A 576,716-nucleotide genomic window follows, 5' to 3' on the forward strand; every position below is an offset into this window, starting at 1 on the left:
AGAGTAATAGGAGGCAGATTTCAGACTACCTAACAGATCAAAACGAAAATTTCTGTTCCGACACTGACAATGTTCAGTGCTTATGGAAAAAGTTCAAGGCAATCGTAAAATGTGTTTTAGACGGGTACGTGCCGAGTAAAACTGTGAGGGACGGGAAAAACCCACCGTTGTTCAACAACAAAGTTAGGAAACTACTGCGAAAGCAAAGAGAGCTTCACTGCAAATTTAAACGCAGCCATAACCTCTCAGACAAACAGAAGCTAAACGATGTCAAGTTAGCGTAAGGAGGGCTATGCGTGAAGCGTTCAGTGAATTCGACAGTAAAATTCTATGTACCGACTTGACAAAAAATCCTAGGAAGTTCTGGTCTTATGTTACACCAGTAAGTGGATCGAAACAGCATATCCAGACACACTGGGATGATAATGGCATTGAAACAGAGGATGACACGCGTAAATCTGAAATACGAAACACCTTTTTCCAAAGCTGTTTCACAGAGGATGACCGCACCGCAGTTCCTTCTCTAAATCCTCGCACGAACGAAAAAATGGCCGACATCGAAATAAGTGTCCAAGGAATAGAAAAGCAACTGAAATCACTCAACAGAGGAAAGTCCACTGGACCTGACCGGATACCAGTTCAATTCTACACAGAGTACGCGAAAGAACTTGCCTCCCTTCTAACAGCTGTGTACCGCAAGTCTCTAGAGGAACAGAAGGTTCCAAATGATTGGAAAAGAGCACAGGTAGTTACAGTTTTCAAGAAGGGTCGTCGATCAGATGCGCAAAACTATAGGCCTGTATCTCTGACATCGATCTGTTGTAGAACTGTAGAACATGTTTTTTGCTCGCGTATCATGTCATTTCTGGAAACCCAGAATCTACTCTGTAGGAATTAACATGGATTCCAGAAACAGCGATCGTATGAGACCCAACTCGCTTTATTTGTTCATGAAACCCAGAAAATATCAGATACAGGCTCCCAGGTAGATGCTATTTTCCTAGACTTCCGGAAGGCGTTCGATACAGTTCCGTACTGTCGCCTGATAAACAAAGTAAGAGCCTACGGAATATCAGACCAGCTGTGTGGTTAGATTGAAGAGTTTTTAGCAAACAGAACACAGCATGTTGTTATCAATGGAGAGACGTCTACAGACGTTAAAGAAACCTCTGGCGTGCCACAGGGGAGTGTTATGGGACCATTGCTTTTCACAATATATATAAATGACCTAGTAGACAGTGTCGGAAGTTCCATGCGGCTTTTCGCGGATGATGCTGTAGTATACAGAGAAGTTGCAGCATTAGAAAATTGCAGCGAAATGCAGGAAGATCTGCAGCGGATAGGCACTTGGTGCAGGGAGTGGCAACTGACCCTTAACATAGACAAATGTAATGTGTTGCGAATACATAGAAAGAAGGATCCTTTATTGTATGATTACATGATAGCAGAACAAACACTGGTAGCAGTTACTTCTGTAAAATATCTAGGAGTATGCGTGCAGAACGATTTGAAGTGGAATGATCATATAAAATTAATTGTTGGTAAGGCGGGTACCAGGTTGAGATTCATTGGGAGAGTCCTTAGAAAATGTAGTCCATCAACAAAGGAGGTGGCTTACAAAACACTCGTCCGACCTATACTTGAGTATTGCTCATCAGTGTGGGATCCGTACCAGGTCGGGTTGTCAGAGGAGATAGAGAAGATCCAAAGAAGAGCGGCGCGTTTCGTCACAGGGTTATTTGGTAAGCGTGATAGCGTTACGGAGATGTTTAGCAAACTCACGTGGCGGACTCTGCAAGAGAGGCGCTCTGCATCGCGGTGTAGCTTGCTGTTCAGGTTTCGAGAGGGTGCGTTTCTGGATGAGGTATCGAATATATTGCTTCCCCCTACTTATACTCCCGAGGAGATCACGAATGTAAAAGTAGAGAGATTCGAGCGCGCACGGAGGCTTTCCGGCAGTCGTTCTTCCCGCGAACCTTACGCGACTGGAACAGGAATGGGAGGCAATGACAGCGGCACGTTAAGTGCCCTCCCCCACACACTGTTGGGTGGCTTGCGGAGTATAAATATAGATGTAGATGTAGAGCTTTTAGCAGCAGGGAATACATGCTCTTCCACAACGAACGTTGGCGTACGACCATTGAACATGATGGAGACTACGAAGAAAAGTAGGACATGGACAGGACATTATGATATGTATTGTCACCAAATTCTGACTCTCAACAACAAATATGATCTGAGAAAAAACGGTGTGGTATGTGGGGCATTACTTATTGAACGACCCTCATATACATACGGACCAGTACGGCTGTTAAATTTATAAACATGTCTCTTATTTTGCTCTACATAACAATGTAATCAAAGCCGGTCAAAATCGAAATGTATCCCATATCCCTTGTGTAGGTTTACTAGTGAGTAGTGTGGCTCGCGGTCGCGGACTGGGAGGCGCGGTCCTCCTCGTGCCTCGGCGGCTCAGCGGCTCAGCCACGAAGCCGATCGACCCCGACCTGACCCTGCGGCCGGCGCCCGGCTCGCCAGGGGGCGCCCCCGACGCGCCTCGGCGCGCAGTCGAGCGGCAGGACGCGGCGCGACGTGTTTACACCCGCGGCGGGCGGACGCGTCACTTCACATCGGCCACTCAGCTCCGCTCAAGAGACGAACCGCAGCGGTCCGCCGAAAGTTCAGCGATAGCGGCCCGTAAACTACCCGAGACGACGAAATACACTACAAAATGGCTTTAGGATTGGCTGCTACGAAGAAAGTAGTGAGGTGAGCCTAGCGCGGAAAGCACGGTACGAATTCCGCCGATCCCACGCGTCCTGTAGCCGCATCAATTACCTGTGGTTCCCAAACCGTCAATCCTACCGCTACAACACCGGCTGTATGCACTGTACACTGGCTCAGGCAGCTTCCAGTCCTATCAAATTCTTCATCGTGCCCAGTGATATTTTTTTTTTTTTTGTTTCTTATGGTTCCAATGGGCTAATATTTTTTAGGCAGTGAAATATCTGATGCACTTCTGCAAATGTTATGAATGGAAACGTCTCACGTTGTTCGCTTCGTCCACGGATAGGCGTACGAGTCAATCGACAGGAAAGATTTGTATGTTACGTGTCTATTTCGAGACGAAAGAAAAGAGACAGAAAGAGAAAAAAAGAAACGGAAATCCGTGTACATCTCTTAACAAGGAGATCAGAAGAACTGCTCTGGCCGGCCGTTGTGACCGAGCGGTTCAAGGCGCTTCAGTCTGGAACCACGCTGCTGCAACGGTCACAGATTCGAATCCTGCCTCGGGCATGGATGTGTGTGCTGTCCTTAGGTTAGTTAGGTTTAAGTAGTTCCAAGTCTAGGGGACTGATGACTTCAGATGTTAAGTCCCATAGTGCTCAGAGCAAGTTGAACCATTTGAACCGCTAAGACTTCATAAACTCCAACACAGTTGTCTCTGGACCAGGAGAATTACATAAATTCATCCTATTCCATCATCGCTGAAAATATTTACATCATCACATATACACCTTGAATACCTCTTTTAAGAGTGAATAAACAAGCACTCACAACTCCCAAACGCAAATTATATTTACAGTAATCTCAAAGAATAGAATTTTAAAGTAAGACATGGCATTAGACTACACAAGAACAATTATATCGACAATGTGCTTGGCTAGCTGGTGTGGCCGAGCGGTTCTAGGCGCTTCAGTCTGGAACCGCGCGACCGCTACGGTCGCAGGTTCGAATCCTGCCTCGGGCATGGATGTGTGTGATGTCCTTAGGTTAGTTAGGTTTAAGTAGTTCTAAGTTCTAGGGGACTGATGACCTCAGATGTTAAGTCCCATGGTGCTCAGAGCCATTTGAACCAATTGACAATTGCTTTATGTTCAGCATCATCGAGTTATTCAACAACGCTTTAGTAAGAGCGCCTACTGTGTAACGAATGCAACTCAACTTAACAAACCAAAAAAACTAGAGGCAAACCGAGTAACTATAAAAACGAGCCACTCAGATCCTAGCAGCAGACTGCTGTTGCCGATGCCGTGACATACTCCACGTGCAAAATCCTCTCGCTGTACTAAACCGACATACAAGTTTCTCAGTACAGCCACGATTCGGTAGAAAGTGGAACAGGTGACGTAGAGTACACTGAGGTGACAAAAATTATAGGATAGCGATATCCGCATATACAGATGGCGATAGCATCGCATACATGACGTATAAATGGGCAATGCATTGGTATAGCTGCCATTTGTCCTCAGGTGATTCTTGTGAAAAGGTGAACTAACAGAACTTGAATCCGAAATGTTGGTTGCAGCTAGACGCACGGGGCATCCCATTTCGCAAATAGTTAGGGAATTCAATATTCCGAGATAAACAGTGTATACATTGGTATAGCTGCCATTTGTCCTCAGGTGATTCTTGTGAAAAGGTGAATTAACAGAACTTGAATCCGAAATGTTGGTTGCAGCTAGACGCACGGGGCATCCCATTTCGCAAATAGTTAGGGAATTCAATATTCCGAGATAAACAGTGTATACATTGGTATAGCTGCCATTTGTCCTCAGGTGATTCTTGTGAAAAGGTGAACTAACAGAACTTGAATCCGAAATGTTGGTTGCAGCTAGACGCACGGGGCATCCCATTTCGCAAATAGTTAGGGAATTCAATATTCCGAGATAAACAGTGTATACATTGGTATAGCTGCCATTTGTCCTCAGGTGATTCTTGTGAAAAGGTGAACTAACAGAACTTGAATCCGAAATGTTGGTTGCAGCTAGACGCACGGGGCATCCCATTTCGCAAATAGTTAGGGAATTCAATATTCCGAGATAAACAGCGTCAAGAGTGTGCCGAGAATACCAAATTTCAGGCTTTATCGCTCACCACAGACACAACGGAGGGGCCGACGGTCTTCACTTGACGACCGAGAGCAGCGGAGACTGCTTGTTAGTGTTGACAGACAAGCAACACTGCGTGAAATAACCCTAGAAACCAATGTCGGTCATTCGACGACCGTATCCGTTAGGCCAGCGCGCCGAAATTTGGCGTTAATGGGCTGTGACAGCTAAGAACCGACGCGGGTGCCTTTGCTAACTGCAGGACATAGAATGCAGCGCCTCTGCTGGGCTCGTGACCACATCGGTTAGTTCCGCAGCCTGGTCAGATGAATCTCGATTTCAGTTGCTAAGATCTAGGGTTCGAGTGTGGTGCAGATCCCACAGAGACATGGACCCAAGTTGTCAACAAGTGCCGGCCGGAGTGGCCGAGCGGTTCTAGGCGCTACAGTCTGGAACCGTGCGACCGCTACGGTCGCAGGTTCGAATCCTGCCTCAGGCATGGATGTGTGTGATGTCCTTAGGTTAGTTAGGTTTAAGTAGTTCTAAGTTCTAGGGGACTGATGACCTCAGCAGTTAAGTCCCATAGTTCTCAGAGCCATTTGAACCTTTTTTTTTTTTCAACAACGTAGTGTGTGAGCTGATGGGGGCCCCATGATGGTGTGGGCAGTGTGTACATGGGATAGAATGGGTCCTCTGAACCAAATGAACCGATCATTGACTGGAAATGGTTGTGCTCGGATACATGGAAACCATTTGCAGCCATACATGGATTTCATGTTCCGGAACAACGATGGAATTTTTATGGATGACTATGCGCCAGGTCACCAGGTCAAAATTTTTCGTGGTTGGTATGAAGAACGAGCGAATGTTTGGCCATCCAGATCGCCCGACATGAATCCTATTGAACACTTACGGTACATAATGGAGAGGCGAGTTCGTGCACAAAATCCTGCACCGGCAACACTCTCGCAATTATGGACGGCTATAGAGACAGCACGGCTCAGTATTTCTGCATCTTACCTCCAAAGACTTGTTGTTGAGTCCATGCTACATCTAGTCGCTGCACTACGTCGGGCAAAAGAACGTCTGTCACGATATTAGGAGGTATCCCACGACCTTTGTCACCTCAGTGTGTGACTGGTCATGCCTTCCCATTCGAGACTGCGCTAGTTAGCCTTTCGTGGATTATCTTAAAGAGCTGACACGTATCATTTCGTCCTACCTGTTTTCTATGAATCTGTCGTAGATGTTGTTTCTTGAAGTAGTTGGTGTAGCGCATAGTATTCTTTAGAGGATGCAAGCAGGCTATCTGTGATTGTAAGTGGACATGCAGATACTTATACAGGGTGTTACAAAAAGGTTCGGCCAAACTTCCAGGAAACATTCCTCACACACAAAGAAAGAAAATATGTTATGTGGACATGTGTACGGAAACGCTTACTTTCCATGTTAGAGATCATTTTATTACTTCTCTTGAAATCACATTGATCATGGAATAGCGGTGGTCTAGCGGTTCTGGCGCTGCAGTCCGGAACCGCGGGACTGCTACGGTCGCAGGTTCGAATCCTGCCTCGGGCATGGGTGTGTGTGTGCTGTCCTTAGGTTAGTTAGGTTTAAGTAGTTCTAAGTTCTAGGGGACTTATGACCCAAGCTGTTGAGTCCCATAGTGCTCAGAGCCATTTTTTTGATCATGGAATGGAAACACACAGCAACAGAACGTACCAGCGTGACTTCAAACACTTTGTTACCGGAAATGTTCCAAATGTCCTCCGTTAGCGAGGATACATGCATCCACCCTCAGTCGCATGGAATCCCTGATGCGCTGATGCAGCCCTGGAGAATGGCGTATTGAATCACAGCCGTCCACAATACGAGCACGAAGAGTCTCTACATTTGGTACCGGGGTTGCGCAGACAAGAGCTTTCAAATGCCCCCATAAATGAAAGTCAAGAGGGTTGAGGTCAGGAGAGCGTGGAGGCCATGGAATTGGTCCGCCTCTACTAATCCATCGGTCACCGAATCTGTTGTTGAGAAGCGTACGAACACTTGGACTGAAATGTGCAGGAGCTCCATCGTGCATCAACCACATGTTGTGTCGGACTTGTAAAGGCACATCTTCTAGCAGCACAGGTAGAGTATCCCGTATGAAATCGTGATAACGTGCTCCATTGATCGTAGGTGGAAGAACATGGGGCCCAATCAAGACATCACCAACAATGCCTGCCCAAACGTTCACAGAAAATCTGTGTTAATGACGTGATTGCACAACTGTGTGCGGATTCTCGTCAGCCCACACATGTTGATTGTGAAAATTTACAATTTGATCACGTTGGAATGAAGCCTCATCCGTAAAGAGAACATTTGCACTGAAATGAGGATTGACACATTGTTGGATGAACCATTCGCAGAAGTGTACCCGTGGAGGCCAATCAGCTGCTGATAGTGCCTGCACAAGCTGTACATGGTACGGAAACAACTGATTTTCCCGTAGCACTCTCCATACAGTGACGTGGTCAGCGTTACCTTGTACAGCAGCAACTTCCCTGACGCTGACATTAGGGTTATCGTCAACTGCACGAAGAATTTCCACGGCCATTGCAAGTGTCCTCGTCGTTCTAGGTCTTCCCCAGTCGCGAGTCATAGGCTGGAATGTTCCATGCTCTCTAAGACGCCGCTCAATTGCTTCGAACGTCTTCCTGTCGGGACACCTTCGTTCTGGAAATCTGTCTCGATACAAACGTACCGCGCCACGGCTATTGCCCCGTGCTAATCCATACATCAAATGGGCATCTGCCAACTCTGCATTTGTAAACATTGCACTAACTGCAAAATCACGTTCGTGATGAACACTAACCTGTTGATGCTACGTACTGATGTGCTTGATGCTAGTACTGTAGAGCAATGAGTCGCATGTTAACACAAGCACCGAAGTCAACATTACCTTCCTTCAATTGGGCCAACTGGCGGTGAATCGAGGAAGTGCAGTACATACTGACGAAACTAAAATGAGCTCTAACATGGAAATTAAGCGTTTCCGGACACATGTCCACATAACATCTTTTCTTTATTTGTGTGTGAGGAATGTTTCCTGAAAGTTTGGCCGTACCTGTTTGTAACACCCTATATACCTGAAACAAGTCCTGGGATGGCATTACGATGCGTTTATTAGCAAACATCGTAAAACAGTAACAATTTCGAGAGCATGGTAAGATCAACTGTCAGAGAATAATAGGCTCCTAATAAACTGTATCGCCGACTGGCGAGATTAGCACGAGGACGAAATCTGTTGCTTACATAGAAATACTCTTTGTACATCTTCGGTAATTTAACATTATTCATTTGTATACTGAATTAGCTTGTTTACCGCATAGAGATATTATGGTATTAAAGCTCTGATGACACATAGGCTTCTTCTAGCGTCTGCTGGGTTAAAGGTGGACTTTAGTAGTTAATATTTAATAAAGAAAACACTTCTGGTTTCACTACCCAATGACTGGCAGACAAGATACGCTCTCAGACCTCACGTACTTCTTCTAATTCCAATAATTCGCTACTTCGCCATATGATCCAATCGTCACCACTACGGTCATGTGAACCAATTTCCTACTTGCCGCCATCATATTCTGCAGTGCTGCATAAGGCAGTGTATTACTCATACTATCTGTCGAGTTCTAGTAAAATTTAGAAAATAAAATACTTTCCCAAACAGGAGCGGCCACACACGTACCAGCCATCAGTTCCACACGGCCAACCAGATTCAGCTACGTCTACTGGCATCATCAACTAGCTTCTAGTCTACGAGCCACTGCCGTATTTGATAGACCTGGGACCCGATCCAGTGTCACCAAAGGAGGACCTCTTCCATGGTGTACTCAACTGGCCACTGGACGTCTCCAAGCGGTCCTGGCCTCGACTCCAGGGTGCCAATACGCTTGACTGATTACCTGTAGCGGCGGGCCGTTCAGTGTAAGCCGCCACCTTCCGAACACTCTGATAACCGTATGCTATGCTGAGGTAGTAACTGCTGCCTGGGAGACTACACAAGACAACGAGCCCTCGTCACCAACACTCGCATCAGCTTTCTGCAAAATAAACATGTGACTATAACGGCACTGATCTAATCTTGATTAAGACATCATTTTGATGTAGCTGTTGCGGTTTTCATCACTTGAAATGTATCGTCACAGTTGCAGTTGTCCCTCATACCAAGTGATTTGTAGAATAAATAATGTACCTGCTAATTGAACTCATCTGATTCCACTGCCGCCGTGGTGCTGCTACCACGCAAACATTGCACGTGCCATCTGGGACAGAAACGACCATCCTGACAGTTAATGGTGTCGGTGCCCTCGATACCATTAATTGTTATTATTATTATGATTATTATTAGTATTTACTTGCATGGCTGGATGAACAGACATTAGTGGCGATTGACAGCCGTCCGAAATCAATTTGAAATAAATTCAGTGAATGTGAATATCTTGATATTTGTTGTGTTAGGCATAGATGTACTACCTCTGAAAATGGAGGCGTGAACGTATAGCCGAAGTAGTTAAGTCGACTGCTCGTGATAAGCGGGAAATCCGGGTTCTAGTACCAGTCTGTTACAAAGTTTCATGTGTCACAAATAGGTAATACATCTATACCTAACACAGCTCATGCCAAGATATCCGCATACGCGAATTTATTCCTAATTTATTATTATTACGAGAGGCATTCAATAAGTAATGAAAGATATTTTTTCTGAACCTAAGTTGGTTTTACTCGGGATTCCAATACACCATATTTCTCCTCACGCTTTTGGCTACAAAACCCTATTTTTCAACTGCTCTCCGTTCAGTATGACGACCTCATACCACCTTACTGGGAGAGCCCGTACAGCCGCATGGTACCACTCTTCTGGTCGACGTCGGAGCCAACGTCTTGCTGCATCAATAAGCTGCCTTTCAACCATGTACTGCTTGCGTCATTGGACCAAAGAGATAAGTCCGAAGGCGCGTAGGTGGCGAGGAACCCAGCGGCACACATCTTTAAGTGCCCCAACTGGCGGAGAATGGTCAGTACTGCCAACAGGGACGTCCAGTTGTGGAGCAAAGTGTTTAATTGTGACCTATCGATCTCCTCAAGTGAGAGTGTCCACACGTTCCAACATTTTAGGAGTCACAGCTGTGTGCGGCTGGTCGGCATGCGGAAGAATGGACAGGTTTGCACGATCTAATTGCTGTGATACAGACGCCTCGCCCAAAGACTCACCAAACCTTTCTTCGCTACCAGGTCTCCGCAGACATTCTCCAAGCGCCTATGAATATCTGCGATGCTCTGATTTTCCGCTAAAAAGAATCAATGACAGCTCTCTACTTGTAACGCATCTCAGTTACAGACGCCATTTTGAAGGGTACGTATAGCGCCGCCACCTATCAGAATTTCATGAAACTTTAGGGGGTGAAGCGGGAATATTCCACGATATCCTACAACAAATACCGCAAGATCCAACGGAGAGCAGCGCGCTTCGTTGCAGGAACATTTAGTAATCGCGAAAGCGTTACGGATATGATAGATAAACTCCAGTGGAAGACTCTGCAAGAGAGACGCTCGGTAGCTCGGTACGGGCTTTTTTTGAAGTTTCGAGAACATACCTTCACCAAGGAGTCAAACAGTATATTGCTCCCTCCTACGTATATCTCGCGAAGAGACCACGAGGATAAAATCAGAGAGACTGGAGCCCACACAGAGGCATACCGACAATCTTCCTTTCCACGAACAATACGAGACTGGAATAGAAGGGCGAACAGGTAGAGGTAATCAAGGTACCCTCCGCCACGCACCGGCGGGTGGCTTGCGGAATATGGATGTGAATGTAGATTTTTCAGTTGAAACTGGCCGAGAAAAAAATGTGTTCCATTACTTATTGAACGCCCCTTTTATTATTATACAAAGTGCTTATAGCAGTAAACACAGCAAATGAGTTCACTGCACTGGATTTCGTATTTTGTCGCTAGACGGACACTACCTAAGCGTCTAGGACTGCGTGATGTATCAATGGATAATTCACACAGTCCCAGTAACGGGGAACTTTCTATTTGGCAAATAGATATTTTATCAGTTATAATAATAATAATGATAATAATAATAATGGTGTTCCAACTTCATACATAACTAATGGTTGCGGCTGAACGTTGCGTTGGCGTCGACGAGACAAGGCTGGGACAGGAAACAGAAGACTACATCCACTTTGAAGGAACTTGCTGATCTTGGCTTCGTGTTTTTTACAGATACAGCGGACACCCAAGTCAGTACAGCTTGAGGGCGGCTCGAGCTACGCCCATCTCGAATATGACTTCTGCAGCTCCTTGATGGCTTTCGAGTGATTTCGTAGTCAATTATCCTGTGTTGTAACAGACCTGTTTTAATGTAGATGCGTGTGTTAGGCCATCTGGAGTTTTATTATTCGGTCTCGGAAATCTATACCCACTTCGATTTTCGTGAAGATATCCATAGCTTACTAGAATTTAGTTTCTCTCTTGATATCTCCGTACTTCGTCGAGGGTTTTGTGGAAGCGTCTTTCATTTTGGTGGTTACTTCAGTTTTCGTAAAGGCTGACTGTCCAGCTATTTATTTCCTTAATTCTGTTTGAGTCGTAATATACTCTACGCAATTGTGGCATATCGAGAGGTTGTAACAATGGAAAATTGTACTGAAATGCAGGGGGATCTGCAGAGAATTGACGCATGGTGCAGGGAATGGCAATTGAATCTCAATGTAGACAAGTGTAACGTGCTGCGAATACATAGAAAGAAAGATCCCTTATCATTTAGCTACAATATAGCAGGTCAGCAACTGGAAGCAGTTAATTTCATAAATTATCTGGGAGTAGGCATTAGGAGTGATTTAAAATGGAATGATCATATAAAGTTGATCGTCGGTAAAGCAGATGCCAGACTGAGATTCATTGAAAGAATCCTAAGGAAATGCAATCCAAAAACAAAGGAAGTAGGTTACAGTACGCTTGTTCGCCCACTGCTTGAATACTGCTCAGCAGTGTGGGATCCTTACCAGATAGGGTTGATAGAAGAGATAGAGAAGATCCAACGGAGAGCAGCGCGCTTCGTTAAAGGATCATTTAGCAATCGCGAAAGCGTTACGGAGATGATAGATAAACTCCAGTGGAAGACTCTGCAGGAGAGACGCTCAGTAGCTCGGTACGGGCATTTGTTGAAGTTTCGAGAACATACCTTCACCGAGGAGTCAAGCAGTATATTTCTCACTCCTACGTATATCTTGCGAAGAGACCACGAGGATAAAATCAGAGAGATTAGAGTCCACACAGAGGCATACCGACAATCCTTCTTTCCACGAACAATACGAGACTGGAATAGAAGGGCGAACAGGTAGAGGTAATCAAGGTACCCTCCGCCACACACCGTCCGGTGGCTTGCGGAGTATGGACGTAGATGTAGATGTAGATTTCACAGTAAGAGGAAGTTACCATCAACAACTAAATTTGTTGTTATCCCTTTACAATTGGCTCTCTTTCTCAGTGGCCTTTGGTTGAGTTTCCGTTAACTCTAGTCGTGTGACACACACGATTTTTCAAAGACGCTCTTAGACACCAACGAAGAAAGCGTGTAGCGTTGTACTGTTCTGATCTCTTAGTTTATTTTACATTTTACATTTGGCTCCTCAATGGGTTTTGTTGAGTTCCGATTAACTTCAGTCGCTTGACACATATAATTTTTCAACGGAACAATTGATAACGGTGAAAGTGAGTGACGACGCAGTTTCTAATCTCTTACTGAGTTAACGGGCTCAGTGTTAATATAGTGGATTCGCTTTTTGCAGAACGGTGTTCCAAACTTCGTCCAGCGACCCACATTTAGGTTTTCCGTGGCGTCTCTAAATTGCTTAAGGCTAACACTAAGATGGTTTCTTTGAAAAGGATGCATCCGATGTCCTGCCATGTTCTTCCCTGTTCCGAACCTATCGGCGACGGGAGGTTAAATCCTAATCTTTCTTCATTTTTTTTCTGATCCCACAATAATCGGAATGAAATACTAGTTACTGCATGCTGGATATCGGGCCTGTCAGGGTGTTAGTGTACAGGTTTCACTAATTTGTTGTTGTTGTTGTCGTTATGATCTTCATTCCGAAGACTAGCTAGATGTAGCTCTCCACGCTATTCTATCCTGTACAAGCCTCTTCATCTCTAAATAACTACTGTAACCTACACCCACTTGAACTTGATATTGTGGTCGTCTCTTAGTCTTCCCCTTCTTTCCCTCCCCCCCCCCTCCCACCCGTCTCGTGCACGTGCGCACACACACACACACACACACACACACACAGTGTAAGTAGGCTGTTTATGTTTTCTTATTGGCAACGTTACGTAGCGCTCTGTATGAAAATCACTGGCTGTGCTGTGTGCAGTCTGTGGCTAGTTTGCATTGTTGTCTGCCATTGTAGTGTTGGGCAGCTGGATGTGAACAGCGCGTAACGCTGCGCAGTTGGAGGTGAGCCGCCAGCAGTGGTGGATGTGGGGAGAGAGATGGCGGAGTTTTGAAATTTGTAATACTGGATATTATGAACTACTATGTATATTATGATTTTTCAACACTATTAAGGTAAATACATTGTTTGTTCTCTATCAAAATCTTTCATTTGCTAACTATGCCTATCAGTAGTTAGTGCCTTCCGTAGTTTGAATCTTTTATTTAGCTGGCAGTAGTGGCGCTCGCTGTATTGCAGTAGTTCGAGTAACCAAGATTTTTGTGAGGTAAGCGATTTGTGAAACGCATAGGTTAATGTTAGTCAGGGCCATTCTTTTGTAGGGATTTCTGAAAGTCAGATAGCGTTGCGCTAAAAATATTGTGTGTCAGTTTAAGCACAGTCTTATACATAATTGTTCTAAGGGGACGTTTCAACAGGTGTGCGCGCTCAGACGCACAAACACTTTCCTCTACTACCAAACTGTCTCAGGATGTGTCCTACCAACTGTTCCCTTCTTTTGGTCAAGTTATGCCATAAATTTCTTTTATATGGAATTTTATTCAGTAGTTCCTCATTAGTTACGACCTCTACCCATCTAATCTTCAGCATATGCTTCTGTAGCACTATAGCATAAAAGTTTTATTCTCTTTTTGTCTGAACGCCTTATAGTTTACATTTCACACATTTCCCTCCTGTAGGAGCCTACATTCCGGGCAAATGACTTCAGAAAAGACATTCTATCCCGTTAACTGAATCTTCCATCGCTTCTTTGTAGAACAGCACTACAGTATACTGTAGAACAAAAGCAAGCTAGCGCTTTCCATTTATTACATTCAATCACATTTATATTCGATGTCAACAAGTCTTCCTTCTTCAGAAACACTTCGTTATCACTTCTAGTCTACATTTCATACCCTCTCCACTTGTGCGATCATCACTTATTTTACTGCACAAATAAGAAATCCACTATTTTTGTGCCTCATTTCCTATTTCGATTCCCTCAGCGTTGCCTGATTTAATTCGACTGCATTCCATTACCATTGTTTTTTCTGTTCTTGACGATTTTCTTATATCCTCCTTTCAAGACGCTGTCCATTCCGTTCAATTATTCTTCCATGTACCTTGTTGTCTCTGAAATAACTACAATATCATCGGCAGACCTCAAAGTTCTTATTTCTTTCTGCGATGATGAAAATTACAAACAATTAATTGAGTAAAAATGTTAATGAACATCTTTTGACTAGATATGGAAACAAAAATATATCATGACATCCGAACTTTGACCTTCAACACTGCAAGTTATTATGCTAACCATTGCGCTAAAGTACGACGCCAACTGTCGCTCTTAAATTTTTGACTGTGTCACCCAGTCGTAATGACGAATTGCAGCCGTCAAAAATTCGTTTTTACGTATTGTGGCGCGAAACTCATCTAAAGGAAACCAGTTTTGTGATTATGATAACCGCACATGTGACGCTGAATCGCATTTTGTGAGAGAGTACCCAGTAGTGTTTAGTTACTGCTGTGTGTAAAACGTGTGTATCTCGTTTGCTTCGTTATGTGTGTGTGTGTGTGTGTGCGCGCGCGGCTAGGGTGCTGCAATCATAGATTGTGCGGCTGGTCCCGGTGGAGGTTCGAGTCTTTCCTCGGGCATGGGTATGTGTGTTTGTCCTTAGGATAATTTAGGTTAAGTAGTGTGTAAGCTTCGGGACTAATGACTTTAGCAGTTAAGTTCCATAAGATTTCACACATATTTGAACATTTTTTTGAACTGTTGTGGCAGTTTGACAACGGCGAATTGTTCGGGCGTGACGTTCAGCGCGCCGACTGGAGGAAACCAACTCCAACGCGTGATGTGGCAACTATCAAGTAATTTCAATCAGGCTATACTTTCTTAGTTACAGTTTAATCTGTCGAGTGAAATACAGTAGCAATAAATACTACAGGCACTCGTTTACGCTTCTACGAATGGACGCTCGGTGCTAGCGAGTGTTCTCCGAAGCAGAGTGGTTTGGAACAGCCGATCCGCAGCCCCTGCGCTCCAGCGCGGTGGCAGGTGGCGCGGCCGGCAGGCAGGGTGTGTGCGCGCAGGCGCCGTGGCGCCGACGCCGACGCCCGCTCGGCCAGTAGCGATGTGATACGCAGACAGGCAGCCCACCACGTCGACTGCAGAGGACGCCCTCCGGAGCAGGTGAGCGCGCGGCCGCCGCCGCCGCCGCCGCCGCTGGCGGCCGGCGCGATGCGTTGCGGGCTGCATACTTGGTGGGGGGCGAGCCAGCATTTCGCGTCGTCTCCTACGTTTGCTCGTTATTATCCTATATACGGCAAGCTTCCGCTTGTCCGAGCGAATGCGGACCCGAGACTGCACAGATAGCCGGAAAACTCGGATAATTCGAAACATACATGTTTTTAACGGAAACTGCTATGTTTTGTGTTTACAAAACAAGTTGTATTTCGCACTCAAAAACCCACTGCATTACTTACTCGCAACTTGCCGGAAAATATTTTTCGTAAGACGTAACACCGCTTACATTTCGCGAACGGTTCAAGATAACTACTCGAGGTTTTCGGTAAATTATAAAAATTAAAGGGATACATAATTTTATTGCATGCTCAATCCTCTTACCGAGATTTTGAAGCAAGTATTTTTTAATGGAACGATACCAAACTTATTAACGGCATTCGAAAGCTCTTGAAAAGATGAATGTAGTGATATAACGCTAGTTAAAGTTGGCGTTGAAAATTACTCAAGAATATCCCTGAAATGTGCCAAAGTTCGAATCTGGAATACCCTAGTCGACTGTTGTGATGGAAACACAGCCAACAGGGGCTCCCATTGTCTTTGTTTCAAATCTTTCGACTGTTCCCTTGATTTCACAAACGCTCTTCACTACAACAAACATATCAGAAATAGCCTTCCAAACGCCTCCTGATATATAAGAAGTTAGTACATATTTCTACTTACAAAAATATTGGCTACATCCGTAATTATGTCGTTTGAAGAAGGTCCAAACAATTATCTTTAATATTAGTGCGCCTATCTGCTTGCCTCAGAAACAAACATTGATGCCCCATTTGGTGGTACTTCCACGGCAACAGCCGATTACCGCACCTTTGCCTTTAGTTTTGGCATATTTCACGGGTTCCCATTTGCGGAGTGTTTCAAAGCCCTCATTAACAAACATTATGACATTGTAATCTTTTTTTGGTGTCTAAAAGTTCTATCGTTGCATTAAAAAAAATACTTCTGTCAATATTTAGACTGAAACAAGAGGTAAGAATATCAAACGTACAACAAAACTGCGCGCTCTCTTTTTAATACAACTATTTAATGAAAATCTCATTCCGATATTTTGCACCGTTCACGAAAAAAAGCAGTGAAAGAGGGTTTTACGTCATTCAGCCTGTGTGCGGGTGGCGGCTAGCGTACCTATTACAACTGAAACGCTCCCCTCTAAAGTGTCATTTTCTTTTTGCTGAAAGCTGATAGCAGGAGCAGAACTTTGTATTTTTTTTTTGTATGAAAAAACTCGCATTTTCCGCGTCGTAGTGAAACGTAACGTCTTTTTCAAATTCGGTGTTACGTAACCATTGCCGCCCACCTATTTACAGTCAATGAATATCCGCCCAACCGAAAATTAAAGCTATTCGAGCACACTTCGTGACTAATTATTAAATACACAGCTTGCAGTTCTCAGTCAGTTCAGAGATTCATTATATTCTCAGTGACAAAACTATACTTCTTCTTTGTCTCTGTCTATGTGTGAGTTTATGTGTGTGTTTGTATGTGTGTGTGTGTGTGTGTGTGTGTGTGTGGTTTTTCTCTAGAAGTGTTTCCACCCGATAATTGCTTGCCTGTATATGTATGTGGCATTATGAGAGATTTACCCAAAGAAATGTTTCATTAGGTGATGCCCCGTAAGAAGCGAATGGTTACATGTACGGTCTGATCCGATTCGATTGTTATAGACATGTAGCGACAGGCAATCACGAGACTGCCTTTCATAACTGAGTATTCACCAAGGAGACAGCTCAATTCTCAATCTACCGAAACCCTCTTGTACCGTACAGGTAGTACAATATACAACTTTCGGAATCAATACGTTGTCAGGCAACGAACGTTCAAAAAGTAAGCACACGTCCTTATACTTGTATAAGTAGTATTTCAATCAGAAACATACAAGACCATTTTTAAAATAAGATATATTGCTCAGAATTTACATATAATCTGTTACTGCTGGTTACTATATTCTTACAAAAGTAATTAAGTTGCTAACGAAGTGCTATATTCTGAAATATTTTTGATTACTGTCACACTTGTACAATAAACGTGTCGTCGACATACAGCAGTTTCTGATTGCAGTTAAATGAACAGTGTGATATTATTCCTTTATTTAAGTAAATCACTACTTACCCATAACAGAAGGAACCGTTAAGCACTCCCTAGCGTGCTGAATGGAGACTCTCACAAAAGATGTAATGTGAAGCAAAATTCAAATCTTTTAAATTAAAAGTACAAAAATATCTCATTCATCGACGATTAAAATTTGTTAGCAGACATGCTTCAGCTGTTTTCTTCAAAGAGAGATACAAGTTTGTTGTTTTATTAAAAATCTTGTTTTATTTGCACCTAAATCCTTAGCATTTGAGTGATGTAGTCATTAGCAACACGCATTTTATCAGTGACGGAGATACACTACTTGCATAGGAATCTTCAGTCAAGTAAAATTATGTTTTTCAGGATACCCATTATGGATGACGAACTGCAACTGTGAGTTCTATTGGCGATTTATTTGTGCATAAATATGCAACCAGTCGCTCTTTTTCATTTTTGATGTGATGTACTTTCGAAGCAGTGCAGACCATCATCAGACGGAGGTGTTACAGGAACATCACATCATGGACCCAGTCTGGTGGGACATTGTGGGGACGATACTGGCGAAAATGACGTATATTCAGTTACGAAACGGAAAGATTGTTATGTTTTGGGTACTTAGAATGCACTGCATCATGATATCCATAGAAAATCCGTTCCATAATTTGTATTTCAGGTAATACATATAAATATACATGTATTACCTGGGAAACGGATTCCCTATGGATAACTCGATCCAGTTCACTGTAAGTACCCAAAAAGTAACAACCTCTCCGTTTCATAAACGTTTTGTTATCGATAAGTAAACTGCCGTCATTTTCGTCAGCACCATGACGACAGAGTATAGCTACACTTGGTGTACGATATGTTCCTGTGACACTTTCATCTCATGATGAGACTACACTGGTTCGAAACCTACCCAGATTTAAAGGATAACTTTTTCGAAACCCTATAATTGTCTACGATTCTGAAGCATAAGTTTGAAATTTGGCTCAAAGATGCCTACCACAATTCACTGTAATGGTGCAAGAGCGTGGCGCCCTGCGTTGTCAACCTCGGGCTCGACGACGCTTCAAATGGCAAGGTCTAGACCCATGCAAAACAAATACCAGAGCTCAGGAGTTCATGTGACGTATAAACTGAGTTAATAAGGTCACACTGGCATCACATTTCACCACAGTTATGGTCAATTACACCGTGTGACACCCCCTCCTACCACTTTTTACCCCTTCTTTTGACGCCTCCACGATGGGAGTCAGAACCGCGACTTCCAGCGTTGAAATCACTCAGCTTTCTCACGGGTGGCCGAAGAAAGCATTTCAGACACACCACCACTCAGTATCGAAACGAAAAAGCCTCAAGATGTGGCATAAATAGCCTCAATGGAACCACACCTTTCCTTGTGACGTTGATTCCCACACATTACGTATTCGAAAACGACAGTTTACAGAGCGATGTGCGATGGGAAGACGTTGTTGACTATCTACTGGGTGATTCAACACATCTCTATGGACGTCATGGGGCTGCAACCCGATTGAAGTTGCTCTCCCTCCTTGGGAGAGCAGTATGACTGCAATTATTGCTCTGGTGTACAGGGTGGAACCACTACAGAACATTCAAAACCAGTCGAGCAAATTTGGAATTGATCTGAAGCAGCAAAGGGTCCTTATGATTTTTCAGTGTTTCTCTTTATTGCCCTCCCATGACGTGATCATGGAGAGGTGTGTCATTGACACATGTGTAAATAAAATTGCAAAGCGTCTCCCTGAGAACCCTCAGTTTGGCAAAATCTTCGATGGCACCCATCCAAATTTATTGAATATTTTCAGAATATGCCTTTGCAGAGAAAACCTGCGAAATATTGCTATACGCTTGCAGGCAGACCACTGGCGTCAGAGGTGTGTCATGTGGTTGCCTACCAGCAGGTGACTCGGGCTACTTTGCAAGTTTTGTCTATAAAGGAACATTTTTAAAATTCTCAATAAATGTGCGTGGATGCTGCCTAGAATGTTACAGAACTGGGGTTTCTTAGTGCGACCCTTTTCCATTTTATTCATAAATGTGTCAGTTTTGCACCGCTCTGTGATCACGTCACAGGGGGGCATGAAAGAGATACACTGAGAAAGCCTGAGGACCCTCTGTTGCTTCAGTTCACGTTCAAATTTAGTCGAAGGATTTTGAACGGTTCCTAGTGGTTCCACACCACACACCAGAGCAAAAAGTGCCGTTGCAGTGCACTCCAAATGGTTGATATCACGTCCAATGGAACTGCTAGCCTGTGGTGTCTGGCGCATGGGTCGAACCGACCAGAAGGTGTTAACAGTGCCAAATTTTGTCAAAATCGCCTTTCTGTTGCTCACTGCACTGCAAGCTGTCGTTCTCGACGACAGAATGTGTGGGAATCAACGTCCCAAGGAAAAAAGTGGTTTCATTGACTTCTTTATGACACCCCCTTCTTAGTTTCGATTATGAGCAGCGGTATGTCTGAAATGTTTTCCTCTGTAACCCATAGGAAAACCACGTGACTTCAACACTGGGCGTCGCATTCTGATCTTCATCGCAGAGGCGTCAAAAGAATGCGTGAAAAGTGAAAAGACTGACTATGACTACCTCCCTATCGTTTGACACGCCCACAGTGGCATTGGGCAGAATTGTGGTGAAATTTGATGTCAATGTGACATCACTAAACCAGATTACACGTCACAAGAACTTCTGAGCTCTGCTTTTTTTCTCTTTGTGTTGACACCATGCTGTTTGATGCGTCATCAAGACCGATATTGACGGGTCACTATTTTTCCACATTGCAGAGGAAGGTCGTAAGCACCGTTGAGACAAATTTCACACTGCGTCCAAAAGTCTCGAAAAGTTCTTGTCTGGTTTACTTCCTACTTTTACACGATGCTCTAATAAAAATTCGGATGGACAAAGGCTATATATTTTTCCAACATATATATAAATAAGATACAGGAAGAAACGTTGTTAGCAAAAATCTCGAAAAGTTCTTGACCGATTTACTCCCAATTTTTACACGACGTTCTAATAAATATAGAGTGGCAATAGTCTATATATTTTTCGAATGTATATATATATATATATATATATATATATATATATATATATATATATATATATATATATATATATAAAGCGTAAACGTCGGTAACAAAAATATCGAATAGTTCTGACTTCAATAAACATTCGGATGGCCATGGACAATATTTTTTTAAACATCAATGCCCAGATTACTTGCTAAAACCGACTGCCAGAAATAAAATGCTGTGTTGTTCCGTGCTGTGAAAATGTGTGGTTCCGATTTCTTCCTCGCAGTCGGTTATAGCTACACTAGCATTGCATTTTCACTATTAGATAAATTGTTTTCCAGTGTATATTATTTTCTTAATACATAATTTTAAACAAATGTTGTACACATAAGAAAGTGCTGTTTTTTCCCTTCCTCGCAATCTGTTTTAACAGAAGTGAGAAAGGCTTATTTATGATTTACCGACTTATGATTACAATACTGCAGCGGAATCTGAATCCTCCGAAACTTTGTAATCCTACCTATTCGCAGATAAAAACTATGCGGAATGCTCTCATTGAAGGTATCATACTCGCAGATGCAGCAGCTAGAGAGATCTCTCTCATACCCTCTTCTATACCAACGATACCAACCATATTACCCATTCATGTTAAGTGGCTTCATTTCCCGATCAAGGTTTCATTGCCAGTAAAAATAAACAAAGTTCCCCGCCAGAGAGAGGTGTAATGAGGAGAAGATGAGATTGACAGGGTTTGGGGGAGGGGTGGAGAAGGTGTACATACCAGGGTGGAAGGGGGGGATGCAGAGAGACAGGGTGGACGACATGACTGACAGGGAGGGGCGGAAGCAGAGAGAGAAGGACAATGCTACGGGCAGGAGGAGATTAAGACGTATATCCAGTTACTATACATATTGAGCAATTGCAAAGCACTACCAGGTTCGCCAGTTGCTAATAAAGTAAGCAAATAACTCGGTAAGTATAAAAAGCAAGGTCGTAATAAAACAACAATACCAAATTGATTAAGAAAAAGTTATTATGAACACTGTGGTTGTTGAATACAAATTCGTGGAACAATCGAATTGACGTTCTGAAAATCATCGCCAATTACGTCAAGTACCTCAGTGTGGTGTAAAAGCATTAGTATGGTGCACAATTTGTCCAACAAAAATTGATGGTAGTGTGAGGATAAACGGTTCATCGGAAATGATCATCATCGCTCCCATTTGTGTGCTGTTGGTGCTGCATTCTGCAGGAATACAAGGTCGGTTGACAACCGCCAAGAAAAACAAAATGATTGGGGGAATCTCTCAGACCGCCCTATATCTCTCATCGACAATCGTACCTCAAGATTCGTTGGCTAAACGGACCAGGTTCAAATGGTTCTGAGCACTATGGGACTCAACTTCTGAGGTCATTAGTCCCCTAGAACTTAGAACTAGTTAAACCTAACTAACCTAAGGACATCACAAACATTCATGCCCGAGGCAGGATTCGAACCTGCGACCGTAGCGGTCTTGCGGTTCCAGACTGCAGCGCCTTTAACCGCACGGCCACTGCGGCCGGCTAAACGGACCAGAATCACCTGTGTGTTGTACGGCATTTCGCAATCACCCCATCACACACAACTCGTAAAACAATGCGTATGACAGAAGTACATGGGACAGCAAGTTTTTTAACCTGTTCTGTGGCGAGAACGCTATACCTTTGAAATAAGGGGTATGTAAATGGTGAGACGTACAACAGCATGAATTGTCAAATGCCACATACACGTCATGCTAGATCACGGTTGTGTTCAGTGAAAATACATTGTTGCGAAGTACGTTATACGTCGCCCACACCTGAAAATGATATCACTGATGTTACAAATGTGCTTCTCATGTCAATAACATTACAACCCCTGCCCACAACATTGCTAAATGGATATAGAGTACTCTATCATATGTATTTGCCCACACACAGTGAATCTTTTGAGCACTGTGATACGCTGAACTGATATGCGATTTCAAAATAAAGATCCTACCGTGTACTCTGTTACAAATCGCATAAAAGTTTATAGCCCCTCAAAAAGTTAAGTGGCCGTAATGTCATCGAAAGTTCCCCAAATGTTTATTGTTGGACTTCGATTTGATGAATTGAATGTTACACTGCATTTTACTGCTTGGGGATAAAGCTGTATAAAGATCATAAAAAACAACTGATATCTCCGATTATATCAGTAATATACTTCCATATTCTTTAAATACACTGAAGAAATATTACAAAGCGACATTAAACTGTACGATTACGTGAGGAAAGTAATACGGAACGTGCATGAAATATAGAGTAATAGAATAAATCATGAGAAAGTCAAGTGCATCCATTACGGAAATGTCTTCCTAGGTCGACCTATTCTAGAATGTTGCTCTATGTATAGTAGATAGTCAATCTGACCATAGCCCGCTAGCATACTAGTTGACTATGGTCTAACGAATGGAGGTAGCTATTCGAGAATGACCTCCGCAGCAATTCAACGTCAACAACCAAACATCTCAAATACAGAACAGAGAAATAACATCAGACCTGTCAGGCTGCCTAAGGAAACGTACAGATAGGCATCTGTCGCTAAATCCATATGCGAGTGTTATTGTGCGAATAATATTTGCAGCGTAAAATAGTTTGCGGAGTGTATGTGTAAATATGATTTAAGTTTAGCGGCGTGGAATACGAACGTGCTAAACCAAAGCAGCTGATGTTAACAGCGGTCCTAGGACGACGTAGGCACAATAGTCTCTGCTAAACATTATGGTGGTCATTGGCGTGATTGCGTACTGATCCATATCGGGGCAATAAACAGCCCCCTGTACCTCCAGTAAGTGATGTCTTTATAATATAATTTGTTTTAGAGTCATTAGAACTAAGAACCACCAACCCAACCTCAGGAAGATGTCATGATGGAGCATTACACTTGACACACTTTTTGAGAAAGAAACGACACTCTGTCTACAGACAGGAATGCTTGACATATCACACACTTGTTTTTATTTTAGACACAGTCACAACCGTTTTCTACCATATATTGACCGTTTCAGATTCTACGAAAACAAAAGAAGAAAAAGTCTACATTAGAATCTTAATATCAGTAATTTTCTTTTAGTCAGTTCTACTTGTAAGTACATAAAGAAAAATCAAAACACATACGATTCACGCCTATACGCCATAGTCGTTATCTGGCGAATAAATCCGTCGCGACTTGCGCTGTCATACTAAGCCTAAGAACAAAATGGTGGAATTTTATAAGCATTATCAAATGGTACCTCCCTTTCCATACTCTTTGCACCAGACGTGCCCGTTCGCTATGCGACAAAGCAGAACCTGATTATACAAAGAGGCATAAAACATTTACACGGAAACAGATTTGAAAAACTCATTAGCTTTCATTCTACTAGCCTAGCTTTTGTGCCTCATATTTAAATAATTTACTATGTTTATTTGCTGCAAGTGTGAACAATTAAATGTTCGTTGCGTATCAGTGAAGAGCGCAAGTGATACAAGTAATAAAACGATATGTAAAAATTGCTTCATTTTTAATAAAAGGGAAGTAGGAATGACAGACTTTTTGACAATACATGAAATCCCCCGACAGAATTTCGGAGGTTGTTCTGGGATATTTTCATTATGCTACAAGGGACTGGTAGTCTCCAGCGGCTCATTATACAGTATTTTCATTTCGTTTGATTCTTTACCTCCATTTATATTTGTAACTGTACTGAACTTAAAATTTCTACGCAACAGTGCAAAAGTCGACAGTAGGCGCTGTGTGTCTTGCTTGGAAACAAACCTGTTCGTTCTATTTGCTCGCGGTATATGCTGTTGACGACAATAATGCCCGTTTTATTCTACACCCTCAGACTTACATTCAGTACCTCTCGACGCTGTCTAGGATTTCTTTTTCCAGCAGCGTTTGTTGTACGTTAACAGTGATTCACAGTTTTGTGGATAGGCTTATTAATGTAGTGGTGGCCGAATGCACCTCATGTACAGGTTCACTAAATGCAACGTAAGAGCTTCGGAACAACGCTATGATGAGCTTGTTCCTACAGCGACAGCAACAACACCACAGTGATAAAAGCGTACCGTACGTGTTTTATCTGAGGATTGTTGGTTTAGTCAGTATTTTGTGTTTTAGTGATCGCACGTTATAGCTTTCTCACTGTTGCGAAACTATTTTCAGAAAAACAAAGGTAACTTGGGTAACTAACTGAATAACTGATAATTACAATATTACACTACTGGCCATTAAAACTGCTACACCACGACGATGACGTGCTACAGACGCGACATTTAACCGACAGCAAGAAAATGCTGTGATATGCAAATGATTAGCTCTTCAGAACATTCACACAAGGTTGGCGCCGGTGGCGACACCTACAGCGTGCTGACATGAGGACAGTATCCAACCGATTTCTCATACACAAACAGCAGTTGACCGGCGTTGCCTGGTGAAACGTTGTTGCGATGCCTCGTGTAAGGAGGAGAAATGTGCACCATCACGTTTCCGACTTTAATAAAGGTCGGATTGTAGCCTATCACGATTGCGGTTCATCGTATCGCGATATTGCTGCTCGCATTGGTCGCGATCCAATTACTGTTAGCAGAATATGGAATCGGTGGGTTCAGGAGGTTAATACGGAATGCCGTACTGGATCACAACGGCCTCGTGTCACTAGCAGTCGAGATGACAGGCATCTTATCCGCATGGCTGTAACGGATCGTGCAACCACGTCTCGATCCCTGCGTCAACAGATGGGGACGTTTGCAAGACAACAACCATTTGCACGAACAGTTCGACGATGTTTGCAGCAGCATGCACTATCAGCTCGGAGACTATGGCTGCGGTTATCCTTGACACTGCATCACACACAGGAGCGCCTGCGATGGTGTACTCAACGACAAACCGGGGTGCACGAATGGCAAAACGTAATTTTTTCGGATGAATCCAGGTTCTGTTTACAGCATCATGATGGTCGCATCCGTGTTTGGCGACATCGCGGTGAACGCACATTGGAAGCGTGTATTCCCCATCACCATACTGGTGTATCACCCGGCGTGATGGTATGGGATGCCATTGGTTACACGTCTCGGTCACCTCTTGTTCGCATTGACGGCACTTTGAACTGTGGACGTTACATCTCAGATGTGTTACGACCCGTGGCTCTACCCTTCAACCTATCCCTGCGAAACCCTACATTTCAGCAGGATAATGCACGACCGCATGTTGCAGGTCCTGTACGTGCGTTTCTGGATACAGAAAATGTTCGACTGCTGCCCTGGCCAGCACATTCTCCAGGTCTCTCACCAATTGAAAACGTCTGGTCAATGGTGGCCGAGCAACTGGCTCGTCACAATACGCCAGTCACTACTCTTGATGAACTGTGGTATCGTGTTGAAGCTGCATGGGCAGCTGTACCTGTACACACCATCCAAGCTCTGTAGCTCTTTTTGACTCAATGCCCAGGCGTATCAATGCCGTTATTACTGCCAGAGGTGGTTGTTCTGGGTACTGATTTCTCAGGATCTATGCACCCAAATTGTGTGAAAATGTAATCACATGTCAGTTCTAGTATAATATATTTGTCCAATGAATACCCGTTTATCATCTGCATTTCTTCTCGGTGTAGCAATTTTAATGGCCAGTAGTGTACTTTGCAACGAGTCGCCGGAGATCACAGGTAACTTACAACAAAAAGAAAATATCTTTGAACAGAACATTCCCGAACATTCTCCAAAATTTCATGGGTGTATTTTGATTTCTTCCTGCATATTATCCACGACTGGCCGCTTTTCCACATCAGGTTGGGAGGTATTTGCATCAATGGTCCGGGCCACGTCGTCTGTTCTGAGCATATGACCAATTAGCTTAATATATCCCTACCTGACAACTGCAAGTGAAGAGACCTCAGTCTTCGGGTTGGGTGTGCGCAAGGGGGAGGGGAAAGGAGGGGGCGGGCGAGTGAATTCCTTATCTACCTTCACTGTAGAATCTGGCGGAAGAAGTTTTTATTAGTTGCGGGATTCTCATACACCATGGATTACCATCAATTCTCTTGGATAAAGTTAGTTCTTTCTGTCAGCTTGTGAAGAAGCAGTACCCCCTCAAATATTAACCTAACTAGAAATGACGGTGTTCATCTAATAACTTCGAGGAGCAGTCACTGGAAACTGAGAGAAAAAAACGAATATTTGTTTCTGCTACGTATATGATAAGTTATTTTTGTGGAGGCATGGTAGAGAGGAAGAAGAACATTTTCATAAGCATCTTAACTGAATTATTCCGAAGATTCAGTTTACCATGGAGCAGGAGGCAGGCAGAAAAATAAATTTTCTTGAAGTGCTAGTTTTCAAGAAAGAAGATGGTAGATTTGGTGACACAGGTTGCCGAAAACCCGCGAGCACAGACCATTACCTACACCGGATTCGAACCACCACCCACAACAGCGAAGCATCGTAAAAAGATTGGTGGATACAGTGAGGAACATTTGAGAAATCGAGATTCTTGACGGTGAATTGAAACATCTCACCAATTCATTGCTCGAGACTGGTTATTCGTCCCCTGAGGTAAAAAGAGCGCCAAGACCGGCAAGCAAAAATCATAGCATTGCACAATCGCCTGTGGAAGTCTTTCTGCCTTCAGTTAAGGACCGCATAAGAAAAATCTAGACAAAGCGGAACATCCTGGTAATCTATAAACCCGTCCAGAAGATACAGAATTCTCTAAAATTGGCAAAGTATGCTGGCAAACCGCTGAAAAAGGCAGGAATTCATAGAATTCCGTGTAGTTGTAGGGAGGTGTACTAGAACAGCACAACGCAAACTGTGGAAGGTGAGAGGCTGACAGATCAGATGTTGCGGAATGTGCTTTGCTGCCAGGAGACCACCATATTAATTTTGATAGGATTCAAATGCTGGCAGCCACATGCGGATATCATGAAAGGCTATACAGAGAGGCCATACACATTATAAAACACCACAGGAATTTCAGTAGGAAGGAGGAGGGAGTGAAACTAAATAAGATTTACAACCCAGTGCTGACCAAGGTGTGTACGATTCTTCCACATGGGGTGGTAGCAACAATAATGGCATTTATTGGCCAAGATTTCCCTTTCGGTGTTCGGCCGCCGTATTGGACGTCTTTTTAGTTGACGCCACTTCGGCGACTTGCGTGTCAATGATGATGAAGGGCACACAACACCCACCCCCCTGCAGGGAATCGAGCCCGGGCCCCCTTGCGTGGCAGGCGGTAACGCTACAGCTGCGTTATAGAGGCGGACATAGCAACAGTGGACGACGGCAACCGACAACGACCATTTGCGCTGAGCATTTAAAGCATGTGACGTCACTCCACTGCGCGGAACCTCGCGAAATAGAAATTTTTGCTGCTTTCAGTAGCGAGCCCGGATGTGAATCGGACCCTCAAAGAAGCCACGATCCCCCTATAAATGTCCCCCGCAGATGTGGAAGAATCGTAGGGTTCTAATGTGAAGTCCATCCTACCACGACATAGCAGTCCGGAACATTCTGTTAATAGTGACCTGTAATAACAGTGGAGGGGTGCCTGATACGTATCACCTAATGTCTCGCACACTTAAGTTTGGAAGTAACAAAACCAAGAATTTTCCTGTGTTAACTGAACATAACGCCCACACACGGAAGCAAGGCTCAGAAAACTGTAACATTCAGGGTATTCACACATCTACCAAAATAAAAAATTTCCCCTCCTACCAAAGTACTTCACTAAACATGGTGGCTATTCGTGGTTGGTTGCTGTGTGCTAACGTACTGGCGGAAATTGTACAACGCACCTATTTGCTCAGCATACGACGATAATTAATACGAAAATTTGCACGAAAATTAATACGAAAATATGCACGAGCGAATAAAAGCAAATGAAAAATGAAGACTAAATAATTTTAGTGATACTGATGAAATAGCAGCTATACGCGTTTGTTTCCGCGGCCGTTGTCACTGTCAACTCTGAAGGAGGCAATATTTGCAACAGTAACTGAAACGTCGGAGAGTTTTAAATATTGACTATGCCGCCCGTATCCAGAAGAATTTTATTGAGAATAATAGCAATTATTTGAAATATGAGGGCAGTGTCGCAAATTAAAGGGTTTGTAACATCATAACGTCTATAATAAAAAGTGGTTTAATGAAAAAAAACAAATTTTAATTATAATTCTGAAAGTTACTGAAGACTGCTTATCAAAGTGATATTTCCAGTTACACGAAAATCCGTGACAGTGTGAAACTAACATGGCCTTTACAAAAATTTTTTGCAACATTATTTATAATAATAGTCCGCGAGAGTTCAGCTTTTTACCATTTTTCAAAGTCAGTTTCCACTTAGCTGCTGCTGTCATCGAGTCGTCGACATCTGCGTTGTATGTCCATAATTCTTGAGCGAGCAATCCAGTAATGATCGTCGTCTTGCTGACCCTCTTGATCGTAGCCGCCCGTGGTGGATGAAACAGGAAAGCGCCGTATTTGTAGAATCCTCTCAGTTTATATATCTACATGCAGTAACGTAGGTAAGACACACTTATTCAATTAACACGTGGCTTATCCGGGAGTCGTCATATTCGTTAGCCTTTTATTTTCCGTTCGTTCGGGGAACATTTCACAGTATCAGTTTACGAGGGGGAAATTCACTACTGAGCTTCCAATTTAATATGACAGTCCGCGGTCTGCACTAGCCAAGTGGTACCCAAACTTTCTTAGGTCATTACCCCTGAATGCAATCAGACACTAGCTAGGACCCTCGTCCTTCCCCCATATTATCACCAACTTTAGCACATAACTAAACTGTAGAGTGGAAAACTTTCCTTGGAACTATTTTATTTTTAAAATGATGAAAAATGAATGATATTTAGTTTGCTTGCGTGTGTGTGTGTGTGTGTGTGTGTGTGTGTGTGTGTGTGTGTTGCAATGAATGACGAAGAAATTCGTGGTGCATCGCAAGTGCTACCCACAACTTCTTCTCAGAAAAGAAATCTAACTGTCCACAGTAAGTGTACGCACTTGTTACAAAACACGCTTCCCATGCATTACTCCTCGCCACTGCGTCACTTGCTTGACCTGCACACAGCAACCCCATTTAAAACCAAACAAGTTCAGATGTGTCCATTGTACTCACTGTTCGTAAATCACTTCATTGCTGTACTCCTTACTTCTGAACTGCCAGAAACTAGACGACTTCAGGCTGTTAATGCTTTGTGTCTAACCACGGTAATAATAATAATAATAATAATAATACGAGGGTGGTTTGAAAAGTACTCGGAACGGAATAGAAAAAAGTATTTACATCACTGAAACTTTTTTTTTATTTTTCAATGCAGTCTCCTTGTAGATCAATGCATTTGGTCCAACGATGTTCCAGTGCCAGGATCCCATCGCGAAAATGAGTTTCCTCCAGGCCTGCAAAATAGTTGTCAACACCGGCTATCAATTCTTCGTTTGAAGTGATTCTTCGTCCATCAAGAAAAATTTCCAGTTTTGGGAAGAGACGGAAGTCTGACGGAGCCATATCAGGTGAATAAGGCGGGTGTGGCAACAATTCATATCTTAGATCGAGTAATTTTGCCATGGCGACGGCACATGTGAGCGGGCGCGCATTGTCTTGATGGAAGATGACTTTCTTCCTTGCTAAACCTGGTCTTTTATCGCGAATCCTCTGTTGCAATTTGTCCAGGAAGTTAGCATAGTATTCTCCAGTAATTGTTCGCCCAGTTTGGACATAATCTACAAACAGAATCCCCTTCGCATCCCAGAACACTGATGCCATGACCTTTCCCGCCGAAGGAATTGTCTTTGTCGGCCGCGGTGGTCTAGCGGTTCTAGGGGCTCAGTCCGGAACCGCGGGACTGCTACGGTCGCAGGTTCGAATCCTGCCTCGGGCATGGATGTTTGTGATGTTCTTATGTTAGTTAGGTTTAAGTAGTTCTAAGTTCTAGGGGACTGATGACCACAGATGTTAAGTCCCATAGTGCTCAGAGCCATTTGAGCCAATTGTCTTTGCTTTCTTTGGTGGCGGAGAATCAGCATGTTTCCACTGCTTTGCCTGTTGTTTTATCTCTGAAGTACAGTAGTGCACCCAAGTTTCATCTGTAGTCACAATCCCGAGCAAAAATCTTGTTCGTTTCTCCTAAAACAGACCAAACATTGTCCCGATATGTCCATTCTCATGCATAATTGATCCAGTGGAGTCGCGGCACCTATCTTGCAGATAATTTTTTCATTTCTAATTATTCAGTTAAAACTTGATATACCCTTTCAGATGACATCTGGCAAGCGTGAGCAACTTCACCCACTTTCAATCGGCGATCATCCATGACCATTTTGTGCTCTTTTGCAATGATTTCTGGAGTGGTGACACGTCTTGGCACACCACTGCCCGGATCATCATCTAAGCTCTCCCAACCAAATTTAAATTAATTTGTCCACTTGGCAACAGTTGAATATAAAGGAGCAGAGTGCCCCAGTGTATTCTGGAAATCGGCATGAATGTCCTTTGCTTCCAAAGTACTTAATCACTGCTCGAATCTTGATTTCTTTCCGTTTTCGCAAATCACTACGCGGGAACAACAACAGAGCACGTCACAGCCACAGCTCTCTTCCAAGAGCAGTGACGTGGCACGTGTTTACAGGCAACAGTCCAGGGAATATCACGTGAACAACTCGTTGCGCTAGTGCTGACGTCTCGTGGTGATTCCGAGAACTTTTCAAACCACCCTCGTAATAAAACTGTGTACAGCACTATAGTAGCCGTTATGTAGTTACTGCTGTCGGTGCTGTCAATTAATTTATTTATCTTCTTCGAAGCGAGTAATGAAGCAATTTCTGGACTGCTGTAGGCAATCTATACAACTTCTATTTACGATGTCCCATTTTTGCCTTCAGTGATGCACGCCACAAAGCACAGCATACGTGTGTAGGGCGGACTATGTGAGGAACCTGTAGCCTCCATTGCATTAATGCTACTCATTGAGAAAAAGTAATTATTGATAACTTATATAATCAATATTAGAGTCTTACAAAATAGGGATAATAGTAATGATATTTTGAAAATAATTTAGTTTCATTACAGAAACGGAATAGAATCGTTTGGTTTTTACCCAGCAGAAAATTTCATTTTAACCTTCAGGGGGTAATTACTCACAGGATGGGAACCACTGCACTAGACAGTCCGCGCTACCTACAATCGAAACCGTACACGTACAACCTACACTCCGTTCGGCGATCTGTATATCATATGTTTAACATTATGTGTAGAGCAGAAGTTCATTATCCATGGTACACACCTATATCACAAAGCACATCATCTATCAAACAGTTACTTAACATCAGCCAATGACACAGTACACGACTTACACGCCACGACAATCACTTTTTTTTTTTTTTTTTTGCTTCAGACTCTTTGTTGGTGTATTTATCTGTCGACCCCTCGATATGTTTCTACAGCTCTAAATATTTCGCTTAACATGGCACTTTCAAATATTCCTAGTACATCGATTTACAGTTTAATAAAAAGCCACAGCTTCACATTATTAGGTTCATGGAAAATAAATTGATAACTAGTAAACGTGCAGACACACATCATCAGGATAAATGAAGAGAGCAGTTCCATCAATAGAAGCTCCATGATGTAAACAGAAACAACGATGCACAAAGAAATGTGGTTACAAAACTCATCCTAAAATAAATATTTCAATGTGCCAAGCGAACAAAGCGTAAACCAAGGAAAAATAAAGCACAACGTAAAGGGAAAGAAAGAATCTACATCACACTGTAACGTTATCTTCAAAACCTATAACATTTAGTTGTTTCGGCATGACACGGCTCGAAATTGACCAACTCATTTGTATTAAAAAATGACAATTTTAGATTTTTGCCCCTCCCCCACCATCAGACGATTTTCTTCACATTTCCACGGTCGTAGGCAGTGTGTATTAAAAAGTACATCGTTCCTGCTTCCTTTTTATTGAAAACAAAACGCTTACGCATTTGTAGTTATTTCTTTTACGACTGGCGCTTTTCACTGATGTGCTATGAATGACTAATTTTCAGAACTTAGTTGTAGCAGTAAATAAATGTAATAAGTTATTTGAAATCATTTTTAAAAAATCAGATAAAAGTGCTAGCCCAACGGAACAGAATCCACTAGATGTATGACGACAACGAGTGTCGAAAATTATGAGGTATAGGTATGAATTTCAGACGTTTACATTATTACTTTTTGCTCTTTATAGGTAGGGCTGAGAACATATTTTACAGATTTAATGTACACCCTGACTTCTTTTCCTACTGTAGAACCTGAGGATGGTCAATGTATAGCTGAATTGATTATTACTGTTATCGCACACGATATTGTGTCTAAAACAAAAATAAGTGTATGCCTTACACGTGTCAGACTGGCAACAGCAAATTTATTGTCCGCGTGAGTTATGGGCTACAACAAGCGACGATAGCACGAGGACAGCTCCCTCGGCCACGGTCCAATGTTTCCCTGATGTCTCCGGGGAATTTCTGCCCCTCGATCAACTCTGTCAGCAACTCTGTCTCTCGCCCTCAGAGACATTTCCCAATTTTTCACACAGCACACTGGCCACCGCATTTCCAGGCTTCCTGTTGTTTCTGCAGATTGACTACGCTACATGCGCTTTCCGACTTTGGCAATATCGCCCTCTCTACATCGTTAACAGATGGAGATCTGAAATTTATGAGGTCTTATTGTCAATTTATAGTTCTTGACTTATTCGTGTATCGGATGTTTGAGCGTGTATTGGCAATAAGCTGATTGTCATCTAACAATTCACACTTCGTAAATGGATGTGACCAGCTAGCCTAAGGTTAGTGTATATCTCTTGTGCTGCCGGTATAAGTTAATACTAATTTGCAACGTTTTCTTATTTTCAATTCTCTAAATTTGTTAACACATTCCTTTGTAACAACTAAATTATTCTCTGTTAACTTTATCTTACTTCTAGGTTCTTTTTACGCTGATTCGTATCGTAAATTGTTCTTGAGTAACTTCTGATAGTTCTCAGAAAATTTGGTTCTTAACTTGTTTTGCCTGAAGTTATTTTCGTCTCCACCAAACAAACTGACCATCAGCTACTGTTACCTGAAATTTTTGTCAGTGGTTTGTGCTATTTCCTAATCAACTGATTCTGTACCTTGATATATATTAAAATGTAGCTTTTCGTTATCTGGAATAAATGAAGGATATTAATTATCCCGAAATCATGCTAAAGACAGTGTTTTTGGTGTGGACGAGTTGTTTGCTGCGAAAATCTATTACAGTAAATCTCAAGTTAACATTGCTTTCATACATTTTTCAAGTAGTGAAGAGCGCTTTTCTTGTAGTATTGAGGCAATTTCTGCGTAAAGTAAAATATGTAAAACACTGTCTTTTGATTATATATAAACCTCTACATTTACTAGTACGTAGATACATAGTTTACAAGTAATAGTGATACCAGAGACTTACGTTGTTCTCCATTATTTATTAAAATTTTATCAATTCTTGGTTTATGTGCGCTTCCTGTAATACTAGATTCTCTGTTTAGGTTTTTTGTGGCTTTTATTTTGAGTATTTTCCAATTACTGTCTGATTCACCAGAGGAATTAACGTCAGACCTCCACGAACCAAATACTTAGCATAATCATACATTTCGCTCGTATCGAAGGAAGTAATGGAGCTCAGTCACAATGATATCTTGATACTGACGATAGCTTATTTTCAGAATGTACAACATACGACATTTTTTATAAGCACTACAGTTTAAGTTTCAATAAACAAAATGTACAGCTACACCAACACATCTTTGGTGACATTTCATGTTCTCTGTAAACAGAGTGTTATCTCCAGATGGCTTTCCTCGAAAGTGATTCTCCACTTGCTCCGAAGCTGAGGTTTGTAATAGCGTTCATACGTATCCTTAAAGCTTCTTTTAAATATTAAGTAGTAGTCTGTCAATCTTACTTACTGATATTAGTTGTAATTCCACTACTACATTGGCTAAAAAGATACGATCACTGGGCAGACATCACATCTGCTGTTAAAATCTGCTGTTAAAATCACATCTGCTGTTAAAATCGGTTCTACTGCAATGTCCGTATGCTTCATAACGAAATTCTGTTAGTGGCTCTGTCTTGGTGAAAGAGGAATGAACGTATGTATGCTGGAATGCAACTTCTTTACAAACAGTTCAGATTTTCTGGTATAATTAACGAAAGATATGTGTAAATTACCAAATCGATGGCGTAATTTATCGTCGGCGACAGTATTTGATGCCAGACGAATGTAAACCTTCCACCTAAAAACATCAGCTTGAACTGACTACTTTCTTTACGTTGAAGATATTAACGTAATTTAGAAGTTTATTACTTAACTCGCACATTTGGGATAAATTGTTTATGGGTAAATTAACGATTTTGTAGAATATCTCTACTATTGTTAACAGTAAATATTGTTTGCCTTATACTGATGTTGACACGCTGGGCCAATATAGTCCTTCCCAAACAAAACTGCTCTTAGCTTTTCAAATCGTGAATTTTGCTTAGTTGATCTTAAAGTATACAAAACTTAGTGAGGTGACATTTGTCTGTTGGATCGCAGTGTCATTATTTCCCCCCTACCTATCCGCAGACACTTCGCCTCCCAGCCCCCTTACCACTCCCTACCTAGCCTCTTACCACCACCGCAGAATTACAGACTTGACGAGGGAAGTGATGGTGGAGTCATCACTATGAAGTCTGGTTGCTACCAAAGATATTCATAAATTGGTACTGTGGCGGGGATCTTCTGTTCTCATGAACAATATGGGGCAATTATGACGTCGAAAAACGTATGAAATACGTCGAAAAACATATGAAATCGCGTGGGGATCAATGAATACAAACACTCGATGACATCGAATGGAATGATTTATGTGATTTTTCGTAAAACTAGGGTTCCAGTTAGTGGAAAGATGCTGGAAAAACGTGATGGGCACCGGACAGTTTTTCGGATCAGAATACATCGACTGTAGTGAAGTATTAAAACTGAGGGCTTGTCGTGGCCAGGGAAGACATATTATTTTACTCTCTTACTCAACCAACTGAAATGGAGCCGTGTGATTCGTATAGTTGTATTTTTTGAAGACGGGTCCCATGTTGGAGCAGTACCGGTGAATGCACAATAGCCGAGAAAATTCTGGTCGTGCGTATGACCACAAAGCGCGTCGCAGATTTCGATCCAGCCACTCGTTGACCAGTTTGGTGTGGTAATAAAAGATAGTTAAAGAAAAGCTAGAGTATTAAATTTCGCTTTAAAAAAGTAATTCGCGCAGGAGGATATTATTGACGTTCCACCGTTTGACAGTCGCACAGACTCCCATGTGGAGGACGTAGGAAGAGCGATACCTGGCGTTGGAAGGCAACTGTTAGAGTTAAAAACAAATAACTCGGCAAGTCCGGATGGAATCTCATTTCAGTTTTACAGCGAGAACTCTCCAGCGTTAGCCCCTTACTAAACTTGGATCTTTGGTTAATCTTTCGGCCAGTGCAAGGTCCCAACGATTGGAAAAAAGCGGAGGTGACTCCTGTATACAAGGACAGAAGAGCGGTCCCGTAAAATTACAAACCAGTATCAAAATGGGAGATGAGATACTGGTGCAAGGAAAGCTGTGATTACGGGTTGTGACTGGTGCTCAGGAAGCTCATTTAGTAGAGCATTTACCCGCGGAAGGGGAAGGACCCGAGTTCGAATCCTGGTTTCGCTCATAGTTTTAATCTGCGAGGAAGTTTCAATATCTTTAAAATTGAATTTTTGTATGTCGATCCTTGGTATTCGAGGTCTGAAGGACTTCAGCCGTTGATATTTGATAGTTGGAGAGACCTCGTCGTTGTTACAGGTAGTCTGCGAAAACCAGTTATTAGATGTTGGCCATCGTGTATATGGATGGTGTTAACCGCCTCAGCGTCAGATAATGCCTTAAGATGGTGTAGTGAAGCACCGAAACTGGTAGCCATATAATACGAGGGTTGGAACTTTAATAGTGGCAACTATTTATTTAAAGCTCGTACAAAATAGATACGTGGTTCAAAATTTTACTGACCTTCAAAGTAATCACCAACATTGTGTATAACCCGTTGCTAGCGACGTGGAAGTCGTAGGATACTCTTAGCAGTGCCGGTTATGTTGACAGTTCGAGCGGCGCGGTCTATTGCCCGACGAATTTGTAGCACTTCTGAAGCGAATGCCGTGAAATGTTCCCTTCAGTTTAGAAATCGAGTTGAACTTACGAGGGCTTAAGTCAGGGAAGTGCAGTAGGTGGTATAGCACTTAGCAACCCCATCAGTCAAACACATCAGTAACAGCTTGCACTGTACGTGCTTGAGCATTGTCTTGCAAAATGATGGTCAGGTCTGCAGAAAATGTCATCACTTCTGTCTCTATGCTGTTCATTTTTGGAACACAACCTACGACCAGCTTAGAGACAGAAGTGATCACACTTTCTGCAGGACCTGACCATCATTTTGCAGGACAATGGTCAAGCACGTACAGTGCAAGCGCTTACTGATTTCTTTGACTGATGGGGCTGCTAAGTGTTATACCACCAACTGCACTCCCTGACTTAAGCCCTCGTGAGTTCAACTCGATTTCTAAACTGAAGGGAACATTTCACGGCATTCGCTTCAGAAGTTCTACAAATTCATCGGGCAATAGACCGCGCCGCTCGAACTGTCAACACAACTGCCACTGCTAAGAGTATCCTACAACTTCCACATCGCTGGCAACGAGTTATACACAATGCTGGTAACTACTTTGAAGGTCAGTAAAACTTTGAATTAACTATTTATTTTGTACGAGCTGTAAATAAAAAGTTGCCACTATCACAGTTCCGACTGTAGTTGTTCAATTTTATTACATGTTTAACATCGGTTTGCTGCAGAAATTTTGTGCATAATCTAAGTTCGAATACAAAACAGTTTCTTGATATTGAAAAGCTGTCCACAAAGAAGCACAGATTTAGAAAGCATCCTTCGTGCGGAACTCGGCTTGCCCTGTTCTCATACAATGTGCTGCGATCCTTGGATGAAGGGCAACATGCAGATCCCATATTCATACTTTTCAGAAAGCAGTTGGGGAAGTGCCACACAGCAACCTATTAACGATGGTCCGAGCATACGGAATATGTTTCCAAGTATGTGAGTGGCTCAAAGATTTGTTAAGTAATAGAACGCGAAGTACGATTCCTGGACGGCTAGGATTAGTTACAGAGAAGGGTGTCATCGGCAGTGCCGCACGGAATTAAGATAGGATCGGTTTTGTTCTCTATATACGTAAACGATCTGACCCATTGCGTGAACAGCAGTCTGCGACTGTTTGATGACGACGCTTTAATGTGTGGGAAAGTGTCGCCGTTGTGCAACTGTAAGGGGCTACGGGATGACTTAGATAAAATTTCTGTTTGATGTGATGAGCGAACAGCTTGCTCAAAATTCAGAAAAATATAAATTAACGAAGATGAGTAGGAAAAGCAAACCCGTAATTTTCGAATACAGCATTAGTAGTATGCTGCTTGACACAGTCATCGATTAAATATGTAGGCGTAACGTTGCAAAGCGATATGAAAAATGGAACGAGCACGTAAGGCTGGTGGTAGGGAAGGCGATCAGTACATTGCGGTTTACTGGAAGGATTTCAGCAAAATGCGATTCATATGTAAAAGAGACCCCTTGTAGAACGGTAGTGTGGTCCACTCTTGGGTACTGAATCAATTCAGATACGTGCTGCTAGATTTGTTACTGGCAAGTTCCATGAACACGCGATTATTATGGGAATGCTTCGTGAACTCAAATGGAAATCCGCGAGGGAAAGGCGACCTACTTTTCGCGAAACGCTACTGGGAAAAATTAGAGGAGCAGGATTTGAGGCTGCCTGCAAAATTGTTCTACTGCCGCCAAGTACATTACGCGTATGTATCGCGAAGACAAGATTAGGATTTGTAAAGAGGAATACAGACAGGAATCTTCCGCCATGCACCGTATGGTGTCTTGCGGAATATGTATGAAGATGCAGATGTGGGGTGACGGAATTTAAAACGGTCCCAAATCACTCTTCTTTACTTCGACAGATTCCGATCACCGCTACTGTTCGATTAAGACTGTGTTATGAAAAGCTGAAGGGAAAGTTATTCGTTTAAGTGTTTTATAATGATTTCTAAAGCGTCTTGCAAGCGAGTATGCAGCTGATGCCTTCCACCCATCTTGACGATTAGCTTGTAATATTAGAAGGTGACTTACTGAACGTAACAGATCAAGATTCTGTAACGGAACGTTCACCAAAACACCTCCTAAAATGTTGTGATTAAAGCGCCACTCACATGTCAATTTAATCCAACTACTCAGCAGACTGTTTCTATCATAACTAATATGTCTATGGTTCAAATGGCTCTGAGCACTATGGGACTTAACTACTGTGGTCATCAGTCCCCTAGAACTTAGAACTACTTAAACCTAACTAACCTAAGGACATCACACACATCCATGCCCGAGGCAGGATTCGAACCTGCGACCGTAGCAGTCCCGCGGTTCCGGACTGAGCGCCTTAACCGCGAGACCACCGCGGCCGGCTAACTAATATGTCTCTGATATAATCTGGTAGACAGCGTCTATATCTAAGAACGACTGATTGAGATCGCAGATACGGAATACAAGCACACTTCAATCAAATGCTAAAGAAATACATACGAGTAAGACACATTCACAGATAAAATATACATAAATATTATTTAGCGAGTGCTGCTATAACAATAAATAACTCGAGTTACTGTTTCCTAATGAAGGTGGATATGTGGGCAGCCAGTGCACAACTTTGTTATACGAAAAATTCTTTCACCAAGCTAGCAAGTTTGACGCATATTTGCTTATTACTACTAGCAACTTGGATCTGTTAGCATTCAGAACGTCCTTGTGGGAAACTTTAATTATTAAGCAGTGCAATCAATGAACAAGTACATGATACTTGACTGGAATAAAATTAATGTCAACACTAAAGAATGAGTGATGACCTGGCTTGAAATGAAGCAGCTGTAAGCAGTTTCGGCTTCACGTCGTTATTAACTGATTATAAATGCCTCTATTGCTTCACGAGCACCAGGTTTAATTGTTCCGGCGTAACGAAAATGACGGCACGAAAGAGCAGATACCATCTTCATATATATAAGGCTCACCGGCTATTTGACCATCTTATTCTGTGCAGATGCACAAACAGTGCCCGAACTCTTACGGGAATCGGCAAAAAGCCGCGAGTAATGAGCGTAACGGGCAGGAGTACTATGAATATAGTGTGGGACAATAAGTTGGGAACGTGGGTCTGACGGGAGGCGTGCCAGAGATAAATCCCTACAGTCGCACTATCCTATGTGTCCTCGGTGGCTCAGATGGCTATAGCGTCTGCCATGTATGCAGGAGATCCCGGGTTCGAGACCCAGTCGGGGCACACATTTTCGACTGCCCCGTTGACGTATATCAATCTCTGTATGCAGCTGAGCGTAGTGATTTCATTGAAATGACGACACGAAGATGAAGAACGCAATAGAAGAGAAGGCTGTGAGGCGACGTCACCCAATAGTGCGTTGACTAGGACCGCACCACGATAGGAGTCGCCTCTACAAGAAGAGAATATAAGCGCCGCCCATGCCAACTTCGGCCGGCCAGTAGAAGACGGACACTAATAGACTCACACTATAAGAGCTTTTACACGTGATCGCTATACATTTCTTGCATGGACATTCTATATAGAGTAAGGTATTGATTATTTGCATGCCGCCAATAGCTCGCGACACGACATTGTAAACCAAACCTAAGTATTGTCACTCTACTTTATTGTAATAAAAATCATTAATGTGATTTGCTTCAATTGTTGTATAGCTACCCGAGAAAGCAGCATTCTTTCGGCACCCTACAAGCGACTAGTGGATAGGATCCCACATTATTAACATGAGTCCACGGCGTCAGTATATCAAAATCGTTCAATCTTTATCCCCAGCGTCTTCAAAACATCTTTACTTGAACTATGGCTTTGGAATTTCCACTAATTAACAAAGTAATAGGAGACTAGTGTTCTCAGCATAAACCATTGACACACTTTGTTATGAGGCAAGTACGTACATCTCTGGCACTCGAAATAGCCTTTTACAACGTAGAATATAGTTTTAATTTGTGGCGTTACTGGAGGAGAACTGTCGGAAGGTAAATTGATAACTGACTCGAATGTACGTAACGCACGTCAATAATATTAGTGGATGGGAGTTCGTATTGACATTCCGCAGCTATGAAATGTCAGTTGACAGTCGACAGTGTGATTGCAGAGATGTGGACGACGTAGCTTCCTACCTGGGACATTTGCTGTAGAATCTCCGGTACCGACGTTCTTTTGTCTCATTGACAGATGATCTGTCAAAATACACAATAATAAACATCTCCTGTTTCTGTAAACGGAATGGTTCAAAATGGCTCTGAGCACTATGCGACTTAACTTCTGAGGTCATCAGTCGCCTAGAACTTAGAACTACTTAAACCTAACTAACCTAAGGACATCACACACATCCACTCCCGAGGCAGGATTCGAACCTGCGACCGCAGCGGTCGGTCGGCTCCAGACTGTAGCGCCCAGAACCGCACGGCCACTCCGGCCGGCGTAAACGGAATGGGACAGGATTATTAGGGTTAATTTAATACTGAGAGTATCAATTTTCAAAACCGACAGAGGACGGCTGATCGAATATCAATCCTGATGTGCAGTCCTCCTGTTTATTTGCACATCACCAAAATTAAATTGTTCAGAAGCATAGTCCTTGCATAAATTTCGATACAGTCTTGAGCATACCCGAGCACACAATATACAGTTTATTGACACTCGTACAATACGTTTACATGCGTCATATTTTCCCGAAGACAAAGACCGAATTTCGGAAACCGTTTTTTTGCTGCCGTGTTTACATGTTAAGGCCTGTAGTGGATTTGTTAGCCCAGCCAAATATGGCGTCTGGAATCCAGCTGTTCTAGTCTCTGATTCAGTCGGAACAATCGCTATTTCTCATCAATTAAATATTAAAAGTAGACACCTTCACGCTCAGTGTAATATTTCTGTATCTGCTTCACAATGCATCGGCACAATCGCTATTTCTCGTCAATTAAATATTAAAAGTAGATACCTTCACGCTTAGTGTAATATTTCTCTTTCTCCTTTACAATGCAAAAAGTCACTGCGTCTATATTAGCCGAAACTTTTTAAAACAAGTCTAACCTGAAGCCCCAAGCACGTTTCAAAAGCTGTTGTGCGTTTACTTGGTAGGGAAAATCGATTGTGGAAGTGGAAAACTGGCAGCAAGAAGCGGATTTCCAGAATCGATTTTGGAGTGTTTACATGACCAACCAAAAGCAGTACTGGGAAATCGGTTTACGAAATCCGGTTTTGGCAGCCGCTTGTAAACGGAATGATAGTTGCCACTCCACATCGCTGACCATCGCTCCTCACCTGGTTTTTCGTAACACTATTCACAGCTATTAATATTCCTAACGATCTGAAACTTCTAAAATTACAACGAAGTAAGATACTTAGATCCGCGCGGGATTAGCCGAGCGGTATGAGGCGCTGCAGTCATGGACTGTGCGGCTGATCTCGGCGGAGGTTCGCGTCCTCCCTCGGGTATGAGTGTGTGTGTTTGTCCTTAGGATAATTCAGGTTAAGTAGTGTGCAAGCTCAGGGACTGATGACCTTAGCAGTTAAGTCCCATACGATTTCACATACATTTGAACATTTTTTTGACATACCTATATTGTAATAACATTACCTAATAAATAACTTTATTGATTTTACTTTATGCATTATATTGCATCTGTACACACAAAGTCGTTATAATCCAAGATACGCAACGTTAAAAAATACATCACACTTTTTACTATCTTACAGAACTGTAAACGATTAGTAGTAGTAGATGTACTATACAATAATAGATGTCAAATAAGCTCGTTAAAAAGTGAAACGTGGACCAATGGCTAACCAAAAAAAATAACTTAAAGCATTTGATATTTGTTGTTCTTGAAGAATGTTAAAAAAATCAGGTGAACATACGAGGTGAGGAAAATAAAACTGGCCCCGAAAATATGTTATGCACCTTAAGATAAGCAACCCAAATCACAGCTGGTGTGGATGATGTAGATTGGATATTAAGATCTATGAAAAAAATTATCACGAGATAGGAAAAGATGGAGGTCAGCATAAAACAAGTCGAAAGACCCTTAAAAAAATGTTGTTTTTTCTGATGGCAGTGTGTGGCACCTAGGATAAACGACTTTCCTCCTGACAGCCAGCAGAACAACAACACGAGCAGCAGGGGTTGTTTGTGCGCCGGTAGTGTGGTGTGGGGTGGGTCCCGGCGGGCCGGTGGCCCAGTTTGTTTTGCAGCAGCTGGCGCCGACCCCAGCCGCCCCCAGCATAAGCATAACAACGGGCTCCGCCTTCCCGCCTCTTCCGGGTTCTCTGCCCTGCCGTCGCTGCGCATGCGTCCGCTCGCCTGAACGCCGACGAGCCAGCGAGTTTATACGCCGACTCCCACAACATCGCTGGCGTATCTCTAGGGGAGACCGGGTCTCGTTTGCTCATGGGGCTCGTTTACGCAGAGCAGTCCTCTCGGGAACCATTCCTGCTAGAGAGCTACCGACAGTGGAACACTAGTACTGCCATCTACTGAGGACTTAACAAACTTCACGGCGTCAGCTGAGTGAACGTCTCAGTTTCAGCGTACAAACAACCATCAGCTGTATACGTTAACGGCGACAAAGAAAATTTGTGCCGGACCGGGATTCGAACTCTGGTTTCTCGCTTTATGCGAGCGGCCGCCTTAATCACTTTCGCTATCCGAGCACAACTCCATATGTCGTCGTTCCTGAGTAACAAACTGTACTCGTACACACATTACGTAATTCCTGTACTACATGCATGTTCAAAGGAACATTGTCTAGTTCTACGTAACAATACAGGCTGCTATACAGGGTGGTCCATTGATCGTGACCGGGCCAAATATCTCACGAAATAAGCGTCAAACGAAAAAACTCCGAAGAACGAAACTTTTCTAGCTTGAAGGGGAAAACCAGATGGCGCTATGTTTGGCCCGCTAGAAGGAGGTGCCATAGGTCAAACGGATATCAACTGCGTTTTTTAAAATAGAAACCCCCAAATTTGATTACATATTCGTGTAGTACATATACAAATATGAATGTTTTAGTTGGACCACATTTTTCGCTTTGTGATAGATGGCGCTGTAATAGTCACGGACATATGTATCACAATTTTAGACGAGCAGTTGGTAACAGGTAGACTTTTTAAATTAAAATACAGAACGTAGGTACGTTTGAACATATTTCGGTTGTTCCAATGTGATACATGTACCTTTGTGAACTTAACATTTCTGAGAACGCATGCTGCTACAGCGTGATTACTTGTAAATACCACATTAATGCAATAAATGCTCAAAATGATGCCCGTCAACCTCAATGCATTTGGTATACGTGTAACGACATTCCTGTCAACAGCGAGTAGTTCGCCTTCCGTAATTTTCGCACATACATTGACAATACGTTGACGCATGTTGTCAGGCGTTGTAGGTGGATCACGATATCAAATATCCTTCAACTTTCCCCACAGAAAGAAATCCGTGGACGTCAGATCCGGTGAACGTGCGGGACATGGTATGGTGCTTCGACGACCAATCCACCTGTCATGAAATACGCTATTCAATACCGCTTCAACCGCACTCGAGTTACGTGCCGGACATCCATCATGTTGGAAGTACGTCGCCATTCTGTCATGCAGTGAAACATCTTGTAGTAACATCGGTAGAACATTACGTAGGAAATCACCATACATTGCACCATTTAGATTGCCATCGATAAAATGGGGGCCAATTATCATTCCTCCCATAATGTCGCACCATACATTAACCCGCCAAGGTCGCTGATGTTCCCCTTGTCGCAGCCATCGTCGATTTTCCGTTACCCAATAGTGCATATTATGCCGGTTTACGTTACCGCTGTTGGTGAATGACGCTTCGTCGCTAAATAGAACGAGTGCAAAGAATCTGTCATCGTCCCGTAATTTCTCTTGTGCCCAGTGGCAGAACCGTACGCGACGTTAGAAGTCGTCGCCATGCAATTCCTGGTGCATAGAAATATGGTAAGGGTGCAATCGATATTGATGTAGCATTCTCAACACCGACATTTTTGAGATTCCCGATTCTCGCGCAATATGTCTGCTACTGATGTGCGGATTAGCCGCGACAGCAGCTTAAACACCTACTTGGGCATCATCATCTGTTGCAGGTCGTGGCTGACGTTTCACATGTGGCTGAACACTTCCTGTTTCCTTAAATAACGTAACTATCCGGCGAACGGTCCGGACACTTGCATGATGTCGTCCAGGATACCGAGCAACATACACAGCACACGCCCGTTGGGCATTTTGATCACAATAGCCATACATCAACACGATATCGACCGTTTCCGCAATTGGTAAAAGGTCCATTTTAACAGGGGTAATGTATCACTAAGCAAATATCGTCCGCACTGACGTAATGTTACGTGATACCAGGTACTTATACGTCTGTGACTATTACAGCGCCATATATCACAAAGCGAAAAAAGTGGTCCAACTAAAACATTCATATTTCTTTACGTACTACAGGAATATGTAATAAAAAATGGGGGTTCGTATTTAAAAAAAACGCAGTTGTTATCCGTTTGACCTATGTCAGCGCCATCTAGCGGGCCAACCATACCGTTATCTGGTTTCCCCCTTCAAGCTAGACGAGTTTCGTTCTTTGTAGTTCTTTCGTTTGATGCTTATTTCGTGAAATATTTGTACCGGTCATTATCAATGGACCACCGTGTATAGCATTTATCAGCAGATACCAGGCAGCGACTTTCAGTCAAAATGCCCTCCCTTTACGGGACTTACAAAATGTGTGTACGAGTACAGGTTGTTACGCAGGAACGAAGACGAACGAAAGTTTGAATCTAGTGAGTCGTGTACGGATAGCCAAAGCGGTTAAGGCGACCGCTCGCGTAAAGCGGGAAATCCGGCTTCGAGTTCCGATCCGGCACAAATTTTTACTGTCGTCCCTCCCTTATACAGCTGATGATTGTTCGTATTCGCAACTGCGAATACAATTCATGTATTTCATAATGGCTATAGTCGCCGCAGTTCCTGCTCTTTCGAACGTGCATGCATGTTCGACGGATCATGACATCGTTCTTCTTCTACACAGGCACTGCAATATCGCAAACATATTTGTGTTTTTGTGAAAACTGAGTGAATATCGTTACTCAAATATCGATGCTCTCGGGAGAATACTTTTTATAACTGAGAAGAGCTAAATATATGTTCGTTTACAGGAGATTATTCTGCTTTACAAGGTACATTTGCATAATCTGAAAGTTGTAGATTCGAAACTAATTCAAAACACTGCAATGGGGGGCGTTTACACAGTTCTATTGGCGCACGTCTACGCGTTATTTTGCACTGTCATTCTGACTGATATGCCAGTCAACTTTAAGACAATAGCAGATGGAAACGCAATGTAGAAAACTGAAGACACAGGAGAGTAAAAGGCAGAACTTGCAAAAAGAGCTATTTGAACCCAACGAATCTCAAGTAGAAAAAAAAATTCTATGAGAGCAAGGACTGCTGACGGGGAGAAATTGCTAAAAGCAAGAACAAAGAAAAATGTTAGTAGGCATGCTTCTGGTATCAATAATGTTCTGCCAAAAGGCAATATTTCACACGGTACTCTCCATGCTCTCCTGTCTTTTACCATCCTTAGTAATGGTTCACACACAGAAGGCCACTGTAGCCGTACCCAATACGTTGGTATCATTAGTAATAGTTTTCTTGACTATATGAGGCGGTAATATACCCAGAAAACTTTCACGTCACTTTATTTATCATTTGGCTTTGGAGAAAGGTTGACTTGAATTTATTACGCAAATGTGAAATAGAGCAAGTGTTGAGTTATCTACGCCACATATATTCTGCAATCGAGCCATAATCTCGAGCGTTGTTAATGTGGAAGAGGGTATTGATCGAGAATGCTTGCTGAACGTAATTTCTCAACAGTTTCTGAAGAAGAATTCTCCTACATACTGCGCAGTTTGAATATGACTCGTGTTTTCTTCTGCGATACCATCATAGTCACCGAACGGCGAATCCATGAGTCGAAGCCTACGAACATGAACTCGAAAGGTGCCATGTCTCTCTCTCTCTCTCTCTCTCTCTTATATCCCTCTCTCTCCCTTTCTTATATCCTTCTCTCTCTCTCTCTCTCTCTCTCTCTCTCTCTCTCCGCCAATGAGTACGTTCACACACCGCTTCTCGAACCGTGATCAACGACCGCATTTTTATCGTCGAGGAACTGAGCTTTTGGTAGAGTGCTCAGCCCGCTGTTTGCAGAGACTTAGTGACTATATTGAAAAATAGTGTATTGTATCTCTGTCACTTTGAACTGCATTTCAATATTCAATAAAAGTTTTTTGGGGTGCCATAATGTGCAATTTCCGTTTTGAAGCATCCTCGTAAAAGCGAAGCGAAAGCTCTACAGAAGTATGGCAGTGCATGAGAGCCACATAAAGCTGAGAGTATTACCTAATCCTATTTCTTTTGTGTCAGCTCTGATTATCCACTTGATGAATCGTCATTTTATTCTTGCTTGTCGCTGTCAGTTAAGACTGATCTCACATCCAAACTACGTCTTCTGACGTTCATCTACTGCGTACGCTTCATTCCAGACAGGATCGTTTTAGAATGCAATTTCATTAAAGGTCTAATGTCTCTGCTTACTAAATAGCTCAAAGCAAATGCCTGGACGGTTTCTTTGGAAAGGACACAGCTGATTTCCTTCTGCCATTCGAGCGCGTAGGGAATAGGAAGAATTGTTGAAAACACAGGGAGCCACACTGATACCCCACAGTTCCGAGGTATATGAAAATACGCTGGAGAACAGGAAACTAACAAGAGTCGAGATCTAATTGTGAGACAAATAGCAGACTTCAGACCTGGGAGGTCGACCGTTGTCCTCATATTTTCAATGCCGCAGCTCCAGGAAAACTATTATGAATTAGGAAACTAACAAGAGTCGAGATCTAATTGTGAGACAAATAGCAGACTTCAGACCTGGGAGGTCGACCGTTGTCCTCATATTTTCAATGCCGCAGCTCCAGGAAAACTATTATGAATTCGGGGAAGATGTTTTGATAGCCTTTCTCTACATAGTAAAGAAATTCGATAGCATCTGTACAAGAAAGTTCTGGGAAGCACTACAAGAGACGGGAGTGGGGAAAGAGACAACAAGCAGAGAGGAGGAGATGTTCTGTGGAAGCCTGTGTTGTATGATAGTGGGAAATGAAAGGACGGATTGGTTCCAGCCAGCAAGTGGAGTGAAACAGGGCTGTTAATTGTCACCCCACCAATTCATTGTGGTCTTCGATGAGATAATGACTATGGCGGCAGAAAAAGCTGGGGAAGGCAAGATGAAAGCAATGGTGTTCACGGATGAATTGATGATCTAGAGAATCAAGGAAGAGGCGATTCAGGAACAGCTGGAAATATAGACAGCTGGAAAGATAGACCAACTAGCGGAATAAGGAATGGGGGGGGGGGGGGGTGAACAATTGACGAAAGTGGAAAGTGTCAAGTACTTAGGAAATCTGATAGAGAAACTTCGAAGTAATGAGAAAGAGATCAGTGACAGTGGCAGATAGGCAGAAGCATTCCTGCTAAGTGTTAGGAACCTGGTTTGGAACAAAGACGTTCCACAAAGAAAAAAGAACAAAGTAGTAATATCATGTCAGTTAGACCTGTGCATCTGAAACTCAGGCAATAAAGAAAAGATATGATCAGATTACAGGCATACGAAATGATGTTCTTCAGAAGCAGGATAGGAGCAAGAAGGAGAGATAGGATGAGGAAGGAAAGGGTGAGGGACATAGTGAAGTAGGATCAATGTAGAGCAACTGATAAAATTTTCTCGGGCTTCTAGCAGCGTCCAAGGTTTAAAATCCACAACTTTCGGCCGAGTTCTCCGTAGCCATTGTCAAGTGGTGACTGTCGAATGGTTGCTGCTGCCGTCCTTATATAGCCGCGCTGTCTTCAGTGACGTCACTGGTGCTCGCTCCAGTGCCAAATATGGTAATGTTTTCATTGCGCGCTTGCCGCGCCCTCTTCAACTTTCTGACCGTCGAGTTCCAAGCTGCTCTTAGCTGCAGGCCGCCGTCTTTATTGTGGGTGTTGTCAGAAATTTTTAACTCGATCGCTTCGTTTATAATACTATCCCAAAAACTACTAGTCAGCGTAGTAACAGATATCTCTGTAAATGCAATAAGGCGTCCGTTTTCTAAAGCGCCGCTGATTTCTCAGGGTACCGTTAAAAAGAATTGGGTACAATGGTCGAGGGAGTTAAAAATAATGGGGTACAATGGTCGAGCGAGTTAAAAAGAACTGGGTACAATGGTTGAGGGAGTTAAAAATAATGGGGTACAATGGTCGATGGAGTTAAAATGAATTGGATACAATGGTCGAGCAGCTCCTCATAAGCAACACACTTGGGCAGTCAATGTTAACTGTTGCTTGAGGTGGGGTAAAGAGCGACGCCATTGGAAAGTAATGGACTGGAAATGAGTGATTTGGATTGATGAATCACACTATATTCTGTGGCAATCCGATGGAACGGTTTGGCATTGGCGAATGCCTGGAAAATGTTACCTGTCATCATTGTGTGGTGCCAACAATGATTTACAGAGGAGGTGGTGTTACAAATTGGGAGTGTCTTCCGTGGTTCGGGTGCGATCATTGTATTGCACTTAAGAAAACGCGGAAGGATATGAACACAAAATGGTTCAAATGGCTCTGAGCACTATGGGACTTAACATCTGAGGTCATCAGTCCCCTAGAACTTAGAACTACTTAAACCTAACTAACCTAAGGACATCACACACATCCATGCCCTAGGCAGGATTCGAACCTGCGACTGTAGCGGTCACGCGGTTCCAAACTAAAGCGGCTAGAGCCGCGCGGCCACACCGGCCGGCGATATGAACACAATTTTAACACTGTATGCTGCATACAGTAGAGGAACAGTTCGAAGACGATAACTGTTTGTACTAGCATGACAATGCACCCTTTCATAAACCAGCGTCTGCGAGGCAGCAGTTTACGGGCAGTAACACTCCTGAAATGGACTGGCCTGCCCAGATTCCTGGCCTGAACCCAAAGAAACGCCTATAGGATGATAATTTCAAACTTGTCTGACAGCAGCAACCATAAATAAACTTTCAATAAGTGATGTATACAGCCAAACGGTTGCATAAAGTTTATTGTAATAAACCTTGACCAGTGTTAAATACCGCTAAGTATATCTTCTTCAGAGGGAATAAAGTCACATAACTTAGATTACGTTAAAATTATAAGCATACATCATGAGCTAAGACGCTCAAGTCAAACAGCAGAAATTATGGATAAAGTCCTCCATGAAAAACAGTAAAAATTATTACAGCTTGTTATAAGAGCACCCAGTGACCGAGTTCAGTCTTCCTTCTGGAGAAGATACCCTTAGTGGTATTGAAACCGAGTTAGAACTTTGACGTCTTTTCAGACTCCAGCGTCCAACGTAACCACCTCTGGTTTCGGCTCTTGAAGAAGAATGGGCCACCGTTCCTCCACAGACACTTGAAAAACTCACTGAAATTGTCCCCAGCAGAGCTGAAGCCGTCATAAAGGAAAAGGGCAGACGCACCCCATGTTAATGTCCACTAATAGGTGTTCGGACGTTTTTGGTCAGATATTGTATGTTCCAGCGGATAAAACGGATCAGCATATTTAATGATAGATACTAAGTGTGTGTGTGTAAGCCAAATTCGTGTGCGGCCAGGAGAGACAACTGGGAACTCCAGAGCTTTTCATGTGAATTTCCGGTTTCGCCACACAGTGATCTTCCCAGGCACCCTTGTGCTACCACATTACCACATTTCACACAACATGAAAACCAGCTGTGACAGCGCAGAGGAACTAGAATTTCAGACTCCGAGGCTACGTGCAAAAGCGCTCTTTTAAAACTGTTTCCATGAACAATTCTGTCATGTGTCATGAACATGTCTCTTCTCCTCTCATACGAAATTTCATTTTCGAGCTTACGAGACAGCGCCGCTGTTGGAATATTCCAAGCTTTTGACAGTTTATTAACACGTCAGAATATATGAATAAACAACTTACATAGAATGAAGACATTAGTGGCATGTGGCATTCATTTCTAGTGACAGGATCATACACTGTATCATCTCCTGTGTTAACCGACAGTTTATTTTGCAGCAATATGTATTCGTCTTATTCGTAATTTCAATCACCCTCAGTGCACTGAACTGCCACGTAACATAATTCCACCTAACAAGACTATTTCTACAGCTTTAGCTGCGACTGTGTGTTTACGGAATAGTAGGACGAACACGTGACTAAGATATATAACGATATTATGAGAAGGAAAGTTGCTACTCACCAAATAGCGGAGATGCTGAGTCGCCGATAGGCACAACAAAAGGACTCTCACAATTACAGCTTTCGGGCGGTACAGCTTTCGTGAACAATAGACACACGTACACACACGCGCCACACTCACCCAAACGCAACTCACACACACGACTGCAGTCACAGGCAACCGAAACCACAGTTGCCTGAGACTACGGTCGTTAGCGAGTGTGTATGTGTGTCTATTGTTGACGAAAGCCGTAGTGGCCGAAAGCTGTAATTGTGAGAGTCCTTTTGTTGTGCCTAGGCTTCCACAGCCAGTCTCATTTTGATGAAAATCATTTTGGGTATAGGGCTGCTTCATAATGAAGAACTAAAATTACTTTGTATCGGTCGTCTTTACAGTGGTCCTATTCAGGGCGACTAATTGTTGGGTTTTGGTGTGAAGAGTACAGGAGTAATCGCTCTGAAGAGAACCGCTGCAAAGATGGTCGAAACGTCGACATTTTAGTTATTTTAGTGTTTCCTAACGACGCGGCCTAATATGCAGAACGATTTTATTGAAACACATGATTAAATCTGTAGATGACTTTGGTGTATACATGGTGTGCAACTTAGTATACAGGTCTGCCATCTCTGACAGACACAATGGCTCTAGCTCTATGGGACGAAGAGTCAAATAAAACACTAACATACTGATTGAATGATACAAAAAAATACGTTAATGAAAATCAGATTTCGAATCGGAGACCTAATTGCATCGGTATATCAGCGTCTTTAAAATTGCTCTTGACATCACTATAAATCTGAAAGAAAGAATTACGACAAGTTATTGGATAAACGTTAACGCATTTAGCTGTAAACTGGACGTAAATACAATGAAACGCCAAAACAAAATGGTACAGGCATGCGTCTTCGAATACACAGACATGTAAACAGGCAGAATACGGCGCTGCGGTTGGCAACACCTATATAACATAAGTGTCTGGCGCAGTTGTTAGATTGGTCACTGCTGCTACAATGGCAGGTCATCAAGATTTAAATGAGTTGGAACGTGGTGTTATAGTCGGCGCACGAGCGGTGGGACACAGCATCTCCGAGGTAGCGATGAAGTGGGGATTTTCCCGTACGACCGTTTCACGTGTGCAACGTGGATATCAGTAATCAGATAAAACATCAAACCTCCAACATCGCTGCGGCTGGAAAAAGATCCTGCAAGAACGGGACCACCTTCGACTGAAGAGAATCATTCAACGTGACAGAAGCGCAACCCTTCCCCAAATTGCTGCAGATTTCAGTGCTGGGCCATCAACAAGTGTCACCGTGCAAACCATTCAACAAAACATCATATCGATATGGACTTTAGAAGCAGAAGGCCCACTCATGTAGCATTGATGACTGCGTGATATCTCTACTTGGTCCGTCAACACCGACGCTGGACTGCTGATGACTGGAAACATGTTGCCAGGTCGGACGAATCTCGTTTCAAATTGTATCGAGCTGATGGACGTGTACCGCTATGGAGACAATCTCATGAATGCGTGGATCCTGCATGTCAGCAGGGGACTGTTCACGCTAGTGGAAACTATGTAATGGTGTGAGACGTGTGCAGTTGGAGTGATATGGGAACCTGATATGTCTGATACCACTGTGACAGTTGACACGTACGTAAGCATCATGTCTGATGACCTGCATCCATCCATGTCCATTGTGCATTCCGAAGGACTCGGGCAATTCCAGCAGGACAATGCGAACCCAATATGTCCAGAATTGCTACAGACTGGCTCTGGGAACACTCTTCTGAGTTTCAACACATCCGTTGGCCACCAAACTCCTGAGACATGAACATTATTGAGTATATCTGGGATGTCTTGCAACGTGCTGTTCAGAAGAGTCCTGCAGGATTCATGGCGTCAATTCCCTCCAGCGCTACTTCAGACATTATTCTAATCCATGTCACGTCCTGCTGCGGTACTTGTACTCGCTCGGGGGGATACTAGTCTTACCGTTCCTATTAGTGTCATATTGCGAACGCGATTAAGGAATGAACGGCAAAAGCTACTTTTTCAGGTGATTGTGTAACTCAGGAATACTATACTAGGTGCTAAAATAATATATCTTCCTTTTCTTGGTCTTTCAAACCAAACCGCGTGTGAACTAACAAGGAGAGCTTCTGTTAAGTTTGGAAGGTAGGAGACGAGGTACTGGCAGAAGTAAAGCGGTGAGTACCGGGCGTGAGTCGTGCTTCGGTAGCTCAGTTGGTAGAGCACTTGCCCGCGAAAGGCAAAGGTCCCGAGTTCGACTCTCGGTCGGGCACACAGTTTTAATCTGCCAGGAAGTTTCATATCAGCGCACACTCCGCTGCAGAGTGAAAATCTCATTCTGGAAACATCCCCCAGGCTGTGGCTAAGCCATGTCTCCGCAATATCCTTTCTTTCAGGAGTGCTAGTTCTGCAAGATTCGCAGGAGAGCTTCTGTTAAGTTTGGAAGGTAGGAGACGAGGTACTGGCAGAAGTAAAGCGGTGAGTACCGGGCGTGAGTCGTGCTTCGGTAGCTCAGTTGGTAGAGCACTTGCCCGCGAAAGGCAAAGGTCCCGAGTTCGACTCTCGGTCGGGCACACAGTTTTAATCTGCCAGGAAGTTTCAAGTAAGTTCATATTTGTTTGTCTCCAATATTTCTGTGTAAGCAAAAACACGTTCAGATATAGAGCTCCAAAATTCTTTTTTCCATAAAAAAAAATACAGGAGTTACTTTTCAGAGTTGCCTGTATCAATATTAAAGGGACAAAAGATTTAATTCTGTTGCAGTAACGTTGCAGTTGTTTTTGCTAATTCTGAATTACTGAAAAGTGTAGCGAAAAGCTTCCCTCACGTTTAAATGTGTTCTTTCGAAATAGCCAATGTCAGCAATAGAATTATTTTTTTCTCGACGTTTCAATAGGCTGCGAAAGTGAATTAAAGTTTCTCTTTCAAAATCTGCAACAAAACTGACAGTTTGTTTTCGAGTGAAATAACTGCTCATAACATTGAAAAAAAAACTGTTTCCTTTCCCCACTAGTTTACGATTAAGCTGACGTAGATTAGGCATAAAGTCTACCCTGAAATAAAATAATTAGATCCAGGGATCGTTCATTACTTCTCAGTAATGAATCCCTTCTCGGCGATAAATGATATATAAGATAGCGGAATGTTACAGAACTCTTACTCTTGACAGCCAACGTATCTTGTTATGCAGCGGAAAATCTGCGTACTCGCTCTCCATTCCAACTAAAAATTCTTCGTATTGGCGATGATCAAGGGTTTTTAACCGCATGTGATGTTTCGTGGAAGAGCCACACTCAAGGGGCCGAAGAGCCGCATGTGGTTCGCGTACCGCGGTTTCTCGACCACTGGCCTAGAGGTGTAGGTGTAGGTTTTGCAGATACTACTGCAGTATAGATAACTGCCTCGTCTACTAAAATATGAGATTATTACGTACAATGCATGATAAAAAATGTGTAGCACACAGAAAGAGAGGAGGAAACGAAATGAAACGTCCTGCCATGAAAGTGTACGTATCAGTATGACGTTGCACCCCGTCTTTCTGCGAAGCACGCACTGATTCGACTGGGCGAGGTGTCACAAAACCATAGTATCCTCTCCTGAGATAAGCTGGCCCACAGTTTGTAATTGGTCCTTGATATCCTGGATACTGCAAGTGGAGCGGAGTTGATGTCCCAGCTGGTCCCAAACGTATTGCATTGGGGACAAATCTTTGGAGCTTGATGGCCGCGAAAGTACTCCAACACGGCGCAGACAGTCCATAGAGACACGTACCATGTGTGGGAGAGCATTGTCTTGCTTAAGATGACACCACGTCACTGTTCCATGACAGTTAACACATTGGGACGCCGTACCCGTTATGCCGTCAGCGTTCCCTCAATCACTACCAGTCGTGACCTGAACTCATACTCGATGGCTCCCCACACCACGACGGTACGAGTAACACCACTGTGGCACTCTAAAACACTGGAAGTATAGGACCTCTCCCCAGATCGTCATCATATTTGCCGACGATGGTCATGCAGGATAGCGCAGGACCTCATTTCAACACTGAGCACATTGCGACGCCATTCGTCAACATTCCATGCTTCCTAGTTACGTCACTCCTCCAAACGGAGCCGGTTGTCTTGTGGGGTCAACGGCAGCCTATCCATGGGACGGTAATTGTCTAGACCGGCTCTGCTAGTCTGCGATCAGTGATGCGGGATGACACAGAATATTGCAGCCAGTCCATCACTTCTTCACTTATGACAGGCACATATGTGAACAGTTTACAGTAAACTTGGTGCACAATACCACTACTCTCCCTTGCGGTGCTAGGAAGTAGTTGACCAGAACTTTAACGAGTGTGGGATGTCAAATGAAACACATTTAGCCGTCTAGTTTCCAAACTTATTTTATTTGGCCACTAGTTTCGGCGATTTACAACGCCGTCTTCAGGCCTCCACCCGACTTGAAGGAAGATTCCACCTAGGTTCTGGTCGAGACGGGAGCCAGCAGTACTTCTATTAATAGATTTCTGCTTGCTATAGCTGATGATGATGATGATGATGTTTGGTTTGTGGGGCGCTCAACTGCGTGGTTATCAGCGCCCGTACAATTATCCAATCTTTGCTCAGTCCAATTTCGCCACTTTCCTGGATGATGATGAAATGATGAGGACAACACAAACACCCAGTCATCTCGAGGCAGGTGAAAATCCCTGACCCCGCCGGGAATCGAACCCGGGACCCCGTGCTCGGGAAGCGAGAACGCTACTGCGAGACCACGAGCGGCGGACGCTTGCTATAGCGATCACTTCAACCATCATCTGCCGACCATCTGCAGATGGTGTAGTAAATCGCCGAAAATGGTAGCCGAATAAAATAAGTTTGGAAACCAGCCTGCTGAAAGGTGTTCTATTTGACATCCATTATCGAACAACCGAGTCCCGCAACTATCTCTGAGAAGATGGACACACAGAGACTTGACGGGTACGCTTCCCCTACTGTTCCCACGCAGCCCAGCACCAGGCCACTGGCACATCAACTGGAACAGTTTATGGCAACCGTTCCCAAATGCAGCCATTCAAGTTTTCATTCGGATTTCGTGTTTTTGCGACGTGAACATTTTTTTAAAGGAGTTTAGAATCTGGAAGATCTCTGTATACTGGCTTTAGTTCAACCATAACAATTTATGGCAGGGGATGTGCGTGTGTATGTTTCTGTTCATTTGTTTCTTGCACCAGGAAGTGTTTCCTTTTGGGTAGTGGCCATGGTGTGCTCGCTCATCAGTGTATATTCCGTGAAACAGAGTTGGTCAAATTACTTTTCTGATTTCACTGACGTTTTCGCTGTTTCTCCTAACCTCTAGACCATAATACTTTGTGAGGTATTGGGTAGGTCTGCTTTGTCCACCAATTGCTTTGCTATCAGAGTGGTTTTTTCGTGTCACGTCCTTGCAGAGTTTCCTGAGCCTTGCCCTCACGCTCTTCTGCACATGTCCGATACATTCACTTTTTAAATTTCAGTTTCACCATATAGTTTGGCAGCCACAACACTATTGAAGTCTTTAGAGTCACCATCTCCAAGATAGTGAGTGTATCGCACACTACGTCTAACAGCTGACCTACTACAAATAGAGACGACCCCCTTGCCGTCCATACCACCACGGAAACCTTCAAAGTTATTATCGAATTTGTGTTCATTTATCTTATTAGCACAACCTTTTCTGTGTTTTGTCAAACATTCATAGTCCAGCACCTTGCCTGTATCAACAGAGGCAACTGTGACAACTCCATTCAGCGATGTATGGCCTGTCTTTTGCCAGGAATTGTCGAAGCAGCAGTAGCATCAATACATTGACAATACTTTGAGCTACAGTTTCGTTTGCTGCTCTCTGCATCGATGCTACACTGACTTGTGTTAGGCTTTTATGCAATCGTTTGTAATACTTCTCAAATTTGACATGTGGCAGTGGGAGATCCATCATAACACAGAATGCCTGGGTCTCTTTTCTTCTCTTCACAATGCAACCTCACGGAACAAGCAAAGTGAATATTCACTGTATTTTGTGCATGTTACAGGCGATGCCACTGTACATTTCGTTACTTTACACACTACACTGCACTACAATTTTGCTCTTAATTATGTCCTCATGTAAGCGATTTTTCACTCTTACAATATTTACATTTAGCACCAGGCAAAAGCAATTCTAAAAGCTTGCACTAACTAATTAAAACGTAATCGTTATGTTCACTATTTACAACACCAACATCTTGTTCATTTTCGGTACGTTGTTTCAACTTGCACTGTCTGTGGAAGTTTTATGCCGAACCTCATTTCGCTACGGCGTAACATTTTCTTCATTTTTTTACGACTTCCAACAACACACGAACGTTGATTAACTTAAAGTACGACCTTAAATAAAATTCTTAGTCTTTGGCATTTTACAATGTAAAGTGACTGAAATACGCAGTCACAACAAGTTTGCAACGCAAATGCACGCGAGCAATTTAAGTAATCTCAAGTAATCTACTCGTATCGACAGAAAGACCGACTGCAATAAAGACCTGCTCACAGTACAGTTGATTTATTCTTCAATGAGATGGGACAAACGTGTGGCTATTGAAACAGCGGCTCCAGAATTAAATAACGAGACATTGTAGGCAAGGTCTTGCGTTTGGCAGTAGTCTGTCATCTAGACTTTCAAGCGCCGCACTTGCTTTAGAAAGGTATTGAAAGACGATAATTACAAGGTACTATCCATAAAGCATATTTTTTAGTATGAAAGAATCACAGGATTTTGTTAAATAAAAACCTTTCCATTTTTAGCCCTCATGACATCCAGGTCCCCTTATCATTCTACATCTACTCTACATCTACATCCATACTCCGCAAGCCACCTGACGGTGTGTGGCGGAGGGTACCTTGAGTACCTCTATCGGTTCTCCCTTCTATTCCAGTCTCGTATTGCTCGTGGAAGGAAAGATTGTCGGTATGCCTCTATGTGGGCTCTAATTTATCTGATTTTATCCTCATGGTCTCTTCGCGAGATATACGTAGGACGGATCAACGTACTGCTTGACTCCTCGGTGAAGGTATGTTCTCGAAACTTCAACAAAAGCCCGTACCGAGCTACTGAGCGTCTCTCTTGCAGTGCCTTCCACTGGAGTTTATCTATCATCTCCGAAACGCTTTCTCGATTACTAAATGATCCTGTAACGAAGCGCGCTGCTCTCCTTTGGATCTTCTCTATCTCTTCTATCAACCCTATCTGGTACGGATCCCACACCGGTGAGCAGTATTCAAGCAGTGGGCGAACAAGTGTACTGTAACCTACTTCCTTTGTTTTCGGATTGCATTTCCTTAGGATTCTTCCAATGAATCTCAGTCTGGCACGTGCATTACCGACGATTAATTTTATATGGTCATTCCATTTTAAATCACTCCTAATGCCTACTCACAGGTAATTTATGGAATCAACTGCTTCCAGTTGCTGACCTGCTATATTGTAGCTAAATGATAAAGGATCGTTCTTTCTATGTATTCGCCGCACATTACACTTGTCTTCATAGAGATTCAATTGCCATTCCCTGCACCATGCGTCAATTCGTTGCAGATCCTCCTACATTTCAGTCCAATTATCCATTGTTACAACCTCTCGATATACTACAGCATCATCCGCAAAAAGCCTTAGTGAACTTCCGAATTGTGAATAGCAAAAGTCCTACGAGACTCCCCAGCGGCACACCTGAAATCACTGTTACTTCGGAAGACTTATCTCCATTGAGAATGACATGCTGCGTTCTGTTATCTAGGAACTCTTCAACCCAATCACACAATTGGTCTGATAGTCCATATTCTCTTACTCTGTTCGACGTCCCTTCTTGAAAACGGGGATAACCTGTGCCCTTTTCCAATCTTCGGAACGCTACGCTCTTCTAGAGAGCTACGGTACACCGCTGCAAGAAGGGGGGCAAGTTCCTTCGCGTACTCTGTGAAAAATCGATCTGGTATCCCATCAGGTCCAGCGGCCTTTCCTCTTTTGAGCGATTTTAATTGTTTTTCTATCCCTCTGTCATCTCTTTCGATATCTACCATTCTGTCATCTGTGTGACAATCTAGAGAAGGAATTACAGTGCAGTCTTCCTCTGTGAAACAGCTTTGGAAAAAGACATTTAGTATTTCGGCCTTTAGTCTGTCATCTTTCTGTTTCAGTACCATTTTGGTCACAGAGTGTCTGGACATTTTGCATACTTGCCGGTGGTCTGTGCATGTACGAAGTTATACTGACATCTGACCGTGCCTTCTGCGTGCGTCACTTGTTTTGCCAGCCAGTGTATATTGTAAGTAACCAACAGCCTCGTACACGGGGGTGCAGCAACCAGTGCCGATTACGGGCCTTCACAGAGGCAATTGGCTGATTAGCTGGAAATGCAGGCCGCCGGATAACGGAGCGGCGAGGTGCGCTCCGCAAGGCAAAACAGGTTCCCGGAGCGACTAATCCGGCGCTCGACGCGCGGGACGGCGCCGGTCCGAGCGCCCCGCTGTGTGCACAGTGATAAACGAGTCCACTCCCGCATCGACCCGGCGCCGCCCATTTCCGGGCTTAAAACGTATTACACACACTCCCGGCACTCCGCTGGCAGATCGGTAGGCGGGCGCGTATGCCACTCGCAGCGAAATTGGTCCACGGCTGGGCAATGGGGGAGGAAGTGGGGGGGGGGGGGGGGGGCAGCGACTCCGAGCCCTGCTGCGCCTTTCACCCTTATTTCGGACGTTTAATATAGCTTCAATATCGACATGTGATGAACTCCAACTTGTGACGCATTTAGTAATGGACAAAGTTAATATGCAGAGATCGATACCATATTCGTTTGGTCATATTTGATACATTTTCAGAATTGTTGTTCGCGATACATGTTTACTGATGAATTAAGCAAATGATATGAACGTATACAGAAAGAATATTAGTTCAGTTCGTCAGTAATTAATGTATTCGTGTCAGTGACTTGGTTGTAGGCCCGCCGGAGTGGCCGTGCGGTTCTAGGCGCTGCAGTCTGGAGCCGAGCGACCGCTACGGTCGCAGGTTCGAATCCTGCCTCGGGCATGGATGTGTGTGATGTCCTTAGGTTAGTTAGGTTTAATTAGTTCTAAGTTCTAGGCGACTGATGACCTCAGAAGTTAAGTCGCATAGTGCTCAGAGCCACTTGGTTGTATACAGTGAAGAGCCAAAGAAATTGGTACATCTGCATAACATCGTGTAGAACGCCCGCGAGCACGCAGAAGTGCCGCAGCACGACGTGGCATGGACTCGACTAATGTCTGAAGTAGTGCTGGAGGGAACTACACCATGAAGCCTGCAGGGCTGTCCATAAATCCGTAAGAGTACGAGGGGTGGAGATCTCTTCTGAACAGCACGTTGCAAGGCATCCCAGATATGCCCAATAATGTTCATATCTGGGGAGTGTGGTGGCCAGCGGAAGTGTTTAAACCCAGAAGAGCGATCCTGGAGCCACTCTGTAGCAATTCTGGGTGTGTGGGGTGTCACATTGTCCCGCTGGGCTTGGTTCAAATGGCTCTGAGCACTATGCGACTTAACTTCTGAGGTCATCAGTCGCCTAGAACTTAGAACTAATTAAACCTAACTAACCTAAGGACATCACATACATCCATGCCCGAGGTAGGATTCGAACCTGCAACCGTAGCGGTCGCTCGGTTCCAGACTGTAGCGCCTAAAACCGCACGGCCACTCCGGCCGGCTGTCCCGCTGGAATTGCCCATGTCCGTCGGAATGCACAATGGATATGAATGGATGCAGATGATCAGACAGGTTTCTTACGTGCGTGTCACCCGTCATAGTGGTGTTTAGACGTGTCAGGGGTCCCGTATCACTCCAACTGCACACGCCCCACCCCATTACAGAGCCTCCATCAGCCTGAAAAGTCCCCTGCTGACATGCAGGGTCCATGGACTCATGAGGTTGCCTCCACACCCACATACGTCGATAAAACTTGAAACGAGACTCGCCCGACCAGGCAACATGTTTCCAGTCACCAACAGTCGCATGATGCTGTCGACGGGCCCAGGCGATTACCTGCCATTGTAGAAGCAGTAATCGATCTAACAACTGGGCCAGGCATTTGTTGCCTTATAAAGGCGTTGCCGACCGCATCGCCGTATTCTGCCTCCTTACATATCTCTGTATTGGAATACGCATCCCTATACCAATTTCTTCGGTGTTTCAGTGTAATCCATACATACTATAAAAAAGTATGAGTGCGCGGTGGGTCTGTTACACATCTCCTCGTAAACCACTGGACTCATTTTAATCAAGCTTGTTGCACATATCTGTACTGTCAGGCAACAATCGCTGTGGGAGTAAAAAATGGTCCAGACAGTATCCGCGTATGCCGCTTAAATCACCTACAAAAATAGATCAAGGTACAACACACCGTTCAGGAGATACGACGTTAGAAATACTGAGATGCGTCAAAAACTGCAGTTTCATGCGTGACGCCCACATTTATTACTCCTATGCTACTAATTCTATTCACAACATATTCCTCTGACAGTACCCATATATGCCGCTGAATGTTCCTATACAAATATATCCTTGTACGACTCATAGTTCAGGAGATACGCTGTCATGAACACTGAGATGCGTGAAAAATGCAGCATCGTGCTTGAAGTTCTAATAAGTTTATTCTTTACTGCTAAGACACTCCTACAGTCGAGTTAACTTTAAGGAAATCCCTGATACCTGGCGGCGCTTTTGACAGCTTTCGACTGAGAAACGCAAACGTTGTAGGCGAAAACAATAACCATCTGTAGAGCTACGAAGAGACGTTGCCATAGAAACGTTTACAAAATCGCGTCGTAGACACGTGAAGCAGCTGTGCCCAGTGGACAAAAACTATCCGGGATCTCTTTACGACTGTTTCATAATTCCAGAGGCGTTTTCATGAATACACGGAAATGATTTTTTTTTTCATTTTGTCAAGAAGTTTAAATTTTTTGTTTTCTTTTCTAGTAGAAAATTGGCAAAATGAATTCCCGGGTGTGTAAACCAGTAATTAATATTTCTCAACCATAGTTCGTCATTCTATTATTTCAGTTGGAATAAGTAAGCAGCAACAGGAAGATATAGTTCATAATTGTATAAATTAGTATTAGTTTTCTTTTATAATTACTAATAAATGCAGAATGACCGCTTGTATAGCTGCGCATTAGCACACCGCTGCCGGGATCTGAGGAGGCGCACAGGCAACGAATCGAATCCGCCAGATTAACGACGAGGACCAGCGTGCTGCCCAGTCTGGATGTGGTTTTTAGGCGGTTTCCCGCACCCGACTAGGTGAATACTGGGCAGAAATCGACGTCCCACATCAGTTAGGTTATTAGTCAGATTATTAGAGAAGGAGTACAAGCTCGGACTGTAAAAGGCCGGGAAAGGAAATCGTCCGCGCGCTTCTTACAGGAACCATCCCGCCATTTGCCTGGATCGATGAGGATGCAAATCAGGGTTGCTTTAAATACACGGGCCTTAATAACGGCCTTGATACGCCTGGGCATTGAGTCAAGCAGAGATTGGATGGCGTGTACAGGTACAGCTGCCCATGTAGCTTCAACACGATACCACAGTTCATCAAGAGTAGTGACTGGCATATTGTGACGAGCCAGTTGCTCGGCCACCATTGACCAAACATTTTCAGTTGGTGAGAGATCTCGAGAATGTGCTAGCCAGGGCAGCAGTCGAACATTTTCTGTATCCAGAAAGGTCCGTACAGGGCCTGCAACATGTGGTCGTGGATTATCCTGCTGAAATGTAGGGTAGAACCACGGGTCGTAACACATCTGAAATGTAACGTCCACTGTTCAAAGTGCCGTCAATGCGAACAAGAGGTGACCGAGACGTGTAACCAATGGCACCCCATACCATCACGTTGGGTGATAACGCCAGTATGGCGATGACGAATACACGCTTCCAATGTGCATTCACCGCGATGTCGCCAAACACGGATGCAACCATCAAGATGCTGTAAACAGATCCTGGATCCAGAATGAGAATTTCCACGCTGCAGCGGAGTGTGCGCTGATATGAAACTTCCTGGCAGATTAAAACGGTGTGCCGGACCGAGACTCGAACTCGGGACCTTTGCCTTTCGCGGGCAAGTGTTTTACCAACTAAGCTACCCAAGCACGACTCACATCCTGTCCTCACAGCTTTACTTCTGCCAGTACCTCGACTCCTACCTTCCAAACTTTACAGAACCTCTTCTGCGAACCTTGCAGAACTACCACTCCTGAAAGAAAGGATATTCCGGAGACATGGCTTAGCCACACGCATTATTTCCTTGAGATTTTTAAAAAAATTTGACTATATTGCAGAGAACTATCTCATTGCTTTCGTCGTATATAAAGTAGGACAACTGCGAGTAGAGCTCGCGGTGTGATGGTTCTGTATAAACTTGATTATCTATATAGATAGTTCATCTACAAGTTTTGATGAGTTTGTGAGCATCAAAACATGTGACATACATGGCTGTATCTTTATACTGCATTGATTCAGAAGCCTACCTTTTTTTTTACACCGCCAAGATATCGTAGACCTTACTATTTAACATATGTTTCACCTTGATACCTCTACTCGTTCTTGAGAAAAAGGGGTATTAAAAAACGGAAAGTTGGACGGATAACCAATGTCAAAAAAATAATTTTTATGTGATATAATTACAAATAAACTATTACCGGACTTTTCCTTCATTTGTACCGTGAAATTTGCTTCCTGCCAAATTTCATGATACTAGATTATCGGGAAGTATCATACTGTACAGGTTTTGATGGGTGAGTTCGCGAGTATCAAAATATGTGATTTAAATGACCGTATCTCTTCACTGAATTGACTTAGAAGCTTATATAGTTAACATCGCCTAGAAACCGTAGACCTTACTATTTGAGATAAATTTCAACTTTATTCCTCCATCAGTCCCTGAGAAAAAGGGGTATTAACAGACGGACCCTGCAAGAGCTCCGCTCCACCGACGGAGCTACGGGACCCTAAAAACATATTAAACATAAGAAGGAGACATATGCATTATGAAATATAGGCTAAAACATACTCGTACACTGAAAAGCCAATCAAACTGGTAAACCTTCCTAATATCTTGTAGCGCCCCCACGAGCACGCAGAAGTGCCGCAACAGGACGTGCCATGGACTCGACTAATGTCTGAAGTAGTGCTGGAGGGAATCGACACCATGGATCCTGCAGGGCTGTCCATAAATCCGTGAGAGTATGAGGGGCTAGAAATCTCTTCTCAATAGCACGTTGCAAGGCAGTGCTCAATAATGTTCATGTCTGCAGAGTTTGATGGCCAGCGGATGTGTTGAAACTCAGAAGAGTGTACCTGCGCCAATCTGTACCAATTCTAGACGTGTGGGGTGTCGCATTGTCCTGTTGGAACTGCCCAAGTCCGCCTGAATGCACAATGGACATGAATGGATGCAGGTGATCAGACAGGATGCTTACGTACGTGTCACCTGTCAGAGTCGTATCTAGACGTATCAGGGGCCCCATATCACTCCAACTGCACACGCCCCACACCATTATAGAGCCTCCACCAGCTTGAACAGTTCCCTGCTGACATGTAGGATCCATAGATTCACGGGGTTGCTTCTGTACCCGTACACGTCCATCCGATCGATACAATTTGATACGAGACTCGTCCGACCACGCAACATGTTTCCAGCCATCAACAGTACAATATCAGTGTTGACGGGCCCAAGCGAGGCGTAAAGCTTTGCATCGTGCAGTCACCAAGACTACACGTATGGCCCTTCGGCTCCGAAAAACCATATCTATGATGTTCCGTTAAATGGTTCGCACGCCGACACTTTCTGACGGCCCAGCATTGAAATCTGCAGGAATTTGAGTAAGGGTTGCAATTCTGTCAAGTTGAACAATTATCTTCAGTCGTCGTCGGTCCCATTCTTGCAGGATCTTTTTCCGGCCGCAGCAGTGTCGGAGATTTTATGTTTTACCGGATTCCTGATATTCACGGTACATTCGTGATATGGTCGTATGGGAAAATCCCCTCTTCATCGCTACCTCGGAGATGATGTGTCCCATCGCTTGTGCGCCCACTATAACACCACGTTCAAATTCACTTAAGTCCTGATAACCTGCCACTGTAGCAGCAGTAACCGCTCTGACAACTGCGCCAGACACTTGTCCTATATAGGCGTTGCCGACCGCAACGCCGTATTCTGCCTGTTTACATATATGTCTGCATTTGAATACGCATGCCCGTACCAGTTTCTTTGGTGCTTCAGTGTAAAATTTTACAGATAACAGTCTTATTTATATTGTCGGGAATCCTCATTCGTTTAAAACATGACAGATAAATTTAGTCTCAAAGAATTACTTTCCATATTTCAGTTTCATTATTCTGCCAAACCGCTGTAAAATATAATTATACAAAGTTGAATGAAATCTGTAGTGTAAGACACATTTCTCGGTTGCATCAATGTAGGGGAATGACAAAGAAAGTAATTCTCGATAATATACGCTCACCATAAAAATGCTACTGTCGCAAAACGACATTCATCTCCATTAACCAACAACGATAAAAATCCGAAGCAACCGTTTTCGTAAATTACTGACGTCGTTCCCATATTCATCAAAAACCGTTGAAACATTTAATAACGGCTTTCGGTGGCGGTGGTTAAACTGTAATAGCAGGCTGACAAACACGGACAGATAATTATACAAAGATAATTATACAAAATTAAAGTACAGAAATCGCAATTTGGTTACATGGCGATTACCGTTCTTTAATGCCCGATCAAACGGATGTAGATGTTTGCTCAAAGTTGCAAACATAGCTTTCAATCAGGACCACATAAAAGCGGTTCAATATATATTATCATTAAAGATTTACTCCATAATAAAAGCACACATAGTAATTAGATAAAGTAGTACTCGCTCCTGGTACAATGATAAGCGAGAAATAGGGCGAATAAAGACATTATATTGATGACATTACCTACTCAACGTTATTTCGTGATAGCAATGCATTCTACATTTGTTAATGATCTATTATTATCCTTGTGCGGTGTGGTACTTCTTGTCTAGAGCCATCTCTCTTTACAATCTGCAAAAATAACGAAATACATTTGAAATTCTTTGTAATTTTCTGCGTGTCATACTCATTTAATGTGTTCTTCAAATCGTGAAACATCTATGAAACTGTAGACTCTCGGCGTAATGCTAGTTTCATTTGTAATTATCTATCTTAAGTCGCCACACACGTATGCTCATTGCAGGAAGCTGCTACTTTATGGTGCCGGTAAATAGTGCTGCTGGCCATACGATACTCGTAGTCGAATGGGTCCGAGATTCTCGATACGTTTTCAAACACTGCTCGCAAATCATGTGACAATTGTCTCCAAGCGGCGTGAGAATATTAATGGTACATCTAAACAACGAACTAGCCACAACAATAAGCTATCAATTCGTTTAAACTTTGACAATATCGTTGAACACAGAAGGAGCTAGATTTAAATCCCGACACAGACGTATACAGTACAAATTCCATTTGTATTTGAACAAACCTGTAGTGAGACATTTCGGACGGTACTGAAGCGGATATGGTTATCTATCGTGATTTTTAAGTACAGCTAATAGAAAAAAAATATTGACCTACAAAAAGTATTACTTGACTCTGAACAAAGAATGAGTTTATAGAGTCATCTCCTGTCCAGAGTCACGTAATATTTTTTGTAGGTCAACTTGTTATTTGCGGATTAGAGAATACTGCGATTTGCCAAGTGAGTGGCAAATGAACATTTAGATCTCTGATCATATTTATATTACTAAACGGTAAACTTGGTTCATGGTTCGTGGTGCACATTGCCAGTTGGAGGTTGTCTACCTAGCCACTTCCATATGTAACAAACATTTGGTTTTCAGTATTTCATGTAGTTACTGACCGAATAGAAACTTTTAAAATGCTGTCACAATTTGCACATAAGAGCTATAACCTTGTGTTAGGGTTTAATACATTAAACATGTACCACAGTTGAGGGCGTCATAAGCAAAGTGATATAAGTGACATTTTTTTAAGAAAATGAGATAAGTGCACATATATGTTCTAGAATATTAAGTCTGTTGTGGGAAAAAGTAATATACGTGATGCTCCACTCAGAGCTGCAATCTGACGTCCAAATACATTTACTACTTGGGCTTTGAGGTTTTGGCTCCAAGGAAAAGTAATACAAGTGCATTGTTTACGTTCGTTGTGTTGCTCCTTGTTCCTGCTCGTGCATTTATTTGCCATAATGAACCAAGGTGAGTTATTGTTGATTTAATTATACGAAGTTAGTGTCTTACAGAGTGAACTTATTTGGTAAATAGATTGTGAATATGTAAGAAAATCGGTACAATGACGCAAGTTTGTTTTGTGTGGTAATGGTTGAGGTTATGATTCGATTTTGGACAATGTCTCGTGATGTAGTGTGTACATCTGCGTATCCAGTGCAAGAAACACGTACTTCTTTTAAAATACTGTGCTGTTATACGGAAAAAGCGTGCTTTTCCTAGGAAGTAGTGATAGTTGTGTCAGCTTGTAGTTAGGTAGTAGGTAGGTGGTTAGTGTTTAACGTCCCATCGACAACGAGGTCATTAGAGACGGAGCGCAAGCTCGGGTTAGGGAAGGATCGGGAGGGAAATCGGGAGGGAAATCGGCCGTGCCCTTTCAAAGGAACCATCCCGGCATTTGCCTGAAACGATTTAGGGAAATCACGGAAAACCTAAATCAGGATGGTTGGAGACGGGATTGAACCGTCGTCCTCCCGAATGCGAGTCCAGTGTGCTAACCACTGCGCAACCTCGCTCGGTGTCATCTTGTGATGTACGCTAAATTGTCATATTACATGAGTTATTGTGTAATTAAATACCAGATGAAAATAATGCAATGGTGTTCATTTTATTGTAGATAAGTCTAGTTCCGATTCTTCGCATGTATCTGCTGATGATAGCGACCTGACGCCATCGGATTGTGATCGTAGTGATAGTGATGATGAATCACTAATAAAATCAGCATCATTTCAATCTTCAGATATTGTGCACTCTAAAAGTATGATAAAAGGAGAAACATTTATCGCTTAATACAGTTTTGGTGTTCATGCAGTAAAACTACCACATTTGGCATGATGTTTTAATTTGTTACCTATTTACTATTGATCCTACTCCCAACCAGTTTTGCAGACAGGATTCACATACAATGATCAGTCAGAACTTTATGACCATCTACCTAATAGCCTAATCTACTACCTTTGGCATGACTAACAGTGGCGACGTGTCATGGCATGGAATAAATGAGGCGTCGATAGGTTGCTGGAGGCATTTGACACCACATCTGCACATACCAGTCACCCAGTTCCCGTAAATTCTTAGGAGGGGGTGATGAGCTCTGATGTCAGGGTCAGTCGCTTTCCAGATTTGTTTGATTGAGTTCAGATCTCACGAGATGGAGGGCCAGCACATCAACTGGAACTCACTAATGTGTTCCTCGAACCACTCTATCACACTTCTGGTTTTGTGACATGGTGTTAATCTTATTGAAAAATGACACTGCCGTCGGGAAATATCATCGTCATGAAGTGTGTAACCTCCCCCTCACTTATCGACCTTAATGACAGTGGCAAATTAAACCGAGTGTACCTAATGGAAATTTGAGAAAAGCAATCGTCACCGAAGTTAATTTGTCGGTAAAGAGGGAGGAAGGGTTATATCTAAATGAAAGGCAAAATGCTAATGAAATTGGTGGAAATTAATTTTGAAAAAGGGTAAAGTTAATAAAGAAAGTAAATGTGCGGTCGTTACGTTAACAATTAACTGGCGTTAATTAGATATTTGAGATTTGGGGAAAATTACGGTCGCCAATCCTATGGACAACTACTATAATAACTGAAAAAGAAAGGTTACTGCCCATATAATTAGCACTAAAAGTGTGGCAACTGAAGGTTGACACGTGTTGTGTGAAAACTGAATGTTTGTCAGAAGTAATAAATTTCGCTACACTCTGACTTAATTTAGCAAAAGAATTAATAAAACCGGAAAATTGAAAGTTAATTTGGTGACTGAAATTAATAGTGAATTTTGTTTCTGAAGCACTACGAAATTAAATAAAATAAGGTTAGTCTTGGGCTACCTCATCAATCATCTCAAAAGCAACTTGAATCTACGCAATTTTGAACTAAGGGATTTAACTTTGAACTTGAATTAAATGATTCTGATCAATTAACAATAGTGAAATTTAGTACATACCAAGCTGAGGTGCAGTCACAGGTAAGCTAAAATATGGTAACAAAACTCGCACTCTTAATTTGTGTTGTGTAATCTAAATATAATTCTGTTTGGTTATGGTAGCCAGCTATGAATACTTTAAATGAACTTTGAAATTAAAGCACTGAAATGGAATGATATTACTTTAACGCTGGCGTTTGAATTTCAACGACACTCGGGTTCATTCCAGAAAAGGAAGGGACCCTGCTTGGTAATGCAAACTGGGACAATGAGCAACAAAGGTTGAAGCTAAGTTGCTGTATTTTTGTGATGTAAATGGAACAGTTTGAAAAGCTGAGGTCTGCCATACAGTTCTAAAACTTTACGTGCTTTCAGTCTTCCTTGTTGGTTGATTGAAGGTTTGAAGTCGGCGATCGAGGAGGTGGCGACAATCACTTATTGTAGGCCGTCGCTGTTGCAGGAGCCGGATGTTGGCGCGCCTTCTTCTCGACACGGCCACCAGGCGAAACGGGCTCGTGGTGTGCGTCAGCTAATGCTTCCCGTCTGCGACACTATGTCAGAAACTATCATAGCAAGTCGAGCGCAATTACATGCTGCCAAACCCCGAAAGCGCGGCAACTCGCGGGAGCGTCACACAACACACCTGTTCCACCGCCCTACTCCAGCCAGACTCTGCTCTGCCCGCGCTCCACGCGGCAGAGTTAACACTACCAAAGATCCTAAACACTCCACACGACCTATCGATGTAATCGTTCGATAGCATTGTTTTCCCTAGGTCACACCCATCGAAAAAATACAAATAATATTTACAAAACAAACCAATTATACATCGACATAAATGCATATATATATATATATATATATATATATATATATATATATATATATATATATATATATATACAAATTGTAAAACAATTACAATATACAAAGACACCGAAATGTCATATCTTCAGGTAACAAAATAAGGAAAAAATTTATAGTACAATGGATGGAAATAGGTGGATATGCGTGTCTGGCGTAGCAAGTGGTGTACGTGGTCTGCAACCAGCATACGATGCTCCTTGGCCATCGTGGTGCCTTGCACAAGCTCCACTGGACCACTGGATGCTCACGTATATGTTCCTCAGAGCACAATGGAGTCGCCACCAGCTTGTCAAGGAGCTGTTCCCCTGAAAAAAGCTGGATCCATGCTCTCCCATCAGCATGATGAAGCAGTTATCTAGATTCATCATGCAACACTCTGCCCTGCACCGTGGTCCAGAGCTAGTGGCCATATGCACATTTCAGTCGCAGTTGCCGATGTCGTGTTTTGAACACTGACACATGCATGGGTCGCCGGCCGTGGTGGCCGGGCGGTTCTAGGCGCTACAGTCTGGAACCGCGTGACCGCTACGGTCGCAGGTTCAAATTCTGCATCGGGCATGGATGTATGTGCTGTCCTTAGGTTAGTTAGGTTTAAGTAGTTCTAAGTTCTAGGGGACTGATGACCACAGAAGTTAAGTCCCATAGTGCTCAGAGCCATTTGAACCATGCATGGGTCGCTGGCTGTGGAGGCCAATTGTTAGGAGTGTTCGGTGCACTGTGTGTTCACACACACCTGCGCCCTGTTCAGCATTAAAGCCTAATGTTAGTATCGCCACAGATTACCCCGTGTCCTGTTTTCCCAGTCTGCCCAGCCCACGACGTCCGACATCTGTAATGCTAGGTGGCCACCCAACCCTACGACGTCTGGACGTGGTTTTTCGTTGGTTAGGCCACGTGTTGAAGACATTTACTACAGCACTTCTCGAAGACCTGACAAATTGTGCAGTTTCCGAAATCTCCTGCTGAGCCTCCGGGCCATCACAATCTGCCCTCGTTGAAACTGAGATAGCTCGCGAGCCTTCCCCATACTACACATGGACATAATGCTAACTGATACTACGTGCACTGTGCGTGTGTCTGACTGGCAGTCATTCATCGCTAGGCGACGGTGCTACCGCCTGGATGGGTTTATATTGACAGTAGCTCAGCAAAACTAAGAAAATGCTTCAGACAAAATGTATGTAGATTTTTCTCTATAATCGTAATATGCAATAAAAGACGAGGGTTCCCCTTGAAGATTTCGAAGTTGCTCCCGGCGACCCACACACTAGTGGGGTGGTGCGTGGAGTGTGGTATCGTTGGATGTCCGCCTCCGAGACTAACAAATTGCAATTATAGCTTTCTTGATTCTATACGTAGTTTTCTAGCTGTTTCAATGTCTTCGGTTAAAATGAACACCTGTATGTCGGCGGACGTCCATAGTTAAGCAGTAAAATCTTCCCGGTCAGTCAGTGGTCGTCCCTAGCCAAATGATATATTTCTTCACTCATAGATAGATAGATAGTGTAAAACATTACTATATGCAGTAGGGACTGGCTCTGTCATTCTGTCGGGTGCCTTCATCCTTCATCTCTGTGTTGAACTTTTCATCTCTGTCTATGACATGCAGATTTCCCAACAATGTGTTTCTCTGAAGCGCCAGAGAAACAGTTACAGGCATGCATATTCAAATTATGTAAACAGGCAGAATAAGGCGCTGCGGTTGGCAACGCCTATGTAAGACAACAAGTGTCTGGCACAGTTGTTAGACCGGTTACTGCTCCTGCAATGGCAGGTTAACAAGGTGTGAGTGAGTTTGAACGTGGTACTATGGTAGGCACATGAGCGATGGGACACAGCATCTCCGAGTCAGCGATGAAGTGGAGATTTTCCCGTACGACTATTTCCCGAGTGTACCATGAATTTCAGGAATCCGGCAAAACATCAGATCTCCGACATCGCTGCGGCCAGAAAAAGATCCTGCAAGAACATGACAAACGACGACTGAGGAGAATCGTTCAGCGTGACGGAAGTGCAACCCATCTGCAAATTGGTGCAGATTTCAATGCTGGACTGTCAACAAGTGTCAGCGTGCGAACCATTCACCGAAACATCGTCGATGTGGGCTTTGAGAGCCGAAGGCCTAGTCGTGTACCTCGTGTACCCTTGATGAGTGCACGACACAAAGCTTTACGCCTCGCCTTGGCCCGTCAACACCGACATTGGAATGTTGGTGACTGGAAACATGTTGCCTGATCGGTCGAGTTTCATTTTAAATTGTATCGAGGAGATAAACATGTACGACTACGGAGACAACCACACGAATCCATGGACCCTGCATGACAGCATGGGGCTGTTCAAGCTGGTGGAATCACTCTAATGGTGTGGGGCATATGCAGTTGCAGTGATGTGGGACCACTGATACGTCTAGATACGACTCCGGTGGTTAACACGTACATAAGCGTCCTGTCTGGTCACCTACATCCATTCACGCCCATTGTGCATTCCGGCTGACTTGGGCAGTTCCAACAGGATAATGCGACACCCTATACGTCCAGAATTGCTACAGAACGGCTCCAGGTACACTATTCTGAGTTTAAACACATCCGCTGGCCACCAAACTCCGCATTGAGCATATCTGGGATGCCTTGCAACATGCTGTTCAGAAGAGATCTCCAGCCCCTCGTACTCTCACGGATTTATGGACAGAACTGCAGGATGCATGAAGTCATTTCCCTCCAGCACTACTTCAGACATTAGTCGAGTCCATGGCACGTCGTGTTGCGGCACTTCTGCGAGCTCCCGGGGGCCCTACATGACATTAGGCAGGTGTACCAGTTTCTTTGGCTCTTTAGTGTGGTATACTCTTTTTAGTACGTATACAGTTTTATCCTGTACCTCTCCTTGAAGTATGGAAGATTTACATCCAGAAACGATCTGTGGTGTCTTTTTCAAAGGTTCCATCGCAGCATTTGCCTTGCTTAGTTCAAGGAAACTACAGAAAACTTAAGTCTGTATGGTTGAAAGCGGATTTAAACTTCGCTCCTCGACATTTGTATCAACATTTACAAATACATCGATCCTCAGTAATCCACTGTGAAATAAATGACCACATATTAGCGTTTCTTCCTGTTCTACACGGATACGGAGCGTGTGAAAAAAGGTTTCCTTATATGCCCCTGCCTGCCTTGTAACTAGTCTTTTGTCTTGGCGGTACCTGTGGAAGCGATACATAGTGGGCTGAAGTATATTCCTACATCACTCATTTAGGTCTATTTCTTGAAACTTGGCAAATAGGCTTTCACGTAATAGTGGACTACCATCCTCAAGCACCTACAAGCTCAAGTTTTTCAGCATCTCCACGATACTTTCCAATGCGTCCAACAAACCTGTGGCCTATTAAGCTGCCATTCTTTCTGTACATGCAATATCCCCTGTTAGTCCTATTTGTTTGAATTCCACACACTTGATCAATAAAGTAGGATTGGCCGCACGAATGTACTGTAAGAAACTTCCTTTGCAGATTGATTGCATTTTCCCAGCGTCACACCAATGAACCGGAGGCTGTCACCTGTTTTACACATAACTGAACGAACGTGAAACCAGTCAGAAGTCTCATATTGTAATACGATATTTCATAACTGAAGTCATTTCATTGTGTTGAAGTCCGCAGCTCGTGGTCGTGCGGTAGCGTTCTCGCTTCCCACGCCTGGGTTCCCGGGTTCGATTCCCGGCGGGGTCAGGGATTTTCTTTGCCTCGTGATGACTGGGTGTTGTGTGCTGTCCTTAGGTTAGTTAGGTTTAAGTAGTTCTAAGTTTTAAGGGACTGATGACCATAGACGTTATGTCCCATAGTGCTCAGAGTCATTTGAACCATTGTGTTGCACACCAGTTAAACGAACATACTTGGCTTTATTTCACACCTTTGGGGATCCTATCCGTGGAAATCACAGAAAACGACTAACGCAAGAGAAGAAATGCCGTAATGATCCAACACTAAAATTAAATGCAAACTTTTTAGCGCTCATCGTGAGATGCACACAACAGCAGGAATCGGTAGGAGAACGCTATTGGCCTATGTGTTTGAGGGGCTTACTGTTTGTAGTTGCCGTGCAATACTCACTGTGCTGGCACCGCATTATTTACTTGGTGTGTACTTTTTCCACTTTTAATTATGAGTGCCGGGTTTACGTGGGGGGGGGGGATCGGAGGGGGCGGGGGGTGGAGCTGGAAAAACACTCGTAAAGGAAACCCTGCAGAAGAAGTGGAGAGGGGTCCCACAGGAAACTAGGTCATACATCCCATTATGGCGCTGGTTCAATAACGAACGAGACTATCAGAGGTCCTGCTGTTTCCCGCGATCGTAAAAGAAACTTTGCTAGTTGTTAAACAGCGCAGTAGATTTTTTTGTCTGCCTTCCGAGAAATTGCGTCGTATTTTACGATCTGTATCTGCTCACATACATTTCCTAGGTACATCACAAAGGCTAGGTTTATTGTTGCTGTACAGGCATAGTCATTACCATTCCATAGTGATCATCACTGCAGTGCCTGCTTGTGCCGCAGTTCTGGATACATTTGAGGTACTACTGTGTGAATAATTATAGTTACCAGTGGAAATGATAGTAGTAACAGCAGACATTCAGACATAAGCCTTATTCAATATCACGAGAAAGAGAAGGGCTAATGACAGAGATGTATACAATGAGAGTGATAGTAGACTTAAAGGAAGAGAAAGCCTACTGTGATATTGCTGCACATCTTCAAAAAACTACCGAAACACCCTCTTCTCGAGGACTCTGTAGACGTGAGCGAGAGGTGGTGAGTGGGACGGGAAGCTTTCGAGAAGATGACTGTGTTAGTTAGAAAGTATTTTGCTTTGCTGAGAAGAAATAATTTTGATCTGCTGTTCAGATGGAAGTGTTAGAGTTGAAGATAAAGTTAGTACATATTGCTGAAGGTGCAAATAGCCTGTAGAGTGTAGCAGGCACACAAACGGATGCACAGAAATGCATTCCTGTGTGGTTCACTAGTGCGAAACTAAGTTAGACGTCTCATTGAGCGCCATTTAACTTCTTTAACTCCTGAATTAATATAAACTAACACTTTTGTAGCAACTTACTTGTTAGTATATATATTTCTTCAACACGCCTTCAAAACTACGTGACACTCATTTTTCCGAGAGTGCGTTGCATGAATAGAACTGGTGACAGCTTGTTTGAGCACTTGTGAAGTCCATGACTGTCCTTTTCATGCTGCACAACGTTCTTTAACATCTTTCCATCTCAAGTATTTTTCGGATACCATATGCAGCTATTCCTCACACATTGGCCTTTAACATCTCTACCTCGTGAATTAATATAAATGAACATTTATTCAGCAACTTATGTGCTAGTATGCACAGGCTGGGCCAAAAGTCACGATGAAGTTACAAGTGTGAATGACTTTTTTATTTTATCATTAATTTCCACTGATATTTCACATAATTAAAAGACCAAAGACGGCCACTCTCCCGTCCTTCCTCTGCCAGAATCTGAAATAACTGAAAGGAGAACAGAACAAATAAAAAAGTTGTTCACAGTCAAAACCCCTTCGTGACTTTTAGCCCACCCTATACATCGTGACTGACTTCTTCAACAACCCTTCAAACATTCATTATGAGCAGTCACACTAGTGCACATAGCTTACCTTCCACGAGATACGCACACCACCAAGAGACAGGCAGGGCTATTTGTGTAAATTTCCTGCTTGTGCTGCATACACCGAGTAATACTGCTGACGGTAGCGAAGGCATGGAAGCTCTCCATTCTGTTCGCGGATGAATATGTGACGAGGATACATAAACGAGTCTGTTATTTTCGTTTAAATTTCAAACCTCACTGAGCTATCGTTTCTACATAAAACTGCGATTTTGATATATTTCAGCGATTGTCCCAGTCACTGACTATTTTGACAACTTATGGAAAACTTTGGTTTGTTCATACTACGCAGACTTTCAATTCCGAGATTTATATCTTCGGTGGTATTGGTTTTATGGGCCAGGGTCTGAAGTGCCGAACGTTTCTTCTCCCACTGTGGGAGACATCCTCAGAAACTATCAAGATGTAGTCTATTTTCAATAGAAAACTTATTTAGCATGCCGAAACCGCTGAACTACTGTTAGGCAAACACCCAACGGTCGAGTTGTGACGTCTTCCAATCGCTGCCTAAGATCGCTGAGTAGCACCGATGTGTGCTGTGGAGTTTGTTCAGCGGAAGATGTTGACGCTCTTTGCTTTATTCAGCACTAGGACCACACTTGTCTAGCTTCAGTCCTCATTTTCTGTTAAAGTTGTTCTTCATTTTCGTTGGAATTGTTCCTAGGACAGTAATAACTGGGCCTTGACAAAACTTTAGTGTTGGAGAATGGAATTCGGACGAGGGCGCTAACGGTGGTGCGAGTCCCCGAATTTAGTCAGCGGTCGGATGACATCACAACACCATCATTGCGCGGTATCAATAAACAGTTCCATAGTTTCAGCTTGCTAAACTGTTTTACATTTGAAGTTTAACTGATCACGTCTTTGTAGTCTCTGATGATCTCTCCCGTTGTTGGATATGAAACGCTAGGCACAGAAACGTGCCACAGACCACCGCTTAATACCCATACTTTTACATCTACATCCACCTAGATACTCCGCCAGCCACTATATGGTGCGTGACGGAGAGTATCCTGTGTCACTACTAATCATTTCCTTTCCTGTTCCACTCGCAAATAGAGCGAGGGAAAAACGACTCTTTATGTGCCTCCCTACGAGCCCAAATTTCTCGTCTCTTATCTTCGTTGCCCTTATCCGCAATGTATGTTGGGGGCAGTAAATTCGTTTGGCAGTCAGCTTCAAATGTCGGTTCAATAGTGTCTCTCGAAAAGAATGTAGCCTTCCGTCCAGGTGTTCGCATTTGAGTTCCCGAAGCATCTCCGTAACACTTACGTGTTGTTCGAACCTACCGGCGACAAATTTAGCAGCCTGCCTCTGAACTGCTTCGATGTCTTCCTACAATCCGACCTGATACGTATCCGAAATACTCGAGCAGTGCTCAAGAATGCTCGCGCCAGCGTCCTATATGCGTCTCCTTTCCAGGTGAACCACTCTTCCCTAAAATTCTCCCAATAAACCGAAGTCGACCATTTGCCTTCCCTCCCACCGCCCTCACATGTCCGTTTAATTTCAGCTCGCCTTGCAAAGTTTCGCCCAAATATTTAAATGACTTCCCTGTGTCAAGCAGGACACTAGTAATACTTTGTCCGAACATTACACGTTTGTTCTTCCTACTAATCCGCACTAACTTACATTTTTCTACACTTAGAAGTAGCTGCTGTTCATCACATCGACCGGAAATTTTGTATAAGTTGTCTTGTATCTTCCTGCAGTCACTCAACTTCGACACCTCACCGTACACTACGGCATCATCATCGAACAACTCCAGATTGCTGACCACCCTGTCCGCCAAATCATTTATGTATATAGAGAGCAACAACGGTCCTGCCTCACTTCCCTGGGACACTCCTCACCATACCCTTGTCTCTGATGAACACCTGCCATCGAGGACAACATACCGGGTTCTACTATTTACATAGCCTACGAGCCACTTACATATCTGCGAATTATTCCATAAGCTCGTACCTTCGTTAATAGCCAATAATGGGTCACCGTGACAAATGCTTTCCGGAACTCTAGAAATATGTACTCTGCCAGTTGCCCTTCATCCGTTATTCACAGTATATCATGTGAGAAAAGGGCAAGCTGAGTTTCGCAACAGTGATGCTTTCTAAAACCGTGCTGATTCGTGAACATTAGCTTTCCAGTCTTAAGAAAGTATTGCGTTCGAACTGAGAATACGTTCAAGGATTCTGCAGCTAACCGAAGCTAGGGCTATTGGTCTGTAATTTTTGCGGGTCCTTTCTTCTACCCTTCTTATGTACTGGAGTCAAATGCGCCTTTTTCCAGCCACTTTGGACTCTGTGTTGGGCGAGAGATGCACAATAAATGCACCAATATTACAAAGAATATATCCGCCCCCTCGGTAGCCGAGTGGTCAGCGCGACAGAATGTCTATCCTAAGGGCCCGGTTTCGGTTCCCGGCTGGGTCGGAGATTTTCTCCGCTCAGGGACTGGGTTTTGTGTTGTCCTAATCATCATCATTTCATCCTCATCGGCGGGCAAGTCGCCGAAGTGGCGTCAAATCGAAAGACTTGCACCCGGTGAACGGCCTACCAGACGGGATGCCATGGTCACACGACATTTACATTTGTTTATTTACAAAGAATATGACTAGGGTTTGTATTAGGAATAGATTACTCTATTAATTTGATATACAGGGGTCTCACCTACCTCCACCACCTCACCTCAAATAACTCTGGAACAACAATAGATATTCAGAAACGGTTTTGACCAGCATGAACGTACGGCAGGGGTTCAGGAAACCAACTACTATGCGAAATTTTAAAACGTAAACAAATGCTATTTTAAACACAAACTTGTGTATTTTTAAATAGACACCCCGTATTATTTCGTAGGCAATCAATAGCATGAAAAATCACAAAAATAATGGCGTTGGTTGCATCATAATACGTCAATTACATCCCGACAAATTGCGAAGCGAAGTTGACGCTTGAAATAAATGAAGCGCTCGTCCTGAGACTCAAGCGTGAACCTCACACTGCCGGTAATCGTGACGTGATTGACATACTGCGTCAGTGGAGTGTTAATGTATGGTGTGGTATGTATGACAACACATCATTGGTCCATATTTCATTGATGGCACTACTAAAGGGGGATAGTTTAGCCCCTTCTTGAGCTGTACTGGTCCACCTCTTATAACGTGTCAAATAATGCGGTATCAGAATGATGGATGCCCTGCGCATAATCTTTATTTGTTGTGAAATGACAACTAGAGGTACAATTAGTGATAACACACTTGGTTTCAGGTTTCTAAACCTCATATGTTCTGAAATATGTGGCTTGTAAAGGACAGCAACGGCGTCACAGTTTCCCACATAAGGCATCGCATGTAGTACTTTGCTCAGAGCAGGGGTTGTCTGCACTGACGCCTGTATCCTGCCGTAAACATACTAGTATCACCACAGCACGCTCTACCTTCAGTGTACAAGTGTCTCCTAATCTGGTCTGCTGAACTGCTCTCATACTGTAACGTAATTCACGTACGTTGCCACATTAAGACCTGTTTTCTTTTGGCTTGTTACATTTCCCGTCATCTAGTCGATATACCGGCCTTCAGTAATGAAGAAAAACTAGATATTATTTTAATATATGGCTAATGTCACAGAAATGCAACCGCATCTGTGACACTGTATGCTGAACGCTACCCAAATCGGCGATGTCCGTCACGTCGAACCATTGGCAACATCTGCAAGACGCTCACGGAAACGGGAAACTGTGCTCCCACAAAACGTCGAAGTACAACGCCAGCTACTGGCAATGGAAACAAAAATTGCTGTTCTGGGTGCTGTAGCGCACAACCCTCAAGTGGGTGTACGAGAAATTGCACGAGGTGTAGGAATAAGCCACAGAAGCGTGTGCAGAATCTTGCATCGGTATCGGTTTCATCCATTCCATGTCTCACTGCACTAAGAACTGTACGGGAATGACTTTGAATCCAACATTGAATTCTGTCGTTTTGCACTTCAGCAGTTGCAAGGTAATCCAGTATTCCTAAGCTATACGTTGTTTACGGACGAAGCTTCATTTACAAATAAAAATGGTTAAAATGGCTCTGAGCACTATGGGACTTAACATCTGAGGTCATCAGTCCCCTAAAACTTAGAACTACTTGAACCTAACTAACCTAAGGACATCACACACATCCATTCCCGAGGCAGGATTCGAACCTGCGACCATAGTGGACGCACGGTTCCAGACTGAAGCGCCTAGAACCGCTCGGCCACTCCGGCCGGCGCTTCATTTACAAATCACGGTAATGTGAACATGCGGAACATGCACTACTGGTCCGTGTAAAATCTCCACTGGATTCGCCAAGTTGCTCATCAGCGAGAGTGGAGTGTCTATGTTTGGTGTGGTATCATTGCTAACTGTATTGTAGGTACCTATTTTTACAGTGGAACATTGAATGGACTGCGATATGCATCATTTCTTAAACACACAAGCGCTCCTCATGGAGGATCTAGGATTGGAAACTCGTCCATCAATGTGATTCCAACATGATGGATGTGCCGCACACAATGCAAAAGTTGCCAGAGACGTTCTAGATGCGACATTTCCAAATAGGTTGATTGGGTGTGGGTGTACTGTGCCAGCACCGTCCCCCGACTTGACGCCATTATACTTCTTTCTATGGGGCGCAGTGAGGGACAGAGTGTATCAAGAACGCCTAACGACGTTAGAAGATATGCAACAGTATTACTGCGGCTTGTGCGGCAGTATCCGCAGAAACTCTAATATCTGTGCAACACTCTCTCGTTACCCATCTGAAAACGTGTATCGAGGCAAACGGGGGGCACTTCGAACAAATGTTGACGGCACACAGTTTCATTGGTCAAGATGTGGGTGTATTTTCTATGCTGGATGTAATGCACGACCATACAGTTTCTGTGGGCGACAGAGCACTGGTACATGTGTTTAGCAAAGTGAATTAAAGTGTGTTACCTCTAATTGTAGCTCTAGTTGTCATTTCGCTCGAATAGACATACATTTACAATTGGAAAAACGTAACTTTGCGTTGGACGTGTCACTTGTTTATTTTTGTGGATTGTGCTTACCTTCCCATTGTGTGAGCCCCTGACAAAGGCAGAGTGAGGCGCACGCTTGAATCTCAGGACGTGTGCTAGCTGTGCGCTTCATTTATTTAAAGCATCAAATTTGCTTCGCAATTTCTCGGGATGTAATTGACGTATTGTGATGCAACCAACGCTATTATTTTGGTGATTTTTTATGCTATTGATTGCCTACAAAATAACACGGGGTGTCTACTTAAAAATACACAAGTTTTTGTTGAAAATAACATTTGTTTAAGTTTTAAAATTTCGCACAGTATTTGGTTTCTAAGCCCCTGCCGTATGTTCATGCTGATGAAAACCGTTTTGGAATATCTGCTGTTGTTCCAGAGATATCTGAGGTGGTAGTGTTATATATTATTGGAACACGTGAGGCAATACTGACCTTACGACTTATCTTAGAGGAAAGGTTAAGCAAGGGCAAACCTACGTTTCTGGGATTTGTAGACTTGGAGAAGGCTTTTGACAATGTTTACTGGAAGACTCTCTTCCAAATTCTAAAGGTGGCAGGGGTAAGATACAGGGAGCGAAAGGCTATTTACAATTTGTACAGAAACCATATGGCAGTTATAAGAGTCGAGGGGCGTGAACGGGAAGCAGTGGTTGGGAAAGGAGTGAGACAGGGTTGTAGCCTCTCCCCGATGTTATTCAATCTGTATATTGAGCAAGCAGTAAATGAAACAAAAGAAAAATTCGGAGTAGGAATTAAAATTCATGGAGAAGAAATAAAAACTTTGAGGTTCGCCGATGACATTGTAATTCTGTCAGAGACAGCAAAGGACTTGGAAGAGCAGTTGAACGGAATGGATAGTGTCTTGAAAGGAGGATATAACATGAACATCAACAAAAGCAAAACGAGGATAATGGAATGTAGTCGAATTAAGTAGGGTGATGCTGAGGGAATTAGATTAGAAAATGAGACACTTAAAGTAGTGAAGGAGTTTTGCTATTTGGGGAGCAAAATAACTGATCATGGTCGAAGTAGAGAAGTATAAAGTGTAGACTGGCAATGGCAAGGAAAGCATTTCTGAAGAAGAGAAACTTGTTTACATAGAGTATAGATTTAAGTGTCAAGAAGTCGTTGCTGAAAGTATTTGTATGGAGTGTAGCCTTGTATGGGAGTGAAATATGGACGATAAATAGTGTGGACAAGAAGAGAATAGAAGATTTCAAAAATGGTTCAAATAGCTCTGAGCACTATGGGACCTAACATCTGAGGTCATCAGTCCCCGATAACTAAGAACTACTTAAACCTAACTAACCTAAGGACATCACACACATCCATGCCCGAGGCAGGATTCGAACCTGCGACCGTAGCGGTTGCACAGTCCCAGACTGAAACGCCTAGAACTGCTCGGCCACCGCGGCCGGCGTACAAGCTTTCCAAATGTGGTGCTACAGAAGAATGCCGAAGATTAGATGGGTAGATCACATAACTAATGAGGAGGTATTGAATAGAATTGGGGAGAAGAGGAGTTTGTGGCACAGCTTGACAAGAAGAAGGGACCGGTAGGTAGGACATGTTCTGAAGCATCAAGGGATCACAAGTTTAGCTTTGAAGGGCAGCGTAGAGGGTAAAAATCGTAGAGGGAGACCAAGAGATGAATACACTAAGTAGATTCAGAAGGATCTAGGTTGCAGTAAGTACTGGGAGATGAAGAAGCTGGCACAGGATAGGGTAGCATGGAGAGCTGCATCAAACCTGTCTCAGAACTAAAGACCACAAAAACAACTATATATATATATAACTTTCTGAACAGGAAACGTATATATATATATATATATGTTGTTGTTGTTGTTGTCTTCAGTCCTGAGACTGGTTTGATGCAGCTCTCCATGCTACTCTATCCTGTGCAAGCTTCTTCATCTCCCAGTACCTACTGCAACCTACATCCTTCTGAATCTGCTTAGTGTATTCATCTCTTGGTCTCCCCCTACGATTTTTACCCTCCACGCTGCCTTCCAATACTAAATTGGTGATCCCTTGATGCCTCAGAACATGTCCTACCAACCGATCCCTTCTTCTGGTCAAGTTGTGCCACAAACTTCTCTTCTTCCCAATCCTATTCAATACTTCCTCATTAGTTATGTGATCTACCCATCTGATCTTCAGCATTCTTCTGTAGCACCACATTTCAAAAGCTTCTATTCTCTTCTTGTCCAAACTATTTACCGTCCATGTTTCACTTCCATACATGGCTACACTCCATACAAATACTTTGAGAAATGACTTCCTGACACTTAAATCTATACTCGATGTTAACAAATTTCTCTTCTTCAGAAACGCTTTCCTTGCCATTGCCAGTCTACATTTTATATCCTCTCTACTTCGACCATCATCAGTTATTTTGCTCCCCAAATAGCAAAACTCCTTTACTATTTTAAGTGTCTCATTTCCTAATCTAATACCCTCAGCATCACCCGACTTAATTCGACTACATTCCATTATCCTCGTTTTGCTTTTGTTGATGTTCATCTTATATCCTCCCTTCAAGACACCATCCATTCGGTTCAACTGCTCTTCCAAGTCCTTTGCTGTCTCTGACAGAATTACAATGTCATCGGCGAACCTCAAAGTTTTTATTTCTTCTCCATGGATTTTAATACCTACTCCAAATTGTTCTTTTGTTTCCTTTACTGCTTGCTCAATATACAGATTGAATAACATCGGGGAGAGGCTACAACCCTGTCTCACTCCCTTCCCAACCACTGCTTCCCTCTCATGCCCCACGACTCTTATAACTGCCATCTGGTTTCTGTACAAATTGTAAATAGCCTTTCGCTCCCTGTATCTTACCCCTGCCACCTTTAGAATTTGAAAGAGAGTATTCCAGTCAACATTGTCAAAAGCTTTCTCTAAGTCTACAAATGCTAGAAACGTAGGTTTGCCTTTCCTTAATCTTTCTTCTAAGATAAGTCGTAAGGTCAGTATTGCCTCACGTGTTCCAGTATTTCTACGGAATCCAAACTGATCTTCCCCGAGGTCGGCTTCTACTAGTTTTTCCATTCGTCTGTAAAGAATTCGTGTTAGTACCTTGCAGCTGTGGCTTATTAAAGTGATGGTTCGGTAATCTTCACATCTGTCAACACCTGCTTTCTTTGGGATTGGAATGATTATATTCTTCTTGAAGTCTGAGGGTATTTCGCCTGTTTCATACATCTTGCTCACCAGATGGTAGAGTTTCGTCAGGACTGGCTCTCCCAAAGCCGTCAGTAGTTCTACTGGAATGTTGTCTACTCCGGGGGCCTTGTTTCGACTCAGGTCTTTCAGTGCTCTGTCAAACTCTTCACGCAGTATCGTATCTCCCATTTCATCTTCATCTACATCCTCTTCCATTTCCATAATATTGTCCTCAAGTACATCGCCCTTGTATAGACCCTCTATATACTCCTTCCACCTTTCTGCTTTCCCTTCTTTGCTTAGAACTGGGTTTCCATCTGAGCTCTTGATGTTCATACAAGTGGATCTCCAAAGGTCTCTTTAATTTTCCTGTAGGCAGTATCTACCTTACCCCTAGTGAGATAAGCCTCTACATCCTTACATTTGTCCTCTAGCCATCCCTGCTTAGCCATTCTGCACTTCCTGTCAATCTCATTTTTTAGGCGTTTGTATTCCTTTTTGCCTGCTTCATTTACTGCATTTTTATATTTTCTCCTTTCATCAATTAAATTCAATATTTCTTCTGTTACCCAAGGATTTCTACTAGCCCTCGTCTTTTTACCTACTTGATCCTCTGCTGCCTTCACTACTTCATCCCTCAAAGCTACCCATTCTTCTTCTACTGTATTTCTTTCCCCCTTTCCTGTCAATTGTTCCCTTATGCTCTCCGTGAAACTCTGTACAACCTCTGGTTCTTTCAGTTTATCCAGGTCCCATCTCCTTAAATTCCCACCTTTTTGCAGTTTCTTCAGTTTTAATCTACAGGTCATAACCAATAGATTGTGGTCAGAGTCCACATCTGCCCCTGGAAATGTCTTACAATTTAAAACCTGGTTCCTAAATCTCTGTCTTACCATTATATAATCTATCTGATACCTTTTAGTATCTCCAGGGTTCTTCCATGTATACAACCTTCTATCATGATTCTTCAACCAAGTGTTAGCTATGATTAAGTTGTGCTCTGTGCAAAATTCTACCTGGCGGCTTCCTCTTCCATTTCTTAGCCCCAATCCATATTCACCTACTACGTTTCCTTCTCTCCCTTTTCCTACACTCGAATTCCAGTCACCCATGACTATTAAATTTTCGTCTCCCTTCACTATCTGAACAATTTCTTTTATTTCATCATACATTTCTTCAATTTCTTCGTCATCTGCAGAGCTAGTTGGCATATAAACTTGTACTACTGTAGTAGATGTGGGCTTCGTATGTATCTTGGCCACAATAATGCGTTCACTATGCTGTTTGTAGTAGCTTACCTGCATTCCTATTTTCCTATTCATTATTAAACCTACTCCTGCATTACCCCTATTTGACTTTGTGTTTATAACCCTGTAGTCACCTGACCAGAAGTCTTGTTCCTCCTGCCACCGAACTTCACTAATTCCCACTATATCTAACTTTAACCTATCCATTTCCCTTTTTAAATTTTCTAACCTACCTGCCCGATTAAGGGATCTGACATTCCACGCTCCGATCCGTAGAACGCCAGTTTTCTTTCTCCTGATAACGACATCCTCTTGAGTAGTCCCCGCCCGGAGATCCGAATGGGGGACTATTTTACCTCCGGAATATTTTACCCAAGAAGACGCCATCATCATTTAATCATACAGTAAAGCTGCATGCCCTCGGGAAAAATTACGGCCGTAGTTCCCTTGCTTTCAGCCGTTCGCAGTACCAGCACAGCAAGGCCGTTTTGGTTATTGTTACAAGGCCAGATCAGTCAATCATCCAGACTGTTGCCCCTGCAACTACTGAAAAGGCTGCTGCCCCTCTTCAGGAACCACACGTTTGTCTGGCCTCTCAGCAGATACCCCTCCATTGTGGTTGTACCTACGGTACGGCTATCTGTATCGCTGAGGCACGCAAGCCTCCCCACCAACGGCAAGGTCCATGGTTCATGGGGGATATATATATATATATATATATATATATACGTTTCCTGTTCTGAAAGTAATTAATTCTTCCGTATTGTATTACAGTCATAGCACGGACACTGCAGACAGCGGCTGCCTACACCTAAAATAAAAAGCGAAAACGACCCTGGTTGAGTCCTGTGAGGCAGTTCTAACATGAAGATCAATACGTTCGAAGCTATGCGGGCCACCTATATACGTCAACCAACCTCTTCATTGAGTTTATGCACTTGTACCAGCCTGAAGCTTATAATTCTGGCATTCGCTTTAGACCGTCATAGTGTCCTAACGGCGTACTTTACGATTTGACGTACCCCTCAATAACTTGGACGAAATACGGCTTCAGAGCGTCCGTAGCAGATACCATCTTTCATGTCTGAACCGTTGTCGTGAGGCAATTCGTCTGAAATATACATGGTGGCAGAAACTGCAGCTCGTGTTAAGTTTAAAAACTTCCGAGTGTTACGTTGGACTGGTCTGATATTTAACTTTAAATGAAACAACAAGTTTACTTTTACGAGTCACTGTTTATTTATTCCCATGAAGCGTTTCAAAGGTTTAAACTTCCATCATCAGGTGGATTTACATTTGTTAGTATGACATTTGTGTTTGTGTTGTGTTACGATTTTTTGGAGGAATTTGTGGCACTGTCTAAATGTTCGCATTTAAAGTGATATTTAACTGCTTATTTTTTTCTCAACGAAACTTAAATTATTATAATTTTATCTTGGAATTATAATTTCTCAATAATATTACCAAAAGTTTCCGCTTTCGTTGTTGTTAGGGGCTCTTGATTCCTATTCTGCACGAAAGCTACCGGACGTCCATGGAAATAAATTAAATATTTCACCTCCTGCCTCGTTGTCGTCGCTTTCTTGCTGGTCGGAAACATCCGGTCATTCTCTGCTCTATGCTCGTGATAAAACTTTAGGGCTACAGAGTTTTATTTACTTCATGATTCGTCGTATTTGTAATTAGTAAGTTAAATTTTTATACAACCACCTAGTTTATATAAACAACGATTAAATCTTAAAGAGCAATAATGTATCATCTAGCGTAGAGCACAAAGATAGGTCTGTCTATCACAACAACCACTATCTCAGACGGCACCGTAGTCTTGGCACTGTAGACTTATGCAGTACGTTGTTCTGAAGCCAGAGTGGGCGGGTCCTGCCACCATCTTAAATAGCCCAAAACATGCTAGTCTAGTGTTTACGAATGTTTGTCGTTCATTATTTATGTTGTTTGCAAGCAACAGCACTTTTAAATATTAAAATTTCAGTACCTACATGAATTACATAGTGTCAGAAAGGCAATGTCGAACATTGTTCTGTTCTTGAATGCATGTTTGCTCTAATAATAGGATACATTTAGCTTCGTTACTGTGACTTTTTTTGTTGTCATTTCGAATAACCAAGAAGAGAAGGTTGTGATGCGAAAATGATGCTTTCGTAATCCACGTAATTCCATTTTTACTGTATTTGTATCGATAACAAATAAAGCTGGAACTCCGAAACCAATGCTTGTTTGCTTACACGTACTCTTTCTTGTTCGTTACAGTTTCATTTTTCAGCTGATAGGCACAAAATTTTTAATGTCCACGCTTGCAAAAACGTATCTACGAGTTCTTTGTTAGCCCATAAACGTGCGCAATGAGGAAAGAAGCAAGTCATGCTATCGTATCTATGCATGTCAACAAAGTGAACTATTATTGAAACGTCATTTTTTATGAAACAACTACGTATTCACACAATCAGATGCTATTTGGGATACGACCACAAAAGTCGATAGTTATTCCCAATGATCAAAACTAGGCGTGGTCACGTCAGAGTGACGTCACGGGAAAGCATCACTGCGGCGAACCATGGAAGTATAAATGCGGTGAATCTAACGTTTATGGGCTACATAAGATGACGGACGTCGTCTTCAAGTTTATGACGTAATGACAACTCCCTTCTTTTCTTACATCCATGCGATATAGTCTGTAACAACGTTAATTCGTTTAAAATTAAAGCCAAGCAAGATATCATTCCAAAATATTGATATTGCTGCTGAAGACTGTTCCATATGTCTTCGCTTTGTTGTATTTGCATAACGGAAGAGATTCGCCGCCTGAGGACGCTGCTGCTTTCCACGCAGTGCACCACATAAGAAAGTGTCCGTCATATGTCTGCTAAGCTTTGTTCAAACCACCAGCGTCCAACAGGAATTCAATCGATTTAGCGTATTATTGATATGGACTGCAAATTGACAGGCGGCAAGAGTGAGATGGAGGTGTGGAAAGGATCGTGACAATAAAAGCATGACTCCTTTTACTGAAACTCGAATGCAGCGATTCTATAAGTCCTACACCGAACGGCGTAACAAAATTCGGTTCGTGCCTCGCAAGCTGCGGGAGGAATTTGCCGGCACCGCCTTTTAAAGCTTTCGGCCATAATGTCACATATCGCTGACGGATAAGTGAGCTCCCACAAAACTTCAATAAACATTGAATTCATTCATGGCGAACTTTGTGCTGAAAAATGCTCTTCTTTATAGGACAGTTTATAAATCACATAGTACAGTAATGGAGAAGTGCTACGCGAAAATTATGTTACTAATATTCTTTTTGTAAAACTTGATATTAGTCAACAAAGGAGCCAACACCACTGTCAGTACGAAACATTTTCATTCAACAGTTTTTGACGTTCGTATAATAACTGATGACTTGTTCGGTAGTCAATACCATTTTCACGTCTATGGGGAATTTAATGCTATAGTAATGGTCTCGAATTCATAAATAAGCATGCAAGGATTATTATTTTGATGGTCAATACTATTTTATGAAGAGTGGTTTTATGCAGTTCATAGCAGCATTAAAAATGCTATGTTTATGGTAGTGAATCTTACTAACTGATGATTGTACCAAACCGCTTCCTTAAATTCTAGAATATTTGTAAATACATTTTAATAAATACTGAGTATATAATGAACTTAACTAAACTTCTTTGACAATTGACACAGCCAGTGAGTATTTAAAGACGTAAGCTGAATGACTCCACAACAGCTTTATAACTTATCAATTCTTTTAAATTAATTGAAACTAATACAAAGCTTATGCGTGAAAACATCACTCAGTTACTCCCACAGGTAATGACTGATGCTGATATCTTACAAATTTTTTTCAAAAATTAGAATCATGTGTGACTAACTTCAGCTTGCAGACCCCATTAATATTGAAGTACAGGAAAATTATCTATTACAAACGTTAAATTAGATTTTAATCTAGCAATACAGTAATTTAAAGCAAGACTAAAGCATTTTAGAATTTATATGCTTAGCGATGAAATTTGAAATACCGTTTAATTTTTTTTAAATCTCCTCAGAAATATTTGCAAAAGGCTCTTTACTCTGCAATCAGCGAATGGTAGAGAATCACATAAATAGGATTAAGTTTATGTTTGCTCGACAAACCGCAATGTGTGCGCAGTACGCTATCACTCAACAGCTGCCGCACGAGGAACATGTGAACAGCAAGCGAGTAGACGCGGATCGATCATCGAGGCTGCGGCGTGTGCGTTTTACGATCCCTCGAACAAAATACAGGCCACCGCAGTGATCTGACCACAAACAGACGAGCGAAACAAAGCCAATGCACACTAATCAAATGTCAATCAATAGCAAACCAGTTCTGATAAATTTCGTGCTTCTCTCATTTCGATGGTATGCTTCCCAACATTTATGCTAAGAGTAATCAGTGCGAATGAAATGTGATTCCTCTAAACTTTAGATTATGATTGGATTGATTAGTACAGCCGTAAACAACGCAGTCTGACATTTTTGACGAAACAACTACGTCTCCACATAATCCAAGGACCCAATACGGTCGATACTGGGCACGGCCACGTCTAAGAGACGTCACAGGGAATTATCAACGTGGTGAACCACGGAGGTATGAATGCGGTGAACCTAATGTTTTGGGCTAGTTAAGATGGCGGACATCGGATTCAAGTTTGCGACATAATGACAACTCCCCTTTTTTTTTTTTTTTTACCGCCATGTGAACGTCGCCCGTGACCATAACATCTCTGAGTTAAGACATAGAGTAGAAATATTTCCGCACGGAGCATTACGTTTTTTGCATCTTGTTCACATTAAACTGGGACTGTGACCTGATCTGGGAATAACGCTGCTTCTTTATGCATTCTGCTGAGTTCGAAACTTTAATATTACTCGTAACTGCTCCAGCTGTACCATTTGTTTATTCGTAATAATGGTGAATTACTATTATTTGAACATGTGGAATGAACAGCATATATTTTGAATTCACGCACGCAGTATGTTTGTGTTGGTCGTATCAGTAATTTGATGTATTCTACTATTTTGGTTGCATTTTGAGTATATGCTTTAAATCATTTATTGTACCAATGCAGAGTATGTAGGATTGTCTTTCTCTACCTGCAGCAGTTATTTCTAATGGTGAATTCCGTCTTGCTGTTCACACATGGAATGGGCTGTTGAAGTCCACTATTTGAAAAACATCAGTTTCTTTTGTGGGTGCCGAACACCCAGTGAGAAAAACCATTGTGTTTAATTCTAAAGCAAAAACTTTCTGCAATGTTTACGTTTGTCTCAAAGGATGTTTGCACAATAGAAATGAAAAACTGTGCTTGCCTGTGTGTATTCAGCAACAAATCTTTATGTTACAGGAAGTTGCAAGGAAATAAGAAATTAAATATGTGCTGACAGTAGTGTGAAATGAATATTTGTGAAATAAAATGAAAGCTGCAAAATATGAAACAGTGTGTTGAGTAAAACTTCAGCACGTATCTTAAATACGTTTTCCGTAGGAATCTGGCAAAGAACACCTGAATTGTTTATTTTCATTACAACGTTAACATCCTCAGACGTAGGCTGTAGATTTCACTTTGCAAATACGCCAATAAGAAATCAACAGATTGAAAATGAATAAAATAATGGGAAACAGAAATGAGACAAACATAACAAGGTCAACACGCATACAGTGTAATTATTTTGCTCCAAATTCTGCTGCTTTAGTGGATTTTAGCTTCAGCATAAAATATCAGTACGTAAGATGCCATGTATTTTCTTTATGTAGGTGATAGTGCCCACTTTCCATAATGCTGTTACGTTGGGCTATGCCAAGTAGCCGAACATCCAGAGGACACAGTTCTTTCCACGTAAACAAAGCCCACATCATTACGGAGCTTTGTGACAAAGTAGGGAAAAAGTAATTAACAATCAGGTGGTATAATCGCTAATTTGGTACAAATTCGATGTTTTTTGGGGCTCTTTCAAAGACACTGACAAGTCGTTTGGCAATATCCACCACAGAACATTCTACTAGAAAGGACGCAGAAACAGTATAAAAGTGATGTGTAAAACATAAAAACGGCGGTGGCTGTCCCAGAAACCAAAGAAGATACATTTGAACTGTAACATTTGTCGCAAAGAAAATCGAAATGCAACTTCATTTTTCTCTTCAAAGATAATAACCCAGTTTGTTCCATGACTCAAATTGTAAGGTGGCTATAATTTCCCAACTTACAAGCACCCATCCATATACTTTGCCGTGATCTACAAACACAATTAGGTATCATTTGATAGGTTGTACATCGATATATGAATACATAAAGGAGACTGACATTGTCAAGTACGCCTTGTAAATAGTTGTTAACGCTTATCGCATGAAAGGTGACAGAGTGTCTTCATTATCAGAACGGCGTAATGAATGATTGTCTATAATAGTAGAGGTTGGAACGCCGGTGGAGATGAAACGGCAGGCAGAACTCAAGCCCTGGATTGAATGCCCAGACAGGTGTGTTGGTCGTTCTTAAACGCAGGAATTAGTTAGACGGACGTCGTGACAACTGAGCGTGAAGACACAATACAGGGGCGACCGGCCGCTATTATAGTAGGGCCCATCTTGGAAAACCCAAACCTTTACGAGTGCGACGTTACCTAACAGATTTTCAACTGAATAGTTGCTCTCTAACCAGCGTTCCATTCTGGCAAACCAATCTCGACTTAACCTGGTGTTGCTCATATAGCTCGAATAACTCGCCTTCACACTCTTCACGTTATATGATGTCTACGAACGTATACAGCAAATCCACACCACGATCGAAGAGTGTCTGTACGTACTAGCTGTGTACTGACATTCAGACTCTATACTCTGACAACAGGCATGGGACACCTCGTCATTTCGTATGGGACATCCTTTAGCTCGGCGTGGTGCAGCAACTCGACGTGGATGGACTCAACAAGTCGTTGGAGTTCCCCTGCAGAAGCATTTAGCCATATTCCCTCTAAATCCGTCCATAATTGCGAAAGTGTTGCCGGTGCAGGATTTTGTGCACCAACCGACCTCCCGATTACGTCCCGTAAATGTTCCACAGGATCCATGTCGAGCAGTCTGGGTCGTCAAACCATTCGCTCGAGTTGTCCAGAATGTTCTTAAAACCAATCATGAACAATTCTGACCCACTGACATGGCGCACTGTCATCCATAAAAATTCCGTGATTTTTTGGGGACATGAATCCCATAAATGGCTGCAAATGGGCTCCAAGTAGCCGAACATCCAGAGGACACAGTTCTTTCCACGTAAACAAAGCCCACACCATTACGGAGCCACCATCAGCTTGCACAGTGCTTTGTTGGCAACTTGGGTTCATAGCTGCGCCACACTAGTACCCTACCATCAGCTCTTACCAAATGAAATCGGTACTCATCTGACCAGGCCACGGTTTTCTTCGTCTAGGGTCTAACCAATATGGTCATGAGCCCAGGAGAGGCGCTGCAGGCGATGCCATATTTTTAGGAAAAGCGGTCGTGTCCGTCGTCTGCTGAAATAGCCCAATACTGACCCTACGGCTTATCTTAGAAAATAGATTACAGAAAGGCAAACCTACGTTTCTAGCATTTGTAGACTTAGAGAAAGCTTTTAACAATGTTGACTGGAATACTCTTTATCAAATTCTGAAACTGGCAGGGGTAAAATACAGGGAGCGAAAGACTGTTTACAAATTGTACAGAAACTAGATGGCAGTTATCAGAGTCCAGGAGCATGTAAGGGAAGCAGTGGTTGGGAAGGGAGTGAGACAAGGTTGTAGCCTATCCCCGATTTTATTCAATCTGTATATTGAGCAAGCAGTAAAGGAAACAAAAGAAAAATTCGGAGTTGGAATTAAAATCCATGGAGAAGAAATAAAAACTTTGAGGTTCGCCGATGACATTGAAATTGTCAGAGACAGCAAAGGACTTGGAAGAGCTGTTGAACAGAATGGACAGTGTCTTGAAAGGAAGATATAAGATGAACATCAACAAAAGCAAAACGAGGATAATGGAATGTAGTCGAATTAAGTCGGGTGATGCTGAGGGAATTAGATTAGGAAATGAGACACTTAAATAGTAAAGGAGTTTTGCTAATTGAGGAGCAAAATAACTGATGATGGTCGAAGTAGAGAAGATATAAAATGTAGACTGGCAATGGCAAGGAAAGCGTTTCTGAAGAAGAGAACTTTTTTAACATCGAGTATATCGTCAGGAAGTCGTCTCTGAAAGTATTTGTATGGAGTGTAGCCATGTATGAAAGTGAAACGTGGACGATAAACAGTTTAGACAAGAAGAGAATAGAACCTTTCTAAATGTGGTGCTACAGAAGAATGCTGAAGATTAGATGGGTAGATCACATAACAAATGAGGAGGTGGGATGAGAAGTTCCGCCTTATGCAATACACCTTAGGTGTATTGCATAAGGCGGAACTTCTCATCCCATTTTCTTAGCAAGCACGGAGACAACAAGAAGAACTGCACCACAAGATGATTAAATGAGGAGGTATTGAATAGAATTGGAGTGAAGAGAAATTTGTGGCACAACTTGACTAGAAGAAGGGATCGGTTGGTAGGGCATGTTCTGAGGCATCAAGGGATCACCAATTTAGTATTGGAGGGCAGCGTGGAGGGTAAAAATCGTAGAGGGAGACCAAGAGATGAATACACTAAACAGATTCATAAGGATGTAGGTTGCAGTAGGTACTCGGAGATGAAGAAGCTTGCACAGAATAGAGTAGCATGGAGAGCTGCATCAAACCAGTCTCTGTACTGAAGATCACAACAACAACAACAACAACGCCATCTGTCGCCACATTGTCCTAACGGATACGTTCGTCGTACGCCCCACACTGATTTCTGCAGTTATTTCACGCACTGTAGCTTGTATATTAGCACTGACAACTCTACACGAACCCCACTGCTCTCTGTCTCGAAGTGTATTGTCCGTCGTGAGAGGTAATGCCTGACATTTGGTATTCTCGACATACGCTTGACACTGTGGATCTCGGAATTTTGAATTCCCTAATGATTTCTGAAATGGGAAGTCCTATGCATCTAGCTCCAACTACTATTCCGCGTTCAAAGTCTGCTAATTCCCGTCGTGTGACCATGATCATGTCGGAAATCTTTTCGCACGGATCACCAGCTCTACCAATGCGCTGCCCTTTTATACCTCCTGTACGTATATATGTGCATATCGCTGCCTATGACTTTTATCGCCTAAGCTTACGGACAAACCTACACCATCGTGAGGTCATATGACCAGGGTAGTAATAGTGTTGACAACAGAATATTTGTTCTGCGCACTGAATGGTTATTCCACAGATATTTTTATTCTATGAGTCAAGAATAGACTTTTATAGCAAACGCTGCTTCACATCAGGGGGACAGCGAATCCGTAATGTCGCACGTATTGAAATTTACTCTGCCGGCAGCGCTGCCTGAGCTGCGACTAAAGCTACAGCCAACCCTTTACGTCTCGACTGTTTGCCGCTGAATCTGTGCCGTGCCTTCCGCGGCGCTCATAAAGAGGGATTTATGCCTTTGCAGTGAGCCCCAGACGTCGGCCTAAATTCAAAGCAGCCGAAGTCTGTGTCTGCGACGAAGCGTCCACCGGCGGCGATCATAGCCGTCGCCTTAAAGGGCACGCAGTGATGCTCACTTGTCCTGCCCGGCGCTCGTCTGCCTGTTTACGACCTATTAAAACGTCGTGTTATGAGTCCGCTACGACATTAACGACCAGCCACTGCCACACGAATTACCAATGTGATCTTCTCCGTAGTGGTAACTTAAGGCTCCCTATAATACTAGACCCCGTTTGGTGTTTTGCCGTTTACGTGCCATTTGGCGCACCCACCTCGGTAGCGGATATCGTTATTGGTGGCGATCGACGTAAAGTTACGCCCTTCGAAGCGCAGTGATCGTTGAAATTTTCAGAACTGGAATTCTGCTGGAAATTGAAGGATAGGTTTTAGCGAACCCTAGTCACTGGTTTGATGTTCCGGCTAATGTGTCAAACGTCTCCACAGCGTATAATGAAATAAAGGCATAAGATACCCTTAATAGTAACCAATACGCGGTATGCTTACATTCAACTCCCCCCTCGCCCCCTCCCTCCGACCCAGTGCTGTTCAAGAAGATGGTTTTAAACTGTCTCTTCACTCATCCAATCTATGTTTACAATGACAGAAATGGAATGTGTTATGCCATGAACACAATGACTGGACGCTATTTAACTAATACCACAGTATTCCCATGCCTGCGGGATATGATGATCAAAATTTCGTTCTTATGTGAGCTTATTCCCAGTACAGAAAAAACAAACCATTCCTTCTGATCAATAACGGGGCGCTCGCATGATATCTTGTAATGACACAATTAGGTAAAGACAGCAACATTCCTTTAAATACACTCACTTTTAGGGCATGAAGACACAGCATAAATTTTATTCGAATGTTCGTAAATTTCAGCTCATGGCAGAGTTCGAGATGTATGAAAGTAGGGGCCATTTTGTGACTTGAACAAAACGCCATCTGTCAGGAGTGGAAGGAATTATTTGCTCGAATGTTGTCATTTTCCTGTATGGATAAATTTTATTATTTTCCTGATTAATTTTTTCAAAGTCTTAGTAATGTAGAAACCATCAATATGTAGTGAAAGGTAGTACTACTCGGCAGCGCATAAATCATAACCAACGACGGAACTTCTGTCTACTGTACTTCTATTTTCAATCGACAACAATCACAAAAACATTTAAAACAACAAATTCACTCCGATAACGCAAATGAAACGTGACGTCACCGCTTGCAGAATGTGCATTTAGACTGTCTGAATACTACCTGTGATAATTTATCAGCAGCAATGTTTAAAGGGAATTTATGAAAAGGACGGGAAGAAGTTCATAGACAGACCAGTTAAAAAATTTTACACTTTCTAATATGTGTTCCAACAACGCTTTGAATCCTGTTATCCCATGGAACGCATCAAGGTAAATCTAAGCGGAAACAGAGTGCAAGGACAGAAAACACCTGGTGTTAAAATAGTCAATTAGAAAGAGAGTGCTCCTTCTACAACGGTATTGTAATATCTTCCGGTAAGTTTTAGGAAAACAGGTTCATTATTGTTATACGTGTTCTATGATGAAAACAGCAGACCCTATCATTTCTTTATAGGTACTTGCTGCATATACGACAGTCGAAGAACCTGTAAATGATTTTGAAAGTCGCTGGTTTTGTAAAGAGCGCGACATATACGAACTACGAAGAACTTGTAAAGGGTAAATGAATATGGAACGAAAATCGCTGTGAATTTCAGGCAAAGAATTTTCAGCGTATTTTACGTCTAAGTGAAGCGACAAGAGAGAACATATAAATTTAATGAAATTTTCTATCTAGTTTTATCCCACTCCGCCACAATCCATAAATATCAGTGAAAATTAAAACCCGCATCAGCTCCGCAATACCTGCGGGTGTTTTTATTTACTTCCATAGAAAAAAGAAAAGCTAATTCGGGCCGTTTAAGAGGATCAGCACTGTATTTTATTCTACTCTTTCCGCTCCTCAGAGACCCAATAGAATTTATGCTTAGCGAGAACTTAGTCCGTAAATTCTGCGCGTCGCTTTCCACAGTATTAAGCACAAAGAGAAAATAAATAAGAATAAAACTTATTCCATTTAACTTTTTCGGCTCCATTTTTCACTGGATGATCTGTGTAAACTGCAGCGTGTGGGGCGGAAGCACAAAAAACAGTTCTTGTCCTGTCTGCCTTCGAATTCACTTGCACTCTACTCTGTTAAGAACAAAGTAAGGGTTTAACTGAAACGAAATAAAAGCTGTATCAGTCTGTTCTTTTGTTCGTATCTTTGTTATTAAAAGATTACGTAACTAATTGGCGGAACAGACAGAACATCTGCACTAGTCCTCAACGCTCGTTGAATGCTTGATATTGTGTATTGCACTTGATACATGAAAATAGTACTTTCACTTCTTCTTCTTCATTATGGAAATCATTATGGATTTTCAGTCCTTTCCGAATCAGATGGATTAGAAATTTACCATTATTTAATCAAATTTGCATAATCGTCGTTAAGAATTTTATTACTATGGGTAAACCTTAGGAAGTACGCTATGGTCTGATGGTAGATGATATTAAGGCAGCCATTGCATGACGTTTGGTGAAACTTATTTCCGCTTTCACTCGCTTTTCGCTTTAGTATTTATTAACCTGAATATTTTACCTGAATCTAATAAGTTTCCTGCATAGGCTGTTTTTCATTTCCATTTTATTTTCATTTTGTGTACTACAACGTTTCGGCTATGTAGTCATTCACAAGTAATTACATACATACAAGAAAAAAACATACTTTGTACTACATAGTAGTACAAAGTATAAAAAATAACTATTGGTTATATTCACCAGAATAAAAACAGGCTAAAAACAGATCCGAAAGAGCATTTACAGCGTTTAACTACAGATGTTTTGGATTACAGTAATATTATTTCGTGGGTAGTCGTTGGTTGCGATGATATACAATAAAGTAAATTAAAAATACCTTGTAAGTACAGGTGAATGGTAACTTCGTAGCAGCTGAAACCGTCATGTAACAAGGATTTTGCCACATTACTGGCCTTGAGAGCTGTACGAATGTCACTCGGTTCAGTACAAAAGGTACCGAAAAAAATAAGTGAATAGGACCAATTTTTAACGTCAGAATTAATTTTCTTCTGTCCTAATGATTCTAGAGCCGTGGAACGAAATACTCAATCTGGATCTTGAATCAGTGATGCTAATGAGCACTTGAACTATCCTACTGTATTATTATTTTTATCGGTAATCCTATTGGTCCGAATGTTGGGGTGGAAAGAGTTAGCTCATGTTTTTAGCCGTCTGAACCCAGCAAACCGCCTTGGGACGTATACGATCCCCTAAAGTTAAAATAGAAAAGAATAATGGATATCAGAAAGAAAGAGTATATCTACAATTTAGAACTAACAAACTTTAATTATCCATTAGCACACAGCCACGCCGTTTACTAGTGTCTGGGAGCACTGAACTGTGCGCAGCTACGCCTCGTGGTAAACAAGTCAAAAATAAACCCATGTGGACAGATACGCTCTATATGTGGTCTATGTTATCTAACGTAAGATATTAACATGAATGTTATGCAGGCAAGGAAACAAGGATTTTTTTCTCACTTTGTTCTGTGTACAGGGATAGAAACATAAGCTGTTCCAGTAATACCATTTTTGTAACAGCTGTTGTACGTAGTATGCCACAGTATAATGAAATAACATAATGTACACATTCCCAGTTTGCTTCTTACACGCACACAGCTACAAGAAACATTAAGATAAAATGATAAACAACATAACTACACGTGACACTATTTTCGTTACACTTTAGTCTGACATCGTATCTGACATAAATACAGGTCCAGTCCGAGTTCATCCTCCCGCACACTTCTTAAACACAGTAGTCAAGAGAGAACTTCTCGATACAAGTGTCAAAACTATGAAAACAGTAATGCTAATATAGAATATTATAAAACATAAAGATGAGGACTTATGCCGTAAACCAGTTGGAGTATTTTTTCTATATTCTGTTTACAAGGATTGTAGATGATACTATCGAAATGTAAGCTGTTCCAATAACACCATTTGTGACAAATTTTATACATAGTTTACAGTAACAAAGTGATGTAAGATAATGCAAAGATTCCCATCTTCCTTCTTAAACACAGGCGCATTACGAACATTAAGATAACATGATAAACAATATAAAAACATGTGAAATTATTTTGACACTATCTTGGTAGGATTTTTGTTTGACGTGGTATGTAGGCGAAGTCGAGGTTCATGTTACAGCACACTTCTTTAACACATCACATTACACACGACCGTATATTGTTTTCAAATCTGAACCACCAACGTCGATGCTGCAGACAGCTGTCTACTACGAAAGATAAACATTTTACAAACGTGGTTGACATCTGTTGCTCATTCGAGATACTTACCTTCTAAAATAGCAATTTTCGACCATTGGTTCTTTATCTCAAAATACTCAGCTAAACCAAAACGTTTTCTATCATTTTCATCCTCAGGTCTTTTGGCTATTCTGCTTAAGAGCACGTTTGTGGAAAAAGAAAAAGAAACGATTGATTTTATCCACGGAGTCTCATCAATCGTGTATACCTAAAAGAAAAATCTCATCTGAAAAGTAGCCGTGAATATTCACGGCGGTAAACTTCTCCAACTATAAGTTAATCTCGTAGTTCCTGAAATATCTCTTTGTGCTCTTTATCTCCGGTACTTTGGGCGGTTCGGAACAAAGGAAGTGTTTTCGGAAAAAAAGACTTACAATGACGTTCAAAGTTGTGCGCTTTCGGGAATGTTATTGCAAGGATGCTGTCTCGTGCGAGTAGCCATTTCCGGTAAAAGCCCTATTGTTGTTATTAGAAATTTTATATATACTCACGGCGAGATTGCGTACATACTGTATGCCTGAAACAGTAGCATTATCGAAAGAAAAGTTTAATATTCCCCTACGACACACTGTCTGCAACAGAGTAAAGTTTCGCTATAAATGCCCTCGGTTTAAACCAATCAAAAAATGAATGGTAACAAAAGCACCAACATTTTAACTCGATGTTTCCTTCTTCCGCGTCCACAAGATATATTCTGACTGTTATGAAAAGCCCACTACATACCGTGATACACAAACACAACGAGGCATTGTAGGAGGAAATTCAACATTCATTTAAGGGAGAATGAAGGATACAGTTTGTATGGAATATAACCATGTATGGAAGTGAAACATGAACGATAAATAGTTTAGACAAGAAGAAGCTTTCGAAATGTGGTGCTACAGAAAAATACTGAAGATTATATGGGTAGATCACGTAACTAATGAGGAGGTACTGCATAGAATTGGGGAGAAGAGAAATTTGTGGCACAACTTGACTAGAAGAAGGAATCGGTTGGTAGGACACGTTCTGAGGCATCAAGGAGTCACGAAATTAGTACTGGAGGGCAGCGTGCAGGGTAAAAATCGAAGAGGCAGACCAAGACAAGAATACACTAAACAGATTCAGAAGGATGTAGGTTGCAGTAGGTACTTGGAGATGAAGAAGCTTGCACAGGATAGAGTAGCATGGAGCGCTGCATCAAACCAATCCCTGGACTGAAGACGACAACAACAACGAAGGATACATGAGATGTTAATTGTGTCCCTTATTATCAATACAGTGTTACGCTGTTTTATGGTATTGCCTCCCATGATGCCATTACCTGACTACAAACAATCTTAGTTTCTATTCATGTCCTGACCTATTGCGAATAGCCGGCCACGTACGTAAATCTTTCCGTAATCAGCGAGAGAAGTATTTTACTTTAACGCCTTTCACTGATATTCGAAAGTAACGATTTGCCTGAATAACACAGGGTGACTCCCCGTGTGGTTCCTCCTTAAAGTAAGCGACAATTTTCTTGACTAATCTTTACTAGACTGTTATTGTCCTACAGCTCAGATCCTACTAAATCTCGTTACTGACAGTACGTTAAGTTTCAGGCTTCCTCCGTTCCTTAGGTAGCCACTGTCTTTTCCCTGTTACCTTACGCAAAAATATACGTTAGGCGATATGTTCACCATGGTCCTGACTGTCTAGAAAAACATTGCCATTCAGAAAACGTACAATGTTTCATCATCAATCGCAAATTCCTTTAGAACAGTTTTATTAGCCATCGTTGGCTTTTTCAGTTTGTTCATTTCTTCATTTGTTTACGGTTTAACTGAACGTCGGAAACGAGGCTATGAGAGACGAAGTAGTGCACTGAGGAAAAGTTTTTCACCTCCCACAATGATACATTCTCTCCGTGACGCAGTAGACACTGGACTATGCCTCCTGGCATATATGCTCCAACAACAGTGTCTTTCAACCGCAATTGTTGATTAGATTGGAGCAGTAATCTTTTAGTTTCCTACTTATAACTTTGATCTGAGTATCTCACTGAAAAATGTATCGTTTTTTGTGTAAGTAGAGTGTATTTATTCGTCTGGAAAGCCACCACAGCGTCTGTGAATTCAAACCATGCACAGTAAAGCATGGCATAGATGTCAACAGACGCCACCTCAGAATACATCATTCGACCACATCTACATGTATATCCACGCCATTACTCTGCTATTCACAATGAAGTGCCGGGCAGAGGGTTCAATGAACCACCTTCGTGCTGTCTCTCTACCAAAAATGGTTCCAATGGCTCTGAGCACTATGGGACTTAACATCATCAGTCCCCTAGAACGTAGAACTACTTAAACCTAACTAACCTAAGAACATTACACACATCCATGCCCGAGGCAGGATCCGAACCTGCGACCGTAGCGGTCCCACTGTTCCAGACTGAAGCGCCTAGAACCGTTCGGCCAAACAAGCCGGCTGTCTCTCTACCGTTCCACTACCAAACGGCGCGCGGGAAAAACGAGCACTTAAATTTTTCTGTGCGAGGCGTGATTTCTCTTATTTTATCGTAATGATCTTTTCTCCCACTGTAGGTGCGAGCCAACAGAATTTTTTCGCAATTGGAGGAGAAAACTGGTGATCGAAATTTCGTGAGACGATCCCGTCGCCACGAAAAACGTATTTGTTTTCATGATTGCCACTCCACGTATTATGTCTGTGACACTATCCCCACTATTTCGCGATAACACAAAACCAGCTGCCTTTCTTTGTACTTTTTCGATGTCATCCGTCAGTCACAACTGATGCGGATCCCACACCGCACAGCAATACTCCAGGATAGGGCAGACAAGTGTGGTGTAAGCAGACCTGTTGCACCTTCTAAGTGTTCTGCCAGTGAACTGCAGTCTTTGGTTTTCTCTACCCACAACATTATCTATCTGATTGTTCCAGTTTAGGTTATTTGTAATTGTAATCCCTAAGCGGATTTCTTTTAGTGTCCATGTGAACAACTTCACACTTTTCTTTATTCAGGATCAAATGCCACTTTTCGTATCATACAGATATCTTACCTAAATCATTTTGCAATTCGTTTTGGTCATCTGATGACAAGGCGGCAAATGACAGCATCATCTGAAAACACTCTACACTACTGGCCATTAAAACTGCTGCACCAAGAAGAAATGCAAATGACAAACGGGTATTCATTGGACAAATATATTATACTAGAACTGACATGTGATTACATTTTCACGCAATTTGGGTGCACAGATCCGGAGAAATTAGTACCCAGAACAACCAACTCTGTCCGTAATAACGACCTTGATACGCCTGGGCATTGAGTCAAACAAAGCTTGGATGGCGTGTACAGGTTCAGCTGCCCATGCAGCTTACACACGATACCACAGTTCATCAAGAGTAGTGACCGGCGTATTGTGACGAGCCAGTTGCAAGGCCACCATTGACCAGACGTTTTCAAGTGGTGAGAGATCTGGAGAATGTGCTGGCCAGGGCAGAAGTCTAACATGTTCTGTATTCAGAAAGGCTCGTACAGGACCTGCAATTATCCTACTGAAATGTAGGGTTTCGCAGGGATCGAATGAAGGGTAGAGCCACGGGTCGTAACACATCTGAAATGTAACGTCCACTGTTCAAAGTGCAGTCAATGCGAACAAGAGGTGACCGAGACGTGTAACCAATGGCACCCCATACCATCACGCCAGGTGATACGCCAGTATGGCGATGACGAATACACGCTTCCAATGTGCGTTCGCTGCGATGTCGCCAAACACGAATGCGACCATCATCGACATCTACATCTACATCTACATCTACATCCATACTCCGCAAGCCACCTGACGGTGTGTGGCGGAGGGTACCTTGAGTACCTCTATCGGTTCTCCCTTCTATTCCAGTCTCGTATTGTTCGTGGAAAGAAGGATTGTCGGTATGCCTCTGTGTGGGCTCTAATCTCTCTGATTTTATCCTCATGGTCTCTTCGCGAGATGTACGTAGGAGGGAGCAATATACTGCTTGACTCTTCGGTGAAGGTATGTTCTCGAAACTTTGACAAAAGCCCGTACCGAGCTACTGAGCGTCTCTCCTGCAGAGTCTTCCACTGGAGTTTATCTATCATCTCCGTAACGCTTTCGCGATTACTAAATGATCCTGTAACGAAGCGCGCTGCTCTCCGTTGGATCTTCTCTATATCTTCTATCAACCCTATCTGGTACGGATCCCACACTACTGAGCAGTATTCAAGCAGTGGACGAACAAGCGTGCTGTAACCTACTTCCTTTGTTTTCAGATTGCATTTCCTTAGGATTCTTCCAATGAATCTCAGTCTGGCATCTGCTTTACCGACGATCAACATTATATGATCATTCCATTTTAAATCACTCCTAATGCGTACTTCCAGATAATTTATGGTATTAACTGCTTCCAGTTGCTGACCTGCTATTTTGTAGCTAAATGATAAAGGATCTATCTTTCTGTGTATTCGCAGCACATTACACTTGTCTACATTGAGATTCAATTGCCATTCCCTGCACCATGCGTCAATTCGCTGCAGATCCTCCTGCATTTCAGTACAATTTTCCATTGTTACAACCTCTCGATACACCACAGCATCATCTGCAAAAAGCCTCAGTGAACTTCCGATGTCATCCACCAGGTCATTTATGTATATTGTGAATAGCAACGGTCCTATGACACTCCCCTGCGGCACACCTGAAATCACTCATACTTCGGAGGACTTCTCTCCATTGAGAATGACATGCTGCGTCCTGTTATCTAGGAACTCCTCAATCCAATCACACAATTGGTCTGATAGTCCATATGCTCTTACTTTGTTCATTAAACGACTGTGGGGAACTGTATCGAACGCCTTGCGGAAGTCAAGAAACACGGCATCTACCTGTGAAGCCGTGTCCATGGCCCTATGAGTCTCGTGGACGAATAGCGCGAGCTGGGTTTCACATGACCGTCTTTTTCGAAACCCATGCTGATTCCTACAGAGTAGATTTCTAGTCTCCAGAAAAGTCATTATACTTGAACACAATACGTGTTCCAAAATTCTACAACTGATCGACGTTAGAGATATAGGTCTATAGTTCTGCACATCTGTTCGACGTCCCTTCTTGGAAACGGGGATGACCTGTGCCCTTTTCCAATCCTTTGGAACGCTACGCTCTTCTAGAGACCTACGGTACACCGCTGCAAGAAGGGGGGCAAGTTCCTTCGCTCACTCTGTGTAAAATTGAACTGGTATCCCATCAGGTCCGGCGGCCTTTCCTCTTTTGAGCGATTTTAATTGTTTCTCTATCCCTCTGTCGTCTATTTCGATATCTACCATTTTGTCATCTGTGCGACAATCTAGAGAAGGAATTACAGTGCAATCTTCCTCTGTGAAACAACTTTGAAAAAAGACATTTAGTATTTCGGCCTTTAGTCTGTCATCCTCTGTTTCAGTACCATTTTGGTCACAGAGTGTCTGGACATTTTGTTTTGATCCACCTACCGCTTTGACATAAGACCAAAATTTCCAAGTCAGTACATAGAACTTTACTTTCGAATTCATTGAACGCCTCTCGCATAGCCCTCCTCACACTACATTTCGCTTCGCGTAATTTTTGTTTGTCTGCAAGGCTTTGGCTATGTTTATGTTTGCTGTGAAGTTCCCTTTGCTTCCGCAGCAGTTTTCTAACTCGGTTGTTGTACCACGGTGGCTCTTTTCCATCTCTTACGATCTTGCTTGGCACATACTCATCTAATGCATTATGTACGACGGTTTTGAACTTTGTCCACTGATCCTCAACACTATCTGTACTTGAGACAAAACTTTTGTGTTGAGCCAACAGGTCCTCTGAAATCTGCTTTTTATCACTTTTTCTAAACAGAAAAATCTTCCTACCCTTTTTAATATTCCTATTTACGGCTGAAATCATCGATGCCGTAACCGCTTTATGATCGCTGATTCCCTGTTCTGCGTTAACTTTTTCAAATAGTTCGGGTCTGTTTGTCACCAGAAGGTCTAATATGTTATCGCCACGAGTCGGTTCAATGTTTAACTGCTCAAGGTAGTTTTCAGATAAAGCACTTTAAAAAATTTCACTGGATTCTTTGTCCCTGCCACCCGTTATGAACGTCTGAGTCTCCCAGTCTATATCCGGCAAATTAAAATCTCCACCCAGAAGTATAACATGATGGGGAAATCTACTCGAAATATTTTCCAAATTATCCTTCAGGTGCTCAGCCACAACAGCTGCTGAGCCAGGGGGCCTATAGAGACATCCAATTACCATGTCTGAGCCTGCTTTAACCGTGACCTTCACCCAAATCATTTCACATTTCGGATCTCCGTCAATTTCCTTCGATACTGTTGCATTTCTTATCGCTATAAACACGCCTCCCCCTTCACTGTCCAGCCTGTCTCTGCGGTATACATTCCAATCTGAGTTTAGGATTTCATTACTGTTTACGTCTGGTTTCAGCCAACTTTCTGTCCCTAGTACTATATGGGCGTTGTGACCGTTTATTAATGAGAGCAGTTCTGGGACCTTTCTGTAGACGCTCCTGCAGTTTACTATTAGCACATTAATACTGTTATTCCCTGTTGCATTTTGCTTACTCATACCTTGCCGCGTCTCAGGAGGCGTCTTGTCGGACCTAGGGAGGGGATTCTCTAACCTAAAAAACCCCCATGTGCACTCCACACGTACTCCGCTACCCTTGTAGCCGCTTCCGGCGTGTAGCGCACGCCTGACCTATTCAGGGGGACCCTACATTTCTCCACCCGATAGCGGAGGTCGAGAAATTTGCACCCCAGATCTCCGCAGAATCGACTGAGCCTCTGGTTTAAGCCTTCCACTCGGCTCCAAACCAGAGGACCGCGATCGGTTCTGGGAACGATACTACAAATAGTTAGCTCTGATTTCACCCCGCGAGCGAGGCTTTCCGCCTTCACCAATTCCGCCAACCGCCTGTACGAACTGAGGATGACCTCTGAACCCAGACGGCAGGAGTCATTGGTGCCGACATGAGCAACAATTTGCAGTCGGGTGCGCCCAGTGCTCTCTATCGCCGCCGGTAGGGCCTCCTCCACATCTCGGATGAGACCCCCCGGCAAGCAGACAGAGTGAACACTGGCCTTCTTCCCCGACCTTCCAGCTATTTCCCTAAGGGGCTCCATCACCCGCCTAACGTTGGAGCTCCCAATAACTAATAAACCCCTCCCCCCGTGTGCCTGCTCGGACCTTGCTGAAGGAGCAGCCACATGTCCACTCACAGGCAGAGCGAGCGATGCCACACGGCCAGCCTCCACATTGACCCTCCGCCTAGTGCGCCGCGAACGCCGCTGAACCCGCCACTACCCTTGGGGAGAGGGTGGCCCAACCGCGCCCAGCACCCGCGAAGATGTCTCGACAGCAGGGACAGTGGGTGAAGCATGTAACACCTGGGGTGTACCATGCGACGCACCAGACTCCCCACTGCCGCTACACTCCGAGGCAGCAGCCTGAAGACGGCTGACCGTGGCCATCAACACGCTCAGCTGTTCGCGAACAGTGGCCAGCTCCTCCTGCGTCCGTACACAGCAGTCACACATCCTATCCATCCTAAGGAATCAATTTACTGAAGAGAGTTAATCAACCTTTAACTAGACTGCTAATTCACTAAAAGCGGCTGTTTATTCACCGAACTGTGATTGCTAGCCACTTCTTGTAGAAAAAAATGAAAATAGCACTACCTGTCTCTGGACTGTATTGAAAACAAACACTAGCACTACTGGCACTATGGTTGACTAAAGGGACTCTCTCTGACTGTATTCAAAACAAATACGAAATCTATGGAACTATTAATAGCACTCGACAATTAAAGCTTCCTAAAAGCAAAAACACACGGAAGAAGAAGTGACAAGTAAGAAAAATACAGTTAATACTTAAATTATGGTAGCTCGCTGCACAGCAGACGTGAAGCAGACGGCAATTACGACGTCACTGATGCTGTAAACAGAACCTGGATTCAACCGAAAAAATTACGTTTTGCCATTCGTACACCCAGGTTCGTCGTTGAGTACACCATCGCAGGCGCTCCTGTTTGTGATGCAGCGTCAAGGGTAACCGCAGCCGTGGTCTCCGAGCTGATAGTCCATGCTGCTGCAAACTTCGTCGAACTGTTCGTGCAGATGGTTGTTGTCTTGCAGACGTCCCCATCTGTTAACTCAAGAATCGAGACATGGCTGCCCGATCCGTTACAGCCATGCGGATAAGATGCCTGTCATCTCAACTGCTAGTGATATGAGGCCGTTGGGATCCAGAACGGCGTTCCGTATTATCCTCCTAAACCTACCGATTCCATATTCTGCTAACAGTCATTCGATCTCGACCAACGCGAGCAGCAATATCGCGATACGATAAACCGTGTAATGTTGTTGCTTTCATTTGTTCTGAAAGTGGTGCTGATGTTGAAGACCATAAAAGTGGGTTAAAAGCTGTGAGCTGTCTGGGGAAGTTAACCTTGCACTACTGAGCAATATATATATAAGAATTTAAATAAAAAGAAATAAATCAGTTTATATTTGGAAATTTATTTCAACATTGATCATTGAAATTTCAGCATATTACACTTGAGTCATAACTAAGCTGGTGCCTTATTTAGGACTGTGAAAATGTGAGTTTGTAATATTACGGAACACATCAAATATGGAGCCAAGATTGGAAGACTGCATACAACACTGCATTCATAAAATAACACACGAATAACGTTGAAACATATGCAAGATGAAATTAACCACAACCAACAGATTCAATTTTCACTCAAAGAAGCGTTCGTAGCGCAATCGTGTCCGTCATGTAATTACCACACACTGGTATACTAAATTCATACTAACTCTCTGTGAAATCTTCCCGAAAAGAATAGCTGAGGGCTACTTTGATGATTACACCACATGCTTCACGTGGTCAACTTGGTTTACACAAAGAGTGTTACTCCACAATAATTTTGATAATTAAAATAAAATAGATCGAAAAGCAATTTACAAAAGAAAAACCTCAAACTGGTTACTATCGTCTTACTATTAACTTGATGGGTCAAACAATTGTATAAGCACGTGGTACTGGTCTCACAAAGGACACCCCACATTGGTTGAACATAAAGAAAAGTTGCTATATTGAAAAATATTGTCAAGACGAGACGTTATAATCTCACGCACATTCGCATTTAAGATTGATGATCTTAGTTACAGTTACTGATCAACACGTGGTTCCACTTTACTCACAAAGTAGTGACAAAGTAACTACTGGAAGATATTCTGAACTTCACACTCGAAATACACTGCGTTGCAATTTAAGATAACATTAGATATTTTAGATCCAAACCTGAAATAAATGTGATTAAATTTTCAGTTAGGCTGAACTTAAGAAATCCATTGTCCTACTGACTTAGCAGACACGTGCTTAGCCGGAGATCTTACCACTTCAGACGCTCGCCGCAGACAGACTGACCTGGGCTCCTAACGAGCGTGCTTCACAAATACAAACGGAAGTGACCAGAGAGGCAGCTCCCTATACCAACATGACAAGGGACGGACAGGACCATACTAAGAATAGAAACCTCTTTGCTTCTAGAAAGTGTAGCTACCTGTTCCGACGTTGGTCCTACTGTTCTCTAGCAGACAGGCTTGCCTGCTACCATCAAGCATGCAACTAGAAATACATTTGCTCATTCATCCTCTCACACAGAAGGGAAGGGGGATGACAGTATCTTATCATATACAGTATATAAAAGAAAGCGGATGTAGGTTCCGTATGAGACTGTGTGACATGAATTACATATAAACTGTGTTTTAATGTGTAGTAGTGTGACAGATCGTTCTTGTTTATGTGTAAAAGTAACATGTTCCACTGCTCAGTCTCCTCCAAGATAGTTAGAAACACCACAGTAAATTTAGAAGAGGAATTTATGCCGTAAATGACAACAGATTTAAGAAATTAACATGAAAGGAATCCAACAGAGACCTTTCAACCGCAATTGCGATAGGCTACAATCCCGACCTTTATCAATGTCGGATACGTGATGGTACGCATTTCTCCTCCTTACACGAGGCATCACAACAACGTTTCACCAGGCAACGCCGGTTAACTGCTGTTTGTGTATGAGAAATCGGTTAGAAACTTCCCTCATGTCAGAACGCTGTAAGTGTCGCCACCGGCGCCAACCTTGTATGAACGCTCTGAAAAGCTAATCATTTGCATATCACAGCATCTTCTTCCTGTCGGTTAAATTTCACGTCTGTAGCACGTCATCTTCGTGGTGTAGCAATTTTAATGGCCAGTAGTGTATTTTAAGACGTTGATGTATTCCGAACTACCACTTATTCCTTTGGCCGTTGTAGATTCTTCGTGGCCAGTAGTGTAAGTGGGCAACTCAGATTGTCTCCTATGTCGTTAATATAGATCAAGAACAATAACGGGCCTATAACACTTCCCTGGGAAACGCCGTATATTACTTCTGTTTTACCCAATGACTTTCTATTACTGCGAACTGTGGACTTTCTGAGAGAAAATCAAGAATCCAGTCGCACAACTGAGGCGATGTTCCATAGACATGCAGTTTGGTTAGAAGACGCTTGTGAGGAACGGTGTCGAAAGCCTTCTGGAAATCTAAAAATATGGAATCAATCTGACGTCCCCTGTCGATAGCACTCATTACTTCATGAGTGCTAGTTGTGTTTCACAAGAACGATATTTTCTGAATCCGTGCGCACCATGTGTCCGCAAATCGTTTTCTTCTAGGTAATTCGTAATGTTCCAAATCCTACTGCAAATCCAAGTTAGCGATACGGGCCTGTAATTCGACGGATTACTCCTACTTTCCTTTTTGGGTATTTGTGTGACTTGAGCAATTTTCCAGTCTTTAGGTACGGATCTTTCTATAAGCGAGCAGTTGTTCATAATTACTAAATATGGAACTATTGTATCAGCATACTCTGAAAGGAACCTGACCGGTATACAATCATGACCGGAGGCCTTGCATTTATTAAGTGAAAAAAATGGCTCTGAGCACTAAGGGACTTAACATCTGAGGGCATCAGTCTCCTATAACTTAGAACTACTTAAACCTAACTAACCTAAGGACATCACACACATCCATGTCCGAGGCAGGATTCGAACCTGCGACCGTTATTAAGTGATTTAAGCTGCTTTGCTACACCAAGGATATCTGCTTCTATGTTTCTCATCTTGGTAGTTGTTCTTGATTGTAAATCAGGAATATTTACTTCGTCTTCTTTGATGAAGGAGTTTCGAAAAACCGTGTTTGATAACTCTGCTTTAGTGGCACTGTCATCTGTAGTGACTTCACCGTTGTTATCGCGCAGTGAAGGTATTGATTGCGTCTTGCCACTGGTGTGCTTTATGTTTGACAAGAATCTCTTTGGGTTTTCTGCCAGATTTCGAGACAGAGTTTCGTTGTGGAAACTATTGAAAGCATCTCGCATTGAAGTACGCGCTATATTTCGAACTTCTGCAAAACTTTACCAATCTTGGGGATTTTGCGTTCTTTTAAATTTGGCATGCTTTTTTTGTTGCTTCTGCAACAGCGATCTGACCCGTTTTGTGTACCATGGGGGATCAGTACCATCACTTATTTATTTATGTGGTATAATCTCTCAATTGCGTTCGATACTATCCTTTTAAATCATTCCACATCTTTGCTACGCTTACATGATCAGATCGGAAGGAATGGAGACTTTCTCTTAAAAAGTCGTTACGAGCAGTTTTATAAGCTTTTTTAAATAGATGTACTTGGCGTTTCTTTTTGATGGTTGTAAGTGATATGGCATTCAGCGTAGCAGCAACTGCCTTGTGGTCGCTAATCCCTGTATCCGTCATGATACTCCCTATTTGTCCACAATGGTTGGTAAGACTGAAAACGAACGGTGACTGGACTTCAAACAGTCGACTTTGTGAACACCAATTCCGAGGTTGTGCGATGACGACCGTGCCACGCGTACCTGTGGATGGGATTTTATCACGTGTCTGTCGAAAACGTGATAAATTTGTAACAGTTGCAGAGGTTACGAAGCGCGGTTGCCCATCACAGCAAGGGAAAACGGTGTTTGAGTAACTTGGCGACATTTCTCTGAACTCTGGCCTCTCTCAGTTAGACGTAAATACCAAATCAACACTGTCTCTATTTACACAAGCGATACACGAAATCACACTAGACTCTGCTCAAAAATTTTGATACGTGGGTGCAATTTCTCCTCCCTTTTCCTGGTCTTTATCCAGTATCTTCGTGGGGTCTGCACGTTATTCTGGATTTGGTAATGATAGAGGTAGTCAGTAGCCGGATGTCTTTCTTGTAGGTTCCCTTTTTCTTTAGGTGGTGCCCACAAATTTTTATTTCTATGAAATGTCATATCGACACCAAAAGCTGCTATGTGAATTACTTTATTTGCTATTATGATAAGTCACACTGAGCCAGAAGATTACCTTATGTGATTGAAACACTGCAACCGAAGTGCAGAACTACCACCTTTGGATGTCGCCAAAACGTTCAGTACGTAACTTTTATACCTCACTCATTCAGTGTAACTTTCCAGCTTTGGAAATAGTTGCTAGTGTAACTTTCCAAATTGTATTAATCTTTTCTTAAGATCTATTCCAGTGAAACTTAGTGTAACTTTTATGCTTTAACTCTTTAACCTGTGTGACTGGCTAAATGTAACAGTTTGCTCATTAGTAGCGGCAAGTAACCATTAATTGTACTGCATGTGAAGCTTTTACGTTTAAAGTATCTACGTGCATAATTTTGTACCACATGAACAATGCGCATCTGATCTATTACATGTGACCACTATGTTGCTGTAAAAACGTAGTACATTATCTCAGTATTTGAATCTTCAATGCAAAACACTTACACAACCACTAAACTAAAAAATATCATTATGTATATAAAACTAGCTACTGTTTCACTGGATGTAATCTGAATAGACAATCAATGTTCCCTACTACGTGCACAAAACAATGTTTAATCCTGATCCTAATAAGCCTTTTGGCTTGACTTCCTCACAACGGATAATCAGGCAGCTGCAATGCAATAGTATTTCTTAGGAATACGCTGAAAGAAACCACGCAGCTTTTGCCTTTACTTAAATACAATTTGCAGAGTGCAATGTAAGTGTGCCAAGTGCCAGCAGATCGCAAGTTAATTATCGGATTTCGCGAGCTGCAGTGTGAGGCCGAATTGCTGTGTTTTTAAACTTTTAAGTGACAAATGGAATGAAGAGGCTTAATAACGGATAATTTACAAACTATTTTTCTTTAGCTGTATATTAACTGGCCAAATTAGAAAAGTGTGAACGACACCGCATCAGTGATCATTGTAACTGTAATGTGAATACGTAGCACAAAGTTCTCAAAATTAATTCGTTAGACAAAACTTCTTACAGTCATGAAATTAACTCTTTTGCCAGAACTTAAGACAGTTTTGAAAGGAAAATGTCGAAAGAGTGATGAGTTTCTTCCGTGAGTTCATACAATTTCTGGGTATTTGAAACAACAGTATCGTAACAGTCAAGAGTTCAAGTTACGAAATGTATAAACCAAAACGGAAAATGTTCCCTAAAGGCGACATCCCACCTTCTGCGATACTAGCGCACGTACATGCGTAGCCGGATTTTACCTTCTTTAATCTATTCCAAGTTACAGCATTAGCATTTCGAAATCTGGCCTCCACGCCTCCTCACAACCACTTCAGCCAACGTGGAATGTCTACTTGAAAGCAATGTAAACTTTGGAATCCAGAGGATCACTTTTATACATGTACTGAAGAAAATTGTTTACTGTGGCAAACATCACAAACAAAACTGACACTTCTCACAGTGTTAAATCCTCTAAAACCAGCAAAACTTTTGGTTAAAACCTAGAACAAATTCAGCTATATACATCTACAATATATGGTGCATATCACTGATTACTCATATATAGTATGATAGTTGCGTATTTCAAAAATGGCTCTGAGCACTATGGGACTCAACTGCTGTGGTCATAAGTCCCCTAGAACTTAGAACTACTTAAACCTAACTAACCTAAGGACTTCACACACATCCATGCCCGAGGCAGGATTCCAACCTGCGACCGTAGCGGTCGTGCGGTTCCAGACTGTAGCGCCTTTAACCGCTCGGCCACTCCGGCCGGCAGTTGCGTATTTCTATGAATATCTATCCTCAAGTAAAATGTATATCTTATATATTCTCGTAGAGTTTTCTATTAACAGTAATTCCAATGCAGTAAATCCGTATGCATTTTTCTGTATTTATTAATAAGTGTCTCAGTTTAGCGCAATTACATTTTCGTCGAGTATCAATTCTATTTCAAACGCATCTTTTCTCGCATTATAAGCTAAGTATCAATTCTATTTCAAATGCATCTTTTCTCGCATTATAAGCTAAGTTCGTGTTAAAACTTCATCCAAAATTGAAAGGACTAAAATATTGCACTTCGCGACAATTCAATGTAAACAGTGTACGTTCAGCTATAATTAACAAATTTCTCGTACAGATGTGTTCAACTCTTAAGAGGCATTTTCTTTGAATTATAATTCTAGAAAAATTAAACTACGATTATTCAGAGCTGTCCAATGAGAAGCATATCCTTTGGATAAGTCAGCTTTGTTATCCGTTTGACTTCATCTAAATTCAGTCACAGTAAATGTGATCTTCTATCGATTTCATCGTGTCTAACTTTACTTAATTAAAACATTTTAAGACGCTCCATTGTTAAGTACTGAAATTTTAAATACTGGTCATAAAGTGCAGAGGTGAAGCAGCTACAAGCCACCTCTACGGTCGCATTACGACGAAGTTTTGCAGCCTGTGCAGTTTGTATAACCGGCGCTATGATTTACTGCTCGTTATGTTATATTCCCGCCACGCGTTATCGCGTCTTTAGCAGGAGATTCCTTATCTCTACAAGTCCGGACTCGCAATCGCGCCAACGTGTACGAGAAGGTGTTGATATCTTTCTGCTGGGTACACAAGGATAAAAAGGAAGAATAAACGTTCAGCGTCTTTGTAGCCTAAATGAAAAGTGAAATGAGGAGCTCCAGCCCAAGCAAGAAATCTATGTGTGTTCTGATCAACAACGGCGCATTTCGGAAGAAAATGAAGTCGCGCGGTGCGAGTCAGCTACGTCGAAAAATTAAAACGTAGCTGAAAAAGGAACGATATATCAATACTGGAGGATTTCATTTTAGTATTACAGTATGAATTTGTTGCTATTCATATAGTAATTAAGGTCTTCAGCACTGCAAAGTAATTTTTGTACTTTACATAAACCTATTTATTGCCTGCGAAGTACAAGACACATGAAATTGTGTGAATGATAACATCGAAATATCCCTGTATTCTAAATTCAAATAAGATACAAAATAAAGGAATATTTTATTTCAGCCAGTGACAGCCATTGCGGCAGGATGGTATCATTCAGGAAATATTTGGTGGCTCTGGACCCTATTGCATCCAAAATAGCCGATTATCAGAAATTATTGTCTGGAAAGGTACATAAAAAGTCTTCAAACTACTCTCATTATAATGTAGGCTATTTGGAGATATTTTGTATAACTAACTGAAAAGGATCCGCTTCTCTCGATCCTTTTCTTCCATTTGGCTTCTGAATTGGAAAGAAGTGCAATCAATAACGTCATTTGTATAGCATCTAATCCGTTCAAAGTATATTCTTACAAACTACATTTGGTGTTTCCTTTGTGGTATAGCACCTATACAGGCTATATATAGTGGTCCGTCCGGGTAACATGAAGCTTTTAACTTCATTCTGAAACAATGGGATGTTTTCCATTGCGGTTTATAGATCGTTATATTCGACACTAATCATACCTGAAATTGGAGACTGTTGCAGTTGGAGGGTAAGTCATATAGCTGAAGCTAGTGGATCATGGTATGAATACTAACTTGTCTTTTTCTTTTCTGATTACTATTTCCGCCTCTACGATGTTATTCAGAAGCTTGTTGCGAGGACATATCGGGAACATTGTGCGAATTTAGGAATTCTGCTGGGATGTTTACGCTTTCGTCTCGGTTCATTGTTGTACCAATGGAGTTAATTATTTTTTCTTCCCCTAGTATCATATTCGGTATTTGCTGAGCTTTTTGTTGTTAATTTGTTCGCTCACACAATCATTCTTTGCTATGTTATTTCTCTCTATAAGCGAATAAACTTTTTTTGGTGAATTATTCCTTCGTATTTATTACTTTGTATAATTCATCGGGTTAAGGCAATTTTGCCGGAGTGTGGACCAATGCGATACGAGCCGTTTAGAAAACATTCATTAACATTTGAGAATATTTGTAAAAGTTCTAGAACATTACAGGGCGACCTGGAATGTTTTCCCCTGAAAATTACATTGACGCAAAAGAGACAAAATGCCCCAGTGACCATTTTCGCTGTCCGGGCGGCTAGTCGTTTATTTCGATTCTGTTGGAGAAGTGTGATGTCTTCTTGTGTCGGTGTTACACAGTGAGGTTTTTTTTTGTCATTTTCTTGGTTGGAAGAAAGAGATCACTGTTCGATTCGCCGCTCTGAACACTCTTCAATGTTGTTACACTAGTTTCTATTGTAAATTACATAGTCGATTCGTCTAATTCGCTGTTAACTTAAGTAAGTATACTGAGTACGACATTAATTCAGGTTAGAATGCAGCGTACTTAATGCACAAAGAGAAGCTATGCTAAATTTTAAAAAAATTGGAAAATCATTGTTCACAACCGACTTCAAAATACCCATATATCTCATTCGTTATACTTTTAATTTCCTGCGGAATAGCTGCATATGGCCATATCTGTCACTGAACATCTGTTTTATAATTATTATTATCATTATTATTATTTCATTACAGTAGGCCATGGTGGGCAACTACGATTGGAGAGGCACAACAGATGAATTTTTGCCTTTATTGGAATTTGTCTATCATCATACGGCCGTCCATCACATCTAATAGTTATTATTATTCTTAATGATCATTCTGCTATTCTTTTCAGTAACTGCTGTTCACAAAAAAACGAAGATAGCAAGAAATCATTCAAACAGGACACAACCAAAAAACGACGAATAAAGTAACTGTATGGTCAATAAAAAGTCATATAGTTACCACAGAAAAAATCTACACTTAGTACCTCCAGATGGGCAGATGGCACACAGTTAAGTGGCTGAACTTCACATTTAATACAACTCCAATATTTCGGGTTGACAACAACTAGGCTACCATCGCTGTTCGAAGGACAACCTCTGTCTCAGACGCTACTCGAATATATATTTTTGTTGTGTTCCGTATCTGGTTCACAAAAATATAGACAGTCCACGTCTCCTTCGTTGTATAAAACGAGTATTGAGGATTCCTCAGTAGGATTCGTAAACCAAAATTGGCAATTAAAATTGCAACAAAATTAAAGTGGCGTACAACAAACGTCAAACTGACATGAAGCGCACTACTAACACGGATATGCAAATCACCAGCAGTTCCGAGCAGTGACGTCATCTCTTTTCCGCTTTCCGCGTACTAGTACGAGGGAAGATTACGCAGCGAGTTTCCTTTCTAGAAATGGCATCTGAATGGTTTTTATTTGTGAGAAGATAATTTTATTCGTTGTGTGAAATAAAAACTGCATGCCGCCTTCATGGTGTACAACTTTAACTGCCAGCTTCGTAACACCGCTCTGAACCATCAAGTTCATTATATTGTATTGTATTGGATGGAACTGGGGACTTAGAAACGACGGAGAGGCTTCGTCCCTGCCGTAGCCCTCAGTGGTTCACAACCTCACAACAGGCTACAGCAGTCCACTCACCCCACAGCTACCCCACGCCGGACCCAGAGTTATTGTGCGGTTCGGCCCCCGGTGGAAAAAATGGCTCTGAGCACTATGCGACTTAACTGCTGAGGTCATCAGTCGCCTAGAACTTAGAACTAATTAAACCTAACTAACCTAAGGAAATCACACACATCCATGCCCGAGGCAGGATTCGAACCTGCGACCGTAGCGGTCACGCGGTTCCAAACTGAAGCGCTAGAACCGCAAGGCCACACCGGCCGGCCCCCCGGTGGACCCCCCAGGGAACGTCTCACACCAGATGAGTGTAACCCCAATGTTTGCGTGGTAGAGTAACTATGGTGGGGCCGTACGTGGAGATAGTGTTTGCGCAACAATCACCGACATAGCGTAACTGAGGCGGAATAAGGGAAACCAGCCCGCATTCGCCGAGGCAGATGGAAAACCGCCTCAAAATCATCCAGACACTGGTCGGCACACCACACTCTTAAGACCATCAAGTTCATACTATTCCTTGATCAATAATAAGTTTCTTATATTTCACGTCTGTGGTCACAAACTTGCAGGTCCACGTACTACCGGTTTCGGTCAGCAATGACATCTTCAGATCTGTCTTATAAAACGTGTCCTAATATGCTGGATCGTTGACGATATATTTGAATAAAATGTATATGTCGAATTTGAAGCCCGTGTGTAACTTCTGGCTCGTAATAGACCTCGGAGCCTCAACTAATTACATTGTTGTACCTGGAACACATTTGTCGCTCCTGGAAATGGCCGATTTCTCCACCCGTAACGAGTGCTGTCTTCTTTCCTCTTTGCTCGCACACTTCTGCTTTTCCTTCGTTCTTTGGCAACTGCACCGCTGATACGTCTCGAGGAACTCTTGTCATTCGTGGAGTGCCCAACTGTTGCAGTCCTTTAGCGTAGCGCTCTGTCAGCTCGCCTTCCCACAGTTCTCTCGTTACCTATCTCCCCTCTGTCTACTGTTTACTTTGGCGTTCTCCTTTGAACGCGGGTCGCTATTGTGACCGTACGCCAGCACTGCGATAACGCTGGTTTGTGTCCTGGGAGCAGGTGCTTCCGAACGGCAGTTTCACCCAGAGAGAAAGACCTCGATCTGTTACTACAACTCTCGCATCTCCAGCGTGTTGTCTGGGCGACCAGGCACATACACACAAGAGGTTCGAATCCGCTGGATTGACGTGTACAGAGATGAGGTAGAGGGCATTTTTAGCACTGGCTCCCGATGAACATCGCACGTTTGTTATGGTGGCCACAAGGCCTATTTTACTTTTGTTACTGCCCCGTGATTAATATGCATTATTACGTTATAAAATGCTGCAGAATCAGTATATCACAAACACTAATCAGAATGATAATTAAATCAAGACCCTAAGCTGTCGACAGGCGTTGATATACATCAACGGGGACACTTGAAAATGTGTGCCCCGACCGGGACTCGAACCCGGGATCTCCTTCTTACATAGAAGACGCTCTATCCATCTGAGCCACCGATGGCACAAAGGATAGTGCGACTGCAGAGATTTACCCCTTGCACGCTCGCCGTGAGACCCACATTCCCAACTTAATGTCCACACACTACATTCGTAGTGCCCCTGCCCATTACACTCATTACTCGCGTCAGACAATCTTACCGAGTCCCGTAAGAGTTCGGGCAATGTGTGTGCATCCAGCATGGAAGAAGAACGTCAATGGCCGGTTACCTTTAACTATATGAAGATGGTATCTGTCCTTTGCGACATGTCCGAAAGAACAGATAACATGTTCATATAACACTGAACTGTGTCAGCTTCCCATCCAGCCATCCAGATTTACGTATTTCCGTGATTTTGCTAAATCAGTTCGGCCGAATGATGGAATCGTCAGAAATCTGCAAGGTCCTGACGCATATTTAAAGGTTTTTAATGTATATGACTGTTTCCAGTGATCGTTCATCAGTCGTGTCACCTAACAGTAACGCGTATTTCCTCCAAATTACGCGCAATTAGAAATGTGGTACTGTTCAGTCTACGTATCGAAGCACTTACAGAAACAGAAGAAAGGTTCAAGAGCAGGATTAAAACTCAGGGTCAAAGAACATCAAGGAGAAAATTCGCTGATGACATTGCAGTTCCCGGTGAAAGTGAAGGAGAATTACCCGTTTAATTTAATGAACAGTCTAATGAGTACAGAATATGGATTGAGAGCAATCAGAAGAAAGAGGAGAGTAATGTGGAGTAACAGAAATGGGATTAGCAATAAACTCAACATCAGAACCGGGGACCACGAAGTAGAGGGAGTTACGGAATTCATCGAAGAGGATATAAAAAGCAGACTAGCACGTGCTAGTATCAAACATCGGCCTTAATCTGAGGAAGAAATTTCTGAGAATGTACATTTAGAACACAGCATTGCATGATAGTGAACCGTGGACTGTGGGAATGCCGGAAAAGACGGAATCGAAGAATTGTGACGCGGTGCTATAGAAGTTCGCTCACTAGTTTCTAACGGCTTGAAGGGGCAACTAAAATTGAATTTCAGTGTTTCATATAATTATTGAACTGAGTTTAAAAATTTTAAATGCTGTCGTAATCTACTCATTAAGAGGTATAACCTAATGTTAAAGGTTTAACACCGTAGGGCAAGTATTACAGTTATGCACTGTGTTTATTTCTTGAGACAGCGTAAGTCACGGCGCGCGAAAGAAATGACTACGTACATTCATCCTGCATTTGACAATGAAAGCACTCAGCGATTCCCGACAAACTTTATACATAATTACATAATTTCAAACTACCTCTTGCTGAACCCCCCTTCCCCCCCCCCCCCCCCGCACGGCCCCTTTTACCCCCCCCCCTCCCCACACACACACACACACACACACACACAAAATGGTGAAAAGCAAAAAATTTATCGATTATTACGTTTTCACTGTTCGTGCCGTAAAACTTAAGGATTAGGCATGATGTTTCAATTTATTACTTCTCTACTACTAACCCTATGCGCAACACATTTTGTAGAAGTATCCAGACATACCACTAAAAGACTGTGCAAAATTTCATCATTGTGCGACACATAGTTCAGGAAATACGAAGTTATAAACAATGAAACATGTAAAGCTCTTCCGTTTCTTAAGACGGAGAGCCAGTTCTCCGTACTACCCTTGTCCAGTATCTGAAGATGTTTTATACTTGGGAGTTCGAATCTTTAAATAGTGGGGGTGGGGGTGATTACTGGTCTGCACTCAAGAACAACCGTTGGCTCCAAATACAAGACGCTTCCTGTTCGCCGATGACCTATACCCTGCTGCACAGAGCAACAGCTTTCCTGGTAACTACTCTCAGAATTCTACCAGGATACTACAATCATGATTGACCAGGCCCTTCTAAGAAACAATTCTGTACATTCCAATAGGAAAAAGGGTAGCTCATCGTGAGCTATACATTGTTAGGTCAGGAACCTGATTATAGCATCGTCACGCTGCAAAATACCTGTGAGTAACGCTTGACAGATTTCTTACATTCAAAAGCCATTGTAAGAACACCAGAATGGAAATCTCCACATGAAACAGTTAGATCCGTAAGCTAGCAAAGTCAAAACTGGACTCACACCCCCAACAATCCGTGCATCTACGATGGCACTATGTGTCTCTCTTCCACGGAATACACCTTCCCAATTTGGTACAAATAGTCGTATACCAGACAAATGTACACAGGGCTCTGTAGACATTTTGGCCGATTACAGATTGCCTCGCACCTGTCCAGCAGACGAGCTGCAATAGCGCCACTGTCAGTACGCAGAAAACCAGTTGATCATTAGGAGAGGTGTAAATCGTAACAGAACTCATCTTTGCAGATGGACCGTAGCAACCGAGTAGCTATCCTCTGGACAGAATGAAAGTTCCAAACTGAATTAACATCCAGAACGATAAAAGTCACGAAAAGTATGAAGGAGTGGAGGTTCATCGTTGATAAGACAGACTATAACTGTGCATAAGAGAAAACCACAAGCCACATTCATCATTGCCTTCTGTGCCCAACATCATGCGTGGAAGATGCCATCGCGAGTGCCTTGGAAGGTGGGAAGTTCTCGGTACATGTGTAATGAAGATACTGTTATTTTTCCAGTCCAATTATTCTATTTCCTGGTGTGGTTTTCAGTCTGTGTATTTGTATGTTTCTCACTCGAGAACAATTGATTTCATCCCACCGAGGATTGAAATACATGTTAAAAAGGTAAGTCTCACTGTTCGTTCCTAAGCATAATCCTATTGGAGGCGTCCATTTCTTTCCGCGATCTTTGAACTGACTTACCCAGCTAGTTGTGCGTAGACCTACAGTTTAATGTGAACCACGACGCAACTTGTAATTTTTCTACGTTGTCAAATCACAGCCAGTCGTCAACGACACGCTAAGTGACAATAAAATCCGAGTACTGATCTCCAGACCTTTCGAATCGTTGTCTAACACGCACGAAGCCATCGATCTACACAAAATGAATTCTCGAACGTATATTGACGTATAAAGATCAGTAAACAGCCCTCTGCTTCCTTTCGAATAAATATTCAAATGTTCAAAATATGCAAATGTGTGTGAATTGCTAAGGGATCAGACTGCTGAGGTCAACGGTCCCTAGACTTACACACTACTTAAACTAACTTAAAGTAACTTATGCTAAGAACAACACACACACCCATGCCCGAGGGAGCACTCGAACCTCCGGCGGGAGGGAATAAATACTCATGACATGTAATGGACACATGTTCTACAAATGTCTCAGCCTTGAATTGAAATTCTTCCCTTGAAGGAAGTCATTTTCATGTTTAGATCGTTCTTTCAAAAATGGCTCTGAGCACTATGGGATTTAACATCTGAGGTCATCAATCCCCTAGAACTTAGAACTACTTAAACCTAACTAACCTAAGGACATCACACACATCCATGCCCGAGGCAGGATTCGAACCTGCGACCGTAGCAGTCGCGCGGTTCCGGACTGTAGCGCCTAGAACCGCTCGGCGACCGTGGCCGGCGATCGTTCTTTCACTTTCAAACTCAGTTAGCTAATTTCACATGCTTGTGCTACATCAGATCAGCAATCCTTATGCTTACAGCATGTCATGTATAGCTGGTACGGTGCCAAAACTCGCATAACAATTCCACTTTTACCATATTTATACTGACTGCATATATGTAATTGTTGTGGTCGCATCAATAACCGGTGTGCGACATTCATGTTAGGGGCGCCATCATACGTTGCTTTCTCAAAATATGCTATAAGCATAACAATTTTTATTGTAAAGTAGTATGAAATCTTTTCGGTTTATCAGCTGCGCAGTGGTGTCGTATTATCGCAAAGTTACGAGTTTCCTACTCATCTTCGCCTACACAAGGACAAGACTCGGCTGATAACACAAGAGGATTTCATTAATGAAACAAAGCGTTTCACTGAAAGTGAAAGAACAGTCTAAGCAAGCAAACGTAAGAACGTTACACCTGCTGCGTGCCGTACATGAACAAAGCTGTTAAAATTAGTGCCTATTGACGATCGTGTACGTTCACTTGTTTATACATATTAACAGCCGCTCTCATTTGGTGAATGATTCACGGAAGCTCGTATGAGAACTCATTGTAACCTCATAAAATACACATTACGTGGCAGTAATTTGATTGTATTGTGTTATATTTTAAATATTGACTTGATCCTTCGTTACTAATGTGCGGTGTCAGTTTTCGTAATAGTAATTAATACCTTCACGGTGCTGCAGATTATATGTTCAGCACTGTGATGAACATAAACAAAACGTTTCCACTGTCAGTCATTACTGGAAGTGTGTTACTCAAATATTCGGCCACGAGGTACTACAGTCACCCAGCTCATGAGCTATCGTAAAACTAAATACCAGCTTTTCTTTTGTAATGCATCGCCATTTTCCAGAATCTTCGCCACGATTTAATGTTGTCAAGTTTTGTAGAAGAGTGTTTGGTCTACTAGAAAACTCATATTCACGAAGTACGCGACCCTATGTCAATATCTCGACAAATGCAGGGAATGAAGTAGCAAGCACTTCACCTTCTGATCTCTGCAGGACGTGCTCTCTTCATGTTTTTACATTTTACAGTGCCAGAATGTGTTGTCAGATATCCTTTCTCACTTTTTTTTGTTATGCATCTTCAGATTAAAAATGTTGACATCACATTTGTAAGTCACGGTGGCCCTTCTTATGTTGACAAATTTATCGCGCAACGTAATACAGCAGAATGTTAATAAACTGGGTATATTTGTCTCCACTAAATCCCTTTCCTTTTCTCGTGAAGCGAAAGATGTCAAGATTTGAGCGTGCCTAGTTTGACCTTTGATATGTACGTCTCACAGCCAAATATAAACGCTCGTTCTCTGAAGTGACGATGGAGAGCGACGCGACGGATGCTTTCAGAAACTCTGCCCGTCGTGTGGCAGCCTGCAGCGATGTATTTCGGTGGCTTTCACGCAATGCGGCACCTGCAGCTTTGTGCAAACATTGTGACGGTTCGCCTTATCTTTCCCCGCCATCGCGGTTCCGAGAATACGTTATACGCTTGCCCCGACAAATCGCGCTCGTGCAAAAGGAACCACTGATGCAAGGGTCACAACATTTTGAAGAGGTAACGACTCCGCCATTCCTTGAAAACCGCTTTTGACGTCGGGACCTAACGACCGCAGAGGCTCGTAAAGCAAACGAGGCATTTCATAAGAAACGTCGAGCATAACGCTGCTGTTGAAGCAGGCAGCAGTGACGTGCGGATTCATGCCTGCGTCGAACGAGTTGCCTTTGCAGAAAGCATGACGACAGACAGTGATAATTAGTCATTCCGATCATTCAGAATCATCATTCATTTATTAAACAGCTATCCTGCTGCTTCGCTGGCGCTTGCATCGTAATTAGAACAAAAAATAATTTCACAAACAAAATAAATGTATTAAAAGAACAACTTTCTTATGCAATTCTGACAAAGACGATTCGTCGTGGTGATTGTTAAATAAACTTTCTTTGATTTAGTTCACAAACTACAACATCTTCTATAGATTTCACCCAAATTAAGGTCATAACGGCATGATCTTTTCCGAGTGTACGTCTGAACAAAATGTAATTTAAATCAGGGTTTTTTGTTAGTCTTGCGTTTTGAGTTCTTGTGGTGATATTTCCACAGAAATCTTTATCTCCAAACACATATTTCTTTCTTTCTAAATGATAAATCAAATACCAAATCACAGATTTAGTGTTAAAAATGTCTTAATACAACGAAATATTTTCAGAAATAATTTTATCCCCCATTTGACACCCTTAGAGGTACAAGTTCCAAAAATATTGAAAACTTTTTTTTTATTTCTAACCTAGAAGCCAAATACAAAATTTCATAGATTTAGATTTAAAGATGCTATCGTAATGAAATATTTTCATAGAACTATTCATTCCTTATACCACCCCTATACCTTATACCAACACCTATTTTTTCGTTATTAACCGAGTAACCAAACACAAATTTCCATGGCTTTACCTTCAAAAATGATTTTAAAATGAAATATTTCCACATAAACCTTCTGCTCTATTTCATCCCCTTAGGGGTTTATTTCCCAAGAACACCGAAACAAACATTTTTTGTTTAGTTCCAACCAAGAGATCAAAGACCACTTTTCACAGATGTAGCTTTAAAAATGTTATACTAATTCTTTAATAATGATTTATTAAGAAAAACCTTCACCCACTATTTCATCCCTGGGGGTTGAATTTCCAAAATTACTGAAACATGTATTTTTCTTATTTCTGACTGAGAAAACAAATCCTGATTTTCGTAGTTCTAAAACTTCAAAATTGCCTTAATAACGGTATATTTCCAAAAAACTTTTCATTCCCTATTTCGCCCCCCATGGGGTGGACTTTCAAAACTCCTTTCTTAAACTATGCCTGCAGCATAAGATCAATACTCTCTCCAAATTTCAAGTTTCTCTCCTTATCGTTTTGGGGTAGACAGTGATGAATCAGTGTCAGTCCGGACATTTCCTTTTATATACAGAGATTTAACTTATACAGGGTGATTATATGAATGCGTAGTGTCTGTCCTTTCGGACATGTCCGAAAGAACAGACGCCACACATTCATATAATTGAGTCGCGTAGATGGGCTATGGATCCACCTACACAGTGCGCTTGCATAAGTACGACCTACCTCTTACGGGAGTCTCAGAGTAGCGAACATGAAGGAAATGGACAACTGCGGACAGATGGCGCTCGTTGCGAATGTGGGTCGGCCGTGAGGCATGCCGAGGTATTCCGCTCGATTGCGTAACGCTGTGTCCCGGATGGCTCAGTGGTTAACGCATCCGCCTAGTAAGCAGGATATCCCGGGTTCGAATCCTGGTCCGCCGGCCAGGGTGGCCGAGCGGTTCTAGGGGCTACAGTCTGGAACCGCGCGACCGCTACCTTCGCAAGTTCGAATCCTACCTCGGGCATGGGTGTGTGTATTGTCCGTAGGTTAGTTAGTTTTAAGTAGTTCTAAGTACTAGGGGGCTGATGACCTCAAAAGTGAAGTCCCATACAGCTCAGAGCCATTTGAACCATTTTTTTAATCCTGGTCCAGTACACATTTTCACTCGTAGCCGCTGATTCCGCACAGTGTCCCGATGCACCTGCTATCAGTAATCCCTTCCATTCCCTTCCCTTTCCTTTCTCCCGTTCTCCACCTTCAATTTACACGTAATATAAATGGGGAGTCACTTAAGACGTAACACCCCTTTTATTTCGTGAACGGTCACACATATCGAAACGCGGTTTTCGGCAGATGTTAGAGCGTCGAGGGTTGCGTATGTTTTTGTTTTGGTTAATGTTTTCAGCGCTGATATTAACTGAGATAATTAAGTAAGTACTTTTTAAAAATAGAATCGTATACCTTTTTAACCGTTTTCAGTAGCTCTTGAGAAGGCAATTACAGTGATACGTAGTTTGTCAATGTTGACGTTGAACATGTCATAAGAAATTCGAGCAATATCCTAGAATGTGAAAGCACGGTGGCCGGAAACGGCCTCTGCGGTGCAGATACTGCCAAGCAGGCGTCGCTGACCTGGCTGTGTGTAGTTATATACTGTAAGGTAGGCCTGCGCTACGAGAATAAAGCTTTATTTCCCCTTGAACCAACTTACGACCTAGATGGAGGTTCACCTACGAATGTTGTATATGAAAATACGAAGCAAGCTAGGATCTAACATATCAGAAAGGGCTTAGAAAAATTATTTCACCTTTCTGTATCCACCCACATTTACGTAAGCTGAAGCAGAGAAATCAACTGTTCTACTTCAAAAATAAAGAGATCTTATACGCTGCTAAAACCAACTAAGGTATTACATATGTAAATATTAGAAGAAATATTTGACCTATCTTTTCTTGTGCGCTGATTAGATGTTAAATACATGCTGTCGGACAACTGTCTCTACTACACTGTTCTAAATTATATCATATGGAATATATTGGTTGTACTAAACATGTTATTAAAAGTACTTTGGTGATCACCTGTACACCGCAAAATAAATATTCTTTTTAAGGAAACGTCGTTTCACGCTGAACGTAAGTGCGAAACGTCAGTGTTACCAGCTACGTGCAATACACGCTGTCCACTTATTTGACATTACAATGCAATTTCGTACACACGTAGAGGAAATAAACGGTTTACTAACAATGATTTGGTAACCACCCAAATCACATTACATAAATTTTGTCTTCCAAAATATTAACGTTATCCTTTATTAGATCATGTGTCCAAACTGTTGACCATGGCCTGAAAGGAACATTTGCAATCGTCGTTCGATAGAACGATGAACAGATGTAATTACAGTGGACTGGTGATTCGACGCAGATATCGTATGGCGTAGTTGGGACTTCGTGATAGACTGCATCTTTGAGTGCTGACTGAGCAATTCGCGGCTGCTCACATCGAACAACTATTGTTGTAGGAGGATTAAGTTGTAGCCAAGTTGGAGAATGTTCATGAAACAGTTTTTAATAATCCTCACACCCAAAGATATTTGTCGTTTTCAATCCTGTTGGCGATATATAAATTAAAATGTGTCCATCATAAACTGCACCCTTGTTTAATGGAAAATTGGAAATTTGTGTTAATGTCTTATGGGATCAAACTGCTGAGGTAATCGGTCCCTAAGCTTACGCACTACTTAATCTAACATAAACTAACTTACGCTAAGGACAACACACACACCGATGCCCAAAGGAGGATTCGAACCTCCGACGGTGCTTCGTTAATGTTCTGTTAGTTTTAATGTAAGTCGTTTCGTTTTGTATATTTAATCTAGTCTCACAGTATTAGCGTTTTATAATCGAGTTAAGATCATTAGTATCCCACTTGCATTTATTATTTATAGCGTGGCACTGAACATAAAATCAAGAACTTTTTCCACTGCTTCAAATATAATTTTAGTTTCTAGGAGGTATTCTCTCCACGTTTCTGTCGACAGCTGGAGGACAAGTACATTATTTATACACCTATGGTTATACCTCTTGTGTTCATATCAGAGATCTTAAACCTTTAACCTCGTAGAAAAGTATCTTCGCTTCTTCATAGCGTGTGTTTCTATTTTCTCCGGAATCTTGTACGTAATTCTCACCGGCTCTTCCACCTGTGCTTTATTCTTGTGAATTCTTCCCGTTACGGTAAGCGAGAGGATCAAGCAACAGGTCCGCAACAGATCTCCTGTTGAGCCTCCAGAAAATGGGGTGTCGTGGCCGCATGGGACAACTTGTCGCGGCAGCTTCCCGTACAGCTCTTCCCTAGAGCCGGAATTCATTCTCTGCTACTCTGCAGCGTAAGCTTCTGAGCTCTTCTTCCAGGTGTTGGTCGCGTTCACTCCATTGAGAATTGCTTATTTCCCTTGTAAGTGGCTGTATACACTATACATACAGAAGTGTTCAGCTATTCTGTCATTTGACGGTAGACGCACGTTTGATTCTACTGAAGTAGTGTTGTACGGTGTGGAATACTTAATAGATATGACTGACAGAGAATATCTAAAAAGTTCGTAAACGGGCAGCTCGTGTTGTACATCGCTAAATAGTCGCTGGTTGACCAGTCTGGAGTGGCAGTGGAACACAGCAAAAGTAAAGCCGCTGTTTTAAATTTCACATTCAAGAAATCGATCACGCAGGAGGGTCGTACCAAAATACCGTCGTTCGACCATCGCACAAACTCCCGTAGGAGAACGTAGTAATAGGCATCGCTCACAGACAGAAACGACTGAAAGAATTGAAATCAAATAAGTCATCACGTCCTGATTCAATCCCAGATCGGTTTTCCAAACAGTACTCTACAGAACTGGCTTCTTACTTAGCTTGCATTTATCGCGAATCTTTCGCTCAGCGCAACGTCCCAACCAACTGAAAAAATTGCAGGTGAGTCCTGTATGTAAGAAGGGTAAAAGAACGGAACAGCAAAATCACAGACTAATATCTTTAACACTGATTTGCTGCAGAATCCTTGAACATATTCTCAGTTCGAATATGTACATCTGTATCTACAACATACTCCGCAAGCCACCTAATGGTGTGGGACAGAGGGTACTTTCGGTACCACTATCACAGACCAATATCTTTAACACTGATTTGCTGCAGAATCCTTGAACATATTCTCAGTTCGAATATGTACATCTGTATCTACAACATACTCCGCAAGCCACCTAATGGTGTGGGACAGAGGGTACTTTCGGTACCCCTATCTGATCCCTCCAACCCTGTTCCATTCGCGAATAGTGCTTGAGAAGAATGATTATCGACGAGCCTTTGTATTGGCTCTAATTTCTCGAATTTTCTCCTCGTGGTCAATACGCGAGATGTATGTGGGGGGAAGTAATATGTTGTCTGACTCCTCCTGAAAAGTGCTGTCCCGAAATTTCGAAAGTCAATCTCTCCGTGATGCACAACGCCTCTCTTCTAACGTCCGCCAGTGGAGTTTGTTTCGCATTTCCGTAACGCTCTCTCGCCAGCTAAACGATCCCGTGACGAAACGCGCCGCTCTTCGGTGTATCTTCTCTATCTCCTCTATCAGTCCTGGGTGATAGGGATCCCAGAAAGATGAACAATACTCAAGAATGGGGAGAACAAGCGCCTTATAAGCCACTTCCTTCGTGGATGAGTTACATTTCCTTAAGATTCTTCCTATGAATTTGAGTCTCATATCTTCCTTTCCCACTGCCTCTTACGTGGTCATTTCACTTAAGACCGCTCTGGATAGTCACGTCTAGATATTTTGCTGCACACAATTGCAATCTCTGGCGTAATGAATGTCGTACACGCCGCAGTACATCTGGTGTAATGTCGCCGCAGGCTGCCACAATACGTTGTTTCATATCCTCTGGGGTTGTAGGCACATCACGGTACACACGGTACATGATGACCACCACATTGAACATCTATTGGCCTGACATGTCGGGACACACTCTATTCCACTCCGTAATTGAAAACGGAAACCACGTGTGTACGTGTACCTCACGCCTCATGGTAATGTACATGTGCGCCAGTGAAAAAGACCAATAAAAAGGTGTTAGCATGTAGACGTAATGTGCTGTTCCAGTCTCTTCTGTACCTAAGGTCCATCACCGTTCCCTTTGAATCCCTACGTAATTCGGTGCTCTCCGATACACACGATCGAACAGCGGAGGAGTGGTACTCAACCGTCAACTTTAGGTTACAACATCTCCGGATGTAATTAACATTTTACAATGCAACAAACGGCACTGATTACGTATTTGTGTGTATGTTCAGATGTGCTAACAAAACTAAGGGGGTTCCATTTAAAAAAACGTAGGTTTGTGTTAAAACCATACTTCTGTGCATTTTTGTATGGTTTGTATTAAACAATTACACTAGCCCCTCTCCTCACCCTCGGTCTGTGGAATCGGTTCGTCAGTATTTGATGTGGTTTACGAAATATATCCAGCGGTAACGTTAGGTGACTCACCCTGTATATAAATGATCTAGTAGATAGTATCGGAAGTTCCATGCGGCTTTTTACGGATGATGCTGTAGTATAGAGAGAAGTTGCAGCATTAGAAAATTGCAGCGAAATGCAGGAAGATCTGCAGCGGATAGACACTTGCTGCAGGGAGTGGCAACTGACCCTTAACATAGACATAAGTAATGTATTGCGAATACATAGAAAGAAAGATCCTTTATTGTATGATTGTTTGATAGCAGAACAGACACTGGTAGCAGTTACTTCTGTAAAATATCTGGGAGTATGCGTACAGAACGATTTGAAGTGGAATGATCATATAAAATTAATTGTTGGTAAGGCAGGTGCCAGGTTGAGATTCGTTGGGAGAGTCCTTAGAAAATGTAGTCCATCAACAAAGGAGGTGGCTTACAAAACACTCGTTCGACCTATACTTGAGTATTGCTCATCAGTGTGGGATCCGTACCAGGTCGGGTTGACGGAGGAGATAGAGAAGATCCAAAGAAGAGCGGCGCGTTTCGTCACAGGGTTATTTGGTAAGCGTGATAGCGTTACGGAGATGTTTAGCAAACTCAAGTGGCGGACTCTGCAAGAGAGGCGCTCTGCATCGCGGATTAGCTTGCTGTCCAGGTTTCGAGAGGGGTGCGTTTCTGGATGAGGTGACGAATATATTGCTTCCCCCTAGTTATACCTCCCGAGGAGATCACGAATGTAAAATTAGAGAAGTTCGAGCGCGCACGGAGTCTTTCCGGCAGTCGTTCTTCCCGCGAATCATACGCGACTGCAACAGGAAAGGGAGGTAATGACAGTGGCACGTAAAGTGCCCTCCACCACACACCGTTAGGTGGCTTGCGGAGTATAAATGTAGATGTAGGAGTCGCGCTAACCGTGGAAAGGCACCCTACACCGCGCGGCTACCCCGCGCGGCGAGATTGGAGCGGTTTGGGCTTTTACGGAGGCATATAGTCAGTCGTTTTTACCTCGCTCTGTTTGCGAGTGGAATAGGAAAGGAAATGACTAAAACAGTAGTAGTATAGGATGCCCTCCGACCCGCGCACTATGCAGTGGCTTCTAAAGTATGCACATAGACGTAGATAATATGCGAGTTGGGGTGGCAATCGCGAACAGAAAGGCATTTTCCCTGGCGGTGAGATCTTTTCACTACATTTCAATCACTATATCTCTCTTCCAAATGCAAAAATATTTTGTTAACGCTCGTCTGCATAGGGAGAATGATTATTGTGATAAAATGAGAGAAATCAGAGTTGGCATGGAAACATTTAAGTGTTCCTGTTTCCCGCGAGCTATCGACAGTGGAACGATTGAGAGACAGTCGGAAGGTGATTCGATGAACACTCTGCCAAGCAATTAAGAGTAACATGTGGAGCAATCATGTAAATGGAGATACTCTCGGTTCATAGTATGAAGGCTTTTACGACCGGATGATATATCTTCTGGTATACCTTCCGGGATGTAAGGTCGTGGTCCATGAAACTCTTCAGCTCCTAACGTTTCGTCCAGAGCTGCGCTGGACATCTTCAGAGGGGTGTTTCTCCTCCGGTGAGTCTTGCCGACTCAACCTTACATCCCGGAAGGTTTACCAGAAGATATACTCTCGGTTCGTTTCGTTAAGAGTTCTCTTATAAACGATATGGTACTTTTGCATATCGAAAGACAGAGCAGTTTTTCGGAAGCTGGGGTGATCATTAGTTCTATTCCCTCGCCCCTCCCCCCTCCCCTCCACCGTCTGTATCTCCTTCACTATACCCGTCAACTTCTTCCTTCCTCCATCCAAAAACTTTTAAGAGAGTATCTTTAGCGTAGATAATTCCTCATCTTGGCTTCAAAACATCTTCAGCTCGAGACAGGCACTTTCTTTAGATGTGAAATCGACAAAATAGCGCAGTGCATCCAGAAGGATTTTAATGAAAAATAACCGAGTGTTGAGAAAGAGCCAAAGAATCAATTTCTGGATACTATGCACCTAAAAGAAAGATACTTTTCATACATGCTTGACATTGTGGAGCTAAGAGACGATCTAGATTAATGCAGAAACAGCCATCATCCTTCTTGTATTGCCTCCATTGTGATGACCTGTTTCAGCAAACTACGTTGCCATCATTACGTCTTTTGCGCTACATTTCACTGAATCTTGACCCAACACATCTTATATCGTAGCATATCACAGAATGATATTACATGAACACGAGAACAACAATATATCAGCAAATAAAGTATAAAATAACTATTACATAAACAACGTAGTACACATTACATTGATTATACAAGCTCATGTTTGTACATTAGCAGAATAGTTATTTTATGCTTGACTTTCTGGTATTGTTGCTTTTATGTTCATGAAATATCGTTCTGTGATATGATACGACATAAGACGTATTGGGCCAAGATTCAGTGAAATGTAGTGCAGAAGATCTGAAGATGGAAACGTAGTTTTCTGAAACCTGTCGTCACAATAGAGTCCGTGCAAGAGCGATCTTGGCTGTCTGAAGATGTGCTTCTGTTTCTGCAAAGATACTTTTATCTCAGAAGACCGTTCCATATTTTTGGGTCAACAAAACGGAAGCCTGCCGGTGATGATCCGATTTACTCCAGTTGAACGGAGCTCTGGGTTTGTAAGAGTCTTAAGAGGGACAGGGAGCTACTCCGACGTAAAGCCTTTGGACGTCTCTGGAAATCTCGTAGTGCTCTTGAACCGCGTAAAGTGTAGATGTGTTGCGAAGTATGGAATCCACTTCTCATAAACCTCATCCCGATTTTCGTGGTAATAACACCTTTCACAAGATATTATGGCGTTTTTCTTCCACTCGCAGAGCTATAAGCTAGTAAACGCTTTGACTCACATTTTCGAAGCTTCTTTTCAGTATTTGGACGTAGAAGTAACGAAAAAGGTGTGCCAGATGAAAAGGGATGTAAAATATCAAAGAGTGGCGGCTGTTCACAGATGCTCGAAACTTAGTGCGAGCCTCAGTGTGAGGTGCTTTTATTAGTTAGTGTTAATCTTGCGCACACTCTAATTCGGGAGGATTTTCTGAAAGGACGGGTCGTCCTATATGTTTCCAAACTAATGAAAATACCCTGACTTTTCATTTATTACATTAATGTGTTATTATAAGGAAACTGAAAATGTTTGCCTGTGCTCTAATGAAAATTCAAATGTTTGGTAGAATGAAACTGGTATCTGCAACCAGTGGCTCTAAGACTTGCCTGTGTTGCGTAATTTAGTAAAAAATGGCTCTGAGCACTATGGGACTTAACATCAGTGGTCATCAGTCCCCTAGAACTTAGAACTACTTAAACCTAACTAACCCAAGGACATCACACACATCCATGCCCGAGGCAGGATTCGAACCTGCGACCGTAGCGGTCACGCGGTTCCAGACTGAAGCGCCTTTAACCGCACGGCCACACCGTAATTTAGTAAGTCGGGATGTAGTGGCGGCGTTTTCTTCGAGGGTAGCTGGTACGAATCCAGTTTGATGGAAAGCACCTTTATAATGCCGTTTATCTACCAACGAAGGTTATCTTATGGAGCAATCATTTTGATTTGTTTTTCTCTTAAGTTCACTCAATTGTTCCAAGTGCAACAGCGAACGAGTAACGATGGATTCGTTTCCCTAACTTGTTCAAGCGAATTATTGCTTTGTTCCGATGACAATAATGTCTCTCCGCTGACGTCAGCTTCCCGAACTTTGGAGCCGCTAGTTCTCATTCAAGTATCTTTTAAAAGCCCTCACTACACTGAGAGTACTCGATTCCAGTTCTCCCACCAGGACAAAATACGTGAATGTATCCGTGTACTCAACAAAACTCATAAACTGCAGTTCACTAGTTTTTCAGCGCTTCGCAGGTGTTATTGTAAAAACAACAGCTGCATCATTCCATCTTAAATATAAGTATATTGGATGATCAACTTCGACATAGGTTCGAGTGACACAAATTACACGAAAGTGATCTCTGTGTATTACGGTATTTTATGTAGTATCCACTTTTCTGTAATCATCTGGTGTTCGAGAAGCAAGTTCCTTCAGTGCTGTTACTAAATAGCGTTACAAATGCTAATACAAACTTACATAACTTTTAAACACTGTACTCAGGCTGTTCCATAAAAACAGGGGAGAACTGTCAGATATCAGTAACGTCCTGCTACGATATTTCGGCGCAGAGTCTTCTGGCCATCTTCAGGTGAGTACCACTGTAGTAGTACTGGCGAGTACGCCTTTTTTTCTTTATTGTGATTTTACACCTTACACAGAAGGTGGGCTGGCAGCGGCAACATTACGCCGCTCTTCAGCCACAGGCAGTACAAAGAGAAACAATGAAGACACAGTAACATAACATAACGGTGGACAAAAAAACAGTAGACACAGTAATTAAAAAACACGAAGCCGTTCACACACATAGAAAAACAAACAACTGTCAGCACTGTACATGAACACTGATGATTGAGACGACACACGTGAACGAAGGAGCGTGGGCGGCGAAAAACACTGAAGCACAAAAACGACGGCACACACAAAAAACCGATGGCGATGATCGGCGCGGGCGAGTTCACGCAGAGCTCTGCTGTTTAAAGCCATACTGAGGTGACATTGCGCATGCTTTGCTCAGCGTGCGCGTTCATAACAACTTCGTGCGCTGCGCCTCGCGCCCTCCACGATATCAGGTCGATTTTCATCTTATGCAAATAACTACGTCGACTACGAAGTTTCTCTGTAACAGGATTCCAAGCAGAGTTCAGCTGATAACCGCTATCTCGATTGATGAGAGTCTCGTTGTCAGACAATCTTATTTCCACAGATTCATTGATAATCGAGCTCCAAAAGTTTGATGTACGGGCCAAAATTTTTGTGTCGTTGTAATTCGTGGAATGGTCTGTGGAAATACAATGTTCGGCGATTGCGGACTTGGTGGGTTGGAGAAGGCGAGTATGCCGTTGGTGTCCCACAATGCGTTCCTGCACAGTTCGTGTTGTTTGTCCCATATATGATTTGCCGCATTCACACGGAATTTTGTAAACATCTGATTTACGCAGGCCCAGGTCGTCTTTAACGGATCCCACCAGTGATGAAATTTTAGAAGGAGGGCGAAAGATGACTCTCACTTGATACTTTCTCAATATTCTGCCTATCTGTGAAGAAATATTCCCGATAAATAGTAGATAAGCAGTCGACCTGAAGGCCTCTTCCTCTTCCTTGTTCCGTCGTTTGTAGGTCTGCATCACTCTGTTCATTTCCCTAGTTGTAAAGCCATTCTTCAGGAATACTTTTTGCAGGTGTTCCAGTTCCGATTGAAGACTGTCGGCGTCAGAGATGGTACGGGCACGGCGGATCAAGGTTTTGAGAACGACCATTGTTTGTGCTGGATGGTGGCAACTACTGGCTTGTAGATACAGGTCTGTATGAGTGGGCTTTCTGTACACCGAGTGACCAAGTGTGCCATCACTCTTCCGTCGCACCAAGACGCCTAAATATGGCAGACAACCGTCTTTCTCTATCTCCATAGTGAACTTTATGTTTTCATGTATGGAGTTTATGTGACGTAAAAATTCTTGGAGACGGTCCAGACCATGAGGCCACACTATAAAAGTATCGTCAACGTATCGCCAAAATACTGTCGGTTTAAAAGTGGCAGAGTCGAGTGCTCTCTTCTCAAAATCTTCCATAAAAAGATTGGCCACCAGGGGAGACAAAGGACTCCCCATGGCGACACCGTCAGATTGTTTGTAAAATTCTTTGTTATGAACGCGCACGCTGAGCAGCGCAGGCGCAGTGTCACCTCAGTATGGCTTTAAACAGCAGAGCTCAGCGAGTACTCGCCAGTACTACTACAGTGGTGCTCACCTGAAGGTGGACAGAAGACTCTGCGCCGAAATATCGTGGCAGGAAGTTACTGATATCCGGCAGTTCTCCCGTGTTTTTATGGAACAATCAGTACCCCGGGAAAGTTTTAAACATCACACTGTACTTAGGCTGTTTCCCGACTTTTAATCACACCGAGACGAAGAAAAAAGGATAATATTTCTCAGGAGAAGACACATATTATCGATCAAATGCAAATCCTCGTGAAACTGAATATGAGAATCAACGCCCTAAGAAGTTTTCCTTCGTGCAATAAATCATTAGTTATATAACAACTAGCAGCAGAAGCGTTTGCTCGCAACAATGCGGAATTTTGTAAGGTTGACATGCTCATTTTCGTTGCGCGAATTTATAATCTATACTGTAGAGGTTGAACGCTAAAACTGACTGTATTAAAATACCTTCGGAAATGGAAATACGCGCTTGTGAACATTTTCCAGTTTCTTCTGTTGTGTTTCTAATACTGTCTGAGATTGCGCAAAATGAATGTTCCATCCTTCTTGCGTTCATGAAGCCGCAGATACGGTTCCCCTTGTGGCATCTCGTCTCAAACGGCGCTAGGCTAGATCTATTACTGAACGGTGGGGGGCGTGTTCCCCAAAAGACCCCGATGGTCTTTCTCATCGCGAGGTCTTCGACATAAACAGATCGATTCTGGAAACAAAGTTAATGCGGTTGAAATTTATTGATGTTCGGAGTACACCAGTAGCTTTTACGGTACATCAAAGTTCCAATTACTACTCTTTTGGGTAAATCAGTGGTACATCAATTGGGCTATCCGAAATTGCCTCAGTGTAACTCATGTAATTATTGTTCGTGTGCTAGATGCCTTCAGAAACATAAAACACATGCACAAAAGCTTAGGAGCTTCCTGAAATAAGAATACAGTTTTCTAGCTCGTCTCTGCTATGGAAAAATATGACTTAATTAGCTGTCGAATTTCGACCTCTAATTTATCTGTATTGGACATCGCTATTTTTGTTATATTTCGGCATCAACGTAATACCACTTCTAAGAGTAAATTTGAAAAAGCTTCTTAAAAGAGAAAAATTTCCCTTACGCATATTACTGCTTCACAGTTACGTATATGGTTGCTTGCTAATTATAGGCGAAAGGTCGTTATTGCAGTTTTCTGTAATTCATGCAGTTGCCTTCGTTCCAAACATTGCACTACAAGTATTGTGTGGATGACTTTATTAGAATTCATTATAAATAACAAAAAAAATGGTTCAAATGGCTCTGAGCACTATGGGACTTAACATCTATGGTCATCAGTCCCCTAGAACTTAGAACTACTTAAACCTAACTAACCTAAGGACAGCACACAACACCCAGTCATCACGAGGCAGAGAAAATCCCTGACCCCGCCGGGAATCGAACCCGGGAAACCAGGCGTGGGAAGCGAGAACGCTACCGCACGACCACGAGCTGCGGACTATAAATAACATTTTTGCTCTGTATTATAAGAAACTATAAGGTTCGCATCATGTTAGCGAGTAGTTTACAGCGCACTGGAAAATACTCGTGTTGATGATCACCCAACTTTACACACAGTTCGAAAACTATCTATAGTAAAAACAGTTCGACGTTTAATCACTGAAGACGGTGATCATGTAAACAACACCAACAGAAAAGGACCATAATTAAATGTTTGTTATCCAGAAAACACAGACTTTCGAAAGGTAAAGGAAATTGCCTCCTGTTGTTGAAAACTTGTCCCCTGATAATTTTTAAGAAAATCTTATATGCAATTAAGGCAGCATAATTAAGAAGAAAACAGATTTGCAATTATATATTAGCATAAATAAGAAGAAAACAGATTTGCAGTTATAGATGAGTAACAGTGTTTAATGTTAATGTTAACCTTCAGAAAAATGTAAATGTCAGTTTATATAAAGCACTCCCTAACAGTTCCTAGTTGCATAACAGGCCATTCCGCTAAAAGAAAGTAACAAGACTTCATGTATAAAGTTACGTCGTGAAGTTTGCCTGATCCCGTCAAATGATGAGTCTCCAACGATTCGTTATCAGTGCGATTTTAATCGTAATATACCATTAATTGTTATTGTTGTACACAGAGAGCTCTACATCGCGCTTAATATGGTTGTTGCTTTACACTCGCAGTGCATTCATGTAGAGAATGTATACCCAGTCATGTGAAGTTTTCCTTCTTTCTTAAATTATTACATGGCAATGCTGGAATAGTATTTCATCAGCTCCGTGACAGATCCTTTCACACTGCTTTCAACTGTCATAAATCTCACCTCTAATGACATTCATGTTGGCACCATGTAAAACTCCGAGGGGAAAAACAGTGAGGGAAGTATTAGTACAGAGCCAATTTAGTTCGTAATGGATAAATTCATTATAAATGTTTTCGTTTATACAATAGCTGAGGAATAAGGAATATCGTGTTCACATTGTTAAATAATTATTTTGCATATTGTGGTGCGGCGGTCTTGTTCGGCCTCGTACTGCGTCCTTACCCTGAGACACGTTTCATCAAAATTCATCAGTTCAGTGGTAACTGATGGGCTGTTGGGTCGTCTTCAGTACTGAATCTATTTGGACCTATACACGTCTGTATTCGTTCGTGTGTCTGATCAAAGCATTTTTGCATTCGCTTGTCAGAATGTTAGAGACTGCTTCGTATTTACCACCCGCCCCAGTTTAAGATCGAAAAACAATTGTGCACGACATGACACACAGTTCACAGTAAATTTGAGTTACCATGCCACTTTCTATAGAGTTGTTTATTACTCATTACTATGAATATAAATGCGAGCCGGTCTAGGATCTATTGCATTTCATTAACATGAACGAGCATGCCTGACAAGAACTGTATAGCTGTCTAGTAGTAGCAGGTTGTAGCTTCGTAAAAGGCTTTGTATTACCAAAAACATTTAGATTTACGTAAAACGTTATTTTGAAAGTCCTTATCCAGCAGCGTTCTGACTCCTTCGCGTTTCCCTTTGATTTAAAAGTAATGTATAATGTTTCGATCCAAAGGCATATTTTTTATTATCTGCAATGCCGGTTACTGTTGAGCTGTGACAGAATTTTGTATGTTGCGATAGACGTCTGAAGTGCAGCATTTGTTTCTATGGGTTTCCTTGCCTGTGCAGCTTTAGCAATGCGAGCGTATCACAACAGATAATTTCAAGCACCGCTTGCTCCTTAGAATTCCCTGCCGCGTTTCGACGATATTTTGCTCCATATGGAATTCCTTTGCTTCCCAGAATTAAAAGGTGCTTTGTCCACGACGTATCGATCACATTGATATTGTTAAATTTTATTGCACATCCCCCACTGCTTCTGCAAAGTCAGTGTCTGAAGTTGCGTGACGCTTCTTCCGTTTATATGCTCTGTATTTCAGAGGGTGGTAGTGTATACTAATTTGCATAAAACATTCCATATAATTAGGGCACAATTTTTATTTGTTACAGAGATAGAGCTGGTTACAAAGATAAGTTTTAATTTCACGTGTTGGTGCTCCAGATCCCATCGGTATATTTATCGATTGCAATTTTTGTTTTGAAGTGCAAGTTAGGAAGTTGTGCTCAGGTTATATAACCGAATTTCTGAATTGCAGTTGAGACTTTGATTTGTTGGTCAATTACACTGTACCGTTTAAACATGCTGCCTTATTTGCGAATGTTGAGTCTGCCATGTGGCACTGGTGCACGAATTTCGTAATGAAACGCTGCCGCTGCAAGTACAGAATATGATAGACGATTTCCTAACCGCAGAGTACCAGATTCAGGACTGTTCATTCAGGTCCGCACTAAACTGCATGAGACTGGTGCAGTGCCTAGCAGTCATATTTCATCTGGACGTCCAAATGATCAGTGTTGATGAAGTGGAAGACATTCAGTTGGTAGACTGTGTAAGGCAATGGTTCTCAACCTGTCTTAGACCAGTACCCCTGAGTCCAATCAGACATTAGCTAGTGCAACCCCTCCCCACCCCCCGGCCGACTGTTTCCCCCCCCTTTCCCCCTCCTTATCACTTACTTCAGCACCTAACTAAACTGTAGACTGAAAGATTTTTCTTGTAACATTTGTATTTTTAAAATGATGAAAGATAAATGATAGTGTGTGTGTGTGTGTGTGTGTGTGTGTGTGTGTGTGTGTATGAATGACAAAGGAATTCGTAGTGTATTGCAAATGCTATCCACAACTTCTTCACATATAAGAGAATTAACTATCCACAACGAGGGTAGACACTTGTAACAAGACATTCTTCCCCAGCATTACTCCTCTCCATTGCGACACTTGCTTCACCTGCACGCTGCAACCCCATTTAAAGTCAACCAGATTAAAATGTGTGCACTATAATTACTGTTCGTAAATCACCTGATTGCTGCACTCCTTACTTCCGAACTGGCATGAATTGGAAGACTTCAGGCTGTTAATTCTGTGCGTCTGATCACAACCACTAATAGCAATAGTAATAATAATAATAATAACAATAATACTGTGTGCAGCACTGTAGTAGCCCTTATGTTAGTAACTGCTGTGTCATGCTGTCTGTTGATTTATTAATCTGTCTCGAAGCGAGAAAGCAATTTTTGGACTACTGTAGGTAATATTTACGACTTGGGGAAGACATTTCGTTGAGGTATTTAGCATTCGCAACGTATATGTCTCAGTTTTATCATGAGTAATGTACGGACTAAGCACAAGATGGGTGTAGTGGATGGGCTATGTGAGGAACCTGTAACTTCCACCTTATTAATGCTACTTACTGAGAGAAAGTAATTATTGATGACTCATATAATCGACATTAGATCTTACAGAATTGTGATTATAGTAATGAACTTTTGAAAATAATTTACTTTCGTGACTGAAACAAAATCGAATTGTTTAATTTTTACTCCGCAGAAAATTTCAACTTGCCCCTCAGGGGGTAATTACCACCGGGCTGGGAACCACTGGTGTAAGGTTCCTAGCTTACTTTTGGTACTCAAGGAAAGTGATGTAAGCTGTATTTTCATTCAGTGTGTCATAGTTCATGTTTGTGTACTGGATGTTTTTCGAACAGAAGTTTTAGATAGTCGATATGATACACCAAAGAAGTTCTGAGTTCAAGAAATGTGACTTTTGGTTGCTAGTAGCACTGTCGTTGCTGTAGCATTCTAAGGGAAGCTGTAGTCCGATCAATATAACTTGATTGTTGACGTCTGTCACTTGCAGCTACAGTGTTGCCGCGTGGCTACCATCTACCGCTCGATTATAGGCTACACACAAAAACACAGCGAGTCACTTCACAAATGCTATTAACTTCTTTCGCGGAGCAATGCTGAAAGCAGCCGCCGCGAGGTACGACGAAAATGCGAGATGCTGTGTCGGCAGCTGCTTTTGAGGATACAGAGTGCTTTTCCGGCTCAATATTATGTAAATATCAACACCTATTTCTTTCAGGCATTGTTTATAATGTATATGTTTTACAGATTTTTCGTTGATATCAGGTAATGCAGTAAACTTTCTAAACACATTAGAAGTATGTTGAATATTTTTGAACCTGCTTGGCGTTATTAAAAAAATTACGAAGAAATTGATGCGATTTTTTTCCAAAATGCTTTCTCAAATTGAGGTATCATTTAATCCAATGTTATACATTTGAAGGAGACCAAATTTTTACCAGAAATGCATGGCATGATGGCTGAGGTACTAGATCTATTAAATTCCACTTATGTATACTACGAGGATAAAAAAATATCACATCTTACATTTTAATTTTTATAAATTTTTCCTAATAAAAATGTTATTTTTTCTATAATTTAGCTGATTCTGCAATAAAGCTTAGGTCTACTACATAGGTATGGACTATTGCGAGTTGCAGAAAAAAAAGAGAGCCGTGATTTATAAACTTGTGGAAATATTTGTACCTGAATTCTGAAAAATACATCTTGTGGGAAATTGCGAATGAAGATATGTGTCAAATTAAACTCCTCAGAACATTCCTGAAGCAGTCTTCATCCTGCGGAATTTTTTCATCTTCAAGCTTCCTCTTGGCATTCCTTTTAGCACGTCTTGCTGCTTTGATAATTTGAAAAGCGAATCTTTCATCTTCATACACCCGTTGCTTATCACACGCAAGCAATTGATCTTCCATATTAGAACCACATATTACGCCTACATTTCTCAGGACTTCCAACCTTCCTATCACTCCATCATTGAAACATATCACTGCATTTAGTATGCCAACTTTTAATGTATTTAGTCCTACAAAAACATTCTAGGGCAGTCTTTCACATATGTAATGGCTGAAACTTTCATTTGTATTCTAAGTGCCCCCATGAAGACATTTACTAAGCAAAACAGAGTCACTCAGGTCTCTAGAAATTGGTTTTATTTCATTCATAACAGAAAGTTCACAGTTCTTGTCGAAATAATACTGGTTTCTGTAACGGAAATAAAGGGGGCGTGGCGGCGTACATGACTTTAACTTTAAAATTTGGTATATATAGGTTATTTTTCATTTGAAACCCTATAATGTATATATCAATGTAATCAGGAAAGACTATATAATTTAATAAAGTCATAAAAAGTACCTTGTATCCTTAAGTGACTGAACTGCAGCGTACGACGTGTTCTGTAGCCCCAAATTTTAATTCATGTCGTAACCTAACCACAGCCCCGAGATGTGCAGTGCATCCGAGAAAACGGCGGTGCAAAATCTGTGGCAGGACTAAAATCACGGTCGCTTTGTTCACTGAGGTTAAAGCCAACCTCTACGAACAAACTCAGAACAAAAAAATTTCATTTTCAGCGCGAAGAAGCAAAAAGTAATTTCTCTCTATCTTTGGTTATCTGAAACTATCCTCACGCTGGTTAGTGAATTGCCGTGTTAGCAGCCGATGAGCAGTCCTGCTCGACACTTGATTGCAAATTATAGGCGGCATAGGCAGATTCCTAGTGAAAAAAGAACGAAAGGAAGAAAAACAAAAGCAAATAAAAAAGTCAATTCGGTGATGAAAACTATGAGAAATAAAAAACTGCATTTCAGACAATTGAAAAAATAATAGACTCCTCTGATTAGATTTAAAAATAAAAAAAATTCAATGCAGTCGACGAGATTCGAACCTAGGATTATCACTGCTTTACGGCCTTCTATTTACGACTCTGGTGACCCAATCCCAACGATGAATTGGGCCTTCAAAAATTCGGCTTCACGCTATGTCGTGCGAAGCTTATCTAATGTAACCCAATCTCTGCGATTGTAATAACTGTCGATGTGATACCGAATCGCGTCTTTTGCGAAAGGATCCAGCGATGTTTGCATGGTGCTGTGTATAAAACGTGTGTATTTCGTTAGTATCTTCGTGTGTGTGTGTGTGTGTGTGTGTGTGTGTGTGTGTGTGTGTGTGTGTGGTTATCGTCTGTGTTGAAATATCAAATAAAAGGTGTACAGCTAGGATTCGAGATCTAAACTCATCAAGATAAAGCCGAACAAGGAACTGAAAGTGACCTGGGCAATTGTTGTAGTAGTATGCCAACGGCGTACGCTTTGAGCGTAAAGTTGAGAGCTCTGATTGGATGAAAGCAGCTCCAACGCTTAAAATGACAACGATCAAGTAATCTTAATCGTACTTTTTTATAGTGAGCGAGTAGGGTGATGGTCATGCTACTGAGCGGTCTGGAAATAGTTCGCAGAGCGCAGAGATAAAGATACAGAGAATGCTGAATTTTAAAATGCAATTTCCAGGTACTGCTGTTTCAGAACTGCTTGCTTGCACGTAATTTACGATGTGTCTGGAAAACAGGAAATTTTAGTGGAATTTTTCTTTATCGATTTGAGTTAGTTTCATTGCTCAGAGGTGGATAAGTAAAGTTATAAGTTCGCGTGACTTCCACTTGAGAAATTGTATATTTATCAATCATTTACCATTCGACAATTAATTTCATGGCAGAGTCATGTTTTTGTAAAGATGATTGTTGTAGTCAGAGAATAAGTCTAAATTGGGCCACAATCTCCTCGCCAAAGTTCATTTTCTGGTTACTTATGTCCCAGCATTGCACTCTGCAGAACAAAGTGGCTGAAATCAGCGCTTAATCTGCTTAGAATATTCACACGTCCTTACGTTGCACTTCGCAAGGTTTTCTTTCTTATTTAGATGGTTTGCTGCAGCGCTGTACTCAGGTAAGCCACGAAAATTAGTTAGAGCCAGTTTAACATCACAGTCACAATATAATAAGATCATTCACAGCTCGGATATGCTTTTCAAAATTATTATCAGGTCCAGATTAGGTAAAGTGTATTAAGATGTCACTTTTAGGTTTTCTGATTATTTTGGAAAAGGTCTGTTCAACAATAGTATTACAATTTCACATAATTTTGGCGACTCATTTAATCAGATAGCGTTTCCGTAATTACACCACTAACGTTGTACAGGAAGACAACAAGGATACACGAAGTTTAAGGTACGGAACCAGTCCAGGTTTTGATCAAAACATTCAAGTAAACATTTTTATTCAGAAAAGGTTACAAACTAGCACATTAATAAGCACGTATTTGTCTAAAATACAAAAATATGGCGGACATAACATACGCACGGCATCTTTGGAATTTCGTCTATGGCTAACTGAGAATGATTCAGTATTCTATTAATACTGTTCACAGATGCTATTTTCATTCTACGTCTACTTCTACATAGATACTCCGCAAGCCATCGCATGGTGTGTGGCGGTGGGTACCCTGTACCATTAACAGTCTTTTCCTTTCCTGTTCCATTCGCAAACAGAGCGAGGGAAAACGACTGTCTATATCCCTCCGTGTGAGGACTAAATTTTCGTATCATATCTTCGTGCTCCTAAAGTGCAGTGTATGTTGGCGATAGTTAAATCATTCGGCAGTCAGCTCTAAACTTCCTCCATAGCGTTCTTCGAAAAGAACGTCGACTTCCCTCCAGGGATTTCCGTTTCTGTTCCCAAAGCATTTCCATAACACTAAGGTGTAGTTAGAAACTACCAGTAACAAATCTGGCAGCCCACCTCTGAATTGCTTCGATGTCTTCTTTCAATCTGACCTGGTACGGATCCCAAACTTTGCTCGAGGAATATCCAACTATAGGTTGTACCAGCTAGCCTTATGTGGCCTCCTTTAAAGATGAACCACACTTTCCTAAAATTCTTCCAATAAACCGAAGTCGACCATTCGCCTTCCCTACCACAGTCCTCACACCCTTGTTCCATTTCATATCGCTTTGAAACGTTACGCCCAGATATTTAAACGACGTGATTGTGTCGAGCAGTAAACTACTAATGCTCTATCTGCAAATTACGGGTTTGTTATTTTATGAATTCTTCTCGGGTTATCAGCTCAGTGGTGGTGTCGTCTTGTCGCAATGTTTCAATGAGTTTCGTACCTATCATCTTCTGGCGAAGTGTCGGGATGCTTTGTTTGTTCTTTGTACTCATCCGCATTAACTTACATTTTCCCATATTTAGAGGTAGCTACCGTTCATCACACCAACTAAAAATTTTGTCTAAGTCAAGTCCTACAGTCACTTGACTTTGACACCTTACCGTACACCACGATATCAGCAAACAACGTTCGTAACGGTACCTGTAACACTTTTAACTCACATCGGCGATCCGACGAAAACCCACAAGCCTTTGTGAACACACGTTTTCAAAGAACGCTCCTCTGTAAATGTGTGTTGTGATGTGGTACGATAGACAATCAGCGGCTATGTTCTTGCAACATGAAGAGATCCCCACACATTCTAGTCATCAGGTGACACATGACCTAAACATAACATTCCCCTGCAGAAATGATCACATCTCTTGGTTACCAAGATCTCCAGACCTTAGATTTTTGCTATGGGGATTGTTTAAGCACGAAGTCTATAAAGAAAAAGTAAAAACAAGGGACGAAATTACTTTTCATATCATCAGTAGTGCTACCCTCATAAAAGGAATGGCCTCAGAAGAGTTACACGTCCTATTGTTAAGAGAATTCGAAAGAGCATTGAAGTCAGAAGTGGAATTTGTGAAAATCAACTTCCAATTTCAATCATTTGCCTTTGCTTGATTCGTTCTGTAAGCAGCTGTTTGGGTAATATCCTAACAGCAGTATCTTGGTAAATAATAAAAATTAGACACGTGTTATACAGAATGTTTTATTCGAATTAGTCTGTACTACCATCTTTTAAAAAATTGCAGTACGTCCTGTAATTAATAAAATCTAGACACATGCTATATGGCTTTTTTTATTCGAATTAGTCTACCACCTTTTAGAATATTTACAGTTCGTCCTGAAACACCTTGTGTCACCTGGGCAGAATCGATTTCATCTACAGCATATCAATTCACTGTTTTTCTAAATAACTATTTTCTGCTAATAATGTGTTTGTGATACGACGAATCCGTATCAACGTACTGCCTCACTAATGGCAGATACTACTTCGAAATTTTGAAAATGGAGCAGATTTAACAGTGCCTGGACCCATTTCCACTACAGATTTTAATTTAGCTTCGATAATTAACTTCTTGCGGGCATCTCACTCCATCCAACAATATCAATGCCTTAAAACGCGGAACAGGTGTTCTGCCGAACGGTTGCGCAGCTCTTGCGACACCAACGGACGCAGCGCCGCTCTTGCTTCAGCAACGAGATTTTAATTACTTTTCCTATAGAGCCCTCTGTACTGAAACACTGAGGATATGGCTTTTATTAGCTTGGGTTGTTGAACGAAATACTGGTAGACGCCTGCAGCGCCACTGACTTTTTGTGTACTGTCCCTCTTTCAGAGTTACTCAGCAGGGAAATTGGAAGTCCTTCAACTGGAAACGCTATTTTTCTACGGCGCTTTAGTCTGGTCGCCGTAGATTAGCAGTGGCAGTTCGTAATACAGGGTTAATCCAGTCCTCCTCGGATATGCCTGTGTGCCCAGGAAGCCTTTGTGAACTGCATTGCTTGTCGTAATCCCAGCGCGGTTCGCTAAAGGAGAGAGGGAAAATTAACTTTACCTCCGTAAGCATGCGGATCTTTCTTATTTCGTTCGGATGGTGCTTTAAAAGAAATACATCTACTTGACGACAGCAAATTTGTTTAACGATCTATGTCGAGTACTGCTTTTCCAACTCGATGATTTCAAGCAGAATGTTCACTTTTCTCGGACAATTGAGATATAAGTTACCTCAGCACCTCCATAACAAAGTCATAAACACTGCTTTGATTACAACCCTAAAAGTATGCCTCTGAATCGATCTGTTCCCTCCGTATGACATCAATAATCCAAATGAAACTGATGCTGCTCAATAACACATCTCAAGAGAATCTTCACCTATGAATACGCTGTACATACCTGGAATCTAATCTTCAGATGGTTTCACGCAAACGATTGGTGGAATGTGTCACTGTAACAACAGTGGCAAGGATGTACGACAGGCGCGTAGCAATTACATAAGGAAAAAGTTTCTACCAAAACAGTTACACAATACTGACAGCAGTACGAAAAAATATTAAGAGATAACGTATAAGACATTCACATTGCGACAAAAATCTACAGAGGATCGACAGCTTGTGCAGGGATTGGCAGTTTGTTGTTCTGCATATAAAAAATGCAACGTATTACACATAAATAACCAGGAAGTCAAGGATTTTACAAAATTGCAGAAAAGTTACTGGAATCAGCTGCATTCATCAAATATCCGTCAGTACGCTTAGGAGCTATTTAAAATAGAACGACATAGCAAAACCAATTGGAGGGAAGGCAGATGTCATGCTGAGTTTCAATGAAAGAATCCTACGGAAATGGAGCCTACGTACGATATAGGTGGCTTACAAAACCTTCATATACTATAATATCACGCGTCAGTCTGGAACCCGTACCACACAGGATTGATAGTCGAAAAGAGAAGATCCAAAAGTAACCGGACGTCTATAAATGGACGTTGAAATGCGGTGTGTCCACCGTTCGCCCTTACGATGATTTGAACTCTGCTGCAACACTTTCCTTGAGGTGTACGAATATCTGCGGGAGATGGCAGCGCATTATTCCTCAAGAACCGAAACCAAAGATAGTAGTCATGTTGGATGCTGCTGTTGTAAGTAGGCTGTTTAGGTTTTTATGTTGGTAACGCCAAGTAGCGCTCTGTATGAAAATCACTGACTGTGCTGTGTGCAGTCTGTGGCTGGTTGGACTCACTGTTGGAGTATTCGCTTGTGTAGTGTTAGGCAGTTGGATGTGAACAGCACGCAGTGTTGTGCAGTTGGAGGTGAGCCGCCGGCAGTGGTGGATTTGGTGAGAGAGATGCCAGAGTTTTGAGAGATTGCTATAGGCGGACGTTTTGGACGTGTGTCCGCTAGAAAAAGGAAATTTGTTAAGATGGTTGATAGATATATGATGACTTTTGAACATTATTAAGCTAAATAAATTGTTTGTTCTCTATCAAAATCTTTCATTTGCTAACTATGCCTATCAGTAGTTAGTGCCACAGTAGTTAGAATCTTTTATTTAGCTGGCAGTATTGGCGCTCGCTGTATTGCAGCAGTTCGAGTAACGAAGATTTTTGTGACGTAAGTGATTCATGAAAGGTATAGGTTATTGTTAGTCAGGGCCATTCTTTTGTAGAGATTATTGAAAGTCAGATTGCGTTGCGCTAAAAACATTGTGTGTCACTTTAGTGAATGTTTGAGTACGTTCAGTTTTGCTCAGCTGTTTGCCCCCCTGCGGTTTCGGGGGTAAGAATAGGCCCGCGGTATTCCTGCCTGTCCTAAGAGGCGACTAAAAGGAGTCTCAACTGTTTCGGCCTTTAATGTGATGGTCCCCTAAGGGGTTTGACCACTACCTTTCTAAATTTTCCGTTAGTGCGCACCATTTGTGGAAGGACGCCTTACGTGATGCATTCTATATCCATCTTGCCCTAAGATCTGGCATATGCGTTATTGTCATGGAGTTGGACTTACACTGAGCTTCCAGTTACATCAGCTGCAGTGTGTTCCGGGCAGCATACATTCCCTCCATTGTGCACTTCCATCTTTGCTCCCTATATACATGGATATTTGACACCCGACAACCAGCATGGTAACCAGTCCCTTGTGGTGGGGTCGTCATGTACCCTCTTAGTGATAGCCCTCTGACTACACAGGGATCGCACTGCTGATGCCTGAGCTGCTACCTCCCCACGTATGCCAAGGAGAAGATGCCTATCCCCCTGGGGCATCAGGACTCCTGGCAAAGGCCATCCTGCCAGGTGGTCTTTGCTGTGGCCGGGTAGTGCCCATGGGGAGAGCCCCTGGTCAGAGTGGGTGGCATCAGGGCGGATGACCCGCAATGAAGTGTGGTACATCATCTCTCGCTGGTGGGCCTCCAACAGCAGGTTCTAAGCGATCGAGGTCTAACCTCAACGGGAAGAAATATGATCCGAGATCATTTCCCTCCCTGGCCACTCCATGGGAGGAACGTATGGCTAAAGAAGGCAGTGGAGATTATTCACCCTGGTACCTCGTCTGTACACGTGTTGATGGTGACTCATTTATGTTGACTAAGCCCCAGTATTTTGTGGAGCATTTAGAGGACAAGTTCGGGGAGGTGGAGGGCTTGTCCAAAATGCGCTCTGGTTCAGTTCTCATCAAAACAGCATCCTCTGCCCAGTCACGGAGGTTGCTCGCTTTTGACAAGTTGGGGGATGTTTCAGTTCGCATCATGCCTCATAAGAGTCTAAACATGGTCCAGGGTATTATCTTCCCCAGAGATCTTCTTCTGCAGTCCGACGATGAACTTCGCACCAACCTAGACTGACCAGGTGTTCACTTCGTCCGGCGCGACCATCAGGGTCCGAGGGATAACCAGGTAGCCACCGGTGCCTTCATCTTGGCCTTCGAGGGTGATGTCTTACCCGAAAAGGTTAAGGTGATGGTTTACCATTGTGATGTGAAGCGATATATCCCTCCACCGATGCGATGTTTCAAATGTTTCCTGTTACTGGGCGACTTCAACGCCCATAACCCTCTGTGTGGTGGGTCAGTGGCAACAGGTCAAGGCGCCACCATAGAGAATGTATTGGCACAGCTCGACCTCTCCCTTTTAAACGATGGTGCCTTCAGACATTTCAGTGTGGCACATGGCATGTACTCTGCCGTCGACCTTTCGATCTGCAGCGCTAGCCTCTTACCGTATGTTCAATGGAGTGTGCATGACGACCTGTGTGGTAGTGATCACTTTCCGATCTTTCTGTCACTGCCACATCGTCCGTCTTCTGGGCCGCCTTGCAGGTGGGCTATGAATAAGGCTGACTGGCACTTGTTCTCCTTCACTGCTGCTCTTGAACCTGTCTCTCCTGAAGCCATTGATGCGGTAGTTCACTCAGTCACCACCGCCATCGTTACTGCCGCAGAATCTGCCATTCCCCGTTCTTCTGGGTCCCCTCGGCGGAGGACTGTGCCTTGGTGGTCGCCCGAGATCGCTGAGGCGATTTAAGATCGCCAGCGGGCGCTCCAGCATCACAAGCGACATCCTACCATAGAACACCTCATTGCCTTCAAACGGCTGCGTGCGCGGGCCCGCCGCCTTATCCGCCAACGCAAGCAGGAGTGCTGGGAACTTTGTTTCCACCATTGGCCTCCATGTCGCTCCATCGCAGGTCTGGGCCAAGATTCGATGCCTCTACGGCTATCAGACCCCTCTCAGCGTCACTGCGCTCTCACTGAATGGAGCAGTTTGCCAACCACTTGGCAGAGCATTTTGCTCTCAGTTCCGCAGCTGTGAATTACCCACTGGCCTTCCGCTCCATTAAAGAGCGGATGGAACATCGGAGCCTTTCATTTTGCACCCACCATCCTGAATCCTACAATGTTCCATTCAGTGAGTGGGAATTTCACAGTGCCCTAGCCGCTTGACCTGATACCGTTCCTGGGCCAGATAGCATCCACTGTCAGATGCTGAAACATCTTTCAGTGGACTGCCAGCAACGCCTCCTCGACCTTTACAACAGTCTCTGGGTCGATGGTGAGTTTCCGTCGCAATGGCGGGAATGCATTGTCATCCCCGTTTTGAAACCTGGCAAGAACCCTTTGGAGGTGGTCAGCTACCGCCCCATTAGCCTCACCAACGTTCTTTGCAAGTTGCTCGAACAGATGGTGAGCCGGCGATTGAGTTGGGTACTCGAGTCTCGGGGCCTCCTGGCTCCGTCTCAGGGTGGGTTCCGTATAGGCCGCTCTGCCGCCGACAATCTGGTTAGCCTGGAGTCCGCCATCCGTACGGCCTTTGCCCGCCGTCAGTACCTCATCGCTGTCTTTTTTGACATGCGGAAGGCGTACGATACGACGTGGCGCCATCACATCCTGTCTACACTTCATGATTGGGGTCTCTGGGGTGTGCTGCCGATTTTCATACGCAATTTTCTGTCGCATCGTACCTTCCGCGTGCAAGTCGCGTCCTCTAATAGTTCCTCCCGAGTTCAGGAGAACAGGGTACCACAGGGGTCTGTTTTAAGTGTCTGCCTGTTTTTAATTGCAATTAACGGGCTCGCTGCGGCGGTGGGAACGTCTGTCACAGCATCCTTGTATGCTGACGACTTCTGCCTCTACTACGGCTTCGTTGGCATTGCAGCTGCTGAACGTCAGCTGCAGGGCACTATCCGCAAGGCACAGTCTTGGGCTGTAGCGCATGGCTTCCAGTTTTCGGCTGCCAAGACCTGCGTTATGCATTTCTACTGGCGACGAACAGTTCACCCTGAGCAGTAGCTTTATCTTGCCAGCAAACATCGCTTTTTGGGTGTGGTTTTTGATGCCCGGTTGGCTCCTACATATTCGGCAGCTTAAGCAGATGTGTTGGCGGCATCTTAATGTTCTGCGATGCTTGAGCCACACCAGCTGGGGTGCCAACCGCTCTACCCTCTTACGGCTCTACCAGGCGTTAATCCAGTCCTGTCTGGATTATGGGAGCCTGGCTTATGGTTCAGCATCCCCTTCTGCGTTGCAGGTGCCGGACCCAATGCTTTACAGCGGGATCCGACTTGCCACTGGTGCTTTCCGGACCAGCCCTGTGGACAGCAAACTTGTGGAGGCAGGTGTCCCTCCACTGCAGTTACGGCGCCAACGTTTACTGGCCGCTTATGCTACGCATGTTTGTAGCTTGCCTGGGCATCCCAATTATCGTCTTCTGTTCCCGCTGTTGGTCGTCCGTCTCCCAGATCGTTGGCCCCGGTTGGGTTGTACGATTGCGGTCCGCGTCAGAGAGCTCCTCTCTGGGCTTGGGGTTTTCCCTCATCTGACTCCTTTCTGGGCCCCTCTGCGTACAGCCCTATGGTGTGTGCCCCGCCCTTGCCTTCGGCTCGAATTGGCACAGGGCCCGAAGGACTCAGTCCCTACGGAGGCCTTCCGCCGCCGCTTTTATTCCATCCTAGCCACGTATCAGGGCTCTGGCGTTGTTTACACTGACAGTTTGATGGTTGCTGGTCGTGTTGGTTATGCTCTAACGCTAGGGGACCACTACGAACAATGTTCCTTGCCAGCTGGCTTCAGCATTTTCACTGCTGAGCTGGTCGCCATCTTTCATACTCTAGAGTATATCCACTCCTGCTCAGGTGAGTCCTTCATTATCTGTAGCGATTCCCTGAGCGGTTTACGAGCTCTCGACCAGTGTTTCTCTGGTTCTCATCTGGTGATTGCTCTCCAGGAGTCCCTGCATACTCTTGCCCGTTGCGGCCGCTCTGTGGTCTTTGTGTGGACCCCCTTCCATGTTGGGATACCCGGCAATGAAAATGTTGACCGCCTGGCGAAAGAGGCCACCAGTAAACTATCTCTGGACGTTGGCCTCCTGGAGACTTATTTGCGAGCCTTCTTACACCACAAATTTTTTGCGCCATGGGACACTGATTGGCGCAAACTGACCGCACCCAATAAACTCCATGCTATCAAGGAGACGACGACTGTGTGGCGGTCATCCATGCGAGCCAATCGCTGAGACTCACTTGTCCTTTGTCGGCTCCGCATTGGCCACTCCCGGCTGAAGCACAGTTATTTACTGCGTCGGGAGGACACTCCTCTATGTCACTGCGGGGCGGCTTTGACAGTGGCCCACATTTTGTTGGCCTGCCCCCTTTTAGCTGTGGCCAGGCAGACATTTGCGCTGCCTGATACGCTCCCTGCCCTTCTAACTGAAGACACTGCCATGGCAGGCTTAGTTTTGCGTTTTATTCGGGCAGGGGGTTTTTATCATTTAATCTGAGTGTTTGTTAAGTTCTTTTGTGTTGATTCTGGCCTTTGGCCTACGGTTTTAGATTGAGTTTTTAATATGTTTCTCGGTGGTTGGCTTTTCCTTGTTTTTTCCTCTATGGTCGGCCAACCATTGTCACACTCTGTGTGATTTTAATTTGTTTTGTCTGATCTCTGTCTGAGTCTCTCTTGTCCTGTGTTGTCTGCCGTCTTTTCTGTTGTTCGTTTTTTATTCTCTGTGGGTGATTTTAGTTTTTTGGAAAAAGGGACCGATGACCGTCACAGTCTGGTCCCTTTAACACCTACAAACCAACCAACCAATCAGCTGTTTGAAAATCAAATAACATAGAAGTTTATGAGCACAGTCATTCATAATTTTTCTAAGGGGACGTTATACTGTCTGGAGCGAAGTCGCCTTCCTGACGTATTCCAAAGACGTACAGTTGGATCCAGGCCAGGAATCTGGGCAGGCCAGTCCATTTCGACAACGTTATTGTCCACAAACTATTGCCTCGCAGATGCTAATTTATGACAAGCTGCAATGCCAAACTGGTACAAACCATCATCATATCCTAACCGTTCTTCTACTGTACACTGTATACAGTTCTGTAAAGTGTGTTCATATCCTTCCGAATTCGCCATTGTCTTAAGTGCAGTAGAGTAACCACACCGTAAACACGAAAAACACTCCCATGCCGTAACACGAACTCCTGTGCACTTCACTGTTGCCACTACACATGATGACCGGTGACTTTCTCAAGGCATTCGCCAAACCTGGCCCTTCTCTCTGACTGACACGTGATATAGCGTGTCTCCTCACTCCAGAACACTCGTTTCCAGTCATCTGCGAACCAATGGCGTCGCTCTTTACACCTCTTCAGGTGTTGCTTAACACTGACTACAGGAAAAGTGTGGCTCATGAGGAGCTACTGGACCGTTTTACCCCCACTCTTATGCACAGTCACTGAGCTAGATAGACTGCTGTTAGAACTTCGGAACTCAGGAGTGGTTTCTTCAGTTGATTTCATGTGATTCTTTGCAACTATCCTCCGCAATGGTCGACGGCCCTGTCCATCAGTACGTGAGGCTTGCTTGGTCTTCGTTACTCCTTCGCGTTTCGACTTCCCAATCGCATCACCAACAGCCGATTTGGGCAGCTTTAGAAGGCTTGAAATCTCCCTAATGGACTTGTAATTTAAGTGACATCCAATGACTGGTCCGTGTTCGAAGCCATTGACCACTTCTGACCGACTCGTTCTGCTATTTCTGTTTCTCTAATCACAACACAATACAACACCGATAGGTTAGTCTCTCGTGACGTATCGTGGTCAATACTGCTTTACGTAGGGCTGTCCATACACTTTTAATCAGGTAGAGTATCATCGCGTTTGGCCGGCCGGAGTGGCCAAGCGGTTCTAGGCGCTAGAGTTTGGAACCGCGCGACCGCTACGGTAGCAGGTCGCAGGTTCCAATCCTGCCTCGGACATGGATGTGTGTGGTGTCCTTAGGTTCGTTAGGTTTAAGTAGTTCTAAGTTCTAGGGGAGTGATGACCTGAGAAGTTAAGTCCCATAGTGCTCACAGCCATTTGAACCATCATCGCGTTTCGCCACAGATTTATTTAGTAAGCACGAGTCACGGAAATTGTCATGAAACTGCAGTGATGGACGCTACGACAGATGTGTGTGCATCACGGTGTAGTTTATTATTAATAAGAGGGTGAGTCAATTATTATCCGCAATTTAGTTAGATTTTTGTTTATTTTGGTAGTACAGCTTTGTTTATTTGTTGTTATACCTTTGCAATTTTCAAGCTGCTAGGTTAGTTTCGTTATCGCTGCCGTGCTGTTAATCATGGCTGCTCCGCTGTCTACTTGCACCAAAGAAGAGCAGCGTTCAGTGATCCGTTTTCTGTGGTCGGAAGGCGTATAAGGGGCCGAAATTCATTGAAGACTTTCGGTGCAGTACGGGAATAGTGTTTTGCCTCAGAGGAGTGTCTACGAATGGATTGAAAAATCCCGAAATGGTCGCACAAGTGTTACACGCGATGAAGGAGCCGGACGACCGTTTACCGCCACAAATTAAGAAACCATTTAGCGTTCAGGTGAAATGATTCTCTTAGACAGACGATTAACTATTGACGAAGTGGCACATCGTCTGCAAATTAGTAACGGTTCTGCCTACGAAATCATCCACAACAGACTTGGGTTTCATAAAGTTTGTGCAAGATTGGTCCCAAAACATGTCACACAGTTGCATAAACAAACGCGCTTGGACATCTGCAAAACACATTTGGATCGCTATGGTAAGGAAGGGAAACAACTTCTTAGACAGGATCAGTAATGGTGACGAAACATGGATACATCATTATGAGCCGGAGAGTAAACGGCAGAGTATGGAATGGAAACATCCAAATTCACCGTGCAAGAAAAAGTTCAAGACCCAACCGTTCGCAGGAAAACTGATGTTTACGGTTTTTTGCGACACACAAGGTCCAGTACTGGAACATTATGGGGAAATAGGCACAACAATAAACAGTGTACGTAACAGTGAGATGCTTACTGACAGGCTAAAGCCTGCAATTCGAAGCAAACGCCGAGGATTGCTGTCAAATGGTGTTGTGTTGTTGCACGATAATGCCCCTCCGCATACTGCTGCCCACGCTGCTGAAACGTTCCAGAAACTTACATTTGAAGTACTGACTCATCCTCCATATAGTCCCGATCTTTCCCCTTCTAACTATCACTTGTTTGGTCCACTCAAACAGGCATAAAGGGATCGTCGATTTGCCTCGGACGAAGCAGTGAAAGAAGCGATGGATTCCTGGCTCGCAGCTCAACCGAGGGCCTTCTTTTATGAGGGCATCAGGAAGCTTGCACAACAATGGACCAAGTGCATTGAAACTCAAAGAGACTATGTCGGAAAATGATGTTCTTGTAAGTTTCCTATTTGATTACAATAAAATATTATAACTACTTTGCGGATAATAATTGACTTACCCTCGTATTTCGAGAGCGCACATTTCTAATAGAGTCAACCAGTAATCTCTTTCTTTCTACTTACGTCTCGAAAATACATCACGAAGGTAAGACTACAGAGATACGAAATCACACAGAGGGCTACAAACGATTATTCTACGTGCGCGCCATTCGCGACTGGGACAGCAGTTTGGAGGGGGAGTGACAGAGGTACGCAAAATATCCTCTACCATACAGCATAACGTACATTGCGGAGCATAGGCGTTGAACAGATCCAGCCCTACAGTTTTCCGCGGAGGTTTACCTCCGTCTATTTCCTGTCTCATTGGTGATTACAGAGGAGGGAAAATGATTTTCGAATCTCTCTTAAACTTTCTTTCCTTACCATTAAGATACATAAGCTAAATATATACTCCAGCATTATAGCCGTTTTATACTCTGTTCCAAACATTGGTTCGCAAAAGTTACGCACCAGTTTTTAGCCAGAAATTTTTAACTAATAACCTACTCGCATTACAGTCACAGTTGCGATATAATACCGTTGTTCATCTTTTTTGTCATTAGGGTCAATCTTCTGATCTTTTTAGTTTGGTTGCAGTTAAATAGTACGTTATTGTTGAGACAGCCATATATTGCGAATGAAGTGGACGTGCTACACGAAAACCAAACTGAAGATGTCCGTAAGGTCTAAACCAGTAAACTATTGTACTACATCGAAACCGTGAATGTAATAAAAGATGTTATCAATTTCCAAAGTCTGCTGCATCTCTAGAATGTCATCATGTTTGCTCTTACAAAGCTCCTGACCTTTGTCTTTCGTCCTACGGGTCATACATTTAACTGTGGCCAGAGTACGTACATGTAAAGACGGTCTCGGTAATGAAATGTTTATTTGCGTTTCACTGTTAGAAGACATTTAAAATTATGCCGCTCTAAAATGCAGTACAGTGAGTTGCGTATTGAGATGGAATGCTCATCTTCAGACGAGTATACATACAGAATCTATACAAAAAGAACAAGTTACTTTGTAAGTTAAAATAATTACGAGAATATAGTGTGTGGAACAGTTGGGGGGGGGGGGGGTTAGTGATGAAGGAGTGTCCTAAAATCAAAATCCATTACTTTTAGCTGATACTGTCGCTTTGGTAATGCAGAGCTCATATTGCTGAGTGTCAGTATTTGTAATTTAACCACAACACCGTCTAAGAAGGGCATAAAAACGTATTTTTCTTTGCACCCGTTACTGTATGGATCTTGTTCTACAGCCCTGGTAAAACCTCCTCGCTGCCACTCCTCCAGCATGCCTCCGAATGTCTTCAATCTCTACCCATATACGACTATGGTGCGGGCCCCTAACTGTCTAGTACTCGTCAAAAAAAGATCATGCTGGAGTAATGACTGGACTGTTTCGAAAGCTGCTCCTTGGCATTATATAAATTTTTTGAGTGAAATATATCGCTCGAAGTGTGAAATTTAAGGCTGCAGACATCTTGTCTTGGCCACACGTGTTACCAATTAATCGTCGAGCACTCATATTTTAGATCTTGGGGTGGCCTACATCGGCCGGAACCGTGCATAGGAACAAAAATATGAAATTTAGATTGTGCTTGTACTCTGTCCGTAGTAACTAAGTATGCTTACATACACATTTCATACAGATGAAGTACCTGTAGACCTTGTCGTTTCAGACCAGCCAGCTTGTCAAGGGATGCGGAATGAAATAAGACGAGAAAGTTTCGTTAGAATGATTGTCTAGCTCCAACAGTAAGTCTGCCTTAAGATTCCTTCTCTTTTTGAAAAAAAAAAGTATTTTTTTTACCTATAAGCTGAGTTTGAATCTGCGCTGGCTGTCAACAAGGCTACCGGTCGATCAACGGACGGTGATCAGCGTACGGAAAAGCTGCAAATGCGGTGCGCATCAATAAATGTGACAAGTAGCGAGTGAATGCCGAGCATCTCTTACGCTCGGCTGGGCAGCTGGAATGAAGGGTGCACATCGTTTCTGCCCCATCGAGTTCATCCGCCTCTCGATTCTCGGCTCTCTGCTCCCCGAACTGTTTTCGCATATCTGCGCGAGGAGTGGTGGCATGGACAGTAATCATCTTTTTTTCGTCTACCGGTCGTGCAAACAGCGAGGAGAACCGATCCGACGAACCACTGCCCGGGTTTGTTGATGAATTACGTTCTCTTGACAACACAAACATTCTCCATAGAGAAAATGTTGCCAGCGGGAGTTTTTTTGAGTGGAGCTCTCGTTTCGATAGCGAGATACTGCAGACCCTGTTCAGCCTAGACTGCAGAGAAGTAACCGACTTCGGGATTCGTATCTTGCGTGAGAAACTTATATTTCTATAGGAATTTATATTACTAAACCGCTACTCCGGAAGCCAACACCGGTTGCAGGTTGCCTATCCCTTGCCTTCCGGAGGAAAAATATATTTGATTTTCAATATTTCGCGTAATTATTGAACGAATTACAAAATTTTAACTGCTGTCATAAACTACTCATTAAGAGTATACGACGGAAGATAGGAAAGTGACGACAATATTTTATTATCAAAAAGTTTAATAGGCAACAAAAAAAATAACGAACAAACTTACATCTTTCACCTACTTTTCTACATAGTCACCAACATTCTCAACACATTTTGTAACGTCCCCTTAGAAAAATTATGAATGACTGTGCTGGTAAATTTCTACGTTATTTGATACAAAGACAGATGAGTAAAACTGAACGTACTCAGACAGTTCTCTCTTTATTTATTCTGATCATCACTAAAACTGACACACAATATTTTTTAGCGCAACGCAGTCTGGCTTTCAATAATCCCTACAAAAGAATGGCCCTAACAGTAACCTATACCTTTCATGAATCACTTACCTCACAAAAATCTTTGTTACTCGAACTACTGCAATACAGCGAGCGAGCGCCATTACTGCGAGCTACATAAGAGATTCTAACTACTGAAGGCACTAACTACTAAAGGGCATAGTTAGCAAATGAAAGACTTTGATAGAGAACAAACAATGTGTTTACCTTAATAGTGTTCAAAAGTGATATATCAATTCATGACATCCATCTTTACAAATTTCCTTTTTCTGGCGGACACACGTCCAGATCGTCCGCTTATAGGAACCTCTCCAAACTCTGGCATATCTCTCTCCACGTCCACCACTGCTGGCGGCTCACCTCCAACTGCCCAGCGCTACGTGCTGTTCACATCCAACTGCCCAACACCACACAAGCGAATATTCCAACAATGAGTCCAACCAGCCACAGACTGCACACAGCACAGTCAGTGATTTTCATACAGAGCGCTGCGTGGCGTTACGAACATACAACCTAAACGGCCTACTTACAATTTCTCCAATCGTGGTACCAGTTTCAATATGCCTGTTCGTAGAAGACCGTTTGCTTGAAGCACAGCCATCTTCGGACTGCTGATTTCACTTCCGCATCTTTCGCAAAGCGTTGGCCGGCCAGGAATTTTTTCGTGGGTCCAAACAGATGAAAGTCCGACAATACAAGGCTCGGACTGTATGGTGGATGTTGGAGTACCTCCCATCCAGGTATGGCTATTTTCTCACGAACAATAGCAGCAGCATGGGGTCGAGCATTCTCATGAGGAAGCCGGACACACTCAGCATTAATATTGTGGCGTTTGTCACGAAGGGCACGACACAACTTAACCAGAGTTTTAATGTGGGGCGCAGCATTCACAGTGGTCACATGTTCAGCTAAGACCACTGATAACACAACATGTAGGGGCATAACTTGGACGCTGCACGTATGCGCATACCAACCCATAGGCGACAGCACGTCTTAACTCATACATTATAGTGTCATCAATGCATTACAAATTATCATGCCTTGTGTTTGTTGCTCGTTTCTGTTGGTATTGTTATTAAAACAGCACTGACGACTTTTCCTATTTTTTTATACAAACGCAATAGTTCAAGGCAACGAAAATTTTACAAATAAAAATAACTTATTTAAAAAAAGTTGATTTTAAATTAAAAGACTTGGCGCTACTTCTACGGACTGAAGACCGCAACAACATTAACAACAGTTTATAGTACCCTTTACAGCAGTGATAGTATTTTTCTTTTTACATCTATATATGGCACCCTACCGTGATATCTACTACAAATTTCGTTTTGTACATTGAAAAAGCAAAGTTTTGGGTGTACACTCTTCTGAATTTCGATTGTTTACCATCATCCATACTTTACCAAACAACTTTATGGTTAAAAATTTTAGATAACTGAAATTCATTCTTCACCTGATTGGGCATGTTGTACCTTTAGATGCACAGAATCTGTGAATCTTTCTCGGGTTTGTGCAAAAGGCTGATACTGTTACCTTTTCTGACTAACAGTTCTTACGAGATGATCACGTTGCACTGTCGACTAGTAACTCTTAAGACGTCCTTGCGTTACACTGTTTGTCAAATTCTCTCCAATAATTTTGCCACAGAAACTGCTTTTCGTTCTAAAAGCAAATAATGTAAATAACTGAATTACAGACCACTGATGATGCTTTACTTCAATAAAGCGAAATGTGTCTGGTGAAAAAAGCCACGCATTTTTATAGTTGGAGCGACAGAACAAAAATACCCTCAAGAATTACAAAGCAACTACGAACACTATGGTCACATAAATGAAGAAGATATTAATTCTCTTTACATTTTTGAAGACATAGTTTCTCCAAATGATATCTCGATTTCATATCAGTAGGAAGATCAGAGTTTGACTTCCCGTGATGAGATATTTCAATCTAAGTCAATTCGTAATTTCAGACGTTTACAGGAAAATTCACTCATTGCTTCTATTTCTCTACGAAGAATTACGTGGCTTGCAGCATAATAATAACCCGCCAATCGTCAAGGGTAATATTTTCACGTTTCTTCGATTGTGTGCTCCTGATTTCTTCGATTGAATTGTTGGTGAATACGAGAGCTCTATTGAAAGTACTAGAAATCTTTGCTGATCATAAGAAATTTAGATTTTACGTATTTTGCGTTTTAATCTTACTTCTAAATATTTTTGTAGATTGTATAGCTGTTTTCTTTTGTCTTTTTGAAGTATCAGACGTCACCAAATATATTCATAACAGTGAACAATCCCTTTACACCTGGCTGCCATTTCCCTTATAAGAGGATATTATGCCACTCATGAATCCTAACGACCGTTTAAATCTGAAGCGTTAAACTGAATGAGAATATTATTAGGCGCTGCTATAGCGTTTAATGATACACATACCATTTTACAGCTTGTTTTCAGAATTTCTGTCATATTGCTCATCCTTTACTGCTATAGAGAGGGTAGTTAATCGATTGTTTCATGTTTTGTTGCAGTAATAGACAGATGGTAATTTCTTAGCGAAAATCCTAATTTTTTGTTCGTGATAAAATTTTAACTCTTACAGTGCTATAGGGGTTAAATGTTTACAATTTTGTAATATGGGACTGAAATTGAAAATAGTGCAGAAAATACTGGGAATTTTTCCACTGACGCATCGGTAATACTCGAGATACAAATCACACTGGAAGCTTGTATGACTCCTGAAAATATCGATAGTACATCATAGTTTTGAACTATGATTGACGAAAATGTTTATTCAAACGTTTCCAGCATTCATATAGAAACTCTTGTAGTCATTCTTGTCTTGCTGCTCGACTTTGCAGTGCAAATACACAAATCAGACAAACATCTGGATTTCAAACAACGTAGTACCCCAGCGGGTTATGCCAATGAACTGAAATCAAAGATCTGTCAGATTCAAGAGCATCACGACTAAGATCAAGAAGCCAGAATTCGAAACAATTTGTGAGCAATTACAGATTGGTTTCATAAATTTAAATGTAACAGTGATCAGTATTTCTCCAGATGGCTAAACAAATAAACTAAACTGTAATGTGAACTGAAAACTGCAAGTAATAAAAAGTAACGTCAGTTTAAAAAAACAGTGTTTTAGGTTTGATTGCAAAATTATTCCAAAAACAATGCAGATCAGCACAATAGAGGTATAATGTGCTACAGCGTAACCGAAAGGCAGGATATTGGCTTTTATTACCCTGTTCCGTGCAGGATAATTCAACTGACGAAGTCTATGCAGGGATGCAATCACGATATCGCGTTAGCGAAGTTTCGGATCTCGATAAACACTTTATAAACAACTTAGTTACTAGCTTCGAGAACAGAGTTACGCGGATAATAGGCCCAATAACAAAGCTTCTTGTTTTAGACTGATTAGTATTCTCTGTAAGTCCTTTCAATTTCCCATGCTACTCTTATGAGAGGATTTATTCACAGTCGGAGCAGCTTTTTTCTTCATCCGATTATCACCAGTAGTACAATTCCCTCTGTTAGTCGCACTACTTTCTCATTTCTTTGTGAAAGATGTTTTTCGTTACTGCTATGTTGTATATGTGTGTACGTGGTGAATGAACGTTATCTGTGTGAGGCACTCTGCTGCATGTCGAGTAACTCAGCATATTAATTCGTGAAGACACACACAGATTCTTACATACGGACTAACCTCACATATTTTGACTGTGATACAGTTTCCCCATCTCTAAATTTAAAAATTTAAATAAGTTTCAAACATCCCTCCTCCTCCTCCTCCTCCTCCTCCTCCTCCTCCTCCTCCTCCCCCTCCCTGCCACAACTCTATATGAAAGATACACTCACATCTACTAGGTGTAAATACACTCTAGGGAAAAAAACTATGCACCAAGAAAGAATCCAAATGAGTCGTAAGTCGGTAGATGCGATGTTCATTTACAAACAAATGATTACAGTTAAAAAATTATGCTTTATTCAAGAGAAAGAGCTTCACAAACTGGGCAAGTCAACAACACGTTATCGTCTAAATATCGAGCTGGTGAGGGGGCCCTGCTCATGATGTTTCAAACGTTCTCATTTGGGGAGGGACCTGGCGACCTTCCTGACCAAATAGGGTTTAGCAAGCATGAAGACAAGCAGTAGAAACTCTCGTCGTATGGAGACATTCATTAAGTTGCTGAAATGTAAGCCTAGGTTGTGAATAAATAGTTGCCAACTATTTAAGTTCCAAACCTCGTAATATTCGCGAATGGAACAGTGGTACCGAAAGTACCCTCTGCCACACACCATTAGGTTGCTTTCAGAGTATGATGTAGATGTAGATGAATAGAGAAAAAAACACGGTAACCTTATTGTGCGAAAAAAGAAAGGTGGGTCCCAGATTTACTGCAGTACATGTTAAGCAAGTCATAGACTTCACATTTTGTGTCAGATACAACGTGTGGCACAGTGAGAACCTTCAAAGGTGAGGGTTCTGTTCCCTGTTGGTAATGAAATATTTTCAGTTTCTTCTTACCTTTACTTCTGGCAATGACTTGTTAATCTAAAGAATTAGAAGTTGCACCGCATTTAGGAGTTAACATTAAAGAGAAGATCTCTATACAATTGGTTAGGAGAAATCACTTCAAACGTCGAAGGAAGGCAAAGGCATGTTACCCCCTATGAGAACATTCCCAGTAAACCACTGTGGTTTTCACACCAGCTTTCGGGTTTTCAGAGATTTCGCAGGTTTTCGCACTTGTAAATACCTCCACTGGAAGGGGTGGGGGGGCGAAGGTTGGAGGAGGGAGTGCGCTCTTTGGTCTCACTCCAAGCTCTCTGGGATTTCTTCAGGTAACTTACAGGAATGTTACATACACTGTAAACACAAAGCCCTCCACACAACCAAAGACGAACAACGTCAGAATTTATCGATAGTGAATATTAATAACCAACGGGTGAGGTTGGTACAAAAAAACCTCTATTTTAATAGCTGGTTTTACTTATAAGACGGTTTATTTGTTACTGTTAATTAATCAAAAGGTCAATAAATATACGTCGATAACTGTCGTATCACTTTGGCTAGACAAAATGCAGTTTCAGTTCGTAATCCTCTGACCAAACGGAATCGTTTTATAAACATCACAGTGACATTGTTTGATTTTTATTTTGGTATTTTGCTAGTGATTTTTGCTTTTGTATGTTTTCAGCCCTTGGATCATCATTTCAATCCGTTAATAAAATTAAACCGTGTGCCTAATGGTTCGTGACCTGTCTGTAATCATCTAGCACACAAAATTGAGGATAAAATGATGACAAGAATGTTCTGTAATAAAAGACGATGTCCATTTACTTAATTCATTATATATTCCTAACATTGCCAGAATGGGGGAGACCTGTAGAATAATGAAGTCCGGAAAAACCCTGCAAACAGCAACATCACTATAAAGCATTAATTCAGATGAGCGGTTTCGGTAAGACTTTGTTACCATCTTCGAATCTGCAAGGACAGAACCAAACTGACGAAGTAATAATTTTCCAAAAGATGTAACGAAAACCAGTTGGCAGATCCACACAGAGATAAAAGTTACATACCTTCAACTTTACAATTCATACAATCTGCCATCTGAGCTTTGTATTGTGTCGTACATTTATGATAATGATACGCTACCAAGCGAAATATTCTGTCTTCTAGTCTGGTCATCACTTTGGCTTATTTGTGCAGTAGCTGAAAATGTGAACATCATTACTTGATGTACCCTCATAACGATATACACTCCTGGAAATTGAAATAAGAACACCGTGAATTCATTGTCCCAGGAAGGGGAAACCTTATTGACACATTCCTGGGGTCAGATACATCACATGATCACACTGACAGAACCACAGGCACATAGACACAGGCAACAGAGCATGCACAATGTCGGCACTAGTACAGTGTATATCCACCTTTCGCAGCAATGCAGGCTGCTATTCTCCCATGGAGACGATCGTAGAGATGCTGGATGTAGTCCTGTGGAACGGCTTGCCATGCCATTTCCACCTGGCGCCTCAGTTGGACCAGCGTTCGTGCTGGACGTGCAGACCGCGTGAGACGACGCTTCATCCAGTCCCAAACATGCTCAATGGGGGACAGATCCGGAGATCTTGCTGGCCAGGGTAGTTGACTTACACCTTCTAGAGCACGTTGGGTGGCACGGGATACATGCGGACGTGCATTGTCCTGTTGGAACAGCAAGTTCCCTTGCCGGTCTAGGAATGGTAGAACGATGGGTTCGATGACGATTTGGATGTACCGTGCACTATTCAGTGTCCCCTCGACGATCACCAGTGGTGTACGGCCAGTGTAGGAGATCGCTCCCCACACCATGATGCCGGGTGTTGGCCCTGTGCGCCTCGGTCGTATGCAGTCCTGATTGTGGCGCTCACCTGCACGGCGCCAAACACGCATACGACCATCATTGGCACCAAGGCAGAAGCGACTCTCATCGCTGAAGACGACAGGTCTCCATTCGTCCCTCCATTCACGCCTGTCGCGACACCACTGGAGGCGGGCTGCACGATGTTGGAGCGTGAGCGGAAGATGGCCTAACGGTGTGCGGGACCGTAGCCCAGCTTCATGGAGACGGTTGCGAACGGTCCTCGCCGATACCCCAGGAGCAACAGTGTCCCTAATTTGCTGGGAAGTGGCGGTGCGGTCCCCTACGGCACTGCGTAGGATCCTACGGTCTTGGCGTGCATCCGTGCGTCGCTGTGGTCCGGTCCCAGGTCGACGGGCACGTGCACCTTCCGCCGACGACTGGCGACAACATCGATGTACTGTGGAGACCTCACGCCCCACGTGTTGAGCAATTCGGCGGTACGTCCACCCGGCCTCCCGCATGCCCACTATACGCCCTCGCTCAAAGTCCGTCAACTGCACATACGGTTCACGTCCACGCTGTCGCGGCATGCTACCAGTGTTAAAGACTGCGATGGAGCTCCGTATGCCACGGCAAACTGGCTGACACTGACGGCGGCGGTGCACAAATGCTGCGCAGCTAGCGCCATTCGACGGCCAACACCGCGGTTCCTGGTGTGTCCGCTGTGCCGTGCGTGTGATCATTGCTTGTACAGCCCTCTCGCAGTGTCCGGAGCAAGTATGGTGGGTCTGACACACCGGTGTCAATGTGTTCTTTTTTCCATTTCCAGGAGTGTATAAAGGGTGTACCTCGTGTTAAGTTATCAGGCTATTGCAGCGAAGTACTAATCACATGTATGCGTTCTAGGCTTTTGTTCTAAGCGATAGTCATTACTACTGTATTCGAAAATAAATGAACTTCAACGATAACATTTCACTTTCAGGTCAAACGTTGATAATTGATACCTACACTGCCAGGAAAAAAAATTAGTACCCCTTTTAGAGGTTTCCAGATCATTCAAGAATTGTTAGTGCAACAGAGCATTTGGAGTACATGATATGATAACATTAACTGATCAGTAGCACAATCGGTTCTGAGGCACGAGGTATGGACCCATGCTGAAACACCCATATTAAGGGTGTAGCGTCCAAAGGCAGCAATATAGACGCTGACTCTGACATCCAGTCGATCGTACAGATGGCGAATACTGTCCTGGCATACGTTATTCCACGCCTGTTCGACCTGTTCACGTAGTTCTGTAAGTGTTGGTTGACGTGTCGCATGAGTCACTTCTCGTCCCATAACATCCCACACGTGCTCGATTGGAGACACGTCCGGAGATCATATCTTCCAGGGTTCAAAATGGCTCTGAGCACTATGGGGCTTAACATCTGTGGTCATCAGTCCCCTAGAACTTAGAACTACTTAAACTTAACTAACCTAAAGACATCACACACACCCATGCCCGAGGCAGGATTCGAACCTGCGACCGTAGCGGTCACGTGGTTCCAGACTGAAGCCCCTAGAACCGCACGGCTACACCGGCCGGCATATCTTCCAGGGAAATTGGTGCACATCTTGCAGAGCACGTTGAGGTTCACGGACAGTGCATGGGCGATCTTTATGCTGTTGGAACAACACATCACACTCCTGTTGCAAGAACGAGGAAAAAAAAAAAACAGATCTAACAACATTCTGCTCGTGCGAGAGCTGGTTAGCGTCCCTTCCAGAATCACTAACGGTGAACGAGAGTTGTAAACATAAGGTCTACGTCGTACGCGCAAACGACCATCACTTGTTGCATGCGGCCAAAATCTGCTTTCTTCGCTGAAGACCACGGGGCGCCATTTCATCTCCAAGTGATCCTCTGACAGCACCAGAGCTCCAGTCGAGCCGTGCACTTCGATGAAGTGACGTGAGTGAAACATGGGCTGGAGGTGAGGGTGTCTGTAGTCTCAGTCCTAATAACCGAATCGCAACAGTCCATGTCGACACGTCTGGGCTCACGAGCCCTCTTATCTGTTCTGTGGTATCTGTACTATCTGACTATCTGCCACTGCTGCCTTTACAATATGACGATCCTGGCGGGCTGTGTTGCCTAGACGTCAAGAACCTCGTCTATGGATGTGAGAACTTTCAGGTGACCCCTGAGACAAGCGTCGTTGCGTAACTGACGCAGCCCTTCCGACTTGTGATGATGATGATGTTTGGTTTGTGGGGCGCTCAACTGCGTGGTTATCAACGCCCGTACAAGTACCCAATCTTTGCTCAGTCCAATTTCGCCACTTTCCTGGATGATGATGAAATGATGAGGACAACACAAACACCCAGTCATCTCGAGGCAGGTGAAAATCCCTGACCCCGCCCGGAATCGAACCCGGGACCCCGTGCTCGGGAAGCGAGAACGCTACCGCGAGACCACGAGCGGCGGACCATTCCGACTTGTGAGGAAATTCTCCGCCAGGACCATCCCGCCACTCGAAAGGCCACTATTTGACCCCTTTCAAACTCGCTCAGTTGGCTATAGGAAGCACGAATGCGTCTCCGTGACATGGTTGCCTGCTTGCTTCGCACGTTCGCACCACATTGAGATTTCTGGCTGTGAAAGTTCCCCATTAAAGGATAGACACAGATTTTGCTCTGATAGCTAGGTCACTACGCTGTTGGTCGACGATGCAGAAACCGTTATTAGTGCATCTACTATCCTCCTGGTGGTACATGGCGTCATCGGATCAAAATAGACGTCCTCTTTCCAGGCGTACTTATTTTTCTCCGGCAGTTATTAGAAACTGGAGAATGGAGAAGACGCCATAACGCTGAATTAGAAGAGCTGTACAAGGAGCCTAACATCTTGGGAGTGATGAGAAGCAACAGACTGCAATGGGCTGGACATGTTGTTAGAATGGAGGCAACAAGATGGTCCAAAATCACAATGGACTGGATCCCGTCAGACAGCAGACCAGTGGGAAGACCTAGAAAGAGGTGGATCGATGGAGTGAGAGAAGACCTGTTGCAGCTGGGAGTCACGGAAAACTGGAGACAGATAGCAGAAGACAGAGACGGATGGAGAGCTCTAACTGTGGTGGCGCGCGGTCCTCTGGGCCTGATCGCGTGAAGAAGAAGTTATTAGAAACTGCTCTTTTTTTAATTTGGTTCAAAAATGGCTCTGAACACTATGGGACTTAACATTTGAGGTCATCAGTCCCCTAGAACTTAGAACTACTTAAACCTAACTAACCTAAGGACATCACACACATCCATGCCCGAGGCAGGATTCGAACCTGCGGCCGTAGTGGTCGCGCGGTTCCAGACTGAAGAGCCTAGAACCGCTCGGCCACTTCGGTCGGCCCCTGTTTGACTCTAGTTAAGTGTAATCACTGGGTATAAAAATGAATTAGTGGTAGACAAAACTAATGTACGAGACTACCGTAAAATTGGTAAGGAAGTTGTCATATTTTTCGCTGTTAATGGGCATTATGAGTGTAAACTAAGGCGTTCGACATTACAGTGACAGACCGCATTTATAATCCATTGAACAAGCAAACAGTTAACCACCATCTGCGAATAACTCTAGGGAATGTTGATCGATAACATCGAAAACCACCGATATCACGTAAAGTAACAGTTACTATCATTTTAGGGCCTCATCCAGTTCGTGCCTTGAAAATTACAGAGGTTTATATGTGAAAATATCGCACTTCTGATGAATCTATCCAGCCGCATTCTCGCGTGTTATTAGAGCATACAACATGGTGAGAGAAGCATAATTTCTTGGGCAATACGTTGAACATTATAGTCTGCATTATTAAAAAGATACGAAGTCCTAATCAAAAAGGCTAGGAAGTTCTCATTATTACGTATGCAACTGATATGATCACAAACATTTTTTAAGCCACGAGTCTTTAAAACTAAGAAATATTATTACTTTGTTCCAAAGTCTGCATTGTAATACCATCGCCACTTCTATTTGAGTCTGCTTCCGAACAATCCAATTGTAAATTTACGATGATAGGTTCTTTATCAAGTTTTTTTATGCATCTTTCAGCATGCCGCACAGACTGTGCCCACGCTACAGGCGGAATGTTGTCTTTTGCCTTACGCACAAGCGATTTAGTGTATGTTATCTAGAATGTGTTCTCCCACATAGCCTTAACCCTTTGAACAAATTAATTCCATGGGGCTACACTGACACATGGTTCAACGCAAAACTGTGTGACCCCATTCACGTGCAAGGAAGTCAAGTTTTTACGTCCTGGCAAGGGACTCGTATAAATTAACGACCTGCAGGAGATCGGCACGAGTCTGGATTGTATTGTGCTTAATGTTTTTATTTTTAATCCGGGGAAAAATATCCGCTCTTCTGGTGTTTGCACTTGGTGTTTTCTCTGTAACAGTTGAATTATAACTGGCAATGACCGACTTCGAAGCAAGGTATGACAGGAATTGTGAATCACGTCACAAAACTGGCAGCGTTCATTTCCGAATGGTAGTCACTGCTTCTTTTCTTACACGTAAATACAAGTTTATGCTCAGAAACAAAACCAGAAGAGTCAGCATACAGAATAACTGGTTCAAATGGCTCTGAGCACTATGGGACTTAACTGTTGCGGTCATCAGTCCCCTAGAACTTAGAACTACTTAAACCTAACTAACCTAAGGACATCACACACATCCATGCCCGAGGCAGGATTCGAACCTGCGACCGTAGCGGTCGCGCGGTTCCAGACTGTAGCGCCTAGAACCGCTCGGCCACTCCGGCCGGCCACAGAATAATTATCCGAGAACCTATTCCTATGCGTACTTTAAAACCGCCAGTACCATCACTCATTTTCCAGCAGATCTTCCTGGAATGAGTCTGACTGACCCATGTTTCATCAAGGTAATGCGCTGTTGAACTACCTCCTTCTCTTGAATCGTGAATCTTTATATGGGATACAGTACGTGCTGCAACTATGCCACTTCTTTGAACTAAAAACTCTCTTCTTAATATATCTGGAACCAACGTCTTAAAATTCTTTACATTTTCGAAGCGCTTGCCATTGAAGCCTGCATAACTGTAACTCGTTTTTGTGATGTCGGGCATTCATGATTCATGTGGAACACTTTAAAACATCGGTGTTATAACTATACATTTATGCTACAGGTTCCTTGCGATTTCTATGCTTTCCAGGCGACACGAAACCAACTTTTTCTACAGTTCCTACAGCTCTGACACTTTCGTTTACACCACATGGTTCTGCAGTCGGTTCTTATCTTTTCATATGTCAACAGAGGGAGACCTGCTTTCAAATTCACGTTTTTTAAAGCAAATAATCCCTCTTGCCTGCTAGTGAAGCACTTCACATTTATTGTCGCCACCTAGCTTTTTTTTTTAATCGCACTTACACATTTACAGACACACATTCACAGCTATACTGCTGCAAGGAAAAAAAAGAAAATTAAAAAAGTTGACAGCTGAATGAATAATTCGATTGTCGCGAAGTACGGCAACAGTGGAACATGTACTCGTAGGAGTGAGATTCTCGCTCTCTAGCTGCAACTCTCTGCTGGCCGCTCGGAAAGAGAATGAATATTATTGGCTGCCAGTGGCTAATGGAGGGGGATGCGCAGAACGGTTGAAAATTGAGCCGCCTTCTTACATGACGTGAACTTTCGTACCTAAGTTAACAAATTTTTTACACCAAGGCGCGGGGCGCCGTAATGTGCAGGGCACGTAGCATTTTCTAAATGTTGCTACGTGGCTAATCGGGAACTGAACCTTGCTGTCAGTTCTGAGCGAAAGGCGGAGCCACGCAGCAGGGTGAGGGGGGGGGGGGGGGGGTGCGAATCCACCAGCTGCCGCTGTAGTGAGGAACCGCTTCAAAGCTCTGGCTGGGGTGATGGTGGTGGTGTTGGTGGCGGTAGCAGCGGGGGGCTTTGCCGATAGCACATACAGACCGGTCGATGGTGCACCAGTCCGTTTCGCCCCATTCTGCGTTCGCCAGACAGACAGACGGCTGCGATCAGCGCAGCAGACTACCTACCGGTCGTCTGCCACAGACGTGATACAACACTGACGCTCTCCCAAATGACGCCTAAAATTATTTGCGGTAGCTGAATTTTAGCTACTGTATCCTTCAGTTATCACGACCGTCCAGTATTAAAAGTTACAAACAAACAATTATCAGCGAAAGGACAGCGACCTCTTTTAACCCTTTAGAGTCCCAACAATACGAAAAAAATATTATAAAATTTTCACGCAGTTAAACGGTATTGTCAACGTAAGGAATCAGTACAACAATAAATTGTCAAAAAGTAAACAACAGATTGCTTTGTGAAGGTGGTTTTGCTTTGGAACCACTCAAACATGCAGTTATCAATCTTCCATCAGATTGTGTGGGAACAAGCTCAAAAAAGCTTCCATGAGAAGTTCACAGTTTACATCAACATTTAGTCCGACCTCTTCCGAGAAGTTATGCACAGTTGCTAATTTTGATAGGTGTCATGTATAATTTTGGTATCTGAATAGATTGTGAGCGAGCAGCGATGTTGTAAAGCTGTATCGCAGAAGTTAGGTTATTATCTTTGGTGTGCGCGAAGCGCAGTGGCATGTAGGGAATCTTTTATTTACGTGAAGAGAAATTGTACGGCAAATTTTTTTGAAGAGACAAAAAATGTTCAAATGTGTGTGAAATCTTATGGGACTTAACTGCTAAGGTCATCAGTCCCTAAGCTTACACACTACTTAACCTAAAACACACACACCCATGCCCGAGGGAGGACTCGAACCTCCGCCGGGATCAGCCGCGCAGTCCATGACTGCAGCGCCTTTGACCGCTCGGATAATCCCGCGCGGCTTTTGAAGTCACTCTTATTATTGCAGCGCCATTTTTCACTTACCTTTCTCTTACAATTTTCAATTGGTCATGGTTTGTTTCAAAAGTAGAAAAGTAACCAAGTGTGTTCCGAAAATATTTCGACTTGCAACTAACTCGAGGGTGTCTGTGTAGATATAGTAATTTGCAGCTTTAGCATAGCGGCGCGCATGGCGGAGCAGTACTGCAACGCGTCATCCAGATTTGCGAAGAATAGAGGTAAGGACTAAAGACTTTGATTTTTTTAAATTTAATCAGGGTCAACTTATGTCTTTCAGAGACAGATTTTTCTGTGTTGTGTATTAGTTTGAGTTCTGGGATCTGTAATTAGCTTTGCAAAACTGATCACAGGTAAAGTTCTTACTCAACGTGGGCAAAACGAGGCGTAACAAACCTGCACAGACACGCTTAGTAACTAGAGAAATTGTCACAGTCCGCTGCTAACCAGCCATCAGCCGTATTGCAAACACGAATGGAATGCGATCCATCGCTTTGCCAGCGATTTCCATGCTACCAGCGATTAGCCACCGATCGCTGCGATGTGCTCACTCACGTGCGATCTGCGAAGAGGTCGCTGCGATCCGTCGTAAGCGATCCCTGCAGTCGGTCGCTCTCCTCGACCACGCTACACACGAGGTATTTGTCAAGCAATTGCAACTAGTATTATGAACGCTCCAGTCTCGAAATGTTGTGCTATGGGAAATGAACTGCCATGTTCAGCATGACTGACATTTGATCCCCTCATCCCCATGAATTCCTGCGAAAAATAAATTAAATTAAAATAACAAAACGGGAATTGTAAATTATTAAACTTGTTTTGACACGCTTTTCTTGAGAACTCTGTTATTTTGCAGACTATATTACATTTTTCAATTACGCCAAGGGGATTGTGTACATCTTTCCAATGTTCTAACACAACTCGCTTTTCATTTATTACTCTTATAGTTTAACTGCAAATACTTGCGCAATGTGTTTTGCAAACTCGAAGTGTTTATAGATATGTGGTCAATAGCAGTACTGCTGATTACAAAAACTTGTGTTATGAATTGTATGAGGGAGGTTTATATCATATGAAATGGCAAGAGATTTGAATATAGCTCTACAATATGTTTCCCCTGAGCATTTAAATTTCTATGTCCATCTATTATTGCGGTAGGACATTCTGTATGGAAGCTAGAAACTTTAATAACGTATGTACTGGGAATAATTTTATAAATAACTCAAAATCATCAGAGTGCACAGTGTATCGTGACTATTATCACGAACTTTCCATCAATTCTACTGCTACATCACATGCTTCAAAATGCTAGTCACTTCAAAATCGAAGGGTTTTGTTTTGTATTACTTCTAAATGGCAGCTGTGGCCTCGAGCTTCTAAGAGTGGCTCGTGTTCCCTGAATATCTAGAAATTCTGACATAAATATCCTTACTCAGCATGGATAAAGCGAAACGAAACGTAACTACGCAACCACGCTAAATAACTGTAGCGATGGAAAAAAATCACAACACCAAAAGACAGTTAATGTAGAATAATGAAATTTCGGGAATACATTTGTGTAGGAAACATATTTAAGTGATTAACGTTGCAAGTTCACAGGTTAATGTAAGCGTAAGATAGGCCATCGCAAATGTAAAATCCTGGTGCATTAACAACCGGTTTAACCGCCAGAATGTTGAATACAAGCATGCAAACGTGCTTGCATTGTGTTGTACAGGTGCCAGATGTAAGTTTGTTGGATGGAGTTCCAAGCCTTCTGCACTTGGTCGGTCAATACAGGTATGGTTAATGCAGGCTGTGGATGAGACTGGAGTTGTCGTTCGATAATGTCCCATATGTGCGCGACTGGAGACAGATCTGGTGACCGAGCAGGTCAAGGCGACACGTCCACAGTCTGTAGAGCACGTTGACTTACAACAGCGGCATGTGGTCGAGCGTTATCCTGTTGGAAAATATCCCCTTGAATGCTGTTCATGAATGGCAGCACAACAAGTTGGATCAGAGCGACGTACAGATTTGCAGTCAGGAGGCGTGAAATAACCACGAGCGTGCTTCCGCTGTCATACGAAATCGCACTCCAGACGATAACTCCAGGTGTAGGCCCAGTGTGTCTAGCACCCACAGAGGTTGGTTGCAGGCCCTCAACTGGCCCCTTTCTGACCACCACACGGCCATCACTGGCACCGAGGCAGAACCAGCTTTCATCACAAAATAAAACAGACCTCTCACTTGACGCAGGTGAAGTAGCAAATGGCGGTGGTTTGCGATAAGTGGAATGCACGCTACAGGGCGTCTGGCTCGGAGCTGTTTTGGAAGTAACCGATTTGTAACCGCTCGTCGTGTCACTGTGGTGTCAACTCTACGTCTACTTCTACATTTATACTCCGCAAGCCACCCAACGGTGTGTGGCGGAGGGCACTTTACGTGCCACTGTCATTACCTCCATTTTCTGTTCAACTCAAATTGGTGCTGCAGGTACCGTACGATGTGCCAAAGCCATACGCCGAAGACGATGGTCTTCCCTCTCTACACTGCCAGGTGAAGGCCGGAACGCGGTCTTCTTGCTACCCTACATCCCCGTGACCACCGCTGCGAGCACTCATGTACAATGCCTACATTCCTACTAAGCAGTTCTGCAGTATACAGAAGAAACATCCAGCTTCTCGTAGCCCTATTACACGGCATCGTTCAAACTCAGTGAGGTGTTGATAATGGCGTCTTCGTCGCCTTAAAGGCATTCTTGACTAATATCAATTCACTACATGCAATCCGTAACGCAACTAACACTCACGACCGCTACAGAGTGTACTTAAAGCAAGCTTTATTCGCATCCTCATAGCGGCGATACTAGCACCACTCTTATGCAACTGATGCAAAATTTAAATAGTTATCTTTCAGATGTATAAACACGCCTACCAACTTTCGTTTATGACGCACAACTATTTCTTGGCGTTGCGATTTTTATTGGTCAATGTGTAAACATGAGTCGCAGCCAGGCGGCCATATTACCACACATCGCATGCGATTCATCAGTTTTCCAGAGATTTCCATGCGATCAGCGATTTGCCCACACACATGCAATCTACGATGTCGCTCGCCTGTGCGACCCGTAATCCTAGAACACTTAAGGTGGGGGGGGGGGGGGGGGGGGTAATATTACATTGGTACTAAACACCGTACAGTTTACTACTCCATATTTTATTCTAAGGAAGTCATAATTTATAAGTTATGCATTAGTTCATTACCATTATGAGATCTACATATACATCTACATGGTTATTCTGCAATTCACACTTAAGTGCCTGGCAGAGGGTTCATCGAACCATTTTCATACTACTTCTCTACCATTCCACTCTCGAATGGCGCGTGGGAAAAAGGAACACCTAATTGTTTCCGTTCGAGCTCTGATTTCTCTTATTTTATTATGATCATTTCTCCCTACGTAGGTGAGTGTCAACAAAATATTTTCGCATTCGGAAAAGAAAGTTGGTGACTGAAATTTCGTAAATAGATCTCGCCGCAAAGAAATTGCGAGTTGATATTTGTAATTATAGACTCTCTGGCAATGTTGATTATCCATGATTTGATCTGTTGTGTATTCCATGATGTACGTTCCTTTGTGTGAGATAAATCACTGTTGTACTGGAATCACGATGTTGTCTGTCCGTAACATTCTGGTGCCGAAACTTGGTCGCAATTACGATGTCATGCGTGACTTCAACAGTTAACGGCTTACTTTACGCTGCAGGAAACAAGAGACGACGTCTGACCACATCACGAGATAAGTCCATTTCAACGTAATACGATCGCTTGAATTGCTTGTTTCAGAAGAACATTTGCGGCATGATTCAGGAACTTTGCTTTGTATTGCAAATGTGAAGCTTTCACTTCGGGCAGCTAATGTTGTAGCAAAAGTTTCTTTCATATTACGTCTGTGCATACGTTCTTAGTCATACGTCTAAGCTATCCGGCCGCTTGACCGAGCGGTTCTAGGCGCTTCAGTCCGGAACCGCGCAACTGCTACGGTCGCAGGTTCGAATCCTGCCTCGGGCATGGATGTGTGTGATGTCCTTAGGTTAGTTAGGTTTAAGTAGTTCTAAGTTCTAGGGGACTGATGACCTAATATGTTAAGTTCCATAGTTCTCAGAGCCATTTGAACCGTCTAAGCTATTCATAAATGCACTCGTAAACAATTTTGAAATAGCTGTCTTTAGTAAGCCAGTTCCGGACGAATTGCAAAAATAGCCAGGGAACTTCAAAAGAAAGCGAGTTAGGAAGAAGAGTAATGCTACGAGGTTTTGTCCAGCTGTTGACAGACTAACTACAGGAATCCCGTCTGACGATTTTGAACGCTACAGGGAACGTCTTCACGAAAAATTAAGTACATGATATCCTATTTTATACTCTATTGCAGTCATAAATTTTACGAGAGTTTAGTTATCTAGTGATAAGAACGGGGAGTCGGAACAATATTTGCTATCGATTCTGTAGTGGGAAAGAGTTGGCGCTGTTTGTTTTGTTTAGCGCTAAGTCTTTCTTCTTTTCTGTTCCAATTGTTTTTAGTTTTGAATTTCTATGGCCTCTCTGCACATTCTAGCGTAGTAATCAGGCGCAGTTCGTAATTAAAGGTTCTGAGGCGGAGCCGCCCCAAAATATATGTTGAAATAAATTTCTAAGTAAAATATTACGGAATATAAATTATCATAACGCATTTGGCGTATTTCCCACGCGAATTTAAATAACGCCGTTCAAAGTTTACGGGGCTATTGATATGTAATGTCAAGCGATGTTTTTTGAACAGCTGGTAGCTTGTCTTAAGGTTTCGCCTTGAAATGTCATTTAACTCGAGTAGCAGATGTTTTGGTGCGTGTCTTCCTTGGAGTACAGCTCTTATTGGCGTCCCGAAGGCTCTGGTGTTATAGCCTAACGGTGTCCTACCAATTTGCACACAATTTTCAAGTATCACTACTTACATCATAAGGGAACGAACAAGAGTTACTGAAACTTCGCTATCGAATCCCTTTCCCCTTATATCTCTATTATGCTTTGATATGTCTTTAATCGACGTTTAGTATAATTGTTCTGATAGAGTTTTAGACAGTTTTTATGATTGGCTATTCTATCCACCGTTCGAATAAGCTTGCAAATATCTCGCCAGAGTGCAGTGGAGTAGGGTAACGTAAGTATCACCACCTAGCGAGAGTCTAATGAAGGATTGGAGGAAAAAGCGCGCGAAATTATCCTGTGCGCGAAATGTGTCTCGTTCTGTTTTAGTTTCCTTGGATGTAGAATGCGGGTAACGTGCGTTATTAGCAAATTTATTTTTGCGAGTTTATTATGCATTTGTTTAGTCAGCTTTACTTTCTTGTGAATAATGGCAGCATACCATGAGTTCAAACACAACACACTATGAAGTCAGTGAGAAATTTATCAGGCAGAGTTTTGAAACATGCAGTTAGGACGAAAGTGAAGGAACTTAGTGCTCCCATATCTGACGTAAACATGAGGCAAGAACAAAAAGAGTGAAAATCCAGGCAAGGGTTTTTTTAAAAAAAAAAAAAAATTCTTTATTATCAAAATCATTATAATTATACAAGTTTAACCCACTACCTTAATGCATTAGTGGGTCCTAATAGTGATACATTTTTATTACATTTTGCAGCTTAGTGTACTTAATAGTGGGTGAGCTACAGTTAACAGGCAAGGGTTTACATGAAATTTAACAGCTGAGTTGTTGTGTGCACTACATCACTTAAAATACATATTTTTGTAAATGCGGCGTGTAAATTACCATGGCGGTTGTAAGTTTTTCTCATGTCAGCCAATCGCAGCACAGGATCCGTGACTTCATGAATATATCACTGTTTCGTCACGTGAACTCAAACGCCGCGGTTTGAGCGCACAAAACATTGAACATGTGAAGTTTATAAATGAAAAGACCGTGAACACCAACATGCAGCGAAGCTAATATACACCACATCAAATATCTCTCCAAGATACGTCTTGTAGTACGATCTGTTGTGGTAAACTGTCGGCAAATGTGACATTGGTGTACAAGCTACCTATGGATTTTATCTTGGAGTTAATTTTTGATGTTATTTAGTAGCTTATTATGTAAACGTCTGGGCAGAAGGTGATATTGTCCTCCTCCCACTTGAAACCTTATTTGTGGTGACAGACTAATCTGAACGTAGTCTGAGGTCTAGATTAGTTCCGATTAACAAATGTCGTAGCTTTTCCTACTATGGAAGCCACGAGCCGCGCCTGTTAGTAATTATTAGATCTTCCTAAAACCGCAGTACCAGAGAAACGAATTTGCTGGTTTTCCAGCCCTACTGTATGATCTGCTACTGCTGATTAATCCGACTTGCGCAGGCGACAATTGGTCAATTGGTCTTATGTTCCCCATGGCGGGTTTTAGTGGTTCTTTTTGTAGTACCCATGTACAATTGCTCGCAAGTGCAGCATAAAAACCGTTACTGGATCCCTAAATTTAGCGTCTGACTACAATAAAAGTGTTCCATCTGTACGAGCGATACTAACAAAACAGTTGAACACAACACGCTAATCGGCGGAATAAATACTGGTAGCTCGGCGCACGATTAAAAACTGCCGACTGAGCAAAATTATTTGGAAATAAATCAAATACACTCTCCTGTCACTCCATTTCGTAAAGTAAACTATTTTTCACTACCTTAATAACATAATGCATCCTCCCAATAGTATTAGAGGCTCTGCGCCTCGCAATATTAAGCTTTTGTAACAGCTTTTAAAAACATGAATAATAACTGCAACACCCCGGCCTGACGCAGTTCTATAAACGCGTTAATCCAGAAATAATACAACGCGATGTCTGACTACTTTACAGTGAACTCTTAATTGCTTCAAATTAAAAAAAATCGGTAGATGCATTATATAGTGCATCTCCTCCGCCACATTAGTTTCCCGGAAACTTAATTCCCCGGATCGCGATGCAGTTTGCCACTTCGAATGTTCTTTAAAGTACGCATTCAACTGATTTTCATAACATTATTAACAAAATGTACTTTCCCCACTTGTCGAAAGTTTCCCGCCGTTTATCTGCTTTTATGAATATTAATTTAATACTTTAGTGGGGGGGAGGGAGAATTATTAAACTGTATGTAACTAGACCGTTACATGCATGATTTGACGTCGTACCAGGTAAAACGAAACACACAAATGCAGAATGAAGTTTAGAACACTGCACTTTTAACCCATGAAATTATTGGCATTTAAATGCCAGGCATACTCAAATTGAACGAATTTCAGTTTGTACAGAACATTTAGGACATATAACGTGTTAAAGAAGATAAAAATAGAGATTATTACAGTAGTACAATGATGGTAATGAGATGGGGAGCTATTAATATCAATGGGGGCTACTCTGGGAAGAAGGTAGAGCTGGCAGAGGCTGCAAGTAAGATGGGGCTGGACGTTTTAGCTGTTAGTGACATTCGGGTAAGGGGTGAGAAAGAAGAGGAAGTGGGAGAATACAAGGTCTACCTGTCAGGAGTCAAAGCAGGAATAGCACAATGGGGTGTAGGGCTTTACATCAGGAAAGAAATGGAACCCAGCGTAGTTGCAATAAGGTATGTAAACGAACGACTGATGTGGATAGATTTGACAGTGTCTAGCAAGAAAATTAGGATTGTGTCAGTATATTCGCATTGTGAAGGGACAGATCAAGATAAGATGGATAGTTTTTATGAGGCACTCAGTGATGTAGTTGTTAGAGTAAAGGACAAGGACAGTGTTCTGCTCATGGGTGATTTTAACGCCAGGATTGGAAATCGAACAGAAGGGTATGAAAAGGTTATGGGTAAATTTGGAGAGGATATGGAGGCCAACAGGAACGGGAAACAACTCTTGGATTTCTGTGCCAGTATGGGCTTAGTAATAACAAACTCCTTTTTTAAACATAAGAACATTCACCGGTATACTTGGGAGGGCAGGGGAACCAAATCTGTCATTGACTATATAATAACAGATCAGGAATTCAGGAAGTCTGTGAGGGACACACGTGTATTCAGGGGATTCTTTGATGACACTGATCATTATTTAATCTGCAATGAAATTGGGATTGTGAGGCCGAAAGTGCAGGAGGTCCGGTCCATATGTAGGAGGATAAGAGTGGAGAAACTTCAGGATAAGGAAATCAGGCACAAGTACATAACAGCGATCTCAGAAAGGTACCAGTTAGTTGAATGTAGTCAATTACAGTCATTGGAAAAGGAATGGACAAGGTACAGGGACACAGTACTACAAGTGGCTAAAGAATGTCTTGGAACAGTAGTGTGTAAAAGTAGGATGAAGCAAACAGCTTGGTGGAATGATACAGTCAAGGCAGCCTGTAAAAGGAAAAAGAAGGCGTATCAAAAATGGCTACATACCAGAACTCAGGTAGACAGAGAAAGTTATGTTGGAGAAAGAAACAATGCCAAACAGATAATTGCAGCATCGAAGAAGAACTCGTGGGAAGACTTTGGAAACAGGTTGGAGACTATGGGTCAAGCTGCTGGAAAACCATTCTGGAGTGTAATTAGCAGTCTTCGAAAGGGAGGTAAGAAGGAAATGACAAGTATTTTGGACAGGTCAGGAAAACTGCTGGTGAATCCTGTGGATGCCTTGGGCAGATGGAGGGAATATTTTGAAGAGTTGCTCAATGTAGGTGAAAATGCGATCAGTAATGTTTCAGATTTCGAGGTAGAATGGGATAGGAATGATGATGGAAATAGGATCACATTTGAGGAAGTGGAAAATATGGTCAATAGATTGCAGTGCAATAAAGCGGCTGGGGTGGATGAAATTAAGTCGGAACTCATCAAATACAGTGGAATGTCCGGTCTTAAATGGCTACACAGGATAATTGAAATGGCCTGGGAGTCGGGACAGGTTCCATCAGACTGGACAAAAGCAGTAATCACACCTATCTTTAAACATGGAAAGAGAAAAGATTGTAACAACTACAGAGGTATCTCTTTAATCAGCGTTGTGGGTAAAAGTTTCGCAGGTATTGTTGAAAGGAAAGTGCGAGTATTAGTTGAGGACCAATTGGATGAAAATCAGTGTGGGTTTAGGCCTCTTAGATGTTGTCAGGACCAGATCTTTAGCTTACGGCAAATAATGGAGAAGTGTTATGAGTGGAACAGGGAATTGTATCTATGCTTTATAGATCTAGAAAAGGCATATGACCGGGTTCCTAGGAGGAAGTTATTGTCTGTTCTACAAGATTATGGAATAGGAGGCAAACTTTTGTAAGCAATTAAAGGTCTTTATTTGGATAGTCAGACAGCAGTTAGAGTTGACGGTAAATTGAGTTCATGGTTCAGAGTAGTTTCAGGGGTAAGACAAGGCTGCAACCTGTCTCCACTGTTGTTCATATTATTTATGGATCATATGTTGAAAACAATAGACTGGCTGGGTGAGGTTAAGATATGTGAACACAAAATAAGCAGTCTTGCATATGCGGATGACTTAGTTGTGATGGCAGATTCGATTGAAAGTTTGCAAAGTAATATTTCAGAGCTAGATCAGAAATGTAAGGACTATGGTATGAAGATTAGCATCTACAAAACGAAAGTAATGTCAGTGGGAAAGAAATATAAACGGATTGAGTGCCAAATAGGAGGAACAAAGTTAGAACAGGTGGACGGTTTCAAGCACTTAGGATGCATATTCTCACAGGATGGCAACATAGTGAAAGAACTGGAAGCGAGGTGTAGCAAAGCTAATGCAGTGAGCGCTCAGCTACGATCTACTCTCTTCTGCAAGAAGGAAGTCAGTACCAAGACTAAGTTATCTGTGCACCGTTCAATCTTTCGACCAATTTTGTTGTATGGGAGCGAAAGCTGGGTGGATTCAGGTTACCTTATCAACAAGGTTGAGGTTACGGGTATGAAAGTAGCTAGGATGATTGCAGGTACTAGTAGATGGGAACAATGGCAGGAGGGTGTCCACAATGAGGAAATCAAAGAAAAACTGGGAATGAACTCTATAGATGTAGCAGTCAGGGCGAACAGGCTTAGATGGTGGGGTCATGTTACACGCATGGGAGAAGCAAGGTTACCCAAGAGACTCATGGATTCAGCAGTAGAGGGTAGGAGGAGTCGGGGCAGACCGAGGAGAAGGTACCTGGATTCGGTTAAGAATGATTTTGAAGTAATAGGTTTAACATCAGAAGAGGCACCAATGTTAGCACTGAATAGGGGATCATGGAGGAACTGTATAAGGGGCCGTGCGGTTCTAGGCGCTACAGTCTGGAGCCGAGCGACCGCTACGGTCGCAGGTTCGAATCCTGCCTCGGGCATGGATGTGTGTGATGTCCTTAGGTTAGTTAGGTTCAAGTATTTCTAAGTTCTAGGGGACTGATGACCTCAGAAGTTAAGTCGCATAGTGCTCAGAGCCATTTGAACCATTTGAGTCATAGCACATAAGGTAAACAGAAAACAAAACCTGTTGTCCAGTTGGCTCCATTTTTTCCAATCGCTCAACTATAGTTCTGCAGCCCAGGTCGGAAGATTATCTTCTGTATTTAGCTTTTGTGTTAACTGATCATTAGTCAAATCAGTTAGCGCAGCCACTTCTTCAGACTATCAGAAACCATCACGTACACGCTCTTCTTTATTCACAATCATATCCATTCTGTCCACGAACACTTAGCTCTCGTCCGTACACTTGGTACAATATTTTAAAATTAGTTAATTTGCGACGGGATCCACAACAAATCTTCTGAATGACGATAATCTGATGTACTGGCTGGCTGGTGTTAATAAAATATTTTGCCACCTTACTGGACTTTAAATTAACAACATGACACAAAGTATTGCGTCAATCGCTGTAACTTAACATATCATGAGTACGTACAGGGGCTTAGAGGGCTACTGTAAGTACTGCGACACATCGCTGCCAGCTGGGCAGAGACAAACTTCAGCGGCACGGTACGAATATAACCTGTACAAGACACTAAAATGAGTACGGTGCAACTAGCGTTCGTCTAAAATGAACCGATTGAATATGGCATCTTCTGTAGGTTTTTGACAAATTAGCTCCAAACTGTTTATTTCTTTTTGATTGCATAAGTTCACGACAGGCTTCTTTTGGAATATGTTCCATTATCAAATACTCCTGTTGGTTTATTATTTTATTCATAGCTGTTGTTTTGCAGCAACTGCAGTATATGTTTCAAAATAAAATCCAATCTCAGTTGCATAGATAATTTTTATTTCTCTTTACGTTTTCGACAAATTAATATGTCATATTCAGAAGGCTACAAAATTAGACATATTAGAAATCTTTCCCGCTTGGCTACACATTTGTGTAAAGTATAACAAACGTATCACAGAAACTTACCTAGTAATGGTTTAGCAGATGCCAGTATCTTGTTCACAAAATCATAATCTCGTGATATGTCCAAAAATGTGTATTAGTGTGTGGTTATTATAAACACAAATTGACACACTGATAATTTGCAGTAAATAAATCACATTTATGTACATACCAAGCCCGGATATCAGCAAGGAACGCATAAACATGCATACTGACCACTAGACGTCGCGAGAGATGGACCCGCTAGTGTAAAAGGAAGCATGGAGCATTGTGTCGTCAGTCGTCCCTCCTCTGCCTTTTCCCATTCCCTCTCGCATCTGCCCTGCCCCTCTCCCACCCCCCTTATGAGTCCTCTCCCTCCTTTGGTCCCCCCCCCCTTCGGTTTTTTCCTCTCCTCCCTCCTTGTTTTCCTCCTTGTCCAAGTCCCCCTCCCCCCCCCCCATCCGCCCTTGGCTAGGGAGTGTCATCCTTGTGCCGACATTTTTGTGCAGTGTTTTACAGCGAGTGTTTTACAGTGAGTGTTCTGTGATGTGTGTCTTTTGGGAAGTGTTGCGAACGGCCATCATACTGTCGCTGGGTGCGATTTTTTATCTATTGCAAACAGAAACCAGAATGTCGCCAGGTTTTTTTAACTGTGTGTCTACTATATTACTTGTCTGATTCCTGTGTATTTTATTAACATTGCCAACCCCTTTGCTTTATGTTTTAAATTTCCACAATTTTCCGCCGTTTTACAATTAGTCACCGTTTTATCGCCCTGTTTTTCTTGTTTCTTTTCTTCTTCCTTTTTTGAAAAGTCTGTAGGCTGTAGAGCAGCGTACTAAGCTGCTGCCAGCCCGTCCCCTTCGGGGGGAATTGAAATTCAATAAACGAAAAAAAAACGGTTTTCGTCTTCCGGAAGTTGTGAACGTAGCAGGTGATGACGGACGTGGACTATTACTGGAAGTTACCCCATCCCTTTTAAAGACGGCCAAGTCAAAGTTAGTTTGGTGCTACGACTGTGAAGCGGAAACGCATAGGAGCAAGTGTAACTAAATCAAAACCAGGCGTATCTCATGTACTGAGGGACGGCGATCGTAAACATCGCATGAAGTCAGGGGAAAGAATCACTTGCGAGTTCCAAACTGCTATCAGCAATCCTGGTAGCATAATGACTGTGTTGCTAGCATAATGACTGTGCGTAGGCAGTTAAATAGAATGGGGTACAACAGTCGAGCAACTTTTCGTAAGCCTCACATTTCCGTAGTTCATGCTAACAAGGGAAACTCCCCATTGTAGCCCCCTCGGATTTAGTGGTAAGATGGCCCAGTGGATAGCCTGTCAGAAACTGAACACAGATCAAGCATGAAAACAGGAAGAAGGTGTGCTGAATAGAGAAAAAAAAGGCAAAATAGAAACAGTGGACGGTTTAAGTGTAACTAGTGTAACATTCAGCGGAGGAGAAGGGGCACGCGTCGTAGGCAAGTGGTCACGGTGTTGGACTGCAAAGCAGAAGAACCCTGTTCAAAACTCCGTCGTACCCTTTTTTTTCACAAAATTATGAACTGTCTGTGCAGTCATTGCAGTGTTCTCTTTCTGAACTCTTGGCAATTGTCAATACGTTGGTTATAGAACATGAGTCATGTGGTAAGAGTACGTTCCTGTCGCAAGTAAATGTAATGAATAGTGAGAGCAGGCGAGGTACCACGTAGACATCTCACAGAAATGAAAACAACAAATAAACGGGTGTGAACTATGTTATAAAAAAGGACTAATTGAAACTTCCAAAACGTAACGCAACTTCAAAAACGTTAAAAACGTATGTTTTGATAATGAACAGGGAAAACCGTGTGATCGTGAAACTGTTGCGTTCATTTGTTGCAGCTTATGTCACAGGCTATTATGTTTTCATCATTTCTTTGGGAGTGATCACATTCATATTCATACGAACACCTAAATCGAGTAAGGAGGTATACATCACTCACTCACCAAGTTAAGTGAGAGTGAGAGATTCCTATCATATGACACACGTACTGTCACTAATACCGTGTATGACATGCCAGACGTGTTCTCCGGTGGAGAATTCGGTTGATTCTGTTGCCTTGTCATCAAACGTTTGTGTTCCCACCCGAAAGCTACTTCCAATCGGCTGCTAAGAGAGTAGTTGCAGAAACAACTCTCATTACAGGTTCCTTCCGTACACCTCGTGGTTGCAAACCTACGGTACACCACGACACCCACATAAATTTGAATACAACGAACAGACTCGTCAATGACTAGACAGGCAGTTCATAGTTTCGTGAGAAAAAAAAATGGCACGAGGGAGCTTGGAATAAGGCTCGGCCGCTTTGCAGTCCAACACCGTGAACAGTTAACCACGATGCCGTGACTTTTCGACTTCTCTCGCTGTTGCGCTTCTTAAGCTTGGACCGCTCACTGTTTCTAATTTGTTTTTTCGTTTTTTCACAGTTCGGTACACCTACTTCCTACTTTCGTGCTTGATTTGATGGTCTGTCCGCTGGGCCCTCTTACCACTAAATTTGATGGCGCAGCTATAAGGAATTTCTCCTGTAAGCAAAGTTCGATGTGATGTAAAGAGCAAAACAGCTGAATATTAGACGATTGGAAACGAGTACAATGGAGTGATGAATCACGCTATATACTGTAGCAATCCGATGGGTTTGGATTTGCATGCATGAAAAACATTACCTGCCATCATGTGTGGCGCCAATAGTGAAGTAAGGAGGTGGTGGTATTACGGTATGGAGGTGTTTCTCGTGGTTAGAATGTGGTCGACATATTGCGCTGGAGGAAACGCTAAGTGCGGAAGGGTGTGAACACACTTTACAGCAGTATGTGCTGCGTACAGTGGAGGAATACTTAAGAGATGGTGGCTGTTTGTATCAGTAGGACAACTGCCCTGCCATAAAGCTTGACCGGTGAGGCAATTATATGAGGACAGTTACATTCCTGACATGGGTTCAACTGCCCAGAATCCCGACCTGAACACAGTGAAACTGCTGTTCCTGACGAAAATACAGTCGTCAGTACAACAGTGGGTTCTTTACTTGCTGCGAGAGGAACGTGTATAAATTAGAACATGTAAAGTATTAGTTCACATTATTACAAGACAGATATGAAGATTTACTTAATTTTTATTAATAGTTTCCACAGGAATGTTCTGATTATTTACAGCTGTCCCTGAATATTGAAGTAACACTGGACACTGATAATTTAGAACACTCTTCACTTCAAATACGTAGACATAATGTTACAGGTAAAGTTTAGCATTAGACATGAAATACGCTGGCGCCCTACCTAAGGCAATGCTGTGGTCTAAATCGTTGAACACAAACTGAACGTGGCTGTTGTTCTGCTTGGCTGTATATCGGCGTCCGTGCAGTGGCTCCTCACAGTCGCCGTTGCGGAATGCAACGAGACACCGTCAACTTCTACACTATCGATTCGAGGTTCCGACTTCGGCTACGGCAACAGGATCTTTGAACGATACCACTGTAAGACATTTAGAATGAGTTACAAGTTTGAGCTCGCTCCTCACCCTAGAATCATGTTTGTGACCACCTTCTCTGGTTTCCGCTCTTGAGGAAGAATTGGCTGCCTTTCTTCCACAGATAGTCAACACTTTATTTAAAGTATCCACACCACCGTTCAGGTCATCAAAAAGGCGAAGGGTGGACTCATCGCATTTTCGGATGCACCTCAGAAATTACTTTATGCGATTTAGGAGGTCCAAATGATTCTCACACTAAATATGAATGGATGGAATGGAGATAAAAGTTTGACCTCGGTCCGGATCACGGCATCACGTTTATGACCACCTTTTCTGGTTTCAGTTCTCGGGGAAGAATGGGCTGGGATTCCTGCACAGATATTCAGACACATTATTGAAAGTATCCACATCAGAGTTAAGTTCGTCAGAAAGACGATGAGTGGACACATCTCATTTTCCGATGCACCCCAGGATATACTTTATGCCATTTAGGAAGTCTAACTGGTTCTTACACTAAATAAGGGTGGATGGACTGGCGTTACAAGTCTAGCATCGCTCCAGGCCACACAATCATGTTTATGACCACCTTCTCTGGTTTCGGTCTTGGAGAAGGATGGGATGCGATTCCTGCACAGACACATCAGAGTTCAGTTCGTCAAAAAGGCAAAGGGTGGACACATCTCATTTTCGATGCACCCCGGGATTTACTTTATGCGTATCCACACCAGAGTAAAGGTCATCAAAGAGGCGAAGGGCGGACAAATCTCATTTTCCGATGCACCCCGGGATATACTTCATGTGATTTAGGAAGTCCAAGTGATTCTCACACTAAATATGGATGGATGGAACCGAGATACAAGTTTGACCTCGCTCCAGACCATAGCTTCATGTTTATGACCACCTTTTCTGGTTTCGGTTCATGGGGAAAAATGGGCTGCCATTCCTGCACAGACATACAGACAGATTATTGAAAGTATCTACACCTGAGTTCAGGTCGTCAAAATGGTGAAAGTTGGACACATCTCCTCATACGATGCAACTCAGACATTCAGACAAATTATTCAAAGTAGGCACATCAGAGTTCAGTTCGTCAAAAAGACGAAGGGTGGACAAATCTAGTTCTCTGATGCACCCTGGCATATATATTTTTTGCCATTTAGGAAGTCCAAATGATTCTCACAATAAATATGGATGGATGGTATGGAGAACCAAGTTTGACCTCACTACAGACCACAGAACCATGTTTGTGACCACGTTTTCTTGTTTCCATTCTTGGGGGAAAATGGGCTGCCATTATTGTACACTCATTCACACACATTATTGAATGTTTCCACACCAGAGTTGCAGATATTCAGAAACGCGAAGGGTGGACACATCACATTTTCCGATGTACTTCGGAAATTACTTTATTGAATTTTAGAAGTCCAAATGATTCTCACACTAAATATGGAAGGATGGACTGGAGTTACAAGTTTGACCTCACTCCAGACCACAGAATCATGTTCCTGACCAACTTCACTGGTTTCTTCTCTTGGGGAATAATGGGCAGACATTCCTGCACAGACATTCAGACACATTATTGAAAGTATACTCACCAGAGTTGAGGTCGTCAAAAAGGCGAAGCGTGGACACATCTCATTTTCCGATTCTTCCCGGGATTTACTCTATGCGATTTAGGAATTCCAAATGATTCTTATACTAACTACGGATGGGTGGACTGGAGTTACAAGTTTGACGTCGTTCCAAACCACCCAATCATATTCCTGATCACCTTCTCTGGTCTCCGCTCTTGGGGAATAATGGGCTGCCATTCCTGTACAGACATTCAGACACATTATTGAAAGTAGCCACATCAGAGTTCAGATCGTTAAAAAGACGAAGGGTGGACACATCTAATTTTCCGATGCACTCTCGGATATACTTTTTGCCATTTAGGAACTCCAAATGATTGTTGCACTAAAAATGGATGGATGGACTGGAGTTACAAGTTTGACCTCGCTACCGACCACAGAATCATGTTTGTGACCACGTTTTCTGGTTTCCATTCTTGGGGAAAAATGGGCAGCCATTCCTGAACAGTGATTCACACACGTTATTGAAAGTTGCACACCAGAGTTGCAGATGTTCAAAAAGGCGAAGGGTGGACACATCACATTTTCCGATGCACTTCGGAGATTACTTTATGGAATTTTGGAATTCCAAATGATTCTCACACTAAATATGGATGGATGGAATGAAGATACTGGTTTGACCTCGTTCCAGACCACAGAATCATGTTCATGACAACCTTCTGAGGTCTCCGCTCTTGGGGAAGATTGGGCTGCCATTCCTGCACAGACATTCATACACATTATTGAAAGTAGCCACATCAGAGTTCAGATCGTTAAAAAGACGAAGGGTGGACAAATCTAGTTCTCTGATGCACCCTGGGATATACTTTTTGCCATTTAGGAGGTCCAAATGATTGTTACGCTGAAAATGGATGGATGGACTGGAGTTACAAGTTTGACCTTGCTTCCGACCACAGAATGATGTTTGTGACCACGTTTTCTGGTTTCCATTCTTGGGGAAAAATGGGCTGCCATTCCTGCACATTCATTCGCATACATTATTGAATGTTTCATACCAGAGTTGCAGATGTTCAAAAAGGCGAAGGGTGGACACGTCACATTTTCCGATATATTTCGGAAATTACTTTATGGAATTTCGGAAGTCCAAATGATTCTTACACTACATGTGGATGAATAGACTGGAGTTACAAATTTCTCCTCGCTCAGAACCACAGAAACCTGTGTGTGACCACCTTCCCTGGTTGCCAATCTTGAGGAAAAATGGGCTGCCATTCCTGCACAGTCATTCACACACATTATTGAAAGCTTCCATACCAGAGTTTTAGATCGTCAAAATGGCTAATGGTGGACACATCACATTTTCCGATGCACTTCGGAAATTACTTGATGCAATTTTGAAAGTCCAAATGATTCTCTCAATAAATATGGATGGATGGAATGGAGAACAAAGTTTGACCTCTCTCCAGACCACCCCATCATGTTTATGACCACCTATTCTGGTTTCGGCTCATGGGGAAATATGGGCTCCCATTCGAGCAAAGACATTCAGACACATTATTGAAAGTACCCACTTCAGAGTTCAGTTCGTCACAAAGACGAAGGGTGGACACATCTAATTTTCCGATACACCCTGGGATATACTTTTTGCCATTTAGGAGGTCCAAATGATTGTTACACTAAATATGGATGGTTGGAATGGAGATACAGGTTTGACCTCGCTCCAGACCACAGCATCATGATTAAGACCACCTTTTCTAGTTTTGGTTCATGGGGAAGGATGGGCTGCCATTCCTTCACAGACAATCAGACACATTATTGAAGGTATCCACACCAGTGTTCATGTCGTCAAAAAGGCAAAGAGTCGACACATTTCACTTTCCAATGGATCTCTTGATTTAGGAGGTCCAAATGAGTCTCACACGAAATATGGATGAATGAACTGGAATTACAAGTTTGACCTCGCTCCAGCGCTCTAAATCCTGTGTATGATCACCTTCGCTGGTTTCCATTCTTGCGGAAAAATGGGCTGCCACTCCTGCACAGTCATTCACACACATTATTGAAAGATTCCACACCAGAGTTGAAGCTCGTCAAAAAGGCGAAGGGTAGACACATCAAATTTTCCGATGCACTTCGGAAATTACTTAATGCAATTTTGGAAGTCTATATGACTCACACTCTAAATATAATTGGATGGAATGGAGACACAAGTTTGACCTCGCTCCAGACCATAGCATCATGTTTAAGACCATCTATTGTGGTTTCGATATATGGGGAAGAATGGGCTGCCATTCATGCACAGACATTCAGACAGATTATTGAAAGTATCTACACCTGAGTTCAGGTCGTCAAAATGGTGAAAGCTGGACACATCTCACGATGCAACTCAGACATTCAGACAAATTATTCAAAGTAGCCATATCAGAGTTAATTTCGTCAAAAAGGCAAAGGGTGGACACATCACATTTTCCGATGCACTTCGGAAATTACTTTATTGAATTTTGGAAGTCCAAATGATTCTCACACTAAATATGGATGGATGGACTGGAGTCACAAGTTTGACCTCGCTCCAGATAAGAGAAACATGTTCCTGACCACCTTCTCTGTTTTTGGCTGTTGGGGCATAATTGGCTGACGATCCTGCACACACATTCAGACACATTATTGAAAGTATACACACCGGAGTTCAGGTCGTCAAAAAGGCGAATGGTGGATATATCTCATTTTCGATGCACCCCAGGATTTACTTTATGCGATTTAGGAATTCCATATGATTCTTATACTAACTATGGATGGGTGGACTGGAATCATGTTTATGACGACCTTCTTTGTTTTCAGCTCTCCGGGAAGAATGAGCTGCCATTCCTGCACAGGCATTCAGACACATTATTGAAGGTACCCACAGCAGAGTTCAGTTCGTCAAAAAGACGAAGGGTGGACAAATCTAGTTCTCTGATGCACCCTGGCATATATATTTTTTGCCATTTAGGAAGTCCAAATGATTCTCACAATAAATATGGATGAATGGTATGGAGAACCAAGTTTGACCTCGCTCCAGACCACACCATCATGTTTATAACCACCTAGTCTGGTTTCGGTTCATGGGGAAATATGGGCTGCCATTGCTGCATAGACATTCAGTCAGATTATTGAAAGTATCTACACCAAAGTTCAGGCCGTCAAAAAGTTGAAAGGTGGACACATCTAATCTTACGATAGACCTCAGGATTCACTATATGCGATTTAGGAAGTCCAAATGATACGTAGACTAAGTATGGATGGGTGGACTGGAGTTACAGGTTTGACCTCGCTTCAGACCAAAGAATCATGTTAACGACTACATTCTCTGGTCTCCTTTCTTGGGGAAGAATGGGCTGCCATTCCTGCATGGACATTCAGACACGTTACTGAAAGTAGCCTCTTCAGAGTTCACTTCGTCAGAAAGACGAAGGGTGGACACATCTAATTTTCCGATGTACCTGGGATATACTTTTTGCCATTTAGGAACTCCAAATGATTGTTGCACTAAAAATGGATGGATGGACTGGAGTTACAAGTTTGATCTCACTACAGACAACAGAATCATGTTTGTGACCACGTTTTCTTGTTTCCATTCTTGGGGAAATATGGGCAGCCATTCCTGAACAGTCATTCACACTCATTATTGAAAGTTTCCACACCAGAGTTGCAGATAATCAATAAGGCGTAGGGTGGACACGTCACATTTTCCGATGCACTTCGGAAATTACTTTATGGAAATTTGGAAGTCAAAATGATTCTCACACAAAATATGGATGGATGGAATAGAGATACAGGTTTGACCTCGCTACAGACCACAGAATCATGTTAGTGACCACATTTTCTGGTTTCCATTCTTGGGGAAAAATGGGCTGCCATCCCATCACAGTCATTCACACACATTATTGAAAGTTTCCACACCAGAGTTGCAGATAATCAAAAAGGCGAAGGGTCGACACATCACATTTTCCAGTGCTCTTCGGAAATTAAGTTATTGAATTTTCGAAGTCCAAATGATTCTCACACTAAATATGGATGGATGGACTCGAGTTTCAGGTTTGACCTCGTTCCAGACCACAGAATCATGTTCATGACTACCGTCTCTGGTCTCCGCTCTTGGGGAAGATTGGGCTGCCACTCCTGCACAGACAGTCATACTCATTATTGAAAGTAGCCACATCAGAGTTCAGATCGTCAAAAGACGAAGGGTGTACAAATCTAGTTCTCTGATGCACCCTGGGATATACTTTTTACCGTTATGGAAGTCCAAATGATTCTTACAATAAATATGGATGGATGGACTGAAGTTACAAGTTTGACCTCGCTCCAGACTACAGAATCCTGTGTATGACCACATTTGCTGGTTTCCATTCTAAGGGAAAAATAGACTGCCATTGCTGCACAGACATTCACACACATTATTGAAAGTTTCCACAACAGAGTTGCTGGGCGTCAAAAAGGCTAATGGTGGACACATCAGATTTTCTGATGCACTTCGGAAATTACTTTATGCAATTTTGAAAGTCCAAATGATTCTCTCAATAAATATGGATGGATGGAATGGAGAACCAAGTTTGACCTCGCTTCAAACCACACTATCATGTTTATGACCACCTATTCTGTTTTCGGTTCATGGGGAATTATGGGCTCCCATTCCTGCTGTGACATTCAGTCAGATTATTGGATGTATCTACACCACAGTTCAGGTCGTCAAGAAGGCGAAACGTTGACACATATAATCATACGATACACCTCAGGATTTACTATATGCGATTTAGGACGTCCAAATGATTCTTAGACTAAGTATGGATGGGTGGACTGGAGTTACAAGCTTGATGTCGTTCCAAACCACACAGTCATGTCTATGACCAACTTCTCTGGTCTCCGCTCTTGTGGAATAATGGGTTGCCATTGCTGCACAGACATTCAGACACATTATTGAAAGTAGCCACTTCAGAGTTCACTTCGTTAGAAGTACGAAGGGTGGACACGTCTAATTTTCCGATGCACTCTGGGATATAGTTTTTGCCATTTAGGAAGTCCAAACGATTGTTACACTAAAAATCGATGTATGGACTGGAGTTACAAGTTTGACCTCGCTACCGACCTCAGAATCATGCTTGTGACCACGTTTTCTGGTTTCCAATCTTGGGGAAAAATGGCCTGCCATTCCTGCACAGGCATTCACACACATTATTGAAAGTTTCACAGCAGAGTTGAAGCTCGTAAAAAAGGCGAAGGGTAGACACATCAAATTTTCCGATGCACTTCGGAAATTACTTTATTCAATTTTGGAAGTCCATATGACTCACACTAAATATGGTTGGATGGAATGGAGCTACAAGTTTTACCTCGCTCTGGACCATAGCATCATGTTTAAGACCACATTTGTGGTTTCGGTTCATGGGGAAGAATGGGCTGCCATTCCTGCACAGTCATTCAGACAGATTATTGAATGTATCTACACCAGAAAGTTCAGGTCGTCAAAAAGGTGAAAGGTGGACACACAAATCTCATTTTCCGATGCACCCCAGGATTTACTTCATATGATTTAGGAAGTCCAAATGATTCTCACACTAAATATGGATTAATGGACTCGAGATACAAGTTTGACCTCGCTCAAGACCACAGCTTCTTGTTTATGACCACCTTTTCTGGTTTCGGTTCATGGGGAAAAATGGGCTGCCATTCCTGCACAGACATTCAGACAGATTATTGAAAGTATCTACACCTGCGTTTAGGTCGTCAAAATGGTAAAAGTTGGACACATCTCATCTTACGATGCACCTGAGCCATTCCGACAAATTATTGAAAGTAACCACAAAAGTAACCACATCAGAGTTCAGTTCGTCAAAAATGCAAAGGGTGGACATATCTCATTTTCCGATGCACCTCGTGACTTACTTGGTGCGATGTAGGAAGTCCAAATGATTCTTATACTACATGTGGATGAATGGACTGGACTTACAAATTTGTCCTCGCTCCAGACCACAGAAACCTGTGTGTGACCACCTTCGCTGGTTGTCATTCTTGAGGAAAAATGGGCTGCCATTCCTGCACATTCACTCACACACATTACTGAAAGCTTCCACACCAGAGTTGCAGATCGTCAAAAAGGCGAAGGGTGGACACATCACATTTTCCGATGCACTTCGGAAATTACTTTATTGAATTTTGGAAGTCCAAATGATTCTCACTCTAAATATGGATGGATGGATTGGAGTTACAAGTCGGTCCTCGCTCCAGACCACAGAGTCCCGATCCAGACCAACTTCTCTGGTTTCTTCTCTTGGGGAGTAATGGGCTGACATTCCTGCACAAATATTCAGACACATTATTGAAAGTATACGCATCAGAGTTCAGGTCGTCAAAAAGGCGAATGGTGGACACATCTAATTTTCGATGAACCCAGGATTTACTTTATGCGATTTAGGAATTCCAAATGATTCTTATCCTAACTATGGATGGATGGAATCGAGTTTCAAGTTTGACCTCGTTCCAGACCACAGAATCATGTTCATGACTACCTTCCGTGGCCTCCGCTCTTGGGGAAGATTGGGCTGCCATTCTTGCACATACATTCATACAGATTATTGAAAGTAGCCACATCAGAGTTCAGATCGTCAAAAAGACGAAGGGTGGACAAATCTAGTTCTCTGATGCACCCTGGGATATACTTTTTACCGTTATGGAAGTCCAAATGATTCTTACAATAAATATGGATGGATGGACTGAAGTTACAATTTTGACCTCGCTCCAGACTACAGAATCCTGTGTATGACCACCTTTGCTGGTTTCCATTCTAAGGGAAAAATAGACTGCCATTGCTGCACAGACATTCACACACATTATTGAAAGTTTCCACAACAGAGTTGCTGGTCGTCAAAAAGGCTAATGGTGGACACATCAGATTTTCTGATGCACTTCGGAAATTACTTTATGCAATTTTGAAAGTCCAAATGATTCTCACTCTAAATATGGATGGATGGATTGGAGTTACAAGTCGGACCTCGCTCCAGACCACAGAGTCCTGATCCAGACCAACTTCTCTGGTTTCTTCTCTTGGGGAGTAATGGGCTGACATTCCTGCACAGATATTCAGACACATTATTGAAAGTATACGCATCAGAGTTCAGGTCGTCAAAAAGGCGAATGGTGGACACATCTAATTTTCGATGAACCCAGGATTTACTTTATGCGATTTAGGAATTCCAAATGATTCTTATCCTAACTATGGATGGATGGAATCGAGTTTCAAGTTTGACCTCGTTCCAGACCACAGAATCATGTTCATGACTACCTTCCGTGGCCTCCGCTCTTGGGGAAGATTGGGCTGCCATTCTTGCACATACATTCATACAGATTATTGAAAGTAGCCACATCAGAGTTCAGATCGTCAAAAAGACGAAGGGTGGACAAATCTAGTTCTCTGATGCACCCTGGGATATACTTTTTACCGTTATGGAAGTCCAAATGATTCTTACAATAAATATGGATGGATGGACTGAAGTTACAATTTTGACCTCGCTCCAGACTACAGGATCCTGTGTATGACCACCTTTGCTGGTTTCCATTCTAAGGGAAAAATAGACTGCCATTGCTGCACAGACATTCACACACATTATTGAAAGTTTCCACAACAGAGTTGCTGGGCGTCAAAAAGGCTAATGGTGGACACATCAGATTTTCTGATGCACTTCGGAAATTACTTTATGCAATTTTGAAAGTCCAAATGATTCTCTCAATAAATATGGATGGATGGAATGGAGAACCAAGTTTGACCTCGCTTCAAACCACACCATCATGTTTATGACCACCTATTCTGTTTTCGGTTCATGGGGAATTATGGGCTCCCATTCCTGCTGTGACATTCAGTCAGATTATTGGATGTATCTACACCACAGTTCAGGTCGTCAAGAAGGCGAAAAGTGGACACATATAATCTTACGATACACCTCAGGATTTACTATATGCGATTTAGGACGTCCAAATGATTCTTAGACTAAGTATGGATGGGTGGACTGGAGTTACAAGCTTGATGTCGTTCCAAACCACACAGTCATGTCTATGACCAACTTCTCTGGTCTCCGCTCTTGTGGAATAATGGGTTGCCATTGCTGCACAGACATTCAGACACATTATTGAAAGTAGCCACTTCAGAGTTCACTTCGTTAGAAGTACGAAGGGTGGACACGTCTAATTTTCCGATGCACTCTGGGATATAGTTTTTGCCATTTAGGAAGTCCAAACGATTGTTACACTAAAAATCGATGTATGGACTGGAGTTACAAGTTTGACCTCGCTACCGACCTCAGAATCATGTTTGTGACCACGTTTTCTGGTTTCCAATCTTGGGGAAAAATGGGCTGCCATTCCTGCACAGGCATTCACACACATTATTGAAAGTTTCACAGCAGAGTTGAAGCTCGTAAAAAAGGCGAAGGGTAGACACATCAAATTTTCCGATGCACTTCGGAAATTACTTTATTCAATTTTGGAAGTCCATATGACTCACACTAAATATGGTTGGATGGAATGGAGCTACAAGTTTTACCTCGCTCTGGACCATAGCATCATGTTTAAGACCACATTTGTGGTTTCGGTTCATGGGGAAGAATGGGCTGCCATTCCTGCACAGTCATTCAGACAGATTATTGAATGTATCTACACCAGAAAGTTCAGGTCGTCAAAAAGGTGAAAGGTGGACACACAAATCTCATTTTCCGATGCACCCCAGGATTTACTTCATATGATTTAGGAAGTCCAAATGATTCTCACACTAAATATGGATTAATGGACTCGAGATACAAGTTTGACCTCGCTCAAGACCACAGCTTCTTGTTTATGACCACCTTTTCTGGTTTCGGTTCATGGGGAAAAATGGGCTGCCATTCCTGCACAGACATTCAGACAGATTATTGAAAGTATCTACACCTGCGTTTAGGTCGTCAAAATGGTAAAAGTTGGACACATCTCATCTTACGATGCACCTGAGCCATTCCGACAAATTATTGAAAGTAACCACAAAAGTAACCACATCAGAGTTCAGTTCGTCAAAAATGCAAAGGGTGGACATATCTCATTTTCCGATGCACCTCGTGACTTACTTGGTGCGATGTAGGAAGTCCAAATGATTCTTATACTACATGTGGATGAATGGACTGGACTTACAAATTTGTCCTCGCTCCAGACCACAGAAACCTGTGTGTGACCACCTTCGCTGGTTGTCATTCTTGAGGAAAAATGGGCTGCCATTCCTGCACATTCACTCACACACATTACTGAAAGCTTCCACACCAGAGCTGCAGATCGTCAAAAAGGCGAAGGGTGGACACATCACATTTTCCGATGCACTTCGGAAATTACTTTATTGAATTTTGGAAGTCCAAATGATTCTCACTCTAAATGTGGATGGATGGATTGGAGTTACAAGTCGGACCTCGCTCCAGACCACAGAGTCCTGATCCAGACCAACTTCTCTGGTTTCTTCTCTTGGGGAGTAATGGGCTGACATTCCTGCACAGATATTCAGACACATTATTGAAAGTATACGCACCAGAGTTCAGGTAGTCAAAAAGGCGAATGGTGGACACATCTACTTTTCGATGAACCCAGGATTTACTTTATGCGATTTAGGAATTCCAAATGATTCTTATCCTAACTATGGATGGATGGAATCGAGTTTCAAGTTTGACCTCGTTCCAGACCACAGAATCATGTTCATGACTACCTTCCGTGGCCTCCGCTCTTGGGGAAGATTGGGCTGCCATTCTTGCACATACATTCATACAGATTATTGAAAGTAGCCACATCAGAGTTCAGATCGTCAAAAAGACGAAGGGTGGACAAATCTAGTTCTCTGATGCACCCTGGGATATACTTTTTACCGTTATGGAAGTCCAAATGATTCTTACAATAAATATGGATGGATGGGCTGAAGTTACAATTTTGACCTCGCTCCAGACTACAGAATCCTGTGTATGACCACCTTTGCTGGTTTCCATTCTAAGGGAAAAATAGACTGCCATTGCTGCACAGACATTCACACACATTATTGAAAGTTTCGACAACAGAGTTGCTGGTCGTCAAAAAGGCTAATGGTGGACACATCAGATTTTCTGATGCACTTCGGAAATTACTTTATGCAATTTTGAAAGTCCAAATGATTCTCTCAATAAATATGGATGGATGGAATGGAGAACCAAGTTTGACCTCGCTTCAAACCACACCATCATGTTTATGACCACCTATTCTGTTTTCGGTTCATGGGGAATTATGGGCTCCCATTCCTGCTGTGACATTCAGTCAGATTATTGGATGTATCTACACCACAGTTCAGGTCGTCAAGAAGGCGAAAAGTGGACACATATAATCTTACGATACACCTCAGGATTTACTATATGCGATTTAAGACGTCCAAATCATTCTTAGACTAAGTATGGATGGGTGGACTGGAGTTACAAGGTTGATGTCGTTCCAAACCACACAGTTATGTCTATGACCAACTTCTCTGGTCTCCGCTCTTGTGGAATAATGGGTTGCCATTGCTGCACAGACATTCAGACACATTATTGAAAGTAGCCACTTCAGAGTTCACTTCGTTAGAAGTACGAAGGGTGGACACGTCTAATTTTCCGATGCACTCTGGGATATAGTTTTTGCCATTTAGGAAGTCCAAACGATTGTTACACTAAAAATCGATGTATGGACTGGAGTTACAAGTTTGACCTCGCTACCGACCTCAGAATCATGTTTGTGACCACGTTTTCTGGTTTCCAATCTTGGGGAAAAATGGGCTGCCATTCCTGCACAGGCATTCACACACATTATTGGAAGTTTCACACCAGAGTTGAAGCTCGAAAAAAGGTGAAGGGTGGACACATCACATTGTCCAATGCACTTTGGAGATTACTTTATGGAATTTTGGAAGTCCAAATGATTCTCATACTAAATATGGATGAATGGACTGTAGTAACAAGTTTCACCCGCGCCAGACCACTGAATCCTGTGTATGACCACCTTCGCTGGTTTCCATTCTTGGGGAAAAATGGGCTGCCATCACTGCACAGTCATTCACACATATTATTGAAAGCTTCCACACCAGAGTTGAAGCTCGTAAAAAAGGCAAAGGGTAGACACATCAAATTTTCCGATGCACTTCGGAAATTACTTTATTCAATTTTGGAAGTCCATATGACTCACACTAAATATGGTTGGATGGAATGGAGCTACAAGTTTTACCTCGCTCTGGACCATAGCATCATGTTTAAGACCACATTTGTGGTTTCGGTTCATGGGGAAGAATGGGCTGCCATTCCTGCACAGACATTCAGACAGATTATTGAATGTATCTACACCAGAAAGTTCAGGTCGTCAAAAAGGTGAAAGGTGGACACACAAATCTCATTTTCCGATGCACCCCAGGATTTACTTCATATGATTTAGGAAGTCCAAATGATTCTCACACTAAATATGGATTAATGGACTCGAGATACAAGTTTGACCTCGCTCAAGACCACAGCTTCTTGTTTATGACCACCTTTTCTGGTTTCGGTTCATGGGGAAAAATGGGCTGCTATTCCTGCACAGACATTCAGACAGATTATTGAAAGTATCTACACCTGAGTTTAGGTCGTCAAATGGTAAAAGTTGGACACATCTCATCTTACGATGCACCTGAGCCATTCCGACAAATTATTGAAAGTAACCACCAAAGTAACCACATCAGAGTTCAGTTCGTCAAAAATGCAAAGAGTGGACATATCTCATTTTCCGATGCACCTCGTGACTTACTTGGTGCGATGTAGGAAGTCCAAATGATTCTTATACTACATGTGGATGAATGGACTGGACTTACAAATTTGTCCTCGCTCCAGACCACAGAAACCTGTGTGTGACCACCTTCGCTGGTTGTCATTCTTGAGGAAAAATGGGCTGCCATTCCTGCACATTCACTCACACACATTACTGAAAGCTTCCACACCAGAGTTGCAGATCGTCAAAAAGGCGAAAGGTGGACACATCACATTTTCCGATGCACTTCGGAAATTACTTTATTGAATTTTGGAAGTCCAAATGATTCTCACTCTAAATATGGATGGATGGATTGGAGTTACAAGTCGGACCTCGCTGCAGACCACAGAGTCCTGATCCAGACCAACTTCTCTGGTTTCTTCTCTTGGGGAGTAATGGGCTGACATTCCTGCACAGATATTCAGACACGTTATTGAAAGTATACGCACCAGAGTTCAGGTCGTCAAAAAGGCGAATGGTGGACACATCTAATTTTCGATGAACCCAGGATTTACTTTATGCGATTTAGGAATTCCAAATGATTCTTATCCTAACTATGGATGGATGGAATCGAGTTTCAAGTTTGACCTCGTTCCAGACCACAGAATCATGTTCATGACTACCTACCCTGGCCTCCGCTTTTGGGGAAGATTGGGCTGCCATTCTTTCACATACATTCATACAGATTATTGAAAGTAGCCACATCAGAGTTCAGATCGTCAAAAAGACGAAGGGTGGACAAATCTAGTTCTCTGATGCACCCTGGGATATACTTTTTACCGTTATGGAAGTCCAAATGATTCTTACAATAAATATGGATGGATGGACTGAAGTTACAAGTTTGACCTCGCTCCAGACTACAGAATCCTGTGTATGACCACCTTTGCTGGTTTCCATTCTAAGGAAAAAATAGACTGCCATTGCTGCACAGACATTCACACACATTATTGAAAGTTTCCACAACAGAGTTGCTGGTCGTCAAAAAGGCTAATGGTGGACACATCAGATTTTCTGATGCACTTCGGAAATTACTTTATGCAATTTTGAAAGTCCAAATGATTCTCTCAATAAATATGGATGGATGGAATGGAGAACCAAGTTTGACCTCGCTTCAAACCACACCATCATGTTTATGACCACCTATTCTGTTTTCGGTTCATGGGGAATTATGGGCTCCCATTCCTGCTGTGACATTCAGTCAGATTATTGGATGTATCTACACCACAGTTCAGGTCGTCAAGAAGGCGAAAAGTGGACACATATAATCATACGATACACTTCAGGATTTACTATATGCGATTTAGGAAGTCCAAATGATTCTTAGACTAAGTATGGATGGGTGGACTGGAGTTACAAGGTTGATGTCGTTCCAAACCACACAGTTATGTCTATGACCAACTTCTCTGGTCTCCGCTCTTGTGGAATAATGGGTTGCCATTGCTGCACAGACATTCAGACACATTATTGAAAGTAGCCACTTCAGAGTTCACTTCGTTAGAAGTACGAAGGGTGGACACGTCTAATTTTCCGATGCACTCTGGGATATAGTTTTTGCCATTTAGGAAGTCCAAACGATTGTTACACTAAAAATCGATGTATGGACTGGAGTTACAAGTTTGACTTCGCTACCGACCTCAGAATCATGTTTGTGACCACGTTTTCTGGTTTCCAATCTTGGGGAAAAATGGGCTGCCATTCCTGCACAGGCATTCACACACATTATTGAAAGTTTCACACCAGAGTTGAAGCTCGAAAAAAGGTGAAGGGTGGACACATCACATTGTCCAATGCACTTTGGAGATTACTTTATGGAATTTTGGAAGTCCAAATGATTCTCATACTAAATATGGATGAATGGACTGTAGTAACAAGTTTCACCCGCGCCAGACCACTGAATCCTGTGTATGACCACCTTCGCTGGTTTCCATTCTTGGGGAAAAATGGGCTGCCATCACTGCACAGTCATTCACACATATTATTGAAAGCTTCCACACCGGAGTTGAAGCTCGTAAAAAAGGCGAAGGGTAGACACATCAAATTTTCCGATGCACTTCGGAAATTACTTTATTCAATTTTGGAAGTCCATATGACTCACACTAAATATGGTTGGATGGAATGGAGCTACAAGTTTTACCTCGCTCTGGACCATAGCATCATGTTTAAGACCACATTTGTGGTTTCGGTTCATGGGGAAGAATGGGCTGCCATTCCTGCACTGACATTCAGACAGATTATTGAATGTATCTACACCAGAAAGTTCAGGTCGTCAAAAAGGTGAAAGGTGGACACACAAATCTCATTTTCCGATGCACCCCAGGATTTACTTCATATGATTTAGGAAGTCCAAATGATTCTCACACTAAATATGGATTAATGGACTCGAGATACAAGTTTGACCTCGCTCAAGACCACAGCTTCTTGTTTATGACCACCTTTTCTGGTTTCGGTTCATGGGGAAAAATGGGCTGCCATTCCTGCACAGACATTCAGACAGATTATTGAAAGTATCTACACCTGAGTTTAGGTCGTCAAAATGGTAAAAGTTGGACACATCTCATCTTACGATGCACCTGAGCCATGCCGACAAATTATTGAAAGTAACCACAAAAGTAACCACATCAGAGTTCAGTTCGTCAAAAATGCAAAGGGTGGACATATCTCATTTTCCGATGCACCTCGTGACTTACTTGGTGCGATGTAGGAAGTCCAAATGATTCTTATACTACATGTGGATGAATGGACTGGACTTACAAATTTGTCCTCGCTCCAGACCACAGAAACCTGTGTGTGACCACCTTCGCTGGTTGTCATTCTTGAGGAAAAATGGGCTGCCATTCCTGCACATTCACTCACACACATTACTGAAAGCTTCCACACCAGAGTTGCAGATCGTCAAAAAGGCGAAAGGTGGACACATCACATTTTCCGATGCACTTCGGAAATTACTTTATTGAATTTTGGAAGTCCAAATGATTCTCACTCTAAATATGGATGGATGGATTGGAGTTACAAGTCGGACCTCGCTGCAGACCACAGAGTCCTGATCCAGACCAACTTCTCTGGTTTCTTCTCTTGGGGAGTAATGGGCTGACATTCCTGCACAGATATTCAGACACATTGTTGAAAGTATACGCACCAGAGTTCAGGTCGTCAAAAAGGCGAATGGTGGACACATCTAATTTTCGATGAACCCAGGATTTACTTTATGCGATTTAGGAATTCCAAATGATTCTTATCCTAACTATGGATGGAAGGAATCGAGTTTCAAGTTTGACCTCGTTCCAGACCACAGAATCATGTTCATGACTACCTTCCGTGGCCTCCGCTCTTGGGGAAGATTGGGCTGCCATTCTTGCACATACATTCATACAGATTATTGAAAGTAGCCACATCAGAGTTCAGATCGTCAAAAAGACGAAGGGTGGACAAATCTAGTTCTCTGATGCACCCTGGGATATACTTTTTACCGTTATGGAAGTCCAAATGATTCTTACAATAAATATGGATGGATGGGCTGAAGTTACAATTTTGACCTCGCTCCAGACTACAGAATCCTGTGTATGACCACCTTTGCTGGTTTCCATTCTAAGGGAAAAATAGACTGCCATTGCTGCACAGACATTCACACACATTATTGAAAGTTTCCACAACAGAGTTGCTGGTCGTCAAAAAGGCTAATGGTGGACACATCAGATTTTCTGATGCACTTCGGAAATTACTTTATGCAATTTTGAAAGTCCAAATGATTCTCTCAATAAATATGGATGGATGGAATGGAGAACCAAGTTTGACCTCGCTTCAAACCACACCATCATGTTTATGACCACCTATTCTGTTTTCGGTTCATGGGGAATTATGGGCTCCCATTCCTGCTGTGACATTCAGTCAGATTATTGGATGTATCTACACCACAGTTCAGGTCGTCAAGAAGGCGAAAAGTGGACACATATAATCTTACGATACACCTCAGGATTTACTATATGCGATTTAGGACGTCCAAATGATTCTTAGACTAAGAATGGATGGGTGGACTGGAGTTACAAGGTTGATGTCGTTCCAAACCACACAGTTATGTCTATGACCAACTTCTCTGGTCTCCGCTCTTGTGGAATAATGGGTTGCCATTGCTGCACAGACATTCAGACACATTATTGAAAGTAGCCACTTCAGAGTTCACTTCGTTAGAAGTACGAAGGGTGGACACGTCTAATTTTCCGATGCACTCTGGGATATAGTTTTTGCCATTTAGGAAGTCCAAACGATTGTTACACTAAAAATCGATGTATGGACTGGAGTTACAAGTTTGACCTCGCTACCGACCTCAGAATCATGTTTGTGACCACGTTTTCTGGTTTCCAATCTTGGGGAAAAATAGGCTGCCATTCCTGCACAGGCATTAACACACATTATTGAAAGTTTCACACCAGAGTTGAAGCTCGAAAAAAGGTGAAGGGTGGACACATCACATTGTCCAATGCACTTTGGAGATTACTTTATGGAATTTTGGAAGTCCAAATGATCTCATACTAAATATGGATGAATGGACTGTAGTAACAAGTTTCACCCGCGCCAGACCACTGAATCCTGTGTATGACCACCTTCGCTGGTTTCCATTCTTGGGGAAAAATGGGCTGCCATCACTGCACAGTCATTCACACATATTATTGAAAGCTTCCACACCAGAGTTGAAGCTCGTAAAAAAGGCGAAGGGTAGACACATCAAATTTTCCGATGCACTTCGGAAATTACTTTATTCAATTTTGGAAGTCCATATGACTCACACTAAATATGGTTGGATGGAATGGAGCTACAAGTTTTACCTCGCTCTGGACCATAGCATCATGTTTAAGACCACATTTGTGGTTTCGGTTCATGGGGAAGAATGGGCTGCCATTCCTGCACAGACATTCAGACAGATTATTGAATGTATCTACACCAGAAAGTTCAGGTCGTCAAAAAGGTGAAAGGTGGACACACAAATCTCATTTTCCGATGCACCCCAGGATTTACTTCATATGATTTAGGAAGTCCAAATGATTCTCACACTAAATATGGATTAATGGACTCGAGATACAAGTTTGACCTCGCTCAAGACCACAGCTTCTTGTTTATGACCACCTTTTCTGGTTTCGGTTCATGGGGAAAAATGGGCTGCCATTCCTGCACAGACATTCAGACAGATTATTGAAAGTATCTACACCTGAGTTTAGGTCGTCAAATAGTAAAAGTTGGACACATCTCATCTTACGATGCACCTGAGCCATTCCGACAAATTATTGAAAGTAACCACAAAAGTAACCACATCAGAGTTCAGTTCGTCAAAAATGCAAAGGGTGGACATATCTCATTTTCCGATGCACCTCGTGACTTACTTGGTGCGATGTAGGAAGTCCAAATGATTCTTATACTACATGTGGATGAATGGACTGGACTTACAAATTTGTCCTCGCTCCAGACCACAGAAACCTGTGTGTGACCACCTTCGCTGGTTGTCATTCTTGAGGAAAAATGGGCTGCCATTCCTGCACATTCACTCACACACATTACTGAAAGCTTCCACACCAGAGTTGCAGATCGTCAAAAAGGCGAAGGGTGGACACATCACATTTTCCGATGCACTTCGGAAATTACTTTATTGAATTTTGGAAGTCCAAATGATTCTCACTCTAAATATGGATGGATGGATTGGAGTTACAAGTCGGACCTCGCTCCAGACCACAGAGTCCTGATCCAGACCAACTTCTCTGGTTTCTTCTCTTGGGGAGTAATGGGCTGACATTCCTGCACAGATATTCAGACACATTATTGAAAGTATACGCACCAGAGTTCAGGTCGTCAAAAAGGCGAATGATGGACACATCTAATTTTCGATGAACCCAGGATTTACTTTATGCGATTTAGGAATTCCAAATGATTCTTATCCTAACTATGGATGGAAGGAATCGAGTTTCAAGTTTGACCTCGTTCCAGACCACAGAATCATGTTCATGACTACCTTCCCTGGCCTCCGCTCTTGGGGAAGATTCGGCTGCCATTTTTGCACAGACATTCATACAGATTATTGAAAGTAGCCACATCAGAGTTCAGATCGTCAAAAAGATGAAGTGTGGACAAATCTAGTTCTCTGATGCACCCTGGGTTATACTTTTTGCCGTTTAGGAGGTCCAAATGATAGTTACACTGAAAATTGATGGATGAACTGGAGTTACAAGTTTGACCTCGCTTCCGACAACAGAATCATGTTTGTGACCATGTTTCCTGGTTTCCATTCTTGGGGAAAAATAGACTGCCATTGCTGCACATTCATTCACACACATTATTGAATGTATCATGCCAGAGTTGCAGATGTTCAAAAAGGCGGAGGGTGGACACGACACATTTTCCGATCCACTTCGGAAATTACTTCATGGAATTTCGGAAGTCCAAATGATTCTTACACTACATGTGGATGAATAGACTGAAGTTACAAATTTGTCCTCGCTCCAGACCACAGAAACCTGTGTGTGACCACCTTCGCTGGTTTGCCATTCTTGAGGGAAAATGGGCTGCCATTCCTGCACAGTCGTTCACACACATTATTGAAAGCTTCCACACCAGAGTTGCAGTTCGTCAAAAAGGCGAATGGTGGACACATCACATTTTCCGATGCACTTTGGAAATTACTTTATTGAATTTTAGGAGTCCAAATGATTCTCACACTAAATATGGATGGATGGACTGGAGTTACAACTCGGACCTCGCTCCAGACCACAGACTCCTGATCCTGACCAACTTCTCTGGTTTCTTCTCTTGGGGGATAATGGGCTGACGTTCCTGCACAGAAATTCAGACACATTATTGAAAGTATACGCACAGAGTTCAGGTCGTCAAAAAGGCGAATGGTGGACAAATCTAGTTCTCTGATGCACCGTGGGATATACTTTTTGCAATTTGGGAAGTCCAAATGATTCTTACACTAAATATGGATGGTTGGACTGGAGTTAAGAGTTTGACCTCGCTCCAGAGTACAGGATCCTGTGTATCACCACCTATGCTGGTTTCCATTCTTGGGGAAAAATAGGCTACCATTGCTGCACAGTCATTCACACACATTATTGAAGGTTTCCACAACAGGGTTGCTGTTTGTCAAAAAGGCTAATGGTGGACACATCCGATTTTCCGATGCACTTCGGAAATTACTTTATGCAATTTTGGAAGTCCAAATGATTCTCTCAATAAATATGGAAGGATGGAATGGAGAACCAAGTTTGACCTCGCTCCAGACCACCCCATCATGTTTATGACCACCTATTCTGGTTTCGGCTCATGGGGAAATATAGGATTCCATTCCAGCACAGACATTCAGACACATTATTGAAAGTAGCCTCATCAGAGTTCAGTTCGTCACAAAGTCGAAGGGTGGACACATCTAATTTTCCGATGCACCCTGGGATATACTTTTTGCCATTTAGGAGGTCCAAATGATTGTTACACTAAATATGGATGGTTGGAATGGAGATACAGGTTTGACCTCGCTCCAGACCACAGCATCATGATTGAGACCATCTTTTCTAGTTTTGGTTCATGGGGAAGGATGGGCTGCCATTCCTTCACAGACAATCAGACACATTATTGAAGGTATCCACACCAGTATTCAGGTCGTCAAAAAGGCAAAGGGTCGACACATCTCACTTTCCAATGGACCTCTTGATTTAGGAAGTCCAAATGCGTCTCACACGAAATATGGATGAATGAACTGGAATTACAAGTTTGACCTCGCTCCAGACCACTGAATCCTGTGTATGACCACCTTCGCTGGTTTCCATTCTCGGGGAAAAATGGGCTGCCACTCCTGCACAGTCATTCACACACGTTATTGAAAGCTTCCACAACAGAGTTGAAGCTCGTCAAAAAGGCGAAGGGTAGACACATCACATTTTCCGTTGCACTTCGGAAATTACTTAATGCAATTTTGGAAGCCCATATGACTCTCACTCTAAATATAATTGGATGGAATGGAGATACAGGTTTGACCTCGCTCCAGACCATAGCATCAAGTTTAGGACCATCTATTGTGGTTTCGATGTATGGGGAAGAATGGGCTGCCATTCATGCACAGACATTCAGACAGATTATTGAAAGTATCTACACCAGAGAGTTCAGGTCGTTAAAAAGGTGAAAGGTGGACACATCTCATCTTACTATGCATCTCAGGATTTAGTTTTTGCGATTTAGGAAGTCCAAATGATTCTTACACTACATGTGGATGAATGGAGTGGACTTACACATATGTCCTCGCTCCAGACCACAGAAACCTGTGTGTGACCATCTTCGCTGGTTGCCAATCTTGACGAAAAATGGGCTGCCATTCCTGCACAGTCATTCACACACATTATTGAAAGCTTCCACACCAGAGTTGCAGATCGTCAAAAAGGCGAAGGGTGGACACATCTCATTTCCGATGCACCTCGTGATTTACTTGGTGCACTTAGGAAATTACTTTATTCAATTTTGGAAGTCCATATGACTCACACTAAATATGGTTGGATGGAATGGAGCTACAAGTTTTACCTCGCTCTGGACCATAGCATCATGTTTAAGACCACATTTGTGGTTTCATTTCATGGGGAAGAATGGGCTGCCATTCCTGCACAGACATTCAGACAGATTATTGAATGTATCTACACCAGAAAGTTCAGGTCGTCAAAAAGGTGAAAGGTGGACACACAAATCTCATTTTCCGATGCACCCCAGGATTTACTTCATATGATTTAGGAAGTCCAAATGATTCTCACACTAAATATGGATTAATGGACTCGAGATACAAGTTTGACCTCGCTCAAGACCACAGCTTCTTGTTTATGACCACCTTTTCTGGTTTCGGTTCATGGGGAAAAATGGGCTGCCATTCCTGCACAGACATTCAGACAGATTATTGAAAGTATCTACACCTGAGTTTAGGTCGTCAAATGGTAAAAGTTGGACACATCTCATCTTACGATGCACCTGAGCCATTCCGACAAATTTTTGAAAGTAACCACAAAAGTAACCACATCAGAGTTCAGTTCGTCAAAAATGCAAAGGGTGGACATATCTCATTTTCCGATGCACCTCGTGACTTACTTGGTGCGATGTAGGAAGTCCAAATGATTCTTATACTACATGTGGATGAATGGACTGGACTTACAAATTTGTCCTCGCTCCAGACCACAGAAACCTGTGTGTGACCACCTTCGCTGGTTGTCATTCTTGAGGAAAAATGGGCTGCCATTCCTGCACATTCACTCACACACATTACTGAAAGCTTCCACACCAGAGTTGCAGATCGTCAAAAAGGCGAAAGGTGGACACATCACATTTTCCGATGCACTTCGGAAATTACTTTATTGAATTTTGGAAGTCCAAATGATTCTCACTCTAAATATGGATGGATGGATTGGAGTTACAAGTCGGACCTCGCTGCAGACCACAGAGTCCTGATCCAGACCAACTTCTCTGGTTTCTTCTCTTGGGGAGTAATGGGCTGACATTCCTGCACAGATATTCAGACACGTTATTGAAAGTATACGCACCAGAGTTCAGGTCGTCAAAAAGGCGAATGGTGGACACATCTAATTTTCGATGAACCCAGGATTTACTTTATGCGATTTAGGAATTCCAAATGATTCTTATCCTAACTATGGATGGATGGAATCGAGTTTCAAGTTTGACCTCGTTCCAGACCACAGAATCATGTTCATGACTACCTACCCTGGCCTCCGCTTTTGGGGAAGATTGGGCTGCCATTCTTGCACATACATTCATACAGATTATTGAAAGTAGCCACATCAGAGTTCAGATCGTCAAAAAGACGAAGGGTGGACAAATCTAGTTCTCTGATGCACCCTGGGATATACTTTTTACCGTTATGGAAGTCCAAATGATTCTTACAATAAATATGGATGGATGGACTGAAGTTACAAGTTTGACCTCGCTCCAGACTACAGAATCCTGTGTATGACCACCTTTGCTGGTTTCCATTCTAAGGGAAAAATAGACTGCCATTGCTGCACAGACATTCACACACATTATTGAAAGTTTCCACAACAGAGTTGCTGGTCGTCAAAAAGGCTAATGGTGGACACATCAGATTTTCTGATGCACTTCGGAAATTACTTTATGCAATTTTGAAAGTCCAAATGATTCTCTCAATAAATATGGATGGATGGAATGGAGAACCAAGTTTGACCTCGCTTCAAACCACACCATCATGTTTATGACCACCTATTCTGTTTTCGGTTCATGGGGAATTATGGGCTCCCATTCCTGCTGTGACATTCAGTCAGATTATTGGATGTATCTACACCACAGTTCAGGTCGTCAAGAAGGCGAAAAGTGGACACATATAATCATACGATACACCTCAGGATTTACTATATGCGATTTAGGAAGTCCAAATGATTCTTAGACTAAGTATGGATGGGTGGACTGGAGTTACAAGGTTGATGTCGTTCCAAACCACACAGTTATGTCTATGACCAACTTCTCTGGTCTCCGCTCTTGTGGAATAATGGGTTGCCATTGCTGCACAGACATTCAGACACATTATTGAAAGTAGCCACTTCAGAGTTCACTTCGTTAGAAGTACGAAGGGTGGACACGTCTAATTTTCCGATGCACTCTGGGATATAGTTTTTGCCATTTAGGAAGTCCAAACGATTGTTACACTAAAAATCGATGTATGGACTGGAGTTACAAGTTTGACTTCGCTACCGACCTCAGAATCATGTTTGTGACCACGTTTTCTGGTTTCCAATCTTGGGGAAAAATGGGCTGCCATTCCTGCACAGGCATTCACACACATTATTGAAAGTTTCACACCAGAGTTGAAGCTCGAAAAAAGGTGAAGGGTGGACACATCACATTGTCCAATGCACTTTGGAGATTACTTTATGGAATTTTGGAAGTCCAAATGATTCTCATACTAAATATGGATGAATGGACTGTAGTAACAAGTTTCACCCGCGCCAGACCACTGAATCCTGTGTATGACCACCTTCGCTGGTTTCCATTCTTGGGGAAAAATGGGCTGCCATCACTGCACAGTCATTCACACATATTATTGAAAGCTTCCACACCAGAGTTGAAGCTCGTAAAAAAGGCGAAGGGTAGACACATCAATTTTCCGATGCACTTCGGAAATTACTTTATTCAATTTTGGAAGTCCATATGACTCACACTAAATATGGTTGGATGGAATGGAGCTACAAGTTTTACCTCGCTCTGGACCATAGCATCATGTTTAAGACCACATTTGTGGTTTCGGTTCATGGGGAAGAATGGGCTGCCATTCCTGCACAGACATTCAGACAGATTATTGAATGTATCTACACCAGAAAGTTCAGGTCGTCAAAAAGGTGAAAGGTGGACACACAAATCTCATTTTCCGATGCACCCCAGGATTTACTTCATATGATTTAGGAAGTCCAAATGATTCTCACACTAAATATGGATTAATGGATTCGAGATACAAGTTTGACCTCGCTCAAGACCACAGCTTCTTGTTTATGACCACCTTTTCTGGTTTCGGTTCATGGGGAAAAATGGGCTGCCATTCCTGCACAGACATTCAGACAGATTATTGAAAGTATCTACACCTTAGTTTAGGTCGTCAAATGGTAAAAGTTGGACACATCTCATCTTACGATGCACCTGAGCCATTCCGACAAATTATTGAAAGTAACCACAAAAGTAACCACATCAGAGTTCAGTTCGTCAAAAATGCAAAGGGTGGACATATCTCATTTTCCGATGCACCTCGTGACTTACTTGGTGCGATGTAGGAAGTCCAAATGATTCTTATACTACATGTGGATGAATGGACTGGACTTACAAATTTGTCCTCGCTCCAGACCACAGAAACCTGTGTGTGACCACCTTCGCTGGTTGTCATTCTTGAGGAAAAATGGGCTGCCATTCCTGCACATTCACTCACACACATTACTGAAAGCTTCCACACCAGAGTTGCAGATCGTCAAAAAGGCGAAAGGTGGACACATCACATTTTCCGATGCACTTCGGAAATTACTTTATTGAATTTTGGAAGTCCAAATGATTCTCACTCTAAATATGGATGGATGGATTGGAGTTACAAGTCGGACCTCGCTCCAGACCACAGAGTCCTGATCCAGACCAACTTCTCTGGTTTCTTCTCTTGGGGAGTAATGGGCTGACATTCCTGCACAGATATTCAGACACGTTATTGAAAGTATACGCACCAGAGTTCAGGTCGTCAAAAAGGCGAATGGTGGACACATCTAATTTTCGATGAACCCAGGATTTACTTTATGCGATTTAGGAATTCCAAATGATTCTTATCCTAACTATGGATGGATGGAATCGAGTTTCAAGTTTGACCTCGTTCCAGACCACAGAATCATGTTCATGACTACCTACCCTGGCCTCCGCTTTTGGGGAAGATTGGGCTGCCATTCTTGCACATACATTCATACAGATTATTGAAAGTAGCCACATCAGAGTTCAGATCGTCAAAAAGACGAAGGGTGGACAAATCTAGTTCTCTGATGCACCCTGGGATATACTTTTTACCGTTATGGAAGTCCAAATGATTCTTACAATAAATATGGATGGATGGACTGAAGTTACAAGTTTGACCTCGCTCCAGACTACAGAATCCTGTGTATGACCACCTTTGCTGGTTTCCATTCTAAGGGAAAAATAGACTGCCATTGCTGCACAGACATTCACACACATTATTGAAAGTTTCCACAACAGAGTTGCTGGTCGTCAAAAAGGCTAATGGTGGACACATCAGATTTTCTGATGCACTTCGGAAATTACTTTATGCAATTTTGAAAGTCCAAATGATTCTCTCAATAAATATGGATGGATGGAATGGAGAACCAAGTTTGACCTCGCTTCAAACCACACCATCATGTTTATGACCACCTATTCTGTTTTCGGTTCATGGGGAATTATGGGCTCCCATTCCTGCTGTGACATTCAGTCAGATTATTGGATGTATCTACACCACAGTTCAGGTCGTCAAGAAGGCGAAAAGTGGACACATATAATCTTACGATACACCTCAGGATTTACTATATGCGATTTAGGACGTCCAAATGATTCTTAGACTAAGAATGGATGGGTGGACTGGAGTTACAAGGTTGATGTCGTTCCAAACCACACAGTTATGTCTATGACCAACTTCTCTGGTCTCCGCTCTTGTGGAATAATGGGTTGCCATTGCTGCACAGACATTCAGACACATTATTGAAAGTAGCCACTTCAGAGTTCACTTCGTTAGAAGTACGAAGGGTGGACACGTCTAATTTTCCGATGCACTCTGGGATATAGTTTTTGCCATTTAGGAAGTCCAAACGATTGTTACACTAAAAATCGATGTATGGACTGGAGTTACAAGTTTGACTTCGCTACCGACCTCAGAATCATGTTTGTGACCACGTTTTCTGGTTTCCAATCTTGGGGAAAAATGGGCTGCCATTCCTGCACAGGCATTCACACACATTATTGAAAGTTTCACACCAGAGTTGAAGCTCGAAAAAAGGTGAAGGGTGGACACATCACATTGTCCAATGCACTTTGGAGATTACTTTATGGAATTTTGGAAGTCCAAATGATTCTCATACTAAATATGGATGAATGGACTGTAGTAACAAGTTTCACCCGCGCCAGACCACTGAATCCTGTGTATGACCACCTTCGCTGGTTTCCATTCTTGGGGAAAAATGGGCTGCCATCACTGCACAGTCATTCACACATATTATTGAAAGCTTCCACACCAGAGTTGAAGCTCGTAAAAAAGGCGAAGGGTAGACACATCAAATTTTCCGATGCACTTCGGAAATTACTTTATTCAATTTTGGAAGTCCATATGACTCACACTAAATATGGTTGGATGGAATGGAGCTACAAGTTTTACCTCGCTCTGGACCATAGCATCATGTTTAAGACCACATTTGTGGTTTTGGTTCATGGGGAAGAATGGGCTGCCATTCCTGCACAGACATTCAGACAGATTATTGAATGTATCTACACCAGAAAGTTCAGGTCGTCAAAAAGGTGAAAGGTGGACACACAAATCTCATTTTCCGATGCACCCCAGGATTTACTTCATATGATTTAGGAAGTCCAAATGATTCTCACACTAAATATGGATTAATGGATTCGAGATACAAGTTTGACCTCGCTCAAGACCACAGCTTCTTGTTTATGACCACCTTTTCTGGTTTCGGTTCATGGGGAAAAATGGGCTGCCATTCCTGCACAGACATTCAGACAGATTATTGAAAGTATCTACACCTGAGTTTAGGTCGTCAAATGGTAAAAGTTGGACACATCTCATCTTACGATGCACCTGAGCCATTCCGACAAATTATTGAAAGTAACCACAAAAGTAACCACATCAGAGTTCAGTTCGTCAAAAATGCAAAGGGTGGACATATCTCATTTTCCGATGCACCTCGTGACTTACTTGGTGCGATGTAGGAAGTCCAAATGATTCTTATACTACATGTGGATGAATGGACTGGACTTACAAATTTGTCCTCGCTCCAGACCACAGAAACCTGTGTGTGACCACCTTCGCTGGTTGTCATTCTTGAGGAAAAATGGGCTGCCATTCCTGCACATTCACTCACACACATTACTGAAAGCTTCCACACCAGAGTTGCAGATCGTCAAAAAGGCGAAAGGTGGACACATCACATTTTCCGATGCACTTCGGAAATTACTTTATTGAATTTTGGAAGTCCAAATGATTCTCACTCTAAATATGGATGGATGGATTGGAGTTACAAGTCGGACCTCGCTCCAGACCACAGAGTCCTGATCCAGACCAACTTCTCTGGTTTCTTCTCTTGGGGAGTAATGGGCTGACATTCCTGCACAGATATTCAGACACGTTATTGAAAGTATACGCACCAGAGTTCAGATCGTCAAAAAGGCGAATGGTGGACACATCTAATTTTCGATGAACCCAGGATTTACTTTATGCGATTTAGGAATTCCAAATGATTCTTATCCTAACTATGGATGGATGGAATCGAGTTTCAAGTTTGACCTCGTTCCAGACCACAGAATCATGTTCATGACTACCTACCCTGGCCTCCGCTTTTGGGGAAGATTGGGCTGCCATTCTTGCACATACATTCATACAGATTATTGAAAGTAGCCACATCAGAGTTCAGATCGTCAAAAAGACGAAGGGTGGACAAATCTAGTTCTCTGATGCACCCTGGGATATACTTTTTACCGTTATGGAAGTCCAAATGATTCTTACAATAAATATGGATGGATGGACTGAAGTTACAAGTTTGACCTCGCTCCAGACTACAGAATCCTGTGTATGACCACCTTTGCTGGTTTCCATTCTAAGGGAAAAATAGACTGCCATTGCTGCACAGACATTCACACACATTATTGAAAGTTTCCACAACAGAGTTGCTGGTCGTCAAAAAGGCTAATGGTGGACACATCAGATTTTCTGATGCACTTCGGAAATTACTTTATGCAATTTTGAAAGTCCAAATGATTCTCTCAATAAATATGGATGGATGGAATGGAGAACCAAGTTTGACCTCGCTTCAAACCACACCATCATGTTTATGACCACCTATTCTGTTTTCGGTTCATGGGGAATTATGGGCTCCCATTCCTGCTGTGACATTCAGTCAGATTATTGGATGTATCTACACCACAGTTCAGGTCGTCAAGAAGGCGAAAAGTGGACACATATAATCATACGATACACCTCAGGATTTACTATATGCGATTTAGGAAGTCCAAATGATTCTTAGACTAAGTATGGATGGGTGGACTGGAGTTACAAGGTTGATGTCGTTCCAAACCACACAGTTATGTCTATGACCAACTTCTCTGGTCTCCGCTCTTGTGGAATAATGGGTTGCCATTGCTGCACAGACATTCAGACACATTATTGAAAGTAGCCACTTCAGAGTTCACTTCGTTAGAAGTACGAAGGGTGGACACGTCTAATTTTCCGATGCACTCTGTGATATAGTTTTTGCCATTTAGGAAGTCCAAACAATTGTTACACTAAAAATCGATGTATGGACTGGAGTTACAAGTTTGACTTCGCTACCGACCTCAGAATCATGTTTGTGACCACGTTTTCTGGTTTCCAATCTTGGGGAAAAATGGGCTGCCATTCCTGCACAGGCATTCACACACATTATTGAAAGTTTCACACCAGAGTTGAAGCTCGAAAAAAGGTGAAGGGTGGACACATCACATTGTCCAATGCACTTTGGAGATTACTTTATGGAATTTTGGAAGTCCAAATGATTCTCATACTAAATATGGATGAATGGACTGTAGTAACAAGTTTCACCCGCGCCAGACCACTGAATCCTGTGTATGACCACCTTCGCTGGTTTCCATTCTTGGGGAAAAATGAGCTGCCATCACTGCACAGTCATTCACACATATTATTGAAAGCTTCCACACCAGAGTTGAAGCTCGTAAAAAAGGCGAAGGGTAGACACATCAAATTTTCCGATGCACTTCGGAAATTACTTTATTCAATTTTGGAAGTCCATATGACTCACACTAAATATGGTTGGATGGAATGGAGCTACAAGTTTTACCTCGCTCTGGACCATAGCATCATGTTTAAGACCACATTTGTGGTTTCGGTTCATGGGGAAGAATGGGCTGCCATTCCTGCACTGACATTCAGACAGATTATTGAATGTATCTACACCAGAAAGTTCAGGTCGTCAAAAAGGTGAAAGGTGGACACACAAATCTCATTTTCCGATGCACCCCAGGATTTACTTCATATGATTTAGGAAGTCCAAATGATTCTCACACTAAATATGGATTAATGGACTGTAGTAACAAGTTTCACCCGCGCCAGACCACTGAATCCTGTGTATGACCATCTTCGCTGGTTGCCAATCTTGACGAAAAATGGGCTGCCATTCCTGCACAGTCATTCACACACATTATTGAAAGCTTCCACACCAGAGTTGCAGATCGTCAAAAAGGCGAAGGGTGGACACATCTCATTTTCCGATGCACCTCGTGATTTACTTGGTGCACTTCGGAAATTTCTTTATTGAATTTTGGAAGTCCATATGATTCTTACACTAAATATGGATGGATGGACTGGAGTCACAAGTTTGACCTCAATCCAGACAAGATAAACATGTTCCTGACCACCTTCTCTGTTTTCGGCTGTTGCGGCATAATGGGCTGAAGAACCTGCACACACATTCAGACACATTATTGAAAGTATACACGCCAGAGTTCAGGTCGCCAAAAAGGCGAATGGTGGACACATCTCATTTTCGATGCACCTCGGGATTTACTTTATGCGATTTAGGAATTCCAAATGATTCTTATACTAACTATGGATGGGTGGACTGCAATCATGTTTATGACGACCTTCTTCGTTTTCAGCTATCGGGGAAGAATGGGCTGCCATTCCTGCACAGGCTTTCAGACACGTTATTGAAGGTAGCCACATCAGAGTTCAGTTCGTCAAAAAGTCGAAGGGCGGACAAATCTAGTTCTCTGATGCACCCTGGGATATATATTTTTTGCCATTTAGGAAGTCCAAATGATTCTCACAATAAATATGGATGGATGGTATGGCGAACCAAGTTTGACCTCGCTCCAGACCACACCATCATGTTTATGACCACCTAGTCTGGTTTCGGTTCATGGGGAAATATGGGCTGCCATTCCTGCATAGACATTCAGTCAGATTATTAAAAGTATCTACACCAGAGTTCAGGCCGTCAAAGAGGTGAAAAGTGGTCACATATAATCTTACGATATACCTCAGGATTTATTATGCAATTAAGGAAGTCCAAATGATTCGTAGACTAAGTATGGATGGGTGGACTGGAGTTACAGGTTTGACCTCGCTTCAGACCAAAGAATAATGTTAACGACTACATTCTCTGGTCACCGTTCTTGGGGAAGAATGGGCTGCCATTCCTGCACGGACATTCAGACACGTTATTGAAAGTAGCCACTTCAGAGTTCACTTCGTCAGAAAGACGAAGGGTGGACACATGTAATTTTCCGATGCACTCTGGGATATACTTTTTGCCATTTAAGAAGTCCAAATGATTGTTACACTAAAAATTGATGGATGGACTGGAGTTACAAGTTGACTTCGCTACCGACCACAGAATCATGTTTGTGACCGAGTTTTCTGGTTTCTATTCTTTGGGGAAAATGAGCAGCCATTCCTGCACAGTCATTCACACATATTATTGAATGCTTCCACACCAGAGTTGAAGCTCGTCAAAAAGACGAAGGGTGGACACATCACATTTTCCGATGCACTTCGGAAATTACTTTGTGGAATTTTGGAAGTCCAAATGATTCTCACTCTAAATATGGATGGATGGAATGGAGATACAGGTTTGACCTCGCTCCAGACCACACCATCATGATTAAGACCACCGTTTCTAATTTTTGGTTCATGTGGGATGAATGGTCTGCCATTCCTGCATAGACAATCAGACACATTATTGAACGTAGCCACACCAGTGTTCAGGTCGTCAAAAAGGCAAAGGGTGGACACATCAAATTTTCCATTGCACTTCTGAAATTACTTAATGCAATTTTGGAAGTCCATATGACTCTCACACTAAATATGGTTGGACGGAATGGAAATAAAAGTATGCCCGCATCTCGTGGTCGTGCGGTAGCCTTCTCGCTACCCACGCCCGGATTCCCGGGTTCGATTCCCGGTTGGGTCAGGGATTTTCTCTGCCTCGTGATGGCTGGGTGTTGTGCAGTGTCTTTAGGTTAGTTTGGTTTAAGTAGTTCTAAGTTCTAGGGGACTGATGACCATAGATGTTAAGTCCCATAGTACTCAGGGCCATTTGAAACATTTGAAATACAAGTTTGACCTCACTCCAGACTGTAGCATCATGTTTAAGACCACCTTTTGTGGTTTCGGTTCGTGGGGAAGAATGGGCTGCCATTCATGCACAGACATTCAGACACATTAGTGAAAGTATCTACACCAGAGAGTTCAGGTCGTCAAAAAGGTGAAAAGTGGTCACATCTCATCTTACGATACACCTCAGGATTTAGTTTATGCGATTTAAGAAGTCCAAATGATTCTTACACTAACTATGGATTGATTGACTGAAGTTACACGTATGACCTTGTTACAGACCACAGAATCATGATTATGACCACCTTATCTGGTTTTCGCTCTTGGGGAAGAATGGGCGGCCAATCCTGCAGAGACATTCAGACGCATATTGAAAGTATCCACATCAGAGTTCAGTTCGTCAGAGAGACGTTGTGTGGACACACCTCATTTCCAATGCACCCCAGGATATACTTTATGCCATTTAGGAAGTCTAAGTGATTCTTACACTAAATAAGTGTGGATGGACTGGCGTTACAAGTCTGACATTACCACCTTTTCTAATTTTTGGTTTATGGGGAAGAATGGGCTGCCATTCCTGCACAGACAATCAGACACATTATTGAAAGTATCCACACCAGTGTTCAGGTCGTCAAAGGGCCGACACATCTCATTTTCCAATGGACCTCTTGATTTAGGAAGTCCAAATGAGTCTCACACGAAATATGGATGAATGGACTGGAGTTACAAATTTGACCTCGCTCCAGTCCACAGATTACGGTGTATAACCACCTTCGCTGATTTCCATTCGTTGGGTAAAATGGGCTGCCATTCCTCCACAGTCATTCGCACACATTATTGATAGCTTCCACACCACAGTTGCACGAAGTCAAAAAGGCGAAGGTTGGACACATAATATTTTCCGATTCACTTCGGAAATTACTGTATGCAATTTGGAAGTTCAAATGATTCTCACACTAAATATGGACGGATGGAATAGAGATACAAATTTGACCTCGCTCCAGACCAGAGCAACATGTTTAAGACCACCTTTTCAAGTTTCGGTTCATGGGGTAGAATGGGCTTCCATTCCTGCACAGACGTTTAGACAGATTGTTCAAAGTATCTACACCAGAGAGTTCAGGTCGTTAAAAAGGTGAAAGGTGGACACATCTCATCTTACGATGCACCTCAGGATTTACTTTATCCGATTTAGGATTTCCAAATTATTCATACACAAACTATGGATGGATTGACTGAGTTAAAAATCTGACCTTTCTCCACATCACACAATCCTGTTTATGACCACCTTCGCTTGTTTCCATTCTTGGGGAAAAATGGGCTGCCATTCCTGCACAATCAGTCACACACATTATTGAAAGTTTCCACACCAGAGTAGCAGATATTCAAAAAGGTGAAGGGTTGATACATCACATTTTCCGATGTACTTCGTAAATTACTTTATGTAGATTTGGAAGTCCAAAAGATTCTGTTCCTAAATATGGATGGATGGACTGGAGGTACAAGTTTGACCTCGCTCCAGACCACAGCAACATGAATATGACCATCTTTTCTGGTTTCGGTTCATAGGGAAAAATGGGCTGCCATTCCTGCATAGACATTCATACACATTATTGAAAGTATCTACACCAGAGTTCAGGTCGTCAAAAAGGTGAAAGTTTGACACATCTCATCTTACGATGCACCTCAGGATTTACTTTATGCAATTTAGGAAGTCCAAATCATTCTTACACTAACTATGGATGGATGTACTGGAGTTACAAGTTTGACGTCGTTCCAAACCAAACAATCATGTTTATGACCGCCTTCTCTGGTCTCCGCTCTTGGGGAATAATGGGCTGCCATTCCTGGAGAGACATTCAGACACATATTGAAAGTATCCATACCAGAGTTCAGGTCGCCAAAAAGGCGAAGGGTGGACTTATCTCATTTTCCGATGCACCCCGGGATTTACTGTATGCGTTTTAAGAAGTTCAAATAAGTCTTACACTAAGTTTGGATGGATGGACTCGAGTTTCAAGTTTGACCTCCTTCAAGACCACAGAATCATGTTTATGATCACCTTCTCTGGTGTCCGCTCTTGGGGATGAATGGGCTCCCATTCCTGGAGAGAAATCCACACACATTACTGCAAGCTTCCGCACCAGAGTTGCACGTCGTCAAAAAGGCGGAGGGTGGACACATCACATTTTCCAATGCACTTCGGAAATTACTGTGTGCAATTTTGGAAGTCCGAATGATTCTCACACTAAATATGGATGGAATGGAGATACAAGCTTGACCTCGCTCCAGACCACTGCATCATGTTTATGACCACCTTTTCTGGTTTCGGCTCCTGGGGAAGAATGGGCTCCCATTCCTGCACACACCTTCAGACACATTATTGAAAGTTTCTACATCAGAGTTCAGGTCGTCAAAAGGGTGAAGGATGGACACATCTCACCTTACGATGCACCTCACGATTTACTTTATGCGATTTAGGAAGTCCAAATGATTCTTACAGTAACTCTGTTTGGATGGACTGGAGTTATAAGTTTGACCTTTTGACCTCGTTCCAGACCACAGAATCATGTTTATGACCACTTTCTCTGGTCTCCGCTCTTGGGGAAGAATGGGCTGCCATTCCTGCAGAGACATTCAGACACATTATTGAAAGTATCCACATCAGAGGTCAGTACGTCAGAAAGACGAAGCGTGGACACATCTCATTTTCCGATGCTACCCCGGGATATACTTTATGCCATTTAGGAGGTACAAGCGATTGTTACACTAAATGTGGATGGATGGACAGGAGTTAAAAGTTTGACCTCGCTCCAGACCACAGAATCAAGTTTGTGACCACCTTCTCTGGTTTTCGCTCGTGTTGAAGATTGTCCTGCACATTCCCGTACTGACATTCAGATACATTATTGAAAGTACCCACACCAGAGTTCATGTCATCAAAAAGGCGAAGGATGGACACATCTCATTTTCCGACGCACCTCAGTATTTACTTTATGCGATTTAGGAAGCCCAAATAATTCTTACACTAAAAATGGATGGATGGACTTCAGTTACAAGTATGACCTCCTTCCAGACCACAGAATCATGTTTATGACCATTATATCTGGTCTCCGGTCTTGGGGAAGAATGGGCTGCCATTCGTGCAGAGACATTCAGACACATTACTGAAAGTATCCACATCAGAGTTCAGTTCGTCAGAAAGACGAAGTGTGGACACATCTAATTTTCCAATGCATCCCGGTATATCCTTTATGCCATTTAGGACGTCCAAGTGATTCTTACACTAAATAAGTGTAGATGGACTGGCGTTACAAGTCTGACATCACTCCAGCCCAAGAATCATGTTTATGACGACCTTCTCTGGCTTCCGCCCTTTGGGAAGAATGGGGTGCCCTTCCTGCACAGGCATCAGACACATTATTGAAGTATCCACACCAGAGCTCAGGTCGTCTGAAAGGCGAAGGATGGACACATCTCATTTGCCGATGCACCCTGGGCTTTACTTTATGCGCTTTAGGAAGGCCAAGTGATTCTTACACTAAATATGGATAGATGGACGGGAGTACAAGTTTGACCACGCTGCAAACCACAGAATCATTTTTATGACCACCTCCTCCGTTTTAGGGCCTTGGGGAAGGATGGGGTGCCATTCCTGCACAGGCATTCACACACATTATTGAATGTATCCATACCAAAGTCAGGTCGTCAAAAAGGGGAAGTATGGACAGATCTCATTTTCCGAAGCACCCCTGTATTTACTTTATGCGATTTAGGAAGTCCAAATGATTCTTAAACTAAATATGGATTGATGGACTGGAATCATGTTTATGATGACCTTCTTTGTTTTCAGGTCTCGGGGAAGAATGGGCTGTCATTCCTGCACAGGCATTCAGACACATTATTGAAAGTATCCACACCCGAGTTCAGGTCGTCAAAAAGGCCAACGGTGGACACATCTCATTTTCCGATGCACCCCGGGATTTGCTTTAAGCGATTTTGGAAGTTCAAACGATTTTTACACTAAATATTGATGGACGGACTGCAGCTACAAGTTTGACCTCGTTCCAGACCACAGAATCATGTTTGTGACCACCTTCTCTGGCTTCGGTTCCTGCGGAAGAGTGGGTTGCCATTCCTGCACAGACATTCAGACACATTATTGAAAGTATAGACACCAGAGTTCAGGTCTTCAAAAAGGGGAAATGCGGACGCATCTCATCTTCCGATGCACATCAGGATTTACTTGGTGCGATTTAGGAAGTCCATTTGATTCTCACACTAAATGTGGATGGAAGGATTAAAGTAACATGTTTTACCTCGCTGCAGACCACAGAATCATGTTTATGCACACTTTCTCTGGTTTCGGTTCTTGGGGAAGATTGGGTTGCCATTCCTGCACAGACATTCAAACACATTATTGAAAGTAGCCATATCAGAGTTCATTCGTCAGAAAGACGAAGGGTGGACACATCTAATTTTCTGATGCCCCCTGGTTCATCCTTTTTGCCATTTCATAAGTCCAAGTGATTCTTACACTAAATATGGATGGATGGACTGGAGTTACAAGTCTGATCTCGCTCCAGACCACAGAATCATGTTTGGGACCACCTTTTCTGGTTTGGTTTCTTGGGGAAGCAAGGGGTGCCATTCCTGCACAGACTTTCAGACACATTATTGAAAGTATCCACACTAAAGGTCAGGTCGTCAAAAAGGCGAAGGGTGGACACATGTCATTTTTCCGATGTGCCTCAGGACGTACTTCATGCGATTTAGGAATTCCAAATGATTCTTACACTATCTATGGACGTTTGGACTGGAGTTGCACGGTTGACCTCGTTGCAAACCACAGAATCATGTTTATGACTACCTTCTCTGGTCTCCGCTCTTGCGGAAGAATGGGCTGCCATTTCTGCTCGGACATTCAGACAAATTACTGAAAGTATCCACATCGGAGTTCAGTGCGTCGGAAGGACGAATGGTTCACAAGTCACATGTTCCGATGGACCCCAGGATATAGTTGTTGCCATTAATGAAGTCCAAATGATTCATACACTAAATATGGAAGGATGGACTGGAGTTGCTAGTTTGACCGCGCTCTAGTCAGCAGAATGTTGTTTGTGACCACCTTTACAGGTTTCGGTTCTTGGGGAGGAATGAGCTGCGATTCCTGCACAGATATTCAGACACATTATTGCAGGTATCCACACCATAGTTCAGGTCGCCAAAAAGGCTAAGGACAGACACATCTCATTTTACAATGTACCTCAGTATTTACTTTATGCGATTTAGGGAGTCCAAATGATTCTCACAGTAAATATGGATGGGTCGACTGGAGATACAAGTCTGACCTCGTTCCAGACCACAGAATCATGTTTACGACGTTCTTCTCTGGTTTCGGTTCTTGGGGAAGAATGGGATGCCATTCCCGCATAGACATTCAGACACATTGTTGAAAGTATCGACACCAGAGATCAGGTCGTCAAACAGGCAAAGGTTGGTCACATCTCATTTCCCGATGCACCTCGGGATTAACTTTATGCGATTTACGAAGTCCAAATGATTCTCAGACTAAATATGGATGCCATTTAGGACGTCCAATTGATTCTTACACTAAACGTAGATGATTGGACTGGAGTTATAAGTGACCTCCCTCCAGACCACAGAATCATGCATATGACCACCTTCTCTGGTTTGCGCTCTTGGGGAAGAATGGGCTGCCATTCCTGCACAGACTTTCAGACAGATTATTGAAAGTATGCACACTAAAGTTCAGGTCGTCAAAAAGGCGAAGGATGGACACATCTCATTTTCCGATGAACTCTTGGATTTACTTTATGCTATTTTGGAAGTCCAAATGATTCTCACACTAAATATGGATGGGTGGACTGGAGTTGCATGTTTGACCTCGCTCTGGACCACAGAATCTTGTTTATGACCACCTTCTCTGGTTTCCGCTCTTGGGGAAGAATGGGCTGCTATTCCTGCACAGACATTCACACACTTAATTAAAAGTATCCACACTGGAGTTCAGTTCATAAGAAAGACGAAGGGTGATCTCATTTTCCGATGCACCTCGGAATGTACTTTATGCGATTTAGGAAGACCAAATGATTCTCGCACTAAATATGGATGGATGGACTGGAGTTACAAGTTGGAGCTCGCTCCATACCACAGAATCATGTTTATGACCACCTTCTCTGGTTTTCGCTCTTGGCGATGAATGGGCTGCTATTCCTGCACAGAGATTCAGACATTATTGAAAGTATTCACACCAGAGGTCAATTCGTCAAAAGGGCGAAGGGTGGACACATCTCATTTTCAGATGCACCTCGGATTTTACTTTATGCGATTTAGGATGTCCAAATGATTCTCACACTAATAATGGATGGATGGAATGGAGTTACACGTTTGTCCTCGCTCCAGACCACAGAATCATGTTTATGGGCACTGTCTCTGGTTTCTGCTCTTGGGGAATAATGGGCTGCCATTCATGCACATACATTGAGACCTATTATTGAAAGTATCCACACCAGAGTTCAGGTCGTCAAAAAGGCGAAGGGTGGACACATCTCATTTTCTGATGCACCCCGGGATTTGTTTTATGCGATTTAAGAAGTCCAAATGATTCTTACACCATATATGGATGGATGGACTTTCGAACGCGAGTTCATCATCGTCTTTCCACATCGTGACGTAGCACAGTGGATGAAAATAGGAGGGGGGCTGAAGTAATAACGTAAATTTTTGAAATTTTTTAATGTATACGATTTCGTAACTACTCATTGATTGTATGTAATACGACTGCTCCTGTGACACTGAAAACAGAAAAACGATACATCTACCGAGCTGTATTGAATGTAAACAATTGCTTCAGATGGACACGCCTATGACAGTTGCGTTAGTCACACTCAGCGCTTTTTTTTTTAAATTAGCGCAGCAAAATTATCAGTTCCGTTGTTAGTATCGCAGATACTGTATCTCGCCTTGTAGTTCGCGTAATAACGTAGGCGGTGTAGGGTGAGCAGGCGCTCTGCAGTACACTCTCTCTTCTTTTTTGTTAATATGGCGCAACTGAAGTGACAATTTTTGCTGCTTTATAGCGTAATTAAAATTTTACCGACTTTTAACGAATATGTAGGTTCTGTATTCTTGAGGATCTGTTAGACGACGATCAGTTTCGCTTTAGGAAAAGTAAAGCTCCAGTGAAGTTCTTCTGTCGCTGCACTTGACAACTGAAGAAAGATTTAAGAAATATCATGACACCTTCATAGGACTTTTTGATGTAGAAAAGATGTGTAAGATGTTTGAAATTCTCAGGAGAAAATGCAAGAACTACGGGAAAAACGGATTTACAGTATAGTATAGTTGTAACAGTTAAGATAACTGAATACATCAGTCACTGAATTTACGAACAGTTTTTGCTGCATCCATAATAATTGATTCCATTGTTGTTACTGAGTTTAGTGAACAGTAATATAATAAATGTAGCTAAATTTTCCGGTAAATGTCTTATTCTGAGATGTATCCCATTGGCGACATTGCGAAGAACGTAAAATGAGCATTTTGAGTTGTTCCAGTAACCATTCCCAGGATCGCAACGATAAATCTAATATCGTTATAATTAAGAATCGACACTTAACAGCATGGAGATTTCAGTTGTTTCGCGAACACTCATCACAACACTCGACAATATTTGATTTTGTACTAATAACTGAGCTAATGAAAATCTTTCGAAGGAAACGATATGAGCTTGTTTTTTACATTTCAAATTTCCATTTATTTTGTGTGCTTGTCTTTTCTTATTTTTTGTTCAACAACAGATAGTTTTAACTTTAGACAACTTTACTGTTACTGCAGATTTATCTTATTTCATTAAACAATACAATTTAATAATCTCCTTTGCAGTCAACAGGCGGCTGATTATTACTTAGGAAATTATTTAATAAATGATGCGCCAGTGTAACATAGTGCTGAGAAAGTAGCTGGTGATCAGACACTTGCTTTCCGTACGTGTCCAAAGACTTCAAAGCTCTCTTCTCTGCACCCTCCCCTTCATACCCTCTTCCTCCTCCTCCGGCCACTACACTGGATAGAGTGTATTAGCTTTGTGTAAGACTGGAGAACTGTATATATCAGTCGTATCCAACCTGTGGTCTGCATGCAAAGCAAATATCAATGCGGCCCAAGAAGTGAACATCTATCACGCGATCGTAATAAAATAAAATAATCCGTAAAATCCCGTTTACTTAAAGTTATGATAAATTGAATATTTTCAATTTGAAACTCCCACCACACTGTGTTACTCTTCTCTCATTGACATATGGCGCATTACATTTTTTCTATTTTTTTTCTCACCAGTTATTATTAGTGTTAAGTATTGCATGTGCGGCCCAAAAATACTCATTTTCTTCCATTGTAGCCCAAGTAAGCTAAAAGGTTGGACACTCGTACTATAGAAGGAACTAGAAATACTGTAAACTCCCTGTGTTGTTGGATTTCGCTTATTTCCGTTAATGACGAGGAGACTGATATTTCATTGGCCGTATTTATTTACTTATTTATTCATTTAGCATTAAGAAGGTACCGCCTGGAGAAATCATAGGAGAGGATACCTCATCACGAGCTTTCACTTCCTTCCCCCACAAGCGATATTTTGTGTGAACCACGGCTGCAGCGCACATAAATTGTCGAGTAAATACTGTACATCCCATATTACTCGTAAACATCAAGTTGACGTCGCTAGAGTAAGTGACTGTTATGATACTTAAATTAATATTTTTTCGTGTTCCTCACAAGTCAGACAAGACGTAAAACGACAGTCTCCCATGAACATCATCGTCATCGTCTTAAACACTTAGTCCTGTTTTCCGAACATCATTCACTCTCGTCTAATCCTCGTCTCTTTTTTCAACACATTCCTCCACATCTTTCAGCCCTTGTCTTCCTCTTGGTCGTTTTTTTCGCATCTTTATGTATCTGCATGGGAATCCTCTTGCTGTCCATTCTTTTTAAGTACCCATCCATCTTAGAATCGATGTTTCTATCCTGCTCTGCAAGTGTTCCTCTTTAACTATTTCCCTCACCCTTTCATTACCTATCCTATCAATCTTTGTTACTCCTATCCTACTTCTGGGGAACTTCATTTCTCATGCCTGTAATCAGTTTACATCTCTTTTCTTCGTTACTCATATTTCAGAGGTATAGGTCAATACTGAGATGCAGTAACCTCTACATATTACTTCTTTGCTTTTTTTTGTGGGGTGTCTTTGTTCCAAACCACGCTCTCAACTCTCCGCAGGAATGCTTCTGCCTGTCTGACAAGTGCACTGATCTCATTCTCATTTCTTCCATTTTCCTCTATCACACTTCCCAAGTACTTGACACTTTTCACTTTCTTCAGTTACTGGCCGCCAATTATTACTCTCCTAGTTGGTCTGTCTTTCTTTCTAGATGTAGCCACGCTGTCGCATTTGCTTACAATAAATTTCGTTCGACACACTCTCACTGTTGCTTCCCAAGCATCCACCTGTTCTTGAGTCTCCTCCTCTCTGTTTCCCCAGGCGAACAGACCGCTCTAAACACGTCGTGTACCACATACTGCTCCGCAGATTTAATCAAAAACCATCACTTCGGGTTGTCGGGGCGTCCAGCAACTTTATCAGTCAGGGCCAAGACGAATAACCGCTTGCATAAAGGCTAGAGGTGGACCAACACGTTACTGACTTGCTCAATTTGTTGAGCTCTCTATCTTGAATAAATCATCCAATTTTTCTGAATTTGTGATCATTTGTTTGTCTGCACGTGCACATCACACCTACCAATTTCTGTCCCATTCGGATAATTCGTTTATAGCGGGACTTTTTTTCTTTTTTGTCTTAGAGTGTATATCAAATAAAGAAAATAATTTTATTCGTGTTTCAGTTCTGCAGTACCCCTTTTCCATGCCAAAAGCTATGCAAGGTACGGAAAAGTATACCTTGTTCAGCAGAAGCAAATCCTTATTTAGAGAATGAACATCCAAAAACTGAAAAAAATGGTTCAAATGGCTCTGAGCACTATGCGACTTAACTTCTGAGGTCATCAGTCGCCTAGAACTTAGAACCACTTATACCTAACTAACTTAAGGACATCACACACATCCATGCCCGAGGCAGGATTCGAACCTACGACCGTAGCGGTCGCTCGGCTCCAGACTGTAGCGCCTAGAACCGCACGGCCAGTCCGGCCGGCCAAAAACTGAACTAGTAGTTATCTACAGACGGCAAGAATTGCGAATCATGATTGGCAGAAAAGATCTTCTTCAATTCACAGTGGGGGAATGACCTACATACAATAATTTGATAAAGAGGCAAACTTTTAGACAGTTGTCTGTACGATACCTGTGGGCTACTGCTGGACCTGAGCGACGCTTCTCATCTCTGAATGAGGTCAAGAATTATTAACAAAGACAAAAATCGAGTCTAGATTGACTGTTTAATCAATGCTCTCCATAGAAAAGGTTACTAACTTATTTGCGTCGAAGAAAGGCAGAATAATGGACTTCAAGTACAATAATTGAATACAGGTGTGTTCCTCCGTCACGAGCAGAAGTAGCTGAAGATGTTTTAGTCCAATCTATCTTATTTGTAGTTTTTTAGTAAAATTGTATGTGTTTCTTATAAACTTTGTAATGATATTCATACGCATGGACATTTTTGAATTCCCGCGTGAATCCCCAGTCATATTAGCGTCGTGCCGCCACTGGCTTTCAGTAAGGCTTTTGGACTACATTTATGATGTCGGCGTCATTCAGCGTCTTAGCGTTTTCCTTTTTGTTCTACAGTGTTCTATGTTTCAGAGGTGGTTCAGGCGTATGCTATTACACGAAGAAAGCGCTGTCTCAGTAATGTAGGAATTACGTAAGAGCTGTGATGGAGTGAAAACCTTTATGCTGCTGTCGCACCGGGACGCACACAGGAAGGAAACTGACGTCACTTCTCCCGCGATACGGCAGAACAATGAACAAAGGCTAGCACTTGGTCTCAGCGCAGGCTTCTGACATCGGTGCCGGTGCAATATCAGCGAATGTGCAGACACGCGTTGAAAATTCCAGGACGGCGAGGACAACAGCTGCTGTTCATGATGAGAGTATCAAGAGAAGTGTGAGTTTCGGTAAGGACATCAAGAAATTAAACCTGCTTTGCGACTGAAGATGATGACGTCTCCACATTTTCAACAGTGGGTTACCCGAATGAAATTGCAGCTTATTCATTATATTGGAACAATTACCGAAGTTTCTGCGCGCAACGGAGATTACGAAGGAACTGTGTCTATGCAGACATTCCCGGCGTAATAATTTATGCCAATCGTCTTGGATTTGCGCCCGGATGTCAACAGTAACTGGACAAAATATTTCAACCGGCTGCCACCTTCGGATCTGATGCTGTTGCTCAGTCTCACCGAACTAATGTCAACTTTATATCTGAGACTTGGCATCTATTCAGTGAGACTGAGCAAGAGCTTCCACATCTACATCAGTACTCTGCGAACTCCTGCGAGGTACCGGAGGATACTTCCCACTGCACGACATAACGAAGTTCCTGCCGGTTCAATTTTCGTATCGAGTGCTGGAAGAATGAATACTTAGCTGCAGCTGTTCGCGCTGTAATTAGTGTATCATTGTCTTCGCGTACCATGCGTGGGCGATGCGGTGGAGATGGTAATGTAATCTAGATTAATTCTAGTTCTCGAAACATTTGCCAGTTCAAGCTTTACAGAATTTCCGAGACACTTTCCCTTGACACTATCCTTGAGAGCAGTCATACTGTTCTTCTTTTTCTAAGTTCAATATCCGCTGCTAGTCCTACTTGGTATGGTTCCCACAAATCTGAACAATGTACTAGGCTGAGGCGCACGAGTGTTTTTTAAGCAGACTCATTTTTAGATTCCGTTAGCGAGGTACCCTACAAATGCGACGAAGTCTAGCAGCTGCTTTACCTTTGAGCTTATATGATAATTCCAGTTCATTTCCTCACGAACTGCATGAATAGACTGATTCCAAATGTTACTCGTTGTTAATGTAGTCATAGGATACAATTTTTTGTGTTTTACCAAATGATTTAGCTAATCTTTGCAACACTTTGAAATTTTGTCAAGATCTGTATGGATATTCGTGCAGCTGTTTCTAGACAGCGCTTCCTCATAAATAACTGTATCATCTGCAGAAATGTGAGCTTTCTATTAATATGGTCTGCTAGGTCATTAATATACAACATAAACGATAAGGAAGTCAACACACTTCCCTGACGTTCATCTAAAGGTCCTTCTACATTTACACATATATGTAGATCAAAGATATTACGCTGCAAAGTCCCTACCGAGAAATCCTCATTCCAATCACAAATTTCATTTGATACCCCATGTAATCGCAATTCAGATAATAAACGTCATTATGGAACTGAATCAAATGCGTTTTTGAAATAAAGATACAGTGCATCATATGAATGCCTTGGTGTGTGGTTTCCAGGATGTCATATAAGAAAATGCGTAAATTCAGATTCACGGGACCGATGTTCGATGATTTCGGAATCCAGAATGACTGTCATGGAGTCCATCAATATTGGACTCAATATATTCTAAATATCAGTGATACAGAACAGCGGTTTTGTATATCACTTCTGCCACTCTTCTTGTACAAGGATGTAACATGTGTTATGATTCAACCACTTGACGTAAAGGGATATAGACAGTATATATAGTTAAAGTGTAGGCTAACTAAACAGCAAGTACTGTATAGTATCCGATAAGGAATCAATCGAGCGGTGAAATTGGTACTGGGCAAAATGAAAAAGTGAATCTGTCCACTTACCTTGGAACTATGATACCTACAGACAGTAACAACAAAGGGGAAATACACAGTAAGTAAACCAGCAAATAGGTGTTATTTTGAACTGCTGCACACTATAAAAAGCAAAGATATGTGTACATAACCCTCTTCCCATGCTTGTTCTAACTTACAGATGTAGGATATGGCCTACGACAAAACCAGGTGAAGAATTCAAGACAAAACCACAAGAAATCTATAATGTGGGTCGAGAACAAGGAGCCATATCCGAAATTAAAAATAGAAGACTTCTTTGGAACGGACACACAGTTAGAGCTCGAGAAGAATGTGCAGAACACCTTCTAGGACGAAGAACTCTCTGAAGACCACGAATACGTTTCTTTGACAACATGAGAGAAAGTATGAAACTTCTGCTTGTGCGAAACTAGGAAATTAAAAGCCAAGACAGAACCACCTTCCAAGGTGTTGTGAAATCAGCAGCTAAGAGCTTTCATTAGCTGTTAAGCTTCATAATAACAGTAATAATCGAAGTGCCTTAAGTTCTTTGCTAACTGGTACTGCACCCAATACAGGCAAAGACAACAACACCAGACACGTATTGTTCACGTATAATGGCCACTGCGTGATTTTCTGTTTACTGCATGCAGAGCTCGTAGTCTTGCATTTGATGCCTTTGAAGGGATATTGCTGTCGAACGTCCTGTAAAAAGAAAGAAAAAAAAAGAAAAAAACATCTATTAATAGCACCGTTGACCGGTTTTGCAAGGCACCAATACCACTTGTTTATGTGAAACATTTGCTATTAGATAATTCCCCACAAATGTGAAACTGTAACGTTCTTTAGGATTAAAAGTAGGTCACTCTGGTATTAGAAGCAAAATCATGATTCAGAAAACAATGTAGGTACATGCTCAATATTCATCTTACATATGTGTGAACGTTTGCACGTAACATGAAGAATGCGAAAAGGCAGCACTGTAACGAAACAAGCACGGTTTCGAAAGAATATAAAAGATAACGAGGATTCATTACTTAGTACTGTCTGTGAGATTTGTTTCCACTGTGAGTTCTCAATATGAAAGTAAATAGCGTGATAGAATCTCCAACATAACTGCAGTTTTCTCGAGTTCGAACGTATTTACTTTAGTTATCCAGCTATCTCTTACATTAGTTTTAACTGACAGCTTTAATAAAACAGTTTCCTCTGTCTACCACATATAGTAAAATATCTTCCCCAGAGACGTGATGACAGACTGATCTGTGTCGTAACCAGAGGTCCAAGTCAGATTGGGAAGTGACAGCTTGATTGTGAGTTAGTAAAGCCGGTGAATGTGAATAAGAAATAACTATTCTGGTAAGGAACTGACCTATAGTGTATCCCAAGATCTACGTTCCTTGTTAAGAATACTTGCTCGCATCATTATAACGACATACTCAGCTTGGCTTGTGATTAATGAAGACATGTCTCGTTGGGAAGGGCATCAATCGTCGTTGCCAGCTTTCGCTCCATATGTAACTTAGTTTTCTTTATAAATAACTAAAATTGGAAAGTAGGTTCAAACAAGTTGTATCATATAGTAGAGAAACTTCCGATGCTCCCCAGGATTTGTTTTATGCGATTTAGGAACTCCAAATGATTCTTACACTAAATATGGATGGATGGACTGTCGAACCGCGAGTTCATCATCGTCTTTCCACATCGTCACGTAGCTCAGTGGAAGAAAAAAGGAGGGGGCGGGAGTAATAACGTAAATTTTCGAAATCTGTAATGTATACTATTTCTTAACTACTCAGTGTCATGATTATATGTAATAAGACTGGTCCTGTGATGTTGAAAACAGAAAAACGATACATCTACCGAGCTGTATTGAATGTAAATAGTTGCTTCAGATGCACACGCCTGTGACAGTTACGTTAATCACACGCAGTGCTTTTTTTTCTAAATTAGCGCAGCAAAATTATCACGTCCGTTGTTAGTATCGCAGAAACTGTACTTCGCCTCCTACATCGCGTAATAATGTAGCCGGAGCAGGGTGAGCAGGCCCTCTGCAGTACTATTCCTCTTCTTGTTATGTTAATATGGCGCAACTGAAGTGACAATTTTTGCTGCCTTATTGCTTAATTAAAATTTTATCTACTTCCGGAAAGGTCGTTTAAAGAATATGTTGGGTCTGTGTTCTTGAGGATCTGTTACACGGCGATCACTTCGGCTTTAGGAAAAGTAAAGCACCAGCGAGGCAGTTCTGTCGACGCACTTGACAACTGAATAAAGATTTAAGAAAAATCATGACACCTTCATAGGACTTTTTGATGCAGAAAAGACATTCGATAATGTAAAATGTGTAAGATGTTCGAAATTCTCAGGAGAAAACGCAACGACTACGGGAAAGACGGATTCACAATATGTACAAGAACTAAGGGGAACAATAAGAATGAAAGACAAAGAACAAAGTACTCGGATTTGGGTAGATGAGGGCGAAGTAGTTTACTGCCCCTTACTGTTCAAACTATAAATCGAGGAAGTAATGATGGAAATTGAGGAAAAGTTCAGGAGTGGTATTAAAATTCGGAGTGAGAGGATGACAGTAATAAGATTCGCTGATAACATTGCTATCTTCAGTGAAAGTGAGGAAGAGTTGCAGGTCCTATTGAGTGGGATGAACAGTCTAATGAATACATTTTGCAGATTGAGAGTAAATCAAAGAAAGATGAAAGCAATGTGGAGTGTTGGAAATGAGATCAGCGATGAACTTACCATCGAAACTGGAGACGATGAAACAGATGAAGTGAAGGTATTGTGCGATCTTGGAAGCAAAACCATGAATTAAACAAAGGGGACATAAATAGAAGATTGGAACAGGCAAAGAGGGGGTACCAAGCCAAAAGATGTCCACAATTATCAACAACATCGATTTTAATTTGAGGAAGAAACTTCTGGGAATGTTTGCTTAAGTACGGGATTGTATGGAAGAGAACATAGACTTTGGGGAAATCGGCAGGGAAAAGAATTGAAGCATTTGAGATGCGGTGCTATAGAAGCACGATAAAATTTAGGTAGACTGGTAACATAACAAATGAGGATGTTTTCCGCAGAATCGGCAAAGGGCGTGTAAGACAGCAAGTTATTACGAGATAACATTCGTTGCAGTAAGGCACGCAGCCGTCTAGTACGGTGGCTGCGGGATGGTGGCTATGTTTCTTTTTTCACTCTGCTCACAGCGCAGCTGACGCTGCCTGCCGTGAGCGTAACATTCAGTCGATACGAAGATTCATACCCTCTACAAATCTAAATAATCCATATTAGTTATTATTCGATTTTGTTCAAATTTTGTACACAGCCTTTTGTTATTAATGGAATGTTGCTGTCAAAATTACAGATTTTTATTTATTATAGTTCCAGAGACAAAGAGAATTACCTAAAAGTCCTATAACCTACACTTGTTTTTTTAAAACCAAGTTAGAAACAATAACAGATTGACTTTCGCTATCATTTGAAGCCATTACAAATTGTCAGTGCATAAAAATCAATTAATTAGAGTTTTCTTTTTAAAACTTTCCTCGCTCTGCATTATGTAATACAAAAATAGGTCAAAATTATTAGTTGATTATATATTGTCGGGTGAGTGCGTGAGAATGGTTGAGAGAGTGTATGTGGGACATACGTTAAAATTTAATATTTCGTTTTACGTAAAACCTTCTACAAACGAACCGTGGGAAAGTTATGTTGCATCCATGATTGAGGTGATGTATGTCAGTGTAAACGTGCTTTTGTATAAAAGCAGCCAGAATGGCAGTTAGAGGCGGACTAAGTTAATTTATCAATTTGAAGAATAATTCGCAGTTTGCTTATCTTGATTAAACATAATACAAGAAATTGAAGTTTTGCTGACATTAATAACTATCAAATTAGTGATTGGATAAGGCAAGATTTGCCGAGAGAATGATCAGGAAGGAATTCTGATAGGTCGTTTAGATCAACAGCCAATCAGAATTAAGCTGTTCCCGCGGCGTGAATAGAGGAGTGGGCAGAAAGGGGAGTACCTCGAGAGAGTCGCTTGCTAGTCGGCCTATGGATAACAAGGTGTTAGATCGCTACTTAAAAATACTCTGAAAGATGAGAAAATTGTGAGCTAATTTCGGTTCGAACATATCGTGAATGAAGCGACTGGAGTTACGAACATTTTAATGAAAGTTTAGTGTTTTCTAAGTTAAATAGTTTGAGAGATATCGTGTGAACTTTCTGGTCGTAGTAACAACTCCGCATGGCGTGTTTCGTGCGCAGTACAGAATATTTTGGCGAGCACTTCTTACGAAGAAGACCACTGAAACAACCGAATGTTTAACTCGCGCAATGTTGTGAGTCTGTGACTGGTAGAACGTGAAAATTAGTCGAATCGGACTTGCTAAAATTCTGGCTGCTTTTTCGAGTGAATATTTGTTATACAGGCAGTGAACTTTCAATGATACCGTTTCACCATATTAAATACGGACTCGATAGCCATTTCATGTGTTTCAATATAAATAAAAAACAGAGTTAATATAATTTTAAACGCTTTTCCGCATCCCGAACGCTCGATTTTTGCATCATGAACTTTCAGGAACTGACTTTCAACGAGAGTTACGCGGCGTCTGTGTGGTAGGTATTAGGTAGTGGTTTCATAAACGCTGCTTTACGCCGCCTAGCACGTATCTGATACCACAGAGAGAAGGGACATCGACAAGAATCCTATCGAAGTAGGTGGACTGGACAAGAGCATCAACAACAACTCTGACGACCGACCCCGACCCGTCGCAGGCGAAACACATGGAAAATACTGACAAGAAGCACAGGATATGTACATCGGAGAATAACTTTCATCTACATCTACATTTATACTCCGCAAGCCACCCAACGGTGTGTGGCGGAGGGCACTTTAGGTGCCACTGTCATTATCTCCCTTTCCTGTTCCAGTCGCGTATGGTTCGCGGGAAGAACGACTGTCTGAAAGCCTCTGTGCGCGCTCTAATCTCTCTAATTTTACATTCGTGATCTCCTCGGGAGGTATAAGTAGGGGGAAGCAATATATTCGATACCTCATCTAGAAACGCACCCTCTCGAAACCTGGCGAGCAAGCTACACCGCGATGCAGAGCGCCTCTCTTGCAGAGTCTGCCACTTGAGTTTGTTAAACATCTCCGTCACGCTATCACGGTTACCAAATAACCCTGTGACGAAACGCGCCGCTCTTCTTTGGATCTTCTCTATCTCCTCCGTCAACCCGGTCTGGTACGGATCCCACACTGATGAGCAATACTCAAGTATAGGTCGAACGAGTGTTTTGTAAGCCACCTCCTTTGTTGATGGACTACATTTTCTAAGGACTCTCCCAATGAATCTCAACCTGGTACCCGCCTTACCAACAATTAATTTTATATGATCATTCCACTTCAAATCGTTCCGCACGCATACTCCCAGATATTTTACAGAAGTAACTGCTACCAGTGTTTGTTCCGCTATCATATAATCATACAATAAAGGATCCTTCTTTCTATGTATTCGCAATACATTACATTTGTCTATGTTAAGGGTCAGTTGCCACTCCCTGCACCAAGTACCTATCCGCTGCAGATCTTCCTGCATTTCGCTACAATTTTCTAATGCTGCAACTTCCCTGTATACTACAGCATCATCCGCGAAAAGCCGCATGGAACTTCCGACACTATCTACTAGGTCATTTATATATATTGTGAAAAGCAATGGTCCCATAACACTCCCCTGTGGCACGCCAGAGGTTACTTTAATGTCTGTAGACGTCTCTCCGTTGATAACAACATGCTGTGTTCTGTTTGCTAAAAACTCTTCAATCCAGCCACACAGCTGGTCTGATATTCCGTAGGCTCTTACTTTGTTTAACAGGCGACAGTGCGGAACTGTATCGAACGCCTTCCGGAAGTCAAGAAAAATAGCATCTACCTGGGAGCCTGTATCTAATATTTTCTGGGTCTCATGAACAAATAAAGCGAGTTGGGTTTCACACGATCGCTGTTTCCGGAATCCATGTTGATTCCTACATAGTAGATTATGAGTTTCCAAAAACGACATGATACTCGAGCAAAACACATGTTCTAAAATTCTGCAACAGATCGACGTCAGAGATATAGGCCTATAGTTTTGCGCATCTGCTCGACGACCCTTCTTGAAGACTGGGACTACCTGCGCTCTTTTCCAATCATTTGGAACCTTCTGTTCCTCTAGAGACTTGCGGTACACGGCTGTTAGAAGGGGGGCAAGTTCTTTCGCGTACTCTGTGTAGAATCGAATTGGTATCCCGTCAGGTCCAGTGGACTTTCCTCTGTTGAGTGATTTCAGTTGCTTTTCTATTCCTTGGACACTTATTTCGATGTCAGCCATTTTTTCGTTGGTGCGAGGATTTAGAGAAGGAACTGCAGTGCGGTCTTCCTCTGTGAAACAGCTTTGGAAAAAGGTGTTTAGTATTTCAGCTTTACGCTTGTCATCCTCTGTTTCAATGCCATTATCATCCCGGAGTGTCTGGACATGATGTTTCGAGCCACTTACTGATTTAACGTAAGACCAGAACTTCCTAGGATTTTCTGTCAAGTCGGTACCTAGTATTTTACTTTCGAATTCACTGAACGCTTCACGCATAGCCCTCCTTACGCTAACTTTGACATCGTTTAGCTTCTGTTTGTCAGGGAGGTTTTGGCTGCGTTTAAACTTGGAGTGAAGCTCTCTTTGCTTTCGCAGTAGTTTCCTAACTTTGTTGTTGTACCACGGTGGGTTTTTCCCGTCCCTCACAGTTTTACTCGGCACGTACCTGTCTAAAACGCATTTTACGATTGCCTTGAACTTTTTCCATAAACACTCAACATTGTCAGTGTCGGAACAGAAATTTTCGTTTTGATCTGTTAGGTAGTCTGAAATCTGCCTTCTATTACTCTTGCTAAACAGATAAACCTTCCTCCCTTTTTTTATATTCCTATTAACTTCCATATTCAGGGATGCTGCAATGGCCTTATGATCGCTGATTCCCTGTTCTGCACTTACAGAGCCGAAAAGTTCATGTCTGTTTGTTATCAGCAGGTCCAAGATGTTATCTCCACGAGTCGCTTCTCTGTTTAATTGCTCGAGGTAATTCTCGGATAGTGCACTCAGTATAATGTCACTCGATGCTCTGTCCCTACCACCCGTCCTAAACATCTGAGTGTCCCAGTCTATATCTGGTAAATTGAAATCTCCACCTAAGACCATAACATGCTGAGAAAATTTATGTGAAATGTATTCCAAATTTTCTCTCAGTTGTTCTGCCACTAATGCTGCTGAGTCGGGGGGTCGGTAAAAGGAGCCAATTATTAACCTAGCTCGGTTGTTGAGTGTAACCTCCACCTATAATAATTCACAGGAACTATCCACTTCTACTTCACTACAGGATAAACTACTACTAACAGCGACGAACACTCCACCACCGGTTGCATGCAATCTATCCTTTCTAAACACCGTCTGTGCCTTTGTAAAAATTTCGGCAGAATTTATCTCTGGCTTCAGCCAGCTTTCTGTACCTATAACGATTTCAGCTTCGGTGCTTTCTATCAGCGCTTGAAGTTCCGGTACTTTACCAACGCAGCTTCGACAGTTTACAATTACAATACCGATTGCTGCTTGGTCCCCGCATGTCCTGACTTTGCCCCGCACCCGTTGAGGCTGTTGCCCTTTCTGCACTTGCCCGAGGCCATCTAACCTAAAAAACCGCCCAGCCCACGCCACACAACCCCTGCTACCCGTGTAGCCGCTTGTTGCATGTAGTGGACTTTCATAGTAGCGGAGGCAGTGTAAACAGTAAAACATGTACGGAAAGGCAGAAACTGGAATACACCAATAAATAACAGGATGTTGGGTGCAACTGTTATTCTGAGATGAATAGATTGGCATAAGAGGAATTCGTGGCGGGTCACATTAAGCCAGTCAGAGGATTTACGACATAGAAATTAAGAAATGCATGGAAACAAAAATTTCATCTCAAATCAATCTGGCTATCCATTATCTATTGAAAGTAAGCACTTGTAACAACAGTTATCCTAGAACAGTCTTTTCGGCGTTGAGCTACCAACAACCTCGCCTCTGATTCGTATCTTTCACGGCTGCCTCTGAAATCGATAGTACTTCTGCGTACACGCTTTTTATGAAAAATATTTACAACACAAAATTTTTTATTTATCATATTCTTCGATGCAGGTTTAAATCCAATGTTGTGAAAAATATAGCTATATTTTAGCAATATACCTTATTTTAAACGGTTTCTTTTACAGATTCGCCACTCGTGCAGAATCCTCTCAAATAATTTATGTTTTCCAGTCTCACATCGTATTACTGCTTTTAAATGTTCATTTCATTAATTTCACATCGTTTATGGTATTACCCTTAAATATTTAAATAGTGTAATGGGCTACCATTACACTATAGTGTAATGGCTCACCACTAGTCTTATAATCGGATACTAACGGACCCTTTCTCTTTGGTATGGATGTTACCCACATTTAAAGAGAGCTGCCATTCATTGAAGCAAGTGGAAAAGCTGTTTAAATAGTTCTGTATTTTTTACGATTTTCCAGCAATTATATTTTAATGCAGACAACACATTGTCGGTGATTAATTTGGTACTACTTTTAAATCTGTTTAATAAATTTATCAATTATTTGCGAATAAGCCCACGAGAGATACGAAAAGTACTTAGACGTCGGAATTTGCCTTCCTTAGGACCATAGTTATTTCATTATCTTCCTGTGGGCCTACTTTGTTTCTTTACACCATGTTGTTCCATTCTTTTCCTTTGGATTTTCGTTTTGGTCATCTCAGCAGTTTTGGATTTCGGACGTGAAAATTCCTTCGTCTTGGATATCTACTGGTGTAATTACTACCAATTTCAGATCATTTTTGACCTCGCCAATCAATTTCATCGCGTCCATTTTGGCTTTACCCTTGTTTACAAAGAATTCCACAAATTGTTTATATAAGTCTGTCTGGGTTCATTATTTTAATGTGTCCACAGAATCTCAACGTGCGTTTCTAATGTTAGTATGGATATTTAAATATTGTTTGACTTCCTATATGACTCTGAGTCGGTATTGTTTGTCGACAAATTTTGGCCCTAAAATTTTTCTTAATATTTTGCGTTCCTTTTTCTCGATGTTTCCAAAGTCTGTTTTCCTGATCAAAATGGTGTTCCTGGTACATACAGGCATTCTGTATTTTAGAGTCTTAGTTTTGTGTGCTTGGAGGTACATTTATTATTGCAAATACTTTGGATCAGTCAGTACGCAGGTCTGTATTTTGGCATCTAATTTAATTTGATTTTCTTTCGATTTCATTTTCCTGAATGGTTTCAGCGAGATTTTTAAATTGTGATACTCTTTTAATTTTTTTATATTTCGCCTCCGTGAATTTTGATGCTTGTTTCTTGCAGGTCACATTCTATCTTTTCAGTAGATATTTGGAAACCATCTTTTTCTGCAGGTTTTCCCAAGAGTCAGTTAGCTTTTGAGCTGATGAAATGTCACGAGTTAAGATTGCTAAATCGTGTGCCAGTGCTAGACAGTCTACAGATAACTTTTTTCTGCCTAAAGTGATCGGTTGGTCAATTCTGAGATTTGATTTCTATTTGCAGCTTTCGTGTATCACTTTCTTAAGGACACAGTTGAAAGCTAGTGGAGACAGACCATCCTTTTGTCTTACTCCCGTTTTGGTTTCGAAAGGATCTGAGATTCACACCAAACCTTATCTTGGATTTTGTCTCTGTCAGTGTCTGTTTTCAGATATGGACCTCGTTGACAAATCTTTGATATATATGTAACAAATTAGCGGTCAATTGCTGTTCCTTGGAGGACACCCAATGTTACTGTGATCCCTAATGAGGATTTGCCGTCCAGTAATCATAGTGAATTTCATTAACCAGAATTCACTGCACGTGAGTGGAGATATTCATAGGATTAATTCTTGGTTATCAGTCAAGAATATGGAGAATGTTCCATGTCTTACGTATATGCAGAAAGACAGAATCCACCTATTTAATAGTGTCTACTATTTGCAAAATATATAATGTAAACAGAAAGAACTGTGCATCCAACGAGTTCTAGCGTCCTGCAACGGACGAACGGTCCCGATACTGATTTTAATTTAGTGTGTCATTGCTTTATATAACGGTTATATTTTAAATAGCAGCCAGCCAAAAGTGTGTTTAAAAAAGCTTTATTTGACCCAGACCACGACTGGTTTCGCATTTCGCAAAAAAAAAAAAAAAAAAAAAAAACACACATTGCTCGATATTCTCGACTGATAAGAAAGATGGTTGTTACAGGTTTCTTTGCTGTCTTGCTGAGCCTTGTTTTGTATTTGACATTGGTTTGATGTACGATGATAGACAGAAAGTTTTTTGTTCACAAATCGCTAAAATTTGGGAGAGATTGAGTTCTTTTGACCTCTATCAAAACATTCATGAAAAGCTGGTATGGAAGTGCGCTGTGGGAGCGCTGTCCAAGTCACTGGAAAACTTTTTACACCACATCATTCTCTGTTTAGTGGAAGCACACATGATAAACATTTACAAAGCATGGACCAGTTTCTCATAAGTAGCATAAACAATATTTTCGAAGATGTTACAGTGGTAACGATGTTAGGTTACCGTTGCTGCGAGAGTGTTTGAGCGTAGTAAAATTGGTCTTTATTAGTCGAATGAAATTAATCTGAAAATCTTTTAAGAATGCAGAGTAAATTACTTAAATATTAATTATAAAATTCACATTTAAATTATATTAATAGACTGATGTACTAAAACATTACAACTTATTTGTTATAATTGCAACGAACAATTAGTAAAGAATCTATATAACTATGTAAATGTAAAATGCAGTTGTAGCTTCAATGTTCAAACTTAGCTGTAACGCTATGGCAGAGAACAACCTCATTGAGGGTATGTACTCTACGCAGTGTTTGCTTTTGTTTATATATAATCTTTGTAGGTGTAATCCTAACCATTCTATAGAACATATGTTGGAAATTATTGTAAATAACTTTTCTTTTCTTTTCGATTTTTAAATTAATTTCTTTGCATTGGCAAAGAAATATTTTACTACGTCATACTCTTTCACAGCATCGGTAGCCTAACATCTTTACCACTATAACATCTTTTAAAATGGTTTATGCTATTCATAGGAAGCTGGACCACGCTTTGTAAATGTTTATCGTGTGTGCTGCCGTTAAATAGAGAATGGTGTGGTGTAAACAGTTTTCCAGTGAATTGAACAGCAGCTCACACAGTGCACATCCACAAATGTGTTAATTTTAAAATTAAAAAAAAAGAAACACAGGTTGATTTCGTCCCACTGAATCATACAGCACGTACGTTTTCACCGTACTTCACGTTTCACTAACTTTAAAAACTTTTCGTGAATGTTTTGATAGAGGTCAAAAGAACTAAATCTCTCGCAAAGTTTACCGAATTGTGAACAAAAAGCTTTCTGTCTATCCTTGTGCAGCAAACCAATAACGAATAAAAAAAGAGACTCCAGCAAGGAAGCAGGCAAACCTGTAAAAACCGTCTGAAGATGGATTTGTAAGAAAATCCGCAGCCGACCACGATTTGATTCAAATAAAGGTTTTTAAACCATGGTTCAAATGGTTCTAAGCACTATGGGACTTAATATTTGAGGTCATCAGTCCCCTAGACTTAGAACTACTTAAACCTAACTAACCTAAGGACATCACACACATCCATGCCCGAGGCAGGATTCGAACCTGCGACCGTATCAGCAGCGCGGTTCCGGACCGAAGCGCCTAGAACCGCTCGGCCACAGCAGTCAGCTTTTGACCATGCTTGAGGCTGGCTGCTGTTTAAATTATAAACCTTTTAACACTGTAACTACGGTTCTCAAAATGTTAGTTTTCGACCAGATAGCCTAGTGCTTTATATGTTTTAATAAACCGAAGTAACCTAACTGTTATCCAGTGACGTTAACACATGAGAGATTCTGGATAAATGTGAGGTAAGAAAGGTGCTAATTCCATAGCGTATGCCATGTAAAATGTAATAGGAATTCTGTCACGGGCTAGTGCCTTGTTCTTTTTCAGTAGTCTTAATTATTTCGCAGTACCAGCAGTTACTATTCCTTAATATCTCGGTTTGGATGTATGGGGCGGTCAAAAATTGTTAAGTGGCATTCTCGAACGTGGATACGCTTTTAAATTGGGAATTTAATGATTAGATTCTCTGTTAGCTGTCTTCAGTTTAAGCGCCAGAATAAAAAACTGCGGCTGATGATTCAGTTGGTTTTACCGGACTCTACTGGAGCACACGTGGTCAAAGTGAAATAAGAGTCCGGATATATGGGCTACATCACTGTGTCGTGTTGTGCTCCAATGAGTGAGTGAATGGGAGCTACTCGGATACTCAGTACAAATTGAAACTAGGAGAATCTGTACTATTCTCTTTCTTGAAGAGTTCTCATTGTCGTTGTTTCTGACTAGCGGAAAAAAGTGTCGGGTTCAGCTAAACTGGTGGCTGTCCGACCTTTGCTTAACGTGATTCAGAAGAATAAAGACCTTCAGTTCAGCAATAATAACTTTATTGCGAGCGCGTATCTGACGACGCCCGGCATGCATGGACTGATCGGAGTTATAAAATTTGCTTCCGGCCTTTACAGAAGGATCCTTAATCCACGGAAAACTTCCGTAGTTAGGAGAGAAAACAGTACACGTCCACACCAGCCAGGAGGCACGGAACTCCAATAACTCAAAAAACAAGGAATAATAATAACAATAATAGTAATAAACAGAACGTATATAAAAGCTAGAAAACACAGCGCCTCTAAAGGCTGGGCGCGGAACTACACAAACGTCGTGTACAGTAATTACGACCGCACAGCACTGCACTGACACACGCACACACACCACACACACACACACACACACACACACACACACACACACACCGGCGAGCTTGAATTAGCGCGCGGCAGCGTCGCTACATCAGCCCCCCGGGCGGAAGCGGAGCGTCGGCGTCGAGATACCGCGTCGGAAAGTGCACCCGACGTCCAGAACGGGTCGTCCTCGTCGGAGGAGGAGGATCAGCTTCAGGAGACGGATGTTGTGCTGCGTTGGGCGGCGAATGTTGAAGAGCCGGCGCCGGAGATGTGGCGTCAGTGTCTGGAACAGCGGTAGGTGGATGCCTACGACGAGGTGCCGGTAGTGGGGTGTCAGGAAAAACATACGCAGGTTTAACCCGATTCAACGCAACAGTCGTGGTTTTGCCGTTCACCAGGATATCCATGGTGTGGGCACTGCGCCGTAGCACTTCATATGGGCCAGAACAAGGAGCTTGTAGAGGCGGTTTAACGCCCTCTGTGCGGAGCATGACGTGACGGCATTGTTCCAGGTCCTGGAGCACGAAAGTGGGCGGCTTGCCATGACGTGTGGTTTTCGGAGGGCGAATCTTTGATACATGGTCCCTCATGCGTTGTAAGAAATCCGGCTGGCCAGTAGCAACTGTCTCTATGGCATCAGCGTTTACAAAGTCACCAGGAAGGCGCAGTGTTTCTCCATAAACCAGTTCTGCCGCTGACGACCCCAGGTCTGGTTTGAAAGTCGTCCGTAAGCCTAACAAGACCACTGGTAGTGCGGTTGTCCAGGTTTCTTCGTGGCACATCAGCGCGGCCTTCAAACAACGGTGCCAGCGTTCGATCATTCCGTTGCTTGCTGGGTGATAACTTGTGGTCTTACGGTGGGTTAACCACAGAACTTGGCCAGCTGTGAGAACAGGTCTTATTCAAATTGCCGTCCGCGGTCAGTGGTAATATGTAGGGGGCACCCAAATCTTGCCAACCAAGTCATTGCAAAAACGGAAGCTAACGTGTCTGCTGTGATATTATCCACCAGCACTGCCTCCGGCCAACGTGTAAAACGGTCGATCATTGTAAACAGATATCTTTGTCCGTTCGAAGGTGGAAGTGGTCCGATTACATCCAAATGAACGTGGGCAAAGCGGGCGGTGGTATCAGGAAAATCGCCGATCGGTGCGTGTGCATGGCGGTTAATCTTGCAGCGTTGGCACTGAAGACAAGATCGGACCCACTCGCGGCAGTCTTTTTGCATGCCCGGCTACACGAAACGTTGCGATACTAGGCGGAATGTCGGGCGTACCCCTGGATGGCGAAATCCATGTTCTGTATCAAAGGATTGTCTTCTAAAAGCCGGCTTCAGAAAGGGACGAGGTCGGCCTCGAGAAACGTCGCAGTATAGCTGTGTATCTTCCCCGGAACATCAACGAGTTTCAGTTGCAACGCGGAAGCCGTTTCTTTAACATAGGCAAGGAGTTCTTCGTCGTCTCTCTGTGCCTGTGCCTGTGCCGGAAAGTCTATGGTACTGGAAACACTGCTGATCCGTGATAGGCAATCCGCAACAATGTTGTCGATCCCAGAAATATGTCTAATGTCGGTAGTAAACTGGGCCACGAACTCAAGGTGATGAAATTCACGGGGGGAGCAGTTGGCACTATTCTGACGAGAGGCGAACGTGAGTGGCTTGTGGCCTGTATACATCGTGAAAGTTCGCGCTTCCACTTGGGGGCGGAAATATTTCACTGCTTGGTATACCGCCAGCAGCTCACGGTCATATGTGCTCCATTTTCTCTGTGCAGGCGAAAGCTTGTGGGAATAATACGCCAGTGGCTGCCATGCGTTGTCCGACCATTGTTGTAACGCGGCTCCGATCGCCGTCTGGGCTCGCGTCTACAATTGCTAATGGGGCGTCGAGCCGTGGGTGTGCGACAAGCGCCGCGTCGGCCATGCTCTTCTTTGTTGCCCCGAACGCAGAACACATGTCCTCTGTCCACTGTGTCAGAGACTTGCTATTTACTTTAGGGCCTGATAATGCCGCCGTCAAAGGTTCCTGCAGCTCCGCAGCGCGAGGAAGGTGTCGTCGATAAAAATTGAGCATCCCCAAAAAACGACGTAATTCTGTGATCGTAGTTGGTCGGGGTAGCTGCAAGATAGCGTCCACCTTCTCGGACAGAGGAAGAGAGCCTTCAGCAGAAATCTTATGGCCAAGAAATGTCACCTCTGACTGCCCAAAAACACACTTGTCCACGTTCAAGACGACACCGTAACGCTCCAATCGCTCGAAAATCTCTCGCAGATGTTGTCGGTGCTGTTCATGGTCAGCAGAGAACACTAACACATCGTCGAGGTAGGCGAAACAAAACGGCAGCCCCTGGAGAACCGAATCTATAAACCTTTGCCAGGTCTGAGCGGCATTGCGTAAACCGAAAGTCATAAGTTTGCTTTCAAATAAACCGAAAGGCGTTATTATTGCAGTCTTTGGAATGTCTACATTGGCCACCGGAATCTGTGCATACGCTTTAGCGCAGTCCAGAACTGTGAACACCGTGTCACCATGTAAAGCGTGATTATAATCCCTCAGTAACGGAACGGGATATCTGTCCGGCACTGTTCGCACGTTAAGCGCATGGTAGTCACCGCACGGGCGCCAAGCTCCACCCTTCTTCGGAACAAAATGTAATGCGGAGGACCACAGGCTCCTAGATGGCCGCATTATGCCCTCGCGAATCTAGGCGTCAAATTCTGCCTTCGCTATCGACAATCGGTCCGGAGCGAGACGCCTAGGTCGGAATGCTACTGGGGGGACCATCAGTCGTTTGAATGTGATGCACCGTGTCATGTGGTATGAACCTGAGAGCACCGGGCGGCCTGGTCAAGTTCGGATAGTTAAGCAGTAATTCATTGCACTCACCCTCAGTAGCATGGACCAACTTGGCAATGTGCGTTGCGGTGTTGCGACGGAAACCCGTGACTGCTAAGCCAGCGACGCTGTCTACCAAGCGTGCGTTCGCGACGTCCGGCAGCAGGTGGCAGTGCGCCAGGTCAGCCCCGACGGTCGCCTCCGTGACATCAGCCACTGTAAAATTCCACTCGTACGGACGACGTAGGCCGAGATTAAGCTCCATCCTCTGTGTGCCATATGTTGCGATGGAAGAATTGTTGGCAGCCGTCAGACGGAAGGCAGTTGGCGGCCGGCAACGATGTATGGCTGTTCGTGGTATGATACTCAGGTCCGACCCAATGTCAATTAAACAAACTTTACGCCGGAACTCCTATCGGTAACGAACAGGCGCTCGGAGGATAACTGGCAGTCGGTTGCGCCTATTGTCGACCGCCGGTGGTGTTTGGGTGCGAGCATGGCGATGTGCACTTCCTTGCCTGATCGCTGAATCGTCGGTAGTACCAGCACAACGGTACCTCGCCTTGCGGAGTGGTAGTACCGCCGGAAGATCTGCTTCTCGAACGCCGCCGTCTGTATCGGCTTCATCTATTGTTGTCGTCGTCAGGTGCGAGCAGCGCACTGACATGGGCGCACAAAAGTTCAACATTGGCCGCGAGTGAATCGTGGTCGGCCCGTGCTACAGACGCGGTACTGTTTGTACTGTTGTCCAACGCCGCGACTGCGCTGACCTGAGCCGGTGTTATCGCGTCTTGAATCCGGTCTGCTAGCTGCGCCACGTCATCCAGTGGCATGTCCGTTTGTGAGGCGATTATGGGTTTTATTTGCGGCGGCAACCTACTGCTCCATAGCATTCTGAGCGGACTGTCTGGCACAGTAACGGCGTCAATTTTGCTGCGTAGATGTCTCAGGTACTGAGAAGGCTTCCTGTCGCCAGTTTCTTCCTGTGTCAGAACCTGACGTATCCGGTCCTCTTGTGACGCGGCCACCCGTCGAATAAACTCTGATTTTAGCCTGGCATATGCTCCAGTCTCGGGCGGTGCTGTGATTATGTCCTGCACCTCGGCTGCGTAACGTTGGTCGAGCTGGCTCACAATCAGCGCAAATTAGTTGCTTCGGCCGTATTCCAGCGTAGCCAAAACTTGTCTCTGCCTGCGCGAACCAGAGTACCGTGTTGTCGGGCCAGAACGGCAAACGGACTGCAATCCGGGAGACGGCCTGCTGTTCGGTCATTATGTGCTCGTTACTTACGTAGCTCACGCCTGCTTCTTCTTAATCACGTCGGTTTCTGCTTGGATCACGTCGGGGTCACCACTTGTCGGGTTCAGCTAAACTGGTGGCTCTCCGACCTTTGCTTAACGTGACTCAGAAGAATAAATACCTTCAGTTCAACAACAATAACTTTATTGCGAGCGCATATCTGACAAAGCCCGGCATGCATGGACTGATCGGAGCTACAATATTTGCTTCCGGCCGCTACAGAAGGATTCTTAATCCTCGGAAAACTTCCGTAGTTAGGAGAGAAAACAGTTCACATCCACACCAGCCAGGAGGCGCGGAACTCCAATAACTCAAAAAACAAGGAATAATAATAACAATAATAGTAATAAACAGAACGTATATAAAAGCTAGAAAACACAGCGCCTCTAGAGGTTGGGCGCGGAACTACACAGACGTCGTGTACAGTAATTACGACCGCACAGCACTTCACTGACACACACACACACACACACACACACACACACACACCGGCGAGCTTGAATTAGCGCGCGGCAGCTTCGCTACAAGAGATTTACACACCAAGCGCTAAGCATTGTACCGATCCGCGGTATGAGCGAATAGGAAATGTACCGTTCTCTCCTGAGGGAAAAATTTCTCTTAGCGGAACTGTGCTTCGAAGGGTGTGTGCAAGCGACAACCGTAAGAAAGAGCACTTGCACTGACGTCATTCATATACTTACGATGTTACACTGCGTAACAGCTCACACTGTAGGAAATAGAGTGGGGTGGTATAGGTAACTCTTTGCTAAGTTAGGCTATTCAGTGATAAACACCTAGATCTCTTCTGACACATAGTAATCAATGTAACAAATATTTGCCACTAAAGGTACACAGACTGCATTTTTGACGTGACAGTAACATTCTACATACATCCTCCGCAAACCAACGTAAGGGGCATGACATTGTATCATTGTAACATCGTCCGTTATCCCCTTTCCTGTTTCATTTGTTGATGGAACGAGGGTTGAATGACTACATGCCTTGATGGCTATGATCTTGTTTCCTCAGTCCTTGTGCGTTCTGCAATCTGTCACAAATGCCAGTTCACTAAACTTTCAACAGTGTTCTGCGAAAAGAACTTATCTCCGGGCATTCCCATTTCAGTTCACGGAGCATTTCCGTAACACTCGCTTGTTGGTGGAAGCTACTGGTAACAAATGTGGCACCACGACTCTGAAATGCTTCGATGTTTTCCTTCAATCAGACCTGGTGAGAATCCCAAATATTACAGCAGTACTTAAGAATGGGTTGTATAAGAGTTATATAAGCGGTCTCGTTTACACGCTTCCCTAGAACTATCTCAGTAATTCATCTGCCTTTAATTTTTCCAAGTTTAGAGCAAGCCACCGGTTCATCACACCAAATATAAATTCTGTCTAATTCATCCCACACCCTCGCACAGTGACTGAACGATGACGCTTTCTCGTACAGTAGAGCGTCATTAGCAAACAACCACATATTGCTGCTCACTCTATAGGACAGATGTAGAGATCAAGAAAGGTCCTACCACACTTCCCTGAGGTACCTCTGACGAAAATCTTGTCCCTGATGAAGATTCACTGGCCAGGACAATGTTTAAAAATTCTTCGAGTCACTCATCTATCGGCGACCCTACATCTACATAACCACTCTGCAATGCTCACTGAATTGCCTGGCAGAGGCTTCATCGACCGCCTTCAGATTATTTCTCTATCGTTTCAGTCTCTAACAGCGTTTGAGAAAGACAACACTTAAAGTTGAAATTACAACGAAAATCAGTCCTTTAGCTACTTACAGGCGTAGATAAACATCAACGGGGACAGTTGAAAATGTGTGCCCCGCGCGAAATTCGAACCCGGGATCTCCTGCTTACATGGCACACGCTCTATCCATCAGAGCCACCAAGGACACAGAGAATAGTGCGACTGCAGGGACTTATCTCTGGCACGCTCCCCGTAAGACCCACATTCCCAGCTTACTGTCCACACACTACATTTGTAGTGCCCCTGCACACTATACTCATTACTCGAGGCAGTCAGTCTACCGATTCCTGTAAGAGTTCGGGCAGTGTGAGTGCATCTGCACTGAAGAAGAGCATTGGTCGGTAAGCCTCATCTATATGAAGGTGTTATCTGTTCTTTCGGACACGTCCGTCTTCTCTTCCGTTGCCTCTAGTGTAAACGTTTCTTCACATATACATGCGAATGGTAGTGAACGCTGGCGAGTTGTCTTCGAATGCGCATCCGCTTGGGTTGGCTTCCATTCGTTCCGATGTAAATAAAGGGAGCTTAAGAAGAACACGGAATTCCAATGGGAGCTAGCGCTATGTCTCTAATGGTTTCTTAGTCGACGGTACTTAAACGCTAATCTTCGTTTCTTCTAAAGAACTATACCAGTTTTTGTTGTTCCATTTGAATGATGAAGTCAACCATTTAAAATGCATGCGTCTATTTAGATTTGGCATGAAGTAATTCCTTGGAAGCCTCTTTATTAGTAAATACGCTATTTATGTCGCGTTTCGAGTAGTCATCGCGTAACTATTGCCAAAATCGACACAAAATTGCTAAAGCTTATATATAAATACTACAGGCCAGTGTAACATCAGGAACGAAAGTTACACATTGAGTGTAAGTACTTACAACACGCTTAGGAAAGTTCATGTAAATGATCAATACAAGAAAAACGTGCACACTCTTGTGCAGCTGCTGTAAGTGTATTTTTGGAAGAAGCTACTTTGAGATGTCGCGTGCCAGATTGGCGGCAGCAGACTCCAAAACCGTATTACTTCAAATTGGCGTCAGATGGCGTTGATCTCAAAGATCGAAACATACCAGGACATAGTGTTTACAACATACAAAAAATGGTTCAAATGGCTCTGAGCACTATGGGACTTAACATCTGAGGTCATCAGTCACCTAGAACTTAGAACTATTTAAACGTAACTAATCTAAGGACATCACACACATCCATGCCCGAGGCAGGATTCGAACCTGCGACCGTAGCGGTCGCGCGGTTCCAGACTTAAGCGCCTAGAATCGCTCGGCCACTCCGGCCGGCTACAATATACAAAACATCGCAAATAACCCCTACCAGATTACATCTGTTTTTTACTGTGAGTGTCATATCGTCAATGAAAAAAATGTAACAACATAGCATATGTTATGAATTAAAACTATCATGGGATATATACAAATAGCGTATGGCACACCAGACACTTCAGATATTCCATCGATGGAATCACAGGGTTACGAACTTTTAGAGAGGATGGAGATGATGGAGAAGGGTAAATTTATCAGTTTGAGGTAAAGGACCCTGGTCTGGGAACAGTTATAAGTTGTAACTGAAAATCGTTTTGATACCTCTGACAGTCGACCTCTTCTACTACGAGCTCTTTGCTTTCAATAGTTTGAGAGTAGGTCGTATGGACTAGAACAAGAAAAAACTGCCCTGTTAACATGGACTCTAAAATGCATATCCCAAAAGCTATGAACACTTGTTCAGTAGAAGACATGGGTTTCACAGCAGCGAAGATGGACAAGTGCTCATAGCTCTTAAGGCATGCACTTATAAGCCCATGTTTACGGTACATTCTTTCCTTGTTTTGGTTCATACCACCACCTCTCAAAATATGCGAAGCAAAGGGCTTGCTGTGGAAGAAATGAGTTTCACGGTATCGAAGATGGAGAACTACTCCTAGCTCTTAAGGCATGTATTTAGAGTCCATGTTCACCAGATATTTTTTTCTAGTTTTCATTCAAGCTACCACCTCTGAAAGTTACCTACCGTACAACAGTAGCAAAAACAGGTATCAAAATGATTTTCGCTTACAACTTCAGGCTCGGTCGAAAAATGGCTCTGAGCACTATGGGACTCAACTGCTGAGGTCATTAGTCCCCTAGAACTTAGAACTAGTTAAAACTAAGGACATCACACACATCCATGCCCGAGGCAGGATTCGAACCTGCGACCGTAGCGGTCTCGCGGTTCCAGACTGCAGCACCAGAACCGCGCGGCCACTTCGGCCGGCTCAGGCTTGGTCGTTCCCGTACTATGGTGCCTTACCTCAAATTGACACATTTACTCTTCCCCTCATCCCTGAAAGTCTGTAACATCATCACGAAATGACCCTGTATATCTCATTGTTCTCCGCCGTCAGACGATAGTCTTCCTTTCTTACACACATTTCAGTATTCCTCAGTTAATGCCGTTTACTGAAACTGTGTAAATAGAGTTTCGATGGAAAGTTTCTGTCCATCTCCAAACTTCTGCCACCTAGGGTATTTCTGCGCCTCAGTGGCGTTCTGCCGTGGATCAAACAACCTGTGCCCATTCGTGCTGTCCCTCTTCGTATTAGTTCAATATCCCCTGCCATTTTTATTTCGTACGGGCCCCACACATTTGAACAGTGTTCTAGGAAGAACCACACGAGTCTTTTTAAGGAACCTCCTTTGTAGATTGTCTACACTCTTCCAATATCCTACCAATGAACCTAAGTCTATAACCTGTCATACTTACTATTGGACCTATGTAATCATAGATTTTTAATATCCGCACAAATGGTTACACTCATGTATTTGTATCAGTTTGAATTACAATGAAATGAATACCCCTAGCTGCATACAGGCGTAGATATAAGTCAACGAGGACAGTTTAAAATGTGTGCCCCGACGTGGACTCGAACCCGGGATCTCCTGCTTATATGGCAGACGCTCTATCCATCTCAGCCACTGAGGACACAGAGGATAGTGCGACTGCAGGGACGTATCTCTGGCATGCCTTCCGTGAGACCCACATTCCCAATTTACTGTCCCGCACTATATTCATAGTGCCCCTGCCCATTATACTCATTATTCGCGGCTTTCTGCCGATTCCTGTAAGAGTTCGGGCACTGTTTGCGAATCCGCACGGAAGAAGATGGTTAAGTGGCCGGTGAGCCTTATACAGGGTGTTACAAAAAGGTACGGCCAAACTTTCAGGAAACATTCCTCACACACAAAGAAAGAAAATATGTTATGTGGACATGTGTCCGGAAACGCTTAATTTCCATGTTAGAGCTCATTTTAGTTTCGTCAGTATGTACTGTACTTCCTCGTGATCAAATTGTAAATTTTCAAAATCAACATGTGTGGGCTGACGAGAATCCGCACGCAATTGTGCAATCACGTCATCAACACAGATTTTCTGTGAACGTTTGGGCAGGCATTGTTGGTGATGTCTTGATTGGGCCCCATGTTCTTCCACCTACGCTCAATGGAGCACGTTATCATGATTTCATACGGGATACTCTACCTGTGCTGCTAGAACATGTGCCTTTACAAGTACGACAAAACATGTGGTTCATGCACGATGGAGCTCCTGCACATTTCAGTCGAAGTGTTCGTACGCTTCTCAACAACAGATTCGGTGACCGATGGATTGGTAGAGGCGGACCAATTCCATGGCCTCCACGCTCTCCTGACCTCAACCCTCTTGACTTTCATTTATGGGGGCATTTGAAAGCTCTTGTCTACGCAACCCCGGTACCAAATGTAGAGACTCTTCGTGCTAGTATTGTGGACGGCTGTGATACAATACGCCATTCTCCAGGGCTGCATCAGCGCATCAGGGATTCCATGCGACGGAGGGTGGATGCATGTATCCTCGCTAACGGAGGACATTTTGAACATTTCCTGTAGCAAAGTGTTTGAAGTCACGCTGGTACGTTCTGTTGCTATGTGTTTCCATTCCATGATTAATGTGATTTGAAGAGAAGTAATAACATGAGCTCTAACATGGAAAGTAAGTGTTTCCGGACACATGTCCATATAACATATTTTCTTTCTTTGTGTGTGAGGGATGTTTCCTGAAAGTTTGGCCGTACCTTTTTGTAACACCCTATATATATAGTGACTTACAAATGGTTGCCTGAATCCATTTGTAAGTCACTGCTAGACTACTTTGTTGCTTAATTTTGCAACCACCACTTCAGTAAAATGCCGCAGTGGTAACACAGGTTCCCGTCAGTTCACCGAAGTTAGCGCTGTCGGTCTTGGCTAGCAGTTGGATGGATGACCGACCGGTCTGCCGAGTGCTGTTGGCAAGCGGGCTGCACTCAGCCCTTGTGAGGCAAATTGAGGAGCTACTTGACTGAGAAGTAGCGACTCCGGTCACGAAAACTGGCATCGGCCGGGAGAGCGGTGTGGCTACCACATGCCTCCCCTTATCCGCATCCAGTGGCGCCTATCGGCAGAGGATCATACGGGGGTCGTTCAGTACCGTTGGGCCTCGCGAGGCCTGTTCGGACGGAATTTAGTTTAGTTTTTACTTCAGTTAAATTGTAGTTTGGTAACTGAGTCGGCGAATGTCTGACTAAAATCCAAAGGCGCGGATTTCTAATTCTGACTGGTTCAAAAATTTTTTTCAGATATTTAGCAAACTTAACCACTGGCAACGCTTTGCGTTTGTGAAAAATTGCTCAGCACCTTGCTTCGGATTCCTATTTTAAAAAAAAACCTATAATTGATCCTACTCTGTAGGTATGTCATTTCCCATCTCGGATAATAAAAGATTGTGAACAGAAACTCCGTCCACAGGTCCAGGCAGGCCCATCTGTACCGATCGATTACCGTTATCATCCTATACAACTGGCGTCATTGGATGCGCTATGGAGAGGTGAGCTCTCAGAACACCGCTTCCTCGACCGTTTACAGGTTTGGTAACCTGGAGGCTCTACCGCTCGTCAAGTAGTTCCTCACTTGGCACCACGAGGATGAGTGCACCCCCTTCCAGTTCTCCCACCAAGAAAACATCCTTGGCAGTACCTGACAGGCGCGCGGAGCAATAAAACAGCATGTATACAGTCTGGGACAACCGAGAAAAACCCGGTAATTTTTTAGAATACCGGGAATTTTTTTGCAATTCAGCGGATTTTTCATTTAGTTTCAGTTAAATTTCTGTAATTTTGACTGGTACGAACTGATACTGTAATGAAGAATTTCACTTTAAACCTCTACTGCAGAATAATATTGCACCAATAAAACATAAATGACAGAAAAATGAAACATTAGTTGCAAAGAAAATACGCTACTTACAACAACAAAGCACAGCGCACGTACAAGCGTCTGCCGACAGCAAAATGTGTCAAAGGCTTTACGATGAAAACTACACAATACTTCTTAACAACAAACTGCTTTCGATGTGCGTGACGTCACAACAGTTTACATTAACAGGTCGCGGGAAAATATTGGGAATGGTGGTTTGAGAAGCGTTCAAATGGTTCAAATGGCTCTGAGCGCTATGGGCCTTAATATCTGAGGTTATCAGTCCCCTAGCACTTAGAACTACTTAAACCTAACTATACCTAAGGACGTCACATACATCCATGCCCGAGGCTGGATTCGAACCTGCGGCCGTAGCGGTCGCGTGGTTCCAGACTGAAGCGCCTAGAACCGCTAGGCCATATCGACCGGCTGAGAAGCGTTACTTTCACAGTAAATTTCCTTTTATGCAAGATGAATTATGTTCTGTGTGAGAAAGTGAGATGAATTTTTTTAAGTCACAGAGAGTTAGATTCTCATTCAAAGTTTAACACTTTGAAGACCAGCCGCTTAGAAAAATATCGGACTCAGAAGACCAACTATTTACGGCATTATTTAAAATTTTACTGGCACATTTGTGTTTGATATATCTTGAAGGTTAACCAGACGCTAAAAAGACCCTGCTTCAAGGTTAGTTTCCATGTTTATTTTAGTTCTTTCATAGTGTACAAATTATGCAATAACGATGGCAAAAATGCCAATTATTCTTCAAAAAAGTGCAAGGTGAGTTCTTGAGCAATTTCATATGTAAATGGCTTTTCTATGGAAAAGTATAAGTGCACGAGTGAACAGGAATTCAGCCAGGTAACCCACAAAATGTTCTACATGTTATCGCGGCATACTTTCCCGATTTCGAAATTCACTGCCGATCCAGCACGGAGCGCTACAACGGTCTCTGTTTCCGTATAGTAGCATGGGCATCGCACTGAAGTTATTTTGGTGTTCTGTCTTCTGAAACTACTGTGCTTTATTTGGTGGAATTCGTGTTTATACTTCTGTAATAACAAAATAACAGTGCACATGTTGCATTGAAGATCTTTCCAAAAAGTGATATTTTTTGCTGGAGGTCTGGGAAGTGCTACGCCGGCGTATAAAACTTTTAAGGCTGAAAACCCAACTCGCGATTAAACCTTGTCGGGATACGTAAAAATCGCGATTTTCAAAGGATTGATAAGTTTTAGAGGTCCGAGGAAAAATATATCGTCGCTTAACACGGGAAAATGTATTTTCACCCGGAAAATCGCGTATTTTCACCTAAAAAAGTTGGTTTTTAACCAGTAAATCTGGAAAAAATCAGGAATTTTTTTTATCAGCGTATACACCCTGTAAAAGGTTGCGTAACCTCCACTTGGAGGGGCCGTAGTAAGTACTGCAGCGTTCATTTTTTGCGTTGAGTGCACCTCTACATTATTAAAAATAAAAAAGTTATACCATATCTACAAATAAGCTAGATGTAGAGTATCTGGTACCACAAGAACGCAGTATTTTGGCATTTTGCAGTCCTCTCCAACCGTCGCTTCTCTCGAGCGGCCGCCCCACAGGATCGAAGAGTCCATCCCCGGCAAAGACCAGAGTAAACAGACGACGCGGCAGCTATTGGCAGACTCCGTGCAGTCGCATAACCAAACACAATCTCTGTCAGCTAGGAGCTATTGATTACAGAGCAGACGCGACGCGCATCTCAACCGCTCTCGAATATCGTTCACATCGGTGACAGCTGCTAAACATGCATTCTTGGTTGCGTGGAATGGTAATCTGCTTGTTAATAAAGATCACCGTCGGCTTGTTTCTTGATGACAGGTGATTCTTGACTGATTTATCCTTTAACGTTTATATTCTGCCATCGCCATTTCGAGGTTGCTATGGTAGTTTCCATGCACACGGGTACCTCGATTTAAGGCTGAAAACCCAACTCCCGATTAAACTTTGTCGGGATACGTAAAAATCGCGATTATACCAAAATGATCAATACTTCACTCGATGTAGTCTGTTCACACTCCGACGGCGTAAATTAAGAAGCAGTTTTGTAAGTGCAACTGAAATTAAAAATTCAACTCTTAGCTCGAAGAGAGCTAAGTTGGCAAACTTGCGCTCACCAACCGTTACACCACTGTCGTTGCACTGAACTTTACATGAATCGGTAGCGAGTCAGGAATCGATTAAAGCAATTGCTTGTTGCTACCGTGAGTTTGACAACTCGTGAAGCATTTTTTTTTCTTATGGATTCGTCGCTGTATTGCGAAGGTAACGAAGCGCCACTTCCGAAAACGAAGCTAAATTTGAAACTGAAATCCAAGTTGAATAACAATGGTGTAAAGTTTACTCGCGGAGTTGTAAAGATTAAGCTGTGTGGTGTTTGTCATTGTTTGTGGAATGAGAAACATGCAAATTTTCACGGCCGGAAAAGTTAAAATTACTCCGAGCTATTATGAAAACCACGGCATAATATCCCGGAGCATTTTCTTAATTACACTGCGAGACAGCATACAGAACTCAACACAATAGACGTGTACTTTATAATATTAATTGGGCTAGGTAATTTACGCATATTGCACTATGGGAGTACTCTCTACTAAATGTCAGGGTTAGTGAATTCAAAGAAGCAGAATTGTTCATCGGCACTAAAAACAAGACAGATAAAAAATACTAAACGAACTCTAACATGAAAGAGCTTTTTATTACAATTACGAACAACTTCAATTGGTAAAAACACATCGAAAATGTTGTGAGGAAGGCGAACCAAAAAAAAAAATGGTTCAAATGGTTCTGAGCACTATGGGACTTAACATCTGTGGTCATCAGTCCCCTAGAACTTAGAACTACTTAAACCTAACTAACCTAAGGACATCACACACATCCATGCCCGAGGTAGGATTCGAACCTGCGACTGTGGCAGTCGCAGGCGAACCAAAGACTGTGTTTAATTGACACGACTCAGAAGATGCAACATTTAAAAATTCAACTATGTGTGGATGGGGAGCACAGCTGCGACGTTTTAAATAGATGAATATTGAATAAAGAATGCAGCTTTTTGATTGGTGTAGCCTTCCCTCCTGTCAACAATATCCCTTAAAAAAAGAGTCTGCCAATTCGAACGATGGGATTTTAGTCTTGTAGACGAGAGCATTTCCACTGCTAGAATTACATTTGCTTGTATTTTTCTTAATTCAGTTGAATATGTGCTTCTAATTCAATAAATGTTGCCCTGCAGCTCAGATATTGTTAAACTTTCTGTGTTCTGATCGCATGTGAAGGTCTCAGGAGCAGCAATATAATGTTTATTTTTGTAGTCAGCATCACTGAAATCCCACAAACACCTATGCAAAGCATAGATATCCAAAAAGCGAACATTATTCTCCGTTCCTCACTGCATATTTCAGTTTGTCTACACTGCGAAGAAACATAACCTCAAAATTCATGCAACTAGTGTCGCCAAAGTTGGAACACGCCGAAAGTGTTTAGTTTCACCGACGAGTTGCGCAAACGCGAGGCGCGAATGCGCAGTAGCCGGTAGCGCAGTTGCATGCAACCTAGTGTCGTCGTGTAAAACTGGCTTAATACATACTACTGGTCTCGTTACCTGCTGGCGAATGATCATTTCGACAGCCTGCATGTCTTTCCACTTGTTCCTTCTACAAACTAGTTGTAAGTTATCACAAATTTATCTATTAGAACCATCCTCCACATAATATGACAGAAAAAACTTATGCTAACAATAATGAAAACAAGGAGTGAGAGAAGAGCAGAAAGGAGAAAGATAGAAAGAAATTTGCTAATATTAAAAAAAGAAATATGTAGAGTAGACAACAAGTATTGTAACAGAGGTTCAGTAATAGTTAGTAATTTCGGAGGCTAGAGCACTCATCGTCCAATTTCCTATTCGCACTAGCCCTAGAAACCTCGTTGATCCGAAATTTAGTCGATTTTCCACGTCACCATCTGTACAGTAGGTGGGGTCCTACTGAAGATCCCGTCCCCTTTTTAGATTCGTCTTCGGATCCGAAGATAACTCGGTTCCAGAGAGAAGACATAGTAAACCATACTCCAAGGAACTTCAGATATTTCTGCCATGGGCACTATGTTGTTGGCCCGCGTGGTCTCTGTTGTTTGTTAGAAGACGGAAGCTATTTCATTCACGAAACTAAATTTCAGCTCATTCTGCACTGCCTCGTAGACAGGAGTCCCCTGAAGCTGCTGAATTCAAAAGAAGACTACCGGATATTAGGGTGTGTCGTTAATTATGCTGTAAAGGGTGGTGTCGTCCACGTGTTGTGCTCGCTGCGCTCCAGCGACGTTCTGTCGCATGGCGCCAGTGCCCACGTCGCGTCAGCGTTTCATGCAGGGTGACGTGCTGCGCATTATGCTGGCGTCAGGTAAAGGCAGACCTCGTGCATGCCCCATCTGCTATTCACAGCAAAGCGATAGCGCAGGGCCATAGTCTCATCAGCATACGCTCTGAAGTACTTGGACTAACGAAGATGATGTTCCTGCTTTTACTGTGTGTAGCCGCCATAGTTGCAAGGTGATTTTTTTTTACGAAGTTGCTTATTTCTACGAACCTGATTCTTCTAATATGAACAAAGTCGAGATCCTTTAACGCTGCTTTTTAATTTCATTTCTGCCTACGTGGAACACACAGGGACACAAAGGGAATAGACCGTTCTAATAAGTTTTGTTTTGATATTCAGTACTCCATTGTACAGTGAATACCATGGATGTGAATTTTCAGACACTCTGTATTACCGTCACGTGCTAAATTACTTGGAGTGTACTCTGACTGCAAACTAACTTGATTCGTCATACTGAGTACATTTGACACTACATAAAGTCTTGATCCTCTCTGTCTTAGAATATGGAAACACTCCGAAACCTACTTTACAGGAACTACATGTTCTCCATAATAGGGTGGGCCGCCCAGGCCTTGGAGCCATGAAGTCAGCTCTCCACCAGCGCACTGTTATTGGAGGCTTCTAGAAATGCCGCTAAAGATACGAAGACAGGTGTTGCCAGGTACATTTCTCTAGAGTCATTTATCGATATCTGATCATAATTTCATAAAGACAGTGACTAAATTCTGGGGGCTAACACAATCACCTAACAGGAAAAGCGGAAACCAAACTCCTCTCCTAATACGTGGCCTCGAGAAATGGTGAAATCTCTCACCAATAACCCTACGGAACACGATATTACCTCGCTTTCGGTATTCGTTTGACATCTTTGATAATGCCCCTCTGTTATACTAGAAACGTGATTTACGAAACGAGAAGGACATAAGTTACGAACTAGAGTTATTTATTAACGACACTGACCACAGCACGCTTGTACATACACAGATGGCTCTAAAACTTCAGCCACTCTAATGGCAGCTATCAAATCATAGCGGTCCCCTCTGGGACTTGTAGCTATAAAGCGGAGTTACTGGTCGTAATGGAGGCTATTCATTATGTGATACAGACGTTTAAGCTCATATTGATACTCACGGAGCGCCCAAAGCGTTTTGCAGAAATTACAAAATCCCAAATCCGACAAGCAGACTAACAGATGTGTTCTGGATCCACAACCAAGTAGTCGACCACGTAGCAAAGAGGAACAATACTGAAGGACATTTCCGTCTAACACCAGCCTCTCATACTGTTTTCAAACCTACAAGCAAAAAAGCTGCTTACTATGACATAATAGCAGACACCTTGCGGTCATATAACCGGACATCTTTCCTCGACCGCGGTTCCGCTATGTGACACTAAACGTCATCTGACGTCCATAATTTGTGTGAAACTGGGACACGGACGTCACCCTGCAAATTTACATCGAATAACAATTCTAGTTTCTAGAGGTAGTGACCCGGATCGTACTGAAGTAGCCGATCTGAATCACATTATAATACTGGCATGCACTAAATGTAAGGAAGTACGAGAGCATAGGGAACCAGTTCCACAGGATTTTCTTCTGCCTGTAAGTGTCACCTGCTTACTATACAGATTCGATGTAAGTAAGTACAATTTCGTAGCGGAATACTTAAAAGAAGCTGATATACAGATAACTTGGTACTGCAAGTATATGAGGCTCAAATTATATTTCTTAATGAGGACTCAAATTATTGTTCCTTTGTATACTTTTTGAATTAAGAACTTGTGCATGAATATGTAGACTTCGACTGTCTTGAATAAGATAATCCTTACGTAAGAACAGACTTGTGCGTAATGCACTCTCTTTAGTATGTTGTATAATCCACATCGCTAAGATTTCTCTGTCATATTACTTTAACTTAAAGTTTTATGTTAACTCTGTATTTTTATAACTACTCCTGGCTCTATGGTCAAGTAGCGTAAATTCAAGATAATAAAAAAAAAGGCTCCCCGTATTTGTTTGTCTTTACTTCTATCACTCACATGTAATTGTTTCATTTTTGTAGTTAGTGACATACCTGAAACATTTTTTCTATCTTCAAGCCAAATGTAGACCTAAATTACTGGCTACAGACAAGTATTCGTGTTGTCTTCGCAGTATTAACTCTATGTATCAGTTCTCCCATTACATTATTTCTTAATTATTTTAAGAAACTTGATGCTTTCTCATATGCGATTTTCCTTATTATGTAACTGATCTCAGTTTTAAGTTTGGACTGGTTCTAACCTAATTCAGTCCTGAACGATGTTACGTTCTTTTCATTTTTTCCGTGTCGAACATTTCTCCTAATCCGATAAAGTTGGTCTTGTAAACTCGAATAAGGAAGACAGAAAATCTTTGCAGAGGTCTGCGACCATGATGCACTAACACACAAAATTTTCAATATAAATCGCATTTTCTTTCTTATAATTACGTGTTTTGGCAGGCTGCTATCAACAAATCAGTAACTTAAATAATCAAAACACTGTGTTACGTCAAATAGTACATGATCGTCTCGGGTATAAGCGCATACCAAATTCGATACAACCATATGCTGTTCCACGTAATACATTATTTTGATACTTTAAGTTATTGATCCGATATTGACAATCTCCTGAGATGCGTAATAAGAAAAAAGAAAGTGTAATCTAGACTGAAAATTTGGATATAAGCAAAATTAAAACTTCGCTGCCTCGTGCAGTCGTCCTAGTTGGCTGATGACCCAGTAGTTCATGACCATCATTAACCAGCTATCGCTCTGACACATCGTTCTGCCGAGCAACGGATGTTTCAAACTTTGCCTTTGACGCCAATGGTCAGCGTTACTGAAGGACGGAAGGTAATACTTTAACGTTCCCTTCGACGCCCAACTCTGTAACCAGAGAACACAAGTGCGAACTGGATAAAGATGTAGAACTAAATCGACTGTGTCCTTCCCTAAGGAACCAACCCGGAATTTGCCTTTATAGATTTAGAAAAACGACGAGCAACCTTGGATTTTCGGTCGAGGATTTGAACCCCGTTCCTCCCGAAAGTGAGTCCAGCGTTTTAACTACTCCGCCATCTTAATCGACTGGAATTTGGGGCAACACTGAATGTCGCCAGGAAATCGCTGTCCTCCACCGTAATCACAGCTCGCAAAACCGCTGCCAATAATACTTCACCTTTAAGCAACTTTTGAACCGTGTCGATTAACGGTTTCGCGTGGTGCCAATAGAATAAAATCTTCACGGCTTCCTTGACGCATAAGATCGCATTGTGAGTACGACGTTGCGGAAAGGTTACACTCTTTCCGTCCTCTGACGAACTGCCGTTGTGTCACAGTCCGTTTCCTAATACACACTGCCTAACAAAAAAAAAAGTGTAATACTCAGGAGGGAAACTGGAAACGAAACGTAATTTCACAGGTTGAGAGGGTATGTGATATTATTTCAGTGACACAAATTAAAAAAGGACTTGGCAATGTGAAACTACTTGCACCCCCTCTAGCCCATTTACCAGAATGACTTTACACTCTCTCTAACATCTGGATGCATCTGCTGGTTCGGTTGGGAAGGGTGTCACAAAGCTATTTTATCTTCTTCTGTTGTAACTGGTCCTTGATATCTTGGATACTGGCAGAGGGGTAGGGTTCCTGTACGAGCTGGTCTGGAACATGTTTAATTGGGGATAGATCTAGGGACCTTGGCTGCCTACAGGAAAAGCTCAATATCACATACTGTTCATAGACACATGTGCCACGTTTAGACGAGCGTTGTCCTGTTGAAAAGTAGTACCACGATATTGTCGAATGAGAGATAACACAGGACGTCCGTCACATAATGTTGTGTTGTCAGAGTTTCGTCAGTCACTACCAGCCATAGCCAATGGCTTCTCACACCATGAGCAAAGAGTAAAACATCTGTCCATTCATCATCAAGCCATACTTTCCAGCCGCAGGCCCACTCCAAATGCAGCCGTTTGTGGTATGGTGCTAGTGGCAGTCTATTCATGCGACGGTAATTCCCTGACTGCTGCTAGTCTCCAACCAATGGTGAAGGATGACACAGAGTGTTGCACATAGTCCATTACTTTTTCTCTGAAGGCAATTGTAGGTGTGAATGGGTTACATTGTGCTTGGTGCCTAATATGGCGATCGTCCCTTGTGGTGATCGAACGTGAACGACTGGAATCTTGATGACGAGTATGCCTTTTTTTTTGGTTTTAGGGCGCAAAACTGCTATGGTCATTAGCGCCCGGTCTGCGACTTAGGAAGCAGTAAAAAACCGAAAACGGAAACCAGCAGCAATGGGAACGAAAGTCATAAAATTGGAGAAACTAAAAGCAGAAGGAAGGCTTAAAAATCCACTACAGAAGGGGGTTGGTTGTCCCAAAGAAAAAAAAAATTCAAATGACTGACGTCATTTCACTGGCACGAATGAACTCTAGAACGCGATCGGCCGAGCGCGTGTCATCTGCTAAAATTGACGATATATCAGGCGACAGCTGTAGACGTCATTTCACTGGCACGAATGAACTCTAGAACGCGATCGGCCGAGCGCGTGTCATCTGCTAAAATTGACGATATATCAGGCGACAGCTGTAGACGGGCGCGTAACGGATTAAAATAGGGGCACTCAATTAAAATGTGTCTTACCGTCCACAGCCGAAAGCAGTGGTGACAGAGTGGGGGAGGATCGCCGCTTAAAAGATGTCGATGGCTAAAAGGACAGTGCCATATCCGGAGTCTAGTTAAAATTACCTCCTCCCGACGACGCGTTCGGGAGGAAGAGGTCCAAGCACAAGGAAGAGTTTTCACGTCCCGCAATTTATTTTGGGGAAGTGTCGACCAATGCGCGTGCCATAAATGAACAACACGACGACATAAAACGCTCCGGAGATCGGCGACGGGAATCGATTGAATTGCTGGCCGAAGAAGAGAGACTGCAGCCTTGGCTGCAATATCGGCCGCCTCATTTCCGCAGATACCAACGTGTCCCGGGAGCCAGAGGAACGCCACCGAGACGCCCCCCAGGTGTAGCAAGCGCAGACAGTCCTGAATCCGGTGGACCAGAGGGTGCACAGGGTAAAGAGCTTGGAGACTGAGGAGAGAGCTGAGAGAATCTGAGCAGATAACGTACTGTATCCGCCGATGGCGGCGAATGTAGTGGACAGCCTGGAGAACAGCGTAAAGCTCCGCAGTATAAATCGAACACTGGTCGGGAAGCCGAAAGTGATTTGGGGTGTCGCCAACAATATAGGCACTCCCTACACCTAACGATGTTTTCGAGCCGTCGGTGTAAATAAATGTGGCATCCGTCATTTGTGCACATAGAGCAGCAAATGCCCGACGATAAACAAGTGAAGGGGTACCATCCTTGGAAAATCGATAAAGGTCTCTGAGCAGGCAGATCCGGGGACGGAGCCAAGGCGGTGCTGTACCCCAAGTTATCAAGAAGGTTTTAGGAAAGCGGAAGGAAAGAGAATGGAGCAGTTGACGAAAGCGGACTCCCGGTGGTAGTAGGGAGGAGGGGCGGCCTGCATACCCTACATCAAAGGAGGCGTCGAAAAAAATGTCATGGGCTGGATTAGCAGGCATGGAAGACAGATGGCTTGCATAACGACTCAGAAGGACTGCTCGCCGATTGGACAGCGGAGGTTCAGCAGTCTCAGCATAAAGGCTTTCCACAGGGCTGGTGTAAAAAGCTCCAGACACTAAACGTAATCCACGGTGGTGGATAGAGTCGAGACGCCGAAGAATAGACGGCCGAGCAGAGGAGTAGACTATGCTTCCGTAGTCCAATTTCGAGCGCACTAAGGCGCGATAGAGGCGGAGAAGGACCACTCGGTCCGCTCCCCAGGAGGTACCATTCAGGACACGGAGGGTGTTGAGGGATCGCAGACAGCGAGCCGAAAGATAGGAAACGTGGGAGGACCAGCACAGTTTTCTGTCAAACATAAGACCCAAGAATTTAGCGACGTCTGAAAACGGAAGGTTGACAGGACCTAGATGTAAGGAGGGCGGAAGAAACCCCTTACGTCGCCAAAAATTAACACAAACGGTCTTATTGGGAGAAAAACGGAAGCCGGTGTCTATGCTCCAAGAGTGGAGGCGATCGAGACATCCTTGAAGACGTCGTTCAAGAAGGCTGGTCCGCTGAGAGCTGTAGTAGATCGCAAAATCGTCCACAAAGAGGGAGCCCGAGACATCAGGAAGGAGACAATCCATAATTGGATTGATGGCAATGGCAAACAGTACAACACTCAGCACGGAGCCCTGGAGTACCCTGTTTTCTTGGGAGAAAGTACGGGAGAGAGTAGTGTTCACCCGCACCCTAAATGTGCGCTCTGCCATAAATTCGCGAAGAAAAGGGGGCAGCCGACCTCGAAAGCCCCAAGAGAACAGTATGCGGAGGATGCCTGTCCTCCAACAAGTATCGTATGCTCTCTCCAGATCAAAAAATATTGCTACTGTTTGGCGTTTCCGGAGAAAATTATTCATGATATAAGTGGAGAGAGCAACAAGATGGTCAACTGCAGAACGATGCTTTCGGAATCCGCATTGGGCAGGTGTTAAAAGACTGCAGGATTCCAGCCACCAAGCTAAACGGTAATTCACCATACGCTCCAAAACCTTACAGACACTACTCATGAGAGAAATGGGGCGATAGCTAGAGGGGAGATGTTTGTCCTTTCCAGGTTTCGGAACAGGAACGACGATAGCTTCCCGCCATCGTCTGGGAAAAATACTGTCGGTCCAAATTCGATTATAAAGGCGAAGGAGGTAACGCAGACTATGGGTTGATAAATGCAGCGACATTTGGATGTGGATACCATCCGGTCCTGGGGCGGAGGAGCGAGAAGAAGAGAGTGCATGTTGGAGTTCCCGCATGGAGAAAACAGTATTGTAGCTTTCGCGATTTTGAGAGGAGAAAGCAAGAGGTCGCACTTCCGCTGCACGTTTCTTCGGGAGAAACGCTGGCGGGTAATTTGAAGAGCTTTAAATCTCAGCAAAGTGCTGACCCAATGAGTTAGAAATTGCGACGGGGTCCACTAATGTATCATGCGCGACAGTGAGCCCAGAGACCGGGGAGAAAGTAGGCGCGCCTGAGAACCGTTGAAGCCGACTCCAAACTACCGAGGAGGGAGTGAAGGTGTTAAATGAGCTAATAAAGAATTTCCAGCTTGCCTTCTTGCTATCGCGGATGACACGACGGCATCACGCTCGGAACTGCTTATTGCGGATACAGTTGGCCAAAGTAGAATGGTGGCGGAAAATGCGGAGAGCACGTCGCCGCTCACGTATTGCGTCACGGCATGCCTCGTTCCACCAAGGAATTGGGGGGCGCCGGGGCAATTCAGAGGTGCGTGGTATTGAACGTTCCGCAGCTGTAAGAATAACGTCGGTAATGTGTATGACCACATCGTCGACGCTGGGAAAGTGACGGTCATCGAATGTCGCTAGAGACGAAAAAAGTGTCCAGTCAGCCTGGGCAAACTTCCAGCGTCTCAGGCGCATATATGGCAGTTGAGGCTGCAATCTAAGGACACATGGAAAGTGGTCACTCGAGTGTGTATCATCAAGGGCGAACCATTCGAAGCGCCGAGCTAGCGGAACAGTACCGACCGCAAGGTCCAAATGAGATAAATTTGTCGTGGAGGCAGACAAAAATGTAGGGACCCCAGTGTTGAGGCAAACTAGATCCACTTGGTGGAAGACGTCTAGCAATAGTGAGCCACGTGGACAAGGATGTGGAGATCCCCAAAGCGGGTGGTGGGCATTGAAGTCCCCAACCAGCAAATAGGGGGGTGGAAACTGACCAAGAAGATGACGGAGATCAGCTCGTGCCATTGGTGTGGACGATGGAATGTATACAGTACAAAGAGAGAACGTGTATCCAGAAAGGGAAAGACGGACGGCGACAGCTTGGAAGGAAGTGTTTAAGTGAATTGGGTGATAATGGAGAGTATCATGGAGAAGAATCGTGAGTCCTCCATGGGCTGGAGTGCCTTCAACAGAGGGGAGATCATATCGGACGGACTGAAAATGAGGGAGAACAAAGCGGTCATGGGGACGCAGCTTTGTTTCCTGAAGACAGAAGCTGACCGGCGAGTAGGATCGTAAGAGGATCGACAATTCATCCCGATAGGTTGTTCAGGAGCAGCTCCTGCCACCAGCGATCGGCCGGTTGATCGGCCGCCAGCAGTGCGCCTCGACGACACAGAAGACGGCCGAGGGCGATTTCCGCCAGGTGGTGCTGTAGATGGGACACGCCTTGGCGGAGAAGGAGATGAACTGGGTTTCTTTGTAGCCTTCTTGGAATTATGATGTTTAGATGAAGGAGGAACCGATGGTTGTGAAGTTGGGGTACATAAAAAATCTTCACGAGTATGCTCTTTTTTCGAAGTCTTGGTGTCTGACTTTTGGGCTCGAGATTTAGCAGAACCCGATGAAGAGTGAGCCGTAGAGTGGGCAGGCGAAAGTGGTGAGGTTGAACGGGCGATCTTTGCGCTGGCCGATCAGACGACTGTGGCACTAAAGGTGAGGTTGCAAGTCTGCATGGCCGCCTCCTTTGTTGGCCGAGGAGAAGCAAGGACAGTGCTGTGTTTTCCTGTCTGAGGCACGGTGGGCTGTCGACTGTCGAATAATTTTCGAGCAGCAAAGGTCGGCACCTTTTCCTTCACTCTGATTTCCTGGATGAGCTTTTCGTCCTTAAAAACGGGGCAATCTCGAGAGGAAGCAGCGTGGTCACCCATACAGTTGATGCAGCGAGGGGATGGAGGTGGACAAGCACCCTCATGGGCATCCTTGCCACACGTAACACATTTGGCCGGATTGGAACAGGACTGACTGGTGTGATTGAACCGCTGACACCGATAGCAACGCGTAAGGTTTGGGACGTAAGGGCGAACGGAAATTATCTCATAGCCTGCTTTGATTTTCGATGGAAGTTGAACTTTGTCAAATGTCAAGAAGACAGTGCGGGTTGGAATGATATTCATGTCAACCCTTTTCATAACTCTATGAACAGCCGTTACGCCCTGGTCAGACAGGTAGTGCTGAATTTCTTCGTCAGACAATCCATCGAGGGAGCGTGTATAAACGACTCCACGCGAGGAATTTAAAGTACGATGCGCTTCAACCCGGACAGGGAAGGTGTGGAGCAGTGAAGTACGCAGCAATTTTTGTGCCTGGAGGGCACTGACTGTTTCTAACAACAAGGTGCCATTCCGTAATCTGGAACAACACTTTACAGGACCTGCAATTGCGTCGACACCTTTCTGAATAATGAAAGGGTTGACCGTGGAGAAGTCGTGACCTTCGTCAGACCGAGAAACAACAAGGAACTGTGGCAACGATGGAAGAACCGTCTGTGGCTGAGACTCAGTATACTTACGCTTGTGAGCAGACATAGTGGAAGGTGAGGAAACCATTGCGGAAGAATCCCCCATGATTACCGGCGTCTCCGATGGCGCGCTCCTCCCTTGTGGGGGCCCTCTCTGGGCACTCCCACCTTAGGTGATTGTTTACACCTCAGGTCACACCTCCCGACAAACGGACGGAGGGACCAATCGGCACTTTCGTAAGGTATCAGCTCGGGTAATCACCCCTCCCTGGGCCTGGCCGTTTCCAGGGGGTACGTACGTGTCCTACCTGTCTACCCGGGGCGGGGAATTACGCGTTACCCCGTCACTGGCTACGCACAAAAATGCATGGGTAGGCCTTCAGACACGCACAGGGAGGAAGAAAGAGAAAGGAAAAGAAAGAAGAGAGGGCTCAAACGCCGCAGCGGAGAAAAGGGTAAAGAGAAGAGGTAAGGAAAAGAGAAGGACAAAGGAAGGAAAAAGGCTGACAAGCAAAGAAGGCGAAGAATGCGTTATATTTACGAGCATCCGTCTCCGGACGTAGGCACAAACCATACTCCCAGATGGGGAGAAAGGGAAGGAAAGAGCCAGAGGTGGGGGGAGGAGGGGCAAAGATGGGGGATGGGGAAGGATGCGGAAAGGGAAGGTATGCAGCCCGGAAAGGAAGGAAGGCCACATTAGCTCGGGGTCCCGTGCTCGCTACGCACGTATCCACAAAAGAGTTGTGGACCCCCTGGTGGGGACAAGTATGCCTGCTGACTCGTTCCCGTGCGGTCCAAATTCCAGCTACAGTCATACCTGAATGGCCCACAGATCTGGATACTGCACGATTCCACCAGCTGCCCAAATGGAGACCCACAATGAGGCCTCTTTCAAACTTTGTTAGGTGATGAGAACGTTATCTCATACGAGTATGCAGCATCTCCGTGACGTTTTCAGAGAACACTCATAATTTGACACTGTTCACACTTTTTATATACCCTATGAAGCCTGGTAACAAGAGTGAATACGAACAATACTAATGCACCCTGAAGACCGTTCTACCTGTCACAGATAAGCGCAAATCTAATCACTGACATGATGCTGGTGCTAACTTAAAATCTAACTTATTTCATGAAGTCCTGAAGTATGCGTATTATGTCTGACGTTAGTATCTCTGATTATAAAATTAGAACAATTTGGAATTTTGTTGGAAGGGAAACTAGGCATCTAAGAACACATCAAAACCGTATTACCATCAAATTGAATGAAAAGTTTATTAACGAAAAGTCAGAAGTCGAAAATATTTTTAATAATCTGTTTTAAAATGTCGTGGAGAAAATAGGCTCCAGATGTTCATTAAGAAAGACAAAGCAATACATGGAAGAGGCAACACCTACGAAATCTGATAAAACTGAAATTCTTCCACCATACCTGAAACAGATAAGCAGAATTCTCATCTAAATGTGTAATATCTCACTGAAACAGGGCATTTTTCCTGATAGACTGAAATACGCTATTATTAAACCATTGTATGAAAAGGGAGATCTGATGCCAACAACCACTGCCCAATCTCACTTCTGACAGCTTTATCAAAAATTCTTGAAAATGTACTGTATTCAAGGGTAGCTTCACATGTTTGTAAAAATACTCACAAAATGTCAGTTTGGTTTCCATAATGGCTTTTCAACAGAAAATGCTATATATCCTTCCACTGTTCAATATTAAATGCTCTGAGTAGCCAAAAATCACCCACTGGGAATTTTTGTGACCTCTCAAAGGCTTTTGATTATGTATATCACAGAATTCTTCTAGGTAAGCTGGAGTATTGTGGTTTGACTAGGGCAGTGCACAAGTGGTTTAATTCATGTTTAACTGGAAGAGTCCAGAAAGTTGAAATGACATAATGCAGAAAAGTCAGCAGATTCCTTGTACTGATGAGGTATCAAGAATGAGGTCCCATGAGGTTCAGTGCTGGGTCTCTTATTGTTCTTCATCCATATCAACGACAACTATAGTAATCACACCTAACGAACAAGAATTAGCTGATAAAATTGTAAAATAAAGTCTTTCAGAACATTAAGAGCTTTTCTGCATATGTACTCTGATTAAATTTTAGTAAAACACAGTATATAGTGTGCTGCATAGTAAATGACATAACGCCATTAATAAATACAGAGTTTGAACAGAAGTCTGTAGCTAAAACAGAACATTGCAAACATTTGGTTGTGTGTATTGATGAGAGATGAAATTGGAAGAAGCACACTGATAATCTAGTAAAATTTCTGAGTTCAGCTACTTATGCTATTAGGGTTACTGCAAATTTTGGAGTTAAATGTATCACTAAAATAGCTTACTATACTTACTTTTATTCACTGCTTTCGTATGGCATCACATTTTGGGGTAATTCATCATTAAGGGAAAAGTATTCATTACACTAAAGTGCCCACTCAGCGTCACCTTGCAGACATTTATTTAAGGAACTAGGAATATTCAAAGTAGCTTCTCAATAAATTCATTTACTTAAAAAAAACCTACTTAAACCTAACTAACCTAAGGACATCACACACATCCATGCCCGAGGCAGGATTCGAACCTGCGACCGTAGCGGTCACGCGGTTCCAGACTGAAGCGCCTAGAACCGCACGGCCACACCGGCCGGCTTTTGTTCTTTCTAACTTTATTACTTCTGTGATGTAAAAGCAGCAGAGGCACACTCAGTACCACTAGGTTGCGTTCGTCCATTTTGCACCAATAGCGTAGCCCAATGTAAAAACTTCTGGCTTATAAAGTTATTGCCGCAAACGTTGTTGGGCAACACTGGCTGTCATTGTTGTAGTCCATGTGGCAGCAATTCATGTTGTCGCAACATTGTCAGGGTCTATAGTCAGCAATATGCAACTTTTATCGGCCATGTTACTGTAGCTTTACTCATGCAGAATACTGCAGTACATTGGTAGGTATGAAAAAGGTCTATTCCCCATGCTCAAAAACAAGATTGTGTCAATTGCTGTAACGAAATCCTGAGAAAATTTGGCCGAGGAAGTGCAAAATCTGTTTACTACATCATAACAGGAGATGAAACTTAGATATATTTGCGCAAGCCAGAAACTGAGCAGCGGTCACCTGTGCGCATCGTCTACCATGAACTGAAACCGACTAAAGCGGTTCGTCCACTTAGCGCTTCCAGAATAATAACTGCTGGTGTATTTGGTTACAGCTGTGCAGCGGAAATGTAAGGTACTCTTGAAAGAACCAGGAAGAAGGTTCGTAGTGAAATACATTTAATTAATTGAAACCACTAACTGAAATCATAACGCGCAATTATTATCAAAAGCTGCCGTGGGATTTTAAAGTTCTCTAGAATCAACAAGAAAGAAAGTTCACAGTAACATACATTTAGTTCATTGAAACCACAAACTGAAATCGTAACATGCAAATCTTATCAAAAGCTAACTCTTAGGATTATCTGTTCCTCTATAGTACCCAGCAGCCCATAAAGGGAAAGAGCATATCTGAGAATAGCTGATCCAGTACATCAAAAACAAAAAAACATGTAAAATTCTCCGGACCTTAAATTCCGAAGCCCCCTCCCCAGCCGAATTGGCTCTGAGCACTATGGGACTCAACATCTTAGGTCATAAGTCCCCTAGAACTTAGAACTACTTAAACCTAACTAACCTAAGGACATCACACACACCCATGCCCGAGGCAGGATTCGAACCTGCGACCGTAGCAGTCCCGCGGTTCCGGACTGCAGTGCCAGAACCGCTAGACCACCGCGGCCGCCCATCCGAATTAAAATTAATAAACTGCCAGAGGTAACTCTGTCGCAATATAACCAACAATAACTGTATTTTATGTAACTGAAACTTCTGTTAACGAATACTTAAGACACAAATACAACAGAGTGTTTGCTCAATGTATCTTTAATTGATGAGACATTGCGTCCATTAGAATTCCATAATCGTGTCTCTGAGTGAGAACATTTCCAAATATGCCGTGCATCCAACTAATCAAGTACCAATAGTCCTTCACTCGTAATATTGAGACCTTCTTCCTTCCAGCTTCCTGTTTCAGCAGGGCAGATCGAAGAGTCATACACAAGAACTGATACGACACGTGCTAATTACAGCAATCCCGCCGGGCAGTGTTATAAAAACCAAGAGGTAATAGGATGTTCAGCAACACAATTCATATCAACCGCAGGCCATAACCAATAGTCTCGATGTTAGTGCCAATTCACCTTCATACTACTTTTCTAAAATACGCAACCAAAAGTATCCAAGCTAGTGCCAGTTAACCTTCATATTACTTTTCTATAGTCCGCAACCAGAAGTATCCACGTTAGTAGGTTCAGATGGTTCAAACGGGTCTGAGCACTATGGGACTTAACTTCTGAGGTCATCAGTCCCTTAGAAATTAGCAGGATTCGAACCTGCGACCGTAGCAGGTCACGTGGGTCCAGACTGTAGCGCCTAAAACCGCTCGGCCACTCCGGCCGGCCACGTTAGTAGGAATTCACGTTCATATTACTTACCTAAAATTCACATATGGTTTCACACAATTTTGTTTCTGTACCATCAGAACATACGGTGACGCCCATCGACTTGCGGCAGCACAACGTCACGATTTCACTTAGCGAAGTCAACACCTTTCCCCAGTCCACCGTTACTCTCCACAGAGCAGCTCGGCAAACACGCTTGCCGCTGTTGCCACTCGGCGGCTCCCTCCCTAACCGCCATGCCGCCTCGCGGCTCTGTTCCTGAGGAAAATGACGCTCGGTACTAATCGATACCAAACGCTAGTCGATACGCAGAATCCCGCCAACCGACACACCCTGGAGATGTCGTTTTAGAGGGTCGAACAACAATTAAAGCTGAATGGTATTCAGCAAGTTGTTAACTATAATTCATCAACGAAAAACAACCGAAAGCTCACGCTTCATCCTCACAGCTCAGCTGTCTCATGGGACGCCAAACAGTTCATTATCTGACGGAGAAAAACACTGAATTAATGTCTCACTACTCGTATTCACCTGATTTATTGTCTAACCACTTTTTTGTTCCATTATGTCCATCAACAAATGCCTGGACAGCTATTTTCATCACTTCAATCCTTCCAAAGCCAAATTTATGAGGTACGAGCGTCAGATGGGAAATAAAAATGTTTCCAGACTTGATTCTAACTTCAGAAGCAAATGAATTTTAAAGGCGAATATTTTGAGAAGCAGTAAACGATTTGTATCAAAGAAACATTTTCTTCCGCCGGTTTTGTAAAATTTTCAAAAGGCAGTCATCATAGATGTAGAAACAGGTTCGTTTACGTGGCACACGGAGAGGCTTACTGCGTGGCCATGGAGAGATTTACTGATATTTTATTTACGCATGATGATAACATGAAACGCATACTGATTGTAATAATAACCCACCATAGCTGCATTTTTTTAAATATTTTATTTATCGCTATCGGTTTAGAACGATGACTCATTCCCACATGGTATCTAGATCCCATCAAGCTATTGCAAGTATACGCTTAATCATCTTGTCAGGGTTGCAGTTCTTACATCCGTGCCTATATGATAAAAACTGCAGAGGAATTCCGCCTGATACAAAACCCTATTTTTTAGTTTTATTTTCACCCAGACAAGTTTCAGAACTTTTTATGCTTTCTTCATTAGCTGCATTTGTTCATTTTCTTTCTGTACATGTTAACCTCTAAAGAAACGTTTGGTACAAAATATTTACATTTGTAAAATGAGCTATTACTATTAAATATTTTACATTAGTTTGCATGCAACGCAGAGGTGATACATGTATCAACGAGTTAAGATATTTTGTGTTGTTCTTCCACGGTATGTCTAAATGTTCCATTTTTATAGTAAAATTCGAAATAAAGTGCATTTATGCATTTATTTATGTACTTCACATAAATCTATTGGTTGTATATGCTAAAAAAAGCTTCATGTAGGAAGGAGGCCCAATTTTCAGCCGTTCTGCGCATTCCCTTCCACTAGCTACGAGTAGCCAATAATATTAATTATGTTTCGGAGCGGCTAGCTGAGAGTTACAGCTAGAGAGCGAGAATCTCGCTCCTACATACTGCTCTGTTGCCGTACTTCGCGACAACTGAATTATACATTCAGCTGTCGATTTCTTTTGTGTTTCAAAGTGCTCCATGTGAATGATGAATGCGCGACACCACAAAAACGTGTTACATTTATGCAGGAGAAAATTGACTTCAATGATAAGCGCTGCATCAATGTTAAGAATTTTAAAAGACGTTGGTTCCAGATATGTCAAGAAGAGAGTTGTCAGTTCAAAGAAGCGATATTTGTGCAGAACGAACTACATCCCATACAAATATTCACGATACAAGACAAGGAGGTAGTTCAACAGTGTATTACCTTCATGAAACATGGTTCAATTAGAATCATTCCAGGAATATCTGAGGCAAATGAGTGATGGTTCTGGTGGTTTTAAAGTTCTCATAGGCACAGATTCTCGGATTTATTCTGCATGCTGACTCTTCTTCTGGTTTTATTTCTGAGAGTAATCTTGTATTTGCGTGTAAGAAAAACAGCAGTGGCTACCATTCGGAAATAAACACAGTCAGTTTCATGACGTGATTCACAATGCTTGTCATACCTTGCTTCGAAGTCGGCCATTACCAGTTATAATTCAACTGCTACAGAGAAAACACTAAGTAAAAACACCAGAAAAGCGGATATTTTTCCCTAGCTTAAAAATAAAAATATTAAGCACAGTATAAACCAGACTCGTGCCGATCTCCTGCATCTCGTTAATTTATACAAGTCTGGTGACAGAACGTACAAACTTGACTTGCTTGCACGTGAGTGGGGTCACAGTTTTGCGTTTAACCATTTGTCACTGTCAGTGTAGCTCCATGGAATTAATTTGTTCAAAAGGTTTTGGTTATGTGGGAGAAAAACAAAATATTCAAGATAACATACACTGAATCGCTTGTGCATGAGGCAACAAACATCCCACCTGCAGCTCGGGTACAGTCTATGCTGAAGAGCTTCAGAGAGAAGAATTTGACAGGGAAGTGATGTTGGATATAAGCCTTGAACCTATCATTGTAAATTTACAGTCAGATTGTTTAGAAACAGACTCGCATAGAGCTGACGTGGTTACGATGTAGACTTTCGAACAAAGTAATAATGTTTTGTGTTTTTAAAGACTCGTGGTTTAAAAAATGAGTTTGTCAACATATCAGTTGCATATACAATAATGGGAACTTCTTGGCCTTTTTTATTAGGACTTCGTATCCTTTGTATTATGCAGAGCATAATGTTCAACATACGGCCCAATGAGCTTCTCTCACCATGTTGTATGCTCCAATAACACGCGAGAATGCAGCTGGATAAATTTGTCAGAAGTCCGATATTCCAAATGTGAGTGAACCTGTGTCATTTTCAAGACACGAACCGGATAAGACCCTAAAATGACAATAGCTGTTACTTGTCGAGATATCGGTAGTTTTGGATGTTATCGGCCAGCATTTCCAGGAGTTATTTCTGGATGACGGTTACTTGTTTGCTTGTTCAATGGGTTATAAATGCGGTCTCTCACTGTAATGTCGAACGCGTTAGTTTATACTCATAATGCCCGTTAACAGCGAAAAATATGACAACTCGCTGACCATTTTTACGATAGTCTTTTACATTAGTCTTTTCTATCACTAATTCTTTTTTTCGCGCAGTGATTACACCTAACTATAGTCAAACACATCGAGGCACATACCTTACAAATTTTTAAAAATTCAGTTGAGTAGAAGCAGTTGTTAAGCAAATATGATTTCGGTTTGTGCTTGAAGTTAATTTTGTTGTCTCTTAAATTTTTACTTATAATGCAGTTCAGATCGCAATAAATGATAATTATTGCAATCAATTTAAGTGACCTTGTCATCAGGCAATTGTCATTTTGAGAAAAATTGTACTGACACCGACTATTGGTGAATGGATAATGAGGCATTGCTATCTCATTTGCTAGGTATTTTGTCTTTTGTAATGCAGATGCCACTGACGATCGGTATGCATCCGATACTAGTCCGGCGATTAATAAGAAACTAAAAATAATCTCTACTGGGAAACTTCTATATGTTGTTGTTGTTGTGGTCTTCAGTCCTGAGACTGGTTTGATGCAGCTCTCCATGCTACTCTATCCTGTGCAAGCTTCTTCATCTCCCAGTACCTACTGCAGCCTACATCCTTCTGAATCTGTTTAGTGTATTCATCTCCTGGTCTCCGTCTACGATTTTTACCCTCCACGCTGCCCTCCAATACTAAATTGGTGATCCCTCGATGTCTCCGAACATGTCCTACCAACCGATCCCTTCTTCTAGTCAAGTTGTGCCACAAGCTCCTCTTCTCCCCAATTCTGTTCAATACCTCCTCATTAGTTATGTGATCTACCCATTTAATCTTCAGCATTCTTCTGTAGCACCACATTTCGAAAGCTTCTATTCTCTTCTTGTCTAAACTATTTATCGTCCAAGATTCACTTCCATACATGGCTACACTCCAGACAAATACTTTAAGAAACGACTTCCTGACATTTAAATCTGTACTCGATGTTAACAAATTTTTCTTCTTCAGAAACGCTTTCCTTGCCATTGCCAGTCTACATTTTATATCCTCTCTACTTCGACCATCATCAGTTATTTTGCTTCCCAAATAGCAAAACTCCTTTACTACTTTAAGTGTCTCATTTCCTAATCTAATTCCCTCAGCATCACCCGAGTGAACTCGACTACATTCCATCATCTTCGTTTTGCTTCTATATAGAGATTACTTTTATTTATTTATTTCTTGCCGGGAGGAATTCATAATAATCAGGCAAAGAAGAAAAATTATCCAACAGACATTAGCGGTTACGACCTTCAAAGTAGTACTTCAGAAGCACATTTCAAACTCACTCCGGTGTTCGCCTAGGAGCTGGACTGCCCCGTTCCCCCCGCTGCGCCAATTAACATAATTCTGCGCAAAAATTGTGAAGGGAAATAAAAGGACTCCCGCTCGGGATTAAAAATGAACAGATAACCAACATTAAATGTCTGGTTTTCGCAAACTATCTCGCTATTATAAGAGTATAAACCGAACTTTCCCTGGAGAAGCTTCACGAACCTCATGGAAAACTGGCCTACAAATCTCTAAGGAAGCCTGCAGATAATCTCTCCATCATAACTCAGTACGGAGATGATGATGATGTTTGGTTTGTGTGGCGCTCAACTGCGCGGTCATCACTGCCCGAACACCTTCCCAATTCGTACACAGTCCAATCTAGCCACTATCACGAATGATGATGATGAAATTATGAGAACAACACAAACACCCAGTCCCCGGGCAGAGAAAATCCCCTACCAGGCCGAGAATCGAACCCGGGACCCCGTGATCCAGAGGTAGCAACGCTAGCCACTAGGCCACGAGCTGCGGACTCAGTACGGGAAGTGTCAAAATCTGTGCAATTTAAATATTTAGGTCATCCAACCATGAGGAATGAACACAACAGCCAGTCAAGAAGGAATCTCAATATTGCGAAAATCATATGAGCTCACGTGGAGTCATTACAATAAAGAATCTATCTCTGGCAATGGAAAGCAGAGAAATTACAATATAGGTAGCATATACGCTGCAGAAGCTGCGACGATCCATGGCCAAACAAAAACAAGAAAGAAAAAGCAAGAAATGATAATTCTCAGAAAAATCTTCAGGTCAGGTTTTCTTGAAGGAACTCTGATAAAGTAGCCGTCGATAGAGATCTACAAATACATAGAAACAGTTACGGACACGTTTAGAAATAGCAGGGTGAAATGTTATGGCCATATCCGAAGGATGCACAAAAACAGGCTCACACGAAATCGTTAAGACATCAAACACTGGCAAAAACAAGAGAAAACTGATAATCGTAACAAGATAAAATTAAAGATGCAATAATCACACAAGATAACATAATCAATCGAGAACAGTTCAGGAATTAAAAAAAATGGTTCAAATGGCTCTGAGCACTATGAGACTTAACATCTATGGTCATCAGTCCCCTAGAACTTAGAACTACTTAAACCTAACTAACCTAAGGACATCATACAACACCCAGTAGTTCAGGAATATCATTAAAAAGCATACAGTTAACAAAAACACAAGGAAAAGAGAACATGAAACAAATGGTCGGACGAAAGCAAGAGAGAACACAGGGATCGTATGAAGAGAATTCAGGAAGAAGGAAGGAACAAGAAATAATCATGACTACTCGGGTTCAGACACTCTTTTAAAAAGGAGTATTTGAAAGTGATATATTTAGTTCAGCTTTCTTTACACGAAAGGTAGTACGTACTGAGCTGCACTAGTGGACGATTTCCGCACAGGAGACGATATGCACCAAATGGAGTGGCGAGCGTAGCCTCCAGCTCCCAGACATATTGTGCGTGTCTGAGATATAGCAGTTGGAAGACTAAATGCGGCCAGTCAGTCACCACTAGTTACTTGAACAGCTGCCCACAGCTCTTTCTAAAAAGTAGGACTGGCGACCGTATTCTACGACCACCTGATAGAGGATATGCTACGTCGTCATCAAGCATGCTTCACGAGTACTGTAACTATATACCCTGTTAACTATTTTTTGTTGTGCAAGTGGTTTCCACTTTTGTTACATGTTTTGCAGTATGTATGGGACGGCTATCGAGGCACACGAACCACTGAAGATATCTGCTCCGTAGTGATCGCTCGCGGTCGACAATACGACCTGATGACCGTTATTTACACTACCAAACAGAAAAGTTATGCACCTACAAGGGAAGGAGGAAACGAAATTTCCCGGGTGAGAGAGTATGTGATGTTGTTTCAGGGGTTACAAAATCGAGTCAGATTTACAAATATGAGTCTACTTATCAATATGATTTTGTAACTCCCCCCCCCCCCCCCCCGGCCTTGATGCATGCGCTAAGTAGGCAATGAGGCAAGCTGATCCTCAACTATTGTAACTGGTTCTTGATATCCTGGATGGTGGTTCTAGAACGAAGTTGAAGTCCGAGTTGGTCCCACACCTGTTCCGTCGGGGACAAGTCTCGGGACCTTCTACCACTTCAGTACCTAAATATCATGCACACAGTTCGTAGGCTCATGAGCCATATGTGGACTGGCACTGTCCTGTTGAAGAATGGCACCACAACACTGTCGCATGAGACGTAACACATGAGCACGCAGAATGTCCATGACGTATCATTTCGCCGTCACAGTTTCTTCAGTCACTACCAACCAAAACATGAAGTTACACCCGACGGCTCCCCTCTCCATAACTCTTGGAGTAACACAGAGGTGCGTCTCCAAAACACTGAAAGAATCTCCAGGTAGCCGCTGTACTCGCCAACAATGGTCGTTATTCTTCACTGAACACAATGAGACTCCATTCGTTAGCAGCCCATTGTTTCTGATCACGGCATCACTCCAAATGATACTGCTTGTGTTGTGGTGTTAACTGCAGCCTACGTATGAGACGATAATTCTCTATTCCAGCTGTCGCTAGTGTTCAACCAATTTTGTGAGACTCCGCAGGATGTTGCAGGCAGTCCATTATTTGTTCCCTGATGGCAGGCGAAGATGTGAAGAGTTTAGAATGTGCTTGGTGAGCAATGCGGCGATTCTCCGCTGTGGTGGTCAGACTTGGTCCATAAGAATCTTGACGACGATTGTCTATTGTCGCGCTTCCTGCACTCCAATGTCGGGCCACTGTCACATCCGAATGCCCAAGAAATCTCGAAATTAGACGCTATGACCAGCCAACCAAATGGAGACTCAGATGAGCCCACTTTCAGACTCTGTCAGGTGCTAATCACGTTGTCTCACACGAACACATGGCATCTCCGTGTCATTCGCTGCGTGTCGTGCGCTGTGGTGGCCGTTCTACGTATCGTAGAGAATTGCAACTCTAGTCATTACATCCCCCCCGCCTTTCTCTCCATCTCCGAAGATGTGTACATGTAAGAAGTTACATTGACGTCCGACCATGTCTTCTGGGTGCTTCTTTTTTGGCTGGCAGTGTATAAATTACAGTTCATAGAGACTCCCAGGAGAATGCGCCGGAACTGCCAGCTGCCTGTTTGGAGGCAATTAGGAGGGCAACGTATCGAGGGCTCAAAAGTATCCATTTCATCAATGTGACCTATAGCCGTCCATAATGAACATTACTACAAACCCTGCAGCACCAAGGTACTTCAAGAAGGTTGGCAAGGGAAAATCTCCACTGGGACCCTGGTTGACGGTGTTAGGTGCTCTTCCACAACGAGACCAGGGCTTGTCGGGCCCTGATAACCGTCGTAGAAGTGTGTGGAGATGGTCAAGTACGAAGGCACGTCTCAAGGCAATCAGTCACACGGAATCAGCAGGGAGCTGGATCGGTCATGTTTCGAGTCGGTGTCATGTTGGATGTATAATACCTCTCATCACTAGAGAAACTCTCACGACTCACCCATGTATCAGAATACTTTTCTTAGAAACCTGTTTCAAAAATCACAATGCAGAACTAGTCTTGTTTCTCCGTGAGTACTATTTCCAAACAAAATTAGTTATCTTTTGGCTTAACAGCGGAACTGCACAAAGCCAAATCATATCTGCTAACCTCCTGAATCTTACAGGACATGCTGGCAACGTAAAATGGTCAGAACGTCAACGCACACTATTACTTGAAAGGAATCGCAACTTGGTAACTGTAACTTCGTTATGAATAGGAAAGTGGGACAGAGAGTGAGCTGCTGTGAACAGTTCAGTGAAAAGGGTCGTTCTCAACAGATTCGACAGCAAACCATGGTCAACAACGATATTTCAGGTATACATGCCAATGTCGAAAGCAGAATACGAAGAGATGAAGCAAGTACCTGTGCATATTGTCGCAGAAGACACAAAGTAACGCCGCCGCCGCCGCAGTGTAGTGGTCATGATACTAGATTACTGCATGACGAGTCGTGAGTTCAAAACTCACCTGCACTGAAAGATTTCGATTTCTATTTTTGGTTCGAGTATATTCTAGAAGTATCCACAAATAGCAAGAATAATTGTACTGGAATGTTCTGTAACTGTATCTATACCGTATGTGTTCTGGCCAGAGGCAGCTCGCTCCGCGCTCTTGTATGTGCAAGTGCTGAATGAACCTTCGTTAAGTAAAGTTAGTGTTCGTCATTCATCTACTTACACCTTCCTCTACGTGACATTATTCTGGTGGAGACGCTGGGTATTGGAACTTGTCATACCGCATATTATCGACGACACAGTGGCTCCCATCAGGCCACGACAGAGCCGCCGTTTACGTGGCGAGAAACCCGAGTTCCAGCCATATTCAACAGATCGCAGTCTATCGGAGACAGAAGAAGAAGAGGACGTCACGATGACAGCAACTGTGTGCCACCACATGAGACATCCTACCGGGTTCTCTGGTGACGATGGCCAAGATCCAGACAAGTGGCTGAAAGTATATGAGGATATAGCCAAATTTAACAAATGGGATGGCACCGTGTGTTTGACTAATGTATTTTCTACTTGGAGGGCACTGCCAAGCAATGATTGAGAACAACGAATAGAAGTTCACAAGCTGGGGAGTATTCCAGGCGGAACTGCGCAAGTATTTCGGTGACGCACAACGACAGAAGTGCAAGGCTGAAGAAAAATTAAAGTGCAGGACACAGCGTCCAGGAGAAACTACAGCATCCTACATTCAAGACGTCTTGGGACTGTGTAAAATAGTGGAAGATAAGGTTGCACATCTCATGAAGGGTGTTGCTGAGGACATGTATCAACCCCTACTCCTGAAGGAGGTTTCGGCAGCAGACGACTTCATAAAATTGTGCCAGTATATCGAGACAATGCATCAAAAAGGAGTGACACGCAAAAAGTTTGAACGGCTTCCAAACGTCATATCGATGTCTGTGATGGAGGAAGAAACTGATTTCACAAGTGTTCTTCGTCAGATAGTGAGAGAGGAAGTTCAGAAGGCACTTGGATTTCAAGGCGAGCAGAAAACCGAGACGTTTCAAGAGGTCATAAGGGAAGAAGTGGAACAGACATTGAACCCATTCTCATGTCCTTCATTTTCCTTTAAAACGGTAAAAAAAGTCGAGACCAAGGCGAATTTACGTTCCTGCAATGCCGCATGAGGAACCTGTTTGGGCACCAAGGGAGACTGACGTCTGGAGGACCCAGGATAACCAACCAGTATGTTTCTACTGTGGACGACCGGGACATGTGGTGTGCTGTTGTCGAGAAAGGCGGTGGATATTTGATGACGCCCGCTCCAGAAGACACCAGACCGATCTTAGCTGACGCCAACTCCGGGACGACGAAGATGAGGAAAGATGAGGGTGCAGGACGATGTAGGTCACCATCGCCGCAAGCTAGCCGCGGGAGAGGACGCTCCCCAAAACGCCGATCAAGGTCTCCATCACTGTCTAGAAGCTCCAGCCGATCATCTAGCCGCCGAAACCTGGAAAACTAAAGGTACGACCTTCCTTGGAGGTGCGGCCGCTGAAGGAAAAAATCCTCCGCTACAAAAATGATACGAAACTATGTCGATATCCTCATGGATGGCCGACCAGCCCAAGCTCTTGTGGACTCTGGAGCATCATATTCAGTCATGTCGGAGAAGTACCGTGGCCAGGTGCAGAAAACCGTATTCGTCGACAACAAGACATCTCTGCTGAAGGTGGCTAATGGGAAATATGTAAAACCTACAGGAAGATGTGTCATTCGTGTGGGTATAAGTGGCCTTACACAGCCCTTAGAATTCATCATCTTACAAGAGTGTAGTCATGACGTAATTCTCGGATGGGACTTTTCGAAAGCTTCGCAAGCAATTATAGATTATGGTCGCTCGAAGATCATGCTAGACGAGATGAGATACTGTTGACAGGAAGATACGCATCAGCGTGTGTGGAGACTGTGTGTGCTGGATGAAGTGATCATTCCTGCAGTCAGCGCTAGAAAGGTGAATGTCATGTGTCATGCAATGCATCAACCCATGGATCTTGTAGTGGAATGTAAGAGAAGCATACCACTGAAGAATAACTTGGTAATCCCAGCCTCTGTCGTCTCGTTTAAGAATGGGTACGGTGAATTGTGGATAGTTAACTGTCGCCGAGAACCGCAGTTCAAGATGCATGTGCGTAGCAAATGCTGAGCCGTTCATTGCAGAACAGCTAAGCGTCATAGAAACCTCCCATGCCGAGTCTGTGGGCGAAGTTAGCGCTACCACGAGGAGACGAGATCTTCTAGTTCGACTATCACCAGATCTCACTGAGGAACAACAGAAGAAGCTACTTACCATTCTTCAAGAGTTCTCTGAATGCTTCAATCTACAGGTGAAGAGCAAATTAGACAAATCGACGGTGAAGCAGCGAATTAGCACTGGAGACCATCAACCAATAAGCCAGAGAGCATACCGTGTTCAGCAATGGAACGTCGAATAATTCGCGACGAGGTAGAGAAAATGACGAAGAATGACATCATTCAGCCTTCGCAGAGCCCATGGTCGTCACTAGTGGTTCTCGTCAGGTTAGAAGGATGGCAGTTGGCGGTTTTTTGTTGATTACAGGAAGCTTAATAAGATAACTAAAAAGGACGTTTACCGTCTTCCACGAATTGACGATACACTAGATTGTCTGAAGGGGGCTAAGTTTTTCTCAACCATGGACATGTACTCGAGATACTGGCAGATCGAAGTAGATGGGGCTGATCGTGAGAAAACTGCATTCATCACTCCTGAGGGCCTGTATGAGTTTAAGGTAATGCCGTTTGGTTTGTGTAATACACCAACAAATTTTGGACGAATGATGGATAATTTTCTAAGGCACCTGAAGCGGACGGTGTGTCTTTGTTATTTAGATGACATTATAGTGTTCTCAGAGACATTTTATGACACATAAAAAGACTGTGGGCCGTTCTTAAGTGTCTCCAACAAACTGGACCGAAATTTAATCCAAGAACATGTCTCTTTGGAGCAAAAGAAATCAAAATACTTGGGTACCTTGTACCAAACGAAGGTGTGCGGCCAGACCCACAAAAGGTGAGAGCTATAACGGAGTTTCGTATTCCTAAAAGTATTAGAGATGTGAGTAGCTTCCTCGGATTGTGTTCTTATTACCGTCATTTTATCAAAGACTTTTGTATCAAAGCCAGGCCACTCCAAGAGTTGTTAAAAGCCAATGCTATATTTATCTGGGGTGGTGCTCAACAAGATTCTTTCGATATGCTACGAAAAGCTCTGACCGCTGACCCTGGTCTGTGTGATGAGAGAGCACCTACAGAATTACACACAGATGCCAGTTAGTATGGGATCGGTGCTGTTCAAAAATGGCTCTGAGCACTATGGGACTCAACATCTGAGGTCATCAGTCCCCTAGAACTCAGAACTACTTAAACCTAACTAAGCTAAGGACATCACACACATCCATGCCCGAGGCAGGATTCGAACATGCGACCGTAGCGGTCTCGCGGTTCCAGACTGGATCGGTACTGTTCTGGTGAAGATTTCGGATGGAAAAGAGAAGCTTATAGCCTATGCTTCTAGGACACTTACAAAAGCCGTGAGAAACTACTCGACTACAGAAAGAGAATGTCTTGCTGTGATCTGCGCCATGTGCAAATTTCGACAGTATCTGTACGGAAGGCCATTCACAGCTGTTACAGACCATCATTCACTTCGTTCGATCCAACAGGATGACTCGCCAGGTGGGCACTACGTCTTCTAGAGTATGACATTACCATAGTGCACAAAAGTGGAAGAAAACACCAAGATGCCGACTGTCTCTCAAGAAACCCTGTGCAAGACCATCAAGACTTTGATGAAGATAGTGACTGTCTCGCTGCACTTCAGGATCTCTCTTCTGAGCAGAAGAAGGACGCCAAGATATCTCAAATGATGGGTCAGAGGATTACTTTACAAGGAAAACTTTGATCCGTTTGGGAAGAGGTGGCTACCAGTGATTCCTAAACACATTCGTTTAGATGTTCTACAGATATTCCACGATACACCTGAGGCCGGACATTTAGGATTTATTACGACATACGATAGGATCCTCAAGAGATTTTTCTGGCCAGGTTTATTTAGGAGTGTCCGTCACTATGTGTCGCACTGTCGAGAGTGACGGAGGAGAAAGGCAGCTCCTCAGAAACCACCTGGCCGACTCATACCAATTCCACCAGCCGAAACGCCTTTCCAGGGTGTTGGGATTGATATCCTCGGACGATTTCCAACGTCTGCTAGTGGCAATAGATGGATTATTGTTTGCACTGATTATCTGACACGCTACACCATTACAAAAGCCGTGAAAACAGCCGAAGCATTCGAGGTAGCCAAATTCATCGTAGAAGACATTATATTAAAACACGGTGCAACAAGGTAATTAATTACGGTTCGAGGGAAAGTTTTTCAATCGAATTTTGTGACAGAGATAAAACGTCGGTGCTACATTACTCATCACATGACGACTGCCTACCATCCGCAAATTAATGGGCTTACTGAATGCTTTAATAAGATCTTGGCCGACATGCTATCAATGTTCGTCAATGTTGAGCAGAGCAACTGGCATGAGATGCTACCTTTCGTGACGTTTGCCTACAACACCGCCAAACAAGACACCACAGGATTTACGCCATTTTTCCTGGTGCATGGAAGTGAGACGACGACAACGATGGACATTGTGTTTCCGTTACATCCTGATGACGTGGACGACGACTACATCGGCCAGGTGTTAACCAGAGCTGAGGAAGCTCGGCAGATAGCTCGACTCCACACGCTGCAGGCTCAAGAAAACGATCGCCAAAGGTATAACGCAGCCACTGCCCTGTTGTCTACCAGCCTGGTGATCTCGTCTGGATCTTCACTCCTGTTCGGAGGATTGGTCTCTCTGAGAAGCTCCTCAGGCGGTAATTTGGACCCTATAAGGTTGTAAGACGGCTGTCTGATGTTACTTATGGCGTTGAAGATTTCGACCCCACACAAGACGACGAAAGATCAGAGATACCGTCCACGTCCTTCGAATGAATCCCTATAAGGATCCTGCAACTCAGGGTAAATTCGAAGTTCCAGTGATAGGCAACAAGCGGAAAGTCAACGAAGAACGTGGCGGCAAGGGAAGTTCTAAGAAGATCACCGCCAGGGCGAACATCAGTCATCGGGAGTCGGAGTATGCAGGACCTACGACTCGTTCCCGGACTAGGAGGATGTAACAACGAGATGCTGTTCTTTTAAGGAGGGAGCAATGTCGCAGAAGCCACCAAGCAGCGCCGTCGCCAAAGTGTAGTGCTTATAATATTTGATTGTTGCATAGAGGGTTGTGAGTTCAAAACTCACGTCAGCTGAAAAGTTTTAATTTCTATTTTCGGTTCGAGTACATTCTAGAAGTATGCAGAAATGACAAGAATAATTGTACTGGAATGTTCTTTAACTGTATATATACTGTATGTGTTCTGGCCGGAGGCAGTTCGCTCCGCTCTCTTGAATGTGCAAGAGCTGAATAAACCTTCGTTAACTGACTTTAGTGTTCGTCATTCATCTACTTACACCTTCGTCTAAGTGAAGGGTAATTCAATATCTAAAGAGAGATGAGAGTCTAAGACTGGAGGACTGTTGTAGTGGACGGTTACGGGAGAATATGGTCTAGGACGTACCAATGAGAAAGGAGAGGGACTAAGTGTGTTCTGCAGTAAATGTCAGATGGTAATAACAAATACTCCGTTCAAGAATCACAAAAGGAGGAGGTATACATGGAAACACTGGAAGACTCCACCTGGATTATATCATGGTCACACCGAGATTCCGAAATCGGATATTGGATTGTAAGACGCACCAGGGAGTAGATATAGACTCAGATCACAATTTAGAAATGAAGAAGAGTAAACTGCAGTATAAGACAATTGTCCATAAGAACTAGTGTGGATGGAAGTCTGATGCTGAAGTACTGAAGAATGACGAGGGATGTTTGAAGCTGAGTGAACATCTCTAAAAAGGACAGTCACAGATGTCAGGCAGACGGACATAGGTAAAGGGCAGGTAACTACAAAGAAACCTTTGGTAACAGAAGAAATATTTCAATTGATCGACAAAAGGAGGAAGTATAAAAATATCCATGGAAAGACAGGAATACAGCAATATAAATCACTTAGGAATGAAATAAATAGGACCTCAGGGCATTCTGGTTGCGTAAAAAATGTGAACAAATCGAAAAAGAAATGATAGTGGTAAGGACTGACTCAGCATATAGAAAAGTCAAAACAACTATCGCTGAAATTAAAATCAAGGGTGGTAATGTTAAGAGTGCCGTAGGAATTCCAATGCCAAACACAGAGGAAAGAGCGGATTGTTGGGAAGAATGCACTGAAAGTGTCTATGAGGGAAAGGACTTATCTGATGACTCGATAGAAGAAGAGACTGGAGTCGATAAGGAAGACATAGGGGAGCCATTGTTAAAGTGAGAATTTGGAAGACCTATTGAAGACTTGAGATCAAATAAAGTAGAAGGGATACACAACATTCCATTGGAATTTCGAAAACCATTGGGGGATATGGCAACCGAACGACTATTGAAGGTGGTGTATAGAATCTGTGAAACCGACGTCGTACTCTCAGACTTTTGGAAATATATCAACTCCTAAGACAGAAAGGGCAGACAGGTACGAAAATTATAGCACAATCAGCTTAACATTTCATATATCCAAGCTACTGGCAAGAATGATATGCTAAAGAATGGGTAAGAAAATTCAGGATCTGTTAGCTGACGATCAGTTTGGCAGGTGGAAAGGTAAAGGCACCAGAGAGGCAGTTGTCACTTGGTGCCCTTTGGATGTCTGTGGATGAGTATCCATTTCTGCTGAACACCAGCTGTAGATGGTTCAAATGGTTCAAATGGCTCTGAGCACTATGGGACTTAACAGCTGTGGTCATCAGTCCCCTAGAACTTAGAACTACTTAAACCTAACTAACCTAAGGACATCACACACATCCATGCCCGAGGCAGGATTCGAACCTGCGACCATAGCAGTCGCGCGGTTCCGGACTGCGCGCCTAGAACCGCGAGACCACCGCGGCCGGCAGCTGTAGATGTTCTATCTCCGTGGCCAGATTTTCTGTATCTGACAGAGCCCGAGCCCTGTGAACTAATGTTTTCAAGACTCCATTCTTCTGTGCCAGGTGGTGGTAGCTACTGGCTTGAAGGTATAAATCAGTGTTGGTGGGCTTACAATACACACTTTGCTCCAGAGTGCCATCTGCCTTCCTCTTGACTAGGACATCCAAGAATGGGAGCTGTCCATCCTTCTCTAGCTCCATAGTAAATTTTATACTGGGGTGGCGTGAATTTAGATGTTCCAAAAAGTCATCTAGCTTCTCCCTGCCATGGGGCCAAATGACAAAAGTGTCATCGACATACCTAAGAAAGCACTTGGGTTGATAAGTGGCTGATGCAAGTGCCTCCTCTTCGTACCTTTCCATGAAAAGGTTGGCTACCACTGGTGATAAAGGGCTGCCCATTGCCACTCCTTCCGTTTGTTCATAAAAATCAACAGCATGTCAACAGGCCAAGTTTGAGCGCCTTAACAAGATGGTACAACAGGATGGGGACATGGACAGTGGTGAACCTGAGTGACAAGCAGCTTGATGAGGCCACCTCAAAAGCACTCAGCAAGGGCCTCAACTTTGCAGTGACTCCCAGAAGCGTACCTGTTGCTTCCTTCATCAGTTTAGTTGAGGAAGTCGTCAACACGCTACCTTCCAACGTGTCTGAAGAGATCCTCAGGGAGACCTGCAGGGCACTCACCAGGACGAAGCCCCCCAAATCCAACATCTCGAGTGAGGAGAGGGTGGCACTCAGGCAGCTAAGGGAGGATGACAGCGTTGTACTTCTGCCAGCTGATAAGGGTAACTCCACGGTCATCTTAAACAAGTTGGAGTATGATAGGAACAACTCCTAGAAGATGCTGCTTACAAACCACTAGATGGCGACTCTACTAACAAGAAGTCCTGGAAGTTGCTGAAGGAGACAGGTCTACCTGAACAGGTCATCAAGAAGCTTCATCCCAAAGCGCCTGTACCACCCAGACTCTATGGACTCCCCAAGGTCCACAAGGAGGGGCTCCAGCTTCGACCAATTGTCACTAACATCGGTGCAGCGACGTACCTCACTGCACAATACCTGAAGAAGATATTGGCACCATATGTGGGCAAATGTGCACACCACATTCGGAACTCGGAGGACTTCCTACAACGACTAAGGCAGCTACACGCCGTGGACTCTGACATCACGGTCAGTTTCGATGTGGTGTCGCTCTTCATACGAGTGCCACTCACCGATTCACTCAATATCATTGGATGGAGAGAAGTTCGATGGTGCCCTGCTCGACCTGTTCAAGCATGTACTGACCTCGACATATTTTCTTTACAGGGGTCAATTTTATGAGCAAACGGAAGGAGTGGCAATTGGCAGCCCTTTATCACCAGTGGTAGCCAACCTTTTCATGGAAAGGAACGAAGAGAAGGCACTTGCACCAGCCACTTACCAACCCAAGTGCTTTCTTAGGTATGTAGATGACACTTTTTGTCATTTGGCCCCATGGCAGGGAGAAGCTAGATGACTTTCTGGAACATCTAAATTCACGCCACCCAAGTATAAAATTTACTTTGGAGAAGGATGGACAGCTCCCATTCTTGGATGTCCTAGCCAAGAGGAAGGCAGATGGCACTCTGGAGCATAGTATTGTAAGTCCACCAACAATGACTTATACCTTCAAGCCAGTAGCTACCACCACCTGGCACAGAAGAATGGAGTCTTGAAAACATTAGTTCACAGGGCTTGGGCTCTGTCAGATACAGAAAGTCTGGCCACAGAGATAGAACATCTACAGCTGGTGTTCAGCAGAAATGGATACTCGTGCACAGACATCCAAAGGGCACTTTGTGCTACTAGCCAACCACAGGGTACAGAAGAGGAGCCAGATGAGGTGAACAAGGTGGCATAACTGCCATATGCTGGACCTATTTCTGCAAAGATCAGCAGAATTCTTTCAAAATATGATATAAAGAGTATTTTCTGCCCACCCTCCAAAATTGGGACAATGCTAGGGAGCGTGAAGGACGACCTGGGGCTACGTAAGCCAGGCATTTACAACATCCCGTGCCAGTGTGGAAAGTCATACATTGTCCAGACAACCAGGACGGTGGACGTCAGGTGCAAAGAACACCATAGGCACACCAGACTCGGACAGGCAACCAAATCTGCCATAGCAAAGCACTGTCTGGAGCTCGGTCACTCAATGGACTACAACAACACCAAAATTGTGCCACAGACGCCAAGATTTTGGGACAGTGTCATAAAGGAGGTCATCAAGATCCAGGTCACAGACAACCTAATAAACCGAGACAGCGGTTACCAAATCAGCTCGTCGTGGAGTCCGGTTCTGGAGCTGATCAGGGCCCAACGAAAGGAACCAAGAAACTCCTCAATAAGTAGTACCACCGCAAGAGCAGCGCCAGGCGGGCGTGGACCGCGAACGCAACTCCCGGCGCAGGACAGGCCAATGACAGCCGCCACAACCGCAGATGATAGACGAGCCGAGCGCGGACGACCGTTGGAGCACCAGGGAATTGCCAACACCTCAGACGCAGCACCAGGCGGGCGCGGACCGCGAATGGAACGCCCGCCAAAGGACGGGCCTCAGAGAGCTGCCACAGATGGAGACCAAGTCGGGCGCGGACGTCTGAGGGAGCACCGGGGAAGAGACAACACATTACATGCAGCACCAGGCGGGTGCGGACCGCGAACGCAGCGCCCGACGCGAGACGGGCCTCAGACAGCTGCCACAACTGCAGATGGTAGACGAGGCGGGCGCGGACGTGCATCGGAGCACCAGGGAAGTGCCAACACCTCAGGGGCAGCGCCAAGCGGGCGCGGACCACGAACGAAACGCCAAACGCGGGTCCGGCCCCAGACAGCTGCCACGACCACAGATGGTGGACGAGCCGGGCGCGGACGTCCGTGGGAGAACTAGGGGAGCGTCAAAGCCACAGTAGCAGCACCAGGTGGGCGCGGACCGCGAACGGAACGGCCGACACAGGCTGGGCCTCAGAGAGCTGTCACAGATGGCGGCCAAGTCGGGCGCGGACGTCCGAGGGAGCACTGGGCAAGAGACAACACACTAGAAGAAGCGCCAGGCGGGCGCGGACAGCAAAGAGAGCACCCAGTGCCCTCTGGACATAAATATTAGACAAGATCCTCCAATACGGCAGTCTCAGGTAGCACATGAAGAAGGAAACGAGCTACGTGGCCGAAATATTGTGCCAGAGTGACACAAACATCCGGCAGTAGTCCCTATTATTCCATATGTCAAGATCTCGCCGGGAAAGCTTGAAGAGTTACACTATGGGACTTAACTTCTGAGGTCATCAGTCCCCTAGAACTTAGAACTACTTAAACCTAACTAACCTAAGGACATCACACACATCCATGCCCGAGGCAGGATTCGAACCTGCGACCGTAGCGGTCGCGTGGTTCCAGACTGTAGCGCCTAGAACCGCTCGGGCACAACGGCCGGCCCCCCAAGAACTGCAGCAGTAGTCATTGTGCTCTTCACAAATACGCTTTAGCTACGAAACAAATGCCTCTTTCGTTCAAGAAAGTTTTAGACGAATCCATTCAAATCATTAACTACATAAAATCAAGGCCGTTGAAGTCAAGACTTTTCACAATACTGTGTGAAGATATGGGAAGCCTTCATCGTTCCCTGCTTCTCCACAGAGAAGTGAGGTGGCTCTCACGTGGGAATGCACTCTCTCGGTTGCACGAATTAAGATTGGAAGTCTCAGTTTTCCTTTTGGAGCATAACACCAAATTAGCAGACCTTATTAATGACGAAAATTGGCAGTGTATACTTTCCTATTTGTCAGATATTTTCTCCAAAATGAACGAAATGAATATTTCACTCGAAAACAAAGGTCACTGCTATCGACGAAGTTCGAGCATTCAAGAGGAAAATCAATTTTTGGGCAGAGAGTGTCGAGGAGAGGATGGTTTTCCTCTTCTCAAGGAGTTTTTGAAGAACAAAACACTGGCCCTTGGGAATAATTTGTTTCATCAAATCCTGGAATATCTCCGAAGATTGATGTCATTGTTGAAGCATTATTACCCAACAGCTGAAGATGAGATGCTGCAGAAATACGAATGGGTGGTCAACCCATTCACTATATCCAAAAAGCCGAACATTCTGTCATCAAATGAATATGAGTTGTTAACAGAAATTGGCACAGACCCTACTCTGAAATCAAGTTTTGACATTGACAGTTACATTTTGGATCCGTTTGGATAACAAGAAATACTACCCCGTTGTTGAAAATGCAAAACGTGTATGTCTTCCGTTTGCCACAACATACATGTGTGAATCTGAATTCTCGATCTATGCTGCCCACAAAACTAAGTACCGAAGCTGTGTAGATGCCGAACCAGACATCAGTCTACAGTTGTCAAGAATTGAACCCAAATTTTCAAAATTGTGTCAGCAGAAGCACCCTCAACCATCACATTAGGATTCCATTGTTATTCCTACAGACTCATCTATACTAAAGAAGAAAGCATTTTTCTTCGTAGATTCTCAGTGAACGTACCTGAACTATAACTCTGTAGGAATTTTGTAGGAATTTTGTTTCTGTCTTCTATCATTTACTAAATAATTATTAACTGACTGCTGTTGGCATTGATATTTTTGTTAGGAAAATTAAAATGATCTGTACAGCTGATTTCCTTTCCTCTCAGTTAAAAATATGATCTGCCTATACTTCAATTACAATTACCTGCTATTACTCTGACACTATTTTGTGGCAACTGGCTGCGAGCGTAAACAAATGAGGACTTTTCACGTGCCACCTTGTAAAATGTAAACCTCCTCTGCCAGAATTGTTTCCTTTGAGAAAAATGTCTTACATTCTTTGAAATGCTTTGTCTTCTTATATAGAAATAAGAGAGTCTGTTTGTTTGTTTTCCTAATTTGTTTACAGTCGAGGCTGACTGCCACGATTTAGTGTCCAAGTAGTAGTTGAAGTTGTCAGCTGTGGCTAAACTGTTGCCACGCCGCCTGCCAGTTGCCAGCTACCAACTGACAGTACACTGTTGCAACGCCACCTGCTAATTGCCTGCTATGGACAGCTGCCGTTCAGTAGATATGCAAAAACGTAAAAATAACTAGACTTTCCGAGCTGTTTACATGGGCACGAAAATCGATTGTGGAACTGGAAAACGGCTTTATGAAAGCAGATTTCCAGAATCGATTTTGAAGTGTTTACCTGACCAACCAAAAGCGAAACTGAGATTTTGCAAACGCATGTAAACTGGGTGAATGTATTACCACACATTGTACAACAGATGTCACAATAGTCCTTTAAAGGCAATTCCTTTGCCTCTTTTCTTTCGTGATGTGTTTGTATCCCGAATCATGGGTCTACCTCTTTTCTTCACAGCCGCGCGGAATGGCCGCACATTCTCAGGCGCCATGTCGCCGTGGATAGCGCGGCCGCTCCCGCCGGAGGTTCGAGTCCTCCCTCGGGCATGTGTGTGTGTATTGTCCTTAGCGGAAGTTAAACTTAGGTTAATAGTGTGTAAGACTAGGGACTGATGACCTCAGCAGTTACGTCCCATAGACTTTACATACATTTCAACATTTTTCTTCGTATTTCACGAAAAACCACAGACACACACACACACACACACACACACACACACGACTGTTACGAAATACGCATGCTCCTTACACAACAGCAGCCAAACAGTGGAAGTGAACAGACCACAAGCGGCAGCTTGTCAACAGCGAACAGTTTGGACGTGACGTTGATTGCTCTTGGAGAAGGCAGCTCCAACGTGTAAAATGTCAGTTACCAAGTAATTTTAATCAGGCTATAGTGTGTTGAACAAAGGGAGTAAATCCCCTAGTAAGCGTCTGGATAGAGTGGGAATTCAAATTGGATAGTTAATTTCAAGTTCTCTTCATTCATATCTAAACCAAAGACTATTGATACTTCGGGGGGTTGGGGGGGGGGGGGGGGGGGACGGGGGTCATTGGGAACATGGCACTTGCATTAAGAAGCTTTCAGTTCCCATGGGTTTCGCTCTGAAATTTAAAGTTACTGTGCTCTTGACTGACTAGTGGTCCGCCATGGTTTTGCGACTGAAGAAGGTGTCCGCTAGCTGAAAAGGTTGGGAAGCCCTGGTCTAATGAATAGAGAATATGAATGGAGAGTAAGACGAAGAAAGACAAAAGTAGAATAGCGAGAGATTAATATCAAAACTGATCATCATTCAGTTACACTGGGCATCAGGAAGTTGTTTCCATGGTACTAGAGAGAACTGTAGACGGTAAAAACTATTGGGCTTGCTTGTCACATGAACATTGTTTAAAAGTGCCTTACTGTTAAAATTATTTCAACAAAATTGTTGTCATGCTTACGGACTTATTAGAATGATTTCTACTTCCACCAGACAAAACAAATATTATCTACTCACAGTTACGTGACACAAAAACGATAATCAGCGTAATTAATTCATGAGAATTTCCTAAATGGTGTAGGAATAATGTTCACTACAGGAGAAAGCATGTAATTAAAGACTTTAAGTTCAGCAACATAAGTACAGCACATTTTACGAGATACACATTACCTTCAGTATCATTTACAAGATGCGAAAGAGGAATGGCTAGAAGAAAGAGATCTTTTTCAAAACTAATTCTCAGCATCATTACAAACTATGGATGCTGTCGCCTCTAAGACGAAAGTTAACAAGTGTGAAATTTCTATTATTTTTCTTATTTTTAAATATTCTGTTCCTTGTTTCGTTGACTTTATATAAGATCCTTGCTGTGTAGCAACATCGTCTGAAGGTAAACACTGTACAAGTAGTTCGACTTGTCTCTACCAGATGACACTAGAGCAACGCGTCTCTCTCCACAAATGCAATATCTCAAATGGAAAGAAGCACTCGCGCTCTGAAGGTTCCGTACAGATTTCATCATGTATAGAGACTTTTCATCCATCCCGTGAATGGAGAATATCGACGATTTTTGCCAGTTATCGACATTGATACTGGCAAGATCTCAGTCCCGGAGATTCCAAGACTTTCGAGAAAGTTTGAAATCGATAACAAATTGCAAAAGAAATTTTTCCGTATGATATAATTGCAATTTAGCCAACGGCCTTGCCGCAGTGGTAACATCGGTTCCCGTTAACTCACCGAAGTTAACCGCTGTCGGGCTGAGCTGGCACTTGGATGGGTGACCATCTTGTCTACCGAGCGCTGTTGGCAAGAGGGGTGCACACAGCCCTTGTGAGGCAAACTGAGGAGCTACTTAATTGAGAAGTAGCGGCTCCGGTCTCCGAAACTGACATACGATGGAAGAGTGGTGTGCTGACCACATGCCCCTCCATATCCGCTTCCAGTAACGCCTTTGGGCTGAGGATAACACGGCGGTCGGTCGGTCCGTAGGGCCTTCATGGCCTGCTCGGGAGGAGTTTAGTTTTAGTTCATAATTACAATTTGACAATTTTCTGATTTTTCCTTTTACTTGTGCTGTGAAACGTTGCTTACTGCTAAGTCAAGATTCTATGTGAATGGGATGTACCTTGTAGATTTTGATGTGTGAATTTGCGAGTGTCAAAATACGTGACACAAATGGCCGTATCTTTTCACTGCATTGACTTAGAAGCTAACGTTTATTAAATCGCCAAGGGACCCGAGACCTTAGTGTGTGAGATCAATTTCAACTTTTTACGCATATCCTTTCCTGAGCAAAAAGGAGGCTTAACAGACGGATGGATGGACAAACAGTCGGATAACAAAAGACAAAAACATTTTTTTTCGTGTAATAAAATTACAATTTAGCAATGTTCGGATTATTCCTTTGGTTTTTCTGTGAAAACTTTGCTTCTTGCCAAATTTCATGATTCTGGGTCAACGGGAAGTATCCTATAGGTTTTCATGAGTGAGTTTGAAAGTATCAAAATATGGGGCATAAATGGCTTTATCTTCCGATTTCATTGGCTTAGACGCGTCAGTTTTTTACACCGCCATGGGTCCGCCGGACTTTGTTATAAATATACATTGCAACATGATATGAGTATCCTTTCCCGAGAAAAAGGGTTTTTAACAGTCGGGCAGACAGACAGACAGACGGACAACAAATTGATCCTATAAGGGGCCCGTTTTTATCAATTGTCTTGTTGGCTTAAATGCGCAGTAAATTAATAGCGCCGGCCGCGGTGGTCTCGCGGTTCTAGGCGCTCAGTCCGGAGCCGCGCGACTACTACGGTCGCAGGTTCGAATCCTGCCTCGGGCATGGATGTGTGTGATGTCCTTAGGTTAGTTAGGTTTAAGTAGTTCTAAGTTCTAGGGGACTGATGACCACAGATGTTAAGTCCCATAGTGCTCAGAGCCATTTGAACCATTTTTTGAAATTAATAGCAATATTACACAATAAAGCGATGGAGACGTTGATGCTTACCTCCCAAATGTACTCGAAGAGTGAGAGAAAAGGAAATGATAATAGTGGAATGAATACACACCCGCCGCTCCTGGAGAACGTCTGCTCGAACTAATTCTCTCCCGCAGACCGGTTCGTTACAAGGTTAATTTGAGGCTTGGACAGTGTCGGGACAGGATCTTCCAGCTTACTTACCACACCTACAGTCAACATTTCGGCGGTGGGTACCTCTTTGAAGATGATAATGCGCGAGCGCACTAATCCCCCTTCGTAAACTCCTTACTCCAGTTGAAATCAGAAGTGCTTCGTCACAGGTACATTCCTCATACACTAGAATCAGCGTCGAAGATTGGGGCAGACTTGAAAAGCAGCGTGTCGACGACATTGTGAAGAGCATGCCAAGGGGATTCAAGGGTGTTACAAAGAAATAGATGGACGAATGTGGTACTCATTGTTACCCAGCCACAGATGTTGATATCATAAATTTGCATAGGGGTCCACTTTTGAACAGACTGTCCTTACTTTTGTTATTGAAATTCATGCGTCTATAAAAAGATCGAAGCATTCAACAACTTCCACCGTGATGTCGTAGCGAAAGGTCTCGCCAAGAACCCGATAAAAATCTGGGCCTACGTAAAATCATGGATCGAAGGCTTCTGTCCAGACACCCGTTGACCAGTCTGGTGCGGTAATAGAATACACCAAAAGGAAAGCTGAAGTTTTAAATTCGGCGTTTAAAAAATCATTCGTGCACGAGAATCCAAGAGACATTCAATCGTTTGACCGTCGCACAGACTCCCGTATGGAGGACATAGGAATGGGCATCCCTGGCGCTGAGAAGCAACTCAAAGAGTTGAAAACAAATACATCGCCAGGTGCTCATGGAATCGGATGGAATTCGGTTTTATAGAGAGTCCTCTTCGGCAGTAGCCCCTTATTCAGCTTACATTTACCCTGAATCTCTCGAGCAGCGCAAATCCCAACCGACTGGAAACAAGTGCAGGTAAATCCTGTATATAATACCGGTAAAAGGACGGAGAATATCCTAAGTTCGAATACAATATATTCCCTTGAGGTAGAAAAACTTCCTCTCAGAAATTAAAACGGATTTAGAAAACATCGCTTGTGCGAAATTCAGCTTGCCCTTTTCTCACACGACATCCTGCGAATCGTGGTTGAAGGGCAACAGGCAGATTCCATATTCATAGATTTCCGGAAAGCATTTGAGACTCTTAAAGAGTCTTCGAGCCATTCCAGTATTTGAAAACAAAAGCCAGTACATTGTCCTCGGCCGGTGTGGCCGAGCGGTTCTAGGCGCTACGTCTGGAACCGCGCGACCGTTACGGTCGCAGGTTCGAATCCTGCCTCGGGCATGGATGTGTGTGATGTCCTTAGATTAGTTAGGTTTAAGTAGTTCTAAGTCTAGAGGACTGATGACCTCAGATGTTAAGTCCCATAGTGCTTGGAGTCATTTGAATTTTTGATGAGGACGTTCTTTTCACGGTTGACTGCACAACGATCCTACTGGTAAATTTCGCGTAAGGACCGTGAAGCCAAGGTAAGAGAAATTAGGTTTCATATGGAGGTATATAAACATTTGTGAGTCAAACAGCAAAGCGAATGACTGGCAGTGGTACAAGGTTCCCTGCGCCATGCATCGTATGGTGTCATAGGAAGTATGTATGTGGATGGAGATGTACTGTATTGTTTTCCTTTCATTTCACGCTAAGGTCTTTTTTTTCAGAAGCGTTATTCTTTCATTCCCTGTTCGTGTCGAATGTTTGCCCGTCCTACACATTTCCCAGGTGGTCCAAAAGGTATTTGAGCAATGTACATGTTGTGGACAGTGTGGTATCGAAATGAATTGTGTGTTCTAAGGCCACTTGCACTTCCTGCAGCCATCCGAGACTGAGTTTTGCGAAGTTTCCCCGTAGCAAACAAAAGAAAATTTCCTAAAGTAATACCATTTCGGAAACTTTTCTCCAAATATCGTAAAGCTACATACTCCTTTAAATATTATTTGTTGTCAGTGATGTCAGTTGTAAGAGAGAGAATTGTGTGTTCAAGGCCATAAAACTATAGCACATATCAAGAATTTTTATTGCTCTAGGGTCTCCACATCTGTTTCTTCGTGCGGCTTTCATTGTTCTGTTGATTTTAGCGCACCACGTACATTTCACTTCGAAACTCGACACCTCTATCCATTACGCTACTATGAAGACACAAAATCCGTGCATGTGTTTTTTAATTACACCTCCTGAACGCTCTTAACCGCCGATCCATTATTACCTTACGTTTAGTTGTAAGAAACCATATCCATAGCAATGCGTTTTCGAGGGATGCTCAATATTTGAAAGAGCCTACATTTCAAGATTTTAAACATGGCTGAAACAGCAACTGTTGAAATTCTTCACGGTAAATGATGACAGCCAAAACAGTTGCAGGATAAAGAATTATTAAAATTCTTGTCTACGGTTTCGGTATATATAAATATACCTTCGTCAGAAGTAAAATGCCCTGAACAGGAAGACACTTTCATTAGCAAAAACTTGGCATCGGAAATGATGAAGAAAAAACACTATAGCTTAAGTAACAGTAAAATTACCAGAGTATTATAAGCACAAAAAGTTTTAGTCACTTACTAAAATTATATCCTGCAATGGAGATTAATAAAAGAATTGTGCCAAAGGCGTCGTCAGTAATTAAAATATCATCTCCATTTATACAACATGATTATGGACAGAGGGTCGATGCGAACACAGCTTAGCATCAGTAAGTACTTCGCCTATGAACTACCGTGACGGGGGTGTGAAAGCCCTAAGGCAGATAGTTTCGCCGAGAGAGGGCACTTGTGGTATGTGCCAGACACTCGCACTCATTAAAATCCATGGATACATACACACGTGCATCAAAATTGTTAAAACGTATTTTTGATGTTTGCTGTTTGTGGTTTTTCGATGTGTATGTGTGGTTAATTGTTAGGTTTTTATTCACAACGACACATGGTTTCGTTTTACTTTAACATTTTGGTTGTTTTCGCTAATATGTATTTTACTAAGATACTGGCAGAAGTAAAGCTGTGAGTACCGGGCGTGAGTCGTGCTTCGGTAGCTCAGATGGTAGAGCACTTGCCCGCGAAAGGCAAAGGTCCCGAGTTCGAGTCTCGGTCGGCACACAGTTTTAATCTGCCAGGAAGTTTCGTATCAGCGCACACTCCGCTGCAGAGTGAGAATCTCATTCTGGATGTATTTTACTGTTTAAGTTACGCGAGATTCTCGCTCATAACACTAGTGCCCTCTCGTTAGATGTGTTCCGTAGCGCAAGCTTCATCTGATTAACATTAGACACAGGTAAATTGGCTTCATATTTCCTATTTTACGTAGATGTTTTTAAATGGTTCTGATATGTTTTATTTATTAAGACAGAAGGTTTGAATTAGCACAACTTTTAACAATTTTGATGCGCATGTGTATGTATCCATAAATTTTAATGTGCGCGAGTGTGTGGCACATACCACAAGTGCCGTCTCTCGGCGAAACTATCTGCCTTAGGGCTTTCACACCATCGTCGCGATAGTTCATAGGCAAAGTACTGACGCTAAGCTCTGTTCGCATCGACCCCCTGTCCATAATCATGTTGTATAAATGGAGATGATGTTTTAACTATTGCTATTGCTAATGAAAGTGTCTTCCTGTTCAGGGTATTTTACTTCTGATGAAGATATATTTATATATACCGAAACCGTGGTCAAGAATTTTAATAAATCTTTGTCCTGCAACTGTTTTGGCTGTCATCATTTACCGTGAAGAGCCTATATTCATAGGACATATAATACAAAACAATCAAATACAAGCTTCAGCTAAATTGGCGAAATCCAATATGGCATCTCCTTAGAATTCGATGTGGCCACGAAAGTCGAAACTGGGCATGGCACGCCATAGTGAATTCACGGAAAGGTATCACTGCGGTGTGCGTAACGTCTCCCACAAATGGAAAGGTGTATCTATTGATTTGGAAAGTGTGCTAGTCGATACCTAGAAAACTAAGTATACGTTGTTCAATTGAAATATCAGAGATTTCATTAGTGGTAAGGCTAGGCAGATAAAATACCTCCCCAATTCCGTCAGTACCAAACTGTTCTTCCCCAAAAATTTCATCAAGATTACATTTTCCCCAAGTTTTCTCTCAAAATGTTTTCCTCAAAATGTGGCAATCACTGAATCCTGTTCAGAAAATACATTGTTATTTCTCGAGTCTCCTTCACTGTTGGACACTTGTAGTTTTCTCTAGAGTTCCCTGCGCTGAACAGGCGGTGTGGGGGGAACGGCCGCTAGGTGGACGACCAATGCTACGGAATCTGACGCCGGCGCCACTGGCGTTGTCTGCGTCGACCGCCGAGAGACGTGTGCAGCCCCCAGTCGCTTTGTTTCTCTGAGGACGTATCGATCTCGAGCCACCGCTGGCCTTTCAAAAGAGAGTAGAGCGCCAGCAGATTTCTGCCGCCCTGGAGCAGGAAAGCTCACTGCTCGTTGAATAATACAAGCGTCCTCCGAGGACAACGAAATTCTGCAAACCACCCGCTCTTAGAATTTCTAACGTAAGATGAAAACGTGCACACGTGCCCGTCTCAATTCTCCCGTGTGCACAGTTCGAAGCTAAAACAGTAGCACCAGTTTTTTCGGTAAAATAAATTTGTAGCAAAAAATATTTATACTAATGCAAATGAGCAGGAGACATGCGATCTGCTGAAAATTTTTATTTATGTTAGGTATTGAAAACCCATGAAGTCAAGATCGCACATGAACTCTTCTTTATTTGGATTGCGTACAAGTTTCGGCTAACAATCTAGCCACCTTCAAAGCCGGCCGTTGTAGCCGAGCGGTTCTAGGCGCTTAAGCCCGGAACCGAGCAGCTGCTACGGTCGCAGGTTCGAATCCTGTCTCGGGCATGGGTGTCTGTGATGTCCTTAGGTTAGTTACGTTTAAGTAGTTCAAAGTCCAGGGGACTGATGACCTCAGATGTTAAGTCCCATAGTGCTCAGAACAATTTTGAACCACCTTCAGATCATAAAACATTCTTGATTAATGTTGCTGCCATTACAGCTCCACACATAGTTGAAATCTTTCTTAAAATGACAACATTCATACGTGACATAATTAGAAACAGCTTTTCATCGTTTGTGGCCAGTATAATTGAACGATGGTTATAAAACAAAGGCGTTATGCCGTTACAACTTGTTATTAACTGACAATCAGTTTTTACATCAATTCGTAACAGATATCATCATATGTATTTTGCTATGACGTGGTTCAAAAATGGTTCAAATGGCTCTGAGCACTATGGGACCTAACTTCTGAGGTCATCAGTCCCCTAGAACTTAAAACTACTTAAACCTAACTAACCTAAGGACATCACACACATCCATACCCCGAGGCAGGATCGAACCTGCGACCGTAGCGGTCGCGCGGTTCCAGACTGTAGCGCCTAGAACCACTCGGCCATATGACGTGGTAAATGTGAATAGTGTGGCGGCTGATGTCCAGTACAACGTTCAATAAACACGACATTCGGTACATACATAGTATACACATGTGTTGCCTGTAATGTGGCGAAATGATGTAAATACTGATTGTCAGTTATTAAGCTGTAATGGCATAACGCCTTTGTTTTATGACCGTCGTTTAGTTACTCTGGCCGCGAACGATGAAAAGCTCTTTTTATTTATGTTACGTATGAATGTTGTCATTTTAAGAAAGGTTTTAACGGTGTGTGAAGCCGTAATGGTATAAACACTAATGAAGAATGTTTTATATTCTGAAGATAGGTGGCTTGTTAGGCAGAACTACTAATCAAGCCAGATAAAGAATATTTCATGTAATAAAAGCCTGTTTTTGTTGTTATGTGGCCTTATGAAATCCATTTTTTCGTGTGTATAGTCTTACGAGAGTCTTTTGGTGTTTTGTATAGAAGGTTAATTCCTTTTTGCAGTCTTTCTCTTTCCTTGTTAAATTTGTGATATCGTTAGATTAAAGCTACTCTAGTACCTACATCAAGCTAGTTTTCCACTTACGTAGCAAAATGTGGGCGCAATAGTGCATACTTCTCTAACCCCTCTCTCCTCTTAGTGATGAAAGATGCTGCCAGTACTTCACTTTCGCTCATGCTTCTTATGATTTTTTTTTATGAAGTAGTGCCTTTTTTCTTCATTACGCCCCACATTTTTTCATTGTTAACTATATAAAAGGCTATTTTTCAAATTGGCAAGTGCTAAGTTACTCTCTCCATTAAACTGAACATGTTTTCCATTGACTTCTTGCACAAATTAATAAAGTAATAAATATAAGGGGCGATCAAATTTTTTGTTTGGGCGCGTTGCTGCTACGTACAAGCAACGTCGCACGAATTCGATGCCAGTATGTAACCACCGACATGTAGGCAGGGGATTAGTACCGTATTCCTGTCTTTCCGATGTGCGTGTGGTATATGCGGAAGGCATGTTATTACCAAATGCATCCAAAAGGACCAACACGCTGTTATTGGCTGCCGAAGGAGAAACAGCGGTAGATATCCATCGGAGAGTGAAGAATGTGTGTGGGGCAGCACGTCTGTCGAAAACTGCGGTTATGGAATGGTGCGCCAAGTTCTGTGATGGTCGGGATTCGACACAAGATTCCCGTCGATCTGGCAGGCCAACCTTAACTGGGAGACTCTAGTGTGGGACACGAGCATCTTCAACCTGGTGCTTCAGTGGGATGGTACCTCAGTGCTCACGGCGATTTTGCTTGATTGGCATACCGATTCTTGACTGTACGGCCTTCGAACGGTAACTTTTCAATCCTCCCTCAGTAAACATGAATGTCAGATAAGTAATCGCTTTGCGCCGTTTTTTCATTTCGTTTTCGACGCTGCCGTAGCTCTCACTTTCACTCGCCTTTTGGCTTCCTTTCGACTCGACCTTTCCTCTGACTAGCGTTTTCCATAATTCCAAGCGTATTTACGAGTCAGATGAGATGAAATATTTTATTATTTTATAACCTTCACTTTAATACCGATTTTTCGTTATAGTCCTGCGAATATTTTCATTGTTTGACTATGGAGCCTAGTATTGCTCCGCAAGCTCTTCACAATGACTTCAGAATCAACTTATTCGTTAAACTCGTTTCCACGCTACACTAATTTATAACTTTACACTAAGTTATTCGCAACAATCACCCGCATGCGCCTACACTGGCACCATGAAGTCACAGTCCAAACAGGTAGGGATAAGATCTATCCGTTGTGGGCTCAACCATTGTTTACGCAATATTAATCTCGTAGTTATTAACGATTCAAATCTGACGGTATTTCGTTCGACCGGTTAGCGAACAGACGTTTTCACGTCGAATCTACAAAATGAAAAATCGGAAGACTCAAATAGTCCACGAGTTGCATGACCGTGTTTGCAAAATATCATCCGCAAGAAATCAGACCTTAACCGTACGGTGACGCCACGATCACGCGCCGGGTCAGTGTGAATATACCCAGTCACGCGCCAGGTGCTCGGACTTACGCCGAACTGTTCCACTGATTTCACCTATTTAAGTAGTTTATACGAAGAGATCCGTATACTAAATGAAACTTTGGAACTATTACGAAGCACGCTTCTACGTCCATAAACTCGTTTTCGTGGAAAACCTTATTAAACGCAGAAGAAACCCTAACACAAAAAACATGTCAAAAGTATAAGGCGGTTCCATGAAGCAATGACTGGGTGGAAAGAGCCTTCAGTCACAATAATTATTTAAGGCCTGACGCTAGAAACAAACTGAGTGTCGCTATGGTAAATGAAGAGTGGCGCATTCGTTGTCAGTTTAGTTTACAACATAAACCATTTTCACCAAAAATTAAAGGTGTTTTATTGTGTTCACACTCAGCACAGCATATCTTTTCGCCAGGCATAATGTTCGGTAATTTTGTCAATTGAATCTGCCAACTACAATCACGGCACCGGCTTGAGTGAATCGATACAAAAACGCCGGCCGGTGTGACCGAGAGGTTCTAGGCGCTTCAGTCCGGAACCGCGCGACTGCTACAGTCGCAGGTTCGAATCCTGCCTCGGGCATGGATGTGTGTGATATCCTTAGGTTAGTTAGGTTTAAGTAGTTCTAAGTTCTAGGGGACTGATGATCTCAGATGTTAAGTCCCATAGTGCTCAGTGCCATTTGAACTATTTGATACTAAAACGTGTACATCGGCAGCATGCAATTACGCTTAAGTCCAAACCGACCAACGAAATGTGAAATGACATTCACAAAATATAGAATTTTATACAGTTGCGTGACATGTGACTCTTATCCAAAATAGATTGTTTACGTCGATTCGCACAGTATCACACGATAGCACTATACTTATTATTCGTCTTGCTTATCGCCTAGAATCCTGGATATGGTCAGAAGTGTTCTCTAGGCGCAAAAAAAGGTACCTAACAAAACTTTGTCATAACGTGACAAATGCTGGTGATATAATAACCCTGGCCGCTGTGACCTAGCGGCTTTAGGCACTTCAGTCTGGAACCGCGCGACCGCTACGGTCGCAGGTTCGAATCCTGCCTTTAGCATGGATATGTGCGATGTCCTTAGGTCAGTTAGGTTTAAGTAGTTCTGAGTTCTACTGGACTGATGACCTCAGATGTTAAGTCCCATAGTGCCCAGAGCCATTTGAACCATTTTTGATATCATTACTTAGGTCTCTTTTGACAAAACCAAACAATATAACTACTCATCTTTTTTTAATGTTTTCATATTCTGATAAATCAAATGAAAGTCTTCCTAAGTGCTAAATATTTGCAAATGCATAAGCTAACATCCCTACACCTGTCAACAAGGTAATTTGAGACTTGTATTACAAATAATCAGATATAAAAGCTATAAATAAAACTGTATGCAGCCCTGGCCGTGAGAAATGAGAATCATGGTATGTAAATACTCCATATTTAACATGTGACGAGGCGCAATATCTTTCTGCAATTACAAATTCTGCGTTTTCTTCAGTGAAGTTAGTGCTGGACAACGATACTTACGTTCGAACGGGTTCGAGATTTATCCCGATACACCGTTATGTTCTATACAGTATCGAACCCAGGGTTATTGTGCGGTTCGGCCCCCGGTGGTCCCCTCCCCCCCTCCCCCCCCCCCCTCCACTCCTCCCGGAACGTCTCGTATCAGACGAGTGTACCTCCAAATGTTTGCGTGGTAATTATAGTGTACGCGTAGGTGGAGACAGTGTTTGCACAGCAATCGCCGACATAGTGTAGCTGAGGCGGAAAGAGCGGAACCAGCCCGCATTCGCCAAGGCGCATGGAAAACCGCCTTAAAAACCATCCTCAGGATGGCTGACACACAAGACCTCGACACTAATCCGCCGGGCAGATTCGTGCCGGGGACCGCCACGCCTTCTCTCTCGGGAAGCAGTGCGTTAAGACCGCGCGGCTAACCGAGCGGGCGCACCATATATTCCTCCGCGTTTCCTGGAACCTCAATGGATTTCGTCTCACGCGGAGTAGAAACCAAGCTGCCTCGAGTACAGTCTGGTACGATAATAAGGATACGGTTTACTGAACGATAACACGGGACAACAGCTTTACTGGCGCATTGAACTTGGACAGCAGGCTGGTAAACTAACATGCAGTGATGCGAGCTGTGAACACGTAAAAAGAGACGAGCAGAGAAAAACTATACACCTTCGAATGTCATTTACTTTATTAAGAGAATGTAATAATATTCTGCAGAACTCCATTAATACCGCATGCTTCTTAGGCAACCAGACGATAAGCGTAACATGCTCTCGTTCATAGCTAACAAAGTATTGTACGGCAATTACAAACAAGAGCGACGAAAATTCCTAACTTAAACACAGGCTATTTTTCTGAACAAGCTATGTGTGACGCAAAAACGTACTGCAGGGATTTCGCCTATTGCAGCCACTGAAGGCATTACTTAAGTCATTCGTCTGATAGTCTATGAACTCCATATCTGAATCCGAGAAATACATTTCAGTGCTGGAAGTGTCATCTGCAACGTTGATAACGACTCGATCAAAAACAGAATCCACGAAGCCACCCGTGTACCACATTTTCTCTTATTCTTTTGACGTACCGCTCTGTATCCCGCTAGCATTTGGCAGCGACGTGTGACAAAGCTTTCTGCATTAGGTCCAGTACGTCTGGCACTTTAAATGTCGTATTTCCCGCGACAGATCCCTTTACTTGGCTCCAGATCAGTTCTGTTGGGTGTATACTACAACAGTACAGTGGCAGCTATAAAAATGCAACATTTGTACCGTGTGGTCGATGTTGTGAAAGTCGTTTTCCATGTTTCTACGATGCTCACCACCGTGGCTCATGTGACACCACATCTGTGGTATAAAACAAGACATAATCCAAATAATGGTATTTGAATTTTCGTTTTTGTCCTAAAAATTTAATTTGTTGTGTTTTCTTAATTTGCAAAACTTTTATTAACAATCTTTTATAAAATATCTATAACTGAGAATTTACATTTTCAATGAAAACTGGAATTCTGCGTGCAACTTGTAATGAGAAACAAGAAGGCATTCATTTTTCATAAAAATGATGATTAAATAAGTGTTAATTAGCAAAAAGTAGATGAATTTTACATTTAAAAGATGTAAGTTTTCCAAATGTAACGAAAAAAGGAAAGACCAACCCAAGGTCTGAACCATCGAGTGATAGACTACACGAGATTGCCATTCTACAACGCTACCTATTGAACTATCCACCCTACATAGAAAGCGCTTTAACTGTAGAAAATACTGTTCCTCGGAAGACTTCAAAACTGATTTTTTTTCTGTAAACTTGTGAAAAACCTTGAGAACAATCTGTTTCTCGCCACTTTTTGACTCTGTTTCACGAGCGAGTTTTACTACAGAGTAGAAAGCAGCAACAGCCCTTTTCAACCTGTGTATCAACAGCACGACGATCAGAGCACAACAGTACAGAGACTGCGACTGCGCACGACTTTTTAAATAAAAACTACACAGCTAAAATACGATTAAGAGAAACGTTGATGGCTGTTAATACATTAGAATATCTTAAAGTTTAATTTACTCTAACTTATTTAATAAGATATGTAATACAAAAGTACAACCTACTTTCAAGAGCGTAACAATACCAGTGTACTCACATTACGGTGTCTGATCAGTTATCGCGTTTGTATTGGTTTACATCATGTTTATTCTCATGATGCACGAAGTATACAAGGAATGGCGCTCCGATAACAGCCACGTAACTGTACCTAACAGTCAAGATAACAGTAGGAAAAGTTACCTGCTACAACAATTAGAAATACTGTTACACAGTGAAAAATTGTCTGTAAATACGGTAAACAAACAGAGTTTCGCAGACAAAGTTTTTTCAGCAGTTTCAAAATATTGTTTTTCCTATAGAAACCAAAATTTAATGGTTGGAGGCATTATACAATGTAAGGTCACATCTGATATCTGCACAAATAATTTGTTTTACAAATGACATTTAGGTATATAAATAATAATGTAACATTTTTGAATCATCTTAGAAATAACTACACTCCTGAATATGTGAAAACATTTACATTTGGATATTTTTTTACTTGCTTGAAGTTTACTTACAAATGTGATGTGAAACTAAAGGTATATATATATATATATATATATATATATATATACTCCTGGAAATTGAAATAAGAACACCGTGAATTCATTGTCCCAGGAAGGGGAAACTTTATTGACACATTCCTGGGGTCAGATACATCACATGATCACACTGACAGAACCACAGGCACATAGACACAGGCAACAGAGCATGCACAATGTCGGCACTAGTACAGTGTATATCCACCTTTCGCAGCAATGCAGGCTGCTATTCTCCCATGGAGACGATCGTAGAGATGCTGGATGTAGTCCTGTGGAACGGCTTGCCATGCCATTTCCACCTGGCGCCTCAGTTGGACCAGCGTTCGTGCTGGACGTGCAGACCGCGTGAGACGACGCTTCATCCAGTCCCAAACATGCCCAATGGGGGACAGATCCGGAGATCTTGCTGGCCAGGGTAGTTGACTTACACCTTCTAGAGCACGTTGGGTGGCACGGGATACATGCGGACGTGCATTGTCCTGTTGGAACAGCAAGTTCCCTTGCCGGTCTAGGAATGGTAGAACGATGGGTTCGATGACGGTTTGGATGTACCGTGCACTATTCAGTGTCCCCTCGACGATCACCAGTGGTGTACGGCCAGTCTAGGAGATCGCTCCCCACTCCATGATGCCGGGTGTTGGCCCTGTGTGCCTCGGTCGTATGCAGTCCTGATTGTGGCGCTCACCTGCACGGCGACAAACACGCATACGACCATCATTGGCACCAAGGCAGAAGCGACTCTCATCGCTGAAGACGACACGTCTCCATTCGTCCCTCCATTCACGCCTGTCGCGACACCACTGGAGGCGGGCTGCACGATGTTGGGGCGTGAGCGGAAGACGGCCTAACGGTGTGCGGGACCGTAGCCCAGCTTCATGGAGACGGTTGCGAATGGTCCTCGCCGATACCCCAGGAGCAACAGTGTCCCTAATTTGCTGGGAAGTGGCGGTGCGGTCCCCTACGGCACTGCGTAGGATCCTACGGTCTTGGCGTGCATCCGTGCGTCGCTGCGGTCCGGTCCCAGGTCGACGGGCACGTGCACCTTCCGCCGACCACTGGCGACAACATCGATGTACTGTGGAGACCTCACGCCCCACGTGTTGAGCAATTCGGCGGTACGTCCACCCGGCCTCCCGCATGCCCACTATACGCCCTCGCTCAAAGTCCGTCAACTGCACATACGGTTCACGTCCACGTTGTCGCGGCATGCTACCAGTGTTAAAGACTGCGATGGAGCTCCGTATGCCACGGCAAACTGGCTGACACTGACGGCGGCGATGCACAAATGCTGCGCAGCTAGCGCCATTCGACGGCCAACACCGTGGTTCCTGGTGTGTCCGCTGTGCCGTGCGTGTGATCATTGCTTGTACAGCCCTCTCGCAGTGTCCGGAGCAAGTATGGTGGGTCTGACACACCGGTGTCAATGTGTTCTTTTTTCCATTTCCAGGAGTATATATATATATATATATATATATATATATATATATATATATATATGTGTGTGTGTGTGTGTGTGTGTGTGTGTGTGTACGTATATCTGAGTAATCAAAAAATGATTGAAATGGCTCTGAGCACTATGGGACTCAACATCTTAGGTGATAAGTCCCCTAGAACTTAGAACTACTTAAACCTAACTAACCTAAGGACATCAAACACACCCATGCCCGAGGCAGGGTTCGAACCTGCGACCGTAGCAGTCCCGCGGTTCCGGACTGCAGCGCCAGAACCGCTAGACCACCGCGGCCGGCTTCTGAGTAATCATACCGTGCTTAAAAACTATGTAACCACTTCCGGAAACAATAATTAATTTTTCGCTTTTGTCTTAGTTTTGTAAAAATTGTAGTCACAATATGCCTCCTTGTAAAATACCTATGCACTCTGAACAGAAACAACAGTAACCTTCGTAAAAAAAAAAAAAAATGTAAACTGATCGAGCATTTGAAGATGGGCCCCCAGGGCTGGATATGCATCGTGCATTGAAATAAAAATCACAGTCTGTGACTGTCAGCAGTTTTTCCTTTCTTTTTTAAAATTAGAGCTAATACGGAGGCTTACCTACAGTCATTCTTTCCACATTCCATTCGCGAATGGAACAGTAAGAGGGAGAACTGAAAGCGGTATCTTAGGTCTCTCAGCCATACACCGTAAGGCTGCTTGCGGAGGTTAGATGTAGATGGAGACGGCCGTGGTGCCCGAGCGGTTCTAGGCGCTTCAGTCCGGAACCGCGCGACCGCTACGATCGTAGGTTCGAATCCTGCCTCGGGCATGGATGTGTGTGATGTCCTTAGGTTAGTTAGGTTTAAGTAGTTCTAAGTTCTAGGGGACTGATGAGCTCAGATGTTAAGTCCCATAGTGTTCAGAGCCATTTGAACCATTTGATGTAGATGGAGACTGGCGTCACGTTTATAGATGTTGACTAATATTTTGGTCTGTGTGATTCTTTGTTTCTAGGCGAACAGGGCTGGATGTAAATCGCTTGGTGTCGCGTATCAGTCAAGTAGAGCACGTTTCAGTACCTCAGACGGGACATAAACGGACTACTCACCCGCCGTCACTCTTTTGTTGAGATTCAGAATAGGACGCAGTGCTCAGGAAACGAACGGAGACATTAACAAATACAAAAATATAGCTAGTGATGCAAACTTTCTTGCCATTAAGAACGCGAAGCTGCAGCCAAGAAAATACTTAAGGACAAAAAAAATTGTGGAAAAATTTCTGCTCTGAGGTCTGCAAAGAAACTCCTTTAACTTGGCTGGATGTAATACGGAAGACGAAAACTGATGTGACACTGGACATGCCCATACTTCCACAATCCGGCGAACTTAGAATCATTCTTGTGTATGACAGCCCCACCTGAAATAATGGACGAGGTAGACGAGACGGAATATGCAGAGGAGAACAGTATCTTTACACTACTGTTTTCGCTGGAAGAACTCCAGATTGCGTTCTCCCAAGGGAAGGGTACTGCACCTGGCCCGGATTATACTGTCTACCCAATAATAGGACACATCTCACACAAAGGGAAATTACTGCTGCTCAAAATTTACAGTAACGTATCGACACAAAAGATCAAAGTCGACTCGCTGAAAATATGTCCTGTTGTCTCCATCCACAAATCGGGAACAAGATGTGATAAGCCCGAGCCGTATCGGCCGTATCACCTTACTACCGTGTTCATGTAAGTTAATGAAAAGGATTATTAAGCAACTCTTAGAATGGTGGTATGAAAACAAGAAAATATTAGGGGATAAAGAATTTGGTTTTCGAAAAGAAAAAAAGGAGAGCTGAAATCCTTCTATGGTTAGTTACTAATATACTGCTGAATTTTTCTCGGAATAATTATATGATTGTTGCGTTCATTGTCTTGACGAAAGCATATGACCACGTCGTCTTGTCAATCTTAGGGAAAAAACTGGAGCTTCAGATTCCTAACCCACTCCTGTGTAACATTGTCAGCTTTCTCAGCAGCAAGAAAACAATCATTTTCAACATGGAGCTACACTGGGACCCACGATATTAGCAGAACACTCCCACAGGGATCAGTGCTGGCTCCCTTATTATTCAGTCTCTATACTGCAGACCACCATGACCTCTTTGCCAATACATCCCTCTATTACGCTGACGACGAATGCATATGCTCCGAAGGCAGTACCCTTCAGTCCTACCATCTGAAAATGCACACTGCTCACATACGTCTGCATGAATGCCGCACACAGAGTGGCTCGAAATCTCTAATGGCAAATCTACTGTACTGATATATCTACTCGCCACAACATTCAACTTCCCCAAAAAATGCAACTGGGACAACATAATTTTCCGGGTGCAGATTAAACTAAGATGGACTTATCATATCCATCATATCGTTACTAGATATGAAAAAGCATGTGACCACATCAGAGCTACGACTGGAGTATGGTGGGCTTCTGATTAGCACGCTCAAAAAGAGCGGTAGTCTGCAGTGCAAAGCCTAGAACACAGTTACTGGACCGTTCGTGTCAATCACAATCAACGCATTACTTTTTGAAGCAAATGAAGCAACGTTAAAGCTGCGACGACTACTCCTCTGTAAGAAATTCCTCTTGCGTCTTGACGAAAACATCCGGGAATTAACATGCTACTGTGCGGGCGGAAGATAGTAGATAAATAAGCAACTTCAATTTGTCGCGGCTGACTACACAGAGTTGCAGGCATTAAGGTACCAAGTATGGGAAAGTCCTCTTATACCGGATTACAGCACTCGACTCTGCAAATTTACGCCAGAACCAGTTTAACGTTTCAAAACGAGGACCCAGCTAACACATCGGCAATGATTTCGTGACTCACTATCACGATGCGTGCATTGTGTTTACAGATAGGTCCAAGTGTAGTGAAGGCGCTGGTTGTACTTATTGGGAATCCCGAAGCAAACGACAAGGTCTGTACAAGCTGGAGCCCCATTCCATTATTATGACAGCTGAAATGATTGGCATTTTGGAAGCCATGATACTCGCACATATGACCACAGCAGAATCAATAACCATAATCTCTGATAGTGTGTCGGCTCTGCAACTGATTCGAAACCACCATAATGGTTGTGCCAAAGCCATAGTTGCTGCAATTCTTGACGTTTAGTTTCGGGTGCAGGGGAACTGTCGCAACGTAGTGATAGTATGGATAAAAGGCCGCTCTGGAATACTTGGAAATGAGCAAGTGGATATCCTAGAAAACAGGCATCTCTGCGTGGAGCACTTAATATGATAACTCCCTCTCACAGATATAATACCAATGTCCAGAAAGCGTTTGTCCAGCGGACTGGCGGTTGAGGACATCTAAAATCAAAGGCTGGCACTAGACACTAATAGATCCCACAAATCCAGAAGTACCAAGGTATGACAAGGCACATACACCAAGGAGCTTGACGACAGTTATAGCACGGCTGAAATTTAATGGTTGGAAGTTTAACAAACATCTCTATCGGCTCGACCTAAGCACTACCTCTCTATGTGATTGCGCAGAGGAAGACGATCCAAACCATATATTCTTACAATGTCTTCGGAACACGGATCGCAGAAATTTACTGGCAAGTAATCTTCGGGCTCTTGGTCATCAGTTCCCATGCAGCTTCCAACCCTTGTTAGCATCCAACAATAAAGCAACGTATAAGCTACTGTATGAGTTTGTCAACAGTGCCAACATCAAGATATGCTCACTGCGCTGCTAATTTAATGCATGGTACTTGGTAATGTCAGGGCAGGACCAGGAAGTCAATTAGTTACTATATTCCCACTTACTACTCAGTAATGTACGGAACGCCCAGCGTCTAAAACTATGTCACTATTTACCTCCTATACGTATGTGTCTGAATACTGGTGTATCTATAAGTGTGGCTATAATACACAAATCTGGTTCTTGTAGACTGTCCTTTTCTGTCTAGATGGTACTTATAGACCGGCACAAATCTTCAATTCTCTATCCATAGCTTTTGAAACAATTCTTACAGGACATATAAAGAAAATTTTGTTGTTAATTTAGTTATATAGTCATTAATATGGAGCCAACTGGGAATATTCCATATGTGTACCAACGCCGATTTACCATTTCTTACTAAGTTACCTGAAGGATTTTTATAGCTTTCTACCACTGTGTATCCTGTGTTACAGTTTTGTCTTGTTTACTCATTTTAGTAAACTCTGATTGTAAAACTTGCTTTATGTCGAATCAGTTCTTTGTGAAGCCTATGTAACTTCGTACCAGGGTGCGGCTTAAAGTAATGTCTACCATGAAAGGCAATAAACTGAAAAAAAACTCTGATTCCCTTTCCAAATTTCGTCTTGGTTTCTAATATTGGTTGCTCGGTGTTCAGACTGCATAATATCGGGGATAACTTGCACTCGTGTCTCACTCTCTTCTCAACTAGAGCTTCCTTTTAACGTCCTTCGAGTCTCCTAACTGCACTCTCGTTTCTCTACAACTTGAAGACAATCTTTTACTCTCTGTATTTTGTCCTCATCACCTTTAGAATTTTAAAGAAGTATATTCCAGTCAACTTTGCTGTGTTTATGTGAAACACTATAGTTTGTTACAACTGATGCTGCAATAATAATAATAATAATAATAATAATAATAATAACTGCGTGTGGCTCAATGACTTGGAGCAAGTCTTTCAATTGTACTCCACTTCGCCGACTTGCGTGCCCCTAACCTACCCCAGTTAGCCAAGGGTGGAAAGGGGACAGTTTATCGTGGAATCTGAACCATGTGTTGTTTCTCCAGACTCCATCACATGGTACTAGCTTTTTCAGAAAATAATACTTGGTAAGACATAAATTCCACAATTCCGGAACTCAAAAGAAAACTAGTTTTTTCTCTAGGAAGAACGCAATGAGGTAAGTCTCCAGAACAAGGGAAAAAAACAAAAAGCATCCGATACTGTGACAATTAAAGACAAGGAGCAACATATTCGCAAATAAGGAAAGCCTGTTTACCATATATTGGCGAAGAACATGGGGATCGCGATCGTTGTCACAACCGACTATGCAGTGGTCGTAGTGTCCGGGGAGCCACACGATCGTATTAGCCTTCATCCGAGGGAAATCAGCCTAGAAAGCAGCTTCAGCTGATCGGGTAAGTAAAGCTAGTTGTTGGCGAATCCAGGGCCAATTGTGAGGCTACATACGTTCTTTTTTTTTTAAAAAAAACATGTACGAGCCTTTGGGTAGTACTTGTACCCTGAGCAGTTTTATATGATTGAGCAAGCAAGTATATTTTGCTCTAGGTTCGGCCAACATACCCGTTGATCTATTAGCGTGATGCTGGAGAAGTTCTTTGGTAAGTGGCTTCTCAACAATCAAAGAACAGATGGAAGATTCAATGTGAACGTTTCAGTTAGTTCACAGCTGATGTTGTTTCCGACTTGAGAACATCTCGCTTTTGTTAACGAGATAATTTGATGTTCAAAAGCTGGTATATACATAATAAAGAAAGTCGTTGTTCAGTTTACAGACTTTCTGTCAGTACTTTGTAAACATCGCAAGAAGAGTTTTTTTGACATTTTGCAGAGTTCTCGTCGGACCAGCGCCGCGGTCTATCTGCAAGAAGTTTTACTTCGTCGGTATAAACCATCGTAGATGGCGACCCAGCCAGACGGTCCTACCAAGAGTCAAATTACGATGTCGTGAAAGTAGCGGATTCTCAACTTAAATTACAACTAAAAGAAGATAATAACTCGTTTGGCGACAGCCCTGCGGGCGGCGACCGTTATTTATGTATGGGAAATTTGCTGCATGTAAACGATATCAGAAGTTCACATTGAATACGATGAATTTTTTTCTGGTGGCGCGATCGTAGTATGGCGCTACCAGCCGTCAGAATGCGCAGCCGTATAAAGTTGCACACACAATTCAGTGTGATCGCAGTAGAAGAAGACTGTCGACAATGAAGTGTCTTAAAAAGAATTAAAAAGTGTTACTCTAAAACGTGAAAATTTTTTTTTATCAAATACGAGCGATTTGAGTTTGACAACACCGGTCAGTAAGGGGTTGCTGCGTGAAACAACTAGAATGAATAAGATGTCACTTTAATGCGTCGTAAATAACTAATCTGTGTTGAGTGCCCCGACTGCGATAAATGGATGCTGTTCTACTTTATTGGCAACCGCTGAGTCGTCAGTATCTTCACAACAAAAGTGACTGGCACTAAGAAGACCCGGTGTCAACAATTACGTTCACCCACCACCCAAGTCAGCGAATATATCAGCGGCAGTTGGCAGCGTGAGCAGCGGCAGTATAAACACGTCGGAACCTCGAGAAGCTGTGCTCATCTCTATGCAAGCGTGCCACCTTCATCAGCAGTTACTGCAAATCACCAGTAATTAACAGCTATCCTGTGGCTCCGTCATATTGTTTATATTATTTTGTAGCTTGGACTATCGTTTACTGTGTATTCAACATTCATTACAGGTTGGTTGGTTAGATGGATTTTGGGGAGGGGACTAAACAGCGAGGTTATCGGTCCCATTGGAGCCATTCCGGCATTAGCTGGAGTTATTTAGGGAAATCACGGAGAGCCTAAACCAGGTTGACCGGCCGCGGTTTTGAACCGTCGTCCTCCTGAATGCGAGTCCAGTGTGCTAACCACTGCGCCACCTATCAGAAGAGGGTTTACATTGAAATCACCACAGATTTATAACATCTTCTTTTTGTCTGACAGACAGCATAACAGGGAGTCAAACTTTTTTGATGAATAGCTCCCACTCTTCTAATGGGGACCTGTACACTGTTGCTAATATCAATACTACATTACCTAGCTGAAGTACTGCACAAACCTCAAAGGGCTGATCAACACAATGCAGAACACAGAAGTTAGGATGTAAAAGTGGACTTGAGACTAGTAGTACGCATACTAATCCTAGCGAAAGCATAAAAGCTTCAACAGATCCACCTTTTAATGCGACACCTACGGGAATCCAAGTGATTTCGACCAACTTGGAAGAGACAAACAGTAACTCGCATACAAGTAACGCAAGTAACGGCATACTGAATTCTGATTTTTTACATCAAGAGGAAAGAAAAAGCCGCGATGTTGGTTTAAATAAAGGTAAGTCACAGTTTAATACAGATAATGATTTTTCCGCTGTGTTCCGCAGGGGGTTGAACCGTAAGTTTCAGAAGTTTTACCACACCTGGTGATACACACCTGGTGATTTTTGTGGAATCTTTCCAAGGAATACTAGCTGAAACGTGGAATGAGCATAATAAGACAGTATTTGGGCATGCTCAGTTTATATTAATTTAGAACCTACCGGACTTTGAACGTGAGTTTAATTCGAAATATTGGAGCAATGGAGCTCAGAAGAAATTACTTTTAGAGATATTAGGGTCAAAACTGTGTAATAATACTAACTGGAAATGCTACTGACACTTTTTGGAGCACCAGTTACATAAAGCTCAGTATGTAGATGACCCTATTAAAGAAGAACATTTGCTCGGAGCAATTATAAGTTGGCTACCTTGGCGAGTAAGGGATAAACTCCTGGGCAGAGACTGGGGAAAAGTGAATAGTCTTTCAGAGTACCTCGAACATTTAGATAGTATAGAATCTCAATCAGAGTGGGACTCCGACATCCTGTAAGATAGGTGACCTGGTTCCAGTGACAAATCATAAATGTAGTTCTAAGAGTGAGAAGTTAATCAGTAAGTTTTATCTATTGTATCAAGGACCATTTGCAATTACAAGAATGCTACACTCCAAAGCATCAATACTGACCGACCTACCGACAAAAAAGGTGGAAGTATGTATAAAACTCAAGACTTGTGACCTTTCATAACAAATTGTAACTAAATGCTTATAAATAATGTCTGTATTCAAAATTAACCACATTGTTCCACTGCCTAGTGGTTGGGGGGACTGGAAGACACGCCCACTGACAAACACATACATACACATGCACACAAACACACACACACACACACACACACACGCACACACACACGCACACACACACACACACACACTTGCGAACACAAAAGAAGAGGTACAAAATGAATTGAAAATTCTGTTAACTTTAATATAAGCTTAGGTCAACGTTGGTTTTAGAGTCTGAGGACCCAGGTGCCTAAGCGGACAGGGGGGGGAGGGGGAGGGGAGGGCAGGAGGTGGGCAGTCGAAATAAGTAACAGTAAGGAAGGAGGTGATGAGGCTAAACTGTAGAGACGAGTGCTTGACGCAAGATGCTGTCTCTTTAGTAATTTGTGCGCCAGGAAGGTATAGGATAAAGTGATTGAATGTGGTTGTGGTAGTAAACGCGGTGGTACATAATACGTACTACTTGTATAATGATTACTGTATAAGAGAATTACTTTTTTGCTTCATGTGAAGAGTACAAAGTCACTCAGGAAAATTAAAATTTTCTATGCTGTAGTTAATGTAGTGCTGTGGAATGATTGATCTTATTAATACTTACAGTTCCACGAGTTCCTAAGTTATGTTGCATTGTAATAGGTATCCACGGTAAATGAGACGTTTGCCTTTTAACTACTAATCAGCTTTCAAAATTTCACCGCACTTTTAAACGAAACTGTAATAATGACACATAGGTTAATAACCTTGACCATTATTTATTTATTTAGTAACAAGCAATCCTTTTTAAGGGGGTAAGAAGTTACTACATTTTTTGGAGAAATAATTTTTGGGTGTATAATTGGTTCTATAATTTTCTATGGGAAAGAAGTTACGAGTGGACTAGTTGGTCTTGATTGCCTATTCTGATCAGTGAGCAAGAATAATATCCAGTCAAATAATGTTACTGACAGAGGCAGTGGAGGCTTCAGTAAACTCCTGATCAGTTTAATGTAAGTCAGTTCTTAGGATACAATTGATGGTGAAAACAAGACCTTCCCTCCTGTAAAGACAAGAAACTATTCTCTGTTATTGACAACTGAAGTAAAGGGATAGTGAACAAGACTTTCCCATCTGGGAACACAGTTACAAATATTTAGTTATGGTCAGATACCATAACGAAAGGGATTTATTAGACACTAGAAACATAGTGTAAGTTGACAAACTGGATAATGTTATACACTGTATTGAACTGATTAGTGGCAAAGGTCTTTAAAGGATATTAATCAATGTTTCAAGAAAGCTAATTAAGAGGCTAATTTACACATAATAATTTAGAATCACAAGAAAATGAAAGTAACAGTATTTAAGCATTGAACTCTGCTGAACCTCAAATGTAATACAAATTGGTGTCTGATGGATACTCGATAATCACTACATGTAAGTTTAAACATATTGTTCGTAAAAAATTGTTATGATGTAAACGTTATCAATAATGCAATGGTTAGTTGAAAAGAACTATATGTACACAGAACGGACAAATTAGAGATGCTGTGTTACAAATCTTTGTTTCTGTGATTATTTAGTTTAGTGTTTCCCACGCTTACTCAATCATGGGGGTGATATACAGGCATGCGAGGCTACACGATTTTTTTTAACGTATACGAGCCTTTGAATAGCATTTGTACCCTCAGTGGTCTTGTATGATTGAGCAAGTGCGGATATTTTGAACTAGGTTCGGCCAACATATAACTGTCGTTGGTTAGTTGATATATTAGCGTGATGCTGTTTTCGTTTGGTGGGAATATCTACGTTTGAGGGACTCCCCGACCGTCGTGCTGCGACGCTGAGGATCCGTACGAAGTGTTTGCGTCGTATACAGTGCTTCTTCGGAGTCTGCAACGTCGTGCGTCGCGCCATGGAACCCTCCTGGGGAAGTTCTTTGCCTAGGGGCTTCTCAATAATCAGTAATAGATGAAAGGTTCAATGTAAAACGCTTCAGTTACTTCACAATTGATGTTTTTTCCGATCTCAGAACATCTCACATTTGTTAATGGAGTAAGTTGATGTTCAATGATTGATACATGTATAATAAAGAAAGTCTTTGTTCAGTATACGAACTTTCTATCTGTAGCTTGGAAACATCACAAGAAGAGTTTTTTGAACTTTTGCAGGGGTGACGTCCGACCAGCGCCTGAGCCTAACTACAAGAAGTCGCGCTTCTTCGGCATGAACTCTCGCACAGTGTTTTCTTTCGCAAGAGGCGATCCTGAGTGGTAATGTATCAGGTTCATGACATATGTCGCAAAGGCCAGTCGAACGAAGACCAATGCGATTGAGGCATTGGATGGTCGGGATCAGATTATGAATGACTGTCTACCACGAAGAGGCGACTTCCATCGGGAGGATAAGAAGACCAGCGTGAAACCACAATGTTTTTCAGGATATCAATGGCGCGGCAATTTCAGCAGGTATCTGGTGGTAAGGTGTGTCACTGATAAAACTCCCAGGAAACTTTTTATAATATAAAATTTTTGTATGTGCCACAGTTTAGAGTTGATCCGGCCAACGTCTGCTGGAGGAGTCATAGTGGCCGGTCGATGATACGTAAATAAGCTAGATGTAATGGAATGAGTAGCTCGAGGGCATGTTAAGGCGTTACGCCATATAAGCAATATGGAAGCCTTTACTTTGATATCTGAAAATCTCAATCCTCCAAGGGGACGGGACCTCGCTTCCAGTTCGTACCGGAGTCGAAAAATATGACTGTTACATAGGAAACGATCGCATAGTTATATCAGTTTGCGTGCTATCATCACGGAGAGCGGGAATATTTGTGTAACATAATGCACTTTACTAAAAACGTTCGCATCTTAGATCGGTGCTTTGTGAAGAAGACTAATGAAACGGGGTTTGTGTTCACGAATTGCCCCTTGAATGCGATCCGTTGCCTTTCGCCAGTTAAGTGCACCCATGTTCATCAGGCCACAGCAGTCCCCTACGACTTGCGGCCATCAACCACCGTTGCCCATGGAATGACAGCTTGATGAAAAGCACGCAGTGGTAACGGTGCATTTCCGTTCATTAATGCGGTCCCCAGAGAGAGAACAAAAGGACTCCAATCTGACCTTGAGTAACGATATATCGTTAATATGACGTAGCAATACCATAACACATCCGCAAACCCTCGCATCGAGAAGGTTTCTCCCAATATCTTCCACCCAGATAACTGAACAGCATTACGGCGAAACAGAGGTTCTAAAGACAAGAACAAAAAACGACATGGAGAGGGGGCTTCTCTGATTAAGTCCCGTCGGACTGGGGAGGCGCTTGAATACCAGTAAAAAGACTGAAATATATGATATGATTTACACTGGTCGTCTCCAACATCTGCATCAAACTGTGACTGCCCCGTCAAATGCCTTATTAAAATCAATAAAGGGTAAGGCTCCGAGACGATGTTTCGGCAATTGATTACAGAAGATAGGATCGTGCGCCCAGGCACACAGCTTTGTTTAACGGCAATAATTTTCTCTATCATTGTCGACAAACGGCTATTAACAGCCCGTGTGACATTTTTATACTTGAAATTAAGAAATGTGATCGGGCGGAATTCATCAGTCCGGTTATCTTCGGAATTAGAACAAATTTACCAATCTTGAAAGGGGCAGGAATCAAACCTCCTGTATCACCTCATTTGTCAGTGACGTAATGATATCTCCTATAGGAGGCCGAAATGTACATAAAATTAGGAATACCACCGAGACAATATATATGACTTTGAGTAAAGTCACTTACAAACTCATCATGCTGAAGTACCATGCAATCCAGGATAGGAGTAAATGCATCAGGGGAAATCATATCAGTAGCACGGATTGTTGTTCTTTAATTGAAGACGGTTCGCCTTAACACGGCGGACATCTATAATCCGTGAGGGAGCTTATCAGGCACCTTCATACTGTTGTCGTAAGATAGAATAATAAAATTCCTGAGTCTGCCGCAGATCCGTCGCCGTCTCGGAGCCATAACGAATTCACGCTTTCCGGAGCAGTGATTTGTCACGCCCTGACCGCCATTCCACAAGAGAAGGGTAAAGGTTCTGGAAACGCTAGCTACGGGTTCAAACCTCTCATACGATAATCTCGACGGGAGGGTCCATTAAGAGAGCTGTGTTCAACATTCGTGGGAGACGATACAGTTTTACCGGTTGCGGCACATGATTTAAGTTTACAACTGCGGCACACTGATCAGTTAAACAAGTGGGTATGACGTCTGCCGCCAACAGTTGCCCACATAAAGAATCAGAAAGATAAAAACGATAAAGTCTGATGCGCGAACTACCTGTAAAATGCGTATACGTGATGAGAGTGGGACAGTCACAGTCTCAGCCACAGGACGGAAAACACAGATAAAACCACCGCCTGAAAGAAGTTTCTGCCGAGTTTTACGCAGTAAACTAATCCTCTTGTTAGCAACGCGCTCGTCCGATCCACAGGATGCAAAACACAGTTAAAATCTCCACCTCACAGAAGTTTCTACCGAGATTTACGCAGTAAACCATATCCTCTTTTTAAAAACGCGTTCGTTGTAGAATAGCCTGATCCTGATGGGGCATAAAGAAGATTAAAAACAAGGTCACAAAAAGTACAGCCTATCTCTCGCCCGTTATCAGTCGGTCAGTAATATTCCCTCTCTGTAAAATAACGCAGTACCAATAGATTGTTCAGGAGCCGCATTTAATAAGGGAGGAAAGCCTTGGATATAAAAATGATCAAATAACACTTCTTGCAAAAATGTCACGGGTGCTCTTGAATCGTAAATAAATTGTCGCAGCGTCACAAGTCTAATATCGGAACTAATTCTGTCCACATATAAAGTAAGGAGAGTATAGGCCAGCATCCAGTTAGTACCACAACAATTCACATGACTACTTGTATGTGAGTTTTAAGTTCGTGTATGATAGATGAATCTGAACGTAAAGTGTTGCATTCCTCACCTCCACACTCTGTATGTGCTTTTTCTTTCCCCTTTCTTTTTTTGCGACGCCGCACGCTCAGATTGAAAATGCTGTTTATTGTGGCTTTGAGGGGACACGACTTCCATATGCGGAGATTCAGCATCGGGCACAGAGGAAGAAGTCAGCACACCACAATCCTCCATTTGTGGGCAGTGTGGCTGCTGAGAACCGGCGGAAATGAAAGCTAATGGTATGTCTTTTACCGTCACCACGTGTTCCACTGACATACTTGTGCCCATCTGGGTCTAATCAGCAGCGGCCTGTGGCATGCTTTCCCCATTCTGGGGCCCAGAAGAAGGTTGGACATACCTTACAGAATCAGGGATGCCCGGCAAGATCGTCAATATAGTAAGGAGCTCTGGAATAGGTCCATCCTCCTGTAATCCTGAAGAGTCAGTCCCGATCACGGGAGACGTATCGGAGGAGTTGCTGGGGGCTTTCGGATCTTGAACAGCAGCTGACATGTTATCACCCAGTCTGAACTGGGCGAGGGGAGAGGGGAAGAGAATTCGTCTGACTCCTCACTGTTTTCCACCTAGCAATGATTCGGGTTGCCCTCAGGAACTTGGTTAGCACAATGGCCGTCACTTGGGGAACGAGATCCGCTAAAGTTAGCCTTTTACGGTATTCATAAGCGCATCCTGAGACCGTAACAGGACGCGAGCAATTTTTACGGAAGTGTCGACACTCATTACACATAAAATAGGTTCCTATTTGTCCCGTGTAAATTATATGTACTCGGTATCCACACGTTTGCAAATGAGAGTGGATACTGCGTTTTACCACCATGTCCACGGATCCACGTGTAAACGATGTTGAGTGGACCAGCATTCCTGGCCGTATATTCCGTATGTTCCCAACCGGAAGCAGGATTGTCTTGAGGTAACTGTCATCAGTTTTGGGCGGATGGTAAAACACCCAGCATTCGTATATTCCACCTCCACGCTTGTCAGAATCGCCAAGCTGTTAGAACCATCATGATAGTAAAAGGGGCCTGCTGTCTGTGGCGCAAAAGAAGGCTGTCCACCTGAAGTGGATCCAGAAACTTGACATCAGACACATACGATTCAGAATAGAAGTAAGCCGTATGAACATGTTCCGAATTTATCTAGAACGTGTCTACGAGCTAATAATGAATTTCTAGTGGACCTGGCGGACTTGTCAAAACTAAAACTGATGGTACTTGTACGTGGAATTTTCCTGGGTGCCATGGACCACATTACGGCGCAAGGCAACGCCACCTCAAAATTGATTCACAAACATGAGTCGCAGAGGGAGTAACAACGATGCAGCGCACACAAGGACTCTTACGACATTAAAGGAAGTTCTCGCAGTTCTGCAATAGAGACGGAGCCAGCGGAACCTACTGGTCCGAAGCGCGAAGCGGGAATGTGCCCCTAGACCACCAGGCCTGACATAATGTAATGCTGTGTGACGAACCTTGTGCCAAACATACATATCTCCCTGACTGGTTGGAATTAAGCAGCAAAATCATGGCAGTAACGTTATTTTGGTAATTTTATGTTTCAGACTCCGAGCGAAGGCAGCTATGTCTGAATGCGCTCCGACGCATTTGGCTGTTTGAAGAAGATGACGACCGCCGCTCAGTAGCTGCGATGGACGGCGATAAGGAGAGAACAGATGGTGCAGAAGAGGAAGACGACGACAAAAAGCAGAAGAGCGCGGAGGCAGGGGCGCCATCTGCAGGTAGAGCGGCTGTCCGCAAAGAAGACGCTGTAGCGGTCAAGAAAGAATCCTCCGCGAAGGAACAGAAACCGGGCGGTGGTCGCGCGCCACCTCCGGTTCCGCTGCGGGCGAGCGCCCAGAAGCCCAAGGACCTGCCACTGAAAGAGGCAGCGCCGACGCCGTCCGCCGGGCGCGGCGGAGAGCAGGTGGAGAAGACCAAAGCGAGCAGGCCGACACAGAGGGATCCAGCGAAGACGGTGATGAAGCCGGGGAGGAGCGCCGACCAGAGCGACACGCGTGCGGCGTCCAAGTCGCCGTGCAGGAAGAGAGAGACTTCTCCCAGGTTGACCACGAGGAAGGAGCCGTCGCCGAAGAGGGTCACGGCCGAGCCAAAGTCTCCTCTCTCCCAGAGGCGGGCAGAAGCGAGTGCGAGGCACGGGACTTGTCAGGAAGCTGCCACCGGGAGGGATGAAGGACGCGGCGCTAGGTCGCCACGCGACGACAAAGCCAGCACGCCATCTCCTGGTGGCTCGCCCAAGAGACTCCAGCAGACATCTGGTTCGAGGAGAACGAGCGGCGCCGGCCCTGATGCCAGGCGCTCGGAGGAACAGCTGAAAGTGTCGCCTCAGCGGAAAGCCAGGTCTCCAACAGAGATGAAAACTGCGAGCCCTTCTTCCCGGGGCTCTCCTGGCACGAAGAAAAAGATCACGTCGCCGAGACAGGCAGAAACCTCTCCAAAGCGAGTGCCAAAGTCGAAGACCAGTTCATATCGTCAGAAGGACAGAGAATCATCGGAGAGCCTCCAAGAGGAGCATGTCAAGGAAGCCGTGCCTAAAACCAAGTGTAGGCCACCCGAAGATGTCGGCGCTCCTAAGATCTCAGAAGATGCTTCTGATTACAGCAAACAGGAAGCAAAGACGACCGATTCTGGAGGGAGTTCCGAAGCGGGTAAATCAGAGGATCACAGTTCTAAACCAACAGTACGTCAGACAATGTTTACAGCAGAACATCGACATGATCAACCAACGCCACAAACGAACGGAAATGGCAACGTACCACTTGCTACAGAAAATACTGCAAGACCGCAATTCGAGAGAGAGCCACAACATATCAGCGAGACAAACCAGCAACAAAAGGATGATGGAAATATTGCAAAAACGACAGAAACTAAAGAGACTCCGAAGGTGAACAGCGTTCCGGAGCAGAGTCCAAGCTTTCATGAGCAGAGTCACCCAGAATATGGGAAGAAGACACAAAACATGGCCGAAACGTCTCTCTCCGAAATAAAACCATCTTCCGATAAACGCCCAGCATCTAGCTGTGTTAGTGGCGAGATAGGAGGCAACGCTTCTGCTGGAGAAACTGAACTGTCTACAAAAGAAGCACTCACTTTGAGAAATAACGCGATACAGACATATTTCAGTGATACACAGAATCAGTCAGATAAACTACAAAGTGTTACAGGAGCCTCTCATTCAGACGATGCCAAAGAAGATGTAACAGAAGAGGAGTGTAACACCAGCGAACTGTTGACCTTGGAGAGGAAGAAAAAGGATGAGAAGAACAGCACGATTAAAGGATTACCTGAGGCACGAAATGCTAATCAGCCAGAAAATATGCACAAACCGACGGTCACTAGCGGCCTGAGGAGATCCGAGAGCGAAAAATGCCCTTCTGAGAAGAAAAAGAGAGTACACTCCGACAGCAGTGTGCGAAACAAGAGAGACAAATCTGCAGGTAGAATATTTGAAGAAACAGAGGAAAAGAGAAAGACCAAGAACAAATCTGAAAAAACACAGGAGGACAAATTTCATGTCGACTCGCTCCACGAAAAACTCTTGCAAGGAGAAGGAACTATAAGGAAAATAGCAAAAGCAGACACGATGAAGAGTGACACAAATTTGTCCTCTCCCACTCGAAAGACGTTAAGAACAAAGATACCAGATGGGTACCAGGAACTGGTTAATAAAGAGAAAGTAAGAGATGAGAAACTTCAGAGACTGGAGAATCGCGATGTTTTTCCCGACAATGATGCGAAATGCTTCAGTAAGCTTACAAACAAACATCTAAAGAATGTGAACGGAGCGAATATTACGTTAACGTCTTCTCCTCAAAATAAATACTCCGCAACCGATGAACCTCGAATTAATCATTTGAATGGTCAAGAACAGCCACAGAAATTTGATACACATGGGCAAGCTCAGATTTCAAGGGCTAAGGAAGCACAGGTGGAAGATGAATCTTCTGGATGTGGGGGACTTCAAGGGAGAAAATGTCCAGTTTATTTTGGTGTCAAAAGCTATCTGCATCAGTTCTATGACTCAGATCCGTCAGGACTACAATCATACGAAGCTTACTTAGAGGTACATAACTATTTTCCAGTTCATGTAATTTCTTCTGGTCTAATCCACTAATTAGCAACCCAGTACAGTTTTGTAGCATGTTTTCTGCTTCTAGAGGTTACTGCAAGCAGCACACAAATAACATAAACAATACTGTTTGTTTACTCTCGCCATTACGTATGTCATAGTGAAACAGTAGAAACCTTTACTGTAAAAAAAATAAAAAAAACACTTCTGGGAAACAGAATCACATAGGTACTTAAACTGCATGGTAGTTGCTGTCTGACAGACGGCATGGCAGCGTAGATTTTCTGAAACGTATCAGATCCCAACTTTCACAGCATCACCGCACAGTGTGACCGCTTGTTGGCGTTAGTAAGTCAGGCAGTGAGTAGCCGACCGCGGCAGTCGCAGCAACAGATAAGTAAACCGCTTTTGTGACATTCACGAGTTCCTAACCAGGAGCGAATTTTATTATATCATCTGTGTGCTTTAATAGTTCAGTTACTTGAGTTTCTGCGTGTAAATTTAAAATCTAATAGCCACAGTTCTCGCGTTTCGTTTGCATCAGAAAGTAAACCGATTTTGTGATATATTACAAGTTCCTTATCAGGGGCAAATTATTTAGTTTCACCTTAGTGCTTCGGTAGGTTCTTGAATATCTGCGTATTACTAGACACAGTTCGTGCGTTTTCGTCAGGGTCTACATTAGAGATGCGCAGCACGTGCCGATAGTCCGTTTATCTGCATAGTTTAGTTTTCCACAGTCTTTGGTATGGACAGGGACTACGAGTGTTGTGTGCGGATGCGAGCCGAGTTGGTGACACTTCGCTCTCAGCTTCAGGCTGTGATGGCTTCGGTCACACAGCTTGAGGCTGCAGTGGATGGGCACCACTGTTGTGGGCCGGGCGTGGGGATCCAACGGACGTCCAGCACGTCAGAGTCCTCCGATCGGTCCTCACCGGTGGCCAACCCAGTCACTGCTCGCAGTGAGGCTGACCCCTCCCCTGTGGTCGAGTGGGAGGTCGCCCTGGGGCGAAGCAGGCGGCGAAAGACTTCCCAGGCGGCCGCACGTAAGGCCTCCCCAGTTTGCCTGACAAACAGGTTTCAGGTGCTGTCTGTGGCTGACACTGTCGCTGAGCCGTATGCTGTCGCCTGTCCTGTTTCAGAGGAAACCACTCAGCCTGCAAGATCCAGGTAATCGCAGAGGGAGGGACTATTGGTAATTGGGAGCTCCAACGTTAGGCGCGTTATGGGGCTCCTTAGGGACTTGGCTGACAAGGAGGGTAAGAAAACCAATGTGCACTCCGTTTGCATACCGGGTGGAGTCATTCCAGATGTGGAAAGGGTCCTCCCGGATGCCACGAAGAGCACATGGTGCAGCCAACTGCAGGTGGTTGCTCACGTCGGTACCAATGATGTGTGTCGCTTTGGATCAGAAGAGATTCTCTCTGGTTTCGAGCGACTAACAGAAGTGGTAAAGGCTGCCAGTCTTGATTGCAAGATGAAAGCAGAGCTGACCGTTTGCAGTATAGTCGACAAGATCGATTGCGGACGTTTGATACAGAGCCGAGTGTAGGGTCTGAATCAGAGGCTCAGACGGTTCTGCGACCGTATAGGCTGCAGATTCCTCCACCTGCGCCAAAGGGTGGTTGGGTTTCGGGTTCCGCTGAGTAGGTCAGGTGTCCACTATACGCAGGAGGCGGCTACAGGGGTAGCAGGTGCTGTGTGGCGTGGACTGGGCGGTTTTTTAGGTTAGAGGGTCTCGGGAAAACACAAGATGGGCTTCAGTCACAAAGGGTGCAGGCTGAACACAGGAAGAACATAGATACAGGAACCATTGGTGTAACAGTTGTAAATTGTCGTAGCTGTGTTGGGAAAGTACCAGAGCTCCAAGCGCTAATAGAAAGCACTGATGCTCAAATCGTTATAGGCACTGAAAGCTGGCTAAAGCCGGATATAAGCTCAGCCGAAATTTTTGCGAAGAGCCTAACGGTGTTCCGAAAAGATAGGCTAAACACGGTTGGCGGTGGCGTGTTTGTTGCTGTTAGAAGTAGTTACACTTGTCGCGAAATTGAAGTAGATACTTCCTGTGAGTTAGTATGGGCAGAGGTCATTGTTGGCAATCGGAATAAAATAATAATTGGATCCTTTTACCGACCTCCCAGTTCAGATGATGCAGTTGCTGAAAGGTTCAAAGAAAACTTGAGTTTGATTTCAAACACGTACCCGACTCATAAGAAAATAGTTGGTGGTGACTTTAATTTACCCTCGATATGTTGGCGAAAATACATGTTTAATTCCGGAGGTTCGCATAAAATATCATTCGAAATTGTGCTAAACGCAGTCTCTGAAAATTATTTCGAGCAGTTAGTTCATGAGCCCACGCGAATATAAACGGTTGTGAAAACACACTTGACCTCTTAGCAACAAATAATCCTGAGTTAATAACTAGCATCAAAACCGATATAGGGATTAGTGAACATAGGGTTGTCGTAGCGAGACTGAATATTGTAATCCCCAAAGCCTCGAAAAATAAGAGAAAAATATACCTATTTAAAAAAGCAGATAAAAATTCACTTGACGCCTTCCTGAGAGACAATCTCCACTCATTCCAAATTAATAATATAAGTGCAGACCAGATATGGCAATTGTGAAGTTTATACCAAATAAACTAACAAACGACGGCGCTGATCCTCCTTGGTGCACAAAACAGGTTAGAACACTGTTGCAGAAACAACGAAACAAACATGCCAAATTTAAACAGACGCCAAATCCCCAAGATTGGTGATTCTTTACAGAAGCTCGAAACTTAGCGCGGAGTTCAATGCGAGACACCTATAACAGTTTCCACAACGAAACTTTGTCTCGAAACCTGGCAGAAAATACAAAGAGATTCTGGTCGTACGTGAAGCTCGTATGTTAGCGGCAAGAAACAATCAATGCCTTCTCTGCGCGATAACAATGGAGATACTATAGAAGACAGTGCTGCCAAAGCAGATTTGCTAAACACAGCCTTCCGAAATGCCTTCACAAAAGAAGATGAAGTAAATATTCCAGAATTCGAATCGAGAACAGATGCCAACATGAGTAATGTAGAAGTAAATATCCTCAGAGTAGTGAAGCAACTAAAATCACTCAATAAAAGCAAGTCTTCTGGTCCAGTCTGTATACCAGTTAGGTTCCTTTCGGAGTATGCTGATGCATTAGCTCCATACTTAACAAACATATACAACCGTTCGCTCGAAGAAAGATCCGTACCCAAAGACTGGACAGTTGCACAGGTCACACCAATATTCAAGAAAGGTAGTAGGAGTAATCCACTAAATTACAGGCCCATATCGTTAACGTCGATATGCAGCAGGATTTTAGAACATATATTGCGTTCGAACGTAATGAATTACCTCGAAGGAAACGGTGTATTGACACACAGTCAACATGGGTTTAGAAAACATCGTTCCTGTGAAACACAACTAGCTCTTTAACACATGCAGTGCCAAGTGCTATTGACAAGGGATTTCAGATTGATTCCGTGTTCCTGGATTTCCGGAGCCGCTTTTGTCACTGTACCACACAAGCGGCTCGTAGTAAAATTGCGTGCTTATGGAATATCGTCTCAGTTATGTGACTGGATTTGCGATTTCCTGTTAGAGAGGTCACAGTTAGTAGTAACTGACGGAAAGTCATCGAGTAAAACAGAAGTGATTTCAGGCGTTCCCCAAGGTAGTGTTATAGGCACTTTGCTGTTCCTTATCTATATAAACGATTTGGGAGACAATCTGAGCAGCCGTCTTCGGTTGTTTGCAGATGACGCTGTCGTTTATCGACTAATGAAGTCATCAGAAGATCTAAACAAACTGCAAGACTATTTCGAAAAAATATCTGAATGGTGCGAAAAGTGGCAGTTGATCTTACATAACGAAAAGTGTGAGGTCATCCACATGAGTACTAAAAGGAACTCGTTAAACTTCGGCTACATGATAAATCAGTCTTATCTAAAAGCCGTAAATTGAACTAAATAGCTAGGTATTACAATTACGAACAACTTAAATTGGAAAGAACACATAGAAAATGTTGTGGGGAAGGCTAACCAAAGGCTGCGTTTTATTGGCAGGACACTTAGAAAATGTAACAGACCTACTAAGGAGACTGCCTACACTATGCTTGTCCGTCCTCTTTTAAAATACTGCTGCGCGGTGTGGGATCCTTACCAGGTAGGACTGACGGAGTACATCGAAAAAGTTCGAAGAAAGGCAGCATGTTTTGTATTATCGCGAAATATGGGTGAGAGTGTCACAGAAATGATACAAGATTTGGGCTGGAAATCATTAAAAGAAAGGCGTTTTTCGTTGCGACGGAATCTTCTCACGAAATTCCAATCACCAACTTTCTTCTCCGAATGCAAAAATATTTTGTTGACACCGACCTACATAGGGCGGAACGATCACCACGATAAATTAAGGGAAATCAGAGCTCGTACAGAAGGATATAGTTGTTCATTCTTTCCGCGCTAAACGAGGTTGGAATAATAGAGCATTGTGAAGGTAGTTCGATGAACCCTCTGCCAGGCACTTAAATGTGATTTGCAGAGTATCCATGTAGATGTAGATGTAGATGTAGACCATGATGTGCATCGAACTTTAGACTGACATAATCACCACTAATTGTGTATTTCGCAACGCCAACACACTTCACATACTTCTGAGACCTAATATGCAAATAAAGTCACTGGCATAAAATTCGCGACACGTTATAAATGTGACTTATAACTATCATATCTAGAATGAAAATGCAAAAAAGAAGTGGAAGCAGAATGTCAATATTAAACCAATTGTTGTTCAAGGATTTTCATTAGTTTTGATTGGGGCGGTAACAACAGTTCGTTGATTTCTTAACAACTATTTGGCTTTTTTTTTAAAAATGCGATTTCTTCATTTCCTCAAAACTCCTATTGTCTTCCCGACAACAGAAAAGTGCTCGAAAATAGACAAATTGTAGGGTGTCGCCCGAGCTTCACGACCGCTAATATATTGGCTGATCTTTCAGATCTCTCTCGCAGCTATCGTTATTATTATTATTATTATTATTATTATTATTAGTTTGGTTTACTCAGTCTTGTTTTTAAAGCTGTCTGTTGTAGGAGATCTTTCTTCTCTGTTGCATCTTCTATAGATTCAGCTAGTGACGACAAGATTATCTGCGAAAGACAAACAATCATTTCTCCGATCTTTTCTCCCAGATATGACTTTCTTACTTCGTTATTCCGTTCTTTTCCTCCATTTCCTGATTACATTTTCTAGTACACAATTTAACACCATTTGGGACGATCCATCTCCTTGTATCACACCAATTTTGATCTCAAAAGCCTTGGAACTTTCATCTAAAAATTTAATTTTGCATTTTATTTTTGTTTTTTGTTTTTGTTCTCCTTTTTCTGGCTCTAACAGCCCTTGGTGGGCCTTGATCTACTCTAGGACATCATTCTTTTCTCTCCTGTCCAGTGTCTTGCATCTCCATCCTCTGACACCAATAGTTTTTAGATCTTCTTATATGTCATTCCAGTATCGAAGTCTTGTTCTTCCACTGCTTCTTCGTCCCAATGAGTTTTGGAGCAGCGCTGCTTTTGTTGGCTTCTCAAATTCCATTTGAAAACAGTGGCCGATCCATTTCGGCTGGTTTATTTTAATGAACTTCACGATTTCAAGATATTTACATAGTTTGTACAATTCAAAATTATATCGTCCTAGCCACGCTCTACTTTCATTACTCACTCCATAGATTACGCGTAACACTCTGCGTTCAAAACATTCAAAACAGTCTATTAGCTCTTCACACTGTTGTGTCAATGTCCACGTTTTTGAGCCATATGTTAATACTGGAAGTATTGAAGTTTTATACAGATGACACTTTGTTCTTCTGGACATAAGCTGTGGGGTCAGCCCATAATAGCATTTATTAGTTAGGTAGATGTGCCGCTTTAATTGCATCTACTATCGTTTTGTGATGCTAACAGTGTTCTCAAGTAGACAAATTCGGCAACAGATTCTATTTGAACCTGATCAGTTGCTAACATTGTGTTTAGTTCTGGTCGTATTATTCTCATGTATTTGGTTTTATTGGTGTTCACTTCCGGTCCCATTTCTGTCGCTGCTGCGAGCGGTACTCAATATGTTCCTTTAGCAGCTATTTCTGATCTTGCACTAATATCCACATCATCTGCATCGTTCAGAACCTGCATCATTCTATTGTATATTGTCCTTGTAGTGTTGATTTCAGCTGTCCTCATTACCTTCTCTAGTGCTGTGTTAAAAAGCACACAAGGGAGTGCATCCTCTTGCCTCAGCCTACAGTTAGTTTCAGAATTTGGTATTAAATTTCCTTTACATACCAGTTTTCCCATCGTAAAACTTACGAGGCGTATTAACTGTTGTATAAAGTTCAATCGTGGCTTCAGTTAGCTTGTTTCTTTTTATGGTTTCATATGCTGCTTTAAAATCAACAAATGTATGACATATTTCTGTATTTATTCCTTTGTTGTTTTTTTTTTCAGTAACTGCCTCAGGGTGGATATTTGGTCAGCAGCTTATTTTCCAGGTCTAAAGCCCGCCTGTTATCTCCTAATTGTTTTTTCTGCTAAAGTTTATACAGGGCTACAAAGCAGGAATGAGAATATTTTATATTCGGTTTTCAGTAACATAATTCCTCTTTTTTTTACATTCCAGGAGGCCTTCTTTTTTGAGTACTGCACATATTACTCACATATTCCAATCGTTTGGGATGACTTTTTGCGTCCATGTATCTGAGATTAGGGCGTACATGCATCTAACTCGACCACACTTAATAAGCTCAGATGACAGGCTATCATTGCCAGGTGACTAATTGTCGTCTAGTTTCTTTATTACTAGCCGAATCTCTTGCATCGATGGCATCCCATTTTCCTCTGCTTCTACAAGTTGGGTTTCAGTTAGTTCCCATACTTCTGCACTCTCTAACTATAACAATTCCAAAGTGTTTTGCCCAACGATGTAAGACTCATTCCTGTTATGCTGTTAGTTCACGATATTTTCCTTTACATTGTGTAGTTTTTGGTTCAAATCCCTTTCTAATGTTACTGACCTTTCCATAGAATTTCCTGCTTTTATTAGGGTTATTCAATGATTCCGTATCCTGCAGCTGCCTTCCGAAAAAGCTTCTCTTTTTGCTTCCAGAATCCGTTTTTCTGCACGCCTTTTTTCTCTGTAGTTATCTACTAGATTTCTTGTTCTTCTGGCCTGCAACTTTTTGTATGCTTCATTCTTTGTTCTTGTTGCCTTCTAATATTCTTCATCATACCATTCATTCCATCTGGTCTGTTGTTCCGTACCTGTCAGTTCCCCTGCAGCAGCCTGTATTTCATTTCTGATTTTATTCCACTACCTATTTATGTTATGATTATGGTTCCGAAGGATTCCTGTCAATTTATTTTCCAAATTAATAGCTGGGTGTTCGGCCTTCCTTGTGATCTTAAGTTCTAAGATGTTGCACTTATATTGTCTTTATCCTTTAACTTTATGTGCATCTGAAATCCTCCCTGTAATTTTTGCTATGATGAGAGTTCATATTAGCACCTCTGAAACTACGGCAGCCTAGTACATCAGAGCCATAGCTGGTATCTATTAATATATGATCAATTTGGTTCCTAGTATTGTCTGGTGACACCCAGGCCATTTTACGCGTATTCTTATGCTGGGACCACGTGCTAGAAATTGTCATGTTAAGTGTTTCTGCAAAACTTTTCAGCAGGAGTCCATTGTTATTACTCTCTTTATGGAGGATGTATTCACCAATGGTAGGTGATAGAACGCTCTCCTCTCTACCTTAGTATTCATATGAAGGGTTTATTTCAATTATGGTGCAAGTTCATTTTTGTTCATTTTGAGATACAGAGTCCTAAAATTAAATGAGCGCTGAAAAATCTACTGTTGAGATACCAGAAATATTCAAGCATATGGCTTCTTGCTAGAGATCAACCTTTCTTTCTGTTTGTTTCGATCATTAATTTCAGAAGTATTATAGGCATAAATAGGCATAAAATTGGAGGTAATGGACTTGCACCACTATTAAAATAAGCCCTTCATATAGCCTGTCACCATTTTTATACAATTTTTTAGATACTAACGATAAGCTTGCCCCATTTCATCATAGCAGATATCCTTCTCTTCTGCTGTCTTCTCCTCAATAGGAGTGTTCGCATTTAGGAAACTCTAGTTGAAGAATTGCGCCTTTATTCGCATATAACATATCCTTCTACTTACAGCTTCGAATCCTATCAGTAGTTGTTCAATGCGCTGATTGACTTTAAATCCCACATCAAATATGTGTTCACTGTTGTGTAGTACATAGTACACTGCTGTAGTACACAGTACACCGCTGATCCTGGAAGGTACCCTGTACATTCCCTCGAGTCTCTTTCAGGGACATGATATCCACCTTTCTTGCCTTCACTATTCCAATCAGGATTCCAAGGGCTCCAATGCTATATAATGTCTGTACATTCCATGATCCAATTCTCATATTCTTTGTTACTTCACCATTTCTTTGCCTTAGGGTCCGTCCGTCTGTATTTTCTTGAGCTTTCGTAATAAAACTTTTTTCAGGGTATGAGTTATCGGGCGATACCCCAACCTCCTATTCTTCGGAGGACCGTTTCACCTGCTCCTGTCTGCCCTGATCCTGTTCCCACTGGGATTGGGTACCCCATCTTCCACAGTGCTCCTCAGGTTCCCAGAGGTCATCAAGTTGGAGATGAGAGACGGAATTGAGTAAAAGCGGCTAAGTGATGTTCACTTACTAAAAGTCATATTTTACACATTACTACCACATCTGAAACTCGTTTTGTATTTGTCATTGCCACTGATTTGCGTTAGCTCCATACTGTTTTAAGGTGTTGAAAAAAGTTGCCCTGTCAATCGACTCATATGCGTTTTTGAAGTCTACAAACGTTATATAAATGCACCTCGTTATAAAGTGCTGATTATTATTATTTTCATCAACTGCAATTTTCTTATATGTTTCTGTGAGTCTGAAAAGAAACTGTCATGTTCTTTGGGCACGGGACATATGCTTATCTCGTCGTCCTATGTGGTCATCTTGTGGTGCTGTGAACTTTGGTGCTGCCCTTCTTTGTATACGTTCACTATTCCGTATTAGTCCCATTTGGTATGGGTCTCTCATACTAAAGTAATTTTCTAAGAAGGGTGCAAGGAAGCTTAATGCGTAGTGTCATTTGTAGACTCGCTGTATTTTACCAGAATCGCACCAACGAATAGAAGTCTGTCTGCCAGTTTACCTACCATTGAGCCTGTGCCATCATTTCGTTTCATATTCCCCCAGATTGCAAAATTTATGTACTTTTATGAGTTGACCGATACTAAGCGTAACTCTTTGATATTGCAGTCACATAATACTACTCTTCTACCTCTTGTGGAGCATACAATTCTACATTTTTGTAGATTTCTACATCTGCAATTCACAATGAAGTGCATGGTAGAAACTTCATCGAACCTCCTTTAAAGTACTTCTTTACCGTTCCACTCTCGAACAGCGGGCGTTGGAAAAACAAACATTTAATTCTTTCCGTGAGAGCTCTGATTTCTCTTCTTTTATTATGATTTAATTATGATTTCTCCCTATGTTGGTAGGCGCCAATAAAATATTTTCACACTCTGAGGAGAAAGTTGGTGATTCAGATGTCATGATAAGGTCGTGCTGCGGCGAAAAATACCTTTGTTTTAATTCGTGTATTATATCCATGGCAATCTCACCCCCATTTCGCGATGATAAAATCGACCTGCCCTTCCTTGAACTTTTTCGATGTCCTCCGTCAATCCTGTTTCATGTGGATCCTACACCGAACAACAGTGCTTCAGAAGAGGGCGGACAAGCGTAGTGTAAGCAGATTCTTTAGTAAACCTGTTACATTTTCTAAGCGTTCTGCCAATAAATTGCTGTCTTTGTTTTGCTTTCCCCACAACATTATGTAATCGTTCCAGTTTAAGTTATTCGTAGTTGTAATCCCTAATTATTAGCTGAGTTTACAGCTTCGACGTTTTTGTTATTTATCGTGTAGCTGAAATTTAGCGGATTCTTTTTACAAACTGTTCATGCGGATGACTTCAAACTTTTCATGATTTTTGAGTCAATTGCCACTTTTTGCACCATACAGATATCTTGTCTAAATCATTTTACAATTCATTTTTATCATCTGATGACATTATATAACGGTAAACAACAGCATCGTCTGCAAATAATCTAAGAGGACTGCTCAGATTGTCTCCTAAATCCTGTAAGTAGATCATGAACAACAGAGGACCTGTAACACTTCCTTGGGGAACGCCAGATGTTGCTACTGTTTTACTTGATGACTTTCTGTCAGTTATTTTACTTTAATTAGAACTCGCTTATGAAGAATGGTGTCAAAAGCCTTCTGGAAATCTAAAAATATGGAATAAATCTGACGTCCCCTGTCGATAGCACTAATTGCTTCGTAAGAATAAAGAGATAGTTGTGTTTCATAAGAACGATATTTTCTAAACCCGTGCTGGCTTTTTGTCAATAAATCGTTTTCTTCGAGGTGATTCGAAAATGTTAGAGCACAGCATACCTTCAAAATCCTACTGCAAATCGACGTTAGTGTTATTTATCTGTAATGCAGGACATTACACCAGCGACCGTAGCGGTCGCGCGGTTCCAGACTGAAGCCCCTAGAACCGCTCTGCCACACAGGCCGGCTGTGTTTAGTAACTCTGCTATAGAGGTGCTGACTTTAATAACATCACCACTGTTATCACGCAGTGAAGGTATTCATTGAGTCTTACCACTGGTGTACTTTCTATACGAGCAGAATGTCTTTGGTTTTACCTTCCAGATTTCGAGGCAGAGTTAAGTTGTGGGAACCATTAAAAGCACCTCGCGTTGAAGTCTGCGCTAAATTTAGAGTTCTGTAAAACTTCGCCAATCTTGGGGATTATGCGTTCTTTTAAATATGACGAGCTTTTTTCAATGCTTCTACAATGGTGTCCTGACCTGTTTTGTGTGCCATATGGGATCAGTATCATCTCTTATTAGTTTGTTTGGTATATATCTCTCACTTGCTCTCCTCGCGTTGAAGTCTGTGCTAAATTTAGAGTTATGTAAAACTTCGCTAATCTTGGGGATTGTGCGTTCTTTTAAATATGATGAGCTTTTTTCAATGCTTCTACAATGGTGTCCTGACCTGTTTTGTGTGCCATATGGGATCAGTATCATCTCTTATTAGTTTGTTTGGTATATATCTCTCACTTGCTCTCCTCGCGTTCAAGTCTGCGCTAAATTTAGAGTTCTGTAAAACTTCGCCAATCTTGGTGATTATGCGTTCTTTTAAACATGACGAGCTTTTTTCAATGCTTCTACAATGGTGTCCTGACCTGTTTTGTGTGCCATATGGGATCAGTATCATCTCTTATTAGTTTGTTTGGTATATATCTCTCACTTGCTCTCCTCACTTTGAAGTATGCGCTAAATTTAGAGTTCTGTAAAACTTCGCCAATCTTGGGGATTATGCGTTCTTTTAAATATGACGAGCTTTTTTCAATGCTTCTACAATGGTGTCCTGACCTGTTTTGTGTGCCATATGGGATCAGTATCATCTCTTATTAGTTTGTTTGGTATATATCTCTCACTTCCTCTCCTCACGTTGAAGTCTGCGCTAAATTTAGAGTTCTGTAAAACTTCGCCAATCTTGGTGATTATGCGTTCTTTTAAATGTGACGAGCTTTTTTCAATGCTTCTACAATGGTGTCCTGACCTGTTTTGTGTGCCATATGGGATCAGTATCATCTCTTATCAGTTTGTTTGGTATATATCTCTCACTTGCTCTCCTCGCGTTGAAGTCTGCGCTAAATTTAGAGTTCTGTAAAACTTCGCCAATCTTGGGGATTATGCGTTCTTTTAAACATGACGAGCTTTTTTCAATGCTTCTACAATGATGTCCTGACCTGTTTTGTGTGCCATATGGGATCAGTATCAACTCTTATTAGTTTGTTTGGTATATATCTCTCACTTGCTCTCCTCACTTTGAAGTATGCGCTAAATTTAGAGTTCTGTAAAACTTCGCCAATCTTGGTGATTATGCGTTCTTTTAAATATGACGAGCTTTTTTCAATGCTTCTACAATGGTGTCCTGACCCGTTTTGTGTGCCATATGGGATCAGTATCATCTCTTATTAGTTTGTTTGGTATATATATCTCTCACTTGCTCTCCTCGCGTTGAAGTCTGCGCTAAATTTAGAGTTCTGTAAAACTTCGCCAATCTTGGTGATTATGCGTTCTTTTAAATATGACGAGCTTTTTTCAATGCTTCTACAATGGTGTCCTGACCTGTTTTGTGGAGACTGTCTCTTAGGAAGGTGTCAAGAGAATTTTTATCTTTTTTTTTTAAATAGATGTATTTTCCGTTTCTTTTTGGTGGGCTTGGATGTTACGGAATTCAATCTAGTTACGATAGTCTCATGGTCACTAAACCACGTATCTGTCACGATGCTGCTTATCTGATCAGCAAGTTGCAAATCTTTGCACCACTGTGCAATTTTATCGAAATTTGACTGAATATTTGTCAAACTGATTATCTTGATCCATATCTTTCAGGACACCCTGTTGGCCACTATCTCTGGATCGCTGCCGAACATATGCTCTCTCCTTCCTTGGTTCTACTGAGTATCTGGTTCAGTTGTCACCAAATAGCATGAACTTCATAGGAGGCAGGCTGCATAGCAGCATTTCGAATATCTAACCGTGTGGGACGCCTTCTAGGAAAAAACCTCAGTGAACTGTCCATCCTATTGGCTCTCAAAGCGGGATCTACTCACTAGTTAGAACATAGAACATGATGAGTGAAGGTACTTCCGGAACACGGAGCTCATTCAAAATTTCGTCGTGCCTTATAGAATGAAAAGAGCTTGACACGCCAAGGAGCATTATTATTAAGTACACTCAACGCTCAGTGGCCCTTACCAATTCCTCAACTAGTCGCAGAAGTTAACTACTCTGGTGTTTACTTACTCTGGTGTTTACTTTCTTGAAACCAAGCAGCTCCACTGGGAGCAGGTCTTTTTTCCTTCTTACCTGTTACGGAAGGGATAGCAATACATCCTCACCTGATAGATATGCAGATATTCTGTGAACTATGGACGAAGGGCAACAGGCAGATTCCATATTCTTGGATTTCCGAAAAGCATTTGACACGGTACTCCTCTGCCGGCTGTTAACGAAAGTTCGAGCAAAAGAGATAGATTCCCAGATATGGGTGGCTCGAAGACTTCGTACGTAATACAACCCTGTACATTGTCCTCCACTGCGAGTGTTCATCAGAGGCGACAAGACCACTGTTATTTTCTACATATATAAATGATCTGGCGGACAGTGTGGGCAGCAATATGCTGTTGTTTGTTGACGATGCTGTGATGTGCAGGAAGGTGACGGAACTGAGTTACTGTAGGATGACTGAGTTACTGTAGGATGACTCAAGATAACTCAGACAAAATTTCTAGTTGGCGTGATGAATGGCAGCTAGCTCCAAAAGTGGAAAAATGTAAGTTAATGCGGATGAGTAGGAAGATCAAACCTTTGATGTTCGGATACAATATTACTAGTGTCCTGCTTCACACAGTCAAGTCCTTGGCGTAACGTTGCAAAGCGATATGAGGTGAAACGAACATCTGATAACTGCGGTAGGGAAGACGAATGGTCGTCTTCGTTTTATTGGGAGAACTTTAGCAAATTATGGTTCGTCTGTAAAGGAGCCCGCACCTATTCTTGAGTACTGCACGATTTTTGGGGATTAAAGGAAGACATCGTAGTAATACAGAAGGGAGCTCCAGATTTTTTACCGAAGGTTTCGAACAACACTCAAGTGTTACGGAGATAGTTTGGGGACGGAAATGGAAATCCCTGAAGGGAAGGCGACGTTTTTTCGAGGAATGCTATTGACAAAATTTAGAGAACCGGCATTTGAAGCTGACTGCAGAACGATTCTACTGCCGTCAACACACATTTCGTCTAAGGAGCACGAAAATAAGTTACGAGAAATTAGAGCTCATGCAGAGGCATAGATACAGTTTCCCGTCGAACTGTTTGCTGGGAAATGACTAATAGATGTACAGGGTACCTTCCGCCACACACCGTACGGTAGCGTGCGGAATATGTATGTAGATGTAAATATAGAAACAATTGACACTGATGGCACCTTTCTGATAGTTCCCTACACAGACTGGCAAAAAAAAAAAATTGAAGCACCCTGGATGCATGCACTGATTCGGTAGGGAGGGGTGTTTACGGCCGTTGTGTCCCCTTCCGAGCCAATCTGGCCCGGAACTGTTGCAACTGGACCTTCATATCCTTGATACTGACGCTGTGACAAACGTCCGAGCTCGCCTTACACACGTTCTATCAGGGACAGATCTGGGGATCTTGCTGGCCACGGGAGAACCTCAACATCGCTCACACAGCGTGCAGAGACACGTGCCACTTGTGATCGAGCTTGGTCCCTGTTGAAAAATACGATACTGTCGGATGAGAGGTTAGACCTCTACGTGAGGGAGTGCCGCAGGGGTGTGTACTGGGCCCGCTGCTGTACTTCCTGTATATAGCCGATGTATTGCACTCAGAGTATTCCTAGCGTTATACGCTGATGACACCGCACTCTACGCACATTCCCAAAGAATCGACATCGTTTGCCGTTTACAGGAGGCATGTGACGTCCTTGGAGGCAGGGCTAGGAAGTGACGCATCAAGTTCAGTGCCGCGGAAAGCCAGGCCGTCCATCAATCTTCAGCCGTTGCGAATCATGGGAAGCCCCATCCCCTGGTCTCGCAGGGCTAAGTGTCTGGGAGTAACTCTTGGTAGGCGTCTGAACCGGAAGCCACACATTCGAGTGGCCTGGAGTAAAGCGCATGCCCTTTTAAGGCTCTTTAACCCGTATTAAATACGGAATCGACGCTTTCTCAACACCGTGGAATTACGCTGTATCCATCACTGATCCGATCAGTGCTAGAACACGCGTCCGCAATGTGGGGAAACATAGCCCGTGCCCACATACGTCGGCTCCAAGGGGTGCAAGGGGAGCTTTGCGACTCGCCTTGCACATACCGCGAGACCACGACCTCGCATGAAGAATCAGGAATCCCCATGGTAAGGGATCGCGTAAAGCAGACTGCCCGGAGGTTCTATGAAACGTCGCGGCAGACTGACAATCGGCTAGTTTCAAATCTGGGAAACCAGCAGCACAGATGACGGACCAGAATAGAAGGGAGAACCGATAGAGGTACTCAAGGTACCCTCCGCCACACAACGTCAGGTGGCTTGCGGAGTATGGATGTAGATGTAGATGTATATGTAGATGTAGACCACCAGGTGGCCAAACCTGCTTCGGCAGTGAGCTAGGCTCAAGACACACGTGTTAATACTCAAGACGCAGATATGACAAAACAAAACATTTAGGTGCAAACTAAACACACTTCGAGGGAATCCAGGAACTGTTTCACAAAATTAGCCTGTGCAAGACTGACAGTTAGGAGTGTGTTTTAGGAAAACAGCAGGTAGACGTGAGACTTGAGGATGCACAATGTTTGTGACATACAGTTCTGCCATCAGAGCTCTCTCAGTCATTACCAGCCTTGACCTGAAGTCATACCCGACGGCTATCCGCGCCATGACGTCAGGAATAACGCAGCTGTGCCTCTGCTAAACACTGGAAAACAGTACCTTTCGGTCGCCGCCATACTCGCCGACGATCGTCGTGTGGGATAGTACAGAACCGCGATTGGTCGCTGAACGCAATGCGACGCCATTCATCAACAGCCCATGCTTCCTGGTCACACTCACAGCGCCGCTCCAAACGCAGTCGTTCGTGTCGTGCTGTTAACGGCAGCTTACGCATGGGACGGTAATTTCCGGCTGCTGCTGATCGCCTACCAGTGGCGAGGGATGACACGAAATGTTGCAAGGAGTCCTTTACTTGTTCTCAGATATTAGCCATAGACATGAAAAGGTTACTTATATCCTTGGTGCACAACACTGCGAGGCGACCCCTCCCTGTGGTCGTCAGACGTGGTTGGCCGGAACTTTGATGACGGATATGTCTGCCCTCTCGTTCCCATACGGGGCACCTTCGGGCCAGTGCCTCTCTGTTCTGCATGTTGCACGGTCTGATTTACACCCACAGTCAGACCCCTTTCAAACATGGTTAAGTCCTGATAACGCTGTCTCACATGACTACGCTGTATGTCTGTATTCCTCACTCAACACCGAGCGAGGTGGCGCAGTGGTTAGACACTGGACTCGCATTCGGGAGGACGACGGTTCAATCCCGCGTCCGGCCATCCTGATTTAGGTTTTCCGTGATTTCCCTAAATCACTCCAGGCAAATGCCGGGATGGTTCCTTTCAAAGGGAACGGCCGACTTCCTTCCCCGTCCTTCCCTAATCTGATGAGACCGATGACCTCGCTGTCTGGTCTCCTTCCCCAAAACAACCAACTCACTCAACATCTAACGCTGTCGTCGCCCCTTATTATCCTACGAGGCCAGCTAACAACCCTAAATGCGAACGACACTAATACAATCTGGTGACGGTTCAACCTGCCACAGAGAATTGAAACGCTAATCATTTACTAACCCGATGATGGTGTGTACGTGTACGAAGGTGCATTGACCTCCTACCTTATCTTCTGGGCACTTCACTTTTTTACAGGCATTGTATATGCCATTACTGACTGAACTTTAAATTCAAATGCTCTTCACCACTGACAGATCAGAGGCTGTTCAGAAAACGTACTATCAGTGATCAGATGACAAAAGTCCCATGATACCAGATATACGTAAAGAAGGGAAAAGCATTTTCATTAATAATTTACGTTGAGTCATTTACTAATATAATGAAGCTTAGGTTTGTTTGAATCACCGTCTCCCAGTAACTTGTAGTTTTGCCGTCACAGACTCACTGTCCGTTAAAGGAGTAATCATCAGATTGCAAGTACGCAACAAACTATCTTACACTACATATTTAGTTTGAGCCCTTGTTCGTTTCTCACCTTTAGATAAGTAATTAATTTTAGTTGAACTTACTTTGCTGCTTATACACAGATATTAATACACTAATGGCCATTAAAATTGCTACACCACGAAGATGACGTGCTACAGACGCCAAATTTAGCCGACACGAAGAAGATGCTGTGATATGCAAATGATTAGCTTTTCAGAAAATTCACACAAGGTTGGCGCCGGTGGCAAACACCTACAACGTGCTGACATGACGAAAGTTTCCAACCGATTTCTCCTACACAAACAACAGTTGACCAGCGTTGCCTGGTGAAACGTTGTTGTGATGCCTCGTGTAAGGAGGAGAAATGCGTGCCATCACGTTTCCGACTTTTATAAAGGTCGGATTGTAGCCTATTGCGATTGCGGTTTATCGTATAGCGACATTGCTGCTTGCGGTTGTCGAGATCCAATGACTGTTCGCAGAATATGGAATCGGTGGGTTCAGAAGGGTAATATGGAACGCCATGCTGGATCCCAACGGCCTCGTATCACTAGCAGTCGAGATGACAGGCATCTTATCCGCATGGCTGTAACGGATCGTGCAGCGACGTCTCGATCCCTGAGTCAACAGATGGGGACGTTTGCAAGACAACAACCATCTGCACGAACAGTTCGACGACGTTTGCAGCAGCATGGACTATCAGCACGGAGACCATGACTGCGGTTATCCTTGACGCTGCATCACAGACAGGAGCGCCTGCGATGGTGTACTCGACGACGAACCTGGGAGCACGAACGGCAAAACGTCATTTTTTCGGATGAATCCATGTTGTGTTTACAGCATCATGATGGTCGCATCCGTGTTTGGCGACATCGCGGTGAATGCACATTGGAAGTGTGTATTCGCCATCGCCATACTGGCGTACCACCCGGCGTGATGGTATGGGGTGCCATTTGTTACCCGTCTCGGTCACCTCTTGTTCGCATTGACGGCACTTTCAACAGTGGACGTTACATTTCAGATGTGTTACGACCCGTGGATGTACCCTTCATTCGATCCCTACGAAACCCTACATTTGAGCAGGATAATGCACGACCGTATGTTGCAGGTCCTGTACGAGCCTTTCTGGGTATAGAAAATGTTGGACTGCTGCCCTGGCCAGCACTTTGTCCAGATCTCTCACCAACTGAAAACGTCTGGTCAATGGTGGACGAGCAACTGGCTCGTCACAATACGCCAGTCACTACTCTTGATGAACTGTGGTATCCTGTTGAAGCTGCATGGGCAGCTGTACCTGTACACGTCATCCAAGCTCTGTTTGACTCAATGCCCAGGCGTATGAAGGCCGTTATTACGGCTAGAGGTGGTTGTTCTGGGTACTGATTTCTCAGGATCTATGCACCCAAATTGCGTGAAAATGTAATCACATGTCAGTGCTAGTATAATATATTTGTCCAATGAATACCCGTTTATCATCTGCATTTCTTCTTGGTCTAGCAATTTTAATGGCCAGTAGTGTATGTAGACAATATTTAGGGTTAATAAAGAATTCCAAGTCTTAGACTCTTTACTCTACATTTATACATTTACTATGATTCATGCCAGAAATATCAAAAATCGGAAACAGCCACAGAAGTGAGAAACAGTAGATATCTTTTCTTTGTGAAAACCGAGGATTAGTATTTGAAGGTTTTTCTGTGACTTAACAAAAAAAATGTGTGTGAAATCTTATGGGACTTAACTGCTAAGGTCATCAGTCCCGAAGCTTACACACTATTTAACCTAAATTATCCTAAGGACAAACACACACAGCCATGCCCAAGGGAGGACTCGAACCTCCGCCGTGACCAGCCGCAGAGTCCATGACTGCAGCGCCCTAGACCGCTCGGCTAATCCCGCGCGGCTGTGGACTTAACAGAAGGGAGAGATTGGAGCATAGATCATCCACACCTCAAAGTCGTTATTGTATGGCTAAGGGAAGAAAATATTTACAAAAGAGCTCTGGTCCGCTGAAAGCTTACTTAAAATGCATTTGAGCACGATAATTTCACTATTTTATATTTTCACTGGCCAGCCCTTTGAGGCGTCAACGAAATCCAGAAGGTAGCAGATACCGGCACCCAAGTCAATACCGTCGTCCTTGACTTCCGGAAGGTATTAGACAGAGCTGCGCTCTGTCAGACAAAACACATGTCGTATTTAACGGAGACAAATTTTCTGATATGTCGGTAAGAATACAAGCATGCTTGCCCCAGCGGAATGTTACAGTACTAATGCCGTTCACAGAATACACAAATTACCTAGACGATAACTTCAGAGGTTCCATGAAACTGTTTACAGTTGATACTTTCGTGGTGTGTGGTGGCTCTGAGCACTATGGGACTTAACATCTATGGTCATCAGTCCCCTAGAACTTAGAACTACTTAAACCTAACTAACCTAAGGACAGCACACAACACCCAGCCATCACGAGGCAGAGAAAATCCCTGACCCCGCCGGGAATCGAACCCGGGAACCCGGGCGTGGGAAGCGAGAACGCTACCGCACGACCACGAGATGCGGGCGATACTTTCGTATACAGAGAAATCATCGCTATAAATCTGTACTGATATGCAGGAAGAGCTGCTGCAGATCAACTCTTTGTGCAAGGCAGTTGACCATCAACACAAACAAATGTAACGTACTTGACATAAATAGGCAAAACGAGTAATTGTGATTTGATTACACTATTGCTGAACGATCACTAGAAGCAAACGCGCGCATTAAATATCAAAGAGCACGCGTATGGAGCTATTTAAAGTGGAACGGTAACATAAAACTAATCGTAGGAAAGGCAGAGGCCTGAGTGAGGCTCATTCGAACAACCCTCCCACCCCTGACAGAGCTTACGAAAACTTCGTTTGACCAGTATCTGAGAATTGCGCCTGAGTCTGGGACCCTTAACAATTGCGACCGACAGAGGAAATAGAGAATTTACTGAAACAGAAGCACGTTTTTTCATGGGTTCGTGTAGAAAGAGAGAAAGCGTCTCGGAGGCTGTCATCCAGTTTCAGCGGAAGACTCTAAGAGACAGGCTGTGTAGTTAGGGATAAAATTCCAAGAACGTACGTTCCTAGAAGAATTAGGGAACCTTTTACATTCTCCTAGATATATCTCGCGAAAAGACCATGAAGACAAAATTAGAAGGATCCGAACGCTTTCATTACTTACTAACAGTCGTTCTCCATCTACATCTACGTGATTACTCTGCTATTCACAGTAAAGTGCCTGGCAGAGGGTTCAGTGAACCACCTTCAAGCTGTCTCTCAACCGTTCCACACTTGAACGGCACGCGGGAAAAACGAGCACTTAATTTTTCTGTGCGAGCCCTGATTTCTCTTACTTTATCGTGATGATGAAATGAAATGAAATGTCGTGTGGCTAGGGCCTCCCGTCGGGTAGACCGTACGCCTGGTGCAGGTCTTTCGAGTTGACGCCACTTCGGCGACCTGCGCGTCGATGGGGATGAAATGATGATGATTAGGACAACACAACACCCAGTCCCTGAGCGGAGAAAATCTCCGACCCAGCCGGGAATCGAACCCGGGCCCTTAGGATTGACATGCCGTCACGCTGACCACTCAGCTACCGGGGGCGGACCGATCGTTTCTCCATATGTAGGTGGACGCCAACAGAATGTTTTCGCAGTCGGAGGAGAAAACTGGTGATTGAAATTTCATAAGAAGATCCCGTCGCAACGAAAAACGTCTTTGTTTTAATGATTGCACTCCAATTCACGTATCATGTCTCTGACACTATCTCCCCTATTTGGCGATAATACAAAACGAGCTGCCCTTTTTTGTACTTTTTCGATGTCATCCGTCAGTCCCATCTGATGCGGATCCCACACTGCACAGCAATACTCCAGAATAGGGCGGACAAGCGTGGTGTAAGCAGTCTCTTCAGTAGACCTGTTGCACCTTCTAAGTGTTCTGTCAATGAATCGCAGTCTTTGGTTTGCTCTACCCACAATATTATCTATGTGATCGTTCCAATTTAGGTTATCTGTAATTATAATCCCTAAGTATTTAGTTGAATTTACAGCCTTCAGATTTGTGTGACTTATCGCGTAATCGAAATTTAGCTGATTTCTTTTAGTTCTCATGTGAATAACTTCACACTTTTCCTTATTCAGGGTCAACTGCCACTTTTCACACCATACAGATATCTAAATCATTTTTCAAGTAGTTTTGATCATCTGATGACTTCAGAAGACGGTAAATGACAGCATTATCTGCAAACAATCTAAGACGGCTACTCAGATTGTCTCGTATGTCGTTAATATAGATCAGGACAATAGAGGGCGTATAACACTTCCTTGGGGAACGCCGGATATTTATTCTGTTTACCTCGATGACTTTCAGTCTATTACTACGAACTGTGACCTTTCTGACAGGAAATCACGAATCCAGTCGCACAACTGAGGCGATACTCCATAGGCATGCAGTTTGGTTAGAAGACGCTTGTGAGGAACGGTGTCGGAAGCCTTCTGGAAATCTAAAAATATGGAATCAATTTGCAGCTGGAAAGGGAAAAGAGGAAGAGACAGTGTTGCATGTGAGGCGGCTTGTTGAGTTTAGATGTAGATGCATGTAGATACACATGTATGACAGTACCACCCAACTCCCTCACTTGATTTTTCTCTAAATGTAAAGCCGTTCTGTAGACGTTGCCGCGTGGCAGCAGACAGAGCTCCTTTATCTAGGACTTCTTCGCAATGAGAAACAGAGGGAATGGATTTGAATAGTAATGAAATCTTAAAGTGTTTCAGGACAGCCACAAGTCACACTCAATATTTTTTACTGGCCGGTTTCGCTCAGTTTAACAGGAGCGCGTCAGAAACTGTGGAATTTACAGTTCAGAGTAGCTGGCTGATTACATCGCCAATGTCAGAGACGAAGCTGTTTGTATAATAGTGTTTGTACAAATGAGCATAGACGCTACAAACACTGTTGTGGATTGGCAAGACAGCCAACCCACTATGACAGGAAGCCGAAAGGCACGCGTTTTAGCTCACGCAGGCTGGCGTGATGTCTGGAACAGTTAAAGGAATGGAGACTAGTAAAAAAAGTACGTAGCTGCTGGAATACTTAACTTTAATCCATAATTGGTGAACATCGCTCTTGACGGTACATGTTTTACAGCATCAATAGTAACTGGTAATGGCGCCTTGCTAGGTCGTAGCAAATGACGTAGCTGAAGGCTATGCTAACTATCGTCTCGGCAAATGAGAGCGTAATTTTTCAGTGAACCATCGCTAGCAAAGTCGGCTGTACAACTGGGATGAGTGCTAGGAAGTGTCTCTAGACCTGCCGTGTGGCGGCGCTCGGTCTGCACTCACTGATAGTGGCGACACGCGGGTCCGACGTATACTAACAGACCGCAGCAGATTGAAAGGCTACCACCTAGCAAGTGTGGTGTCTGGCGGTGACACCACAAACACTGTTATACAATCAACTTAATCTCTGACATCAGCAATGTAATCAGCCAACTATTGGGAACTGTGAGATGCTCTTTTTAAATTGTGAGAAACCGGATGGTAAAAAATATTGAGTGCCACTTGCTGCTGTCCTGAAAAAATTGATTTCAGCAGTTTCTGTTCCTCCTGCTGGCAATGCTTGCTCTCGCTAAAGTCATCAGAGGAGTTATTCAAGATCTCAGATGAAAACAGTGTCTAGATAGAATGACAGGGAAAAAAATTACGCAATTCTAGCAACAAACGAGATTCTGTTTTTCAGATAGTGGACTCTTAATTTCCCTAACCTTGTATTTATCTTTCTAAAACGTTCATTCTAAATATTCGACAAATGTCAACCAGAAGTCTCTCTCTGTCTCTCTCTCTCTCTCTCTCTATCATTCTATCATTTCCCTTATTACAACTTCCACATAAGATTTTCATAACACATATAGCACAATGCCTACACAGATTGTGCTTTTGGTATTTAGTGTAACAAAAGCAGCTAACCAGTTACTAAATAACTGTTTCAAATAAAAATTATGGTAACTTTCAATAACTCCTGTGTGTATCCTAACATGTAACAAATTGTTAATACAGGCTACTGGTGTGTTTCTGAAGGATGGTGGAATTTATAAAAATGAAACGTAGGAGAACATAAAAAATTAAATTTAAAAATTTGCGGTGGGGATAGAAATAGAACATATTTAGAATGTATTTTTGATAGTTTCATTAAGTGGTTAACTGATTTTTCGTAGAAGGTGACTCAAAAAAATAGGCAATTTTGGAAAGTGTTGTGGCCATGCTGCGAGGTAGGTGGCTGCGAATGACATATACATTCTACTGCTCGCACTGTCTTGCCATTTAGTAAACAGTAAACATGGAGCAAGGACACGGTGTGCGGCGTGCCTTTGTGGTAAAAGCCTATAACGAAAATGGAAGTGTGGAGGCCAAACGTCGAGAATTTCGGCGTCATTTCAACGTCGGATGGCATGGCCATTTCCCTTAATGCATACAATCAGTACCTGGGTCCGCAGTTTTGAAGCAGCCGGTTCTGCATTGAAGAACCATTTTGCACCGAGACAGTATCGAGGCTGTACGAACTGCTTTCGTAAGAAACCCACAGCGCTCTGTTCGACGTCACGCAGAGTCTCTACAGTTGCATCGGTCGAGTGTTCAACGAATGCTGAAAACGGATATGAAGTTCCATCCGCAGAAACTGCAGATCGTTCAGCAGCGCCATCCTAGCAATCTGCTAATGCGCATTAAATATGCTAAACGCTTGATAGCAAAAGTGCATGACGGCAACAATTTCATTACCATCCTACGGACCTCAGACGAAGCTCACTTCCACCTCAGTTGCTTTGTCAATAGACATAATTTTCGCTATTGTCCTAAGCAAAATCCACATCAGCTACACGAGCGTGCATTGCACTGCAGCAAGGTTACTGCATGGTGCAGGATGTCATCGAGTGGCGTTATAAACCACTACTTTTTTGATGATGACTATGGGTGCATAATTACTGAAACGTCTATTCATTGTGTTGCGATGATGGAAAAATTTATTTCGCATGAAATGCCCGATTTTCCTGCCAACAGATGGTTTCAACATGACGGAGGAACGGCACATACGGCACGGACATCGATGGAGCTGTGTGACTGTTGTTTGGTAACCGTGTCACTTGAAGGCTCGGTATGACAATGCATGACCCCGAAGATCGCCTGACCTGATAGCGTGCAATTTTTTTCTTATGGGACAAGCTTACGACCGCGGTTTACCCTAGTCGACCTGCTACCACCGAAGATCTTGAATCAAGAATACGAGAAGAAATCTCCAGGATTCCTACTGAAATGTTAGGTTGAGCCATGTGTAACGATTCTATCAGACTGCAGGAATGTGTGCGCCGAGGGGGACCTCATCTATCAGATATGATATTCAAGAAATAAAAATGCTTGTGACATTCAATAACGGCATACTCTGTACTATACATTGATATAAATAAATATATGCGAAGTAATTGTGCTAGTCCATTAATCTCCATTCCAAAATTTCCCGTTCTTTTGAGTCGCCCTGTATTATATCACTAACAGTTGATCATGATAATGTCACCTACAACTTATTACAAATGAATGTGCATTATTTTGCAGGATGAAGATGATTTCGAATATATGGTGGATCCCGCTAAGAGAAGGAAATCCTGTTGCTCCCAAGGTCTTTGGTTTCGCGCTGGTATTTGGGGAGGCGCCAACTTACTCTTAATTGGCATGATTGCAATGCTGGTGGGCCACCTGACTCCACCTCGTCAGGTTGTGCTGGAGACAGGCTACGACCTGGAAGTACTTGATCGCACCGCGATTGCGTTTAACCACCGTCTAGAGCTCTGCCGTTTGGTTGGTCTGGGCGTGTTTTGCTGCGGTGGGATGGTTCTTCTGATAACATTACTTGTGTCTACAATCAAACACGCCCAGAGAGAACCAACAATCCCCGCTGCTCCTCTAGTTGAGCCTTTTGAGGCCTCTCCTTCAGCTACAAAGATACCTATCACAGAGAGAATCAAGCCTGTACAACCCAGTATCTGGCCACAGTCAGCTACTGTGCGAGATGGAAGCCTTGTAGTGCAGATGCCTTAATCTTAGAGTTTATATTTTACATAGTTCATTATTTATTTCGTCAGACACAAGTGCACAAATTCTTTTGAAGTATGGCATGGTGTACACAGTATGGAAATACTAGAAAATCGGTAAGTAAATGAGTTTTAACAATAGTAATAAATTATATGTTTGCATTCAATGGCAGTGTAGTTAAATCAATAATCCACTTTTTTTAATACTTGAAACTGAAACATGGTCATGGCACTGCATTCAACTCTGAGAGAAAAAATGGGTTAACTGCTAAAGTGGCTTGTATTTAAGTACTTACAAAAAGGTAATACAATGCGTTGCAACTAACAACAAAAGTGTCAGTTCGTGGAACGAAAATTCATTTCCCTTTGTGAATACTCGATTCGCTACAATAAAAAATATTAACTGATGTTACATAAATTGTCTAACAGATGATTAATATGATCGATATTTTAGTTTGGTTTCAACAATATTCATCATGAAAAAAATTGCTTCATTTGAATAAAAATAGTAATTTTCTTCCAAAACACGGGTAATTTTTCTAACAGGGGCCAAATGGAAAAGTTTATGCTGAATATATTAACTATTTGCAACTTTAGACACAAGTCTATGTTGTAGCTATCGTACATGAAGTTGAGACAAACTAAGATAAAAATGGTTCCTTAGTTTTTTTGCGGTACAGTAAGTAAAGAAAAGATTCAAAAGTTTCTATCCAGCAACAACTTGTATACATGTGGATAACTTTAAATATCCTATCTGACTGAACACAGGGTTTAAATATACATATTAAATTATGACAAAATGCTGATCTCTGAGAAGCCTACTGGAAAGTAACCTGGAATATCCATACAGCCTTCTCCACATCATGACATCTGTTTAAGGCTGAACCACTAACAATATGCTTTAATTTAAACTAGAACAGTGGATCTACACCACATCAGATAAGTAACAGAACAAGAAAAAATGTGAACATAAGCTACTCTTAGATTTGAAGTACTGTTTAGTATTTGATCACAATTTAATAAAAGTCTTGCTGAAGACCTGGACCATGATTATGAATTCAAAACTATTTCAAACTAACAAACTGTAAAAATCACAAATTGTACAATGTAGATAAATATAATGTTACTGTGAAATCAAAGTAATGTCTATGTGTAATATGAAATGTGTAGAAACATCTGTCTATTATTTATATTCACAACAAAAATAAAATGCAACGAAATCACAAAAAATAATAATCCTATGAAGTTTATTTTTAATCTGCATATACTGATAGAAACCAAGGATCCTTATATTTTTGTATGAATTGGTATAGGTACAGCATATCTAATTTGATCATCATTTCAGCAAAGAACAGAGGAAGCAAAATCCCATTATTTTAAATCCCAAATATACTCACCCTCAACACACAAGTTCAATAGAATTGTTCCCTTTTTTGTATGATAATACACTCTGTTGAATTTTTCAAATAATACTAATTGGGAATCAGCATATTTTTCTTATTTTTAAAAAGTAACATATTTCATGACTTGGAATAATTGTAGTGCTGGTGCCCTATTTACAAGTGATGAAATCTTCATTAGTACTAACTGATGATTTTAGTTACTCTCATTATGTGAGTCAGTATTAGAGAAGTCTGACAGTACAACAGATGCAAAATATTTCTTTTACACATTTACTCTACACAGTTTTTGTACTGCAGTGTAAGTAAAATTGTGGTAATTACAGAATAACTATCTATATGTGAGCCATAACTCCAATATGGTGAAAATATTGTGGGCAAATATTTAGACTGAAGTTTATGTCAAACCTAAGTCATCAGGTGTATTCATTACACACCTTCTCTCTTCTGTAACGCAGAAGAGCCTGACTATCTCGGTATTTTAATTAATTATTATCTTATACTCAAATTTCTCATGATTGTAACACAAATAAAAATATGTATTAAACTGAGTAATATGTGTAACAAATTTCAATGTCAACTTCACAGAAATTCAGTATAAAACATAATACGCTGTTCTTCAATTAAATAAACTGAATATATTTTCTTCATCTTCTACTGAAGGCCAGAGAATAGAGAATCTTCAATAAATAGGTAATCTACTAATCTATTTTCTCTCAATGTTCAATATAATAATACTAATGATATCAACAATGTGGGAGTAATTGTTTCCTTAATCTGTCCAACTTGAAAACATAGGCCTACATGTCGATACTAATACTGTGTGTTTCACTAAGACAATACATGTTTGTTGTTGTTAATAAATCAACATATATATGTATATACAAAAATCATATGGAGCTATTTTGATGTGACTGAATATAACTGTATTCAGTAATAAAGATTAACCTGAAGTTAACAGTGCCTCTATATTATTATATTCTATCTTCTGCAGTTCCCATAAACACTTCTGTGTGACATTGTTTATTAAAATTTGCCAGCATTTCTTTTGATAAAAGTATACCATCTATGAAATAAATGTACTTTGAGAATTATGAGCTTAGGTTTACTGTTTGACTCAGTTTTGCTGCTGTCACTTTTGGTGCACCTACTTAAGAATACACAGGTGAGTGAGAAATGGCTACACACTAAAATTTCAGATCTACAAGTTTTGAAAACTCAAGTGACAGAAGCAGATGTGTGAACATATTTCATCATTCCAATTCACCAAAAGCTAAACGAACCAGAATGAACACAGAGATGGAACTTTTCATGAATGTTTGCAATAGGTACCTCAAGCTGTAAACTCAGAATCCTGTGCACTTGAAATTATTTCTTCTTTTTTTAGAACTTCCAACAAACCAAGAACTCATTAAACTCTACCCATACAAGCTGGTTGTTTATTTTTATGTGTAGCATCACCACTCCTCTGTTGCCCGCACCTGGTGCTAATATTAAGACTCTCTAGAGCAGGTTTTCTAATCACATACTGTGCTTCTCATTAATTTCATTATTGTACATCTAATGTTTAGTTTCGTTTTCAGTGGTCTCAGCAATGATTTTAACTTCTAAACACTTGCATCTGCTTTACCATACTGCTCATAGAATTGATGTGACTAAATATAGCTGCATTTATGTCATCTTAATTTCCTCTTCTGAATCTTGCTCAATTTACTAAATTGTTGAAGCTTTCATAGCCAATTGTCGACGCATTCTCTGGTTGATTCCGTACTGGGATTGTCGACCAATGATTATTTAATGAATTTTCAGATGTTTCCCCAGCATTTTCAAGGTTCACTCCCCATTGCTTGTGGCTTTTCCCAGATCGGTACCATTGCAACTTCTCTTTTGTTACCTGTAACAGTTCTTCACTGCAGCATGGGAGTAGGTTGTCAGTGTTTCTTCTGGCAGAGCATGTGATGATGTCAACTTCAGTGCTTTCTCATCTCTGGTGTCACATTACGGGTGAGACAACTGTGCATGTTTTATTTCGCTGACAGCAGCATCACTCATCCTTACCTTCAAGGTCATTCCAGGAATCATGACATCCTGCCACATGGCAAGATCAAGGAGGGGAGCGGATGGGAGGGACTTTCCACCCCAACCTGCTCTTCTGCAAATTTTGTCTGATGCATCCCCATCACATGGGCCCCCACTCTGTAGCCAAATACGACAAAGTATTTGAACTGGCAAACAATTCGTCAGCTATGTCTGCTTTACTGACTTCCAAAAAATTGTACAAGGACAGTTACAATGGTAAATTTTTCTTTATTGTTTTTCATCCCCCTCACCCCATATGGGTGGAGGGAGGGCTGTTAGTGGTCCAATTCACCACTCTTCAACCAAGCGAATAAAAAAATCTTACAGTGAGAAACACAAACAAAAATTGTGGTTTTTTTAATTTTAAATTAAAAATCAAAGATGGAGAGCTAAAAAACGGACATATATAAACTTTAACAATACATCACAGGAAGGTGAATTCTTCTGATAAAAACACCGAATCTGGGGGACCTGCACTAGGGTGACAGGTATTGTCTGAGGACAGTGTATGTTCCACAGGGTCGAAGGAGTGTGAGTAGGAAGATAGCGATCAGTTAGATAGGAAAATTATGGAGATGAGAGTGGGAGATGATGCGGATGGTGGAAAATACAGTTGGGGGAAAGACAGAGGGTGAGGAGTAGTGTGTCATGTGAGTAGGGCAGTGACTGCCAGAGGAAAGGGATGGAGAGGGAAAGGAGAGAGGAGCTCTGATGTGGAGAGAGATAGCGGAGGAAGAGCTAAATTTGGTAGGAGGAATAGATATTGAGGCATATCTCACTGTCTAGGAGAGGGAGTCGGCTGAAATTGTGTTCTGATAAGATATGGAGGTATGTGTAGGTAAAGGCACAGCAGCATACCGAGGTTGATGATCAGAGGGAAGACAATGGAGTGATTAGAATGTAGCTTGCAGTCAGTACAGGAGATGTGGAGGTGTTTGATGTTACTGAGGACCAGTGGGAATTTGATGAAATGATAGAGGACACAGGTGAGGGAAGGTAAACGGCTGTGGAAACCAAGATGAAGTGTAAGGCGTTCAAAGATTTTGAGGGATTTAGAGAACTTTGGCGCAGTGGAGATTCATGCAACATTTGCGTAGTGGAGGATAGGTCAGATCATGGTTTTGCAGGTGTAGAGAATAATGGAGGTGTCTAATCCCCAAGTCTGGCCTTTTAGTAGTTTTAGTCTCTTGTGGACTTTCTGTTGGATGGTCAGTAGGTGTGGTTTCCATCTTAGCTGGCAATCTGGGGTCAGTCCAAAATACTTTAGTGTGTTAGTCTACTGCATAACATGGTTGTAAATGGTAAGGTAGAAGTCATGGAGTCGGAAGGTGCGGGTGGTTCACCCTATAATTATTGCCAGGGTTTTGAAGGGGTTCATCTTGAGCATCCATTGGTTACAACAGGAGGTAAACTGATTGAGGCGCATTTGAAGGGATTGTTGGGATTTCTGGAGTGTAGGGTAGAGGGCAAAGAAAGCAGTGTCTGGTATCGTTAACAGTGACAAAGGATGGACAAACCAACATTTGCTTTTAGGATATAAATAAGAAATCAGAAATTCAAATTTGTTGGAAACGAATTTTACCTCCAATACTAACCCACACACCTTGAAACGCAAATAAAAGCAAGTCCACTTTCACATCCTGGGTGCTTTTGTCTCCATCAGATGGTTGTACTGTAAAATCGAGGAAGTTCTATCTATATACTAAAATTTCGTAAATTAAATAGTTTCCACATACAAGAAGTTGAAAACATTCTAAAAGTTGTAAAATTCATCAGCAGCTCGAAAACTGCGATGTTTAAGTAGCTCATTGAGACTAATACACAAAAACTGCTGTACGACACAAATCAGTTAATGTGATATCACAGTATTTCAGAAGATGTCTGTAATGTGGAAAAAGTGCGAGTTCATTTCCCGATATAAACATTATCGCCAAATTAGTGTCCAAAATACTAAAGTATGTACCCCAATGGTAGATTTCAAGGCCTAATAAAAGATGACTTTTGAGAATGTAGATAAAAATTCGATTTCGGAAAAATACCGACATCAGTCTTATAGCTGGAGTAAAATAAGTGTTAGCTAAGAAAGCAAATAGACAGACTGAATGTAGCTAATGAGACCTGCTCAAAACAGACCCTCAAATAAAATATTTACCCATTTTTAAATTGTTCTGTAGCACCTCTTTTAGGAGGGACAATGATATATCACGGTGTTCTTCTCTAGAAGCAATATGAACGATGCTATTCGTTGCCAAGTATTGCTATAATTAAGGATGACACAACCATACTGAAGGCTAAGCACAACGTGCTTTACCTGGGAATATGTAAAAAGTTTTCTATATACACATGTCTGCATACTCCATAAAAAGCGATTGGTGTAGAGTGGAATGGAGAACAACGTAAATACTGTTGGATGTAGTCTTGCACAATGCCAAAGCCAATGGTTAGTTCTGTTCTCAGAGTAAGATTGTGTTGTACCCTTTATTTAGATTCTGAATGCAGTAAGGTTCTATCCCAACGTATATGAGCTGCAAGTAAAGTTCTCGCGATAACAGCATAACAACCGTCTGCAGAGTTTGAAACTGATGGAATACCACTTACAATGGTAATTCAGGAGCGCTCCACAGCTACCTGCTGTCATTTTCCATACAGAAGAAAATGTCAGTCTATGTGTGGTGTTCCGCATTTTCTATACTGGAGTAATAAGCCCCTAAGCACGGTTAGTGTGTTACGAATACGAAAGAAAAGAAAACCAGACAATTAGGGGCTCGAAGTCATATAGACACCAAGTTTATGGCTGCTTTTCAAGCTCATAGAACTAGCCACATCCAACATACATAAATCATCGTAAATGGGAGATTTTTTAGGATTATGCGAGGGCAGCGAAAAAGAAAGGATAATACATTATCAAACTTTATTAATTCTTGCATCTACATTCACACACAAAAAGCAACTCGCTCTTTCTTTTTATTTGGTGTCGGTTTGATAACATCCAGGTTAATCTTTAACTTATGAATTAAATCAACATTGGACTCTTCTAATTTCTTCTCCAGCCAGTAATTTGATTGGATACAAAGAAGGAATTCCAATACATATCTAACGTTTTGCTGTTATCTACCTCTGTTCTGGCTTTGACAATTAGCTCTGCTCTTTCCAGCAGTTCTTCTAAGCGAGAGCATTCCAATATTTTGATTTTACCCATTATTTCCTGCAAACCACTATTTTTATAACACTTCACATATTCCTGGGTGTGTACTACCAGCTCTTTGTTGCTCATTCTTGTGGAATTTTCATACAGAACTTTATGCTTACAATTTTTGCAAACGAGTGTCCATTAATTGGTATTCCGTTGGTTTCAAGCTCTGTGAACGATTGTTCTGTTATTAGGTGCATAATATCCAGTCAAGCATTTTTACAGACAAAATAATCATCCCTTGTAAGCAGATCCAGGTGGAATTAGAGCCTCATAAACAGATTTTTCGTGGGTCCTTTAAAGTGATAAACATGCCCCATGCATAATTTTTTGCCAGGACTCCAACATACGACCACATACCAGTGCTGGTAACAATAAATGTAGATATTTTACATTCCCCAGTCATTGCCAGATTTCGGCATAAACTGTATTTAAAGCAGTTGCCTGCATATTTGCAGTAGCTTTCCTTTTCCCAATTGTAATTTATATTCTTTCTTCATGGGAGTTATCTTCGCTGTATACTCCAGTTTCCTTTTTTTGCGACGATCTCTTCCATTTCTAGTTTTGTTTTTCGTACACACGCCACAGTAACTACATGTAAAGGCATAATTTCTATAATAGGGAATGGTTTAAGTCTGTGTGATACATTTCCTGATTTTCTTAGGTCTTATGGGGTAACTTTGTTTGTGGGTACCAGTCCTAATTTGGCGATATCTATCGATAGGTGGATAACAGTGTCCTGGATTGAAACAAATACGTTTCCCTAACCTTAATACAGCTGTTCCTTGTAATACTTATGTTGTCTTTGTTGGAGTCAGTGTTAACAATCTCCATGTAGTTTATAGGTAGATAATCAAACCTATACGCAGACAAAACATAATCTGCAAACTTTTCTCTCTCTTGAGCGTCAGAAAGAGAGATTTGCACATCAATTAATGTTCCTGGTTCCTTATTACTCCAGTACACGAACTGCAGAACGTTGTTAAACACCACACAGCAGCTACCCAACAAGTTATTCGGTAACTGACACCACATGGACGTGATTGTCATGGAGTGCATTGGAGCACATTGCAAATACTGTTAGTTAGAGTTTAAAACACTTGAACAGTTTTGCACAGGATCAAAGACACGATCCATTTAGCTTAAAACACTTGAACAGTCTTGCACAGAATCAGACACGATCCATTCTGTAGTTGTATATTTTAATCTCCGGCCTGGTAAAACCATGTTATTTAGCCAGAGTGGGCATAAAAGTTCCTTGTAGTCGCTTGTCTGAACGTGTTATAAAATCTATATGGTGGTTACTCATAAATTTGTTCACGCCTGGGCTTGTGATTCGACATATATATTTATTATATATCCTTACTTTACAACTGAGGGACATCCACATTAAACTGTCAATCCTAACTGTTTTATCATTGTCAACTGTCACATTGCTGTTTACCTGCCAGTCTCCTTTACAGCAGAAATCATGGTTTGATACTAGGTAACCACATATCTCCATTTTATTAAAAATTTCGACTAAATCTTGAGTTATGTCCAAATCCAAAAGATAATAGTCATCCACACAAAACTGCTGCAATATTCCAGGCAGCTCTTTCATTAGAACATTCGATTTAACGTCAGTTAATACTACTTCGTCTGTTATCGACACAGCGTATGTGTATTTCTTCAAAATGATTTCCAGTGCTTTCCTTCCGATTTTTTGTAACATTCATCTTGCTGTCGCACAGTCGTTCCTGTGTTGGGAAAAAAGGCAGCTTCGCCTTGATACGAAGTTTCTCAGTGACTTACTTGGATAATTTACTACGCAGATAATAGTTAAATGATCCACATATTTCCTTCTTTAGCATTACAGACCACCCCTTTTATAAGTGCTCCTGACAGTCCACTTGATCACATGTATCTGCAATGTTACTACAAAACGCTTCTGCAGTGGCTACAAGCACACTTAAATTCTTCCTGCTGATAAGAGTGCCATTTTTTGTGTAATTTATTCTACAAATATCAGTAGCAAGATTATCCAAGTTCTCCAGTAATAAACACAAACCAAATCGTTCGTTATTTAGTCACAATCTGCTCTCTAATAGCTGAGGGATGTTTGGCACGTTGGGGGAAGGCATTTTGATACTTTCCACTACCACAGAAAGCTGCTGAGTTGGAACTATTGAGCCTCCTTTTGCACTCTAAAGGTCAAAGATGGTGGTACTTCTGATTAAGTAATCTTCTGCTCATTATTGCTCAGTTTAATTGTACCTGCAGTAAACTCCTAGATCGCCTGCACTGTTGTGTGTGTGGGTGTGTCAGTTTCTTAAGGGCTGTCAGGTGTTGCGCATTAGGCATCAGGCATCATGAATGGGGTCGGGCTTCAGGTATCAGACGGCAGACTTCGAGCATCAGGGAGTAGGGCATCGACCATCAGATGTCGGGCACCAGGAGTCAGATGTTAGGTGTCTGGCAATCAGCACACCTCTTAGAATGTGTGTTCTGTTAATTATAGGTATTAATGCAACGCCCCATCCTGGCATGCTGGTGCAACACGTTATAATCAATGGTGCAGCAACATGGGCGTAAAGTGGCCAGAGAAGCAAAGCATCCGACGTCACTCACAGGTGGGCAGAAGCAAGTAGGGAATTTCAAATTAATGATCACATGATCAACGTAGCAGGAGACACATTCCAGTTCGTAAGGCTCGAGATACAGATGTAGGCATGTATCTGTAGCATATGTTTATACCACAATATCCATGTAATTTGTAGTGTTCTGAATTAATGTGGCATAGAGAGCAGCTATATACGGGTCACTAGCTAATCAATGATTTCCAAGATAACCTTAAGTTAAAGATCATGTGATCAACACAGTAGTAGATAAATTGCAGTTTGTGAAGCTGTAGATGCTTGCAACTGTCTTTAAATAATGTTTATACCACAGTCCCCATGCAATCCGTAGTTTTCTCGATGAGTACAGCGGTAGCAGTGCTTTGACATTCTGTTCCCCGATTCCAGAGCTGTCATCAGAGGCAGTGGCGGCGGCGACGGTGGCGGAGGCTGTTGCAGCCACAGACATAAAGCAGGTATATCCACCTTTCACGTGCTACGCCAGATCATACATGCGTGGATCCATACTGAACATTATTGCATACTGTATAGGTGGATTCATCCCAAGAATTACTATGGACTTTGCACAAGTGGATCCATACCAAACAGTATCCACGGATGTAGCACGTGCTGGTTCTAGCCTGAACAATATTCTGTGATGTACCACTTGATGGATCTAGCCTGAACAATATTCCTGGACGTAGTACTGGTGGATCCACATTTTGGACGGCACATTGGATGGTCATGTATGGGTGGATCCATACAGAACACTATTCAAGAATTTTCTTTGTGTAAATGGGTCCACTCAATCATTATCCCAGCCTTTGCACTGATAGATCCGCCCAAACAATATCCCTGGATGTCGCTCGTGCTGGTCCCAGCTTGAACGACATTCCCTGGTTTACTGCATGCTCGATTAAGTACTACCGCCGCTGCCATGTGGTGTCAATTAATGAGTAAGTTGCTGAACAGCTGCTGTGTGGCGTTTAACAACGTTCTTCTGTTCGTCTACTGGGGTAATAACAACGCATAAAAACTAAATGGTGTACAAACAACCCTTCCTGACAATCAAGAGAGAAAAAAGATTACAAATTATGTTCTCCCTGCATATAGTTTTAATTACCTACCCATAAACTAGGTTTAGATTCTTAACGTTGACTTCAGCACAGACATCATATGTATTACAAAGAAATGCTATGTTAAAGGAGGAAAAATGTATTTGTTTCAATCCAGGATATTGTTCTCCACAATACCGATAGATATCGCTAAATTAGGAATGGTAGCCACAAACGAAATTGTCCCATAAGAACTAAGAGAGTGAATAAATATATTGCACATACTTAAACTGTTCCCTATTGTAGAAATTATGCCTTTGCCTGTAGTTACTGCGTTGTGTGTACCGAAAATAAAATTGTAAATCGAAGAGATCGAAGCAGAAAAATGGAAAGTGGAGTATACAGCGACGATAACTGCCATGAAGGAAGAATATAAACTACAATAGGAAAATAGGAAGAAGAGGAACATATTGCAGATGTGCAGGAAAGGCTTACAAATCGCTTTAAACACAGTTTACTTCGAAAGCTAGTAATAGGTGGGGAACAGAATATATCTACATTTTCCATTAAAAGCACGCCCCAGCATGCCAGAATGGGGCGTTGCGTTAATACCTATAATTAACAGAACACACATTCTAAGAGGTGTGCTGATTGCCAGACACCTAACATCTGACACCTGGTGCCCGACATCTGATGGTCGACTCCCTGACGCTCGAAGTCTGCCGTCTGATACCTGAAGCCCGCCCCCCCCCCCCCCCCCGCCATTCCTGATGCCTGATGCCTAATGCGCAACACCTGACAGCCCTTAAGAAACTGACACACCCACACGCACAACACTGCACTTGATCTAGAAGTTTACTGCAGGTACAATTAAACTGAGATCATATATTGCAGTCCTGGCCGAAAATAATGGATTGGAGCATATTTACTACATTGAACGACACACGAAAAATCCTTTTATTAAGCTCCATTCCCATCTGGATCTGCTTACAAAGACTGGTTATACTGTATCTAAATGTGCTGTACTGGATGTTGTGCATACAGTAACCGAACGACCGTTTTCAGAGCTTAAAGCCAACGGCGTAGCAGCATTAATGACCGCTCGTTTGCAAAAATTATAAGCATTAAGTTCTACACGGAAATTCCACCAGGATGTGCAACAGAAGAACTCGTAGCGTACATCGAGAAAGATGAGGAGTATTATAAAATAGTAATAGGTAAAATTAACATCCCCGAACATTCTCGCCGAGAAGACTGCTGGAAGGAACAGAGCTTATTGGTATATGTAAGAATTAATAAAGTTTCATTATGTATTATGCTTTCTTATTCTCTGTGCTCGCAAAATCTTAAAATTATAAAAATTCTTCAATTTTCTATTATCTATGTTTGTGGAATGTGGGTATGTACACTACTGGCCATTAAAATTGCTACACCAAGAAGAAATGCAGATGATAAACGGGAATTCATTGGACAAATATATTATACTAGAACTGACATGTGATTACATTTTCACCCAATTTGGGTGCATAGATCCTTAGAAATCAGTACCCAGAACAACCACCTCTAGCCGTAATAACGGCCTTGATACGCCTGGGCATTGAGTCAAACAGAGCTACAGAGCTTGGATGGCGTGTACAGGTACAGCTACCCATGCAGCTTCAACACGATACCACAGTTCATCAAGAGTAGTGACTGGCGTATTGTGACGAGCCAGTTGCTCGTCCACCATTGACCAGACGTTTTCAATTGGTGAGAGAGCTAGAGAATGTGCAGGACAGGGCAGCAGTCGAACATTTTCTGTATCCAGAAAGGCCCGTACATGACCTGCAACATACGGTCGTGCATTATCCTGCTCAAATGTAGGGTTTCGTAGGGATCGAATGAAGGGTACATCCACGGGTCGTAACACATCTGAAATGTAACGTCCACTGCTGAAAGTGCCGTCAATGCGAACAAGAGGTGACCGAGACGGGTAACAAATGGCACCCCATACCATCACGCCGGGTGGTACGCCAGTATGGCGATGGCGAATACACACTTCCAATGTGCATTCACCGCGATGTCGCCAAACACGGATGCGACCATCATGATGCTGTAAACACAACATGGATTCATCCGAAAAAATGACGTTTTGCCATTCGTGCTCCCAGGTTCGTCGTCGAGTACACCATCGCAGGCGCTCCTGTCTGTGATGCAGCGTCAAGGATAACCGCAGTCATGGTCTCCGTGCTGATAGTCCATGCTGCTGCAAACGTCGTCGAACTGTTCGTGCAGATGGTTGTTGTCTTGCAAACGTCCCCATCTGTTGACTCAGGGATCGAGACGACGCTGCACGATCCGTTACAGCCATGCGGATAAGATGCCTGTCATCTCGACTGCTAGTGATACGAGGCCGTTGGGATCCAGCATGGCGTTCCATATTACCCTTCTGAACCCACCGATTCCATATTCTGCGAACAGTCATTGGATCTCGACAACCGCAAGCAGCAATGTCGCGATACGATAAACCGCAATCGCGATAGGCTACAATCCGACCTCTATCAAAGTCGGAAACGTGATGGTACGCATTTCTTTTCCGTACACGAGGCATCACAACAACGTTTCACCAGGCAACGCCGGCCAACTGTGTTTGTGTATGTGAAATCAGTTGGATACTTTCGTCATGTCAGCACGCTGTAGGTGTCGCCACCGGCGCCAACCTTGTGTGGATGCTCTGAAAAGCTAATCATTTGCATATCACAGCATCTTCTTCCTGTCGTTTAAATTCCGCGTCTGTAGCACGTCATCTTCGTGGTGTAGCAATTTTAATGGCCGGTAGTGTACTTGTATGACCTTGAAAAGCAGCTGATACTAGGTATAAAGGGCGTTCAAAAAGAAACGAGCCAGAGAAACCAGTACCTGTATGTTAGAAGTATTGACCCTGGCTGTTGAGACACTTGTCCCACTGTGACACAAGGCAGTGAATGATTGTCTCATAAAATTCCCCGGGCTGCGATGTTAACCAGTTCTGCACGTGCATCTGGACGTCGCCGTCCGAGTTGAATCATTTGCCGTCAGAGCCTTTTTAAGGGGACCAAAAATGACACAATCACAGTGAGAGAGGTCCGGACTGTATGGAGTGTGTCCGAAAACCTCCCGTTTGAATTCCGGCAGGAGTGCCGCGACTGTGTTGGCCGTATGAGGCTTCGCATTGTCGTGGAGCAGAATGACCCCACAGGTGAGATTGCCTGGTCGTTTTGATATGATCACTTGGCGAAGGGTGGTCAAGGTTTGGGAGTAACGCTGGGCATTCACAGTTGTCCCGTGCTGCAGGAAGTGAATCAGAAGGGGGCCATCTTGGTCAAAGAATAACGTCAGTATAACCTTTCCTGCACTCGTGTAGATGGCCTTGGTTTAATTTGGTGGTGGTGACCCTTGATGCTTCCACTGGAGACTCTGTCGTTTTGATTCTGGCTCGTACTGACGACACCATGACTCATCTCCCGCCACCACTCGTACCAAGAACGTATTCCCTTCCCCAGAATAGTGCTGCAGATGAGCAAGACACTGGGCCATTCGACATGCTTCCTGATGTGGTTGAAGACTGTGGGGCACCCATTGGGCTCACGCTCTGCTCATGTGCAGTCGTTCCTTCATGATGGTGTGAACACTTCCGACGCTCAATCCGACCATGGCGGCTATGGCTTTCACTGTCACTCAGCAGTCCTGGGTAATGATAGCATCCACTAGCTGGACTATGTCATAAGTATTGCAGTGTGCTGCAGACCGTGCATCGTCGGCTAACGACACCTGTCCTTCCCTGAAGCGATTATGCCACCCCTGGACCCTAGCAAGGAACATACAGCAGTCACCGTACACTTGTGACATTCGTCGATGAATGTCTGTTCCTCCTACTCCTTCTGCTGTCAGAAAACGAAAAACACCTGTTTGCTCCTATTCTGACCCCTCCATGTCACTGTTTGCAATGTGAGTGGCAGTTTTGGACGGTTCATGCGTGCTTCTGCTAGCTCTGTATAGTCACGTGACGTGTACACGTGCCTTCTAGCGGCGGGCTGTGAACTTCCACGCTCTGGTAGGAACCACACCTCGTTACACACGCCACGATTTTACCCTCCTGCCACCGGTTTGCGCATTCTAGACTCCGGCTCGTTTCTTTTTGAACGCCGCTTGTAGTTGAAAGTGTAGTAACCCCCTATATGACCCTGAGTCCCTACATTTCTGGTTTTCTTTTCTTCCAGAAACGTGTTACTCTGACTGTGGTTAGGGGCTTATTACTCCAATACAGAATGTGCGGAACACCACACATGGACTTACGTTTTCTATTGTATGGAGAGCGATTCGCTATTGGGAAATGACCGCAGGTAGCTATGAAACTCTGCTGAATTACCATTGTAAGCGGTATTCCATCAGTTTTAAACTCTGCAAACGGTTGTTATATTAAACTTCCTGACAGATTAAAACTGTGTGCCGGACCGAGACTCGAGCTCAGGACCTTTGCCTTTCGCGGGCAAGTGCTCTACCAACTGAGCTACCCAAGCACGACTCACGCCCCGTCCTCACAGCTTTAATTCTGCCAGTACCTCGTCTCCTACCTTCCAAACTTTACAGAAGCTCTCCTGCGAACCTGAAAACCTAGAAACAACCCCCAGGTTGTGGCTAAGCCATGTCTCCGCAATATCCTTTCTTGCAGGAGTGCTAGTTCTGCAGGTTCGCAGGAGAGCTTCTGTAAAGTTTGGAAGGTAGGAGACGAGGTACTGGCGGAATTAAAGTTGTGAGGACGGGGCGTGAGTCGTGCTTGGGTAGCTCAGTTGGTAGAGCACTTGCCCGCGAAAGGCAAAGGTCCCGAGTTCGAGTCTCGGTCCGGCAGACAGTTTTAATCTTCCAGGAAGTTTCATATCAGCGCACAATCCGCTGTAGAGTGAAAATTTCATTCTAGGTTGTTATATTGTTATCGCCAGAACTTTACTCACAGCTCGTATGTATTGTGATAGAACCTTACTGCATTCAGAATCTAAATAAAGGGTAAAATAGAATCTTATAGATGGAAACAGGATGGATCTTCTGCTTTGGCCCTGTGCAAGACACCTTAAGTGAATTAAATACCACGTAATAGTATTCACATTGTACTTCAATCCACTCTATGCTAACTGCTTTTTATAAAGTATCCAGACACGTGACTACAGAAAACTTCCTTGGCTAAAGAACACGGTGTTACCAGGCTGGAGACCGCTGCTGAATGTATTGTGTGTTCCATCTCTGTGCAAGACTAGTATGTACATAATGACTTGCATCTTTCTTTCCAACTATTCTGTTATGGTAGTCAATTATGTCACTTTGGCAGTTATTGGTAATTCCACACTGCTGTTGCCACTACAATCACATTATTTCACCTCTGTTTTTCCGTGTATTATGAGGTCGATATTTTCGTCTTTGCAAATCGGCACTGTCATGCCGTCACGTTGCAATGTTGAGGTACCATACCTCGTAATATTTAGAGCCATTTTGTTTGAGATTTGTTTATTGGAAGTCCTAAGATGGGTGATGTGGTTTAGAACTTGATATCAAGCGTATATTTTAACTGCGGCATTATCATAGGTTGGTACAACCTCTAACGTCATTTCCGTTTACGATTCACTAATTTTTTAGAACAAAACGACTCCACATCTGCGTCTAGATATCTATACGTTACAGAGAATAACAACACTTTAATTCATGTTGCCGCATTTGTTCCGAATTTATAGCAATGGAGTGTGGACATACAACGTCTTGTGTTGGGTGTTAGACGCTTTATGGTGGGTCTTTGTGACTGCAAGGCGTATGAAATTGAACGATCATAGCGATTTAGCTTCAATTACAATAATCATATATTTTAATGAGTTAAACAGACATTTTAGATGTGGTGATAATTAATTTGTGGTTGCAAATGGGAGACATCTCGTAACACATGATAAGTTTTTCTGAGATATCGACTCTGACATTGTCTTTGGAAACGTCACATATGTCGCTGTTACCGTCTTTGATTGTTTGTGTACAAGCAGTACTGTTCTTTTACAGTCTGTGTTTCGTGTGTGTTTGTGGTGGTGTAGTTGGTTATGGGTTCTTATTTGCACGATCCATAGTTCTTAAGAATGCAACTGCACAGATTGAATACACACTTAACATATTTAGATACCGCTGCCACCTGAACATGCCTCTTTTCGCGTATTTTTTGTAATATTGTGAGCTATAACAATGGCAATGAATAACATGGTTTTTTCGCTAGTGAATAACATGATGTGTTATCTTTCTCCCTCCAAAAACGGTGGTTGACGACTTTTTAAATGCGGGAATATATATTTTGAGGTGATGTTGTGACTTACGTCAAGAATGGGCCGAATTAGTTACATTGAAACTATCTGTTTGCCTGCTTAGCTAACAAGTATTTTTGTGCAATTGCGAGCCATGTCAGCATAGCTTTACGACAACAAATTATTAGGCCCATCTTATAAAATATCAACGCTATTACGTGTTGAAATCTGTCATTAGGGCACGTATACTAGAATTTTGGGGGACTAATTTGACAAATATGTGTATCTGTGGAAATTAATTAACATTTTCTTTTGCATTGCAGATGTATGCGACAGCGCATTGATTGATTTCAATCTTACAGTGTTTTTACATGTTATAACCTCAACTAACATGTAAAACATCAAGCTTTTTGTGCAGCCTATGCATTTTACAGACATTTTAGATTTTTTCGACATCTTAGATGTGAGAAATAATTGATTTGCAATTTTTTTGTGTTTTACCACCAATGATCTGACTGCAAAAGTGCTGTTATTGTACTAAGCCTTCAGTAGGCATGTGTCATTTGTAATAAGAGCAATAACTAACCGCCGTGCCGTTCAGTCTGGAACCGCGTGACCGCTCCGGTCGCAGGTTCGAATCCTGCCTCGGACATGGATGTGTGTGATGTACTTAGGTTAGTCAGGTTTAAGGAGTTCTAAGTTCTAGGGGACTGATGACCTCAGGTGTTAAGTCCCATAGAGCTCAGAGCCATTTGAACCATCTGAACCTATAAATGACCATCTGTACCACTGTTTGTACTGTTTGTAGAGAACAACATGATATTTTATCCTTGTCCTTGCTAAAAATGGTGCTTGAGAACAATTTAAAAATGCGCAAACATTTTATTTCAGGGTGTGTTCTAAGTAGGCCTTATTGGCTATATTCAGTCTGTCTGTTTGCCTGCTCAGCTAACCTTTATTTTTCTGCACTCATTAGCCTGTCTGGGATAGTTTTATGATATCGAATTTTTAGATCTACATTTTCAAATGTCATCTGTTGTTAGGTGTTGAAGTATACCATTCAGACTTTGGAACGTCGGGCACTAATTTGTCAATTTTGTGTATACGTCGAAATTAATGTGCACTTTTTTTACATTATAGTCGTTTTCGCAATTCCGTGCAATTATATTAATTGATTTGTGTCCAACAGTAGTTTTCGCATATTAACCTCAACAAGCCATGTAAACATCGCATTTTTCGCGCTGCTGATGACTTTTGGAGACTTCAAAATTTTTTTAACATCTTAGGTGTGAGAAAGTATTAAATGTATGTCTCTGTCGCATTTTTTAACTGTGCAGCAATCTATTGATTGCTGTGCGAAATTGTGGTACGTAGATCAAACTTCCTCGATTTTACAGTGCAGCCATCTGCTGTTGGCGCTAAGCACTCATTATCCACAGTGCAGCCATATGCTGGTAACAGAAGCAAACAGGACGTGGAAGTGGATTTGCTTTTATTTGCGGTTTTGGGGGTTTGTGGGATAGTACTTAAGATAAAACTCGTTTTCAACAAATTCGAATTCCTAATTAGTTGTTAGTATTTTACAAGAAAATCGTGCTTTTTAATTATTTATAGAGAAATGTGCTGTCTATCGTTTTGATATTCCATGGCGAATGATATATAGCTTCAGATCAAAGATAACAATGTGGCTGGTGAGCCAGTACTTAAACGAATTTTTGGAAGTCAGTAATGCAAAAATAGGTGACCAAATTTTCGGCAGTTCAGGTGCTTTGTCGTATCTAGCTGCAGAATAGGGGCGCATAGGGATGGTGATACTTCACACAAAATTTGCAGAACTGCAGGCGGTAGGAGGGTCCTCTCCGCCTCTCCCCTCTTTGACGTCAGCACAAGGCAGGATGTCATGATTCCTGGAATGACCTTGCTGATGCTACTTTCAGCTAAAAGCAGTATGGCATGCACAATTGTCTCAACTGTAACCCCAGATAAGAAACGGCCGATGTCAGAAAAATCTCTGCCAGAACACACACTGCCATCCTACCCACAGGAATTTTAGATCTCTTTATCTTAAGGCTCTCTTGTTTCCTGTCAGAATTATCATCAAATTCACGAATTTCAATGGCTTCCCTTAAAAAGTGGAATGGAAGCTCTTCTTCACAGCGGGACTCACGTCCTCATTGTGGAGAAGAATCTGAGAGAACCTCCGTTTGTCCAGGGAAAGCATTGAAATTGATGAACAAAGCAACAGAAGAAAGGAGCGAGCCTCAAGATATACGGAGCCTGAATTCCATTGCTGCAACGAACCGTTGCAAGTAACAGTGGAGGAGTATCACCGATAGCAACTAGAAAAACGCCCCAGCGGACTTCAGCTCGGAGAGTAAATAATATTAGGCTATTCAAAAAGACAAAGAGGTTGTAAAATGAGAAAGTGCTGAAGGGCCCTCAATGCCACTGTCAACGGAAGAAGGTGTGGTCCATATAAGAGTGCTGAGGCCCCAAACTCGCCACGGGAGCAGGTTTCTTTTTAAATGATGCGTTGCAGAACGCTCGTTTTCCACAGGAAAATGAATAAGTGCTCCGCAAAAAGCTATTAAGAACATGGCGGATTTTTCGACAGTTTGATGATACCCGTCATATATAGTTATACATTTAAAATTGAAGTACTCACTGAATAAAACAACTTTTTCTCATTTTTTAAAAGTTTTATTAATTTTTAAAATACACAGTGTCCCAGCAAAGTACCAGAATTCTCAAAGTCTTCGCTCAGACGGAAAGTTTGGAGCCACTGTGCTAGGGGGATCTGGGTGCACACCCACATGATGACAGAGCGAGCACGTGCTCACATCGACTACTCACTGCACTCAGTAGTGCTGAAAACTAAGAAATCGAAGCTTCAGAAAAGGAGCTCAAAGGTGTAGTGCCTTTCCTTTCAGCGGAAGGTGTCCGGGGTACAGAAATTCATCGAAAAATGGCACACCTGAACAGAGTGCACTGATTGTCCATAGTTCTTCTGACGTTCAAACCAAATTCCGGAGCAATGGCTGCACCCGCAGCTCGCTGGTCTTCAAGAATTGACACACCACCTGCTGCACAAAGGCTTCGGTAATGCGGTGTGACGTTCCAGATCGTGTATCGTTAGTGAACAACATCCAGCCTTCCTTGAATCGGTTGTGTCACGCCCTGACACACTCTTCATCCACCTGCACCATTATTTGACGAATTTCTGTTTCCTGCATTCCTTCCGCTGTAAGGAAACGCACTATACCTCTTTTCTCTTCTTTTGAAGCTAATGTTTTCATTACTGCTGAGTACAGTGCACGCTCGACGCGTACACGTGTTCGCTCTGTCGTCCTGTGGGTGTGCGCCCATGTTCCTGCAGTAGCGATTTTGGAGCCTTTTGCCATTACGACCCCTTCAGTGGTTTTCATTTGACAGCCAGCGGCTCGCTTCTTCTTGGATGATCCTAGCGTCTGTTGCAGCCTCGACTCAAGTCCGCCACCATCAGTGGAGTGTGGATCTTTGAGAATGGCAGCCACTCACACTAGCGAAACGTTGGGAAAATCACTGAAAAATTGTTGGCCGAAGATCCATGTACGAAAGACAGTAGGCTGTAAGTAAGTCATTTTACTTATCGGAATTAATCAGGCTGTAAATAAGTCAGTTTAACTATTGGAACCAATCAGAAACAAGTAACTTGTTCATGCGTTATAGCAAGGAAGTGTTTTGCCTCTTCAACGTTTCTGTGAGTTTACAGCCACATTCTCCCAATTTTCAAGCATATCTACCACTAAAGAATCCAAGACATTTTCTTCAGCAGTGCTGTTTTGAAGACGACTACTTTTTCGATGTGACATTTAAAATGCACGTGTTTACAAATGTTCTACTTGATGAGGAAGTAGGACAACTGCTGACATGCTGATGAATATAGGGCTTGCACTCACTTCTCGGAATTTTACTCTCATAAAACTCAATCGGATGCCGAATGGTGTAGGCTTTCATCGATTTAAGGGAAGGAAAAACTTATCAAAAGTCCATCAATTAGCGCAAATCAAAACAACTGAATATTCAGAATTTGATTTATACCTAGTTGGATAATAGGAAAACTAGCATTGTGTTAAATTTAGCCAGAGCAAGCACAAGTAGTTTACAAAACAATTAATTTCTAAGGGAGTTTGTAACCAATTCATTGATAAAACTGTTATTTGCACTTGTGTAATAATTCAATTTAATAAAAAAAAGCTCTTTCCTGGAAATCTGACTTTTTATGAGATAATTCATAATTTCATCACGTTCGCGAAAGAGTGTAACGAAAGAAGAACTTTCTGAGACATCTAATGTGTCACATTAAATATTAACAAAGACCAGCAGCAGATAAAAATTGCTATGTTTGAAATCTTTGCTGGGCACCGAGTATTCCATGTGGTTTCACTCTAGCAACCAAGCGCTGTCCAGATTTTTCCATGGTTGACAACCATTCAGCCAACTTCAGCAGACTTTCACGCTTTAAACGTCTCCTGAAGACGGCTGCATTATTATTAGACGAAATAATGTGGAAAGATGTCGATGTCATCAGGCTGCAAGACTAGAACAAGTGCTGCAGCTTTACTCACTACTTGTTCTATCTTCCGCTGCTTGGAGACGTGAATGACCTAACTGACACTTGTGACCAAGATACATGCCTGCACCCCAAAAATGTAAAATAATAGTAATGTTGCATGGCACAATAGCCTCATGCAAGTCTTTTCGTTGGATACCACCTCGGTAACTTGCATGTCTCCCAGCTGGTATTCCTCAAGCAGTCACGCATCCAACTGATTATGTATATACATATATTAAAAGAATATGTAGTCTAGGTCTATTTAAACGTTTATTAGAGTATTGTGTAAAAGTGTGAAGTTATTCCGTCGAGGAAATTTCGAGATTTTTGGTTAACAACGTTTCTCTCTTACATGATTTATATATTACATATGGTGAAAAGGGTATAGTCTGTGTGCGTCCAAATTTAAAAATATGACGTAAATTGGTCAAGAACTTTTCCAGCTTTTTGCCAGCAACATATCCCTTCAAAAGGTTTATAGATATTCACATTACAATACATTAAACATGTGTAGTCTATGCCTGTCTGAAAGCTTTTTAGAGTAATGTGCAAAACCTTGAAGCAAAGTGGACAAGAACTTTTGGAGATTCTTTGGTAACAGCATTAAACTACAACTTATCTCTATTTAGAAGTATGATATATTAAAATACGTTAATTCTATGTCTATCGGAATGTTTGTTAGAGTATCACATGAAAATCTGAAGCAAATCAGTCAAGAACTTTTCGAAATTTTGCCAACAAAATTTCTCTTTTTTGTAGTGTATAAATTATATACTGTCAACTCCCTCTTTTTATAGTATATATATATTAAAAAGTGTTGCCTATATCCATATGAATGTTTATTCGAATATGATGTAAAACTTAAAAACAAATCGATCAAGAACTTTTCGAGATTTTTGGCGACATTAAACTACAACTTGTCTCCATTTAGGAAATTAGATTTTATATGAGTATTTAATACAGGATATATTAAAAGATTCGAACCTTACGTCTATCTAAACATTTATTAGACTATTGTATAATAACCTGAAGTAAATTCGTCAACTATATATATATATATATATATATATATATATATATATATATATATATATATATCTGTGTGTGTGTGTGTGTGTGTGTGCGTGTGTGTAGTAGAAATTTTTAGCTCATGTCTGTCCAAACGTTTATTAGAGTAATGTGCAAAAACCTGAAATAAATCAGTCAAGAACGTTTTGAGATTTCTGGCAACAACATTAAACTATGACTCGTGTTTATATATTAGTATGAAATAGATACATAACTATTAAATGAATTTTAAGTTCAAAATGGTTTCAGCCGCAAACTGATCAGATACTATTCACAAAACTTATGCTATCAGTCACGATGTTGGTGAGAAACCCATAATAGCAAATACACATAAAGAAAGGAAAAGAATTCTCTACAAGTTAACACAGTAACTCAGAAGCATATGCAGCTTTGGTTTGCTTGAATCACTGTCTCTATGAGTAGTAGAGCTACCTGTGTGCCACCCCACACTCCACTGTTACCAAATTTATTCAAGATGGCGGTGATGATGTCATGAAAGATGGCGGCATGTAGACTTGGCAACAGCGCATGACGTCATCCAAGGTGGCGCATTTTGGCGGGAAGATAGGGCAATTGGGCTACTTCCACTAACCTAAGCCTCCAGAAAAAAATTTGCCGGAAATTCAAATTCCAGCACGACAATGCATCACACCAGGAAAATGTCGGGAAAATGTACCAATCAGGCTATGTCCACTAACCTAGGCCTCTAGAAAATGGCGGCAAGTTCAAATTTCAGCACGATAATGGCGGGAAAGCCGGACTTGTCTTTATTATTATTTAAACAATATCATGCAGGTGTGTTTGCCATGAGGTCTGGACTCCAACTGGCTTAGTTCATATTCTCGTCAGCAGAGGGTCCCACCCTTACATCAGAACATCACGCAACTACCGTTATTCAAGATGGCTGCATCCAGTCTGTGTTCTCCACTGAGTCTATAACTCCAACTGACTTAGTTCATATCACTGCCACATGACAGCGCCACTGTGACGTCTTGAATAAGTACAGTTATTCAAGATGGTTGCACCCACTGTGTCCGCCATCATGAGGTCCAGAGTCTACTTCGTATCGTTGACACCAGAGAGCGCCACCTTAACGTCAGAATATGACGCATGTACCGTTATTCAAGATGGCTGCGCCCAGTGTATCCACCACGTGATGTAAGATTGTACACTTGGCCTACCTCCACTAACCTAACCCCCTTCCCAGTAAAAATCGCGCATAGTTCAAATTCCAACATGATACTGCGGCACACCTACGATAATGGCGGAAAAACGGACGTGTCTTCATTATTTAACCAATTCAAGCAGATGTGTTCTCCATTGGGTCTGAACTCCAACTGGCTTAGTTCATATCAGTGCCACCAGAGGCTGCTCTCCTGATATCAGATCATGACACAAGTATTGTTGTTCAAGATGGCTGCACCCGATGTATCCACCACGAGCTCCAGAGCTCAAGTGGCTTAGTTCATATCGTGACCACCAGAGGACGCTACTGTGACGTCACGTAATGACACAAGATCATCCACTCACTCTCACGCGCGCACTTATAACCGGACACGCACCCTGCCACCGGCCCGAGGGAGTCCGACCGCTTACGTCACACATCCTCAGCCGCCACCTCCATACACGTGCCAGACATAGTCTTCTGTAAATATGCTAACACCCACATCCTGCATCTAACCTATCAATTACCTAAGTACTTAATTCCATTTCAATTTTAATCATATTGAATAATTCAATTTACAATTTCATATAGGTACAAAAAGGTGTTTACTATGCTTTCATCTAACTAGTTTCAACTACTTTTCAAGGACCCGACCGCCACCTTTTCCTAGGAACTGTCGCCGAGTTTGAATTCTGGCAATAAAGATAGGTCACTTGCGCTTTCGCTACCAACCTAAGAAAATTGGGAGGGGGGGGGGGGGGGAAGAAAGGACACTTGTACTAACCTTCTGTTACCGCGCACCGCGGAATTTGAATCCCCGCCAGACGTCATGGACGTAGAGATCTCTGTACCATTGCGCCCTAAGATGTGACGGCGCGCGCCTCCTGGCCCGCATTTAGCATGAGGGCGCCACTGTTGAACACGTGGTTGCAGTGGCCAATACTGGCGTCCCCGATCGAGTACTTAAGCGCCTGCCTGTAGCTCAGCCTACCAGTCTAACCTCGTGTGCGTCTCAGGACATATCGCCTCGCATTAGACAGCATATTGACTTTCGTGTTGCTGTACGAGTGCATGTGGTTGTCTTGTTTGGTTCGTGACTCTGTTGTCTGTTCTTGTTGTGTCGTAAGGTCCTTCGTTGGCCGTGTCCGTCCTCTCCCGTTGTGTTGTAGTTAGCCGGCCGCTCCTCGGGGCCCGCCGCGTTTCCGTCACTACAACCCCGCGACCGTTCCGGTTGCCGTTACAACAAACCTCATCCACCCGACAGCCACTTCCTCCTAGGATCCGGCGCCAAGTGTGAAATCTGCCCGTAAACAAAGCTCACTTGCATTTTCGTTACCAATGTAAGAAATTGCTGCAAACGAAGCTCACGACCACCACTAACCTAAGTCGCCAGACCGCCACCTCTTCCTAGGGCGGGTGGTAAAAGGACTCAGCCCGCACTAGGCTGATGGAGAGAGGAAGGAGTGCACTTTATTTATTTGGGAGAAATTTATTTAGGGATGGAGTATATGTATCACAGAACACACGTTCTGACATGCCCCACAGCACACAGACCTGCAAACTACTCCTACATAACTCATGTATAAAGCTCTACGCACATTCTTGCTAATTGGAAACCGTCAAAAATAACACATTGCACAACCAATAGACATGTGAGTCACCCATAAAAAATGCACAACATTTACGTCCAGATAGCCAAACAACTCGTAAATTGTCAAAATAATAATCCATGTAAAAGACTCTGCTTGCTAATCGTCAAGTGTCGAAATCATAGACCAGCCTTTACTTAAACAATTAGAGGTAGCACCACCACCAAGTGCATTCTCCACTGAGTCCATAGCCAAACTGACTTATTTCATATCATTGCCACTAGAGGATACTGTAGTGACGCAAGTACCGTAATCTAAGATGGCGCCACCTAGTGGGTTCACCACAAGCTCCAGATCCGAACTGGCTTAGTACATTTCTTCGCCATCAGATAACGCCACAGTGACACCAAATGATGACCCAAGTACAGTTATCCATGATGGCTGCAAACAGTGTGTTCTCCACGAGGTCTAATAGTACCACCAGCAGAGGACGCTGTCGTCCTATTCATGATGTAAACCAAGATGGTTAGAGAAAATGGTGGCAAAAGGACTCAGCCTGCTCTGGGCTGCTTGGGAGAGTAAGGATTGACAGCAGTCTATTTATTTAGAAACAACTTATTTAACAATAGGGTATATCTATCACACTATCACAAAACACTCACCCAGGTGTGCCTGGGGCCATGTCACACAGCCCACAGACATGCAACCAACTCATAATTTCAGTACACAATAGCAAACTGCTCCTAAATAATGCAGTACACATATCTGCAAACACACTCAGTACTGTTCAAATAACGCGTAGCGCAGATTACAGGGCCGCTCACAAAATAACGCAATCAACACGTCTTAGCACAATCCACCATGCCCTGTCCACAGGATCGCGAAGTCACACACCCGTCAACTGTCAAACCATGCACAGTTCCCTGCTCAGCTTCCGCATTCATACTCCACACCCATGAAATTCCTATCCAAATATGTGTTCACCTAGATGCCGACGATGACGCGAGCGAAGTTTGTCCGCACACGCCACAACCCTCGCGAAGTGAGGCGGCTGCAGCTCGGGTCCAGCCCGCTCCATCACACCCGCCAGCCGGTGCCACCGAACACCAGTGGAAGTTGCATGCCTCTATACAGTCACTGTTACACTGTCATAGCATTCCAAAGCGCGTTCACGCCAGTCTCATATTTGAGGCATCTCCAGGCGCCACTTGTCTTCACCATTTAAGGCAGAATTGCACAGGGCGTGTTGACACACGCGCTCAACCGAATGTACCCGCCCCCCCCCCCCCCAGCGTGACCGACGCAATGCCGCCAAGTGCACGCACATAATTACAAACTCATCTAACAACCTTCCCAATCTCATTCTTATATCACATCGCTTTGTAAAATAATAAGAGCCAAGTTAACCTCTCAGGAGTTGTATAGTGTCCCAGTAATAGTTAACGCTTGCTTTCTTGATACCTCAGCTTGTATGCACGGAAATTCTTACCCTAACAGAACCTGTTTACCAAAATATCGCCGAATCCAGTCTTCCTCCCGGACATAACGTGACAGCCTTCCTGCTCTAAACATATGCAAATGTTCTCACCGCTCCTATATACCACCACAATCAATCTAGCATTCTCATTCGCTCTTATCGAATTTACCAGTCGAATTACTAACGCCGTTGGTATCGAAGCACCATCCACCTTCTTTTTCTGGGGCTTTCTGTTGTTATTTTGCAAAGATTACTAAATTGCACACACAGTTCCCTCAATCTATACACCCCCAACCTGTTCTTTCTTTCTACAGACGCTATACTCAGTGGTAATAAACTATTTTACACTGATCACCATTTAGAACAGAAAACTAAACATCGCAAACTTGTCTACAAGTCATGAAATACCCCACCATACTTGCAAGAATATTGGAGCGTCAAACCAATCTCCAACCATGCAATATATCACTGAGTACTGTCTCGATCTAGTAAACATGCAATTCATATCCCGCACCATACCAAATCATCCCCTCATCAGCGAACTGATGTCACTCTCTCAGAACTGATGTGCAAAGACAGGCTCGTTTCACCCCGGTACAAGCGTGCTACTCTTTCCGCTTTCTTGCTCGCATTTCTACAGACATCTCCATACTCCTCTATTAAAAGAACCGAAACTTTAGCTAGGTGGAGCCTGATCTAGACAGCTCAATAACTAGAAACAAACAGACGAAAAACGATATTTGCACTCTCGAATACCATTGTCAGTGATGTAACATATTTCAAATCATCCCTATAATTTACAAGCCAACTAAGGTCTTTCCCAGGTCTAGAGAACATGCAAAGGTGAGTCCAACACACACCACAATCGATATTCCCTCAACTAAATAAAGGCACCATATGTGCAGAAGCAGTCGACCGAACAATGTAAATGGGAGGGAATAATGCTCCACCGTAAACGCACCATCTTCTCAAAGTTACACCTGATCACTAAAGCCGCCCAGCACATACTAAGTATTAGTTCGCTATTCAGTCGTCTAGAAGATGGTAAACCTAACTATGATACATTCCCACACCCCAACAGGCCTCTGCATTCGGAAGACTGCTACCATTAACATGGGAACATGAATCAATACTACCACATACACGGACACATTCCGGAAAACTGGTCTCATATATCTTCATCATTATTCTTACAATTAAATGTTACGATGGCGGTCTCAATTGAGTGACATTCGACAACGGGCGAAATAGAAATATCACTACCATTCTTAACACTTGACATACTCTTCCCTTTGCTATCACAGTACTCCAAGACAAATCCATACCCTCCCTACAACAGCACATAGACATTTCCTTTACACAAACACATAAACTTTATAAACCTGATGCTCAAATGCAAACATATCACACACCCAGCACTAATACTAAGTATAATATTACCTCGTCAATAACTGAATGCATACGATACCAAATAATACCTACCGAAAATCAACGATGGGTGCGCATGTCTCTTACGTTCTTCCTGCGAGTCATAGACGTAATCTAGCAGATGTTAAAGAAAAAAATCCCGATCCCAACAAGTACTGCATGTTACTCTCACAAGCGCTCATTGTTCTACAGGTGCACCCAAGTATCCATGTTAAAACCTATAACCACTTTACGAGTCGAGGTACGACATTACCTCTGAATGAGGTGGTTTTTTCCGGACAAGTACCATGACGGTGATCGTAGAAATGTGAGTATTAAGAGCCAACGATGCAACCTCGCGATACACTAAAAGAACTTTGAAAGTCATTTGGCTAAGGAACGTGGTATGTGACTGGTATTTGCAACTCCCTCACACCGCACCCAACTGCATAATTTATTACTTTTTGCAATGTATTCTGCCTCGAGATCATATCAGATGTTCCGCAATATTTCCACTGAGTTATAGGCGATGACAGACAGTAGTAGTAGATGATGTTCTGATTGAGGTTCTAAGAAGAAAAATATACACTACCTTCTCAGATCTCTAGCCTTAACACTATGTATTAGAAATTACGTCCATTCAAACACATACTTCTATAGACTAACACCCTCAAGTCAATCATATTTCACGCACTCTCGTATCTCTAAACGAGTCCCATTCCTCGAATCTGTCTGCCACAGTAAAATTACAACCTCCGTTTAATCACACCCCATACATCCTCCAATCACACCCATTTCTACAGATTTCCACAACTGCTAGTTCCAATTTAAGTCGGAGGAAGATATATCCAACACATTCTGCAAACCTTTTAGAAACAGATCGAGCTGAGTTACTGCAACAGAACCGTGTCTTGAGCATTCGGTGGAAATGCGCGCAATGTGGTGCGTACCCAAACTAGATACAACTACTACAGATACCCAACATGCTATCTTCGTTATTATATACCCACCCCAACATAGAAAAATTACGAACTATAAAAGCTAATCCTATTTACATGTCACCTAGGCGTCAACGCGGGTGCAATGACGTATAGCTACGGTGGGCCTCCAGCGCCAAGAGAGACATTTCACAATACTTCCTCAGAATAGCGTAGCATGCAGTCACCCCGGCATTCCTAACGGTTCACCAAGTCCGACACATCAAAGTGCAGCTGCCTATGTGGAGACGATCATATTAAATATACAAACACCGCATAGACCACTTCAGACTTTCATCACCTATACTCTAAGCGAATTATCGTATGAGACACTCCCTCTGCTCCTGTTTCAAACACTGTTTTCTAACACGCTTTTGTACATTGCCAGACATTTCGTTTTCTGCCACGACTTCGAAGTCTGTGTCAGATTCTAAACTGACATTAACGCGTTCTGATCCACGACCTCTCACAGAAAACTAGACATTACACAATGTAAATCATATTCTTACCACGGATAACAGAACACTGAATCAGTTTTAAATAAAACACACTTACAACATAAGGAAACTAGAAGACTTTGGTAGCGTTGTGGAGAGTTTCCGAACTACCGTCTGAAAGTCATTCATGACCTCTAGATTTAAGTTCATATGTCGCCTTGACGGAATAGATGATGGCTCGGCGTTCCATTTCGAGTTATTCGTAATTTTGCACTCAAGTACATGATAGCTGTTTAGCTGCTAGCAACCTCCAGAAGTTGTCTCCCACCCACAAAACTTCTCCCCCAACTCAAACAAGCTATATCACTCAATCATTATGAGGTAACCAATGTGCGGATGTGATGGAAAGACACCGTCGATGTACTGTAATAGTAAGCAACAGACTTCATAGTGCGAAGAATTTTACACTAAGTTCAGCACCGGCCAATGATGTGACAGCATGTTTCCCCAATTTCAGTATCATAGCTAAACCATGGCCTCTCCACGGCGCGAATATCATTGCGAACATCGATAGATGACTGAGAAGTATGTCCATTAACTCTTAATTCTCGAACACATAAATCATCCAAGTATACGAGACAGCGCTCTACATATTTCTATCACCTCAAGCATAGTGCTTAATTTATGATCTATCTATCAGCGTATGGGGTAAAAGACCAACCTCGCACAGTCATTGACCAACCCACCTTGCAGCACCGTTAGAGAATTAATCTCCAAGCGATCGGAGGAAGAGCGCCACACTCCAAGTCTCGTGAATGAATACAGCTTTCCAAGTCCCAACCCATCCAAGTCCACGATATTTCTTGAGATGTGACCACGTCGACGAGCTTAGCACTCCTTATCCATGTATAGTAACAGATTTCAAAGTGCCGTAATGTAATGGCATACAGATAAGAAGAACAAGAAAAGACTTACTTTTATACACGATGGAGATCGAGACGAATTGAGTTGGACACATTTTTAGCTAAATCAACGAAGCTGTTGTTCTTGTTGTGGTCTTCAGTCCTGAGACTGGTTTGATTCAGCTCTCCATGCTACTCTATCCTGTGCAAGCTTCTTCATCTCCCAGTACCTGCTGTAACCTGCATCCTTCTGAATCTGCTTAGTGTATTCATCTCTTGGTCTCTCTCTACGATTTTTACCCTTCATGCTGCCCTCCAATACTAAATCGGTGATCCCTTGAAGCCTCAGAACATGTCCTACCAAGCGATCTCTTCTTCTAGTCAAGTTGGGCCACAAACTTCTCTTCTCCTCAATCCTATTCAATACCTCCTCATTAGTTATATGATCTACCCATCTAATCTTCAGCATTCTTCTGTAGCACCACATTTCGAAGACTTCTATTCTCTTCTTGTCCAAACTAGTTTTCGTCCATGTTTCACTTCATTACATGGCTACACTCCACACAAATACACTCCTGGAAATTGAAATAAGAACACCGTGAATTCATTGTCCCAGGAAGGGGAAACTTTATTGACACATTCCTGGGGTCAGATACATCACATGATCACACTGACAGAACCACAGGCACATAGACACAGGCAACAGAGCATGCACAATGTCGGCACTAGTACAGTGTATATCCGCCTTTTGCAGCAATGCAGGCTGCTATTCTCCCATGGAGACGATCGTAGAGATGCTGGATGTTGTCCTGTGGAACGGCTTACCATGCCATTTCCACCTGGCGCCTCAGTTGGACCAGCGTTCGTGCTGGACGTGCAGACCGCGTGAGACGACGCTTCATCCAGTCCCAAACATGCTCAATGGGGGACAGATCCGGAGATCTTGCTGGCCAGGGTAGTTGACTTACACCTTCTAGAGCACGTTGGGTGGCACGGGATACATGCGGACGTGCATTGTCCTGTTGGAACAGCAAGTTCCCTTGCCGGTCTAGGAATGGTAGAACGATGGGTTCGATGACGGTTTGGATGTACCGTGCACTATTCAGTGTCCCCTCGACGATCACCAGTGGTGTACGGCCAGTGTAGGAGATCGCTCCCCACACCATGATGCCGGGTGTTGGCCCTGTGTACCTCGGTCGTATGCAGTCCTGATTGTGGCGCTCACCTGCACGGCGCCAAACACGCGTACGACCATCATTGGCACCAAGGCAGAAGCGACTCTCATCGCTGAAGACGACACGTCTCCATTCGTCCCTCCATTCACGCCTGTCGCGACACCACTGGAGGCGGGCTGCACGATGTTGGGGCGTGAGCGGAAGACGGCCTAACGGTGTGCGGGACCGTAGCCCAGCTTCATGGAGACGGTTGCGAATGGTCCTCGCCGATACCCCAGGAGCAACAGTGTCCCTAATTTGCTGGGAAGTGGCGGTGCGGTCCCCTACGGCACTGCGTAGGATCCTACGGTCTTGGCGTGCATCCGTGCGTCGCTGCGGTCCGGTCCCAGGTCGACGGGCACGTGCACCTTCCGCCGACCACTGGCGACAACATCGATGTACTGTGGAGACCTCACGCCCCACGTGTTGAGCAATTCGGCGGTACGTCCACCCGGCCTCCCGCATGCCCACTATACGCCCTCGCTCAAAGTCCGTCAACTGCACATACGGTTCACGTCTACGGTGTCGCGGCATGCTACCAGTGTTAAAGACTGCGATGGAGCTCCGTATACCACGGCAAACTGGCTGACACTGACGGCGGCGGTGCACAAATGCTGCGCAGCTAGCGCCATTCGACGGCCAACACCGCGGTTCCTTGTGTGTCCGCTGTGCCGTGCGTGTGATCATTGCTTGTACAGCCCTCTCGCAGTGTCCGGAGCAAGTATGGTGGGTCTGACACACCGGTGTCAATGTGTTCTTTTTTCCATTTCCAGGAGTGTACTTTCAGAAACGACTTCCTGACACTTAAATCTATACTCGATGTTAACAAATTTCTCTTCTTCAGAAACGCTTTCCTTGCCATTGTCAGTTTACATTTTATATCCTCTCTACTTCGACCATCATCAGTTATTTTGCTTCCCAAATAGCAAAACTCCTTTACTACTTTAAGTGTCACATTTCCTAATCTGATTCCCTCAGCATCACCCGAATTAATTCGACTACATTCCATTATCCTCGTTTTTCTTTTGTTGATGTTCATCTTATATCCTCCTTTCAAGACACTGTCCATTCCGTTCAACTGCTCTTCCAAGCCCTTTGCTGTCTCTGACAGAATTACAATGTCATCGGTGAACCTCAAAGTTTTTATTTCTGCTCCATGGATTTTAATACCTACTCCGAATTTTTCTTTTGTTTCCTTTACTGCTTGCTCAATATACAGATTGAATAACATCGGGGAGAGGCTACAACCCTGTCTCACTCCTTTCCCAACCACTGCTTCCCTTTCAAGTCCCTCGACTCTTATAACTGCCATCTGGTTTCTGTACAAATTGTAAATAGCCTTTCGCTCCCTGTATTTTACCCTGCCACCTTCAGAATTTGAAAGAGAGTATTCCAGTCAACATTGTCAAAAGTTTTCTCTAAGTCTACAAATGGTAGAAACGTAGGTTTGCCTTTCCTTAATATAGCTTCTAAGATAAGTCGTAGGGTCAGTATTGCCTCACGTGTTCCTATATTTCTACGGAATCCAAACTGATCTTCCCCGAGGTCGGCTTCTACCAGTTTTTCCATTCGTCTGTAAAGAATTCGCGTTAGTATTTTACATCCGTGCCTTTTTAAACTGATGGTTCGGTAATTTTCACATCTGTCAGCACCTGCTTTCTTTGGGATTGGAATTATATTCTTCTTGAAGTATGAGGGTATTTCGCCTGTCTCATACATCTTGCCCACCAGATGGTAGAGTTTTGTCAGGACTGGCTCTCCCAAGGCCATCAGTAGTTCTAATGGAATGTTGTCTACTCCCAGGGCCTTGTTTCGACTCAGGTCTTTCAGTGCTCTATCAAACTCTTCACGCAGTATCGTATCTCCCATTTCATCTTCATCTACATCCTCTTCCATTTTCATAATATTGTCCTCAAGAACATCACCCTTGTATAGACCCTCTGTATACTCCTTCCACCTTTCTGCTTTCCCTTCTTTGCTTAGAACTGGGTTTCCAACTGAGCTCGTGATTTTCATGCAAGTGGTTCTCTTTTCTCAAAAGGTCTCTTTAATTTTCCTGTAGGCAGCATCTATGTAACCCCTAGTGAGATAAGCCTCTACATCCTTACATTTGTCCTCTGGCCATCCCTGCTTAGCCATTTTGTACTTCCAGTCGACATCATTTTTGAGATGTTTGTATTCCTTTTTGCCTGCTTCATTTACTGCATTTTTATACTTTTTCCTTTCATCAATTAAATTCAATAATTCTTCTGTTACCCAAAGATTTCTACTACCCCTCGTCTTTTTACCTACTTGATCCTCTGCTGCCTCCACTACTTCATTCTCAAAGCTACCTATTCTTCTTCTACTGTATTTCTTTCCCCCATTCCTGTCAATTGTTCCCTTATGCTCTGCCTGAAACTTTGTACAACCTCTGGTTTAGTCAGTTTATCAAGGTCCCATCTCCTTAAATTCCCACCTTTTTGCAGTTTCTTCAGTTTCAATCGACAGTTCATAACCAATAGATTGTGGTCAGAGGCCACATCTGCCCCTGTAAATGTCTTACAATTTAAAACCTTGTTCCTAAATCTATGTCTTACCATTATATAATCTATCTGAAACCTTTCAGTATCTCCAGACTTCTTCTATGTATACATCCTTCTTTTATGATTCTTGAACCAAGTGTTAGCAATGATTAAGTTGTGCTCTGTGCAAAATTCTACCAGGCGGCTTCTTCTTTCATTTCATAGCCCCAATCCATATCCACCTACTAAGTTTCCTTCTTTCCCTTTTCCTACTACCGAATTCCAGTCGCCCATGACTATTAAATTTTCATCTCCCTTCACTATCTGAATAATTTCATTTATTTCATCATACATTTCTTCAATTTTTTCGCCGTCTGCAGAGCTAGTTGCCATATGAACTTGTACTATTGTAGTAGGCGTGGGCGTTCACTATGCTGTTTGTAATAGCTTACCCGCACTCCTATTTTTTTATTCATTATTAAACCGACTCCTGCATTACCCCTGTTTGATTTTGTATTTATAACCCTGTATTAGCCTGATCAAAAGTCTTGTTCCTCCTACCAGCGAACTTCACTAATTCCTACTATATCTAACTTTAACCTACACATTTCCCTTTTTAAATTTTCTAACGTACCTGCTCGATTAAGGGATCTGAGATTCCACGCTCCCATCCGTAGAACGCCAGTTTTCTTTCTCCTGATAACGATGTCCTCCTGAGTAGTCCCCGCCCGGAGATCCGAATGGGGGACTATTTTACCTCCGGAATATTTTACCCAAGAGGACGCCATCATCATTAAACCATACAGTAAAGCTGCATGCCCTCGGGAGTAATTACGGCTGTAGTATCCCCTTGCTTTCAGCCGTTCGCAGTACCAGTACAACAAGGCCGTTTTGGCTACTGTTACAAGGCCAGATCAGTCAATCATCCAGACTTTTGCCCCTGCAACTACTGAAAAGGCTGCTGCTCCTTTTCAGGAACCACACGTTTGTCTGGCCTCTCAACAGAAACCCCTCCGTTGTGGTTGCACCTTTGGTACGGCTATCTGTATCACTGAGGCACGGTCACCAACGGCAAGGTCCATGGTTCTTGGGGGGAGGGGGGGGGGGGTCAACGAAGCTATCATCTCTAAATCATTGTTCCAGAGTCCAGTATCTGTACCTGGAAGGTACTGGTAAGATAGAGAACATAAACACGCACACTCCTACGAGTACAACGTTCTGTACTTAAAAACAGGCTATAACGTTAGATCGAATACCTTTCCTGTCTATCTGATATACATCCTTCTTCACAGTTTCCTTACGCTGAACTATCTTATCGAATGGTAAAACATTTGCTTTGCATGATATGAGCGCAATATAGCTTTGCGGAGCCTTGTTGTGTCCACAGTTCACATCCGATCACGGTTCAGAAATTATACGATGCCTACATAAGACCTACATAAAGTGATAGTTAATAGTGGGGGATGCATCTAAAAGGAAACAGATAAAAGCATAGCAGCAGCGTCCGACATGTGAAAATTACAAATCATTCAGTCACTAACTCTGTAAACAGCGCATCAGTCGGGCAAATGTGTACACAGGGATTGCAGCGCATCACAAGCTCTTACCGCTAAGTTAGTTATGACACTGAAGTCTCGATTTTACACCCAAGATGCGACAGGGGCCATTGCATAAATCAAAGCTGCTTTAGAGGAGTGTGTCAAGTTTCTTCACACATTCACACATAAGATGGAAGTCCTCTGATGACCGACAGGTTTGCCCTTGACGATCGCAAGTAGATAGTGCTTTAAAACACATATAGATCACATAGCTGTATACGAGTAGAACGCAGGCTATGTCACATGACTGATGCATCAGGAATCACTGGTACCTCAATAGACATACAGTATAATGCAGTCTCAATGGGAAAAAATTGACAGCCTCCCTTATTCTCTTTGTTTCAATGTCCACGTTTTCCAGGATTCGTCTTGCTGTACCATACTTAGTCCCATATACAAATTGTTTGGTGCAAACTAGAAGATAGCAAAGTACTTCATCAATTTCACCGCATTAGGATCTATATACGGTCAATATAGACCTATTCACTCGTCTCTTTTTGCAATTCTATCGATTTCAGGTCACATCTATATATGCGCTCATGACAGAACATCTCGTTCTGTGTTCTAAAATTGATTCTAAATGTAGCACAGCTGCCACAACCTAGCCCAAATGCAATGATCGGGACGTGAATTATAGCACTGCACTCGACTGTATCCAATTACATCCACATTCAGAGAGCAAGTGGGTCAGTGCCGCGGAGCATGTCTGGTTATAATGTGCGCTCGCGAGAGAGAGCAGACGATCTTGTGTCACCACGCGATGTCACGGTAGCGTCCTCTGGCGGTCACGGTATGAACTAAGCCACTTGAGCTCTGGAGCTCGTGGTGGATTCATCGGGTGCAGCCATCTTGAATAACGGTAATTGCATGATGATCTGACACAAGGGGGGCAACCTCTGCTGACGAGTATATGAACTAAGCCAGTTGGAGTCCGGACCTCGTGGTGTACACACCTGCATCATATTGTTTAAATAATAATAAAGACAAGTCCGGTTTTCCCGCCATTATCGTGCTGGAATTTGAACTTGCCGCCATTTTCTCGGGGATTAGGTTAGTGGACGTAGCCCAGTTGGTCTATTTTCCCGCCATTTTCGTGGTGTGATGTATTATCGTGTTGGAATTTGAATTTCTGGCGAATTTTTTTCTGGAGGATTAGGTTAGTGGAGGTAGCCCAATTGCCCTATCGTCCCTCCAAAATTCAAACTTCTCGCCAAAATCCGCTATCTTGGATGACGTTATGCGCTTTCGCCAAGTCTACATGCCATCATCTTGGATGACGTCATCGCCGCCATCTTGAATAAATTTGGCAACAATAGAATGTGGGGTGGCACACAGGTAGCTCTACTACTTCCATGGATTTTATATCGTCTTGTTGTCTCTTGCAGGTTTGTACCAAGGGAAGCAAGGAGAGGCTGTTGATTGGTGGGTGGTATCCTCTTTCTGTAACACAGATTGCACGGATATATTAACTGGGTTCTTTATTCATAAAAATAGGAAGTTACTTCACTCAAGATAGTCGTTGTGGTACAAGCTCTCTACAATAGTCCACATTAGCCTCACTGCTGGTGAAGTACAAAGTCCATTATGTTCACTACTCTGGTCGGTATGTGCTGCCTGATTCTGAGCAAGAGGCTGTGACTGCGACTCTGACTGGGCTGTGACTGACCACAGACTGGAATTGACTCGGTGTGATAGACTGTGACACACTGGTCCTCTGGTTCACGGCTGCAATCTAAATACTGGCAGCGCACAGGGTATTGATGGCATATATCCTGTGAGTCTGTCGTTGGCCTCCTTCGATCTTCTCGCAACCTCTATGCCGTACGGTGTACTGGTGCCAGCTTGCACTAGAAAATTCCTCCACCCCCACCCCCCGAAATGCTGCACTGTTGTCACATAGCGAAGCTGTGAACGACAATGGGGAGGGAGGCAGGATGCTGGACGTAGAGATGTGCCGGGAGCTGTAGCTGTGAAGGACGGCACACTCCTCTCCTGACTGTACCCCACCATCTGGCTTGCGAGGCAACAGGAACATCCTCCAGAAAACTGCTGCCAGGGCACATGACCAGGCCGGAGGGTGTGTCCTGGTGCAATGATAGCGACGGCGACGATGATGGCTGGTCCAGGTCCATGGTGTCGGCGATCGGGGACGGTGGGGGCGAGGGCGCATCGTCCATCCACTCCTCCTGGGCTGCCCTTGTGACAACAGCAGGCGGCTGCAAACGCAAATGACATGCGCGAATTTGGTTCTGGTTGTGGCGCTACAAACCAACGGGACCTGCAATCAAATACATAGAAGACCCGATGTGTTCCTGGACCATGCCTCTTTCCCAGCTCCCACAGTTGCCATAAACCCTGAAAAGAACAAGATCGTGTAATGAAAAGCAATACTGCGGACCTCTGGCGGCGCTGGATGCTGCGGTGGGTGCAGCAAGTGTTGCAGCATCCGATGGCGGCGGCCATGCAAAAGTTTCGCCGGTGTAGGTCGGTCTCGTGGATGGGAGCGATAGGAGGCGAGAAAGAGTTGCAGCGCCTGTTTTCATGTGTGAGTGGTGCGAAGCTTGGACATCTGTAGCTTGAAAGTGCGTACGAAGCATTCTGCTTCTCTGTTGGACTGCGGGTAAAATGGATGTTAGATGACGCATGTCACTGCATTCACAAAACTTTCCAAAGTCACGTGAAGTGAACTGTGGTCCATTGTCCGACACAAGTACTTCTGGCAAACCTTTGATGCAAAATACGCAGGACAAAATGGTGCTACGTGATGTGGTAGAGTTCATAGAAACTGCGAACGGAAACTTGCTAAAGGAGTCTACCACTGTCAGACAATGAGTGTTCCAAAATGGTCCTGAAAAATCTATGTGCACTCGTTGCCATGGCGATTGAGTATTACGCCAAGCTGTGAATGTCTGTGGCGGAGCTGACTGGTTCTTCGCGCATGCGCGGCACTGTGACGTCATCTGTTCTATGTGGGCGTCCATGCCCCGCACGTACAGTGCCGGCGCACTAACTGTTTAGTGCGAACAGTTTCCTAATGTCCTTCGTGGAGCAACTGCAACAAATCCTTTTGCAACACTTTGGGAATAAACACACAGGATTGTCCACTGTCATTTTGAACTAGAATCACACTCCGCTGTACTGAAAGGCTATGCCGACGTGCAAAATATCGCCACACAACCGAGCTCTGGATATTGTTCAATGAAGGAGCCAAGAAGTCCGAATGTAATGTAACAAAATCTTGAGATATGGGTATGCTTCGGTGGCCTCTGCAAACCAGTGATTCAGAGACCTGTGCGTCGATTTGGCAACAAGATGCAGCAGATACACCAAAATCAGAGATTGGGCCTGTCGGAAGGCGAGCTAGGGCATCTGCATTGCCATGCTTTGCCGTAGGTCTGTACACAATTTAATACTGATACTGCGAAAGCAACGAAGCCCATCGTGGCAATTTTTAACAGTGTTTGTAGGAACCGGCTTTGACAGATGCAACAAGGATTACAAAGGCTTGTGATCTGTCACTAAATAGAACTTGCGACCATACAAACAGTGATGGAATTTTGTAACACCATTCGCAATAGAGAGACCCTCTTTTTCATTTGAGAATAATTGCACTGAGTTTGAGCAAACAACTTTGAGGTAAAAGATATATGTCTGTCTTGTGCATCAATTCTATGTGACAGCACAGCGCCGATGCCGGCCGGAGTGGCCGAGCTGTTCTAGGCGCTACAGTCTGGAGCTGCGCGACCGCTACGGTCGCAGGTTCGAATCCTGCCTCGGGCATGGATGTGTGTGATGTCCTTAGGTTAGTTAGGTTCAAGTAGTTCTAAGTTCTAGGGGACTGATGACCTCAGAAGTTAAGTCCCATAGTGCTCAGAGCCTTTTTTTTTTTTTTTTTAACAGCGCCGGTTCCGTAGGAAGAAGCGTCAACTTGCATAACAACCGGCTCGGCAGGGTCAAAATACACTAAACATGTCTAAGCAAGGCATTTTTGAGTTTCTGAAAGGCGGCTTGACAGTCTTTACTCCACACGAAAGGCACATTTTTGCGACGCAAACGATGCAGTGGAGCCGCGATCTGAGCGGCAATCGGTATGCACCGAATGTAGTACGTCATCTTGTCTAGTGCTTACTGCAGTTCAGACACATTTCGAATTGCAAGCAAATGAGATTGGGGGGGGGGGGAGGTGGAGGGTGCACACCCTGACTGTTTACCACATGACCTAAGTACTGTAGTTCATTTTGAAGAAAAGTCACACTTTTCGAGACGACACTTGAGTCCTGCTTCTGACAACATTCGAAAAAGAGTACGCAAATTGGCAGTGTGCTCCTCTGGAGTCCAACCAGAGACGATAGTATCGTCAACGTAATATGAACAAAATGGCACTTTTGCAGTCAGCTGTTCCAAGTAACGTTGAAAAATGGTGGGTGCGGAACACTGCCGAAGGGCAAACGCAAATACCCGAACAGTCCTAAGTGTGTATTTACAACAAACACTTTCTGTGATTCTTCATCCAATAGAATTTGCAAGTACGCATCACGAAAATGTATCTTAAAAAAGTAACGTCCTGCACCAAGCCTGTCCATGAGTTCCTCAGGGCGAAGTAACGGATATGTATCAACTACTGTCGGTGTGTTGACTGTAGACTTGAAGTCAACACAATTTGAATGCGACCTGAAGGCTTAGGCAACAAAACTAGTGGACTTGCCCACTGACTCGCTTGAATAGGAGGAATTACACCATTATCTTGCAATTCGTTCAGTTCACTGGCTACTTTGTCTCGTAAAGCAATTGTAACGGAGTGGGCCCGGAAAAACTGAGACTGTGAATTGTCTTTCAATGTAACATGCGCTGCAAAGGTACTGGCTTTCCCATTCCTTCTGAAAATAGTTGAGGAAATTCGTTAAGCAAGCTAGCGACACTGTCTTTTGGATCAGAAGCCGATATTGAAAGTACGTTATTTTGGATGCTAAGGCCAAACAAATCAAAGGCATCTAAACTGAAGATGTTCTCACTGTCTCTTCATTTCAACACAGTAAAACTCACTGTCCTAGTGTGAGATTTTCAAGTGGCAGGCTAAATACACTGTCCAAGCACTGGAGTTTCCTGTCCGTTGTAAGCGGTAGGTGTTTGCTAGATTTAGAAAGGCGTGGTGAGCCTAACTATTCGTACGTCGCACGATTAAGCAAAGTTACTGAGGCACCTGCGTCTAACTAAAAGTTCACGCGACGGCGAGCAATTCATGATGAGACAAATAGTTTGTTAGAGTGTCGTTGCACAGCACTAGGGCGAGAAGGAGTCACAACCTTAATCTTACGTTTGCCAGAACCTGTTGTGGGCTTAGAAAACACAACGTTCACTGCATGTGCATGAGCTCGTTTTTTCTGAGAGCGGGTAAAAGTCGCGTTTTTGTGCCGTTGCAAACAAACTGCTTGGCCATGGCTTTTTTTCCATACGTGTAACACGTTGCATTACATGATGGGCAATCCGGTCTTTTATGACGAGCAAAACATCTAGGGCAAGACTGCACTAAATTCACAGGTTCGTTTACCTGTCTACGTGACTGCCCGCGCGGCTGTGTTTGTGCTCGGTAGTGTGGCTGCTTGGAGTGGTCACGAACAAGGGGCGACTCAACCCTACAAATCGAGGCCTGGTCAAACTTATCGGCCGCTATGGCATCCCAATCATATTGCTCTAGGATCTGCAGTACTTGAGGAAGTGATGGATCAGAGTACTTTAGGATCTGTTCTCGTATTCTACTATCTGGGACACTGAAAGATATAGCATCTCTAATCATTAAGTCACGGTAAAAGTTGCCACAGCTACTCTTAAATGTACACTTCCTAGCCATGACCGTTTATTCTGTGTACCACTGACGGCTTTTTCTGCAAACGAAAGAACTTATATCTTACTGCAGCTACTTGGACTTGCTGGTCATAGGACTTGGTTAATGCAGCGATTACTTTGTCATAACTGAGTTCGTCGGGAGACGCAGTTGGGAATAGTTTTTGTATTAACCTGAACACTGGTGACCCCGCAAGTGAAAGAAAGTATCGTAGCTTCACAGTACCTTGAACTTAATGAACTGCACAATGAGCTAGTAACTGTGTCAGGTTGGTTGGTTTTGAGGAAGGAGACCAGACAGCGAGGTCATCGGTCTCATCGGATTAGGGAAGGACGGGGAAGGAAGTCGGCCGTGCCCTTTTAAAGGAACCATCCCGGCATTTGCCTGAAGTGATTTAGGGAAATCACGGAAAACCTAAATCAGGATGGCCGGACGCGGGATTGAACCGTCGTCCTCCCGGATGCGAGTCCAGTGTCTAACCACTGCGCCACCTCGCTCGGTCGACTGTGTCAGGTATTCAAGCCGTTCCTCTTCTGTGTCGTTAAATAGCCGGAACGTTGGTATGCTGGTTGGCGGCACTTGTTGGACTTGTCTGTCGATCCGTTGTGCGGAGGACGCGACTTGTGCAGCCAGTTGTTGTACAGTCGTCAGCAAGGCATCAATTTGTTGGTTCTGAAACTGAAAAGCTCGTATTAGACCCATTACAGTGGCTGAGGCGCGGGGTAAGGGGTGGAGTGGGCGAGGTAGCCATGGTTTACACAAATATGTTACAGCAAAAAAGGAAGCAAAGCCTCTGAAAAGAGAAAATTGTTTAGTTCTGTGGCTCCCCTCCGGGAATACACGTAAGAACACAATAGGAAATTAGCAATGAGCATCTCTGCAGGCTAAAACACAAGAGAAGCAAGCAAAATCTTCTTCTGAATTACACTCGTCGTCATCTTTTATGTCGTCTCGTTGTCTCTTGTAGGCTTCTACCAAGGGAAGCAAGGAGAGGCTGTTGACTGGTGGCTGGTATCCTCTTTCCATAACACAAACTGCAAGCATATATTAACTGGGTTCTTTATTCATAAAAATAGAAATTTACAGGGCCGGCCGTGGTGGCCAAGCGGTTAAAGGCGCTACAGTCTGGAGCCGCGCTGCCGCTACGGTCGCAGGTTCGAATCCTGCCGCGGGCATGGATGTGTGTGATGTCCTTAGGTTAGTTAGGTTTAAGTAGTTCTAAGTTCTAGGGGACTGATGACCAAAGAAGTTAACTCCCATAGTGCTCAGAGCCATTTGAACCATTTTTTAGAAATTTACTTAACTCAAGACAGTCGTTGTGGTACAAGCTCTCTGTAATAGTCCAGTTTAGCCTCATTGCTGGTGAAGTATAAAGTCCGCTATGTTCAGTATTCTGATTCAGTCCGCCCCTGCTAGCTGAATTGACCTCAGCGTGACGGATTGTCAATCCTCTGGGCCCGGGTTCGTTTCCCGGCTGGATCGGGGAATTTTCTCCCCCCAGGAACTGGGTGTTGTGCTGTCCTCATCATCATCCTATCATCCTCACAGTCTGCAGGTCGCCGGCCACTGTAACCGAGCGGTTATAGGCGCTTCAGTCCTGAAGCAAGCTGCTGCTACGGTCGCAGGTTCGAATCCTCCCTCGGGCATGGATGTGTGTGATGTCCTTAGGTTAGTTAGGTTTAAGTAGTTCTAAGTTCTAGGGGACTGATGACCAAAGAAGTTAACTCCCATAGTGCTCAGAGCCATTTGAACCATTTTTTTAGAAATTACTTAACTCAAGATAGTCGTTGTGGTACAAGCTCTCTGTAATAGTCCATGTTAGCCTCATTGCTGGTGAAGTATAAAGTCCGCTATGTTCAGTATTCTGATTCAGTCCGCCCCTGCTAGCTGAATTGACCTCAGCGTGACGGATTGTCAATCCTCTGGGCCCGGGTTCGTTTCCCGGCTGGATCGGGGAATTTTCTCCCCCCAGGAACTGGGTGTTGTGCTGTCCTCATCATCATCCTATCATCCTCACAGTCTGCAGGTCGCCGGCCACTGTAACCGAGCGGTTATAGGCGCTTCAGTCCTGAAGCAAGCTGCTGCTACGGTCGCAGGTTCGAATCCTCCCTCGGGCATGGATGTGTGTGATGTCCTTAGGTTAGTTAGGTTTAAGTAGTTCTAAGTTCTAGGGGACTGATGACCAAAGAAGTTAACTCCCATAGTGCTCAGAGCCATTTGAACCATTTTTTAGAAATTTACTTAACTCAAGACAGTCGTTGTGGTACAAGCTCTCTGTAATAGTCCATGTTAGCCTCATTGCTGGTGAAGTATAAAGTCCGCTATGTTCAGTATTCTGATCCAGTCCGCCCCTGCTAGCTGAATTGACCTCAGCGTGACGGATTGTCAATCCTCTGGGCCCGGGTTCGTTTCCCGGCTGGATCGGGGAATTTTCTCCCCCCAGGAACTGGGTGTTGTGCTGTCCTCATCATCATCCTATCATCCTCACAGTCTGCAGGTCGCCGGCCACTGTAACCGAGCGGTTATAGGCGCTTCAGTCCTGAAGCAAGCTGCTGCTACGGTCGCAGGTTCGAATCCTCCCTCGGGCATGGATGTGTGTGATGTCCTTAGGTTAGTTAGGTTTAAGTAGTTCTAAGTTCTAGGGGACTGATGACCAAAGAAGTTAACTCCCATAGTGCTCAGAGCCATTTGAACCATTTTTTTAGAAATTACTTAACTCAAGATAGTCGTTGTGGTACAAGCTCTCTGTAATAGTCCATGTTAGCCTCATTGCTGGTGAAGTATAAAGTCCGCTATGTTCAGTATTCTGATCCAGTCCGCCCCTGCTAGCTGAATTGACCTCAGCGTGACGGATTGTCAATCCTCTGGGCCCGGGTTCGTTTCCCGGCTGGATCGGGGAATTTTCTCCCCCCAGGAACTGGGTGTTGTGCTGTCCTCATCATCATCCTATCATCCTCACAGTCTGCAGGTCGCCGGCCACTGTAACCGAGCGGTTATAGGCGCTTCAGTCCTGAAGCAAGCTGCTGCTACGGTCGCAGGTTCGAATCCTCCCTCGGGCATGGATGTGTGTGATGTCCTTAGGTTAGTTAGGTTTAAGTAGTTCTAAGTTCTAGGGGACTGATGACCAAAGAAGTTAACTCCCATAGTGCTCAGAGCCATTTGAACCATTTTTTAGAAATTTACTTAACTCAAGACAGTCGTTGTGGTACAAGCTCTCTGTAATAGTCCATGTTAGCCTCATTGCTGGTGAAGTATAAAGTCCGCTATGTTCAGTATTCTGATCCAGTCCGCCCCTGCTAGCTGAATTGACCTCAGCGTGACGGATTGTCAATCCTCTGGGCCCGGGTTCGTTTCCCGGCTGGATCGGGGAATTTTCTCCCCCCAGGAACTGGGTGTTGTGCTGTCCTCATCATCATCCTATCATCCTCACAGTCTGCAGGTCGCCGGCCACTGTAACCGAGCGGTTATAGGCGCTTCAGTCCTGAAGCGCGCTGCTGCTACGGTCGCAGGTTCGAATCCTGCCGCGGGCATGGATGTGTGTGATGTCCTTAGGTTAGTTAGGTTTAAGTAGTTCTAAGTTTTAGGGGACTGATGATCAAAGAAGTTAGCTCCCATAGTGCTCAGAGCCATTTTTGAACCTTTTCTTTCACACAATGAAATTATACTGGTGAGATGGTTTACAGTTTTACTTTAATAATAATTTTACTCTAAGCACCCAATAGCAATAATGTAAGCTGCTATAAACGAAAATTACTCATTCAGTTCGAACAGAACCACAAATCTCACTGTCCTCTTTGCTCTAGCAGTTTTGCCGCGAAATCACCGATCGCCACAAGTTCACTTCGTAAATCGTACTCACGCAAATAATCGTAGCACTTCCAGTTCACCAAATATATGCATGCACACTTGCACTATTAAACAACACTCTTTGTCGAAATAAATTTGCGCGAAAAAGAATTCTCAAACGACCACATGGGCCACCCTCAAGTGGGGCTTGCTCGCCACCCACCCTCCAAAACGACTGACCCGTGGCCGAGATGGCCGCTCGCTTATATAGGCTCGGATGTCCATCCCCTGGTTATGCAAGTACCAATCTCACCAGTTAAGGTGACAAATTTTGATACATACATCCCTCGACAGAAATAAGCACACCATCGGAACCGCGCTAAAAAGTACATCTCATTTACATTAATTTCTAGGATTATTCTATCGCCCATAAATCAAGATTTAGGTTTTGCAAAATTTCGCCACTTAGCGCAAATTTGTTTGCTTACATCTGTCCCTGCAAAGTTTTAACATAGATTGCATATAGCACCGTTTTTAAACGTAATCTATAGCGCTCTACACATTGCGCTGCTCAAAATCTTCATATATATAATAATTAATTAATTATGGACGATAAATGTTAATAATAATTTGGAAACAATGAAAACTATTGCAAGTTAAGTGTATAGTATAACTTAAATACTTTAAAATACGTGTGATGCCACCCAAAAGATTATATAGTGCCGTTCTTTACGTCATGAATTTTCTATTGACTTTTATAAACAATTTTCCCTCAAACTTTGTTTATTGCTCTTTACGGGCTTAATTATTTATGAATCTTAACATATGACTACGGCACTCGATCCGCTATGACGAAAAGTTTTTAATGAGTGCTCGCTCATCCATGTAAGTTGTTATTTACTATTTTTATTAATCTTTCAGTATTCGTGATATTAACCGATTTTGAGGTTACTATAACTTTTGCGTCTCGTGACTTGAACTAAAGATCGATCTTTCAGAAGGTGCATATTGCTGACCACAATCCACTGCCTCATCGCTCTTCACCATAAGTTACATAGTGTTCGCGTAATGCGCGAAAAACCAAACAATGCCCCAAGCTGCGGGCCACGTGGCCGCCTGGCGGCGGAGACCTTCCCACCGACCGCTGCAAAGCTTCCGCGAATCGCGCGCCATGTAGCGCGCTCGCTCTCCACAAAGCAATCCTTACGTACTAGAAATATTCATCTAGTAACAGGGGTTTGTAGCGTCACAATACCCCCACTTGCTACCTCATGCACGCAGTGTATGAGGTAGCAAGTAGCACCAAAAAAAAACAAAAAAAACAAAAAAAAACAGAAAGAGTGACCGACCAGTCATGTTAAATTAGTCCTAGAATGTTAACAGTTTACTTGGCAATCTGGTCGGCGTTGGCATCACACTAAACTAAGTAAAATTCGCTATGTATTTTGTGCCCAACAAAAAGACATTTGTACCATATCTGTAAATAACCCCAATCTAAAAAATATAATTTTCCTTAACCATATTTCTAAATTCGTGTCTTCTATGTGTGTGTGTATAGTACCACAGGCCTGGCAAAGCAAAACAAACACAAATAAATTTAACAAAATCACAATAACTTTTATCAATTTTATTTTAGGCAGCATATTACGCACGCCACATTGTTTCCAATAAATCTGTTCACTTTGGAACACGTATCATTTATCAATTTGTTTCACAAGCACTATCACTTCTAACTGCCTAAAATGTCTTCCAGGGATGCCCCCAGACTAGATTTAGTGTCACAGCTCCCTACTCTGGCGCTGTTTCCTGTCCTCCCACAAGCCAGTTTATGGAGCACTACCAGGGAACACACAAAATCCCCAATGAAAATCTCATGTACACGAAAGTTTTCCCCGTTTACCATAGAGTGGTCCAGCCTAGACCCATCCTCATGCAATCCAGAGCTGACACAGCTAAGACAGAATTTCAGGGCAAACCATCACTAAGAAACAGGCTAGAATAACAGCTGGGTACTTGTGTCCAACAATCTGTTCAGTACTAGATTAGAAATGCCCACGTCATTGAGGCAGTACTGCTTGGCGATAAAGCCTCCCTAACCAAATGATACTGACAATGTGGCAGGAATTAAACAGACTTTAAATAATATCTGACTTGTCATGGCTTGACAGCAGAAAATAAAAAATTAAAAAATTTCCTTGATTATTACAAACCATGAATTAAATTCCAGGGTTTGGCAATGTTTCCTCAAACAAACAAAAAAAACAACAAAAAAAACTAACTTTAATTTTTCAATCCCCATGTTGTGTTGCTTACCCTAATATTCAGTACACCAACTTGACCCCCATACACCAAAGGAAGTTTGGTGTGTCTACATACAGAACCCAGTGCAAAATATGTTCAAGTTAACAATTGCGCCCCCAAGTTTCTCACACAACATAAAACCTTGTGCTGGACCCCCCCATGCACAAAAAATTAAGCAGATTATATATATATATATATATATATATATATATATATATATATATATATATATATATATATATATATATATATATAAGCCCAACAGTTATTCAGACACCACAGCACATAATTTTTAATTCTCCAAAAATTCGTATTGCTAACGTACCTAAGATCTCTTCAAGTATATGTACATATAATTCTATCTTAGGCTGCCAATGCCCATACGTTTCTCATACCGGTGGTTTATACAACCGCAGCTCAATTACATTTCTAAGCCCTAGTGGCTTTCTTGATTTTTGGTACTCCAACCGATATGCATTTGGTTGTGGGCAACTTGCTACCACAAATGGCCCATGGTACAATTCAAATAGTTTCTTTATTTCCCTATCAATGTCACTTGACCGTTCCTTCGTCTTCACTAACACAAGGTCATTTACCTTGTACTTAACTGGCTTGTACCGACTATCTTGCCTGTGTTTCCTTTGTGTAGCCGCTCTGGCCATTCTTTCTATAACCAGCCTTTGATGATGCTGCTCGGTAATGGGAGATTCTGGAGGAAAGTCTACCGTTTTACCTATCAAGTTTGCTGCCCTGTTGTTCAACATCACCTCACACAGTGGAAACCCAGTAGCACTGATTTTGACACTGTTCGTGACATCTTCAAATGATGCAATATGTTCAGCCCATGATGTATGCTTATGGCTACAATAGGTCCAGCACAAGCGACCAAGCTCACGCATATAGCGTGCAGCCGGGTTACCTGCTGGGTGGAAGACGGAGTTCTTCATATGTTTCACACCTACTTGTTTCATGTAGTCCTCCCATAACTTCGAAGTAAATTGTGATCCATTATCAGTCAACACTGTCTTTGGCTTCCCCAAGTTCTTAAAGTAATCTACTTCCAGTTTCTGAACCATTACTTTGCTGATGGCCTTCTTCATACCATATAGTTTTACATATTTGGAGAACATATCCACAGCAAGCATCACATACTTTTGTCCCCCTCTACTGCCTGGTAACAGACCAAAAATATCAATTGCCAGTAATTCTCCCACTCCCCTGGGAAGGATGTTTTGCATTTCCCCTTGGCTGGCAACGATACTGTGTTTGACACGTTGACACCTGTCACAAGCAGTCGACTGTTTCCTGACTCTTCATTCCATATTATTAAAGATTACATAGTCCTGCAGTACCCCCAAACACTTTTGTTCGCCTTAATGGCCATAACTTAGATGTGCATAGTTTATTAAAGATTGAACATGTTCCTCCAGCCAACACAAACGCCACTCCTCCTCCACATCTCTCCTTCTAAATAGTACCCCTTTGTAAATTTTGTAATACTTCTCCAGTTTTTCATGGCCCTTTGTACCAAAGTTTGTTTTCACCAGTTTCAAAATTGGGTCAGTATTCTGCACCCGCCTCATGTTTTTACATATTCCCCGCATCTGCTTTTCTCCTTCCACTCCCTTCATGTACATCGTCACAAATTTGGCCATACTCCCCTCTTCTTCAACTTCTTCCTCACCTTGATTTGGCTAATGCAAGAGCATGTCAGCAACTACATTGGCAGTTCCTTTAATGTACTCAATCTCATATTGGAATTGCTGTAGAATGAGCCCTCACAGTGCCAGCCTACGGTTCAACAGCTTGCAATCCTGCAAATAACTTAGAGCTTTATGGTCAGTCATGACTATGGTCTCATGTCCTTCTAAGTACACCCTAAATTTCAGGAAACCCCATACCACTGCTAACAGTTCTTTCTCTGATGGCTGGCTCTGAACATGATGCGACTTAACTTCTGAAGTCATCAGTCGCCTAGAACATAGAACTAATTACACCTAACTAACCTAAGGACATCACACAGATCCATGCCCGAGGCAGGATTCGAACCTGCGACTGCAGCGGTCGCACGGTTCCAGACTGTAGCGCCTAGAACCGCACGGCCACTCCGGCCGGCATTCCTTCTCTGAGATCCCATATCCTCGCTAATGCTTAGATAGCACTCTGCTAACAAAAGCTATCCTACGATGCTCAGGCCTCCCATCTACTAGTTGTCATTGGGACAGTTCAACACCTATGCCATAGTCTGAGGTATCTGTCGCTAGATAGAATGTAAGTGACAGGTCAGGATGATATAATATCTTGCTGTTACAAAAACTGCTTTTTATCTATTTGAAATCTCTATTACATTCCTCATTCCATAGCCATGCCCATTCTTTTTCAGTAACTGTGACAGATTTGGTGAATTCGAACTCAAGTCACTTTAAAACTTTTGGTAGAAACTGGCCATGCCGAGGAATGACTTTAATTGTTTCCGATTCCTGGCTCTGGCACAGTCAGCTATTGCTCTGATCTTATCTCCACTGGGTATTATTCCCTCTGAAGACAGTACATAGCCCAAAAAAATTATTTTTGCTTTTACAAAGTCACACTTCTTTAGTTTCAGTTTCTTCCCCCCTTTTTGCAAAGTTGTTAACACCTCTCTCAATAGCAAATAATGTTCCCTCCAAGCAGTAGTAGCCACAAGAATGTCATCCACATAGGTGCTTAGCCTCCTCATCAACTCATCCCCAAGTACATAATTCAGTGCTCTAACAAAGACAGCAACTGATATGTAGAGGCTGAATGGGACTGCCCTATATTGGTAAGCTCTACCTTCAAACAGGAAAGCAGCGTATTTCCTGCTTTGTTCTGCCAAAGGAATTTGCCAGAACCCAGCTCTAAGGTCTATACTGGTCATTATCCTTACGTTTTTGTAGCCTTGGACTAGTTCGTCCATATTTTCAGGGTGGTCAGTTTCTAGTATTATAATTTTATTTTATTTTCTAGCATCTAGAACTATTCGTACTGACTTGTCCCTCTTTTTGGCCACCACTATTGGGTTACAGAACTCACTCCTGCATTTTTCAATCACCCCCAAGCCTCCATGCATTTTATTTCTGACCTAACAGCATCTTCGTTTGTTATGGCAATAGGATATGGCCTAACCTTAGACTCATGAGGCTTCACCCTGAGTATATACACTCCTGGAAATGGAAAAAAGAACACATTGACACCGGTGTGTCAGACCCACCATACTTGCTCCGGACACTGCGAGAGGGCTGTACAAGCAATGATCACACGTACGGCACAGCGGACACACCAGGAACCGCGGTGTTGGCCGTCGAATGGCGCTAGCTGCGCAGCAAGTATGTGCAGTTGACGGACTTTGAGCGAGGGCGTATAGTGGGCATGCGGGAGGCCGGGTGGACGTACCGCCGAATTGCTCAACACGTGGGGCGTGAGGTCTCCACAGTACATCGATGTTGTCGCCAGTGGTCGGCGGAAGGTGCACGTGCCCGTCGACCTGGGACTGGACCGCAGCGACGCACGGATGCACGCCAAGACCGTAGGATCCTACGCAGTGCCATAGGGGACCGCACCGCCACTTCCCAGCAAATTAGGGACACTGTTGCTCCTGGGGTATCGGCGAGGACCATTCGCAACCGTCTCCATGAAGCTGGGCTACGGTCCCGCACACCGTTAGGCCGTCTTCCGCTCACGCCCCAACATCTTGCAGCCCGCCTCCAGTGGTGTCGCGACAGGCGTGAATGGAGCGACGAATGGAGACGTGTCGTCTTCAGCGATGAGAGTCGCTTCTGCCTTGGTGCCAATGATGGTCGTATGCGCGTTTGGCGCCGTGCAGGTGAGCGCCAAAATCAGGACTGCATACGACCGAGGCACACAGGGCCAACACCCGGCGACATGGTGTGGGGAGCGATCTCCTACACTGGCCGTACACCACTGGTGATCGTCGAGGGGACACTGAATAGTGCACGGTACATCCAAACCGTCATCGAACCCATCGTTCTACCATTCCTAGACCGGCAAGGGAACTTGCTGTTCCAACAGGACAATGCACGTCCGCATGTATCCCGTGCCACCCAACGTGCTCTAGAAGGTGTAAGTCAACTAGCCTGGCCAGCAAGATCTCCGGATCTGTCCCCCATTGAGCATGTTTGGGACTGGATGAAGCGTCGTCTCACGCGGTCTGCACGTCCAGCACGAACGCTGGTCCAACTGAGGCGCCAGGTGGAAATGGCATGGCAAGCCGTTCCACAGGACTACATCCAGCATCTCTACGATCGTCTCCATGGGAGAATAGCAGCCTGCATTGCTGCGAAAGGTGGATATACACTGTACTAGTGCCGACATTGTGCATGCCCTGTTGCCTGTGTCTATGTGCCTGTGGTTCTGTCAGTGTGATCATGTGATGTATCTGACCCCAGGAATGTGTCAATAAAGTTTCCCCTTCCTGGGACAATGAATTCACGGTGTTCTTATTTCAATTTCCAGGAGTGTATTCAAAATTTACCAATCGCCCTGGTCTCTCTGAGAACACATCTTTATTCTCTACCAGTAAATTATACAGTTCTCCCCTCTCACTGTCACCAATACCCTCCGTCTCATAGACCTTCCTTTTTATCTTCTCCTCAATCCCTACTTCATCCAACTTGCACTGGGCCATGTGCAAGCTTGCCAGTAAATCATCACCTGTTGAATTCACAAATTTTGTCTCCTTTATACATCCCCCAACATTCAATTCCAATACCTGTCCCCCACGGTCAATATCTGCCCCATATTTATTCAAAAAAACTGTAACCAGAACCATATTTATACTTAAATTTTGAATCACCAGGAATGGGTGACTAAATAATTCTCCACCAATGTTTACATCTAACACAGCCTCCTTCCTCACTGGCTTGCTGTAATTAACAGTAGCATTTTTGTTCTAACCCCTGTGACCAGGAATTCTACCATTTTGTCACTCCTGATATAATTGTAGAAACCCTCTGCTATCCCACTGACTGTACTACCTGTGTCCACCAATGCTTCTTCACTGATTTTACCTATCTTAACTTTAACTATTCGTTGCACCTTCCTAAAATGTTTCTGCTTGAGCTCTACTTCTGCTAAAAGATCCTCCTCCACTTCATTAGCACAGTACTTTTCCATAGTGCATCCTGCCCCCCATTGAATGATTCTATTTCATTATCCCCTTCAAATATTACATCAAAAGCATCTTCGTGTTCTTTATTTTCTAAGCCCAACCATCCTAATTTTCTGGCAAAACTAAACTTCTCCTTCTCGCATACCTTTAGTCCCAACTTCCATATATACTTAGAAAAATCCAGCCAATCACTTGCATCAAAATCATATTCACTCTTCCCCATCCAACCAGTATTCCATTCAGCCTCTTCCATACCCCCGTACTGCTCATCCTCATACACTACATAATTATTCACGTTTTCAACTTCATCTCCCTCATCATACACTAATTTTCCACAATTTGTAACCCTGCAGTTACTCTCCACAGCACATCCTACCATTTCTTTCATAAAATCCGCCCTTAAACCATCAAACTCCTCATCCCCATCAAATATTTTCTTGAGTACATCATAATATGCCTCATCCTCAACATTTTACTGCTTTAAACTGTTCACAAAATTATATTTCTCTACTGTCCAATTTTCTGGAGTATATTTTTGCAACCATTTTGCCCTTGCTACCCAATCATTTAAGTTCAATTCAGATTCCCCCTTAGTTCTCCACTGTTCATCATTCTTTGTTTGCTGTTTAACCCCATGCATGTAAACACTAGCACAATTTGTTTCATCATGTTTCATGGATTCAGATACAGATTTCCCCACCAAAACATCACTTGCATTACCATCCTGCACATTACAAACACTTTCACCAGAACATCTCTGGCTGCTCACAGCTAACCTCATAAATTTCACCAGATGCTGTCTTTCGTACATATTCATTTATCACTACATCAGCAGCAGGCACTATGGCCCCAAAATCATTATCATCATCTACAAAACCATTAGTTTCAGGCACCTTGGCCGTCTCAGAATTAACATTATCATACACTGTATCCGCTTCCATTACTCACAACTCAACAAATTTCTTACTATTACTTTCACACACACTTTGGTCATCACAACATCCATCTAAACCTTCAGACAGTGCCTTAGTCCCTGACCTGTTAATAATGCTCACCAAACCAATACTATCTTTCTCAGAATTCACATCCCTGAACTCTTTACAAAAAACATTCTCAGCATCGATTTCTTCCATTTGGGCCTTCCTCTTAAAAGCTCTCCGTTTTCCATGCCCCATGCACCAGCTCCCCAATACATTTCCATTATTTAAAATAGCCTCCATACCACAAATTCTTTCCTCTCTCCTACTTCTATCATTGCTTTCATACCCCCCTTTAGAACAACCACCCCTAGTCTGATTATAATTATTATCATTCCATCTCTTGGCCCTGTTGTTTGCAACTTGTCTTGTCCCAAAGTGGAACTCATGTGAGACAACTCCTGGTTTAAAGGATGCTGTCCCTGTTGCGTGCTGTTGTTCTGTCCCCCTCTTCCAGGTCCATTTCCCAGCATTGGCCTTGGTTCATTTCTCACATCATTGTCCCTAAAATCCCTTTCACTGTAGCTCTCTTCAGTATATCTTCCCCCATTTCCTCTCCCATGTTCATATATATTTCTGCCCCCATGATGGTTCTGATGATTGTTTTCCTAATTCCTATTTCTGTGACCATTTTGATGATTGTTACCCCAATTCATATTTCTTCTCTCCCCCAATTCCTATGGTTATTCCATGGATTGTTTCCCTTTGAGCCAGGCCTATAGTACATAGCCTGCTCCATCCTCTCAACAAAGTCTAAAACTTCTCCACAGAATCAGTGGGGCAATGTATGAGTTCCCATTGTAACTCCTCAGGTATTCTCCTCCTTCAAGTAGATATTTCTGTTAACACACCTAAAGGCTGATCCAGATGTACTAATTTATTCAACTCTTCCTGCCAAAATTCCCTCATAGTTTGTCTGCCTCTTCTGTACACAGGTCCACTCAAAAACTCATTTTGCAACCTACACTGCTTATTTTTACTCCAGTATTTGTGTTGAAATATTCGTTCAAATATTTCAAATGAAATTAACTGATCCTTAAATTTGTTAGCCCATATCTGAGCTGAACCTCCCAGAATTCTCTTTACAAATTTTACTTCTGTCTCATCTGACACCCCAGGCAGAATATAGTCCTTGCAATTGGCCGAAAATTCCACGGCATGATATCTGTTTTCGCCTGAAAATGGCTTTCCACTAGGTGCCTGCATTCCTGGACACCCAGCATGACCTGAAACATTATACAATTCTATCTGGGTAAATTTGTCATTTGGTTTTGAGGTGACAGTTGCCATTTCCTTTTTGAGATCACCAGCTGTGCTGTCTAATTTATTTTTCAGCACAGCTTTTGTCTCATCATTGCTAGCCACTATTTTCGCATCACTTCATCCAAAGATTGCCTTGTCACCTCTTCCCTATCATCACACATCTGCCTTCCCGAAACAATTTCACCCTTCAGCTCAGCCTCATCCGCTTCAACCTTGGAATGCCAGCTCTTCTATTTTTTTCAAATCTATTATCTAATTCGGTCACAAATTCTTGTTTCATTGACCCCAATTGACTATTTATTTCGCCCACATTAGTCTTCAGAGAACTTAATTCGGAATTTACTTTAGTTCCAAAAATTAGTGTCTAAAGTACTTAATTTATTATCCATATCTGTTTTAAATGAATCTATTTGGCTACTCATATTTTGGAGAAGAGCAATTAATCCTTTAGACATTACAGAGATACCGATTTCCTCCTGTCTCTGAGGACTTTGTGGTTCACTACCACTCCCTGACGACCCGCATTCACTAAGCGATTTTTTTAATTTCGTGCCCCATTGCCCTGGCTAGCACAGGAACTGAAAACAAGGAAACCAAAAACAAAAATTGCGCCTGCTGTGACCTCTTATCTTTCTGGAGGGGCTGCGTCGGTCTCGGCGCTGCTGAAGAGACTTCGTTGCGCATCGTAGTTATGGCCGCTTGTTGCAGATCCGCTGGTCGGTGAACACCCAGCCGCTGGCAGCCCGTCACACGGTTGAGAATCGGCCGCGCCCGCACTCTGCTGGCGCTCGCTGCACGTCCGCTGGTCCCTCGATCCGCGCTGCATGGCGTCGTCGTACGGCGATAGTAGGTGCGCACTCGACTAACCGAAACATACGTTTCCGGGAATGTTCATGCTTTGCCTGGTTCCACTAGCCTTCGGGCCTAGTTGCCTAGCACACTAGTATCCCGGACGAGCCCCCAATTGCGATGGGGCGGTAAATAAAGAAGTGCGGTTGATTGATTGATTTTTATTGCCCAAAAACAAAACATTTACAGGGACGTAAAGCTTATATAAGCAATGTCAATAAACGTACAATCAACAATGACAATAAATACACAAATAATTAATCTATGTTAGAAATTATGCTCACAGAAATCTTCCATTGTATAAAAACAATTTTGAATTATTAAAGATCTTACAAATATCTTAAATTTTTTCAGCTCCAGACTTAACTGACTCTGGTAGTTTATTAAATAGCTTTACAGATGTGTGTTTGAAGCTGTTTAGAGTTTTGGTATATGAGCAGTAATCTTTTCTTACATCATTACAGGGTTGTGTGTTATAACTATGTACATCAGAATTCAGATCAAAACTAGACAAATTATTTTTAATGTGCAAGAGACACTGAAATATGTATATACATGGCAAGGTCATAGTACTAAGTTTAATAAATAATTCTCTACAGTGAGTTCTGGGTGGTACTTTACATATCAGTCTGATAGCTTTTTTGTGGGCTGTAAATAAGCATTTTGAGTAGCAATTATTTCCCCACAAGATTGTCCCATATGTCAAATGAGAGTGAATATAACTATAATAGACAGAAAGCAAAATTTTCTCATCTACTGTTGCTTGCAATTTTCTGAGCATAAATATTCCTTTAGAAATTTTTGGTGTTAAATAATTCACATGTGCCCGCCAGCATAAATTATTTTGCAAAACAACACCAAGAAACTTTACAGGAACTGTCTCTAAGGTGATTCTCTTTTTATAAGAAATGTTTAATTCCTGTGTTTTATTTATGTTCATAGACAGGCTATTGGCATTGCACCAGTCAGAAAGTATATCTACCTTGAGTGAGGTAGAGTTACTTATGTTATTGTTTGTAGGCACTGTAACACTTAAACTGATATCATCTGCATACAAGTAACAGTTTGTAGTACCATCTATTGCATTGCTAGGTAGGTCATTCATATATAATATGAACAAGAAAGGGCCCAAGATTGACCCTTGAGGAACACCATGGTTAATGGGAAAGAAACTAGAATATTGGTTATTGAAGTAAACAGTTTGAGATCTATTAGATAAGTATGACTGAATAATTTTAACAGCAGAGACTGAGAACCTACAGTTTTTAATTTCAGCAGCAGAGTGTTGTGGCACACAGTGTCAAATGATTTTGATAAATCAAAAAACTTTGTGCTTACAATTAATTTTTCTTTTTTTGCTCCATGACAGTTACATATGTCCATATATAAATGTTGGTTAAAATGTTATTGCAAATTTTGGCTCTCATGTAAGTCTCAGGGGATGATTTACACACTTGGTGCATTAGTACACTGTTCCATACCTGCGCATTAGTTATAGTTTTGAATTAATATTCATGAGTACAGTTTATGCTAGGGAACAAAAGTTTGGCGATTCTTCTAGCAAAATAAGTTTTTCATGACACAGTTCAGTTACTATTTATTGACGTTGTCCTTTTCTTTTACACAATGAAATTAGCACTGGTGAGATGGTTCACAGTTTTACTTTAATGATAATTTGACTCCGAGTCCCCCATAGCAGTAATGTAGGCTGCTATAAACGAAAATTACTCTTTCAATTCGAACAGAACCACAAGTCCCACTGTCCTCTTTGTTCTAGCAGTTTTGCCGCGAAATCACCAATCGCCACAAGTTCACTTACGACGATGTAAATCGCACTCACACAAATAATCGTAGCACTTCCAGTTCACCAAATATACGCTTGCACACTTGTATTATTAAACAATACTCTTTGTCGAAATAAACCAGCGCGAAAAAGAATTCTCAAAAGACCACATGGGCCACCCTGGCTTGCTCGCCACCCACCCTCCAGAACGACTGACTAACTACTGACCCATAACCAAGATGGCCACTCGCTTATATAGGCTCGGATGTCCACCCTCTTGTTATGCAAGTACCAATCTCACCAGTTAAGATTACAAATTTTGATACATACATCCCTCGACAGAAGTAAATACACCATTGGAACCACGCTAAAAAGTACATCTCATTTACTATGTTACATTAATTTCTAGGATTATTCTGTCGCCCATAAATCAAGTTTTAGTTTTTGCAAAATTTCCCAACTTAGCTCAAATTTGTTTGTTGGCATCTGTGCTGCAAAGTTTTAACATAGAACTGCATATTTCAGAGGATCAATTCTTGATGCAAGGATTGGCAGTTGACCCTCAGCATTATCAAACAAAACATATTGCACACAAATATGAGAAATGAACTATTGTGTTTTGATTACAGTATTGTTGAACAGTCACTAGAAGCACTCATGTCCACTAAATATCAAAGAAGCACACATACAAAGCGATTTGAAGAAGAACGACGACGTACACTGAGTAACAAAAGTCATGGGATATCTCTTAATATCGTGTCGCACACCCTTTCACCCAGCGTAACGCAGTAACCCGACGTGCCATAGACTCAACAAGTTCCCTGCAGAAATATTGAGCCACGCTACCTCTACAACCGTCCATGATTGTGAAAGTGTTGCCAGTGCAGAATTTTGTGCACAAAGTGACCTCTCGATTATGGTTCATAAATGTTCGATGGAACTGACGGAAGGCGATGTGGGTGGCCCGATCATCCACTAGAATTGTCCAGAATGTTCTTCAAAACAGTCGTGAGCAACTGTGACCTGGTGACTAATTGTTAGTACGAGACCTAGTAGAGTATCTATGAAGGATGGTGGAATTTATCAAAGATGAAAAGAAGAATCATGTACAAAATAAAAATTTAAGGTTAAAAATTTCTAGTGAGAATAGGAGTGCAAACGTTTTAGAAAATATTTTTTCATAATTCCACTAAGTTGTTGATTGATTTCATTGTGTTATATCACTAACAGTTGATCATAGTAATTATTAATGGGACCTACAACTTACTACAAAAGAATGTGCATTTTTTACAGGATGAAGATGATTGTGGTGCGTCACGCAACGAAAAATAAATGGGATTTCAAAAAGCTTTGGTTCCGAGCTTTCTTGATGGATAGTATCAACATGATGACAATAGGCACGATTACCATGATGGTGGGCCATCTGACTCCGCCCCGCCAGGCTGTGCTGGACACACACAACGACGTGGAAGTACTTGATCCCTCAGCAAATGCGTTCAACTATCGTTTAGAGCTCTGCCGTTGGATTGGCCTGGGCGTTTTTTGCTGTGGTGTGATGGTTCTTCTGGCAATATTAATTCTCCGTGCAATCCTACGTGCCAAGAAAAAGCCAAGTATCCCTGTTGCTCCTCTAGCTAAGCCTATTGATACCTCTCCTCCAGCTACAAAGATGCCTATCACAGAGAGCATTAAGCCTACACAACCTAATACCTTGCCACAGTCAGCTACTGAATAAGAAAGAAGCCTTTTAAAGCAAACGCCTTAAACTAAGGGTTTTTATTTTTATGTAGTTCATTATTTATTTGTTCAGTCACAAGTGCATAAATTCTTTTTAAGAATGGCACGCAGTACACAATATGGTCATACCAGAAAATGGATAAATGAATAAGTTTTACCATTAGTAATAAATTACATTCTTTCTTTCAGTGGCAGTATGGTTGCATTAATAATATATTGGTTTTTGTAGTTTAAACTGAACCATAATCACTGAACTGCGTTCATTTCTGAAAGGAAAAACCTGTTGACTGCTGAAGTGTCTAATATTTAAGTACTTACAAAAAAGGAAGATATTGTTCAGCAATTAACAACAAAAGTGTCAGCATGTGGGATGAAAATTCATTCTCCCTGTGAGTACACCATTCTATACAATTAAAAACATGAACTGGTATTACATAAATTGTCTAATTGATGATTAATATGATCGATATTTTATTTTGGTTTTAACAATTCATCACGAAAAAATAGTTTGATTTAGGTAAAGACACGAAATTACTGCCAAATTTTCCAGTTGATGAAAAATGGAAAAGTTGTATTTATGCTGAATGCATTAAGTATTTACAACTGTAGACAGAAGTCTATGTTGCAGATATTGTACATTAAGTTGAAACAAGCTGAGATAACAATGGTTCCTTAGTTTTTCCTCCAGTAAGTAAAGAAAAGTTTCAAAAGTTTATGTCTAGTAACAACTTTTTTTATTTGAATAACCTGAAGTGCATCTGACATGATTGAACACAAGGTTTAAATATCCACATTAAATTATGATCAAAATGCTGATCTCAGACAAGCATACCAAAAAAGTAACCTGTAATACCCATACACTCTCCCCCACATCATGACCTCTATCATTGGCTGAACCACTAAAAATATGCTTCAGTTTAAACTACAACAATGGATCTACAGCACATCAGACAAGCCACAGAAAAAGCAAAAATGTGAACATAAGTTACTGTCTTAGCTTTAATATATTGTATAGTATCTTATCACAGTCTAATACAAGCTAGTTGGCGATACTGGCCCATGATTATGGATTCAAAACAGTTTCAACTTAATAATCAGCAAAAATAACAAATAGCATAATGTAGGCAAATATAATGTTATTGTGAAACCAAATTAATGTGTATATGTAATATGAAATGTGTAGAAATGTCTATTATTCAAATTCACAATAAAAATAAAATGCACCAGAATCACAAAAAATAATAAATCATATTAAGTTTCAGTTTTAGACTGATAGAAATCAATAATTCTTGCAGTTTTGTATGAACTGGTATAGGTAAAGCATGTCTAACTTAATCGTCCTTTCAGCATGGAACAGACAAAGTAAAATCCCATATTTTAAATCGTGTATGTAATCAGTTTCTGCACACAACTTCAATAGTATTGTCCTTTTTTATATGATGATTTACAGTGTTGAATTTTTCAAATTATACAAGTCCAAAATCAGCATACTTACCTTATTGTTAAAAATGTAGTTAATTTCATGGCTTAGGATGATTGTAGTGTCAGTAAGCTATTCACAAATGAAGAAATGTCATGTTCATTAATACTAACTGCAGATCTTAGTTACTCTGACTGTCTGAGTCAGTATCAAAGCTGTCTGACTGTATAATGAATGCAAAACATTTCTTTTACACGTTTACTCCACACAATTATTGTACTTAGATGTAAGTAAACTTATGGTAATTACAGAATAACTACCTATATGTGAATCATAATTTCAATATGGTGAAAATATTGTGAACAAAAATTAAGATTGATGTTTATGTCTAATCAAATCATCAGGTGTATTCATTAAATGGTCTCCCTCTGCTGTAGCACAGAAGAACCTGATTATCTCATTATATCAATTAATTAATAGCTGATAATCAAATTTCTTGTGATTTTAACATAAACAAAAACATCATTCAACTGTGTAATATGTATAACAAACTTCAGTGTTAGATTCACAGAAATTCAATATAAAACATAATATGCTGTTCTTCAAACGATTAAAATGGGTATATTTCCTTCATCATCTACTGAAGTCCAGATAATGGAAATCCTTCAATAAATAGGTAATCCACTAATCTATTTCTTCTCAGTGTTCAGTGTAATAATACTAATGATATCAACAATGTAGGATTAATTGTTTTCTTAATCTATCCTGCTTGAAAACATAGGCCTAGATGTCTGTATGTAATATGAAATGTGTAGAATTGTTTATTATTTAAATTCACAATAAAAATAAAATGCTCCAAAATCACAAAAAATAAACCATATTAAGTTTCAGTTTTAGACTGATAGAAATCAATAATTCTAGCAGTTTTGTATGAACTGGTGTAGGTAAAGTATCTCTAACTTAATCGTCCTTTCAGCATGGAACAAACAAAGTAAAATCCCATATTTTAAATCTTGAATGTAATCAGTTTCTGCACACAAGTTCAATAGAATTGTTCCTTTTATATATGATGATTTACAGTGTTGAATTTTTCAAATTATACTAGTCCAAAATCAGCATACTTACCTTATTGTTAAAAATGTAGCTAATTTCATGACTTAGGATGATTGTAGTGTCGGTAAGCTATTCACAAATGAAGAAATGTCATGTTCATTAATACTAACTGCAGATCTTAGTTACTCTGACTGTCTGAGTCAGTATCAAAGCTGTCTGACTGTATAATGAATGCAAAACATTTCTTTTACACATTTACTCCACACAATTATTGTACTTAGATGTAAGTAAACTTATGGTAATTACAGAATAACTATCTATATGTGAATCATAATTTCAATATGGTGAAAATATTGTGAACAAAAATTAAGATTGATGTTTATGTCTAATCAAATCATCAGGTGTATTCATTAAATGGTCTCCCTCTGCTGTAGAACAGAAGAACCTGATTATCTCATTATATCAATTAATTAATAGCTGATACTCAAATTGCTTATGATTGTAACATAAACAAAAACATCATTCAACTGTGTAATATGTATAACAAACTTCAGTGTTAGATTCACAGAAATTCAATATAAAACATAATATGCTGTTCTTCAAACGATTAAAATGAGTATATTTCCTTCATCATCTACTGAAGTCCAGATGACGGAAATCCTTCAATAAATAGGTAATCCATTAATCTATTTCTTCTCAGTGTTCAGTGTGCTAATACTAACGATATCAACAATGTATGGTTAATTGTTTTCTAAACCTATCCTGCTTGAAAACATAGGCCTATATGTCAGTATTAATACTCTGTGTTTCTCTAAGACAATTCATGTTTGTTGTCGTTAACACATCAACTTATATGTATGTGTATACAAAGATAATAAATGAGTATTTCAATGTGACTTAATGTAACTGTATTCAATAATAATGAGTAGCCTGAAGTTAACAATGACTCTACATTATTATTTCCTATCTTCCACAGTTCGTATAAACTCTTCTGTGCCACACTATTTATTAAAAATTGGCAGCAATTATTTTGATAAAAGGTCACCACCTAAGAAACAAACGTACTTTGAGAATTATGAGCTGAGGTTTACAGTCTGACTCAGCTGTGCTGCTGTCACATTCGGTACATGCCCTTAGAATACTCAGGTGACTGGCAAATGCTTACATGACAAAGATATCAGTTCCACAAGTTTTGAAAATTTAAGTGACAGAAATAGACTGTAGTGAACTGATAACTTCTACTCTCTGCTGTCGGACATGAACAACAAGTAGATGACTCATGAGATTATCTCACGCTAGTAGACAATAAGAGGTTGATATATGAATCGAACAGGTTGCTTGCTGATTAAAACATTAAATAAATATTTTTATTTGATTGCTGTTTAGACAAACCAAAGAAAAATTATGGAAGAGATCTCATGTCCTCTCGCTTCTGCGCTGTCTCGCTGACTCCCATCCTCTCTCCTTCGTCCGTTATTGGGCCAATTCTGCCTGTCATTGCATTGCATAAACCCTAGTGGCGCTCCATTTTCTGTTGTCACTGTGTTAACATGTGCGGTCCTTCACTTCTCCTGCTCTTCGATGCCGTCCAATGACCTTAAGATATTGAGGAATTGTTCTCTTGACAGCTCCCAATGAGTACACGTTGTAGGGCTTGGGTACGGTTGAAACGATGTGGCTTTTGTCGCTCATGTTATTGTTGTTTACAAACCAATCGACAATGATGATATGTCAAATTAAAGAGCTTGTTTCAATTGCGAAGCGGCTATACCACTTTTGTTCTTGGAGTACAATTTTTACAAAGATTCAAAATTTTGAAAAAAGTCCGTTTTGTTTCAATCGTCCCCGTATTAGGGGCGGTTGAAACAGTGATTGGGGTCAGTTGAAACATATGCAAATAATACAAAATACAGTACTGCATCATGTTTTATTTACCATTCATTCTAGTTACATGCATAATTATGGCACTCTATGGCAAAATTAATGTCTTAATGGTATTAATACTCGAAAAGATATTTCCAAATAATAAAATTAAACATTTCTTTAATCAAATAAATATTGCCTACAGGACAAACTAAAAGCGAACATTTCTTCAATCAATTAAACATTTAGCTTGTAGATCAATCTGAGTCACAGTTGTTTCAAAGATAACTAAGACCACCTACTGTGCATTCTTCGTGAGCCAACTGTTTACAAGTGGTGCACTGAATCCACTTTTCTCTGGGTCTGCTCTCTGAATATCGTGATAAACAAACAATACAGTAGTATTTCTTTCTCTTCTGATGACATTTCCTGTTGATTATTATTTTTCTCATTTTGAAATATTTTCTTACCTTTTCTTCTATCCAATATATTCTTAACTTACTTAGCCCTGGTCCATTTCAATCTTGCTTCATGTTCTTTTCTCTTCTTTCTCTACCATAAATTGCAGACTTTCTAGTTTTTCGCCCTTTAGGCTCATTATATTTCATTGGGTGACCTTTCGTAATGGGTGTACTGCTGCCGTTGTAAATACAATGTTGTTGTTGTTGTTGTTATGGTCTTCAGTCCTGAGACTGGTTTGATGCAGCTCTCCATGCTACTCTATCCTGTGCAAGCTTCTTCATCTCCCAGTACCTACTGCAACCTACATCCTTCTGAATCTGCTTAGTGTATTCATCTCTTGGTCTCCCCCTACGATTTTTACCCTCCACGCTGCCCTCCAATACTAAATTGGTGATCCCCTGATGCCTCAGAACATGTCCTACCAACCGATCCCTTCTTCTGGTCAAGTTGTGCCACAAACTCCTCTTCTCCCCAATCCTATTCAATACTTCCTCATTAGTTATGTGATCTACCCATCTAATCTTCAGCATTCTTCTGTAGCACCACATTTCGAAAGCTTCTATTCTCTTCTTGTCCAAACTATTTACCGTCCATGTTTCACTTCCATACATGGCTACACTCCATACAAATACTTTCAGAAATGACTTCCTGACACTTAAATCTATACTCGATGTTAACAAATTTCTCTTCTTCAGAAACGCTTTCCTTGCCATTGCCAGTCTACATTTTATATCCTCTCTACTTCGACCATCATCAGTTATTTTGCTCCCCAAATAGCAAAACTCCTTTACTACTTTAAGTGTCTCATTTCATAATCTAATACCCTCAACATCACCCGACTTAATTCGACTACATTCCATTATCCTCGTTTTGCTTTTGTTGATGTTCATCTTATATCCTCCCTTCAAGACACCATCCATTCCATTCAACTGCTCTTCCAAGTCCTTTGCTGTCTCTGACAGAATTACAATGTCATCGGCGAACCTCAACGTTTTTATTTCTGCTCCATGGATTTTAATACCTACTCCGAATTTTTCTTTTGTTTCCTTTACTGCTTGGTCAATATACAGATTGAATAACATCGGGGAGAGGCTACAACCCTGTCTTACTCCCTTCTTAACCACTGCTTCCCTTTCATGTCCCTCAACTCTTATAACTGCCATCTGGTTTCTGTACAAATTGTAAATAGCCTTTCGCTCCCTGTATTTTACCCCTGCCACCTTTAGAATTTGAAAGAGAGTATTCCAGTCAACATTGTCAAAAGCTTTCTCTAAGTCTACAAATGCTAGAAACGTAGGTTTGCCTTTCCTTAATCTTTCTTCTAAGGTAAGTCGAAAGGTCAGTATTGCCTCACGTGTTCCAACATTTCTACGGAATCCAAACTGATCTTCCCCGAGGTCGGCTTCTACCAGTTTTTCCATTCGTCTGTAAAGAATTCGTGTTAGTATTTTGCAGCTGTGGCTTATTAAACTGATTGTTCGGTAATTTTCACATCTGTCAACACCTGCTTTCTTTGGGATTGGAATTATTATATTCTTCTTGAAGTCTGAGGGTATTTCGCCTGTTTCATACATCTTGCTCACCAGATGGTAGAGTTTTGTCAGGACTGGCTCTCCCAAGGCCGTCAGCAGTTCCAATGGATTGTTGTCTACTCCGGGGGCCTTGTTTCGACTCAGGTCTTTCAGTGCTCTGTCAAACTCTTCATGCAGTATCGTATCTCCCATTTCGTCTTCATCTACATCCTCTTCCATTTCCATAATATTGTCCTCAAGTTCATCGCCCTTGTATAGACCCTCTATATACTCCTTCCACCTTTCTGCTTTCCCTTCTTTGCTTAGAACTGGGTTTCCATCTGAGCTCTTGATGTTCATACAAGTGGTTCTCTTATCTCCAAAGGTCTCTTTAATTTTCCTGAAGGCAGTATCTATCTTACCCCTAGTGAGATAACCCTCTACATCCTTACATTTGTCCTCTAGCCATCCCTGCTTAGCCATTTTGCACTTCCTGTCGATCTCATTTTTGAGACGTTTGTATTCCTTTTTGCCTGCTTCACTTACTGCATTTTTATATTTTCTCCTTTCATCAATTAAATTCAATATTTCTTCTGTTACCCAAGGATTTCTACTAGCCCTCGTCTTTTTACCTACTTGATCCTCTGCTGCCTTCACTACTTCATCCCTCAAAGCTACCCATTCTTCTTCTACTGTATTTCTTTCCCCCATTCCTGTCAATTGCTCCCTTATGCTCTCCCTGAAACTCTCTACAACCTCTGGTTCTTTCAGTTTATCCAGGTCCCATCTCCTTAAATTCCCACCTTTTTGCAGTTTCTTCAGTTTTAATCTACAGGTCATAACCAATAGATTGTGGTCAGAGTCCACATCTGCCCCAGGAAATGTCTTACAATTTAAAACCTGGTTCCTAAATCTCTGTCTTACCATTATATAATCTATCTGATACCTTTTAGTATCTCCAGGGTTCTTCCATGTATACAACCTTCTATCATGATTCTTAAACCAAGTGTTAGCTATAATTAAGTTGTGCTCTGTGCAAAATTCTACCAGGCGGCTTCCTCTTTCATTTCTTAGCCCCAATCCATATTCACCTACTACGTTTCCTTCTCTCCCTTTTCCTACACTCCAATTCCAGTCACCCATGACTATTAAATTTTCGTCTCCCTTCACTATCTGAATAATTTCTTTTATTTCATCATACATTTCTTCAATTTCTTCGTCATCTGCAGAGCTAGTTGGCATATAACCTTGTACTACTGTAGTAGGTGTGGGCTTCGTATCTATCTTGGCCACAATAATGCGTTCACTATGCTGTTTGTAGTAGCTTACCCGCACTCCTATTTTCCTATTCATTATTAAACCTACTCCTGCATTACCCCTATTTGACTTTGTGTTTATAACCCTGTAGTCACCTGACCAGAAGTCTTGTTCCTCCTGCCACCGAACTTCACTAATTCCCACTATATCTAACTTTAACCTATCCATTTCCCTTTTTAAATTTTCTAACCTACCTGCCCAATTAAGGGATCTGACATTCCACGCTCCGATCCGTAGAACGCCAGTTTTCTTTCTCCTGATAACGACATCCTCTTGAGTAGTCCCCGCCCAGAGACCGAATGGGGGACTATTTTACCTCCGGAATATTTTACCCAAGAGGACGCCATCATCATTTAATCATACAGTAAAGCTGCATGCCCTCGGGAAAAATTACGGCCGTAGTTTCCCCCTGCTTTCAGCCGTTCGCAGTACCAGCACAGCAAGGCCGTTTTGGTTATTGTTACAAGGCCAGATCAGTCAATCATCCAGACTGTTGCCCTTGCAACTACTGGAAAGGCTGCTGACCCTCTTCAGGAACCACACGTTTGTCTGGCCTCTCAACAGATACCCCTCCGTTGTGGTTGTACCTACGGTACGGCTATCTGTATCGCTGAGGCAGGCAAGCCTCCCCACCAACGGCAAGGTCCATGGTTCATGGGGGGGGGGGGGGTAAATATAATAGCTTCATTAAAAATGGCTTGTGCACTTGTAGACTATTTCAGTGAAGTTTCCTGGATGATAATGCTGCTGCAAAGTCTAGGTGATGTAGCCCTATTAAAAGTTTCTTGGCGTTCTTCAACGCTTTGTTGCTGGATTGTTGGAACAGGTGAGTTATTGATAGCCAATTGTTGAACTGTTGTCCCTGCTACTGCCATCTCAGCTGTATTTTCATGATTAGGTCCGTCCGTTACAATAGCAGAAGCAAAATCAAGATCAGTGAACAGCTGTGGGTTATATGTGTAAATTCCCGTTTTGCGAAAGTCGTCGACATTGTTTTTCCTGGATGGCTTCGCATCCATGCATCACAGGTCTAGTTGACAGCCTTCCTTAAAAGGCTGTATGCCGGCTGATCAAGCGGCTGGATTTCGTGAAAGCCGTGGGGAGGGAAGGACAGTAAGACAATGCCATTGCGTGCTTCTTGAAGTGTTCCAGGAAGTTCATGAACGATTCATCCTGAATCAAACCAGTGGGATTTGCAGTTCCAGCAGACCCTACTGGCCCATCCCTAAAAAAATGGTTTTGGAAACGCACTCGTGGAAAATGAATTATGGAGGAATAACATTGCCAATGGCATTTGCTGCAAACGTTACTGTAACTAAAGTACTCCTTTCAGCTGAAGATACTGAACCTACTTGACGAGTACCACGTCTAGCTACAGCTTTATCTGGTTTTTGAACGGTCTTTATGCCTGTTTCATCGGTGTTATATAAGTATTGGAGTTCAAAGTTATGGCGGTCCATGATGATAGCCAAATTGTCATAGAAAGCATCGAGGTTAGTTTTATTAAACCTAGTCACCCTGGATAGGCTTGTAGCTTGTGCGGCGCGTACAGACACTTCAGGGTCTCATAAATATCCGAAACCATTCCTCACCAGCCATTTCGTTGTCGTCCCAAGTTCGAGGTCGTGATAAATTATACTTAATGCCAAGATCGACCCCCCATTTTGTCACCTCTTTCTTAGATAGTCCAAAATACATATCTGCACATCGGATCAAATATTTTGATAATTCTAGCTCTTGTTCTTCATAAAAAACTCTGTTGTGTGCTCTATATCCCATACCTTCATTGTCCTCACCTGTCGCATATCGCTTTCGTAGAATATTTCAACAGAGAACAGTAGATTATTCCACGCATGTTTTTCGTAGTGAGTTTCCAGCTTTTACCTCTTCATATGCATCTTTATAACTCGACAAATCAATCTGCCTTTTGGATATCTTTCTAGCCCGAACTCTAGGCATCTACAAAACAAAACAAAAATAATATATTGACTGTTTCAACCGTACCCAAAAAAATGGTTTCAACCGTCCCCAACTCCACCTTTGGTAAAAGATAGTTTATAGTATTGGTAGTAATAATAACACATTAAAACTACTCATAATTCCGAACTCTACATAAAAGTCACAGACGGACACGGAAAAAAGTAAGAAACAAATATTTACTTTTGCTATTAAAACACAATAGTGCCTCCTGTATGTGATGACAATGTGCAGTCAGCGGGGCAACAATGAAATTCGTGTTCAGACCTGTCGCCCTCTTCGTTGTCCCATTACACCCCCCACTCTCTCCGTAACCGTTCTAGAGCTATTTACTTTGTTTCAACTGTACCCATTCTACCCTATGTGAGAAGGAAAATGTGAGCGCATTGCGCTACACCATTCCTCGTCTGTCATTTTGTTGAAGAAGTATCCTGCCTGAACGACAAAGCGAGCAACGTATGTTGCCATGGATTGGCGTGAATGTGGTGCATACTGCCCAGATATATGCTGATCTTTGCACCCGCCTGTGCAGCCAGGTTCCGGTATCTTGCCAGAAACGAAGTGCAAAAATCCTTGTCAATAGTGTTCTCGCACATTGTGACGTCAAGCGCAGCCCCCTCCTGGTCGAGCGTCTGCTGTGGAACGAGTAAAAGCATTACATTCTGCCACTCCTTTCAGAAGCAGATACGCGTCTTATGTTCTTTAAGTATGCCTTCGAGTGGGTACTGCGCATTCGACAGAACTTTGGCAGAGGTATATCCACCCTGTGCATCGGGAATGCGGCCTGCAAATTCGTCGGCGTGACCTGGTCTACAGACACCGTCTCGTCGCATGCAGACACTTCTTGCTCCAGGACTGACACTCGTGTTTGTGTTTCCTTGGATGATTAATTTTCTCATCTATGCGCACAGAGATAACAGTTATCTTCACGTTTACCAGCGTTTCTAAGCTGCCAATCTTCGTTTCACACTCTTTTCTCATCTCGTTCACGTTGTTGGTGACCTCTGTCAGTATCTTGGAGCCGTTCCATCTCCAGTTCGTGCCTAACTAAATCTTTAGCTCAGTCTCCAGTTTGTCAAACCGTGTTACAAAGAGGTAAATATATGCTAATAAAAGAATTGGAATTCTTCCTGTGTCGTGTGTGAAAATTTAGAAGCTCTCACACACGTGAGAATGAAGTCAGATAGGAGCCGCACATTGGGCGTCATAATATATAGTGAACTGATAAATTCCATTCTCTGCTGTCGGACATGAAATGAAGAGTAGATGACTAATGTGTTTGCCCCAGATTAGGAGCCGGCAATTAATTGATATCAATAATTAAATGAAATCAGACACAAAGGTCACGGATTAAGGGTTTCATGTATGAATGTGAAAGATTGCTTATACAATCAAAACATGAAAGAAATGTATTTCAGTGCTGTTTACACGAATCAAAACAAAATTATAAATCTCAAGGTACACGACTCAGTTATTAAGGGGCTGGAGGCGGAAGAGGGGTCGAATTGTCTCACCGTTATTTGTGATTACGCGTCGTGGAGCCGGACAGCACTGGGGCAATGCGCCGTTTCGACGCAGTGCCTGCCGCCGACAGCACCACACGACAAATAATCAAGAATAATGGTGAGACGATTCGTCCCTTGCAAACGGTACTGAAATTAATGTTTTTCTTTCATGTTTTGATCATATAAGCAATGTTTTACATTCATACACTAACTCCTTAATTTCGTGCCCTTCGAGTTTGGTTTGGCTCTGAGCACTATGGGACTTAACATCTGTGGTCATCAGTCCCCTGGAACTTAGAATTACTTAAACCTAACTAACCTAAGGACATCACACACATCCATGCCCGAGGCAGGATTCGAACCTGCGACCGTAGCGGTCACGCGATTCCAGACTGAAGCGCCTAGAACCGCACTGTCACACAGGCCGGCTGGACACCGACAGTCGAGGACAACGTACTGGTTTTTGTTTTCAAATATGGGAATGGCTCGAAGACTGTTTAAGGCTCGAGTTTGATTTCATTTAATTATTGATATCAATTAATTGTTGGCTCGTATCGTGGGGCTGTCTCATTAGTCATCTACTCGTCATTGCATGTCCGAAATAGACGAGCATTATCAGTTCGCCGGACGTGGTGGCCAAGCGGTTCTAGGCGCTACAGTCTGGAGCCGAGCGACCGCTACTGTCGCAGGTTCGAATCTTGCCTCGGGCTTGGATGTGTGTGATGTCCTGAAGTTAGTTAGGTTTAAGTAGTTCTAAATTCTAGGAGACTGCTGACCTCAGACAGTCCCATAGTGCTCAGAGCCATTTGAACCAATTATCAGTTCACCACATTTTATGGCTCCCAACGTGGGGCAATCTAATTAGTCATCTATTCGTCATTTCATGTCCGACAGCAGAGAAGAATTCTCAGTTCACAACAACACGTTCCAACGTATTCCATCATTCTAGTTCACCAAAAACTAAACGAACCAGAATGAAGTCACAGATTACACGTTGCAATAAGTACAGTACCTCAAGCTGTAAACTCAGAATCATACGCACTTGAAATTATTTCTTCTTTTTTTTCACACTTTCGAGTACATCAATGTCATATCAAACCGTACATATACAAGACTAATGTTTATTTTTATGTGTACCATTACCATGCCCCTGTTGCAAGCAATTGGAGATGATATTTAGGCTCCCTAGAGCAGGTTTTGGGATTATGTACTGTGCCTCTCATCAATTTCGTGATTGTTACTCTAGTGGTTACTTCTTTTTGGTGGGCTCACCGTTGACTTACACTTTTAAACTTTTGCATCTGATATACCATAATGCTTACAAAACTGAATTTAACAGCACCAGTTGCATTTTTGTCGCCTTAATTTTCTCTTCGTAATCTTGCTCTGTTCACTAAATTCTTGAGGCTTTCGGAGCCAATTGTTGAAGTATTGTATGTCGCCTTTCGTACTGGGATTGACAGGCGATGATTGTTTAATAATTTTATAACGTTTCGCCAGTACGAGTGTCTAGCATTCTCAAAGGTTCACTCTTCATTGTTGGTGGCGTTTCCCTGGTCGTTAACACCGCAGCTTATCTGTTGTAACATTCAACGGTCGTCGTTTGTTCAGGGAAACCACTGAAATTAATGAACAAGACAGCAGAAGAAAGAAGAAAGCCTTAAGATAAATACAGCCTGAATTCCTGAGCTGCAACAAATCGTTGTAAGTAACAGTGGAGGAGTGTCACCCATAACAAACAGGAAAACGCCCCCAGCGGTCGTAGGCGCGGAGAGTACATACTATAAAGGTCATTCAAAAAGACAAACAGGCTGCAAAACGAACATTGCTGAAGGGATCGTAATGCCACTGTGTGATCTCTATACGAGTGCTGAGTACACAAATTCGCCACTACAGTATGGTGTCCCAACCCGATGTTCCATGGGAACTGAATAAATGCTCCGTGGAAAAACTATTAAAAACATTGTGTTTTTTCGACTCTTTCTTTAGACTAATTATTTTTCTTAACATTATTATTTCTGTATAATTTAATGATTGAAGTAATCACTGAATAAAATAAAGTGCTCTCTGAAACTTCCTGGCAGTTTAAAACTGTGTGCCGGACCGAGACTCGAACTCGATACCTTTGCATTTCGCGGGCAAGTGCTCTACCAACTGAGCAACCCAAGCACGACTCACGCCCCGTCCTCACAGCTTTGCTTCTGCCAGTACCTCGTCTCCTACCTTCCTACTGGCAGAAGTAAAGCTGTGAGGACGAAGTGTGAGTCGTGCTTGGGTAGCTCAGTTGAAGCCGGCACGGTAGCTCAGCTTGTTCGGTCAAAGGGTTACCTGCTCTCTGTAATAAAAAAAACTGAGTTGGCCGATCAACAACGGACTAAAACGGGTGTCTTACGACGTCCGCCCCCAAGCAGATACTACGAACGAAGGCGAACAAAATGAGATTTAAAAAAAGTTGCTAGAGCACTTGCCCGCGAAAGGCAAAGGTCCCGAGTTCGAGTCTTGGTCCGGCACACACTTTTAATCTGCCAGGAAGTTTCATATCAGCGCACACTCCGCTGCAGAGTGAAAATCTCATTCTGGAAAGTGCTCCCTATTTTCTAAAATTTTACTAACCTTCAAAATAAACATGGTCTTCCATGAGAGTACCAGGATTTTCAAAGTGCTATGTAGAGGAAAAGTTTGGGAACCCCTGCACTAAAGGGAGCACATCCGCCTGATACAGATAGCATATGCTCGGATCCATCACACACTGCTCTCAGTAGTGGTGAAAACCGTGAAATGGAGGCTTCAAAAGAGGAGCCAAAAGATGTGGGGCCTTTCCTTTCAGCGGAAGGTGTCCGGGATACAGAAATTCATCGAAAAATAGCACAAGTGAACAGAGAGCAGTGATTGTCCACAGCCCTTCCGACCTTCAAGCCGACTTCTGGAGCAATGGCTGTCACCGTAGCTCGCCGGTCTTCAAGAATGGGCACATCCACCTGCTGGATAAAGGCATCGGTAATGCGGTGTGACGTTCCAGATCGCGCATTATCAGTGAACGACATCCAGCCTTCCTTGAATCGGTTGTGCCCTGACCCTTGCAACGGACATGCAGAAATCTTCATCCACTTGCACTATTATTTGATGCATTTCTCTTCCCCACCATCCTTCTGCAATAAAGAAACGCACTACAATATTTTGTTCTTCATTTGAAGACTCCATTTTTGTTTTTAGGACTCCTGAGTGCAGCAAGTAGTTGACGCATACATGTGTTCGCTCTGTTTCCACGTGGGTGTGTGCCCATGTTGTCCCTGCAACAGCGAGTTTGGGGCCTCAGCGCTCTTGTAGGAGTCACACATTCTTCCACATATTCTTTCACAGTGTTTTTCATTTACAGCCACTGGTTCGCTTCTTCTTCAAAGATCCTGAGATAAGCTCCAGCCACGGGCTCGACTCCAGTCCTCCATCACGAATGGCGAGTCAGTTTTTGAGACAGCCACTCGCTTTTCCTAGCGAAAGATCAGAGAACTCATCAAACAATCGTCGGCCGCAGATCCTAATAAAAAAGGCATCACGCAATACTTTAGTCAATTTTCTTATCTGAATTAATCAAAAACGATTTATCTGCTCCATGCATTATAGCAACGAAATGTTTTACCCATTAACTTTTCTGTAAGTCTAATAGTCTCACTCTTGTGAGCTTCGACTGTATCAACCACAGAAGATCAGTTGATACCTTTTTCAGCAATTCTGTTTTCAAGAGCTCTGTTTTTTTTCGATGCGACATTTAAAGTCTATATGTTTACACATGTTCTACTTGGTTGAAGAACTGATTACTGATGAATATGATTGCGAGATGAAAATTAATTCCTCCGTATTTTTTATGTTAAAACTCTTAAAGGTTTTTAAACCAAACAAACTTTATTAACATTCCACATTTTTTCCTCCATGCCTACATAGCTACCCTGGCGACTAACACATGTCTGCCAACGAGAGACCAGTTTGTTTAAACTTTCAATGTAGAGCGTTTGACTTTGTTGATGGAGGCACAGCCTCGACTCTGCTCGCACCATTTCATCTATATCAAAGTGCTCGTTTTCTGCAAGTTTTGGAAACAGATGAAAATAGAATGAGAGCAAGTCGGTACTTCATGGAAGATAATCGAAGGTGTCGGATTGTTGCTGATGCTGCACATTATTGATGTCGATACCATAGCTGTAAACAGCTTTCATTCTTTTATGGATTTCAATTGGAAGCACGTTTTCTTGCGAACAACAAAGAAGCCTGTTCATCGAGAACTAGGACGAAACAGAAACAATTTCATGTGACCAACCGCCTTCTGTTCCAGTAAACACAGGGGTATCGAAAGTCCTTCATGCACGTTATGTAGTGTTCCAGTGAAAGCAGGGGTCTCGAAAGTCCTTTGTGTACACTATGTAGTTGGCCGCCGTTGAAGTAGGCATCGCTCGTGAGAAACCCTGTATTAGAAACCTGGGCTACAATGTACTGAAAGAGAGTGTACAAAAAGCCAACACACGGCATAACAGATTCACATTTTACGCGCGACTGCCCCCGTCGGAGGTTCGAGTCCTCCCTTTGGCATGAGTGTCGGTGCTGTCCTTAGCATAAGTTAGTTCAAGTAGTGCGTAAACCTAGGGACCGATGATCTCAGTAGTTTGGTCCCATATAACTTACCACAAATTTCCAAGCAATTTTAATAACGAGCTGTTTTTATACAATTTATGACAAAACGCTCTTCTCTTTCCTTTATAGTGCAGTTTAATTTTCACGTTTGACTTTCAACTTTTCCTACTCTTCTGCAGTCGCTGTTCCTACTGCTTGTTCTGATAGTTCTTTAACTTTCGATATTTTGTATGTTCTGTTTTTTGCTGCAACATGAGCTTTAATTCTAGCCCAAACTAACCCAATAGCGTTTAATTCGCAGGGGTATTTTCCAGTTCTTCCACTATAAATTCGTTGTGCGCTACTCTGTTTTTTTTAATTTTTTTAACGGTTTCCAGTAGTTCTTTCTTCAACATACAACTTCAAAAGTGATATCTTTAGATATTAGCTATTCTAATACATCTTCCTTATTCGAATTTGCATTACGAACTTTTTCTTTCCGACGAGAATAGTATGGTGCGTTTTCCTGAAGCCGCGATTGAACATCTTGAACCTTCCGTCGAAAGTATCGGCCCACATCTCGTCATGGTAGTCTCCACTCTTCTCGGATTCAAAAATCCACAAACAGCCTTCGACAAAGCCTGCATTGCTCCTAATGTGTGTGATAATAAGGCGTTTCCATGTTACACGGTGGGCTCATTGTTTCCAGTGGATGATTGGTTGATTCGGCGGAGGGGACTAAACAGCGAGTTCATCGGTCCGTCCAGTGGATGATACAGACATAACGCGTGTTTAGAGGATTTTATGGCATTTTCTAGCCATACATTACTTTGGGTATGTCCAGCGTTCTACCATGTCTCGTCCAAATAGTAAATGGATCTTCCTTCACCTGTCAACAATTTAATGGTTCGAGATAACGCCGCCTCCATAAAATGGTCATCCCTGTCTATTAGCACGCAATCGTTTCCATGCCAAATATGTTTAAAATTCGTTTCTTTTAATAATTTATAAAATGTAGTTCTCCAGAAATTGCTCAAATCTTGATGTTCGTTCACAGCAGCAAGCACTTTGTGAATTGTTGGCAGTTTTTACGAAAAATGATCATGATGGTACTTCCCATCGCTTCGCATTTTTATCAAAGTCATCAACACTTCCTGAAAGCTTCTCCTGTGATTTTTCTTTCTTTGGAGATTTCAAAGAGTGTGTGGCCTCATACTCACTTGCCACACTACACACTTAATAACGACCAACACCTGTAGATGCAGCTATGTTTAAAACAAAATCGGTCATTGACTGCTCTGGGTACAATAGCACCGTTTTGTACACATTAAGAACCATGTGTTTTTCTGCAGAACTTAATGATTTCTCCTTTGATCGGTTCTTGGATGGACTCAAAATTGAGACCTTGCTCGCTGTATCTGTGGACAGTGACATAATAAGTTTATTTGAAAGTGACACTAATGGAAAAGAAGGAACAGCAGTTGGATGGGCACAGGAACAAAGAATGCTGAAATGTAATTACAGACACTAATACACTAACAATCAAAGCCTTGTCTTTCAAAAATGATGAACTTTACATTCAGATTCGAAGATCATCGCTGTATAACAGCACACACTAACGACTTACACTGACAACAGATGATGCCACACTGAGCGAGCGCTCCCTGTATTGTTCACCCCTCGATAACAGCTCTGTGTTCACGCACCTTGCTGTGTTTACAGGACTTACACGCCGCCGTGTTACGCGCAACAAATCGGAACCCTCTAGCGGCAGAGCCTTGCAACCTGCGTCAGGGAAGCGGTTATCTGTTATTTTCTTTATTGTATTTCCGCGTGCCATCTGGGGCGGACTGGCAGCAGCAAATGCGCTGCTCTTCAACCTAAAGACAGTGATTATACAAAAGAAGACATTTAAAATAACACAAAGGAGAAAATATGGCGTACATAGATATAAAAAGGGGGACAGTACGGAAGAGAACAGACAAAAATGGGGCGACTGTAAAATGGCGATAAAAGCCATAAAAAAAGTAGTGCTCACAGAAAAACCACACACTGGGAGGGAACACAGTTCGAAGTATGACTGGATCCTAAAAGTACCGACAGACGACGTAGCACATAACAGTCACTGACAGTAACACTATGTACAAGTCCAGCACAATTAAAATCATAGCTCTTGACACACGGGAGAACAGCACCAAGCACAACACTGATGGAGCACACTGATTACAATGCACAAACTGAGAGGATCTGCCAGGGGCATGGAGAGTGGAGACGAGGGAGAAGACAAGAAGGGACGATGGGGAGGAGAGGTGGGAGAGGGGCGGGGGGCGCACCGAAGAGGGCTGGGGAGGGAAGGACGTGGCAGGGAAACAGTCGAGGAGGGGTGCAGTGACTCAGGAGGGGGGAGGTGGAAATTCCACTCTGGCAGAAGGAGTGGAGACGAAAAGGTGAGCCCTGGGGAGAGGGGGGGGGGGGACCATACCAGATTACAGTTGGAAGGAAGGGTAGATGTCTCGGCGAAGAGCGAAGCAGGAAAGTCGACCAGGTAATATGCAAGACACATAATACCTCAACCGAGAACAACATAAAAAATTCGGAGTCATCACTTTTCAGCACCACATCCTAGGCCTGCACTCATGACATTGAATTTTTACTCTCGCTGAACTCAGTCAAATGTCAAATGGTGCAGTTTTCTTTGGTTCAGGGAACGAGACAAATCAAAAGTCCATCAATTTCTGAGAACCAGGATGACCAACACTTAGGAACTTGATTTATACCTACTCTGATGATTGAAATCTCATATACTGCTTTGCTTTGGACGTAACCATGTGAATATTAAACTAATATAATAGATAAACACCAGATGCTTTATACACTCCTGGAAATTGAAATAAGAACACCGTGAATTCATTGTCCCAGGAAGGGGAAACTTTATTGACACATTCCTGGGGTCAGATACATCACATGATCACACTGACAGAACCACAGGCACATAGACACAGGCAACAGGGCATGCACAATGTCGGCACTAGTACAGTGTATATCCACCTTTCGCAGCAATGCAGGCTGCTATTCTCCCATGGAGACGATCGTAGAGATGCTGGATGTAGTCCTGTGGAACGGCTTGCCATGCCATTTCCACCTGGCGCCTCAGTTGGACCAGCGTTCGTGCTGGACGTGCAGACCGCGTGAGACGACGCTTCATCCAGTCCCAAACATGCTCAATGGGGGACGGATCCGGAGATCTTGCTGGCCAGGGTAGTTGACTTACATCTTCTAGAGCACGTTGGGTGGCACGGGATACATGCGGACGTGCATTGTCCTGTTGGAACAGCAAGTTCCCTTGCCGGTCTAGGAATGGTAGAACGATGGGTTCGATGACGGTTTGGATGTACCGTGCACTATTCAGTGTCCCCTCGACGATCACCAGTGGTGTACGGCCAGTGTAGGAGATCGCTCCCCACACCATGATGCCGGGTGTTGGCCCTGTGTGCCTCGGTCGTATGCAGTCCTGATTGTGGCGCTCACCTGCACGGCGCCAAAAACGCATACGACCATCATTGGCACCAAGGCAGAAGCGACTCTCATCGCTGAAGACGACACGTCTCCATTCGTCCCTCCATTCACGCCTGTCGCGACACCACTGGAGGCGGGCTGCACGATGTTGGGGCGTGAGCGGAAGACGGCCTAACGGTGTGCGGACCGTAGCCCAGCTTCATGGAGACGGTTGCGAATGGTCCTCGCCGATACCCCAGGAGCAACAGTGTCCCTAATTTGCTGGGAAGTGGCGGTGCGGTCCCCTACGGCACTGCGTAGGATCCTACGGTCTTGGCGTGCATCCGTGCGTCGCTGCGGTCCGGTCCCAGGTCGACGGGCACGTGCACCTTCCGCCGACCACTGGCGACAACATCGATGTACTGTGGAGACCTCACGCCCCACGTGTTGAGCAATGATCATATAATGTTGATTGTCGGAAAAGCAGATGCCAGACTGAGATTCATTGGAAGAATCCTAAGGAAATGCAATCCGAAAACAAAGGAAGTAGGTTACAGTACGCTTGTTCGCCCACTGCTTGAATACTGCTCAGCAGTGTGGGATCCGTACCAGATAGGGTTGATACAAGACATAGAGAAGATCCAACGGAGAGCAGCGCGCTTCGTTACAGGATCATTTAGTAATCGCGAAAGCGTTACGGAGATGATAGATAAACTCCAGTGGAAGACTCTGCAGGAGAGACGCTCAGTAGCTCGTTACGGGCTTTTGTCAAAGTTTCGAGAACATACCTTCACCGAAGAGTCAAGCAGTATATTGCTCCCTCCTACGTATATCTCGCGAAGAGACCATGAGGATAAAATCAGAGAGATTAGAGCCCACACAGAGGCATACCGACAATCCTTCTTTCCACGAACAATACGAGACTGGAATAGAAGGGAGAACCGATAGAGGTACTGAAGGTACCCTCCGCCACACACCGTCAGGTGGCTTGCGGAGTATGGATGTAGATGTAGATGTAGATTCGGCGGTACGTCCACCCGGCCTCCCGCATGCCCACTATACGCCCTCGCTCAAAGTCCGTCAACTGCACATACGGTTCACGTCCACGCTGTCGCGGCATGCTACCAGTGTTAAAGACTGCGATGGAGCTCCGTATGCCACGGCAAACTGGCTGACACTGACGGCGGCGGTGCACAAATGCTGCGCAGCTAGCGCCATTCGACGGCCAACACGGCGGTTCCTGGTGTGTCCGCTGTGCCGTGCGTGTGATCATTGCTTGTACAACCCTCTCGCAGTGTCCGGAGCAAGTATGGTGGGTCTGACACACCGGTGTCAATGTGTTCTTTTTCCATTTCCAGGAGTGTATAACCAAGCAAACAGAGCATTTTTACGCGCTGATACTGCTGAATTCAACTGAAATTTAGTAAGCACAAGTAGTTTACTAATATTTAACAACAGTTGATTTTTAAGGTAGTTTTTAACTGTTATTCCATTAAGTTTCAAGCTCTCAACCGGATGACGTCGACATCTTGCCGCATTATTTCGGCTGACAACAATGCAGCCATCTTTAGGTGAGTTTTACTCTTTGAAAACGGCTGAATGATTGCCAGCCGTGGCAAAATATCGACGTCTCTCGGCTGACAGTCTCAAACCTCATAGATTACTCTTCACGCCGGGATAACTTCTAGCATCTCAGTATTTAACTGTTGCTAGTGTTTATTAATATTTAATGCGAATCATTAGACATCTCAGAAAGCTTTCTTTCTTTACATGTTTCCCAGAACATGATGGAATTATGAATAGTCTACTACAAAAAATCCCACAAGATTTTCTGGAATGAGCTCTTTTAGTTCAGTCGAATTATCATCGAGGAAGTAAAGAGGGCTAACAGTTTTATAACTATTAGACATGTCTGTGGTAAATTAAGATCAGCGACTATTTTATATAGTCCTAACCCATTCTGACGACGATTTTAACTGAAACGAGTTACTAATCACAAAGTTGTGATCTGAATTGTTTTAAATACATGTTTTATTAACAGACGCACACATTTACTAATAATCAAAAATGGTTCAAATTGCTCTGAGCACTATGAAACTCAACTGCTGTGGTCATAAGTCCCCTAGAACTTAGAACTACTTAAACCTAACTAACCTAAGGACATCACACACATCCATGCCCGAGGCAGGATTCGAACCTGCGACCGTAGCGGTCGTGCGGTTCCAGACTGTAGCGCCTTTAACCGCTCGGCCACTCCGGCCGGCTACCAATAATCCCCATCATTTTCTCAAAGGGCTATATAAGTTTTGCAATTATTCTCTGAACAATTCCAGGATATATTGACACATAGGAGAAGGTGTAATTAGATGAATGACGAACACTAACTTCACTTTACGAAGGTTTATTCAGCACTTGTCAAACAAGAGCGCGGAGCGAACTGCCTCCGGCAGAACACATACAGTATATATACAGCTACAGAACATTCCAGTACAATGATTGGTGAATGTACTCGAACCGCATATAGAAGTTAAAATTGCACAATCCAGGTGAGCCATGAACGCATGAGCCTCCGTGCAACAGTATAGTCTCATAACCACTACACCACGGTGCTACTCAGCTTCTGTCACGACATTGCTCCCTCCTTAAGAGAACAACGTCTCGGTGCTACGTCCTCCTAGTCCGGGAACGAGTCATCGGTCCTGCATACCACGACCCTTGATGACTGTTTCTCGCCTTGGCGGTGATCTTCTTAGAACTTCTTTTGCCGCTACGCACTTCATCACCTTTCTGCTTGTTGCCTGTCGCTGGAGCTTCGAATTTACCCTGGGTTGCAGGATCCGTATAGGGATTCATTCTAAGGCCATGGACCGTGTCTCTGATCTTTCGTCGTCTTGTGTCGGGATAGAAATCTTCAACTTCATAAGTAACGTCAGACAACTGTCTTACAGCGTTATAACGTCCAAAGTAGCGACTGAGGAGCTTCTCAGAGAGACCAACCTTCCGAACATGAATGAAGATCCAGACGAGGTCACCACGCTGGTAGACAATAGGGCAGTGGCTCGCGTCATACCCTCGGCGATCGTTTTCTTGAGCCTGCAGCGTGCGGAGTCGAGCTAACTGCCGAGCTTCCTCAGCTCTGGTTAACACCTGGCCGATGTAGTCGTCGTCCACGTCATCAGGATGTAACGGAAACACAGTGTCCATCGTCGTAGTCGCCTCACGCCCATGCACCAGGAAAAATGGCGTAAATCCTGTGGTGTCTTGTTTGGCCGTGTCGTAGGCAAACGTCACGAAAGGTAGAACCTCATCCCAGTTGCTCTGCTCAACATTGACGGGCATTGATAGCATGTCGGCCAAGGTTTTATTAAGGCGTTCAGTAAGCCCGTTAGTTTGCGGATGGTAGGCAGTCGTCATGTGATGAGTAATGTTGCACCAACGGTTTATCTCTGTCACAAGATTCGATTGAAAAACTTTTCCTCGATCCGTAATTAACGACCTTGGGGCTCCGTGTTTTAATACAAAGTCTTCCACGATGAATTTGGCTACCTCGGATGCTTCGGCAGTTTTCGCGGCTTTTGTAATGGCATAGCGTGTCAGATGATCAGTGCAAACAATAATCCTCCTATTGTCACTAGCAGACGTTGGAAATCGTCCGAGGAGGTCAATCCCAACGCGCTGGGAAGGTGTTTCGGCTGGTGGAATTGGTATCAGTCGACCAGGTGGTTTCTGAGGAACTGCCTTTCTCCTCTGGCACTCTCGACGGTGTGACACGTAGTGACGGACACTCCTAAATAAGCCTGGGCAGAAAAGTCTCTTGCGGATTCTATTGTATGTCTTAATAAATTCTAGATGTCTGGTCTCAGGTGTGTCATGGAATTTCTGTAGAACATCTAAGCGCATGTGTTTAGGAATCACTGGTAGGCACCGCTTTCCAAACGGATCAAAGAAATCCATTATCTACCTTAAATTGTCCTTTCACATCCTCTGACCGATTTACGGCAAGCATTATTTGAGATATCTCGGCGTCCTTCTTCTGCTCAGCAGAGAGATCCTGGAGTGTAGCGAGACCGTCACTATCTTCATCAAAGTCACCCTGTTGGATGCTTAAGACCTGTCAACCAACAAAGTGAATGATGGTCTGTAACAGCTGTGAATGACCTTCCATAGAGATACTGTCGAAATTTGCACATGGCCCAGATCACGGCGAGACAGTCTCTTTCTGTAGTTGAGCATTTTCTCTCGGCTTTTGTAAGTGTCCTAGAAGCATAGGCTATAACGTTCTCTTTTCCATCCGAAATTTTCAACATAACAGCACCGATCCCATACCCGCTGGCATCTGTGTGTAGTTCTGTAGGTGCTCTCTCATCATACAGACCAAGTACAGTTGCTGGTGCATTACACAAACCAAATGGAATTACCTTAAACTCATACAGGCCCTCAGGGGTGATGAATGCAGTTTTCTCACGATCAGAGCTTTTCGCAGCACATTGAAAGAATCTTATTGAGAACCAACCCAGATAAATTTAGCATTCACTTTTAACAACTCTTGGAGTGGCCTGGCTTTGATACAAAAGTCTTTGATAAAACGACGGTAATAAGAACATAATCCGAGGAAGCTTCTCACATCGCTAACACTTTTAGGAATAGGAAATTCCGTTATAGCTCTCACCTTTTCTGGGTCTGGCCGCACACCTTCGTTTGACACAAGGTGTCCAAGAATTTTGATTTCTTTTGCTCCAAAGAGACACTTTCTTGGATCAAGTTTCAGTCCACCTTGTTGGAGACACTTAAGAACGGCCCTCAGTCTTTTTATATGTTCGTCAAATGAGAACACTATAATGTCATCTAAATATCGTCCACTTCAGGTGCCTTAGAAGATTATCCATCATCCATTCAAAAGTTGCTGGTGCATTACACAAACCAAACGGCATTACGTTAAACTCATACAGGCCCTCAGGGGTGATGAATGAGCCGGCCGAAGTGGCCGTGCGGTTAAAGGCGCTGCAGTCGGGAACCGCAAGACTGCTACGGTCGCAGGTTCGAATCCTGCCTCGGGCATGGATGTTTGTGATGTCCTTAGGTTAGTTAGGTTTAACTAGTTCTAAGTTCTAGGGGACTCATGACCTCAGCAGTTGAGTCCCATAGTGCTCAGAGCCATTTTTTTTGGTGATGAATGCAGTTTTCTCACGATCAGCCTCATCTGCTTCGATTTGCCAGTATCCCGAGTACATGTCAGTGGTTGAGAAAAACTTAGCCCCCTTCAGAGAATCTAGTGTATCGTCAGTTCGTGGAAGACAGTAAACGTCCTTTTTAGTTACTTTATTAAGCTTCCTGTAATCAACACAACAGCGCTAACTGCCATCCTTCTTCCTGACGAGGACCACTGGTGACGACTATGGACTCTGCGAAGGCTACATGATGTCATTCTTCATCATTTTCTCTACCTCGTCGCGAATTATTCGACGTTCCGTTGCTAACACACGGTATGCTCTCTGGCTTATTGGTTGATGGTCTCCAGTGCTAATCCGGTGCTTCACCGTCCGGTGCTTCACCGTCGGTTTGTCTAATTTGCTTTTCATCTGTGGATTGAAGCATTCAGAGAACTCTTCAAGAGTGGCAAGTACCTTCTTCTGTTGTTCCTTAGTGAGATCTGGTGATAGTCGAGCTAGAAGATCTCGTCTCGTTGTGGCAGCGCTAATTTCGTCCACAGACTCGGCATGGGAGGTTTCTATGACGCTCAGCTGTTCTTCAATTAACGGCTCGGCGTTTGCTATGCACATGCTCCTTAGAAGGATCTGCGGTTCTCGTCGACGGTTAATTATCCACAATTCACTGAATCCGTTCTTAAACGAGACGACAGAGGCTGGGATGACCAAGTTATTCTCTAGTGTGATGCTTCTCTTACGGTCCACTACAAGATCTATGGGTTGATGCATGGCATGACACATGAAAGCTACCTTTCTAGCGCTGACTGCAGGGATGATCACTTCATCCAGCACACATAGTCTCCACACACTTGGATGCGCATCTTTCTGTCCTCAGCATCTCATCTCGTATAGAATATTCTTCGAACGACCGCAATCTATAATTGCCTGAGAAGCTTTCAAAAAGTCCCATCCGAGAATGACGTAATGACTACACTCTTGTAAGACGATGAATTCTACTGTGTATGGCCACTTATACCCACATGAATGGTACATCTTCCTGTAGGTTTTACATATTTCCCTTTAGCCTCTTTCAGCAGAGATGTTTTGCTGTCGACGAATATGGTTTTCTGCAAATAACGATGGTACTCCTCCGAAATGAATGAATATCATGCTACAGCGTCCATAAGAGCTTGGGCTGATCGGCCATCCATGAGAATATCGACGTAGTTTCCTATCATTTTTGTAGTGATCGACGGCGGCCTCACATCCAAGGAAGGTCGCAACATTTAGTTTTCCAGGTTGCGGCGGCTAGGTGATCGGCTGGAGCTTCTAAACGGCGATGGAGACCTTGATCGGCGTTTTTGGGGAGCGTTCTGTCCAGCAGCTAGCATTCTGCGATGGTGACATACGTCGCCTGGCATCCACATCATCTTGTTCATCTTCGTCATCCCAGAGTTGGCGTCGGCTAAGATCTGTATGCTGTCTTCTGGTGCGGGCGTCATAAAATATCCACCGCCTTTCTCGACAATAGCGCACCACATGTCCCGGTCGTCCACAGTGGAAACATACTGGTTGGTTATACTTGGTACTCCATACGTCAGTCTCCCTTGGTGCCCAAACAGGTTCCTCATGCGCCATTGCAGGAACGTAACTCCGCCTGGGTCTCGACTTTTTCACCGTTATAAAGGGAAATGAAGGACGAGAGATTGGGTTCAATGCCGGCCGGAATGGTCGAGCGGTTCTAGGCGCGACAGTCTGGAACCGCGCGACCGCTATGATCGCAGGTTCGAATCCTGCATCGGGCGTGGATGTGTGTGATGTCCTTAGGTTAGTTAGGTTTAAGTAGTTCTAAGTCTAGGGGACTGATGACCTCAGAAATTAAGTCCCATAGTGCTCAGAGCCATTTGAACCATTTGGGTTCAATGTCTGTTCCACTTCCTCCCTTATGACCTCTTGAAGTGTCTCGGTTTTTGGCTCGCCGTGCAATCCAAGTGCCTTCTGAACTTCCTCTCTCACTATCTGACGAAGAACACTTGTGAAATCAGTTGCTTCCTCCATCACAGACATCGATACGACGTTTGGAAGCCGTTCAAACTTCTTGCGTGTCACTCCTTTTTGATGCGTTGTCTTGATATACTGGCACCATTTTATGAAGTCATCTGGTGTCGAAACCTCCTTCAGGAGCCGGGCTTCATACAAGTCCTCAGCAACACCGTTCATGAGATGTGCAGCCTTATCTTCCACTATTTTACACAGCCCCAAGACGTTTTGAATGTAGGATGCTGTAGTTTCTCCTGGACGCTGTGCCCTGCACATTAATTTATCTTCAGCTTTTTAGCACTACTTTCGTTGTGTGTCACCGAAATACTTCCGCAGTTCCGCCTGCAATATTTCCCAGTTTGTGAACTTCTCCCCGTTGTTCTCATACCGTTCCTTGGCAGTGCCCTCCAAGTAGAAAAATACGTTAGCCAAACACACGGTGTCATCCCATTTGTCAAATTTGGCTATACGCTCATATACCTTTAGCCACATGTTTGGATCTTGGCCATCGTCACCAGAGAACCCGGAAGCATGTCTAATGTGGTGGCACAAAGTTTCTGTCATCGTAACGTCCTCTTCTTTTTCTGTCTCCGATAGATTGCGATCTGTTGAATATGGCTCGAACTCGGGTTTCTCGCCACGTAAACGGCGGTTCTGTCGTGGCCTGATGGGAGCCACTGTGTCGTCTATAATGTGCACTATCACAAATTCCAATACCCAGCGTCTCCACCAGAATAATGTCACGTAGAGGAAGGTGTAATTAGATGAATGACGAACACTAACCTCACTTAACGAAGATTTATTCAGCAGTTGCACACACAAGACTGCGGAGTGAACTGCCTCTGGCCAGAACACAAACGGTATAGATACAGTTACAGAACATTCCAGTACAATTATTCTTGCTATTTGTGGATACTTCTAGAATGTACTCGAACCGAATATAGAAATTAAAATTGTACAGTCCACGTGAGCCTTTAAGTAACGGCCCTCCATGTAACAGTTCAGTGTCATAACCACTACACCACGGTGCTACTCAGCTTCTGCTGCTACAATATTGACCTTCATCCAAGTACATGGAGTTTTCTTCTGACAAAAAAGGAAATGTGTCATGGTTCATCTCTTTTATTATTGTTCGAAGACTAACGCATTGTTTGTTATGAGATGGATTCTGCCCAACTTGTCCACTATTGAATTCTGAACATCACATAACATAGTGTCTGCTAGAACAAGAGCAGTAATTTATCTATCATGTCTACATCTACATTTTAAACTACACTTAGTAAACCAGTGCGAAGTGCACAGCAGAGAGTAGGTCCTATTACACCTATTATTAGCGTTTCTTCCTGTTCCATTCACGGATTGAGCACTACAAAAATGATCGCTTAAATGCCTCTGTGCATGCTGCAATTGATCTTATCTTGTCCTCACGATCCTTGTTTGAGCGATACATAGAAGGTTGTAATACATTCCTAGAGTCATGAATTAAAGCCGGTTCTTGAAACTTTGTAAGTTGCCTTCTCGGGAAGGTTTACATCTATCTTCAAGGGTTTGCCAGTTCAGTTTCTTCAGCATCTCTGTGACACATTCCCACAGGTCAAACAAACCTCTGACCATTCGTGCTGACCTTCTCTATATACGTTCTATATCCCTGTTATGTCTATTTGGTGTGGTTCCCACGCAGACTGTTCTCTCTTCTGCTGCTTGGAGACATGAAAGAACAAAATAACATTTGCGAGCAGTAAACATGGACCTAAAACCAGCACAGCGCGACAAGTCTTGTCCTATTGCATTTACGCAGAGTCTGTCTAGGAGCCCACACCACAAAAATTTAAAGTAATAATAATATCTTATGGTTCAATGGCTAAGTGCAAGTCTTTCTTTTGGATGCCTCTTCAGGGACTTGCTTGTCCCTGAGCTAATGGCACCCAGAGTTCCCCAGTCAGTTATCCACCCCATTCTTTCATACCTCATTCTTTTCAAGCTAGGACCCACAAAACTTTTTGCTTCCTGTCGCCAGACGCGTTTCTCTTGACTCTTGACACACTGGACAACCATTCATGGATAAATTTCACTAATGAGATAGTGTGGGAAATTATTTTACTTGAAACAAATGCTTTGATGTTACATTCCGTTTGTTGCCTGGCGCTTGCTTAACAAACATGATTGCTTACAGTTACAAGTAGCTATTCTTAAAATTGAAACACCAATTTTTGTATGGACACGAATCTCAAGTTTTTCTTCTCTTCTTTAATAGAGCTTTTCATAGTGATGTTAATAAATCTCATTGAATATCTTAATGATTATCAATATTTTAATCTCATCAGTTCATTAAACCATATATTGTATAGCAAAATTTAATACAATTCATGTTGTTGTTGTTGTTGTCGTCTTTAGCCAAACACTGGTTTGATGCTGCTCTCCATGTTACCCTATCCTGTGCAAATCTCTTCATCTCTGAATAACTACTGCAATGTACACTTTTTTAAGCCTTCTTTCTGTATCCAGCTCTTGGTCTCCTACAATTTTTACTCATTACACTTCTCAAAAATACTAAACTGGTGATATTTTGATGTCGCAGAATGAGTCCCATCTACCAATCTCTTATCTTAGTCAAATTATGCTGCAAATTCTTTTATCCCCAATTCTATTCAGTCCTTCCTCATTGTTTACATGATATACCCACATATTATTCAGCATTCTTCTATAGCTCTACATTTCAAAAGCAAATCACATACGGGTTTCCCCAAGGTTCAGTCTTTGATTCACTGTTGTTCTTCATATGTGTAAATTATCTTCCATCTTCTATAAAAAACAAGCAGAATTAGTTCCTTTTGTAGATGGCACTGTTTTATTGTAGTCAATCCATGCATGTATACAGAAACAGAAGAAATAGCAAATGATGTTCTTAAAAGTATCGTTGACAGGTTTCCAGTTTTACAAAGACACAACATATTCAGTTCTGTACATCTAGGGGTACTACACCAATGATAAGTGCTACACATGGGGAGGAAACTTCAAAATTCTTAGTTGTTCATGTTGATGAGAATTTAAACTGGAAAAAGAATATTTTGGGACTTCTAAAAGAAGTTCGTTGAACCCCATTTGCACTTAAAATCATTGCAAATCATGAGAAGAGACAAATCAATGAGTTGAAGTATTTTGCTTATTTTAATTCAATAATGCCACAGAACAATGTTCTTGGGCAACTCTACTCTAAGAAAGGAAATCTCCATTGCTCAAGAACGTGCTGTATGTGTAGCAGATGGTGCACACCCACAATCATCATGGAGACATCTGTTTTAAAGAGTTGGCCTTCTGACTACTGCTTCACAATATTGTTATTCCCAGGTGAAGTTCGTTGTAAATAATCCTCAGCTGTTTAAAAGGAACCATAACATACGTATCTTAATTCCAATACCAGAAGGAAAAATGACATTTATTCCTTCTCATTTAGGTTATATTTAGGACAAAAAAGGTTTCACACTCCAACAAAAATTTTTGATAACTTAGGGAGGAAAATACAATTTCTGACAGATAGCGAAGTAAAATTGGAAAACAAACTAAAAAAAGTTTCTCCTTGACAATTCCTTCTATTCTGTAGAAGAATTAGTATTACAGTAATGTGTAAAAGGTGGTGGGTAGGAATTACTAACTCACATCTGTAGATACCTTTAAAAAAACCTTTATGAATGTTCACCACGTATTTGAAAATTAAACTGTGATGCTATGTAAAATGACTTGTCCCACATCATTATTGTTTATCATGCAAATATACAAAGAACATGAAATCAACTCAGTAACTAACTAGCAGCCATTCTCGTCTTGTCTGAACTGATTATCACGCACTTTTCACTTATTCCTAATACTTAAACTATATTCACTGTTAACAAAGTTCTCTCCTTCAGAAACGCTCTTCTTGCTGTTGACAGATTATACTTTATACCTCTCTATTTCTGTTATCATTAGTTACTTTACTGTCCAAATAGCAAAACTCATCTACTACATTTAGTCTCCCATTTCCTAACTCTCAGCACCGCCTGCATTAGTTTTACTAATTACTATTAACCATCTTTTGCTTTTGTTGATGTTCATCTTACATCCTCCTTCCAAGGCGCTTCCCATTCTGTACAAATCCTTCCCCAAGTCATTTGCTATCTCTAATAGAATTGCAATGTAATCTGCAAAACTCAGAGTTTTTATTAGTTCTGTCTAAACTTTAATTCCTTCTTCTAATTTTTCTTTGGTTTCCTCTACTGGTTGCTCAACATACAGATTGAACAGTATATGAAGATGGTATCTGTTCTTGTCTGAAAGAACAGATACCATCGGTTACCATACAGCTCGTTAGATTGAAATTACAATGAAATGAATACCCATAGCTGCATACAGGCATTGATATAAGTCAATGAGGACAATTGAAAATGTGTACCCTGACCGGGACTGGAACCCGGAATCTCCTGCTTACATAGCAAACGCTCTATCCATTTGAGCAACCAATGACACAGAGGACAGTGCGACTGCAGGGACTTATCTCTGGCGCGCCTCCCACAAGACCCACATTCCCAACTTAGTGTCCTGCCCATTATACGGCTTTTTGCCGATTCCCGTAAGAGTTCGGGCACTTTTTGTGCATCTGCACAGAAGAAGATAGTGTGGGACAATAATCTGGGAATGTGGGTTTCACAGGAGGTGTTCCAGAGATAAGGCCCTACAGTCGCACAATCCTGTTTTCCTCGGTGGCTCAGATGGGATTCGGCATCGTAGCTCAGTGTGTTCGGTCAGAGGGTTAGCTACTCTCTGTAATAAAAAACTGAGTGAACGTATCAACGAAGAACCGAAACGGGTGTCATCGGCCGTCCGCCTCGAACAAATTCAACGAACAATGTAGAACAAAATGAGATCAACACAGAAAAAAAAAAGAAAGATGGCTAGAGCGTCTGCCATGTAAGCAGGAGATCCCGGGTTCGAGTCCCGGTCGGGGCACACATTTTCAACTGTTCCAGTTGAATTATATCAACGCCTGTATGCAGCTAGGGGTATTCATTTCATTGTATGATTGAAAGATATTGGGGTCAGGCGACAACCCTGTCTAAATCTCTTATTAACCATTTCTTCCCTTTCGTGCCCATCGACTCTTATAATTACTGTCTGTTTTCTGTACAAGTTGTACACAATCTTTCGCTTCCTGTATTTTACCCTTGTTAGCTTCAGAATTTCAAAGGGTATATTCCAGCCAGCATTGCCCACAGCGTTTTCCAAATCTACAGAAGTCATCAACGAAGGTTTGCTTTTCCTTCACCTATCTTCCAAGCTAATTCATAGGGTCAGTGTAGCATTGTGTGTTCCTACATTTTTCTAGAATCCAAATTGATTTTCCCGAGGTCGGCTACTACCAGTTTTTTCCATTCTTCTGTAAATAATTCGTGCTAGCAGCCATGACTTATTAACCTGACAGTTCAGTAATATTCACACCTGTCAGTACCTGCTTCTTCCGGAATTGAAATTATTATATTCTTTTCAAAGACTGAGGGTGTATCGCCTGTCTCATAGATCTTGCACATCAGGTAGAATAGTTTTGTTATGGCTGGCTCTCCCAAGGATGTCAGTAGTTCTGAGCGAATGTTGTCCATTCCCGCAGCTTTGTTTTGACTTACGTCTTTCAGTGCTCTATCAAATCCTGCTCGTGGTATCATATCCCCTATCTCATCTTCGTCTATGCACTCTTCCCTTTCTATAATATTACCTTCACGTTCATTTCCTTTGTATAGACTCTCTATACACTCCTTACACCTTTCAGTTTTCCCTTCTTTGCTTAGTACTGTTTTTGTGTCTGAGACCTTTATATTCATACAGCTGTTTTTCTTTCCTCCAAACGTCTCTTTAATTTTCCTGTGGGGGACATCTATCTCTCCCCTCGTTGCATGTGCTTCTGTATCCCTACATTTGTTATCTAGCCATTCCAGCTTAGCCATTTTGCACTTGCTTTCAATTTCATGACTTAGAGGCCTGTGTTTCCTTTCCCTGTTTTGCCTGCTGCATTTTGATATTTTCTCCTTCAGTCGATTAAATTCAATATCTACTCTCATATCCAAGGATTTCTACTAGCTCTTGACTTTTTACCTATTCGACCTTCTGCTTCCTTCACTATTTCGTCTCTCAAAGTTACCCATTCAACTTCTACTGTGCTCCTTTCCCCCTTTTTAGTCAACAGTTGCCTAATGCTCCCTCCGAAACTTTCAAAGACCTGTGTTTCTTTTGCCTTATTTAGGTCCCATCTTCTCAATTTCCTACCTTTTCCCAATTTCTTCAGTTTTGATGTTCATAACGAACAAATTGCAGGCAGAATCCACGTCTGTCCCTATGTATGTCTTAGAGCTTAAAATCTGGTTCCAAAATCTCTGTTTTTACAATTTTTTTTATCAAACCGCAACTGCTACCTTAAAGGCTTTTAATTCAACAATTGCTCTAAAATTATGTTTTTATTCTACAGTTACCACAAAATTACCCCTGGTGGAACCACACAACAGGTTCAATCATAGAACTTTGTAGATCCTGAATACGGTCCTGTCCGTACGTATTATCACCGCAGACCGATACTTTGCCGGGATGTCTTTTTCAATGTGCTAAATCTATTTTTAATTTGAATGATAATCTGTTCAATATACATCTTTGTGACTGAAACACAGCAGTTTTATATTGCCTTCTTCTTCGTTTTATGCATAAATGTCTAACTGCCTTTCGTTGCCTTTTTGATGATTACTTACAGCTTTATTATTAAAAAGAACAATGAGTGTCTCCGTAAAAAGGGGTAACAGTAGGCAAAAATTTTAACTATCGCTTGTGATTAGTTGGCTTCTTATGGGATCATACCTCCTTAAAAAAAAAACGAATGTCGAAGCTAAAATGCGGCTTCATTGTTCTTTTCAATTTCCCTTTCATTTAGTTGTCATTGTTATGCTGTTGAGTGCTGAAATTCAGAGTTCTTTACGCAGAAAATTCCGAAGTTACAACAACACTTTCGGATCCGTCGTAATTTCTACTGACGGCAAAATACTTTTCTGCAAAATATGTGAGTAGTCAGTGAACTGCTAAAAGAAATATTTCATTTCGCAACATATCAGTACAACCAAACACAAAAATGCACTTTCCAAGGCTATTCGGATGAAAATTTCTTTGCTGCCAACGGCAGTTGCAATATGAGTCGAATAAATAATAATTTGCACTCAATTTAATGTAATGCTCATATTGATGCCGGAATCCCTTTGTGGAAACTACACAATCCTACGTTAAGACGGTTTTTGGAGAAGTATACGGACGAATCTGTGCCCAGTGAATCAAGCTTGCGAAAATATTACTTACGTGAATGCTACTATGACGTAATTAATAAAAATCATTAAAGAATATGTATATATATTGCTTTCAATCGTCGCGTCATCTTCGAAAATGAATCAATAAAAGCACCCCTCAGTTTATGCATGCCGCTGAAACTTCGCACTTGAAGTTTGCATTTCAAGTTGGCAGTGTACCTTAACAGTTTGTAGTAGACAGAAGTGAAGTTCCTGTTCAGTGCACGTTGCATGGAGGTAAAAGAAGAAGGGAGATGGCGCTATGGACTTGCACTGCACGTTGTTTTGAAGCCAGAGTGGACGGGGACTGTCCACATCTTAAATAGCCCAAAGCATTAGAAGACTGCTGTTAATGATTGCTTCTTGTTCATTATTTCGGTCATGTGCACATAACAGCTGTATTAAATACCAAAAATTACAGTGCCTACATGACGAACACAGTGTAAGAAAGGCAATTTCTAGCGTTTTCTGTTCTTGAATGCGTATTTGCGCTAGTAATACGACACATTTGACCTTGTTAATGTAACTTGTTTTTTGCTGATATATTTCGAATAACCAAGAACATAAGGCTGTGGTGTCAAAATGATGCTTTCGTAATCCAGTTAATTCCAGTTTTATTATATTTGTATCGATAGCAAATGAACCTGGAACTCCGAAATCAGTGCCTGGTTGCTTTTGGTAGCCTACTACTTATTTTTCGTTACATTTTCATATTTCAACTCGTATGCACACCATTTTTAAGGTTCACGTGTGCAAAATACTTAACCTACGTGTCCTTTGTTATCCCGTAAACGTGTGCAATGAGGAAAGAAGTAAGGCATGCAGTCCTGTCTTGTACATGTCAACAAAGTGAACGATTATTGAAATGTCTAAAATAACAGAGCTTGGTAGAGGTTAACTCCATACTGAATCGAGTTTTTGTGTTATTAGACTATCAATGCTTTAGTCTCACTGTAGTTTCAAATCTTGCCTATGATGCATCATAAAATGTGTGGCCAATGATAGCAGTTTACAAGGCAAAAAAAGAAACCACTACAATAAAAGTAAATAGCGGAACCGTAATTCATGTATACAAAAGACAATATTGCTTGAACGGCTCCACTTGCGAATGAAATATGATTCCTCTAAACTTCAGAATACGGTCGGATCGATTACTACAGTCGTAAATGATGCAAGTTGTCATTTTTTTATGAAGGAGCTACGTCTTCACCAACCAAAGCACGAGATGCTAATTGAGATATGATCATGAAAGCTGGTAGATATCCCAACGGGCGAAATTGCACAGCCATGTAAGGGTGACGTTACAGTGAAGTATCACTGGAGTGAACCATGGTGGTATAAATGTGGTGAGGCTAATGTTTTTGGCTATCTAAGACAGTGGACGTCAGCTTCAAATTTCTGACATAATGGCAACTCCCTTCTTTTTTTACCTCCATGGCAAGTTGTGTGGTTTTCGCGCGTAAATTTGTGACGATGCCAAAGTGCTTCCACGCCAGCCACCAGAGGCGCTGTAATCTATGACGCTTGCCTGCTAACTCTTTCTAAGTTTTTCATTTCTTTGTTAATTAGTTATGGAGTTACATTAATTTTGACTGCTGAATGTTCTAGTTGTCACGTTGGTTCTATTTCATCGTGAACTAGCTACCTGTGCAACAGAATAAAATATTTATTCATTCTCATATGAATTGGCGGCTAATAGTGCGTACGCAGTAATGTGTATGGAAGGCGTCAGGCACAAGGCCACTCCGACATTGGTGACCCCGATGTGATAGAATTAGCCTCATTATACAGCAGGAAGGACCCACGTTCGACATGACGAAGGCATTGTCGGAGCCTGTGCCTCCAGCCTCACGACTCGTCTTGCGTTTGCTGTCCTTCTGGCCGCATAACTAAGTGTTATGGTTTGCGCAGCTGGAAGCAAGATTTCTCTATGGTAGAATTTTGGCGGATGCATCCAAATTCGTTATCGTAGTGAGCCAGCTGCATCATAAATATGCAGTGGAGGTTGAGGTTGTGATCACCACTCCTCCTACGATGGACGCATACGAGATGTTAAAATCAGAGGTGGTAAGACTGATTTCCACTTCACGGGAAGAACGCATCAGGCAATTCCTAACCCAAGAAGACACTGCGGACAGAAGACCCTCACAGTATTTGTGACACCTGCGGAGTAAAGTGTGGATATGGGAATCGTGCCTCATAGTCTTTTGCGCACTCTGTGGAGTAATCGTTTGCCACCCCAAGTGAAAGCCTTTATTGTATCACAAACTGGCGTGTCCTTAGACGCTGTGGCGGAGGTAGCTGACAGATTATTTGATGCTATAACGCCTGCGCCAGTGAGTAGAGTGCAAATGGACCATTGTGGCTGGTAGAGTCGTAGTCGGGAGGACATGTGTTGGGGAGAGCAATACTGCTTGGGGTTACAGGCAGGCCCTGTAGGGAAAATGCCGAGAGCAGGAGGGGAAGTGCCATTGTAAGCTGTGTGTGTGAGTGAGTGTGTGTGTGTGTGTGTGTGTGTGTGTGTGTGTGTGTGTTTGGTGATTACAGGCGCTCAACAGCGAGGTTACCAGCGCCCTTATACAAACGAAAAGAAACGAATGTGGATAAATTTACTAAAATGTGATCAGACACGCTCAGACAACAGGAAAGGATAGAAGATGCTATGCAGGAGAGTAAAACACAGGTGAAAGGAGCTAAAAGGAAGGCACTAGGAAATGCCACTGGCTGATCACTTACGTAAAATAATGGTGAGCCAATCACCCAGTTAACTCATTAAAACTATCTCCCTAAAATCTTGAAAAAACATTTGGACAATTCACAAAAGTTTAAAACTCTAACCAAATTTGTTTGAAGGTTACCTAAAATAGATTGCAGATCTGTCAGCAAATCAGCCGTGGTCCGCTGGTTGGAAAATAAAGCACAGTCCAATAAAATGTAGCGCACAGTGATCTGTACGCCGTAAGCGCCACATACTGGATGGTCCCCTCGCTGGAGCAATAAGCCGTCCATCATAGGGCTATGGCCTATGCAAAGATAAGTGAGGAGAACCCTCATGCCATCTATGTGACTAGAATGCAGTACACCACGGCTGCAGTTCGGCATTACTAGATGGGGCATATTGTCTGTCACTTCCACCTGCTCATACTCCCACTGACGCAAGACTCTGGAGCTCAACAACGAGGTTTTAGCATGCAAGGGGATGGCACTCTTAACTACCTGAGGATCATGATGCGCCTCCTTGGCTGCTGGATCGGCCCTTTCATTCCCCACAATTCCCATGTGCCCTGATACCCAGCAGAAACACACCTCTTTTCTCTTTCGTTGTGGTTGGTGGAGGGCATCTTGTATAGTCTGGACTACTTTATCTGCTGTGTGCAAACGTTTCAGAGAGTGAAGGGCACTCACAGAATCGGAACAGACAGGAAATGTAGCGCTGGAGAAAAGTCTCATCAGCAATACCGCATATAATCCTGCATCAAAGACATTACAGCCTTGCGGCAGTCGAACCTTGAGGACACGATCCAGGGAAACAGCAAAGCAATCAATATAGTCCCCTGTTTCAACCCATCTAGAAAAGCAGCTACAGAGTTGTGCTGCTGAGATAAAATGTCAGAAATATCGCATTAAAAACGGAAGCAGTAGTACAATTTCTCCTCTACTGCTCCAGATCTAAAATTACTCTGGTCCTTTCCAGTAACCAGGGCAGCAGACGGTTAAAACTCTGGATTTGGAGCTGTACTTGCTCCACACCGAGTGACTCCAGCACATGCTACATGCAGATCCCAAACAGCGTTGTGGCTCATGGACGATTGGAGAAAAGGTGTTCCAGAGGCAGACAAGCAACAGTATGGTGTGCAGGTGAAGAAACCTACACACCTGCTACACAATGACGAGCTGCCGCCTGGTGGTACTGGTGGTTCCCTGGCCTCATCACAGAGGCTCGGTATGGGACTGGTCCCAAGCCAACTGAATCCCCTCATGGTGGACTGCGTCAATTATCTCCAAATAAAAAGGCCTCGCTGATCCATACACTGTGCTGTGAATGCATGAAAGCCCTATAAAACCGGAGGAGATGCGCCCTGTCTCCTCCCCAAGAGCTGTGGCTAAGGCACTTTATGATGTTTAGTGCCTTGAGGGATCTGGCTTTTAGGTCTCTTAGGCATGGCAACTACAACAATTTGGAGGAAAAATGAGGCCCAGGAACCTCACTGAGTATCTGAAATGTAGGACGATGTCCCTCACATGCAAGACACGAAATTAAAAATACGATGAGAACAATTAAAATGAAGACACATACACACACACACACACACACACACACAGAGAGAGAGAGAGAGAGAGAAAGAGAGAGAGAGAGATCTGCAGAAAACTGAAAATTCGAATTTGCAGCCCACTCCTCTAACCTCCACACTGTAAGCTGCGACTGATGGCTCGCTATTGCAGTATTAGAGGAGGAACAAAAACCAGCAAAACCGTCCACAAATAAGGAGCACTGTACAGAATGAATTACTGTAGACGTGCAACTGTTTATGGCTATGGCAAAGACGATAACCCTTAAAACGCTGCCCTGAGGAGCACCATTCTCCTCCTCAAAACGATCTGACAGTGAGTCACCGAAAATGGGTCCTAATAAACCGCTGAAACAGGAAAGACTGTGTGAAGATAAGGAGGTGGGAATGAAAGTCTAATTGATGTAGTTGTGTGGCAATATAGTATCTACAAGTAGTATCAGACACCTTACTGATATCGAAGAATATACCGATGCACTGATGTTTATGTAGGAAAGGGTGGTGAATGGCTGCCTCTAGCAAGGTCAAGTTGTCGACAGTGGACCGAAATCTCTGGAATCCACACTGAGTGCAGCTAAGGAGTTCCCATTCGCTCCAGGGTCTTTCCTACACAGCTCGGTAAGGTGATACTCTGATAACTACTACAACATGTGCAGTCCGTTCCTGGTTTCAGGAGAGGTATCAAAAGTGCCTCTCTCCACAAGTCTGTCTGTCAAATAAGATTAAAAAATTCGTGGAGTGGGTTCTTTGACACTGCTCGCAAATGTCGATACATACAGGACCGGATTTGGTCATGATTGCGTGCATGTCACAAGTCTCAGACAGTGCCAATTCCAGTTCTCACATGGAGAAAGGAGAGTTGTTGGTCTCAGGACTATTGGATCTAAAATCCAACGTGCTCTTCTCTACAGACGCAAAGTAGTGACGAAACGCCGGATCATGTCTGGCACTGGCAGTAGTCTGTGAAACATTCCCTGCCAGCATCTGAGCGATGTCTCTGGCTGCTGTTTGGAGACATTCCTGTTTCAGCACTGCTTCTATCAGTGAACGACTGCGATTACCAGGAATGCTCCTGATGGTTTCCCATACTTTCGTAGAATAAGTGGAATGGTTGACAGAGTCCAGGAACACCTGCCATGATCATTTCTTACTCTTCTTAATTATGTGTTGAGCCTTCGCTCTCAAAACTCAAAGGACTGCTGTAGGGCAGCACTTAAACATCGAAGAGCTCCATGCCTGTCCTGGATGGCTGAATGGCACTCATCTGTCCACCAAGGTATAGGTCACCTCCTAAGATTAACCTGAGGTCTTCGTGATGGATAAGTCAGTGACATGATGGATCTCTTGTGTGATATGGTCCACCTATTCCTGGACACTGTTAAGATGTTCAAACATAGCCAGCTGGCTGAATAGCGTTCAGTTAGCCCTGCTGACCATCCATGTAGGAGGCTTCTCTGGAGGTAGTGCTCCATCCTGTAGGTGTGGGAAGTGGTAACTGAAATTAAGGTCGTCAATAACCTCTCATTGAACGGAGTCTGCGAGGGCTGAAGAATAGAAAGAGAGGTCGATGACTGAGAATGATCCAGTAGTATTGCACAAATAACTGAGTACCTGTGCTGAGGATGCACAGCTAGTGAGATGTCGTGAGGCTCTTCACAACCTGACCCTGATGGCAAGTACAGGTCGAGCCCCACAAGATGTGATGGGCATTGAAGTCTCCCAGCAGGAGAAATGGTCGCAGGAGTTGTTCCCCAAGATATATGAGAGCCTCAGAGTATATTGCATCTGGCAGAAGTAGATACAGAGAGCAAACAGTAATCCTCCGACGCACAAGAACATCGACAGCAACTGCTTGCAAGTCAGTAGCCGGAGGAGAGCAGAGGAGTGGTGCGTGTAAAAAACGTACGACAAAATACTCTCTTCTTTGTGTATTATCATTTGCCAAAATCTCATTTCGATATTAGAAATCATCTATCAAATATGGGGAATGCTGTGTATATTTTACTCTGGCTTTATCGCTTGTGCGCGCGATCACAAATGAGTCTGCTACATAAGATCAATTTTCTCGAGATTGGTGACAGATAGAGACCTCCACCCAAGTCTAAAGAAAAATTCAGTATGGTAACTAAATTTCATTTGCAGCAACATACTATGTAGTATGCACCAAATGCAAAATCAGAGCGACCCCTACTTTTCATTGCAAACTTTATCGAATTTCACTAAGTGTCTTACTTACCTGTAAATATCACACAAACTATGATCATTAACGAAATTATGGGCACCTCATCGTAAAGCTGGCATATAAAGCTATAAGTAATGCAAAAATAAATTTTTGTACCAAATAGTTTCTGTAAAATCGTTTTAGAGAGCTTGCAGAGTGTGAGCGTCTATTCTGTTATCGCCGACCGGCCGACAGGAGGTAAATACTGTCGGCCTCCCATTCCGAACAACCACTTGAACATGCGTAACGATTTGGGCGAAAGTTGGTCACTGCACATGGGCCATGGTGTCCTGTGTGAACTCTACGGTGGCAATGGAATGCAACACTTGTCGTCGCGCACAGTAATATGGACCGATTATGACATGCTGTCCATCAATGTGGATTTACTGGCCAAGAAGATGGAAAAATTCGCGGCTCGGCATGACCACAGTATAGATGGAAGTCATTATAGGAAGCAATCGAGAAGTCACTCTTCTGACTCCTCGATGTCAGGTACTGACAAACCTGCAATATGCTGGTATCACAGGAGATCTGAGGATCAGGCAAGCTAGTGTACAATGCCCTGCCCTCACCCAAACGCCGATAGTAATCGTATGCAGATGCACTGTCTGACTGCAGGGTGTCGTCTCAGTGCCTATTCATCAATGACCATAAGTGCGGCCAGAAATATCTCGTAGATACTGGTTCTGTTTTATGCTGTTCCCGTGCACGAAGTTGCACAGCAAGCGGCTGCGCACCCCGTTATGCCGGACTGCTGCCAACAATTCAGATACATCGACATATGGAATGCTGTGAAACAGCCTGAACCTTAGACTACAGCGTGACTTTACGGGGTATTTCACGATTGTGTGATAATCCATAATAGGAGCGGATTTTTAGCGTATTATCAACTGCTTCCCGACATGGCGAATATGCGGCTTGTCGATGACGTCACTGGTTTAACAGCTTCAGGTTCTCGCCGTGATGTGGCAGTGCACATGGCTGAATTCATGCAAGATACCAGCAGCGAGTTCGCCGACTTATTGAAGAGATTCCCAGCACTGACATGGCGTCTGGGAGCACTGAAGGAGAACCCCCATGACATGGTGCATCACATACAGGCTACAGAAGGCCCACCAGTGTCCTAATGACTTTGGCGCTTGGCACCAGATCGACTTACCATAGCAAAAGTGGAATGTCATAGCATGATTCATGAAGGTTAGTTGGTTGGTTGGATTAAAGGCGGGAGAAGGGAACAAACTACGAGGTCATCGGTCCCTTGTTCCTAATAAAAACAATGCCACAAGTGTGAGAATAAAATGGACGAAACATATAATACAAAACGGCAAGAAAGGAAAAGCCACAAGAACGAATGGAAGGCAACGAACACTAAAAGGAACAAAAGAGGACAAGATAACAGAGAGACGCTGGAAACAGAAGAGAGTACAACATGAAAGCAGATTACAGTGGCTGGCCAACCACGTGAATAAAAAGGGAAAGCCAGCCACTGTGCAACACATTAAAACCTCCACCCTAAAAGCACTGGGGTGGAGGACACAGAGGGACAAAGGACACGCGCTAAAACCTACATAGAAGTATAAAACCCACTCTCACGGATAAAACGTAAAACTAAAGCTGCATTGTCGCCCACCACCGAAGGCAGGGTGCTGGGAAAGTTAAAAGTCTGCCGCAGAGCGGCTAAAAGTGGGTAGTCCAGCAAGAGGTGGATGACTGTCATTTGGGAGCCACAGCGAAACTGAGGTGGGTCCTCACTACGGTGTAGGTAACCATACGTTAGCCACATATGGCCAATGCGGAGCCGGCATAGGACAACTGATTCCCTGCGAGAGGCCTGCATGCAAGACTTCCACACATTCATAGTCTCCTTAATGACACGCAGATTGTTGTGCGTACTGTTATGCCATTCCGTCTCCCAAAACCGGAAAACCCTGCGGTGTAAGACAGAACGCAGGTCAGCTTCGGAGATGCCTATCTCCAGAAGCGGTTTCTGCGTCGCCTGTTTGGCCAGCTTGTCGGCAAGTTCGTTGCCGGGATTCCGACGTGTCCTGGGGTCCACACAAACACCAAGGAACGGCGGGACTGTTCCAGGCCATAGATGGCCTCCTGAATGGACGCTACCAGAGGGTGGCGAGGGTAGCACTGGTCGATAGCTTGTAGGCTGCTCAATGAGTCAGTACACAAGAGAAATGACTCGCCAGGGCATGAGTGGATGTACTCAAGAGCACGAGATATGGCCGCCAGCTCTGCAGTGAAAACACTGTAGCCAACTGGCAAGGAGTGCTGCTCAATGTGTCCTCCATGAACATATGTGACGTATGTGACCATCAGTCATTGAGCCGTCGGTGTAAACCACTTCAGAGCCCCGGAACACTTCAAGAATCGAGAGGAAGTGACAGCGGAGAGCGGCGGGGTTAACAGAGTCCTTAGTGCAAAAGGTCCAGACGAAGCTGCGGCCGAGGCGTACACCATGGAACGAACCGCAAGTAGAGGTGGTAAAGGGAAGGACTTCAGTTCGGAGAGAAGGGATCAGACGTGAACCGCAATCGTTAGCCCCGATCTGGGCCGCCTATGCGGGCGATGGACTGCCGCGGGCGGGAAAAGGAGACGGTAATTCTGAGGCTCAGGGGAACTATGAATGTGTACTGCATAACTGGCGAGCAGCTGCGCACGTCTGAACTGCAATGAGGGACCCCAGCCTCTACCACTATGCTGGTCATCAGACTCGTCCTAAAAGCTCCTGTCGCTAATCAAACCCCACAGTGGTGCACAGGTTCGAGTAAATGCAATGCTGAAGGCGCTGCTGAACCATAAACCACACTCCCATAGTCAATTCGGGATTGGACAAGGACTCTGTAGAGCTGCAGCAGCGTACAGTGATCTGCACCTCAATTGGTGTTGCTCTGGCAACGGAAGACATTGAGATGCTGCCAGCACTTCTGCTTAAGCTGACGAAGATGAGGAAGCCAAGTCAATTGAGCGTCGAAAACCAGTCCTAAGGATTTATATGTCTCCACTACAGTGATTGGATCGTCATTAAGGTAAAGTACGGGTTCTGGATGAACGGTACGACGCCGACAGAAGTGCATGACACACAACTTTGCGGATGAAAACTGGAAGCCGTAGGCTAGAGCCCATGACTGCGCCTTGTGGATGGCTCCCTGGAGGCGCCGCTCAGCAACAACAGTACTGGAGCAGCAGTACGAAATGCAGAAGTCGTCTGCATCCAGAGCAGGTGAGACGGAGGGCCCGACAGCTGCTGCTAGACCGTTAATGGCCACTAAAAATAGAGAGTCATTCAATACAGAGCCCTGCGGGACTCTGTTCTCCTGGATATGGATGAAACTATGGGAGGCACCAACATGGACACGAAAAGTACGGAGCGGCAGGAAGTTTTGGATAAAAATCGGGATTGGTCTCCGGAGATCCCACTCATACAATGTGGCAAGGATATGTCACCAATTCATGTCGTATGATTTACGTCAGTCAAAAAAGACGGCAATCAGGTGTTGCCGTCTGGAAAAGGCTCCGTGTGAATGGCAGACTCGATGGACACAAGACTATCAGTGGTAGAGTGACCCTGGGGGAAGTCGCCCTGACATGCAGCCAACAAGCCACGTACCTCCAGGACCCAACCCAACTGTCGATATACCATACGTTCCAGCAGCTTACAAAGAAAGTTGGTGAGGTCGATGGGCCGATAGCTATCCACATCAAGCGGGTTTTTACCGGGTTTGAGCTCTGGAATGACGGTGCTCTCCCGCCATTGCGATGGAAAGACGCCATCGCACCAGATCCGGTTGCAGATGACAAGAAGATGTTGCTTGCAGTAAGATGAGAGATGTTTAATCATCTGGCTGTGGATGCGATCAGGCCCAGAAGCTGTGTCGGGGCAATGTGCAAGGGCACTGAGGAGCTCCCACTTTGTAAATGGGGCGTTATAGGATTCACTGCAGCGTGAAGTGAATGAGAGGGCATTCCCTTCTAGCCGCCGTCTGAGTGTGCGAAAGGCTGGTGGGTAGTTCTCCGACACAGAGGCTTGAGCAAAGTGCTCAGCAAAGAGCTCGGCAATCGTGTTTGCGTCGGTACATAACTCGCCATTTATGGTTACACCGGGGACAGCTTTTGGGGCCTGGTACCCGAAAAGACGTTTGATCTTTGCCCAGACTTGGGAAGGTAACGTGTGGCACCCAATGGTGGAGACGTATCTCTCCCAACACTTCTTCTACCATTGTTTGATAAGGTAGCAAACACGGGCACGGAGCCGTTTAAAGGTTAAGAGGTGCTCCCGGGAAGGGTGCTGCTTATGCCACTGTAGAGCTCGCCGACGCTCCATAATTGCTTCAGCGACTTCTGGCGACCACCAAGGGACTGCCTACGCCTCGGGCACCCTAAACAGCGAGGGATCGCGTTTTCTGCCGCAGAAACAATTGTGCTAGTCACCTGCTCAACCACCACATTGATGTTACCAGGTGAGGGAGATTCAGGGGTGACAGCAGAGGTGAAAGTTCCCCAGTCCGCCTAGTTCAAAGCCCATCTGGGCACGTGTCCATGTGCCTGATGCTGGGGCAGTGACAAGAAGATGGGGAAGTGAACACTACCACACAGGTCGTCATGTGCTCTCCAGTGGATAGATGGGAGAAGTCCTGGGTTGCAAATTGATAAATCAATGGCCGAGTAACTACCATGAGCTACACTGAAATGTGTGGTGGCCCCAATATTTAAGAGGCAGAGGTCGAATTGCGACAGTAAAATTTCGGCATCTCTATCTCGGCCAGTAAGCATGGTACCACCCCACACGGGGTTACGGGCATTAAAATCTCCCAGAAGTAGGAAAGGTTTAGGGAGCTGATCAATCAGTGCAGCTAACACATTCAGGGGTACTGCACCATCTGGAGGAAGACATACATTGCAGACTGTTATTTCCTGTGTCGTCCTTATTCGACAGCCACAGCTTCAAGAGGGGTTTGAATGGGCACATGTTCACTACAGACCGAGTTTAGGACATAAACGCAAACTCCACCTGACACTCTATAATAGTCGCTATGGTTCCTGTAACATCACTTATAGCCGCAGAGGGCAGGTGTCCGCATTGCTGGGAACCAGGTTTCCTGGAGGGCAATGCAGATAGTAGGTGTAAAACTTAACAGTTGCCGTAGCTCAGCCAGGCGGTGGAAAAAACCGCCACGATTCCACTGGAGGATGACATCGTGAGACTGGGAAGGCATGGAACATTCAATGAGGCAGTTTACGCCTCAGAGTCACCTGCTGTCACCGATTTATTGCCTGAGAAGTCTATATCCATTGTGTCTGAGGGTCTGGCGAGATCTATGTCCTCAGCGGACGCCAAAATCTCCACCCCATCCTCAGCTGCAAAGCTTGTAGGTAGCGGTCGTGTGGGTGCCACTGCAGTTTCCTTGGTCTTAGCGGATTTCGTTTTGGATTACTCTCTCTGCTCCTTGGGTTTCCCTGGCTGGGAGAACTTCACTGGCTCAGTCTCTAGGACTGAGGATGAGCGTGAAACCCTATGACCAGCTGCTTTTGGACTCATCAGTCACTGGCGGGTGTCTTCTTTCGCACTAGAAGAAACCTTGGGAAAGGAGTGACCCTAGGGACCCCTTCCTAGCAAGAGAAGCCAAAGGAGACTTACGCTTCTCCGGCTAAGAAGTGGGGACAGACGTTCCCAATGGTTGGCGGAGTGTTGCTCCCAAAGTAGGTGGTGCAGGAGCAACAGGGATGGAAATGCCCCCCACCATCAAGGGGGCGAGTGTAGTCTTCTGGGTCTGAAAGGTGAGCCAAGTTGGTGGAGCCGATGGTGCCAGAACTGTTGTAGCGGCGGCGTAAGACTATGTCATACACACAGGATACAGGCGTTCAAATTTTCTCTTTACCTCAGTGTAGGTTAGTCTGTCCAGGGTCTTGTACTCCATGACTTTCCTTTCTTTCTGGAGAATCCTGCAGTCAGGTGAACAAAGTGAATGGTGCTCTCCGCAGTTGACACAAATGGGAGGCGGGACACATGGAGTATTGGAATGTGATGGGCGTCTGTAGTCTCGGCATGTGATGCTGGAAGTACAGCGGCAAGACATATGGCCAAACTTCCAGCACTGCATCGGGAGAAGGGTACAGGGCTTTACATCACACCGGTAGACCATCACCTTGATCTTCTCGGGCAATGTATCACCCTCAAAGGCCAAGATGAAGGCACCGGTGGCAACCTAATTATCCTTCGGACCCTGGTGGACACGCCAGACGAAATGTACACCTCGCCGCTCTAAACTGGCGCGCAGCTCATCGTCGAACTGCAAAAGAAGGTCTCTGTGAAATATGATACCCTGGACCATATTTAAGCTCTTATGGCGCTTGATGGTTACACAAACATCGCATAGCTTGTCACAAGCAAGTAGCTCCGTGACTGGGCAGAGGATTCTGTTTTTATCAAGACTGACTCAGATCTCATTTTGGACAAGCCCTCCACCTCACCGAACTTGTCCTCTAAATGCTCAACAAAAAACTGAGACTTCATCCTCATGAAAGATTCCCCATCAGCTCTCTAACATACAAGGTACCAGGGTGAATAAGATTTGCTGGCATCCTTAGCCTGACGTTCCTCCCATGGTGTGGCTAGGAGGGGAACGGTTTGGGGTCATCCTTTTGTGCATTGTATTGAGCTTGTGATTGCTTAGAGACTGCTGGTGTTTCACCACCAACAAGAGATGATGGACTACGCTTCATCGCGTGTCATCTGCTCTGATGCCACCCCTCCGACCAGGGGCCCTCCCCAAGGTCACCACACACCCGCAGCAAGGGCCACCTGGCATGATGGTCATTGCCAGGAGTCCAGATGCCCTAGAGGGATGGGCATCTACCCCTTGGCATACATGGGGAGTTAACGGCGCAGGCATCAGCAGAGCGATCCCTGTGAGGTCAGGGGGCTACAATGAACAGGGTACAAGGCGGCCCCACCACAACGGATGGGCTACTGTGCTGGATATCAGGTGCACGACCATCGTCGACACAGAAATCGACACTGCATAACGCATGGTGGAAAACGCACCCAGGAAGGTGTTCTCACCCAAGAGATGGAGAATGGGCAGGACTGCAATGCGACGACGAGAAAGTGGGCTAAAGATCTCAATGCATGATGAACATGATGCACCTTGTAAGGTGCCCTTCCCCAGTTGGCTCGCTCTTCGGGAAAACTTTGAAGAATGGAGGTCAAACCCTACAGGTGAGCATCACATAAGGGCAGAAATGTGTGAAACTCCTTTCAGTCGCCTCGTATGATAGGAAGGAATACCTCAGGCCTATTCCAACCCCTGGACCCCCAGGGGAGGATTCATGAAGGTATGATACAACCATCGAGTAAGCCCCAATTATCTCTACTGCACTTGGTAGCAAAAAAGAATGACACATGGCGCCCTTGTCGTGATTACTATGCATAATGCTAGAACTGTCCCCAATCCTTACCTCGCACCATTACTTCGGGACTATAATTAGGCATTATATGACGTAACTGTATTCAGTGTTCCAGACTGTGGAAAGGCATAGATGCAGATTCTGGTGACAGAAGCAGAGATATGAAAGAGAGCCATTAGAACTCCTTTTGGCTCTTATTATAGCAGTTTCATAACATTTGGCCTACGAAACGTGATGCAAATGTGGCAAAGGCTCATCAGCTCCGTGCTGCAAGGGCTAATCTTTTGCTTTGCTTATCTTGATGACATTCTGGTATTTTCCACCTCTCCAGAGCAACATCATCAGCATCTTATCGAAGCGTTCAGAAGACTGGATGGTACAGTGTCATTCTAAATCCCGCCAAGTGTGTCTTCAACCAGGCTCAAGTTGATTTTTTGGGCTATGTGGTCACGTTATCAGGTTCGTTACCATTGTCAGACATAGTTAAAGTCATCCTGAAGATGAACTGGCCAAAGATATTCAAGGAATTGTATTGTTTTCTCAGAGTCGTTAATTCTTACCACCAACATGTACCACTCGTAGCTGATTTGCAAATGCCTTTAACAGTGGCACTCACTGGCCCAAAGAGCAAGAGAAACTCACTAGTTTCATGGGCAGATGAAATGATTTCGACTTTTGAAGCACCCAAGCAGAATATAGCATACGCAGTATTGCTCTCACACCCAAACCGAACACACCATTAGCACTGGTAGTGAATGTGAGTCAAATGGCAATCACCGCCACATTGCAACAACTTTGTGACAGAGCATGGCAGCTGCTAGCATTCTTCTTGCACAAACTGTCTCCATTTCAACAGAAATGGAGTGCCTATGGAAGAGGCCTTTTAGCCATATATGAACCCATTAAATATTTTCGATCTCAACTGGAGATCAGAGAATTTACTGTTTTTATCAATTGAAACCCACTCGCATATGCCTTCTGACAAAATAACATGAATTGTTCACCTCAGCAGCACAACCAGTTCATCTACATTTCTCAGTTCAGCACAGACATACCACAGTTCCGGAATAGACAATATAGTGGCCAACCTCTCCTGCATTGGCTTCATCACTCATTTGATGGAGTCCACGGAATTCCCAGTAGCACAACAATCAGACCACGAGCTGCACGACCTGTTTGAAGTCTCTGAATCATTGTTCAAACTTCAGAGAGTAGAGTTTCCCAGCACTGACGCTACGTTGTACTGCAATGTGTTCAGCAGCAAAGCTCACCCTTTCCCACTGAGGGCATTAAGGATGTGTACTTTCTATAATATCTATAACCCGTGCCATCTGGGAATTTGTATCACAACATGACTAATATTCATTCATTTTGTTTTATCCAAGAGTCCAGAAAGACTGCTGAGACTGGGCACAGACACATATTAAATGCAAATTCAGCAAAGTCAACAGACTTGTGCATACACAAATGGGCAGCTTTCGAAATACAACCTCTAGATTTGAACATGTTCATATTGGCGTAGTGAGCCCTTTAGCTTCTCAAATGAGCATTGTTATTTATTAAAAAAGATACACAGTTTCACCTGCTGGCTGACAGCTGCACCAGTAGATCACACCTTGGCAGAGACTTTAGTTTCTAACACTTTTCCTACTTGGGTGTCATGTTTTGGCTGCCCTTCGCATGGAACTTGGACGCCAGTCAGAGTCACGCCTGTTTGCACAGCTGACTAAACTTTTCGGCACTATGCATCATAGAACGACGAGCTATCAACCCACCAGCAATGGCACCAGTCACTGAAAGCAACACTGATGTGCCATGATGCAAGTTGGAACACAGTCCTGCCAATGGTTTTGCTCGGTCTGAGAAACACTTACAAGCCAGATTTGGATGCTTCAGTTGCCAAAGTTGTGTATGGCAAACCGTTATGCCTACCAGGGGAGTTAGTGGATCTGTGACGTTTGCAGCTACCCAACTTCATGTATGGTGGTTTTATTTTTCAATTGAAAGAACACATCTCCTGCTTCCAGCTATGGAAAGTGTCCACACATGACACTGGTCTTACATATGTACACCAAGACATTCACAAGCGCACAGACATAATCCTATGCTCTGATGGCGTCAAACCTCCGTTACAACCACCTTACTCAGGACCACATGAATTGGTATGATGAGGAGACCACACACTTGACATTATCGTTAATGGCAAAACCACTACTGTCACACTGAACCAGGTGAAACCTGCATACTTCTTTCAAGAAGAAATTCCGACAAGAAGAACATAGCACAATCCCGACCCAGTTCCAATTGCTTCATAAACACTGGCTCCGCCATCTGTCGATGCAAAGAAACCCTCAGGCTGCACAACACAATCCAGTCAACGAGGCCATTTCCCTAACATGTTTTTGGACGCAGCTCTGCTTTCCTGGTGGGTGCGGATGTAGCAGACAGAAGTGATATTACAGTGCAGTGCAAGCTGTGTGGTTTTGGTACATAATTTTGTAACACCGGTTCTTTGCAGCCGCCAGAGGCGCTGTATTCTATGACGCTTGCGTGCTTACTCTTAGAATAGTTTTTCATTCCATTGTTTGTCAGTCACGGAGTTAATTTACTTTTGACTACTCAATAGTCTAATTGTCAGATTGGTTCTACTTTCATGTAAAACACCTTGATGTAGCATTCGTCGTGAACTAACTCCCTGGGCAACTGAATAAAGTGTTTATCGATTCTGTTGTGAACTGCCTCTTTCGCTACATTGGCAGCTAATAGTACATTTGTTCGGACGGCCACAGAGCCACAGTCTCTCTGAGTTACCCAAATGGACATGTTTGACTGCATAGCCATCTTCCACAGCAGCCCTTAAAAATCTGTTATTTTCGGTTTTTGCAAATTGTAGGTAGCTTAAGACAGGAAAACCTTTTACCCATGGAGATAAAAAAAGAACGGAGATAGCTCTATAGGCTTACGCCGCACTACATTTTTAAGTCAGAGTGGGCAGGGCATGCCGCCATTTTAAATAGCCCAAAACGACGAAGTTGGTTTGAAAAGTTCTCGGAATCACCATAAGAGGTCAGCGTTAGCGCAACGAGTTGTTCACATGATATTCATTGGACTGTTGTCTGTAAACACGTACCACATCAGTGCTTTTGGACGAGAGCTGTGGCAGTGATGTGGCTCTGTTGTTGTTCCTTCGTAGTGATCTGTGAAGATGGAAAAAATCGACATTCGAGCAGTGATTAAGTACTTTCTAAAGCATGATATGAAAGCAAAGGACATTCATGCCGATTTCCAGAATACACTGGGGGACTCTGCTCCTTCATATTCAACTGTTATCAAGTGGACAGATGAATTTAAATTTGGTCAGGAGAGCTTAGATGATGATCCGCGTAGTGGTCAGCCAAGATGTGTCACTACTCCAGAAATAAATGCGAAAGTGCACATAACGGTCATAGAGGACCACCGATTGAAAGTGTGTGAAATTGCTCAAGCTTGCCAGATGTCATCTGAAAGGGTATAACGCATTTTATCTGAAGTATTAGAAATGAAAAAGTGATCTGCAAGATGGGTGCCACGACTCTCAACGCTGGGTCAAAAACATGTGCATCACCATGGCAAAGTTACACAAACTAAGGTATGAATTGTTGCCACACTCGCCTTATTCACCTGACATGGCTCCATCAGACTTCCATCTATTCCCAAAACTGAAAGTTCTTTCTTGCTGGACGAAGATTGACTTCAAATGAAGAACTGATAGCCACAGTTGACAACTATTTTGCAGGCCTGGAGGAAACTCATTTCCAAGATGGGATCAAGGCACTGGAACATCGTTGGAAAAAGTGCATTAATCTACAAGGAGACTAGTGGAATCTTTTGGTATGTTTTGGCTCGTCTTGGAGTTCTTGATTTCGCCAAAAACCTCGCCAATTAGCCAAAACTTACTAAATCATTCTAATAGATTTCCAAATAGTTCAGGTCTAACTCACCCAATTTCTTTCAAAAGAATATATTTTTTAGAAAGGTGCATGTAAGAACAACGCATTTTAAGGTTTTTTTTAAATGTGCACATAAAAAATGATAGATGCACGTAAGAAAATAAAGTTAATAATTTTTTATGAAAGGTGAACGTAAGAAAATAAATAAAATGATTTGGTTAAAGAAAATTATTGAGTAGCAGCCATAAGATTTTTATGAGGAGCAGTTTTTAAAAATATAGGTATTGTCAAAAAGTGCAAAACCTTTGGCGTCACTGGAAGGAAACCTGAGGAGGTGGGGGTTAGTTTTTCTTGATGGAACTCTCTTTAATTCAATTTTTCACCCTCTGTGTTTCTCACTGAATGTCACTGTTATTCAGTGACTTTGACTGCTTCTCGTCGCCCATCCATTATCTTCTTCTGGCAGCATCTTGTCATCTACCACTGGAATGGATGGAAGAGCTGCTGATGGCCGATTTTGGCATCTTCTTCTTCATGGGCTGCAGCAGTGGACGACGATAGCAAATTACAATAGTACCGGCCAGCTGAACCAATTCTATAGCAATTCAGGTTTTGTCCCTGCCGGGCAAAGCAAGAGCGCTGGCAATCTGGTCGGTATTCAAGTTTCAAAGAACATTCTAAGAGCTCTACTTTTATGAACGAATTTTCACGGAAATAGGTAATATTTTTCACTTTACTGTATTTTGTAAATAGAGAATCCATGTGAAAAACACAAATGTGAGTATAATAGTAAAAATTAACTTTAAAAAAGAACTATTTGCGTTTTAAACCAAACATGTTCCCCTGTTAATTGTAATGGAACTTACATGAATGCCATCTATCATACACTCTCGAAACTTTTGGAACGCCAATTTTAGTAGCTTAGAAGTGAGTTGTTGTGCTAGGCTAATAGTATGTCTAAGGAGGTTGCGCGTTTCTGCCACAGCGAAAGCTGGCTGAGGGCCACGATGAGCGAGTGTGACCTTCACACTGAAGAGTAAGAGCTAGTCACTATGCGAGAAGGTGCGGCCATCAGATAACAAGTCGCAGGTCGCACGCCGCCAGCCATTGCAGTTTCTTGTCGCGGCCAGTCTGACTCAGTTTTAGCTTGGAGCAGGACCTTACATAACATTGAGTTGGCTACAGCGACAGTATAGATTTTTGCTAATTGCTCAGTCAAATATTAACCGATTTTAACAAGACTGCCTTAGCTGAGCTATTCAAAATTTTCACTTTTTACTTTCTCTGTCCTTTCTAAAATGTTTCAAAAATGTATATAAGCATGAAGTTAACACTCCTATATTTAAAAAAAATTCATTCATTTATGATGTAAAAATTAATAATTAAAAATTTTCAGTAAGTAAGATTCTTCTTTCCATAATAACTACATATGCTAAAGTGTCTGCAGGAATTTTATCATTAAAAGTTGCACACACTTCCATAGTCGTTTTCTGTGATGTTTCAAAATTCTTTCTTCAAGTCTTAATGACATAAATTGGATAATTCGTTATGAAATTATATAGAGTAATATCCAGATCTCCTTTTAGTTGTGTAACTCGTTTAAAATCGATACATGCATCACATGTGTTGAGAAAATTATTTTCACGATTAATATTCCACATATCTTGTGGGAAAATTTCGTTTTTCCCATTTTCCAAGTATATATTCTGTAGGTTAACATGATCGAATAATGAAGAGTCGACTAACTGATTATTTTTACGATTTGTCTGAAATGTAACAAATTCAAAACATGGCATATCAAATTCTACTGAGTTACAGTAACTCATGACACCTAGTTCAAAATTATTCTTACTACTCTATCCAGCAGCTTCTACAGTTTGAAGCCCATAAAAAGATATGGGTGCTTTAGGACTTTTCAGAATATCTTCTCATTGTTCTAATTCGAAATCTAGCTCATATTTAAAATTAGTACACGAATTTCCATGGATTCTACAACAATTTTTCCTTCTTTTGGAAGAGTGTCTTTCATTTAAATTCCAGTGTCTTTATAATCAGACCATCAAAGAATAGAATCTCTAGCACTTGATGACCATGTAAAACTTACTGTTAAATATCCTTCCAACATAATTTCCTTATAATCTTTAAAAAATCAACCAAGCATTCCAAATGGATAAAGCACTTTATTTTTCTTGCTGTTTATTTTTCCGCCATGCGGGATTAGCCAAGCAGTCTAAGGTGCTGAAGTCATGGAGTGTGCGGCTGGTCCCAGTGGAGGTTCGAGTCCTCCCTTGGGCATTGGTGTATGTGTTTGTCCTTAGGATAATTTAGATCAAGTAGTGTGTAAGCTTAGGGACTGATGACCTTAGCAGTTAAGTCCCATAAGATTTCATACACATTTGAACATTTTTTATTTTTCCATTATTAAGAATATGTCATTCCATACCTATTTTATCAGCAAGAGGTGATGTCAAATGCAGTAAAACTTGTGAGGAAATAAGAGGATGCCCTATTTCAGACATAACATTATTTCCCTTCTTTATGGTTATAAAATCAAAAAGGTTTGCTACATAATTATCGATTAATTTTTTATTGGATTTTCCATCATAAGTTGGAAAATCTGAGCCATCACTTCCAATAATACTGAAATTCATTTATAATTGAGCATGATTAGGATGAAGACATCCATCACTAATATTTATGTTGATTTTAGTATCCTTGTTGTGCATATTTAAATTATTTTTAGTCATCTCATTCACAGGAAATGAGTAAAACTAATAACTCCCGATTTTGTTCATGATGCAGACAAAACATGCTTTAGCTATCGCTGATTTATTAAGGAAAAAGTTTATTAAGACATTTCTAAAATAACTGTTATGTAAGCATCATTGAAGTCAATCAGATTATCATTTTCATCAGTTACAGCTAATTCTAAATTTTGAATAGGATCAAAAATTGGGATATTTACAGGATAATGTGGTTCATGAATTATTGGTCCATCAAATTCAGTATTAGATTTGAATGAAGCAATAATATTAGTTTCTCAATGAAAATGATCAGTATGCTTTACAAACAACCCATAAGTCAAATTAAAATTTATATTTATTAATTCAAATGGAATAATTTTATGAACATAATTAGCAACAGTCTTTTCATTAACCTCAACAATTTGGTTACTAAAACCAAGCACACCTCCATTACTGTCTTTTATAACGATATGCAATTTAACATCACTCTCAATAGCAACTTTGTTTAAAATTTCATCTGCTTTAATGTGAATACAATGCTATTTCGAATGAATGACTTATTCCAAGTTCTTCAAACTATACTGACCACTGGAATTTCTATTGTTCCTCTGTGACAATATAGGTTATTATTTTATGATGTAATATTTGGAGTTAAAACAGTTTAATAGAAACCAAGCAGTGCAACATACTACAGCTGTCTCAAATAGGTACAGTCAATCTCTTTTGAGAATGGATGACTTACCACACAATTAAAATAGAAAAGTCATTTATATTAATAAAAATTTACTTCAATGAATCACAGATTGGGAACCACAAATAAAAATTCCAGAGAAGAAATCAAAAAATAAACATGGCAAATACTTGCCTAACTCTATTTGATGTGCAGGAATAAGTGGTTGTGGAAAAGCTGTATTAATGATTAACAATTATATTCTAGCTCCAGGATGGTACTTGGAATAAAATTAATCATTTTTATGTCTATTGTAAAAGTTCAGATCAACAAAAATTTCAAGACTTTATAAAGAGGTGTGAAAAATTTGAAGATAATCATAAAGAGAAGATTGCTACTTTTATTGAAAATAATGATGAAATTATTCCATTAGATGAATGCCAAGAAAATTCTGTAGTGGTATTTGATGACTTAATACTTGAAAATCAAGATATAGTTACAGAATATTTTACTAGAGGAAGACATAAAGGCACAGACTGTTTTTATTTAGCTCAAAATTACTCAAAAATACCGAAACAATTACAAGAGATAATCTCAATTTTTTAAATATTTTTCGACAAGATGATAGAAATTTTAAGTTTGCTGATCTTGGAATGATGAGTTTGGATGTTTTACAATAGGTATGACTAGAAAACCAAATGAAGGTAAGTTCAGAAATAAAATACATTTCATAACAACTTAAATGTTAAACATAAATCTAACCATTACACATAAACATAAATGTTAAACATAAATGTAAACATTAAACATAAATGTTCAACAAAAACATACAACGATCAACATAAAATGTTCACTTGTAAATTATAGATTGCAGTGATCAGTCATCCTTTTTCAATTTTACTGCAAATATAGATTTCGGCTAGAAGCTAACCATTCTCAATGACCTATTATTTTTGCTCAATGCATGTAACTCCCTGTTGGTCTGGCATCATCCACAGTTCATTGAATTGAGTATTCAATGAACTATGGGTGAAGCCTGGTCAACAGGGAATAACATGCATTGAGCAAAAATAATAGTGCATTAGGAATTTAATGATATTTGGAGTTTAATAAGTAGACTTTTTGGAAATAAGACTAATAAGAAGAGCAATGGAAAAATAAAAATGGAGAGTAAGAAAAAATCAAAAGTGTAACTGATGCAAAAATAGAAAGTTTAACCAAACAGTTTCATAAAGAACTTTGCACCATATTTAAAGTAGCTAAAGGATATACTGATTTTAAAGGTAGAAGAATGTTAGATATAAAAGATCTGGTAAATGGTTATAATGCAGTCACCAAACAATACTTAGGAAAAAGAGTATGTTACAAAACATGACTATACAAGTACTCTAACACAGTTCAATAATTACGTCACTGCTGCACAGCTTAATGAAAAAATTAATCAGATTCATCAACATAACTGTAACACTATAAAAAGTTTCTCTACAAAAAGGAAGTAGAAAAATCTCTTACAGATTATTTTTCAAAGGCAGATTTAACACCATATCTGAGTCAAATAAGAGATCTTCAGAAAAGAATGTGTGACAAACATAAACTGAAATTTGATTTCAGTACTGGTACAGAAATATTGAAATACACATTTGGGTATGATGTAAAAATCAAGAGAATTATTTTATTTGGAATCAATGTAAGTCATGACCTGTCACCTACTGATTTTAAAATAGAGATAAAAAGATTCAATGTTGATAAATTGCAAATTTTATATGCAACACAATTCAATAACCAATCACTTGAAATGAAAAAGAAAGATAAAATATTTATATCTCTCAATGAATCTGTTAAAACTGTAACCTCTTTCAGGTGAGTTAATCATGTTTGGTGAATTACTTTTGGAATATAATGATGATGAGAGAATGGAACCATAATAAATTACATTATTAAATTTTTTATCTAGATAAAAGGAATATCATAATCACATCTATTGTCTGAAGTGTAAAAATTTATGGAGACTCATAATCCTCACAGACTCACCACTAAAAATGGACAACTGACGATTGAAGGTCTTTGCATATTATGTAAAAATAAAAAGAGTAACTTTGTTAAAAAAAATTGTAGGTGAAGCGAGTAGCAAATCGCTACTTCCTAATATTCGTGAAGAAATCACTAATGAATTACATAAACCAATATGAAATTTTTTTAAGAAGAATCGTAATTTCGGTACTGATTTGTGGCAAGCTGATCTAGTAGAGATGGATTCAAGTAATTTGAAAGCAATTTCGAAAATAAATAAAGGATATAAATACTTTTTGACTGTTATTGATGTCTTTTCTAAATTTGCTTGGGCTACCCCAGCTGAAGATAAAACTGGTAAGAATGTTGTTGAAGCTTTTGAAAAAATATTCAAGTCGAGACAACCAAAAAAATTTACAGACAGATAATGGTAAAGAATTCGATAATAAAGATTTTCAAGAACTGGTGAAGAAATACAACTTTTACAGATTTAAAAGAATCTATTGTTGAAAGATTTAACAGATCACTTAAAGAAAAGATGTGAAAGAAATTTAGTCTTGAAGGAATTAATAAATGGGTTGACTTAGTTTCAAAATTAGTTGATGAATGCAATAAGACATAACAATCAACTATAAAAATGAAGCCAATAGAGGTAACTATAAAAATGGAGTCAATAGAGGTTAATGAAAAGAACTGTAAGATAGGCATTATTGTGCCTAATGATAAACCCAAATGTAATAAAGAAGATAAAGTGAGAATTATCAAACTTAAAGGACTTTTTGAAAAAGAATACACTGCTAACTGAGCTACAGGTATTTTTAAAATTGAATCTGTTATTCATTATAATCTAATCACATGTAAATTGAAAGATATTGAAGGGAATTTTTATGAGCAAGAGCTACAGAAAACAAAATATTCAGATGTATACCTAGCGGAAAAAGTTGTAAGAAAGAAGAGAGATAAATTGTATGTTAAATGGTTGGGATTTGATAATTTACACAACAGTTGGGTAAGTAAAGACAATGTCTTACATTAATTCTGTCTCAGACTGGCAACTGTGCCAAGATTCTCTATATTGTTAATCAATTCTTATTGTGTATAGTTTATCTGTTTAGCAAGAGTAATAGAAGGCAGATTTCAGACTACCTAACAGATCAAAACGAAAATTTCTGTTCCGACACTGACAATATTCAGTGTTTATGGAAAAAGTTCAAGGCAATCGTAAAATGCGTTTTAGACAGGTACGTGCCGAGTAAAACTGTGAGGGACAGGAAAAACCCACCGTGGTACAACAACAAAGTTAGGAAACTACTGCAAAAACAAAGAGAGCTTCACTCCAAGTGTAAACGGAGCCAAAACCTCTCAGACAAACAGAAGCTAAACGATGTCAAAGTTAGCGTAAGGAGGGCTATGCGTGAAGCGTTCAGTGAATTCGAAAGTAAAATTCTATGTACCGACTTGACAGAAAATCCTAGGAAGTTCTGGTCTTACGTTAAATCAGTGAGTGGCTCGAAACAGCATATCCAGACACTCCGGGATGATGATGGCATTGAAACAGAGGATGACACGCATAAAGCTGAAATACTAAACACCTTTTTCCAAAGCTGTTTCACAGAGGAAGACCGCACCACAGTTCCTTCTCTAAATCCTCGCACAAACGAAAAAATGGCTGACATCGAAATAAGTGTCCAAGGAATAGAAAAGCAACTGGAATCACTCGACAGAGGAAAGTCAGCTGGACCTGACGGGATACAAATTCGATTCTACACAGAGTATGCAAAAGAACTTGCCCCCCTTCTAACAGCCATGTACTGCAAGTCTCTAGAGGAACGGAAGGTTCCAAATGATTGGCAAAGAGCACAGGTAGTCCCAGTCTTCAAGAAGGGTCGTCGAGCAGATGCGCAAAACTATAGACCTATATCTCTGACGTCGATCTGTTGTAGAATTTTAGAAAATGTTTTTTGCTCACGTATCATGTCGTTTTTGGAAACCCAGAATCTACTATGTAGGAATCAACATGGGTTCCGGAAACAGTGATCGTGTGAGACCCAACTCGCTTTATTTGTTCATGAGACCCAGAAAATATTAGATACAGGCTCCCAGGTAGATGCTAATTTCCTTGAATTCCGGAAGGCGTTCGATACAGTTTCGCACTGTCGCCTGATAAACAAAGTAAGAGCCTACGGAATATCAGACCAGCTGTGTGGCTGGATTGAAGAGTTTTTAGCAAACAGAACACAGCATGTTGTTATAAATGGGGAGACGTCTACAGACGTTAAAGTAACCTCTGGCGTGCCACAGGGGAGTGTTATGGGACCATTGCTTTTCACAATATATATAAATGACCTAGTAGATAGTGTCGGAAGTTCCATGCGGCTTTTCGCGGATGATGCTGTAGTATACAGAGAAGTTGCAGCATTAGAAAATTGTAGCGAAATGCAGGAAGATCTGCAGCGGATAGGCACTTGGTGCAGGGAGTGGCAACTGACCCTTAACATAGACAAATGTAATGTATTGCGAATATATTGAAAGAAGGATCCTTTATTGTATGATTATATGATAGCGGAACAAACACTGGTAGCAGTTACTTCTGTAAAATATCTGGGAGTATGCGTGTGGAACGATTTGAAGTGAAATGATCATATAAAATTAATTGTTGGTAAGGCGGGTGTCAGGTTGAGATTCATTGGGAGAGTCCTTAGAAAATGTAGTCCATCAACAAAGGAGGTGGCTTACAAAACACTCGTTCAACCTATACTTGAGTATTGCTCATCAGTGTGGGATCCGTACCAGATCGGGTTGACGGAGGAGATAGAGAATATCCAAAGAAGAGTGGCATGTTTCGTCACAGGGTTATTTGGTAACCGTAATAGCGTTACAGAGATGTTTAGCAAACTCAAGTGGCAGACTCTGCAAGAGAGGCGCTCTGCATCGCGGTGTAGCTTGCTCGCCAGGTTTCGAGAGGGTGCGTTTCTGGATGAGGTATCGAATATATTGCTTCCCCCTACTTATACCTCCCGAGGAGATCACGAATGTAAAATTAGAGAGATTCGAGCGCGTACAGTGGCTTCCAGACAGTCATTCTTCCCGCGAACCATACGCGACTGGAATAGAAAACGGAGGTAATGACTGTGGCACATAAAGTGCGCTCCACCACACACCGTTGGGTGGCTTGTGGAGTATAAATGTAGATGCCGATGTAAATGTAGAGATAGTTGAGATGACAGACAATCCTCAAATTTCATTTCATTCGTTGATACAGATTTATGGAGTTCGATTTGTACTCAAGCCTTAACAATTCTTCACAGTTTGGATGCCTACCTATAATTCTATATAACTGACTTTGTAAAGTTCTTCTTTGCATTCTAATAACATAGTAATCATATTCACACTCAACATCAAACAACTTTAAAAGAACAGACATATGTCTCAAATTAATATCTTCACTTGGTGGGACTACATGTGGTCGTATTTCTCAAATTTGTTGTCTTAAGTTTTGAATGTCTTCTCTTCTTTTCCTCAGAAAACACACAGCCATTTCTTTATCTATTTGTAAATCTTAAATTTGCTCTTGTAAATCTTCGGTTGGTGATTCTGGTTTATACTGACCGTATTTTCTGAAGGAAGGAAGAACTTCATCAGAACCCAATCTTGAAATTTTTCAGTTTCTTTCATTTTTGACTTCATAATTAGATAATAGAGACTTGGTTCATTGATAAAAACAGTATTTGGCTACATGTTTGAAGGGATGAATGACTTGTTCACCCCTAGTTTTCCACAAATTTTACGATGTTTTTCTCTAACATGATCATGAACTGCTTTTTGAGGATTAATAAATTCCAAAATTCCAGCAACATCTTTGGCTTTGAACCATGGATGATTCTCTTTATTAATTATCACAAACACCTGTTTATTTTAATAAACAATAGTATTGTTATTCTGGATAAAATCAAAGAGGTTCGTTGTAGATGATTCAATTTAGATGTGCTTGCGATAGCTGCCATTTATTAGAATTAATTTTTATTAGAATTGCTAAAATAAAAATTGCTGAAAGTGAAGTGATTTGTAATCAAGGAAATAATTATTGATAACTTTAGTCAAATTTCCCTTACTTCTTTAAAATCAATTGAGTAGATACTTGACACAGTCAAAAACTGCTTTACGCATCTCTTGATAACGAACTTGATGATTCACACAATAGTTGGGGACATAAAGACAATGTTCTGTATGTGCTGTATGTTAATTTTTCAGGCGGTAAACATTTAGTGCCTGGAAATATATACAGAAAAGCAAAAATATTATTGGTAATTAACACATTTTTCTCTTCAAACAATGGAACCAAATATCTCTAAACCAAAAAGCTGAACTTCATTCATAATTCCTTTCTTGGATAAATTCAAAAATGTTATGCATAGGTGCTTCCAAACTAGCGACAGCTGGAGATGTGCTTGCGATCGCTGCCCTGGTTCATTAATAAAAACAGCTGATTTTTCGTTACCTGTTAAGGTGACCAGATTGGTCACCCTTAAATTTTCAGGGTTCTCAAATTGACCACCTTTTCAGAAGTGAATTCTTTCATCCCTGGAAAGTTATGGACAGTGCTACGAACTATGTGGTTTTCTAAAGATAACGGATCATCATGTTTAATTTCTGTAAATGGAATTTCACTTTCTCTGAAGAATTTAACATATTTTTTTGTTTAAAATTTTCAGGGGTGAAATAATTGATGCTGGAGTATCATATAAAAATAATAAAATATCATCAGTAATCAACAACAGTACCAGGTTTATTTTAGATTTCATTTCTGGATGTGGTGAATGACTGACACCTTATTTTCGTTGATAAATATAGTTATTTTTTCATTATATGTTAGACCCTCCTCAGAGGTGGCCCCCAAAATATCTACATATTTTGTCTTAGCTTCAGCATCTACATTATGTCTAATTGCTTTATCAGTGACTTTATAATCTAAAATTTTTCCATTGTCTTGTTTCAAACCACAGATTATTCTTTTCATCCCTAATCATTAATGCTTGCTTATTGTTGTATGCAAACTTGTTGTTGAGTAGATATACATGATCTAAGATTTACACTCTGGAATTTCTACAATATCCTTAGCTTTAAACCACAGATTATCTTTTTAAATCTTCATCAACATGCTTTTGAACTGCATCATCTATTTTCATTTTTTTCAAATCTAATAAAAAGTATTTCTAATAAATGGCGAGCCTCAACAATGTGGAAGTCTGTGAACTGAGAGTTAGAGCAAAAGAGAATAGTGAATTGCTTGGAAATAGTTATCAAAACACTATGAATTATCTGAAGAATTTGTTAGAGAATTTCAAGATAAAGTAAATTGGAAAAGTATATCATGTAGGCAAAAACTGACTGAAGATCTTATGAAAGAATTGCCAAATGAATTAGACTGGGAAGGTATATCATCTAATCAAGAATTAACTGTTGATTTTATTAGAGAATTTCAAAATAAAGTAGTCTGGAGAAGTACAGCATATAGACAAAAATGGACTGAAGATTTTATGAGAGAATTTCATGATAAATTAGATTGGGATGATATATCATCTAACCAAGTATTGTCTGAAGAATTTATTAGAGAATTTCAAGATAAAGTAAATTGGGGAGGTATATCATATGCACAAGAATTGACTGAAGATTATACGAAATAACTTGAAGATAAACTTATTTGAGAATTAATTTTACAAAATCAAGTAATATCAGATTCACTCTTACAAAAGTTATTTAATCCTTATGAACTAATTGAACAACCTGACAATATTGAATGTTCTATATGTTTAAGCAATGAATATCATAAATTTGTAAAAACAAAGTGTAATCATATTTCTTTATAAAGAATGTATTGATCCATGCTTTAAGGAAAGAGATAATTGTCCATTGTGTAGATGTGCTATTAAAATAAATATTGAGCAGAGCAATACAACTTAAATTGATTATGATTTAGTATCTGTCTACGATGCTTATGGTGATGATGATGATGTATTTTGAGTGTATATAAATGAAAATACTTCTACTAATGGGATGAGAAGTTCCGCCTTATGCAATACACCTTACTTCTTTTGTTTCACCCATACATGTTTCAGCACTTTTGTGCTATCATCAGTGGGTTCTATTTATTTTTAACTATAAATTTGTTGTTAACATATTAATATTTTCGTCGTTTACAACATTATGTAAAAGTTGCGTTTATAACTTAATTGGCGAAAAGTAACATACCTTGTAAACGACGAAAATATTAATATGTTAACAACAAATTTACAGTTAAAAATAAATAGAACCCACTGATGATAGCACAAAAGTGCTGAAACATGTATGGGTGAAACAAAAGAAATAAGGTGTATTGCATAAGGCGGAACTTCTCATCCCATTTTCTTAGCAAGCACAGACACAACAAGAAGAACTGCACCACAAGATGATTACTTCTACTAATGTTGTTTGTAGTATCATCATCTGCTGAAAAGGATGAAGCTACAAATTATTGTATGATATTGGTTACCTAAATATTCATGATGATACATAACTTACTCAAGTGAGTGATGACGTATTCTGAGAATCATTAATGTTATTTCAACTAACACATAATCTTGAAATAACTGGCGAGTTAAGTGAGATACTTTAAATTTTATGAATCGCCCTAGATCTGGTGTAAAAGATACTTTTGGTAGCTATAGAACTAGTATGTATAAATGGAATAAAACGAATATAAAATGGTTCCATAAAGAAGCAACTAAGAAAGTATTAGAAATAACAGATAAAGCATTTAATTTATGGCAAAACTATACCAATATTAAATTTCACATCATTAACAATAACCCCAATATTGTAATTTCAAATAAAAGACAATTATACAAAAATGAAATATATAGTTATCGTTACCCAAACGATCTAGGTGTAAAACGAAATGTGTTAGGTCATGCATTTTTTCCAAATAAGAATAATTATCCAATAGAAATACATATGGATGAAGATGAGTTAAGGTACTTCGAAACTAACAAAATACATCTGACAAATTTATTAGAAGTTTTAGTTCATGAAATTGGTCACTCATTAGGTATATAACATTCAGATGTTTATGAATCAATTGTGTTACCTTACTATAATGGTTCACATTTAGAATTTATATGTTGGAATAGTGTTAACAATATATTTCGTGTGAAGCAGTGGCAAAGTGCAGCATGTGGAATATAATAGCTCTCTCTGGTGCTATTGTATACTCCGAGTTTTAAGTATGTAATTGAATGTTCTTTGGTTGTTGTGTTCAATGTATTTTCCCTGGAAGTGCAAATATAGTTACTGGCACTATATGTGTTTTACTCACTATTATTTATTCAACTGTGTCGACTCTAACAGGTTAAGGGCCCAGCGATGCATTTGGAATAAGTAAATATACAATATAATAGTGAGAAAGTATTGGAAAAGTTCCAAGTAGTGCACTTGCATGAAGTATGAGTTCTCCTTACAAGACAAACTCAACTCCTTTGTATTATTCTTCAGTATTATTCTTTTCGTCAAGGAAGTTCAAAGTTACCATTAAAATGAGCACGCCCAAGTTCTGCAGATTGAGAGACTTATGGGTTGTGAAATCTATGTAACGTGGAGTTTTGCAGTAGAAGCATATTTACGTTTAGACTTTAGATGACCTATGAGATGTGGTGCATGGGACAATGAAATCCATAGGTCAGGATTATTTAGGTAACGATAGTATATCAAAATCAAAGTTGATATTACTAGTTGACCCAGTGAATTATGTTCACATTTAAAAAGCTGCAACAGCAAAAGAAGTCTGGGACAAATTATGAAGTTCATTTGAGGATGGAGGTCTTACAAGGGTAGTAGGATTGTTATGTAAGTGTAGACAAATACATCAACAAAGTAATAGCCCTGTCGAACCGACTGAGAAACATTGGGTTTGAGATCACGGACGAATGGATAGGGACACTACTGTTGGCAGGACTGCCTGAAAGGTATGCGCCTATGATTATGGGGCTGGAAAGCTCAGGTATACCGATCACGGGTGACAGTGTTAGAGTGAAAATCCTACAGGATGTAAAGAGTACTTCAGGTTGTCATTACTGGAGAAAGAAACTTCATCTGCTCTTTATTCAAAAAAACAGAAAGAAGAAATCAGTGAGGTGCTATAGATGTCAGAAGAAGGGGCATACTGCATCACAGCACAGAGAAAAAGTAAGCCCAAGGTCAGACATGCAGCAAAAGAGGTATGCTGATGACAGCTCTGAGAGACGGACCAATAATAAAGGTAAGGCACTCTCATGTTTTTATTCTTTTGGAGATGTGGGTAATCGTCAAGTGGAATCGATTTTAGACTCAGGTGTATTTGTGCATATTGTTAAAGACAAATCTCTTCTTTATGATGTTAAAGATAAGACTCATGCGGGAAAATCTACTGTTGATGGCAGCAAGCTTCAGCGTCATTTGGCTAGGAAACTAGACCTGCATGTAAATGTAAATGGTGAATCCGATATGGTTATGGCACATGATATTCATTATGTAAAAAATGTTGCGACTAACGTACTGTCTGTAGGGGAAATTGTCAAGAAGTGAAATACAGTCATTTTTGACATGCACAGTGCAGGAGTAATCAACTAAAATTGTGAAGTTATAACTACAGTAAGTAACGAAAGGGGTATTTTAAAATTTGATACCATTAACAGTAAATATAGAAATCTTAGACATTCAGTATATTAAGTGGCAGGTTTTTATGGCACCACACACTTGGACACCTAAATAGAAAGACTATGTCTTTAATGAGGGATATGTTGAAGGGAATACATAGTTATAGTGTAACCAAGGACCCTTGTGAGATATGCATAAAACGAAAACAAGCGAGACTATCTTCTAAGACCAGTAAAAGTAATCTACAGATGTCTTACAGTTAATCCATACAGTTGTATGTGGTCTGATGGAGTGTGAATCCGTAGATGGGAGCCGTTATTTTCTTATGTTTATTGATGATTATGCAAGATATACTGATGTTTACTTTCTTAGTTCCAAAGACCAAGTGAGTGACATTTTTGAGGAATATTGTAATATGGTCGAAAGATAGGCGGGAAAGAAGATTAAGATTATCAGGTCTGATAACGAGAGAGAATATGTTAACCAGAAATTGAAGACACTTCTCGCAAAAATGGGAATCAGGCATCAAACTTCTATAAGGTACAGCCCATCTCAAAATGGGGTTGCTGAGAGGGCTAATAGGACCATTGTCAAAAAAGCAAGGAGCATGATAACAGATGCTGGATTATGAAAAGATTTTGGGCAAAGGCGGTATCAATGGCCTTACATTTGAACAATAGATCACCTACAGAGATATGAGATATGGGTAGGAAAGAAACCTGACCTAAGCAATATAAGGTCTTTTGGGTGTGATGCAATGGCGCACATTCCAAAACAGCTAAGAGGAAAATGGGCCCTGAAAGCTGAAAAGTATATTTTTGTAGGCTGTTGTGAGAATTCAAAGGGCTACAGATTAATGGATCCATTGAATAAAACGATTGTTACAAAATGGGATGTAGTATTCTTTCAAAACAGAAACGACTCTGAAGAGAGCAAGACTACTAAGTTAACTGCACCTAGTTCAAGAGTGAGACCCTATGTGAAGAAAGAGAAAGTGAAGAACAGGAAGAGGAGAGTCAAAGATAAATTGAGACTATTTATGATGACAATGAGTTTTAGGACGAACAAAATGAAGAGAACAATGTAAGGCGTTCTTCTCGCTTACCAAAACCAAAAGAACATCCAGATTTTGAAATGTATGCAGCCCAGTATTTTAATGATGAGCCAGCAACAGCAGAAGAAGCAATGAGCGCCCCAAACTCTCAAGAATGCAAAGAAGCAATGGATGAAGAACTGCAATCTGTATGTCAGAACGAAACCTTTGAATGGGAAAATATGCCAGTATTCACTTTGAAGAGTTCCAAAAATTCATCACCATAAAGCATGACTTGTAACAAAAGGATATTCACAAAAACAAGGGGTAGATTACAAAGAAACTTTTTCACCTGTAGTCAAGTATGTCTCGTTGAGATATATTTTACCCTTGGCAACAAAACGAAATTTAACAATTCATGATATGGATGTAAAAACAGCAAATTTAAATGGGAAACTGCAAGAAGAGATATGTGTCATTCCACCAAGAGAAGCTACGAAAACCAGATCGAAAAGGGAGAAAGTTTGGTGTCTGCAAAAAAGTATTTATGGACTTAAACAGAGTGGACAGTTCTGGAATCGATGTCTACATAAAACTCTAATAAACATTAATATGAAGTAATCTAAGGCAGATCCCAGTATATACTATAAAAGTGAAAGAGAAGGGATAGTAATAAGGGCAATATGGTTGGACAACTTCTTTATCCTGGCTGAAAACGAAAGTCAAATGAGAATTTATAAGACAAAGCTGCAGACCAAGTTTAAGGTGCATGATTTGGGAGAAGTTAAACGTTATTTAGGTATGCAGATTACTAAGGATGAAGAGAGACAAGAACTGAGAATAAATCATATACAGAAACAATCTTGAAGAAATTTGGCATGACTGATTGTAAACCCTTAACTACTGCAATGGAAGTAGGAGTGAAGTTAACTATAAATGAGACAGATGTGGAATATGATAAGAATGTTCCATATTTATAAGCAGTAGGGAGTCTGTTATATTTGTCTGAAATGTAACGACCTGACATTGCATTTGCCACTAATGCAGTGAGCAGATATTGCAGAGACCCAAAGGAAAAGCTGTGAAAAGGATATTCCGATACCTAAGAGGAACTTCTAACAACCATAGAGAAGGTAATGCAAAACTAGAAGGCTACAGCGATGCAGACTGGGGGAGTGAACTGGGAGATAGGCACTCCACTAATGGCTGCTGGTTTAAGTTAATGGGAGGCCTCATTTCATGGTCCTGCCAAAAGCAAAAAACTGTTGCACTGAGTACCTTAGAGGCCGAGTATATGGCGCTGTCTTACACCAGACAGGAAACATTGTGCCTAAGAACATTAATATGTGAAATAGAACGCAATTTAATAGTGGAACATAAACGATCATCTGTGACAATAAAGGAGCCATTAACCTAGATAAAAATAATGTCACTAGTGCTAGAACAAAACATATTGATCTAAGGCACCATTCTATTCTGGACCACATAGAGTGATGGAACATCGCCGTGGAATACCTGTGAAGCAGAAGACATGTTGGCTGATTTTCTGACAAAACCCTTGTGCAAAGAAAAGTTTCAAAAGACTGTGGGACTATTTGGTTTATCTTGTGAAGGACAGCCACAAAATATATGTTCAAAGGGGGGTGTTGGAATCGTGTGAAATGATGGCAAAGTGCATCATGTGGATTATAATAGATCTCTCTGGTTGCTGTTGTATGCTCTGAGTTTTATGTATGTAATTGAGTGTTCCTTAGTTATTGTGGTCAATGTATTTTACCTGGAAGTACAAATATTGTTACTGGCACTAAACGTGTTTTACTCGCTATTACTTATTCAGCTGTGTCGACTCTAAGATAATACAAGACTATATTGATACTATTCAAAGTTTTTATGGTAAATACTAATAATGCAACCAAGTATAACACTTAAGCCATCATCAACACAACCTTCCATACCAAATGAACGAACTGAGTCATTATCTCAAATGAAAAAGTTCAATCACTTACTTTTGTAAATGGGGTTTTATAGTATTTTCATAAGAATTGGATCTCAATAGGCGATAATAACCCACAATTGATAGCCAGTTGGTTAACATTCTTACCTCAAAGTTTCCATAAAATAAATGGCATATATCAAAGATGAAGTGGCACAGTTACTTTATTTGTTGACAATACGATATATGTGATGAATTTACACACATTACAGTTAATTCCGGGATATCCAAACTCAATATCTACTACAGGATTATGTACAAACTTTTTGTTAAATGGAGTAGTTAACACTTATTCAGGTAGAACATTTTTATTCTTTAATGAACTTTTCTATGTAGAATTAGATGAATATAATTTTACATTTAATTACAAGGAATTATAACTAGAGAATTTCCTGGCTTACCTACCAGAATAAATTCGTCATTTACATATGTTAAAGGATTATTGTATTTTTTTAAGGATGATACATTCTATGAATACAGTGAATTTGCAAAAAAAGTACTTAGATCTGGTACAACTGATTTATCTTTATTTGATATTGATTGTAATAAACCATCTGCTTTAGATCCTGAACTAATAACTATTTTGAAAGACGCTTTGGAAAAATTAGAAATATTTTCTTTCCCACAAATCTAATAAATTATTTTCTATTTTAATTGAGTCAATTGAAAATTTTACATTACAGAAATACACAAACAGTGGTTACAGAACATATGTAGACCACGTGTAAATAAATATCATGTAAAAATTACAATGACAATCGAATTCCTTGTATATGTGGAACAAATATTGCTAAATATTATTACATAGAATGTTTATGGTGGATTCGAAGTGAAGAACATTCGAAAATATTACTGTTGATGGAAAATGTTGAAAAGCAGGACATTGACTCATCTACAAAGAAATGTAAAGGTTGTCGAGAGATTAGAAATTTGAATTGTTTTTACATAAATCCTTCACATAAAGATAAACATGATAATAAATGTAAGAAGTGTACTTTAGAATATATGAAGAATAAGAAAGAAAAATAATGTTGTACTTAATTTTAAATATCTCTTAAATAACAAAGCAGATGCGTTAAATTTTGGAAATCTGATTTTTTTTACAAAGCTAATATTTCTTATTTCCTATAAATAGAAGGGCCAAATGGAGTTGCTAAGCTTCACAACTATTGGAGAGGCCAAACGGAGAACTTCATAGTTGTATTACTTCGTGATTACTGTAAGAGAAAGAAATTAGGAGGGTATCGTAAATTAAGGAAAGCTGACCTAATTGCACTTATTGCTAGACATCACACACTGAAAGTGGGTTCCACCTTAAGACCAATCGTTGGAAAAAATTACCTTATCATAACACTGATAATGGTGAAGAAATTTTGAAAACTAAAGCAGATAAACCATTTAAAGAAATATTTCCATTTTCTACCAATGTGTTTGCAAAACAGATAATTGAAGCTAAGCCATTGAAAAAAATATTTCCGATTTCTACTGATGTGTTTCCAAAACCAAAAACTAGAACTAATGAAGAAAAACTATTCCCCTTTTACACTAATTTATTTGAGAAACCAAGAGACAAGAAAATGGTTAGAGATTAAGTAGTTCAAAAAAATGGTTCAAATGGCTCTGAGCACTATGGGACTTAACATCTGAGGTCATATCAAGTGTATCAATTAAAAATTACGAAATGTAAGAAATAGAAACATGTAAATCTCCTTTATTTCAAGGAAGGAAGTAATTCACACTATTGTCATATAATAAATTTATCTAGACTTGTTTTGAATCAAATTAATAAATGTGAAGGAGTAGTAAAGTTTATTTGTGATATGTGTTTGTTTCACTTCACTAGTACAGAAGAACTAGATAATCAACACCAAGTTGTTCAACTAAAAATCCATTAAAAGTAGAAATGCCAAAGATAATTTTAAAAATTATCAACATACATAAAAAGTTCCATTTCTTATTTATGCTGATTTTGAAAGTTTACTATTGAAGCTCGACAACTGTCAACCAAATCCAGAAAATTCATATACAATGAAATATCAACAATATGAACAAAGTGGATTCAGTTACTACATTTAATATATAAATGGGCAATATGAAGATCCTGTTGTTTACAGGGTCCAAACTGCAATAAAAATTTATAGAATTTATCAAACAAGAAGCTGAAGGAATTGGAAGAATTTATTCTGAGATTAAAGAAATAAGACCATTAACTCCTGAAGAACAATCAAGACATAACAAATCTAAACTTTGTACACTGTGTAAATGTCATTACTCACAGAAAAATAAAAAGGTTCAACATCACAATCATTTGACTGGAAAATATATAAATCCATGGTGCAATAAATGTAATTTACAGTTGCTTTCTACCAATTTATTTACATAATTTATCTGGATATGATTCTCATTTGTTTGTGAAAGAACTTGGCTATGATAAGAAAGAGGTAGATTTAATACCCAAGACTGAAGACAGATATATTAGTATTGGTAAAAGGACAGAAAGTTTGAAAATGAGATTCATTGATGCATTTAAATTTATGGCTTCTTCACTTGCAAAACTTTCCTCAAATTTGAAGAGATGGCCGGCCGCGGTGGTCTAGCGGTTCTGGCGCTGCAGTCCGGAACCGCGGGACCGCTACGGTCGCAGGTTCGAATCCTGCCTCGGGCATGGGTGTGTGTGATGTCCTTAGGTTAGTTAGGTTTAAGTAGTTCTAAGTTCTAGGGGACTTATGACCTAAGATGTTGAGTCCCATAGTGCTCAGAGCCATTTTTGAAGAGATGACAAATGAAGAACATTAGGAAATTTTTCTCTTCAGAAGAGTTATTCAATTTAATGATGAGAAGAGGTGTCTCTCTATATGATTACATGGATTCTTGGAAGACATTTGAAGAGACACAGTTCCAGCAAAAGAAGAATTTTATAATAATCTGAATGACTGTGAAATTAGTGATGGAGATTACAAACAGGCAAAATTGGTTTGGAAAAATTTCAATCTGAAAAATCTTGGTGAACGTCATTATTTGTAACTGAAAACTGATGTTTTGTTATTTAGTGATATGTTTGAAAATTTTAGAAAATCCTGTATACAAGATCCTTCTTGGTATTTTACAGCTCCTGGTTTGTCTTGGTTTGTGATGTTGAAAATGACTCAACAACTACTTGATTTGTTACATGATTATGATATGATTCTGATGGTTGAAAAGGGACTAAGAGGAGGAATATCACTATCTTGCAAGAGATATGTAAAGGCAAACAACAAATATCTGAGTAATTATGATGTTACTAAGGTATCAAATTATTTAGCTTATTTAGATGCTAACAGTTTATATGGTCACGGTATGAGTCAATATTTACCATATTGAGGATACGAATGGCGTGAACCACATTCTTTCTATTGTAAAAGAATAAGTGATATGTCAGATACTGCTAAAAATTGATATATTTTTGAAGTAGAATATCCAAAAGAATTACATGATTTACATCAAGATTTACCACTTGCAGCTGATAATAAAAAGCAAGTTGTTGACTACTCTGCTTGACAAGCATAATTACATAGTTCATTGTAGAAACCTCAAACAGTGTCTGTCTCTTGAAATGAAACTCACAAAAATACAGTCTCTTAAAATTTAAGCAATCTAATTAGTTGAAATATATAGACTTCAGAAAACAAATGAGAACTAAAGCCAAAAACCGTTTTGAAAAAAATTTCTACAAATTAATGAACAATTCTGTTTGATAAGATGGTGGAAAACATAAGAAACAGAGTGGACATAATTTTAGTTTCAGATGGAGAAAAATGTGATGTGATGAAAAACTTTAAAGGAAGAGCTATTTTTTGTGAACATCTTGTGGCCATTCATATGAAAAAGACAAAAATCACATTTAATAAGCCTGTCTATGTCAGAATCAGCATACTTGATTTATCTAAAGAACTGATGTATGATTCTCACTATAGAGTAATGAAACCGAAATATTGAGAAAATATGGAGTTGTGTTATCAAGATACACATGGTTGTATCTACAATATACAGACTGAAGAATTTTATGAAGACAGAAAACCACAATTGATTACTTTATTACAAGTGATTATCCAACAGGTAATATTTATGGAATTCTACAAGTAAACAAGAAATTTTTAGGAAAAATGAAAGATGAATGTAATGCGAAAATAATCGAAGAATTCTGCAGTTTAAGAGCAAAAATGTATGCTTATAAAGTTGGTGAACAAATACAGAAAAATCTAAAAGTGTTAAGAAATGTGTTGTTAAAAACAGAATAAGCTTAGAAGTTTACAAAGATTGTTTGTTTAACAGTAGAGAACAGTATAGAAGTATTTAGCTTGCATTGGGGCCTAATTAATTTTTATGCAATTAATTTTAATTTTAGTTGCTGTCTGTCCAGTTACACAGTCTCGTAACCGGTTGGCCCTGACTAGTATTACTCCGCAATCTGACTGCATAGAATAACAACAAAGAATGAAAGAAAATTTCCGTTAACACAATTAATTAATTAAGTCCCCAGCAACTATAAAAGCTACGAAACAACAAAGCACAAATGTAACAGTTCTGTGTGTGGAAGTGTGATTCAACGTACACATCTGGCACGGTTCTTCCTCAATACGACAAGATGCTTTAAACGCCATCTACAATGAAGTAATTAAAAAAAAATACTATAATTGCACATAGAAACCGGAATTACATTCTAATACATGAACACAAGCCAGATGCTTTGTTGAGTGAACCTGTGACCAAGAGACATTGTTGGTTAGGACATTTGAAATAAAAAAAATTTCTTTACCTTCATATATATTGACGAAACATACACTCTGATCATTACAACATCCGCAATCGAATAGCATCGGCTGTCTAGCCCATCAGAACAACTGCGCACAACATGCTCACAACTAGTCACGGCTACATCAGAACTCCTACTGCCCACGGCAACTTCTCAACAAGCACTCTCCACGACAACTTCTCAGCAAACACTGCCAGTGGAGGCGACTGAATAATACTCTCTGGCGCAATCTCTGGCGCTGTGACTCAGTGTAGCCACCTTTCATATGCCCCTCCTCCACGGGCTAGAATTTGATGGTATTTTTGCCAGCATTGGTGGTGAAAATTCCACCAAATTCGTCCAAAAAATACAAACAAAAATTAAAAAGTAATATTAATAAGTAAATATCACATAACTAAATAAATTTTGGCTTTGCACTGACCCTTCAATAACCTAATATATAAAATATAGTAAGGAATACAAATGCTTGCATACATATGATTTTACATAATAGTTTACACAAGTATCATGTGGTTAAACAATTCAATCAATAGTGTCAGCAATGACGAATAGGTGCAGGTAAGAGTCTCATAACATCTCATAAACAGTAAACACACAAAAAATCAGTTCATACAAATATTCATATAAAATCCTTTCAATAGTCAATAAACAAGTAGGACTCCTCAGAGTAGTTGACAGTTCCAACAGTAGCACCCAGCAATAATCAACAGGTGCAAATAGCAGTCTCATAACATTTCATCAGCAGTATTTAAACAGCTCCAACAGTGGCACCCAAAAATGGCGAGCAGGCACAGACACCAACAAGTGACATTATTTCAGTAGAAGCAGTCCATCAGTGGCACCCAGTAATGTTGAACAGGTGCAGACACCAACAAGTGACATCATTTCAGTAGAAGCAGTCCATCAGTGGCACCCAGTAATGTTGAGCAGGTGCAGACACCAACAAGTGACATCATTTCAGTAGAAGCAGTCCATCAGTGGCACCTAGCACTGTTGAACAGGTGCAGACACCAACAAGTGACATTATTTCAGTAGAAGCAGTCTATCAGTGGCACCTAGCAATGTTGAACAGGTGCAGACACCAACAAGTGACATCATTTCAGTAGAAGCAGTCCATCAGTGGCACCTAGCAATGTTGAACAGGTGCAGACACCAACAAGTGACATCATTCCAGTAGATGCAGTCCATCAGTGGCACCCACTAATGTTGAGCAGGTGCAGGTAACAGTCCATAATATTCACTATCACTAATCAGACAGTTCATCAGAGTTCATTAGCACAAATTAAATATTTCCAAGTGGCACCCAGCATGTTGAACAAGTGCAGGTAACAGTCCGTAATATTCACTATCACTAATCAGACAGTTCATCAGAGTTCATTAGCACAAATTAAATATTTCCAAGTGGCACCCAGCATGTTGAACAAGCGCAGGTAACAGTCCATAATATTCACTATCACTAATCAGACAGTTCATCAAAGTTCATTAGCAGAAATTAAACATTTTCAAGTGGCACCCATCTATGTTAATACGTGTAAGCACGAACAACAGTTTAAATGCACACACAATTGCTTTTACAAAATTATCTTCAATGCTCTTACACTCGACATACAAATTACAATAAACACGCAATGATATCAGATAATTGTCATATTAAATATTACAAATACACAAATATCAATAAACCTATAATATTTAGGGGTGTCAGTGCAAGCCACAACAAACAAGTAAAATAATATTTAGGAGATAGATCGGTACCAATTATTTGGGATTAGGAAAGGAAAACACACAAAACACACTCACTAATCTCTCATCCACATATTAAGTACTACTGTGTAATTGAATAGTGTTAACTGTGTAAATGCAATTCTGTCAAAATTTGATGTTCAACATGTGTATCAAATAGTAGTGGTAACAGTGTATAACAGTCAATAATAGTTAGTCAACGTCATAGTCATCATGTCAAGACCAATGTTTGCCAAGCCAGATCAAAATGTACGGTTGCTGAACAACTGTCAGTGTGCCAAGATATGCAATTACTTCCTCTCTCCAAAAAAAGTATATACTGCTTATTGATTTAACAAAGTGTGTGTGTAGACAATCTTCTTTCCACTTCAGTGTTCTAGTCTGCCATCTTCATCCTCCTTGTTCCATATAAACCAACCAAAAAAAAAAAAAAGTTGCTCACTCACTTTACCTCTTATCCACCAAAACTCCAATAATCATCAACTTCACCCAATCTTAATACCTCAATAATACCTCTTCAATATGTCGATACATATAAAATTTATCACCAATGTCATTTCACTTCCATAACAACTCTTTCCTCTAGTCAGTCACCTCGAACAAGTACAGATAAAATTCTAGTGCAAACTTCAATTCATCATCCCATACAATCCGAAGACACAATGTCCACACGCAACCTCTGTGTAATCCATCTGACCCAAATCTTCTACTCATTATGAATTATAAAATACATTTTGGTTACCTTGTCCATCATTAAATAAAAGAAATGCATACATGACCTCTAACAGCCTTTAGTTTGAATAACTTTCAGTAAGTAAGTACGAGTACGGAGTGTGAATGATTGTAATATTTCAGTGTGTACTCCACTTCAAGAATCATGGCAAAATAGAAGCAAACATTTGGAGTACTTTTTTGTGTCAAGTGTCACTTGCTATTTCAATTGCTCACAAAGAATGCAGTGTAATAACTGTCAATGGTCTAAAGCTAGTGTTGGTATGTCATGTCGTTAGCTTCCTTTCTATTAGCATAAATTTATACAGCTTCCATAAAACCTCCAGCTCATGTGACTTCAATGAAGTTTCTTGTACCAATGTCGTTCGTAGAATTATAGCAGTTCATTTTCTTATCTTAAAATATAAGGCACTAAGCGTAAGCAAAACATGCAATAGCGAGTAAATATACCAGTAGAGAACAGAATGTTAACAAGTGGATGTAGCACAATCCCTATAACAAGGCTCTGCCAAGCGAACAATTTATAATTAATACCATAGTGTGACGCAAACTCCATGTTCGTACACTGTACATCAGCATTTCTATATACCAAATTAAAGAGTAGTTACGACAACAAAACAGAAATGTGTAAATATGCAATCCATACACAAAGCAGCAAATATATATCTTACACAATAAACAGGTCATTAGCATCATATCAGCATAAGCATATAAAAGTTCATATGTAAACTTAATAAGTAAACATGAAGGTGCAAGCAGATAAATCACAAAGTATAACTTACATACATAACCATATCAGCACAATTAATCATGTGACAATTATAGTTTAAATAAATAAGCACAGCAGGCACATAATAAAAAAAATACATCAGTGAAAAAAGCAGTGCAGCCAAGCGATGCATAATATACATAATTAACAACCCTGTTCATTAATCAATCATTGTCAAAATCAGATAACACAAAGTATAAATCACGTAATCACGAGCAGCAAATTATGTCTAAAGTACGTACCAAAGTGGGAATATGTTACCTGAAAAATAAACTCAATTAATAGTTACCTTTTTAGTTTATTAGTTTCTTCTTCGAAATTACATTCTTCCTGAAAATTTCTTGATAGCAAGTCCTCTTAACGTCAGACACACACAGAATTTACCTGAAGGTCTTAAATATTTTATACAACCGTATCCTGAAAAATACTGAACGTTAATAACATAATTTATCAAGTCACTATAGCTTTATACTGAATTGAATCAGAGAAATTAAACTGTGTATTTGTTTACGGCTGTCAGTGCATTCGCACTGAGCGCTCGATCAGCTGTAGGTACGCGTGACGTAGGAAGTAATTGTTTGTGGTCAACGACTGCCTTGTGCGCCGCACAGACTTGACTGTTGCTTTGAGTATGTGCCGCCGCTGGAACACGGCGCGGTATCCTTGTACTCTCCGTGTGTTTACGTATAACTGTTAGTTTCTCAAAAGTATGTCATTCCACAAAAATTTTAACGTTCGATATATGATGTATTCCCTTGGAACGCCGAGATTTAAGAGTTTCTACTTCGACAGTGTTATCATGAATAATTTTGCGAACCCTATATGGACCGTTATAAAGCAGAAAAAATTTGCGACACAAGCCTTTTCCTTTGTGAGACAAATGATGAGACTTAATTAACACCTTTTGACCAACTGACAAGGTTTTTAAACGACCAGGACGTTTAGCTGATTTCTCTCTTCTAGCCGCCGCAGATGCAATATTTTACAGAGCCAGGTTCACAACTTCAGAATGCCGCAGTTTCCGTGTAGGCGGAAAAGGAACGATTTCAGAAATGCGATTTGTCGGTGCTTTATTTTTTAATATCAATATAGGCGGTAAAGATGTTGAAGCATTAGGGAGTTCATTCAGAATGTTTTGAAAAATATGAAGATACTGATCCCAAGTTCTGTGATTCTGATGACAATAAAGTCGACACAATTTATTGATTTCCTTCATCCATCTCTCTCTGAAGCGTTAGATTGAGGGTGAAAAAGTGAAATGAAAATTGGTTTAATTTTACGACGCCGTAGAGTACGAAGCCAAATTTTAGAGCGAAACTGTGACCCATTATCTGATATAACCTTATCAACATGACCCACTTCTTTAAGAAAATGTTTGATGAAAGCATTAGATACTGAACGAGCTGTTGCTTTACGTAATGGTGTAAAACACACATATTTTGATTGCAATTCCACTGCTACTAGAATGTACGCAAAACCATTAGTAGAACGAACCACTGGACCGAACAAATCGACTGCAGCCATGTCCTTTAATTTCCCTGGAATGATATGAAACAACGGTACTCTGTGAGAAATAGTTGGCGGCTTAGCCTTTTGACATAATTTACATTTGGCAAGAACAGATCGAATACGTTTTTCCATATTACTGAAGTAGCAATTTTCTCGTAATTTATGAAAGCATTTTCTGGGACCAAAGTGTGCATAACTGAAATGTGTGTACCAAATCAATTTATTAACCCACTCATCAGGAATACAAACTAACCAAACAGAGCTGTCGACCGATTTTCGTTTAAAAAGAATATCATTGCGAACTAAATAATAGTGTCTAATCGCTATGCTTTCCTCCACTTCTCCGTAACGTCCTTCCAGATTGGATCCTTATTTTGCTCCTTAGCGATGTCCTGGAGCGAAGACAAAATAAAATTCTCAAACACAACACCTTGAATATACATCAAACAATAATTGTTTTCTTTGCAGTCCTCTTCAGCACTTTGTTTCAAACCCATAGGTGCACGTGATAAAGCATCAGCAATAATATTTGAAGATCCCTGTATGTAAACAATACTAAAGTCAAATTCCTGTAGATACAGCGCCCATCGTGACAATCTTCCATGAGTTAATTTTGTTGACATAAGAAATTCCAGAGCTCGATGATCGGTGTAAACCTTAGTATGTCTGCCATACAAAAAATATGTGAAATTTTGTGAAAGCCCATACAACAGCCAAAGCCTCAAGTTCCGTAATCGAATAATTCTTTTCTGATTTAGAGAGAACACGACTTCCAAATGCAATAGTTTTCTGTACTACAACGCCGTTTTCTTCTATCTCTTGGAATAAGTGTGCACCTAGGCCTTTGTATGATGAGTCCGTCGCCAAACAAAAATCTTTACATAAATACGGATGTGAAAGAAGTGGAGCAGCAACTAAAGCATCACGAAGTTGTTCAAATTCTGATTGAGCTTCCTCATCCCAACACCAATTAGATTTCTTTCCAGATAGTTCACATAAACGAGGTGTGGTCAAATCGTCCAATTTAACAAAGCGTCTAAGAAAATTACAGACACCAAGGAAACTACGAACATCACGTTTTGTAATAGGAACAGCATAATTACGAATAGCGTCTAGTTCTTCTGGATCAGGAAGAATACCTTCTGTAGAAATAATATGACCAAGAAATTTCACCTGAGAACGACCAAATTCAGATTTTTTCAAGTTCACTGTAATGCCAACTCTTGCAAAAATACGTAATAATGAATCCAAAATTTTGTTATGCTCACTCCAAGAACGTTTAGCAATAAGAATATCGTCAATATATGAAGTAACATTGTCACGAAGATTAACAGGTAAAATTTCCTTTAAACTACGAATGAATGCTGCAGAAGATATAGTAAGTCCAAACGGTAATTTCCGAAATAACTTTTGGGTAAAATAGTCATATCCGGTTATTTTTTACCGACGCTCTAGATAGAGTGATAGTTGAAGAGTTGTTTTGATAGATACAAAGAATAGTAAAAGAGTAGGCAGCAGTGCAGAAAACTAAAAGGGAAATAGCACCACTACAGCTCGGGGCCCTGTGCACGCTATGGCACATATTCACTTAGTGTAGTGAATCCCTTGAGGACATTTACATCTTCCGGCTAAAGCAATGTGTCTTATCGATAGTGGCAGCTTAGTTAAACAAATGCGAATTAATTCAGTCGGGCTATAAGGGTTGGAAAGGAACTGATTCTTTCGAATCATGTCTTCAAAGTATTCTGCTGGCGTGCGGAACTCTGTTTAAAATTACGCTGCATAATAAGACTGTGTTTGACACTGTCTTGCATGTTTTCGGACCAATATGCCGATAGAAATGCATGATAAAAATCATTTAAATTATTACAATCTCTAATAAGTGCGCGCATGCGCGTCGCCGGTTCGTTTTCTAAATATCCATACATAAATTCCAGTTTGTGACTTAGTGGCTAATTTGGTGGAAGTGCGTACATAAATTGATCTAACCATGAACATGGATGTATGTCGTTCTTAGAATTGCGAAAGATCTTAAATTTCCGAACAGTTAAGAAGTGTTTATAGTAAAAGTTTTCACCTCGTGGCGACAAAGACCTACCGCGTCTGTCCCAGTCCCAATGTCGATTATTGTCAAGTTCGCGCGCCTGGCGCTCTCTTATTGCTTCTCGTAAATGAAATAAATTACTTTCTTCAAACCCTTCTGCTATCTGTGATTCTAAATTTCTTCTACTGTCTTTTCCTACGATTTCACCTTCAATTTGTTTGACTTGCTTTCGTAATGCCTCAAATTCCCTTTTAAGGCGTTCATTAAATTTTCCCTGATTTTCAACATGTTTATTTATGTTCTGGTACTCCTCGGTTTCTGCAAATGGCAATGGAGCTGTATCATCTGAATCTCTGTCCCCATTTAAACTAAGACTTGTAAATTTATCTGCAATCTCCTCAACTCTTTCCGATAAGTCACCTATTTGTTCTTTCTGTTTATTTACGTCTTCCGTAAGTGTCGCGACTCGGGTTTCAGTATTGACACATTTAGTAGTTAACTATTCATACTGTTGCGTTAGGTTATTTATTCTGTCATTTGGTACGGATTCCTCGATTCTTTCAAGTATTTCTTCCTTATCGTGTGCACATTGTAAATTTAACTCTGAAAATTTTTGTACTATCACGCGATCTCTTTCTTCCTGTTCTCTATCCTGTTCCTTTTGTCTGATTTCTATTGAAATTAATCTATTATTGTGAGCATTCAAAATCGGTTGTACTTCTTCTCTAATTTCTTTCTTTAATTCATCTTTCATGTTTCTGAAACATGTCCCTATCCGTGAGTCTAACCGTGTTTCCATTGTTCCCATATCAGTTTCTAACCGTGTTGCCAAAGTTCCCATCTCTGTTTTTAATTCAGATCCTAACTGTGATCCCAGTGAGTCTAACCATGTTTCCATTGTTCCCATATCTGTTTTTAATTCAGATCGTAACTGTGATCCCACTGTTTTTAATTCAGATCCCAAATTAAATATTGCACTCATCAACTGCTCCATATTAACTGGTTCGAAATTCTTTTCGCCCCTAACATTTCCCGCAAAACTAACTTCCTTCGAAATAGCCGTAAAGTTATCTGTGTTCAATACTATTCCAGAATCTTCTGTCGTTAATCTCGAATTCTGAAAATTTTTTGATTGTGAAAAATTTTGAACTGGTTCCGGACTACTTTCCCGACTTATTAAATTGTTTTTATACTTCATTATTCATCATACCGTTCTCATGTGTTGGCGAGTTCGCCATGTTAACAATTTCGTCATTCTCACTATCCATCATTTTTGCCTTTTTCATCGATCAGGTAATCATTTACAAAACATACAGAACTCGTCATTATACGAATATTACACGCAATATAACACTTTATCACCAACAATACCATTCACACGAAATGCTTCTCGACAACACGCCTAACGAACAACTAAAACCTTCACAATTCCACAAATTGTCAAACCTGTATACGACTCATCAAAAATTAAATTCCACAAAAATACCGTCAGAAGAATGACAAGACAACTGCAAATGTTCAATTACAAAATCTACATATGCAATATAGACTACAATTACTATACTACAAATTACTACAACAATACTACTGTCTGCTATTTTTACTATCAGAAGATTCCAAGGGACGATCCGAAGCAGCGGTCGCCACGTGCATGGGGGCTTAATTAAATATAATACAATTAATTTTAATTTTAGTTGCTTTCTGTCTGGTTACGCAGTCTCGTAACCGGTTGGCCCTGACTAGTATTACTCCGCAATCTGACTGCATAGAATAACAACAAAGAATGAAAGAAAATTTCCGTTAACACAATTAATTAATTAAGTCCCCAGCAACTATAAAAGCTACGAAACAACAAAGCACAAATGTAACAGTTCTGTGTGTGGAAGTGTGATGTCGCGAATAGTAGAAGATAGAATTCAAATCATGTAGGCTGTAGGCTGGAAAATTATTGCTACAGATCAAGCGAGGCGGACGTGACCAGATTATCTCATGTGTAATGTGTACTCGACTAACAACAGCGGAGTATGCAGTATCACGAGGCTCAAGCACAGTTAGTGGCAACCCTTGGACACAGCAACCAGTAGAGAATGGCTAGTTCATCACGTAGGCATCACATGCTGCCACGTGACTAGCCTACTCAGGGCTCAAAGTTCGGGGGTGCTAGAACCTTCTAGAACAAGTGGTGCCAGGTGCACTACCCCCTATAAAAGCGGATAGCTGCTAGATCGAAGGACAGTGATGGAGTGAGGTACTTAGGACGCCGGTCCACGTTAGTCTGCGTCGGGATGCAGCTAGAGTTGCAGGAGAGTATTGAGCACAGCAACAAGTAGGGACATAGGCTGAATCGACACAGCTGACACTTAGTCTGGTGCGCTCGCCTCTGCTGTATTAGGACTTAGGTTTGGGAAGTTAGGAATGGCAACTGCATAGCCAGATAGACAATCATTGGAGACTGTGTATAGAATCTTATTTGAATCACAAGTGCCAGGGGTACTTCCAGTATAATCGTTCTATACATCAAGTGTTCATACATGAAAGCTTCCCTAAGATCCTATCCGAGTTCTGTGCTCCAGCTCACCTTGCAGCCTTCTCTACAATGGAGCAGTGAGGAGTTGGCGGCCCACACCACCAAGACCTCATGCCAAGTAAGTTCTCTGATGCACACCAACGCAGTCCTTCCACACCCTCTCAGGACACGTCATTGGGACAAGACAGAGATTCAACGTACACATCTGGCACGGTTCTTCCTCAATACGACAAGATGCTTTAAACGCCATCTACAATGAAGTAATTAAAAAAAAAAAAAAAAACAAAAATACTATAGTTGCACATAGAAACCAGAATTACACTCTAATACATGAACACAAGCCAGATGCTTTGTTGACTGAACCTGTGACCAAGAGACATTGTTAGTTAGGACATTTGAAATAAAAAAAAATTCTTTACCTTCATATATATTGACGAAACATACACTCTGATCATTACAACATCCGCAATCGAACAGCATCGGCTGTCTAGCCCATCAGAACAACTGCACACAACATGCTCACAACTAGTCACGGCTACATCAGAACTCCTACTGCCCACGGCAACTTCTCAACAAGCACTCTCCACGACAACTTCTCAACAAACACTGCCAGTGGAGGCGGCTGAATAATACTCTCTGGCGCAATCTCTGGCGCTGTGACTCAGTGTAGCCACCTTTCAAGCTGATTCCAAGTGACAGATATGAAATTTACAGAGTTGAAGTAAGCAAGAAAGCATTGTGCCCTCATGACAAAAGATATGTTTTGAAAAATAACATAGATACACTACCCTATGGACATTACAAATTATAAAAAAATCAAAATAAAATTTTTTTCTATATAAATGGAGACTCCAGTCAAGAAGCTCAACAATATAAGTTCCCCAAAAGAGATTAAAAATTTTAAAAATGTAAGTGAGCTAGAGGTAAACATTCTATGTGATGTTACTGGATGTGAATATGTAAATACTACATATGGAGAAAAAACTTGTATAGGGCTTAATAATGATTTTAAAAATTTTTTACCAGATAGATATTATAAATTAATTACTGACTGGTATGTTCAGTTTTTTGAAGATAGACAGATGAAATTGAAATATAAGGGGATGAAAAACTCAATAATAAAAATATTGAACTTCATGATATAGAATTCACAATGTTCAATTTTTTCCCCTTAGTGCTACCAAAATTTTCAAATGATTTACAATATTTTGGTTTAACATCGTTTTGATTCTTAATTAATTTATTCATTTTCTTACATGTGTCATTTATTTTCTTACATCCACTAATCGTTTTCTTACATGCACCTTTTATAAAAAATTAAAAAATAAAATTAATTTTTCTTACATGGATCTTTGTACAAAATATATTCTTTTTAAGTGCAAATGGGGGATTTAGACCTAAAGTTCTGGAAATATAGTAGAATGATTTGGTAGGTTTTGGCTAAATGGCGAAGTTTTTGGCAAAATCGAGGAGAACTCCGAGATGAGCCAAAACTGAGTTAATGAGCCAAAACCTACCAAATCATTAGACTGAGACTACAATGAAACATAAAAAAAAGTTTCAGTGATGTAAGTAATTTTTTTCTATTCCGTTCCGAGAACTTTTCAAACCACCCTCGTGATTGGCAGACTACTGTTTACTACTGCTTTTCGTTCATTATTTGTGTCGCGTGGCCCAAATGCAGTTTCAAATACTAACAATTACAGTGATTACATGAATAACATAGTGTCAAGAAGGTAATTTCGAACGTTTATCTGTTCTTAAATGCGTGTTTGTTCTAGTAATACGACACATTTTGCCACATTAATGGAACTCTGTTTTTGTTGATGTATTTCCAATAACCAAGAAGAAAAGGAAGTGACTATAAAAGCAAGCTTTCGTAATCCATGTAATGCCACTTTCACCGTCTTTGTATGGATAGAAATGAAGCTGGAACTCCAGAATCAATGCTTGTTTGCTTACTGACACTATTTCTTGTTCGTTACATTTTCATATGCACAACATATACAATGTTCACGTTTAGAAAAAACGTAACTACGTGTTCTTCGTTAGCCCATGAAAGTGTGCACTGAGAATAGAAGCAAGGCATGCTCTCGTATCTTGTACATGTCAACAAAGTGACAATTATTGAAATGTGAAAGAAACATTACTGTTTAGAGGTATACCTCTATGCAAAATAGCGTTCTTGTTTTATTCGATTGTCAGTGCATTGGTCTCACTGTGGTTTACATATCTTCTCACTTTCGAATGTTACCTATGTTGCATGTATGGCATGTATGCCCAATAATAGCAATTCACAGAGTAAAAACGCGATATGATTTTTAAAATATATTCCAACATTGTGCAATGCTATAAAACTAATTAAAGGAATACTCTGGAACACGTAAAGCCCATAAATGAATGTTTTGCTTTAACAAGTATGTAAGTCATTTTATAGTAATGCAATATGTAGGCCTGTTTCTAAGAATAATCCGTTTGTTCTTTTCCCGCCAGTAACTCTGTCGATTTTTTCAGGAGTAACCAAACATACATGTATCATAATTGCAATGTATGTCGAGTTTGATCATCTGCTTGATTTTACTTTTGAATTTCATTTTGAGGTTTTTGAAGTATATAAGGCTATACCATTCTTTGTGAGATACCAGCAGTTTGTTAGTTTCCTATCCCATGTATCTTTGCGCGATAAACCGTAATGATGTGGAATGAGTCATTTTGCATTAATATTATTTTTTTGTAAAGCTTTCATTCATATCATTTATCTGTTTTTGTTTTTAATTAAAGACAGATGTTAGTAATTCCTACCTGTCACTGTTTACACATTACAATAATAAATAGTCTTCTGTGGAATAGGAGGAGCTGTCAAAGAGAAATATTTTCCGGTTAGTTTCAGATTTTACTTTGCTGTCTGTCTGGCATTTTATATCAATGGGTAAGTGATCAAAACTTTTAGTTGAAGCATTGTAGATCCCTGTTTGTGCTACAGACAACCTTAATGTTGTGTAATGAATGTCATTTTTTTCTTCTGGTATTGTAATCGAGTGCATTGTTGCTCTTGCTTAAGTGCAGTCGATTATTTACAACAAACTTCATAAGAGAATAACTATACTGTGAAACGGACAGATTGCTTCTCACAAACCGAGCAGCAGGCAAGAAAAGAGTTTTCACGTAAGTTTTCAGCCATAGCATTCTTCAGAAAGGAAGCAAAGCATACACATATATTCATGCAATCATACAAACAATACTCACTCAAAAACAACTGCTGTCTCCAGCTGTTCTAGCCAGAATCTTTTTTAAAGGAAATGTGAACAACGAATAAATATCGTGGAGAGGAATTTAATGTTTGAGATGTTGCTCCAACAATCAGCATGGTTGTGCTGGGACGAGACTTGATACAGTGTGGCTTGGGTGTCGGAACGTTTGCGATTTGGAAGGCAGTGGAAAACACAGGCTTGAAGAGGAAGAACAGCTGCTGAGTAAAGTAGGGCACACCTAAAGTCAAATGGCAAAAATAAAGCCACTACAATAAAAGTAAACAGTGTAACTGTTTCTTCTGTATGTAGATGTATACAAAAGAAAATATTGCTTGAATGGCTCCACTTATGAATGAAATGTGATTCCTGTAAACATTAGATTGTTATGTTGTATTGTTCTGTGTTTCGCTATGCTTTATAAAGTTCTGATATTTTTAAAATACCACTGACAATACTTCATTGCCTAGTGACAATCATCTGCATCGAGGTGTGCCACTAAAAGAGCCAACCACAGGAGGTACTACGGAGAACTCATGAGTTTCACGAGCAGGGGGAAGAGTATGTTTGTATTCATGGACAGCTACCAAATCCTGCCGAAAAAACTGTTGGAAACAATGCAAGAACAGTAGTAGGCAAAGGAGTGTTACTGCAAAATTTGACAGATGTTCTCACGTTGTTCTTGTGGTCTACAGTCCAGAGACTGGTTTGATTCAGCTCTACGTGCTACTCTATCCTGTGCAAGCTTCTTCCTCTCTGAGTAACTGCTGCAGCTCAAATGGTTCACATGGCTCTGAGCACTATGGGACTTAACTTCTGAGGTCATCAGTCCCCTAGAACTTAGAACTACTTAAACCTAACTAACCTAAGGACATCACACACATCCATGCCCGAGGCAGGACTCGAACCTGCGACCGTAGTGGTCACGCGGTTCCAAACTGAAGCGCTTAGAACCGCACGGCCACACTGGCCGGCCAACTGCTGCAGTCCACCTGGTTTGCCATGCGGTCTAATGCACTGCTTTCTGGGCGGGAACGCGTGCTGGTCCCCATCACGAATCCACCCAGCGGATTAGTGTCCAGGTCCAGTGTGCTGGCCATTCTGTGGATGGTTTTCAAGGCGGTTTTCCATCTGCCTCAGTGAATGTGAGGTGGTTCTCGTTATTCCACCTCTGTTACACTATGTCAGCAACTTCTACACAAATACACTCCTGGAAATTGAAATAAGAACACCGTGCATTCATTGTCCCAGGAAGGAGAAACTTTATTGACACATTCCTGGGGTCAGATACATCACATGATCACGCTGACAGAACCACAGGCACATAGACACAGGCAACAGAGCATGCACAATGTCGGCACTAGTACAGTGTATATCCACCTTTCGCAGCAATGCAGGCTGCTATTCTCCCATGGAGACGATCGTAGAGATGCTGGATGTAGTCCTGTGGAACGGCTTGCCATGCCATTTCCACCTGGCGCCTCAGTTGGACCAGCGTTCGTGCTGGACGTGCAGACCGCGTGAGACGACGCTTCATCCAGTCCCAAACATGCTCAATGGGGGACAGATCCGGAGATCTTGCTGGCCAGGGTAGTTGACTTACACCTTCTAGAGCACGTTGGGTGGCACGGGATACATGCGGACGTGCATTGTCCTGTTGGAACAGCAAGTTCCCTTGCCGGTCTAGGAATGGTAGAACGATGGGTTCGATGACGGTTTGGATGTACCGTGCACTATTCAGTGTCCCCTCGACGATCACCAGTGGTGTACAGCCAGTGTAGGAGATCGCTCCCCACACCATGATGCCGGGTGTTGGCCCTGTGTGCCTCGGTCGTATGCAGTCCTGATTGTGGCGCTCACCTGCACGGCGCCAAACACGCATACGACCATCATTGGCACCAAGGCAGAAGCGACTCTCATCGCTGAAGACGACACGTCTCCATTCGTCCCTCCATTCACGCCTGTCGCGACACCACTGGAGGCGGGCTGCACGTTGTTGGGGCGTGAGCGGAAGACGGCCTAACGGTGTGCGGGACCGTAGCCCAGCTTCATGGAGACGGTTGCGAATGGTCCTCGCCGATACCCCAGGAGCAACAGTGTCCCTAATTTGCTGGGAAGTGGCGGTGCGGTCCCCTACGGCACTGCGTAGGATCCTACGGTCTTGGCGTGCATCCGTGCGTCGCTGCGGTCCGGTCCCAGGTCGACGGGCACGTGCACCTTCCGCCGACCACTGGCGACAACATCGATGTAATGTGGAGACCTCACGCCCCACGTGTTGAGCAATTCGGCGGTACGTCCACCCGGCCTCCCGCATGCCCACTATACGTCCTCGCTCAAAGTCCGTCAACTGCACATACGGTTCACGTCCACGCTGTCGCGGCATGCTACCAGTGTTAAAGACTGCAATGGAGCTCCGTATGCCACGGCAAACTGGCTGACACTGACGGCGGCGGTGCACAAATGCTGCGCAGCTTGCGCCATTCGACGGCCAACACCGCGGTTCCTGGTGTGTCCGCTGTGCCGTGCATGTGATCATTGCTTGTACAGCCCTCTCGCAGTGTCTGGAGCAAGTATGGTGGGTCTGACACACCGGTGTCAATGTGTTCTTTTTTCCATTTCCAGGAGTGTATATATGTGTATACCATAATTACTCTACCACACAAACATTGGGGTTACACTCGTCTGGTGTGAGATGGTCCCAGGGCAGGGGGGCCACTGGGGGCCGAAACACACAATAATCCTGGGTTCGGTGTGGGGCGGAGATGTGGTGAGTGGACTACTGTAGCCTATTGTGGGGTTGTGTACCACTGCGCACTATGGCGGGGATGAAGCCTGTCATTTCTATGTCCCTGGTTCCATACAATACAATGCAACTACTGCAACCTACATTCTTCTGTATCTGCTTAGTGTATTCATCTGTTGGTCTATCTCTACTATTTTTACCCTCCACAATACCCTCCAGTACTAAACTGGTGATCCCTTGATGCCCCAGAACGTGTCCTACCTACCAGTCCCTTCTTTTAGTCAGGTTGTGCCACAATTTCCTTTTCTCCCCAATTCTGTTCAGTACCTCTTCATTACTTACATGACCTACTCACCTATCTTCAGAATTCTTCTGTAGCATCACATTTCGAAAGCTTCTATTCTCTCCTTGTCGAAACTATTTATCATCCATGTTTCACTTCCATACAAGACAACACTTCATACAAATACTTTCAGAAACGACTTCCTGACACTTAAATCCATATTCAATGTTAACAAATGTTTCTTCTTCAGAAACACTTTCCTTGCCATTGCTAGTCTCCATTTCACATCCTTTCTACTTCGACCATCATCAGTTACTTTGCTCTCTAAACAGTAAAACTCATGTTAAGTGTCTCATTTCCTAATCTAATTCCCCCAGCATCACCTGACTTAATTCGACTACATTCCATTATCTTCATTTTGCTGTTGTTGATGTTCATCTTATATCCTCCTTTCAAGACACTGTCCATTCCATTCAACTGCTGTTCCAGATCCTTTGCTGTCTCTGACAGAATTGCAATGTCATCGGCAAACCTCAAAGTTTTTATTTTTTCTCCATGGATTTTAATTCCCATTCCAAATTTCTCTTTTGTTGCCTTTATTGCATGCTCAATAAACAGACTGAATAACATTAGAGATAGGAAGGGCACTGATGGTTGTGCAGTTGAGCGCCCCACAAACCAACCATCATCATCGGCTACAATCCTGTCTGACTCCCTTCTCAGGCATTGCTTCCCTTTCATGCCCTTCTACTCTTACAACTGTCATCTGGTTTCATATGAATTACATATAGCTTCTCGCTCCCTGATTTTACTCCTGCCACCTTTAGAAACAAGGCAAATCATTAGCTGTTCATGGCCACTGATGATAGCTTCCACTGTCTATGCAGCTTGAGTAAGTTTTGCGACGTGTTAAACCTTTCCCCTCCACGAGGCTGCATCCACAGTACAAGACCTTCACAGAACAGCCTTTCTACCTCTTTTATTGCAAAGGTCTTGTCATTATTCCTTATGCTCATCTTCACATCTCACCACACTAACTCATTTGGGCTGAAATGGCAGTGATATGTTGACAGCCTTGTTGCAGTATGATGTTGCTCCTTGGCGGTTGTGTCTAATATATATGTAAGCTTATTTTCTTTAAGAAGTGAATGTAGACATAAGTGAATGTAGTCGTAAGCCATAACAAATCTGATCCGTCTGAATCAAACAACATATTATTACCCAGACGATGCAGACCACAAACGGTATGCTGAGTCACTTAGGAACCTTTTAAGACAGTTTCCTTCTTTTATATCCACTTGTGCTGAAAACAGTGTCTCACATAAGCGTGTAACATGTCCACATCCTTCACAATGATCAATCAACAGCTGACGCTGTTAATGCCCCTTTTATACCATACCTAAGATGACCATATTTTTGAAACAAGAAAAGGAGACGTTTTATGTTTCCCAATGAAAGAAGGGTCAAAAGAGAATGTGTAAAATTGTTTCGTCATAAATACGATGGTTTTGAAACCAATAATAAGTAAATACATAAATAATATGTAACTTAACATATACAGTAGCTCTGAAAGCACTCCAGCCAAACAGTCCTGTAGAATTATTAGTGCAGGAGTCATTCCTAAATGATATTTTGCTAATGAACGGATCTTCTTCATTAAGATCTCTTTACCACACAGCATTATGTAAAAATTTACAAAATGAGTCTAACGTTCACCTAATTAATCAACATGACTCTGAAACTCTGCACTGAAGGGATCATTTGACCACAAACCATACACATGAGAAAACACTCATTCAGTGGTGGTGTTAGTAAAACAAAGAATAAGTTCCAATATTTCAAGAAAATTTGTATAAGGCACATTGCCCATATTATTTGTACGATGTAAAATATTTTCTACACAACAATCGCTAGGTGATGTTTTATCCCAGTTTCAATTTTTTAAATACTTTCGATGATATACATTTTTAATATACACTTACTAATTATACAGACCAGTATCGTCTGTTGTAGTTGAAGGAGCCATTTTACGAATGAAATCCTTAGTCTTTGTATATCCTTCCATTGGAGCACTCCCGCCTTAAGTGTTAACCAACTGCAGTCCCACAAACTGTCAATAGGGTCAAGCCACTTATTTAAATATTCAGCAGTGATTTGATGAAATGTATGGACAATCTGTTCAAATTCTGTAATCTTGATGATAAACCCTCATTTCCCAATTTACTAAAAACTGACCTATCAGCTGATATTGTGGCACAATCGTCACCTTTGGAAGCTGAATTACCTTTTTAATCGTTTAACAGAAAAATTACTTCAAAAACTGTAATTGTTTCAGCCTCTACTCTTTGAATTGCCATGTGAGAAGTTGATATTTGGTCGTGTAGCGAGTACAGTTTCTCATAAAGGTTTTTCAAAGAGTTATTTGATACCCAATGAACATTTGTTTTCAGATTCGAAATATGACTTCAGAGGAACAAACATAGTCTGGAGGGAGTAAAGCAAACCATCTTGTTCCACATGATTTCACAAATGTAAAAACCAGTACTATATTCTACCAAAGTCACAACTGCAATAAATTTCTTTTGATTCGCATTCAGGTACATGTGTTTACAGTTTTCGTTATTGTTGGCAGCATTCACATTAAACGGAAGTGCAAAGTTTACCCACCTGCCTTTTGCTAAAGGAGTGCAGCAAGTTCATCTAAGAATGAGCTTCTTCTGTTTGATTGGTTGTGGAGGAAGTAACGGGAGTGGGATCGTTTAAGGCACTAAGCAGTAAGGTTATATCAGCCCCTCACTCAAGATATAATCCATACAGAGTTAGTGACCTCACCTGGAAATTTTATCTAATTTTGATCAACTTAGAAGTGATAAAATCGAAACACTCAAAACAATATTGATACAAGAGATGAGAAATAATTTAAAAAGAGGTAAAATTACAAGATTATTCGTAAGTACTTCCATGGTTTTAGAACATGACCACATGAAAACTGCCATCATCATTATCTTGGACAGTTTCCAGCCTCCGGCTGGGTCTGTATGGAACATAGGCCTCTCAATCGTCTTCTGTCTTGCCACCATCTCTCTGTTTTCACCTTGGTCCAGACATCTCCTTTCTTCTGGGCGCACTCCTCTAATCCTTTCAGCCATCTGTCTCTCGGTCTCTTTCCTTCCAGTTTCATCTCATGTATCCTCCTGGGTACTGTCTTCCCTTCCATTCTCTTAACATGTCCATACCATCTCCGTCTTGATTTCTCTATCTCCTCCTGTAAAGGTTCCACCTTCCTTAACTCTCTGATCCTCTCATTTCTTAATCTGTCTGTCTTTGTCACTCCAATACTGTTTCTCAAGAATTTCATCTCACTAGCTTTTGTTTTGCTTTTCTCTCTTCCTTTCATAACTCAGGTTTCTGATGCGTATGTCAGGATCCGGACATAGTATGACCGGTATATAACCTTTTTACTGATTTGGGCTACATCCTTTCTCCATATCAGGCTTCTGACACACTTCCGAAATGCTTCCGCTTTTCTCCCCCGCTCGTTTATTTCTCTGTTGTTTTTTCCGTCTTCCTGTATCAGGCTTCCTAGGTACTTGAAACTCTCCTCAATCGTTCTGCACCAATTGTTATTCCAGTTGTTCCTCTCTCCTTCTTTCTTGGTGTGATAATCATCTCACTCTTACTTATACTAAATTTCATCCCATATTCTTGTACTTTTCGTTCCCATACGTCCAACTGCTCTTGTACTTCCTCCTCCTTATTCCTCCACATCATTAAATCATCTGCAAACACCATAGCTTTCATCTTCCTTTCACTAATTACTTGTGCTACTGTACATAGTATACCATCCATCACTACAGTGAAGAGTAATGGTGCAAGTGCACTTCCCTGCCTCAAGCCATTCTTCTGTTCAATCCAAGCTGATCTTTCTCCTCCCACTTTCACACAGCTCTCACTTCCATGGTACATTTCCCTTATCCTCCAAATAATCTGTTTTGCTGCTTCTCTGGTCTCCAGGGCTTTCCACACCTTGCTTCTACCTACACTATCCTACGCTTTTTCAATGTCCAGGAAGGTCAATAATAGCTCTATTCCATATTCATAGTGCTGTTCCTACAGTTGTCTTACAGCAAAAATTAGATCCACCATGGACCTTCCTGTTCTGAAGCCATGTTGCTCTTCTCCCATTCGTCCTTCTGATGAAAACTACGATACATGCAGAAAATAGATACCTATCAGTGGATAGGGCAGCTCTGCAAGTTTTTAATTCACGTTAAATATACTCAGTACTGGCGCAATACTGCTACTATGCCATGGCGTTTACTACGAATCCAAACTTGGAGACATGCTCTGTCCACTGGTGAATCTCATTTTTATGTATGTCTAGCAGTTTTGACACAGTCATCTTCTGAAACCCAGGAGGTATTTACGAGTAACCCTGCGTATAGGTTGGGCCAGAATGCAGGTCAGAGAGCAGACGAGATCTCCCACAGGACTCACCTGTGGCAAGAAAAACACATATGTCTCCCCTGCCAACAATGGAATAACTAATGCCTTCTAGCTGGGAAAGTGGAAGTGAGAATGCTAAGAACGTAACGAAATCAGCTGGAGTGATAATGGTAAAATAAGCTCAGAAAAATAATCAGGCCAGTAGGTTGGCAGATACAGTCAGTATTCCCCCGAGGCTCCCATGTACGACTGGGGCTGCTCCTCAGACCACCGTCCAACCGCCGATCTTTTGAACGAACGCATTAACTATAGGAGTAGACTCATATCTCTCAGAGGAAGCTTAAAAGCCTGTTCAACTATTCTTTCGCCGTCAGCCAGTATAAAGGACGCTGAAAGCCGAAATGGCGGGTATTGAGACAACCGATCGCTGAACAGAAAAGCAATTACAATCGCTTACTATTGGAGGCATCACGACCAGATGAGAAACCAATAGGATTCTATGAAGATTATGTGAAAGAACTTGCTTCCCTTCTAGCAGCAGTTTAAGGCAGATCACAGGAACGACGAAAGCTACCTAGCGACGGGAAAAAGCACAGGTCATTCCCGTTTTCAAGAAGGGTTTAAGACAGATGCACATAATTATAGACCTATTCGTTCATGTCATTCTGTTTTAGAATTATGGAACATATTTTATGTCTAAGAATTATGACGTTTTTGGAGAACAACAAAAATCTCCTCTATAAAAATCAACATAAATTCCGCAGACAGTGATCTTGCGAAAGTCAGCTAACTCCATTCCTCTATAAGATATGTAGCGAGTTAGACAATAGTTCTCATTTTGATGCCATGTTCCTTGACTTAAAGTATACGTTTCACACTGCCCAGCACTGCCGTTTAGTAAAAATAATTACGAGCTTACCAAATACTTGTGACTAGATTCAAGACTTCCTTGCAGACAGAACTCAACATGTCGCTCCTTAAGGAACAAAATCGACAGATGCAAATACAATTTCCCCAAGGGAGTGTGATAAGACTATTACTGTTTGCCATGTATACTGTTTACCATGTATATAAATGATCTAGTAGAAAGCATCAGAAGCTCATTAAAACTGTTTGCAGAAGATGCGGTTGTCTACAAGGAAACAGACACGCCAGAAGGCAGTATCGATTTTCAGAATGACCTGCATAGGACTGATGAATGGTGCAGGCTCTGGCAATTGACCCTGAATGTCAATAAATGTAACATAATGCGCATACATACAAAAAGAAATCTACTACTGCAAAAATGCATTACTGATGACAAACTGATGGAAACAGCTTCTACCATAAAACATCTATGACTAATTATCCACAGCGATCTTGAGTGGAATCATCACACACAGCAAATGATATTTATAGGAAGAATCCTAAGGAAATATAACTTATCCACGAACGTAGTGGCATAAAAGGCGCTTGTTCGACCAATTCTTGAGTATTGTTCTTCCATTTGGGACCTTTACCAGGTAGGACTGGTAGGTAGGTATAGAGAGAGAGAGAGAGAGAGAGAGAGAGAGAGCGGCGTGTTTAGTCATGGAATAGTTTAGTTGGAGCAAGAGAGTTACAAAGATGGTCAACAAACTCCAGTGGCAGATGTTACAAGAGAGGCGTTGTGCATCACAGAGACGTTTACTACTAAAACTTCGAGAAAGCACTTTCCAGGAAGAGTCAGATAACACATTGCTTCCTCCCATGTACAACTCACAAAAAGAAAATTCGAAACATTAGAGCTAATAGAGAGGCTTACTAACAATCACTCTCCCCCGACACCACAAGCGAGTGGAAAAGGGAAGAGGCGATCAGTTAGTGGTACCAGATGCACCCTCTGCCATTCATTGTCAGGTGGCTTGCAGAGTATGATGAAGGTATAGATGAAAGGATGAAGGATCCTTCAGATATTGCCTTCATCAGAAAGCTATTCCTAAAAAGCAAGAGAGGGTATGACAGAAAAAACTACTAACCACACCTAAAAGCAATTAGATCTAAAACAGCAAGAAGGATGACTACAGTGACTGGCAGAGTTGATACAGTGCAGAGGCCCACCCAAAGGTCCAGCAAGTGGTGTGAGACATACCAAGCCCAATAACCCTGCCCCCATCCCAATAGCAATTTACATATCTGTATCTTAGAATATAAACCATTTTCTTTGAGGAAACGAAGAAACAGTTCAGTTGTTTTTATTTCATCTGTCAATATTAAAGACAAATAACACTGCAGATCACGCTTAGCATGTAGAGCCAGACGGAGGTTGCATTCCACCAGGATGTGAGCTGCTCTTCATAATGTTTCACAGACAACTTGTGGAGTGGCCCGTTACGTAAGATAAAACTGTGGGTCAATCTGGTATGACTGATGTAGAAGCGATGTGGGACAGTGGAGTATTTCTGGGGGGAACAGGAGGAGGAGTGCCATGAAGTCATTGTCTCCTTGACAGTTCTCTATTTAGTACAAGTACAGTAGCCCATCAAAGGTGGTTGTAACTCTCAGTGAGCAGAGGTCTTATTTACAGCCACAAATCCGCACCTGAGTTCATCAAAGTGAATACTGGATGAGTACCCATTTCTCTAGCCAAACGATTGTCAGTTCATTTCCCAGGAAACACATGTGACTTCAGACCCACAGAAAGACAACTGAGCAGGTAGGACGACTAAGATAAGAGCGAAAACAGTGTATAGAAGACTAAAACAACACAACAGTGCAGAGGCTGCTCACTGTGTCACTACAGATTAAAATACCATCGAGGGAGATCCCTTTAATAAAATGTAGGACGCTGTTGGTGGCTTTAAGCTCTGCCATGAAAACACTGCACGTGAATATGAAGTAAACATGTAGTGCTGTGTGAGTGAGCAAGAGTTGGTTAGAACTGAAGAGGTAAGATCCCCATTTGAGCGAGGAGACTGTCTACAGGACTAGACTGAGAGGTGTCAACAACCAGCCCCTGCCCTTATTTTGCAGCTTCTGAAAATACTTCATGCAAATAAACACACAGCAAACAGTACGGATTTTTTTTAAAATTTTCTTGCCACACTTTAAACCAAACGCTTTTTCCATGCTGTAAATTCAGCTAGTATGGAATTCGAGTCTATAGGAGCGCTAACAGACTAATACATACTACACACACACACACACTCTCTCTCTCTCTGTCTCTGTCTGTCTCTCTCTCTCTCTCTCTCTCTCTCTCTCTCTCTCTCTCTCTCTCTCTCTCTCAAGCGCTGGTCTAATGATTCCTCCTCCTGAACATAATGCTTCGTCCCATACTACACAAAATCGTTGAACTTGTGGCAGCCAACGACTCAATCTGCCTCAAGTAACATATAATGCAAGGCACAAACTACGTAAGTTCACAACACTAAGAAGCTGCAGATAGATGCACTGTGTACAGCTTCCTGTTTTCGGTGCTATCTTCAGAGTACTAACACCTCACATACTAAGGAGAGATAATGTGCGATAAAAGATATTAACTATTGGAGGAAATTGAATTTATTCCATGGTCGAAGATGCAACGTACCCTAATTTGCTAAACAACTGGTCTCACTCCAATTCACTGAACAGCACCTTTATATTCCACAGACGATTCTTTGTTTCAGTTATGACCTCACATTCCTTATGAAGTGCCAGGCCTACAGTCACATGTTTGGAACCACTGGAGGTCAAATTTCTAAAGAACTGGTCCCACTCCACCTCAGTGAACGGTATCTTCATATTCCGCCGACGATTCTCATTTCAGTTACAACTTTTATCAGATGCCAAGGTGACAGTCACATGTTTTGAGCCACTGGAGGTCAACCTGTACGTTATAGCAGAAAGCAGACGTGAAACTGCTCTAAAACGAGTAGTTTAGATGGAATAGCTGGTTCCCTGCAGATGAGCCTTATATATATCCACACAATCCCACAGATAAAAATCTTATACACCGAAGTGCCAAAGAAACTGGTACAGGCATGCGTACTCCAACGCAGATGTATGTAAATAGGCAGAGTAGTAGTAGAGGGGTTTTTTGGGCGCACGACAGCAAGGACTTCAGTGCCCGTTCAGTAACATAGTGAGACGGGTGTCAAGAAAAAAACTCAGAACGTTCACATAAAACGGAACCTAAAACACGGGGAACAATCATTGAAAAATATGTGCTCACGCACACCGAAGCGTGGGATGAAGCAGGGCCTCAGCAGTAAAACACGCACAACAGGAAGAAAATGGTAGAGGGAGCTAAAACAATGTAGCAGATGGAAGTAGCTGGCTGACCGCAAGGAAAAAAGGGAGGAGTCAGCCACTCTGCAATACACTAAAACCTCCAGACTAAAAGTTTACGCCAGAGTCCAGACACATCACAAAACTTAAAAACCCTAGACAGACACGTCTCAGCGTTAGCTAAAACACAGGGCAGATCCCCATCAACTTGTGCTTCTGCCCTTGCATCACGGTATAAAATGTAGTCTGTTAAAAGGTGCCAGACAGAGATGTGCACACCACAAGCATCACAAAACGGTGGATCCTCCCGCCGTAATAAATAGCTATGTGTGAGAGGACAGTGCCCGATCCGAAGACGTGTGAGGGCCACCTCTTCCCGCCTGAGCAACCAGCAGGAGGAACGCCACGGCCGAGTGGTTGACTTTACTGACCGCAGTTTATTGGCCGTCACCGCCAGCCATTCGTCCTCCCACAACTCCATGCACTTCCTGTGGAGTGCAGCGATGACTGACTGCAAGGGGATAGGACACTGGACCACATCCTGCTCTCTGCAGGCCTCCTTGGCAGCCCGAGGCAATCCTGTGCACGAATCCCATAGGGCTGCGCCGCACGTTGCCGGTTATGAAACAATCGTGCCAGAGGAGGCTGAGCAACGGTATGGTATGCAGGGGTGTATGGTGTGGACAAAGTTTTATTCGCCTGGCGCACTGTAAGTAGCCGTCGCCGCATATGAAGTGGCGGTTCACCAGACTCTGCACAGAGACTTGGTATGGGGCTAGTTCGGAATGCCCCAGTGGCCAACCGAAGCCCTTCATGGTGCACAACGTCCAACAACTTTAAATAAGAAGGCCTCGCAGACCCATACACCGTGCACCCATAATCGAGCCGAGATCGCACAAACGCCCTGTAAAACTGGAGCAGACAAGTCCTGTCAGCTCCCCATGTACTGTGGCTAAGACATTTTAAAATACTTAAAGCCTTAAGTGACCGCCGTTTCAGGTCTTTAAGATGAGGTAACCACGTGAGCTTCGAGTCAAAAATGAGTCCCAGAAATCTCACCGTGTCTTTAAAAGTAAGAATAGTGTCCCTCATCCTCAACTCAGGAAAGGTTAAAATCGAACGAGAACGGTTAAAAAGAACACATACAGACTTCTCGGTGGAAAACTTAAAACCACTCTTCTGCGCCCCCTCATCCAAACGCCTAATCGTAAGTTGTAACTGAAGTTGTCGTTGCAAGGCTTGAGGAAGAGCAAAACAAGGAGAAATCATCCACAAACAAGGAACACTGGACAGGACTTTTCACTATGGACGTAATGCTATTAATAGCGATGGCAAAGAGAGTCACACTTAAAACGCTACACTGAGGGACACCGTTCTCCTGCGCAAAGCGATCAGACAGGACATCGCCAATTTGGTATCTGAAATATCGTGGCGAGAGGAAAGACTGAATAAAAAGAGGAAGACAGCCACGAAAACCCCATTCGCGAAGCTGCTCCAGGATGAGACGCCTCCAAGTGGTATCGTAGGCCTTCTCGATGTCGAAAAATACACCTAGAAGGTGATGACGGCGTAGGAAAGCTTGTTGTATTGCCGCCTCCAGGAGGGCAAGGTTATCGAAGGTGGAACGAAACCTCCTGAACCCACACTGAAAGCGACTAAGGAGTTGCCGGGATTCTAACATCCAGACAAGGTGGCGGTTGACCATCCACTCCAAGGTCTTCCCTATGCAACTAGTGAGGGCAACACTACGGTAGCTACTTGGGCTCGTGCGGTCTTTCCCAGGTTTTAAAAAAGGGATTAAAACTGCCTCACGCCACGCGTCAGGAAAGCAACCCGACGCCCAAATGGCATTAAAAAGTGCGAGGAGAATTTCTCTGTTGCGCATTGTGAGGTGCCATAGCAGACTGTAATGGATCCTGTCGTGACCAGGGGATGTGTCACGAGCTCCAGACAATGCAGAATCCAGCTCCCACATAGAAAATGGGCAGTTGTAAATTTCATTAGAAGTGGACTGGAAGTCCAGACTACATCTCTCAGCAACGGCTCTATTGCGCTGGAAACCTGGGTCCTGACTGGTTGTTGCAGTAACTGCGGCAAAATACGCTGCCATAGTATGGGCCATGTCTCGCGGATCCGTGTGGAGAGTGCCATTATTCATTACAGCAGCTATGGGGCACCTCTCTCCTCTGCCAGAAATTCTCCTGATAGTCGCCCACACAATGGAACTGTTGGTGGAACGATTAATGGTGTTCAGGAACTGTTGCCATGACCTCTTCTTGCTCTCACGAATAATGCGGCGACATCTTGCCCTCGCCACCCGAAAGGCTGCAAGATTCTCAGCAGTCGGCCGACACTTGAACCAACGCAGAGCTGCACGCCTGGTCCTGATTGCAGAGCGGCATTCGGCACTCCACCAAGGCACAGGTGGCCTCTTCCGGTGGCCTGTGGACTGTGGAATGGATGCTGCAGCGGCGTGGTGGACCGTTTTGGTAATATGATCCATCCACACCTCAACATTCGCACAGTGTTCGAATTGGGCCAACTGGCTATAAAGTGTACAGTCAGCTCCACTGAGCACCCATCGTGGTGGTCTCCTTTTGGGGCCCAGGCCATCTGGCAGGTGAATCCAGATTGGGAAATGATCACTGCCATGCAAGTCAGCGACCACTTCCCAGTGAGCACTGGGGGCAAGAGCTGGAGAGCAAAGCGAGAGATCAATGGCAGAGAACGACCCAGTCGCTGTGCAGAAATGAGTACTCTGTCCTCCATTGAGCAAGTACGCACAGGAGGACAGGAGAAGCCTCTCAATTGCTCTACCCCTGGGGCAGGTAATTGCAGAGCCCCAAAGCACATGGTGGGCATTAAAATCACCACAAATAATGAATGGCTGGGGGAGCTGTGTAAGAAGGTCAGTGAGGGCCGCTTCATCAAGTGCATCATGTGGGGGCAAGTAAAGCGAGCATACAGTCAATGGATGACGCACGTGCACGGACACAGCGACGGCCTGTAAAGTCGTCATAAGTGAGAGAGGCGAGGAGGGGTAGTCTGTCCTGACGAAAATACCTAAGCCTCCTCTAGCTCTCTCTCCACGCAGGTCGTCCTTTTTGTGGAGTGTATAGCCTCGTATCTCAGGGTAGCATAATGGATGGAAATAAGTCTCCTGGAGACAGAGACACAGTGGTCTACCCTGAGATAGTAGACGAAGTTCCTCCACATGTGTCCTGAACCCTTGCAAGTTCCACTGAAGTATGGGAGCCATCTATGATGGGGGTATCACCTTCATCCTGTCTCTCCGACGGGGCAAGGAGACTGCAGCAGGTGGAGGGGTAGGCGTGGGGCGAGATGATTTCCCCACACATACATCAGATTCCATCAACTCTGGGGAAGAGTCAGATGAAGCCTCACGGAAAACAACATCTGCATGGTCAGACGGTTTACCACGGAATTTGACCCGCTGTTGCTGCCGTACGGGAGCTTTCTGAGGTTTGGTGGGCTTTGGGGGAGCTGATGTGGGAGTGGTAATGGCTGTACTGGGCTTCGGAACATCCTCAGCTGTTGGAGGCGCCAGGGGCTGGCCCAAGATCGCCACTGTACCTTTGTCTGCCGTTCGAATAGGGGCTACTGGCTCTGAAACACTGGCTGCGTTGCAAGTGCACTGATAGCTGCATGTATTAGTGCCAACACTCACCACCTCTGTCTGCATTGAGGCATCAACTTTTGGAGTAGGCTTCTGAACCAGGGATGCAAAAGATGTAGCAAATGTGGGAGGTTGCACCGACTTATAGATCTTCTTGGCCTCACCATAGGGGATACGCTTGGTTGTTTTTATTTCCTGGACTTTGCGTTCCTCTAAAAATATTCGGCAGTCCCTACTCCAAACAGGGTGGTTCCCACAGCAATTGATACATTTAGCTGGAGAGGAGCAACCAACTCCTTCATGAGTAGCTTTACCACAGTTGCCACAAGTCGCTTCGCCTTTGCATCCTAAGGTGGTATGCCCAGAACGCTGGTTTTTGAAACAGCACATTGGTGTTGGGAAATAAGGCCTCACACTAAGGCGAAGAAAGCCAGCTTTAACATGTTCAGGAAGTTTCGTGCTACTGAAGGATAGAATAAAGGAGTCGGATTTGACAAGATTGCCATCAACCCTCCTCATGATATGTTGAACATCAACGATACCTTCCGGAGCCCACTCACATTGCAGTTCTTCCTTGGGAATGTCAACTAGATCCCAGCACGTCACAACACCTTTGCTGTAGTTCAAGGTGCTGTGCAGTTCAGTGTCTATGGCATACTCTCCAAGGCATTTAGCAGACTGAAGGTTAGTTGCTTGCTGGGAAGTGGAAGTTTCCACTAGCAAGGTCCCATTACGTAAGCGTTTCACCGATTTTAAGGAGCCACAGATTCCCTCCAAACCCTTTTGTATATAGAAGGGCGAAACCTTCTCGAAACTACCCTCCTTCCATTTCACAATGAGAAACACATTTGGGTTACCAGAATGCATTCTGTTACTTAAGACTCGACTTGTCAAAGAAGTGCCGGAGTCAGGGGGACTGACTGCACGAGCCCTCTTAAGAGACTGGATGTTAGAACCTTCCAGCGGCCCACCTTTTCCGCTGGGAGGAAGAAAAGAGCAGCTAGGAAACTAGAAGTCCACCTAGACAGAGCCCCACATGCCTAGATAAGCCTTATACAACTGGGGTGCGGCAGGTGCCCCAGAGGTTGCCCGCTTGTGACTGTTCCACCCCAACAGCCATGCATCTTATAGGCGCGCAGCACACCGTAAGATTGAGGGGTTTTTAGAGAGGTTTACCTTCCTCGCAATCCAGGCGGTCAAGCCAAGATTACCATTCCCCGCAGCACACAACATTCCACCGCTGCACCATACGGTGGTTGCTGAAGCATGACCGGGGGTTACGGTGACAGGAGATTGGCGGCGCTGACCAGTCCGCAGCTCAGGACCCCGGGGTCGCCAAGCCCGCACTCAGCAAATGAATGCTGAGCCCCTGGGGGCTAAATAGGCAGAATACGGTGCTGCGGTCGACAACGCCTATGTAAGACAACAAGCATTTGGCGCAGTTGTTAGATCGGTTACTGCTGATACAGTGGCAGGTTATCAAGATTTAAGTAGGTCTGAACATGGTTTTATAGTCGGCACACAAGCGATAGGACACAGCGTTTCCCAGGTAGCAATGAAGTGGGCACTTTCCCATACTACCATTTCATGAGTGTACCATGAATATCAGGAATCCAGTAAAACATCAAATCTCCAACATCGCTGTGGCCGGAGACAGATCCTGCAAAAACGGGACCAACGACAACTGAAAAGAATTGTTCAGCGTGACAGAAGTGCAACCCCTCTGCAAATTGCTGCAGATTTCAATGCTGGGCCATCAATAAGTGTCAGCGTATGAACCACTCAATGAAACATCATCGATATGGGCTTTCAGAGCAGAAGGCTCACTTGCATACCCTTGATGATTGCACAACACAAAGCTTTACACCTCGCCTGGGCCCAGCAACACCGGGATGGGGCTGTTGATGACTGGAAACATTTTGCCTGGTTGGAACAAGTCTAATCTCAAACTGTATCGAGCGGATGGACATGTACAGGTTGGATACAACCTCACAAGTCCAAGGACCCCGCATGTCAGCAGGGGACTGTTCAAGCTGGTGGAGGCTCTTTAATGGTGTGGAGCATGTGCAGCTGGAATGATATAGGACCCCCTGAATCACCTATATACAGCTCTGAGAGGTGACACATACGTAAGCATCTTGTCTGATCACCTGTATCCATTCTTGTCCAGCGTGCATTCCAACGGACTTGGGCAATTCCAGCACGACAATGCGACACTCTACACATCCAGAATTGCTACAGAGCGGCTCCAGGAACACTCTTCTGAGTTTAAACACTTCCATTGGCCACGCAACTCCCCAAACAAGAACATTATCGAGCATATCTGGGATGCCTTGCAACACGCTGTTCAGAGATCTCCACCCCCTTCTACTCTTGCGGATTTATGGACAGTCTGCAAGATTCAAGGTGTCAATTCCCTCCAGTACTACTTCAAGCATTAGTCAAGTCCGTGACATGTCGTATTGCGGCACTTCTGTGTGCTAGTAGGAACCCTAACGATATTAGGCAGGTGTATCAGTTTCTTTGGCTCTTCAGTGTATATGCACACATACACAATCCCATTCCCCTGTTGTCATGGCTATGGGGGTTGGGATAAGTTGCACACACAGGAGAAGGATGGGTGGAGTGGAATGTCCGTCCCTCATGACAGTCACAGATCAGCCAAAATGGCCTCAGAAACAACACAGCTCCAGGCACACTTCAGAAGGTTGTTCACATGGTCTGTCTTAATGCTGCACTCTTGTATAATTTCGACAAGTTGGTTCACTTACGCAGTACACATTCTGAAATGCTTGCACTGGTAACGTATCATTGCAGATACGTAGGGTCTGACACTGCATTTGTAGACCATGACTTTAACCTTTCTGGGTAGAAGGGTCTCTTCAAATGCAAGCACCATTTTCCGATCGTCCTTTGGACCTCTATGCACTCTTCATTGTTCTAGTAGTACACATTATTCGTCATCAGTTTGAATGGTAAGATCTTTGCAGAATATGATACCTTAATCACAATGAAGAATTTAAGCAGAGTGATATAGTTTCGTGTCCTGGCATAGGATACATGAAGTGTATGAGGACTTAAAGATGATTTCAGGTGCTTGCAACAGTGATGGGATGGCGAAGCGCGGCGACTCGAGCGCACCCAGAATTCCTCGATCCTCTAGTTCTCAAGCAATTCTCGAGAAGCTCACGAGACACGGCTCGGCGGCGTGTGCCGCTGCGCGCCAGTTGGCTGCGACAACATACGCCGCGCCGCTGTTGTTTTATGAATTGAATTCCACCGCTAGACAAAAACGCTCGCTGTGCTCGAGACTAGTATGTCTCAGGTTTCATTCGAGTAAAGTTGTTATTCAAATCAATATGGACACTCGAAAACGAACGTCATGGTGCTGGCAATATTTTACAGAGGATGGAGATACGTTACTTGCAACATTTCTCGTAAAAATCTCCGTAATGTATCAAAAAAATACAATGGGCGTAATTAGACATCTTAAACTGCACAATTTATCGAGAAATAAAACAGCGACGTCCGTGGGTACAAAGGCTAGTTCTTCCAATAGTGCGAGGCAGACAAAATATCCAGGTACGTATGGTACAAAAGGTGAATTCCGTGCAAAAAAAATCGGATAGTGTCCGAAGCGGTCCGCCACGCTTAAAAAACATTGATTTTTTAATCGTATTCCAATAACATACAACATACCCCTAAATCAAACCTATACTATTCTAGCTTTTGCACGATACGATATGTAATTTTATTGGACTAGTTGTTGAGCATAACGTATCCCCTTGCTGGAGCACTGATCTAAATCTTACGTTTCTCTCCATAGAGGGAAGTAAACGGCAACAGCTAGATGGAGCACTAGTCGCCATGATAACAGACGATTTTCAACCGCTTTCAATCGTCGAGGACACTGGTTTTCGACATTTTGTTTCACTGTTGGACCCACAATATCCGATACCAAATCGAAAAAAGTTGCGCCTCATGATTGAGGACGATTACCATAAACAGAAAGAGGCTGTAAACTTGGCCGTGGAAGACTCTACTTGAGTTTCTTTAACGACCGATATTTGGACCTCACTCAATAGTGAGGCATATATTGCTGTAATTGGTCATTTCATTAACACTAATTGGTGCCTGAAAGCTTTAGCTCTCGAGACATCCCATTTCCCGGAAAAGCATACAGCGCTAAATATGAGTGAGGCCTTAGATAACGTGATTTCAAAATGGAACGTTGAAAACAAAGTTGTAAGCATCACAACTGACAACGCCAGTAACATGACGGCAGCAGTACAACTTATTCACAGTGGCAACATAGATTAGCAACATGTGCCTTGTTTAGCACACATCATCAATTTAGTTGTGAAAAGTTCTTTGAACAGCGAGCTCTGCATAATGCGGGAAAAGACCAGAAAAATTGTTAGCTATTTTAAAACTAGTTGCAATGCTAATGAAAAACTCCAGGAGATCCAGGATCTAATGAAAAAACCTGTTCAAAAATCGATTGAGGAAACCGAAACCCGATGGAACAGTACGTTTTATATGCTACAGCGTCTAGTGGAGGAAAAGGAATGCATTGCAGCCTGTTTATCATCTTTGTATTCAGGAGTAGAGAACCTCACAGCTGACGAATGGCGAATTTTGAGCGAATGTTTATGTGTACTGGAGCCATTTGAAGTGGTAACAAGTGAATCTCAACTAAAAACTATACCTCTTTTTCGAAAGCTATTCCAATAATCAGACAGCTAATCCTAACCGTATGCAATGGGAAGTGGGCTACCACGACAGCGCAATAGCTACAGCATCTGCACAACTCACTTAATAGCCCGGCTAGGATTAATAGAAACAAACAAAGTACATACCGTTGCCACAGTTCTCGACCCAATATTCAAAACGTTACCATTTACGAATCCCATTCATTCAACACATGCCATTGAAAGCCTAGTAGCAGAGTGCACAAACGTGGTGGAGACCGTACGATCTACTCATTCGGTTGCTGACGACACTAGCCATGAGTACCATTTCGTACAAAACGCCAGTAGTTCCTTATGGGCTTCTTTCGATGAAGAGGTTTCCAATAAAAATCTAATGAAAAGCGGTTGTGATATCATAGACCTGGAGGTACAACGATATTTGGAAGAACCGTACCTACAAACGCATGGATAATCCTTTACACTACTGGAAAAAAAAATGAAAACAGTTACGTTAGTCTAGCTGTCGTGGCAAAAAAATATCTTGCAGTACCTGCAACTTCTGTTCCCAGTGAAAGAATATTTTCGAAAACAGCACTTCTTATAAACAAAGAAAGAATCAGACTAAAAGGCCAATTGGTTAATAAAATCATATTTCTAAACAAAAATCGACGGCAGTGTAGCAATGGGATGTAAAAATGCCTTCTGCTGCAAAACTTTTGTTTCCTTTCTTTCTTCAGTAAGTAAACGCATGTACGCTGTTTCTGTATATAAAAGGCTATAGCACTTCTCTTTTACGTTTAAGCATGCACGCATACATGCAGAATGTACAAGGTAATTTATTTTGTAAGAATAAAGCTTCTGTTTCATGCGAATTCTGTGCTTTGTTTTAACAACAATTCTACGATTTTTGTCTTATGAGACATGTACTAATACTTCAGTACACATTAATAACACTAGTAAAGTTGATATCAATCACAGAATTTCAAAGTTTTCCGTGGACGTACGTACGACGAGTACGACCACTGCGGCTCAGTGCTTCGTGTACTGAAGGTTTTCGCAATTTCTCAGAGAGCGCAGCACTGTCAACTTCTCGAGCGTACCCGAAACATTCTCGAGAAATTGCCTGCACGTCGCGCATTTCTCGAGCGCGATCAGAGCCCATCCCTAGTTTGCAATTTATGAGCCATTGGGAACAAATGGAGAAAGACAAACTTCCAGTGATGGCAGGTGATTTCTTGGATCAGCCACACAGCACCTATGAAATGTGCGGATTTTGGGACTTACTTTTAGGAGACCCAAGGCTCTCAAGGGTCTGAATTACACTTTTTTATTGCATTCAAACCATTACACAGAATGCTATGTCTAAGTATTAGAAAATGCAAATAATTCGACTGCTGGCACAACAGGAGTCTGCACCTGCATATATGGAGTTGAGAAGTAACAGAAGCAGCAGTCTGTAGCAGCTTTTTAAAGTACATATGTTCGAGAGCAGCATTCCACGTTAGAAAACGGATGTGAATTTGAGTCCACCTGAGGCAGGTTTCGACTAATATGGAGTAGGCATCCTGACTGAGAACACTCTTAAATATGAAAGTTCTGGGTTTTTTCAAGGACTGTGGTGGTGTACTGTTTCTTCTTGTCTGTAGTCACTCAACCAATCCACTGCCACTTTACAGGCATCAGCTACTCTGATATGTCGCTCTGCACCTCCAAGATATCTATGACCAACCACACTAAGGTCCTTCCCCTTCTCCTACTGTAACAGGTAGGGGCGTTCGTGGGTTTTACACTAACAAACTCCATATTTCATAGCAACAGCGTTCAGATGAAAGTCATCACCCTTCTACTACAGCCAGCAGCAATAGTGCTTTGCGTCACTATGCCCAACCCTAAGGGTAGAGACTTCTTTCTTGGGAGTGTGGACCACTGCTCTAGCCCTTTTACTCATTTCCTGTCTAGATCTAACCTGTGTGAATCCACTCATATTGCTGTTCTAAGGAGCAGTGATCGTGCATGCTGTATATGCTAAGACGATCATATCTGTGACCAACGTCTGCTGTGACACCTTACAACAGTGCCTAAGACACTGTACGAAGTTATCAGTTGGTTCTCTGAACTGACACTCCTACCCTGGAAGCACTGCCCACATGTTTGCAGTTTGCAAGCATCTTTTGTTACTGTTTACCTTGTGTAACTTATACGCCACCACCTACGGCAGCCGCCTGCACTGTGTCTCTGGTTTCCTGTATTGCAGTCTTCTAGTTAGCTATCAACAGCCTTAGGCTTAACAATGGATAACTCAGTAAGTTATCAATACATGACAATTGACTGGTATTTTTACATCTACACACTGCGAAACAGTGTTATGTGCATGACAGAGTGTACATCCCATGGTACTGATTATTAGGACTTTTCCTGTTCCACTCACATATGGAGCATAAGCATTTATTTTTTGAATCATCCTCCTCTGAAAATGGTGGACTGCAGGAGGGTGGAGCTCTTTGCCGCCAATTGCTGTTATGCTGTGGTGGCACTTTTTATTTTCAAATATGGGTACCCATTTGATTTGATTAATTTTAAATTAAGGTGGTCTTATTCTATTACGACTGAATCCTGGAATTCGCCTTAAGACAGTAAACCCCCACTGGAGTAAAAAACCTCAGATTATTTACCTGGTGTTCTGACAATTTGTAGAATGTTATCTTCTTGGTGCAGTCAACAGTATTGTTGAGAATCTCTGTAATGATGCAATTTACATCCTCTTCTGTCATGTATATAGTCCACAATTTTGCTATGTTTGCTAGATCATCCCACATCCAGGTGGATGTAATGTTACAAGAAGCACCTTATTGGCTTCTTCTTAGTTTGAGAACAAATGGTTGAATAGTTCTGATGTGACTTCTACATTGATGTGTCAAGAACGTATGTATTTGAAATGTGCAAAGACAAAAACCGTGGGTTCATGTTGAAAAGAAGATTCTGTGGATCCGGCATGCATCAGTCTATTGAGTTCATATTGGGTTCATTGTTCCTTAATTCTATTTTATGTTTTTCTTATGTTGTGAGCTTCATGAAGTAATTCAGCAGGGGAGTCATGTCCTAAACTGCTGGCTGTTTTCTGAATGCCTCTATGTGGACTGTAATTAATCTAATCTTGTCCCCATGATCCTATGAGAGGGATAAGTGGGGATTGTAGTACTGTCCTCTATTATCATGTGTGATACCTGTCCCACAAACTTGAGATATATTCTAGGATATGTCGTACAAATACACCACTGGCCTATAAAATTGCTTCACCAAGAAGAAATGTAGATGTAAACTGGTATTCATTGGACAAATATATTATACTAGAACTGACATGTGATTACATTTTCACGAAATTTGGGTGCATAGATCCTGAGAAATCAGTACCCAGAACAGCCACCTCTGGCCGTAATAATGGCCTGATACGCCTGGGCATTGAGTCAAACAGAGTTTGGATGGCGTGTACAGGTACAGCTGCCCATGCAGCTTTAACATGATACCACAGTTCATCAAGGATAGTGATTGGCGTATTGTGACGAGCCAGTTGCTCGGCCACCATTGACCAGAAGTTTTCAATTGGTGAGAGATCTGGAGAATGTGCTGGTCAGGGCAGCAGTCGAACATTTTCTGTGTCCAGAAAGGCCCGTACAGGACCTGCAACATGCGGTCGTGCATTATCCTGCTGAAATGTAGGGTTTCGCAGGGATCGAATGAAGGGTAGAGCCATGGGCCGAAACACATCTAAATGCAATGTCCACTGTTCAAAGTGCCGTCAATGCGATCAAGAGGTGACCGAGACGTGTAACCAATGGCACCCCATACCATCACGCCGGGTGATACGCCAGTATGGCGATGACGAATACATGCTTCCAATGTGCATTCACGATGATGTTGCCAAACACAGATGCAACCATCATGATGCTGTAAACACCACCTGGATTCATCCAAGAAATGACATTTTGCCATTCGTGCACCCACATTCGTCGTTGAGTACACCATTGCAGGTGCTCCTGTCCGTGATCCAGCATCAAGGGTAACCGCAGCCGTGGTCTCTGAGCTGATAGTCCATGCTGCTGCAAATGTCGTTGAACTGTTCGTGCAGATGGTTGTTGTCTTGCGAACGTCCCCATCTGTTGATTCAGGGATCGAGACGTGGTTGCACGATCCGGATAAGATGCCTGTCATCTCGACTGCTAGTGATACGAGGCTGTTGGGATCCAGCACAGTGTTCCATATTATCCTGAACCCACCGATTCCATGGTCTGCTAACAGTCATTGGATCTCGAACAACGCAAGTAGAAATGTCGCGATACAATAAACCGCAATCGCAATAGGCTACAATCCGACCTTTATCAAAGTCGGAAACGTGATGGTACGCATTTCTCCTCCTTACACGAGGCATCAAAACAATGTTTCACCAGGCAACGCTGGTCAACTGCTGTGTGTGTATGAAAAATCGGTTGGAAACTTTCCTCATGTTAGCACGTTGTAGGTGTCGCCACTGGCACCAACCTTCTGTGAATGCTCTGAGAAGCTAATCATTTGCAGATCGCAGCATCTTCTTCCTGTCGGTTAAATTTCGCATCTGTAGCATGTCATCTTCGTGGAGTAGCAATTTTAATGGCCTGTAGTGTAATTTGTAACCAATCTCCTTTGCAGACAGATTGAATTTCCCAAGAATTCTACCAATAAACCGAAGTCTGCCACCAGCTTTGCCTACAACTTAACCTACGTGGTTGTTCCATTTCATACACATTTAAAGTGTTATGCCCAGGAATTTGTTTGAATTGACCAATTCCAATTGTGAATCACTGATATTGTAGTCACAGGAGAGTACTTTTTTTTCCGTAAGTGCTCAGATTTATATTTCTGAACATTTAAAGCAAGTTTCCAATAATGTTTGCAGCACTTTGAAATCTTATCAACATCTGACTGACTATTTGTACTGCTACTTTCAGGCAGTAGCCTACTTCATTATAGATGGTTGCATCGTTTGTAAAAAGTCTGGGGCTACTATTAATAAATACTGTTCCAACACATTTCTCAGGGGCACTCCCGAAGTTACTTCTAAAAGTGGTGATGACTCTTTTTCCAAGACCATATGCTGTGTTCTCCCTCTCAAGAAATATTCATTCAAATCACAGATTTTGCTCGATATTCCATACTTCAGATAATAAGAGTAGAAGTGGTACTGGGTTGAATGTTTTTCGGAAATCGAGGAACACCTACCTGACTCACTGCCAGGACGTATGCCTTCCAGTACTTTATGTGAGAGTTGGATTTCACACATCGATGTTTTCGGAGGTCATTCAGTTGGCTGGTTGATTGATTTGGGGGAGGGGACCAAATAGTGAGGTCATCTGTCCCATCAGGTTAGGGGAAGATAGGGTAGGAAGTTGTCCATGCCCTTTCAAAGGAACCATTCGGTCATTTGCCTGAAGCGATTTAGGGAAATCACGGAAAACCATAATGAGGATGGCCATACATGGGTTTGAACTGTCGTCCTCCCAAATGTGAGTCCAGTGTGCTAACCACTGCGCCACCTCACTCAGTAGGTCATGCTGTTCAAGATAGCATATCCCACTATGTTTGAACTGTGAATATGTTGTATGGATGTCAAGATTATTGGACAGTAGTTTCGTGGATCGCTTCTGCTACTCTTGTTGCAGGCAAGTATGATCTGTGCTTTCGTCCAGTTACTGGGCACAGTTTTTGTTCATAGGATCTATGAAAGATTGCAGCTAGAAGAAGGGCTGACTTGGCCACAAATTCAATGTAGAATCTCTTAGGAATTACATTAGGCCTCTGTTCTGTTTTAATGATTTCTGCTGTTTCTCCACACCACCACCACTAATACCTATTTCACTTATCTTTCCTGCGGTATGAGAATTAGGCTAGAGCAACACCTCTGGTTTTTCGTTGTAAAGTAGCATTTGAAAACAGAGCGAAGCATTTCTGTTTTTGCTTTGCTGTCCTCAGCTTCAGTTCCTGTTTCATCTGTGAATGACTGGACATTAATTTTGATGCCATACGGCTATCATTTCATTGGGTTTTGTGAGAGATCTTCCAGCACCATTCTGCTGCTGTTGTCACTAATGGCAGCCACCTGAACGCTACTGGGAACAGTCTATTTGTACAGCTAATTGCCAGACACATTCAATCTGACCAAAGCAGTATCCAACCCATCCCACAGCTCCCAATGTGTTATCTAGCCCTTGTTTGGAAGTAAACTCATGCAAAAGACAGAGCTGCAGAATAAATGTAACCACAATTTATACAGATACCAGCACAACAAAATACTGCAGCTTGGACAAAGGCCAGGGTATTAGTGTCTTACATCAAAATATCAGAAGCCTCAAAAAAGACTAACTTCTCATATCAATACACCAAAAAGAAAAGATGGAATTTCAAAACACTTCTTGTGCATGTCAGAACACCGTGTTGTGTGAAGAGCTTTCAGAATGCAAACCCTAATAGTGTATCAGGATAAACACCACACTGAAGTACTAACATGTACTTCAACCAGCACGAAGCATTTTAAGTTTCAAAAAGCAGCTATAAACAGTTTTAACACGGTATTCTGACTTAACTGGAGAATCATTGTGTGTGGAGATTGTAATGCTGAGTTTCTCTCAGATATTACCAAGAGGCCCTAGAGTAGTCGATATCCAGCTTTGCACATTTTCCACACTAATATTCCATATGAGGATGGATGGACAAAGTGTAGCAGTTATTTAGCATTTGGTTTTAGACACAAAAATCTTCAGTGATTTAGCTGTAAAACCACCAGCCAATGGTTTATCTGCCAATGGCAGACAAATGACAACTACACTCCTGGAAATGGAAAAAAGAACACATTGACACCGGTGTGTCAGACCCACCATACTTGCTCCGGACACTGCGAGAGGGCTGTACAAGCAATGATCACACGCACGGCACAGCGGACACACCAGGAACCACTGTGTTGGCCGTCGAATGGCGCTAGCTGCGCAGCATTTGTGCACCGCCGCCGTCAGTGTCAGCCAGTTTGTCGTGGCATACGGAGCTCCATCGCAGTCTTTAACACTGGTAGCATGCCACGACAGCATCGACGTGAACCGTATGTACAGTTGACGGACTTTGAGCGAGGGCGTATAGTGGGCACGCGGGAGGCCTGGTGGACGTACCGCCGAATTGCTCAACACGTGGGGCGTGAGGTCTCCACAGTACATCGATGTTGTCGCCAGTGGTCGGCGGAAGGTGCACGTGCCCGTCGACCTGGGACCGGACCGCAGCGACGCACGGATGCACGCCAAGACCGTAGGATCCTACGCAGTGCCGTAGGGGACCGCACCGCCACTTCCCAGCAAATTAGGGACACTGTTGCTCCTGGGGTATCGGCGAGGACCATTCGCAACCGTCTCCATGAAGCTGGGCTACGGTCCCGCACACCGTTAGGCCGTCTTCCGCTCATGCCCCAACATCGTGCAGCCCACCTCCAGTGGTGTCGCGACAGGCGTGAATGGAGGGACGAATGGAGACGTGTCATCTTCAGCGATGAGAGTCGCTTCTGCCTTGGTGCCAATGATGGTTGTATGCGTGTTTGGCGCCGTGCAGGTGAGCGCCACAATCAGGACTGCATACGACCGAGGCACACAGGGCCAACACCCGGCATCATGGTGTGGGGAGCGATCTCCTACACTGGCCGTACACCACTGGTGATCGTCGAGGGGACACTGAATAGTGCACGGTACATCCAAACCGTCATCGAACCCATCATTCTACCATTCCTAGACCGGCAAGGGAACTTGCTGTTCCAACAGGACAATGCACGCCCGCATGTATCCCGTGCCACCCAACGTGCTCTAGAAGGTGTAAGTCAACTACCCTGGCCAGCAAGATCTCCGGATCTGTCCCCCATTGAGCATGTTTGGGACTGGATGAAGCGTCGTCTCACGCGGTCTGCATGTCCAGCACGAACACTGGTCCAACTGAGGCGCCATGTGGAAATGGCATGGCAAGCCATTCCACAGGACTACATGCAGCATCTCTACGATCGTCTCCATGGGAGAATAGCAGCCTGCATTGCTGCGAAAGGTGGATATACACTGTACTAGTGCCGACATTGTGCATGCTCTGTTGCCTGTGTCTATGTGCCTGTGGTTCTGTCAGTGTGATCATGTGATGTATCTGACCCCAGGAATGTGTCAATAAAGTTTCCCCTTCCTGGGACAATGAATTCACGGTGTTCTTATTTCAATTTCCAGGAGTGTATAAAATATACTGATCATTTAGGTACAGATCACAGAAAGAAAGTATTGTATCATAAAATCAAAAACGAAGACTTATCACCTGAAGAATGTTGGAGAGAAAATTATAAAGTAGAGAGTATTGACAGGATGTTTAACCCTTTATTAAAAATATTCCTACAGCACTTTGCATCTTATTTTCCCCTAAAACAAATAAGGGCAAAATTGAACAGAAGCAAGAACAAGGAGTGGATAACTTGTTGGATTAACGTATCTTGTGGTAGGAAGACAGAGCTCTACCTAATTCAGAGGATGAGCTACTGTCACGACTTGAAACTCCATTACTACAACTATTGGAAAATCATCAACTCTGTCATTATAATGGCAAAACTTATATACTAACCGAAGAAACTAAAACACTCTGAGAGTAAGGTAAAAACAATTTGAAAAATTATTAAACAAGACAGAAACAAAAATACTGACCCTAATGGATTTGAGACCCTAGAATATAGTTTTGGAACACATGGCAACACTTTCAAATTTTGGACCACTACATTCAATGATTACCACTTCATAGTGGTAGCAAGCACTGCACCTCCTCATGAACAACAAAATATAAATGCATGAGATTTACTTGGGCAGATACTTCGTGGGCAAAAATTAGTTGAAAAGACAAAACACCAAAGGAGATTAAAAAAAGGTGAGCACTTAAAAACTGGTCATTTGTAAGAGATACATGTAACTTAGTAACCAGATGTTAAAAGCATTTCTGTGTATGGACAATCTTTAAATTTTCCAAAGATGTAGATAATAGATGAATACGATGACTCGCCATGAGGTTGCCAAATGCAACATTTATCGTAATAAAATAAAATTGTCTATACTAATCGACATTAAATTGTTACACAAAGACAGGAACATCAATTCTAATTGTATTAGTTATTTTTCACAAAATGTTTAGTCTTAGCAGAACCACAGTTTTAACTTTTAAAGCATTTACAGCTGCTATGAAAACTGGCATAAATATACCACTCTCATATTCTATAGTAAATTACCAGCATTAGTTATTAATATTGCGTTTTTATGCTATGAAACAAACACTATACGAGTCTTAGCCACTCCCCCTGATCCTTCCTTGTCTACTACAGCTCAACTAAAACTGACCTCTAATAAACTAGAACTATGCAGGCTAATTCTTCGTGTGACATACAACCAATTGTCATTAATTTTAACCCACACTCAGAACAATACTTACATCCAAAATACTCTATTTGTGGTATGCATTTTAAACTATCTCTCCCTCTCCAGTTTTCGTCCTCTATAACTGTGAGCATTATTCCCTGAAGTCTTAACACGCTCCATCATCATCATATCTCTTTTTCGAGGTAGTGTTTCCCATATGATCATTTCCTTGCCAGTTCTGGGAAGAACCTAATTTCTAAGCTTACCTAGCTCCTCATTCATGCCGCAAAGGTCCAAGGAATGTCGATCAGCCACCATGTCATCCTCTACCTTGTGAAATTGTGCAGATGGCGTATGTGATAAGCACACTGCTCTCTCGCCATCTTACAGACTTCCTAGAACGTGGAACCACTACAGTTCAGTATAGATACATACAGCATTATTTTTTTCCACCATTTGCAAACTCTATGGATTAATTGATGAGAGGATATGGAAGAAAAAAGGTCTAATGAACTTATGTTTGGAAAAGCATGGTTTCCATGCTAGAGACCATTTATTCAATCATATCTCGTTACTGAGGCTGTGGTCCAATACACTCTTTACCACGCAGCCACGCATGGTTTCCTTCTCGATGGTGGTACTGTCACTTGTACATCATGCCCTGGTGCCCTCCCCTGCCATAATCATTGGTAATGTTGTGTCTGATTCACTTCTCTTGCTGACTCACCTTGTAGTTGACGTGATATAGCACTGTACACAGCAAGAGTCTGCAGACATGGTGTTTACTTACGGACAGGCAAATGGCAACCAGCAGAAGGAAGCAAGATTGTATCAGGAGACCTATACCTGCCGACAACAACCGCAGCATTCAATGTTTGAAACAGTGTTTTCCTGTTTGAAATATGGAGTTTCAGGAAGCAGAAAAATCATGAAGGACCTACCCGAAATGTTCAAACACTAGACCCGAATAAAAATGTGATTAACATGATGAAAGGAGAGCACTATGTTAATACCAGGCAGTTGACCTGCCAGTAGAAGGTAAGACAGACAACTGTGTGGAACATTCTCAATAGCTACTGTTACTATCCTTATCATTTACAGCTGTGCAGGGCTTACTAGCAACAGGCTTTCCATATCGGTAGCAGTTTTGTCACTGGCTTCTTCACCAGGCAACCACGATTCTGGGATTTCTGTCATCCATCTTTATGTGGAGTGGTATCTTCAACCTTCATTAAATTTATCTGTGGGATAGTATGCAGAACCCCCATGATATGGTGACAGCGAATCATCAGCATCAGTGCAGATGGAATGTGTGGGCCAGTATAATTGGCAACCGTATTTTGGGACCAGTCTTGCCTCCACATCGCCTAACAGGCTGGAACTATCAGTGTTTCTTGCGGGTGACTTTGCTTACCCTGCTAGAAGAAGTGCCATTGATGATTCGAAGGATTATGTGGCTACTACATGATGGTGGTCCAGCCCACTTCGCCATTAATGTCTGGATGCATCTCAATCATGTCTGCCCTGGTCAACGAGTCAGACGAGGGGTCCAGTTGCATGGCCTGCTCGTTCACTGGATCCCAACGCATGCAATTTCTGGTTATGGGGCCCTCTCAAAAGTATCATGCATGCAGAGCCAATTCCAGATGTGGAGACACTGGAGCAGCGTATACATGCTGCCTTTGACACTATTCAGATCAGCCTGGGTGATGTGAACGTCTGAGACAGAATATGCTATGGCACATATACGGATGCGTTGAGGGACATGGAAACCATTTTCAAAACATATTGTAACTGTAGCTGCATGGTACAGCGTGTGTTAGACCGCAATCTCTGTAACAACATATGACTGAATAAATGGTCTCCAGCATGGAAACCGTATGTTTCTGGACCTAAGTTCAATATACCTTTTTTGCTCTGTACCTTCTCATCCAACAGTCCCTAGAGTTTGTGAAAACAGTCACCACGCCACGCACAGGGTGACTGTTTTCACAAACTCTAGGGACTGATGGAAGAGAAGATGGCGTGGCGTGGTGGTGGGCATACATACAGTGGCCACCACATCTTGTGACTAAGCAATCTGGGATACCTCTACTTCCTCTCATTTTGCCATATGCCTCTTTAAATTCATTTTTGACTAATTACTATTAGCATACATGAGTATATTCTGCATATTCATAAAAGAGAAAGGCTGGCCCCCAGCTTTGAAGAATATAGCACTATATCTATTTATGTGCTGTTTTGTGTGTGTGTCATCAATTTCCTGGTTTATTTTGACTATTCCTGGTTAATATCTTTCGTCATAGGGTGAAATCAGCAATTGTTCTATGACTTAGATTCTATTATTGACTTATAAACAAATATAAATTCTGTACTAATTATAAACATTTGGAAGACGAACCACTAGCATTCTGTAAATATTTATTTGGCTCTATTCAAAAACATGTTAGCAAAGCCGGCCCTTAATTCCTAAATAATTAACAGGTTTGTCCAAAGTATTGCTTGTATAACTATATGTGTTAATTTCATTATTTAAACAAATAATTCAGCCTAACTGCTGTAGTAGAAGAGTGTTAAAAAGAAGATATTTTTCTATTTATTCGGTTAACTGAATGAGTTATGTTTTAATTGTAATTTCTGTAAATTAAACATTGAACAATGTATAGTTTCAGTTCCTATTATTGTCAGGATGTATAAAGGCCTGATTTTTGGTCCCAAGACAAGTCAGTCCACAGCCGATTTTCAGATGAGGAACCTGTATTAGTTAGGCCAACAACAATGCATCAACTTAACTGTGAAATAAGTATAACACAAATAGGCCGGATATTAAAAATAATGACAGTGTCTGTTCACTAGTGCCACATGTACCGTATTATTCTGCAAGAACTATGTGGTTAGGTTTTTACTGCTCATGGATGTTCAATGGTGAACTATTGTAGCAGTATGCTGACGTTTGCCTGCAAACTGTTAATGAGGGCTATCAAGTTAATCAGTAGTGAACTGTCCATATAGCTGTGTAGTATTGTGGGGTTGTGAACAATGAAAATAAAGAACTGTGAAAAGCAGCAACTGTCGGCTACATCATTTACAGTAGTCAGCGTTGAACTTCCACTCTCCATTTTTCAGCCAGTATAAAAATGCAGTACATCAACACTGAGGACTATCAACGAAGATATAAAGCAAGTGAATGTCACAATCTTTACATGACCTCACATGGAATTTGTGGATTTTCTCATTTAAGGATTTCGTGTACTTGCATCTAAGAACTCCCTTACACTGAAGTGACAGGGTGAGATGAGGTGACATCTTAGTTTTTGTTTGAATGTAGACAGAGCTTTCAAGTGAGATTTTCAGTTTCTCTGTCACTTGAATTAAGTCTATTTGTGTACACCTAATGTTGTAATTATGTATATTTTTGTTGTGACAGGAGACGAGATGAATATTCACTCCCCAGTATTTCACCCACAAATACTTCTATAGTTATTGCTACTCACTGCTTCACATCAATGTAAGTTGTCAGAGTTACGCAGTTTAAAAGTCACGCAGCTCTATTTGTGCTAGCCTTCCATAAAGCCTATTGTTTTCATATGCTACATTTCAGCCCTTCTGAAAGTTGGTGAAAGTCATGGTGGCATGCAGCTGTATTGTTCGATTTATTACACAACCAGTTTCAGTTGTGAACAGACCATATTCAGGCGTACTGTAAAATCATAATCAGATGTGTATCAACCGATAACCACTGGCAAGCATCATGTTACAAACAAAAGCCTCCATTCAACAGATGCACTGTAAAGAAACTTCTAATGTGACAGAACCATGGGGCTACAGATACGGAGATGCTGAATGAAACGTGTTTGGCTGTAAAGACAGCAATGTAAGATGCTCTCAATGACTACCGTAGCAGAATATTGTTAAATGATATATTACACATCAAAGAAATTATTTTCGTGTGTAAAGGCACCAAAGTTGTTGCCCATCCATAGTGAATGAGACAGGAACTCAAATTGAGGGTAGCAGAGCAAAAGATGAAACGCTTAACAATGTTTTCAAATGTTTCTTTAGAAAGGAAAATCCAGAAAAACTGCCCTAATTTAATCTTAATACTACTGAAAAGAAGAATGAAATAAGTATTAGTGACAGTGGTGTTGAGAAAAAGCTGACATTGTTAAAATTGAACAAAGCTCCAGGACCCAATGGAATTCCTGTCAGATTCTATATTGAATTTGTGGCTCAGTTATCCCCTTTTCTATCTATAATCTATCACAAATCCCTCAAACATAAAACCGTGCCCAGTTCTTTGAGAAAAGTACAGGTCACACCTGTCTACAAGAAGGGTAGTAGAAGGGGTCCACAAAACTAGTGTATAATATCCCCGATATCAATTTGTTGTAAAATCTTAGAATATATTCTGAGCTCAAACAAAATGAGGTACCTTGAACAGAATGACCTCCTCCATGCCAACCAGCAAGGATTCCAAAAACATCAATTATGTGAAACCCATATTATTCTTTTTTCATATGACGTACTGAAAGCTTTGGATCAAGGCAGTCAGTTAGGTGCAGTATTTCTTGATTTCTGAAAAGGATTTGACTCAGTACCACATTTATGCTTGTGGTCAAAAGTACAATCATATACGGTATCAAGTGAAATTTTTGACTTGACTGAGGACTTTTAATTAGGGACAACACATTGTGGTATCTTGGATGGAGAGTCACTGTGAGATATGGAAGCCTTCAGGCGTACCCCACGGTAGTGTGTTGGGACACTTGCTGTTCATATTGTATATTAATGACCTTGCAGACAATATTAAAAGTAACTGGACTTTTTGCAAATGATGCAGGTATATACAATGAAATATTGTTGAAAAGAGCTGCACACATATTATGTTAGATCTATTGATTTGAAAGTGATGCAAAGAGTGTTCAGAAATGTGAAACTGTGTACTTCACAAAAATGGGGGAAAAATAGTCCTATGACTATAATATCAATGATTCACTGCTGGAATCACCCAACTCATAGAAACACCTGGCTGTAACACTTTATAGGGATATGGCTAAAGCAGGTGGTAGACTTTGGTTCATTAGTAGAACAATGGGGAAGTCAATCAGACTACGGAGGAGATGTCTTGCAAATAACTCATGTGGCTGGTTCTAGAATATTGCTTAAGCATGTAGGAACCATACTGAATAGGACTAACAGGGGATACTGAACATATACAGAGAAGGGCACCATGAATGGTCACAGATTTGTTTGATCCACGGAAGTGTGTCACAGAGATACTGAAGAAACTGAACTGGAAGACTCTTTTAGTCAGATGTAGACTACCCCAATAAAGTCTATCAATAAGACCCACCTTTAAATGATGACTCTAGCAATATACCACAACCCCCTGTGTATCACTCACGTAGGAATTGTGAGGATACGATCAGAACAATTACTGCATGCACGGAGGCACTCAATCAATCAATCTTCCTGCACTCCATAAGTTAATGGAACGGGTAGAAAGCCTAATAATTGGTACAAGAGGAAATATGCACTTCACACTGGTTTGCAGAGTACAGCGGTGGATGTAGATATAGCATACTGTAGATCTGAGGTGAAACACTTCACAGTACCCAGTAAGTATGATAGGTGAAAGATTCTGCATGTATAACAATAGAGTAAGTGTTAAAGTGTTATGGTAAAAGCAAAAGAAAAGGGGGACTTGCTGTTTGAACAAAAATTACAGTTAAAATGTAGGTCCTAGATGTCAACAAACACCGAACAGCCTTTTGAATGATGTGCTACATGAGTGGCTGTGGGAACACCCAAGTGAATAATATTAAATGTATACAAGCCACTGACAATATTTAAAGCTTCATAAGACAGTTGGAATCATTCTAATAAGATTTACCAAACATAATATGAGAATACATAAAATAAAGGAAAGGTAAATGCTAACAGTGGACCAATGTACAGAGCACACAGCCATGCATCCACACTAACTTTTGAGCTCTCTCTCTTTTCCTAGCGAAAGTACACACAACCACACAGCTACAAAATCCACACTCTCATTGTGTCAAAGGGCACAACCATTTCGTTGTCTTTTTGATTGTGTGTGTGAATACGAGTACTTTTGCTAGTTTGCTAGCGAAAGACAGAGCTCCAAAGCTCTGTACCTTCAATGCTAGATTGAAAGTATCTCACTGACCACTCTTACTCTTAACATTTTGAATCTCCGTTTTTATTTAGGCCTATTCCTTAATTTTTCATATTTCCCATCATGAATGGAAGCCTTTAGGGATATGGAACATGTTAAGTTAATCAAATCCCTGTGGTTACTGTGGTCAGATGAGACATTGACACTTTTGATCAAATTCAGAAAAGCAGTGTTAAAGGAAATTAAATTGACAAGAGTCTTCCAGTTGAACTTACAATAATAGAGTGAAAAGCACAACCAACTTATTTCAACAGAGTATTAGGAGGATAAAAAATGAAGTAAATGAGCCGTTAATTTGTTTGCAAGATTTTAGTAGTTGGAAAGAAACTGATGCCATTTGTCTGTCTGAACATCATACAACCACAGAGATAAAAAATGTTAACGGAAGTTGTCACATTCATAAAAGTGGAAAATACAAAAATGTAAAAATAGTCACATTATATTCTATATACATTACAATATTGAAGCATGGGCTTGCAGGTTAATACTGGGACATGGAAGACTTGTGCTTGTTACAATAGCAGGTCTATAATAGAAATTTTCATGAAAAGAATTAAGGGGACATTGTGCTGTCACACAGAAAGGATTATTATTTTTTGGTTACTGTAAATTTCTTGAAGCAATTGGACAGGAAAATTTATCTAGATGTGCTGTCAGCCACTTATAATTTAGTATCAATTACAAATTTCTGTACCAGTGTTGCTGAAGATACAGCCGGTAGAAGCTAAAGAGATGCATGCCTATCCTGTACGAAACTGATTAGCAGATCATAATGCACAGTCACTCACATTGCAGATTAGCTCCATGTAAAGTCAGAAAAACTAAGAATGCAGTGATGCTGATAAATGGCAAAACTACTGAGGAATTTAAAGAAAGTTTAAAACTGTTGACTACGGTGACGTTTACAATGAGCCTAAGCTAGCTCCACTTTCAACATATTTCTAAATGAGATTGTGTCTATTCTTGAAAACATTTTTTTTTAAAGAATATTAAATGAGAAAGATTATTAAATGGGCACTCATTACAGAAAGCCATGGATCACTACAGATAACAGAGTCTCTTCACAATAGAAAAGGACTTCTACAGAATAACCAGAACAGGTAAAGATTCAGAAGTACTTTCATATCATGTACATTACTGTAACATATTAGGAAAAAAATTGTGGTTTGCACACAGCTATTTTGTCACTGTATTAATTAACCAGCTTCAGTCAGAAAAGGACCATCTTCAGGTGTAATGTGAAATCATCAATCAGGTGCACAAAAATAATAACCATTAGCTATCATCACACCACAAACCAATATATCTAATAAAACTGTAATACTGGAGCACATATAGCACAAAGTAGGTAATGTAGTGAAGCAAGTAGCAAGACTGAAATGGTATGTGATGATGTAAAGAATTTTGGTGTGCATATTGATGAAAACATAAGGTGGCCATATCATACACTAGGTCTGCTAAAACACTTAAGAGAGCTACATTTGCCCTTAGAATAACTGCCAACTTCAAGGGTACATAAGTCAGTAAGTTCGCACATATCCATTCACTGCTCTCTAATTCTGGGATATTTCCTCAGTTAAGCAATGAGTATTCATTCCACCAAAGAGAGTAATTACAATTAGGTTTCGTATCCACTCGTCTAAATCTTGCAGGCATCTCTGTAATCAGCTAGTAATATTAATCACAGCCTTAGAGTACATTTAGTCATTAATGACAATTCTGAGTTTGAGATTAACAGAGGTGATCGCAAGTACGACACTAGAATGAAAAATGATTTGGGTTACCCTTTAACTCATAATTATGGGAATTACTTTTAAATAACTTGATACTAAAAGAAAAACGGATGCTTTCAAAAAGGAAATCATTCCTGTTCCACATATGTTACTGTTTTAATCTAGTAATACTTCTAACAAAGCATTTGGTAATATAACACAGGCACCTATCTATATACTATTGATGTCATGATCTAGTTGACGTAAGCATTACTGTTAAATTCACATCCCTGGGTTTAAATATTCTGATACAATATGTACATTATCATTTGCCATTAAGAACCACAACGTCACTGTAGATTAGCCTAACATAATTCTGCAACAATCAGTACCGGTATATTACTATACTGTACTACAAAAGCAACAGCATTTTTAATTAAGTGACATGTTCTGTAACGAACACTCGTTGGAAGCGCTTTTCCTCAAGGGTAAACATAAAAGTTAAGTTCTATATTACAATGGTGCACCACTGTGGTAATACCCTTCCACTGAAGTGTATGGCGTTGTATTTGGTATGGAATATGTAATTTTATTTTCTGTTTGTGTTACACGCCAGTAGATTACAATGATAACTGTTATAAAGGGTAAATGCTACACATTGTGTAGCAGTTTTGGATGCTACACAATGTGTAGCATTTACCCTTTATAACAGTTATTATTGTGATCTTCCAGTCAAACGTATTTGTGTCTACCCGTTCGTACTGGTTCGCTAGCAACACTCGCGCTCTGGCGCGTAACAGAAACAGAAAATAAGATTACATATCCTATACCAAATACAACGTCAACGACGGGCGTTCCTTTTATTAACAGCACTGACTTCAAGTAACGCAGTTGTCTACCGTTTTTCTTGCCGTTTTTATTGTGCGGGATGCATAAACCAACAGCACGACCATTACGAAGTCATGTGCTCTCTATGGCAGCGATCAAAGATACGATTCGTAGGCAATTACTGTCGTTAACTCGTGTTTAAACATTCATTAACGACTAGTAAATGCATGTGGAAAAAAACTAAGGTTCAGTGTGACATTCGAAATGCCACGTAAAAAAATGAACTAATGAATCAAATCGTACTTCGCATATTCACCAAGAAGTCCTACTTGTCTTGAAATATCATTAATTATAATCGGTATTATGTATACTTTATAACAAATTCTAGAAATATCAATTATGTGGCGATATATTTTATAATATAATTTGAACTATTTACAAGGTAAATCCACACTTCGAGTAACAACATCGGAGAACTGTTCTAGCTTTCAGGTACTCTTTGACACTGTGACGTCTTCGAAACAACAATTCGGCGGGAACATCGTTAACTGGTTCCCGGCAAAATTTATAAAGTGGCGGGACTGAACGTTGCCAAATTATGATGGTCAGTGTGAGATTGTGCATTGGATTAAATGATGCATTGTTTCTTTATGATTGTACTTCCCTATGATAAAAAGTAATATTACATGTAATGGGCAAAGGTTATTGCATAAGGTTTTTGTTGGGGCTATGAAGCGCAGTGTTTGGGAAAATTGGCTTCTCTGTACTAACACCAGCTGAGACCTTAAGCTCCTATTGGTAGGCATGCTTGTTTCCCGCCTTTTTCGTGTTTATAACTAGGGAGCATGCACTTACCTGGTCAGTTTGGCTTGGGTTTCTGCTGTGGTGCAGTCTAAGTGTAAACGTTGTTAAGATGCCTTTCCAAGCGGTTGATGATAAAGAAAATGTGCCGCTTACTCTGTCTCCATTAAAGATTAATCCTAATGTAAGTATTGTATTCATTTTATTATTCTGAGGGGAGTTTCTACATGTTGTGCTGACTTGTTTTCCAACGACTAATTACTTCATTTCTTAGGTGAATTCGAGCGGAAAGCATCGAAATGCAGTTTTGGATGTGACAACGCGGCACAATATAGCACAACAAATCAGCTTCGTAAGGAAGACAATTTTATTTCAATGCTTAGTTATGTTTTGAATATTGTTGTTTAGAGTATTTTACAGTATATGTTTTACAGGGGGACGAGAATTTCATTGAGAAAGACAAGAAATCTTTCAGAAAATTCGATATTCAGCTGGAACCCTTATTGAGGGAGAACCCAAGAAGATTTGTCATCTTCCCGATTCAGTATCATGATATCTGGGCTATGTACAAAAAAGCAGAAGCATCGTTTTGGACGGCTGAAGAAGTAGACTTATCGAAGGTACGTCTCTTTAAGTATTAGTTCGGTGTTTTTTGTTCCAAGGCATAGTGTGAATGATTACCGTTTCCCACATTAAAGCTGAAGATGAACTGCAACATAGTACTCTTAGCTACGTTGAACTAACTTAAATTAACGTATCATACTCGAACATTCGCTATAATTTTCCTCGTTATGGTTAGCGTGTAGCTGTTTAACTATGTTAAGTCATGGTCGCCCCGTAGTATTTCAAACAGGAACATTCTATTTAATTTGCATATTTATTTCATAGGACTTGGTTCACTGGCAGCAGCTTAAACCTGAAGAAAGGCATTTTATTTCCCACGTCCTTGCTTTCTTTGCTGCTAGTGATGGAATTGTTAATGAGAACCTGGTTGAAAGATTTAGCCAAGAAGTGCAAGTAACAGAAGCAAGATGTTTTTATGGTTTCCAAATTGCTATGGAAAATGTGCATTCCGAAATGTATAGTCTTCTCATTGATACATATATCAAGGATTCTGCTGAAAGGTTTGTGATAAAATTCCATTATTACTGGAGCATATATATGAATCAATGAATGAATAGTTTTGAGTGTCCTATGTTTCTTTTCCAGAGAGTTTCTTTTCAATGCAATTGAAACGCTCCCATGTGTAAAGAAGAAAGCTGATTGGGCACTCAGGTGGATTGCTGATGAATCTGCAACATTTGCAGAACGTGTAATTGCATTTGCTGCTGTGGAAGGCATATTCTTTTCTGGCAGTTTTGCAGCTATTTTCTGGCTCAAGAAAAGAGGTTTAATGCCAGGCCTTACATTTAGCAATGAACTTATTTCAAGGGATGAGGTAAATTTTACAAATAAATGAGTGTTTAAGTATATGTTATAAATGTTAGTTTTTGTTATTTATAAGTATTTCCTATTGCAGGGCCTGCATTGTGACTTTGCATGCCTCATGTTTAAGCATGTTGTTCAGAAGCCCACTGAAGTGGAAATAACTAATATTATTAAGGATGCTGTTCAAATAGAACAAGAATTTTTAACAGAGGCATTGCCTGTAGCAATGATAGGCATGAACTGTGACCTTATGAAGAAGTACATTGAATTTGTTGCTGACAGACTTCTTGTGGAGTTAGGCTGTCCAAAGGTAAGTTTGCCCTTCTAGTTAAAGAACTTAAATGGTAGTCCTTCCACCTTGGTTAAGCTGATGTTTCATTAACAATGAGTGTAACCCTTTGCTCAACTGTCACGTTTTATATAGTAGTGCAGCTATGAAAACTAAGGTGGTTTTAAATTGATACAAAATTGTAATGTAATGTTTATTATAGTCTTTCAGTAAAACCTACTGAGTGCTTGTTGTGAAAATGGGAGATAATTACAAATGTTTCTATGTTGTCTCTTAGAATTAGTGGTAAACATGATTCATTAGGCCAACAGATTGGCTGCCTTGTTGCATGTGATGACTTCATGGCAGTCAGTGTTAAATACTGTGACATAGTTATGATGCTGTGTGAGGGTAGGGGCAGAACTCTTTCACCAATTCCGAGTTTTGGCTCGGAAGACCGTGTCAACTCAGATTTATCTTTGTTTCTTCTAGTTTTACTCAGTCAAGTCTTTCCATTCTTGAAATTGTCAATTTTATAACCTGTCACTCTGTATAAAAAAAAAAAAAAAAAAAAATTCCCCCCTTCCCCTTCTTTATATTTCAGCCCATTCAAAAGTCTCATTGTGATGAACTGACTCCAGTTCTATTTCAATAGCTTCTCTCAATTGTTGAGAATTCAGGCCACTCATAGAATCTTCATCTGTTCTAGGTTCATTATTAAAAGAATGTGCTACACAAATTTCATAACGGTATTCCTTAGGTTTAGGTCTATAAGAAGAATGTTTTCTTCACGTTCCGGAATTTCGATGTTCTTAGAATTGTTTGTTGCCATCTTACACAACCAGTCTCTGGCAGCTGAAACCAGACTAATCATATTTTGACTTTCTAATTGCTTAGATTTGGGTTCTTCCCTTTCCACCCTCCATAGGGATTTCTATTTTCTACTGCTATAGGAAGCAATAGATTGGTCAAATACATAGCTGTCAAAATGGCATCCAGCCAAAAACATAACAAAGTATCAGTTAACATACTCCTTGCTTTTCAGCAGAGTCCTATTTCTCTACAACCTCATCCTAGTGTGGGCTGGATAGTGTTAATCTTCTTTCCCACTTCTCTTCCTAACATATTGCAATTAAGTTCTCAAAAATATCACAGACCTGATCTTTAGAACTTACAAAAATTTAACTGCGTCTTCTAGTCATCTATTGAGGTAAATGTGTATTAACTGAAAGATGTCTGTGGTTTTGCTTTTATTACATTTAAAAGTGTCATGTAGACTTTCCATTGTACACATGCATCAAAGTTCTCTGCATTTACTTCAATCTTCCATTTATTACTGTACCATTTAATAGTGACATGCTGTTCCTGTTCAGTTGTCAAAGTCTGTGGCATAAGAAATATTTTCCAGAGTACACAGAATGGTTTACATCTTCCTGTGTCTAGCAGCATTTGACTTTAAAGTTCACCTAATATCTGTCTCTGTAGCTGTAATGAATCAACGGAACTGTCAGATTCCACCCGTCTGCTTTGACCTGTGATGTAATAGTGTTGTGTACTATGTCCCCCCCAGTAGCTGAGTGGTCAGTGCGACACTGTCAATCCAAAGGGCCCGGGTTCGATTCCTGGCTGGGTCGGAGATTTTCTCCGCTCAGGGACTGGGTTTTGTGTTGTCCTAATCATCATTTCATCCCCATCGACGCGCAAGTCGCTGAAGTGGTGTCAAATCAAAAGACTTGCACCAGGCGAACGGTCTACCTGACGGGAGGCCCTCGTCACACGACATTTAATTTCATTACAGCTCAAGAGTTCTCGTGTTGGTTGTGTTTTTGTTTGGTGTACATTTATGTGCTGAATGTAATGAGTCATAGTGGATTCATTTGAGTCTTTGTTGTGACAGTTGTAATGTTGCTGTGAGTGTACATAGTTGGTGGATAACGGAGTTTGAAAGTGTTTCCACTGAAATCAAAACAATAAGTCTAGGTCACAAAAAGGGAGGGAATTTGTGGATTTGATGGAATATATTCAGAAGGCGAGCACTTCAGTTTTGAATGCATTTTCGTCCTACCGGGGTTTGGGGAAGAGGGGTTATGATCGATTAATTCTTAATTACTCTATTGAGTTCAAGGATTGTGAAACTGTGGCTTGTACTAACAAGACAGATGTTTTGGGGGAGGGTGGAAGAGGTGATCTTCCGACCTGCAGTATCACTTTGATGATGATGGCAGAAGAGGATCCCTGTGAAATTTCTTTTCTTTTGGTAGGGGGGGGGGGAGAGGTCTGTGGGGTTGTTAGTTAAGGGGGGGTGTTGGGGAGAGGTTGTTGTTGAGTTAATGGGGTGGCTTGTCGGTGGGTAGGGGAATTCGTTGAATGGTGATGTGGGTGAGTTGTAGGTGGTGTGAAAGTGTCTGTTTTTGTTGCGTTCACGTGTGGTGGCAAACTTAGATCATGTTGCTGGATGCTGTTGTCGATAAGTAATTTTTGTTTTGGGTTTATTTTATAGTAATTGTGGTGCTTGTGTGTATTTATGGTAGGTTGATTGTCTTTTGATTGCTGTGGTGATGTCAGATTTTTCGGTTGGTGTTTTGATCCCACTTTCTGTAGTTGCAGATGTTGGGGGTTTGTAGGAATAGAAAGAAGAGTTTGAGCTATATAGGTTGAGGGAAATGTCACATACCCGTGATTTTCGTTGGTGTAGTGGAATGCTGTAGCTCTGGCTTTCTTTTTGTGATAATGTTTGCTTTGGGATCATGCAGTGTGGTTTTTTATTACTGTCAGTTTTAGTGTTCGTTGACACATGTATGTACTGACATCATTTCACCGTATTGGATACACTGAAAGTAGCAGTTTCAGCCATATTGGTGACGACGTGGGTCAGAGCAGTTTGATGGAATCGGATACTTCTGTAATGCTGTTATAATTACCCCATACTGGTCAAATATTTGTTGCTCGATTCATATCAAAGGTTACTCTGCTGTCCTCGCTTACAAATAACACTTTCAGAGGGTATTTTTGCTTTGTAATGGTCAGTTTAAGAAAATGGAAGTTTTTCTCGGCAGGTACTTTTTGCTTTATTGAAGTAGTGATATTATTAGCCTGTAATTAAAGATATTTACAATTTGATTTGTTTTCAAGATATACAAAGTTAGTTAATAAATTGTTGCATTTTACTTCTGGTAATTTCTGCTTAGTTTTTCACTTACATTGAGCAATAGTCTACTAGCACATTTTTGGTTCCATCCTTCATTAGGCACTGATATTGCTGTCTGTTACACTGCTTTGCACAACTATACTCCTCTCATATTCTGATATCTGCATATGTTGTACACACGCCTGCCTAAAACTAGTTGCTGTCTGAGTAAATAGAATGAAATTCGTGAAGATATTACACCCTGTTGTCAACATACCCCTGTTTACATTTTTGCTGACTGCATAGTGCGATTACGGTAACAGTGCCATACATTCGTCCATTGGCTACAAAAGTTTCCAGTTTTAGCATTTCCATATGGATATTTGTGACCAATTTGCATAACTGCTTCACATCCTTTGTGACGCATTTCCCTTTAATGTATATTGACGATGGATATCAGTCATGATTGAAATGTCTTCCCATTGGTGCCTTGTTATGTACGATATGGTCTTCAGCTCTGATTGCAGTAATAAGCTATTCTCAAAATTGCCATATTAAGTAGTAGTTTTTCTCCAGTCAATGTGTATTCTGTTATATTTAATGTCAGGATGTCCTTTCACCTACATAAATTTTAACTGAGATTTTCATTTTCCTTGTTAGCCCGTATTAATTATTTATTTTTATTTGATCTTGTGTCATCTTCTGTACTCTATAGCACAAGTCAAAATACAATGCAGACAAAATGACACACATTTTTCACATTGGAATGATACAGAAATTAAATAATCATTACACATTCAATCTAGGTAATTTTGTAATTTGTGATACGGAAATTGGCTGCTCATCATGTGGCAAGAGATGCTGAGCCACAGATACACAGCAAAATGATTGTCACAATACAAGCTTTCGGCCATAGCCATAATGTTATATCCCGTGAATAATTCCTATAGACAATACATATGTATTATCACATTTATGCAGTTTATTTACTATGTGCATGTTTGCTATTTTACGTTAGTCAGATAAAGGTAATGTTTGCTATGATCTGTAATTTTACTTTAGAGTATATACAGTGTTCACTTAACTTGCTGAAAAATTCATTAAAAGTAGAAATTGTGGTTCATCACAAATAAGACACTTGCCTGGTAGGCAGACATTCTGGTATGAGATAAGAATATTGCACTTTCTTGTTTCATGGTGATTTACAGAGCTGTTTAATTTAGAAGCATTGGGTGGTTTAAATCTTCTTCTGAAGAAAATTGCTACATGAAAATTAAAGAGCATAAGGTTGAGGATGTTAAATCTTTCAAAAAGAGAATGACAATATCTTTGTTGCAAATAATGCTAACAGCTCGGTTTTGCATTTCGAATATAGTTTGCCTACCTGGCGAATTTCTCCAGAATGAGTCCATATCTGATTGCAGACTGGAAACTCGCATGATACCCCTGTGGTACTGTTTTTCTATTTCCACTTCAGTTCAGTATCAGCAGCATAGAGCAAATAGGTGACAGCTCACCTGTTAGGCTGGTTGTGTGTGTTCCCTAGTTTTTCAAATGGTTTATAATGAGATTATTTGTTTCAAACCAATCTGACAGTTACACCAATATGTTACCTGCTGGTAGCTGAGTCTGTTGATGTGCATAGTTCCTAAGCGTGTCCTGATGCAGCGGAACTACAGGTTTTTTCTAGATTACTAGACCCTACTATATTAACAGTAAAACGAAAATTGGCTATTTGCACTATTGTTCAAAGTGTTACTGACACATCTGTGTTTGAGTTAATCTTAAGGGGATACACACATTAAAGACAAAGCTTCAAGGGTTATTTTTCATCTTTTAGATTATACATTTTTATGATAGTGATGCTAGGAGTAATTGCCCTTCACAAAAGTGAGATAAAATCTAGAGTGATTTTACATGTTATTGACTTCTGTATGGAAAAGTCTGAAGTATTCTGTTGTGCAGAGAGATACATTGCCATCAGAGCTGACACCAGTTTCTTTCTTGCTTGTTTTGACATAAATTCTCAAATCAAATCTTGGAAACCTGTGTTGGATGCTGCTGCATCACGATATTGACCTGTGAAAAAAAAATCACATAAAGACAAATAAGATACAACTAAATTTAAATTACAGCAGCGGTATCTGTAGCAATGTTATTTAAATGGAAAGATTTTTACCAGGCTGCAGATTACCTGAATAGTTGTCTTCTTCAGGCTGTACCACTCGGATATTTCTCCCTGTGATAAAGAATAATTTGGTTCTTCCTCTTGAGCTTCCACGATGTCTTGTGTGCTCTACAAATGTGACCTATTAGTAACAGAATTACAAGAAACTGCAGAATGTAAAGAATACACTGTAGACTTCGTGAGGACACATTGGCTGTCAATTGTCACATTATCATTTAAGTTTGCTTCGAAATAATTCTAGTAGTTAACAGAAAGCAGGGCCTGTCAAGATACAGATAGCGAGATGCCCATACGTTCTTCTCGTACAAAATAGGTACAGATTTTGAGTGGTAAGCAGTGTGTGTGTGTGTGTGTGTGTGTGTGTGTGTGTGTGTGTGTGTGTGTGTGTGGAAAATTGCGACTGAGCTATACTTTTGGTGCTGTTTTATATAAAGATCAGTGGTCAAAGGGTCAAGGTTTCAGAATACTGTAATACTTTTGCACTGAGTTTTTCACCTGCACTTTTTAGGACAACTTAATTTCTTGTTACGTAAGAAAGATCTTCTAAGGTACCAGGTGTTCAGGCATCAGTCCTGGGAAGGTGTGCAGTCTTCATAGTTGAAGACTCTACTCCATAGGTCATGGTAGGGAAGATAGTTCGGATGAGGATGAGCTTTGGCTCAACAGTGAAGAGGTATCCTTGCAGATGTGAAAGTTTTGCTGTGCTGTTCCTCAAAATTGAGATACAGAAGTGTGGATTTCATTAAGGGTGTTCCCTAGAGTGTGCAATATTCACTCTCACAAAATAAATATGAAATGAACTGCAATGTTGAAGGTCTCTCTTCCCACAAGATACCTTCAACATTTCAGGTTTGTGTGCATGGTTGTTTCTTGTGTGAATGTTGCTTCTCTTTGGGGTGCCCCTTAGCTTAAATAATTATTTAAGTTATCATTGGATGTTAAAGCTTGAGGAACTTAGTTATTATGTTTTGGCTTCTCACTGCTGTTGTTTCTTGGAGATAAAAAAAAAAACTGGGCACCTGCAGTTCTGCACTAATAGAGTAGCTTGACTGGCAATCTGCTAACAGTCCTCAAACTGGCACCACTTGCTTCTGCAGTAATATCCTGAGATTTGGTAACATCTGTGATAGGCCGACCGTTTTATACTTAACGTTTGTAGAAAGCATGTATCCTGTAATGATCTCTCTCCCTTGTTTATATAGAATCTGTCACTTGCCAACGTTAACAAGCCATAAGAACTCGTACCAAATAGTAGAAGCCCCTAAGTAACTCCCTAAGATGACATTTAATGGTCACACTGGCTAAAACATTCACAGCAGGAATGCTCAGAGAACTTCTGAATGGTTGTTGGAGAATGTGTGGCATCAGGTACACACAAGAAGCCTAAACCAAAGCAGTCATTTGTGACTACTGTTCGTATAGCGTTTCATCTGGTCTTAGCAAGTCACTCGTGTCAGCTATTGTAGGATATTACCATTATGTTCTGTGGGTCAGTAATTATTATAAGCAATTGCTTATGTGCTATACAACAAGTGTGACGTCTTGGCAATTGCTGACAATTAAATACTACAATTACATTGTAGTGGGAGGGGGGTTGGGTGGGTGTTGTGTGTTTCAAATCGTTTCCAGTTAAAAATGTCATTCAGGGTGATAGAGAGCTGTCCTAACCACTATGAACAGTGAAAATAATTAGGAATTAAGTTTTTGTCTACTCAGTACATTCTTATGATTAAGCTTATGGAAAAGTCTTCATGAGTTAACTGTAAAATCTTCCTCTGAAACAAAAATCATAGGCGGATGTTGTTATATCTCGTTATATCCCAGATCGATTTGAGAGATTGTAATGAGTGTGGGTACTTGCTGTATACTCATATGAAGTAAAAGGACAATGTAGAGTCTGAAGAACACCAAACAAGACATCTGTGTACCAGAGCATACACACACCATCTAATACAAGTAATAAAAAACACACTATATTACATGTAACAAGTCTTCTCTCTCGTTGGTCCATTGCATCACCATTGTCGCCACACCACACACCGCTGTCCTGTTTCTATGATGATATGAGGGCGTAGCACTGCAGTTCAAAACAGTTGGTGCACTATAACCTGGAGCTCCTTAAGTGGCTTTTATTCTGCCTATTGGTTCATGTAGGTGGTGGTGGTGGTGGTGGTAGGAACCGCATACTGTAACAGGCTGTGGTACCTGTGACTGTTGAGGGCTTACATTATTCATACCGAAATCCTCTACGTGCTGACTTAAAGTGGTCAGTGGAAACTGTATCCTTTTGTCCATTGTCACGGACAAAGGTTTTGTTTGAACCATGCAGTACTTTTAAGTGGACGCTTGTATACAGGGGAGAATGGTGGCTTAACTGCCTTTCACAAGCCCGGACTAAAAGCAGGAACCAAAGTCTTTGCAACAATGGACAGGCTTTGAATTGTGATGCACAGGGGTGTGGAGGCGTGTTTGTATAAGATTGCAATTCGTGTAGGAAAAATTTTGTCACCAAATTGTATGTGGGGCATGGGGCAAGGAGAAAAGAAATTGCCCGAACTTCCAGAGCTTTGCCATAAACATGTTTGTGGGGAACAGCTGCTGCCTTCCTTTTAGGTTGTATGCGGGCAAAGAAAACCCTGTGGCGGAAATCGGGATAAGATTCAGTGACAGTCCAGGGTGGACTTCAAGGTACAGTGTAGGTGCTGTACCATTTCATTAATCACGGGATGGTCATTAGTAGTGCGGATGAGGCGACAACCACACAAATAAAATACCTTTGCAAATATTTGTCTTAAATTGTTTGCCCCGGTCTGTAGTAATAGCATGAGGATGCCAAAACATGAAAACCATGTAGCGATGAAAGCCCAAGTAATGAAAGAAATAGAAATATTCAAAATTTGACTAGCTTCAGGTCAATGTGTAACTCTGTCGATAACTGTTAAAAAAGTAACGCAAACACTGTGAAGCAAGAAGAGGGCCTAAAATCTAAAAGTTGATATGGTTAAGAAACAGGAACAGGTACATGGTGTGATGACAAAGCATGTCAGACTACTTTACCAGCAAGCAATTTTGTGGTAGCTTTGATTCCTGGGTGAGCTAGGTCATGATATGTGTTAAAAATTGGGTGGCACCATCAAATAGGGGTGAGGAGGCATACCTTGTTGCAAGATCTAGCACACCACACACTTCGTTTAGATCCTTGCAGAGGGAGGAGCTGCAGATGCAATCTTGTGGATGATGGACCTTGAATACACTGCAGGAGGAGGGGGTTGGATTCTTTATCGGTGGCCACAGCATCCCAATTGATAGCTGTGAGCAGTGCACAATCCCGTGACAAGCAGTCAGCCATGACATAGGTATGGCAGGTGATGTGCCTGATGGTGGTGAACTGCACAATGTAATCAATGTGGCGGTATGGATGAGGCGAATTGAACTTTGTAATTCGGTGAAATAGGGATGTGAGTGGCTTATGTTCTGTGAACATTGTAAAAATGTACCCTTCAAGCCATGGTCTGAAATAATTGGTCAGAAAAATTGCAAACTGTTGTCTGTTAAAGGCAATCCAATGCTATTCTTATTGCAACATATATATGAAAGAGTGAACCATTAAAGCCAGAGGTGCCCCTTGGATGGATGTACCAGTAAGGTAGCATTGTCAAGTGCCAGTTTTATAGTGTTAGTGGCAGAAGTCTCCACAGGAGTCCACGTAACACCTGTTTCCACAGGTGCATTTGCCAGGAAGCAGAAGGTTGAGAATGCCATCCATGTAACAGCATAAATAGTTGTTAGGTTTGTACTGCATGGGGGAGGCTGAAATGCATTGTTTTGTGTTGAGGAGCCCAGTTGGCATAGTTGTGGCAGTTATATGCGTACCTTCTCTGCCATTAGTATGTCAGAAAAGCTTTTGCAGAGTCAGTAACACTGAAGATGCACGAGCCCACTACATTTAAGTTAGTCCCCATTACATTCAAAAGTGGGTAATTACCCAGAATTGTACAGAAATTAAGGCCTTTATACTTGACACCCAAGTGCCATGTCTCATTTTTTCCCCCTCTCCTTAACCATGTGCAAAGAATCGGCCAATGAGCTGAGAGATAAAGATCGTGAACATTCTGAAACATCTTAGTGAGATACTTGTGCCACAAGCATGAGACAACTCTCTTGCAGGTGACTTATCTGAGCAGAGGAAACAGTCAGCATCTTCTCATGTGCAGTCAGCATGGATATGGATGCAGGAACGGTAACAAATTCTACTGTTGCGATAACATTGGTGTGGTCGTTGCAGGTATCCTAGTGATGGAGCCCCATGGCATCACTCATAATGCTATACAGTGTGGTAGCAGTAGGAGGAGAACATGGCACTTGGCAAAGATGTATGCATTAGGGGACAGAAAAAAATGAATGCATAAGATTGCAACTTTATCACCAAGCAGATAGATTATGGCTCACCACAGCAATCAAAGGTAAACTGCACTGCTACAAATTCATCAATGTGGGAGCCATTAGCTGCTGTCGGAATAGGCACTTTCGAGTAGAATGGTGCACCGTATATGACTTATGTAAACGCTGATTTCCAGTGTGCCTGTCCATTACAAAATGTCTGATTCCATCACTGTGGATACAGTTGTCTACATCTTGTAGGTACTTAAAGTGACCTCAATGAGTAAGCACACCTACTGGCACTCACTCGGGATGTTTGGGTAGACACACAATGTAGTAAAACATTACAAAACCAGCCCCATTTGCACGCACGGCTGTTGGAAGATGTGGCCTTAACGGTTCCACCTGCCTTTATTTCTTCAGTTGTTGATTGTCAACATACTGCATTGTTACACTGGCTGAAAAATGAGGTTTGTAATTTGGGCACTGGCTATGGTAAATAAAGTAGCTGACACATGCACAGTTGCATTTCACTGCCGTCTATGTTGACAACACGCTAATAATACAGTGATATATGACCAATGCACTATTGTTCTAACTTTTGATAAGCGTCTTTAATAGTTAGCAGGTGAACCATCCACATACTCCTACAATAGATTACTGTTGATCTACGTGCAGTGAAAGCCTAACCACAAAGTTCTCGAAGAATAGAAAGGTACATGCGGAGCAAACACTGTCACTGTTCTAATGCATAGCCTAATTGTGTAACACTTATTACACAGTTAAGTTAATGCATTGTTGTCATTCTGCCAAACACAGGTCCCTCCTGTGAAACTCGGCTGTGGACTGACTGTTTCATGATCAAAAAATCGGGCCCTTATATATCCTCACATTAATAGGTGTTGAAACTACATATTGTTTGAAGTTAAATTTACAGAAATCGCAATTAAAACTTCATTAAATTAACTGAATACATCGAAAAATTGGTTCTTTTTAAGTTTCTTCTACTACAAGGGTTAAGCCGAATTATTTGTTTAAATGATGAAGTTAACATATATGGTTCCACAAACAATACTTCTGACGAAACTGGAAATTACTTTCGAATTAAGGGCTGGCTTTGCTAACATGTTTTTGAATAGATCCAAATAAATACTTCAAGAGTACTATTAGTTCGTCTTCCAAATGTTTATAATTATTACAGAATTGATATTTGTTTATACTTCATCAGTATAATTTAAGTTACGAAACAATTACTGATCTTGCCCTATAATGAAATAGATTAACTAGGAATAGTCAAAATAAATTGGAAAGTCATACACACATAAAATTAAGCAAGAAATTAGATCTGGTGTTATATTCTTTAAAACTGAGGTCCAGTCTTTATCTTTTATGAAAATGCAGATTATATTCATGTATGTTACTGGCAAATAGTTAGAAGTAACAAAACGAATTTAAGGAGGCAGATTGCAAAACAAGAGGGGGATTGCAATTATCCCAGCTTGCTTCGTCGCAAACTGCATCCTGCTGTCGCTGCACCTGGCATTAGGTGGGCAAATATGGTCCATAGATGGTTGCAGATTTGGAGTGGGTGCTGGCGGAGAAACAGTGCTCCATGAAACAACTGGGGCTGTAATGCTTGGTTTGGGGCTGCTCACCATATCATAAGATTTCACTTCACACAAACTTGGATTTGCGTAAACAATAGGCACAGTGTCTGCTTTTCGTGCTAGTTAAGTCAATTTGTAGGTCTTGAAATGACAATGTTGTCCAAACGGGTAGTGGCAAACCTATGAACCATAAAAGCTCTATTGCTTGTCCATATAACAGGCCTTGTTCTGTCGACAAATGCAGGGGGCAGCAGAGCACTTCAGAGAGGAAGTATCAGTTGCAGCCTCAGTCTACGTGATTTTTTTTTTTTGTAAGCTGCAATTCTGGGCCAGCACGAAATGTTCAGAGATGGTGTTCCGAAGAACAGCAGAAGATTGATGTCGGACACATCTGTCAGTTTGCTAACCATAAGGTCCAGTTGCGAAATCATCATAATAAATTTCTCCATGTTGCAAGCGAAAAATGGTGCAACTTGCATTACGCACAATTGTCCGTTGGTTGGCCAGAAAAGTGGAATTCTTGTGTTCCTGATTCCCTTGCAAATACTGTTGTTAAAGGCTGTAGCTGGTGCCTTAGTTGATACCAGTTTTTGAAGTATGATGCTCCTCAGGAAGAGAGAGGCACTGTAGTGGCGTGTAGTATATATCAGTATGCACATAAAAGGTAAACAGTTCAGCTTTGGATCACCATTTGTGGGTACTTCCTGTATACTATTCATATTAAGTACACACACAGTTTAGAGACTAACACTTCATTACTCACTAATTACACTAGTACAGAGAACACAGCACAAGACATCTGTGTAATAGTGTCAATACAAAGAATAGGAAAACAGAAAAGACTTCATGCAATAGTCACATTAGCTCAAGAATAGTTACAGAATTGCCTCATGACATGAAGTGCTAAGTGATTTTAAAGAAAACAGTCTTTAGGTAATGGTTGAATGTGTTGCATGACAAGTTGGGAGGGGGGGGGGGCGGGGGGGAGAGACGAACAGTGTAATTGTTAATCTGAAGATATTGAAAGAGCTGCAAATTTACTTTCTGTACCATAGTGAGGCTTCCCCCCCCCCCCCCCCCCCCCCCCCCCCCCAAGAGTGTACTTAAATTGCTTCTTCCTAAAGCAGTTAATATTAAAAAAAGTCTGTGGCACTTCAGTATTCCACCAGGTTTTGTTGATTTAATATTATGAAACACAGTCAAACTTAACTAATGCTAAAGTTCAAAAGTACAGTAAATTGTTTTGAGCACGTAGAGATGATTCACAGATAACTCCCACAAGTGGAAGTTATGGCCATCAGAAATTTAGCAGGAAAAGTGACATAGCCAATGTATTACAACTTTGATTTGGTTGTATGCATTAAAGTTGTTAGGAATCGTGTGGTTTAACAATTGAAGTTAAATACAATCTGCTAGTTTGCTCACTCAAGAAGTGGTTGTAAAGTTATCGAACTTCCATATTTACAGTATGCTTCTGGACAGACCATTAATCATTTGTTTTTTCCTTGTAAGAAAGACATTATAAATATTAATAAAGGGGTTGGGCTGTTCCCTCTGAGTGTAGGGCAAGTCACCTACTGGGAACTTAGGGTATTGAGTTAATTATAGAACTTAAATTAATGGTTATAAATGTAAAAGTGGATATGGTATAACATCAGTAACATGGTACTAACCCTCAGCAGACTGTTGGTCTCTGGTTGTTTCTCAGCTGTTACTGGATTTGATGGGCATATGTGAATTAATGTACACTGGCCTACTGGGACTGATTTTCTATCACTTCATATTTATTTACACACAATGTTGCCTGTCTAATGTTTTGTAACAATGTCCAAATATTAGACCCATACATTACACCAATAAGCACCATATCATTAAATTCTCTGGTGGTGAACTTAACATGTTAATTTAAGCAGTTTAGGTATGGACTGCACATTCATGTAGCTAAAGACACAGCATAATGTAATGATCATGTAACACTAATTGCAGATTATGCAGTCTTCATCTTCACTGTTTGATACCTAACCACAGACTGACTCACTACAGGGGTAATATGCCTAATTGTATGCATGCATAACATCACAGATTACCTTTTGTTAAAATTTGTGCTTATTTCATATTAGTTAATGCTAAAACACAAGAAAATTAAGAAACAGGTGTAATAAATGATGGCCTTTTTAACTAAGATGCCCTGTGCTTATAAGCTATGCAATGAGGAAGGACAGTGTTGGCAGTGACATCAAAGCGTGTATGTGCATCGTACCTCTGTTCATTGTAGCATCCACGTTGTGTAGTAAACACAATGTGGCTTGTAAATGTGGAAGCTCAAGAAAATACTTCTTTCTTGCATCTGTTTTAGTTAATTGTAATCTTGGTGCTGCTCTCGCTGCCTGAGGAATTTTTGTGTATTGATTCAGTTATTGTTTATTGTACAATTAGGTTATTTTTGTCCAAAATTGTACAACGCCTTCGTTCATTTGGTTTACACTGTTGACAGAGAACAGAACAGTTCAGTTACATTGGCTGCACCTGATAACAGCAGTTATCAGACACAGCTCTCTCAGCAGTGAATCGATTATATCGTTCACTCATTTGCAAGATGGTGGACTATCATGTTGTACTTAAAGTGAATCTATAAATACTTCGTGCATAGTGTTACTAGAATTCCGTGTACTTATATTGTGTGTCGCGCATATAATAAAATTTTGTGGTATTTCTGAACTCATTAAATATGCTCCCTTTCTGTCGGTAGCATAAATCTTTTTATAGAGGCATACTTTTACATACCTGAGGTTACTTTTGAGACCCATTGCCAATAAAATAATATTCACGTTTTGTCTTTTAGGTATACTTTTCAGAAAACCCATTTGACTTCATGGAGCACATTTCCTTGGAGGGAAAGACTAATTTCTTTGAGAAGAAGGTAGGAGAGTACCAGAAGTGTGGTGTAATGGCAAGCAAAGAAGAAAATGTCTTCACACTAGATGCTGATTTCTGAAAAGTGATACTCTTTCCTTGTCCACCTGTGGTCCTTTGTAAATTTGTATATTTTATTATGTGTTTGTCTCTGCCATTGTTCTTGTGTGTCATTTGTGTAGTATTCATCAATCACCATTTCCACTCGTGTAACTTTACTTCCATACTGTCACTTTATGCATGTGTTTATTTATTTGGCTATAATTGAACAGACCGTATCTAAAGAGTTTGCACATGGAAAATTACTTCTCAAATGTCTCCTTATGGCTGGGACTTTCTATATGCAATTACCCAATTAACTGTATAGACAGGCTATAAGTGGCTTGTGTGAAAATGACTGTGCAATAATTTTTTACTTGTATATATTTCTATGAAATAAAATACAAAGATTTCAGTATTATGGACTTGTATTATTTAAATTTTACCTCATAGCTCTGTAAGTATATGGCAACAACATTGAAATTGCAACATGAATGCTATGATTTTAATATAGGAATGGTGTGCAGAGTAAATTTACCACTTATGCTTCGGAGCCCAACTAGGCACTAAACTATTGCAGCAATTTATTGGTCTGCCAGCCTGTAACAGGTGGGTACACAGGGAGAATATCACAACAGTTCTAAGACGTCATCCGGATGATGTAAGGCACGACAGGTAAGCCTTGGGTCATTCATTGTGATAACTGGTGGAAATTTTGGGTTACAGATATGTCATCTCCATAGTAAAGTAATTTTGCATGCAACTTAATTTTCATCAGTTGCGTATAAATGACTGAAGACTGGTGCAAATGGTAGTAACTCAAGAGTAAATCGTAGTTGATTGGAGAGTTGACATTTCCAGTCAATATAAAATACTACCTCTATTAGGTACCATTTCTACCATTGCAATAAGTTTTTGATATTGCACAGGATGGAGAAATTCTGTTGTAGGATTAAATTTTTAGTGCTGTAAAATTTAGAGATGCTGTTTTTCTTCCTTTAACTTGAACAATTATTTCATGGCTTCTGAGATACTTGGTGTAATGTGGGAAGCTCTTAACTCCAGACATATATGTAATTATATTTGTCTCTTTAACTTTGTAATAATACAGCACCTCATCAGTGAATTCTTGTATTGAATAATGTTTAGTGAATTCATTTTGAATTGTAAAATTGATCGGAGCTGTATTTTTAGTTTGTTAAACATCAGGAATCGGCATGGGTTTCGAAAAAGACGGTCATGTGAAACCCAGCTCGCGCTATTCGTCCACGAGACTCAGAGGGCCATAGACACGGGTTCACAGGTAGATGCAGTGTTTCTTGACTTCCGCAAGGCGTTCGATACAGTTCCCCACAGTCGTTTATTGAACAAAGTAAGAGCATATGGACTATCAGACCAATTGTGATTGGATTGAGGAGTTTCTAGATAACAGGACGCAGCATGTTATTCTCAATGGAGAGAAGTCTTCCGAAGTAAGAGTAATTTCAGGTGTGCCGCAGGGGAGTGTCATAGGACCGTTGCTATTCACAATATACATAAATGACCTGGTGGATGACATCGGAAGTTCACTGAGGCTTTTTGCAGATGATGCTGTGGTGTATCGAGAGGTTGTAACAATGGAAAATTGTACTGAAATGCAGGAGGATCTGCAGCGAATTGACGCATGGTGCAGGGAATGGCAACTGAATCTCAATGTAGACAAGTGTAATGTGCTGCGAATACACAGAAAGATAGATCCTTTATCATTTAGCTACAAAATAGCAGGTCAGCAACTGGAAGCAGTTAATACCATAAATTATCTGGGAGTACGCATTAGGAGTGATTTAAAATGGAATGATCATATAATGTTGATTGTCGGTAAAGCAGATGCCAGACTGACATTCATTGGAAGAATCCTAAGGAAATGCAATCCGAAAACAAAGGAAGTAGGTTACAGTACACCTGTTCGCCCACTGCTTGAATACTGCTCAGCAGTGTGGGATCCGTACCAGATAGGGTTGATACAAGACATAGAGAAGATCCAACGGAGAGCAGTGCGCTTCGTTACAGGATCATTTAGTAATCGCGAAAGCGTTACGGAGATGATAGATAAACTCCAGTGGAAGACTCTGCAGGAGAGACGCTCAGTAGCTCGGTACGGGCTTTTGTCAAAAGTTTCGAGAACATACCTTCACCGAAGAGTCAAGCAGTATATTGCTCCCTCCTACGTATATCTCGCGAAGAGACCATGAGGATAAAATCGGAGAGATTAGAGCCCACACAGAGGCATACCGACAATCCTTCTTTCCACGAACAATACGAGACTGGAATAGAAGGGAGAACCGATAGAGGTACTGAAGGTACCCTCCGCCACACACCGTCAGGTGGCTTGCGGAGTATGGATGTAGATGTAGAAGGTCATTTGCAATGGCAAAGTTCTTATTCTACCTGTTATTATTCTACTTCTTTTCAGTACTAAGTTTTTTTTTCTTTGTCTTTAAACTGTAGCCAAATAAACATGCAATATGTGTATAAATTGTACCCAAGACTATTGCATAATCTGAATTGTTCATGAAGTTTCCAGCTTGCTGAGTGTAGTTGCATATTTAATTTCTCTCAATATTTGTTGATAAAAAGTGATTTGCAACTGAAATTATCTTGGTGCCATGTGGCCAGAATTCATGATCTAATAAGTAAGGTCAAGGGGATTGGGACACCTAGTTTGATACCCTTAATTTCAACCTATGCAGTAACCAGCCCCCCCCCCCCCCCCCCCCTGTTGTACATCAAAATTTAAGTTTTTTATAAAAAGGAGAGGGGGAGAGAGTTACATTGTAACCAGTGATGGATGTAATCTTTGCTATGATGATAATGTAACTTCTAAATTCACAAAGTATCTGTTCTTGTACTATAGGCTGTGGGTAAGGCAGCAGTAAAAGTTCAAATTGACACATGCAAACACCAGTCCGTTGAGGTCCATGTCACGTGACTGTACACGAATCTTGAGCTGAAATGTCGACATTGTTACTGCTGTGGGTAAAATTGGTCCTAGTCAATGGTTTAACTGCCATCTTGCAACACTTTGGTGTTGTGAATACGTCTGGTTTGTAGCAAGCTTTTTAATGTCTTCTACAGAGAAAACATGTACAGCATAAAATTGCCTATTAAAGAGTCTTAATTGTAAAATTTACATCATGTAGTAATTCCATAATAATTGCATCTAGGAAAAAATCTCGTGTAGGGGTGTATTGAAAGTTTGAAACATTCATGTGTACATTAGAGATAATGTGGATGGGAAGTGAAGATTTATTTGTAATTCAGTGATTCCTTAACTGTAGTTTTCCTGATCAATTGCTGTTTGAGAAAGAGGTTCCCAAATAGAATCATGTTGGACAACTTGTTTGTGCATGAGTTTATTGCAGGAAAGGAATATGTGCTTGGAAATCACATGACAGCTTGCAGATCTGTAAATAAAGATATTGTGTAAAATAAGATGCTTCAATAATACTGTTTGATGTGTCAATAAAGAATTTGTGTAGCAATTGATGTCTGCCTGTAGACTTGCATTGAAATCTTGGAAGGCCTGGTGGAACAACATGTAGGCTGTCAGTCTGATGAGACTTGAATTGCTTGGCCTGATCAGTAGTGACAGAGAGGAATGATGTAGTGTGGGATCCACTCCATTCAGGATAACTCACCTACAGTTGCTGCCATTGTCTTGTATATGATACACTTCAGGCCAATGAGAGAGAGTCTGTTGCTGTCGGGCAATATTTGTAGCCTTCTGGCCATGGCAAAGGTCCAATGATATGGATGTGGACATGAACAGTGTTAACTTGGTGGGCGAAGGTACCTAGCAGAGCCATTATGTGCCAAGTTACTTTGTTGCACTAACAAGCAGTGCATTGGTGAACAAATGCCTTAGTCCTCTCCAATATTTGCGAAAATAAGTGCCTGCACCAGTCGCACAGCAGCCCATACTTATGGATGGGAGAAGCTACGAATAGACTAAATCATTTGGTAAAATCTGCCGTAGAAAACGGTTGCGCTTGTGACATTGATACATCACAGTATAGTGCTACGTTCAAGCTCGGTATTTGTATGTGTTGGAGCTGTAAGCCTGATGATGCTTCGAGGCATGCCTTCAGCTTGTCTCTTTCCTGGATGTTTAAGTGCTACAATGTAAAGTTACTTTGCGATGGCATTGGTGCAAAATAGTGCATCTGCGGGTCAATTCTGCTCACACAGAACATGCATTCACTGTGCGGTACCAATGGAAATACTATTGACAGTGCTGCTAAAGCAGAGTTGATAAAACACAGCCCTCTGAAATTCTGTGGGGGGAAAAGAAAACGAAGTATTGGAATCGTGAGCAGCTGCCAACATCAGTAACTTATCCATGGTGTAGTGAAGCAACTTAAATCGCTGAATGAAAGCAAGTCTTCTGGTTCAGATCACACATCTATTAAGTGTCTTTCAAAGTATGCTGATGCAGTAGCCCGATACTTGACAATAGTGCAAAATTGCTCACTTGATAAGATACATATCCAAAAACAGGAAAGTCTCGCAGACCACACAAATATTAAAGAAAGGTAGTAGGAGTAATGTAATAAATCACAGGTCCATATCATTAACGTTGACATGGCACAGGAGTTTGGAATGTGTAGTATGTTCAAATAGAAAGGTCTATTGATATGTACTGAACGGCTTTAAAAAACATTTTTGTGAAACAGCTAGCTCCTTACTCAGTATTGAGTGCTATTGTCAAAGGATTTCAGATTGATTCTGTATTTGTAGATTTTCAGAAGGCTTTTGACACCATACCTCACAAATGACTTGTAACCAAATTGCATGATTATGGAATATTATCTCAATTACGCGACTTGATTTGTTATTTATTGTCAGAGAAGTATGTTCGTGGTAACGCAGGAAGTCATTGAATAAAACAGATGAGATTTCTGGCATTACCCGAGGTAGTGTATAGGCACTAGGTGCTATGGTGTTTGTTATCAATATAATTGATTTAGAAGAAAATCTGAGCAGCTCTTTTAGGTTGTTGCAGATTCTGTTATCAACTAGTAAAGTCATCACAAGATCAAAACTATTTAGAAAAGATGTCTGTGTAGTGCAAGATATTACCAATTGGCCTGGAATAATGAAAAGTGTGAAGTCCTCAAATGAGTGATAAAAGGAATCCATTTAACTTCAGTTACATTGTAAGTCAGTCAAATCTGAAGGCTGGAAATTCAACTAAATACCTAGGAACTACAATTGTGAACAACTTAAATTGAAAAGAAAACGGAGAAAATGTGGGGAAAGCTGATCAAAGACTGTTTTATTGGCAGTAACTCCAGAGGATGCAACAGATCAAGCAAAGAGACTGCCAACACTACTCTTGTTTGCCCTCTTTTGAACCACTGCTGCAGAGTGTGGAATCCTTTCCAGGTAGGGTTAACGGAATATATCAAAGGATGTTCAAAGACGAGCAGCATGTTTTGTATTATTGAGAAATAGGTGAGTGTGTATCATGAATGTGATAACGGATTTGAGGTGGACATCATTAAAATGGGCATTTCTCGTTGTGGCAGGATCTTCTCATGAAATTTCAATCACCAACTTTCTCCTCTAAAAGTGAAATTTTTTTGTTGATGCAGACTTACCTAGGGGGAAACCATCATAACAAATTAGGGAAATCAGAGCTTGCACAGCAAGGTACAGGTGCTCGTCTTTTTTCCATGTGCTGTTAGAGAGTGGGATAATACGAACCATCTGCCAGGCCTTAAGTGCGATTTGCTGATTAGCCAAGTAAATGTAGATGAATGCCTGCAGTAAATTTTGCAATGAAGTCCAGATGTGGTAACTGGTGCAGCAACCCGCTTCTGACTGAAACCGAACAACACATTTAGATAGTGGTCTGTGAGAAGTGTAAAAGTCTACCTTTAAGCGTATGCCTGAATCTTTGGATTGAGGCATACATGACAGTGCTTCCATTTCTACATTGACCGGCTTGCATGAGGTGACAATGTGCATCGACTGAGTGCTACAAATCCATGTTTGTTTTGGGGCATTTTTTGTGTGCTTTGGATAGGGAATAAAATACACATTGTTTTATTTTATTGTATAAAATAGAAATAAAACTTCAAAGATGTATAAGTTACGTTAGGCAGTCATTGTAACTAGGTACATACAAAAATATAACAACGCTTTTTGTATTAAATGAGTATTTTTTGGTGGTAGGTTCATTATCCTCAATATTTGATGCAATTTTGTGAGCACACTTTCTTTTCATCAATTCAGGTTTGACTTCTTATTCAATCTATCTGGTGCAGCATAGTAGATCCCTTTTTTTTGCTGAGAGTCACCGGTGTAGGTTATACTTCAATTGTTTGAGATTTTTTTTACAATAAATGATATAGTACTTAGAATTTGTAGCTTCCACAAATCAGACCCAAACTTGGTGAGAATTTTTGTGTGTTCAGCATCTGAATTCCTTTGCAATACAACAGCAATACTTTGCCAGTAGGCTTTAGTATTTTGAACAGTACTGTAGGTTTTTATTGACACTTATGCTGTTGTCTTCTTGATTTATTGGAAGTTTAAGTGTATGGTACTTCACCTTATATAATGGTTTGGCTTGCTTTCATTATTTGCACTTGATTTTCTTGTGATATTTTCAAGAATGGTGCTGAAAATTGGCCACCCAAAGCGTATTTTGCAGTGGTGTCAATAAGAATCACTTAAATATAGCGGTGCCCTCCCCTCCCCTTGCATAGATGTTTACAATGTTGGCCCAAGCTTCATATGGATGAAATCACCTGTTGCCAATCTGCAAGTGACGACGTATTGATGAGGCTTCTCTTTTACAAAGTAAGTATTGTCATCCATACATTCAACATCTCTAATACTGCTCCTTCCGTGGTATTTGTTTTCCCCCCATACGCTAACATAAGACTTCTCGCATTCCCATTGGCAAATGAAATAAATCTTTCCTTGTGGTATGCTTCAAAGGTCTTTGCAGTGAAGTATACTAATGCGCACATTTTAAAACCTTCACAGTGCCATAGTTCTATGTCTAAAAATTCATATTTACGATTCACAGAAATATTTGATCTCTATGTGACAGTGGTAAACACCATTCAAACTGTCCCCACAAATTTGTTAGGTGTTTCTCGGACTTTTTACTCATCTGCACTTTCTCCTCATTTAATAAATCACACACACACTCTGACTTGTTGCGTTGCATTGGCACACAGTACAGTTTGGAATTTGCTCATAGCTGATTATTGGTAGTCTTCAATAATGTCATAGCTATGGAGGTAATTTCCTCCATGGTCCTGACACAGCCTACTAATTAGACTGTGGTCATAATCATTTTGCATTAACTGATGCCAAAGATCCTGATTAATGTGAAATATGCAGATAAGTTCATGGTGTGGGTTCCTGTAGTCATGTCCTATTTCATGAACCACGGGCAACGTATGAGTGGCCAAGTAAGTGGTCCCGACAGTCAGGATACCAGTTACTTTGGAAGAAGGCTGGGCATCTCGGACATATTCTGAGACGTGATCACCTTTTTGCTCATACGGCAAAGACTACCAAATCCACCGGTTAGTCCCTCAACCGTTAGGGGTAAAACCCAATGGGACTTGGGGCAAGTAAGGCTAGCAACCTGCTTCCCTGGTACTTTAAATATGATGCTGGCAACAATCAGAGCAAAATGCCTCGGACCTTTGGAGGTGACGGAGTCCCACCTCTAATGGTAATGAGATGGGGAGCTATTAATATCTATGGAGGCTACTCTGGGAAGAAGGTAGAGCTGGCAGAGGCTGCAAGTAAGATGGGGCTGGACGTTTTAGCTGTTAGTGACATTCGGGTAAGGGGTGAGAAAGAAGAGGAAGTGGGAGAATACAAGGTCTACCTGTCAGGAGTCAAAGCAGGAGTAGCACAATGGGATGTAGGGCTTTACATCAGGAAAGAAATGGAACCCAGCGTAGTTGCAATAAGGTATGTAAACAAACGACTGCTGTGGATAGATTTGACAGTGTCTAGCAAGAAAATTAGGATTGTGTCAGTATATTCGCATTGTGAAGGGCCAGATCAAGATAAGATGGATAGTTTTAATGAGGCACTCAGTGATGTAGTTGTTAGAGTAAAGGATAAGGACAATGTTCTGCTCATGGGTGATTTTAACGCCAGGATTGGAAATCGAACAGAAGGGTATGAAAAGGTTATGGGTAAATTTGGAGAGGATATGGAGGCCAACAGGAACGGGAAACAACTCTTGGATTTCTGTGCCAGTATGGGCGTAGTAATCACAAACTCCTTTTTTAAACATAAGAACATTCACCAGTATAGTTGGGAAGGCAGGGGAACCAGATCTGTCATTGACTATATAATAACAGATCAGGAATTTAGGAAGGCTGTGAGGGACACACGTGTATTCAGGGGATTCTTTGATGAAACTGATCATTATTTAATCTGCAGTGAAATTGGGACTGTGAGACCGAAAGTGCAGGAGGTCAGGTCCATATGTAGGAGGATAAGAGTGGAGAAACTTCAAGATAAGGAAATCAGGCACAAGTACATAACAGCGATCTCAGAAAGGTACCAGTTAGTTGAATGTAGTCAATTACAGTCATTGGAAAAGGAATGGGCAAGGTACAGGGACACAGTACTAGAAGTGGCTAAAGAATGTCTTGGAACAGTAGTGTGTAAAAGTAGGATGAAGCAAACAGCTTGGTGGAATGACACAGTCAAGGCAGCCTGTAACAGGAAAAAGAAGGCGTATCAAAAATGGCTACATACTAGAACTCAGGTAGACAGAGAAAGTTATGTTGAAGAAAGAAACAAAGCCAAACAGATAACTGCAGCATCCAAGAAGAAATCTTGGGAAGACTTTGGAAACAGGTTGGAGACTATGGGTCAAGCTGCTGGAAAACCATTCTGGAGTGTAATTAGCAGTCTTCGAAAGGGAGGTAAGAAGGAAATGACAAGTATTTTGGACAGGTCAGGAAAACTGCTGGTGAATCCGGTGGATGCCCTGGGCAGATGGAGGGAATATTTTGAAGAGTTGCTCAATGTAGGTGAAAATACGATCAGTTATGTTTCAGATTTCGAGGTAGAATGGGACAGGAATGATGATGGAAATAGGATCACATTTGAGGAAGTGGAGAAAATGGTCAATAGATTGCAGTGCAAAAAAGCATGTGGGGTGGATGAAATTAAGTCAGAACTCATCAAATACAGTGGAATGTCAGGTCTTAAATGGCTACACAGGATAATTGAAATGGCCTGGGAGTCGGGACAGGTTCCATCAGACTGGAAAAAAGCAGTAATCACACCAATCTTTAAACAAGGAAACAGAAAAGATTGTAACAACTACACAGGTATCTCTTTAATCAGCGTTGTGGGTAAAATCTTCTCAGGTATTGTTGAAAGGAAAGTGCGAGTATTAGTTGAGGACCAATTGGATGAAAATCAGTGTGGGTTTAGGCCTCTTAGAGGTTGTCAGGACCAGATCTTTAGCTTACGGCAAATAATGGAGAAGTGTTATGAGTGGAACAGGGAATTGTATCTATGCTTTATATATCTAGAAAAGGCATATGACCGGGTTCCTAGGAGGACGTTATTGTCTGTTCTACAAGATTATGGAATAGGAGGCAAACTTTTGCAAGCAATTAAAGGTCTTTACATGGATAGTCAGGCAGCAGTTAGAGTTGACGGTAAATTGAGTTCATGGTTCAGAGTAGTTTCAGGGGTAAGACAAGGCTGCAGCCTGTCTCCACTGTTGTTCATATTATTTATGGATCATATGTTGATAACAATAGACTGTCTGGGTGAGATTAAGATATGTGAACACAAAATAAGCAGTCTTGCATATGCGGATGACTTAGTTGTGATGGCAGATTCGATTGATTGAAAGTTTGCAAAGTAATATTTCGGAGCTAGATCAGAAATGTAAGGACTATGGTATGAAGATTAGCATCTCCAAAACGAAAGTAATGTCAGTGGGAAAGAAATATAAACGGATTGAGTGCCAAATAGGAGGAACAAAGTTATAACAGGTGGATAGTTTCAAGTACTTAGGATGCATATTCTCACAGGATGGCAACATAGTGAAAGAACTGGAAGCGAGGTGTAGCAAAGCTAATGCAATGAGCGCTCAGCTACGATCTACTCTCTTCTGCAAGAAGGAAGTCAGTACCAAGACTAAGTTATCTGTGCACCGTTCAATCTTTCGACCAACTTTGTTGTATGGGAGCGAAAGCTGGGTGGATTCAGGTTACCTTATCAACAAGGTTGAGGTTACGGGTATGAAAGTAGCTAGGATGATTGCAGGTACTAGTAGATGGGAACAATGGCAGGAGGGTGTCCACAATGAGGAAATCAAAGAAAAACTGGGAATGAACTCTATAGATGTAGCAGTCAGGGTGAACAGGCTTAGATGGTGGGGTCATGTTACACGCGTGGGAGAAGCAAGGTTACCCAAGAGACTCATGGGTTCAACAGTAGAGGGTAGGAGGAGTCGGGGCAGACCAAGGAGAAGGTACCTGGATTCGGTTAAGAATGATTTTGAAGTAATAGGTTTAACATCAGAAGAGGCACCAATGTTAGCACTAAATAGGGGACCTTGGAGGAATTTTATAAGGGGGCTATGCTCCAGACTGAATGCTGAAAGGCATAATCAGTCTTAAATGATGATGATGATGATGATGATGATGCAGATAAGTTGTTCAGCATTTCTTTGTGTGCTGCTGTCATCTGACATAAATATTTATGGTTGAAAAAGCTTCTGATAAGCTGCCTCTGAATACTCTCTTGCAGAATGAAAGGTGTGTGTGTAATATTCTTGAGACTGACTTGTGCAAAATGACAAGTAAAGCACCAATTTTTGTAGCAGCAAATGCAAATGTGACAGACATTTGTTTGAACACAGGATCCACTTGTGTCAATAAACACTATATCAGCATCCAAACCAGCCACAAACACTTGACATAGTAGGCACACAGTTGGTTCTTTCTTTACAAATACAGGAGTGTCCAAAATTTTGAGAAGCACATCTGTTACTCTTCAATACTATGAAACACTTCTATTCTACTGAAGAAGTGTTGATAGCTCTTAAGGTATGTATTTTAGAGACCATGTATACTGGGCTTATGAGTACTACCACCCCTCAAAATATATGACACCTTTTTTTCAACACCCTGTATATATACAATTATGTCAGATAACTACACTTATGTCAGATAACTCAATCTCCTTTTGCTTTAGAACATCGATAATGTCATTAAACCATGTTATAGTCGAGTGAATATTTGGTGTAGATGTGCTACACGCTCTCTTGCTAGATGATCGTGGAGAAAACAATCTTACCATGGATGTGCGTACCAGGTTTCAGGAACTATATGCGGTGGAAAAGCCCAGAGCGTTTGATCCCTTGTGCTAACATGAAAGAGAACTCTTGCTTTATGATCTTTAGTTTTTCCAGGCACAGCTGAAGAGGCCGTGTGTGAACTGGCAATCCTGAATAGTGTGATGTACCGTTGAATTGTCTTAGTGGTGCTGGAGTAGGTGATGGACAGGGAACTGACAAAGCATGTCATTGTATGGTGAATGACCTGGAGTCCCTCTGATACCAGCTGGTTGGTATGATGAGGGTGATGACGTGTAGACAATTTTTGTCGTAGAATCAAGCAGGCATGGATAGTGAAGGTCTGAGAGGAGACACTAAAAAGATAAGTCCATACCAATGATCAGGTACAGCACCCTGGCAACAAAGTGCCCAATTATAAGCAGTCAATGGCTGTTCAGTTTGAAATCTGTCACATTCATTACCAGTTTCTGGTGGTGTTTCCCTTGTAGTGTGGCCAACTCTCCCGAGCTTCAGCTCCAAATTTTTTTTGTGATATCAGCTGATGTTCTCCCTAGTGAACACTTGTTTCTGATGGTAGTATGTCACTGTCCCTGTTCTGGCAGAGATAGTTGCAACATTCATTGATGGATACGTCTTTACTGTTAGGTCAGCAGTTTGAGTTAAAGTATCAAGGTCACCAGTGCAAACTGTATTTTCTGTGTATCCACAGGTAAGTATGACAGCCAAATATTCCTCTTAATACTGTTGTTAATTGCACTGCCTGCCACTGTGCAAAGACAGCAAAGTGGTTGAGATAGTGTGCAGTCGCCGAGTTCTTCAGTGCAGAGCAATTTCTCAAGTGTCCTAGCTTCTGGCTGAGACAAGTGTGTGGTTGATAGAGGCACATCTTCCAGTGTTTGACAGCAAAGCTAGGATGTCTTGTAGTTCTATAGCCATTTGCTCATTAAGTGCAGGCACCACAGAACTGTGTTTAGTTTTGTCTGACGAGATGTGGACCAAGATAAATTGGCTGTAAAGTTGGGCGAAATGTAGTACTGAATTTTCCCACTAGAAGGGTGGGGAATTCACTGCAATTGGACTAAGGTTTGCGTTTATCACTGGTAAGTCATTGCTTGTCATGGTACACATTGATTACATGACACGGTTTGCTCTCGAGAGATTTTGCATGGGGCAGATGATGTGAAACTTACGTACAGTGCATTAAACCGTTCCCTGCGCGTGACATAGTTTTTCTGGCATGCAATGCAATCATTATGGTGTGATTCGGAAACATGAGGTCACTAAATGTCGTGTGTAATTGCAATTACATAATGTAACGGTTAATTATGAATAATCGTACTTGCAATTGCTGAGAACGACTATGTCTATACTAAAGTCAGAAGTGTTGAAGGGGAAGGAAGAGGGATGAAAGAAAAGGACTAGAGAAATCTAGGAAAAAGGGGTAGATTTCAGAAGAGTCATCCAGAACTGTGGATCATGGGAGACTTACCTAACTGGGTGAGAAGAAAAGACTGATTGTTGGCGACTGCACTGGACGAGATTTGAAAACCTGAGAGCTTAAAGGAGGAAGACAGGGTAATTTTCAAGACAGAGGTTACTGCTAAAACATTGCATATGAGTTAATAACAGTGAGAAGTTACAGGGTGTTTCAAAAATGACCGGTATATTTGAAACGGCAATAAAAACTAAATGAGCAGCGATAGAAATACACCGTTTGTTGCAATATGCTTGGGACAACAGTACATTTTCAGGCAGACAAACTTTCGAAATTACAGTTGTTACAATTTTCAACAACAGATGGCGCTGCGGTCTGGGAAACTCTATAATACGATATTTTTCACATATCCACCATGCGTAGCAATAATATGGCGTAGTCTCTGAATGAAATTACCCGAAACCTTTGACAACGTGTCTGGCGGATTGGCTTCACATGCAGATGAGATGTACTGCTTCAGCTGTTCAATTGTTTCTGGATTCTGGCGGTACACCTGGTCTTTCAAGTGTCCCCACAGAAAGAAGTCACAGGGGTTCATGTCTGGCAAATAGGGAGGCCAATCCACGCCGCCTCCTGTATGTTTCGGATAGCCCAAAGCAATCACACGATCATCGAAATATTCATTCAGGAAATTAAAGACGTCGGCCGTGCGATGTGGCCGGGCACCATCTTGCATAAACCACGAGGTGTTCGCAGTGTCGTCTAAGGCAGTTTGTACCGCCACAAATTCACGAAGAATGTCCAGATAGCGTGATGCAGTAATCGTTTCGGATCTGAAAAATGGGCCAATGATTCCTTTGGAAGAAATGGCGGCCCAGACCAGTACTTTTTGAGGATGCAGGGACGATGGGACTGCAACATGGGGCTTTTCGGTTCCCCATATGCGCCAGTTCTGTTTATTGACGAAGCTGTCCAGGTAAAAATAAGCTTCGTCAGTAAACCAAATGCTGCCCACATGCATATCACCGTCATCAATCCTGTGCACTATATCGTTAGCGAATGTCTCTCGTGCAGCAATGGTAGCGGCGCTGAGGGGTTGCCGCGTTTGAATTTTGTATGGATAGAGGTGTAAACTCTGGCGCATGAGACGATACGTGGACGTTGGCGTCATTTGGACCGCAGCTGCAACACGGCGAACGGAAACCCGAGGCCGCTGTTGGATCACCTGCTGCACTAGCTGCGCGTTGCCCTCTGTGGTTGCCGTACATGGTCGCCCTACCTTTCCAGCACGTTCATCCGTCACGTTCCCAGTCCGTTGAAATTTTTCAAACAGATCCTTTATTGTATCGCTTTTCGGTCCTTTGGTTACATTAAACCTCCGTTGAAAACTTCGTCTTGTTGCAACAACACTGTGTTCTAGGCGGTGGAATTCCAACACCAGAAAAATCCTCTGTTCTAAGGAATAAACCATGTTGTCTACAGCACATTTGCACGTTGTGAACAGCACATGCTTACAGCAGAAAGACGACGTACAGAATGGCGCACCCACAGACTGCGTTGTCTTCTATATCTTTCACATCACTTGCAGCGCCATCTGTTGTTGAAAATTGTAACTACTGTAATTTCGAAAGTTTGTCCGCCTGAAAATGTTCTGTTGTCCCAAGCAAATTGCAACAGACGGTGTATTTCTATCGCTGCTCGTTTAGTTTTTATTGCCGTTTCAAATATACCGGTCATTTTTGAAACACCCTGTAAGTTCATTGTAGGTGGGAGGGCAATGGGGAAAAATAGACAGGTAAGAAAATGAAAGATGTAGAAAACTGAAATGGAGTGAAGAAAGTAGTAGTTACTGTGAAGAAACACTGAGATGGAAGAGATTAATGTAAATGAAGGCCAGGTGGGTGCTGAGAACCAAGAAGAGGTTGTCATGCTAGTTGCTGTCTGCAAAGTTCTGCAAAACTGGTGTCTGGGGGAAGAATCCAGATGACGCATATGGTGAAATGCACTAAGGTTACAATTGTCATGTAGAGAGCATGCTCTGCAACATGATATTGTGTGGCGCCAGTATATACCCTCCGGGCAATGGCCTTGCCGCAGTGGATACACCAGTTCCCGTGAGATCACCGAAGTTAAGCACTGCCGGGCATGGTCAGCACTTGGATGGGTGACCATCCAGGTCATCATGTCTTCTTCTTCTTTCTTGGCTCTACAGCTCATGATGAGCCTTGGCCTCTTCTACAATTCCCTTCCATGTCTCTCAGTCCTTTGCCAATACTCTCCAGTCATCATTCCATAATGTCATATGGGATTATTTTTTGGGGTAATTCATCAAGCCAAGCTAAAGTTTTCCAGGCACAAAAACGTGCTGTAAGAATTATATGTGGTGTGAACTCAAGAACATCCTGCAGAAGCCTGTTTAGGGAACTAGGGATACTAACTACAGCTTCCCAATATATTTATTCCTTAATGAAATTTGTCTTTAAAAATATATCACTTTTTCAAACCAACAGCTCAATTCATGGAATCAATACTAGAAATAAGAATAATCTTCACAAGGATTTAAAGTCACTTAGTCTTGTACAACAAGGTGTGCATTATTCAGGAACACACATTTTCAATAACTTGCCAGCAGCCATAAAAAGCTTAACAACCAATGAAATGCAGTTTAAGAGAAGCCTAAAGGATTTATTGGTGGCCAACTCCTTCTACTCCATTGATGAATTTCTTAGTAAAACCAACTGATTTGTATATAAACACAACATAACTTCTGCACAATTTCAGTGCAGTAATGTGTTCACTGAAAATGTTGTATTACATGTTTATTACCTTATAAATAAATAAAAAACTTTTTTATTTTAAATTCAGTGCATTAGTATTTGTAAAATGACTCTTAGTGTTCATTAGAAAATGACGATCATTCCACTTGGGACCTGTGGAATGGTACATTAGCTTATTTGTTTTAGTTGTAAATATTTGTCATGTATTGTTGTTTTTCTGACATGTTCCACATCCTGGAGGACCTCCTCACTACGGATCAATTGGAAGGAAAGTAAATCTAATCTAATCTAATCCTATAACCCATCTTCCTTAGATATTGGATTACTCCATCTTCCCATCTGGTTCTTGGTCGACCACGTCTCCTCTGCCCTTCTGGCTTTCCTTGTAATATTCTTTTTGGTACTTCTGTATCATTCATGCGAGCCACATGTCCCGCCCACCTCAGTCTGGATGATTTCACTATCCTTCTGATGGGTTGGTCTTTGTATATGATATACAACTCATGGTTGTATCTCCTCCTCCATCTTCCTCTTTCACAGATTGGGCTCATAATTCGTCTAAGTACCTTTCTTTCAAATGCATCTAGTGTTTCAATATCTTTAGTTGTTAATGTCCAGGCTTCAGAGGCATATGTAAGCACTGGTCATATAAGTGATTTATACATAGTTAATTTCGTGGTATGAGTCAGAAGCCTTGAGGATAGAAGTCTTGTTAGGGCAAAATAGGCTCTGTTGGCCAGTATTAATCTCTGCTTAATTTCATAGAAGGTATCATTTAGATGTGTAACTATCAAGCCCAGATACTTGAAATGTTCAACTCTCTCAAATGTATAATTGCCCATTGTTATTGCATTTGGCATATTTTCTCTATGTGTTTTTTGTTTTTTGTTCATTAATAATTAACCCCATGCTCCTACTGGCCTGTTCAAGAGCTGTAAATGTCTCTTCCATTGCTTTTTGGGTTTTTGCTATTATATCTATGTCATCTGCCTAGGCCAGTATCTGCACTGATTTATAGAAGATCATTCCCTTATTCAGAAGGTTTGCATTTCTCATCACCTTCTCCAGGGTGGCATTAAAGAGAAGGCATGCCAATGCATCCCCTTGTCGCACTCCATTTTTAATACTCAATGTGTTGGACATCATTCCTCCTATTCTTACACTACCTTGTGTTTCGCTCATTGTCATTCTCACCAGCCTTACCAACTTTCTAGAGATTCCTAGTTCATCTAGAGCTTGATATAACTGCCCTCTATTTATGCTATCATAAGCTGCTTTGGAATCTATAATCCCAAATTAAGTAGCGTGATCCCTCTGTAATTGCCACACTCCATCTTATCTCCTTTCTTATATATGGGACATATGATACCCTCTTTCCATTGTTGGGGCATTTTTTCCTCTTCCCATATTCTGGTGACCATTTTCAGAAGGCTTTGTTCCAGCTCTGTGCCTCCTTGCTTAAACAGTTCTGTTGGAATACCATCCGTCGCTGCTGCCTTGTTGTTTTTCAATTTCTTCATGGCAGTTTTCACTTCTTCTATATTTGGTGGGGTAGTGTTGTTGTCTGGGTCCTCTTCCCCGTTCGTGTCTTGGGTTCTCTGGTATAGTTATCCTAGGGTTGAGGAGACTATCAAAATACTTGCGCCATCTTTCGCATATTCCTTCCCTTCACTTATTATATTCCCTGTCTCATCTGTTATTAAGCTTGTATTGCTACCAAAAGGCTTCTGTGCCACATTCACCTCTCTATAGAATTTTATTTCATTTTTGCTACTCATGAGCTCTATTTCTTTGACACTTGCTTTCATCCATTCTCTCTTTTTTTCTTTGGCGAGTCCTCTTTTCAATCCTCCATTTTTCTTTGTATTCTTCTACTATCCTCCTCGTACAGTGTGATCACAGTGTCCTTCTATATGCTTTGTTCTTTTCTTCAGTTACTATTTCGCATTCAGTATCAAACCATGATGGTCTTACTTGTATTGTCCCAATTCCAAGTATCTCTCTTGCTGATGTCTCCACCATCTTTTTTATCACTTCCCACTGATCTTCAATATTGTTATATTCTCCAGCATTTTCCAGAATCCGAGTTATCTTCTTCTGATACTGTTCTCTTACTTCCATTGATTCTAAGGTTGTGCCCTGGGTCGGTCTCCTTTTGCTGCATTAGATAACCTTGCCCTCACCCGTGCCCATACCAAAAAATGATCTGTATCTATGTTTGGGCCTCTGAGACTCCTCACATCCAATAGGTCCGATTTGTGTCTCAGATCTATCAACACATGGTCGATATGGTTTACTGTGTTTCCATTGGTTAGTTCCGTGTTGCCTTATGAATTTCTTTATGTGGGAACAGTGTTGATCCTGTTACCTTTTTTCTAGATGATGCAAACAGTATAAGCCTTGTTCCGTTATCATTACTTGTTGCGTGTTTGCTGTGGGGGCCAATTATTGGTCTATAAATCTGTTCTTTCCCCACCTGAGTGTTTAGGTCTCCAGCTATTATTTTAATATCATGTCCTGGGCACTCATCATATACTCTTTCAAAAGATTCATAGAATACTTCTTTCTCTTCTTCCTCAGATTCTTCTGTTGGTGCATGGGCATTAATTATGGAGTAGTTAAAGAATTTCCCCCTTATCCCAAGTGTTGATAATCTTGGACCAATGGGTGTAAACCCTATTACCAAATGCTTTAATTGATGGTGTACAACAAATCCTGTCCCCAGCTGGTGATTTCTTTCACTGCAGCTATAGAATATATTCGCCTCTTTCTTTTCTAAAACTCCACTCCCTGTCCATCTAATTTCTTGTGGTGCTATTATACTTTGCTTCAGACTCATTATTTGATCCAGCATTGCTTTCAGTGTTCCTGGTTGATATAGGGATCTCACATTCCAAGTACCAATATATAGATCTGATCTACGCCTTATATTTCTCTTCTTCTTCCTCCTCCTCCAAGATTTGTTTAGTGTTAAGCAGTGCCAGATCTTCCCTCTGTTCAGCTACAATGTCATTTAATGCAGTGTTGACTGAAATTTCATCCACATTCCTGTGATGTGCCAAAGGATTTCTTCAAAGGGGGGTGGCATCCTTGTTTTTGCATCTGCTTTTGTATGGTATTGCATGACATTGTAATTCTGTCAGAGACAGCAAAGGACTTGGAAGAGCAGTTGAACGGAATGGACAGTGTCTTGCAAGGAGGATATAAGATGAACATCAACAAAAGCAAAACGAGGATAATGGAATGTAGTCAAATTAAATCGGGTGATGCTGAGGGAATTAGATTAGGAAATGAGACACTTAAAGTAGTAAAGGAGTTTTGCTATTTGGGGAGCAAAATAACTGATGATGGTCGAAGTAAAAAAAAAGTCATGTGATGAGGGCCTCCCGTCAGGTAGACCGTTTGCCTGGTGCAAGTCTTTCGATTTGACGCCACTTCAGCGACTTGCGCGTCAATGGGGGTGAAATTATGATGATTAGGACAGCACAACACCCAGTCCCTGAGCGGAGAAAATCTCCGACCCAGCCGGGAATCGAACCCGGGCCCTTTGGATTGACATTCTGTCGCGCTGACCACTCAGCTACCGGGGCGGACATGGTCGAAGTAGAGAGGATATAAAATGTAGACTGGCAATGGCAAAGAAAGCGTGTATGAAGAAGAGAAATTTGTTAACATTGAGTATTGATTTAAGTGTCAGGAAGTCGTTTCTGAAAGTATTTGTATGGAGTGTAGCCATGTATGGAAATGAAACATGAACGATAAATAGTTTAGACAAGAAGAGAATAGAAGCTTTTGAAATGTGGTGCTACAGAAGAATGCTGAAGATTAGATGGGTAGATCACGTAACTAATGAGGAGGTATGGAATAGAATTGGGGAGAAGAGGAGTTTGTGGCACAACTTGACTAGAAGAAGGGATCGGTTGGTAGGACATATTATGAGGCATCAATGGATCACCAATTTGGTACTGGAGGGCAACGTGGAGGGTAAAAATCATAGAGGGAGACCAAGAGATGAATACACAAGCAGATTCAGAAGGATGTAGGCTGCAGTAAGTACTGGGAGATGAAGAAGCTTGCACAGGATAGAGTAGCATGGAGAGCTGCATCAAACCTGTCTCAGGACTGAAGACCACAACAACAACATTTGTATGGTATTATGAAATCACACTACTGAAACCTTAGTGTCCATCTCACCAGTGGACATGACATCTCCTTCCGGCCAGCCAGTCAGCATGGAGAATGGTGGTCTGTCACAAAGGTAAATGTCTTCCCAAAAAAATATGGTTAGATCTTGATTGCCCAAGCAACTGCAAACCACTAAGAAAAAGGGTAGATTTACAGAAATTCACACACAACTGGGGGTCAGGGGAGACTTACCGTACAGGATGAAAGGAAAGACCTCTCTAGTCCTTTTCCTTCATCCATTTTTCCTTCCCCTTCAAACCTTCTGCCTGAGGAAGGAGTCACTGGCTCAGAAAACTTGCCAGTTGCAACTATCTCATATGTGTGTGTTCTGCTGCCACTTGGTGAGTAGATTTTTTATCTATACAATGAAATAATTTTGTCAATAATTGATTGTTTTCATTATTTTATGAATCACTAGTAGCACAAACACATACCAAGTAAATTTTCACAATCTGAATGTTCTTAGGAGTTGGAGAATTTGTGACAAGTCTTATTTTCTCTGGATTGGGCTGGATTCCATCACCATTCACTATGTGCTCCAATATTATTTTTTCTTGTCTGGTGAAGAGGCACTTTTCAGATTCAGGCAAAGACCTGCAGTCTGAAAACACTTAACACAGTTGTCAGTCAGCTTAGATGTAGGTCTGAGTTGATCAAGTCCGTTATTCATGGCACATTCAATTAATGGTGGAGATAGGTGCCAAAGATTTATACACTTGTTCTTTGACATTCTCTGTTACCTCCTGCCATATTTGGTTGACGTTAATGGCTATTATCTCTTGTGTACTCTGTCCAGCATTTATGGCTATCATACACTTCTTAATCTCGTTTCCTTACTGCCTGGTGTATGAGAGAGGTGAGCTCATGGTGGTCTTCCACAACTGCCATAGGGACCACTTCTAGCAGTCAGTCTTACCTGTTTCGTCTGACTTTTCTGTTGCATTTCTTCGATTTGGTGGCACTACTTAATGAAATACTTTGTTATTTTGACAGAAGAGATTGGTTCAAAAATGGTTCAAATGGCTCTGAGCACTATGGGACTCAACTGCTGTGGTCATCAGTCCCCTAGAACTTAGAACTACTTAAACATAACTAACCTAAGGACATCACACACACCCATGCACGAGGCAGGATTCGAACCTGCGACCATAGCAGCAGCGCGGCTCCAGACTGGAGCGCCTAGAACCGCACGGCCACAGCAGCCGGCAGAAGAGATTGGTACATACCTTCTGTGGCTCCCTTCATCAAGTGTGAAATTTTGTCCCTTTCTGTCATTTTCAGATTTACAATGTGGCATAGGGCCAAAACAATGTGTATGAATGGCTGTGTTGTTTCTCCATGATGTTGGGCCCTGTGCCTCAATTGTTCCTCCGCTAAGCGCTAAGCATACACACAGGTGACTGCTGGGAACATTTTCATCAATTTGGCCTGGGGTTTTCCCAGCTGTCAAGTTATTCTTCATTATTCTCAAACCACTGCTGAGGTTGGCAATCCAAGTGAGAGTACACATTTGCCAAACACATCATGTCATGTATTTCACAGCGTAGTTGAATCCTTCGTCATTCTGCTGGATCCTGACCGGCATCTCAAGAAAAAATCACTGATGGATGCGTGATATCAGCTGATATACTGCTCTTTTGGAATCCACATCTCCTGTATATGTGGATCTTAGGAATGATGTTATGTTTGTGTTCTGGTACCTGTCTATGTAGGCAACAGCTGCTGAGTTGCCTAATTGGAACGGGAGTGATATAGATGTTTTTAACTACCCAGTGTTTCAACCAAAAAATGCCACAATGAAACCACAATAGAATCCATATCCCTAGGTGGGGTCCTCGAACTTGGAACTGAAAGTAAGTTTATTACTGACACTAATGTACAGGCAGAACAGAACTCAACTTCTGGTCAGAGAGTGCAGTTGTTGAAACGAACATCAAATACACTCCTGGAAATGGAAAAAAGAACACATTGACACCGGTGTGTCAGACCCACCATACTTGCTCCGGACACTGCGAGAGGGCTGTACACGCAATGATCACACGCACGGCACAGCGGACACACCAGTAACCGCGGTGTTGGCCGTCGAATGGCGCTAGCTGCGCAGCATTTGTGCACCGCTGCCGTCAGTGTCAGCCAGTTTGCCGTGGCATACAGAGCTCCATCGCAGTCTTTAACACTGGTAGCATGCCGCGACAGCGTGGATGTGAACCGTATGTGCAGTTGATGGACTTTGAGCGAGGGCGTATAGTGGGCATGCGGGAGGCCGGGTGGACGTACCGCCGAATTGCTCAACACGTGGGGCGTGAGGTCTCCACAGTACATCGATGTTGTCGCCAGTGGTCGGCGGAAGGTGCACGTGCCCGTCGACCTGGGACCGGACCGCAGCGACGCACGGATGCACGCCAAGACCGTAGGATCCTACGCAGTGCCGTAGGGGACCGCACCGCCACTTCCCAGCAAATTAGGGACACTGTTGCTCCTGGGGTATCGGCGAGGACCATTCACAACCGTCTCCATGAAGCTGGGCTACGGTCCCGCACACCGTTAGGCCGTCTTCCACTCACGCCCCAACATCGTGCAGCCCGCCTCCAGTGGTGTCGCGACAGGCGTGAATGGAGGGATGAATGGAGACGTGTCGTCTTCAGCGATGAGAGTC

General features: G+C 42.2%; 2 protein-coding genes and 1 non-coding gene across 4 annotated transcripts; all 3 read left to right on the forward strand.

The window, feature by feature from the left end:
• Positions 1 to 15,423: 15,423 nt before the first annotated feature.
• On the forward strand, positions 15,424 to 356,408 carry LOC126175051 (nucleolar protein dao-5-like). Its single transcript, XM_049921562.1, has 3 exons — positions 15,424 to 15,508; positions 326,392 to 328,910; positions 353,586 to 356,408. The coding sequence occupies exons 2-3, from the start codon at positions 326,478 to 326,480 to the stop codon at positions 354,066 to 354,068; spliced, it is 2,916 nt and encodes a 971-aa protein (XP_049777519.1). The 5' UTR covers positions 15,424 to 15,508; positions 326,392 to 326,477; the 3' UTR covers positions 354,069 to 356,408.
• Positions 356,409 to 369,174: 12,766 nt separating this feature from the next.
• On the forward strand, positions 369,175 to 369,249 carry Trnas-cga (transfer RNA serine (anticodon CGA)). The gene has a single exon. It is a non-coding gene; the product is annotated as a tRNA-Ser (tRNA).
• A 168,800-nt stretch (positions 369,250 to 538,049) lies between these two features.
• On the forward strand, positions 538,050 to 554,731 carry LOC126175052 (ribonucleoside-diphosphate reductase subunit M2). 2 transcript variants are annotated; one of them, XM_049921564.1, is made up of 7 exons: positions 538,050 to 538,163; positions 538,635 to 538,712; positions 538,795 to 538,980; positions 539,249 to 539,484; positions 539,570 to 539,798; positions 539,880 to 540,098; positions 554,201 to 554,731. In XM_049921564.1, exons 1-7 carry the CDS (start codon positions 538,158 to 538,160, stop codon positions 554,351 to 554,353), a joined length of 1,107 nt encoding a protein of 368 aa, XP_049777521.1. In that variant the 5' UTR covers positions 538,050 to 538,157; the 3' UTR covers positions 554,354 to 554,731. The 2 variants fall into 2 exon arrangements, with proteins under 2 accessions (XP_049777521.1, XP_049777520.1); XM_049921563.1 differs by lacking the exon at positions 538,050 to 538,163 and adding an exon at positions 538,248 to 538,544.
• Positions 554,732 to 576,716: the final 21,985 nt, after the last annotated feature.

This window comes from Schistocerca cancellata, chromosome 3, assembly GCF_023864275.1.
Source record: "Schistocerca cancellata isolate TAMUIC-IGC-003103 chromosome 3, iqSchCanc2.1, whole genome shotgun sequence".
In the NCBI taxonomy this organism is placed as follows: Eukaryota; Metazoa; Arthropoda; class Insecta; order Orthoptera; family Acrididae; genus Schistocerca; species Schistocerca cancellata.

Excerpts from the sequence above, each read along its gene's own strand:
- LOC126175052 (XM_049921563.1), top strand. The coding sequence starts at position 538,473 with ATGCCTTTCCAAGCGGTTGATGATAAAGAAAATGTGCCGCTTACTCTG. Across the intron at positions 538,981-539,248 it reads AAGAAGTAGACTTATCGAAG|GACTTGGTTCACTGGCAGCA; the intron begins GTACGTCTCTTT and ends TTTATTTCATAG. Across the intron at positions 540,099-554,200 it reads TGGAGTTAGGCTGTCCAAAG|GTATACTTTTCAGAAAACCC; the intron begins GTAAGTTTGCCC and ends TTTGTCTTTTAG.
- LOC126175051 (XM_049921562.1), top strand. The coding sequence starts at position 326,478 with ATGGACGGCGATAAGGAGAGAACAGATGGTGCAGAAGAGGAAGACGAC. Across the intron at positions 328,911-353,585 it reads CATACGAAGCTTACTTAGAG|GATGAAGATGATTTCGAATA; the intron begins GTACATAACTAT and ends ATTATTTTGCAG.